We start from the raw sequence: 576,716 nt of genomic DNA on the forward strand, positions 1-576,716 counted from the left end.
AACAGTGAACAAAAGCTTCCGATGTGCGGGATGATGGGACTCTCCATGATTTAGTCTATTGTCACTCCATGTGACAGAATTGCAACTCAGAGGTGCTCAATTGACCCAGACCCGATGGCTTGTATGTGGTGCAGACAATTTAACATTCTTGGCCACTTTGCTCATGTATTTCTCTAGTTTGCTTTTTGAAAATTGTGCGTGGGGGATGGGGGTCAGGGATTAACTCTATGGCGTCAGTTTTCTCTTTCTGTGTTTATGTGGGCTCCAGGGATCAAACTCAGGCTGCAGGCTTACATAGCAAGCTCTCGTGACTTCTGTCTGCTGAGACATCTCACAAGTCCCTCCCCTTTGCTTTTCACCTCTCATGTATCTTCTGATGCAGCCAGGGTCTTATCAGCTAATTGCTCTGCATAGTTAGAAATGCAGCTAGTTGCTGGGCTGTGGTGGTATATGTCTTTAATTCCCCCACTCAGGGAGCTGAGGCAGGCAATGAGTTCAAGGCCAGCCTGGTCTACAGAGTGAGTTCTACCCAGGACAGTCAGGGCTATGCAAAGAAACCCTGTCTCAAAAAAAAAGGGGGGAGGAGGAGGAGGAAAAGAAGAAAGAGAAGAAAGAGAAGGAGAGGGAGAGGGAGGAGGAGGAGAAGGAGAGAAGCTGACTTGCAAGGTGTGGTGGCTCCTGCCTGTCTTCTCATACACGTGAGGTTGAAGAAGAAGGATTATTTGGGGCCTGAGGCCAACCTGGGTTACATAGATGCAGGACAGATCAGGCTAAAGTGTAAATACTCTGTCTCAAAGCAAAACAAAGACAAAGTTAAAAATAAAACAAAATGAGGCCTAGAAGTCAAGGAAAGTAGAGATTTCTCGAAGTCAAAAAGACAAGTAACTAGATTGTCCACTGCCAAAAGGATCATAGCCCTGCTGGCTTCTTGATTTTAACTTACACCATGTTGGATCTTTAAAAACACATGTTTGTTTAATTGTTTGTTTGTTTTTTACTCAATGTGTATGTGTGTGAGTATAGTACACGTGGAAATCAGAGGATGAATCTGGGCAGTCCAGTTCTCTCCTGCTATGTGGGTTCTGAGGATCAAACTCAGGTTGCCAAACTTGGCAGCAGTCTTTACTCACTGAGCCATCTCACCTGCCCCATGTTATATGTATGATAGGTAAGTCATTATGCTCATAACTCGTGTGTGCGTGTGTGCGCATGTGCGTGTGTGTGGTTACAAAAGCCATAGAAAACTACTATGCACAGTATTAACCAATATGGTAAAAATATAATTTGGTAGACTTTTTCTTCTGAAAATTGGATAAGCCATTTTAACTTCAATTTTTACAAAATAAGCAAATCATACTGTGACATAAATATATCATGTAATTGTTTTAAAATCTAAAAAGAATATATAATTAGGAAAATAAAATAGACTAAAAAAAGGAGGGATCTTCTTGTTTCTCTCCTATCCTTGATGTCTACTTTCCAAGTACATGAAAGTCCATGCATACATGCTGCTGTGGGGTTAGGAGCGGTGAAGTTGTTAAGCGTCACATGTCACCACCCCCTGGTCACTGGAGTTGACAGGAGGAGGTAAGTGGTGACTTCTACTCTTCACACTCAGCCTTTGCCCCGAGGGCGGCTTCAGTGGAGACACACAGCATGGCTGATTTAAGGTTTGTTCATAGGTAGCCTAGATGGGGACACTGTCTTCCTGTTTCCTTGGTTGCCTCTGTCACGGACACAAACCTTTACCTGGATGTCAGAGCCTCCTGGTTCTCCTCTAGCTCTAGCCCTGCCTGGAAGAATGGTTTTTCTCCACACACTGACTGACCCCCACGTTGCAAGTGAAGAAGCTGCATACTGATTTGTGGCCCAGGCAATGTTCTTTCTATCACCCACAATCTGTGCTTCCCTCACACCATCCCTGATGCTTTACCAGCTTCCTGGGGGCACCATGTGGCTTCCCACATGCTCAGCCACCAATTCCTCTCTGTAAACAACACAGTTTATGTTTCTCTTACTTGCTTTGAGCTATTTTATGACTTCAGTGAGGGTTAGCAGAAGAAATAACAGAGAAGCCAGAGCCGTGGTGAGTTCTCTCGCAGAGAACTTAGCTTCTGTTATCAAATGAGGGCTGAGGATAGGGTTATTTTCATGATCTTTGCCATTCAACCACTAATTATTTGGTTATAGGAGTGCAGACCTGAACCTTCAGGGTTTATACATTTGGAAACTTGCTTTCATCAAGTTAACTCAAGTTACAATGTAAGACCCCGAATTTATAGAAATAAAATATAAGCTTAAACAGGGAGGGCACCCCACTAGAGAACTTGGGAAGTGAACAAAGGACCCCATCCCAGGAACCGGCCATACCACAGAATGGAATGTATGGTTTAGCAGCTGTAAATCCACAAAAAGCCAATTATGGGCTGCCATCTGTGAAGAACTGACCAGGGCAAACAAGACTAGTGGGAAACAAGGAGATAACACTATTTACTTAGGGAGAGAGAAATTAACTCATGCCAAGGTTTGATGTGAAGGACATCTACTTCCCCGGGACAGGAGTCACGTACCCCCTTCCCCCGTCACGAGATAGGGACCCCTCCCAAAAGCTTGTGGCTTTGTCTTTAAAAGCTGATTGTAACTGAACCTCGGGGCCAATCGGTCTAAAAGCTGACTGAGAGGCCCATCTGCAGATGCCTAATTAAAGCCTCTTGCGTGTTGCATCAATTGGCGCGTGGACTCTTGATTCTTGGGGTGATGAATCCAGCTTGGGGCCCCTCCTCAATTCGGGGTACCCCAACAACAAGACTGGGCCAGGAACGTGGCAACTTGGCTGCAAGAATTACAGGGTCAGGCTCCACAGGAGCTACTGAGAGTTGCTGCGGGTGCAGCTGAGGCAACCAGGCTCTGAGTTTGCAGGACGTGCAATGTCTGGGAGAGCTGTTTTATATAAAGTGCAGAGGTCAGTCAGAGCTGTGTACCCCTTAGTTTTGGAACAACACTAGCACAGAAATCACAACTTTCTGTAAAGTTAGGACCCCTCATCCACAGTCTGGACTCACATTTTTTTTAAATCAACACAATTTTTTATTGACTCTTTGGTAATTTCACACCATGCACGCCAATCCCACTCATTTCCCAGTCCTTCCATGTCCACTCTCCCCCTTGTAGCTGCTGCCATCTTGGTTAAGGTTTTGTTGCTGTGAAGTGGCATAATGACCACAGCAACTCTTATAAAGGAAAACATTTAGTTGGGGCTCGCTTGCAGTTCAGAGGTTCTGTCCATTGTCGTCATGGTGGAACGTGGCAGTGTGTAGGCAGACACGGTGCTGGAGATATAGTTGAGAGTCCTGTGTCTTTGATCCACAGGCAACAGGACACTGGGCATGGCTTGAGCATATATGAGACTTCAAAGCCCACCTCCATGGTGACACACTTCCTCCAACAAGACCACACCTATCCAACAAAGCCCCACCTCCTAATAAGCTCCCTATGGGCTTATGGGGAGCAATTACATTCAAAATACCACACCTCCCAAAAGAAAATTAAAAAATAGAAATAATTCTAAACAAAGCAAAACATTCACTCCTCCATCTTTCCCATCTCTCCATCACATACTCATTTATCATAGCAGCCTTGGGCACTGCGGTGTGTCACATCCTGTACCCTCTCCTCCAAACAGCTTTACTTGCAAATGCTCACTTTGGTTCAAGGCCTCTGGCCTCTGGCACACCATCATGACTAGACCCTCACCCAAGCTTCTCTTGTGTATCCTGCTGTTGCCCGGAGTCATGGAGATCCTGCGGCTATGGTTCTGCAGGACCAGTGCCTTCAGGAACTCCAGCAGGTCATAGATTGATACATGTTGGGGTAGGCCAACTCAAGGCCCTAGATGTGGGCCTGGGTGGTAGCTGAGCTGCTCAGTCCAGCTCTTCACGAGGCTATGGCATGCCCTGGTGGACTCCAGCAGCAGAAAGTTCTGACCTCCTGGTCACTCAGAGGAGGGGTGGGACCAGCTCTCCCATGCCTGCCCCTCCTGGTGGTAACATGGGCCACCGAGGTACTACTGTAGGGGGAAAAGAGGGGCAGCGCATACCAAGGGCTCAGCACCTAAGTCTGGAGTCCATAACATCTTTTTTTGGTAGTATTATTTGCTGTTATTGCCTTCATTGTCACAGTCCCATATTCACAAGCTGGAAAGTGGATCTGAACTAATTTTAAGCCAAACTTACCCACAAGGAAGAGCCTCTGGGTCTGGGTATAGAGGGACACACTGTAGTTCCAGGACTTGGAAGGATGTGTCAGGAGGACTGTGAGTCAGCCTGAAACTCATAGTGAGAACACATCTTCAAAAACAAACCGAGAAGAGCCACTGAGCCCTTCACGAGGCTATGGCATGCTCTGGTGGACTCCAGCAGCAGAAAGTTCTGACCTCCTGGTCACTGTTTGCAGACTCACTGCAATCAGCTGATTGTAGCAATCACAGTGGATCTGCCAGCCCTGCGTGCCCACAAAGCCAAGTCATGCTGCAGCATGTGTTGGCAAAGCCCATCACTGTGGCAGGAAGGCAGGTAGCAGACAGCAGGACCCAAAGCCGTAAAGCACAGAATATTTGCTGAAGGCATCGTGGTGAATATCGGCTCACTGTGTCAGGGGAAGGGAAGGAGAGTGGTGCTAACGTTTCCCAAGCACCAGCCTTTGGCTTCGATCTTGTTGGATCTCTCAGACTTCTCCGTGGGGACTTCTTCCCCACACCGCTACAGACATCACAGTCCAGGGAGTCTTCCAGATAGTTTTCTGGCTATCAGTGGACTGTGTCAGGCATCTGTGAGAAAAACTCCTCTGTGGTTCTGGTTAAGGAGAATGCTCTTCCTCACTATACCCCAAAACATTGTGGGTGAAATTTGGGGGCTGTTTGTTTCCTCCAAGGTTGAGTGAGGTGTCACAAAAGGGAACTGTTTTCCTTATAGGCTATCGACATTCCAGTGTTTCTGCTAATTCTTCTGTTTGGGCATGGGATCTGAGGGTGCCCAGATCCTGTGGATGTGAGCATACCCATACCATGTGATCTGAGGGTACCCACACTCTGTGGGATCTGAGGGTCCTTATATCCTGTGGATCTGAGGGTGCCCATAACCCAAAGGCTTCATCATTGTCCCTGGACAGTGCTGTAAGGTCTTTGAAGAGTGACTTAAAGTGGAGTTCTTTATCATGAAGGTACTCTAAAATTCCCTCCTAACGTACTGGAAAAGAAACAGTGAATCTGCAAAGTCCCCAGAGTTAACAGGCAAGTGGGTTAGAAGAGGGGTACATGAGCTTCAGACCTAGGTCTTTACTGATCCAGGCTGCTTTTGCATTTTTATTTCTGGAGTCAATGGCTTTGGCATCTATTTAAAGAATGCTAAGCATGTTTCAAAGGATCCAGTAGATGAATAGCTTGCTGAGATAGGTTGACATCCTTCTGCATTATTGATAAGGAGTCAGGAAACGCTGCCTGAGAACACTGTTCTCATTGGAGAGGCTTTTTTGAGCTTTATTGACTAGTATTTCACGGGGGTCACTGATGGCCCTGCTTTGAACTTACTGTGACCCTGAACGAATGCCTGCCATCATAATAGCACAGGGAGTGAGAAGGGACAAAGTCACCTGGATAAGTCTATTTCTTGTACAAAACAGTTTTACTTTTTTGTATTGATGAGATGTTTGAGATGGGGACCTCAGAAATTTTTCTCTTGCCCCACCATTTAGCATCTTTAACTGAGGAAATCAACAATATTCCTCTCCAAGCCTAAGACTTCCTACCTCCTCATTTTAGAGCTGTGGGCTACGTGGATTCCTGTGAGCTTTGTGTGGAAGGTGGGCAGTGACATTGCCACTCTTTTTCCCTTGTTTCTTTATTTTTAATATTATTATTTTATTTTCATTAGAAACAATCTTGCTTCACATGTCAATCCCAGCTCCCTCTCCCTCCCCTCTTCCTCCGCCCTCCTGACCAGGTCCCCCAGTTCCCTACCCAATCTCCACTCTGATCACCAAAGAGGGTGAAGCACTCCATGGTGGATCTCCAGTAACTGTCATTTCATCCAGGGCAAGGCCTAGGCCCTCCCGCAAGAGTCCCGGCTGAGAGAGCTTCTCATATTGTGGCATGGGCACTCAAAGTCTATTTGTAGGCCAGGGGTAAATACTACCCAAGGCCCCATAGATTACCTAGGCCTCCTCACTGATACCCACATTCAGGGGGGCTGGGTCAGTCCCATGCTTTAACTCCTTTGCCCATCAGTTCTCCCTTTGTGACACTGGATTCCAGGAGTTCAGTTCAGTGTTTGTCTGTGGGAATCTGCCTCTGCTTTCATCAGTCGCTGGATGAAGGTAATGTTTCCTAGATTGTAGGCGGGCACTCCCCTGATTCATGTCTAAAATCCATATATGAGTGAGTACATACCATGTTTGTCTTTTTGTGGCTGGGTTACCTCACTCGGTTATGGTTTCTTCTAGTGCCATCCATCTGCCTGCAAACTTCAAGATTCCATTGTTTTTTCTGCTGAATAATACTCCCTTGTGTAAATGTACCCCATTTTCTCTATCCACTCTTCAGTTGAGGGGCATCTAGGTTGCTTCCAGGTTCTGGCTATTACAAATAATGCTGCTATGAATGTAGTGGAACAGATGTCCTTGTAGACGTTGTCACTTTTATTGTGGGCTACTTTTTCTTTTTTTCTGGATAAACTCTACAGGTCTGGCACAGTAATATGATTTTGCTTCAAAACACAACTTCAAAACAACCATCTTGTCTAAATGCTTCCTTTTCTAGATGTTTAAGTAGAGTGATTGAGAAATAACAAGTGAATAGTTTTAGTATTTTCAGAGGACAGAAATTCCATCGATGAACATTCTCATCACAACTGAGTTATTCTTTTCCTACTGGAGAGCCATCTAGCCCTGACACTGAAATTGTCTGTTTCTCTGTAGAGTGTGAGAAATGGGAGACATTTGTTTTTGTAAGTACGGTTAATACCAGAGGTGACCAGTAGAATAAAACTGTGCTTGAGTTCTGTTCATAGTTTATTATGGTATTGAGATTTCCTTAACTTTGCATAAGTTATTACCCTGCTTGAGCTGGGGGGGGTGGTCCATGCTCCACAGGCCTCCACTTGTTAAGGTTTTTTTATGGCTAGAACTTTGGATAACTGGAGTATTTAGAAAGGAATCAAGCATGCTTTTAATATATACCTTTCTAATTTTTTCATGGTTCAGCCCACAGATTTACCACAGACTTCCTCTAACCCTGAAATTAAAGTTGGAGCACTCCCCAGATGAGCTGGTGGTCACTGCTGTCTGTGGTGCACGTCTCTGAGGAAGTCCCAGCTGATCTCTTTGCCACAGGGCGTTCTTTGGGAACATGTGGTCAGAGTCTGCAGACTGTCGACTTGTACTATTTCCCGGGGCTTTAGTCATTGGCATTGGTCTGCCTTCTTTGTGGTGGTTAGAGAGACAAGTATGGCCTGACCATTTCTAACTCCGGTTTCACCGGCTTTCTTAGCAGCTTGCCCGCCTCTTCCCCTGGAGCTGCTCACAGGCTCAACCCCTCAACACTAAAAACTCTACTGTGGCTAGCAAGGGATGTCACATTGGACCACTTGGTTCTCAATATATTGTTTACCTTTGGCAGAATTCTGGGCATGCCTTCTGCGATGGAGTCCTTTCCACTCTGCCCCTCTCCTACCTGACAGGCTTCCAGGTTACTAAGGGCTCTCTAACTTAGGAGTTGAGCGGAACGTCACTGAAATAGACCAGTTGAAAAACACTCTTCACATGTCCTCAAGTTTTATCTCTAGCAAATTAGATCTAATGTGACAGGAGAAGCATGCTTTCCAGTTAAAGCTGGAAGTCACCAAAGGCCACAGTGTGGTCTCTCAGAATCCAATGTGACCTCCAGTCACACAGCTTTTCCTGGTCCTGCAGTATTTTTCTGTCATTGTACTGACCAAAGGTGGGAAATCCGTTGTCCTAAGAGTGGCGCTAACATTCCTGATGTTCACAGATGTGAAGGCCCTGGGTGCTCAGGGAACCCTTTACCTGCCCAGAGCCTAGCTGGCATCTCTCTCACTTTTGTGTCTGCTTAGCCTGAAGTGTGTGACTTTGCTCTACAAACACCAGCTTGTTCAAATACAAGTAGTCTTGAATTCCCTGTCACAAAGCCCCCAGATGTCCAAAGCAGACATTCCCATCCTGCCGATGAAGTTTCATCCGATATTTCTTTGTGAGGTGGAGGTGAGGGAGAGATCCTAGGGTAAAGCCTGAAGCTGCCATCTCTTCCCTTTCTCTCCACAAGTGTGAGAAGCCTTGGATGAGAGCTTTGGACAAAAATACAGAATAAGACCCAGTCACAGTTCCCAGTGGAGAAGCCAGAAAGACAGCAAAAAACAAGACACAGAACAGACACATTTAGTGCTGAGGTGTGCACATGACGTAGGTGAGGTATTTAGAAAATCGTCACTTTTGATGTTTAGTTTACTATTATTTAAAAATAAAAATACACCCACAATAGAAAATATTAGTGGGTGTTCATGCGACTTTGAGATAGGGAGATAGGTTTTAACCTGAATCCAGGTCTTACTATATAATTTAGCTGGTCTGGCATTGGAGATTATCCTGTCTCAGAATCCTGAGTTCTGGGATGACCTCTGCCCTCACTGTGAAGTTCATTTTAAGTGTAAGAGAAAAGAAATAAAATAAAGAGAAAAGATTGCTTTTGACTACAATGAATGCACAAGATAAAAAGAACAAGATAAATGTTTGTAACTTAACAATGGATAAGGGATAGCATCAGTTAACACACAGAACTTGCACAAAACAAATTAGAAAATAAATACGGTAAAGAAAGACAAAAGGCAATGAACAATTCACCAAAAAATTATAAAAGTCTATGAACATGAAAAACATTTTCACCCAAAGTATCACTGAAAACAAAGGAGATGTGGGAGTGGTTTCTGTTAGTCTAGGCAGTTTTGCTTTTTTCTTTTCATTTCCTTAAAAAAAAAGATCATTCTCCAATACCCATCAAGAAAAAATGAGGAATGACATCTCTTTTGCTTAGAATTACCCTTTAAAACTCACTACTTAAAAAGAAACATATTTTGTAAACTTCATTTTGAGACGTTCTTTACTGGATGTGGTAGCACATACCTATAACCTCCACATTCATGAGGTGGAAAGGGAAGGGAATCCAGATTTCAAGGCTATAGTGGGCTTTGAAGTCAGTTTCAGACTAGCCTGGGAGATATAGTGCAAATCTGTCTCAAAAAAACAAAACAACAACAAAAAATGTTCTTTGTAATAGCAACTTTTGATTTAATAAGGATTTCTTCTTCTTTGTGGAAAACAATGGTATGATGTTTTGTTTTATAATCTCTTGGATCCCCTCTCCAACCCCTCTTCTGCCTTCCCCCAGCACCTGCTGAATGGAAATGGCAGATTCTAAGTATAAAACATAGAAATGACCCAGCCACTGGCCTTGGGTCAAATTCAACCTGCCACCATACTGTTGTAAGGCTGCCAGCCAATAAACAAATTTGACATTGTTCAATAATGGAAAAAGTCAAAAGAAAAATATTTTGTAACATGTAAACTGCATAATTACCATTTTAAGTGTACATAATTCAAATTTTGTTGAAATACAGTTATGTCCATTTTTTGTATAGTCTATGACTGATTTTGCCCTACTACAACAACAGTGTTGTGTCATTTTGACAGACTGTACAACCCACAAAGGCAAAACCAGTTTTACCATCAGGTCCTTTCCAGCAAAAGGCAGAGGTCTGCTGACTTGAGGCCTGAGAGCCGCGACTGTGACCTTGAGAGCCTCGGTCAGGTTGTGCTTCCCGCCTTTCCCCCACATTGTCATGCCTCATGAAAGCACACACATGATTTGCACTGAAGAGTAGCCTCATGAAAGGACATATGATTTGCACTGAAGAGTAGCCTCATGAAAGCACACATATGATTTGCACTGAAGAGTAGCCTCATGAAAGGACATATGATTTGCACTGAAGAGTAGCCTCATGAAAGCACACACATGATTTGCACTGAAGAGTAGCCTCATGAAAGGACATATGATTTGCACTGAAGAGTAGCCTCATGAAAGAACACATATGATTTGCACTGAAGAGTATTGGATAGAAAGTTTTACCTTCTAAGAGGCTGCTGTTAATTATTTTAAAATTCTCACTTGTTAGCTTTGTAAGGCAGAATGAGAATAGAGGGCTTAAATGGGTTTACGACTCAGGTGTCACCTCTAAACTGGATCGCTAGTAGGAAACTAGGTTTTATTTGTATTCATTTTTGCTTTAGAGCTATCAAGACATGTGAGCAAAATTCCTTCAGTGAGTATGAAATATATAATCTTTTCAAACATTTATCTCTTATCAAATGAAAAATTCCAGAGGCAGATGAATCTATGTGAGTTCGAGATCAGCTTGGTCTGCAGAGTGAGTTCCAGAACAGCCAGTGCTATACAGTGAAACCCTGTCCCTGCCCCCCAAAAACAAACAAAAAAATTACCTTAGCAAGCTGGGCAGTGGTGGCACACACCTTTAATCACAGCACTTGGGAGGCAGAGGCAGGCGGATCTCTGTGAGTTCGAGGCCAGCCTGGTCTACAGAATGAGTTCCATGACAGGCTCCAAAGCTCCAGAGAAAACCTGTCTTGAAAACTCTCTCCTACCCCAAAGAATTACCTTAGCAATAAAAAATTTGAATAGAAGTATAATTAATTTGCATATGACTTATTCATGTAGCATAATTTGGTAGCAAATTGTTAATATTCTCCAGAACATCCTCAGTGCTGGTTCATAACATGAGAACAGAAACTGAGTTTATTCTTTTCATTGTTATTGAGCTAGTGCTGCATACTTAGCTCATTGCCTGGCACATACGGTACCACAAGGTGTATGGTTAGTATGTATGAGCTAGTGCTGCATACTTAGCTTATTGTCTGGCACATACGGTACCGCAAGGTGTGTGGTTAGTATGTATGAGCTAGTGCTGCATACTTAGCTTATTGTCTGGCACATACGGTACCGCAAGGTGTGTGGTTAGGGAATGAAAGTGGTCGGCTGGTTGTTCTGAGATACCCAAGTTTTAAATTCCATTTTATTATATATATATAAATATAAAATAATATATATTACATGTATACTAAACTATTTTCGAGTCAACAAAGACTAGGTATACAGTTTTCAAATACTTTAATTGTATTTTAATAGTAACTCCTATTTTTCAAAAGATTATGATACAAATTGCTCAAGAAGCTACCATAAAAACCTTATTAAAATTGTTATTACAATATGTGATCTGTGTTCAAAACAAGTTATAATAGTAATGAGTTTCCCAAAACAATTTTGACTGAAAGTAATACATATTTAGAAGAAATGTAGGGACTCTAGAAATACATAGGAACGCAGTTTATGATCATTTCATCTCCAACGATGAAATGTCACAACTCTTCATATAGTCTAGCATGTATGATAATTACTTTACTAAAATACAATCTTACTCTGCATAATGTTTTGAATTTCTTCAGTAAAAAAGTGTGTCAATGTACAAGGTCTACTTTATTAGTCTTAGTAACTGAACAGTATCCATTATATGAGTATACCCTTATTTGGATGACAACTACATTTTAAAGTACTTTAAATGCCAAGCAGTCTTGCTGACAACTACTTTATAAAACATTGAGTGATGTCAAGAGAGAGAAAGTAAAGAAGAAAGACTGAAGCAAGCCAGTCTATTCTGTTTAGGGAACGAGAGACCTCTGTGCTTCTGGGAGTTTCTCAGCAGCAAACTGCAGACAACTTGGTGCGGCTGACGCAATGACAACACAATTATTTGTCAGTGAGGCAAGAATGTGCAATTGCCAACAAATGCCTTTGTTACAAAGGTCCCCGGCAGAGCCCCAGGGTTAGAGAGCGACCTTGGGGCTTTCTTGAGACCTGACGGACCACATAAGCAAACACCCACAGGGCTGCTGCCTTCCTGCCACTGTCATTACCCTGGGGCACTCTGGGACGCCACTTGAACATCTTTTAAGTCCTCAAACTTGCAGAAATAATTGGTGGGAAAGGCTACAGATTTCATAACATCAAAGGCTTCCAAATAGGACTGGTGGTGGGATTTGTGTGGAAGGGATGTCCTGCAGCCTTGCCTGTCTGATTTGAGAGGGAGATGGATGGCTTGGAGCAGGTGACTCTTGTAGCTCTCAAAGTATAACAAGGGGAGAACAGATAGATGTAGCTTGGCAAAGACTCCAGCTCAATATGAACCCTAACTGCTCCGTTAGTTCACTCCCTGCCCGGTTCCTGCCAATTTACCCCTTTGCAGACAAGTATAAAAAGCAGGAAATATCCTGGTGCTTGAGACATTCTAAATACTTGCAGTTTTCTAAAGCTTGGATCCCTTCACAGGAAATGCTCTAATGTGGGTGTGTGTTGAGTCATTGTAGAGCAACATGTTATTAGGATAAAAGCCATAGATAGAACTCTAGAATAGCTTTATTAAAATAAACCGCTGTGTCACTGGGTATGAATACAATGCAAGTCTTTTCTGTGTGTCAGATGACCCACAGTATGAGCAAGCACAATGACAAGGCTGGAAAGAGACCTGTAATGAGACTAGTGCAGTCTGTCTTACAAGGACAAGTGGCAGGCCCTGTTCTAAGTTCTTTGTGTAACCGTATGTAAGCCTCACCAGAATCCTATGAATTCAGCCACAAGTATTCACATTGCACAGGTAATGAAACCGTAGTACAGATAAGTCAATAAACTGACTCGGTGGTAAGAGAAGTGCTTCAGACACTGTTGTCGATTCCAGGAGCTCTGATGTTAGCCACGAATGAGAAGCCCACAGCTTCAAAGGCAATATCTAGCCAACACAGAAGCAGTGAGTACCTTTGGACTCTTGGTCAAAGTTTGGGGAAAAAAATCTTCCATCAAAAGGAGACACACTACTTGATGAAATGGCAATTCACAGTCTGGAGCACCAGTGGACAAAAGGAACCAGGAGTGCCTATCGGACACGGTGAGGATGCTATCAGAGATGCAGGGTTGTTTTAAAGGACTCCAGGACCACCTCACAGAGGTCAAAGATGTTGCGATTTGAATATTAGTACAGTGATAGAATGGAGCATATAAAAGACATTTAAATCTGTGAGCTCGCATTGATAAAAACAATGGCCATGTTCAGAGGATGGTGGGTAAACAATTCATTACTCAGTCAAAAATGGGTAAAAAATGCTACCTTTTTCTGCTGCCTGCCTTGTGTGGACTGTGTCCCTAAGTTACTCTAATAGTAACTCTGAGTTACTCTAAGTTACTCTAATAGTAACTTAGGGACACAGTTAGATAAGATAGAGTTGGAGTGTAGGCAGAGTATCTCGTCTGAAATACTCTAAGATGTTACACGAGTCAGGTGTGGAATTTTCCATTTATATAATGTTGGTACTTGGAAATTTTAAGACTTTAAAGCATCCTGGATTTCTGATTAGGATGCTGAACCTGGACCATCTTTCTACAGACACTGAAAGACTAGTGCCTCTAGGCTGTGAGAACTGATTGCTAACACAAGAAAACCACAGATGACCAAGCAATCAGTGCCTTCTGATGACCAAAAAAGAACACACCCTCAGTTATGAAGAACTGCCCAAAATAAGTAAATAACTTGAATAGCACAAAGCTTTTCATTACAACTTCCAATTTCAGAAAATTTACAGGAACAAAGAACATTTCATCCAACACTGGTGGCATACAAACAGCAGAGAACCAGACAGACAAACGCAGCAAGTGACCTGATCTTTTTAGTAAAGAATTCCCAACAAGGGAGAAGATGTACAGATCAAACCCTAACCAACTGTAACACATAGACCATATTTTAATCTCTTGTTTTGTTTTTGAGACAGGGTTTCTCTGTCTCAAAACAACTTTGGAGCCTGTTCTGGAACTCAGTCTGCAATCCAGGCTGGCCTCAAACTCACAGAGATCCACCTGCTTCTCCTTCCCGAGTCCTGGGATCAAAGGTGTGCACCACCACCAGCCAACCCATTTCTGAATCTTAATTTTCTAGAACCATGAATAAAATTGTAAAGAAAAATGGATTGCTTGGATAGCAATTATGCATTTGATGGCATTAAAAATTGTTAACTTTTTGGGCCTCATAATATGGTTATTTTAAAAAATTACTCTTAAAAATGTAAGTGTGTGTGTGTGTGTGTGTGTGTGTGTGCTCTTGCAGACAAGAGCACTTGTAACAAGCGGTTGTGATCCGACTGACACAGGTGCTAAGAATCACACTTGGGTCCTCCGCAAGAATACTACGTGCCCTTAGAAGCTGAGCCATGTCTCCAGATCAAAATGTGGTTGTTTTTAAAAGTTTTCCTCTACTGATGAAATTATATTTGGAGGAGGCTGTGTGATAGGAGGCAGGGAAGGGTAGATTGTCCCTGAGTTGCTCATGACTGATGCTGGGTGATGGTGCATGGAGGTTGTCACTTTTCTTTCCACTATTGTGTTAGGTTGATGATTATCATGACACATTTTTAAATTAAATGCTGACATTTATTGCTCAAAGTGTACACTGATTCTGACCTAAGAATTCATGGGTAATTTGGTCCAAAATACTTGGAAAATGGTTGATTGTACTATAGTATTTTTCTTTCTTATTCTTTTTGCATTTTTCAGCAGGGTCTTACTCTGTAGCACTGGATGGTCTGGAACTTACTATCTAGAATAGGCTGGCTTCAAACTGATAGCAATCTTTCTGCCTCTGCCTCCCAAGTACTGAGATCACAGACACTTACCACCACGCCTAGCCTGTCACCTTTTTTATATTACCCACTGTTGCTGCCAGTTTTCTTTCCCACGAGGTCCCACCACCCTTTTCAGCCCCAAATAAGCACACAGATGCTGTATTAATTATTAAACTGTTGACTGATGCCTAGGACTTCTTATTGGCTACTACTTTTAATTGCTAACCCATAACTATTAATATATGTATTTCCACGTGGTCTTGGCTTACCAGAGAATGCTCGGATCTGTTACTCCCTTGCAGGCTACAGGGTGTCTCTTCTGTGGCGCCTCTCTCCCAGCCTTCTCCTAGCCCTACCTACCTTCCTGCCTCTACTGACTATTGGCCAAACTGTTTTATCCATCAGCCACTAAGAGAAACATATATTCAGAAGGACATCCCCCATCAACCTACAACATCATATTCTTTATAGAGGCATGGAAAAGATAGCTGTGAGCAGCTATTGTTAAAATAAACTATTACACTCAATTAAAAAAAATAGGAAAACAAAGCCAGATGGTACTATGTCATCTATGTCATGAAATATCAGCAATAATTTATAACGGGTCATTAGATATTGTTTGTATAGATTCATTTACACTTTAAGTATTAGTAAGTACAATTTGGCAAATTCTTCTTAAATTTTTGCTGGCATCACAAGCAAGCATCTACTGAATACCTACTCCATGCTAAGTGTTAGAAGCCATGGCAGGAGACACAATACAGGAGACGATGAAGAGGGGCTATGGCTCCATGCTAAGATTAATATGTCTAAGATGGTGAGGCTGAGGGTTGTCCTTTGACAAGAGGTGTTGGGGAAAAGATGGGAGGCAGGGCCTCTCACAGAAGAAAAGAATGAAGCACAGGTGGGTGATGGCGACACCCATTGTACATGGCCCATGTTATTGGGAACTCTCATTTTCATTGTTGAACCTCCTGAGAAGGATTCAGAAATCACTGCCCGTGTTCAAGAATGCACTCAGATGTTCCTCTGTGTTATGGACTGTGTCTCAAATTGAGTATGTCAAAAAACAAAGCCAGGTGTTGGTGGCCCACACCTCTAATCCCAGCACTAGGGATGCAGGCAGATCTCTGTGAGTTTGAGACCAGCCTGGTCTACAGAGCGAGTGCCAGGATAGGTTCTAAAACTACACGGAGAAATCCTGTCTCGAAAAAACAAAACAAAACAAAACAAAACAAAACAAAACAAAAAAACCCGATCTCACTTTCTTTCCTCAAAACCTATTCCTTCTCTCCCATTCCCAATGACCGCAGAAATGTCCAAGAGCCAAATCCTCAAGACCGCTGTTGTCTTGGCTCAAGCCTTGTCTAGAGAGAGCAACAGTAACATTCTCTCTGTTCGTCCCACCTCTGGCTTCTCATTCCTTATTTTCTCTCTTACTATCAGAGCACTAGGGCTCCTAAGCTCCCCCCAGACAGGCTCTCAGTGTTCATCACAAATGCAAATGACCAGGTGTCCCTGGGAAATTCTGATTGTGTGAGTCTTGGATGAGACCATGGAATTTGTGTTTTAAAAAGGACTGCACTTTAGTATCTATGGACAGTGTGAAAAGCACTGTTTTGAAATACATCCCTGCTGTATGTGTGTTGTACAAGCTGTATAAAGGTGATAACCGATGAAAAGTATAGTTTACATTGAAAATTCAGGAACACACAATTATATGTGCAGTAAAAGAAATACAATGTTCACAAAAACATTTCTGAGCTGGGCAATGGTGGTGCACACCTCTAATTCCAGCATTTGGGAGGCAGAAGCAGATGGACTCTTAATCATCTTTGGAAAATCTTCCATACTGGTTGGGGTTGTAGCTCAATGGTATTTCCTAGCATGTGGAAGGTTCTAGGTTTAATTTTCATAAATGTAAATGAAACAAACAAATAAAACCCAAAATTCCATGAGCTGGAAAGATGGCTCAGCAGGGAAGAGAACCTGAGTTCAATCCCCTCACAGATACCTCTGACTCTTGACCCAGGAAATACAGTCCTCCTTCTGGACTTCCCATGTGCATGGACCACACACAGCCACACACACACATAATAAAATCTTTTAAATTCTACACAATGACTTGATTAGTAACTGCCTGATTCTTTGTGCGCTGTGTCCTCTGCTGCTCAATGTCCTGTTAAATATTTCTCTAGGTTTGCCCCCTAAATACTGAGACCACAGTGAGTGTCTTGAGTTTAACTTCTCTGTCTGCAACTTGTAGATGGCTGAGCTAATGCTTCATGCCTACCTCACAATCCTTCAGTCATCTATTTTCCATGCTTATCACTCCAACTACACATACTTGTTGAGAGTACGAAGAAGCTCTTTCTTCTTTGTATTCTTGTACCTAGGAAGATGATGAAGGAAAAGCTTGGTAAACAATAACCACTATGTCATGATGGAATGAGTGAGGGGTGTGAATAGGGAGTGCTACAACATGCTCAGAGTTAGGGCAGGAGAAGAAACCAGAAAGTAGCTTGTATTCAAACTGAGAAAAAGGTCCAACAGCAAACAATAGAGCTCTGCCCTTACCTTCCAACTAAGACAATGCTTCTTTTCCCAAGTGGGGCGATTTGGCTAGATAGAAGTTATGGCTATAGCTTTATTATCAAAAGACAGATTTTATAGTGTGATGCAGACACCGAGGGGGGATGCTGTGAATAGGAATGGAACTGGAGACAGAAGGTGAGATTTGATGTAGAATGCCGTGGACAAGAGACATTGATTAGTGAGATGACCTTGGATCCTCTAACAACAGTGATAGGTTATGTTATTAGCATACATGATGAGTGTAAGGTGTATATGATGAGAGTCATACTACTGTAGACTCCCACATTTGAAGTCCAGTTATGGTTTAGAAGCATAGAAATTCCAGTCAAGGGATGGGCTGCAGAAGTCCTGACCCCACTGATTCAATAACCTCAAAACTGCAAAGGTCAGCAAAACAGGTGAGTTTTATGAACTCATACAGCCACGAGAAACCAAGGAAATACGACTGTAGGCAGTGTGGTTTCCTGGATGGAATCCTGAAAGACCCACGAGAAAGCTGAATCAAAAGTGAGTTTGTATTAATGCTGTGTCAGCTTTAGCACATTAATTGTAATGAAGTTAAACTAACGTAAGATGTTAATTTTAAAAATGAACACAGTAAATTGCTGATGCACTTCACTTAGTGATGTCACACAGATGTTGTGTGGATAGTGGATGCAGTGTCAGGGGAGCCTTGCATGAAGAGTGGTCCTTCTGGAGCCATCATTATCTCATTGTTATTCAGAAGCTGACTTGTCTTGCTCTCCAGCCCTGACATCCATATCTAGATACTGATACTCACTCTATCTTGTACTTGCTTCATTCTTTACTGACCAATAACTCTGAGGTTAACTGTCTCACGTCTTGCCTAGGTGGTGGGGGATGTCCTTCTGTATGCTGTGAATATAAGTTTCTCTTACTGGTTTAATAAAACAATGATTGGCCAGTAGCCAGGCAGGAAATATAGGCAGGGCTACCAGACTAGGAGAATTCTGGGAAAAGAAAGGCAGAGAGTGAATTGCGGGCCAGACAACATGTAGCTGCCAAGGAGGCAAGAGGCTTGGTAAGCCAAGTCCACATGGAGATACACAGATTAATAGAAACAGGTTAATAATTATGAAAGATGTAGCCAATAAGAAGCCTGAGCCACTGGCCAAAGAGTTTATAATTAACAGAAGCCTCTGTGTGTTTGAGACTGAAGGGTGGTGGGACCAGGCAGAACAGAAACTTCCAGCAACGCATAGGCACAGCCTTGGCAGCCAGCTTCCTAGGGCTTGAGTCGTTCCTCCACTAGATTGCCTTCTTGCCTCTCCTTGCTGCTCGACGCAAATGTTCCCTCTCCAGAGAGCATCGCATCCTTGGCTAGTGCTTGCTTGATCATTTGCTTGCTTGACTGTGGTCTGTGGCAGATGTCCCCCAACAGAATAAAAATCATATGAAGATCAAACTTCATCTGATTTATTGATGCTCCATCTACAAGCCCAGAGAAGCATCTAGAGGATGGGATGTGCCCAGGAGTACCTGGGTGGCTGGTCTGCAGAGCCCTGTCAGCTATGCTGCTAGGATGGGCTGCCGTAGCTTGGGTGGCTTCAATAGACATTTATTCTGGAGGCTGAAAAGTTGAAGAACAAGATGCTGGAAGATTCTGTTCCTGGGGAGGGTTCTGCTCTTAGTTGGCAGACAGGCATCCTGTAACATCCTCACGTGGTACAAGGAGGGCTGCCTCTTGTTTTTCCTTATAGGGCACTAAACCTACCACGTGACCTCATCTAAACCTAATCATCTTCTAGAGGCTCCACGCCCTCTTAAGACATTAAGAATTTTCACCATATGAATTATGGGGACACATAATTTAGTCCCAAATACCACCATGGCCATGTTTTACTGCCACCTGGACACATTAGTCTAGAGTGTTAGTGACAGGAAGCAAAAAGAATGGTTTTTATGTATCCACCTCCCTCCCACATTTCTTTATAACAAGATGTTTCTTCAGCTGGGTGTTGGTGGTGCATGCCTTTAATCCCAGTGCTCTCAAGGCAGAGGCAGGTAGATCTCTGTGAGCTCGAGGCCAGCCTGGTCTACAAGAGCTAGTTCCAGGACAGCCTCCAAACCCACAGAGAAACTTTTTTTTTTTTTAAAAAAAAAGATTTTTTCCTCTCTCTCTCTCTCTCTCTCTCTCTCTCTCTCTCTCTCTCTCTCTCTCTCCCTCCCTCCCTCCCTCCCTCTCTCTCTCTCTCTCTCTCTCTCTCTCTCTCTCTCTCTCTCTCTCTCTCTCTCTCTCTCAACAAGAGTGAGGCATTCAAGAGCAGAAGCAAGCACATCAAAATACCAAAATGCAACCATGCTGCCCTTGCTGGATGCTGACAGGAGTTCATTAAATGCTTTCAGACTGCTGTCCCTTGTTACACAGCCAGGGAAAGGAAGAATCAGCACCATTTACCGTCTTTTCTCCCCTTTCTTCACCTCTCACTGTCTCCTATTTGCCTGGCCTTATTAGGGGGAGATCAGTGAGAACGTTTACAGTCCAAATTCTCAGGACAGCTGCAGGCAACTAATGGCTTTGGGTTTATTCCTAGAGAACTCTTTCCTATAAGCTGTGCTGGGAAGTCACTTAGAGGTGATCACAAGGAACCCTTCAATACAGAAAATATCTTTCTTTCCTATGAGGAATGTGGGGTACAGGGTCATTGCTGCTTACTTATTCAAGATTTGTGCTTAGAAGAGAGTGTACCTCAAAGGTTTCTGTGTTTCTCAGATTTAGGGAATATTTAGCATCAGAAATGGCTAAGGCACTAGACAGTTGACAGTGTTTGCTTAGTTAGCAGAGTGTTTCTGTTCTTTCAACACTGCATTTTAAGTAGACAGAGAAACAGCTTTTTCTGCTGTTGACACCGGCATTTATGCAACGAATATAAGGGAGTGTCCAGTGGGAGCAGAAAGCGGGTACCAGAGACAAGGCTCGGAAAGAAGGGGATGGCTATGAACAGCAGGCTGCAGTTAGGACCCAGCAATCCAGTTGCTAAAGCAGTGATCTTGTTGGGAGATGTGGCCCCGCCCTCACCAGGGGAACCTGGCCAACTCTGTTTTTGTCCTTGTCACATGTGAACATGACCAAGATCCCCATTTTCTTTTCTGGAAAACGAGGTGTTTGGGTTAGATGATTTCTGAGTCACCTTGTGACATCAGTTTCGTGTTTGTCCACACCCTTAGTGTGTGCTTGAAGGTATGTGGTATGTTTTCCTCTACACTGTTAGAAAATGCTACAGAAGAGAGGGTACTGGCATGCCATTAGTCCAAGTTGAAAATCGAAGACATGTTATTAAACCACCTAACAATTGATCCAAAAGGACATATGTGTGGCTTGCATTTCAATAAATAAACCTTACTTACCTTTCTAGATACATAAATGCTTGAATACCACATTCTTTCCGTTCCTTCCCTACACCCTTGAATATTCATTGAGTCCATAATGGCCTGGGCTCCAGACATATAAAACTATTCATAGACTCTGTCTCTTTCAATCCAGAAACCCATGCTCTAGCTGGGGAGAAGATAACATAGCTAAGTACAAATAAGATAACTTCCCTACCAGTTATCACAACTACAAACAAGGTGCTCTGAGCACCTTCCCCTGCAGAGAGGCTCTAGACACCCCTGTGCATGGCCAGGCAGGTTCTTGGGTCCTATTTAGATGAAGAAGACTAAGATTACAGAAATACAGTCCTATGGAAACAGAGGTGAATCTGTTTACCTGTTCATAAATTTAAGTATCTGGAAAACATTCTTTTTAAATTTATTTATTATGTATTCAGCATCTGTCTATGCCCACAGGCCAGAAGAGGGTGCCAGATCTCATTACAGATGGTTGTGAGTCATCATGTGGTTGCTGGGAATTGAACTCAGGTCCTTTGGAAGAACAGCCAATACTCTTAACCTCTGAGCCATCTCTCCCTGGAAAACATTCTTGATAGTTATTAAGAGCATTACATACTTGCCAGATGGTGGTATACACATTTAAGCCCAGCACTCAGGAGTCAGAGGCAGGCAAATCTCTATGAGTTTGAGGCCAGTTTGGTCTACAGAGTGAGTTCTAGGACAGCCAGGGCTACACAGAGAAACCCTGTCTCAAAAATATACAAACAAAAACAGAACAAAAAATAGCATTACATACTCATCTGATTGGCAGTAGGAAAACATAGCTATAGCAGGTGTTGGCAAGGCTCAGGAGTAACAGACACCCTCAGGGTCCATATGTCATAGAAGAAGTCAGTGCAATCGTGTCAGAAAGCAATTTTGAGCAGTGTTGGTTGACACACATCTATAGTCCCAGATATTCTGGAGGCTGAGGGGAAGGATCACAAATTTGAGGCAAGCCAGGGCAATATATAAAGACTCTTTTCCAGCTCCACTCCCAAAACAATTTGGAGTTCTCTAATATAATTGAAGGTATACCATTTATATTACTGAGAAATTCTCACACATGGGCCAAAGAGTAGTTATATTGTTGTCTATAATAGAGAATAGATGTCACCTCAATGATTATCAATAGGATTCAGATTTCAGACATTGGAATGTTGTGTAGTGGTGAAAGGCAAATCTAAGCTATATATTTGAACAGAGATAAATCTTAAAAAATCTTCAGCATGACAAAATTCCTAGGAAGTTTTGAAAGCTGACTTTGTAGTGTTGTAGACTGACTTATGTAAAGTATAACATTGCACAGAGACATTGACTAGAACAAAAGATCTCACCAATTATTGAGGTTGTGCAAATTGGTACAGTCATGTTTGGAAGTTATTTGACAGTTTCCAGTAAAGCTAAATGTATGCACATGTATGACCCAGTAGTTCATGTCTGGGTATTCAGTTAACAGGACATATGCATAGGAAAACCATAACATGTATGGGAAGTTGTTGGAAGTAACTCTCAGAACTCCCCAACCGGAAAACACTCAAATTACTGACTGGATAATCAAATTAAATAAACTGTGTTTAATTTACACTGTTGGCTGCTATACAACATAGCAGAACTGAACAAACAAGTAAATTAATCTCATAGATATAATCTGCCGCTCAGGATGCCACATCCAAAAACCTACATGCAGAAGAATTCCACTTTTACAGAGTTGAGAAGTAGGCAAAATGGTCCTTAGAAGTCTGAGTGGTTTTCAGTTCACTTTATATGTAAGATGATGACTAGAGTGTGGGCATGGGCGCCCAGGGGCTTCTGAGATGCCCATCATATCCCTGTAGATGAAAGTTTCTGTTGATTAGCCCCAAATAAACTCACAAAGACTTATATTCTTTTATAAACTGTTAGGCTAATGGCTAGGGCTTCTTACTGACTAGCTAGCTCTCTCTTAATTATCAACCCATTTCTATTAATCTAAGTATTTCCATGTGCTCTTGGCTTACCCAGTAATGCCCTGGCATGTTACTCTTCTGCCTCTACATGGTGTCTCTCTAGCGGCTCCTCTCTGCCTTCCCCTCCCCAGCCTTCTCCTGGTCTGGTAGCTCCACCTTTACTTCCTGCCTGGCTACTTCATTTTTTTTTTCTGTGTGGATTGAGAAAGGGTTAATGATAGCTAATTTTGTGTCTGTTAGGCCATGTGCCTCTTTATTTTGTTAAGCATACATAGATAGGACTGTGAGGTATTTTTAAAGGTATGGCTAACATTGAAATCAGTACATTTGGGGGATATCATTGCACCTTGTTACGTGAGTGGGCATGAGTACTCAGAGGCATCTCAATAGAAAGCATAAGATGCTGTGAGGAGGACGACGTCTTCCGACTCGAGACTGCAGTGTCTGCCCTTCCTCATGTCTACAGATTGCCAGCCTACCCTGAAGAATTCATAATAAACATGACCCTGTGCTTGAGTGCATGTCACAGGCTCAGCTCAGGCCCTGATGTTGCCACTTACTAGTGAGGGGAATTGCTTTACTGGTCTCTTTGCCTTTGTGTAAAAAAAAATTGTGTGCTATGTCTAAAGGTTTGTGTGCTTTTCAGTTCTTAACATCTCATAATTGTCAGTAGAGAGAATCACTAAATGCCCTTAGAAATCCATCATTGGAAACTGGGTGGGGGGTGGCACACGTCTTTAATCCCAGCACTGGGGAAGCAGAGGCAGGTGGATCTCTAGGAGTTTGAGACCAGCCTGGTCTACAGAGTGAGTTCTAGGTCAGCCTCCAAAGTCTCTAAAAACAAAACAAAGTATTCCAGTGGTGTCTGTCTGCAGATGAACTGAGAGAGATAGATCATCTCCCTCTTCTCTGGAGCTTCAATAATAGCAACAAGAGTCAAACCTTTACTGCAGTCTTCACTTGCTGAACCATCTTTGCAGCCTAACAAAGCTGCCGATTATTTGATTGTTGGGGGATGTCAACTAGAAGAGGCCTTTGAGGAAGGGGGAGAACTGGAGTAGAGGAACTGGAAAAGCTTGTTCTGGGGAAGTTACAGAAAGAGCATTTTAACAACTGCTTTTGGGATTACCAAGTACACTAGGCACATTTAAAGACAGATCGAGCACAAACAGCAAGCCTGAAAGAGAAGACACAGATCCACTGTAATTATGACCCTTCTACTTAGACATTCCACAAATTTAAGAGCACACAAACATTTCTTTGGGAAATTTCATAATTAGGATGTGTATCAATTTCCATTAGGCATATGCACAGCAGGATGTGCATTGAAACTAAAGAGAAGCAATTTCCAAAACAATGTTTAAAAGCTTTAAAATGTGTAAAGTTCTTGATCAGACTTCACAATCCAGGCTATATTGCAGTGAAATATTGTTACCCATTTCGTTGTTTACTTGTTTCATTTATTACTTTTGTTTTTAACATATATTTATGATTTGTGTGTGTGTGTGGCTGTATGTGTGTGTGTGCGTGTGTGTGTGCGCGAGTGTGCATGTGATACAACTCCTGGCGTGCTCATTTGGCATGCATTCGAAGGTCAAAGGACAACTTCTGGAAGTCAGTCTTCCTTGTCCACTGTGGGCTCCAGGGATCAAACTCATGTTGTCAGGCTTGTGTGGCAAGGACTTTTATTTGCTGAGTTATCTTTCCAGCTATTAAGAAAGAAAGAAAATCTAGAAATAATTTGTATTTCTACCCATAAAATTATTCATAGAAACTGTGGCTCATTTGACTATGATGATCTTAATAAACTGAGTTTTGATGGAAGCCATTTAGTGCAGGAAGTAGGACGAGGAGAATTAGCAACATTTTGACTTTCTGGTGCCCTGGAAGATTTTCAAGTGTTTGACATTCATCTTGGCTCTGGTTTGTTTCTGTTGACACCACCAAAGTTACTGCAGCCGCATGGGCTGAGCCGTCTTCAGAATGTCTGAAGCCAGTAGCTGCAGGGAGCATCCTACATGTCAGATCACATTTGTTCTCTGTTCGGCAGTAACAATTTGCTGTCGTTTTTAGTGGGAAACGATCCCACTCTTACACTAGTAAGACAAATCATCTGCAATTTAAAAATAAGACAGTACGTGGAACACTTCAAAGTTGTCGTTGATTTTATGACGTGATGCGCATGTGCAGTGAGAGGACAGCTTTGAGAAGTCAGTTCCCTCCTTCCATGGTGATTGACAGGTATCCGACTCAAGTCATCAGGCTTGTCAGCAATCGCCTTTACGCACTGAGCCATCTCGACACCTCTGTTAATCTGCTATGGGTGTTTTTGTTGCTGTTTTTCTGTTTATTTTTTCCCCAAACAGTGGTGACTTGTTAATGTTTTGTTTGGTGCCTGTTAGGAGATATCCGAGCTTTGTTCATCCTGTCCTCACAGGCAAATGTTTACAATGTGGGTGAGGTACAATTGCTCTCACTTGAAAAACAGTGAAACTGAGACATAAGGAGTTAATTGTAGGGTAGTAATAGAACCCAAGATGATGGCTCTGAATTCTGTCTTTCAGATCACAAGCAGGCTCCCTCACCCCATGTAGCTAGTAAATTATTACTATAGCAGCCAGGCAGACTTTGAAATCGTTCCAAGAACTGAGCCGAGGGTTTTGAAGTTCCACTTAAAAGAAATCAGAGCAGCTGTTTGTTCTTGAAAGGAACAGAGAATTTTATATGCAAAGATCAATATATCCAGACAACAGTGTTTAACCAGGGACAATTTCACTCCCCAACTTGACATCTCAACTCTTGCTCCACAGAAATTTGGTAATATGTGGAGCCAATTGTGGTTGTTAGGAAAGGTAGCAGTCATGGGTCCTGAGAAGACTCTGACTTATGAAAAGCATAGAACTGATGTCAAAAAACCAACCTCAGTCCCTAGTGGTGCACCTGAGAGGCAGAAGCAGGTGGATCTCTAAGTTCAGTTTGATCTACAAAGTGAACTCCAGGACAGCCAGGTCTACACAGAGAGACCCTTTCTTGAAAAAACAAAACATCACCCAAACAAACAACCCCCCTCCCCAAACCAAAACCAACTAACCAACCAAACAAGAGCCAACCACAGACTTTTGTCTGCCTCGGGTAACGGTGACTGTCCTACTTCCCACTTGTCATGTGTGTATTTCTGCCTTACCCTGGGCCAGAGTCACAGTAAGAGGGCTGTGGTCTGACGCTAAGTTTCCCAATTCAATCATATCTTTATAATACTATTTTTCAGTAGGTTCAGAAACCATTAGAAATTAACTAGTTTGTGGATAGTGCAAATATAAGCACATTTTAAGAATTGACTAAATTACTTTTGGATAAAGGCATTAAAGTCAAATATACATCATCACATTGGGTTTGAGTTATGCAGTATATGGTGAACATGTAGGTTATTTCAAATGCCGAATTAGTAATGAGTAAATACATTTTTAATAATTTTATCTCAATTTCAGCTATCAATGTTATCTCAAATATTACAAAATGATAATTTCATATGACCAACCTAATACAGTGCTAAAATACAGAAAATATCAACGAAGCCTTATAAATTAGATTAAGGGGCTGGAGAGATGGCTCAGGGGTTAAGAGCACTGGCTGCTCTTCCAGAGGACCGGGATTCAATTCCCAGCATCCACATGGCAGCTCACAACTGTCTGTAACTCCAGGTCCATAGGACCTGACACCCATGGCAATAACACTAATGCACATAAAATCAAGTTAAAATTTTTTTAAATAAAGTAAGTTAAAAATTAGAGTATTAAAAGATATTATAAACTAAAAAATAAGATCCCTATATAAACCCTACACTCTAATATATCCTTCCAAAAATTATCCAAGCACATGCAACCATCTGTATTATATATGTATGTGTATGCATCATATGCATGTATATTTTATATATTGAACCCAGCTTTTTTTTTCTTTTTTTGGTTTTACGAGACAGGGTTTCTCTGTATTGTTTTGGAGGCTGTCGGTCCAGCCTGGCCTCGAACTCACAGAGATCCGCCTGCCTCTTCCTCCCGAGTGCTGGGATTAAAGGCGTGTGCCTCCACCGCCCGGCTGAATCCCAGCTTCTTAAATTCTGGGCTGCTCCTTGCATTAAGTCACATAACTGAATGTGGAAGTTGACTTCTGAAGGCTTCTGAAGGCACAAAGTTAACCCGAGCTAAAAGGCATGACGGACCTGAGCTGTCTCTGGTAGTAACTGTGTTTGTTGCATCTCACAACCTCACAGCAATCTTGGTTCTGAACATATGACATGTGCACTTTGCAGTGTGCACGCTGTCGTGGCACACAGCACCAACGAGCGCTGCTGAAGCAGGGAGACACTAATGAGCTGCAAAATCAAATATCCTAACGCAATACAATCCAAAGCTAGACTAGTTGGATGCTTGCTTGCTGAGGGATGGTAACAGGAGAATCTGAAGACTTTTTCTTTCCCACTTAAGCAGGAAAGTTTAGCGCAGGCACTAAGAACCCTGCAGCTCATTACTGTCTCCACATATGCAAATTGTTTTGTTTTCAGATTTTGAATTCCAGTAGAACACATTTTTAGCAGGACATCTAACACTGTCACATTTGTAAACACAAATACAGCTTTGCTTATCCCTTGCTTAAAACCATCTTCATCAATATACTAATAACAGTGTTAAATTATTAAATGTACAGCTAAAAAGAGGTAGGCATGCATAAAATACCAAAATAATTGCACACAGATTGCTTTTTCTTTAAGTAGAACAAGATGGCTTTGCTGCAGAGTCTGGCTGTTGTTACTGTACCCATTGCTCACATATTCTGTCTCTTAATGCAGCAGCACATTAAGTTCAGAATATAATGGTTAAATCTAGCCATAAACCTTTAATTTGAGTCTAAAACAAGGCTCTTCTCAGTAATTTCCAACTTTACATTAACTACAGAGGAAATATAAAAAAATGATGCCTTGAAGGAACAGACAAATTGAAAAAACTGGGACATTCTATACAATTGTTCCCTATTTTTTTTTCTGATAGTTAGCACACCAGTAAAAGAACTACTTTTTACGTTTATTTTTTTAATTTTTAATTTTCTGGGAATTTCATATCTGAGTACTGCATTTACATCATTTCTGCACATATCACCCCAAGAACATAACAAGATGGTCCTTAACTGGCTCCCAGTTTCAACAAGGCTGCTGAAAAGGGCTCATGGGCGGTGAGAGGAGTTTCAGTGTGTGAAGGCATGTATAAGACACAGAGTTATTATCAATTGTGAAATTCTTTTGGTTAGGTCTTGTTTTTAAGAAAAATGTCATAATAACTTATTTATTTAAAAATTTCTCTTTTTTCATTTTTTACATTTAAATTAGAAGCTTCTCCTGAAACTGAGAAGCTTCTGTAAGGCAAAGGACACAGTCAACAAGACAAAAAGGCAGACCACAGATTGGGAAAAGATATTCACTAACCCCACATCTGACAGAGGGCTGATCTCCAAAATTTACGAAGAACTCAAGAAGCAAGTCTCCAAAGCACCAAAGGATCCAATTAAAAAGTGGGGTACAGAACTAAATAGAGAATTCTCACTAGAGGAGTCTAAAATGGCTGAGAGACACTTAAGAAAGTGCTCAACATCCCTAGCCATCAGAGAAATGCAAATCAAAACAACTCTGAGATACCATCTTACTCTTGTCAGAATGGCTAAAATCAAAAACACCAATGACAGTTTATGCTGGAGAGGATGTGGAGAAAGGGGAACACTCCTCCACTGCTGGTGGGAGTGCCAACTTGTACAGCCACTTTGGAAATCAGTATGGAGATTCCTCAGGAAAATGGAATCAGTCTACCACAAGACCCAGCAACTCCACTCTTAGGTATATACCCAAAAGATGCACATTCATACAAGGACATCTGTTCCACTATGTTCATAGCAGCATTATTTGCTTGTTTGTTTCTCTCTTTTTTTATTTAAGTTAGAAATAAGCTTGTTTCACATGTCAATCCCAGCTCCCTCTCCCTTCACTCCTCCCCTGCCCTCCCCACCAGAGTCCCCAGTTCCCCACCCAATCTCCACTCCGATCCCCATGGAGGGTGAGGCCCTCCATGGAGGCTCTCCAGAGTCTGTCATTTCATCCAGGGCAGCGGGGGAAAAACAATGGAATCTTGAAATTTGCAGGCGAATGGATGGCATTAGAAGAAACCATCCTGAGTGAGGTAACCCAGTCACAAAAAGACAATATGGATTTTAGACATGAAGCAGGGGCGTTCCAGCCTACAATCCCACTGCCAGGAAGTCTGGAAACAGGGAGGACTCTAAGAGAGTTATGCATGGTACCCCAGAGAAGGGGAATGGGACAGGATCTCCTGAGTGGACTGGGAGCATGGTGGGAGGGGAGAGGGAGCTGGGGAAAGTGAGAAGGAGAGGAGAAGAGGAGAGGAGGACATGAGAACAAGAAGGTTGAGTTTGGGGGAAGAGCAGAGGAGAGCAGGATGAGAGATACAATAGTAGAGGGAGTCATTATAGGTGTGAGGAGAGAGCTGGCACTAGTGAGATTTCCAGAGACCTACAAGGATGACACCAACTGGCAAACTAAGCAATAGTGGAGAGGCTACTTTAAATACCCTTCCCAGGTAATGAGATTGACTACCTTATATACCATCCTAGAGCCTTCATCCAGTAGCTGATGGAAGCAGCAGACACCCACAAGTAAACACTGAACTGAACTCCTGGAAACCAGTTGCAGACAGGGAGGAGTGATGAGCAAAAGGGACAAGACCAGTCATGTGGAGCCCATAGAAACAGCTGACCTCAACACAGGAGAACTCATGCACCCCAGACTGACGGCTGAGAGACCAGCATGAGACTGATCCAGACCCCCTGAATGTGGGTGTCAGTGAGGAGGCCTCAGCATTCTTTGGGGCCTTGGGTAGTAGATCAGTATTTATCTCTGGCATCCAAATAGACTTTGGGAGCCCATTCCACATGGAGGGGTGCTGTCTCAGCGTGGACATATGGGGGAGGGCCTAGGCCCTACCAGGGATGATATGACAGACTTTGGAGATCCCCCATGAAGGGCTTCATCCTCCCTGGAGAGTGGAGTGGGGATTGGGTGGAGGTTTGGGGGGTTGGTAGAAGGTGGAAGGGGGTTGGAGGTTGGAGGGTGGGGGAAGACTGGAAGGACCTGGGATTGACATGTAAAGCAAGCTTGTTTCTAATTTAAATAAAAATAAATAAAGTACAGGCAGGCAGTTAGGACTCCAACACACACAGACACACACAGAGAGAGAGAGAGAGAGAGAGAGAGAGAGAGAGAGAGAGAGAAAGAGAGAGAAAGAGAGAAGCATGCTCACACATGGAGAGAGATGACATACTCCAGTTTTGAGTCAGCATATTCTAATTTATTATATTGTGAGGAGGTCATTTCTATTAATCATGCAATATGACTTGTTGAGCTTTCTGGTCTATTCTAAGTTGTGAAACATGTTATGTATCTCATGGTGTCATTTTCAGTTGGGTACAATAAAATAAATTAAATTTTAAAAACTTAAAAAACAAACACAAACATATGAATGTCAAAGGTCAACCTACAGGCATTAGTTCTTGCCTTTTGCCATGTGGGGCCTGGGGACTGAACTCTTGGTGTCAGCCTTGATAGCAAATGCCTTTACCCACTATGCCATCCTGCCAGCCCTGTCCCCACCCATTTTTAAACAGTGAATTGGTACATGCCTGTAATCTCAGAACTCAGGAGGGTCTGTGGAGTGCCAGCATCCATAGACCATGTGATCACCGGGACAGAAAGAACCTTCTATCAACCTCAAATCATGCTGAACATAGTGTATTTGGGATATGATACCAAACTTCCACTGGAATCCAACAGTTGACACACTGTGAAGCACAGGCCAGGCTGTAAGTGGCTAGAGGCTGGCATGTATATCATGGAATTCTGTATGCGTAAAAAATTGCATCTGTGATTTTGTGTGGCACATTTATTGCCACCTACACATTCAGTGTAAAGCTGTTCGTGGCTATGTCACATCTCAGCTTAGCTTTGGGGTGATCTGTAGGTGGTTTCCTCTCTTCCCAAAACAGATATGCTAGCAATGTGGTGCTCACAGAGACCACACTAGAAAGAGTGACTTGTCAGCATTTAATAGATAATAATAGATTTAATAGTACTTAATAGGTATTTTAATAGACAATAGTGTGATGTACTCAGCAACATTTATGATGCCTTCTTGTTTCTTTGCTATCTGTACATCACCCCTTCAAATCCTGTGTGTGTGTGTGTGTGTGTGTGTGTGTGTGTGTGTGTGTGTGTGTGTGTGTGTGGTCAGAGGATAACTTATTAGAATTGGTTCTCTCCTTGCATCATGTGGCTCTTGGGGATTGGACTCAGGTTATAAGGTTTGGTAAATGATATCACTGAGCCCTTTATTAGTAATTTTTAAAGTAAGATCAAAACTGTATGAAAAGATTAAACAGAGATGTTATCACTCTCACCTGAGTTTATAGGCAATTAGGCAATTATCAACTAAAAATATTTGAGCAAGATGTGGTGGTACATGCCTGAAGAACTTAGGAGGCCCAAGTGGGAAGACCACAAATTCAAGCTGGGCTTTGGTGGTGCACACCTTTAATCCCAGCACTCGGGAGGCAGAGGCAGGCAGATCTCTGTGAGTTCAAGGCCAGCCTGGTCTACAGAGCAAGTTCCAAGACAGCCTCCAAAACAATACAGACCAGGCTGGCCTTGAACTCACAGAGATCTGCCTGTCTTTGCCTCCCGAGTGCTGGGATTAATGGCGTGTGCCACCAATGCACATCCTAAAATAATGTTCTAAGGAAAACAGAAAGTATTTGTTTTCATGAAAGATATGAACTAGAACTTGGGAAAGAACCCACCAAGAACACGAATACAGATACTTATTTTTGTCCTCTCGGCTCATCTACCAACCACTCATTTTGCGTGGGGAAATACATGGCTTTGTCCTTGCTGCTAAATCTACACAAACTCAGCTCAAGAAGTAGACTTCTTACAGAAAAAGAAACTGCCCTGACCTGAGTTATGTATACATCCTTGCTTAATCAGCTCTGGACTATGTGCAGGGAAAACCGGGTGTCCAGGCTTTGGTCCTAAATAGAGAAGTTTTTGATGAAAGCACTGTGAACCAACCCACTATCTCCCAAGCTGACTACCTGAGTTGTGCTAACCACATCAACTGGCTGGATCATCTTCAGCCCAGATGATTAGTTACTGTGGATCCTGTGGGCAGGACAAAGCTAGCAGAAGGGCACTTTTTGTTGAATAGCCTAGAGAACTCTGCAGCAGATCACTGAGCCATTTCTCGAGATCCCAGTTTTTAATAGTAGAATTTCTCATTTGAATGTTTCTACCTTCCTAGGTTGTCAGTGCTGGACTACAGCAGTTTCTGAAAGTAGAACTGATAACTAAGCTTGGGTGAGACCTGACACTGAGACAGAGCATAATGGAATTCTGACTTTGGGGAGGTTTTTACCTGAGTAATGGCAATGATGACGGTATCTTTGTAAAGCTCTGAAGAGTTAGTATAACACGATAAAGTTGACCGCAGGAGAGATGGCTCTAGGATCATGATCCTGCAGTGCCTGTGGTTCCCTGAAAGATACCTAATGTAGTTGCATAGCATGATTGACAGCCAGCACTAGAGATGGACTGGAAACTACTAACTACCAGTAGAAAGTCATAGGAGTCAGTGAAGTGTATTTGCAAAGTTTCTGTTACACTCATGTCCAATGCCTTCACGTATGTGGTCTTTACTGCCGAATTCTGGAACAGATTACTGCTATTAGGCTTATATTTTGGAAACTCAAACAGCTTTATACTGACAAGTGCTGTGACCTGGCTACTTAGAAACAATTCTCAGGCAGGTGTCCTCTGTGTCCTTTCCCTCTAAATTAGCATCTCAAAATGCCTTGCTTCTCCTTTGGGAGAAAATCTTTTCCAGGAAACTACAGAGGATCAGTTGGGGGGGGGTGCGGAGAAGGGGGAGTAGAGGGAAGATAAAGTAATATACTATTAAAATATGTATGATGATGGAGTTTTTCAAGTCACTTAGGCCTTTGTGGAATTTCTTCATTTTTTTACATTAATAAAAGTTCTGCAGGCAGGAAATATTATTTATATTTTGATTAATATCTATGACCAAGTCAGTGATATTTTTCATGAAAATATTTGCAAATCTCCTCTGCTTTTCACACTTTGTCTATTGCTTTGCTTCTTTGAGATATGTAAAAGGGAAATGTCTGCTCCTCAGAAACCTCAGGAGGTTCACACAGAAGGCTTCTGAGTCTGTGATAACCCTGCCAACACTGGCTGTATTTGGGAGCAGTGCTGAAGCTGCTCCAGAGTGAAGTACATTGCTAAGCTGTTTGTCTCTCTAGCTGGTATTATTGGTACAAAGAGAAATTAGAGGTTAAAAATTGACTGACTAAAATAATCTTGAAGATAAATCAGACCTAGGGCACCTGGTCTTGCAAGTGAAATACAGAAGCTCAGAGGCAGAGCTGTAGCTACTTCTCCCTGGCAACACATGTCATCCGTGCTTCCAGATCTCATTAAAATCTGTTCAAATGATCTCATTGGATCTCATACTTTAAATGCATGAATTGTGTTATAGGTAAACTATATTGCAATAAAGCTGTTTTAAAAGAAGTGTTGCAGGGTTTCAAAAATATAGTAATAATAGCACAACAGACTTAGGACACACTCACCTTAAATAATAGTTTCTGTATATTTTCATGGTTAGGTTATATTTTTATTATACAGCATACAGTCCCCTGTAAACAGACACTCCAGTTTCTAAAGTCTAGATAACTCTTAGGATAGACTTACATTTCATTACAGCACTATCAATTACAAAGAGACTGTGGCTGCTGTGGAAAAGAAAACTGGCCTAAGAAACAGTCTTTAAACACTTTTAGACACATCTGTGTGTGCTTGTAGGGCTAAGTTATGACGTAAGCTCTAGCCTAGTGAATGCGCTGCCATGGAACAGAGCAACCTGATCAGACAGAAGCAGAATTCCTGGTGCTTTCATTGAATCTATTTGTTCTGAGGCTTCCTGCCCGCAGATCTGTAGTACGCCTCTCAGGGCTGCTGCTGCCGCGTTTAAATTGAGTTTATTATGAGAATTGATTCTCAACCACTAAAATGAGTTGTTTAAAGTGCACAGTTCCATGAGTTTGACTGAGTATATAACCATGTAGCCATCACCACAATTAGATACTTAGTATATGTCAAGTTTCTTCATGCTGTTGTGAGCATCGGTTTCATTCCTTTTTGTTGCTGTTGAGGATCCCAAAGCTCCAGTATGTTTATTCATTTACCAGTTGATAGACACTGGGATTGTCTCCTGTTCTCATTTCTCTTGGATAAATATTTCTGTAGAAAATTTCTGGGTCACATTTATGTATATGGATGTTTTGGCTACATGTGTATCTATGCACTATGTGCATGCAGTGTCCAAGGAGGCCAGAAAAAGACATTGGGTTTTCCTGGAACTGGTGTTCAGACAGTTGTGAACTACCATGTAGATGCTGGGAATCAAACCCAGGTCCCTGCAAGAGCAGCTAATGTTCTTAACTGATGAGTCATCTCTTTAACCTAGTTCTTAAATTTATAAGTAAAATGTATGTATGTATGTGTATATCTATGATGTATAGTATGTATTATGTATATGTTTTAAAATATTATACATTGTGGTTAAATTAAATAATATATGTCTCAGCTCATTTATGTTTTGTATGTAGGGAAAGCACTTACAGTCTATTGTTTTCAGGAATGTGGCACATTATTACTATATGTGGTCACCGTATCTCCTGACTTCCATCTGGAATTTTGTCTCCTTTCATCAAAATTGATATTTCATTTATTTATTTATTTATTTATTTATTTATTTATTTATTTTGGTTTTTCGAGACAAGGTTTCTCTGTGGCTTTGGGGGCTGTCCTGGAACTCACTCTGTAGACCAGGCTGGCCTCGAACTCACAGAGATCCGCCTGCCTCTGCCTCCCGAGTGCTGGGATTAAAGGCGTGCGCCACCAATGCCTGGCTCCAAAATTGATATTTTAAAGATTTATTTGCTTACTTATTTTATGTACATGAGTGCTCTGTCTTAATGCACACCAGAAGATGGCATCAGATCTCATTATAGATAGTTGTGAGCCACCATGTGGTTGCTAGGAACTGAACTCAGGACCTCTGAAAGAGCAGCTAGTGTACTTAGCCACTGAACCATTTCTCCAACCCCCTCAAAATTGGCTTTTAAAAAATGCTCCACATTGTAAATGTTACAGCTCTGAAGGTAAAGGTATCCTGGTAGTCAGAAGCCAAGGGAAACCTACAGCTCTACAGGGAAAGGTATCCCAACAGGAGTGTTACAGCTCTGTTCTGGTGGGAGACAGTTTCCCCAGCAAAATGTTATAATCCTTCCTCCAGGAAAGATTTCCCTAATGCAAAGGTAACAACTCTGCTCCAGCAGGGTAGGATTTCCCTAGCAAGGTTTTCACAGCTCTGCTATGCTCTGCTCCAGAGAAACGTTACAGCTCTGCTCACTTTTCCCTGAGTGAAACAATTCTGCTTCAGCAAGGGAAAACGTTTCCTCAGCCAAAGTGTTACACTTCTGCCCTGCTCAGCTCTGCTCTGGTGAAAGCCGTTATACCTCTACTCTACTGGGGTGAGGATACATCTCTACTCTGCTTGGCAAAAGAAAGTCATTACAACAAACCCCACTCAAGAGATTTATTGGTAGGGAGGAATTCAGGAGAGTGGCTACCTCTCCCAGGGTAGAAAAGGGGAGCCCCAAACTGAACAGGCATAGGGCTTATGAAGATGGCAGTTTCTGTCCTGCCTGGTCCCACAGCCATTTAGCCCCAAATAAACACACAGAGACTTATTAATTATTAAACTGTTTGGCTGATGGCTTAGGCTTCTTATTGGCTAACTCTGACTTAATTTTTTTTTTCGAGACAGGGTTTCTCTGTGGCTTTGGGGGCTGTCCTGGAACTCACTCTGTAGACCAGGCTGGCATCGAACTCACAGAGATCCGCCTGCCTCTGTCTCCCGAGTGCTGGGATTAGAGGCGTGCACCACCAACGCCCGGCCTGACTTAATTTTTTAATTCATTTCTATTAATCTATGTATTGCCACAAGGCTGTGGCTTTCCTGTAATCTGGCATGTTACTTCTTTGGCAGCATGGTGTCTCTTTTTCATCTCTCTCTGCCTCCTCTCCCCAGCCTTCTCCTGGTCTAGTAGCCCCGTCTATACTTCCTGCCTGGCTACTGACCAATCAGTGTGTCATTCATCAACCAATAAGAGAAACATCTACAGAAGGACTTACATAGGGTTTCTTAGAGGCAGAGCTTGCCAAGAAGGAAATGTTTAGGGTGGGGATTAGTAAAGTTTTAATTCCTGAGCTTGGGACAAACTCAGAGATTGGTTGGATTTTGTGCTCAGGGATTGGTTGGATTTTAATTCCTGAGTTAGTTAGGGTAGGGCGTGTTTCCTTGGCTCTGGTCTTATAGTCAGGGTGTTCTTTCACTGGTGTTTTTAACCTACATCCATTTTCACTTATTTGTTATGATATAACTTTTTGTTCTTTTAAAGAAAAATCCTCCTTGTGGGCAGTGGTGGCAAATGCCTTTAATCCCAGCATTTGGGAGGCAGAGGAAAGTAGATTTCTGTGAGTTCAAGGCCAGTCTGGCCTACCTACAAAGTGAGTTCTAGTTCAGCCAGAACTTTTGCACAGAGAAATCTGAAAAAAAAAATATCCTTGGAGGTTCTTCAACTTTATCGTCTAACGTGTCTATTAATTAAATACATTTCAATTAAAATTTTAGTGTGGTATAGTATACACAATATAAAATTTATCACCTTAGTATTTTTTTCTCAATGCTGGGGATCAAAACCAGGGCAATGCTAGGCAATACTCCACCATTGAGCTACATTTCTGGTCCCTGTTTTCAACCATTCCTAAGAATACAGTGCATGGGCTCTGGGTATATTTGTAGTGTTATACAGCCATTCCCTATACAGCTACAGAATTTTTTTTAATCACTCATATTGAAATTGTACTCATTAAGACTCTCCATTTCTCCCTTCCACTAGCCTCTGGTGCTCATTATTCTTTTTGTCTCTATAAATTAAACTATCTTAAGTAGCTATATAGATAGAATGTATAATTCCTGTCCTCTTGTGGCTTCTTTCACTTAGCATTGTATCTCTGAGGTTCATCTGTGTTGTAACATGTATGAGCATTTCATTCTTTTTAAAGGCTGGCTACTAGAACATTGTAGTTATATGTCATATTCTATTTTCCTAGACATGTGCTGATGAATATTTGGTGGTATGAGTATTTTTGTCCATCGAGAATGATGTTGCTATGAACGAACATACAATTATTTTATTTTCTGAACTTGTTTCTGATTTTTAACTTTGTATTTGTTGCTTTTTTTGTTTCATGAAAATGATATCTCAAATATTAATTGTAGGGTTTTTTCCTTCTTTTGACCATAAATGTCTTGTGACATTTTTCATTTATTTCTTGTGTCAGTACAAAACTGAAAACAACTGCAGCAAACCTGGCCTAGACTCTGTGGAGAAGGGAGTGGAATGTTAGACTGAGCTGCAGGGCCAGGCAGCCTAGACCCTCAAGCACCACAGATGTTGCTCAACTGAAAACTTTCTCTGGAGCCAGTTTTCTCCACATAGGAGTCATGTGGTCTCCCTGCTGGGAAGAATGGGCTGCAGAGGAGCAGAGACATGTGACCGCCTCCCTTCAAGCTCGCTGGGGGGAGGACAAACACTGCTTTTCCCTTCTCTGTTGTTTTCTGCCCTGTCACTGCCAGAGCTGTTTTGTTTCTAGTTGCTACTGTCTCTTCAGAGATTATTTGAGCTGTGATTTTATTCACTCTGCCAAGTCAGTAATTCTCTTCCATCCACAGATTCACTGAACTATTTATTCATGGTAGTGATTTCCCCTTATTCTCTTTGTCTTTTTCCTACCATCTGTATTGCTTTAATGACATTTTGACAGTTTGGGCTACAAAGGACGGAAATGCATGCTGCGCCATATTAATACATTAGAGTAATGAACATTTGCAATTCATAAGTGATTTATATTTCTTTTCCTGTTTTACACTCCAGCTTTGGTTTTTTGAGACAGGATTTTTCTGTGTTACCTTGGTTGTCTTAGAACTTGCTCTGTAGACCTGGCTGGCCTTGAACTCACATAGATCCACCTGCCTCTGCCTTCTGAGTGCTGGGACTAAAGGAGTGCACCACTACTGCCGGGCTGTGACTTATATTTCTTTTACCACTTGAAAGGAAAAAAAATTCTACTCAGGATAATGAATAAAGGTAAGATAAAATTGAAATTCTAAATCAAAACCTTTTGATTTAAAAAAATTATGAGTATGAATATTTTGTTCATACCATGTGTTTAGTGTTCAAGGAGGGCAGAAGAGGGCACTGGGTTCCCTGGAACTGGGGTTGTGGACAGTTGTCAAATGCCATGTGATGTTAGGAATCTAACCTGGGTCATCTGCAAGGACTACAAGTGCTCTTAGCCACTGAACCATCCAGACGCACAATAACTTTTTAATAACTAAAGGAAAATGAGGTGTTTTTTTTTTAAGCCACAGGCAGAAGATACAACATTTCTGTGCCTAGATTTCCTGGAAAAGGTAGAAAACTGGTGTTCAGAGAAATGTTGATTTACTATTTTAAAAAATCAGGTATAGAGAGATGGCTCAGTCATTAGGAGCACTGACTACTCTTCTACAGAATCAGGGTTTGATTCCCAGCACATAACTATCCATAACTCTAGTTCCAGGGGACCTGATGTCCTCTTCTTACTTCAGTGGGCACCAGGCATGCATGTGGTATGTGTACATATACACAAGCAAAACACTTATGCATACAGTAAGTCTAAAGTTAAAACAGTTTTTTCAAGACAGGGTTTCTCTGTGTTACAGTTCTGGTTGTCCTGGAACTCACTTTGTAGACCAGGATGGCCTCAAATTCACAGGGATCCACCTACCTCTGCCTCCCCAGTACTAGGATTAAAGGCATGGACCACCACAGTCCGGCTTAAAAATATTTTTATTTAAATATAATTGCATGACTTTCCCTCTTCTCTTTGTTTCCCCAGCCCTCCCAGGTCCCCTCACTCTTTCCATGCCTCCCCTCGAATAGAGACTCCTCTCCCTGGTTATTGTTGTTACATATACATAATGCATGTATATCTATACACAAATATATAAATGCAACCTGCTGAGTGCATTTTTTATTTTTCAATTTCATTTTACATTGCTGAGTTCACTTTTGTTGTTTGTGTGTATATAGTTTCAGGGCTCATCACTCTGTTGACAACAAATTAGGAGGCTCATTTCTGGGAAAGGCAAACTCTCACTCTCTCAGGCGTCATCACTTGTCTGTTGCCCAGGTGTGGGAAGGAGCCCGTGAGATTTCCCCCATTTTGTGTTAGCATATCTATTGCTATGGCTACTATAGAAGTCTTGATTGCAGCCATTTCTAGGAGAGACTGTTTCACAGCAGACTTCCTGGCATCCTGTCTCTAACCATCTTTACACTCCCTCTTCCTAGATGTTCTGATCCACAGACGCAGGAGCTGTCATGGAGATGTATCCACTGGGGTTGGGCTCCCCAATGATGCATTGTTCTCTGCATTGCATGCAGTTGTGGTTTTTCTGTGATGCCCCCATTTTCTGCAAAGAGAATCTTCTTTGGTGAGGGGTAGTAGCTACACATATCTGTGGGTATGAGGATACAGTTTAGAGTGTAGAACTGCGTGGGCCTAGGAAAGTGGCTATAGTTGATTCTTTTCTAAGATCCACGACCTCACAAGGCTTGTTTTCCCTCCTGTTCATTAATCCCAATGGTAGAATAAGACATGTTAAGAATAAAGCACATGGGGGAGGGGACCTTGGTGGATTCCATGGCAGGCTAGGGACAAACACACAGGCAGACAGAGCTTAAGTGAAAAGTTTTATTAGAAAGGGAAGGGAGAGGGGAAGGAAAGAGAAAAGAGGTAAAGAGACACAGAGAGAGAGGACAAAGAGAAGAGGAGACAGTGCTGTCTTCTCTTCAGGGGAACAGTGGGAAAGAGAACAGAAGTGGGGGGTTGTCTTTTAAAGAGTCCTTTGCACCTCTGTTGAGACTACATAGCTATGGAACCCTGAGCTGACCAGTGTTCAGCCTGAGTGCATTCTGCCAGGTGACGGGCCAGCATAATGCCTGAATCCTTACAAGACCACTACCACAGGTTGAACCAAATTTGAAGCAAGCTTGATTTTTATTGGGGTGCACCCAAAAGCTGACCAGCAACTGCCTCCTAAATCAGGCTAAAGAGAACCACCCTGGCCGGGCAGTGGTGGCGCATGCCTTTAATCCCAGCACTTGGGAGGCAGAGGCAGGCGGATCTCTGTGAGTTCGAGACCAACCTGGTCTACAAGAACTAGTTCCAGGACAGCCTCTGAAGCCACAGAGAAACCCTGTCTCAAAAAACTACAGAGAGAAAGAGAGAGAGAGAGAGAGAGAGAGAGAGAGAGAGAGAGAGAGAGAGAGAGAGAGAGAGAGAAGCTCTGAATCTGTTTCTTGAACCCCCTTTAAGGAGTAAATTCACAGTAGCTTTCACAGAAGGGCAATAATAAATTTTTTTCTTCTTTTTGGTTTTTTTTTTTTTTTTGGTTTTTCGAGACAGGGTTTCTCTGTGGCTTTGGAGGCTGTCCTGGAACTCGCTCTGTAGACCAGGCTGGCCTCGAACTCACAGAGATCTGCCTGCCTCTGTCTTCCTAGTGCTGGGATTAAAGGCGTGTGCCACCAACGCCCGGCTTATCAGCCATTTCCTTGTGTAGGTGAGGCTGCTGGGGCGTGACTGCAGGGCTTCTGTATTTGCTACTTCTCTGGAGAATGTTGCTTACTGGCTTATAAAACCTTGAATCACCTGCTCAGGGGTAGCACAGTGGGATGGGCCCTCCACATAACTTAACAATCAAGAAAATGCTCTCGTTCCAGGACAGCCTCCAAAGCCACAGAGAAACCCTGTCTCGAAAAACCAAAAAAAAAAAAAAAAAAAAAAAAAAAGAAAGAAAAGAAAATGCTCTCACACATATGCCCATGGTACAGCATGGTAAAAGCAATTCCTGAACTGAAGTTCCCTCTTCCCAGGTGACTCTGGTCTTTTGCCAAGTTAGCAAAAACTAACCAGTACAGCTAGGCCAGCACTCTGCTACTGGACTATACCCTAGTCCTTTCGGCCATTTCTTTAGCATCTTCTAAGTGGATGCTTATAAAAAGAAGCAAAAGTCCAGCAGGTTAACTCTACTTGTCAGCACCAGCTTACTATGGGTTCAAAGCTTATCTGTAGACCTATGTTATTGGTGCTATCCCTATGCAGTAGAGTGTACTTGCCTTTTCTTCCCCCTTCTTTGGGGGTTTGCCATCAGGCTCTAAAATAAATACATGGAGACTTATGAATACCCAGCCTTAGCTCGGCTTGTTTCTAGTCAGTTTTTCTAACTTAAATTATCTTGTTTTTCTTTAATTCTGTTTTGCCTCTGGGCTTTTTCCTTTCTTTTTCCTATGTATCTTTCTTTACTTCTTACTCCATGGCTGGCTGTGTAGCTGGGTGTCTAGCCCCTGGTGTCCTCCTCTCCTCTTCTTGCTCCTTACTCTTCTCTCCTAAATTTTTCCTCCTATTTATTCTTTCTGCCTGGCAGCCCCACCTATTCCTTTCCTGCCTAGCTATTAGCTGCTCAGCTCTTTATTAGACCAAGCAGGTATTTTAGGCAGGCAAAGTAAGACAGCTTCACAGAGTTAAACAAATGCAACATAGAAGAATGCAATATGGCTGGTCGTTGGTGGCCCTCTCCCTTTAATCCCAGCACTTGGGAGGCAGAGACAGGCGGATCTCTGTGAGTTCAAGGACAACCTGGTCTAAAGAGTGAATTCTAGGACAGCCTCCAAAACAATACAGAGAAACCCTGTCTCAAAAAACCAAAAAAAAAAAAAAAGCGTGAAATACATCTTTGCATCATTAAACAAATGTTCCACAGCATGAACAAATGTAACACATCTTAAATAACTCCAAATGAGTTTGGAGTTTCATATTTAAGGTAGAGAAACTATTTTTTAATTAAATACTGAACTTAGGGGGGGCTTTTTTATTAATCTTGCTCAGAAAAGTAAAGATTGAGTCAACATTATAAGAATACATCCTGAGGTAGTGCATGTTGGTTTTTGATGGCTCCATTCTTTTTTGTTTGTTTGTTTGTTTTTGTTTTTTTCGAGACAAAGTTTCTCTGTATTATTTTGGAGGCTGTCCTGGAACTCGCTCTGTAGACCAGGCTGGTCTCGAACTCACAGAGATTCGCCTGCCTCTGCCTCCCGAGTGCTGGGATTAAAGGCGTGCATCACCAACGCCTGGCCAATGGCTCCATTCTTATCTGTTTTCTCCTATGGGTAGCAGAAAGTATCTATTGAGCTATTTAGACATTCCTTCCCTAATCCAATATTTGCTTCCAAATTTTGATTTATGAAACCTAATCAACAGATTTAGGTACCTGCTTTCCCTATACTAAATCTGATCTATTTTTAAATTGCTTTCTGGCCCATCCTCTCTCCCTTCCTCCCCGCTTCCTTCTTTTCTGGTGTGTATACATGATGTATGCAGTGTATGCTTGTGTGCGCATGGGCAGAGCCCTATGGAGCCTGACAGGTGTCTTCCTCTATCACTTTCTCCTTATTCCCTTGAGATAGAACGTTTGGACTAGGCTAGAGGTCAGCAAGCCACAGCAGTCCTGTCTTCAACACTCCATTCCCATGCAGTGCTGGGGATACAGGTATAAATGTGGCCACACCTATCTTTGTTCTTGGGTGCTGGGATTCTAACTCAGGTCTTTATCCATGAAGTTAGAAGCCAGAAAACATTCTCTCACTGAGTCACTGTTCCATAGTCAACTCAAATTGAATATAATCTAAAGCTTAGATCATTGTATTCTCTTCAGCATGACTCACCTAAGCTGTACCACCTTGTCTGACTTGGGTAAAGGCAGCAGCAATGAATGTCACCCAAGCAGAAGTCTTTTCTATCAGACTCCATTCTATTAGCCACAAAATTCTGTGAATTCATCTTAACTGTTTTCCAAATTTATCTTCTCCCATATTCTGTGTTATGAGGCTTGACTCTCATCAGTCTTTGTCTGAAGTATAAATGGTATTTTCATCTAGCAACACAAATCCTTGAGTGGGTTAGCTATTTTGTGGATTTGTTCCTCTCTTCCTTCCCCACTTACTCTTTTTGGCTTTGTTTTCTGAGATGATATTTGCACCTTTTTATCCTCCTGCCTCAGCCTCTCCTGTGCTAAGATTACAGGTGTATACAACCATAACCAGATTTCACGGTTTCTTATGAAGACACATTCTTATTTGTCTAAAGTGACAAATAGTTTGGATTTGTGTTGCTAGATGAAAATTAATTTTTTGCAGGCAGCAGCATAACCTTTTGCTAGATGAAAATATATTTCACGAGAGAAATAATGCATACTGAAACTGCTTAAGGAGATGCAATGATAATGCTAAGCAAGCCCTGTGGGAACGAAAGGAAAAAGATGAAGTCCTCTCTTCTTCCTTCCTTCCCCTCCCTTCATTTTCTTTGGCACAGGGTCTCTTGCCATCCAGGCTGGCCCTGAACTCTCCATGTAGCAGAGGATGACCTTGAATTTGTGATTCTCCTGTCTTCATTTCCCCATTGCTGGATTATAGGTGTGTGGCACCACCCTTAGTTTGTGTAGTGCTAAGACTAAAACCCAGGGTTCTATGTGAATTGTTCCCCTCGCCTCCTGTCAAATCCCAAGGTGGCTTCCTTTCTTCTCTGTTCCACTCTGCTTCTCTCGTCACATCATGTGTATTCTATTGTCATCACTTCCCCAACTCCTTTAAGAGCTCTGCCTCCCCTCATAATCACTGCACCTTTATGACCAGCAAACACATGCATATGCCCAACACGCATAAAATACAGGTAAATATGCCCCAACATGTGTAAAATACAGGTAAATATGCACCCAACATGCGTAAAATACAGGTAAGTATGCCCCCAACATGCGTAAAATACAGGTAAATATGCACCCAACATCCATATAACTTTGGACTTAGGTTCCATGTTTGAGAGAGGAACAGGCAATGCTTGTCTTCTGAGTCTGGTTTATTTCCTTAATAGAACTATGTCCAGTTCCATCCATTTCTCTGCAAAGGTCATAATTTCATTTTCTTTACAGTTACACAAATTCCATTGTGTATATACGTCACATTTTCTTTCTTTCTTTTTTTTTTACACTGAAACAAGGAAATACATTATGAAGAAATACATTTCCCAGGAAGGATAGAAAGCTTATTTTATTTTTTATATGCATCAGTGTTTTGCCATGGGTTTCGGGTTCCCTGGAACTGGAGTTACAGACAGTTGTGAGTTGCCAAGTGGGTGCTTCGAGTTGAACTTGGGTCCTCTGGAAGAGCAATCAGTGCTCTTAACCACTGAGCCATAGCTCCAGCCTGAAAGCTTTTTAAATGATTTCCTGCACAACTAGTTCCTGTGCTGTATGTAGAAGTGTGGAGAAGAGGAAGGGAGCCCTTAGGGGAAAAGAGAAAGAGGAACAGGAAAAGGAGCGAAAAAGGAAGCCTGGTGAGAAGGACAAATGAAAAACCGAGGAGGAGCAAAGCTGGCATCAGACCATCAGACCTGCATGGCGGGAGGAGCTGGGTCTGGAGGAGTGGTCCCTGAGCCAACAGTCTAATATGTAGAATCTTGGTGGCCAGCGCTGAGTACTGTACTTGTCACAGCATGCATCACACGTGGTTCCCTGTGGTCTCCCAGAGGGGCATGGGTGAGACTCTGCCTAGCATTCTTTCAGAACATGGTCTGTGCCTCCTTCTCGTCTTTAGCCTCTGAAAGCCTAACCCTGTTCTTACACTATAGTGGCCACTGCATTAACCAGGATTACAAAACTGCATTTCATAAAATGCTGCATTACATGGGACCTAAACCAGCGAGACAGAGGGCAAACCATGAGGCAAGCTGTTAAAACTCCCACTTATGCCAAAATCATGTGTCAGTGGTTTATTTTCAGTAGAAAGACTGACTATAACTCAGCAGTACACTTGAAAACAGGCAAGGCCTTTCCAGTAGGTGAAAAGGCAGAAACCTCTTGAAACGGTCTTGTCTGTAATCCATCTCTCATATTTCTTCTAGTATGGGCAAACCTACTCTGAAGTTCAGATCTTACAAACATCTGTCAAGGGGCATACATGCTACAAGGCAAATGGCCTTTTCACAAGAGTTTAGGTATCAAGCATCTTGTAACAGTCTTTAATATTATACAACTGGAATGGCTTACTTTGTGTAGGAATCAGCAAAACAAAATAGAAACATAAAATGGATGGTTCAATTAATTTCTGCTGTGTAATGAATCACCTAAAAAGGCAGCAGTTTAAAAAAAAACAGTGATTCATTGTTTTGCTTTTTTTTTTTTTTTTTTTTTTTTTTTTTTTGGTTTTTCGAGACAGGGTTTCTCTGTATTGTTTTGGAGGCTGTCCTGGAACTCACTCAGTAGACCAGGCTTGGTCTCAAACTCACAGAGATCTGCTTGCCTCTGCCTCCCGAGTGCTGGGATTAAAGGCATGCGCCACCACCGCCCGGCCCATTGTTTTTCTATTTATATTGGCTGCACACTCTGGGATGAACTCATTTTTGAGAGACTAGCACTATGGCTGGAATAGTTAGGTGTCTTTTTCATGTGCCTCTCTTACTTTCCAGAATACATATTGCCAGATGGTTTTAGAAGAACATTTCTTTTTTTTTTTTGGTTTTTCGAGACAAGGTTTCCCTGTGGCTTTGGAGGCTGTCCTGGAACTCGCTCGGTAGACCAGGCTGGTCTCGAACTCACAGTGATCCGCCTGCCTCTGCCTCCCAAGTGCTGGGATTAAAGGCGTGCGCCACCAACGCCCGGCCAGAAGAACATTTCTTTAATGAGTTGTTTTATGTGTATGAGTGTTATGCTGTGTGCATGTATGTGTACCATGCAGGTGCCTGGCTCCTGAGGAGGTCATAAGAGGGCTTTGGATAAGCTGGAACTGGAGTTATGGACAGTTGGGAATCACCATGTGGGTGTGCAGTCTTGAACTTGGGCTTTTCAGCTCCATTTTCTTAGTGTTACTTTTCAAAGTGTGTGTGTGTGTGTGTGTGTGTGTGTGTCACACATGACAGGTTCCAGAGAAGTGTGTGTGTGTGTCACATATGACAGGTTCCAGAGAAGGCCATTAGAGGGTGAAGGAGCCCCTATAACTGAAGTTACAGTGATTATGAGCTGCTTGGGTTCTGGGAACAGAACTCAAGTCCTGTGAAAAAGTTGAAGGCATTGCTGAACCATTTCTCAAGTTCCTCCCCTCATCAATTATTTTTCAGTACTTAAATCTAGGGTAACGTTAATTTGTTGGGACTAAGAATTTGCTTAAAGAACCAACAATTTCTCCATGACAAACACGTCTTAATCACTAGAATATTCCTTTAAAAGTTCTACAAGCTGCTTCAAAAATACAAGTGAATTTGATAATAGACTGCAGTATATTCAAGATATTATGAACGCCAACATAAAACCAATGTGAAGCAGAGATTATAACACTTCTTGTTATGAATTCTGGAGATGTAGTGTGTATTTTATTTCAGTGCTCAGTACCTAAATCAGCCAGTCACTAAAGTACACAGTGTACAAGTAGATGAACAATTGGAATACGGGCAAATCTCTTCAGGCCTCCAGGGTAGACATGCAGCCACTGTTTTTGAAAGGTGTATCAGCGGCGGGCGTTTAATCCCAGCACTCAGGGGGCAGAGGCAGGTGGATCTCTGTGAATTCGAGACCAGCCTGGTCTACACAGCTAGTTCCAGGATAGCCTACAAAACAATACAGAGAAACCCTGTCTCAAAAAAATAAAACAAAAAGCAAACAACACAAAAAGGTGTATCAGAAAGATAAAAGGAGTCTCTGAATCTCTGGATACTAATTTTGTTCTTCGACCATTTTCTTTAAAGTGCAGCTTTGGAAAAAAGTACATGGGGGGGGGGGAGGATGGAGGAGGGGACCGGACATGCTTTTCCAGCATGGCGAGTCAGTGAGTGTAGTAGGGTTTCCTGACTCCCTGAAGCCTGACTCATCTGAGATGTTGACTCATCAGCCTAAGGTGACTGGAGAGCAGTCAACAAATTTTGCCTTCCAAGGCATCTATTTCTACGTCCTTCCCGCTACCCTTTCTGGGTGAGTCATCCTAGCACTTTAAGAGTCCAGCAGAAAGCAAGGCCAAAAGCCCTCCTAATCTTCCACAGCCGTTTTGCCTCTCATTCCAGGCCTGCTGTTTAGAAGGGGAGTGAACTTGAGCTGTCAAAACAGTGTTTTGTCTTTATCTTTTCCCTTTCGAGGTGGTGGTAGCTATGATTTGGGAGCTTATTTGAAAATAAGCCTTTTATTTAAAAAATCTGTAAGGCCTAATTCAGTCTTATTAGTATCTTTCTCCACTGTGGTTTTCCTTGTCTGGGAGGAAACTTTCCACTCCTAGGTCCCCAGGAAAACGCCCTTCAGCTGGTTTGTTGGAAACTCTCCAAGTTCCGGGACCGCGCCATCCCCTTTCGCAGTACCATAGACTAAAATTCAGCAGTAGGCAAGGCCGGGACCCCACCCCACTCAGCATCCACTAGAGGCAGGGGTGGAGCCTGGCTCCAAAACCCGCCTTCCGAACGTCGCCCGCAGGAGAGGAAGTGCGCCAGGCCCCGCCCGCTCCTTCTATTTCTATTGGACAGGCCTTCTGTCCATCTTCTCTACCCCGCAGCCTATTGGCCCCCTGTCTCCCGCGCCAGCTGCCTGCCCTCCCCGCCGGGAAGGTGAGTCACGCCAAACTGGGCGGAGAGTCTGCTGGCCTCTCTTCTTCGCTCGTCTGGGCGGCGGCGGCGGCTGTGACTGGGGAGCGGGCGGGTGGCGCATCTCGAGCGCGGAGGCAGGAGACGTCTCATTGTTCAGGGAGCCGTCGCCTCTGCAGGTTCCTCAGCTCGGCCTGCCGGCCCCTGTCAGTCCTGCCCAACCCCCACAACCGCCCGCGGCCCCGCAGCGGCAGCAGCTGCAGCAGCCTCCCGGAGCGGCCATGGAAGACCTAGACCAGTCGCCTCTGGTCTCCTCGTCCGCGGACAGCCCGCCCCAGCCGCCTCCTCCCGCCTTCAAGTACCAGTTCACGGGGGAGCCCGAGGACGAGGAGGAGGAGGACGAGGAGGAGGAGGACGAGGAGGAGGAGGACGAGGACCTGGAGGAGCTGGAGGTGCTGGAGAGGAAGCCGGCCGCCGGGCTGTCCGCCGCCCCGGTGCCACCCGCCGCCGCCGCGCCGCTGCTGGACTTGGGGAGCGACGCGGTGCCCCCGGCGCCCCGTGGGCCGCTGCCGGCCGCGCCCCCTGCCGCCCCTGAGCGGCAGCCGTCCTGGGAGCGCAGCCCCGCGGCTCCCGCGCCATCCCTGCCGGCCGCTGCCGCAGTCCTGCCCTCCAAGCTCCCCGAGGACGACGAGCCTCCGGCGCGGCCTCCGCCCCCGCCCCCAGCCGGCGTGAGCCCCCTGGCTGAGCCCGCCGCGCCCCCTTCCACGCCGGCCGCGCCCAAGCGCCGGGGCTCGGGCTCAGTGGGTGAGTGTCTCCGCGCGCCGTCCCCACGCCCCTCCCTCTTTGTGTGCTGGCCCGGAGGGCGCGGGCAGGGCTGCCTCGGGACCCGAGGGGCTTTGTCTGCGAGCGGCAGGGCGATGGCGCCCCCGCAGGCGGGAGGAAGGCAGAAGGGTGGGGCGGCCGCGGAAGCCCGGGAGCCTTCATTGTCTGTCCGGGTTTCGGGGAGCACGTGCACCCCGCCAAGTCCCTAGGTCATCCTTCTGGTCTCCACTCCATCGCTCTCCCGAAGTGGGCGCAGCCGCTGTCAGCAGCTAGGTGTGTATCGAGGAGCTAGGGTTGTGGATTCCCTGGGCTGCGCTGGCCTTGGACGTGGGAATGGAAAGGCTGCGGCGCCTGGCCCCTTTATTTAAAGGAGGGGCCTTTGCCGACCACCCTACAGTCTCTCCGAGGCTTGCCTTCCTGTCAGGCGTCGGGAGACCCTTGACACCAATCCCCTCCCCCTCTTACTGGTGGGGAGTTGGTTGAACCGCTACCGTCTGTACTGCGATCCTACTGCAGTGAAGGGAGAGCGCCTCCAGTGGCGTGGTTCCAGGAGAATTGGGTAGCTTAGACTTTTGGTGAAGTTCTGCCCCCGCCCACTCATTTGGGTGTAATGTGGCGACTCCCCCATCGAGCCAGGGAAACGAGATCTGGGCGTTGAGTTCCGATGGGGCGATGGGACGCAGTTCGCCGGGGCCTTAGTTGCACGGTAGAACAAATCACCAAATGTTAATGGGAATCTCTCAGCCTCTAAATGCATCGCAGTTGACTCTGAGAGAGGGCAAAAGATCCCTGGTCAGGAATTGGATTATTGAACTTGTAGATTTTTCCGGATGAGATGTTTTGAGGCAGGGTTTCAAATATTGGTTAGAAGTGCTAGTTTCTGCAAGTGTATGATTTAGATTGACAAATACAGGTTTGTAGCTTCCCACATATTGTATATTATGTTGTAAAGTTTTTAAAAGGAACATTGGACATTGTTTTAAGGAAAAATCTTACTGCTTTGGGACGTAGCGTTTTGCTAGCAGTAAGAGCTTTGTAAGTTAAGGTAAAAATTGAGTGGTATAGTTGCATGCTGGGAAAATTTCACAACACTGCAAAATTTGGGAAGTGGCTCATTTCCCAGAAAAATATCCTGAGCTCAAACTGTCTTTTTTTTTTTTTAATTGCAATTTGACTCTTTCACAATGGGAAGAATGAACTAATAGGGATGTTTCTGGGTAACAATTCATTATGGGCATACTCCAAGGCACTATTAAAAAACAATTACTACAGTAAAGAATTTAGAAGGTGAAGACTACCTTAGCTTGCCCACCTTTAACCTTTTTTTTTCTTTTTGAGGGAAACTAAAGCAAAAAAAAAAGTTGACCATTGGCAAAACCATAATTATCGTCTTCTTTACCTGTGAACATTGAGGGAACTCAGGAAACGACAACATTTTCTCGAAATCTTGACTGCTAAAATATTAAATTTAGAAGACAAAGGAGAGAATGTTGCCTTCTCGGGGATTTTGTACTAATTCTATTTATTTGGAAACTTCCATTTCTTTTATTGAACAGTGAATGTGGTCATTGATGGTTAATCATTTCAGTACATCTAGATTTCTTTTTTTTTTTGTTTTTTGTTTTTTTTTTTTACGAGACAGGGTTTCTCTGTATTGTTTCGGAGGCTGTCGGTCCAGCCGGGCCTCGAACTCACAGAGATCCACCTGCCTCTGCCTCCCGAGTGCTGGGATTAAAGGCGTGCACCACCACCGCCCGGCCGCATCTAGATTTCTTAATGCACTGAAGAGATTGTTTTCTGGCTGGTGCCATTACTGATGCTTATTGATTACCTGGGACACTTTCTTTACCTTACTAAGCACTGTTCTAGGCTGCTTAGATGTGGCAGTGAGCAGATCCATGCTTCCCTCTTGGTAGGAATATACATAGTAAACATAGAGAAGAACTAAGAATGATGGTGTTATGATGAGGATAACAGCTTTAAGGAATGAGAATAACTGAAATATGTGGGGCCTTTTTAAGAATGCTTGATGATAGGAAAAAGAACTTGAGGTTTGAGCAGCAGAGAAAAATTGTGAATGAATTCCCAGGGCAAAGACCCCTAGGCAGGACTGAGCTTGTGTATCAAGTCCCTTAGTGAATGAAGATAAGTGGCCTAGTGCAGAGGTGGGTTACATTCAGGTAACTTGGAGCCTCCCAGGCCCACTAAAATGTATGGATTTAAAAAATAGTTATTTTAGTAGTGTATTATGTTGGGATTTTGGAACAAAAATGTGGTTTTGAAGGTTCAGGGGGAGAGGGTTAGTGAGAATAAGATACGGATGTAAGAAACGTTGGGTACATGGTTAGAAACAGACTAACTGGAAGAGGGGCTGTAGATCCCTAGCATGTGTGAGTTTAAGGTTGGTGGTGTTACGTTAGTTTTTAGTTAACATTTTTCTGGTTGCTATGGTGCAGAGCTATCTCCGTTGTAATGTCGTAACTGGTAGATCCTGAGACCTGCACCTTTCACCTGATGATCGTTTGTCTTAGAAATATGAGACTTCCTTCTGGAAGAATGGCTCCTTTGTTCTAAGGAAACCTAGAGGCTGATTTGAGAGAACTATAAACATCAGTTAAGATGACTAAGCTGATTTCTAGACACATTGGTAATTCGAGTGACTGAAAGTGTGTGATAAATTGATTTAAATTCTGAAGGGTATTGAATGCAAAATAAAAGAATCTGAATTTTATTATCCTTTAATTCATATTCTGCCATCCAAAGCTGCTGCTGTATCATGAAACTAAACTTGTTCTTAAAAAAAAAATTAAATAAGAAAAAAGGAAGAAAAAAACGAATAGGGTATCTCTGTGTGTGCAGGTGTCAGGAATGAGAAGAGTGCATTTCTATTGTTAAGTAATGAGATGCTGTAAATCTCCGGGCGTTGGTGGTGCACATATTTAGTCCCAGCACTCTGGAGGCAGAGTCACAATACAGAGAAAAACCAAAAAAAAAAAAAAAAAAAAAAAAAAAAGAGCTCTGTTCATTAAACTTGTAGTTAAGGAGGTTTCCAGGCATGGCATTGCCATCAGCTTGGCTGTGGTAAACACCCTATGGTAGGTGTTATCACAGTGGTGAGAGCCCATACTAGACGCCCACAATTCCACATGGGACGGGAAATGTGGGAGGAGGCAGAAACCAGTCTTGACCTTTTATGACCATCTTGTGAGAAGTCAGGTTACAGTAGAACTACTTCCTTCATTCTTCCTGAATGTAGTCCTCCAAATCACAACCACCTCCTAGTAGGTTGATTCTGTGGCCCCATGTTCAATAGTGAAGCCACTACTGAGCCATCTCCAACTTCCGCCACTTTTAATATTAATGTAAATTAATTTATTTTGTGATTTGGGATCCTTTTGCCTCATCCTGGAATTACAGGGTTCCCCACATATTAAAATCCCATTATCTACTTACATAGCTTCATGGGAGCCAAACTTTCTACAGTATTTTTCTGTCAAAGACCTGCTTATATGTGAATGAAATATGTATATATGTGTACACATACAAAAAAACTGCCAACAGTATTAAAGTCATGACGGAGAAATATCTTTTCCCCAGCTTTTCTTTGTTGTTTTTTTTTTTCTTTTTTCCCCTTTGGAGTTGAGGACTGAACCCAGGGCCCATTCACCAGCTTTTCTAAGTTGGACTCTTGCAGATCTCATGTCTGTTAGAAGTTTCTTGGGTACCTATCTAGAAGAATAGAATTCTTCTGAGGAAAAGCATTCATACATGTGTATCTTTTTCACTTTGTACCAAAGCATCTGCAGAGGTTTGGATACATGGCTCAGTTGTAGAGCATTGCCTCAAGGATTCCAGGGCAGGGGGGTTGATTTCCAGTATTGCAAAAAACAACAACAACAACAAAAAAACAAACACACCACCATCCACACATCTCAAGTGATTAAGACAAATAGCTGCAGAAGACACCATAGATAGATGGTACAGTAGTTCTCTTGTCTCTGGTTTCCCTGTTTATGAATTCAATGACTTGATGTCAATAGTAAATGGAAAAAGATCTGATTAGGATAATAACATCTTGTGCTGTCCCCCTCCTTTGCCAGGAATATAAATGATCTCTTTGCCCAGCGTACCCATGCTGTCTCCCAGTTTGTCTCTTAGATCCCTCCTTGGTTATGAGATAAGCTTATGTTTATATGAGTATTAAAGTACTGAGATTGGCAAATTTATAAAATTGCTTCCCTTGAGGAAAATTTACTCTAAGTGTATGCAGGAAAAATCAGTTTATTTAGAGTTTATTACTGTCCTTTCAAAAGTCCAGTGGTGATCTGGGTATATATACCTTATGGTTGATGGAGAATTTATAATCCTTACTTCACTTAATGACCCTGAAGTATAAGAGTAGTGGTATCTCTTGTTAGATTTGTGCCTAAGCATTTTAGGCTTTTATTTCTGTAATACTACTACTACAAATAATTTTATATATATGTAATGGTGTAGGTGTAATGGTGTAGGTTTTTAATCCTAGCACTCAGGAGGCAGAGGCAGGCAGATCTCTGAGTTCAAGGCTAGCCTCTTCTACATACTGAGTTCCAGGACACCTAGAACTACATAGTGAGGCCCTGTCTCAAGTTTTTTTTTTCTTGAGACAGGGTTTCTCTGTATTGTTTTGGAGACTGTCCTGGAACTCACTCTGTAGACCAGGCTGGCCTTGAACTCACAGAGATCCGTCTGCCTCTGCCTCCAGAGTGCTGGGATTAAAGACGTGGGCCACTAACACCCAGCATTCAAGTTTTTTTTCTCCATTTTTGTCCCTAGAAGTTTGAGTTTTATGTATCTTTGTATCTGTCTTGCACCCTTGATCAGTGCACCGTTTTTCTAGAATGTGTGCCCATTCTGAGTCGAGTTGTATATTTTTATGTCAGATTTTCTAGCATTGTCTGACCTTCATTTAGGTGACTGATCTGGATCACCCCCTTCTTGAGTTTTGGTATGCACTGTGTAGTCCTTACAATAGTTTAAAGGGAACCCTGGGGCCTTTGTTGTGAAGTTTTCCTTTGTATGCTGGCCTGCCCTTCTATGTCCAGAGAACCTTCATAGCTTCCCTAAGGTTCCTCTCCCTGGTGAGCCTTGCAGGGAGTGTGTTTGTTATAAGTGTCCCAAGGTGGCTTGTTGTCCGGTGTGTCTCAAAACAGTTGCTTCATAGATTTTGCCATATTTTACTTTTGTTATTGTAGTTACTCATAACTAGAGGTTGTAGCTATTTTGTTATTTAAAATTACATATTTAGTCTTATAATTAGATACAATTTAAAAAAGATTTTTGGTAGGCAAGTCTTTAAAATGAGCTTGTCAAAGAACACTCAGTATTTGAGTTGTGTGGACATTAGTGAGATTGATTGTAGTGAAACATTTTTAAATTAGATAACATTAAGCACCGACATTTTGTTTTTACTTTTTAAAGTAATGGACTTAAAAAGAGAATCTCATTAGTAGACTTCCTTTGTGAAACTGATCTTGTGAATGTACATAGCATTCAGAGTACACTGTAATGAAGGGGGGGTGTATGCAGATTTGGATTCAGTAAGAAAATAGAAAGTCATGGCTGGTGTTTATCTTCTACAATTCTGCCCATTTCACTGGGGGTAGAGGGAAAGGATCGCTGATTATACTGACAAGGTAATTAGGATGTTTGGCCATGTGACTTGAGGTTCATGGATGCTGACGTTCAGATACACTAGGGAGAGTTCAGTTCAGCCAGCACAGATGATATTGGAAGAACTGGGATAAATTAAGACCATTGATTTTTTTGGGGGGGGATTTATTACAGAGGATCTTATTTGTCTTATCCAAGGGTTGGATAACAAAGTGGACAAATGGGAGCTTTTAAATGTTTTTAACCAAGAGAATATATAATTTGATGACAGTAAAATGGAATGATTTACTGGAAAAGTTGGGGTTTCTCTTTAGCATATTTTTAAATAACATTTTCATGTGAATGTAGTTGTCTTTTTGTATAGTCAGATATATTGATATATATGTTGTGTTCACAGTAACACAAATGAAGTTAATGATTTAAAATTTATTTATCTATATTTTTGGGGTTAGAGCTTGCTCCTGTTTCCCTGGGAGTACAGACTTACACACCAATGGTTAGCTTTTGTTTCATTCAGTGTTATGAGAGGTTTTCTGAAAAGGAGTTGTGTGCTGTTTTATAAGCTTAATTAGTGTACATGTAAACTTCCTCAGAAATGGAGTGTTATGTTTTTTTACTTAATATATTCTCCCAATTATAGTCATTCATTTGCAAAAGTGAGGCTCTTTTACAGAAAATGACTAAGATAACACCAACAGCTGTTTTTCAAAACAAGAAATACTGTTAGGTATTTTTGGATTAGACTCTCTTTCCCCTTCTACAGGAATTTGAGGTAGATATTAGTATATGTTGTTTTACAAGTGAGGGACCGATGAGGAACACTAGGAAATAATTTCTCAGGCCCATGCATGTTCATAGTAGACATGAGATTTGAATACGTTTCTATCTATAGTCTACCACTGCTCTAGTCAGAAACTGGCACCCTGTTCTTGAAGGCCCAAATGACATCCCTTCCCACAAGCATGTTTAAAAACACAAAACTTACTTTGTAATCAGTCCTGAATGAATTCCCAGTTTGGACAGTGAAGATTTTGTTTTCTTTTTTAAATTAATTATTTGAAGTACCAACTTAACCTTGGTTACTTGGCCAAATGCTAAGTTTTCCTTTGGGAAAGATTCTGGTACTAGATAAAACATAAGATGCATTTTAAGAAACCCTTGAAAAATTTGGCACCATTTTAAATTAGTTTGTTTTGTCTATAGTAGTATATATTAACTCGCTTTCCAAGTAGAGAGCTTCTGAGTCAGTGACATCCAACTGTATTGTGTAGAAGGCATCATTTTGTTCAAAACATTGCTTTTGAAATTGTTCCATCTAAATGAATACTTTGGTCCTGCTCTTTGATCACAAATCTGTTTTTTAAAAGATATACAAAGTATTGCCTTAGCTTAAATTGTTTCTCATTTTATAAATGAGAAACTATGTAATTTACTTATTATCACTGTAATGGTATCTTTGTCACCTTGCCATAACCTAGAGTCATCTGGGAAAAGAGCCTTAATGTAGGACTGTCTATATTAGGTTGACTTGTTGGTATGCCTGCACAGGACTGTCTTAGTTAACTAGTGTGGGGATATGTAATGTAGGTTGCACTGTTTCCTAGGCAGGGATCCCTGGAATACCTAAGAGTGAAGAAATGGAGCTGAATGCAAGCAACCGTGTATTACATACATTTCTGTTTTGCTCTTGACTGGGTATGATGTGACTAGCAGTTTGAAGTTCCTGCTGTAACTTCCCTACAACTAAGGACTATAACTTGGAATTGTAATAAATCCCTTCTCCCCTAAGTTGCTTTCTTTCAGGAACTTTTATCGTATCAACAGAAATGAAACTAGGAGAGTCACATAGCAAGCCAGCTTTTTAAAATGTGTACCTGTTGGACACTGTAGACAATTTCTAAGGCATTGCTGTTTCTGGTTTGGGCTAGTGTTCTTTTCTACTTTTTCATTGTTTTAGGTTATGGGAGACACTTTTTACTGTTTTTCATGTTGTGACTATACTTTTTATTTGTGACCTGTGTCTAGCTATGCTATTGAAGCCGGTCTTGAACTTGTGAACTCAAGTGATTCTCCCATTTCAAGGCATCTGAGTAGGTTGGGATTTCAGGCAGGCATACACTGCCATGCTTGGCTTATGGAGACCTCTTGAAACATATTTCATTTTTCCCCCTCACCATCTATTCTTATAAGAATACTTTAAGTATGACATTGTGCCCTGTGGGGATTCAGTCACAATTTACTTGATGTTACAAAGTTAGCTATCCCGTTTATCAAGGAGACTTGGAAGACAATTCCGTATCCATACTAGCTATATACATCTCTTTTACTTTTATCCGTTTTAAGCAGCATTGTCTATCTTTTATTTCCTGGTGGAAGTGTCTTTCCAAATTTATTGGGTCCTCTTTGCAGAAGAAAAGCTTTCCCATTATACTTTGAGTTCCAAGTAGTCCTGTGCTAGGTTCCTCCCTAGTATAAAACCACAGGTACAAACTGATATCATACATACAAGGTTGCCATTCTAATATATAGTGTATTGTCTACTTAATACAAAGTGTAAAATAAGTAGCTTACACAACAGACATTTGTCACAATGCTTGACATTGAGAAGATTCAACTTGGTGGCTTCCACCACCCTGTGTACATGCTCTCTGGTATCTCTTCTTGTAAGGGCAATAATCACATTGGACCAGAGCCTCACTTTCAAAAGGATCTCTTCTAACTCTGGTAACCTTCCCAAAGCTCTGTCTGAACATCTAAGGTAGGAGTTAAAGATTCAACATATAGCAGGGCACAAACATTGCTATATTTCATGTGGGAAAGACTAGAGCTAAGCTATATAAGGGTCTCATGCTAGTTGTGCATACTTTAGTAAGTTTTTGTTTAACTTTTATTTAAAAGTAATCTATTAACCACCATTATGACAATAGGTTAGAAAGTAAAGTGAATTCTAGGGTATAAAGTACTTAAATGAATAGGTAACTAATGATAATAAGAGGGGTTGATGATTTCATTCCTGAATGACAGTTGGACAGTGGCCCATGCCTGTCTTTAGCACTTACAGTTACTGTACCATTGCTTTTATGAATGTAAGAAAAAACACATTCTCATAACATGTTCTTTAAATGGAACATATGTTGGAAACAAATGATTAAGTAGTTATTAATTTTTATCATACTTACCTTTAAATGTTTTTATTGGAGTAGAACAAGACAATTTACCTAACTGCAAATGTAAATAAAGGATGCAGTATATTAAGTGATGTTACTGTGTGAAAAACAGGTTTGGTTAAAATTCAGTGTAAACATGCTATATTGCCTCTTAAAAAATGACTAACATTTAGTCATATGTGAGAGTTGGCTACTATTTCTAACTTCTTTTCTACCTTTCTTAGCCTTTTCTCTAAAAATGTGGTTAACTCATTATGAAATGCCCCTTGCTTAGGTTCTTGCCTTCACTCCTCCAGCCTGCTTGTATTTCTGCTCAGGTCGTCTTCTGTTTGTTTTTCAGATGAGACCCTTTTTGCTCTTCCTGCTGCATCTGAGCCTGTGATACCCTCTTCTGCAGGCAAGTTCTTTCTGCCAGCCTTTGTCTCTGTGTATCCTGTCACTCTAGTGTTAACTCAGCAGAGTACTTTGGATTTACTGAAAATTAGCATTGGTCCAAGAATGTTGTTTTTACTGAAAAGAAGAAAAAACTCAAAATCTAAATTTGTATTTTATATGCTACATTTAAGGGAGGCATGAGTAGAGTTTGATTCATAATTGGAATGATGTAAGGGATTTTTGGACCCTTGATTTATATTTACATTACAACGATTCATTTCTTCAAATAGTTTGCCTTTGTATAGCCACAGGTTTTTCTATAAAGGAATGCCTGTTCTGATCTTCGATAATCCAGTACCCACTCTATACAGCTGGTTACTCGTCAAATTTTATTTTTTCTTTGAAGTAGTTAAAAATGGCTTTTTCCAGTTAGTAACACCCAAGGTTTGTTTTTCAGATTTGATTTATGTCTCTACATAGTAGGTAACTGCTTCTGAAACTGCATGTTCTTTTTTTTTCTTTAGGTACTTTAATTAATAACTATATTTATAGGGTACAGTGTGATGACTCAGTACATCTATTGTTGCATGGTTAGGTCACGTTGATTAGTATATCCATCATCTTAGATGTTTTTAGTTTCTTTGTAATGAGAGTATTTGGAGTCCTCACTTGGCTATTGTGTGGTAGACAATGTATTTATTAACAATGTTGTTCAATAGCCATGTACTTTTAAAAATTGACTATAGTTTCATATTTTCAGTAATTATCCAAGTCTGTGTGTATTTATTAACTAATTGCTATTAATACTTCACTTTAATAGTCTTTACTAACACTTTTATGAGTCTGTCATAAAACTTGCATTCTCTCTGAGAACACTGGCATTCTCTAATTTCCCTTTCTGTCCATGGCCACAGAAAAAAGCATGGATTTGAAGGAGCAGCCAGGTGACACTGTTCCATCTGCTCAAGAGGATTTCCCATCTGTCCCGCTTGAGACTGCTGCCTCTCTTCCTTCTCTGTCTCCTCTTTCAACTGTTTCTTTTAAAGAACATGAATACCTTGGTAATTTATCAGCAGTGTCATCCACAGAAGGAACAATTGAAGAAACTTTAAATGAAGCTTCTAAAGAGTTGTCAGAGAGGGCAACAAATCCATTTGTAGATAGAGCTTTAACAGAGTTTTCAGAATTAGAATATTCAGAAATGGGATCGTCATTCACTGGCTCTCCAAAAGTAGAGTCAGCCATACTAGTAGAAAACCCCAAGGATGAAGGAACTGTGAGGAGTAGAGACAAAGAGGATTTAGTTAGCAGTGCAGCCCTTCATAATCCACAGGAGTCACCTATGACCCTTCCTAAAGTGGTTAAAGAAGACAGAGTTATGTCTCCAGAAAAGACAAAGGACATTCTTAATGAAATGCACGTGTCAGTGGTAGCACCTATGAGGGAAGAGTACGCAGACTTTAAGCCGTTTGAGCAAGCGTGGGAAGTGAAAGATACTTATGAGGGAACTAGGGATGTGCTGGCTGCTAGAGCTAATTTGGAAAATAGAGTGGATAAGAAATACTTTGAAGATAACCTGGAGCAAAAAAGTCCTGTGAAAGACAGAGAAAGTAGTAATGATGACACTTCTTTCCCCAGTACTCCAGAGCCTGTGAAGGATGGCTCCAGAGCATACATCACATGTGCTTCCTTTACCTCTGCATCTGATAGCATTGCAGCGAGCATTTTTCCTTTGCTAGATCATGCTTCAGAAAATAAAACGGACGAAAAAAAGATAGAAGAAAGGAAGGCGCAAATTACAACAGAGAAGACTAGCCCCCAAACATCAAACCCGTTTCTTGTAGGAGCACAGGACTCTGAGGCAGATTATGTCACAACAGATAATTTATCAAAGATGACTGTGGCAGAAGGGGCAAGCATGCCTGAAGGTCTAACCCCAGATTTAGTACAGGAAGCATGTGAAAGTGAACTGAATGAAGCCACAGGTACAAAGATTGCTTATGAAACGAAAATGGACTTGGTCCAAACATCAGAAGCTTTACAAGAATCACTTTATCCTACAGCACAGCTTTGCCCATCGTTTGAAGAATCTGAAGCAACTCCTTCGCCAGTTTTGCCTGACATTGTTATGGAAGCACCATTAAATTCTCTTCTTCCAAATGCTGGTGCTCCTGCAGTACAGCCCAGCGTATCCCCACTGGAAGCACTTCCCTCAGCTAGTTATGACAGCTCAAAGTTTCAGCCTGAAAATCCCCCACCTTATGAAGAAGCCATGAGTGTAGCACTGAAAGCTTCGGGAATAAAGGAAGAAACGAAAGAGCCTGAAAGTAGTAATGCAGCTGTTCAGGAAACCGAGGCTCCCTATATATCCATTGCATGTGATTTAATTAAAGAAACAAAGCTCTCCACTGAACCAAGTCCAGATTTCTCTAATTATTCAGAAATAGCAAAATTTGAGAAATTGGTGCCTGATCACTCTGAGCTAGTGGAGGATTCCTCACCCGATTCTGAACCAGTTGACTTATTTAGTGATGATTCAATTCCTGAAGTCCCACAAACACAAGAGGAGGTTGTGATGCTCATGAAGGAGAGTCTCGCCGAAGTGTCTGAGACAGCTACACAACACAGACACAAGGAGAGACTTAGTGCTTCACCCCAGGAGGTAGGAAAGCCATATTTAGAGGCTTTTCAGCCCAATTTACATAGTACAGAAGATGCTGCACCTAATGAAATTCCAGCATTGACCAAAAAGGAGAAAATTCCTCTGCAGATGGAAGAGCTTAATACTTCGATTTATTCAAATGATGGCTTGCTTACTTCTGAGGAAGACAAAATAAAAGAAAGTGAAACATTTTCAGATTCATCTCCAATTGAGATAATAGAAGAATTTCCCACTTTTGTCAGTTCTAAAACCGATTCTTCTGCTAAATTAGCCAAGGAATACACTGACCTAGAATTATCCAACAAAAGTGAAGATGCTAATGTCCAGAGTGGGGCTGGGGCATTGCCATGTTCAGAATTGCCTCATGACCTTTCTTTCAAGAATATACATCCTAAAGATGAAATCCATGTTTCAGATGAATTCTCCAAAGATAAGTCCAGTGTATCTGAGGTGTCCTTATTGCCTTCAAATGTTTCTGCTGTGGGATCGCCAACAGAAATGGGCAGCATAGTTAAACCCAAAGTACTTATGAAAGAAGCAGAGAAAAAACTTCCTTCTGATACAGAGAGAGAGGACAGATCACTGTCAGCCTTATTTTCATCAGAGCTGAGTAAAACGTCAGGTAATTATATCACGTCTCACCATTTTTTGGCTAGCCATGGAACCCAGATAACATTTTGTGACATGTCTATTGTGTCTAATACATCATGTTGAGTAGAATCTTTTTCTCTGAAGTTTTAGTTCTATGGGCCTGGAAAGATGACTCAGTAGTTAGAAGCAGTTGCTGTTCTTTTGTACAAGATCAGGTTCACTTCCCAGCACCCACATGGTTACTCACAACCTGCTGTACCTACAATTCTAGGGGATCCGATGCCCCCTTTTGACCTCTGTGGACACCAGACGTGATACACAGGCATTTGTGCAGGTGGAACACTCAAACACATTAAAAATTAAAAATAAGAAAAGAAAATTATTAAGAAAAGTTTTAATTCTAGAAAAGTATGGTGGTACAATACCCATAATCTAAATTGTACTCTGGAGACTAAGGCAAGAAGATTATTGTGAATTTGTCTAAAAAAAAAAAAAAAACCAAGAATACAAAAAAAGTTTTGAGTGCTATTTTTACCTACTTCCCTTCTGCTCCACACTTTACCCTTGTTATGTTTTCCATAGTTTTAACACTGTATTGTGGATCTAGGAAAAAAATTAGTAAAATTATTTTACGTGATTTTTTTTCAGTGTTTTCCTGATAATATGACAAGGGAAATTAAAAGTCTTCAGATGTGTTTATTTTTAATCTTAGAAATTATTTCATATCAAATTTGTGAAGCATGACCATTTCTGTGGCATGTTTTAAGTATTTAAATATACATTATTTTTCTAGTGAGAGGTATAAAGCTCATATTAAGTATAGATTTTTTTCAGGAAGGTAATTATTGAAGCATACTCTATATGAAAAGCTCAGATTATCCATTTATACTTTTTGACTCAACATTTACCATGCTTGTTTTGCACGCATTCTTTTCATTTATTCTCTCATATTATATCCCTACCATAGTTTCCCCTCTCTCCTCTCTTCCCAGTCCCCTAGATCTATCCCTCCTCCCTTTCCCTTCTAGAAAGGGCAGGCCTCCCAGGGATGTCAACCAAATATGGCATATCATGTTTTACAGTGAGACTAGATATATCCCCTCATTAAGGCTAGATGAGGCAACCTGGTATGAGGAATAGGGTCCCCAAAGCAGGCAAAAGAGTCAGAGCCAGCCCTTATTCCCACTCTTAGGAGTCCCACAAGAACACCAAGCTATACAACCATAACATATATGTAGAGGGCCGAGGTCAGACCCATGCAGGCTCCCTTATTGTTGGCTCAGTCTCTGTGAGCCCTGGTTAGTTGATCATGTGGGTTTTCTTGTGGAGTCCTTGGCCCTTCTGGCTCCTACAATACTTCTCCCTCTTCCACAGGATTCCTAGAGCTCCTAATTTTTGGCTGTGGGTCTCTGCATATGCTCCCATCAGTTGTTAGATAAAGCCTCTGGTGACCATTATGCTAGACTTTGGTCTATGAATATAGAAGAGTATCATTAGGAGATGAGCTATGAGTGTGAAATGACATGGATGAATCCTAGCAACATTTTCTTCCTTAGCTTACACAGCCTTTAGCTGTGTTTTCTATTTAAAAATGTAGCACTTATGTTGTATTTATTGAATATGCTTACATATTAGAGGTAGCTAACATGGCTAGCATCAGACCAGTGTAGAAATTCATTCTCTGTTACAAGAGGAGATTCTGAATATTCAGATAATGAATTGAACATGTAGATTTCCTGTAGCATTTATCTAAATATTCTTTATTAATAAACATGTAGGAGTCAGATATTGGGCTAAGAACCTGCATGATCATAGAAGCAGAGGAGACGCAACCAGTGACCTTCCCTCGCTCTCCTTCCGCTGGCCAAGACTCTAAGCATTGCTCTACTACTTTCTGTCCTCAGTCCTCCAAAACCTCTTATTTTGGTCAGTTAGTAGATAGCTCTCCCCTCTGATTCAGAGCAAACTTTATTGCCTGTCAAACTTTATTGGGAGCATCAGAATGCGATGAAAATATCCCACAACAGTTTCTTGTTTGATGGATGTGAACATGAAAGATATGGAGAGAAGTCAAAGACAATGCTAAGATTCTGGGTTCGTGCCATGTGTGTATGAGTTAACAACATGAAAAATGGAGGTTGAGGACATGAGAAAATAGGATGGGTTTGGGAGGCGATAAATTCAATTTGAATGAGACAAAGAAATCACTGATGTCATACATAAAAAAAACTTTGAAAGAACTTGCCATGAACTCAGCTAAAAATTAAAGCCACAGAGAGGAACAAGGGAAAACCAAAAGGCAATGATAAATGGTTAACACATAAGCGTTAAGGAAAAAAGGTGGGAAGGTGCCTGATAAATCCAATTGGTGGAAGTGGGTGGACCAGGCCCCATACAGACTGAACATGGATAACAGTTTGGGAACAAGAAGCAAAATGTTAGCCTGCAGGGGAATGGAGTATGGACTTGAGGGTATTCTCCCCATCCCCCTTTTAGGGTTGGAACAGTTGGCTATAGATGAACTCCAGAGTTTAGGTGAAGGGATTGGCTTTGTGGAAGAAGAAATACTGTTGTAGTGAGTAGAAAGAAATGTGTGGATTGATACTGCTAGGGTTTTGTGTCTGAAACTGAAGGACTTGTTTGATATTAATGTTAAAGCAGGTGAGGTATTTGCTGAGAATGAGCTGAAATATACTTGGCAACATAAGTACAAAGTAGTTCCCACTAGAGGCTGCAAGGGCAGTGTGTTAAGAGCTTAATCATACTTAATGTATGGTACTCACGGTCTTGTGCATGCTAGGCAAGTGCTTTATTATTGAGTCACACCCTTTGCCCAGTGACATTTAATGTGCTGAATAGCCTGGATATGGGATCAGAGAAGGCAAGTAGTTGTTTTATTTGAGATCTGTTTTGCTGCATGGGCCAGTGGAAGGACAGTGAGCCAAGAGAGTTGAGAATAATAGGGTTAAAGTAGTTTGCAGTACTTGAAATGTCGGGCTGCCATCCAGGTTGGATAAATAGGAAGTTGATAGAGTGGTAGATCAAGTGAAATCCAGGTGCAAATTAGGTCTAAGAACAAAAGGGGTAGGAATAAAAATGTGACTCTTAGAATGTTAAGGGGAAAATAGTAAGAAGTATGTGTTGGATATTGAGTTTAGAATTTTAGAGCAAAAGCAGTTCAGGTTGATCACATAAGTGACCGATGTTTGGCCATGAAGAAAGTTGCTGAGACCAAGAGGTTGAATATGCACTAAAGTTACTTAGGATAGTGACAGGACTTGAGATAGAGATTATGGTAAGGCACAGAGACTGGGGAGATGGCTCAGTGGATAAAGCATGTAGTCAGAGTACAGGCACAGTGACCCACCTGTTACCCCAGCGCACTGGCGGCAGAAAGCAGAATCCGCAGACTGCCTGAGTTAGCAAGTCAGCAAGCTCAAGGTTCAGCGAGAGACCCTGTCTCATGGAACAATCTGTGCTCTCTATGTGATGTACTTAAAATGAGTATGCATGTGTACCACCCACTCCCACACCCCCCAAAAAACAAAACAGCAACAACACCCACCCCCCAAAAGTCTTTGGTAAAAAGTACTTGGGGTAACTGATAGGGAAAATTGACAAGAAAAGATGAGTATGACCTAGCCAGGATTTTGAAATGAGTTTGGATTTGGAAGCAGCATTAGTTAACAGAGAGTATGTGACACACCTTGTCTCTAGTTGTGCAGGAGAGTAAGCAGCCTTGATTTAGAAGTACCACAGGGAAGTCACTGTTGAGGAAGAGCCAGGTTTTAGTGAAAGTGAGGCAAAAGAAGGAATGCTTAGTAAAGAAAGGAGGATTAGAAAAGATGGGTATGGTACAATGGGAGGTTTCAAGCAGCACATTAAAATGACTTAGGGGAACAATAGACCTGGCAGTGAAGCACAGAGCAGCATGATTTACTGTACTATGGGCTAAAGGCCAAGGAGGAGAAGGCATGTGAGCAGTATTGAAATATGTATCTGTGAAATCACCTCCACTTTCATCCTTCCCTCCAAAACTTAATCTAGTTTTCTTATGTTTCTGAGATTGGTTTCAGTAAACCTAGGGATCTGTAGCCCTAGTTAGGAATTAAAAGAATAAAGAGCACAGGGTGCTGGCGGCACATGCTCTGGCTGGCCTGGAACCCACTCTGTAGATCAGGGTGGCCTCGAACTCACAGAAATCCGACTGTCAAGTGCTGGTATTAGCTTACACATTTGTTATATGTAAATTATGTTCTTTTCCCCAGTGAATGAACATGATTGTTTAAAAACTACTGAAAAAAATTTAATGTTTAAGGACATGGGAATGCTGATTACTCTGATCACTGCACATTTATCAAACTACCACGTTGTACCCTAAGTATATCTATAATTTTGTCAGTTAACAACGATCTTTTTAGAATCGTCTAATTTAAATTAAGAGTTTCTAAAATTGGGACTGGAAAGATGGCTCAGAAGATAAAGCACCTGCTACACAGGCTACACAGAGAAACCATGTCTGGAAAACAAACAAACACAACAAGAAACCCAAATATGTGTATTCCATAAAAGGCACAGGAAGTAAATACAATGTTTGTATACACAGTTTGGATGGTATGAATTCTTTTTCACAATCTCTAGATGTTGGCTTTTTTTCTACAAAAAGAATGAGAATTAGATTTTTTTTAACTTGATGATTTCCTTAATTATAGTATCTTGTCTATTAAAAGTAGATACTTATAATTGCTTTGGCATGGTGATGTGAAGTACTATATTTCTTTGAGAGTGGGAAAGACAAAATCCTTTGTTCTCATTTAACTTAATTGGCCCTTGTACACACACACACACACACACACACACACACACACACACACACACACACACACACACACAGAGAGAGAGAGAGAGAGAGAGAGAGAGGAGAGAGAGAGAGAGAGAAGAGAGAGGGTCAGGCTGTGGTCCAAGTGGTCCGACGATGGTTATCTCTTGACAGAAAGTCCAAGGATCTGGTAGCTGTTCAGTCTAAAAGACTGTAAGTCTCAACCCTCCATATAATTCCCTTGAGAGCTGCTGGTCTTCATTCTATGTTGGAACCTCATAGAAGTAGGTAGATTCTAACACCAGCTAAAGACTGCCTTAGTAACAGGACATATGAACTTGCCAGGAAGAGTGAGGTAAGTAGGCAAAAAAGCAAAAGCTTCCTTCTTTCAAGTCCTTTGATGGGGGCTGGTTCAGATTTTAGGGTAGGTCTTCTACCCTAAAATGGTCAAGATTTAAGGTGGTTAATGATTAAGATTTAAGATGATTTGATTATTTCAAATGATCAAATCAAACTCCCCCATAGGTGTGTCCAACTGCTTTGGATTTAGTTGACTCCCAATGAGGTCAAGTTGACTACTAATATTATTTGCAAAGGTCCGCTCCTTGTCAACTTGACATAAAATCACATCTTATGTCGTACTTAATGTCCAAATCAAAATAATAACCAGGTCATAATTCTGCCTTCCAGGTACTCTTAAGATTCTCTTTTGGCAGATATTACAGTCAGAATATAAAATCTGCTTGAGGTGGGTGTGATAGTTTATCCTATAATCCCAACAGGAAGGGATGAGGGCAGGAGGATCACATTTCAAGGTCATTTTGATTACCATTCCTGTTTGAGATCAGTTGTCCTTTTTGTCTAGGCTGGTAGCCAGGAAGCCCTAGCAGTTCTCTTGTCTCTATCTTCACACTTTTGAGGCTAAAAGGTACACACAAGACTGTATCCAAATTCTTAGATGGGTGCTGGGATTTGAACCAAAGTCCTTGTAGTTGCTTTGCAAGTACTCCTAACCTCTCAGCCATCTCGCCAGCCCAGTCTTCGAATGCTTTCTTTATATCACTGTAATCAAGTTGGCTTACGTAGCCAAGAGTGACCATTATGTGACTAGAGAGATGGCCTAATGGCTAAGAGCTCTTGAAGAAGACTGGGATTTGGTTCCTAACACCACCATTGTTAACTCCAGTTCCAGAGGATTTGACAACCTAGGGCACCAGGCACACATATAGTACACACATTCATACAAATCAAATAACCACCTACTTCTGTTTCTACCCTCCACATACTCAGATTACAGGCACTACTACTTTATGCAGTGCTGGTATTCATGCCAAGGTTTCATTCATGTTAAATAAGCACTAGTAATGGAGCTATATTGTACATGATATAGTGTGTTAAATAAGTACTTAAAAATGTGTTTGTTGTATTTTTGACTGTGTGTATGTGGATGTGATGTTTGTGGAGTCCAGAAGGAGGGCTTCTGATCCCTGGAAATGGAGTTACAGAAGGTTGGGAACTGAAACCTGATCCCCTGCAAGAGCAGCAAATGCTCTTAATGGCAGAGCCCCCAAACAAGTGCATTTAACATCCAAATGACAACACTCCCACCTCATTCCTTTACTCTTCCCTTTCTCCCTACCCCTCAGTGTCCTTTATTCCTCTAGGAAGTTTTAACATCTACTTTCTATTGCATACACACATACTAGTGTGTAATTCTAGGGATCGTGCAAGAGTCACATCACAGCCTTTCTGAGGCTAACTCAATTCACCTAGTACAGTTAACTTCGGTTGCACCCATATTTCTGCAAGTAACATGGCTTCATTCTTCATGGCTGAAAACAGGTCATTGTGTGTATGCATCACATTTTCTTTGCATTTCTTGGTTGTTTAGGTGGGCATTTAGGTGGGTTCCATGGTAGGTACTGTGAGTGATGCTGCATTGTTCATTGATGTGCAAGTCTTTGCACTACATTCACTGTATGCCCAAGAGTGCTACATCTGGCTCATGTGCTTACTGTTACTTTTAGTCTATTTTTTTAAAGATTTGTTTAGTGTTATCATATTTGTATGAGTGTTTGCCTGCATTTATGTATGTGCTCTGTGTGTATGCCTGGTGCCTGTGGAAGCCAAGAGAGGATGCCAGGACCCTTAAACTGGAGATTCAGATGATTTTAAGTCATGGGTGCTGGAAACTGGACCTGGATCCTCTGCAAGAACACCAAGTGCTTTTGACCACTGAGCCACATCTCTGGCCCCTATCATTTTTAGGTTTTTTTCCTTTTTTTTTTTTTTTTTTGAGGAACCTTCATGTTGAATTCCATGACTGGATTCATTTAAATTTCAATCGGCAATGTAGTTAAGTCTAAAATCTTGCTAGCATTTGTTGTTTAATTGATTACAAAACCTTTATTACATGTATCTATTATTTTCTGTGTGTGCATGCTCATGCTTGTTCCTGCCGTGGCTTCTGTGTGGAGGTCACAGGACAACTGTGAGGAATCAATTCTCTCTACCATGTTGGACTGGAGGGGGCAAACTCAGATTATCAGGCTTGGCAGTCTTCATTGGTTGAGCCTTCCTAGTGGCCTGCTGATGTTTAATAACTGCTGTTGACTACTGATGGACTTTCCATCTCTTACATATTTTTATTGGACATTGTATTTCATCTCTTGAGAACTTCCATCAGTCCATTTTTGAGTTCTTTGTAGACATTAATCTTCTTGTCAGATACAGATTTTTTTCTTCCATTCTGTAGACTGTCTACTATACCAAGTCTTTTAATTTCCTGAGGTTTCAGTTATCATTTGTTGGCTTTATTTCTTGAGCAATTGAAATCCTGTTCAAAAAGTTGCCAGTGCCTGTTTTGAAGTGTTTCCTCTAACAGTTTGAGAGTTTGGGGTATTACATTAAGATCTTTGAACCATTTGAAGTTGATTTTTGAATAGGTAGAGAGATAATCCAGATGGGGACATCCAGTTTTCTTAGTACCATTTGTTGAAGAGGTTGCCTTTTCTCCAGCATTTAACCAAGTGGCTGTAGTTGTATAGTTGTATCTGGACCTTTTGGATGTGCTGTTGGTTTTTGCCAGTACCATGTTACTTAGTTCTTGCTCTGAAGTGTGACTTAATCTAATACAGTAATCTCACCAGCATTATTTCCTTTTGCTCAGACAACTTTGGTTGTCTGATGTGGTCTGGGTTTCTTTTTGAAAGTTAAGGTTGTTTTTTCTATTTCTGTGAAGAAGTCAGTAGAATTTTGATGGAAATCACATTAAATATGCAGATAGTTTAAATTCTGCCTAGTCATGATCATGGGATACCTTCTTTTAATTTTTTTCCAGATTTATTTATGTGTATCAGTATTTTGCCTGCATGTATGTGTGTGCATCACATGAGTGTCTGGTGCCCAGGGATGTCAGAAGAGGGTGTTGAATCTTCTGGAGCTGGAGCTGTCACAGATGGTTGTGAGCTACCATGTTCATTCTGGGAACATTACCGTGGTCCAACAAGCCTTCCTCATCCAGCCATTTCTCCACATCTTCAGTTTTATTCTTTAGTGTCTTAAAGGTTTTCATGGTAGGGCTGGAGAGATGGCTCAGAGGTTAAGAGTACTGACTGCTCTTCCAGAGGTCATGAGTTCAATTCCCAGCAACCACATGGTGGCTCACAACCATCTGTAATGAGATCTGGTGCCCTATTCTGGTGTGTAGATGTACATGGAGGCAGGGTGTTGTGTTTGTAATAAACAAATAAATCTTTAAAAAAAAAAGGTTTTCATGGTAGAAGTCTTTCACTTCTTTGTTAGGTTAATTACAAGTTTTTTTTTTTTTTTAAACAGGTTTTTCAATGCAGCTCTGGCTGGCCTAGAGCCTGAAACTCTCCTTGTGTAGACCAGGCTGACCTTGAGTTTAGTTCAGCCCTGCCTCTGCCTTCTGAGTGCTGGCATTAAATGCACTCCACCCCTCCCCACTCCACGTTGGTTTTTTTGTTAGTTTCAGCTGTGTAAAGGGTTGCTTCCCTGCTGTGTTCAGTGTGCCCTTTGTTAAGACAGTCTACTGTTGTCTTTTTAAATGTTTACTTTGAATCCTAACCGAAAAGAGTGTTTATCAGATTATGAGCCTTGTTGTGGAGTCTTTAGGGTCTCTGATGTATAGAATTGTAACATCTGAAAATGGGATTTAAAAAAATTTCCTCCTTTCTTGTTTGTATCCATTTTATTAACTAGCCTCTTGTATTTTACTGCCAAAACTAGAATTTCATTTATTGGCCATTCGTGCTTTAGCTTTTATGAATTGTTTGTCCACCCTTTGCTCACTTTAAAGTTCCAGTGTTCTATTTATTATTTTTTTCGAGACAGGGTTTCTCTGTATTGTTTTGGATTATTTATGATCTTATGCTCCTTATATGCAGGCTGCAAACTTTAAAGTTACAATTTTACTCCATTTTCTAGAGATTTTTGTGCTACCTCACATTTTAGTGGACTGCTTGATGTTTCACAAAGGAAAGCCTGGTTTTCTTATTACTTGTCATTTCATGCTTCCTTAGTTCTAATTTATTTATGGTTGTCTGGATTCTAGCAGAGTAGTTTCTCCCATCATATTCTGATCTAGCTTTCTTGTGCCAGCAAACCATCTTAGTGAAGTGCTGGCAGAGCCACCTTTGCTAGCTTGCTTGCCAATGGTCAGTTAGGCAGTCAAATGCAGACTGGAACGTTGGTGCCACCTAGTGTTCATAATGGAAAACCAGTCCTGTGGAATAATCGATAATTAACCAAACTGACCAAATGTGGTTGGTCTCACAAAATTTTAGTGAGCTGTAGATTGTTTCACACTTGCTAATGATTTTAAAAAATGAATTTATAGACAGTTTTGAATTTTGACATTTTATACAGAATTAAATACAGTTTTGAATTTTGACATTTTATACAGAATTACATGTTTGCGTCATTTTGAAATGACCTTGAAGATTCCCAAATCTATTTCCTTAAAATGCTTTCATTAAAGTAAAAGATTTAATGAAGTAACTTTTAAATTGTAAATTTAGGAATACTTTGGGCCTTTAGAAATAACTGTATGTGTTTTCTCATTGAACAACCTAATTGTCAATTTCTTTGGATTTTAATATTCCCTTGTTGAAATTGCTATGTGGAGTTGCTTAGAGACTTTGAAAATGCTCCCTCTTTTGCATTTAAGTGTTACTCTGATCACAAGTCTCTCCATTTCTGAAGTTGAGTTCGGCAGTGCTGAAGTGCTGACTTTTAGTCTGTAGAGGGCATTAGATTACAGGGTATGATAGGGCTTGTAGTTGCCAGTGCCTTTCTATAATAAAACACCTACTTTGGTCATTTGTGTTGCTCAGAATTCTGAAATTGGTTTCAAGACTACTGTGTATCTGTCACTGTTTCATACTAGGAGAAGATCTGGTTTTCCATAGTTAGTAGAAATAAGAAGTATACCGTCCCCAATCAGTGATGGCTTAATCGAATTTTCAAACAAATGGTTGGGTTCTTTTTCTTATTTTTTGTGCCTCTGAGCGTTGTATCTTAAACAAAACAGACAAGCAGAAGGTTTTGCTGTTTCAAAAGTAGAAGAAAGAGGTGGGGAGGAGGAGTTTGAGAGCTGGATGAGGAGAGATGAGGTGGACAGCAGTGTGGTCTTCCTGCTGTTTGTTCTTTTGCTCTAGAGTGATGCTGGCCTTGAACACAGAGAGCCACCGGACTGATCTTTCACATGTGCTTTGAGGCAGATCTCTTCTGCTTGAAATCCTTCCCATAGATACAGGCTAAAATAGGAACTTATTTAACAATATTTTTCTTAGTTAAGTGTGCAGAGTAGCAGACTTAGTGCTCTGAGCTATGGGGAGAGAGACATTAAGTAGGTGATTTTAGAGCAGAGCTGTTCAAGGGGGCCTTGTAGGTCTTTTGGGTTATTTTCAGCATTAAACAACAGAGTGTTACCAAATCATCCAAGTATCATTTGCAAATTGTGTGTGTATTATTTGAGAATCATACTTGAAATTCATTTTTTAAAAAAAGAGTTGGTATTTAAACTCACTAAGATGAGGTTTGCTATGAAAATATGACCCCATAGATTGTGTATCCATAAATTTTGCCTTGTTGGCTTTTCAGATTAAAGTATTATAATATACTTAGCTAACTTAAACAACTGCAGCTTTAAATTTTTGAGAAAGAAGTGGGCACAAATGTCAGTTAGTACCTATGAGCTAGCTAGTTTTCTCTGTACTCCTACATAGATTGCGAAAGAAATTAAAGAATTGAGTGACATTCTGTAAGATTGAATGCTTACTGAACTTAAAGGCCCTGGTTTGCCTTTTTAATATAAGCTTGCCGTACTAAAAGTGCATTTAATAGTCATGAGTATATTATTATACATATTCTTGACATTTAAAAGTCAGTAAACAAGTGAAGTCCTACAAAGTGTGAGTTCTATAGATGCTGACTACCTTAGGAACTACTTAACTCAAAGGTAGTTTGTGAGTGCTTCACTCTTTTAACTATTTATTGGTCTTCTGGTGTTTGCTTTATTTGTTGGAGCTCAGGTTAGAACCCCAAGCCTCCTAGGCATACACTTTACCAGTTAGCTACAGTCCTTGTCCTTGTCTGTCAGCTTTATGTCTTGTTTTGTTTCTTGAGACAGGGTTTCTCTGTATAACAAACCTAGTTGTCCTGGAACTCATTTTGTAGACCAGGCTGGCCTTGAACTCACAGAGATCTGCCTACCTCTGCCTCCTGAGTGTTGGGACTAAAGGTGTGTGCCAGGGAAAGCTGTCTGTGAGTTTTAAAGAGCTCATTTAAAAATACCATCCTGGGAGTATTTTTGTATTGGATGTTGAATAGTTTTGTATGCTAGCCTTATGTGAAGAGGCCACACATTTTCATCCTTGATATGGTCTGGTGACGGTGTTCTCAAAAAATTGCATTATATAAGGGCTTAGCAAGTAATGTAAATATTAGTTCTTGAACTGAAAATACTTTTAAAGTTCTCAAAAATTGCATTATATAAGGGCTTAGAAAGTAATGTAAATATTAGTTCTTGAACTGAAAATACTTTCAAAGTTCTTTTAAAATTGATTTCTTTTATTTATAATTGAACAAGAGAGACAAATAAAAAATGAATCATTGACATTCTCACCACTTAAGGATTTTGCAGTCCACACACTCATTTCAGTTTAGTTATAGTCCTGAGATACATATACATCTATGCATAGATTGTATGCATTATATTTTGGCATGCCATATGTATTTTAAAAATACTTTAGCTGGTTGAATTGCCACTCTCCATTTCCTTTTCTGCTTAGGCAAATATTAGTATCAGGTAAATGAGTTATATAATATTAGAAAGACACTCTACACTGGAATGATGCAAGTTTAATAAAGTTTGAAAAAATTAGAAATACTGTAGCTATTTCATGTTCATTAAATCATGCCATTTTCATAGGGTAAATGATATAATTAGCACATGACTATTTCTCCTTCAACCTATGATCTATTAATACTGTCTGCAGTGGTAGGTAGTGAGTATTTATTAAAAGATTGAATTGAAGTAGGTGATAATTCAATATATCTGGAAGAGTCTAGATTTCCAGAAATATAAAGGGGAAAAAACCCTACAAACTTAGGTTGCTGAAATTGAAAATTTCTCCACTGAAGTAATTTATTTAATAAATACAAATAACTAAATCGATTTTTCTGATCATACCTTCGAGGATGAGTGCTTTTTTAATGCTCCTGTAAACCCAGAAGAAAGGGAAGTTCCCAGTCTTGAAATTGAAGTTATTAACCCATTTGGATCAGTCTATTTCTATCTTGTGGGTTAACTGTTGATTTTAGAGTTTCAAGTGAAACAAATAACAACAACAACAAAAAAAAGCACAGCTGAGCTACCCCTCAAAAAGAAAAGAGGTCTGTGTCAGGTGTGTTTAGAGATTGTCTCTGTTGGAAGAGTCTTTCCCCTTTTGGCAGCTGCCCCTTCCCCTGCAAAGGCATTTGGTATGAGCAACAAACAAATGGCTCGGACACCAAACAGAAGGGAAGCATTAATGTCTGAGTATTAGTAGCCTAGTTACAGATTGTACTGCGTCAGCCTTCTCCACACCCCGAAGAAGTCAGGTGACCCTAGTCCTGCTGCAGTCGTGCAGCAGGGCAGACTGCAGGCGTAGGTTGAGGAAACAGGACTTCATGTCTCAGGGAGAATTCTGCAGTTCACAGCTTTTCTGTTGGTATGCATAATTGGTAATTGCTGCTTGAGGGCAGGTTGTGACAAGAATGGACGGTCAGAAGAAATACTGGAAGGACAAGGGTATATCTTTTAATCATTCATTTGTTGTTTTTTTTTTATGTAACCAGTAAGATTTCTGTGGGTAAGCTTTGCAGTTTAGATACACTTAGGATTGAAAGTGAAGCCTGTGAGCATGCTAAAGATTAAACGGCTGTCTTCTGTGTTTTCACAGTTGACCATGGGCAGGAAAGATGTCATATTCTGCTTAGTGGTGTTTGATGTAGTCTTTTCAGTCCTGTTTGTCTGGTTTCTTTTCAAATCTTGCATGTTGAAATTGGTATGGGATTAACAGCTCATTTGTTGGTCACTTTGATGTGGACAATGTATAATCCATCTCTGTAGTCCATGATGGTATTTCTGTGACTTTAAATAAGTGCCATTTGGTATGCCTGAAATCTATCTATAGGTTTGTAGATAGCAGAATTGCATTGCAAGAGACTTTTCTTAGAAGATCAAATGTGAACCTTTGAATCTCTTACTTGAATGCTTTTTAATTTTTATGTATCTTGAAATTATTTGGATGTATACATACTTTTAAGTCCATATGTAAATTTAAAGTGCTAACCTTTGTCCTTGTAATAGCCGATCAGTGATCTTGATCCCCCTCCTCCTCCCTGAAAGCTCAGATCCTTTCAAATCTCAGTGGATCATTGTGTAAGAATTTAAGCCTGCAAAGCAGTAAAAATGTTGACTTGAATATTTTAACAGCATTTTATTATGTAGATTGTCAGCTGTTGTTTAATGAGAAAGAGAGAGGGCTGTGTGTCTGAACACTTAGAATAAGTTGTCTTAAGTGGCTAAAATTAACATTTCACTTAAAGAAGGTTTTTTGTTCTGTTTTTCTGACTATCAAGGTTTATAATTCTTTTAAAATGTTATTTGCTTCTAGAACAAAGTTATTAAGATAGGAATATGTTAAGCATTTTTACAGTCTAGTCAGTAACTACAATGCCCTGCTTTAAAAACAACAACAACAACAACAACAAAAAAAAACAAAAACTGCTCAGTAAAAACAATGTAGAGGAAAGGTATGTTTAACATTGAATTCACATGAGACTTTAAGGGTCTTCTGAACTTAACATAAAGAGGGGGAGACAGCTGCAAACATTCATGTATGAGCTTAAATAAAAAGTTTTTTATCTTAACTATAAGTGTTGAAAATGAAAAGTGAACCAATATGCTAGGTTTTTTTTTTGATAAACTAAAAATGATGTCAGTGATACTGTAATAGGTGAAAAAGCCACATTTGGGCCTATTTTACAACTTTCAAGTATGAACAATTTAAATTGTAGACTATTTAATAAAATGTTGAGCTTTTACTTGTTAAGGTTAAGGTAATGTATGGATATAAAGACAAGAAGTTAAGATGCAGTAGAATTCATCTTTTGTCAGAGATTTGTTAATCTCTGACAAAAGGCCTTTAAACATAAGCTCAGATTCACTCTTGTTCTCTGAGGAGAGCCTTGTATCTATTGCATGTACGCCTGGTGAACTGGCACTTTATGTGCTCTTTGTTTTTATGCTTGTTTATCAGTCAGACCAACTTCACTATGTTTTTTCCTTCTCCAGGGTTATCAACTAACATTTTAATGTTTTCTCTATCAGCTGCTAGCGTTACAGAATGTGGAGTAAATTTTAAGTTGGAAATTACTGAGATGCAAGAGGTAAAAGAGTCTTTGCTCACAAGCGAGGAACCTAGAAGGAGGAACCTAGTCCAAGGAGTCTAGGGAGACTTAAATACATATGCTGATGTCTACTCCCCATTTCTGCACTCTTGTACTCCCAGATCCCCAAATCTGACAGCAGTAACTTACACATGCTCTGATTTCCCTGGGTTTTTTCTTTGCTTGTTTGGTTGATTTTTGTTGTTGTTGTTTTTAGTTTTTATTGGTTAAGTTTTAAATGTGTTTGCTGTTGGGGTGATTTTGTTTTTTCTTATTAGATATTTAATCTTTTGGGCTAAGACCAGCATTATAATTGGCATTGTTACAGTTTTAACTATTTTCTGTTCATTAGTAGACCTATGTAATATTTGGCTATTAGGATGTATGGAAAACTTAGATTAAGATAAAGAAGACTTGAGAGTCTAGTCGGTGGGATGCAAGAATGACGTAACAGCCAGCAGCAGAGAGAGCTCCACACTGTAGCCCCACCGACACCTGCGAGTTCTTTTTCAGATACCTCTACTCTGGTAAAACTGGGTCCTTGACACCACAGGAAAGAATTTTAGGACCAGACAGTAGGAAGAAGGGTTGGTGCTTTATTAAAAGAAATTCTATTACAAAGACAAAGGTTAAGAGAAAGAGGTGCCCCCAGAAGAAAATGCATTACCATGAGCACAAGTGTGGGCTTCTCAAAGAATCGGAGAGGACATATGCATTTTGGTGGTGTTTAATGTACCTCAAAGGATTGCTAAGAAACTTTGTAGAATGCCTGATGGTTCCTTGGGTAGGATTAAAATCTGACACTATAAATAAAACCAGGAGCCAGTAGGGTTGTTGCACAAGAGAGTTAGGATATGTAACAACACCCCCGCCTCAGGGGTGGGGGTAAGTGAGACTTCTGATGAGATTCCTAGAAAACTGCATATGTTAATTATATTGGAATTCTTGATTCTTAGTTAGTAAAAGGATTTACTAGGGTGAGGGGGGCTCCTTTCCCTTCCTATCCCTGCCTACCTAACCATACCTGCTTCATAAATCACTAAAATGATATAATTGGGACAGTGACTAGAATTTTCTGGTTAGAGTAGACTGTATAGGACAATAGCTGAAAGATAGGTTGGTGGGATCAAAGGTGATACAAGGTTAGAAGATAAGGGGTCAGAGTTCCTCAGACTTCCTATGATTCATAAAAAAGATAGCCAGTGATTCTAACCTATCAAAGCAAGTTCTGCAGGGCCTGGCAATCTGGTATCATTCATTTTATAATTGGGCAGATTTGGAAAAACTTCAATTAAGATTTCAAGCCTTAGTTAGTTTAGATTTTGGCCAGGTAAGAAACTTCCTCTAAGACTTTAGTTTACTCTGTTGTGTGATTTATAGGGCTCTGGTGTTGAAGTTCTTTGGTTTTGTGACAAGATGCCCTAGAAGAAAGACATTTGGTTTGTAAGGACATAAAGAATTTTTTGATGTTTTAAAGTAGGGAGTAATAAGTGATAGCAAGTTCAGAAGGTTGGGTTGTGGTGTTGTGTAGGCTGGAGAAGAGCTAAAGGCCTGTTTGGGTACACATAAAAGGCCAACCTCATCTGAAATAGGAATGAAAAGGAAGTAACATGTTTGAGGAAACTTAGTGAAGAAATACTTGACATTTGTCATAGATTGTAGGACTACATGAAGTTGCAATCAGAATGAGACAACTAAAAAAAAAAAAAAAGCCAAATTGAGTTCCAGACACTTTGAATTTGAAGTGATGGAAATGCCAAGAAATGATAAAGAATGAGAAACAAATCAAAGTGAAGAAAGACATTGTTTTGAAAAACTTTAGTTAGAGAAGGAAACCCTAATAGGTGTAGAGCACCTGGAAGAGTTAGCTCTCAGTAGCAGGACAAGGAGCAGCATAGTGTGATTTCTCCAACACGAGAGGACTAGAGATTTCAAGGAGAAGCTGTGCAGGATGAAGATAGAATTGGTTGGAGACCCTGTCAGATTTTTAGGAGAAAGTGCAGCACTGCTCATTCTTCGTGGATTGGGAAGTTAAACTGATTTGGTGACCTTTGCAAGAGGTTTCAGACAAAATGGCTTTGAACACCGAATCTGGAGCATCCTCCCTTGTGGACTCTTCCTAGTCTTGCTTGTCATTTTCAGCATCTGTGAAAGCCTAAGTGGTTGAGGGTGGGTGTAGGTGTACAAGCAGCAGCTAGGTGAGGAGGAGCAGAGGGCTTGCCCGGTCCTTGAAGTGCTGGCCTTTCCTTTGAGCATGGAAAGGAGGCAGGCTGAGAAAGGAGTTGTTATTAACCAAATGTAAGACCTGCTGAATTTGGGAGGTACCTGCTTCTAATTCTAAACTCAGTGAAATTTGGGTCTTCATTAACTTTTTCTTCTAGAATTTTGTAGCAGCAGAACTGTGTGTTGTAGAAAACTAAAGAATGTTTTTGGGTTTTTTTAAAAATAACATAGTATAGAGATTAGAGAATTATATTGTACATACTGTGTTCTGTAATCTTGGAACAATTCAGTAGATATTTTCCCCTTTGAAATAATATGTCACTTTAGTATGTTAGTGGTTAAGTAAGCCTTTCCCTGTTGGCAAGTGTAGGCAATATTAACTGAGAATAAGTGAGTTAAATTCAGTTCTCACTCATGGTTATCATTAGGTTGATGAATATTTGTGCTTCAGATGCTTTTTTGCAGCATTGCTTCTCAGGAAGATTGTATGGATTATTGCTTTGAGCAATGAGCGAGTGTCTTGGAGCCATGGGTAAAATTAAGTAGTCTGTGCATTTCTGATGGTTCTAACCTCAGGATATGCATTTTGTCAGTTTTCAGTAAATTTCAGAATGCATTTTTATAACTAAAAATTATCAAGTAATGGACAAGTAAGGAGAGTTTGGGTAGGATTAAATAGATTCTACATATTAAAGAGAATATATTTAGCTTTAACTTAAAATGGTATTAAATCTGGATTTTCACATGATGGAATTTTATAACATGGTTTGGAAAATCTGGAAATGGGAAATTAGTTGTGTTTTCCACCATTTTGGTGTTAATGCCCCCAATTTAAAATATTGCTTATTTTGTGTGGGTAAGTGTGTGGGCTTCTGATGCATTAGCTTCATGGCAGGCGCCTTCACCACCAAGTCCTCTGCCAACCCTTTTTGTACTGAAAGTTATACAAAATAAATCAATCAGTCAATGGCTTTAATTTTTAATGAGTTGAGTGTGGTGATTTTTTTAAAGGCTGTGTTTTTTTTTTAAATAGGACTTTAAAATAGAAACCTGACTTCACTCTAACTTCAATGTGAACTTGATTTAAGGCAAAATGTAATAGGATGACTTCTGCATGGAAGGCAGTTGTTGGTCTAGCACTATTTTTAGTGATAGCAGATGACGGCCTGTGGTTATCAAATGTATGGCAGCTCTTCTTACTTTGCCTTGAGCCAGTGAAAGAAAGACTGAGTTCCTTTAACTTTAAATTTTAGTTAAAGTGCACAATACAAAATAACCAAAATTTTTCTATTTTTTTTATTTGAAAACAAAAATAAGACCGCAAGGAGTAAATCCTTTTTTCTAAATTATAGGTATTTAAGTTGACTGGCATATGTGTTTTCCACTGTTGTGAGAGTAAAAGGCTGTTCAATTCATCTCGGGTCTTTTAAAAGAGTGCTCTGTGAACATGAAAGAGTTTAAAAGTTTCCTTATTTTAAAAAAAGTCCTTTGTCTGATATTTAATTTTTATACTAATTTTTATGTATGAGTGTATGCCTGATGTATGTCTGTGCAAATCACACATGTACCTGGTGCCATAGAGGCCAGGAGAGGAGTCGGATTCCCTGGAACTTCAGTACAAACTGTTGGTGTTGGTTACAGGAATCAAACCTGGATTCTCTGCTCTCCAGCATGCCCTTAGTCAGATATTTAGTTGTGTTTTTTTCCTGTTTTGTGGATAGTCTTCTTCATTATGTCCTTTGAAACATGAAAGCTTTTATTATTAAGAGGTTTATTTACTTTTTTGTGTTTAAGCTTTTTAAAATCATACCATAAGAAATACTGCTTAATACAAACTCTTGTTTTTTTTTCTCTTAAAAGAAGTGTTATTTTTAAAGCTTCCTCCTCTCCATACTTGTATGCACGTGCCTTTTACTGTGTGGGTCCAGGAGATAAAAAAATCTTATCATCAAGCTTGGTACAGGTGCCCTTACCCACTGAGCCATCTTGCCGGCCACCTAAAAAAAAGTTTCATGGTGTAAAGTTCCATCTTTAGAGATCCTCCTGCCTCTGCTTCCCAAGTGCTGGGATTAAAGGCGTGCACCACCACTGCCCAGCTAGAGTTAATTTTTAAATTTTTTTTATTATTTTTAATAGCATGTGTGTGCACACATGTTCACTAAAGATAACTAAGCCATCTTTCTACCCCATAAATTGACATTTTATGTATATAAAGTAAGGAAATACAGTGGTGGTCTTCTGCAATTGGGCATCCAGTTGAGCCAAGTAGTTTTTCTGAAAAGACTTCTTAGCATCCTTGTTAAAGACACCTGACCTATGAGTTTGAATTTTATTTCACTTACGTTCCTGTGTAAATATCTACGTGACTGTAGGGCCTGCGTTATGTTTTGTTTTCTGACTTCCAGCTTGCTGTCCTCTTATTAAAAACTATGTAGGGACTCTTGTAGTGGAGAAATATGAGCTTTCTAACTGCATTGTTGTTTTCCAAGATTGTTCTGGCTCTGCCTTGCTCTGCTTTCCTGGTACTAGGATTACCAGCACATGTCACTGTGCCTGGCCTTCTTGTGTGTGTTTGCCAACTAAGTGGGTTCTCCAGTCCAGTGTTCTCCTTATAGTAGGAAATCCTGCTGAGGAAATACCACTCATGTTACCGTTTTGGTTTTTATTTTGTTTGTCTTTCAGTAGTATTGAATATAGGGAGTAAGGGAGTAGTTTGTGATTGTAAATTTGGTTGCCACTAGAATGAGACAATTTGAAATAGCACAGAAATGTGTAAAGAAGCAGGTGAGACTATCTATAATGCCAATAATAAAAAGGTAAAAATACTATTTAGATTTTTTTCAGACTTCATGGTTAGACATGTTTGTTGTTTGTTTGTTTTGAGACAAGGACTTGCTATATATGTCACCCAAACTGGTCTCAAATTCCATGTCGTCCAGTCTGGCTCTTTGCTCGTGCTTCTTTTAATACTCTGTTTTCAAGTACTGTATAGACATTTCACTTTCCTTACAGACTAGTGTTTCTTTAGATGTACACTAGCTTTAATCAAATTCATACTGCTTTTAAAAGGCATTTTCAAAAACTTGATAGGCCAGTGAGATGGCTCAGTGGGTCAAGGTGCTTGGCATCCTGAACTCCATCATGAACCCATCTGAAAGAACTGACTGCCATAAGCCATCCGATTGCCAAGCATGCTATAGTATGTGCATGCGCAATTCATTCACAAGCGCACAGGTGAATGTTAAAAATATAATTATACATTTCTGCTCTGAGAAGTATTTGTCAATTGTATTGCAGTCAGCTCTTAGCTGCCCCACTGGTGGTGAATAAACGTAGGTGTGTCTGTTTGCTGCTTCATGTCAGCTTGACACAAGTAGAGTTATCTGAAAGGAAGCAACCTCATAAGATGATCTGTAGGCCTTTTATTACTGATTCATGAGGGAGTGCCCAGCCCACTGTGGGTGGTGCTATCCCTGGGCTGGTGGTCCTGGGTTCTATAAGAAAGTAGGCTGAGCAAAGCCATGAGAGGCAAGCCAGTAAGCAGCACCCTCTGTAGCCTCTGCCTCAGCTTCTGACTTCAGGTCCCTGCCCTCCTTAAGTTCCTGTCTTTCTTTCCCAATTTGCTTTTGGTCATGGAGTTTCACCATAGCAATAGAAACCCTAACTTTCCTTACCTTTACATGCAGTGGCTCTTTGCCTATCTCCTGCCTATCATCAAACATGCATGCAGATGGGCAACATTTTGAAGAACTTGAGTATGTTGACCTTTCAGTTTGGTACCATACATAGAGTGCTCTAACAGGAAGTCTCATATCCATGACTGGCCACTTCTAAAGTATAAAAAGCTCTCTAGAAAGTTTTTAGTTTGCTCATAATTACAATTGTGTAGTTTATAACTGCTTGAAAAGTAATAGGATTATGTACTTAATGAGTCCATAAAGCTTATGTTTGGCACATAATAAAACATATCTGGGAAGGTTCAAATTAAAACTGTTTAAGCCTTCTACCAACAGAAGAGGGAGCATTTTAAAGTTGCATAGGCACAGACTAGTGCCAATAGTAAAAATTCATTGATAAGGGTCCACTAATAGGAATTTGAGTGTAGGACTGATGTATTACTTTGTGCTAAAAGAAATTGGAAGACTATTGCCAAGTCCACAGAGGCTGGAGTCAATCTAAAGTATACAGTTGCAAACCTAGTACTAGGAGGTGGGTCTCTGGAGCCCTGGCCTTGGCCTTTTCTTTCCACTATATTCATTAATATAGAACACAGATTAATTATAAATCTTACCTAATCATTAAAACTCTTTGGGTATTCTTTGCTTGCGTTTTCTCTCTCTCTCTCTCTCTCTCTCTCTCTCTCTCTCTCTCTCTCTCTCTCTCTCTCTCTCTCTCTCTCTCTCACACACACACACACACACACACACACACACACACACACGTCAGAATAGTCTCTTGATGATTTTTGTAATGAAGCATAGTGAGTACACCTGCCAAAGATTAATAAATAAATGCCTTTGAGTGCTTTGAGAACCAGACATTTTATAAGACTATAGAATAATTTGATATTAGTTAGCATTATGTTAAAAAATATTATTGTGCGTGTATGTATTTGGGCACCTGGAGGAGAGTTAGAGGCCAACTTTGTGAAGTGTGCTCCACTTTAACTGGGTTCTGGGGAATTATCAGCAATCACCTTATTCTTTTCCTGTGTAGTTTACAGTGTGGCATTGTAGTTCAGGTTAATAACTTCATAAATGTTGAAAATTTCTCTTTATGTCTTTGTTACTTAAATACCTGAATAATAAAGGTAATGATTTTGTGGCAATATTAGTAGCATAACAAATAACAGTCCCAAGTTTGCTATTTTATTATGCTTAGTTTTATTTAAAGTGTTTTATATTAATCGTCTTATTGATGCAAAATCCTGATTCATTTTCCTCAATCAGTGAATCACATCTCAGTGATACAATTCCTATTTTTATATACAGTTTAATGGTGAAACTCAGTGTTTAGTGACTTGCTTGAGGTAACATCGCTAGTAATTTAGCTCTGCTGTGGAGTCTAGGTCACCCAGCTCTAGAGCCGTGAGTTTGTTCTTACATAAGACACTGTTATAGGACACAAGGGAGCCTTACAGGAATTGTACTGCCGTTGCTGTCTGAGTAATGTCACTACCTTCCTTGCACTCTCATGGGGAGAAGATGACATTATTAGAGCTTTTGGAAGATGCTAAGTCCTACACCTTTAAGTTTCCTGGCTTCTTAATGACAGCTGGGTTCCTCTGTTTCAGAGTGTTTTTAAATTTCTCTCAGCTTCTTTGTCCCATTTTTTAATTCTATTACAGTGTAGTATTTACTTTAAAACTTTATTGAGTTGTTTCCACAAGTCAGGGTAGTCATAGGAATGATGTATATGCTTTAGCATTTTAGAATTGGAAAAAAGCTTTAAAAATACATTCCTTATTTTCAGGCTTCCTATCCATGTCACTAGGTTATCTTTCTGTTTTTGAGTTATGATCTTGTTATGTATTCCTGGCTCTCCTGGCACTTCTGTTTTTAGTCTGGTTAGCCTCAAACTTGCAACTAGCGTGTCTCTGCCTCCCAGGTGCTAGGATACCATCAGAACTGACGTAGGTATTATATGTGGAAAGCTTAAAATCATAGACTGAAAATAAGCAACAAAAGGGGTGTGTATATATGGAATGGAGATCTGGCCCAGGACTATGTACATGCTAGACATATACTCTGCTGGTAAACTATACTCCAAGCCCTACTTACTCAGTGCTTAAGATACATACTCAGGGATTAAGAGCTTTGTAATAATACTTGGCATTTTATAGCTCATATACATATGTTTCCCTTCATAAGTACCTCTGATGATAAATAGAAGCCTTGCATATTTAGGAGTCCTGGGGATCAAAACCAAAGTAGCCCCCTAAAGTGCGACCTTTAAAAATGTAACGTCCTTTATATACTTTATATACTCAGGTATATACGTATTTGTTTTACTATATGTACTTCATTCAGTAGCCCTTTTAGTGTGTATTATTTTCCCTGTAATTTAAATGTGAATAGTATGAAGAAGAAATGTCACCAGATGATGTCAAGTGACCTCTGCCAGGCCTGAGATGTTTTAAGAGTAATGTGTAGCCAGAATGATTTGGTCATGTCAGTAGGGGGTTGGCATGAAAAAGTATATGATAAAAAAGTACAAATATAGCATTATACCGACAGGCAGCTTAATGATTTGGGCTTGTGCCCTCTGTAGAGCAAATGTAAATGTACTAGATCCAAATGGTTAAAACAGTATTCTAATTTCAGACTAATTTGAATTTTTAGTTGTTGACCTCCTCTACTGGAGAGACATTAAGAAGACTGGAGTGGTGTTTGGTGCCAGCTTATTCCTGCTGCTGTCTCTGACGGTGTTCAGCATTGTGAGTGTAACGGCCTACATTGCCTTGGCCCTGCTCTCTGTGACTATCAGCTTTAGGATATATAAGGGTGTGATCCAAGCTATCCAGAAATCAGATGAAGGCCACCCATTCAGGTGAGATGTCTACAAAACGACAACAGTATGATCAGGATTGGTAGAGACTATCTATGGCATTATAGGCATGTGCTTTCTCTGTTGCTTAGAGATAATTAAATAAAAAGCTCTATCAAGAGCATCTGCCTTTGAGATTTCTTCTCTTAGAAAAGACTGGAGTCCTCAATATTTATTGGTAGACACTGGTTTTCATAATGGATTTTAGGGCTGGTGAAGTTCTGTTGTCTTTACTGTGTACATTTTTGTGCTCCCCGATACCTTAAATACTATACACCATTTCTCACTTCCCTCCATAGTATATGTTATTACCTGCACTTTTCTCTGTTTCTCAGGGCATTCTGCAAAGAGGGGAAACATGGTTTTTAGTTAATTTCAAATTGGAGCTTCAAAATGACAAAGTCATATTCCACAAGCTGTTAACAAGTATGCTTTGAAAGCAGTTTTAATGGAATGTATGAAAATGCTATAAAGATATAACTTCTGAATTTATCCACAGTATTAGTTTTATATATCATTTAGCTTAAATATTTTTTAAAGGACTATACTTTCTTTCTTATAAAAATTCTCTTTAAACATACCTTTTTCATAAAGGCATTTTATGGTCTTTTACAAATTCAACTGACATGTCAGTTTAAGCTTGTTGAACAGGTTTCCAGTTGCCTGGCAGCACTGGTACAGGTGAAATTGCAGTTTGTTGACCCATAACAAGTGGGAACATGGTGAGCAGTGTATTACTGTCATACAAATGCCTGCCAGTGGCACTGATGCAGCAGAGCTCTTCTATCTAACGTGTCCTCAGCCAAGTCTGTAAGAACTATATAGACAGGGCTTGAAAGATGAATTTGTGGGAAAGACTGCTTGTTGTGAAAACAGGCGGGCCCAAGTTCTGACCTCGAGCACCTACATAAAAACTGGTCACTGCTGTGGTACTTAAACCCAAGTATTAGGGGGTCAGAAACTAGTGGATCCTGCGAGCTTGCTGGCCATCTCAGACAAATAGCAACTTTGGGTTCTGCCTCAAAAGTTTGAAGACCCCAGATACCTCCTGACTACCACATGTACCCACATGCACATGTGCACATGTACCGCACACACTTATATGGTATACCTTATATTGATGGGCTAGTAAAGAAATATTCTTGATTCCAGATAGTGTCTGTTTAAGTAGGAAAAATATGATGTCTGTATTCAGAGCTGGATATAGTTGATAATAGTAGAAGAAATCATTGTTTTCAGGTATAAAAGAATGGTAGGTTACACTGGGGTCTTAGGGACTCATATCTGGTAAGGCTTCCTGTCTGGGTGGAATCCGAGGTGAGACTAGTTCATGATACAAGTTGTCACCAGAGGCAAGAAGTAACTTTGCTTTAGGAAAATAGCATGCTGACCAAGGCATATGGCTTGAAAAAGGATTTTAAATGACTCATTGCCGGTTTCAACATGGGGAGCGGTGGGAAGGTTAGCAGAATCAGGTGGGTTCTCTGATGGAAAAGTAGGAACTGTAGAGTGTTACAGTGCTTGAACTGGAAGTGATTTGAAAACATCTCTTTATCTATTTATAGAATTGGAAACGACCCAGAGAATTTAAATGCTTTTTGCAAGAAAGTAGCCAGTCTTCTAATGGCCACCTGAGTTCAATCCAGGGAGCTTAGATAAAGACTAACTAGTCTGTCATTGATTAATAGAATAGACTACACTACAGAAAGATCAGAAACAGCTCTGCATACTGATAGAATATTTCAATGTGCAAATAGCATATACTTAACAAGAGGAGACATATTTGGGGCATATTGTAAGGGTAGGAGGCAAGGTTGTCTCAGAGGACACATAAATGGTGAAATAGAATTAGTCTAGGTGTTGTGCTTCACATAGAAGAATAGTTTAGCTAAAATGTTATCTTTGAAACCAAGACTATTCCACATTTTTATCTTCTTAAATTTATCACTTCTACCTACTATAGCATACATGAGGACATGAAAATAGAGTGTGAATATTATGTTTTATTGACACTGCCACTGTACTTTTAGCAGGTGCTTTACAGTCTAGTAATTTAACACTTTGATAATAGTGAGTAGGATCTTTGATAGTAGAACCTAATGAGATAGTGTAGTTTTCTGATGATTTGGAGGCCCAGCTATGTTAAATACCTCCATTTTTAATGAGGAAGCAGGTTTAGAAGATTAAGTTTGCAATGTTAGGTGACTAAGAAAGTGATAGCACTTAAGATTTAAACTCAGATCAGTCTGTCTTTAAAACAGGCTTCTTTTCTAGTTCTATATCAGTTGATAGTGCATACCATTAAAACTTCCCCTAACTTGGGAGTTTGAGCTTTGTTTATTTTGCTTGAGATAGGGTTTCATTCTGTAGCCTCAGTAGTTCTTGAACTAGCAGCAATTCTCCTGTCTTAGTGCTCTCAAGTGCTGGGATTATAAGCATGAGCCTCCACAGCCAGCGTACTTGGGGTTTTTGCAGTAGGCCTTTATAATAGATTGTTGTAGACTGTTAATCTCCTCTTGAAGATCTGTGATTGCTGATTGTCATTTGGGGACTGGTGGCAGTTATGGTCTTTTTGTTTTCTTAGGGCATATTTGGAATCTGAAGTTACTGTGTCAGAGGAATTGGTTCAGAAATACAGTAACTCTGCTCTTGGCCATGTGAACAGCACAATAAAAGAACTCAGGCGCCTCTTCTTAGTTGATGATTTAGTTGATTCCCTGAAGGTAAGTTTATTTACTTTTCACCTTCATATATATAGAATTTAATATCAGAAAGGCTACTAATGTAAAATTCTGTTTTTCTATACTCAAATCAGGAAGATGTAATGAGATCACATGAATGTAAATTTGGGCTTTAAAGTTCAGTGTCCTGTATTTAGACTTGTGTGAAAACTATAGCTCGCCATTTTTCTTCTTAAGGAAAAATGTTTTTAAAAAGAGAAATTGAGAATAAAATGTATTTGATTGTGGGCTCTACAAACCCAAAGCTCAAGAAAAGTGAGTTCATTTAGGGCTCCATAAAATGCTGACTGCTTCATCACGTCAGCACACAAAGTGAACTTGGGTAGGTCTCAGAATCTGCTTAGGCACAAGAGAAGGACATGAAGTCTTCTTTAAAGGGGGTAGATATTAACACTGCCATCACTTAGTTACACACTCTGCAGGGAAGGGCCTTCTTGGATGAACTACGTGGTTCCACGTGACATTTGCTTTCTGTGTGTTTCTGTACCCGGGTAACACTGATGTCATCTGTTTATTTCCACTGTGTAAGTAAGCATACTTTATTAGTCCAGGATAATTTCTTACTTAAAAACGAACTTGATTTAAAAAACAAAAACTTAAAGAAGACTCAAGTGGTTATGGGCCAGGCAGGTGACACATGACTTTGATCTCACTATGTAGAAGGTAGAGGCAGGGGACTCTCTGAGGTCAAAGACTAACCTGATTATACATAAGAGAGTTCTAGGCCTCCCAGCGCTACATAGTAAGACCCTGTCTCCAAAAATACAAATAAAAAGACATTGTCTTTTATTTTCAATTGAAGAGTCTGGGGTAGGATCAAGTTTTACAGTACTGCCTTTCTAAATAGAGTTCCTGTATGTTAGCTTTGTGTGTATGGTCCTGTTTGTCCATGGAAAAGCAAATGATTTTCTCCTGGAGTCCAACTCCAGTGGGGTTCGGGTCCCAAAGAGGAGGTGTGGAGTTGATAAAGGGAAGGAGGAGACTGAGGTGAATCAGGATGGCTGCCACTTTATTGTACTCTGTAATTGCACAGTAGTTTAGCCACCAGCAAGGTTGAGAGCAGATACAAATGAGTCAGGGAGGAAAGCAGCCGTCAGCTTTGTCACATTTTCCCTGAGGCAAGTATCCTTTTACAATTCCTCCTGAGCAGTCTCAGCCTTTGTGGTCAGGAGGTGTCCACCACAATAGCAGTTCAGAGGGTGAGAAGGGAGCAAATTCATTCCAGACCACCAAGGCTGTCTCTAGGGAAAGCAAGGAGGAGCTCTGGTGGGACCTGTGAGCAGAGATTAAGGGAGCATGTAGGATAGCATTGACCTTTGACAGTGACAAGTTAATAGACACCACAGTCATAGTCAATGGAAGGGCCAGAGGTTCTCAGGCCAGATATAAGGAGAATGACTGCCTTTTAGCAAGCAGGAACTTTCCTCAAGCCCCTGTGGAGATGGGGACTGGTACCTAACACCTGACCATGGGGAAAGGACCAGACTCTCCACTATAATGTAACAGATTTTCTTTTCTCAAGGGCCTTGATACAGCATTAGCACGGTGTAGCATAAGAAGCACTGAACTGTTTCCTAATTGCATTCCTTTGGGTCTTAGTCTTACTGTATTGGCCTGTTCACCTCATGCACTCCCAATAGGGAAGGTCTTAATGTCTTACTCTCTTTCCATTATACCATATCATTCTGATTCCTATACACTTGCCTGTAATGGCCTCAGGGTCCATTATTTCTCTCAACTGTCAGGTGAGCCCAGTTATTACGTCTTTAACTTCTCTGTTCTTGGTGGGCAGGATGGCAAGGAGGAGTATTTTGTTTAGAGAGACTGACTGACATTGTATACATTTTGATCCTTCATCAGACCCACACAAACTTTCCCAAAGAAAGAGGCCTAAGGAAACTCCCGTAGCACACTGTGAGAATCGTTAAAAGTGAAAGCAGAAAGATGATGGAGAGCTGTGATCAAAAAGTCGAAATGCCGGAACTTGGTGAAGCACCAGTGATCACGTGGAAAATTTCCCTCTGGGAGTGACTCCTAATTTGAATTTTTTAAAAAGGGTGTTAGCTATCAGTTTTTGATTGGAATTATTTTGCTTTCTAGTTAATACAATGGAAACATTTTAATTTCAAGAAAGCAAATTGTCATTTTACAATAGACAAGCTCTGTAGCTTTGAGAGAACTAAAGAAACACTTAAACGGTTTATCCAATTCACTGTCTTCATAAAAGCCGGCTCTCTTTGGTGTCCTCAGTTTATAGAATGTACATTTTAGATTCTAGGTCACAATTAATTACTTATTTGAAACCTTCCAAAATTGAAAAATTTAGAGTCATTGTTACAAACACATGACAACACCCTACTCCATTTTCCACTCTTTAAATTTTCTCCCTTTCCTACAGTATGAGGGAAGAGTTTATTTTAGCTGTCATCAAAGAAATGATCAAATTCCAGGGCTCTGAAGTCAGCTGTGATGAACTGGCAACATGAGTGTGCCTGATTTTTCTCTTGGTAGTTGACTTGGGCAAATGAAAATAGTACATATTGTTCCAGATTCCTCCTGTCTGATTGTTTCATGCATTTTACTCCTCTGAAATAAACATTTTAAGCTTTTTAATCCTAGACAGTATTTCAGGTATCCACAAAATGATCAGTAATCCATTTTCTAGTCAAAGAGGGTGGACCAAATCATTGTTAAGTACTTAATTCATTTCAAATGTTGCTCAGACATACTGTAGACATTTTAAACCATTGGGTCCCACACTGCTGCAGCAGTGCCCAGGCTAGGGTAGCTCTGAGCTTCTGTTTCTGCTGCTAGAGTCAGAGACGGGAGACACAGTTGTGTGTCACCTGGGGCTGTGACGGGAGACACAGGTGTGTGTCACCTGGGGCTGTGACGGGAGACACAGGTGTGTATCACCTGGGGCTGTGACCGTGGTGTGGGCACCTGCACACACATGGTGCACACACACGATACACAGACAAACATGGTTCACACATGAGCACACATCTACACACAAATACATTTTTAAATCTTTAAAAAAAATAGAAATGTTCTCAAGGAAAAAAAATAGAGCATGCCAGAGACACATGCTGTCTCCTCAAGGGACAGTTACATCTCCAAAGGTTGCCAGCAAAACTCCCCAACCTTGTGTTTTTGTTTTTCAGTCTCTCATGCGTGTGTGTGCACATGCATGCCCTTCCAAGGCTGACGTGTGCTCTAGTACCTTTGAACCACTGGGTTATCTCCCCATTTTAATCTTTCCTTTCCTTCCTTCCTTCCTCCCTGCTTCCTATTATTTATTCATTCATTTATATGTATGTGTATTGATGTTTTCCCTGTGTTTGTGTCTGTATGAGAGTGTTGGATCCTGAAGTTATGGACTGTTGTGAGTTGTCAGTTGGGTTCTGGGAATTGAACACAGGTCCTTTGAAATAGTTGTCAGTGCTTTTAACCCCTGAGCCATTTCTCCAGCCTGGCATCTGACTCTTGATCATGTATTTTCTGGAAACTTGAGTGTTTTTGTTTGGGGCTATAACATTTAAAACTTTTATGATAGTACAAACCCTATAAATTTTATTTCCTTCTTAGAATAGGAAGATATGGTTATATTGGCCTAGAATATTTGAGTGGCTGCAGTATGTGGGGCTGGCTTTTGAAGACTACCTCCCACCCACCCCCATAAGAAGGAGAATGCTTGTGTCTGATTACATCAGTCATTACTTGCCTTGTGTCTGTTACTTTCCTGGCATCAAAGATACTTGATGCTAAGCTTCTGTCTGTCAGAATAGTCTGGCTTTTAAGAATGTCCTTTGAGGCAAGTACTATTTGAACTTTTTGGACAGTTAAGTGTGGAATCTTGAACTGCTCTCCTTGTATGTTTAGAGTACAATCTTGTAGAGTGACTATAATTATCAAGTTAGGGATTGTTAGCTTAACATGGGCTGCTGTGTGCATTCTGCCATGGTTAAGGGCATCTGTCACTAAAGCAGTTGTTTCTAAGATGTGGAATGTTGACTCTTTCCCCATAGACTTTTTATTCAGTGATGAATGGAAATAGCTCTGTGACTCTACTGTGACTTGTGCTCAAATGCACAAGTTATATTTAGTTTCTGGAAGCTATGAAACTCCGAAAGGGGAAAGATGTGCTAATAGAGTCATCCTTCAAACCTTTCTACAGAGGTTTTGCAACAGTGGCTAAAAATGGGAAGAATTTCAAGCTTGAATTTCATTTATGAGTGCCTGGCATTTTCTTACTTGGATATTAGAGTGTTGCTCTTTGTAGAATTAATGGTGGTTGTAGGCATTCAAAGATCTTTTAATCTGTAGTAAGTGTGCTTGTGAGAGTTTGGACGCCACTCGTAGTTAGCATTCAGAGGTATTTTGTTGAGTGAGTACATGAAAAAAGATACTCTTTAGATCAATAATAGGGGACAAGTAGTGAAAGAAGCACAATGTATGTGGTTTTCAGTTTGCCATGCCTACCAACATGTCTGACCCATAGAGGCTCAAAGTGCTGAGGGGCAAGCGTAGTCTGAGCAAGTGTAACCTGATGCTGTGCTGGAATCTGCTCTGCATGAGACATGCATGCTCTTGCGCACTGGCCTCCTGTGTAAGCATAAGTGTGCTTGGGATGTTGTCTACTACTGCGCCTTCCTTCATCAGCTCTGCCAACTTGTGCTCAGAGGACACTACTCTGCAGCGAAGATGTCCTGTTTGCAGAATTCTTGGTCCATTGACTCCCCATGGTGATATCAGCTAGAGGAGTTGGGTCTTGGACTCCTGCCCACCTTCTCTGTGGCCTAGCCTTAGGCTGCTTCCACCCTGCCCTCAGCTACAGTGGTCTGTAGGCTCCCAGCAGAATGGAGGGAAGCCGGCCCTCTCATTGGGGTTCTGCTTCTGCTTTGACAAAGGGAAACTGCAGACTTCCCTTTCACCCTCTCTCCCAGCCAGTGTTAAGGAGACTGTTCATGTTTCTAAGTGCGTTTACTGGTGTTGTGTTGAAACCAGTTGCTAGAAAAATTTTCACAGCCTGGGATCCATGAGTAGTGGTATCCATTTTTAAAAAGTTGCAAAATAGTAATAAAAAAAAAACAAAAAACAATAAGATGGAGACCCTATGGGGCCCATATACCCTAAAATGTTTATTGTGTGGTTTACTCTGGAAAGTTGTCGATCCAGCTTTAATTGATGGAGTAGCTTACTAGCTTTACTCTTCCCATCAGTACTGGTGTTAACATATCTAAATAATCACCATAGGGGCTGGAGAGATGGCTCAATGGTCAAAGCCCTGGCAGAGGACCCAAGTTCAAGTTCCAGCACCCCTGTGGCAGCTCACAACTGTCTGTAACTCCAGTTACAGGGGATCTGACACCCTCCATGAGCAAAACACTCATATACATAAAATAAAAAAAAATTTAAAGTCACCATAGATGGTAGTATCACGGCAATGTGTTTTTCATCTCCTCAATCAGTCACAACAATTGCTGGACACAGAAAAAAGCTTTGCATTAGGGACTATAACAATGTAGGGGTTTTCCTCTTTATAACTTAGACAAGTGGAGAGAGATTTGTGACCTGCAGGAGTCAAGGAAAGCAGGGAGTTAGGTGGATGGGAGTCTCTGGCCATGCTCAGTTTGTACCCTGAAGTGGAAGCTGAAGACAGAGGAAAAGGATACATTCTTTCCTGTATCCTGTGTTATCGTCAATGTATTAAAACAAATTTACTGAGGGAACCCGCCTTTCTTAGTGGTTACCAAAAGTGCTGATCATGAGTGCTGAATACAATTTAGCTTGTGCTTGTCTTGAATTTGAACTTGTCAGTGAGCTGTATGATACAACAGTGAGCTGTTACATCACAAGTTTTAGAAATAAAAAACATAATCTTGTTGAACCATTCATAAGAGTGTGTGTGTGTTCTCAAAATGAAATTATGTTTTAGAAGCAAAGACTTTACAGACTACTTCATTTGCTAAAGTATAGTTTAGTACATTCTTTGGCCCCTGGAGGAAACAGTGAAACCTGTATTGCTGTAGTTGTACCCTAAGCAACTTAGTAACTTTTCTGTGCTTCAGTGTCTATTACGAGGTAAGAGGGATAACTGAGTTTGGTGTGTCCAGCACTTAATGTTTGGTAAGTAAAGGCAGTTAGATAGTGGTCACTTATATTAACTAATATGCAGTCAATTATATTAGACAGCAGTATAAAGTTTGGGGACACCTCCCTCCCCAGGCTAATTGTGGTCCTTAAACACCTGAAACTTAGCACTCTGTGCTCCATTGCTTATCACATGTCTGCTATTTTGATGTCTGAATTTGTGTATTTTCTCAAGCACCTTCAGCATGTCAGGTAGTTAATTTCCATGGTGTTTTCTTGTCCCTCCCTTTGGAAAGCTAGACAGTTACTAGAGTTGCAGGGAGTAGGGGGTGGGTGTCCCTTTCCCATATTTTCTGGTCTTGAAAACAGTTCTACTCTGTCATGTATTCCAAGGAAAATGAATCACATTCAAATTTCAGTCTAAATTAAGACCGGTAACAGCCTAAATGAATATTTGTAAGACTTTACTCGATTTTTAAGGGCAGTGCCCTGTCAGATTGGCATTTAGATAGATAATTTGGGGGGGCTTACTTGAATTTTGCTTATCATGGGCTCTTGTTTGCTTACAGTTTGCAGTATTGATGTGGGTGTTTACTTATGTTGGTGCCTTGTTCAATGGTCTGACACTGCTGATTTTAGGTAAGTCTACAAAAAGATTGAAAAGCACTTAGAGACATTTTGGTAGAGAATACCTTTATTGTAGGAAAAAAGAAATCTTTTAAGTAGCTGATGCTGTTTTATTGAAATGCTGTGTTCCTGAAGACTATTCCAGCTAACAGTGACAGACCCACCTCACCTGACGGTACACTCTGGAGTTTAAACGGGGCACGTGTACTCTATAATACCTGTGAGATAGGATTTGAGTGCTCATAGCTCCTCAGCTGCGCTTCTGTCCTCCGCATGTACAGAATGATGTGAGCATTTACACAGACCTTAGGAGCACGGCCTAGTTATCTTGATGACTGTTGGCTTGGTACTTTGATATTTACTCCCAGAATGAAACCGGTCCTTTTTTTAAAAAAGTTGTGTTATTTGCTCTTTCAGCTCTGATTTCACTCTTCAGTATTCCTGTTATTTATGAACGACACCAGGTAATGTCTTAACTGTCACCTGCAGAACATAAAACTCACTCTTATGCTGTAAAGGACTTAAAAAAGATCCAGTTCCCAGGCCTGGTCTTAACCCTTTAATGTGTTGGCATGTAGTAATGTTTGATATTCTTTGTCAGTGTTAACTTTTTAATGCTCTTATCCTCTTTCTTAGGCGCAGATAGATCATTATCTAGGACTTGCAAATAAGAGTGTTAAAGATGCCATGGCTAAGTAAGTACACCCTGCAGCTTCCTTTCCAAGGGCGAGGGCGGCATTCTCCTGCACACCCGAGTCACTTCAGCCTTGGCAGAACGCTCCTAAGTGCCAGCACTGCTTCTATGCTTGCTTCCTTCTCGTTTTTTTTTTTAAAGAGACATTGTTGATACCTACATTGTGAAACAAAGGTGAAAAAATTATAGTGTGCATTTTGGTAGCTTTAGGAGTCTCTCAATAATATACAACATAGCATGTTTTAAAGAAGCAGGGAACAAACAAAAATTGACATTTTTCTTTTTTTGTAGAATCCAAGCAAAAATCCCTGGATTGAAGCGCAAAGCAGAATGAAAAGCCCCAAGCAGTAGGAATTGGTCTTGGAGGGGACTCGTCTGATAACGGGGTGGGGTCGGGTGAGCCCTCGGCAGCGGGCAGCTTCAGCTCTTTGTTCTTAGCAGTGCGCTGTTTGAGGAAAGCTTACCTGTCTTTCTTCCCGTGTTTATCATCTAAGTTCTATAAGCTGCTGTGTATGGGTTTAAATCGTAATCATCCTTGTTTTCCTGTATGAGCACTGGTGAATAAACTGAGCTGACAAAGTGGTATATTTTATTGCAGGTAGTTTTGCTGTATTTGGGAAATTGCAAGAAGGTAAAGCTGAAAAAAAAAAACTTCACAGTGTACTGTGTTTGGTTGGTGTAAATGGATGCAGATTTCTCTGAATGAAATGTTTAGACGAGATCATACTACTAAAGCAGGAATGAAAATGCTGTCTTTATGGTATGCTCTAGGTGTATTGTGAACTTACTGTTATATTGCCAATATACGTAAATATAGACATAATCTCTATATAGTGTTTCACAAAGCTTAGATCTTTACCTTCCAGCTTCCCCACAGTACTTGACCTCTGAGTCATTGGTTATACAGTGTAGTCTCAAGCACATAAACTAGGAAGAGAATATATTTCTAGGAGCACTACCATCTGTCTTTAAGGAAACAACACAGACCCCAGCATAAACGTCATTGCAAAGACTTACTGTATAGTTAATTGTGTCACAAACTCTGATTCTGTGGACTGAATTTAATACTTCCAAATGTTTGCAGTTATCAAACATAGTTATGCAAGAAATCATAAAATGAAGACTTATGCCATTGTGGTTAAGCTGTAATGAATTATCTGTGGAATGCATTGTGAACTGTAAAAACAAAGTTTCAATAAAGCTTATAGACTTAATGTATGCGTTTAGTGTTTTGGTTTCGTGAATGTCCTGAACACAGTGATAGGCTGTCTAGTGTGAACAAATGGTGACAGACATGCTTGTAGAAGGTTCATGAAACAGCTAAGGAACAAAGAACATAATACATAGTGACATTTATTTGACCCATAGCAAAAGGTTTTACATTTTTACACTTGGACTGAAAATAAACTCATGCACCAATATTTTAACAGAATATAGTGCAAGATTTATGAACATACACAAAATTATACCACATAAACTTTACAAATGAGACTTTCAAAAGTTTTTATAACACACACTATTGCTCTTCAAATATATGTGTACATTTACATATGCCACTGATTAATCAGGTGTCCATCCACATGGTTATTTAAATGCAAGATCTGGTCAGAATGAAAAGTCAGTAGTGCAAAATAGGCAGACATGGTATCACTCAGCATCACCAGTTACAGGAAACAGAATTAGGACTGCATAGGGACTCTACTAGGGGCCCAACAACCTACTAGTGGATTAATGTAAGGCATTAATAAATTGGCATGTAAAGTAGCTTAATGAGTAGTCTAATCCTTTTAGAATGCTGAAGCACTTCTGTAGTAAATGTTAATAATCTATTCTTCAACTGAAAATACTTCATTTCATCCTTTCTATAAATTGACAACTGCAGATAGCTAGGAGCTCAGGGTGTGTACAGACCAGAGAAGGGTTCTGGCGTGTGTACTCAGTGGCCTCATCCCCGCCAGCCTACTTCCAGTGAGTGTCCTCTGTGTAAGGGAACTGAGGAGCTTTACAGTAATATTGTCCAAGTCACATTCTGTCCTACAACTGACTGAAGAAATTCAAGTACGTCTTTGAGAGATTTTTTTTTAAATCTAGATTTAGCCTGCATTGATTATCTGAAACCAATGGAGCCAAGCCAGCCCTACCCAAGAGTATAAACCTTCTAGCAAGACAAATCGGCTCACTCATTTTGACATACTGTAGATTTTCCCCCTTTTACATCTTGTAGAAGTTGTTTTGTTTGAAGGATTTAGGTTAGGTTGTGGATTTGGCACTAACATAAAATTCATGCTACTTCTCACAGAATTGGAGTTCCTCTGCTGCTCACCTTCCCCATAACCACTGTGTCCCAGCAGGTAACTGATGCCTTTAGAAACCCTAGACACACAGAACAAGTGATAGAGCCTGCTAATCCCATAGCCCTCCTCAGTTTCGAAGTTTTAGCACCATGTGTAGAAAGGAGACATTGTGGTAGGTGAGGCAGCAGCCCACACAGCTGGGAACTCTCAAGGCACTTAATGGATATAAAACTGCAAATGAAACCTTAAAAAATTAAGTTTTTAAACTTGTTTATACATGGCTCATTTGGTTTTGAAAGCTAAATGTGGCAACCAGGCTGTCTGTTTCTGTACTTTAGTGCTTCCAACTTACACTGTCATATCCAGTGAACATTCTTGAAATATATAGAAAAAGAATAACAAAACACCTTTGTAAAAGTCTTAATGCAAATTAAAAGCTACATATTGGTTAGGGTAACAGGCTGTAAATTTTGTCAGTGGGCTACATCATCAGGATTTAGTTGTCAATGTTACTAATAGGTACAGGTTTTAGTCTCCAGAACAGAGGCAAACAGTCTTAATATTGTAGAACTTTATCATCTTTCTTGGCATCACCGCCTTGCAAAGTCCATATTGTGAGAGAGTCCTGCAACCTCACTGGCACCCAGAGCTCGTGTGTCCCACGGTTAGTGTCGAGGAGGCACCTCTGCACTGCCTGGGCGTAGCTGGGGAAAAGCAGCATAGTGCACGAGGTTCTGGTGTTTACAGACATCGCCACACAAATACACTGAAAAGCAGACCAGAAATTCTTGTGTGGCCAGTTTCTATAATTTTGCCAAGTATCCAAACACAGTCTTGCCAAATGCTCAAGATACCTGTCCTGTTAGTATTGAAAAGGTCTTATTCGTGCCATTGAAATGAAGCCCTTTTTATATGGTATACACCTGTATCCAAACCCCTACGTTTTTAGGTTACTGTAAGTCCTGTTTAGTAAACAAGTCACCTTATATTTCCCCCACTGGGGGGCCTAATTCATTTAGGTCTCATAGTCCCAGCTTGTTCTGTTTGGCTGGTATTGTTTTGAATGGGTGTTAATATTCCAAAAGGAACAGGTGTCAGTATTATCTCAAGCATCGTTAAGTACCTACAGTAGATGTCATGGTGGCTAGAGATGACTCTGCAGGCAGGCCATCACAATGCACTGTGTTCTTTATATGTGCCTCTTCTACAGCTTAAAGATGTCAACATTTGTTTTCAGTGTTTTAAAATTAACTTAGTGCATGTGCACTATAGCATGAGTGAGGAAGTCAGGACAGTTTTCAGGGGTAGATTCTCTCCATTTGGATCACTTGAAATTGAAATTCATCGGGCTTGGCAGCAAGCACCTTTATATTACCAGCCATGTTTTTCTTCTTTATCTCCTCCCCCTGAGTCTTTATTAAACAAAAACCATATTTGTAATAAAGCCTTTCAATATGTCAAAATTGAGTTACGATACAATGACCTGGGCCTGTCCAGGAAACCCCTACCTCAGAAATGAGAGGCTACAGATCTGTGGGTCTAGTTGGAAGGGTTTCTTCTAAAACAATGGCTTCCCAGCCATGCTTCATGCAGAGTAACATGCTCACTTCACCATGAGGTCAAAAGCTGCCTTTGTTGTCTATGCACACATCTAGTAGAGATGTTACTGACTAGCCCTAGACCATCACCTGCTGTTCCTCCTGTTGGCTTAGGGCAGCACCTGCATCAGCTGTTTTTAGTGTCACAAGGCTCAGTATTAATATCTTCATGCCTCTTGGCTATAGTGATGCATCTAAAAGACACTAGCACAGACTGGTAATTCTACAGGACACATGGATAAAGGTTGATTTTAAACTAATAATTCTCAGTGATTGTTTCTACTGTAGTTAACCATTCTAGATTTCTTACCTTTTTTGTCTCTCCCAGCAATGTTTAAGATAGCTATCACATGCCATGAGCCCAGTAATCCCAGGTCAACATTAGTGGGGACACAGGTCTGTCAAAATTTGTTAACCCCAACAACAGAATATAATGAGTTCTTGTTTTTCCCTAAGAACGCATGTGATTTCCTTTTTCCTGTCTCACGTCAGACCCTTCCTGTGCCTCAGCAGAGCCTGCCCCATAGGACACCTGAACTAGACAGAGACAATGGGGCTTGAGTCAGCCGAATCGATCAGGGTATACCTGCAGTCGTCTCCTCCGGTGCTGACCACATACTTGTCATCATAAGAAAAACGGATGTTTGTCACATGAGCTGAGTGACCAAAGTAGCGTTTATGCTTGGCCTGTAAGGAAATAAATGGAGGCAGCTGAGTGCCTGTTATTCCCAGTAACTGCCCTACTCCCAGAAATTCCTGAGCTCTGTCTGCACAAGGAGTTGATGGAAGGGTGCCTGTTCTGGCTTTGCAGTTTCCCTTCCTCTTAGAGCTACAGACTCTGTCCGCTCCTGATAGCCAGGCTCATGAAGTTTCAGCTGTAACCACAGCATTTCCAGGGTACATCTGCCAACCAGCCTTTTGTGATTTCCCTGCCTCATTCTCTCCCTTGTGGCCATTTTGTCCACCCACCATCTATCTAGTTTCTAGGACTGTGTCTCCAGAGGGACACTAAAGCATCAGCCAAAAATCTCCAGGGCTGGTACCATGACAACTCTGATGGTCATCTATATGTGTAGGTATTTCAGACTACACAGGCAGGATCACCACCTGGAGGCACATCAGGGGCTACTTGGGAAGACTCACAAATTTTTCTGTGCATGGAAAATCAAAGAGCTTCACTAGCCCAAAATCATCTCCTGTGACAATGTTCAAGCCAGCATGGGTCACACATGCACAGTTGACATCAGCCTTGTCTGCATTTCGTGGCCAGATTCCAATGACTTCATCTCCTAGAACACTGTTTCAAGAGGGAAAGGTGTTAGGAAGATGTGACAGAATTTCCTAGGGCCATTGTCCCCTCCTGGGGTAAGAAGTAGCTAGGAATTCTGCATGATTTGGTCATGTGGCAGCCATGGCTGTCCCCTGCCCTTGCACAGTTCCTTCTGAAACCCCATCAGTACACTCCAGAAATAAAAGTTTATTTCCATCTTTTATTTTCTTCTTTGTAGTCCTACTGATGTATGTGTGTTGGCAAGGGTGGGGCTTCTGACTTAAATTGTCCCTTGCCTTGAATAAAGCATTGTTTCTTAGCCTGCTCAACAATAGTTCTAGTCCCCAACACCCCACCCCTGTGCCTTCTTTCTCCAGGTTACTGGAAGTTTTGCTGTCAATGAACTTGGTCAAAACATCTGGACTTGCTGAGTGGGGCTTGAGGTTGGTATGAATGATTAGATGAAAAGAACTTGGTGCTTACAAAGCGCCAATCAGATCAGGCATACCTTAAGCCAGTGTCAAGCAGCTTTCCATGCTCACCCCTCCCCCGGCCCACCCTGAGGAAAGACAGTTTCATCTCAGCTCTTCCTATCATACCATCACAAACCCAGAGGCAGAGGTGGGACCTCTTCCTCAAGTAGAGTTCGCTTCAGTCACCTTGTCCAGGAAGCCCAGGTGATCTTCTCGATGACAATGGCTTCAGTTACCTGCTTCCCCAGGGGAACCTCGTGCACCTGGCGCTTATAGGCTCCTGTTGACACCTGTAAGCGGAGAGGAATCACAGTCATCTGTTTCTTGTCGCAGAGACCCCCTTGGCTGTCTTCCCCAAAATGTTCAGCCCCAACATCAAAACCCAAACTCAGCGCTGGGCTACAAAGCCTGGACGCGGCCCCTGCTAAAGTTCGCAGAATGGGGTGTCTCCTAACCCAAAGCCTGGACACTGCCCATGCTAAAGTTGATAGGCTGGGGTATCTTCTACCACTCTTCACTCCTGTTTCCCAAAGTCCTAACACATTGGCTCTCCAAATGTGACTGCACATCCAGAACTGTGAACTTGTTAGAAACAGGAATTTTTGACTCAGCTTGTCAACTCAAACCCTGTGAGGGTAGGCCAAGCAGTCTTGTAACAGCCTCCCACTGATTCCAATACACATAAAAATCCCTGTTCTTAGAGAACAGTGGCATGAAAGACAAGTTTTATTGTAGGCAGTGTCTGATGGATCTGCTTCTCTAAAAGTCCCATAGAGGAAAAGCCACTGTTTTCACATTAAAGGACATTTGCCAGCATCTTACATCTTAGGTTCCTTTCCTCCGCATGGTGACAATACCTCTACATAAGCTACCCAGGCTTTTCTTCTGTTCATGGCATGGCATGAGCCTAAGTCTTACTCACTTCAGGGTTTCAATGGCTTGGAACAGAAATCCCATCCCCTTTGTAAGATAACTCCTACATAGCACACAGACTTGGTCTAAACAGCACTTGCTTAGAAGGGAGGCAGGGCTAAACTGACACCTCTAAATGGGTGGTTGGCACAAGTATGACATTTGTGATCTAATATTTGCCTTTTCCATGGAAGGCATAACAAACATTGTATCCATCTAAAAGCCCACCTAGCCTAATGCTTTGAAAAGTGAGTATGTGCATTACTCTCCTTTTGTAGTGAATATTCAATTCTACACCCCCAAATGCTGGCTACTTTTGTTTTTAGCCATCAGTTAGTTCAAAGGTAGGACTCCTCTTACTGTGCTGGACCCAGTGATGATCTCCAGCTCACTCCAGCATGCCACAGCATAAACAATAACAAGTTCAGTGAAGCCCTAGAGAACTAGAAATTAGGACGTTTTTTAAAAATGTGTTTATGAGGCCATGTGTGCATGTGTATACATACACATACACAAGTGCCTGCTATGGTGCATGTATGGTATGAAGGCCAGAGGAAATTGTGGGAATCAGGTCTCCTATCATGGGAGATGTGGGAGGGTTTGAACGTGGTTGTTGGGCTCAGATGCAGGCACTGCTACTGCTAAGCCATCTCCCCAGCCCTGGAAATCAGGAAATTCTGATGGTTAGTGAAAGTAGGTTGAAGATGTCTAGTGATATGTTCCCTGCTATGCATTTTTTCTTTTGGTTTTTGTTTCTTACTAAAGATATATAATCCAAGCCTCTGCTCTACAGTCATAAACTAGGGGGAAAGGATAGCTCCTGGAAGTTGCCTGTGGTGGATAAGTTGCCCAGCACACCATCAACACTCTACTAATAGGAGCACGATTTTTGTTGCTCTTCTTGGTTGCCCTTGAGACAAGTTACCCACAAGCATACCTGAATGTATTTGCTGTCTGCAGAAAAGTCCAGCTGAATGACAAAGCTTGGGATATCTTTGCAGTAGCCAATGCGGTTCAGACTTGTGCCCTGAGTGAGGTCATAGAAGTCAACTGTGTGCTCAGAAGAACCCACGGCTAAGAATCTGTTGTCTGGGCTGATTCTAGAGAAAACAAAATCAAGAGCATGGTCCACAAGGAGGCTCTTTGGGGCTGGTCAGATACAAGGCAGATCTGAACACACAAAGATGGGTTAGCTCTGCCTCAGACCACTCACCTGATGTCTTGGATGGCAGATTTCCGGTCTCGTTTCTTCCCCCAGACTTTCAGGCTGTTCACCAGCAAGATGACAAACTCTCCGTTCTTCATGCCAATGGCCACCATCTCCCCATCAGGGCTGTAGGCTGCACACCTGGCCGCATGGCCCAGGTTCACCTTGTTTAGCAGTTTCTAAACAGATGCAGAGAGTCATCTGAAGCCTCAAGCATGGGCTAATTTTCGGGGGAAGTCCTACATCAGGACAGGGAAGTCAAACTACGCCAGCTGCCACTGAGGGCCACCAGTGTCTTCACAGTCCGCCTCCTTGAGCATGGTGATTAGAGCCGCTTGGGGGACAGCACCTTTTAGGACAGGGCTTAGCAAACATTGCCGGTTATGTCGTCATAACTTTGCATTGACACTGTAGGATCTGTGTCCTAATTAGTCGGCTTTGTCATGCCGACTGTGAACAGCAGATAAAGAGTGTGGGTGGCTTCGCCTGTTGAAACAGGCAGTGGGCCAGGCCCAGGCCTTAGGCTTTGCTGGCCTCTTGCTCTTGAAATGGGCTCTCACTTTCTAGTTGGGCATGTTTGTGACATTGCTGCCCGTACAGAAGTGACACTGATATCAGTCTTGGAAGATTTTGTAAATGCTAACAATAGCATCCAGGAAGCACTCAGTATATAGTAGGTTTTCAGTGGGTGAAAGCTGTATTTAGGCACCTTAGTAGCTTAAAAAACCGGAAGTGTAACATGTGCACGTGCTTGCATGTCTGCTCTTTGACCGTTACGTTAAAATATGACTACACATTTCTTAGCCACCTTGAACCAGAGCTCTGGAGTTTGTTCTGGGCTACATAGGCCAACCTTTCCCTTGATACTTTACGTTCTCACCCTAGGTGAATTTTAAAGCTGCTGTCCCAGCCTTCCTGGGACCTGATGGGAACATTGGACATTCTCAAACATTTCTCTCTCTCTACCTCTCCCCTTGTCGTTTCATAAAAAGATGGTAATTCTCAATTCTATCATTCCAGAATTATGAACCTGTAGGGCTCAGCAGAGTGCTTGTCTAATATCCATGAGGCCTTGGCTTGTGCATAACAGCGCACACCTGCATTCCCAGCACTGGAGAAGTGCAGGCAGGAGAATCAGGAGGGTGAATGTCTTTCTTTACTACATTCTGAGTTCAAGGCCAGCCTAGGCTGTGAGACCCCCCTCTCAGTACACGCATATCTAGACAGATGAACTGCTAAAGGGAGATGGGTGTGTAATGGACTTTCATTAGTAGCCTTCCTAACAGAGCAGGCCCAGCGCATCCCCATCTCTGGCTTGACACAGGCCCTCTCCACTCCAGCTGCTACAGGCACTTGAGCCAGACAGAGTTGTGGAACACTGTGAAGACGCGGCTTTGCCAAGGCTCCTTCTTACTGGTTTAATAAAAAGCTAAACAGCCATTGACTAGGTGGGACAGCCAGACACAGAGGACACTGACAGAGAAAGGAGGAGTCACCAGGAGAGACAGAGGGGAAAGACATACTGGAAGACAGGTAAGGCCACTTGGCAATATGTGGAGAAATGGAAATAGATTAATTTAAGTTGTAAGAACTAGTTAGTAACAAGTCTAAGCTATGGCTGAGCTTTTATAATAATCAGTCTCAGTGTCATTGAGGAGCTGACAGTCCCAAGGAAAAACACTGGCTGTACAAAGTAGGCTCCTTACCTTGTCAGCCAGGTCCCAGATCCTTGCTGTGCCATCATTGCTGGCTGAGATGAAGATGTCCTTGGAGGGATGTGTGGCTAGGCCCCAGATCTCCCCCTCCATGTGTCCGTCAATCAAGATGTTTGAAGCAGCATTTTTTTCACCGACTTCAATTATTTCACCATCTTTAGTTCCTACTAAAATTTTCCCCTGTTACAATAAAATACTATTAGAAAAAGAACTGTATGAGCCCATTTATCTGAGGTAACCAGGGTGGTTAAATTCCTGGGACACAGAGGAGAATGGAAGTTACCAGGGGCAGGAGGGAGGGTGAGTGGGAGGTGGTGTTTAACAGAAACTCAGTTTTAATAAGAAAATGTTTGAAGGCAACAGTATAAATGTGTTTAATGTCTATGAATTATACGGAAATGGTTAAAATGGTAAGTTTTATGTGTTTTGCCACAGCTTAAAAAATCATTTAAAGCCAGGTGGTGATGGCACACACCTTTAATCCCAGCACTCAGGAGGCAGAGGCAGGCAGATCTCTGAATTTGAGGCCAGCCTGATCTACAGAGGGTGTTCCAGGACAGACAGAACTGTTACACAGAGAAACCCTGTCTTGAAAAAACACACATACCAAACACTACTACTACTAATAACAATAACTCACTCAACAGCACTGTCAGTGGAACTCTGCTGTGTTGGTATTAAAGTAAGAGCTGAGCGGTAACTAGTTAAGGACTTACCACCTGATAGCTGCCTCCTGTCCTTCTCACTTTGCCTTTTTTTCCTTTTGGTTTTTTGAGGCAGGGTTTCTCTGTGTAGCCCTGGCTGTCCTGGAACTCACTCTGTAAGCCAGGCTGGCCTTGAACTCACAGAGATCCCCTGCCTCTGCCTCCCGAGTGTGCACCACCACCACTTAGCTGTCACTCTGCCTTTTCTAGCAGCTACTTTGATCAGTGTCCTTGTCAGGTCTGCTAGAACATCCCAGTGAGGCAGCTAATACCAGTCTTAGACAACTGCAACTCATATTAATTAATTTTTTCATGCAATATATTTTGTCATTCTTTCCCCTCCCCCTAACTCCTACTCCCTACTACCCAACTTCTCTCTCTCTCTCTCTCTCTCTCTCTCTCTCTCTCTGTCTCTGTCTCTAAAATAAACCTAACACAAAAATATACACAAAACAAAACAAACAAACTACCAAAACCCAAAACTACAAAGTCTACTTTGTGTTGGCCAGCTCCTCCTGAGCATGTGTCCTGCCCTGCTCCACTGGAGAAAGCTATTTTTCCCTCTGCCAGCAGCTAACAAGGTCAAGTTCTTCTTTGCACTGGACAAACATCCTGCCTGCACCTCACACACTCATGCTTCCAAATGATTGACCCTTAGCTCTTAAGAACTTGTGGGATGCAGTCAGGGTTGCCTGCAGGACTCATCTCTGAAGAGCACCTTAGAAATGAACACGGGAAATTCAGCAGTGAGAGACTCCTTTCAAACATCCTCTCCAGGTGGAATTGTAACCCATTAGAAAGGGAAGAGTGGGTGTGGCACACCTCCCGGGTCTCACTGTGCAGCTCCATCAGACGGTTCAGTGGCCTTGACTCCCTTCTGGTCTCAGAACACTTTGCAGGTGATTTGGTGTCACTCAACTTATGAGAACAGTGTTTGCAGTGACAGTGGATGGCTTCCTGTGAAATATGAAGCCCTCTTGCCCTGGGTGCTGGACACAGGTTCAGAGACACCCCTAGCCTTCCTGGACGAGTAGGTTCACCTGGCTCTGACTGAGGAACAGACTGTTTAAGGCTTGAACAAACACTGGAAGAAAGCAAGCCTGCTGGGAACCCATCTCCTGTCTCAGCTCAGCCTGGAGGAGTGTCCCACGGGGCCAGCCATACTCACTTTGCCTCGGCACACAGAGCGCACACACTCCACCAGCTGCCCTGTCTCCAACTGGAAAGCCCGGCAACGCTTCATCTCCTGGTCCCACAACTTTACAGCCCCTCCTTCTTTAGTCCTAAAGAAGTCAAAAGAGGAATTCACCCACTCCCTCAAGACTTCCCTTCAAAGCCCTTAGCACCAGTCCACCCAGGCCCAGCAGGTTGGACCCTCCAGGGTCTCCCCCTTCCTAGGTCCCGCAGATTTCCTTCAAAAGCATATCTCTGGAGGACAGCAAGTGTAGTCCTCAAAGCCAGTCCTGTTTTCATTAGCCTAATAGTAATGTTTCATGATCCCTGCCCTCTCTTCCTCCCTCCCTCCAAGAGCTGCTATGGGCAGCATTTGCAAAGTCACAAGAGCTTTCTAAGAAGGATCTCCTGAGTTCTCAGCTGCCATGGTCTCTACTGTCCTCTCGGGAAGACCTTGGGTTCTTTTTCAGAGATGGCAGTCTGATCTAACACAGAGAAGATAGGAACACCACAAACTGACATCCTGTCATTTTGTCCCAAGATGGTAGCAAACAAGTCCCCAAGAGGGGCCTTTGCTTACGGCCGTTCTTTCCCACCAGTCACGATAAGTCCATCCCGGAGGGTGGTGTACATTGTGAAAACAGGGCCTGTGTGAGCCTTGGCCACCAGCCGGATGAGGAAGTGCTCCTTCCACACGTAGACATCTCCATTGATGGCACCGGTGAAAGTGAGGTTGTTCTGTAAACAAAGGGACACCTTGGCAACCAGGACTATGCTGGCATATTTTTAATTATGCGTGTGTGCATGTGTCCATGCATATGAGCATAGGTACTCACAGAGGCCAGAGGCATTGAATGCCTTGGATCAGAGTTACAGGCAGTCACAGGACACCTGAGTGGGTGCTGGGAACTGAATTCAGGTCCTCTGGAAGAGCCGTGAATGCTCTTAGCCACTGAACAATTTTCCCAGCCAGACTAGCTCCTTTGCTGAGATGACCAGCTGTGCATTGCCAGTTTGGTCTCCATTAAAGCCAAATAGATTTGCAGAGAACCGGAAGAACATGAGAGGCCACCTGGCTTTACAATTTACTTGCTAATTGACTTGGGCATTTTTGCATTCCTACTGTGTGCACCTCTGCAGCATCAGCACGAGGCAGGCCATAGTAGGCGAAGGGCTATCCCCAAACAAGAAGGAGACTTGCCTGGGGTTCACCCAGGAAGTGGACACATGACACTTGGAACACCTGGAGCTTCCTTGCATGCACCAGAAGGAGTTTGCACTGGCTCGGAGATTTATAGAGCAAGAGGGCCAGGGGAAAAAGACCATTCCCTGAGGTAGAAGTTATTCCCAGCATTCTCAGGGGTTGCTCAAGCAGGGTGTCTGTATTTCTAGAAAGGACAACTGTGACAGGAATAGTCGGGTGTGGGTGGCACTACCGCATTTTCTGGTGTCCCAGACAGAATAAGAAGGAAAAAGCGAGCTGAGCACCAGGCATCTGCCCCGAGTGTGGTCACCTCGGCGCTGCCATCATGTCTCTGCTGTCGCGATGATCTGATCTTAACCCACCAGCCAAAAGAAAGGCTTCCTTGCTTAACTTGCTCTCCTCAGCGATTTCCTCATAGCAATGAGAAAATACTAGTACTTTTTGACTCAACATTTCAGAACAAAAAATAAGTAAAAATTGTAGCCAGTTGAGGTACAAAGGAGACAGCTCAGTCAGGAAGTACTTGCCTTGCAAGAATGAGGACCTGAGTTCAATCCCCAGAACCTACATTTAAAAAAGCTTGGTGTGCTAGTATGTGCCTGTAATCTTGGTGCTGGGAAACTGGAGACAGGCAGACCCCTGAGGGTCACTGGCTAGCCAACCTAGCCTAATTAGCAAGCCTTGGGTTTAGTGACAGACTCAAAGGAGGTATCCACACATCTACCAGCATACTGACACACATACACGCACACAGAGCAGCCAATCCCCTATGGATGCCAAGGATGGGGAACACTGATTTCTAAACACAGAGCAGCCAATCCCCTATGGATGCCAAGGATGGGAGACACTGATTTCTAAACACAGAGCAGCCAATCCCCTATGGATGCCAAGGATGGGGGACACTGATTTCTAAACACACAGCAGTCAATCCCTTGTGGATGCCAAGGATGGGAGACACTGATTACTAAACACACAGCAGCCAATCCCCTATGGATGCCAAGGATGGGGGACACTGATTTCTAAACACACAGCAGTCAATCCCTTGTGGATGCCAAGGATGGGAGACACTGATTACTAAGGAGCTACAACGTAAGTAAGGGACAATGTAGAAGTGGCTTTCTTGTTGACTTTGGCTTCTTGGCCAAACCCTCTCCCAGTGCCTCTCCTGAGGATTCAGGACCTTCTCTAGAAAGAAGTTACTGGAACTTACAGCACCAAAAGCCACAGACAGCATCGTCTGCATCTTGGCAGCTTCCATGGACCCGATGACCCCTTTCTTGTATAGCAGACCACTTCCAGCCAGCGTCCAGAACTTCATGTGTTTGACCCCAACAGATACAAACTGTGTATCTGAGTCAGGGCGAAATTCTACCACAAATATACGCTCCAGGTGACCCCCTCGGCTGGCAACCTTGGTACCTGTATGGGCGACAGAGTCCAATGAGGCTAGTCCTTCTGCCATGCATGAGCCAGAACAGGAAGTAATAGCCCAGACTGGCTTTCCATCCACTCAGAACTCAGGTCAGAGTTCCTTCTTTAAGTGCATTCCTTTCAGGCACTGTTCCAAGGAAGGCATGCATGGGGGGGGGGATTTTCCAGAGAAGTGGGTGCTACAAACAGAACCCTCCCATACACCAACAAGTCCATGAATAGTGCAGGAAATGACTGTGGCCCATGACATGGAAGCTTCTAGATTCCAGAAAAGGGTAGAACTGATCTACCTTGCTACTGATCTATCTTCCTACTCCGGAATCAGCACTGCAGGATGCCCCGCCCTTCCAGGGCCACTGGGAGCTCAGATTCTTCAGACACCTTTTATTTTCTTATTTCTATCCATGATTCCTGTGTGCATTTTCTTTAGCCCCTGTGCTCCTTTTCAGTTTGTGCATTTTATGCTTATATATTCTACTTTTTATATTTCATTACTAGTTTTTCTTACATCATATTCTGAATGTCTCATTAGCCTTCATCTTGAGTTTCAGCTCCATTTGTAGAACGTCTTTGAACATCTCAACCTCTCTGCTCTGCCCCCAGGTTCCTTGCTGTGTTGGTATAACAACCATTCTAGCTGCGAAGGGACTGAGAGAAGTCGAAGAGCCCACGCAGGTGGGCAGCGCTTGGCCGTGATAGCCACGCCACACTGGGAACTAGTGGATTCCTTTGGATCTTTTTAAGACCTCTGTGTTTCTATTCCTGCATTTTAAGACTCTCTTTTTATTCTTTTAAACCCTTAGAGTTAAAATTTTTATTTTAATCTTGTTACTTTTTCTTTAAGGCTCTTTCCATGCCCTCTCAATGTTTTGGTTCCAATTTCTTCTCCCCCCTCCTTTATTATTTATCCTGATTTTTTTCTTCTCATATGTGTACATTTGCTCATTTGTTTTCACTATGGTTCCACAGGAGAGCGGTAGTTGTTTTGGTGGTAGGTTTTAATGAAGCTGGCCTTGTAGCTACAGATACTCAGCAAAAGAAGCCTTTTCCAGGGGAGGCTGTATCAGGAGAGCCTTCTACCCCACACATTGGCTAACCACTGAGCATCTGAAATCCTCACAGTAGTAATGGTTCTCACTGCCTGGGGCTTTGAAAGCCATGGACTCCAAGATCATAAACCATGTCTGACAGCAAAGGACAGGTGGAAAGAAAAGTATCCTCAACTCTTGTAAGAGTTGGGGTGAACAATAATCTATAAAGACCAATGCTCCAGTGGTCTTTATAGTGGGCTATGGAAGCGGTAGTGTAAGTGGCCAATAAGAGGTGCAAAGATCAACCTCACCAGCTTTGGGGGAAATGCAAACTTCTAATGAGTCCTATTTAAGCCTTCTTAAGCCTTCTCCTCTTGTTTTAATCTCATGGGTATTTTTAACTGTGGAGACACTGAGTTGGCTTCTGGTCTGTTGATAACAAATTAGAAAGACATATATAGGATCTGAAACATGCATTGTATGTAATATGTTCACTTGAAATCCCATGTTATTATTCATACACATGCTCTCCAAAATGTGTCATAGCAAGACCGGAATGCACAATATGCTCTTTAGTGATAACACGAATGTGCATAAATCAGTGTGTGTTATTTGTATGAAGGTAGGACTCGAAGAAAACACACACACACTAGAGAAAGGAAGAGAAGCTGTGTCCAGTCAACCATGAAGAGGGCATCTTCTCAGAACCCTCTGGCAAACTGGTTCCAACTAACACAAGGAGAGGACACCCCATGCTTCTCTCCTCCAGGAAGCCAGTTTAAGAGGAGATTTGACAGTTAGTGGAGACGAGTGACTTTTCTAGTTCTTGCTGCCTTGGTGGTCAGGTTCTGTCTGGAGAGACAGATGGGAGAGGTGAGGAGGGAGCATGCATTGAAGACAGTAGACTGGCTGGGGCCATAGGCTCACTCTTCTCCTGGGACTTGGGACTAGAGTCAACAGCCTGAGAAAAAGGGGTATCTGGAACACAACTCTGCCCCGGAAAGAGGGGACTTTATGAAAAGAGCTAACAGTGGGTGGGCTTCTTGGGAAGTGACAGGGGCTGTATCCTGGGAGATATTCATGCAGATGGAAGGAAGCCTGCCAGGAAAGCACCGGAGGATTCTGTGGGATAGACTTGGATGACTGGAAGGTATCCCTAGCCCTTCCAACTCTGGCATGCCTTGAGGCTGCAAGGTATGCTGCTTCATTTCTCATCTGCACCATCTAGTTGATCCACTGACCACCTGGATCATAAGCAACTGACCGCATCCCAGAGAGATGGACACAATGAACTGTAAACCAGATGACAGTGTGGTTTCCTGGAAATACCATGGGTCTAGTTGATCCACTGACCACCTGGATCATAAGCAACTGACCGCATCCCAGAGAGATGGACACAATGACTTTAAACAGATGACAGTGTGGTTTCCTGGAAATACCATGGGTCTAGCTGTCTCCCAGAGCAGTGTAAGGAGACTTATTCTTAACATTTGTCAGTCTGTGGCCTCTCTTAACTGGGGCTCAGGAAAGACAGAAGCTTTTCTTAGAATGTATATGCCTGTTTAAAGCCCTTCTTCACACCCTTTCCATGAGAAGAGGAGGAGCTAATGGGACTCCAGAGTCCTAGATTGGAGAAGTGTCATTTCTCTACCTGCCTGCTCAGTGTGTCCCAGATACCAGCTGCAGAGAGACCTCATTAGTGCCCCTACTAATTGGATCTCAAGGTCGACCTGAGCATATACTCAGAAAATTGCATATTTTAATTACAATTACAAATTTAGAAGCAGCTAGTATGTGTGCGTGTGTGCCTGCGTGCTTGCGTGTGTGTGTGTGTGTGTGTGTGTGTGTGTGTGTGTGTGTGTGATAGGGATAGATAAAGAAAGAAACTCATTAACTATATTATAAACCAGTGATTCCCAACCTTTCTAGTGCTGCAACCCTTTAATGCAGTTCCTCATGTTGTGGTGACTCCCAACATATTCTTGTTGTTACTTCATAACTGTGATTTTGTTACTGTTATGTGTCACAATGTAAATATCTGTGCCCCCTGTGACAGCTCTGAGACCAGCAGGTTGAGAACTGCTGCTATAAACAGTGATTAAGGTGAACCCTCATTTCATAAGTATTAAAGCATAAAAATACTGTGAACAACTGAAATTTGCTTTCAGTGGCCAGGCTCACTCCAGTTCTAACAACAAGGTGGCCAAGGTAAACCAGTTGGAGTAGAATCCAGAGGCCACCAAAAGGAACGCTGAGGACAGGGAGTTTAGAGAGGAAGGTGGCGATAGAGAAGGGATGGTGCTGTCCCTGTGGCCAGTGTTAGCACTTTGCCAACACACCCACAAGCCACCATGGCTCCTGAGTCGCCTCCAGCTGGCCATGGCACAGGCCATGAGATCTGAGCGCGGCTTGCCTGGAAGCAGTCTGGGGTTCCATCCCAGCATACCTCATAGGGGAGCCCCGTGGGAGGAAAGCGAAGCCCAGCTTGTTACCTTCTTGCCATCGCCAGACAGTGATGGTGTGCTCTGGGTCCACGCCCACAGACACCAGGAGCTTCCCGGTCGCACTGAAGTTGACGTAGTTCACCCCCTTGGAGTGGAAACACCGCAGCATGGAGAGCGTGTGTTTGGTCACGGCATCCCAGATGTGGATTGAAGGTGTTGTCCCTGAGGGTGGAGACACGACAGAGGTGGCCTTCCTTGGACAAGTGTTTAAGGGTATCACAGTCACTGGGCATAAGAGACATGTAGTCTGACCTGGCTAGAGAAGGACATTAAGAAACTTGCTACTACAGAGAGAGTATATGGACATTTACGTCTGACACACTTGCAGAGGGTTATTCAAAGGAACCGGTAAGGATGGATTTGTATCTGTAGCACAGCCAGATACAACCACTAAATGGTACATTGATATGGTCTTGCTGTGCGGATTTGAACTATTCACCCCTGGGGCAGCTTTGCCTGTGCTTTGCAAGGTGTCACCTGCCACAGTGGGCAATAGCGGTGAGGAAGCATCAGGAGAGACAGCAGTGAGTCACATTCCTAGCAGTACAGCACTCAGCCCCAGTAAAGCACACTCCAAAGGATGCTGTAAAATGGGCTTTGATGAAAGCAAGCCAGAGACTTCCAAAAACAGATACGCAGGTGATTTTTCACAGATGTGCAGTTCACATCTGTTGCTGGTGGTTTCTTGGGAAACAGAAGAGTCAGGCACACATGCTATACTGCACTCCTGCCAAGCTCTCATCAGGCTGAAAGACATAGGGCTCACTTGCACATGGGTATCCAGTCCACAAGGAAGAGGACCACCTACTTATTTAACTATAAGGTCTTGGTCTGATTTTAGGGTCCCTCAGAATCACTGGTAACTACACGTATCAACTCAAGGTACAGAGATATAGCTTAAGACTCAAAAAGCCAGAAAGGGTTTGGGTCACACTCCTCTCCAGAGAGTACCAGTACTGATAGGCCAGTGCCTTTGTACAGCTGCAAGAGCCAGTGGGGAGCCAGGAAGAAGCCCTACCTATCTGGCTGGTAGCCACCACGTTTCTGTATTTTGGGTGCTGGTTCACGGTGAGGCAGAGGATGTCATCTGTGTGCTCCAGGTAAAAGCTCTGACTGCCTAGGAGAGAGGGATCACAGAAGATGAGCAGTGAGGCCTCACAGATTGACACAGCTATCACAAAGCAGAATGGAGAATCTAGAAATGTTTAGAAAACACAAATTATCATTTTTGGAATTGTCCTTGGGGATGTGGGGGACCTTTAAGAAAAGTTCCCATGTTCTGATGTAGTTCTGGAAGGACAAAAACTGGCATCATTCCTCATATAACCACAATCTACCATAGCCTTTCCCACTGCCTGTGTGGGTTCAGCATGCAGACCAAACACAGATGCTTTCAGAGACTAAAATGATAAAGTTCAAGTTCCCTCCTCCCCTTGGCACAAGATCAATGATTTCTCAATGTCCACCTGTGACCTGAAAGAGAGGGCGGGGACCCTGGAAACAAAGTTGCTGCAGTGAGCTAAGAGGCACCATGTGGCTTCCCCGGGAGCCCTCGAGTGGATCCTATCCACCTGGTGCCTGGGTGGCACAGGCCAAAGCTTTATCCCCAAGTCAACATATTCCGTAGGAAGTAGAAGGAAGGGTAGGACAAACTTTGCCATCCATTGCAGTAAACGGGCTTCCTGACTTTTGAAACCCACTCAAATGCTCAAGAACAGATTGGGGACTATAGCATAGTGCTCTTAAAATGATGGCATGTGCCTAAAAAAATTGAGAAAACGTGAAAATCTCAAAGCTGTCCTTCCTAGAAGGAGAAAAATGAAAACAACTCAGTTACTGTGCTCTCCAATCCATGCATGCACTCCAGGGACCCAGCAAGGAACGTGCCGCAGGAAGCCAGTGCTCTCCAAGTCCATGCATGCACTCCAGGGACCCAGCAAGGAACGCGCCGCAGGAAGCCAGTGCTGACATCTCATCCGGTGGGGAAGGTGCAGATGTGGGTCTGTTGCACAGTTTTTGCTTGAAATGTTTCCTTTGAAAGCTTTATTTCCTGATTGAACTCATGGCTAGAGAGCACTGAGTATCTCTGTTAATAACACACTCTTTGTAAATACGGCTCAAGTCAAAACAAGCTGAGCCCTGTGGCGCACACCTTGGATTCTAACAGTCAGGAGCAGGAAACTGGTTCCCTTTGCTTTGCTCGTAATTTTGGTCTCTGCCTCATTCCTCATTTCTTTGCTTCCATCCCTCTCTTCTCCCCAGCCTCTCTTCCCTCTCACCACGGAAGCACCGACAGGGGCACAGGTAGCTCCCCTCCAGTGCCTACACTATGGTCACACCAGGCTGAGGCCAGAGAGGTGGTAGGCCTGGACCCAAGAGCTGTGTTAGTACTTTGAGGCCTGAGTGACTCTAGCCTGGAAGAGAGTAGAATGACTCCAAGGGAAGAAGCTGTGGGTCATCGAAAGAGTGGGAGAGTATGCAGACAGGTGGGCACTGTGGCTTCTCCCAAAGCTACCTGTGGAGAGGTTCTGCACAACGCCAGCAGCTGCAGTGTGGAAAACGATGTCGGCACCATCATTCAGGTAATGCAGGTTGTTTCGGCAGTCAAATCCTCTGTAGCCAAATACATGGTCCAGAGCCAGCTCCTGCATGCACGCAAACAGATGAAGTCCACCTTAGAGGCTGCCAGCAGAGGAACAATCCACATCGCACATTGCAATCATGCAATCATGAATAGCCAAGCATGCCAGGGGGCACCACGCAAGGCAGACACCACTCACTGAAGCCTCTGGACAAGCTAAGGATGGAACACAGCCCTGTAGTTAGTTCCCTGAAATGTTACGTGACAGTGACTTCCCGAAGTAAGCCAAAGCGACTTCCTGGTCCTTTAGGTGAGTCGCCATGTCACGATGTACAGACTGGATGGTCTCTAATGGTAACCTACAAGTGTCAAATCTATGCACTGGCAGATGTTCACTCCTTAGTTCAGCTCAACAGTAGCTCGGAGGCTGCCACGTAAAGGTGTCACAGGCAGCTGGGACTGGCTGAGGCTCCTGGGTGAGCCAAGGCCATGCTGATGTGTTGGTTAGGACTTGCCCCATGAAGTTCCTGGGCATTTGCATATTCCTAAGCAACTAGACACTACTCTGGATTCATGGTTGTATCTTTTGACTTGTCCTCTATGAAAAACAGCAGTGGCTGATTCAGATCAGTTCGGGATTCCATTGAACACGCTTGTACTGGGCTCCTCTGTGCCTGGCTCTGAGTTAACTCGTGGGAGATAAGGGTAATAGCTTGTAGGTCCACTTCTCTGCTTTCCCCAGTTACGGCCCTCACTGTTTCTGAAGCTTGCCAATTGCAAACATTAGATTAACTCTCCTAAATGGCAGTTTCTTAGCAGAAAAACATCTGCTGCCTTCACTGCGTCTAGGATAAAGCCCAGACTCCTTGAAATGGCACACACAGCTTACCCACACACCCAACCACCTTCTGAGCATCCTGGATAACTTACTGTAAGCTTTCCTAGTGTTACAGATTTGTTTTCTAATGTATCTCTCACCTGGAAAGCCCATCTCCTTTCAACTAAATGAATCTCTACTCGTCCCTGATTCCCCTGTTTCCCAGGAATGTATTTACCATGGGACTGCTGTTTTAACTTTGGCACAGTGTCTGCGCCTTAATCCACTATTTCAGCCAGCAATTCCGACTGTGCAGTTATGGGCCTGCTTCTCTGGCAGTGGTCCTGCCACTCAGGCCGTACTCTGGTGGGAATTCTGTTCCCACAGTCACTGGCTCTGCCACTAAAAGGGGGTTTAACCAAATCTCTATTATTCTATTTATAAATAAAACTGGAGACTCAAGGCTGGGGGAGAATCTGCTAGCACCGAGAAACTGACTAGCACCTAGTTATCCTTCTCTCCTTGCTGGTATCTCTTCCAAAGTCTATTCGTCTCTACCAAAGTAAAAAGCTGCGCCACTCAAAATGACTCCCTCTGCATCCCTCTGTCTCTTCCAGATGCCCTCTGATGCTCCATGATTACTTTCTGTCAGCCAGTTGCTAAATCAGCCTCCTGACCCAAGGTTGATTTTATTCAATTAATGCAAATGCAAACTCGGGGTTTACAGTGTGATCAAATATCCTCCATCATGGGACTTTGCCCTGAATAAAGTGGTCAGTTGACCCAATCAGACAGTCTTCTGGAAATTTAGGATAGACATTGATAGAATCAGAAGTTTAACCACCCGAGGAGCTGTAAACTCAGGGGCTAAGAAACACTGATATTTTACTGTATTTAAGACAGTAGTTCAAGAAGTTTTTAGAGAAAAACAGGCCCCAATGAGTGCCTGCTTGACGGGAGATTGGCACCATCTGGCTTATGATGGCCTTTCTACTGTTGCATCCTGTCTTCCCTGAAAATAAGCTACATTTCATGATCTGAGCTATCCTTCAAAATAAATATCTCAATAAAGTTCCCTTCCAGAAAAAAAATATTCTGGCACCAGTGTGGGTTTAGGTCTCACAGCAGGGGCAGACAGAGGTCTGAGAAACATGGAGTGTGTGCCAAGGCCTGTGAATATGGGCATGGATGGAGGGTCAGCATGAGGGTGATAAACGATGGTCCTACACAGACACCTGATTCCAGAGAGAGGCCTGGAAGAACTACAATGTGGGGAGCTGAGAGAAACAGTCCAAGCTGAGGAATTGAAACACAGCACCTCAGCATCCGAGACTAGTTGAGAACATTAGATGGTGAGTTTAGGCTTGGAGATTTGAGTTGCAAGGGAATCATAGGTCATGAGCTAGGAAGGTCTCTCTGGGTGAGGTTTTTCAAACTCTAAACATGACCCTCACAGGCAATGTGGGAATATTTTGGGTATTAAAGCCAGCATAAGGCATGGAAGGTTTGCATTAATGAGAGAGCTCTGGAGCGGTGGGTCTGCAGGCTCCCTGGAGCTGGTCTTCACGTCTCAACCTTAAGCCGAACTTCCTCCCTCACTGGACAGGAGACCCTGAGAATAGGTCCTTAGCACCCATGAGCCATAGAGCCCTCATTGGCAAGTGAAAGCAACAGTCCCCACCCCATATGTGAGAACTGGGTGAATGCCTCCAGAAGAAGGAAAGCGAGGTGAGAGATTGTGCCGACTTACATGTCACCTACTTCTTTCTTGTCCATAAAAGGGGTGCTGAAGTCCTAGATGGTAGAGTGTACAGGGCAATAGGACCATGTTTCAGGGACAGGCACAATGCATTTTAGAGTTAGTGATGATTGAAAAGGCTCAGTGACAGGGCTGAGAGAAGGAATGTGACCTGGTAGATGTAATGTTAGTCCCAGAGATGGGGGCAGGGGGAACAATGCCATACAGAATGGAGATTGGGGCACAAGGGAGCTAACAGACCCTTTTGGGTTCATTTGATGGTGTTCCTAGTTTGGGCAAATGAAGATGTCCACCTGACAGTGTCAGAGCACCAATAATGGGGCAAAAGCCTGATCATGTGACCTCACCTCAACTAGCTTCTTCTTTTTGGTGATGTTGTTCTTCTGGAGTTTCTCAGGCTGGGGAGCTGCCCGGCTTACGGGTGGTCTGAAACAGAAGTCAGAGGAAACACAGGGTTGAATAAAAAGCTGCTTGTCCACAGCTAGCTAAAACCAGAGCCACGGAAGGTCCTCACTCCTCTCCCCCTCAGAAGACATACCACCTGGGGCTGCTCTGTCTAACTTTCCTCTCTCACCCCATTAGGAACAGTAACTTGGAATCTGACCAGTCACAGTGCAGGTACGGGCTAGGCTCATGGGGCAGAGTTGGGTTTCCTCTATATTACAGCCCCTTTGTGGCATCCGTCCCACTTCCCCAATACCCAACAACACCCTGGGATCCAAGAACCCCTGACTAGAGGGACTCACATTACAACTAAGGATGAGCAAATGTACGAGAAAGGCAAGGACATGTTCCCTGACTTCATTGGCCATTTCTCAAACAGGAATGTGCCAGCGTTACTCAGTATCATGTGGTCAAGAGCCTGGGGACTCAGAAACCAAGCTTGAGACAGGTCCTGAGACTGTGTGACCAGTACCAAGCTGCTCCGGCCATAGATGAGGGCAAGAAGGGAGAAAGGACCGAGGAACTCGTGCCTCCCACTCTGTGCCAAATTCAGGGTCAGGGCCCGCCTTAAGCTGCCATCATCACTGCACCAAAGTTTGCTTCTCCAGTCTTAGTTTTGGGGAGTGATACTCCCAAATTTAGCTAAGAGATTTCACTTGGAGGAAACCCTGAAGGACTCCTGTTGGTGGCACTGGGGTCCCTTTAGTCAGACTTCTGTGATCTTAGGGAAAGCAGGGGATGGGAGGAGGAAGTCCTGCCCCAGGTCCCATGCTACCCGTCAGTGTTCTCAGGAAATACAAAGGGGAAGTATTACCTTGATCCCCTTGGAAGCAGAAAACAAAGCAAAATAAAAACTCAGTACAGGTTAGAGCAGTGCCATCAAGCACCTCACCCATGCACAAGCATTTCCCAAGAGAACAGACATCCCTGTGTGGCACAGACCATGCTTCCCGGCATGCTAACCAAGAACTGAAACAAAGGAAAAGGGGGCACCAGGCTACACTCTCAGAAAGTCCTACCCTGCGTGTCTGCAGAGTACACTAGGCACCTCCGGAGTGGGGAGAGAAAAGGAAGTCTTGTCGATGCTGCCTGCATGCTCATGGCCTCAGGCCTGGGGAATCTGCTTATTTTAGAATGTGCTGGGGAAGATGCATTGTCAGAAAACAACAGCATCGTCTTGAATGTCTTAGGGAGTTGTGCACAATGGATTACTTTGTTCCCAAATTAATTTTGACTCATAATTTAGCCTAATAAGTCTCAGGTTTTTGCAGTAGGTCAGCGTGCTGGCTGGAATAGCTAATGGGATTTTGTGCAGGGGAAACAAGGTAGCTTTATCTTCTCAGAAATTCTTCAATCAAAACATGTTATGTAATTGTAAGTGATAATTGGACCAAATGGTATTAAAATGGGGAGAGGACATCTCTGCAAATGACACCCCCAGCTGACATTTCAATCAAACTGAGCAAAATCTCGGGATGGGGCATACCAGTTCCCACAATAGACACTTCCTGCAATTCATTATCATTTTCCAGGACATCTGCTCTTCTGTTTTAGTGGGACTTTCAGATAAAATCCATAGATTTCTTCTTTTACCTAGGAATGGTTAAGTAAGTGTATGACAAAAGCAAGCCAGGGGCTGCGATGGGAGCAAGAATGTGCCAGAACTACTGCATGGCTCATAACTTCCAGTTCAACACAGGGCTCAGTTCCAGGGTACACACAGGTTGTATAATATACAACATATTATACAGTACCGAGTATGCATACAAGCACAAACACTGTGTTTATATATACATGAAACTGTATATATACACAGAAAGGCAATCTGATGCTTTTTGTCATCCTTATGTTCAGCTAAAAAATGAAAGTGGTAAAGCAGGGTCAGAGTGTGTCTTTCTCGGTTCACAAGCAGTCTATAGCTGTATCATTTCAAAATGGAAGGCAAGAGGAGCAACGGGGAGAAGCCCCAATGGGCAGACGCAGCTGCCTTCAGCACCAACCCTTTGGGCCCGGGGTTCTAAGGACACTGAGTACTAGGCGTTCGCTGAACACCCGAGCTTTGGCAGAGTGCTGCAGATACTTACTTGACAATTCCCTGCCTCCAAAGGAAAGCAAGTTAAAACACAATACAAGCATTAAAAGCTTCTTTCCAAGCATCTATAAACAGTGTTCGAAATATTGGATGTGGGAGGAGCTGCCAAAACTTAATGCACAGCTGAAGGCTGGTGGGTTATAATTTTTTCAGCACTTCTAAATCCTTCCAGATTTAGATCCCACTCTAAGGAATTCTGCTGAGGTGGAAATGAACAGAGGACTTGAGAACATTCACTGACTTTTTGGTCCAACACACTTTTTATAGTTGGTTGGTTGTTTTGGCCGAGGCTGGGAAAGTCAGGACAGTGAGTACTCCTGGGGTCTGGTAAGGGACCCAACAGATTTAAGAAAACGGCAGAGGTTATGGGGATGGCCAAATGTGGGGTTAATGGGGGAAGGAGGACCCAAGACACAAAAGAAAGGAAGACCTTGGAATGGCTCAGGAAGGGAACTTCCATCACAGGAAAGGACTGAGGAAGGGAGTCCAGCAGGAGGGTGGCTGACGGGACAGCTGAGGAGAGGCTACATGTGACCTGCTGAGTTAATGCAGCAGCCTAATTCTTGGGCCCTGCAGTGGGGGCAGGGACAGGCTGCTGAAGATCTATCTTACATTGTGGCACACTCTGTGGACAGGGAAGGACCACAGGAAAGTCGGCACAGTGCCAATTCTACTTTCCAGCAGTTTGGATGCTGGAAAAAAAAGCTTAGACCCATTCAGGTGTGGAGATTTATCCTGACACACATTGTTACCCCACTAAGGCTGCCAAGGGAGGCCAAAAGGGCTTAGTGTTCTTTTCTATTTCCTTGCCCCCATAAAAAACAAAAAACAAAACCAGGTGGTCTGCCGAGAGATGGGAAGGAGCAGAACACACGATGACCTGGAGGGGAGCTCCCACAGCCCTAGATGAGCCACTGTGAGAGCTGAATGGAAAGGAAGGAAGGCTCTACAGAACAAGAGGGCCTTCAGCTTCCCTTTGCTAGAGTGCAAGTTTGAAATTGTTTTCAGTTTGTTTGTTTGTTTATTAGTTCTTTTGAGACAGGGTTTCTCTGTGTGGTCCTAGTTACTGTCCTGGAAATTACCCTGTAGACCAAGCTGGCCCAGAACTCAGAGATCTGCCTACATCTGCTGTGACTAAATGTGTGTACTGCTACTGCCCATCGTGTTTTTAGTTGTTAGCTTGACAATGTTCAATGTTGAAAGTGTTCTTAGAGGAAATGTAAATTGGTTCAGATTCCAAATTGGGTGACAAAATGCTCCAATAATTTTCAAAACATCTTAGAAAATCCAGCCACTTTCATCACTTGGACCTGAAGTCCATTTTATTACTGATTTTCCACAAGATCCCTCCATGAATAGGATCCTGGGATTCAGTGAACACTAGATCAGTCCATGATTAGGACTCTGAGATTCAGTGAACACGAGGCACAAGACAGTGTTTATAGATAGATAGATAGATAGATAGATAGATAGAGTGTTTATAGATAAGAGATAGATAGGTAGATAGAGTGTTTATAGATAGAGAGATAGATAGAGAGATAGATAGATAGATAGATAGATAGATAGATAGAGAGATAGAGAGATCTCCACCATAGTCTCAACGTTTCAAGATTAACTCAGGTTTAGAGAAAGTCTCCAAAGTTGTGGGAACTCTGTGTTATTAAAACATCCCATTAGATTTGTTCCTATGACTTCCGGAAGCATCTAGAGCAGTGGTTGTCACCCTTCCTAATGTTGTGACTCTTTAATACAGGTCCTCATGTAGTGGTGACCGCAACCCTAAAATTATTTTTGTTGCTACTTCATGACTATAATTTTGCTACTGTTATGAATTGTAATGTAAAATCTTACATGCAGAGTATCCAGTAGGTGACCCCGGTGAAAGGGTCATTTGACCTCCAACCCACATGTTGAGAACTGCTGATGTACTAGCTTGATCAATAGTGAAGTGGCATAAAGGGCAAATAATTAGGCAGAGAACCTTGGGGTGTTCTGAAAAAGCCTGCCATCTTTAGAATGCTCTCGCCTGAAGCCTAGGACAACGACCTGCTCCCAGAGTGTCATGGATTCAGACAAATGGCTAAAGGCCAAAAGGACAGTGAAGAGGCCAAAATACTAACTACTAACTAGGTACTAACTAAGTAACACCGGGCAGGTTATCAAGAGGCCCTTCTACTAACGCAAGGTAGGAATGATGACTGGAGCAGTGACTGAGAAGGAAAAAAAATCAAAGTTGAAATAATTGTGCAGCAGACTTCTCTGAGCTCTGTAGCTGAATGGCTTTCTGGAATGGGGAGGAGACATAATTACAGCAGAATTCTGAGCAGGAGTCAGCCTGTGGGGGATGACACACAGCCAGTGGAGGGAAGGACTTAAGTATTGGCAAGCTGAACATTGAACAACTGCAATTTTTCCCTAGCAGTGGGAGTCAGAGCTATGACTCTGGGAATCCCAGGCCATTGATGGAATGAGACCCACAAGATTAACCAGGCAGCCAAGGCAGCCAAAGATGACTGAGAACAAACAGTAGCTGAGGGAATGAGAAGGGAGGGCAAAGAAGGAAGTTGTTTAAAATACAAAGAGAGCGAGTGAGAGAGCTGCGCCTAAAGTTGCACCGCCTGTTATGGTGACGCACTGAGTGCTTGAGCTGCGCCTAAAGTTGCACCGCCTGTTATGGTGACGCACTGAGTGCTTGAGCTGCGCCTAAAGTTGCACCGCCAGTTATGGTGACGCACTGAGTGCTTGAGCTGTGGCTACTCCAAAGATGTGCTGAGTGTAAAACACACCTCATGACTTCAAGACTCAGTAGAACAGGGTCTTTTTCTTCTGTTTGGATAGCCAAGGCTACTTTTGTATTCTAAATCCTTCTACCTCTGTGGCCCAAATTCAGGGATTACAGGTGCACATTACCAAACTCAGATGTAAAATAATTTACAAAAGAATGTAATCTTATTGACACGGGTTATAGTTTGAGATGTTTTTCATATTAAATAATATTCATATGTGGTTTAACTTATATATGTATATATATATATATACATATAAATCTCAGAACCTTTTTAGTATGGATTCTAGAGAAATCACATGTAGGAAAATCAATTGTATGTGTCTCACACATTTCTGTAACCCAAGGCTACTCTGGAAGAAACAAGCCCTTCTTTTAAACAAAACAGGTAGACGAGAAGTTCTGGGGACCTGGAAAGGATGTCTTCATGTTGGAACAGCCAGGATAAAAGACTTATGGGAAGGGACACAGTAAAAGAATGAGCATGTGAGACCTGGCTTATAAAAAAGGGGAAGGGAGGGGAGGGAGTAAAGGCTGTAAAACCAAAGGATCTGCTCTCCCCAGAGGGAGTTAGATGTGGGCAGATGAGGCTAGGACATCCTCGGTGGCTCCAGCGATGGGGAGCGGGGCAGAAGACAAAGGGAGATGAGGGAACAAGGACAGAACAAGAGGGAACAAGGGATTCAGAGCCTAAGCTCCAAATGAAGGTCCAGGCTGAGCGAGAAGAGGGACTCGCCTCCTCCGAGAAGAGAAGGAAGGAGGTGAGCGTTTCAGGCATGTAGGAAGGAAAGCATTATAGGGAGAGAGAAAGGCCAGTCAAGACAGAGCAGTACACACGGTTTCTGTGTTGTCAGTGACAGAGCAGGGCAAAGCCACCTGCTGAGAAGACTGTGGGGCAGCGTGCTTACTGGTAGAGGCCTGCAGACCGCCAGAGATAAGATGAGAACATTAGAGCTGGCGATATGACATCTCTGGGTGTGGCAGTGCATTGACAGATTTTCAAGACAGCAAAGAGGAGAGGCAGATGTAAGAAAATATGCAGGGATGGCCAATGGGCCCAGGGCAGGGGTATTTGAGTAGAAAAGTAGGCCAGGAGAAGGATGGTAAGATTAGGAGAGAGAAGCGGGGTGTCTAAGCACTGAGCATGGTCAGCTGTGCTGTGATGAGGAGTCTAAAGGATGGAGTTGGTGGAGCTCAAAGGAAAAAGTTGTAGGTGATGATGTCACCATGGATGGCAGCAGTACAGTTGGCCAGGTGACCGCTGGTCAAGCTCCTTGGATGGAGGTAGATGTAGGAGCAGAGTCAGGGAGGTGGGCTGGAGTGGGAATGGGTACTTTGGCACAAACTTCGAAGGAGTGGATGGGACAGAGAAGATCCCATTCATAGGAACATCCTGGCCCGCACTGCACAGCCCATTCATGCTGGCAAAGGTCTTCTTAGGCACACATTTTGACCACATAGCAGAAGAGAGAGAAACTGTCCCAATGCCACCCAACCCCTTCAAATAGAGTCTCTGAGCTATTCCAAAACACTCAAACCAAATCCCATCACAGCCTTTGAAAGCTGCCCCCTTTGTCAGAGGAGTGCTTGCTTAGTTTTAATGCTTTTATTTTTCCATCTCCAGGAGTAAGTCTTTCAAGTAATTACATGGGACGGTTTCCTGGGTACACTAATCATTAAAAACACATACTAGCACTTTACTTCTGGGTTTTTATGCCTTACTACTCTAGAAAAGACTGGCTGTTCTAATTTTATAAATTATCAGTTATATATAGAAATCACTGCTTTGTTTCAAACCAACATAAAACCCCAAGGGGTTTGCAGAAAGAAAACCCTTTATGAAAATAGCATTAAATTCACTTACAAGTCAACTGTTCAGTTTTCGGTGATCTCCACCTAAACATAGGCCTTGGAAATGATTGGTTCTAGCATACTTTAGCTTTAGTTTATTCCATCCACCTTTATAAAAAACAAGAATCTGGCTGCATTCTGCTTGCTCAGAATAGTTACCAGGGCGGATTTTTCAGAGGAAGTCCCTGGTAGTCAGGGGCCTGCTTCGACAGTCACTCTCCCACCAGGAGTTAGCAAAACACAGGCAGCCTCAGGTCTCCACACAGCCTGCTCTGCTGCGAACTCCCTCTTCACTAATGGAACGGGAACTCAGTGCTCCCTGCTTACTGGACTATGCCTCCAGTGAGGATTTAGCACGATTCAGGGGGCTCGCCCTGCAGCCTGTGTTCAGAAAGATTGTCAGTTCTTAACAACAATACAAGCTTTCAGAGCGGCACCGACCAAATGGGACAAAGGGCCTTTGTGAGGCCCGTGGAGCAGGCAGGAGGCTGTTCACTCACAGCTGACAGGATCATGGAGAAGAACCTTGTTCTGCTTCATCCCGCCTTTGGCAAGCTTGAAATTCCCACACAGCTACTCATTAAAAGCAAAGCGTTTTTTCAAAATCGGGGGCAGGTTTTCTCAGGAGATTTTTCTTCTCCAAACAGCATGAAAGGTTGGGGGGATAAAAACTAAGATTGCCTACATATGGTAATTTACTTTAACTCAGGCAAATGTGTTAACTTTCCTATATTTTTAACACTGCCAGTCATGAACATGTTCTAGCGTGTTCTATGTTCCCTCACAAACTGGCTGACAGGGCGTCTTTGTGTACTGTGGTAGCACATGTACACATTTTCAGTTCCTTTTGCCTTTTGTGACATAGATTTAAACTAAATAAGCATTTAAATTCCTAATACATAGATGATATTGATTAAAAAGTATCATTTAATCAAGCTACCCTCACAGTCAGTTGGAGCTTCCTCTGATTCTGCACAGGTCACAGGTGCTACTAAAAGTAGAAGTAGTCACTGCCAAAGATTGGACCTGTAGAATCTTTACAGGACAAACACATTCACTCACTTATTCAAGAAGCCTACTTAACCACATGCAAGGCCCTATACCAGTTACCGCCGATGTGCCGGGTACTGTGCCAGCTACTGACATGATTACTAACCCCCAGGAAGCCAAGAGTCCCACAGAAAAGTTTTTATCCAATATAACTTAAACTGTCTCGATGTGGTAGGCGGATCTCTGTGAGTTTGAGGCCAGCCTGGTCTACAAAGCTACACAGAGAAACCCTGTCTGGAGAAAACCAACCCAAAACGCACCAAAACAAAACAAAACAAAATGTCTCAATGTTACAGACCAGCATACAGGAGGCAATCAATTTGAGGCTGAAACAAGAAAACAAAACCAGAGCTTGAGAGAGACACTCACGGTTACTTGCAAGTTCTGCTGTTACAGAAACTGGCTTCATTTCCAGCACCCACATGTGTCAGCTCACACTGCTGTAACTGGAACGCCAGAGGCTCCAACACCTCTAGTCTTCAAGGACACCTGCACTCATATGTCATACTCATACACAGATGTGCATGATCCAAAATAAAAAAATCTAACAAACAAAATCCCTATAATATTTCTTTATAGTATACACAGTAGACAGCTCCTTGAATAGATTTTTTTCTCCAGTAGGTCCATAAGCCACAGAGGCATTCCACCCAGTAAGACCTCAACAGTCAGGGCACAGTAACACTTAAACATAGAACACTTCATAGAAACTGACCCCCTAGCAGCAGAGACCCTCTCTGCTGTCTTACTCATTTCAGCTGTAACACACGCAGGCAGTGAACTACAAACACCTGCCTTTTTCTCTCTTGGTAAATTCTTTCACTGGTGGTGTGTCACTGGCCTGTCACTGCTACTCTTAGCAAGGATTTCCTCCTGGTGGCAGATGAGACTGATGGAGAGTGATCTGCGGCCATAGGGGGCAGTTTGTGAAGTGACAACTTTTCCTGTGTCCCCATGGAGGAGAAGGGGAAAGAGCTCACTTGGAATATCCCCAAGTCTAGGGGCACCTAAACCACACAAAACAAGGGTACTATGTCTTATATGGAAACTGTTAGCCCCTCTTGTTGCTAGGGAAGAGTAAGGGAGGAATGGTGGCGCCCAGAGAGGGGCCCTGTGGGGTGGGGGGAAGGAGGATGACGTTTAGGACTCTGACTAGTTGGCAGGTCCACAGCTGGGATGACTGAAAGACACGAAACTGACGGCTGAGAGCAACTCTATATGAGCATTGCAAGGGACCGGGCAATACCCATGATGCCCACGGAAAAGAGCTTGACAGAGGAGTTGTGTGGTCCTTCCAAAAACCCACTGTCACACAATCCTCAACAACGGGAGCAAAGGCAGTGCCGCTGAGAAGCAGCCTGTAGGCAGGGGTTTTCACTTCAAGGCGTGTCTGCATCGATTTAATTGCAATGAAAAGGACTGTGAAGAAGGAGTCATTTCCTCTTTCCTCTATTGACTTTTGCTCTAACTGGAGAGTTCCTTCTGGCCCCTGCTGATCCTTTGCCAATATGAAGCTGCTGCTGTGAGTCTCCAATGCAGACTGCAGTTCAGTGGCTCTCCAGTACCGCTCCAGGCTGCCACACCAGATTGCAAGTGCTGAGGCCCAGCCTCAGAGACAGTGTGACACAGTCATTGTTGGACTACCCTGGCCGGACTGTGTTAACCAATCCAATAAGCTTCTTTTTAAATTCATTCTAGTTCTGTTCCTCTAGGGGACCCTCAGTAGTAATTCAGCTGCTCTTGTCAGCTGTTTGTCACAGCAATGAGCAAAGTAATTAATATAAACATTGTTTAAAAGGTGAGGAGGCCTAGGCAACCTATGGGGCCTTGGGTAGTAGATCAGTATTTATCCCTGGTATACAAATGCCCATCCCACAATGAGAGACGCACTCTCACCCTGGACTCTTGGGGAAGGACCTAGGCCCTGCCCTGGATGAAATGACAGACTATGGACACCCCCATGGAGGGCCTCACTCTCCCTGGGGAAAGGAGTGGGGATTGGAGGAGGGGGGATGGGGAGGTTGGTGGGAGGAGGGGAGGGAAAGAGAGAGGGAGCTGGGATTGATATATGCAACAACCTTGTTTCTAATTTAAATTTAAAAATAAAATAATAGTTTAAAAGTCATTTTAAGATATTTTTAGGAAATTAGGTAGAGATTGATTTTCTCTTTTCCTGCACACACATATACACACATACACGCACATGCATGCATGGGCGCGCGGGCACACACTCATACACGTAAAGTAGCTGAGTATCTAGACCAAATCCATCTGCTCAGAGCCAGTGAGATGACTCAGCAGGGAAGCTGCCAAACCTGAAGATCTGAGCTCAACTTCCAGGGCCCACTGGACAGAAGGAAAGGACTGGCCCTTACAGGCTGTCCTTTGACCTGCATGGTGACAAAGAGCGCCCTCCCACTCCAGGCAGATAAATGAAAAGATTAAAAAGCTAAATCTATCTGATACATTAGTGACTAAAATAGGCGCCATAATTTTAGTTATTCCCAATTACTAAGTAAAAACACATTAAACTGGTGCTATGAAAATGAAGTTTGGGAACTAAAAACTTTGCTATGTCATTTATTTTTAAGAGGAGAAATGTCTTTTTCGGGTGAAATCAAAGCAAGAGAGGCTGGCAGCAACCCAAGTCCTTTCTGAGCAAAGAACAACTGTGCCTCAGGTCAAGCGAGATTCTGATTTGTGGCCACAGCTTATGTAGCTTCTGGGATAATATCGCAAAGGGAGCTGGGCTGAGCTTGCTTTAGTCACAGGTGAAAGGCAAGCACCAGATCCTCCACTCACCAAAAGCTGCAAGTCTCAGTGCTTAATAATCAAGGACCTTGCAAACAGTACAGGCTTCCAAAACAGGTGCACAGAGAAAACTCCAGCTTGTGTGAATGAATGTCTGTGTGCCAATTTCTGAAAAAATAGTTCCGTTTGTGTTTATGCTGTGTCTTTACCTGGAAGGTGGGTTTCTGTCTGAATGCAGCTTCCATGTGAATATACTAAATAAAAACCTCTATTAATACTGTCCTTCACAACACTCTAGTTTTACATTTTTAATATTATTTCTCAGTGTGTACAAGCATTTTGCCTGCATTATATAAGTGCATTGCATGAGTGCCTGGTGCCTGCAAAGGCTGGAAGAAGGGTCAGAGCCCTTGGAATTGGAGTTACAGATGGTTGTGAGCTGCCATGTGGGTGCTGGGAGTCAACCCTGAGTCTTCTGCAATTGCAGAACTTAATTGGTTAAGTTGTTAGGAAACATCTGTGTTAAACAACACTTGAAAACAAATGGCTGGCTAAGAAGACGACTCAGTGGTAAAAGAGCTTGCTGTGCAAGTATGGGGACCCAGGTGTGAATCTCCAGAAGCCAGGTTAAAGCTGTCAATGTGGTCAGTACACGCCCCTTCCTCACATCTCCAGCCCTTCTCCTCCTGCTTATAGACAGCACCCACAGGTTTGTGGAGCCCGTGGCTTCAGAAAACTGGAGGAACCAGCAGAGCAGACTGTGAGAGGAGAAATGACTGGGCAGGTATCACCCCACGTGGCTGTGGGCAGCAGCTTTAACCAAGGTTGGTGCTTGCTGAAGGCATCCAGGTGAAGCCATATGGTACGCTGGAGCAAAGTCAAAATGTGATTGGCACATTTCACGTGTGCCAAGTATAGCTCAGGATTCTCTTCAGAGCAATAATTATTTTTTCCTCGATTTTCTCACTTCCCAAAATATTGGGACTGAAGGTCATAAGACTTGTGAAGAATGAAAAGTCACAATATGTTAGAAGTTGCACAAGAAGGCATGATGTAGTCTCACAGCTATTTTAAAGTCAATTATTTGAATCTAGTTAGAAACAATTCATGCTGTCTTTGGAATAAAAAATTCAGTTGCTTCCAAATGATTGCTGCAAAATGTGCAGCTGTCAACAGGCATTTCCTCCTCAGAGCGACAGCTACCGACTCTTCTCAGGGAGGAGGTGGGAAGGGGTTTGTGAGGGGCCTGGGGCACTGGTAGAGGAAGCACAGGTCCTCGTGTGGAGCAGCTGCCCCGAGAGCACGCCCCATCAGTCCTGCGCCTGTCTATCACTTGCACAGGCATGTGTCCTGGCCCAGGCATCTTCAGGCATTGCCCACCATGGGACAAGGAGAGGTCAGCAGGGCTTAAAGGAGCCATGGGAAGCCCCGGCCTGCACACACCCCGAGAGAAGCTGGACACTGCCTGTGTCATGTTCCTGATACAGGAGGCACCAACTCACTATTCTGACCCCCATCTTCCCTAGGAGGCTAGCATCCACATCTGCTTTCTCCTCCACCTCAAGACCAAGTTGTAATGCATGATTTATTGCCAAGGGTCCCATCCTTGCTCCTGGGCTCAGCACTATCCCACATTCTATCACTCATTTTGCCTGACCCTTCTCTCTTCTGTGCTTAGAACTGCCTGTTCTTAATTTCGAAGTTCACAGTCCCCTAAAATCACTGACCAGGATGGGAGAGGCTGCTTGTCCTGGGCTCAGGTTCGGGTTTTCTCTCTCCATGCTTACTGGTTACCCTGGCTAGTGTGGGCACACTCTGCTCCCAGAATGCTATGCAGCTGCTATTGTCTCTTTGGTTAAAAGCCCTCTACAAACTGGGACTGTCAGGGTTGTTTAAGTTACCAAGGAAATCTCTGTCTGTAGAAAAGGCTTGATCTTTTCTATGGACCCTGTACTTATCTTTAAAATGGTTTTCTTTACTACATGCTTTCTTCACTGCATTCAATGGTGGTGAATTATTTTTTTCTTTTTTTAAACTTATTTATTTTAGGATTTTTTTTTCAGTTTAAATTTAGATAAGAAACAAGGTTGCTTCACAAGTCAGTTCCAGGTCCCTCTCCCTTTCCCTCCCCTCTTCCCATGCCCTCCCCCCAGCCCCCCATTATCCCCTCATTTCCCCAGGGAGGGTGAGGCCCTCCATGGGGGTGTCCGTAGTCTGTCATTTCATATAGGGCAGGGCCTAGACCCTTCCCCAAGAGTTCAGGGTGAGAGTGCACCTCACATTGTTGGATGGGAGTCCAAAGTCCGTGTGTATACTCGGGATGGGTACTGATCTGCTGCCCAAGGCTCAATAGATTACCTAGGCCTCCTCACTGACACCCAGATTCAGGGGGGTCTTGATCAGTCCCATGCTGGCTTCCCAGGCTAATGCCTGGGATTCAAGAGTTAACCTTTGTCTGGTCAGCTGTTTCTGGGGGTTAAACCAGCCCAGTCTTAATCTCTTTGGTCATCATTCCTCCCTGTCTGTTACTGGCTTTCTTGAGTTCAGCTCAGTACTTAACCGAGGGAGTCTGCCTCTTCTTCGATCAGCCACTAAATGAAGTTTCTGTTTCCCAGACTCTCTGGCCATGGGACTGTAGGCTGGCACTCCCCAGATCTATGTCTAAAATCCATATATGAGAGAGTACATGCCATGTTTCTCTTTTTGTGACTGGGTTACCTCACTCAGGATGGTTTCTTCTAGTGTCATCCATTTGCCTACGAATCTCAGTACTCCATTGTGTAAATGTACCACATTTTCTCTATCCACTCTTTGGTTGAGGGACATCTAGGTTGCTTCCAAGTTCTGGCTATTACAAATAATGCTGCTATGAACATAGTGGGACAGACATCTTTGTTGTATGAATGGGCATCTTTTGGATATATGCCTAAGAGTGGAGTTGCTGGGTCTTGTGGTAGGTTTATTCCCATTTTTCTGAGGAATCTCCATACTGATTTCCAAAGTGGCTGAACCAGTTGGCACTCCCACCAGCAATGGAGGAGTGTCCCCCTTTCACCACATCCTCTCCAGCATAAATTGTCGTTGGTGTTTTTGATTTTAGCCATTCTGACAGGAGTGAGATGGTGAATTATTTTTTAAAGTGACAGTAGACACATGCTTGCTTATAATTCTACAAAGTAATTTTTCCTGTTTTTAAAAAATAAAGATTCAATTCAGTGTGCCCTAATATATAACAAAAACTCTTCAATCTGGAAAAATAAAGAAAATAATTTGTGTTCATAAAATTTAATCTTAAAATGGAAAACTGTTAACCTCCTCATGTCCCACCTCATACTAAACTGGATGCCTTTTTATAGAGCTGTACAAAGAGGGTAATAAGACAAGGAGTGCTTATATGATATGTGGGTCACACCTGAAATTAAACATGGAACCAGGCAGTTGGGACGGTGGCTATGTGCCTGTATTTTAATGATGGGTCTAAATTTCAGTGTGATATAAAACTGAGTTTTATATAAACCAACTTGAACACGCTTGGAATAATGGGCAAGCCAATTCCATTCATGATGGAATGTGAAATCGGAGAGGCTGGATACTTTATTTTTAAAAAGATTTAACTCAGACCAAATACTGGGTAGATCAGTTAAGTGGCAGGCCTATTCATGCATTCCTATGTGTATGTTTCTTTCTTCAGCCCTTATAATTAAGTCCTTTAACATCATTTTCTCTTTGTAGTTACTTTAAGAAAAATAACTATATTTTTAAAAGTAATTTATTTTTATTTTATATACATCAGTGTTTGTCTTCATGTATGTCTGTGTGAGGGTGCCAGATTCCTTGGAACTGGAATTACAGATAGTTGTAGCTGCCATGTGGGTGCCAGGAATTGAACACAGATCCTCTAGAAGAGCAGTTAGTGCTCTTAACCACCGAGCAATCTCTCCAGCTCAAGAAACTGTAATTTTCAAATCATTACAGAAAAATCAATTTTTTAAAGCAAAAGAAAACGTTTCCTTTGCACAATAACATGTAGTAAGGACTCAAAGGGGGAGAATTAACATGCAATTTGTAATAAAGATTTAAGGGGAGAATTAGGGCTTTTCTGCTTCAGCATCCATTTCACCAATAACACACCCACCCACCACTCAGCAAGCTAACCCACAATCTCTCACTGAACCAAAGTGAGGTCAGATCTAACTCTGTGCCTAAGTCAGCAGGGAACATGTTGGTCACACAGCTTCATTAGGCAGAAGGCTCCCTCAAAAGCAAAACCTTGAATCTCAGTATACAGTGTGGTGTCGAGGTAGCCCTGATCATCCAGCCTCCCTCAAGGAAACAAGATCACCAAGAACTTTCTAAATATTCATCAGTCTGGGTCAGATCTGGGAGACTCTCTTCGGATTCTAGTTTTTATTCAATATTTATGTTTCTGTGTTCAATATTATGTAACTATGAGCTTGCATTTTAAAATTACAGTTTGGCAATTTCTCTTGCCAATACTTAAAACTGAGATTAGAAAGGTACAAGATAGCATTAGGAGTCCACTATCTATGACAGCATTCACAGGGACAAAATCAAACCGGTCAGGTCTACAAACACCAGCCCCCCTGCACAGAGCAGGGCAAGCGAGGTCACAGTAAGAGAAGACACGCCAAGCGACAGAGTACCACAGAAAGACACTCCACCATGTCCCTCAACCCACTTCAAAAGTCTGCCCTCCCATGCTACTCATCAGCAAGCTGTCTTGTTAGTCATGCATTCAGGGCCCTTGAGGCTCTCCTGCTCCCTCCCCTAGTTGAGGGAAACCCAGTCCAGCCAAATTTGTTTTTTTAATTTGATTTTATTAACTTTTTCTCATTTATTTTACATACTGACCACAGTTTCCCTCCCCTCCTCTCTTTCTGCTCCCTCCCCTGAACTCCCAGCTACCCTTTCCCCATCCACTCCTCCTCCATCTCCATTCAGAGAGGGGCAGGCCTCCCATCGGCTTGCACAAAGCATGCCACATCAAGTTGAGGCAGGACAGAGCTCCTCCCCCTGCATCAAGGCTGGGTGAGGTAATCTAGCATGGGGAACAGGTTTCCAAAAGCCACAAGCCAAATTTCTTATCTGTCCAAGTCATACACCATAGCTAATCTGCACAACTGTGGATAACTCCCGGCTTGTGCTGAGGGCTTTGGGCAGTTTCCTGAATCTAAGTATGTGCATAGGTTAAAACTCTAGGCAAATAATTAAAGTCTCACTTCTGTATAAATTCAAAGGCAAAGAAATGCTCTCTGGTTCAAACAGGTTTGTCAGCTACCACAAATGCAAACAGACCTTGCCAACACCTTACCTTTCTTCCATGGACACCTCTTTTAGCTGCTGGTGTGGTTTGGTGCCTTCCATTTCCCTGATGCTCACAGCATAGATCTTGGTGGTATAGTCAATGGCCTTCTCTCTGGCAACGTCACTGTCATAGCCTCGAACAGAAAGAGACTGGGGTATGAGCTGGTTTTCAGGTGTTGGGGAGAAGGACCAGAGAGAAAGGTGCCATCACAAGGGAAGGGACATGGCTCGTTGGGGCTCACCTCCATCTTCCTCTGCATCTGTATCTGACTCCTCACTATCAACCAGCTTGCTTTCCTGGGTCCCCACAAATTCCCTGGTCCAGATCATCAGGGCTGTGTCGGCACCTCCTACCGTGAGCAGCACAGAGTCATTGTGCAGCCACCTGACGTTGGTGACGTGTGCACTGTGTCCCACGTACTTCTTGAATCGTGCATGCTGTCCCTGCAGGTAAAAGTCAGAAACTAGCAGTTACCAGTCAGCACCTACTACTCCTGTTACTTTTCCTCTTATGTAGGATGTAATGAAACAGTTCAGAGCAGAAATTTTGCTAGTATCACGAGAATGCATATTCTGTGCAGGCAGGGCTGGTATTCCGTAAGACAGCGCTTGGCCGACAATAGGTCTTCAATATGTATTTTTGAGGTGCATTTGGGAATTAAGGACAGAAGGAAGCAAGGGCTCTCAAGTAATGTCTAAAACAAATGTTGTAGCAGTTCTCCCACGAATGCTGGGAAGCAGAAGCCACTCAAAGAACTCGTGTAACTCTTGTAAAGCAAACTCCTTTCCACTAAACACATCTAAATATATAAATCCGGTTTTCAAGTCATTACTGGAAGCTTTTGGAGTGGGGTGTTCACGCTGCACCACTATATCAGCAGGAGCTGAGGGGTGGAGGGTGGCGCATGCCTGTGCCTGTCCCCAGGGTTGTCCTGACAAGTGCTGGGAAGCCAGCATTGGCTCCTAGTTCATGAAACACAGAAAGAGCTCCCATGGAAGCTACTTAAACAGGCAGTTTTCCCATCCTCTCAGGGGTTCCTAGGGAGTGCCTTATGCAATGTGGTAAGCCACATGAACTCCTGGGTCAGGAGCCAGCCACTGGTGTGCCAGATAAGACGTTGGTACAAAACACAGGCTTTGGGCTGGTGGCCTGGGAAGCCTGAAACATAGACTCATGGCAGGAAACAGGGGCAGGTGCTTGGGACTGCAGTCCTGCAGCTCTCTGGATCTGCTGATCTCTCTGACCCCTTCTGGTCACTGGAAACCAACCAGTTCTCAAGACAGCCTGAAGAGTAGGAATACCAGGGAAGCCAATAGGCAGTCAGTATCTCCAAGGCCTCCAGCTCTCTGTGTGCCAAGTTCTAATACCCCCTCTGGCCTCTGAAGGCACCTGCACTCTTGTACATGCACCCACCCACTCACATCCATACATACACATCTTTTAAAAAATGGTAAAAATAAATCTTCAAAAACGGAAGAGAAAGAAACTAAAATTAAACAAAAGATCCAAATAGACATTTCTGCAAAGAAGACTTGGGACTATGAAAGTGAATACAGTAGGGATATGTTTGCCAAGTGAAGAATAATGCCTGGGAGATGTGCTTAGTAACTAGGGAAAAAACAATGGGCAAAATGACCAAGAAGACAATTGAAGATATAGTGGCTAACAAATGAAGCTTGCATCTTAGATACAGGGAGAGTGTTGTATGGCAGGAATAATAACTTCGTGCATCTCTTCTCTGAAGCAGGGTTTAATTGTATAGCCCAGGCTAACCTCACACTTAGGACACTTCATGCCAGTCTGTCAAGTGCTGGGATTACAGAAATGCAACACTGCATATGAATTTGGTGTCTCTTTTATTTATTTATTTTGTTTTTTCGAGATAGGGTTTCTCTGTAACAGTCCTGATTGTCCTGGAACTTGCAATGTAGACCAGGCTGGCCTTGAACTAAGAGACCCAGCTGCCTCTGCCTCCCGAGTGTTGGGATTAAAGGTGCGTGCCACCAGGCGTGGCTCTGTCAGAACTCTGTCAGACCAGTGCTGCACACTTACAAACCCACTCAGACTTACTTCTGTACAGCTCCTCTCTCCATACACCCTCACAGAGGAGTTAGGGCTCTGTTGGGTTTGCAGCGAGGATACATTCAGTTAACAGTGAATCTGATCAAGAGTATAGTTGGGGGGCAACTGTACTCATCCACATAGTGCCCACCAATTGGGTAAGGGAAGTGAGCTAGAAAAGCTAAATAAAAAAATTGGGGGAACTAGGTATGGTGGTAGAGACTTACAATACCAATACTTTGAAGGCAGAAGCAGAGGAACACAGTAAATTCAAGGCCAGCCTGATATGTATGGGCAGTGGGGTGAGGTTAAGAACAGGCTTAAGAGTTAAAAGTGCCTTCTGCTCTTCCAGTGGACTGCAGTTTGATCCCTAGCACCCGTGTTAGGCACTCAAACCACCTGTACTCCAGTTCCAGGGATCTGAGGCCCCTTTCTGGACTCCAAGGGCACTTGTACACACATAATCTTTAAAATAATAAAAATAAACCAGATAGATAGACACAGACAGACAGACAGACAGACAGACACACACACACACACACATACACAGAGGGGGGGGCAGATGGACAGCAAAGGAGGTGAGCCGACATTTCTGTAAAAACAAAAAAAATAAAACAAACAAAATACTGACATAGAAATGGGAAATGGGGGTATGAAAAGCCACCCAACCTCACTTACCAACGGAATGCAAATTGAAACCATAATGCGATATCATCACATATGTTAGGACAACTGGTACCCAGAAAACAAAAGAACAAGTGTTCGGGAGGGTGTGGAGGAAAAAGGACACTGATGTAAATGCTAAGATACTGTTGGTGAAAATGCAAATTGGCACAGCACTATGAAAAACAGCATGAAGGTTCATACAAGTAGAGTTTGGGGACCTCTGTGTCATGAGAATTTCCCTTAAGTCATTTGCTTACAAACAGTAGCAGGGAGGTTTTTACACAGCATTACAAAAGTAATAAATGCCACTCCTGACTGCCCATGCATTCAAATCATAATAATTAAAAAATCCACTCAGGTGTAACAGATTTAGGGTAATTAATGAAACAGATCAAATCTATAGCAAACATGTAATATTACCTTGACTGGATATGAAAAAAGCTTAACAAAACCAAAATCATCCCCAGTGGCTAAGAGGGAGCCATCTTTAGTAAGACTGGCAGCATTGACATCCGTCACGTCGCTGTGTGCTGGCCAGATTCCTTCGCAGGTGGGCCCCAGGACACACGTCCATGTGTCCCATTCTATCTTCTCAATCTGCAGGAGGACAAAAGAGTGTGACCATTTTGTTTCATGTAAGAGACATGAGTTTTCAAATGAGTAGTTGTAGATGACGAGCTTTCCAATGGCAGACGTTTGAGGTGGGCGCTGAGCCCCACTCCTGAGCTGCCATGACTTGCTCTTTTTTATGATACAGGGTTTCAGTCTGCAGCCCAAGCATTGCACCCAGCAACTGAGTGACTGAGTGACAAAGAGGTATTGTCATTTCTCAACAAGCCAATACTGCAGTCAGATACACGTGAACATTTCTTCTAGACCAAAAGCATACTTTGCAATTTTGGAACCCTGATCACAATAGAGGTTTTTAAGATTTTAATTTTTAATCACTGGATAATCTATGAACTAGATCAGCTATTTTCAGCCCGGCACTGACACGTTATGCTGGATGGTTCATTGCCTCGGGTAACAGTCTGTGCAGATAGCCATGTTTAACAGCAATGCTGGTCTTCACCCCTTGGATGCCAATATTGCCCTTCTCCATAGACATGAATAAATGTTCCTGAGGGCAAACTACTTCTGGCTAAGAACTACTGGGCTGGTAGATTTTTTTAAAAAAGATTTTTTTGCATATATATGTGTGAGCCGGTGTATATAGGGGGGTCGGTACTCTCCTTCCACTCTATGGTTACTGAGGATTGAACTTAGATGGCCAGCCTTAGCAGCAGGTACCAGGTTCTAAGTTTTTCATAGGTTTATCTCAGTTATTACATGTGGGGTGAAGGGCATGGGGAAAACACGGGGAAAAGAAAAGTTTGACACTGGACTGGTTGGACTTCCGTTTCAGAAAGTTTCTTCTATTACCATTATTACAAATGAACCCTGAGAAAATATCTAAAAAATTACATTCATAAAACAACATTGCACAAAACGGCATGATAAATGGAAAAGGTAGCATGGCCATCCAGTTTGTCAGCATATTCAGTGTCCTCAGGAAACAAAGCTGAGTACAATGCCATCACAATGTCAGTGACACAGCTAGCCTTTGTCCTTGGAGATTAGGAAAACTGATTAATGGTTTACAGTGAAGAAATTAAAAACCTAAAGGTAGATGGTGACCTCTGTTCATAATTCAGATTAATAGGTATATTAGAACGCATATTTTCAACCAATGCTAAATATCTCTTTTTAAATCTATAATTGATTTTTGTTTTATGCACATTGGTGTTTGCCTGCATGCACAGCTGTGTGAGGGAGTCACAAGTCCTGGAGCTGGAGTCACAGACAGGTGTGAGCTAACATGTGGGTGCTGGGAATTGAACCTAGGTCCTCTGTAAGAACAGTCAGTGCTCTTAACTGCTGAGCCATCTCCTCCGGCCCCAAATATTTTTTAAAATCTTTATGTAGGACTATTACCTCTGAGGGCCTTATTATATGTCTTCTGCCTCTTGGAGCTTCAAAGAAAAGTTGTTCTTTGGCACCTGAATTAACTTGCAACAATTTCCCTGTTATGGTAGAAACAAGAGAGTGAATTAAACTGTGCATTTATTATTTTGTTATAAAATGCTAAGCATGATTGCCATGATTTTATTTTCATTAGTCTCATAAATTGCATTAAATGTATGTTACATTATTCCAAAAAGCACATAAGTATCACACTACATGGGTTAATGCCTAAAGCTCTAATTTAAAAATACGAACCTCATAAAATTTGACCTTAAGTATCTGTCACATAACTCAAGGATTGAGGCTGGTCTTTTGTTTAGCAGCACTAAAATGAGCTATGATTCCCCAAGCCCTAAAAAGAAAAAAAGTTTTACTCCTTTTCCCCACTGCTGTCTACTGTGTTGATGAGGTAAAGGCAAAGTGTTCTGGCATCGAAAGTGGGATTCTTGTGAGAGTTGCATTTGCAAACTACAAATACTGACCCTCCCGACCTTGTCTTAGCTGAAGATCTCAAAAGGAGAAAAGAGTCGATCCTCAAACAAAATGTCAAGTGATTAGCTTTTCAGCCATCAGGATATACAACTATGGTCTCATTCACTGTAACTGATGTTGAAAAAGATTCAATTTCTAGATCTTCTCCTCCAAAAGCAGCAATCATTTACGATAGAAAGTTCTTATGTGTTGGAGTATGGTGTCTACTATTTTTTGCAATGGTTTAATTCTGGAAATTTCAGTTGGGCTTGGACATGGGAATACAGGTACAGCTCCCAGGAACGCACTTGGCTCAGGGCCCTTTGCTGACTACCTCAGCCCAGACAGCAGGCATTTGATCTGTAAACAATTTACATAAAGAGCTATTTCCCCTTTCCCCCCACAACTGTGTCTCTAGGAGCTCTGAGATGCTCTTGGGAGAAAAGCAATACCCCAAGATTTCTTTGTGCTTCACATGCTATCCGTGACATTTATTACTTGGTCTGAAACCTAAAGGTCTGAGTAGGTGTTTCCAAGTGATGAGTTAAGAAACAAGGTTCTCCAGGCTCTTAACTGCTCATTTAATAGTTTCTGACTTGGTAAGGTATCACATGACTGGGGTGGGTTGCCTAGGCGATGAGGACTGGAGGGATCTGAAAGAGGGGTCTCTGAGATAGACATACTTTGCAGGTTTTATGGCTAAACATGTACAAACGGACAAAAGCAAAGAAAGAAATGAGGGGATTTAGGTGATTATTTGGTGTTGTGCAGCAAGAAGTGAACAATCATTACTTTTCTAACAAACTAAATATATCTGCAAAGAAAGTATGTTATTATGACTTTCAAAAGTGACTGTAAAATATGTGGAAAGAGATGAAAAGTTTCAGGCAATACATTTTCTGAATGCAGTCATTCCTTGACAACTCTTGAATTATAATACTAGAAACCTCAGAATTGTAAGTCTCACATCCTTACAACAACTCTCTTTACCAAGTACGGTTTTAAAGATCATATTTCACAATTAAATATTGCGCTATCTAGGTGAGAAACAGACTGCATGGGTGTTAGGGACTCAAGGGAGACAACACAAGAAGTGCCAGGCAACACCAGACACTCAGCTGACCTGCTCTTCCCGGAGAACCCCCTCGACTCAAGCAAGTTTAACTCTGGTGACAGAAGTTGACCCAAGAAGGCCCAGGCCCACACTGGGCTAGGCAATCAAAAATTGTCTCTCCCAGAAAGCTGGCACTGAGTGGGTGCCCAGCTAGGATAAGATGTAGACTTTGGAGCTGAGACTGGCATTGGAGGGCAACCAAGACTGGACGGTGTGCAACTGAGTTAGGGAAGGTTTGTGTTTACAGGGGGCAAAGTACACGCAGGAGCACCGGGCTTGATCAGCTGCCCGGAGCAGGAAAGCAGAGAGGAACTGCTTGGTTCATGTCTCAGAAGTTCCCAGTCTCTCTCTCTCTCTCTCTCTCTCTCTCTCTCTCTCTCTCTCTCTCTCTCTCTCTCTCTCTCTCTCTCTCTCTCTCTCTCTCTCTCTCTCTCTCTCTCTCTCTCTCTCTCTCTCTCTTTCTCTCTCTCTCTCTCTCTCTCTTTCTCTCTCTCTCTCTCTCTCTCTCTCTCTCTCTCTTCTCTCTCTCTCTCTCTCTCTCTCTCTCTCTCTCTCTCTCTCTCTCTCTCTCTCTCTCTCTCTCTCTCTCTCTCTCTCTCTCTCTCTCTCTCTCTCTCTCTCTCTCTCTCTCTCTCTCTCTCTCTCTCTCTCTCTCTCTCTCTCTCTCTCTCTCTCTCTCTCTCTCTCTCTCTCTCTCTCTCTCTCTCTCTCTCTCTCTCTCTCTCTCTCTCTCTCTCTCTCTCTCCTCTTTTTGAGACAGGATTCAGAAAAAAAATCCTGTGTAGCCCTGGCTGTCCTGGAACTTAGTCTGAGCCCAGGTTGGCCTTGAACTCACAGAGATCTGCCTGCCTCTGCTTCTAGAGTGCTGGGATTAAAGGAGTGTGCCACAATGAGTGGCTTACAGTGATTTCTTTCTTTTTTTTTTTTTTTTTTTGGTTTTTTCGAGACAGGGTTTCTCTGTGACTTTGGAGGCTTTCCTGGAACTCACTTTGTAGACCAGGCTGGCCTTGAACTCACAGAGATCCGCCTGCCTCTGCCTCCCGAGTGCTGGGATTAAAGGTGTGCGCCACCAACGCCCGGCTTTACAGTGCATTCTTAAAGCCAGGTCTTTAGGTATTGCTTCCTGCTGTTTGAAGGCTATGAAGCATTCTAGACCTTTCCAATGAACTCATCCTTCATCATTATTTTGAAATCTCAGCTAGTTTGAATGGGTTTCTGTTCCTTGAAAGACAGACTGTGAACTAAAAACAACTATTTTTGTGTTTAAGGAAGCCATAATTATGGGCATGTGTTTTCTCCCTTTTAATTATTACAAGGTGGAAATATTTAGGTCACCATCGTTTCTCTCCCTCTGCCCACTGTGCAGTCTCTGTCTTTGCTTTCTCTTCTTATCTCTGCTCCCAAGTACATGTACACACACACACACACACACACACACACTGAAATCTGAGGATATCGACCAGAAGCAAAAACAAAAAGTCTGTGCCATCTATATATTATTGATCCCAAATAATAGAAACTGATTTCCTTCAGAATTCAATATTGTTACCACTAGAAGAGTCTGCTCACACAGAAAAAAAAAAAAAACACCCAAACAAACAAAACCCTGTCCTCACTGCTAAGGAAAGATAGCCAATCACACACAGCAAAAGCCACATGCTTTGGCCCAGTTGGCACACATCTTACAATCAGGGTGATTCCAGAATTGTGCTTTCAAACTTGTCAGGCCATTTGAAGTGAAAATAGAAATGAAATGTCTTGTGAAGGCTCCAGTTGTTGATTGGCTAAGGAGCATGTGATCCTACTATTTTCAGAAATGAACTTTCACTGTCTACTACAAATACCGTGTTTTCCCTCTCCCCATGTATTCTTTTTTCTAGCATCCCATGCATGAGTCTTCCTTCATCTGGGGAACTGATGTTCCTGAAAAAGCAAATGAGCCTGCCGTTGCCATGGTCACGAAGGCTGCTGAGGCTAAGGCTGAGGCTGTGCCTGCCCCTACATCATCCACCACCCTGGTGAGCCAGCTGGCCCTGACAAACAAACCCCTGCATCTCAATGTCTCTCTTTACCCCTTCCACGCTCTCAAGGCCTCTGCAATGAAAAGCTAGGCTGGTTGTGAGGGAGCATGGCACATTCCTGAGATATAGCACTTTGGAATTCAGGATATCTGGATGACAGATAGTTGACAGCTGATGGGACTGTAGTTAAACTAGGCAAAAGGCATGGGTGCACCTGTTCCCATTCTCAAGATGGTTTAGACTTTAAAAAACACAAGTTTTTTACTATGCTCTTTTTTAAAAATGTAATAAAAATTTTAATAATAAGACAACATGTGGTAGAAACCAAGCCTGTCTTGAGGCTAGATCTGCTCTACATCAACATTAATTTGCAAATACGTTGCCAGAGCTGTTAAAAATGCCTTATAGTAGAAAGGATGAATGACTGTTGGACCATATAAACAATTTCCCCTGTATTACATCACCACATGATCCACAGTGCTTGTTTCTCAGCATCCCAAAGTTTCAGGATGCTCAGCAGATACCAACATACTCAAGTCCCTCATAAAACAGGATAGCCAACACTTGCATATAATTCTGCATATCCTCCAATACATTTTTATGATCCTCTATATTGCTGTGTACTACTATATTGCTATATAATTAATATGCAATATGTGAATGTATTATATTAGTGTTATTAGTATATATAGTGTAGTATGTATTATGCTACTATATTACTAGTATAGAATAAGTACTGTGTGAAATTGTTATCATACTGAATATTTAAGGGATAATGATAATAAAAGCTCTGTGCACATTATTTCATACAACCACATTCTTTCTCAATTTTTGTGTAGCTGGATATACAAATTCATCCAGCTACTATGATCTTAAGCATAGGACCACCGGGTCTGACACCTTCTATTGAAGTTCCTTTTGGAAAACACAGTCAGTTGGTTCTTCAAAAACCCTGACCTCTTCCTCCTCTTATTCTGAGTGAGTGCCTCCCAGTCTTGGGGGCTGGCCTTGGGTAGAACAGAGGACTGTAAGGTATTGCCCCTCTCCCCACCCGGTGATGTCTCCACTCTGAGTCACTTTACATAGATTGAGCTCTCCCCTACTCCTTAGTAACAACCCTATCCTGGCTACAAAGATCTTGGGTTTTCTGCCCTGGCCTTTTCCTCTTCCGTCTCCAGCATTCGATGTAAGGCTCATACACTTGCAAAAACAAAATGAAGCCAACTCTCCAAATATAAATGCAAACCACAGTGTGACACCAGCTTGTGTCTGTTAAGACAGTTACTAGCCGCACAGAGAAAATTCAAGTATTAAGAAGGGTGTGGATGACGGGAGCCCTTGTATACTGCTGCTGTTAAGAAGGCAAAGTGGAGCCGCTTCCATGAGTACTGCAAAGGTTTCTAAAACATTGCCAACAGACCTAACTACCTCTACCCCTGGGTAATACCCAGGCATTGATGACAGGGGCTTGGAAGGACACTTGTGCACCCAGATTCACAACAGCATTGTTCACAATAGCTAGTGTGAGTACACCAGGCAGCCAGCTGTGTATCAACAGGCAAGCAAAATGTGGGATAGACGCAGTGAGCTATCACCTGCCTTAGGAAGGGGATTCAGATGCAGGCCACAATATGGGTGATCCCCGGGAACAACATGTGGAAGGAAATGAGCTAGGAACAAAAATACAACACGGGGACTTTACTAAGATGAGGTGCATGGAGAAGTCTCTAGGAGCTTACAAGAGAGCTATCATTTTCTGGGTATAGATTTCTAGTTCTGTGTTTTTCTTTTTTGTTTTTTCTTTTTCAGACAGGAGTTCTAGTCCTACAAGATGAAGTGAGTTCTGGAGGTGGGTAATGATAATGGCCATACAACAATGAGAATATACTCCATGCTTGACCTGGCATATTTAATAATGGTAAAATGTTTATATATTTTCCATTTAAAACCTTCCAAATCAAAACTTCCCATATCACATTTTTCTGTTGGGTCTTCACTTCCAAAATAAAACTACTTGTGGGTTTTATGCTCCTAATAGTGATGGCAGAGGGGATATTTCATCCCTTATGTCAAGTGCTGTGGCTGTGTGTGGTGGGCTCTGAACAGTCTAACCCTATCACACATAGGGAAGGAGGAATAGAGACAATCATAGCCTTCCTGAGTTCTTAAAACGGTGGAGCAGAGAATATAGGAAAGTAGGTGGTGAGAGGCAGCTGTTCCCACTCACCCTTGGCCTCACCAACGCTAGGTGACCCACAAATCCCATCGCATGCCCTTGCCTCTGCCTGTCTGGCACGGCCCTGCCCTGGACGTCAGGAATTTATCTGATTTCCCTCTGCCCTCATTGGGACTACACCTTTTACAATAAGTCCCATGTTTTCCTTTCCATCTACTGTACAAAACTCCTGAAGGCCATAAAGCTCAAATAAAGTTCAGATTACAGAGCAGTAAATCCAGACAGAGCTGAACAGCTGCCAGGCCCAGTCTACCACAATCCCAAAAAATACTTGAAACCTCTTCCTGGCTGAGACCTTGCCAGCTTCCTCCAATTTTATTAGTTGCTTTGGGGAATGCCCCACTCAAAACGACCTGGAGTTCCCTGATTTCCCCAGAACAGAATTCTGTGTGATCTAGCATGATGGAAGGTTCCTCTGGCTCTGTCCTGGTCAGACTTTCCAGACTCCCTCCTCCATTGCTAAGCCAAGCAGTGCTCACCGCTTCTCAGTTCTCGGCTCTGCACGCCGAGTTCCTAGGCCCCGGACACATCCCTTGCTTGCCGGTGACCCGTGCCTATGACGGTATCTTGGATTTCCCTTGGAGCTCTCTCAGACCACACACTGCACTTTTCTACCACAGCAGACTATGATTTCTTTGCAAATGAGGATCCTGCCCACTCCTAAACGCTTTCCAGGCTAACATGAATCAAGTCTCCAGGATCCAACAGTAAGCCCCTGTATTGCACGGTCCACCCCCATACTGACATGGCCCATCCTGAGCCTTCTCACTACTTCCTCTAAGACTCACAGCTTCTCACCTCATGTCTGCATCATCACATTTTCTTTAAGAACAAGTCATCTTCCTCCCTAAACTATAACTTTCACAAAGAGTAGGAGCCATGCCTTACTTCTAGGTCCATACTTTCTGTCGTAAGACTTTGCAAATGGCTAGATGTATTAAATAGACAAATATTCATGGTTTTGTGGAAGTAACTTGGAGGAAGCAAAGGGGGGCTAGGCACTTTGAGACCAAAGACAAATTCAAGAGAGCTAAACATGGATTTCTGTATCTGATAGATGAACATTGCTTGAGACTTCAGGGGTTGAACTCCTGGAGATAGAGTCTTGGTCAGGGAGGCTGAATAGAAAAGCAAGAACAGATCAGATGAAACCCAACTCAGGGTCACATGTTTTCTTCATCTTAAGCCCCAATGGCTTCAATTAATAACCACCTTGACAGAACAGGAAAACACTCAGAGTGTTAACAGCCGCTGCTCCTGGGTTGTCGACTTAGCCTCATATGCTGCCATGGGCCCTCCTTTAATATCAGATTTATCTTAAAACCACAGCCTACTTTACCTCTGGAGTCCCAGTCAATGTGTGTGATGTAGCTGGAAGCTCCTTTACAGATGCCAACCCTCTTGCTTGTGAGTACGTTGTAAATATCCACGAAGTTATCATGGGATGCCACCGCAAGATATTTTCCTGTGTCTATAGAGACAAGTTTACAGAAACAGCAATACATTTGATGGAGAGATTCACCTCCAGGAATTTAAGATTTTGAAGTGGGAGAAAGGTCAAAGAAACTTTTAGAACAGTCCATTCTTATGAAAAAATGTTGTCTCGAGATTACTATTTTTAAAGGTATCTATTACCATCTTCACCTTTTGAATTTTATTTTTTTCGAGATAGGGTTTCTCTGTGTAGCAGTCCTGGTTGTCCTGTAGTTTACTCTGTAGACCAGGCTGGCCTTGAACTCACAGAGATCTGCTTACCTCTGTCTCATGAATGCTGGGATTAAAGGCATGCACTACCACTGAATGACTCACCTTTTGAAAATTTAATGTCAGAGATCATTTCTTTTCTGTGATGAAAGGAGACCATGTCTTCCACAGTATCAGCATTTACCACCAAGAAACTTCCATCATTCAAGCCAACTGCTAAGGCTTTCCCATCAGGGGAGAAGGCACAGCATCTTCCTCCTACAAATGGATCCAAGAAAATCATGGCTGAATGCTTTGCTGTTGAACAAAGCAGATGGAGACGTGGGAGAAATGTGGACTGCGAATCACATGTTCATGTGTGACTGGGCCTTTTGCACTGCCTGGATGAGAATTCAAATCTCATCATTTGGGGATTAGTGAGATAGTTCTGTGGGTAAAAGCATTTTTATATGTACAAGCCTGACAACCTGAGCTTGAACCTGGGAACCCATGGTAGAAGGAGAGCACAAACTCCCAAGAGTCATCTCAAGTCTTCCTGTGTATGTGTGTACATATAACATACTAAATATACATTTTAAATCTGTGAAAAATATCAAAATTTATATCCCACATACTATCAAAATCATACTTTTAGAGCTGGAGAAATGACTCAGAGGTTAACTCATTGCTCTTGCAGAGGACCTCAGTCTGGTTCCCAACACCCACATCAGTTGGCTTTGGGGAGTCAGATACCTTCTTATGTGGGCACCTACATGCATATGTATATGCCTGCACACAGACACACAGATACACATAATAAAAAAAAATCAATCTTAAAAATAAAGTTTTTATTTACATAGAGTTTATTTATTCATTTCTTTATCTTGGAGTATCTGGGCCTTTTGAGGTAGGTAGGGTACAAGAGAAGACTAGTAGAGAACATTATCTTCTGAGAAAAGAGGAAACATTCAAGAACACAAGTTCTCCAACAAAACTTCCAGAAACCATTTTTGGGAAATTATGACTAAAATCCACATTTTTAAAAGAAAGCCCCTCATAATTTTAACTTCTCTGCTTTGTGGATCATACTGCCCAATCAAGAGGAGGGAACCGCTGGTTGTTACAGCCCACCCATGCTGCCTTGTGCTGAGGCAGCTCAGTCCAGCTTCTGCAGGGACCCATGCTGACGGATGTTAAAAGCGGTTTTCATACTAGTAACTTTGAATTGGCTATGTAAATAGTATCTCCATTTGTTTGTCCTTTATTCACCTGAGTCAGTCACGCTGCTGGTAGTGAGACAATGCAAAGACTAGCTGGCCACAGGGAGCATCATCAGGGTGGGGTGAACCACAAAGACTAGCTGGCCATAGGGAGCATCATCAGGGTGGGGTGAACCACAATTACTGTACAAAGTGGACCATGTTTTAGGATGAAAGGAGAGATGTTAATAAGTACACCAGGATAGCAAGGGAAACTGGGTTGAATTGCCATCTAAGGGCAATCGTTGCTCTTTTGAACTAATTTTTAACCTAGGGACTAAAGTCCATTGACTAGCGTCCACAACAAGGTCCTAGTTTCATTTCACCAAAGCAAGTTAGTGGGCAGATGATTCGATTGTTCAGAGCATGGCTTTGGACTTGGTTGAAATCCTTGCTCCACCATCAACCAACTTGTAGGTATCCAGGGAAAAGTGAGGCAATGTGAAGAGACAGTGACAACCAGGGCACAGGTTGTTCTGTGAGACCATCATGGGGCAATGTGCATCCAGTTTCAGTATTTATTAGTTAGATGACCTTGGACAAACCAGTACAGTAACCTGTGTCCATTTCCTAACCTGGAAGTGATGAGAACGATAGACAGCCTGGTTCACTGGGTCTCTGCAGAGTAAAAGACCCGGCCGCACGGTCTCTGGCTCACAGCGGTTACTACCAGCTCTGTGCTCTCATTTTACATGATTCCTTTAGACTTTCCCGTCTACAGAATGATTCAGCACAAATACTGAAGGGCCAGGGCTCAGCCTTTCCTGCCTTAAGAATTTTTGTGACCACGAGGTTCAGTTCCCTTGTTTCCTCCTAAGAAAGAAGTCCAGGTGGTGGGTCTGAGCTTAGCTTACATGTCTCTTGTCCCCACGGGATGGCCATTCTACCCTTCACCCATTTCCATCTGTCTGCCTGAAGCTGGTCTGAGTGCAGGAGTCAGGAGCTTCCCGGTCCCCTGGTGTTGGGTGGGTTTGGCCAAGAAGGTGGAGGACAAGGGGGCTGGAGTGTTCGCTCCTGCAGCCCCGTCTGTAAGTCCCTCTCACACTCGTCATGCCCAGTTCCACCAGCCGCTTGTCCTTTTGTCTGTTCAAATCCAGGCCTGGCAATGGCACCTGCACTTATAGTGCGGAGCAGCGTACTATTCCTGGCCATTTCTACCCTGCCTACCCCTTTACAAAGAGTCCTGTTTTTAGACTCTTCTCAGATTACCCAAGTAAGCAGCCAGCTGCCGCTGGGACTCCTTTCAAATCTCTGTGGGCTCCTTAGCGTCTGACATATAGAAGCCTTTGCTGAACTGATCCTTCCTGTGGAACTTACCACATGCAGATGTCCAACACACATTTGTGATGTCAACTATTTTTGTCTATCAAACTGTTAGTCACAGAGATAGAATAGTTTTATTCATTCGTCTTATTTTATAAGTTGATGCATTTCAGCTCTCAGTGAGGAAGGATACAGCCCCAGGGGCTAGACCTGTGCTGTACACGCAAAATGTTGGAGCACTCCGAGGTCCAAACAGCTTCCGGGAAATCTCTATGCACTCCTAGGTTTAACTGCATGGCTAACTCTGAGTTTCCTTGCTTAGGATACTTTTGGGGTGTGTAATAGGTGCTCTTATTCCACAGTAGTTGATGAATGAGTGAGTCCAATATGGTCTATTGCCTTTGTGATGTAAAGAGATGCGTGTACCTTTCTTAAGTTTCCGTACTGCCAGCATCCGGTGCTGGGAGGATAGTTCCCAGATCCGCAGGGTTTTGTCATCGCTTACCGTTGCACAGATAGGCAGGAGAGGGTGTGCTGCCAGCCCCCACACTTCCCCTTCTGTGTGCCCCTGTGGGAGAGGAAATAGGGCAAAGTAAACTCATGCTTTCGGGTAAACCCTTCCTCAACTCACGCATCGTCAGGCTGAGTGTGCTCAGACTGGGGAAGACATGAACCAATAATTTCCTCGAGCCAAGAGGACTACACTAAACCATCTCTTATGGGTGTTTATGCTTCAAATCAGTCTTTCAGAAAGGCAAAAACAGGTTTGTTTACAGCATGGAAGACATTTTTCTGTGTGGCAACAAATACCTAGGTAAGTTGTAAAATCTCTACTCCTTCCTTTGTGTATGTGTGTATGTGTGTGATTATCTGCACAGTGTGTCTGTACTTTGACCAGAGGTTAACATTGGGTGTGTTCTTAATTGCTCTCCACTTTAACTTTTGAAAAATAAAAGGGTCCCCTAGTGATTTAGTCAGGCTGGCTAACCAATGAGCACAGGTCTCCACCCAGCCGCAGCCTTGGAGTTCTAGATGCATGCACTGCACTTTTAAGCCTCTAAATGGGTTCAGGGTCTCACACTTGCATAGCCAGAACTTTACCCACTGAGCACCTCCCTTGATCCTTTTCTTGCTCTAACTGCAGAAATGCATTGTGTAAACCCACTGTGTAAACACACTGTGGGGAAACAGCTTGATCAGAGCAACACCTTTGAGTATGCCTTTGGTGAAACCATACTCTAAGGTGTAGATGTCTTCCGTCTTTGTCATGGAGCTAGACAGCAGCATGCTTGTTCATACAACTGTAGTCCTTCAAGTACGTTGGATGTGGTTCTCCTGCCCCTTACTGGGATTGAAAACATTTTACCACTGAGCTGCAGGTGCATTTAGTCTGGATGAAAAGAAATAAAGCTAAATTTTGACTCAGAGAGTCATAGGTTCAACTCAGATTCAGTATTTGCTCATAAACTGTTTTGCCCATGTGCCAACAGTACTCACCAACAAGCTGAAGGTGTATAATAACACACACAGAAGCAATTCCATAACCTGTGTTTATCACAAACACACTGGCTTAGAAACAGTAACTGAGACAAAACAGGATTTTCAGTATCAATGCTTGGGTGGTGGTGGCGGTGCTCACCTTTAATCCCATAACTCTGGAGACAGAGGCAGGTGAATCTCTGTGAGTTTGAGGCCAGCCTGGTGTACAGAGTAGTTCCAGGAACTATACAGAGAAACCCTGTCTCAAAACAAAGCAACAACAAAGATAAAACAACAACAAAAATAAAACAAAATCCCAGTATTTTAAATATCAACATTTAACATGAAGAAAAAAATAATTTATCCCTCAATAAAGCAGCATAGAGAAGAGATTAGCACCACCTAGTAATAAATGGACCACATTAACTAAGCTGATTGCAGATGGTCTGTTTAGAGTAGTAAGCAGGCTGGCCACACAGCCAGGGGGCTGGTAGTTGGAATGTCTTGGGGGATCAGCATCTTTCCAAGGAGAAACTGGATGACAATCATATATGGGGAAGGCAGGGTTGGGCGGCACAGGCTCTGTCCTTCATCTCTTGGGACCATGATGCACTGAACCCTCATATTAAAAGCCTCCCCTCAGAGTCACAAAAGATGGGTGGTAGGCCATCCCCAACCTCTCTTTGACTGGCTCTGCTGAGGGCTTTACATGGCCAAATCTCTTTGCACATTGGCTCTGTGACCCTTGTAAATCACTGTCTCAAACTGATTTCAAAACTATTATTTTTCTCAAGCTGATCATTTAAAGTCCCACATGGCACAGGGACAAGGAGGCAGACCAGGACTCTAAATGACATAAGAAACAGACCAAGATCTGCCTTTATTCGTCGCGTAGGAAACAGCACGGTGGCATAATGGACAGCGGGTCAGATTCCAGGTGTGCACAGCCAGGTTCTGAAAGCCTCTGCACGCTGCTGGCTGCTCCAGCTCCCAAACAAGCGCCCTTCTCTTAAGCAACACCCTCATCCCAAGTGCATCAGAACCGCAGGAAGAGTTCTGAACCCTGCCCACAGCAGGGCAGATGATGGTTTCCCATCACCTCTGTGTTCCTGAATATTCTCCCAGTGGCAGCTTTCCCTCAAAACATGACTGTTGTCCTAAGGGAGCAGTCAGCCCTTATTCTACCATGCCTACCACAAAGCACGGGGAAGACCCTCTCAGGAGCCTCGAGGGTTACTGAACACACCCTGAGTTTACCCGGGAGGGGCAAGTGAGGGGACAGGAGAGGTGCTCAGAAGGTCTGGAGGGCGTGAGGTCCGCAGGCTCTCGGATGAGTGCTGGAGAGAGCAGGGATGCTCACAGGCCTGTCCTTCAACAAAGGGGATTTACACCCATTTTCCACCCAGAAGCCTGGGTGAGGGTGTAGCTAATAACCTCGTATTCTCTACAGCCAGGCTTTCCCCGAATCCCCCAGACTCCTGAGCACTGTTTCTCAGTCGATAGAGCCCACTCTTACGAAAGGTCCCATGTACGTTGCAAAAGAATTCACTGTTATGCTTACCATAAATCCTTCCTCCCAACCCATTCTTACAGAAGGAATCACAGGTACTTTGCAAAGGAGTTTGGATGTAGTCATGCCTTTGTTATGATAACTGTCACAAGGAAACTTTTTTACAAAGTTGTGCTGTACTTAAATATGTCAAAAATAAACCGCTTATGGTTAGACTTGAGAAGTTTGAACCAGCCCAGCTTACTAAGGGTCAAAATAGATTTCCTTGTTGCCTCTCATAGATCATTTTCTGTGGTCCATAGCACTTTCAGGGACCCCCACAGAAAGGGACAGATTAGTTACCCAGGAGGGAGAGGGTGGACGAGGCTGATGACGTTGCCACTGGGGCTCCCAGTTCAGGGGGCGGCACCTTCCTTATCTTCCTGTACTGCTTTCCCGCCACACCCATGGTTGTAGGACAAGTGGGAACAGCCTAGAGTAGGGGAAATGGGGGCTGGCCTGAGCTGTGGTACTGCCTGACACACAGTAGGTACTCAATAGGCCACAGCAGGGGTGACTTTCATATTAGAGCAACAGTACAGACAGGAGAGAGCACAATAGCAAAAGCCAAAAAATGAAAAGCCCCTTATCACATTTAAAGCAGACTTAAAAAAATTACCTCAACTAATATAACATTTTATAAAATTAGAAGAGTTTACACTGTACTTTAAATTATAGCATAAGGCTGGGCGTTGGTGGCGAACGCCTTTAATCCCAGCACTCGGGAGGCAGAGGCAGGCGGATCTCTGTGAGTTCGAGACCAGCCTGGTCTACAGAGTGAGTTCCAGGACAGGCTCCAAAACAATACAGAGAAACCCTGTCTCAAAAAAAACCAAAAAAACAAAATAAATAAATAAATAAAAATAAATTATAGCATAAAAATTTTAAAAACACAAATCTAGCATTTACGGAAAAAATTTAATTTTCAAACATTTTCAAACTTTTGAGGGTTTAAATATGCTTTTTCATAATATTAAATAAGTTGTGACCAAAAAGAGGGAGGAATTAGTCTGGATGGGACCGAGCGAAGCAAAGACTTGTAAAGGGGCCAGCATGGCTCCCACAGGGCCTGCACAGTCAGATGTAGGGGCTTCAGGTTTATTTTAACCAGATTTCTGAAGGAGGGTTTACTCTGTCTGTCATCTATCTCGGTAGTTTCAGTACATACATACCATTTTAAACCAGCCTTTGTTCATCTCCTTCCCCCTCCTTCTGATTCCCCTTTGAACTTTTCCCCCCTCAATCCATTTCCTACCCCCTCCCCCTCAGTGACCACCTTACATGTTTCACAAGCCACAGCCCCATGGCCAGGGTACATGCACACACACATACATGTATGCTGGGATCTGTACATGACAGAGAATATACAATTTTTGTTTTATTGAGTCGAGGTTACCTCATTCATTATCTTTTCCAGTTTCATTCATTTTCCTGCAAATTTCATTACAGCTGAAGAAAATTTTGAGTAAGTAACATTTTCTTTAACCACTCATCCACTAGTCTCAGCTGATTCCATTTCTTTGCTATTGTGAAAAAGAGCAGGCTGAAACATGCTTGTGCAGGTGTCTATGGGAGGATACCATTCTTGGGTGTATAGATGTGTTTATAGCTGGGTTATACAGAAATTCTACTTTTAAGTTTTTGAGAACCCTTCATACTTCTTTCCTAAATGACCGAATTGGTTTACATTCCCAGCAGCAGTAAATAAGGGTTCCTCTTTTTCTCCCATGTCCATGTGTTGTAGAATATTTGTTTAACTATGCCAGGATATGCTGTATTTGTTTAGCTATATAAAGATGTGTTGTATTTATTTATGTTGCAGAATATTTATTTAACTATATAAAGATGTGTTACAATTTGTATATGTTGTGGAATATTTGTTTAACTATGTAAAAATGTGTTACATTTGTTTCATTATGTAAAGATGTGTTGCTGTTTTATGTTGCCTGCCTAAGGCACCTGATTGATCTAATAAAAAGTTGAATGGAAAATAGCAAAGGAGGAGTTATAGGTGGAACTTCTGGGTAGGGAGTAAGTAAGTAGGATAAGGAAATTAGAAGGAAGAAAGAAAAGGAGACAGCAGGGACCAGTCAAACACAGGGGAAGCAGGAAAGTAGGGCGTGCAGAATGAAAGAAAGGTAAAAAGCCCCAAGGCAAATGTAGATGAATAAGAGACAGGTTAAACTAAGTTAAAAGAGCTTGTGGGACAAGTCTGAGCTAAGGCTGAGTACTCAGAATTAGTAACATATCTCCATATCATAATTTGGGAGCTGACTGATGGGATAAAGAAAAACATGCTAGCATTTTTTTTGTTTTGTTTTTTAATGGTAGCCATTTGAGATGGAATCTCAAAGTTATTTAATTTATATTTCCCTGATGGCTGAGGGTGTTTAACATCTTTAAAAATACTTATTGTCTATTTGTGTTTCTTCTATTGAAAACTGTCTGTTTATTAGTCCATTTGTTGACAGGCAGGGTTTTCTTTTCAAGTTTAACTTGCAATTAATAGCAATAGAAACCACAATAAGCATGTTTCTTCATTTTAGCTTCTGAACACAGCCTCATGGCTCACTATGCCTCTTCACCTACAAAGGCAGTGTGATGACAGAACAGGCAGGACTCCTGCCCACCAAACATTTCTGTGCTGTTTAAATCTGATTCTGCATAGGTATGTATCCTGAGGGAAAGGGGGTTGAGGAGAAGGTAATGTGGTGTGTGAAGCAAGGCCTAAAGGATTACGTGGCGAACAGCGAAATTATCATCAGTTTTTAAAAATTATCACCAGTTTTATGATCAACAGATCAGAAGGAGCTATATCTATATCTAAGGTGCATCATCCACACTTGGGTCTGATATGGATGATTAGATTCTGAACTTTGAGCATGTATTATCAAGTGATTAGGCTCTTGAGTCCATAGAATGGCTGGGATATCTGCCATTGGTGGCCAGAGGAGTACAGCAGACAAGCTCCTGGGGCAATAGTCACAAAGCCCCTCATCATCAAAGCCTGTAATCATCTCCTCTTGAGTGTGGCATGACCTTTGGCTTGATTCTAACCAGTGGAATGAGGCAAAGGTGACTGAAAGTTCCAGGGAACGTGTGCCATAATTAAGTTGCATAAGATCGTGGTGTCTATTTTTTTTCTTGCTTGCTCTGGAAAAGTAAGTGTATGAGAAATCCTATGCATCCCACTGAACTCTGGGCTGATAGGTGACATGACTGGGGGTAGCCTCTGGGCAACAGTTAGAAAGAAAATAAACGCCAGTCCTACAGCCACAGGAACTAAATTCTGCCAACAGCCTAAGAGGCCGAAGAAGCTCCCCACTCTGCTGAGCCCCAGCCTTTAGCAACGTGTGGAAGAACCCATTCAGCTGTACTCAGATCCTGGCCCACAGAGGTGGTGAGGTTAGAATGAGTGTTGCTGGTCTGTGGCTGTGCACGGCACACCAACAGCCAGTGAACACCACACGGGAGCACCCCAGGACGTTCTATGTAACCTATGTACCCTTTGCCTCTCTTGTCCATTCTCAGCCTTGACATGAACGTGGTTTGCAACATGTACAAATGAGGTACCTGAACAAGCAGTGTCATTGGGCCACTCTTATCAATTTCTAGAATCTCTCCATTTTTTGTTCCCACAAGAATGTGTCCATGGCCCAGGGTGATGGCACGAATTGAAGGGTTGTCCTCCAAAAGCAGGCCTGAGAGGGGAAATGTTGAATTTAGTAAGTACCAGGAAGGTGGGTTAGCACAGTGTTTTCCATTTCAAAGGGCTAGCTCTAGCTAGGTACTAGGCAATCATCTTTGATATGCTTGCCAGGGACTGAGATTCTGATGGGAAGAAAGAAATCTGATTGGCTAAGAACTACTCCTACAAGAAGTTGGCACCACTGCCCAGTTCCTGTGAACAGAGTGTTCTTGGTTGCATATTTGGGTACTACCTTTAGAGCTAGTTGACAGTGCAGCCCTTTTGATGGCATAGGTCTTCAAGCATCTTTCAAACATGTCATCCCAGAGTTCCACAATCCCATCTTTTCCACCTGTTACAAAGCCCTGTGAATGTAAAAGGTTATATGTACACATCAACATGACCAATCACTTTCTGGTCCCACCAGGACTTCCCCTTAGATCAGGCAGCTCCAGGTATATCTTCTAAGTGAAAAAAAATCCAGTGATAACAGTCTTTTATATTTTTCCATTATTTTATGTGTAACATTTTGCCTGCATGTATATCTGTGTACCATGAGCATGAAGTGTTTGTGGGAGCTAGAAAAGGATCCCTAAGAATAAAATTATAGATGATTGTGAGCAATCATATGAGTGCCAGGAGTCAAAACCGGGTCCTCTTAACCACTGAGCCAATTCTCCAACCTATCAATTTTTAAATTCAGCGCATTTAATTAAGCTCACATGAAACCATATTTTGAAGTTCATTAGAGTAAATACCCTTTTTATTACAGCTGCTCTCTGCATCTTTGGATTCTGTGTTCACAGACTGAGACATGAGGGAAGCAAAGCACTGCATCTACATTGAACATTCACAGGCATTTTTCTTGTCCTTATTTTCCTAATGCAGAACTACAATGGCTTGCATAGCATTTATGATGCATTAGCTATTGTAAGCAATCTAGATAGGATTCAAAGTACACAGTGGGGTGTCCATAATCCTAAGTACATGGTATGCACGCGCGCACATGCGTGCACGCGCGCGCGCGTGTGTGTGTGTGTGTGTGCATGCACCTAGGATGCAGGCAAATACCTTTCCCTTTTTTGTATGAGGAACCTGAGGACCTTTGGCTCTTGTAGTCCTCTAGGGTCTAGAGACAGTTTCAGTGGATGTTGAGAACAGCAGGCTAGAACTGCAGCAAGGAGAGTCACCCCTCAAATTAAATATCAACACAGCATGTTGTATTGAACTATTCTTGCTCTTCATGGTTGCTCAAATTAAATACAAACACAGCATATTGTATTGAACTATTCTTGCTCTTTAGCTTAATTTCCTAAATAATAAAAGCATTTAATTAGGTTATACCACACTGACTTCTAGGATGCCACAAATTTTGCATTATGCTTTAATTTTTTCTAACATTTATAATTTAACCAAAATCAAATTTTCCAGCAAAAGAACAGCTCAACTACAAAAACTATCATTACAACTGCACTTCCAGCAAAGACATACTTTTGCTGTGGGCTCAACATATTTATTGTTACATTTTAAAACTTGATATATTTTAAAAACCATGTTGAGTAGCTTAAACTGAAGTGAACTAATAGTGCTATAGAACTGAATAAAAAAGGCTGTCATTCTCAGGCATATTAGTGAAAGAAAGAGCTTTAAACACACTGTTAAATAGTCTTTGTAAAGAACACTGGAAGGCAGATGGGTAGCTGGGCAGATTAGGACGATGACCTGGAGTGGAAATATAGCCATTGCATACTTTGCTTGAACACTCCTGGCAGCTGAACCTGTCTGTTCAGGAGCAAACCTTTTATGAACACCACCTTTGGTTGCAATAAACCAATGTGTGGGACAATAAGGTAAGCACTCTGTACCTCCAGGTCTTTACATACTGTGCCACTGTAAAGGACATCACTGAGATACACCTGTGGTCTCTCCTGCTGTTGGGTGCCCATATCTCCCTTCAGACTCCTTATGGGACTCCTAGGAGTGGCAGCCAGGAGGTGCAGATATGAGAAAACAGAGAAGCACGGGCAGCTATGAGCAAAAGAAATGATAAAAACTGTGTTCTCTTCCTTATTGCCCTTTGGTTAGTCCCCTCTGACAACTACTTCCTAATTCAGACAGGGTTATTTTTTGATTCAAGCTTCTTAGTGGTTCTTCCGAAGCTGACAAGGAAAAGGAAGCCGACAAACATACCATACCTTGTCCAGGGCATACATTGCAAACACAGGTCCATCATGAGCCTTCACTGTCTTCAGTAGTAGAATATCCTTCCAAATGAAAATGTCTCCAGTGGCTGCCCCTGAGAACACTAGATCTTCCATTCGCCCATAAGAAACACACATCATTGTTTCCAATTTTCCAGCACTTCCAAAGACCCCTCTTTTGGAGGTGAAGCCCCCACCTGGAGCAGAAAAAGGGTATATAATACCCTAGAAAGTTGGAGCTTCCTCTGAGCACATAGAAGGATCATCTTGAGGAAAAAACTGTCTATAGTATGTGTCAAAGTAACAAAAACAGCAAGGGTGTTGTGAGGATGCTCAGCCACTCTGTCAGGATCCACAGGATTCCTGTTTTCTGTCTGTCAGATGTGGTGCTCAATGCCAGATATAATACAAGGACAGCATTCCTGTTTTAAGGAACCCAGATCTGGTGAGATGGAGGATTTAATATGCCTTCTAATCCAACACACACACAGCCTAAGTGTAAGTCCTCCTTCCTTGTCTGCTGAAGAACAGAATGACTCAGGGCTCAGGGAGCAAGGAAAGCCTCAATGAAACTGAAGAAAAGAACAAAGCCAGACTGATAGTATGTGTAAAATGTAATTGTATATGTTCTGTCTCAATTTTTTTCATGATGATTCTGGGGTCAAGAATGAACTGTTGTATAGGAGAAATAATATCATCAGATTTGTGCCCTAGGTTTTCCCATTTTCTATACTCTGACCATCACTGACAACCCAGCTCCATTTAAGACATTCACATCCAGCTGGCTTCTACATACTCGGGTGCTACCACTGTCCTTCCTTTAAAAGAGGAAAGCGGCAGAGTAGCAGCCCCACACATGCTCATTGTACTATTGGGCTCAGTACTAAGAATTCAGATACAATTGTAACAGTGCCTACAAGTGAGGAATCAGCTGTTTCCATGTTTATTCATGTTTATTTAGTCCTCACTCTTGTCAACATATAATTTAACAAATACTTATTTTGACCACCTTCTATGTACAGAGTCATATGCTAAATTTGGCAGTGTATTAATAAAAGAATCCTCCAAATATTGAAAACAGTATTCACTCAACCAAAGTAATTACTTCCTACTCAGCACTACAACATAATTACTGCTTTCAGTTCAGATGACTAAATATAAAAATCATTATTTTCACAGCAGAACATTTTCAAAAGCTTTCTAGATACTGATGAATATACCTAGCATCATATAGGGTTTCACATTTTATGCAATAATTAGTACAGTGCAAAACTGGGAGAGAGTATCAAGCAAATTTTAATTTTAGTTTGCATAGAGACTGGCCACATGATGGCAATAGGACCCCTCATCCCAAGGCAAGGGTACAGTTCTCTGCTACATAGAAGAGAAACCCAATAACAATGTAATAGTACCTGCTTGTTGCCAGAATTTGATATGCTTAATCCCAACTGTAACCAGCTTGTCAACATGGTGTGGATTACACTTTACCACAAATATTTTATCTTTATGCCCTCTGTAAGAGACAAACAAGGAAAAATAACCTCTAGTTTAGATGAAAGCATTGATAGAATTATATTGAAAACATATTTGGCTTAGTGTATCTAACAGGATAAACAAGGAACCAAGAAAATATTTAAAACACACAGGAGTCTACTATAAAATAGCAGCATGGATGTGTGTGTGTGCACATGTTTGGGCCTACTGTCTTTCCTAATATCCCTACCTTTATCTATTTAAATGTATCTGAATGTCTCCATAAGATAAAATTAATGACACCACCATTGGATTGCATGTAATTCTGAGACAGTGAGATCTTGGGCAGGAAATATAGAAGGAATGACATTAATGAAAAGCTTCAAATGGACAATTTGGCTAGAAAAATATTCACTATAAATTGAGTCCTTGGCTCACAAGCTATTGAGAGAGAAAGGATGTTATCTACTGATTCAGAACACTTAAGTTTATTTCCTGGCAAGATGTGTCCACTGGTATAATAGTAGCATGGCTGTATGGAGGTAACCAACCACTATATGTAAGAATGACTCCACAAGAGGGAATATATGTCTTGTGCTGTGGCTGAGGAGGCCTCAGGCCAGAATGGGGAAGCTCCTGATGTTTTGCTAAATGGACATGATGCCTCTTGTCAAACTGTGTTTTGAATATTTCATTTATGCTTATAGTCTAGTGCTACTCTCAGCTTGGGTCAGAGAATTTTGTAGTTGGTGGATGTTATTGCAGAGGTTCCTAACTGGTCAAATGCTGAGAGTAAGTGACTGTTGAGTATGAGCTCTATATGGGACAATCTAGATCACCCTCCCAAAGCTCAGGAAACATTGGAAGAGAAGGACAAGAAACAGTGTGAGAGCTGCAGGAAGGGGTGTTGTGCAACAATGTCTTTCAGGCACTCCCGAATCCTCAGCATCTGTGACACCTGCATAAGGCCTGCGGAGGAGAGGGCCCATCAACATTCCATCACGGAGGGGGGAGGCAGGCAAGAGGCCCTGGCCCTTTGTGCATTCATAGGCAGCTAATTATTGCTGGAGGAGGGAGAGACATCTTCAGTCTTGTAAGTAATCCCTCGCTTATGCTGCTGTAAATTACCCTAATTACACACACACACACACACACACACACACACACACACACACACCATGAAATCAGAAGTTGGCTAGTTGGAAACAAGTGAGAGGGGAACAAGAATAGAATCAAAATACACTATCTACATGTATGAAAACATTATAATGAAATCCATTATTATGTAAAATTAATGTGCTGCTACAATGCCTAAAAGTAAAGTAGCTATACCAGTAATTTCTTCTCGAAATTAAAAGAAATTTAGTTTTGTAACCAGACAGATTAACATCATCTAAAAATTCCATTTGCTAACAGGTGGCTGAAGGCATTCATGAAATTAGCAATGGTACAAATACATCCAAACAGAGAGGCTCAGATCTCAGTGGAGATCTTGTAAGAGTCCATTTGGTATTCTGAACGTCTCTCTTTCCCTGAGCTGACAATGAGCAGACTCACATAAACACCTTCGTAAATGCAGGATGATCCCAAGAGTGCAGTTTGGTACAGACGGTGCATGTGGACACTGGCCATCTCGGCAACCCACTGTGCCCCATCCCCGAGGGGTTGTTCTCACCCAGGCAACCGCAGAGCTGTGGGGCAGCTGTGCTGCCACGAGCAGGATCACGGTTAGGCTCTGTTCAAAGCGAGGCTGGCAATGACTGAGACTGCACAGGGCAGAGTTAGAGGCCCGGAGCCCCTGCAGGGATTCCTCAGAAGCTAAGAGGGGTATGCAGTCAGGCTGGGGTCACTCATACAGCACGACTTCTGTCACCTGGTTTTAGATACTTATCTACCACAGCACCTCATTTAAGGCCACACTACATTTTTTTAAAAGCTTGTAACTAGTTGGTTATTTATATATTAGTGCAAACAGCATTAATACTAAGTAAATAGTTATATTTATTCATTATTTAAAAAATATAGTATTCTCCCACAGAGTTTTACTGAAATCTGACCTTCTGCTTAGGAAAAAGTACTGATTAATGCCTCATTAAAAATGCTGTTAGAGGGCAACCCACTCTGTAGGTTTCCCAGCTTTGGAATGGGACAATGTACTGGGAAACAATTACAAACCAAAAATGTGTTACTAACATGATGGCATTAGCTTGCTGTGTGCTAATTAAACAGAAGTGATCCTATTCACAAGCCTGTAAAAAATACTAAGATGTACCGCCTTCTGTTTCTCATAGTGTCTCCAACACACAACTGTGAGTCCCTACAGCTTCAGAGGGGATCCTTGAGTTTTCAATGCGGACACAGACTTTTCTGGAGATACTGTGTAAAGTCAGAGAGTACCTTATCAGGAATACTAAATTAAAATTCAGTTTTCAGTCTGGGAGGAGAGCAGCCTAGAGGGGCGAGGGGCTAGAGTGAGGGACACCAGCAAGAAAGACGAGAAAGGAGAGCGTGCGTGCAGGGCTCTGAGCGTTACTGCCGCCAGGAATCCCATTTCGACAGCCACCACAAAGCAACCTCTCTACTTTTTCTAAGGTCAGCTGCAGTCCTCAAGGCTCCAGCTGCCACAGTTTGTAGACCTTCATTCATTACTATCAACTGCCAAAAGCTTTTGTTCCCATGTAATGTTTGAGTAGACAGTATTAATTTAAAAAGCAAATATTACAATTCAAGGCCATTAACTTTGCTATTGTGACACAGACAGGATGTTGGTAATGTAGGTCATAACTAACGGACAGCATATGAAACTGTGCCTGGGCAACCAGCTGCTTTCCTGGACTGTGGCTGCCAAGTGTTGACCCCTGACCGGGCCTGCACATGGCTGAGCTGGATGAGAGTAGACAGTCATGTTCAGACTTAGTGCTGAGCAGGCAGAAAGAGAAGCTGGGGTAAGGGAGGACAGGTGGGCTATAAACAGCAGTTGGTCTTGAGAGTCTATTTATAGGGTGTGGGGATTAGGGGAACAATTTGCCTGCTCTGAAAGCAAGCAGCAGATGCGCTCGATAGGGCCTCCTCTCCAACAGGCCACAGCCTCGTGACAAATGGTGTTTCTGACTTCAATGACATTGACAATCCTTCCCAGCCACTAGGACAGAGAAGACAAGAGGCAAGGCACACCTGTTTCTTCTGCTGGAAACAAAGCTTCGTAGAGATAATATTACAGAAAGGGTGTGGATGAAGAGCTGTCTGGGGAGCATTCTGGAATTTTCTAATTTCCCATCAGACATTTATGCTGAACACCTGGCTTGGCACCATGAAGAGGATCGATATGTGTTCACTTAGGTGTTAGGTTTCCACGTGAATTTCACTGAGTCTGAAGAGGACTGTCAAACAAAACCTGGGAACTGCTGAGCTTCACTGACGTGAGCTAACAGCAATGCGCCCTGTGGATCCTTACCTGGTCGTGGCTATCTTTTCTCCCTTTTTCCAGTCCCAAAACACAACACTGTGAAAATCGTCTAAACCAACGGACACCAGACATTTTCCATCAGCTGTATGAAAACAACACAAATGTCAAACAAGCTGTTTCTTCGTGAGAAGCCGAAACAGTTTATACACTGCAAAGAGGAGCAAGAAATTCAACAATACTCTTTATGCTCAAATACATTTGAAACAGAGTAAAATGTGTGACCAACAACAGTCCAGTTTCTGAATGCACACCGTGGCTAGTGAGCTCAGCCACTGACTAGACCCCAACAAGGCAGAATCAACCAACAGGGCCTCTCAAGGAAGCGACATGAGTCTTGTTCATTCTGTGACAGACAACTCTTAGGAAATGCTGGAAGGGCATTATTTAGCTCTGTGACTCTGGGGCTATTTCTAACTCAGAAACATCTAAAAAGCCTAGCTTTGGTCTAACTGTCAAGTTAAGAACATTATAGAAAAAAAAGTAGCTTCAGACATTCTTACAGATGATGACCTTCCAACTGAAAGTTCTTGATTGCTTATTTTTCTAGTTCAAATGAAATGTGCACATTATAAACATTTAGAAAATATGTGTGAAGAAAAGTTTAAGCTGGGGAAGCAGTTCCTTAGTGCAAAGCTTGCCTGACAAGAGCAGCCCTGAGTTTGAGCCCAAGAATCATACACATACAAAGTTACTAACTGTACACACATGTGCATGCATACATACACATTATTCCAAATTTCTTGTAGTCCTACCCCTGATGTAAGCCTACTTGTCTTTTTCATCACATAAATCTGTACTTGGAATTTTCTTTGGGCCTCCAACCAGCTCACAAATAAAAACACAGAGAAAGCAGGAAAACAGGATGTCCAGGATGTAGATGAGGTAAAAGAGCCTCAGGGGACCACACAGAGTCACAGAAATGGGTTCATCTGCTAGGAGGTGGTGGCCAAGTCTTTAATCCCAGCACTCAGGAGGCAGAGCAGGCCGTCTACAGATGGGTTCCAGGACAGTCAGGGCTACATAGAGAAACCATGTCTAGAAAAACAAAAACAAACAAAAGAAATGGCTTCGGGCTGGAGAGATGGCTCAGAGGTTAAGAGCACTGGCTGTTCTTCCAGAGGTCCTGAGTTCAATTCCCAGCAACCACATGGTGGCTCCGAACCATCTGTAATGAGATCTGGTGCCTCTTCTGGTCTGTGGGCATACATGCAGGCAGAACACTGTATACATAATAAATATAAATAAATCTTTAAAAAAAAAGAAATGGCTTCATTTAAGTTTAAAAAAGAAAAATAGCTAGCTAGAAATGAGCCTAAGCTAAGGCTAAGCATTCATAATTAATAAGTCTTCATGTCATGATTTGGGAACTGTTAATTCAAGAAAACCTGCTACATGAATCGCTTTTGAGAAACAAAAGCAAGGTCACACTGACCAAGCCATCAGCTAATATTTTCTCACATACTGTAATACATTATCATTATTAACAATACTATTGTAATAATGTTATTATAAAATATTTATACTGTTATCAACTATTGCTACAATTTTGACATTTAGGCTATGTTTTTAAGTTCTAGGGAAGGTACAATTAAATTTGAAATGAATATAGTTAATGTTCAGGTTCCCTTCAACATAGAAGGAGGCACAGTCAATAAGCATTTCCTTTCGCTGGGTTCAAAGGGAACTGTTGCAGGGCCAGCGCTTCTCCCTCCCACCGCTGTGCAGTTGCTAGGAGACCCGGCATCAGTGAATCGGGGTCTCCTGTCTTTCACAAAGGGCCATCATTAAGGTAAAGACACAGGATGTGAGAAACTGTCCTTGGGTTGACTCATCCATTCAAGTTGTCAACTTTTACTTTCAAAGGCAGGCCAGGGATAGACCCCAAACTAGGGTAAAGTAGAGGAAGCCTTACCAAACTGGAATTTCACAGAAGCAATGAAAAACATTTTATGTGTCTCATGGAGTCTCTGAATTGGCACTGAATATTTTTTTATGTTACATATAATTTACTAATGTTAAATTCTTATTAGAAATTCACATCTACTTGAACCTCCTGCATTTTTACAGGCTAAATCTTTGGCAACCCAACTTCAAGCCATGTGCAAACATGGAGTGGCCTCACTTGTGTGGAGATCCTCTAGCCAAATGGAGATGATGGTCTTTGCCGCCGTCCGGAGGAGGAGTCGGAGGGAGACGGACTGGGGCTTAACCCAGCAGACCTGCACAACCCTCACCCGCCAGGCCCTTCTGAGGCTAGGACTTAAAGGTTACCCGAACCTTCTCAAGATGCAAGCTGAGTTCATCACACAAAGGCATTAAAACGTGTAAAAGAGTCAGTCGCCATTAAGTGAGCACAGTAAGTTTATGATGGTGTCCTTATTCCTAAAGGACACCAAGCTTTAAGTTAGACGGTCTCTCAGCGTTGTGCAGCGGGAACTTGTGCTCAGCACCCTCATTGCCACTGGTTCCTTAATTTTTGGTATGGCCTGTCTGCATCTGTACTAGTGAACTTCACTTTTGGTGATTTTATCTTTGTTTTTTCTCTTTCATTAAGATCATACATTCTTTCAAGGCTCGTAGTAAGCAGGTCATGCTTTGAAACTACACAGAGCTATTTTGGGTACATGCTGGTAGTGCTGGTGAGGAGGACATGGATGACAAGGATGGAATGTGCCTATAGGGAGTACAATAGAAAGGAGCTGTACTGTTATATGACTATTTTAAACACCATCATTCCTTTAGAAAACACTGCACAAATAAGTATCTTCTTTCTGTATCAGCTTGTTCTAAAGTGCATGCTGTCTCCCGAATGCTGTCTTGATGTGTCAATATGACCTAGGTGTATGAGTGTCCGTACATCTAAATCTCAGTTTTAAAACTTCCTGACTTCTGAAACCTCATATGTAAGCAGATTGATTTTTGTGGGGGAAGTTCTGGGGGTTTCTTTTTAGAATTTCTGTGAGGTTATCCACCATCTACCCCAACAAAAGCTTACTTTTCTGGGGTAGGGGGTTTTCTTGGGTTCTACAGGTATAAGCAATTTCTATAAAACACACTATCTAGAAATAAAATTGGAGCCTTCTTATTATTTCCTTGTTTCTATTTTCCCAACAGAGCCTTGGCTTTACCTTTGAAAGATCTATTGTTTCCAACCATCGTAGGGTTTTGCTGTTGTTGCTGTTTTTGTTTTTATAGTCTAGGTGATGTTCTTTTCAGTCTTTCTAGGCACAGCATGTATTAATTATAGATGGTTGTGATAGCCTAGAAATAGTTCCAAGGAAGCTAATGTCAACAGTGAAAGGCAAATTAGAAAAAGAAAACATATTCTGACAATTACAAGTTGGTCTTCCTATTCAGGACTCACTGAAAATGCATAGGTTTCCTCAGTGGACAGTGATGTCCAGCCAGCATTATGTGTTCCGGAGTCAACACCATTGTATGGCGGCCTTTAAACACCTTGCAGCTGACATTTAAGACAGAAAATGTTTGTGAAGCTGAACTTTTCCTAATTGGTTTTTCTATGCCACGTGAAACATTTTCATTACACTGTTACAAAACAAAAATGGTCCCCCATGCTCCCTAGAAGTGATAATAGTTAAAGTAGCAGCTAAAGGGTTAGAGAGAGGGCTCAGTCAGTAGAGGTGCTTGCCACCAAGCCTGCCAACCCAAGTTCCATCTTGGGACCCCTACAATGGAAAGAGAGAACTGACTCTTCAGGATTGTTCTTTGACCTCCACAAATATGCCATTGCACACACATATGGAAAGAAATAAATAAATGCAATTTGAAAAGTACTGCTCAGTTGAATGAGAAAAACATAAATTCACTCCTTGCCAATGTCTAAAGAAGTATCTTTGTTTCACCTTGAACTGTGGTGAGAACAGATTAATTCATTCCCCGTTGTGTAACTGTATGAGCTGCTTTGTTTTCACACTGGCTTGCTTTATATGCCCAAGTGTGGTAGACTATTGTTTTAAGGTGTGTTACTTTTGTTTAATTCTGTCAAGCTGTGGTACTGTGCCTATCCCAACACTCGGTGGTCTAATAAAGAGCGAATGGCCAATAGCAAGTAAGGAACGGGGATATGTGGGGCTGGCAGGCGGAGAGTACAAATAGAAGGAGAAACAAGGAAGGGAAGAGCAAGAGAACAAGGAGAGGAGGACATCAGGGTCCAGCTACCCAGACAGCCACAGAGTCAGAGATACAGAAATAGAGAAGGATAAAAGCCCAGAGGCAAAAGGTAGTTGGGATAATTTATTTAGGAAAAGCTGGCAAGAAACAAGCTAAGCTAAGGCTGAGCATTCATAACTAAGAATAAGCCTCTATGTCTTATTTACTCGGGAGCTCTGTGGCAGATCCCTCAAAAAAGCAAAACAAAGTAAAAGAGTAAAAAACAAAAACAAAAAAAAAAAACAATACCCAAGACAGCTTGTTTTTTTTAATACAATACAAATTACTACTGGCTGGACCCCATGAGACCCCACAAGGAGCTGAACCAGGAGACTGTAGAGGGTTCTGAGGCATATACCTGGGGCCACAGGCAAGCACACAGGATGCCGCAGGGGCCCCACCAGAGTCTCTGCACCAGCAAAAAGTCGGGTCAGGACTAAAGACAGAGAAGGGCAAATTTCCAGGTGTCTTGCCAGGTGGCACTCTCAGACTGAGAGCCGGGAGACCTGGGTGTTTGTGGACCTGCAACTGTTGACCTCAGCACCGCCTCAACAAAGTTTCTCAGTTCTCCACCAAGGAAGAGGAACAGAGGATAGTCTACAGCTACATTGTTACAACCTATCGGATCCATAGAATTAAACCAAAAAGTATTCCCAATTTGGACCACAGGGATCAATCAACTTGAAGCAGTCTGGAGGCAACCATTTGTGGTGATGAATCACTCATCATAGATCCAGTGAAGATGGTTCCTGAACAGTTTTTAGGTGTTTTCTAAAGCCATCAATTCCATTCTTTTCTAGCCACTTAATTACCAACACTATAATCTCACAGACAAAACGCAGTTTCTAGGGTTCTTCCTTAGCGATTGGTATCTGGGAAATGGGGAACTGTACTGTTAAACTAAAACTGCTCTTCACGGGCAGAACTACCTCACCCAGAGAACTCATAAGACAAGTTGTCTTGGAAACACAAAGCAGGCTGATGTGAAGACAAGAAAACATAAATACAGTTATCCAAAAGGGGCTATTCTTGCCACAGTTCTCAAGGAAACAGACATTTCTTTAAACATGGGTAGGGATGAAGATTATGGTTAGGGGACAGAATCATGTTCCCTACCCCCTCCTAGGGTGTATGATTTCCTTACCCCATAATGGGACTTGGGTGATCATTAAATTCCAGTTGTAATACTGTTTCCTTTTACATGCTAATGCACATTACATATTTTCATAGAAATTGGTGATAGATATTATCTTTACTCTTTGTTCAACTTAAAAGATTAATAGTTCACATGATTGATATTTTAAAGTACAGTTTTTAAGCACTGCAAAATACTTGCTACAGTTATTGAATCAATTTTCAGTGTCACCAAGACCACAGATATATTGGATTCTCATTATCCCACAAACTTGTAGATTTTATTATTTTCATTTCACTATTTTAACAAGTGTCTTGCTAATCTTCTAGAGCATAGTTATCTGTGTCTCCTCCATGGAAACCAGTGTGGATGTCTCTCAAAAAGAAAAGCTAGAAGTAGATGTACCAGCTAGGCCCCTCCTTTGTCTGTACCCAAAGGACTCCAAGTCAGCACATCACAGAGGCATCTGCATATCATGCTCCTGCAGCTCTATGCACAGCTGTGGGACCAGCCTAGGTGTCCACATTGGTAAGAAAACTGTGGTTTATAAATTCCATGGAATTGTTGTCAGCAATAACAAAGAATGAACTGGAGATGATAATAGTTAGCAAATTAAACCAACCTCAAAAAGACAAATATCTTTCTTCCTCTCATTTGTGGTTCTTAGATTTTACAGACATATTCATGTATTTACATATTGTAATATAATATACACATAAATGTGTATACATATTAAATGGAAACTGAAATGAAATTTAGGGGAACAAGGAGGATAATGAGAGAGGGACCTAAAAGGAGAGGATAGGGAATGGGACTGGGAGTATATGTCCAATATATTATATATATAATACATTTATATAATATATATAATGTATGTGTGTAAGAAAAATTTTAAATAGTGTCTTAAAATGACTATAAAGCAATATTAACATATGCTTATGTAGCTGTAGGTAAAATGAATTTTAAGACAAAGGTGGTTCAGCTTTTGAGTAGAAGGCTATGGGTTAAAAAGAAAAAGTGAGGAGATTCACTGGAGCCTTTGGGATAGAGTCATATAGGAAATAACATTTTACTTTCATTTAGATCTTGCTACTTAGTCAAGAACATATGGTTAACAATTCAAAACTGCACACAAGAAACTTCCAGAAGCCTAAGACTTTGCATGCAATGTGTATTGCGATGTAATCTTAGCAGACAGCTTGTAGGTATGCTGTTGAGAACTCTCTCCCTCAGCTTAAGAGTAAACTATCAATGTTTGTTTCTCCTAATGCAGCAGCCACAGGAGCTAGTGGAAAACTTTTAGTAATGCCATAGTAACTCACACTCATATAGTTTGTGAGAATCTGAAAGTTTAATAAAAGAAAATACTGCCTTATCTTACAATTGCAAAGAAAATAGACAGTTATCTCCCAAACATGATTTGCAAAGTTAAGTTATAACAGTAATGGTAAGAAACAGGATAGAGACCATTAAGCAAAACTTTATGTGTTCATTCATCTATAACATTCTTTAAGGTAAATTCTCTGTCCACAGCATGACACCTATTGTGGGAGCAGAGACATGGGTGCTCCTGAACACCCTCGTTCACTGTGCAGGACACAGAGATGCTCCTGACTGGTTCCAGGAAAGCTCTCAACAGTGGGCTGTAGGGGCAGAATAGGCAGGTTATTTCCTCCTATAGGATGGAGGAAAACACTCACTCTTGCTCTTTAAGACTTGGGAACCCTGAACAGAGCACATGAACAGAAAGAAACAGAAGCACACTGTAGCTAGAGGTGAAGAAGCATGGAGGGGCTAGGGGTGAAACGCTGCCCAGAAAAGCTAATGTCATTAACTTCCATCCAAAGATACAGCCCGAAGTCAATCAACCAAGGGGACCCATGGTGGAGATGATAACTGTCTTCCAAAAGACTCCAGAAGTGAGTAAGATGGAATGAGATCAGCATTAATGCATTCTTCCCTTTACAAAAAAGACCAGCAACCACTAATTGTCTAATCCAAGTCCATTCACTTTCATTCTCTCCCTCACTCTCTTTCCTCCCTAATCTTCTGCTTTATTTTCTCTGTTTATTGTGGTACTGATGCTGGCTCCATCAGTGAGCCAAGTGCTCTGTCAGTGAGGGACAGCCAGCCCCGGCTGCACTAACGTAGCATGCCCAGGTGAGGGACAGCCAGCCCCGGCTGCACTAACGTAGCATGCCCAGGTGAGGGACAGCCAGCCCCGGCTGCACTAACGTAGCATGCCCAGGTGAGGGACAGCCAGCCCCGGCTGCACTAACGTAGCATGCCCAGGTGAGGGACAGCCAGCCCCGGCTGCACTAACGTAGCATGTCCAGGTGAGAGGCATGAATAAGAGGAGGGGAGGGGGAGGGTCCTCAGGAACAGATTGTAGAGTCTTAGAATTTAGTTAGCAATGTTACATGTTCGAAACACCTGAATGCTATTTAGACAATCAATGCTATTTAGACAGTTATACAATCAAATTTATTTTGAAAGATTAAGATTTGTTTTTCTATTGACCCAATTCCTACAATGAAATGTTTAAAATTTCTAGGTAGTAACATCTGTAATAGACTTTGTTTTAAAAAAGTATTTCTTTATTGTATATGTGTGGGTCTGTGTATTTATACACACCATGTGCACACCTGTGAAGGCACCTGTATTGGGTCCTCTGGAACTGGAGTTTTAGACAGTTGTGAGCTGCCATGTGGTGCTAGGAATTGAACCTGGGTCCTCCCAAATAACACCTACTGTTCTTAACTACAGAGCCATCTCTCCAGCCCCTGCAACAGAATTCCACTATGTAACTCTAGCTTCAAGCGAATTTACTATAAAGACTGCAGCATCTACCAATAGGACTTCTATGGTGCTGAGTTCGTAATTTAATTTAGAAGTTCTTCTTTCCATACATAAAATTTGTTTCCAAAACACCAATTTAATAAAGTGGCTCTGTAGCTCTCTCTAGCTCTTCATATGATAACTCAGACGTAATGTGCTACTATTTATTTGGAGATAAACCTGTGGAGCTGATCTTTTGCTGTCGGAGACATGGTCCCATGCTGTACTCCAGGCTGGCCTGGAACGCGAGGTGCAGTGCACACCAACTTCTGGCAACCCCTTCCTGCCTCTGCCTTGCAGTGGTTGTGATTACAGGAGAAGTCCACATGTCTGGTTTAAATTTGATACTCTTCACCATCCCTGGACAATTGCAGCTAAGACTTTCCACAGCAGCAGCTGCTCTTGGTCTCACTCACCCAAGCAGACTTAGAAGAATGTGAACTCCAGGTGCTGGCCTGGAGAGACTGAAGGCGACCTGAATGCAACATGGAAGGAGGCATAATCTCTCTTTCAGTGAGGTACTCACATATGGCCTCCAGCCTCAGGCCGGGGTGGCATGCAAAGAACTTACCTTGTTACAATCAGAACTCAATCAAGCAAGAGGATGTTTTTTAAAAATTAGCCATAGGCCCATATTCTGTGACACTAGTGAGACCTTACCTGAAAAATCCAGGGCACAAACTCCTCTCTGATGGTGCCCTTTCAATAGTGACAAACATTTTAGAGTTTGTGCATCCCACACATGAATAGCAGCGTCTCTTCCAACCTGCAGGGACAGGATAATGCTGTTAACTAGGCATTCATGGTGACGAGGATTGCTCAGAAATAACACAGCATACGTTATTTGTAAGCTAGGAAGACAACTGGAAACAGTCTGGTCCAGTTCAGTATTTCCCCGATGAGGAATCATGCTTGAAGTGTCAAAGACGCTAACTGGGGTCTCGAGTTGGGTTTTGGCAGATTCTTGCCCAGCAGTGGCTCCCTGCTAAGGGATTTTCGGCACTTTAAATGTGCACTTTGCTATCTTTTTGTCATAACTTTTACCCCTGGGCCCACACCTGCCTCCTCAATGTTTTCAGAACCTGCAGTTTCATGCCTTATGTTTATTCCTACCAAATACATTTTTTATTCTAGGTAAATTGGATTAGAAGTTAATTGCCCTTTCTCTTTTGCAAAGCTCTGGTCACACACCTGTCCAGTGGCCACATAGTCCTTCACTGGATGGACGGTCAGGCTGAGGATGTCGTCGTCATGCCCCAGGTATAGCCTCTGAGTGTGCTGTTGCCTGTTGTACACCACAGCGACTGCAGCAATGTGGTACACTACTTCTCCGGCCTGTGTGTAGAACAGGTTGTTCCTACAGTCGTAGCCCCTGTAACTGAAGCACAGGGGGTGAGAGAACAGCACACCAATGAAACATGAGCTGTTGAGGCGAAGCAACTGTGTTGATGTGCGCTGTGTGTGAGGAGCATGGAGACTGACGGTGTGAGGCGCATGGAGACTGACTGTGTGTGAGGCGCATGGAGACTGACTGTGTGTGAGGCGCATGGAGACTGACTGTGTGTGAGGCGCATGGAGACTGACTGTGTGTGAGGCGCATGGAGACTGACTGTGTGTGAGGCGCATGGAGACTGACTGTGTTTTCACAGATCTGCTTCCAGACTTTCAACCAGTGTCTGTGTTCTTAGCTAAAAGCAATTCTGTGTAGGGAGTAACAGTGTACAACTTCAGTCCCAACACTCAGGAGGTAGATGTAAAAAAATCAGAAGGTCATCCCCAGCTACACAGTAGGTTTAAGGCTAGCCTGGGCTACAAGAGACTGTGTTTCAAAACAAACGAACAAAGCAATCTAAGCTTCTGACAGGTCTAAACCAAGGCTCAGGCTTCCTTTCCCATCTTCCATCTTGTCTTTTGGGGGTACAGTACCTTCAGGGTGCCGAGGCAAGACAATTCCAAACACAACTGAATAACTGTAATTTCTTGATACAGAGTCTCACTGTGTAGCTCTGTGTGTCCTAACTCATTATATAGATCAAGCTGCCCTCAAATTTACAGAGATCTACTTGCCTCTGCCTCCTAAGTGCTGGGATGAAAGGTGTGCCCTACTACATCTGGTGAATAACTCTTAATTATTGGTTAATGCATCATTTTGTAAATCAAGTACTTTTTTGTTTAACAAAATTAAATAGACACCTTATTGAGTAATATAAACAGATTAGCATTTTTGTGATATCAAAATCAAAATGTTATTTTTAGCCTATAATACAGGAATTGTTTAGAGAATTAAAAAACACTAGTATTGCTGCTGTCTTTCCTATTTATTTGTGAGAATTAATTCAATGCTTTCATCTTTTAAAAGGAAAACTGAGAAGTGGGCTTTGACTCATGCTAAACTCTGCCACACTCTTTCCATGAATAGCACATACACAGCTAAAATGAAAAGCCTTATTGTGGGCTGGGGGACTCGGTTCAGCCAGGGTTTGCTGTTTAAGCATGTGCCCCTCAGTTTGGATCCCAGAAGCCATGGGAGCAGCGATGCGTCTTGGCCGGGCTCACTGCTTGAACCCTAGCCATTCACTATGGTCAAGCAGATTCCTGGAGGCCACTGCCAGACTAGCCAGAAGGTAGCTTCAGGTTCAGGAAGAGACTGCCTCAAAAAATAACGTGGAGCAGCATTTTTAACCTGTGGGTTTTCACCATTTTGGCAAACCTCTATCTCCAAAAATATTTACATTACAATTCATAACTAGCAAGTTTACATGAAATAGCAATGAAGTGATGTTATGGTTGGGGGTCACCACGGCATGAGGAACTGCAGTAAAGAGTCGCAGCCTTAGGAAGGCTGAGAACTGCTGATGTGGGGGATGGCTGGGGGAGACAACTGGCATTGATCTCCACTCCCCCATGCACACACACACACACACACACACACGCACACACACGCACACACATGCACGCACACGCACACACGTGCACACACACATTCATGAATGCACACGAGCATTTGCACACACACACACGCATGGATTCATGATAGCACACGTGAACACACCCAAGCACACGCACACATGAACATGTACACAAACATGCACACATATATGCACACACACACTTGCACACACACATGCATGAGAGCATGTACACACACACACATGCATGCATGAAAGTGCACACACACATGCACGGGTGTACAAATGAATAAGAGCACACACATACCACCAACTTATGAAAACAGTGTTCAAATAAAGTTTTCTGTGGTTAACAATGAAATACATTAATATGTAGTATTAATATTGATTTGGTCAGTTTTTCCAGTAACTGAATTTTCAAAATGAACAGCACTATTATCTAGCAGAAATATGTGAGCCAAATGTCCAACAATACTTTGTTATTGCACAGCGTTCAGCTGGAAGTCCTGCTTGACCCTGAACAAGCTGGTAAACCCTGTCTGTCCTGCTTCCCCAACCCCCCCCCCCCACTGAGAAGATTCTGAACAAAGGAATGGTGCCAAGAGCGCAGTTGCACATTTCTGGCAGCTGGTGCAACCGCCTTTCTTTCATGACCAGCTCACCCAAGTGCCCACCCAGAGGCTTAGCTTTTAACCATACTTGGGCACAGTCCCAGCTCCTGGCTGGCACATCATCACCCCTTGCCTAATGTCTATAAAACCTCCCTGCGTTAGCCTGGGCAGAGGACTTCTCCAGCCCTGTTCTTTGGGACTGGTGAACCCACCCAAGAACAAAGCCCAATAAACCTGCACTTATCTGCTTTTAATCAAGTCTGACCTGGCCTTTTGTGTTCCCAGAAACATTTCACATAGCACCGAGGAAGCTAAGACAGGATGATTCTATAAGTATGAAGCTAGCCTGGGCTACAGAGTGAGACTTTGTCTCTAATAAAAACATCCAATTTTTAAGAACTTTTAACTCAACACATTTAAATCATCATATCAACATATAAAAACGTTTTAATGAGATAGTCTATGCTTTTATCTGATACTTCTTTAAAACTGAAGTTTATTTTACACACTCAACACATCTCATTTCAGATAAGCCATGCTGCCTTAGAATTTTCATTTTATATCTTACTTAGTATTTGCACGCACATGTGTGTGCACATATTTACATGAGTGTACTGTGAGCATGTATGTGTTATATTGTGTACTGGTTTCCATGCTTAGACTTCATTTCCTTATAGCTGGTATAATACAGTATCTGAAGACTCTCAAACATACACTAAGGTACAATTTTATGTTAGAATTATAATGGTTATAAAAATTTACATAAAATGTGAATGATATAAAGTATCATGATAAAAATAGTTGCTCTTGTATTTTAAGAGTTGACAATAGCAGGAATGAAGCTTGGCATTTGGGTTCTACTGGCTACATTTAAATGTCTGAGGTATTTTTAATATGTTTATATTCTTCTCAACAATTTAAGCTGACAATGAAAATCCCTAGATGTCAATTTTACAATGGGCATATGCAGACAAATCTGAAGAAACATTATCGAGAGTGATCTAAGAAAGCAGAGCTGAGGATTGGAGGACTGGAGAATGCAGGCAACAGCGGTGACACGACATGGAGAGGACACATGAAGCCTACCAGGTCCAGAGCTGGAGGGCCGCAGCACCAACCAGGACAGCTGGACAGAGTCAGCTGAGATGTCACTGCAGGGGCGCAACTTGGAGAGGGGAGCATTTGAAATAGGGAGCTCTCTGGCCCAGTAGTGAGACTGACTGATGACTCGTTTGTCAGGGACAGAGGAAGGCCACCTACCCATGTATAAACTGGAGTTTCAGGCTGTCCTCTGGAGCCTTCTCCCGCTTGAGAAAGAACACTGCATGATTTTTCTCTTTGCTTTGTTGCTTTAGCTGAGGTAGATCTTCTTTGTAAACCTTCAAGCACAATAGAAAAGCTTAGCCAACATCCCCTGTTCAGGCTTCTAAACAGTGTCTTGGCATTGCAGACAGACCACCTATCACTTCAATAAAATGTGGGTTTTATGTAGTGTAGGCTCAATATTCCTTTCCCTAATGGAACCAAATTACCAAAAAAACTTTCAAATACCTGAGATTTAAAAAATTTCCTCTTCTCCTTTGATTTGTTATTGCTTTATTAGGTAAATATATCCAGATAATAAATGAAGTTGATAGTCCAGTAAATAAGAAAGAAAAGGAATTATTAAGTAAAAATACTTTTCATTCAGAAGGTAAGAAAACTCTGATGCTTGTAACACAGGGTCTTTCTGAGCTGTTTTCCTTCTGGAATTGTTCTTTGGGCCTCCTTTCTTCCTGGCCTCATGGATCTGGATGTTCTGAGTATGAAATTCTATTGGTCCAATCCCAAACTCAAAGTCTGCTGCTGAAGAAATACTTGCTACAGTTTAAATGTACATAAAATGAATATGTTATTTACCTTGATTATGTTTTATTCTCAAAAACAACTTCAACACATTTGAAAAAACAATCTATTAGTAATTTCTCATATTCAGGAAAGAAAATTTCATTTTGAAGTAGAATTGGATAAAAAGACCAATTATTAGATACTGACTTATTTATTGACTGTCTGTTTGTCAAGTAGGACTTCACTTGCTACCTGGAACAGAATGACCTGGGTAAATAGCTGAAACCATTGGTCACTGCCTGTAACAGCCTGCTGACTGCCATTCAAGTTTATAGAAACTCTCACTGGCTTGCCCTTCCCAGCGTGTGGTTTTAGGGTATAAATAAGAATACAAACTAGACCCAGAATCAGTGCCCTTCAGGAGCTGTCCTGGTTTCCCTCCTCTGGTGATGTCTCCTCTGTTCCACTCTTAATAGTGTTGATGTACTTACTCCAGAAAGATTCCCATAACAATTTGATCAACTATAATACTAAAACATCAGGAAATAGAGCTATAATGAAGTTTCCTTTTAGGACCTGGCCTAAGGCATCAGAAAAGAAGTCAGAAGGTTGTTTTTTCTGTTTTAGATATAATGAACTACACTTCTTAGTCCACAGATAATTACTCATCTGAAACCATGATTCTTTTCTGGGGCATGTCTATTGCTTGGATGTTATAGCATCATGGACCTCAATCTGTAGAACAGAATAAAAGCCTCTACTCAGGAATAACTGGGGATGTTGTAAACCAGTATATGTAGAGGCACTGAAAAATAAGTCACAGATAATAAGGAAGTCCAAGGCCTGGCTTTTTCAGTGGTCAGACCTTCCCACTGCTTCCTAGCACCACAAAATAAAAATCTCCCAACTAAACAAAAGGGCAGTCTCTCCCAGATCTTTTGTGCTTAAGTTTCATTATCCCTGGGGGTACTGCTTAGTGTTAGAGTTTCATTCCAAACCCCTTTTAGTGCTTGGACTGCATAACACATTTGTCAGTACACAGTCGAAGTAATCTAACTATGAAGTTGAGCTGAATTGTTGGCTGCACTGTCTTAGTACTAAATTAAGAAGAAATGACTACAGGAAGAAGAGAAGTAAATTCAGTGCTTATATGGAGTTACATCAGAAGTTCAGGGAGAGAAGTCCAGGTCAGCATTATCTTAAGACAGTAGCCACGTGGAAAGGGGCAAGTCACTTTAGCTGCCACATGAAGACAGCTATGTGTGGGAGCTGCCATAGGCCTGTCTGTTATGTGTCCCTGGACGACACTGACAGTTATTAATCTGGGATCTCATGTCTTATTCACTCCACATTCATGTGCAGGTTTTTTTGTTTCACACTCCTATAAACATGTTACTTATACAAAGACGGGGGGAGTTGGACCTCTGGAGCTATCCCCATGACACGCTACTGTGTAAGATTCCTTACAAGCACTGCTCTCACAGTCCCTGCTCTCTCCTAAAAGCTGTTGACTTTTGTGGGGGGAAAGAGCATTCCTCCTGGATAGAGAGTGCCCATTGGAACCGGGTTTACTCTAAATAAACAGGTAATATCTATAAAATTAAGCAAGAAATGAGGACAACTGCTCATACACAGGCTACCATTCTTGGAGGGTACCCATCCTAAAAATGTGCAGTTTTATGATTTGCTAGGGAAATAAGAAAAACTTGTACTTTACATGCATTTTCCTTGCAAAATAAAAATCATATAAGTTGTAGAACATTACTTTAAGATGTGTTACATTTGTTTATGCTATAAAATATTTGTTTAATGATACAAAGCTGTGTTGAATTTGTTTAACTCGGTGAAGCTGTGCTACTTTGCCTGTCTAAAACACCTGATTGGTCTAAGAGCTGAATGACCAAAAGCTAGGCAGGAGAAAGGATAGGCAGGGTGGCCAGGCAGAGAGAATAAATAGGAGGAAAAATCAGGGAGGAGAAAGATTGGGAGAGAGAAAAGAAGGAGCCAGCCACCCAGCCCCACATCCACACAGTCAGACATGGAATAAGAAGGAAAGAAAAGATAAACAGAAAGAGAGAAATATAAAAGCCTGGAGACAAAAGGTAGATAGAATAATTTAAGAAAAGCTGGCAAAAAACAAGCCAAGCTAAGGCTGGGCATTCATAAGAAAGAATAAGCCTCCATGTTTGGGAGTTGGGTAGTGGGCCACCCAAGAACTTAAGAGTAAAAAGAAAGAAAAAACCAACCACATATAAGTGTGTATATAGTAAAGCTTTATATGATTGAAAATCAAAAAGCTCAAATGCTCAGGATTGAACTTGAAAACTTAGCAACTCCCTTCCATTTAATTAAAAAATTAATTAGTATGAAAAGGTGTTTTGTTAGCATGCATGTGTCTGCACCACTTGCGTGCCTGGAACCTGAAGTTGCTGGGAGAGGACACTGGATCACCTGGAACTGAAGTTACAGATGGCTGTGAGTCACTACGTGGGTGCTGGGAATTGAACCCAGGTCCTGTGGAAGAGTAGCTATTGCTCTAAGCACTGAGTATTTCTCTAACTCCTCACTTAATATTTAATGGTATAAATGCTTTATTGTCAACCTGTATTTAAAGGCAAGATGCGGACATTTATCTTCTGCCTAAGCTCCATCAGGGCAATCCTAAAATCAAAGTGGTTTCAGGCTTTTGTGCTCTTGGTACTTACCTGACGATCATAATTGATCTGAGCTTCCTGCTCGATATCGGAGTCCAATTCTGGTACATCAGACAAGTCTGAATCAGATTCTTCACTGTAGGAATCGGTGCCACCTTCTGCAGACACAGAACCCGTCGGAGGCAAGGAAAATGATGAGGTGCTAGTGATGGCAAGGATATTTCAAGTAGCTTCCATCCTGGCAAAGCAGAGTAACGGCTCTGCCATAGCTTTCACCTAACACAGGCCTGGAGTCCATGAAGCAGTCAGGGATGATCCTGAACTCCAGAGGCTAGCCCCAGGGGTGGTTTTGAACTCCAGAGGCTAGCCCTACTTTTTAAGAGCTGGCATTGTAGGCATGTGCCATCATACCTGGTTCCCTTTTTTCTTTTTAATTAGATAGTAGGAGTTCTAGATTTTTAAATCATACTTTATAAAATGAAAAGTGTATGATTTACCAAAGAGAAAGGTGGTGCTAAAGACTCCAAGCACTTACTACCATTGAGTTCCTCTTCAGTTTTCAAACATACCTACTAAGCATCAGAAACAGCCATAGTCATGTTCCTACAGAATCATATTATTAATGATTTGCATCACTATTTATTTTATTGCCTGCTTATCCATATGGACACTGCAAACAGATGTAAATAAAAAGACTATACACCCATTAACGTGGATCATCTGGGCCCACACTGTAGACCACTGTCTCAATCCCTTCTCTGCACCCTAAAGCTGTCTATCACCTCGCACACTGAGCAGGCCCATTGCTTCAGTCTCCCCAAGGCCTGAGAAGCATGCTTTCATCTTGTTGTCAAAAGTCGCCTTTTCAGTGTGAAGCTCTAGGCACAGCTGAGCATCATTTAAGCAAAAGTCTTCAGAGAAGATCACTTACCAATCTACACTAATCTCCGTTTCCTTTATATTATTTTATGTGATTGAGTGTTTTTCCTGTGTGTATGTATGTGTACCACAGGCATGCCTGGTACCCTCAGAGGTCAGAAGAGGGTGTTGGATACCTTGGAACTGGAGATAGGTGTGGTTGTTAGCCACCAGGAGGGTGCTGGGACGTGAATCATGTTCCTCTGCAACTGAGCCAGCTCTCTGGCCCCTCAGAAGGTTTTCTTTATATTAAAAAAAAAGACTGGATAAATTGAGTTTTGAAAACCACCTTAGCTGTTTAGCTCCAGAATAGATATTAGGAATATTCCTTAAAATGATTACTGAAAAATATAGACATCAGGGAGTTAGGACTGCTACTTACCCTGGGGTGTGGTTTCCAGTATGCCATTGCTGACAGCATCCGGAATAAACCTCCACTGAAAGACAGAGTGATCTGCCCCTCCTGTGCTTAACACCCACTGGAAATCATGGGACCAGCGGACGTTTGTGACGTGTGCAGAGTGTCCCACATACTTTCTAAACTTGGCTCCTGAAATAGAATTTTCAGATTGTGTTTTTTAAAAAGTATTCATTAAAAAACAATCACATTCCTATCCACATCAAGTAAATTTTTTCAATATATCAGAAACACATTTTCTGTCTTACATATTACAATAATCATATGCCACAAGAGAACTCAATTATTTCATTATGCATTAATCCGAAGATGTGTCTTTCAAATTCAGCTAAAGGTTTAGTTAAGCCTGCTCCAACTAATGCTTACTACTTCAGGGCTTCTAAAAACAAATGCAAGTATTAACATCTTACTCATTCTTAATTTAAATGCAAGATAAAGCGAAACAGTCTCTATAAATTAAACAAAATATCCCTCCTACATCTTTGTATATCCTAAAATGTGGGGCTAGCCTTTTCCATCCACAGAGGCCACTTAACCCATCTCTCGAGTGGGTTTTGAAGATGGCCAAGAATAAATAAAATAAAAATTAATAGAATTCTCCAGGCAGTGGTGGCACACACCTTTAGTCCCAGAACTCGGGAGGCAGAGGCAGGTGGGTCTCTGTGAGTTTAAGGCTAGCCTGGTCTACAAAGTGAGTTCTAGGATGACCAGAGCTGTTACACATAGAAACCCTGTCTCAAAAAAATGAAGCAAAACAACAACAACAACAAACCACAGCCCCCCAAACAAACATTAGTAGATTCAAAATACAAGCAGCAAAGTGAAGAAGAGGCAGAGGTCATCACAGACTCCTCCTTGGTTCTTCTTGGGCCATGCCATATCCTAAGGACACTCAAGCAGTCTGTGGAGGGTCTCCAGCTGAAAGTCCTACCTGTGAGTCTCATCCTAGTCTCAGATGACTGTAACTCACAAGGAAACTTGAACTAGAACCACTCAGTAGGGTGCTTACTAGTTCCCCACACTTCTATCTACCTGAACCCATCCTCTGCCTCCACAAAAGCCTGTGAGATCACTTCTCATATAAGCTTCTAAATACGGAGGTGGAGCTACTCTGCAGGCTTAGTGATTTATACGCCCTCAGTAGGCTGGAACCATCATCACTGATAAGTAAGGCCTCTCGTACCTCTTTGACCCCACCTTCCACCCTCTGTCCCTTGCCTACTCTGCTTCAGATACACTGGCCCCTTTGCAGCTCTTTAAGCATGCCAAAATGTTCTCTGCCTCCAAGCCTTATATTTGCTGTTTCTTTTAATGATCTTTCTGGGATATCTGAACGCCTGGTTCTCTTATCCTGCAGGTGTCTAGCCATGAAACTCCAATAGGGAGCCCTCCTTTGCTCCCATTAATAGAAACAATACCACTATGATGCTCTGCCCAGCACTCTCCCCTAGCATCTCCTTTGCTTTTCCTGACAGCATTCTTACCATCGGACATGCCTGTCCTCTGTGCCCACTCACTAGAACAAAAGCTCGATTGCAGCAGGGGCTTGTTCCGATATACTGAAGCATTTTAATACTCTAGCATAGCACCTAACAAATATGTGTCCAGTAAGCAGAGGCATCCTCTCCCAAAGCTTTCCTCGAGAAAAGCAGTGACTAGACGAGATTCCCTTTGGATATTTGTCCATGGGGCCTGGGCATTAGCCCTCACCTCTTCTCTACTGACCTCTTCCCTAGCTTAAAAATCTTTCCATGTGCCCATGAATACCAGCCTTTCACTGCTAACCCTGAGCACTCTCTGGAGGGACAAGAGTCATGTCTGTTTGGATGTCTAATAGGCACCTCAAAACTTGGATGAGAGATGGAAAGGCTCCCCAGCCACCCCACACCTACCTCTAGACAACAAGCAGCTCTTCCTTCTCTCATTTCCCATCTCTCAGAACACTGCCTCCTTCTCCCTCATCGTTCAAGCCTGAAACTCAGGAGACATTCTCAATGGTTCTCTTTTTCCTTTGCTCCCCCTATTCCCACATCCAATTCTGCAGCAAAACTTTCAGCTTTATCTAAATCAATAGTCTCTTTTTTATTATTTATTTCAAAGCAGGGGTTCTCTGTATTGCTTTGGAACCTGTCCTGAAGCTCACTCTACAGTCCAGGCTGACTTCCAACTCACAGAGATCAGCGTGCCTCTGCTTCCCGAGTGCTGGGATTAAAGGCGTGCGCCACCAACGCCTGACCAATCAACCGTCTCTTTAGGCCCCTATTCTAGTCACAGCATCTTTCAGATGAATGCACAGTATCAAAGTAATCTTTCAGAGACTTAAAGTGATCATGTCACTTCCCAATTTACAGCACTATGTCACTGCACATAACCTGAGACCACAATGTGGGACAGTCACACACAGAATGTGATCGACATGGCATCAGAAAAAAATTGTTATTAGTGATTGCCAAGGATTTGAGAACTATCAAATGAGAAACAAATTACTCAGGCTGTGTAAGAATATCAATTCAGTACTTGTCATTAACTGTAGGTTACTTACATCTAATTTTTGCACAAGAGAATGTGCGTGTACTTCCAAGTGTGTCCCATTAGTTTCATTGTGAGCGCTGTTTGCTCACAATAGGAAACTATAAAGCTTGCTCAGTCTCCCTCGCTGTTTGCTCATAGTCATCAATTTCTCCTCATGTTTGTCTTTCTTAGGTTCAACACTTAGAACCATTTGAAAATAGTTTCCTGGTTTGTAAAGAGTCAAGTTTTACTAATTTTTATTTCTACCAAGATTCCCACATACTTTTATTAACTTTTTTCCCAGTAGTTTTGATCCAAAAGTCTGAAGGTTACAGGCAAAATTGCAATGTCTATAACCTGCACGTCATGCAAAGTAGAATCGTGTTTGCTCTGGGGACCTTGACGCTTCAGCAAATGGCTGAGGAGGAGGTCACTACTCCCATCATATGTCGCCCTGTTGTCTACCTGTCCTCATTCATTCAGTTGTCCTCCTTGTGCCTACCCACAGGGTTATTTTTCATACGTGGACATCTAATTTTGAAAGCACTATTCATACCACCACCCTGGTTCTGATAATGGATCCTCACACCCATCTCTATTTCTAAGACCCAAGACCACTCATAAGGTCTGGAGATACATGGAGGACACCAACTGTCACAGAGTTCATGTTATCCTTGGGTTCTGACACTGGAGGCCAGGAAGTTTCCTCTGACCTCATGGGTGAATTTCCTGAATTCTGAATTCCCACATACTTTCTAACATAACCAACTTACTCTCAAATGAACATTAGTTTAAACAAATTATGCCCTGTTATTCACAAGGCAGGGTGGAGTGGATTTGAATTTGGCACATTGCAATCTTTTTCTGTTTCAAGCACTTTGAGCTGATGACCATTCTGTCCCATGCAAATCATGATGATTTCACTATACAAACTATGTTCCATTCTGTACTGTAATTGCCACTGTTTCAAAGTTGCTAGTACTGAAAACGACTTTCTGATTCCACTTTTCATCCCCTTCCCTGTTTAATTTAAAAGGTCATTCAAGTGAACGTCTGCAGGCAGCAACACATCCCCGTTGATTACTCTCCTAATATCCAGCTTCAGGACACAGTGGAGGAATGAGAAGAGTCTGGGGAGGGGCTTTCTCTACGTTTTCAAAGCAAGCACAGGATCATTGCAAGGTGACTCCAATCAGTCTTCTAAGTTTAAAATGGGTCTATAGAAGTGCAAAACCTGAGTATAAGGAAAGTTGTTTTCAGTCCAATTTCTCTCTAAAAAAGTCTTGCAAAAAGTCCTATGACAGGGGTCCATAGAAGCAGAACTGTGACAAGGGGTCCATGGTTGTAGAACTGTCACTTTTATTTAATCATGATTAAGAAGAATTGCTTTTCATGTATAAGTTCAAGTATGTGATCACACGGAGAGTTAAAATATAGCCAGGTGGTGGTGCATACCTTTAATCCCAGAAATTTAGGAGGCAGCAGCAGGTGGGATCTCTGTAAGCTTAGGGCCAGCCTAGTCTACAGAGTAAATTCAAGGACAACCAGAGCTACACAGAGAAACCCTGTCTTGAAAAATAAACAAACAAAGCAACAACAAGCAAAAAGTTAAAATACAGCATTTTAAAGGTATAAAAAACCAATATAAATCATGAATATTTGTTCCCATAAACATAAGTAACATATGACTGTTTGGATATGTGAAACACAGAGTTAGAAGCCACATGATATTAACTCAACAAATTCTGACTTAAGTTTGCCAAATCATATAGGACAGCAAAAGTAGAAGCTCTCAACAGCACATTCATTGTAAAATGGATGAAGAATAAATGTGGACAAGAGGAACTGGCGTGACTCGTGAGGAGGTAAGAAGTCTACTACACAGGATCTAGAACCCAGAGAAAATCTGCCCAGCGAGGCATCTCTTCAGCCCTTACCTTTTTTCAGACAAGGAAATTTGAACAGTTTGACCAGTCCGAAATCATCTCCAGACACCAACACTGAACTGTTGTAATTGGCGTCCACTGAGTTGATGTCAGTAACCTCCGTGTATTTGGGCCAGATCCCAGTCACTTCAGGGCCGTTCACACATGTCCAGGAGGCCCAGGGAATGCCTTTGATTTCTTCCTTACTTGTTAAAGGTTTCCCCGCTGAAACAGTTAATGCGATGTTATATTTACATGTCAAGCATATTCTCATATAGTTTAATCATTTTTCTTTCCGTACAGTGTCTAAAACCATCATTAAATATAAATGGGAAGAACTGTGAGTTATATTCTCTTCACCCTGTTAGTTACTGTTTTGGTGGGGGAGGAAAGGATTTAAAGAAAACATCAGCTCAGAGTTTAGAAGTAATGAGACTAGTAAATAACTAATGTGTTAAATGTAATGTTTCAAACCATTAATACTTCCTTGATCTTAATTACCAAAATAACTGTTATGACAGTAGATTTATATTTGTATGACATCTTTAAGTTATGTGTTGTCAACACTGAGTCACCAACATTTTGCTTTTAAAACCTTGACTAAGTTTGTCTTGAACTTTATTTTTCATAGCTTCAGCATCACCCTGCTCTTTTAATCAATTTATTTATTGTGTGCATGTAATGTACATGCCCTCGGAGGTCAGAGGACAGCTTGCAGGATATGGTTCTCTCCTTCCATCATGTCAGGTTCCGGGACCGAATTCAGGTCATGGGTCTCAGCAGCCAGGACCACCTCACCAGCCTACAAATGATGTTTGAATTTTTTTCATTTTTTTAAGATTTAAATTCTATGTGCAATGTATGTCTGTATGTGAGTATTTGCATGTAAATGCAGGTGTCGAAAGAAGCCAGAGGTATCAGATCTGGCCACGCCAGACAAGGCTGTCAACTATCCTAGATCTGAATGAGTATAACTGGTTGTGGGAAGTGGTCACAGCAGTTGCTGTGGATCTGCTCGCAGACACAGGGCTCAGTCTCCATTTCCACCAGCAGACTTATGATATTCACAGGTGACCCAAGGAACAGCAAGACACAAAAGCAAATATGGGAAATAGTCAACAGATACCATTTTAAAATTAAAAATCAATACAATTAAGCATGTATTCTGATGCTTACCCTACTAAAAGAAACATAAATTTTCAAATAAAGAACTGAAGAACAGATACTATCTAAAAGAATGCATTTAAGTGGCCACAGACTCAAGAGAGAATATAGTTGGAGCATTGTCTGTGATCTGCTCCAGCTCGAGGGACTGCATCCCCAAAGTGACTCAGAAGACAAAGCAATTTCACCGTGGCAGTGGCATTTGGAGCTGTACCACCTGGACTAGTACATACACTGGAAATAAGCTGAGTGCTCATAACAGAAGGACAAAGTGAGCTATCCCATCATCTCTGAGCAGGGTGCTGTTTTATTACAAATGACAAATGTGTTTCAGATGTTTCCATACATGGAAAAGCTAAGTATGAAGTAATAACTCTCACATAGGCAAGTGCTCTATCAGTAACCTACACCTTACCCCCTTTAACAATCTGACATAGCCTCAGTAGACTCTGCCAAAACAGATCCCAAACTTTCACTTCTGCCTCAGCCTCCCAAGTAAATAATTTTTCAGTAAGAATTTCAAGACAGCGCTAGGTGGTGGTGGCTCATGCCTTTAATACCAGCACTCAGAAGGCAGAGGCAGGTGGGTCTCAGTGAGTTTGAGGCCAGCCTAGTCTACAAAGTGAGTTCCAGGACAGCCAGAACTGTTACACAGAGAAACCCTGTCTTGAAAAAAATTAAAAAAAAAGAATTTCAAGACAATATATAATTTGTTGGAGGTTAAGATTTATGTTTTTCTTAACTTGCTCATTTTAAAAAATATTAAAGATTATAATTTGGACATAGTTATATGTGACATTTTAGTCTTACAAACAAGATGTCACTAAATTGCTATTATGTAACACAGTTGCAAGATGAACACAAATAAAAGATATGTGCTCAATGGGGTTTTAAAAGCTACATTTCACCAGATAATATGATTACGATAACTAGACACAGGGCATGGGATTGCAGCAACCGAGGACTGTGATCCCCAAACCTTCGAGGGCTCAGCCCTTGTCTAAAGGCTCCAAACTAACCTAAGAGATAGTCTCTAGTTCTCTGTGGCTGTCTTTTCTAAGGGTCCAACAGACAATCTATTCCTTTGGATCTTGGCAGAAAATTGTTTGCCTAATGGTCACATACCTAAAGTATAGGATAGGGAGAGAGAAACCCTTTAGGAATGAAAAGTTTTAATTTTTGAAGGGGAATATAAAATACTTAAGATTTATAGTCAGTTTGCAAACATTAAAATAAACATGAGATAACACTTTGGGCTTTCAAAGGTTGCTGGGAGTCATGCGGCCTAGTTTCAGATCAGCATATGAGTGCTTGTCCAACAGGTCTCCGTGAGGCAAGACCCATGGAGACAGTCTTTCACTCAGCAAGGGACCAGTGGATTTTGTGACAGCACAGAATACTGCTGTGACCTCACAGCATGGACACTTCCCTCTCTCTCATAATGTTGATGATTTCTTGGTAGATTTAGTGTCACTTTGTCATTCATGAATGGGTCAGATGTGATCATTCCCAGAGCGACCCCCCTTTTTTTTCTCAGAAACTTTCTCATAAAATTCTTTGGGAACTGATGCTTCTCAGGTGTCTTATCTGGAAATAACCAGCTTTCACTCCAGACCCTGGGAACTCTTCTGATTCAGTGCTGATAAAATGAGAGGCAATGAAAGTTAATGAGCATTTAAAGAAATACAGTTAACTATATGCTAGCAGTTTATGGCAAATCACCCCAATTTCTGTAAATATGTTTTGTTAAGTTTTGAATGATATCGGCGTTTGTGAATGTATGCCTGTTTTTATCACCTTTTAGCTTTGTAACGACAGGGTGTGCCTCGCACAATATGTAACCAAGCTAACAAAATGCTGAGCATTGTTTTTGTTTTAAAAGTTGTTTTGATGTAAAAGTTGGGGAAAAAATGTATTCGAAGGTGGGGAGAACATGCTTGTTTGTGAAACAAAAATAAAGATGGCGTGAGCTGTTCAGGCTGGCCACTTGCGTGAAACTCATCTGGTAGTCAGATAATTCTTGTGCCACCTCAGGACCTGACCTCGACTGCAGTAGGACTGAGGTAAAAGGTGAAGATCCTTAGTATTCCTATTACTGCTACTGCCTAGCAGGCAGAACCCGCAGGGCAGGCGCATGCACACTCACATCCCTTCATGTCAATTTCTGTGCAGAGATGCGTGTGCAGGACACTATAGAAATAGCACGCCCGTTTTCAGAGTGGCTGCTCAGTTACTGGCCTTCTGAGAAACGTGCCAACCAACAGGGGTGAAGCAGGGACGGGACGGAAGCAAGAGAAGCTCATGAAACACAAGGCCTGGACATGGGGCTGAGCAGCGTGTATGCCACATGCTTGGAAGCCATGGTTGCCTGTGTCTAAAAGTGATGGGTATCTCAGTTACAGGGAGCAAGTGTCTGTAGCACCAAGTTTCAATGAGTATTACTGGTCTTTAGCATAGAACTACAAAATCATCTGTTACCATTATTGTGGGCTCTGTGTGTGTGTGTAGATCAGAGGACAACTTGATGGACTCAATTCTTTCCTTCCACTCTCTGTGGGTCACCAGGCTTACCTGGCAAGAACTTGTACCTGCTGACTCACCCGCCAGTTTCTTTATAACAGAACTTTAAGAACATACAGTCATTTAAAACCCACTGGGCACTCACCCCCAATCTCACTTCTTTGTCTTTTCTTAGAGGTAACCAGTACCCTGAATTGGAACTGCTAAGCGTTCCAATACATCTAAGAACCATATTCTATGAATGTAGCGACTATAATATATGGACCTATTTCAATATCTTAACATTTCTATGTAAATGAACATACTGTATCATTTTGCATTTATTTGCTCAGGAGTATGCTTTAAGATCTACCCATATTGACATAATTTTACAGAATTGCCTTCTGTAACTGCCCCCTTCAGATTCTCTTCCCACCGAGGGCCACTTAGGAATTCTGCCATAGCTTTGTTTCCTACAATCACTACCACAGCAAACATTTCTGTGCGTCTTCTTAACAGCCCTGTGCATCATCTGTTCTCCTCTCCACCATGGAATACTGACAGGCTTTGGCGAGTCTAAATAATTAAAATGGAGTCTGAGTGCTGCTCCCTGTATACTGACTGTGCCCATTAGAACAACACCAGTGTTTATGCCCATGTAAGCTTCATATCTAAAGCTTACACATATTTTCTGAACGTTTTTAATGTGACCCAACTTGTTAACCTTTTCTCTGAGGGACCATGACTTAGGGATCTTGTCTCAGAAAACATTCCTTACTCTGAGGTCATAGGACATTCTCCTACATTTATTTCCCCATGAGGTTCCAAGTTTGCTTCCCACAAGCATGTACGTAAGCATAATCATCTACCTAGGACTCACATGGCATTTTGTAGAACAGTCTCTCTCCAGCACCATCATTGGTTTGCAAGTATTTACTATCCAGAGACCAGTCGATGTGTGTGATGAAACTAAGGGACTTGTTGCATTCTCCTATCTTCTTATACCGCTGGGCAACAGCATAGACATCCACAGGGCCATCATTGGATCCTACTGCGAGGTAAGAGCCATCTGGGGAAAATTTCATTTCATGAATGACTTCTTTCCTATCTTTGATATGGACCACTTCTGTCATATCTCTATAGGGATAAAACACAAAGTGATAATCAGAAAATCGAGAAATATAAAAACCCAAGTCTTGTTTTAAAAGGCATGTGTCACAAAAGAGAATGATCCCATAGGGACTAAAAGATTTATTTTCATTAAAAAAAGATGATATATTTATAATTTATATCCTGCTTATAAAAATTAAAGCAAACATTTAAAATAATACTTTGTGTCCTCAGGGTAAAAATAAAACCTTTAACACAAAGAATATTTGCTTTCATGTTCAACTATATTTTATTGGAAATTTATTTAAAAATTAGAGTTAAAAGTAAGTTTAAAATATGCAACAGAGAAAGGTAAAACATATTAAAATTAGTGTAAAATAAGCCACCTGTTTATGTTTTAATCATAAAGGAGAGCAGATGTGGTGGTGTACGCCTTTAATCCCAGCCTTGGAAGACAGAGGCAGGTGGATCTCTGAGAGCTGAAGGTCATTTCATCTACAGACCACGTTTCAGGCCAGACAGGGCTAAAGAGTGAGATCCTGTCTCAAAAGAAGAAAAAAGAAAAGCCAACTATTATGCTTACTGCTGTTTAAAAGGAAGGAGTCTAAAAGAAGAAAATTCCTACCTTTTAAATGTCAAAATGTTATACAATCTCTTCATTCTCAGCAAGAAAGCTCATAATGAACATGCTGAATCACTAAACATTTTGTACCTTTTTTGGTCAAATTTTTTAAAATTTAATTCTTTGAGAATTTTGTACAATGCATTTTGATCATATCCACCCTCTTCTCCCAAATCCAGACTACCTCCTGACTTTGTCTCCCGACTTTGTCTCCTGACTCTGTCTCCTGACTGACTCTGTCTCCTGACTGACTCTGTCTCCTGACTGACTCTGTCTCCTGACTCTGTCTCCTGACTGACTCTGTCTCCTGACTGACTCTATCTCCTGACTGACTGTCTCCTGACTGACTCTGTCTCCTGACTGACTCTGTCTCCTGACTGACTCTGTCTCCTGACTGACTCTGTCTCCTGACTGACTCTGTCTCCTGACTGACTCTGTCTCCTGACTGACTCTGTCTCCTGACTGACTCTATCTCCTGACTGACTGTCTCCTGACTGACTCTGTCTCCTGACTGACTCTGTCTCCTGACTGACTTTGTCTCCTGACTGACTCTGTCTCCTGACTGACTCTGTCTCCTGACTCTGTCTCCTGACTGACTCTGTCTCCTGACTCTGTCTCCTGACTGGCTATGTCTCCTGACTGACTCTGTCTCCTGACTGACTATGTCTCCTGACTGACTCTGTCTCCTGACTGACTTTGTCTCCTGACTGACTCTGTCTCCTGACTGACTCTGTCTCCTGACTGACTCTGTCTCCTGACTGACTCTGTCTCCTGACTGACTCTGTCTCCTGACTGACTCTGTCTCCTGACTGACTCTGTCTCCTGACTGACTCTGTCTCCTGACTGACTCTGTCTCCTGACTGACTCTATCTCCTGACTGACTCTGTCTCCTGACTCTGTCTCCTGACTGACTCTGTCTCCTGACTCTGTCTCCTGACTGGCTATGTCTCCTGACTGACTCTGTCTCCTGACTGACTATGTCTCCTGACTGACTCTGTCTCCTGACTGACTCTATCTCCTGACTGACTGTCTCCTGACTGACTCTGTCTCCTGACTGACTCTGTCTCCTGACTGACTTTGTCTCCTGACTGACTCTGTCTCCTGACTGACTCTGTCTCCTGACTCTGTCTCCTGACTGACTCTGTCTCCTGACTCTGTCTCCTGACTGGCTATGTCTCCTGACTGACTCTGTCTCCTGACTGACTCTGTCTCCTGACTGACTCTGTCTCCTGACTGACTCTGTCTCCTGACTGACTCTGTCTCCTGACTGACTCTGTCTCCTGACTGACTCTGTCTCCTGACTGACTCTATCTCCTGACTGACTGTCTCCTGACTGACTCTGTCTCCTGACTGACTCTGTCTCCTGACTGACTTTGTCTCCTGACTGACTCTGTCTCCTGACTGACTCTGTCTCCTGACTCTGTCTCCTGACTGACTCTGTCTCCTGACTCTGTCTCCTGACTGGCTATGTCTCCTGACTGACTCTGTCTCCTGACTGACTATGTCTCCTGACTGACTCTGTCTCCTGACTGACTTTGTCTCCTGACTGACTCTGTCTCCTGACTGACTCTGTCTCCTGACTGACTCTGTCTCCTGACTGACTCTGTCTCCTGACTGACTCTGTCTCCTGACTGACTCTGTCTCCTGACTGACTCTGTCTCCTGACTGACTCTGTCTCCTGACTGACTCTATCTCCTGACTGACTGTCTCCTGACTGACTCTGTCTCCTGACTGACTCTGTCTCCTGACTGACTTTGTCTCCTGACTGACTCTGTCTCCTGACTGACTCTGTCTCCTGACTCTGTCTCCTGACTGACTCTGTCTCCTGACTCTGTCTCCTGACTGGCTATGTCTCCTGACTGACTCTGTCTCCTGACTGACTATGTCTCCTGACTGACTCTGTCTCCTGACTGACTTTGTCTCCTGACTGACTCTGTCTCCTGACTGACTCTGTCTCCTGACTTTGTCTCGTCTGCTTTTAAAGCCCATCTAGTGCAATTTGTGCCGCCACACATTCCTGGATGTGTGATTGTCCACTTTAGCACGGAATTGCCAAGTTCTGTTAAGATTAATTTCTGTTTGCATCTGAAAGCTCACTGGGGTTGCTTTTCCCTTCTATCTAGGAGACAGGGTTATGACTCAGGTCCTCTGAGTGAGTGAAGATGGTTTCATCAACTCCAAAACAAACTGAATGCATCCAATAGCAGCAGCATCTGGAGCACATAACCACCCTACACCTGCTATCATTTACCACAGCACTATGCTGTACTATAACAACATAAAATAACTGTATTTTTTCTTTTGTTTATACTTGAGAATTCTATCAAAAAGGGAATTTGGTAACTAACCACCTTATTGTTAATCAACCGCAGTGAATGGAAACATTGCCCACTAATTTGGTAATGAGTTATGTGTGGGTGATAACGAGAATTCAGAGTTACAAATTGTGCTAAGAGCATTCGATATTGTACAGAATTTTCTCCACATAAAACATGCAGCATTCATCGACATCTATACTTCCGTTGTGATTACAAAATCACAGCAAATTCAGAAGAATTCCACAGGTGAGTGACAGTTCTTGTCCAATGTAAACAGTACAGGATGTCATCAAGCAGGCAGGGAATACTTCAATTCTGTACCAATTCTATGAATGAAATCTTTGATTCAAGTTTACTTGTAAGAATTTAGTGTTGTTGGGTGCTGTTTTACTATTTCTTCTTCTTTTCCTGGCTTAACTACAGCAGTCAAAGCTGCCTGCCTCAAGCCCCTGGGATCAGATACCCTCCGGTTCTCACTTGGATCTTACAAAGGTCCACAGGCACATGTTGAGGAATTCCTAAATGTACTGGCTAGGGCAGCAGCCTCCATGATAAACAGCAAATCATACAACATGTTATTTCTATGAAGAGACTGAAGACTATAAGCAAACTCTTATCAGTTCACTGGGTTAGGTTCTACATCTAAATAGTTTAACAAAGACATCTGGATTTTCAAGATTTAGGATTTGAGAATCACAGGTAAAGGGTTTCCTAACAGTGTGACATATTTTATGACCAGGACACTCTAGTTTTTAACAAAGGAACATCTCAGAGCACCATTTTCAGTATTGAATGTACCTGACTCGGAGAACAATGAAAGAGCCATCCTTCATGCCCAGGGCCAGCTGAGATCCATCAGGACTGAAGGAGACACTACGGACTGCTTCCTCCATGTTGCAGCGGGCAATCAAGGCATGGTCCGCCAGACTCCACAGCCTAAGGACCAAGAACAGGATAAAATACAGACCAAACCAATCTCTCAGCCATCTTCCAGCCCAGGGTAGGAACCTGCTCTTCACACTGACAACAAGAAAGAGCATAGCAACTTCCCACCCAAATACTTTACCGTGGCTTGCCAGAAAATCTGCCTAAGTATTTTGTCTGCCTTTGGGTCACTTGCATCATTTAAAAAAAACCAGCAAGAAAGAGGAGGTGAAATTCTGTTTGCGAAGATTTTTAGTCTCACAAGCTGGAAAATATAAACACGATTTTGCCAAGTGTCTTCCCTTTGGAATTAGAAGTGGACCTTTATTTATGCCAATGGCTGTTAACATGCTCCAAGGGTAGGAATTGCTAGCGCTGTGTCTTAGGGTTGGCACTGCTGGGATGCTACACCATGACCAAACAAAACTGGAGAAGAAAGGGCTAATTTGGCTTACATTTCCACAGAACTGTTCATTATTAAAGGCAGTCAGGACAAGAACTCAAACAGGGCAAGATCTTGGAGGCAGGAGCTGATGCAGAAGACATGGAGAGACTCTGCTCACAAGCTTTGCTCAGCCTGCTTTCTTACGGGACCCAGGACCACCAGGCCAGAGATCGCATCCCCCACCATGGGCTGGACCCCCTCCATCAGTCACTAATTCAGAAAATGCCTTACAGATGGATCTTATGGAGACATCTTCTCAATTGAGGTTCCTTTCTTTTTCAGATGATTTTAGCTTATGTAAGTTGACAATAAAACTAGCCAGGACATGCTATTACTCTTAGTTTCACAATAAGCATTCATGAGCACTTTTCAAGTAGTTGGTATTTAAGCATATGTAGCTGGAAACACACATCACATTTGCTGGCTTCCCTGTGTGTGTGGGGGGGGGTATCTGAGATAAGAGAATAAATGATGTAAGATAAAGAGAATAAATTCTGTAGGGTAGCTCCAGAATTTACTCATCATTATCACTCAATAGTTCCAGGCCTTAGCTGATGGGCACATTATTGGCAGGGGCAATGTTTCATGGTGCTGGTAACCAAACAGCACAGCTTCTGGTGGAGAAATATAGACCAGGAGGCAAGCACAACTCACAGAGCTTTGGGAAAAACTGACTATAGGGTTCCTAGCTCCAGAATACTTAATCCACAGTGCCCCAAACTAAGTGAATCTAGAGAAAATACTTCTCATATGCAATAAGAGCGTCTGTGTTGCGTTGGTGGCACTTGATCGCTGTAAGGAATTTTCCCATGATGATGATGGCACATGCTTGAGTGCATGTGTGGGAGCTGGTTCTTGTCTTCCACCATGTGAGTTCCAAGGACTGAGCAGCAGATGTCTCTATCCGCTGAGTTATTGAGCCAGCCCTGTGAAGCCTTTCTTAAGATGGTCTTCTCTTCATACACAACAAATGTCTGAGGTGAGGACCAAGAACTTGCAGTTTTGAAATAAATGTAAGTCCCACGTGGCCGTTTTCTTTCCTTTTTTGTAATTTATTTATCTATATTTTATGTGCATTGGTGTTTTGCCTGTGTAGAAGTATCAGATCTTGGAATTACAGACAGTTGTTAGCTGCATGTGGGTGCTGGGAACTGAACCTAGGCCCTCTCGAAGAGCAGTCAGTGCTGTTAACCTCTGAGCCATCTCTCCAGCCCATACTTTCTTAAGTGCACTCAGCCATCGGAGGGATGAGGAGCTGCACAGTGAACGCCTGACTTCCCTCAGGATGTCCAAAGTCTTCAGCCGAAAGCTCAGAGTAGCTTCTCAATACCTCTTCCGTTTCTCGTGCCCGGTATGCTGCTTTTAGCCCTATACCTTTTTTTAAAGCAATGTGAGTTTCCCTTAGCAGAATGAAGTTGTCACCCCTCAGCTGTGCTATCCCCTAGGGCCACTAATCCCAAGAAAGCACAGCTTCTGACCTTCTTACTTCCGTGTTCTGCAAAAATACACTCAAATGTCTAGCCAAGTGAATTTTTGAGGAGGGAACACAATAGGTTCTGCCAGCCAGAGCTCCTCAGCCATGTTTACAGCTGTGAGACTCAACTCTAAAAATATAAAACTCAAGGACTTTATTGAGCTCTTTCCTTTGGGTGGATAGAAACCAGGTCACAGGTATTTGGTTAAGTTTTGGGGTCACAAGCATTTGGTTAAGTTTTGGGACCACAGGTATGTGGTCAACTTTTGGGGTCACAAGTATTTGGCTAACCTTTGGACATGTTTTGGGCACTTTGACTGCTCTGTGCAGGGTAAAGAAAAAAACATAAAAACAAAGCTGAGAGGTACATATGGCAAATAAATGTTAATGTTGCTTATGAAGACACTATAACTGTTTCCACGAAGTTTGAAATCAATGAGGTTTACATATTTGGTAGAAGCTAAAAAAGGAAATTGAGCAGACTAAGCTTTGAGATCCCTAAAAACCCACACAGTGGGTGGGAACAAAGTGCCCGTTAGCATAGCTTATTTAGCTTCTAAAGCACAGAATCAATAGTCAGTCGATGGATGAACTCTCCCTATGGCGTCTCTTTGCTGAGCACTTCAAGCTTCTCAGACACAGTGCAGCCTGAAGTGTGTATGACAGTCGCCAGAATGCTGGAGGCATGCACATTGGGATCATTTTATCCAATTTTGTGCTCATAAAGAACATCAGGAGCCAGGCATGGTGCCACACCTTTAATCCCAGCACTCAGAAGGCAGAGGCAGGTGGTTTCTGAGTTTGAGGCCAGCCTGGTCTACACAAACAGTTTCAGGACAGCTAGGGCTCCACAGAGAAACCCTGTCTGAGAAAAACCAACCAACCAAACAAACAAACAAACCAAAGCCCTGACAAAATTACACATTGTCTCAGAAATTAGCATTCTTTTTTTGTCTGATGACATCTAAATTTCCATTTCAAAATTTACAATAATAACAATAATAACATTTGCTCATGTCCTGAAGATCACTTTAAAATCAGAGCTGAAGGACTCCTGAGGAGTGAGCTTCTAACTAAATCCTAAGATTGCTGAGCAGTCTCCCTGAAGAGGGGCAAGCACATGAATGGGAAATCTTGTCTCACCAAAGAGCCTGTGTTTGGCTCTTCTCTTGAACTAAAAAGACAACTGAAAGACAGCCTAAGTGGTGTCACACATTTTCACTTCTAAAAAGATTTTCATGATTTATAATGAAAAAAGATACTACAACAACATACCAAGAGACCAACTAGCAGTGCCCTAAAACGTCCTCACTTTCTTTCAGAAAGTGTATCTACGCTGTGCTTTGTCCTTAAACCAGAAACGTATTAGGGCAAAAGAAATCTGTTATCCCAAGGAGGTCATGAGGTATGGTGCCTGCTGGAGCCTCACCTGACAGAGCGGTCGTCACTGCCTGTCACAGCCAGAGGCTTCTTGGGGTGCAAAGCCAGAGCCCAGAGCTCGCCCTCGCAATGGCCCTGAAGGATGAGCACCGGCTTATCCCGCTCTCGCACGATCACTTCAAATATCTCACTGTCCTGGGTTCCAGCTAGAAGGCGTTCGGCTTTCCAGCACACGCTCCGGATGGAGAGGCCTGGTGAGAGAAAAGGCAGCGAGCTTCCTTTACACGGTCCGCACAAAACCAACACCCGAAGTGACGGCGCTTTCACCAGTCGAGCATCTAAGTCCCGGAGGTGGAGAATCAGTCCGTTCCGCTGTCACAATGGACATTCGTCCCTCCATACCTGAACCCTGCTTAATAGAGTGGCCACTTTGTGGGACTCAGGAAACCTATGTGCTTTTACAGAAGACATATTTTAAGTACTACATTTTAAATAAAGAAATAAGACTATGAAAACCTAACCCTCCATCATCTCTAGCTTCCTTCCTTACGGAGTTTGTCATCGATTGACTTATGCAGGGGGTCGTCTCACACCAGAAATTCACAAGCAATTTCACAAGCACCAACTCTCTGCAACAGGGCTGCAGTATACTCCGGAGCCTGAGCTGCCTTGCCATATGTGCTGTACAGAGAGAGCCTCAGCAGCCACAGACACAGAGCCCACTCTGGCTTTATTTCTGATTAGTCATATGCCCAGGGGGAAATATTTGGTCTCTGGGGGAGCAGGGGCATAGACTATAAATTATGAAGACTTTGCAATTTATCATCCAAATTTGAACCTCTTGGAAAGTAAAAGGAAAAATGTAAAATAATTAAGTTTTTATATTGTAAAATATGTATTGGCCAAAAGTATAATTTTAATGTCAAAATTTTCACGAAAACTTACCACAAAATTCTACTAACAGTATTTTGAAATGGAAGTTTTAGGATGAGGAATAAATGGATCATTAAATTGCTTTATATACAGCACTATGCATTTTTCAAAAACCATGAACTACACATAACCAAGACAGATCCCTCACATGAACCGTCCCTGTAGGTGGGGTGCTGTATGAAGAGGGGGTGCACAGGACCTCTGTGCTTCCCTAAGCTGTCTGAAACCAGCCCCTCAATGACAACCATCCCTCCAGAAGCTCTTTATTCTCAGCCATATGTGTGCTTGTGGTCCTGGGCAATCTTGTGACTTAACTGATAAATAAAAACTATGCCAGGTACATCTTTTGTAGATAATAAAATTAACTCTTGATGTCAATAAATTTTTTAAAATCTAGTTTTGAAAATACACAAGTAATGCCACATCACATGGGACACAAGCAAAACAGATTTATGATTTATGATTTCTTAACCCTTCACTGTAGTCCTGTTCTGTTGTCTTCAAAAGGTGCAGGAGATAGTTTGTCTGTTTTCTGGTCTCGCTCCCTGCCTCCTTCCTTCCCTTGGCACAAAGCTATTTGTGTGTGAGATAAGTCTCCTCGCCTGACAGTTGGCAAACATGGTTGGAGAGAGAAGGAGTTCAGAAAAGACCTTTGTCTTTTTTAAAAGCAGCTCAAGAGGGGCTGAGAAATCATCAGTTGGTAATGTAGCTGCTGTGCAAGCATAAGAACCTGAGTTTGATTCCTAGCGCCCTCGTAAAAAGTTGCACACAATGTCACACGTCTTTAATCTCAACTCTGAGGAGCTGTAAGGGTCCTGGGGCTTGCTGGTCAGCTTATCAAAATCAGTGAGCACTGGGTTTAGTGAGAACCCCTGTATCAAAAATAAGGCAGAGAGTAATTGAGAAAACACCCAACATCAACACTAGCACACACACATGTATACACACACACACATACACACACACACACACACACACACACATGCAGTGGGGGCGTGGCCTCAGAAACCAAGATGAATTTTCAACTCTGCCAAGACTGATGAGATTGCCAACTTACGTGGCACCCAGTATTTTCAGACTGCATTCAGGGAATTCCTAGGAGGGGTTCCAGGGATGTGGCTGGGAGAGGACTTCAGAATTTACTTTAAGACACAGGAAACAGAGGCTCCTGCCTGCTTTCAGTCTGCGTCTCACAATCTGTGTTTTTATAGATTTCCTGGGGTGGGGAGCCTTCAGTGAAGAAACCAGTTTAGTAGGGAAACAACGCTTAGCAAAAGCAAGAGGCTGCACTGACGAGACGGTGGGTAGGTGGACATGGAGGGAAAAGTGGAGAGGAAACAGGAAAAAGGAGGGGGAAGAGGAGAGATGGAAGGGGGGCAAGAGAGGAAAGGTGACAGTACACTTTTGTCACTTACAACACGCTTAGTGGGCATTTCCTCTCAGAGACCAACTCGGGCTCTCCACACACACACACTCCTGTCCTATCTTTGGTCATATCACACTAGCCTACTCTAAGGGCCCTTAGTGACACTGGGTCACTTTTCTGAGATAACCATTTTAAACAGAAATGACTTCCCAAGAACACATCAGTGAGAGAGCCAGATTCTAGTTCTTGGTCACACCCACTTGTCTCTTCTAAACCCCTGTGCCCAGTGGCGTGCAGAGCCTTGCAGCCTCCCTCAGGCCATTCTGAGAGACCCTGACACGGTCGAAAGACTTCATTCTGCTGTCTCCCCAGGCTTGGCGTCTCACTGCCCTGACATAAGCGCAGAGAACAGGACTGGAGTCACGTCCTAGCTGGCTGGCTGGCTAAGGCAGCCATTGCACCCAGGACTAATAAAGCTGTCCTTGCTTCTTTATCTTCTGCCTGGGAGTCAGGAAACAAGCTACTATTTAGAATAAGGTTAGAAACCCGCTGGTAGCGAAATGAAGAGCAGGAAAAGTGCTCTCATTACTCAGAGCCACAGAAACGTCCTTCTGATGTGAGGTGCACACTGTGGGTGTTATCGACATGTGGTGGTGTGAGATGTTGGAGTCCATGCACTATACACACGCACTACATGGAGAAAGATAGAACTCTGGCCTGAGCTTGGTACATGTGGACAGCAGATGGCAGTAGAGAGCAGACTACCCAACCACACCTGAAAAATCCCCTAAGGCAGAAACCAATATTTTTTTATTTAAATTATAAACAAGCTTGCTTCACATGTCAGTCCCAGCTCCCTCTCCCTCCCCTCCTCCCCGCCCCCTACCAATCTCATCAAGCCCCCACCCAATCCCCACTCGACTCTCCAGAGAGGGTGAGGCCCTTCACAAGGGATCTCCAAAGTCTGTCATCTCATCTGGGGCAGGGCCTAGGCCCTCCCTCATGTGTCCAGACTGAGAGAGCATCCCTCCATGTGGAATTCTTAATTGCCCTTTGCCCTCGTTTCATATTCCTTTAGAAACAGAGAACAACATCCTTCCAGTGCTCTCTGCTATAGTCTCCAGGATGACTTGACAACAACACAGCCTCATTATTAAAGGGCAATGCTTACCATTCACTAGTTAATGGAATAGAAGGAGTTACACTCTGGCAGTGCTTACCATTCACTAGTTAGTGCAACAGAAGGAGTTACACTCTGGCAGTGCTTACCATTCACTAGTTAGTGCAACAGAAGGAGTTACACTCCGGCCCTCTTAGCTAGGGACACCAGGAGCTCTAAGTGAAGGTGACACATGCACTCCCACTTCACAGCACTGTGAGGCTTCAGTACCAATGCTGGACCTAGTTGGAGCCTAACATCTGAGAAACTAATGATCATCATATGTTATTATTCTAACAGCAGGTCTTTGTGCATTGTGGGGTCTTTTTTAAAGTTCATGTCTCAATCTAGAACAATTTTCTGTGTGTGGGTCAGACTCTCACCCCACGAGAAGTCATCCAGGGGCTCTGAGGACGCTGTCACCTGTCCCCCACCCTGGCATAGTTAAGTGTAGCTAAGCCAAGACTGAAAAACTTTTCCTCCCATACCCAGATACAGTGCTATCCACAGTGGTTCTTCAACTGAGGTTGAAAACTCCACCATGGTACAGTAGAAAAGCCAAGGCTTCTCGAGTCAGGGCAAAAATCCCACACAGCTTTTTGAAAAACCTAACAAGCAAGCACTGTGGGTGGGAAGTCAGGGTCTCCACAGACAGCCTTGAGCCCAGGGACAGTGGTGATTTAGGAGGAGACATTATCAACTCTGTGAACCATAATGGCTTCCAGAAAATCATCTGTGGGCCCTGAGAACACCACATAGAAACTTCACATTACACTGGACTGAGAATGACCCAGTGGACCAAAGCGCTTGCCATGCGAGGGCAGCAAGTTCAGATTCCTGGCACCTACGTGGGCATGGAGGCACACACCTACAATCCCAGCATGGGAGACAGGGACAGAAGGATACCAGGGCTCACTGACCAGCCAGGCTAGCTAATAGGTGACCTTCAGTTTCAGTGAGGAACCCTGTCTCAAAAAACAATGTGGTGGAGAGTCACTGAACATGAAGAAATTGAATGCTCAACTACCACGCATGGTGCTGAAGTAGAGCAGCCATCGACATCAGCCGCTACTAACCCTCAATCCGCCTGTAAGATACCCTGAAGCATCAAACAGGTTTTAATTTCACTCAAGGCTCACTTCATGTAAGGGAACACATATCTGATACTGCTAAAGTCGCTAGGAACACGAGACTGGGCAGGAATCTCTGTGGAAGCAGAGGCAGACAGATTATATGAGGTGGTGGCTGGCTCCAAGGAAACAGATCTTCTAGCCATAAACATGCTAGGCTTCCCTGTGGCAGCGGGAGCAGCAGTGAATGGCATGGGATCCTGGCTTTACTGTTTGTGCGTCTGTTGTTTTCCATTCCCTTGTCAGGGTTCCAGGACCCAAGGCTAGCTAGATGCAGCAATAAGCAAGAGAGGAGAGCTAAGTAAATAAAACCATAAATGATAAAGTAGACACTGTAACTTATACTGTTGTTAGAGAATTCGGGGTTCCCTTTGTGGGGTTCTTAGACTCTTTAGTAAAAGGTTTAGAAACAGACTCATAAGGAAGCTTGAGCACAGTTTTATTAGAGGGGAAAGTAACACAGCAGGCCAGCTAACCCTTGGCAACTGCTGGGAGGGAGGAGATGAAAAGAGAAACGGAGTCAGGCCTTTTGAATGAGGGTCCAAGAAAGGAAGAGGTTCAGTAATAGAGGTTTGGCAAGGAACTGCATGGCTGAAGGTGATAGGGGAGAAATCCCGGAGTATCTTGGGAAACATTTTGGTCAGCATCCATAAGAAGAAGTTAGGTTGATGGGGGAAGGCCTGTGTATATGTCAATAAAGCACTGTTGGCCAATAGGGAACCAAGATAGGTGGGACTAGGAGTCCAGGAGGACTCTGGGAAGGAGAAAAACAGGGAGTCAAGATGTAACGCCATGGAGTAGGAAGCCCGGAAACTTCTCCGGTAAGAGACATACTTAGATTAACAATTATGGGGTAATTACTTAAGTCAGAGCTAGCCAATAAGAAACAAGCAAGGCCAACAGCTTCATAATTAATATAGCCTCCTGTGTGTTTATTTGGGACTCATGCGGCTCTGGAATCAGGCTGGCGAGAAGGCTTCCCTTTACATTAGGTTCTTTTCTGAGTTAGAATTCAGAAGCCACACAGTGGAGACCCTGTGTGTGATTACAGGGAAGAAGGTTTTCTGGGAAGAATAAACATATTATCTCATTAAGGGGATACTTATTCCTCCCATCTCTTGAGCACGGCTTTGGTGATTCAGATTTCCAGTGAGGTAGACTCCTACAGTTGATTGATAGGTCCAGTTGGCTTAACTCTTAAGAAAAAAGGCAGCAGTATGTAATGTTCTATCCTTTGGAGGAATGGGAATATCGTGTCTCCAGCCAGGCCAGAGGCAGTCCATTCTTTTGGAAGGAACAAAGAGAACAAAACATAAAGCATCATACTGTCTGATTTCAAGTCACACCAGAGAGCTACTGTGGCAAAGCATTTGCATGAAAACAAGCAGATGAACGAAACCAAAGAGACCTCTGAAACAAACTAGTCAACTGATTCTCAAAATAGGTACCAATCTCTTCAATAGTGGTTTTGGAGAACTGAATATTCAGTGTCAAGGACTGAGACTTGACTACTGTCTCTCATTTTAAAACAAAAATTGACTCAAAATGGGTCAAAACCTAAATATAAGATCTGAAACTACAGAAGAAAAGAAAAATCACAAACAGGGATGTACAAAATTGAAATACCCTGTACAGCTAAGGAAAAAATCAACTGAGCAAAGAGACAAGCAGCAGAAACACGAGTACGTCATTGCCAGCTATTTATCTGACAAAAGGTTAATATCCAGAATACACAGGGAACTAAAAGACCAAAAAACTCAAGTAATTTACTTTTAAAGTGGGCAAATGATCTGAACAGACACTTTTCAAAAAAATCTAATAGCCAACAAATGTATAAAAATGTTCACTATTATTAGGTACTAGGCAAATGCATTTTGAAACCACAATGATAAGCCTGCTTAGGACAGCTGTTACAGAAAATAAATAACAAATGTTCATGAGAAAAGGGAGCTGTTATTCATTATTGCCAGCAATGTAGATTAGTACAGCCAGTATGGAAAACATTGAAGAGGTTCTTAAAAAACTTAAAGTAGAACTATCATATGATCTAGCTATCTTACTTCTAAAATATTCAAAGGACATGAAACCAACAGACGGCAGAAATATTGCATACCTATGTTTAATGCAGCATGATTTACAATTGCTATCACATGGAACTGGCCAGAGAAAGACAAAAGCCAAGGGGAGGGGAGGAGAGGAGAAGGATGAAACCCCCACCCCAGAGGTCTGGAGACAGGGCTGTGCTGGTCACATTTCTTTGTAAACAGAGGTCCTCAGATTTGAGAGCTGGTCTTTGAATATCTACTGTGGACTTCTCCACTGCAGCACTTGGAGCCAGTTCTTTGCAGGCCTGTCCTGGCCAGTACAGCCGTTTGGTAACATCCCTGACCTCTACCCACAACCACCCTAAAACTTGTGAAGCTTTTACAATCAGAAATGTCTCAAGACCATGCCAAATGCTGTATCTCTCATCGTTCTCTCCTCTAGTCTTACCCTGACTCAACCTTCCTGCTTCCCCGTGTCCTCCTCTCCCCTCCTCTTCTTTCCCTCTCTTTCTCCCATCTCCCTCTCCCCTCCCATTCCCCCCTCCCAATCCAATTAGGAGATCTAGTCCCATTCCCCTTCTCTGGGTTACAATGCGTATCTCTCTTAGGGTCCTCCCTGCTTCCCAGACTCACTGGCACTGGGATTGTAGGCTGGCAATCCCCTGCTCCATGTCTAAAATCCATATATGAGAGAGTACATACCATGTTTGTCTTTTTGTGACTGGATTACCTCACTCAGGATGGTTTCTTCTAGTGCCATCCATTTGCCTGCAAATTACAGGATTCCATTGTTTTTCCCACTGTGTAGATGTACCTCATTTTCTCTATCTACTCTTCACTTGAGGGGCATCTAGGTTGCTTCCAGGTTCTGGCTATTACAAATAATGCTTCTATGAACATAGTTGAGCAGATGTCCTTATTGTGTGAGCGTACATCTTTTGGGTGTATGCCTAAGAGTGGAATTGCTGGATTTTTGTAGTAGACTGATTTCCATTTTTCTGAGGAATCTCTATACTGATCTCAAAAGTGGCTGATGGTTTGCACTCCCATCAGCAGTGGAGGAGTGTTCCCCTTTCTCCACATCCTCTCCAGCATAAACTGTTATTAGTGTTTTTGATTTTAGCCATTCTGATGGGAGTGAGATGGTATCTCAGAGTTGTTTTGATTTGCATTTCCCGGGTGGCTAAGGATGTTGAGCATTTCCTCAAGGGTCTCTCAGCCATTTCAGTCTCCTCTATTGAGAATTCTCTATTTAGTTCTGTACCCCACTTTTTAATTGGATCCTTTGGTGTTTTGGAGACTTGCTTCTTGAGTTCTTTGTAAATTTTGGAGATCAGCCCTCTGTCAGATGTGGAGTTAATGAATATCTTTTCCCATTCTGTGGGTTGCCTTTTTGTATTGTTGATTGTGTCCTTTGCCTTGCAGAAGTTTCTCAGTTTCAGGAGGTCCCATTTATTAATTGTCTATCTCAGTGTCTTGTTACTGATGTTATGTTCAGGAAGAGGTCTCCTGTATCAGTTTGTTCAAGGGTACTTTCCACTTTCTCTTCTACAAGATTCAGTGTGATTGGATTGATATTGAGGTCTTTGATCCATTTGGACTTAAGTTTTGTGCATGGTGATAGATATGGGTAGAAGGAGCCATTATATGTTGGAGGAGAAATCTGGCATTAGTGAGATTTTCAGAGTTCTACAATAATAACACCAACGGGCATTAAGGCTACCTTAAATGCCCTCCCCTGATAATGAGATTGATGACTGCCTTATGTGCCATCCTAGAGTCCTCATCCGGTGGCTGACAGAAGCAGAGGCAGACACCCACAGATAAAAACTGAACTGAACTCCTGGAACCCAGTTACAAAAAGGAGTGATGAGCAAAGGAATCAAGACCCGGCTGGTGAAACCCACAGAGGCTGAGCTAAACAAGGGGGAACACATGGACCCCAGACTGATGACTGAGGGGCCAGCATGGGGCTGATCCAGACCACCCCCTACCCCCAACCTGGGTGTCAGAGAGGAGGCCTCGGCAATCTATGGGACCTTGGAGAGTAGATCAGTATTTATTCCTGGCAAACAAATGGACTTTGGGAGCCCATTCCACATGGAGGGATGCTCTCTCAGCCTGGTCACATGGGGGAGGACCTAGTCCCTGCCCTGGATGATGTGATAGACTCAGAAAATCCCTCATGGAAAGTCTTACCCTCCCTGGGGAGTGGAGGGGGGATGGAGTGGGGTGGATGGCTGAGAGGGTTGGAGGGGTGGGGGAGGAGGAGAGGGAGAGGGAACTGGGAGGAACATGTGTAAAAAGTTAAATAAAAAAGTTATTATAAAAAAAGAAAAGAAAATGCTGTGCTATATGATCCTTGAGGCGTCCTGGGAACAAACTAGTCAAAGCTAACAGCAGTGAAGAAGAAGCAGTCCCCACCTCCTCCTGTTCCACCCTCCCACTCTGCCTTGGATATGGAGAGTGCTCCAAGTGGGTGTATTATTTTGGATCAGATGTTCCCCAGTCTTGGGCATTCTCACACTCGGTCTGAAGTTGGTGGCACTGTTCAGGGAGACTTAGGAGGTATGGTTTTACCGGAGGAGATATGACACTGGGGGTCGGCTTTGAGAGTTCATCATGGTTCACACTATTTCCAGTTTACACCTTGTTTCATGCTTGTGGTTCAAGATATGAGCACTCAGATTCCTACTTCTGCCTCCAAGCCTTTGTTCCACCATCATGGACTCTAACCCTGAGGAACTGTAAGCCTAAATAAACCTTTTCCTCTATAAACTGCCTTGGTCGCAGGGTTTTGTCACAGCAATAGAAAAGTAACTGATGCAGTGGACAACTGAGGGAGACAGATAACAAAGACCCACAATAGACAGGTCTTTGAAAATCTTCTAAAGTCACTATTAGTGTTAGTGGTCAGTTCTTCAAATTCTTACGGTAATCAGTCCTGATGTTCACGTTCCTGTAAATAAGAAAAGACACTAGGGAAAATTTCACTCACTAACTGACAGCTATTGGACTCTCCCATTGCCCTGCCTGTCTTAAACAAAAGGACTACTAATCAAAGGACAGTTGGATGACCCATCCTAATACAGTATCTGTCACCTTAGACATAGTACAGATGCCCTGAGAAACTACACAACCATCAGCTGGTTGCCCAGGCTTCTGAAGATGCAGCTGTAGACAATGGTGTTTGAAAAAGTGTATCAGACTTGCAAAACTGTGACTGGTGCAAACACAAACCTCTATGGCTATAAATAGTGCTGAAGAGGCAAGGCTGTGATTGGTCCAGACACTCCTACTTGGGCGAGAAAAGCATACTGCTCAGGCTCACGTAGCAGATTGGCTGGTAAAACTGTCCTGTGCTTTCAACTCTGGTGTTGTAGCATTAGAGTCAACAAAGGTTCCTGCCAAGTGGTCTTTTCTTACTCTCAGTGTTTGGGCTGAACCGTGACACAAGAAAGGAGCAGCAAAGACAGCAGATGGGTGACAACAGCAGAGGCTTCCGAGCAGCAGCTCTGAGCTTTCCGCAGGCTGAGCTGCAGAAGTGTCAAGCAGTGAGCTGAAGACAAGCGAGCATCTCAAGAGCCACCAGGAAAAGATGGGGAGGGGTGATGGGGCAGGGAGAGAGCGAGAGAGAAGACCGCAGAGACTGAAGAAAGCGAAAGGCTGTAAGGACCCAGAGGATAAAGCGTGGGCTCTGGTCCCGGGAGAGAGTTCAGGGAGCTGTTAAGTTTGTAGGGCCAAGGATCTCAAACCCCATGCCAAGTGCTGTAAGTGGCCAGAGTTAACAAACCGTGGACGCCGAGGGCCTGCGCGGGGACTATAACACCAGGCGCACTACTTGTTGTCCCCACAACTGCCAACACTGGATGCTGCCAAACGGCACAACGAGCAAAAGCTGCAGGAGACCAACACAGGAAAGCTTCTCTTGGCCTAGTGACAGTTTCTACCTGGGTAGAGAACCTTGACAACTGGTAACATAAGCACAGTCCTCACTCCCTAACTCCATGCTAGGACCTTCTGCCCAAGTCCTTGGGGGCTAAGGGTAAACTCAGCAGGTTGTCATGAAGAAGCCTAGCTACGCGTTTTTCCTTAAGCTGGGCTGCCACTTGTTTCCCCTCAGGCCATACTCTCCAGTTAGAATGTGGTCTTCACTCATCTGAGATGAAGTCTCCAGCGCATGCTAGGACTATCATAAGCCCTCTGGAAGCATCAGGGAAGAAGAGATTCTCGGTCCAGTTGACAGAACGAGGGCCATGGACATTTCACAGAGCTGTACTGTATGCTACAAGGTATGCATCAGCACATCTGGAAGGAGGGGTTGGAAGTGCCCAGGGGCTGAAGTAGAATGTAATTGCAAGTAAGGTCAATCACTTCAGGGTTCCCTGGAGCAGAGACTCAAGCTGAGGAGGGTCTTTGCAGACAGAGGACAAGGTGAGAGCCAGCGGTGAAAGCAAGGAAGAAGCAGGGGCTGTGAGGCCGCCATGAGGACTCTGAGTGTTTGAGGAAAGTGGGGAGTCATTGGGGGGTTTTGAAAAAGAAGGAATGTGACCTGGTTTGTGTAAACATGAAACAATTCTTAAAGCCACTGGGCAGAGAACAATCAACGCAGGGACACACGTGATAAGGCAACTGTTAAAATCCATGTGATCAGTGATGGTGCAGATCAGCAAGGGGGCAAGGAATACGGTGCCAAGCTAAGAAAGAAAACCCTGTGTCCTGTGGACCACAGCCCTAGCCTCCATCTCCTGCTCTATGATTTTCCCGATGCAGATTTCTTTGGATTCATAGTTCACAGCTCATTAGACACAACAACTATTTACTATGTGTGCTTGTAATTAAAAATATAGCTCTCCCCTGAAAAACGTAATAACAACTCAAGTAGGCTTCTCATAACTGCTTATGTGGCCCTTTGGCTCACGTCTCAGCAAATGCTTAGTGCATGTTTTTTGAATGGATAAACAATACATCTTGTGTTGGGTGAATAATTACCATATTCCCTTTACACTATAAAAGAATTAGGTCAAAATATTTGTCACAATGAAGTAATTCACTTTGGCTGGCACACTTTAGGAATTATTCTTACCTTGTCTTGACAACCATAATAGTCCTTCATTGTTTCACCTGGATCATCAATTTACTTTAAAAATAAGAGGCAACATGAGATGAGTTAGGGCCCTGTCTGTGACCGGCTGGCTGTTTGTTTCCAACCCTGGGCTTCCGTCTCCTCGTCCACTAAGAATTGACGGAGTGGCTCTCACTAACATCCAATCTCTCTCCCATCTTGAAAACTCCAGAATTTATATTCCCTGAAACACACACCTCTCAAAGGTTTAGGATTTTGGATTCATGTGTCCAAAGGGATCTGAAGCAGCAATACCTTGAATAATATATTTCATTTTACCCCTTTCTCTTAAGACAAAGTCTTGACCAGGAACCCTGTCTGGCTTCAAAATCACAAGCTCTTCCCTTCACCTCCCAAGTGATGGGGTTTCAGATGTACAACACCATGACCAGCTGGATATGATTATTTACATTATGAGGACAGTAAACAGCTTTACTCCAGTTCAGATCAGGTTTTGTTGCCAAACTAGTCATAAAAGCAATCTTTCAGTTCTAACCTGTTTGGTTTTCAAAACTGCAAATTAAAGATTTTGTGTGGATTCAGTTGCAGATTTATATAAAGGTGTTGAACACCCAGTCAGTAAAAAAATCTGTTCACTTTGGGTGGTGAGGGTGCCTTTAATCCCAGCACTCGGGAGGTAGAGGCAGGAGGATCTCTGTAAGTTCAAGGTCAGCCTGGTTCCAGGACAGCCAGGGCTACACAAAGAAATCCTGTCTCGAAAAATGGAAAAAAAATCATTGGAATTATTGGTGTAACTAAAGGACTAGAGTTCCTTTGACTGTGGAGGTATATCTTATTTTACTAACGGGTGGGGAGGGCAGAGCCCTAAGAATCGGCCCTGTCTTTGATGTTTCTAATTTATGAGAGTGTGACCCATCTGGCAAGCTGGTCCATACTCAGGTCAAAGCAGAGTTACTGCTATTACTAGAAACCAAATGCTCAAAGCTGACTGCATGAATTTAAGAGCATCGATTAGCAGTTTATCTCTGTAACAGTTATATCATTTCCCTAAAGTAGTTTTTTATCTTAGTTTAAGACTCTTTCTTCATGTCTGACAACTGAGTTATTAGAGGAGGCGAGTATATGAAATTTTTGCATTAAAATTTAGAAATTGCTGGAGTCACTCCAAGAGCAAGAACGCCCCAATGCTGTTTTGCCTAAATCTGCTCCCCTTCTGTTTTGAGGCAAGGAATAGGCAGAGCAGAGAGCTGGATTTCTATGGGGGACAGATGTGAGGACTGGCTGTGCTTCTGCCTCCCTCTGTCTGCTCCACTCCTTCCCCGCCTCCTTTCCACCCTGGCTCACCCCACACTCTGTGTTAGCGAGGGTTTACAGTGCTGTGAAGAGACACCATGACCATGGCAACTCTTATAAAGGACAACGTCTAATTGTGGTAGCTTACATTCAAAGGTTTAGTCCATTACTGTCATGGCGGGGAGCAAGGCATCATGAAGGCAGATGTGGTGCTGGAGAAGGAGCTGAGAGTTCTTACATCTGGACCAGCAGGCAACAGGAAGTGGTCTTGAGACACTGGGTGTGGCTTGAGCATATTAAGGCCTGCCTCCACAGGGACACACTTCCTCCAGCTAAGCCACACCTCTAATGGTGCCACTCCCTTTGGGGGCCACTTCTTTAACCCTCCACACTTGGCAGGTGCTCACGGGGTAGAGGCTGAAGGGTTTTGCTTTTGTTATGTGGCTTTTGGAAAACTAACTTGCTTCTATATATCTGATTTTTTTTATTAAGTTGCTCCAAACCACCTTCTATTGTAGAGAATCTAAGGACCTTGGCCCCGTCCAAATGATGGACTGAAATGGAAAACAAGTCCTACAACCTCCCTTGCGGTCTGGTATTAGAAGTCTCCAGAAGGGCTGTGTCACACTCTTATGGCGAATGGCAAAAGAAGGAAGGTAGCCATCATGAAAGAAGAGTCACAACATGTGGCTCACTTCTCAGGTGCTAACTTTAAAAGTAAAGATTGATGGAAAATAACACTGCTTAAGGAAGACCGCATGGACACATAGTCCCTGTTTTCTTCTCTCTGTTTTCTGATATCTACCCAGCCAGTAAAATGCTACATGTGGCCACTCATGTGTTTTCAGAGGCTGGACATCTTTACATCTGGGGAAACACTCAGCATCTTCACTGCAGGACTCTCTGCCTTTGCTACATGACCACTGAATCTTTGTGCCAAGCCAAAGAAAAGATATCTACTCATTTTCAACACTGGGGCTTGTATGCATATATTTATGCAAACCCTTAAAGTCTTCATAGAATAAGGTAAATACAAACAAGTATAATATACAGTTCACATTATGCTTAATTCTTTTTAAAATTTTACTTATGTGGGTGATATGCCTGCTTGAATATATCTTCATGGTGTGTAAACCTATTACACACAGAAGCCAGAAGAGAGTGTGAGATCCCTAGAACTGGAGTTACAGACAGTTGCTAGTCTCCATGTGGGTGGTGTGAACTGTACCCAGGTTTTCTGCAAGAGCAGTAAATGTTCTTAAGAGCTGAGCCACCCCTCCAACCCTTACATTTAATTCTCTTAAAAAAAACACAAAACTTGACATTGTATGTAACACTCAGAGTATGTGGTATTAACTCATATATTACCTTTATATCCTTGTTCCGTCTCCCTGAGATCAATTTTGGTTATTGGTTTGAAATCAGTGTCCCATAATCGTATACAGCCATCTCGCCCACCAGTAGCAAAGCCCTCTTCACAAGCATACATGCTAAAGATTCCAGCCTGTCGATTAGAAGAGGCAACACTCAGTCCTGCAATTGCTATAAATGCCACCATTGCTGAATCTTGATTATAAACAACAGAGCAAAACAAAATAAAAGCAGATGCTGTGTTTTCTGTTGAAACCTGACAGATCAACACACTTCACCTCAGCTAGATCACTGTAATTATAGCCACCCCAGGAGGCAAAGTAATTCCATTAACACATCTAATTTGATAAGATTATTACCCTGCTGCCAAAATGTTATTTATGAATACCTTGGCTAAAGCAGACACAGAATCAAATTCTTGTATGTGACAACCAAGCCTTCTAAAACAAAGACATTACAAAGCTGTCTCACTTAAGTTCTAAATGGATCCAAAGACTAGGGGCATGAGTGTCACACCTTTTACAAGTGTAGTGGTGTCTGAAATGCCATCTCAACTGCTCAGGGAGGTGCTGTGACAGACAGAAAAGCTGGAACTGCATTGTGTCAGCATGTAAGTACTATGGGATGACTTGCTTTTCCTGTCTAAAATACTTTGATTCTTTAAGTTTGGAAACTATTTTTACTTGATTTATTCAAAACTGTTATTATTACATCATATTGATAAATCTAGCGTAAAGAGAAGTTGATTACTGAGGCAGCTCATTTAATGAATGAATGCAAATTCTGACCTCTTCATTGCTTTAAGAGTTGTTTGGCAATGAACCAAGAAAAATGGTTTTCACCTTAGAAGAGAGGGAAGACTCTAAGTATCCAAACTATTTTGCTGAGTTCTCTAAAGTTTTCTTCATAAGAGTAATGAGGTCTCGGCATGCAGATTAATGATAGAAGATGTGCTTAGTGTGTAAGGCTCTGGGCTCAATCCACAGTACTAAAAAAAAGTGAAATAATGGGGAATCAATTTGGAGGCACTGAGATAAAGTATTCTTTATCTTTATTTTTGTTTTTCGAGACAGGGTTTCTCTGTATTGTTTTGGAGGCTGCCCTGGAACTCGCTCTGTAGACCAGGCTGGCCTCTAAGTCACAGAGATCTGCCTGCCTCTGCCTCCCGAGTGCTGGGATTAAAGGCTTGCACCACTAATGCCCGGCTAGCATTCTTTATCTTATGTCTATTGTTCCAGGTGGGTGCCGGGAACTGCACCCAGGTCTGTGAGAGCAGTAAGAGCTCTTAACCACTGAGCCATCTCTCTAGTCCTTATATTTAATTATCTTAAACAAAAATACAAAACTTGGCATTATATGCAATACTTGCAGAGTATATGGTAAATATTGCTATTAGCCTTTCCCTCTGACATCTATTTTATATTTCCATTGTATCATCTGTAGACATCATTTTCCTTTGTGTCAAAATATAGCAAAGAGCTAAGAAGCAACGTCTGCCATGTATTCACAGAATGGAGAGAAAGGTGACAGGCGGCATCTGTTTCTCTGAGGACTACAATGCTGACAGAGTTGATGCTCCTATACTCCAACAGATCGAGGACACTCTCCCTCACCCTCTGCTACAAAAACAGCAGCTGTTCACAGCCAATCTATTCCAGCTACTGGCCACAAAGTGGAGGAAGAGGTGAGAATCAGTCTGGACCCAGTGAAGAAGGCTGTGAGGTTAACAAGATCCCAGGACACTTGCAGGCAGGCTGTAATTTAGGAAGTGATGACATGTTCTGGTCTTGTATCAACTACTACTGAAGAGCAGTGCTAATCAGCCAATTAATAGTTATGAAGAAGCCTGATTTCATATGTTTTTCTTTCAGGTAACAAAAGTAACTTGAGAAATCTTTATGAGTGTTTACAACTGTTTGGTGAAGTCTTCTAACTGTAAAGCAAAAGGCAGAAACAGGAAGTGTGACCTTAACTTATTCAATACGTCATCCCAAAGCCCCACATGGTAATACTCACACTATGTGCTCCTTGAACAGTTCGGATTAAGGTGAGCCCTTTCCAGACATAAATGTCCCCGTTTAAAGCACCAGAGTATGTAACGTCTTCTTTGGCACATGCAAGGCAAAGGATAGTCTGCAGATCTCCTGTTTTGCCAAATATCCCTCTTTTTGCAGTCAGGGCATTTCCACATAGTGTCCAAAACTAGGAAGTAATAAAAATATAACCCAAAATAGAGTACAATATCCCATCACCTGCATTTTTCAGTAATTTCACAGAATACACTTTATCTAAACTAAGCATAAACAAATTGTTTCTCAGTGACAATGGACAACCGCAAAACATGTCTGCATACCTCTAGAAGCATGAGAAAAACCCACAATGATATCTTTAAACTTTAAAAGCTCAAAAATTTCAAAACTTTAATGTTTAGTGACATTATGGAAGATGACTCCAGTGTCCACAGAATGAGGTTAGGGGAGTCACATTTTTGTTTAATCCTTTGTCAAATGAGTATAGAGTCGTTGTAGAACTATAGGTAAGTATAAGAAGAAAGTCAAGCATGGCAGCACACGCCTGTAAACCCAGCACTCGGGAGGCAGAGGAAAAAGGACCATTGCATGCTGGAGGCTAGACCAGTTTACATAGAAACTTCTAGGCTAGCCAGAGTTACATAACAAGACTCTGCCTAAAAATGTAATGTGTATGTGCATACATTGATGCATTACATAAAGAAAACTTGAAATTAGGAATACCATGTTAGTGTAACATATTATCTAGCCATTTTTTGTTTGTTTTTTGAGAGGGTTTCTCTGTGTAGCCTTGGCTGTCTTGGAGGCTGTCACTCTGTAGACCAGGCTGGCCTCAAAGTCACAGAAATCTGCCTGTCTCTGCCTCCTGATTAAAGGCATGTACTACCACTTCCCAGCATTCATCTTGTCGTTTTAATATATGTATGTATATTTTAAAATTGCTTTGTAGGCTGCTTGGTGGAGTTGGTTAGAACATGGTGGCAGTAAAATAATTGTTTTCTAACCAGTGTTACAATTTTTTTTACTATACAGTTGTTCACTAAATACACGTGATATTTCCATAAAGTCAAATAATCCCCCAGGCCTCTCCATTTTATTTGCACAGATCATAACGCTTGAACAACTTGTCGGTAATAGCAGGGATATGCCCACAGCCACACAGAAATCTAGTATTTTTCCTTGACGCAGTTTCTAATGTATGAACCGGTATAACTTTGGTGCCTCTACACAGCCCTGACAGTCTCCAAGTGCTTCCCCCAGTTGTTGTTTAATCTCATAACACACTTGAGCATAGGTGAGGACAGACTCTGTTACTGTTTCCAGATGGAAGTGAGCGAAGGCAAGCAGAAGTACTTTGCTACAGACATGGATTCTGTCAAGTTTACACACCAGAAACCACTAAAACCTGGATCACTGTTTTGAGAACCCCTCACTGAGAAAGAAGAGGGCATGTGAAACAACAGGCAAGGATTTTGTGACAGCATATTCAGATTATACTCAATACATTCAAGAGGCAGGTCCAGTATGAAGCTACAGGAACCAAATTGCATTACATGGAATGAACAAGAATAGGATTTGGATTCATGGCAGGCAAGAAATTGCATCTCACCCAGGAGAGCAAGATTACATGACTCTAAGAGCCGGAACCTATGAGGGAAAAACTTAGTGTCTACCTTAATATTTTGTGCCTGCAGGAAAGGAAAAATGGTGGTCCTGTCAGAGCATACATAGTAACTAGGTACTGACGGATGTAGTTCTGGGTTGACTGAACCAACATGATGGTGGTGGGAAGGGATGTGGGCAGATAGACCATGGCAAAGATGAGAGCATGTGTTCAGCTATTTGAAATGCTCTTAGCTGAGCCAAGTGTGGTGTTTCTTTGGACAGTATTTTTGTAAAAAGGTATTGAAATAAGTACAAAAGGAATGAAGAAATTTGGGGAGAAAAAGCTAATTAGATACAAGATTTGGTCACACTGTTGGACACAAATGGACAAGGGATGAAGAAACATTCCTTTGAACTTACATCTATGGTGACACTCAGGCAGACATTCCCCTCCTTGTGGTTTCTCATGTGTGAAGATTGGCTGGAAAGTAGCTATTTTGTCTTTTTACTTGAGACATGCACCTCTGGCCTGAGTTAAATATTTCTACACGGCAATTACCAAAAAAATAGATAATTATCCTGAGACTGTGTGAATAAATGATTTTCTGACTGAAATCACCCAATCAGAAGGTTCTAACACCTACATAAAACATTTCAAGTCATCAAACGAGTCTCTTAAAAGGCATATATAAATGCCAACAAAAATGAGAGATTTCTGTGGGAAAAAAGGAGAATAAGTTTTCTTTTCTTGAGAACCATTTCATGTAGCAAACAGCAGTATTTTGGACTAACCATGCCCCATTAAATGACAAGACACCATTTATCTTCTCAGTTTCCATTGGCAGATTGTAATACAAACCTGGTTAGAACAAGACAGTACTTTGGAGGTTACCTGACCCTGGAGAGTCTCCCAGGTCCTTTTCTTTTATGATGAGAGACTGCAGAAGGCGGAACATTACCCACAGATTTGTAGGCTTATTGGCTGTAAACCAGTGGAGCAGACACTGCTTAACTATTGTTGTTTACAAGCACTCTTCTCCTCCTTATCCCTATTCCCAACCACTCCCCTCACCATCTCCCTTTCACTCCTCTTCCTTTCTCTTCAACCAAATATGGCATATCAAATTTCAGTAAAACTAGGCACCTGCTCTCCTATTAAGGCTAAGCAAGGCAACCCAGTAGGAGTAAAGAGTCCCAAAAGCAGGCAACAGAGACAGAGACAGCCCCTGCTCTCACTGTTAGGAGTGCCACAAGAAGACCAAGCTACAAAACTGTAACATATATGCAGAGGGCCTAGGTTAGTCCCATCCAAGCTCCCTGGCTGGTGGTTCAGTCTCTGTGAGCCTCTGTGAGGCCATGTTAGTTGATTCTGTGAGTTTTCCTGAGGTGTCCTTGGCCCCTCTGGTTCCCATAATCCTTCCTCCCTGTCTGCCTAATGTTTGACTGTAGGTCTTTGTATCTGTTTTAATCAGTTGCTGGGTAAAATCTCTCTGATGTCAACTGACCAAGAACTCAAGAAATGACATCAACCAATTAAAAATGGGGTACAAATCCAAACAGAGAATTCTCACTATAGGAATCTCAAATGACCAAGAAGCACTTAAAGAAATGTTCAGCATCCTTAGCCACCAGGGAAATACAAATCAAAACAACTCTCAGATACCATCTTACACCTGTCAGAATGGCTAAAACAAAAAAACACTAATGAAAGCTTACACTGGAGAAGATGTGGAGCAAGGGGAACACTCCTCCATTGCTGGTGGGAATGCAAACTTGTACAGCCACTTTGGAAATCAGTATGGTAGTCTCTAAGGACCCAGCAATTCCACTCTTGAGCATATACCCAAAACATGCACATTCATACCACAAGGATATCTGTTCAACTATGTTCATAGCAGCATTATTTGTAGTACCCAGAACCTGGAAGCAACCTAGATGCCCCTCAGCCAAAGAATGGATAAAGAAAAGTTGGTACATTTATGCAATGGAGTACTACTCAGTGGTAAAAAAAAATGACATCTTAAAATCTTCTAGATGGAACTAGAAGAAACCATGCTGAGTGAGGTAACCCAGACACAGAAAGACAAACATGGTATATACTCATAAGTGGATATTAGACATAGATCAAAGAATAACCAGCCTACATCCACAATCCCAGAGAAGCTAGGAAACAAGGAGAATCCTAAGACAGACATACATGGACCCTCTCCTCCCCCCCAGAAGGGCAATGGAACAATATTTCCTGAGAAAATTGGAAGCATGGAGGGGGAGGTAGGAAAGAGAGGAGGGGAGAAAGGGAGGGAGAAGAGAACATGAGGGATAAGGAACATCAAGTTGGGGGGAAGGATAGAGAGGGAGATCAAGGAAAGAGATACCTTGATAGAGGGAGCCGCTATGGGGTTAGCAAGAAACCTGGCACTAGGGAAATTCCCATGAATCCACAAAGATGACCCCAGCTAAGACTCTGAGCAATAGTGGAGAGGGTACCTTAAATGCCCTTCCCCTATAAGGAGACTGATGACTCCCTTAAATGTCATCATAGAGCCTTCATCCAGTAACTGATGGAGGCAGGTGCAGAGATCCACAGGTAAACACTGGGCCAAACTTCTGGAATCCAGTTGTAGAGAAGGAGGAGTGATGAGCAAAGGGGTCAAGACATGTTGGGGAAACCCACAGAAACAGCTGACTTGAGCAAGTGAGAGCTCACAGACTCCAGACTGACAGCTGGGGAACCTGCATAAAACTTAACTAGGCCCCCTGAATGGGGGTGTCAGTTGAGGGACTTGGGCAACCTATAGGGCCTCTGGCAGTGTAATCAGTATTTATTCCTAGTGCATGAACTGGCTATTTGGAGTCCCTTCTCTATGGAGAGACGCTTTCTCAGCCTAGACCTAGGCCCTCCCCCAAGTGATATGACAGACTTCGATGATCCCCCATGAGAGGCCTCATCCTCTCTGACAAGTGAATGGGGGGTGGAATGGGGAGATGATGGGAGGAGTGGGAAGATAGGAGGGAGAGGGAACAGGGATTGGTATGTAAAATAAGATTGTTTTTAATTTAAATAAAAAATTTAAAAGCACACACACAAGTGACAGCTCATACTAGAGAGGATATAGAGCAAGGGGAACACTTCTCCATTGCTGGTGGGAGTGCAAACTTGTATTGCCACTTTGGAAACCAATATGGGGGTTTCTCAGAAAATTGGGAATCAGTCTACCTCAAGACCCAGTTATTGCATTCCTGGAGATACACCTAAGGATACTCTACCACACCACAAGGACACTTGCTCAACTTTGTTCATAGCAGCTTCATTTGTAATAGTCAGAACCCAGAAACAACCTAAGTGTCCCTCAACTGAAGAACGGATAAACAAAATGTGATATGTTTATACAATGGAGTACTAATCAGTGTTAAAACAATGGTATCATGAAACTTGACAGCTAATAGATACGACTAGAAAAAATCATCCTGAGTGAGGTACCCCAGACCAGAAAAGCAAACATGGTATGTACTCAATTATAGGTGGTTATTAGCCATAAGTAAAGGATAACCATGCTACAATCCACAGACCAAATGAAGCTAAGTAACAAGGAAGACTCAAGGGGGACACACATAAATCTCAATATGAAGGGGAACAGAATAGACATCACAGAGGGATAGGTGAGAGGTCTGTATTGGAACAGGAGGGATAAGGTAGGGGAAAGATGGAGGAAGAAGGTTCTGGGAAAGACAACTGGAGTTAGGGGCATCTCTGGGATGAGCTAGAAGCCTAGTGCAATGGAAACTCCCAGGAATCTCTGACCCTAGCTAAGACTCCTAGCAATGGGAGATATGGAGCCTGAACCAACCATCTTCTGTAACCTGGCCAGACTTCCAGTCTTGGGACTGGAACACCAGCCCAGCCACATAAACTTTGACCTATAATTCGTTCTACCTACAAGATGTGCTGGGACAAAGGTAGTGCAGAAATTGTGGGAGTGGCCAATCAATGACTGGTCCAGGCTAAGACCCATGCCATGGGAAGGAGCCCACCCCTGACACTGCCTGGAGGGCCAGGACCCAGATGCTGGATAGCCCAGAGACCTAGGATAGAACCAAAGATGACTGGCAAAAAAGAAAAAGAAAAAAAAAGTCAATGAAATGATTCCTGATGATATTTTGCTATATTCATAGATTGCTGCCTGCTCTTAACTTTGAAATGGACCTCTTCTTCATTAATGTGGGGTTTAGGCAGATTCAAAAGTAAAAATAACGTAGTAAAACCAATTTTGGCTGAAGAGATGACTGTTACGTTTGTGTGGAGGACATGAGTTTAGTTCCTAGTGTACACACACATCCGGCAGGTCACAACCACCTGAAACTCCAGTTCCAGAGATCCAGCATCTCTGTAGGTATCTGTACTGACATACAAAGACACATAAATACACATAATGGAGAATAAGGAGAAATCTTTTTAAAAACGTATCATAGATTCATCCCTAAGCAGAATTAAGAAGGGATGGGGATGGCTGTGGATATGTACCGGTTATTCCACTTAGGTACAGATGTAGGGAAAATGCCTAAACCTACTAAACAAGTTTAACAGGGTAAGGAGTAACCTCGTTTTTCCTAACACTGCTCTAGGATTTTATCTGTGTATTTGTGGAGCTGATTAAAAGTTTAAACAAGCACAGAAGGAAACATAGGGGACTCTGGAGAACATGCCATTAAGCAGCTCTTCCAGTTAGAATCCAGGAAATGTGGGTTTTCGAGAAAAGTTAAGCTAGATCTTGAAAGAGGTGGCTCCTCAAGAGGAGGTCTACACAGGGAGCTGGAGGTTGTGTTAGAATCTTATGTCTGCCAGCATTTCAGCCATTTTAGGAAACGTCATTGTGGCCTTACTGGTTCCATACACCCACCATTCAGTGTAACTTGATGAATTTTGGAAGAATGAGCCTACGTCATTGGGGACATGAAGAAGAAAGTTAGCCTGGAGAAGTATGCACTCACACACTAGAACATGTACATAGCAACACTTGTTATCTCCGAATAACTTACAGATTAAAATATAAAAGTTTGAAGTCATCCATTAACTCTACCCAGAGACAACAATTTAACGTTTGGTGATATTCCAAAACAAAAACAGATCTAAGGAATGCAGGGGCAAAGGAGGAAGAGCCGCTATGCCTTCTCAGAGTTGGTGACAGGCTGTTGACCGGTCGTGAGCTAGCGTGCGGACGTGAGTGACTAGCAAAAGGCAGCAAAGCTGATGAGCCCAGGGATACAAGTGTGTCCCCAGCTTTCCACATGCTTCACGGCGGGGGGGGGTCATGTTTAAACTGGAGAACAAGCAGGACTAGATGACACCATGAAGAGAAGCTCAGGGGCTCTCTGCTGCTACTTCTAAAGGCCAGGGTGCCTTTTAAATATCCATCTTTGGGGGCAGGGATGACAGGCAGCTCATCCAACTTAAGAGCCATGGGGGGGCATTCCAATCTCAGAAAGACAAAGTCTATATTTTCTCTCATACGTGGAACCTAGATTTAAAAGTTTATATTTGTATATGTGTACTGATGGGTTAAGGAACCAGAAAGAGGGTCAGGAGAGCAGGAAAGGGTTAGGGAGGGTGGGTAAATTAGTGACATGAAAGCAGGAAAAGGAGTCCAGGGAGGAAGAAAACCAGTAGGGCCAGCAGGTGGGGAAGGTTCTGAGGGAGGGAATGAGTTAGAACAAAGCATACTGACTATGGAAATGCCATAGTGAAACCTGATGGGGGAAGTCCTTCTGTGTATATATAAATAAAGCACTGTTGGCCAATAGGGAAGCAAGATAGGTGGGACTAGGAGTTGAAGAGGATTGTGAGGAAGAGAGGCACAGTGAGTCACGATGTAGGACGCGGGAGAAGTAGCATTCCCGGACTCTTCCTCCCGTAAGAGTAGACCACACGGAAATACTTAGATTAGCAATTACGGGTTAAATACTTCAGTCAGAGCTAGCCAGCAAGAAACCAAGCAAACGGACAACAGCTTATAATTAATATAGCGCCCTGTGTGCTATTTGGGGGCTGAGACAGCAGCGGGACCCAAGTGGCTAACTGGGGTAGGTCCTAGGCAGATGACAGGAAGACTACACGTTACAGAAACCCATTCCTCTGTAGACAAAATAGACTTCTCTAGGGAAAACTCATTTTGAATTATCTCCCAGTATTGGTTAAGTAGCCATCGAAACCATGATTCACAATGATATATACACAGCATCATAAGAATGTAGCATGTTTTATTTAACCACCAGGGATAGCTGGGCAATCTCAGGTTTTCTTCTCCTTGGATTTGCTATTGGGAAGTTACTCATCAATGAGTCAGTTCTTGGTTCAAATTCCTCACAATTCACTTGGGAGCAACTCCAAGTTATGAAACTACTGAACCAGAGAGGATCAACATCTTTAGAGCTATCAATAAATACTGCCAAACTTCTGGTCAGAGAGATTAAACTTATCCCTCCACAATCAGGGTTAGGAGTAACCCTTCACTGAATCCTTGTCAACACCAGGTACAATGTAATCATGATTTTAACATACTCAATTATTTTTAATTTCATATTCTCTGTGAGTTAGCATTTTCTTGAATCTATTGCATTGTTCCAATTTTTGTTGATTATCTATTCTGTGGATTTTTCAAAAGTCCTTATATTTCATGAATACACTAATGTCTACTACGTTTGTCTTTTATACTTGCTAGTATATGGTTTTTCTCGGGAGAGAGGACATACAGAATATATTTGAATATTTATATATCTCTACCATTTTATCAGTATAATTTCTCTCTTCACTTACACACAGAAGACGACCTTTGCACAGAGAGCAGTTACATATTTACCTAAGCATTTTTTTTGTAGGGGATGAGGCCTAAATAAAGTAACACAATTTTACAGAAGGTGTACTGAGGCTGTGTTCCACACTGCAGCAATTCAAAGGCATCTTTCCAACCATCAGTGTTTTGCTGATGTCTTTAAATTTTGTACTAAGGACAAAGATGGAAATGTACCCAGATATGTAGCTGTTCTTTTGACCTGGTTTTCTTCTGCCCCCTGGTGGACTCTGCACAAAGTGTAACTCTATAAAATAACATAGGAACTAGATGGTGTTTGTGCCTGTGTGGAGAGGAGAAAGCCTGCAGCTGCCCTAGACCATCAACAGCATTCCCTCTCATAAGCTCCTCCTCAAACTACACTTGTCCCAGCTGCTCTCTGGTCTATGCCTCCCTGAAAAGCAGTCATTTCTTTTGAGTCACCCAGGAAAACACCACGCTCCTCCAGCTGCTGTGTAGTCCCCTTAAATATGTCACACTTCATTTGCTAAGAATTTACTTTGTGTATAGTATGAAGTAATATTAATCTCCTCATTCAGATATTTTTAGTACCTATCAGTGGTTAGAGACACTACTATATTCAAAACTGCCATACAATTGTGTATTTCACTGCTTTAATTTTTTAATGTATATCATTTTAATTATAACTTCTAATATGTCTTATTAAATAGTGCATGTTATTCCTCATTATTAGTTTTTAATTAGTTCGTTTACTCCTGAAGTTATTAGTTATTTTCAATGTCTTTAGATTAACTTAGATGGGATTGTGCTTCAGAATCACACAACCATGGTGCTGGAGCAAAGTGCCCAACAGGCAGCTGGACTGGAAGCTTGGTTCTTTCACTACTAACCTACAGTTGCCTATTACTTCTAAAATTCCATGATCCCCCCCCCGAGACAGAGTTTCTCTGTGGCTTTGGAGGGTGTCCTGGAACTAACTCTTATAGACCAGGCTGGTCTCGAACTCACAGAGATCCACCTACCTCTGCCTCCCTAATGCTGGGATTAAAGGCATGCGCCACCACTGCCTGGCTCTAAAATTCCATGTTTCAGAATACCCGTATTTCTGGATATGGTGGTACACACCTTGAATGCCAGCACTCAGGAGGCAGAGGCAGAGGCAGAGGCAGAGGCAGAGGCAGAGGCAGAGGCAGAGGCAGAGGCAGAGGCAGAGGCAGAGGCAGAGGCAGAGGCAGAGGCAGAGGCAGAGGCAGAGGCAGAGGCGGATCTCTGAGTTCAAGACCAAACTGGTCTAGAGAGTGAGTTCCAGGTCAGCCAGGGCCACACAGAGAAACCTTGTCTCAACACACACACACACACACACACACACACACACACACACACACACACACACAGGGCTGGAGAGATGGCTCAGCAGTTGAGTAGTGCCTCTTCCAGAGGCCCAGGGTTCAGTTCCCAGCACCCATTTGGCAGCTTACAACTGCCTTTTCCAGGGGGTTCAACATCCCCAACATCCTCACACAGACATATGCAGGAAAAATTTTCATGCACTTGAAATCCAAAAATCCCCTATATCAACACCTAATATCTTTTTCATGCAAGAAGTCCAACATAAACACACAAATGAAAAAGTTACTGTACCTTTATATGCTTTACTCCACAGCTGACCATTCGATTTGGCTGATATGGATCCCAGGAAATATCAAAAATCTGTCAAGAAATGAAATGCTCTTCAGAGATCAGTGAACGACAAAGATTCCAATGTGCTGCTCACGTGGGCGGTGCAGATGGAGGTGGAGGCCTCGCTCTCAGAAGCCGTGCTGGCGCCCCGCCCCCTCATGATTTCTCATCTTCAGCCCAAGGAGACAAGTCATTAACCTTAGTCACTGAGTGCAACTGGTGTCATATATTAGATTTTTCCATTTGTAGAAAATAACTTCTGACAATTAGGGCAATTTTTAAAATCAAATTTTCTGGAACTCTTCATAATACTGACAAAAATCTTTGGAGATAGCTTTTCAATAAAATCTGGAAGAATTACAAAACAGTACATTTTACTTCATAAAGTGTTTAATGGCTAGCTATAATTCAATGTGGGCAACTGCCCAGTTGTAACAGAAGGTGAGAAAGAAGTCATTTTGCTGGTGGCACTACATTACCCCAGTCCTTGAAACCATTCACTGTACTCCCAAAGACTCTTATATTTTCAATTCTCAAAAAAACTAAAAACATACCAGCTGGCACCATTTTTCATTTCCTATGAAGAACTCTGAGACAGTTTGCATGGAGTTCTATTTCCATTTAGAAGACAGAAAATACCCTCTGCCAACCTTAAAGCCCACTACCTATCATGAGTGTTGAAAATATGCACATGCAAGGTCTGTACAAGGTATGGGCATAGAATGCAGTTCCTGGCATTTAACAAATTGCAGAATGTTCTGATGCAGGTGGCCTATGGGTTGCATTCTGTAAAGTGCCAATAGAAAGGAATGGGAAGCAAGTGCATTGTATTAAATTCCCAGATAATAAAACATTATGTTAGGGGAAGAAGTTATCTATCACTCACATAAAGCAACAGAATAAACATACACACAATGAAAAATGAAAGAAAGAAAAAGAAAGAGCGAGAAGGAGGGAGGGATGGAGGGAGGGAGGAAGGGAAGGAAGGACGGAAGGAAGGAAGGGAAGGATTAATTGCCAGAGCCAACAGCTCGACCAGAGATAGAGCACAGGTTGTCAGTTCCCTATCATTCAGGAGGAAGACATAACAGACTACAGAGAGAGGTCTGAAGGGAAAGGATTCGGTCTGTGTCCATTTTAGCATCGGAGTTCATCCAGGTTTCAATATCTTTAGCCTTTATCTCATCTTCTCTAAAACTGGCAACACAGGCTTAGTTTTGTTATGAAGTCAATTAAAATAATGTGGATAAAATAATTTTGAAGACTATAAAGCATAGTAAATACATGCTAAAAAGTATTTTAGCCACTAAAATAATCTCTTGATGTTAACCAAAAGCAACCAATTATTCGGGCTGGTACCAAGGCATCAGTAATAAACAATAAACTATGTGATACAGATTAAGGGGTCTGGGTGAACAGTATATTCTGTCAGAACATTCTAGATCACATTGAAATTGAGTCCTAAGAATTAGGATATGTTTTTGAAGACTGTCTTTTTCACCTCCAGCTCCCTACAGAAATATCATGTTAGAGTGAAGGACAGTCATCCCCAACCCCTGGCCCCTGGCATAGGCAAAGACTCATCTCCCTGCCTAGTGATATACAGAATTCCAGGCTTCTGGCCTGAGTTCTCCAAAGTTGTAACAGTGCTATGGTAAAAGATGGGGATATACTGAGAATTTCTCCCTCCTGTTTTGGGTAAAACTGTAAATAAATTCCTTTTGGCATACATACATATACGTATACACACATCTCTCTATCTATCTCTACTATCTGTCTGTTATCTATCATCTGTCTATCTATCTATCTATCTATCTGTCTGTCTGTCTATCTGTCTATCATCTATCTATCTACACACACATAGCCACTCTCTTTTAATTTTCATTTGGCAAGTATTTATGCTGCGTCTTCAGTAACAAATTCTCACTAAATTAACAATCTGCTCCTAACTATTAAACGTGACAGAGCAAAGGGGCACAGTCACTGAAATCAGACAAGCACACCACGTGGTATTCAGCAATGCTAAGAGAGAAAGTTAGACAAATTAACCTTGGTGTGTGCCTTCTTTAGGCATGGGTCGCTGCCTGTGATTGGCTATAGGTTACAAAAGTATGCTCTAAAATTAAGCTTTTGATTTGTTTACCTTCCAAAGTACAATTACTTCTATATTCAGGGACTCAAGGTCTATAGTCTATATTCAGGGACAGAAGGCAGACTTAGGCAAATTTAGTTTAATAGAAATTCCACAACCTGACAAAACACTTTACACATAAGCCAGGGTAATGTTATTTCTAAGTAGATAACACCAATGAAGAATATTTTCAACTTTAATCTTCTATTTTCCCCCAAGGTAACAAGTTAACAAGTATTACATACAACATATTAATTTAGGTTAGACCAGAAACAGAAGTAGTTAATTACAGAATATCTTGGATGAAATATTGCCCTTTCAGCAGATTCAAATGTGGCATCACAATTTTGTATACTAGGTCTCAGGTCCACCTTTTGTGATCACTGGGAACTCATGTACCAATCCAACTCACCTCGCCTTTCAGGATCCAGGTGATGGGATCACAGCGTGAGCAATAGAACGCAACATCTAGAACTGGTAACCTAAGCATTGCATTGAGCACAATTGCAGCTGAGGCACAAAGTGACCTCCAAAGGCTCACATGTTGAGCACCTCTGGCTCATGGGTGCTAACTTCACCTACTGAACAGGCCGCTGGAGCGGAGTTCACCAGAGGATAGAGCCTGGTTGGAGGAAGTGGGCCAGTGTGCATAGGGTACCTGTGAAGGGCGCATGACTTCCAGGCTTCTTGTCCTGTCTGTTTCCTGATGAGATGAGAGGCTTTTCTCTGTCAAGCCCTTCTGCCAAAAATGTACTGCTTCACCAATGCCCCAGAAGGCTGCAGCTGAGCAAGCCAGGACTGACATCACTGAAAGTATGAGGTAAAGTAAATCCTTCCCCTTTTATTTTCTTAGGTGTTTGTCACAGCAACAGTAGCATGCCTACTTAATTCCTTATCTTGTCAGCTAGTAATTCTGATCACACTAAATTCAGTATGAAAGACAAACAGACCATAGTTTACATGTAGCATTAAGGAATCCCAGATAGAATACAAACTCTTATAATAATATTTTTGTGAATATTTTATAATAACCATTTCCATGAGTCAATGGATATACCTAAGCAACCATAATTTCAAATTCTTTTCTATTTTGAGTTTATAAGAAGCCAAATGCCAGCACTGAAAATCTGCTTTGCTTATGAAAAGCAATAACAACAGTTAGCCACTAATCATAAGGAAATCACGTTTGTACATTGAACATGTAGGAGGAAAATCAAAATATGGCAGGTTTACTTTCAAAGATATAAAATGGCAATTATTTCACAGTTCTGAAATTTGCATTGTTGGGTACCACAAAGGTCTTACCCGGTCAGAATGGCCAGTAGCTGAGGCCAGAAGTTTTCCCTTCCTCCAGTCCCAAATGCAGACTGTGTTTTTGGCATCCAATCCCACAGAGGCTAAACGCTTAAGAAAGAAAGAAAGAAAGAATAATTTAATACCTGAAACAATGGGAAGATTTCCTACTATTAATACTACTTTCAACAAATAGTTACTGATTATTTATGAGGGACTACACATTGAACCAAAACTCATCCTAATCCCAAACTAAAGATATTACTATAGATGGCTTCCAATAGATTACACAGACATTTCACTCCTACAAGATTACACCCATTTGTTTCATTTCACCATAACATCCTGAAAAACCTCAATACACCCTCCCTTTTTGAGACTCAGAAGGTCGCCTCAGTGGAAAATTCCCCAAGGTCCCTTCCCCTATGCAGGGAACAAGGTCTGATTAAAAGAACATCTGATCCAGAGTGCTAATACAGGACACCAGCAGGCTGTAGAGATAAGTGTGAATCTGACCTTGTGGTTTCTCCAGGGAGGATGAGTTATTCCCGTGTTCTAACAATATCCCTATTGCTTGCCCAGATCTGCACCTGCAATAGCTCCACTTTTTACAATACCCCTATTACTTTGCTTGCCAAAAATATGTATATAAAAAGAAAGCTGTCCTAGGGCCTGGCGCGTTCAGTTAGCCAAGCTGCTGAATCGCCCACAGACACCTATGTAAACAATAAACCTCTTGTGGTTTGCATCCAGCTGTCTGGTCATTGGGCTCGGGACATCACCGGGGTATTCAGCCTGAAGCCTGATTACCTCAGGTCTTTCAATTCAAATGTGCAGTTTGTGAAGTTGCTGACAAGTCAGACACAGCTTGAAGGCAGGAATTAATAATCATGAAAGTTTTTACTATAAAAGATTGGAATGATGACTCATACCTGTAATCTTTGCTCCAATAAGGCAGGGGATTTATAATTCCACAGCCAGCCTGGGATACTTAGTGAGTTGCAGGCCAGGGTAGACTACAGTGTGAAATCTTGTCTTTAAAAAGAAAATTGACACAGGATCTCACTCCAGGTCAGACCGACTTAGAACTCACTCTACAGATCAGGCTGGCCTCAGATTCATGGTGATCCTCCTGCCTTAGCCTTGTGAATGCTGAGATTACAGAAATGAGACATCATATATGACATATTTGACTCCTTAATATTTTTTTACTGTCAGATTTAGGCATCTATGAATTCCACAGTCTCGTTATCACACTGTACAAGTTATAGAGTCTGACAAAGACATTGTGTTAGTTTTTTTTTTTCTGAGACAGGGTTTCTCTGTATTGTTTTGGAAGCTGTCGGTCCAGCCCGGCCTCGAACTCACAGTGATCCGCCTGCCTCTGCCTCCCGAGTGCTGCGATTAAAGGTGTGCGCCACCACCGCCCGGCAAGCATTATGTTAGCTTTAATTGCCCCTATAAGCTTATAGGGAGTGGTACTATTAGGAGGGTGGCCGTGCTGAAGTAGCTATGACCTTGTTGGAGGAAGTGTGTCACTATGGGGGTGGACTTTGAGGTCTGCTATGCTCAAGCTATGCCTCGTTCAGTTTACTTCCTGTTGCCTGTGGAAAAAGATGTAGAACTCCCGGTTACCTCTCCAGAACCATGTCTGCTTGCACAGTGCATATTCTGCCATGATGATGGACTAAACTTCTGAACTGCAAGCCACTACCACAATTAAATGTTTTCCTTTATAAGAGTTGCCTTTACAAGAGTTTACAGTAATAGAAACCCTAACTAAGACACACATACAGAAAAAAAGCCAATAAAAGAGTCTGATTTTGTTCTTACTTTTACTAACATTTAAAGTGACTAAACATATATAATCTTAAAAAAGGAATATGTTATATGTTACTGCACTCCTCTAAATCTTTTGAGTACATATCAGTTTCTTGTCCTCAAAGTCAAAGTCAACTTTTAATTATAAGCCAAATTAAAAGTATCATATACAGGTATTTGTAACACCATAATCAGGGGTTCCTGTAGAATACCTCTTAGGAGACAGAATTGTATGTTACAGGTCTTGGCTCAGAGAAAGTAAACTAGGCTTATTTGTTTCCTAATTAGCTAAACAGAAGACATTGGAAATTTAAAATAATTTTTATTAGTCTTTGAGAATTTTGTACATGTATTTTGATTATATATCCACTTTTACCTTCTCCATCTGCCCAAATTTGTGTCCTTTGAATTTTTCCACCAATCAAGACTAATTTTTGCTGCCTCAAATTCTTGGATAAGTGGTCATACACTGGAATATGGTTGACTTACCAGGGGCTACACTCTTTTTTCCCAATAGCTAACAACCTCCAACCACGTAGAAAGGGGTAGAATTTAATGCTCCATTCCCCTCTCCACATTAGGACTTTTGTCTGGTTTAGGCTTGCATAAGCCTTGTGTATGCTGTTATAACTGCTGTGAGCTCGAATGTATAGCTGTCCTGCTGTGTCCAGAGGACACAGTTCCCTTGTAGTCTTCTACAGTGTCTGGCTCTTAAAATCTTTCTGTCCCCTCTTCCACAATGATGCTTAAGCCTGGGTTGTATTTAGGGCTGAGCAGGTTAGAGATGAGATACTAGAGATGTATTAATGTATGGGTATAATAATAAAATACCTTGGAAAAATTAATTAGCCTTCATAAATCTTAGTTTTCTCATTTGTAAAATGAGTACAAAACTACTTTTTACTTTGTCAAACTGTATGAGTTAAGTGAAATAACAAATCAAATGACTTTGAATATGGTAATATGGAAGTATATGGGCTCACACATTCAGAGTGCACGTGTTACTCATCTTGTTGTGATGCTATACCTGACTAAAGCAACTCAAGGAAGAGAGGGTTTGTTTGGGCTCACAGTTGCTGGGGACACGGTTCATCATGGCTGGGAAGGAGGAGGCAGGACAGGTAGCAGAAGGTCACAATGCATTCAAAGTCAGGAAGCAGAGAGCATGGATGCTCATTCACAGCTCTCTCTTCTATTCAGTCCAGGGCACCAGCCCATGGGATTGTGACCTGCAGTTAAGGAGAGCCAACCTGGTCTAGTCTCTCTAAGGCACACCCAGAGGCCCATCTCCCAGCTGATTCACCCAAACCATTTTTAAATCACCATCATCTTCTCCCCCCAGGCTAGTGACTTCCTATACAAAAGTATTCAGTTCAACATCAAAAATACCCACCAGTCTTTTACAGTCCCAACACTGTTAAAAGGTATAAGGGCCGAGTTTCCCAGAGAATCGAGTAATCTTTTAACAGGGAACCCCGGACAACTTTTTTCTTGCATACTTCTCACATCCAGGGGAAGGAAGGTAGCAGAGCAAGGAAAGACTAAAACCCAGCAGGGCAAAGACCAATCTGGAACCCCATGTCTGACTTCAGAGGCTCCACCCTCTAGCTTGTGACCTGAAGCACACAAATTTGCTCTTCTGGGCTGGCTCCACTTTGTGCTTGAAGTTGTCCTCAATAGGTGTCCCATAGTTGTGACTTCTCCAGTATCCTGGGGTATCCATGGTAACTGATGCCTCAGCTTTACACAGTGACCTTTTCAGGGCCTTCTTACAGGAATGCACGACATGATCCTGAATTCAGTGTTTCTCTGAGGAAAACTTCATGGCTGGCTGAAACTTACATTTTTTCATGCTTGACAAAACACTGCTAAAACCTGTGCAGACTTGAGATGGGGCCTGGCTTTCTTGGACCACAGTTATAGCAGTCTCTGTATTCTAACTTTGGGAAAACACTAGGCATTTTCTTTCAAGGAACAGGGAACCCATTCAGAAGCCTTCAAGGTGAAAGCTCTACTGTTTCAAATGAATTTGCATTTTCACAGTTGGAGCCTTTAATAGTGGAGTCTTGCCCACAGGTAGGGCACATTCTCATTGTGCCTGCAGAGCAGGGGTCCTTGCTAACAGTCTCGGCCTTTCTCAGCACACATCTCGGCAGCAGCTTTTGAACTTGCACATCAAACTGCACATTCTGTTTTCCATTTTTTATTATTTTTTATTTTTAAATTTAAATTTAAAATAGAAACAAGGTTGCTTCACATGTCAATTCCAGGTCCCTCTCCCTTCCCCTCCCCTCCTCCCACACCCTCCCAGCAACCCCTCCAATATCCCCTCCTTTCCCCAGGGAGAGTAAGGCCCACCATGGGGATGTCCATAGTCTGTCATATCATCCAGGGCAGGGCCTAGACCCGCCTCCAAGAGTTCAGGGTGAGAGTGCATCTCACATTGTTGGATGGGAGTCCAAAGTCCATTTGTATACTCGGGATAAATACTGATCTACTGCCCAAGGCTCAATAGATTACCTAGGCCTCCTCTCTGACACCCACATTCAGGGGGTCTTGATCTCCAGCCATCTCTTGATTCCCAGCCATCAGTCTGGGATTCAACAGCTAACCCTTGTCAGGCCAGCTGTTTCTGGGGGTTAAACCAGCCCAGTCTTAATGCCTTTGCTCATCAGTCCTCCCTCTCTGTCACTGGCTTTCTTGAATTCAGCTCAGTGCTTAGCCTTGGGATTCTGCCTCTGCTTCCATCAGCCATTAAATGAAGTTTCTATTTCCCAGACTCTCTGGCCATGGGATTGTAGGCTGGCACTCCCCAGATCTATGTCTAAAATCCATATATGAGAGAGTACATGCCGTATTTCTCTTTTTTTGTGACTGGGTTACCTCGCTCAGGATGGTTTCTTCTAGTGACATCCATTTGCCTGCAGGTTTCAAGATTCCATTGTTTTTTTTTTCCGCTGAGTAGTACTCCACTGTGTAAATGTATCACATTTTTTTTAATCCACTCTTTGGTTGAGGGGCATCTAGGTTGCTTCCAAATTCTGGCTATTACTAATAATGCTGCTATGAACATAGTGGAACAGACATCCTTGTTGTATGAATGGGCATCTTTTGGATATATGCCTAAGAGTGGAGTTGCTGGCTCTTGTGGTAGGTTTATTCCCATTTTTCTAAGGAATCTCCATAATGATTTCCAAAGTGGCTGAACAAGTTGGCACTCCCACCAGCAGTGGAGTGCTGTTCCCCTTTCACCACAACCTATCCAGCATAAATTGTCGTTGGTGTTTTTGATTTTAGCCATTCTGACAGGAGAAAGATGGTATCTCAGAGTTGTTTGATTTGCATTTCCCGGGTGGCTAAGGATGTTGAGCACTTTCTCAAGTGCCTCTCAGCCATTTTAGACTCCTCTATTGAGAATTCTCAATTTAGTTCTGTAGCCAACTTTTTAATTGGATCCTTTGGTGTTTTGGAGACTTGCTTCTTGAGTTCTCCTTAAATTTTGGAGATCAGCCCTCTGACAAATGTGGGATTAGTGAATATCTTTTCCCATTTTGTGGGCTGCCTTTTTTGTCTTGCTGACTGTGTCCATTGCCTTACAGAAGCTTCTCAGTTTCAGGAGGTCCCATTTATTAATTGTTGACCTCACTGTCTGTGCTACTGAGACTGAAGCAGTCTCCTGTACCATTTCGTTCAAGGGTACCACCCACTTTCTCTTCTAAGAGGTTCAGTGTGGCTGGATTTATGTTGAGGTCTTTGATCCATTTGGACTTAAGTTTGTGCATGGCGATAAACATAGATCGATCCGTATTCTTCTACATGCCAGCCTCCAGTTATGCCAGCACCATTTGTTGAAGATGCTTTCTTTTTTCCATTGTATATTTTTAGCTTCTTTGTTGAGGATCATATGTTCATACATGTATGGGTTAATATCAGGGTGTTCAATTCAATTCCATTGGTCTACCTGTCTATTTTTGTGCCAATACCAAACTGTTTTCAGGACTACAGGACTAGGAGCTTGAAGTCGGGGGATGGGGATGTCAACTCAACGTAAGGTTGTTTTGCCTATCCTGGGTCTGTGAAGAATTGTGCTGGTATTTTAATGGGGATTGCATTGAATCTGTAGATTGCTTTTGGCAGGATTGCCATTTTTACTACATTGATCCTACCTATCCAAGAGCATGGGAGATCATTCCATTTTATGAGGGCTTCTTTAATTTCTTTCTTTAAAGATTCAAAGTTCTTGCAATACATGTCTTTTGCTTGTTTGGTTAGCATGTCCCCCAAGGTATTTTATGTTGTTTGTGGCAATTGTAAAGGGTGATGTTTCTCTGATTTCTTTCTCAGCCCTTTTATCATCTGTATATAGTAAGGCTACTGATTTTCTTGAGTTGATCTTGTAGCTTGCCACTTTGCTGAAGGTGTTAATCAGCTGTAAGAGTTCCCTGGTAGAGTTCTTTGGGTTATTTATGTAAACTATCATATCATCTGCAAATAGTGAAAGTTTGACATCTTTCTTTCCAATTTGTATCCCCTTGATCTCCTTTTGTTGTTGTATGGCTCTAGCTAGAACTTCAAGTACAATATTGAAAAGGTATGGAGACAGTGGATAGCCTTGTCTTGTTCTTGATTTTAATGGAATTGCAGTGAGTTTCTGTCCATTTAGTTCGATGTTGGCTGTTGGTTTGCTGTATATAGCTTTTATTATGTCTAGGTATGTTCCTGTTATCCCAGATCTCTCCAAGACTTTTATCATGAAGGGGTGTTGGATTTTGTCAAAGGCTCTTTCTGCATCTAGTGAGATGATCATGTGATTTTTGTTTTTCAGCTTGTTTATATGGTGGATTACATTGATGGATTTTCATATGTTGAACCATCCCTGCATCCCTAGGATGAAACCTACTTGATTATGGTGAATGATTGTTTTGCTGTGTTCTTGGATCCGATTTGCCAGTATTTTATTGATTATTTTTGCATCAATGTTCATGAGGGATATTGGTCTGAAGTTCTCTTTCTTAGCTGTGTCTTTGTGTGGCTTGGGTATCAAGGTTATTGAAGCTTTGTAGAAAGAGTTTGGCAAAGACCCTTCTGCTTCTATTATGTGGAATACTTTGAGAAGAATTGGTATAAGCTGCTCTTTGAATTTCTGGTAGAATTCTGAACTGAGGCCATTTGGACCTGGGCTTTTTTTGGTTGGGAGACTTTTGATGACTGCTTCTATTTCCATAGGGATTATAAGTCTACTTAAATTGCTTATCTGTTCTTGCTTTAATTTTGGCAAGTGATAGCTATCCAGGAAATTGTCCATTTCCTTTAAATTTTCAAGTTTCATGGAGTACAGGTTTTCAAAGTATGACCTGATGATTCTCTGAATTTCCTCAGAGTCCGTTGTCATGTCCCCCTTTTCATTTCTGATTTTGTTAATTTGCATGTTCACACTCTGCTGTTTGGTAAGTTTGCACAAAGGTTTGTCTATCATGTTGATTTTCTCAAAGAACCAACTCTTTGTTGCATTGATTCTTTGTATTGTTTTCCTAGTTTCTACTTTATTGATTTCAGCCCTCAGTTTGATTATTTCCTTGTGTCTACTCCTCCTGGGGGAGTTTGCTTCTTTGTGACTGCTTTTAAAGTGTCCCATAGGTTTGGGTATGTTGTGTCTTCATTCTCATTGAATTCTAGGAAGTCTTTAATTTCTTTTTTATTTCTTCTTTGTCCCAGAAATGGTACAATTGTGCATTATTCAATTTCCATGAGTTTGAAGGGTTTCTGCAATTTGTGTTGTTGTTGAATTCTAATTTTAACGCATGGTGGTCTGATAAGATGCATGGAGTTATTCCATTTTTTTGTACCTGTTGAGGTTTGATATGTTGCCAAGTATGTAGTCGATTTTTGAGAAGGTTCCATGTGGTACTGAGAAGAAGGTATATTCTTTTTTATTAGGATGGAATATTCTAGAGATATCTGTTAATTCCAATTGGGTCATAACTTCTATTAGACCCTTTGCTTCTTTGTTGAGTTTCTTTCTGGTATTCCTGTCTAGTGGTGAGAGTGGGGTGTTGAAGTCTCCCACTATAAGTGTGTGGGGCTTTATATGTGATTTGAGTTTTAGGAATGTTTCTTTTACAAACGTGGATGCCTTTGTATTTGGGGCATAGATGTTCAGAATTGAAACTTCATCTTGGTGGATTTCTCCTGTAGTGAGTATGATTGATTTTATTTTAAAGTCTTATTTGTTAGATATTAGGATTGCTACCTCCGCTTGTTTCTTGGGTCCATTTGATTGGAAAATCTTTTCCCAACCTTTAACTTTGAGGTAATGTCTGTCTTTGAGGGTGAGGTGTGTTTCTTGTATGCAGCAGAAGGATGGGTTCTGTCTTCTAATCCATTATGTTGGCCTGTGTCTTTTTATGGGTGAGTTAAGGCTATTAATATTGAGGGATATTAATGATATTAATTAATTAATGATATTAATTGCTCATTCTTCTTTGATTTCGAATGGTTGTTGTTGGCAGAATTATGTGTGGAATTTCACCCCATTTTTCTTTTGGCTCTTGGTAAAGTGGGATTATCTAATGCCTATGTTTTTCTGGTTGGAGTTATTTTCCTTGGGTTGGAGTTTTGGTTCCAGAGCTTTCTGTAGGGCTGGGTTGGTGGATATATATTGCTTGAATCTAGTTTTGTCATGGAATGGAAGGGGACTTTTTTTGTGGTTCACTCTATTTGGTGTTCTGTAAGCTTCTTGTACCTTCATTGGCATGTCTTTCTTTAGGTTGGGAAAGTTTTCTTCTATGATTTTGTTGAATATGTTTTGTACCCCTTTGAGGTGGGTTTCTTCCCCTCTTCTATACCTATTATTCTTAGGTTTGGTCTTTTCATGGTGTCCCATATTTCCTGAATGTTTTGTGTTCGGGATTTGTTGTACTTATGATTTTCTTTGGTTGATAAATCAATTTCTCCTAGGGTATCTTCAACACCTGAGATTCTCTCTTCCATCTCTTGTATTCTGTTGGTAAGGCTTGTATCTGTAGTGCCTGACCATTTGCCCAGCTTTTCTATTTCCAGCCTTCCTTCAGATTGTGTTTTTTTTTTATTGTCTCTATTTCAGTTTTCAATCCTTGCATTGTTTGAATTGTTTCTTGCAAGTTTTGGTTTATCTTTTCGTTCATTTGTTGCATTTTATGAATTTTTTGGTTTTTTTTTCTTCCATTTCTTGCATTTTTTGGTTTGTTTTTTCTTCCATTTCTGTGAGGGATTTTCCTATATGCTCTTTTAGGGCCTCTATCGTTTTCATGAAGTTGTTTTTAAGGCCATTCATTCTCTTCTGCTTCATTTACATTGGAATGTTGGAGTCTTGCTGGTGTGGAATCTCTAGAACCTTGTGGTGTCATATTTGCTTTTCTGTTGCTGAGTGTGTTTTTGTATTGTCTCTTTCCCATCTCTTCTTCTAGTGGGTGCAGAAAGAGCCCCTTACTGGTCTGGTGGTTAAGGGACCAGAGTTCCCTTTCGGTGGGTGCAAACAAGTCCAATACTCTGGTAGTTCTTCTCTTCCTGGTCCTAATCCTGGTCCCGTGAGTGGACAAGAAGCCCAGGAATCTGGGATGCATATTCTCCCACCTGGTCCCCTAGTCCCTTTGGTGGAAGAGAAGACCTGGGATCTGAGGTGCTTGGCTCTTGTCAGGATGGGAGGCTCTGTGGCAGTCAGTAGGCAGTCCCCAGGCACTGGAAGGCAGGCCTGGATGCTGGGCTTTGTTTACCTGAAGCTGCTGGTCCCCTGGTCTTGTTGGTGGAAGAGAAGACCTGGGATCTGGGGTGCTTGGCTCCCACCAGGATGGGAAGCTCTGTGGCAGTCCCCAGGCAATCCCCAGGCACTGGAATCCAAACTGCACATTTTTATTATTTCTATTCATTTGTTCCTCTTTTCACTGACTGGGATAAGAGGGGTGAGCAATAATCAAATCACAGCTTGGATGCAATTCTGCGTTGGAATCTGCTCTATCAGATAAGTTGCTCATTACTCCAGCATTCAGCTTCACTCAAGGTCAGGACACAAGTAGGTGCAGCTAGATTCGTTGCTAGAGTATCATACAAATGGCTCTAGTCTAGTTTCCAATAGAATTATTGTTCCTGGCCAGGTGGTGGTGGTGCATGTCTTTAATTCCAGCATTCATGAGGCAGACGCAGGAGGATCTCTGAGTTCAAGTTCTACAAAGCAAGTTCCAGGGCAGCCAGGGCCACACAGAGAAACACTGTCTTGGAAAACCTGAAACAAAACAAAAACAAAAACAAAAACCAAAAATGAACTCTTGTTCCTGTCTGAAGCCCTGAGAGCCAAAGCTCCACTGTCCACGCCTCTCTTAGCAGTTTTGTATCCCATGCACCAACCGTAGTGACACACTAAGCTCTGCTTACAACACTCAGGGGTTTTTCTAGTACCACGTTCCAAACTCTTCTATATTCCTCCCACAAACCAGTTCCAAATACTCCCAAACCACTTGGTCAGGACCATCACAGCAATCGCCTGACTTCTCAGCACCAGTTTTCGATCTTAGTTACTTGTCTCTCTGCCTTGAGAAAGCACTTGACAAAAGCAACTTAGAGAAGGAAGCATCTGTCCTTTGGCAGGGAAGGATTCCTTCTTATTCAGTCCAGGACCCTAGTCTATGGAATGGTGCCCCCCATAGGTAAGGTAGGTCTTCCCATCCCAGTTAACCAGATCTAGATAATCCCCCACAGGCATGCCCCAAGACTGTCTCCTGGCTGCTTCTAGATCCTGCCAAGATGACAGCATTAACCACCTTAGAAAGAATGTGTCTGCCTAAGTATATACTCATATGGTGTGCATGGCAGGACAGAGAGCCTCATATGGCCAAATGTACATTTGTTGCTATAACAGGGTTTCTTCAAGTGTCTTCACTAAAGATGGCTTCCATAGGAATGTTCTATATAAAAAGAATAGTTGGAGGTTTTAGAATCTTCCTTAATAAAGATCTTTGTCATAATTTTCATTTTGAGTAGTAACAATAGAAATTATAAAACAGGGCTGGAGATATGGCTCAATGGTTAAAAACACTAGGTACTCTTCCAGACAATCCAGGTTCAATTCCCAGCTGCTCACAACTGTCTGTAACTCCAGTTCCAGGGGATCCAACACCCTCACACAGACATACATGCAGGCAAAATGCCAATGTGCATAAAATAAAAACAAATTAATTTAAAAAGAAATTATAAAACATAATTTGAGAAATTAAAAAACATTTTTATCAATATAAGAAAATTAGAATGTGTAAATTTTATTCAGATTATTTTTAATAGAAAAATCAGTTAACAAACACTAGCAGTGAAACTCATTTTTCCTGAGTTAAAAAAATGTCAAAAGAAATCTATTTTCTTCATTTACAGTGACATGCCCCACAGCTACCTAAAAAGAGCTTCTATTGTCTTTGTCAATTATAAGTAATGAGGAATTTGTCATTTTCTCATTATTATTGGATTTCAGTGAACTTTGCCCAGAGAATTCAGCAGATATGAAGGAAAAAGCATCATCAAGCCACAAAACCCATCAGGGTAAATAGGTTACTTTTCTTAACTGGCATTTAAAAACCACACAGTCCATCCAGCCCCCACCTGTCAAAATAGAACCTCAAGAAAAATAGGCAAGACTCCAAAAGGAAATGGATGATTAAAATGAAAGAAGGGTAAATAAAATGGATAAAGAAATCATAGTTAAAGCTGGGTTTCTCTATTGCATAGCATTTTTGTGATACTTATAACAAAATTTGGTATAGATATTTTCTCAGATAGAGAAAAATGAGAGGATATCCATAAGAGTGTACACATCAGCCTACACCTATGTTTATATAGCCATATGCATTCTAACTCTTATTTAGCCATTCATATCAATTTTAGTTCTAGGAAGAAAAATGACCAATGCTCTCACAACAGTGGAAGATACCACAACGTTAATTACTGTAAAATGATTCAAAGTAGGTCAAGATGAAGCTGGAGAGATAGCTCAGTAGCTCAGAGTTCTTGCTGCTCTTGCAGAGGACCTAGGTTGTTTCCCAGTACCTATGTCATGTAGTGGTCCATAACCATCTGTGACTCCAGTTCCAGGGGATCTGATGCCCTTCTGAATCCCAGACACGAATGTGACGCACAAACACACATGTAGACAAAACGGTAATATGCATCAAACAAATAACAATTATGAAAATATTAGTTAAGACAATGTTTAGATTATATTAAGCATGGCTGTGACTTGGAATTTAAAGAGCTGTGCCTGAAAATGGAGGCATGGTGGGACTTGTGTTGGTGTTACCTAAAGGAAAGAATCGACACACAGGAATGGGTGACTGCTGGAGTTAGAAGGGAGCTGGGGAGGGAAGACGGAAGAATAAAAAGTGACGTCAAGGTAGAATCGAACAGAGTCTTTCGAGTGGGTCATTAGGAGGCAACGTGAAAACCTGAGAGCAAAAGGCACAGTATTTGTGTAGGGTTTGAGCTCTGTGCAAAAGGCTTGGAGTAGTCCTTACCCAGATAGGATGCTGACAGTGGGACAAAACAGGGCTACTGAGCCCTGGTGGACCTCACCTTATGAGTTCCCTTACAGAGCTTTTTCACTAATAGTTGAGTGGGAATAGGAAAACCAAAACTGGAGCTTATTCTGAGGGTGTAATAATACCATGAGCTTAAAAGGGGCCAAGCAGTGAGGAATTCTAGGATGCTGCTAAGGGGAAACAGCAAAAGCTGGTAGCTTTTTATATTATAATTTTAGGTAAATTTAAGGACTTATTAAAGAAAACATAAATGGAGAAAGGTACGCACCTGTCCGTCCGAGTCAAAAGCCAGGCACGCAACTCCATGTGTATGGACATCTTTGAGAATAGACACAGTCTGGACACTATAGGAATCCCAGATGCATATATATGGCTCCTTCCCAACTTGGCCAGTTGCAATCAGAGTTTTATCTGGGTGTAAGGCAAGGCTGAAAAAGAAAAAGGCCTCTTTTCATATTTTCTAACTGAGCAAAAGTTAACATATACTGATTGTTCCTCACCCCAGTTTGTTTATTTTAAATCGTTAAACCAGATGATCTCAGAAGAGTCTATCAGTTCCCAAAGGAATCAGTTGCCTGGTTATTATATATTAAAATGCTCAGTTTTGGCAAAGAGTACTAAAACTTGATGGGAATTTTAACTAATTTTATCTAGTTCACTACCTTGAAACTCAACATTATGGTCATAACTCTAATAACATATTTTATATGGTCCTATCACTGGGTTAAGTAACATTTACTTACTGAATTTCAAAATATTAAGAATTCAACCTAGATTTTGACTTTAATTCAAAAATACTGTTGCTAAGAGAAAGTTCACTTTTCCATTAATTAGCAGGCTTGCAGATGTACAAGACAGATCCTGCCCTCATTAGGATTCCAAAGCACAGAAAGGTCAATACTGTCTATGTGTCTGCTGTCATAGAGTGTGCATGTGAAGTGAAACTTTTTATGTAAGCTGTGGCGACACCAAGGAAACTGCAGATCACTAACCCTGTGGCTTGTGGAATACTTTTCCTCTGTAGATCTAGCAAAATAAAATTTCATCAAATACCAAGTTGCATTTCAAGGAATCTGCAGCAGTCAAGAGAAGAAGCCAAGAGAATCAAGATGGAAAAGTAACTGGGTTCAGCACAATTTGTACAGATGTGTGCCTTCCCAAGCGTGTTCAACACAGTATGTACAGATGTGTGCCTTCCCAAGCGTGTTCAACACAGTGTGTACAGATGTGTGCCTTCCCAAACGTGTTCAACACAGTGTGTACAGATGTGTACCTTACCAAACGTGTTCAACACAGTGTGTACAGATGTGTACCTTCCCAAGTGTGTTCAACACAGTGTATACAGATGGGTACCTTCCCAAGCATGTTCAACAGTGTGTACAGATATGTACCTTCCCAAACGTGTTCAACACAGTGTGTAAAGATGTGTGCCTTCCCAAACGTGTTCAACACAGTGTGTACAGATGTGTACCTTCCCAAGCATGTTCAACAGTGTGCACAGATGTGTACCTTCCCAAGCTTGCTCAACAGTGTGTACAGATGTGTGCTTTCCCAAAGACAGGCGTTGGGAATCTAAAAAAATGACAAAACCAAGACATGGCACTTTGCCAGTCTGGAAAACTAGCTGTTCAGCCAGCACTGGGTGAAGTCAGGCAGGTCTCCGGGGGCTTGAGACAAGATGGAGGATGGCTTGAGGAGGACTTTCCTCCACAGGTGCTCCAGCCAAGCCCTGAGGGGTGAAGACAGGCACACAGATTCTCACATACACAAAAGTAAAGCTGACTTAAAAGTGAGTTTGACAAGTAACAAGCACTTTCTTTAAAACATATCTTCAGGGGCTGCTAAGATGACTCTCAGGGTAAAGGTGCTTGCCTTCAATACTGAAAGCTGCATTCAATCTTAGAAGCCACCACACAATGAAAGGAAATAAATGATTCCCACAAGGTCTCCTCTGACGTCCACACATGCACCATGGCATGTGTGTGCCCACATACATGTACAATGAATGAATGAATGAACCCACACATGTACCATGGCATGTGTGTGCCCACATACATGCACAAGTGAATGAATGAATGAATGATAAATATGGATACAAATATAAAACATGCTATATATATATACACGTACATATATACATACATATATATATATACCCGCAAGACTCTTCATAATAAACTAATAAAAAGACAACTTATGTGAAAGGGAATCTCCTAATGTGAGTGTTCAGGCCTTGAAACCTTTATAAGGTTACAGAACACTTTAGCTTTCCAAATTAGTTGAGAGATGATTTTAATCAGTATAAAGGGAACCTTCCAACCACAGTTTTATTAGAATGTATCTGTATCTGATATTTAATAGTATGTACATGTGTTCATTGGCTTTCTGTTACCATGAATAACTAAGATCATCAAATTATAAAAAGAAATGATGCATTTGGCCTCAGATTTATTACCTATGGTTTTTGATCAGTTGGCCCTGCATCATGGTGGAAGCAAAACAGCTCATATCACAGCTGGGAGGGGAAGTAAAGGAAGGAGGCTGGGTCACCTTAGCTCCATCACAGCTGGGTCACCTTAGCTCCACCCAGGCCTTTGCTCCAATAACCTCAAGACCTGCCTCCAGATTCCACTTCTTAAAAGCTCCAGCACCATGCAAACTGGAAAGCAGGCCTTTACCCACAGACCTTTGGAGACACTGAAGACCAAAGCTGTAGTGATAGATGCCCTAGAAAACTTCCAAAGACTATGCAGTTTCATATTTATTCCATAAATGAAATGAATGGAAGCAGTCTGTGAAACTTCCATCTACGACACAATAGCATACATATATACACACATGTATACACATTATATATACCTATATAAAGTAATTCATTACTAAAACTGTAGGGATTTGACAGGTCAAGTACAGAGCAACAGACACACAAGAGAAAGAAAGACAGATAGAAGGAAGGAAGGGAGGGAGGAGGAGAAGGCGACGGCTAAAAAAGCGTTGTATTTCAAGGAGCCGCTAAAGAGGAGTGACGGCCAGTATACACAATGACAGAAAAATGGAGAATGAGTACCCATCCACCCAAGACACTGGGGACTACCTAACTTCATATAAAAGGCAAGGTGTAAGTGGACATTTGTTGTGAAAAACAATTTTCAAAGTATGACTGACAAGGGCAGGAAGTGATAAGGTCCAGCAGGCAGGGGCAGCCCAGAAAAGACTGTCATGAGGCCAGGCAGTTAGGTTACAGCAGGACATAGCGTGAACGCTTTCACAGTGATGGAGCAGAAGCGGGAGCTGAGAAGTTCTTATGAGGAGAGAAATGTTTTAACTCTTCCAGGTTTTAGTGGGAAACTTCCCAGGACAGCATCATGGTGGAGACTGACCAGTTATGAAGAAACTAATTTGGCCATTTGGTTCATGAGAGGAGGTTTTCTTTATGGTTCTCAACAGTTTCTCAGCTATCATCTGGCAGAGCAAACATTGCAGAGTGCTTGCTCAACAGGCTGATTGAAGATGTCAACAATCTTGCTGCCACAATGTCTCTCCTCTCCCATGGTCACCATGTTCTACTTAAAGACTACAGAAGAAGAAGAAGGCCATTCTGCTCTTGGATGGCCAGAGACACCCCAACAGACATGACTTACTTTCTGTGGCCATGGTGTCTATTTTAAATGACAGAGATAGCTGCAGATACCTGGGGTATGGCAGGATCCTTGAGTTTCTCAGAGGGCTGGGTGAATGTGGAAGGGTATTGGAAGAAAAGGGTATGAACAAACCTTTAATGAGGCTTTTAGGGTTAGATGTGTATTGAAGGACTGGTTCCCAAAACAGCAGGATCTTGGAAAGTGTGTTGTAGCACTTTGACTTAATGGGTGAAACCACTGATGAGTTCAGAGTTAGGTAGCATTATTGGGAAGTGGTTCCAGGAACCAGGAAGTGTGGGTGGCTGGAGGAAGTAGGTTACTGTAAGTGTGTCTTCTCTCTGGTCTTTCCCCATGTTCCTGGCCACCACACAACGTGCGGTTTTACTCCACAACACCCTTCTGTTCTACCAACCTCCTTCACCATAAGCCCAGACCAATGGGACCTAGTAAGCTTGGACTGAAATCTTTGAAACTGTAAGTCAAAATAAATCTTTCACTTTTGTTTCCTCAGCTGGTTTGTTAAAGTGACAAAACAAAACAAAATTAAATAGAGACTTTTTGTAAGAATTTATCTGTCTAAACTATGCAGTGTCACCACCAAACACCCCCATTTGACTGTATAGTATCTTTACTCCAGGGTTCACTATCCTAGATAATTCTGTTATATCCACACATTTACTACATTAACTCAAAAGCTCTCATTGGAATTACTTTTCTTATCAAAGTTCTTTTTTGCTCTTCATGAAACTAACTCTTCCCAGCCCTAGGTAATCATTTCTCCAGTTTCCTTCTTTACCACTTGAGTACAACAACTAAGTTAGTTATTTTTCCTTTCCTAAGCTCTGGTCTCTGGTCTCCTTCTTCAGTTTGCATACAACATACAACGTTCTCCTCTTAGACTTAGAACAGGGGCTGGGGCTGTAGCTCAATGGTAGAGTGATTGCCTAGAATGCACAAATCCTGGGGTTCAATCCCAAGCATGGAAAACAGACAAAGAAACAAACAGAACAGAGAGAAGATGCATCTCTGTGGTAGAGCACTTGCTTAGCATGCTGTGAGATCCTATATCCAAACCTCGGCACCAAAAAGAAAAGTAGGGGCAACACAGCAATAGGGCAACCTACATTTACTTCATTGTTTGCTACTGGCTTCCCTGAAGCTTTACTTCTCTTACCAGAGTAACAAATTTACAACATCCATGCATCCCCTAGAGAACAGGCAAGTTGTATTTACATTTATCTTATATTTGTCAATATTCATTCACTAACACTTTGAAGTCTCCATAAGGTTAAAGAACCCTCATGAATCTCCACAACTGGATTGTCAAGGACTTTGCCTGCAACATCAGTGTGCTGCTTAGGTTTAAGCTTCCACAGGTGTCTAGGCCCCCTTTCCTCACACCTCTGCATTTATGAATTCAAGAACTCCAAGAAGAATCATTTCCAATGACTGTGGGGAATCCAGACCCAATGAGTACATCTGCAACACAACTCTTGCACCTAAGGCTCAGGGACATCTCAGGAGAGGGGGCAGAAAGGTTGTAAGAACCTGAGAACTGGGAAGTCTGCTCTGAGACTGTGTCTCCTAGAAATGGCTGCCTAAACAAGACGTGAATAGTAGCAACATCAACAGATTTACTAAGGCAGAAGGGGGAAATTCCAGGGGGTCCAACCCCTTAACAAAGAGCAGCAGGTAACTAATGACTGTTGAGGGAGAATCAGCCTTCTCAAGTATGAGCTCCATAATTGCCTATCCAATACAATAAGTCAACCATAAAACCATACACACAGATTATAAAAATTGGATTCAGCAGGCTATATTTATATGTATTTGTATGTGCGTCTGTATAAAACAATAATAAGACTGACCCAGACCTCCTGAATGTGGGTGTCAGTGAGGAGGCCTAGGTAATCTATGGGACTTTGGGTAGTATTTATCCCTGGCATACAAATAGACTTTGAGTGCCCATCCCACCATATGGGAGGCTCTCTCAGCCAGGACTCCTGGGGGAGGGCCTAGGCACTGCCCTGGATGAAATGACAGTTACTGGAGATCCACCATGGAGGGCCTCACTCTCCTTGGGGATCAGAGTGGAGATTGGGTGGGGGACTGGGGGACCTGGTGAGGAGGGCGGGGGAGGAAGGGAGGGAGAGGGAGCTGGGATTGGCCTGTGAAACAAGACTGTTTCTAACCTAAATAAAAAAATAATAATTATTTAAAAAAACAATAAAATCAAAAAAGGCTACCCTTAAGAGGGATTTAAATTAGATGCAGAGTACAGCAGGGACTGGCTGGAGGGAGAGGAATAGGAGGGATTAGATAGATGTAGGTAAGGAAACAGGGAAAGTAATATAATGCAATTTAATTAAAATGCGTATTTTAAAATACTTTATTGCCGGGTGATGGTGGAACAGGCCTTTAATCCCTTGACTTGGGATGCAGAGACAGGCAGATCTCTGTGAGTTTGAGACCAAGCTTGGTCTACAAGAGCTAGTTACAGGACAGGCTCCAAAGCTATCCAGAGAAACCCTACCTCGAAAAACCCTACCACAAATACATATATATTGTGTATATGTATATATGTGTATATGCTTTTTAACTATAAGTATACTTTATGTGTTTGTTTTTTTGAGACAGGGTTTCTCTGTATTGGTTTGGAGCCTGTCCTAGAACTTACTAGGTAGACCAGGCTGGTCTTGAACTCACAGAGATCTTCCTGCTTCTGCCTCCCGAGTGCTGGGATTAAAGGCGAGTGCCACTACCGCCCTGCATAAGTATACTTTAAAATAAACAATAAATATACTTTTTAAAGAACCATTATGAACAGGGTCTTCCTTCCTAATCCTAAAGTACCTTAATGTCAGTCCAGAAGCAATTTAAACAATGGGTGTTTATTTCTATGAGTGGATTTTCTCATATTAAATTAAGCCTGGCCCTTTATATATCATAATGGATCTGTGTTCCTTCTATAGTGTACACCATGTCTCAGTGGCCACCCCACGGTAATGCCTAAAAACAAGCAGCAGAGGAAGACACAGCTCAGTCCAGCGCAGTGACTGACTGCGGTGGAAGGAACCGCCTCCTGCACATCCTCACGTGGGGTAAGACTTCATGTGGCACAGCCACGGTCTGTGTCTTCTCATGAGAAAGGGTCCCAGCAGAAAATGTTTCAAGCAGAGCTTTCTTCTCACTTGCCAAGGCACTGCTGGATTCACCCTGCAATGGGAAGCACCTACATTTCAAGTCTCTCTGACAGCTCGGAGTTCATAAATCTAACTCTTTGCTGTTCTAAGAAAACATGCACTTCTTCACCAATCTTGCAAAATGTAACAATGGCCATGTCATAATATTAGAATATTTTAAATGGACTCCTGTCACCTTAAGTGTTTATCAAACGCAAGTGTCATTCTACACCCACACAAAACAGTTAGGTGTTGTTGCATTTTTCTTTCTCTGCTTGGTTTATTGTTTCTTGCAACAAGAAATGAATCAAGCTTTGAGAGACTGGTTTTCTCCATGTGTATATAAATTGAGTTCCCCGGGGAAATCCCGTCTTCTGTTACCATAGCAACAGAAAGCACCGCAGAGCAAGATTTCCACAAACCTAACGAGGAGGAGAAATTGATTTGTTTCTGTAGCAGGCCAAGAGGGCAGAAGCCTGTCTTCATGATGTCAGGTAGCCCCTAACAATTTCCAAATATGTTGAGGAGGGAAATGAGAATTAACAGGGTCATGGAAAAAGAGTCTTGCTTCTGAGGTTGGATGAAGCCCCCTAATTAGTGCTAACCATTCTTGATCCTTTGGTGTAAAACAGTGACAATTTTTTTTTGGTATTTACGAGACAGGGTTTCTCTGTATTGTTTCAGGGGCTATCGGTCCAGCCCCACCTCGAACTCACAGAGATCCGCCTGAGTGCTGTGATTAAAGGTGTGCGCCACCACCGCCCGGCGACAATTATTTAAAAATAATTAGTTTGAGTACTTGTTCTAAGTGCAGCAATTAAAAATGTTCTTGATTCTAACGTACTTTTAAAACCTCATTTCACTGTTACCTAGGCTGCTTGGTGCTTCTGTTCCTAATGATCTCACCAGGAAAGCAGGACAGCCATCTCCCTCCCAACTCTGAACATAAGCCTGAAGGGTGTGCTTTAATTTTAGTCCCCTGGGGGTGACAATCACTCTGACAGATTATGAGAATCCATTACATTTTCCTGACCTAACCCACATGTATGATAAGTGCTACATCTAATGAGAACATATTAAAAGTAAATATAACACAAGCTGAGCATTGCCATACCCGTGTGCATACCCATGTTGGCATGGAGCTATGTCCCAGGAACACCATCATACTATAATAAGGAGCAATTAAGACTATGGTGGCTGGGTGCCCTGGAGTCAGAGCATCCAGTGGCTTCACTGAAGCCAGTTCAGACAGGCTAGCAGAGTGGTTCTCAACTTATGGGTCGCAGCCCTGTGGAGGGTCAAACAACCCTTTCACAGGGGTCGTCCAAGACCAGCAGAAACATATTTACATTATGATTTATAACAGTGACAAAATTACAGTTATGAAGTAGCAGGATTTTATGGTTGGGGTGTCACTACAACATGAGGTACTGTATTAGAGGGTCACAGCAATAGGAAGAATGAGAACCACTGGGCTAGCAGAAACGGACCGTTAAGTTTTAACAACTTTGAGAAACTAGTTGTTAAACAGAAACTGTTAAAAGCTCCTATAAACATAAATAAACCATATTAAAACAAAGGTAATATGCTAAAAGCTCACAAATGTCTGAGGTCCTAGCTGCTGTCCTGACTGAATGGCAGAAACACCATGTGCACATGTCTTCCCTGGTCTACTCCACTATCACTGGTGGCTTACAGGCATAAACAGCAGGAGGGTTTGCATTACAGACACAATAAACTCTGTAACCCATGCCCCCGTGTATATTAAGAAACCAAAATGATGCTGGGTATCGGTGGTGCATGCCTTTAATTCCACCACTCAGGAGGCAGAGGCAGGTGGATCTCTGTGAGTTCGAAGCCAGCCTGGTCTACAAAGTGAGTTCCAGGACAGACAGGGCTGTTACATAGGGAGACCCTGTCTAAAATGATGAGGACTGTGGAAGCAGTGCTATTGTTGATCAAAAAGATAGCTTACATCATTAGTAAATGACTAATGTTCTCAGATACATCTTGTTTCATCAACAAAAAATTGACTAGAAACTAACATTCATATTAGAACTGCATTTGTCATCAATGTGTGGGAGAGAGAGTGTGAGAGCATGTGAGTGAGTGTGAGTAGGTGAGTGTGTGAGAGAGCATGTGAGTGTGTTTGAGTGAGTATGAGTGTGTGTGAGAGTGAGTTGTGTGAGTGTGTGTGTGAGAGCATGTGTGAGTGTGTGTGAGCATGTGTGCGTGTGTGTAACCAGGATAGAACCTAGGACCTTACACTTGCTGAGTAAGCATATGGCCACTGAACTATGAGTCCAGTCCAAGACTTCTCTGAATCATACAATAATAAGTATCGATTTTGATACACCACTGTTAAATGGCAACCACAAATTGGCCACAATGACACAAGTTCAGCAGCAGTCAATTGAGAGCTTTCTATGAGGGCTGATTTGCTATACTGAATTTATAATAGACTGTTACATACTTTATTATTTATAATGTGAATGCCATTATCATATACACATACATCAGTAGTGCTTATGTGGACTCATGAACAGTGTGAGCAGGTTTGCTTCCTTGGAGAGCTGGATGTCCAGCAGCAGCCACTGTACACAGCACATTCCTACACACTTAAGCAATTAATTTTCCATGCATGTCCCTGGCCTTTACTTCAAGAGGATCTCCTGAACATAGGGGTGCACAGGAATTTGATATGTAGCTAAACTAACGACAAAGAGAAAGCTCTAAAGTGGGGTATAAGGTCAAAGTCCTCTACCTTCTCTATTATAAAATCAGCATAGCTTTCATCTTGCAGTTTTTGAGCAAAAGCAACTTTTGTAAATATGATATTCATGCAGAACTCAGTAAGCTCTGCTGCAAGGTCTCTGTTGTTGTGCTTGCTTAGTTTTTAAATTAAATGTTTCAGGCTCTGGACATGCGAAGCTTTAGAGAGGAGAATCTTATTACATCAGTCTTTGTATATAACCCAAGTTATGAAAGGTTTAAAGAAGAAGACAGCAAGCAGTGCATTGCTGAAGCATGAACTGATCCCTGTACTTACTGGGGAAAAGGTTCTTCATAAACCATCTATGAATTACTCAACCTCCACTCTGTGCCTCAATTCCCTTTCTATAACATGGGAGTAACAGTATCTACTTCGAAGATGGAATTGCAAGTCCTAAAGCAATTTTTAAAAAAACAGTGCCTAAAACAGCACAACAGATCCGGTGTGATTAACTGGCCACCATGCAGTAGACATACTTGCAGCCTCTTGGATTTGACATTCTAAGCCAGGGAAGCTTCAGTGAACCAGCCTCACAAATCTAGTAACAATACCATCTTCTCAGAATTAAACTGGTAAAAAAAACTGGCAAAAGGAACGTACAGGATGTAACCATGCCATACTAAGGAGAAAGCATCAAAACCAAGACAGAGAAAGATGGAGCTTAGCAATATCATGCAAACAAAAGTGCCCCAGCTAATGAAATCAACAAAGCTACTAATGAGCAATAAAGTATTGGTCAACATAAAAGTTAGTCCAAAAGCCTTTACAGAAAGAGCCAGAATTAGCAGAGGACTAGTCTAAGGAGAGACAATGATTTAATCTGGTGCCACATTCAGTGATCAAGGGGCAGTTTTCAACCAACAGTACTGAAACTAAACAACATGCAGTGTGGAATGTGACTTTAGTTCCAGCCCTCTAAAGGCTACGATAGGACATCTGTCTTTAAAAAGTCTTATTAGGGCCAACCAGGGGGCTCTGCAAGTAAAGGCACCTGCTACTAAGCCTGATGACCTGAATTTTATCCCCAGAACCTCTGTGATGGAAGGAGAAAACTGACTCCCCAGATTATCCTCTGACCTCAACATGTACCCTATGGTTCATGCACACACACAAACAAATAATTAATAATAATAATGATGATGATGATAACATGTAATAAAAATTTTAATTACATGTTATCCCTATTAATATAACATTTTATGCTTTGTGTACTTTCTAGTAATTAAAAGATAAATTAAGTGTGTTTCAACAATTGAATATTCATAAAAGAGCCCAGCAACCTCAACTCTCAGCTCTCCCATACACGATAGTAAGAAGTATATAATATTCATATTAAAATAAAAAGAAAAAATCTGGGAGAAACACGTGGCAACCTTTGAAAGATACTGACTTCTAACAAGAAATAAGCATGAACCACAAGGAAAAAATGAAAAACTGTACTTCAAAATAAAAACTTCTTCTCATTGACATGAACAATTGTAAAAATGAGAACAGAGGACACCAACTGGGAGAAAAAAAATCACAGAGGACTCATTCCCACAACATATAAAGAGTATCTGCAAATCAATAGTACAAAAGCAATCCAATTTAACATATGGTCATGTGACTTGATCATTGTCCAGAACAATAAAATTAAGAGGACTATGTGTGAAAATGAGAGACAACTGCAATGTGTCTATATTGCTAATGGGAAGATATTATTACAAATCATTTTGGAGGCAGTCTGGCAGTTTGTTATAAACATACTCTCACTTATGTAAGATCATTTCACTACCAAGTATTTAGACAAAAAAAAATAAAAGGGATTGACTTAAATACTCATCTAAATAATTTTGTTTTATTCATAACAGCTAGAAATTTTAAATGAATACCCATCAACAGGCAAATTAATAACTAAATTATTATATATTCACACAATTGACGTGTTTGCAATACAAGGACATGGCATACACAACAAGGATTAATCTCAAAGAAGTTGTACTGATCAAAAGACCACCAAAGCATTCCAGAGTATTCTCAAGTCATTGCTATATATACTTGGAAGCTAATGTTGTCTCTAGTTGATTAATCTCAAAATAAAGGTTTAAAAAGGTAAGAGACTTTTCGATAAAATTGCTTACAAGAAGTTGCCTCTGTGTGCTCTGCATGACCCAGTAAAGAAGGAACAGGAAAGGAAAATATGGATTCTATCCATTCCAATGAGAGGAGAGAAAGCTTCAGAAATTCACCAACGGAGTGACAGGATGGTTGAAAGCATGGAAAGACAGAAGGTGACAGGCTATAAAGAAGCGAGCCCTGCGGAGCACAGCTGTAGGTGCGCGGGTACAGCTGCAGATACACGGGCACAGCTGCAGATACACGGGCACAGATGCAGGTACACGGACACAGATGCAGATACACGGGCACAGATGCTGATACACGGACACAGCTGCAGGTACACGGGCACAGCTGCAGATAAACGGGCACAGTTGCAGGTACACGGGCACAGATGCAGATACACGGGCACAGATGCAGGTACACGGGCACAGCTGCAGGTACACGGACACAGATGCAGATACACGGGCACAGATGCTGATACACGGGCACAGATGCAGATACACGGGCACAGATGCTGATACACGGACACAGATGCAGATACACGGGCACAGCTGCAGGTACACGGGCACAGCTGCAGATAAACGGGCACAGTTGCAGGTACACGGGCACAGATGCAGATACACGGGCACAGATGCAGGTACACGGGCACAGCTGCAGGTACACGGACACAGATGCAGATACACGGGCACAGATGCTGATACACGGACACAGCTGCAGGTACACGGGCACAGCTGCAGATAAACGGGCACAGTTGCAGGTACACGGGCACAGATGCAGATACACGGGCACAGATGCAGGTACACGGGCACAGCTGCAGGTACACGGACACAGATGCAGATACACGGGCACAGATGCTGATACACGGGCACAGATGCAGATACACGGGCACAGATGCTGATACACGGACACAGATGCAGATACACGGGCACAGCTGCAGGTACACGGGCACAGCTGCAGATAAACGGGCACAGTTGCAGGTACACGGGCACAGATGCAGATACACGGGCACAGCTGCAGGTACACGGGCACAGCTGCAGGTACACGGACACAGATGCAGATACACGGGCACAGATGCTGATACACGGGCACAGATGCAGATACACGGGCACAGATGCTGATACACGGACACAGATGCAGATACACGGGCACAGATGCTGATACACGGACACAGATGCAGATACACGGGCACAGCTGCAGGTACACGGGCACAGCTGCAGATAAACGGGCACAGTTGCAGGTACACGGGCACAGATGCAGATACACGGGCACAGATGCAGGTACACGGGCACAGATGCAGATACACGGGCACAGATGCAGGTACACGGGCACAGCTGCAGGTACACGGACACAGATGCAGATACACGGGCACAGATGCTGATACACGGGCACAGATGCAGATACACGGGCACAGATGCTGATACACGGACACAGATGCAGATACACGGGCACAGCTGCAGATACACGGGCACAGCTGCAGGTACGCGGGCACAGCTGCAGGTACACGGGCACAGATGCAGATACACGGGCACAGATGCAGATACACGGGCACAGATGCAGATACACGGGCACAGATGCTGATACACGGACACAGATGCAGATACACGGGCACAGCTGCAGATACACGGGCACAGCTGCAGGTACGCGGGCACAGCTGCAGGTACACGGGCACAGCTGCAGGTACGCGGGCACAGCTGCAGGTACACGAGCACAGATGCAGATACACGGGCACAGATGCAGGTACACGGGCACAGCTGCAGATACACGGGCACAGCTGCAGGTACACGGGCACAGATGCAGATACACGGGCACAGATGCAGATACACGGGCACAGCTGCAGGTACACAGGCACAGCTGCAGATACACGGGCACAGATGCTGATACACGGGCACAGATGCAGATAAACGGGCACAGATGCAGGTGTGGCAGGAAAAGCGAAGCCTCATTCCAAAACAGTCTCTCTTCTCTCTGAGTTGTAATGAGGAGGCGCTCTCAACAGTAGACTGCTCATTTTAAGCAGTTTTAAGAGCTATCCAAACTGTGAGGACTAATTTCCACTGTCAACTTGAGTAGTTTCTTCTTTGGACTACAAGCTCACAAAAAAAAAAAAAACACGGAGACTTACTGTATTAACTATGAAAGCTCGGCCTATAGCCCAGGTTTGTCCCACTAGCTCTTATAACTTACATTAACCGTTTACATTAATCTATATTTTGCTTTGTGGCTTTACCTCTCCTTCTTCGTGCACCTCCTGTTTCTTCTCCACATCCCCCGAACTCACTCCCTCCAGCACCTAGATTCATCTCTCTCTCTCTGCCTGAAATCCCGCCTCACCTCTACCTGTCTGCCTTTGGCCACTCTGATCTTTATTAAACCAAGCAGAAGGTGTCTTGGCAAAGGCACATCTTCACACTATACAAAAAGATTATTCCACAACAAACTCGTCTAGATTTGAGGTCACCATGAGATACTCCTTGGAGCACATCTGTGACTTAACTGAGGAGGGAAATGTAAGCGGCACCACTCTATGGAGCACAGCTCTAGGTTGACGAAAGAGGGAGAACTGGGAAGACAGATCAGTCAATGCTTGCCCACAGCATGACAATCTAAGTTTAATTCCCAGAATCCACAGTTAAAGGAAAGGACAGTAGTGTTGCTTGCAATCCTAGAGCTGAGGAAGCAGAGACAGGTTCCTTTGGGCTCACTGGCCACCAGCCTGCTCATAAATCATGGTGAGCTCCAGGCTACCATTTATTTATTTAAACAAATAGATAAATAAAAATAAGGTAGGAATGCAGAGAGATGTCTCAGTGGTTAAGAGTGCTTCCTGCATAATCATAAGGATTGGAGTTCAGATCCCAGCACTCACATTACACGCTAGGAATTGTACACACAGACATACACATATATGTGTGCACACACACAGACATTACATACAAATAATAAATAAGTAAATATGATAAGAAAGGGTGAGAAGGAGGAATACAATGAGAAAACAAAGTGGAACAATACGGGAAGTTGACCTCACACATACACACACATGTGAGCACCTGTGCTCACCTCTCTGCTTCCTAAACATAGACATAGTGTAACCAATCATCTGTGTTCCACCGCTGTGTCTCCTATGCCTTCACGGACTGTATCCCCTCAAACCATAAGCCTTCTCCTCTGTAGGGCACTTTCTGTATTTACTATGGTAACAAGAAAAGTAATGACTACACAAAGCAACGGAGGCACAAATCATAGCCAATACAAGAAACTTGAAAACATAAGCAACATGGCTCCTCCAAAGACCCTCACTCCTCAACCTCCAAATTAAAAAATACTGAAATGAGTAGAACTTTAGATGAAGAGCCAAAAATTTTATAGTAGAAGTAACCTATGATCTCAAAGGGACTATAAACAAGGAGATAAATAAAGTAAGAAAATCAATTCACAACCTGGACAGGAGACAGTGCCAGCAAAATGGATTAGAAAGTCAGCAATATGGATAAAAAGCCAACAATATGAAAGAAAAAATTCAACAAGAAAATTGGTATTCTTCAGGAGGAAAAGCCACAAATACAAATAATGCTGAGGACTGTATCTATGTTGGGTAGCCCACAACCACCTGTATCTCCATTTCCAGGAAATCTGACATGTGGTCTCCGTGGGCACTGCACTTATGTACACAACCCCAGTGGCATCTGTATCTATATCAATATCTATATCTATATCTATATCTACATCTATACCTAGATGTATCTATCTAGAAATAGAGAGATAAAGGGTTAGATGCAGATAGATAAAATAAAAATAATATCTTTTAAATAAATTTTGGAAATTTAAAAACTCAGTAAATCAAAACAAAAGGTTCAAAAAACCAGGAGAAGGAAAATTCAGAATGAACAACAGGGAAATACTACATTCAACCATCATCATCAAAAATGTGTGAGCTTGACCAAAGTTTGCAAAACGGGGATATGATCAAGAGACAAAACCTAAGAATCCATAAATTAGAAAAGGAATCTGAGATAAAAACTTCAGGCATAGAGATGTATCCAATGAAATGATACCAGAAATTTCCCCAAATCTAGAGAAATAAATCTCCAACATTCAAATACAAGCACCATTTAGATCCAAGTAGGCATGACAACAGAAGAACTTCTCCATAATCTATTATGGTCAATATGTCAAAAATACAAAGTAGGGCTGATGAGATGGCTCAGTAAGTAAAGGAACTGACCACCAACCCTATGTCTGATTGCTAGGACCGAGAGAGAGAACTGTAAAATTTCCTCTGACCTCCACTTATGTACACACACACACACACACACACACACACACACACATACATACACATACACACACACACACTTTTTAAAAAATACAAAGCAAATAGGAAAAGCTGGACACAAGTCTAACTGTCATCGACAAAGCTTTCTTTTGAGAACCTTATAACTGTTTTTGCAAAAAAATTGTAAAACTATCTCATAATGTTTTAAATACTCATAAGACTTTGTGTTGGGCTGCATTCATGGCTAATCCCTGTCTGCAAGCAGCCCCTGGGTCAAGGTTGGGGAGACCTGTTAGGGGAAAAATAAAACCTTACCTAAAGGACATCAGAATAATATAAAATCTCTCATTAGCAATCCCAAAGCCAGGAATGTGTGGAGTGATAATATATCTGAAGCCTGAAAAGTAAATGTAGAACCGCCTGTATACAGATGACAAATGGGAAGAGGAGAAAATAAAAGAAACATCACCCTTTACAATAGTCACAAATAACATAAAATATCTTGGGGTAACTTTAACCAAACAGGTGAAAGACCTGTATGACAAGAACTTCAAGTCCTTAAAGAAAGAAATTAACGAAGATATCAGAAAATGGAAAGATCTCCCATGCTCTTGGATAGGTAGGATCCACATAGTAAATATGGCAATCCTACCAAAAGCAATCTACAGACTCAATGCAATCCCAATCAAAATCCCAGCACAATTCTTCACAGACCTTGAAAGAACAATACTCAACTTTATATGGAAAAACAAAAAACCCAGATTAGCCAAAACTATCCTGTACAATAAAGGATCATCTGGGGGCATCACCCATCCCAGACTTCAAGCTCTACTATAGAGCTATAGTTCTGAAAACAGCTTGGTATAGGCACAAAAACAGACAGGTGGACCAATGGAATCGAATAGAAGACTCCAATATCAATCCTCACCTATGAACACCTAATTTTTAACCAAGAAGCTAAAAATATAAAATGGAAAAAGAAAACATATTCAACAAATGGTGCTGGTATAACTGGTTGTCAACATGTAGAAGAATGCAAATAGATCCATATCTATTGCCATGCACAAAACTCAAGTCCAAATGGATCAAAGACCTCAATATAAACTCATCCTCACTGAACCTCATAGAAGAGAAATTGCCAAGTACATTTGAATGCATAGGCACAGGAGACTACTTCCTAAATAAAACACCAGTAGCACAGACACTATGAGCATCAGTTAATAAATGGGACCTCCCGAAACTGAGAAGCTTCTGTAAAGCAAAGAACATGGTCAACAAGACAAAACGGTTCTCTACAGAATGCGAAAAGATCTTCACCAGTCCCACATATGACAGAAGGCATTTCTCTAAAATATACAAAGTGCTCAAGAAACTAGACGTCGAACTATCAAATAATCCAATAAAAAAATTGAGTACAGAGCTAAATAGAGAATTCTCAACAGAATAATCTCAAATGGTGGAAAGACACTTAAGGAAATGCTCAACATCCTTAATCATCAGAGAAATGCAAATCAAAATCATTCTTGGATTCCATCTTACACTTGTCAGAATGGCTAACATCAAAAACACCAATGACCGCTTATGCTAGAGAGGATGTGAAGAAAGGGGAACGTTACTCTACTGCTGGTGGGAGTGTCAACTTGTACAGCCACTGTGGAAATCAGTATGGTGATTTCTCAGAAAATATGGGATCAACCTACCTCAAGACCCTGCAATATCACTGTTTGGCATATACCCAAAGAAGGCACATTCACACCACAAGGAAATTTGCTCAACTATGTTCATAGCAGCATTATTCATAATAGCCAGATCTTGAAAACCACCTAGATGCCCCTCAGTTGAAGAATGGATAAAGAAAATGTGGTGTACGATGGAGTACTACTTAGCGGTAAGAAACAAAGACATCCTAAAATTCGCAGGCAAACGGGCAGAACTAGAAAAAACCATCCTGAGTGAGGTAATCCAAAGCCAGAAAGACAAATATAGTATGTACTCACTCATAAATGATACCAGACATAAAGCAAAAGATGCCCAGCCTACAATCCACAACCCCAGAGAAACTTGAACCCTCTTCCAGAAACAGATGGAAGCAGATGCAGAAATCCACAACTAACCAATGGGCCAAGCTCCTGGAGTACAATCGAAGTGAGGGAGGAGTGATAATATGAAGAAAGGAGTCAAGACCATGATGGGAAAACCCACAGAATCAGCTGACCCCAGATCTGACAAATGGGAGACCTGCACAAAACCAAACTACACTCCCTTAATATAGGTGACAATGGTGTGATTGGGGTAATATATGAGGCCACAGGCAGTGGGCCCAAGATCTAACACTAATGCACAAACTGACTTAGTGTAGCCTATTCTGTTTGGAAGGATACCTTGCTCACTCTAGACACAGGGGTGTGGGGGTGGAGAGGTGCCTTGGTCCTGCCTCAACGAGATGATGGAACAGACTTAGACTTCCTAGAGGAGGCCTTACCCTCTCCAAGGAGCAGATTGGAGGTGGAGGAGAGTAGGAGAAGAGAAGGGAGGGGAAATTGGAATTGGAATATAAAAAATAAATAAATAAAAAATTTAAACCAAGCCGGGCGTTGGTGGCGCACACCTTTAATCCCAGCACTCGGGAGGCAGAGGCAGGCGGATCTCTGTGAGTTCGAGGCCAGCCTGGTCTACAAGAGCTAGTTCCAGGACAGCCTCCAAAAGCCTCAGAGAAACCCTGCCTCGAAAAACCAAAAAAAATTTTTTTAAACCAAAAACCCCCACCAAAGTTCAGCATCCCTTCATGATAAAAGTCCTGAAGAAGCTAGGAATAGAAAGAATATAACTGAGCACAATAAGGGCTATCTATATATGCCAAACCTTTAGCCAACATTATACTAAATGGGGGAAAACTTAAAATTAAAATTGGGGATAATAGAAGGCCACTTGTTTAATATAATGTTCAGTGTCTCAGCTAGAATAGTAAGAGAAATAAACAAAATGTATACAAATAGGAAAGGAAGAAGTCAGCCCCATTTGCAGATAATGTGATTCCTCATTTAAAAGACCCTAAAGACTTCATCAGAAAATTCTTAAAGTACATTAACATTTTCAGCACAATAACAGGACATGAGTCAACATTCAAATAGTCAGTAGTTTTTCTATATACCAGTAACAAACTTGCTGAGAAAGAAATCAGGACCAAACCCCATTCACATTAGTGTCCAGAAAAGAACAGTTAGATGGAGATGAACCTAAACATGCAGCCAAAAGACCTTTACAACGAAGACTTCAACACCCCAGGGAAGAAATGAAGACACTAGAAAGCACTCCCTTGTACATCCGTCAGAACGATTTATCAAAATGGCTTTCTTACCACATTCTAACTATGGATGTTAAGCAATGTCCATTGTATTCCAGTGGCATTCTTCACAGAAGTAGGAAGAGCCATCCACATTCACACGGAAGGACGGGATTCCAGTCAAAGCAGTCCTGAGCAGAAAGTCTGGATCTCAAGCTTCACAACAGAGTCTCAGGACAAAAGACAGCTTGCTACTGTCACCAAGGCAGTCATGGGCACCAATGGAACAGAACAGAGAAATAAGCCCACAGAGCCACAGCCACCTGCCTTTGATACAAGTGTCAAAAATGTACACCGGCGGGAAGACTCTTCAACCAATGGGGCAGGGATGACTGGATACTCCCATTTAAAGAGTGGATGTAAGCCAGTGTATTTTATTCTGCACACAGAAAGATCAATTCAAGCTGGAACACCACCTTGAAACTCTGACACTAACAGACAAAATCATAGGTAGAAGCACTTCAAGATACAGACCCGTGCAAGGACTCAGACAGAATCCAACTGCTCAGGAAGTAATCTCAAGCTCTTCAAGTGGGGTTGCATGGGATTAAAAAGGAAGCACAGTGAAGAAACAGCCTGCAGAAGGGGAAATTCTCAGTCAACTACACATCCTATAGAGGATTACCATCTAAAGAAAAAAATTAAATAGCACACAAAAACCCTCCAAACCCAAATTATTCAACCAGGAAATGGGCTAAATATTTGAATAGGCAGCTCTCATATAAAGGAAATACAAATGGCCAACAAATATCTGAAAACCATTCAATATCCTTAGGGACATGCAAATCAAAACAGTTTTGAGATTGTCTCACACAACTCAGAGTGGGTATCATTGAGAAATCAACAGCAAGCGCTGGCAGGGATAAGGGAAGAGCAGCCTGTGTGCCCTGCTGGTGGGGACATAAGCTGTCCACTCACTACGGAAGTCAGCTGGGAGGTTCCTCAGAAACTGGAGAATAGAACACCTACGTGCTCACTAACACTCCTGGGTACACCAGAGAATCTAACAGCACATCGCAGTGACACTTGCACAATTGCTTTTATTGCTGTACTATCCACAACAGTCAATGTATGAAACCAGCTCAAGTTTCTATCAACGGATGAATGGACAAAGAAAATGTAGTGCACATACATAATGAAGCACATCTAGTCCTATGCTAGCCAGAAAAGAAAGCAGAAGGCAAAGATGGAACTTACAACTGCAAATGTGAATGCTGACAATTTTAAGATGCTTTCTTTGGAGAACAGAAAGAAAGGAAACCTGAAAACGGCACCCATAAGCAACACCCTCAAGCACATTAGCAGGAAGCCGGGCATGTCTAAGCGGTGAGAAGCTATACCAAGTGGACGGTTTGGAGGTTAGCACTACACAGAACATCAATAACGAGTTTCTTTGGAATAGTGGATTGGTATTGGGAAAGGGTGGCATGGGGTTTCTCTAATATTTTAGTTATGCGCCTATACTACTTTGATACGAATAAGCATTAAATAACTAAAAATGAGGAGTAAGACCCAACATACATATGTCAACGTCGTCCCCAGAGGCAGGAAGTGGGAAGGAGTGCTGATGACCAAGCTCCAGATGTTCATCGGGATAATTGTTACTGATAAAATGAATGTGATCAACATGGCAAGTCTTACAGTGCACTCTTGGAGACAGGAAGAATTCTGCCAAAGGCTGCAGCACACACTTTGCTAATGAGAAGTTTCCCTAATGAGGTCTATGCAAACCCAGCTTCCTGGGCTATTCATCTTCCCCCTCTTCAGGCACAAGCATGACTCAAGCACTGAGGACATATCTGGCAGAGCTCCTGTTAACGTAGGATAATTAAATATGCCAGTCGTGTTTTTCAGTAAGGTCTGATTAAATACTTTAGAGAAGTCATTAGTGAATCCATCTGGGCCAGCAGCTTTGCCAGATGGCAGAATGTTTCACCTCTCTCTGTTCTGTTCTGGAATATTCTACCTCACTGGTGGGATGACACACTGTTATTTTCAGGGTAAGGTTTACTCTGCTTGTTTACAGTGTGTAGGGGATGCAAAGTAGAAGGCGAGCTGATGAACTGCATTCTACACACCCACTGAGTCACTAGTCCACAAACGGCCTGTCGGTCCAGCGATCCAAAGGGATCTCATCATTTCTGTCTCTGAGAAACCTTCTGCCACAAGTCACTACCGCAGAGACAGGCATGTGAGAGCATGAGACTCCTAGATGAGGAGCAGCCTGCAATAACTTTCCTCGTGTAGGTAGTCACTTAAGTGCAACAGTGGCAGATTTTGTTTTGTTTTTGTTTTCTTGTAATCACATAGTTTTTTTTACTCCAACAATTTGCATGCATGGATTGACCAAGCCTCACCTATTAATTCAGTATTACCTGACTATTACAAGTTTGTGCTTGCTGAAATGGTGGCTTTGAAAAGACTAGCACATTAAGTGCTAGCACTTGGACTATATATTTTTTCTTTATTTTTTGTTTTACATTCTAACCCCAGTTTCTCTTCCCTCCTCTCTTCTAACTCTCCTCCTTTCCCCCCTCCCATCTGCTCCTTGGAGAGAGTAAGGCCTCCCCTAGGAAGTCTGAGTCTGTCCCATCATCTCATTGAGGCAGGACCAAGGCACCTCTCCACCTAAGTCAGTTTGTGCATTAGCATTAGATTATGGACCCACTGCTGGTGGCCTCATATATTGTCCCAGCTGCACCATGGCTAGTTGTGGATTTCTGCATCTGCTTCCATCTGTTTCTGGAAGAGGGTTCAAGCTTCTCTGGGGTTGTGGATTGTAGGCTGGGTATCTTTTGCTTTATGTCTGGTATCACTTATGAGTGAGTACATACTATATTTGTCTTTCTGGGTCTGGGTTACCTCACTCAGGATGTATTTTCTAGTTCTATCCATTTGCCTGTGAATTTTAGGATTATCATTGTTTCTTACCACTGAGTAGTACTCCACTGTGTAAATATACCATGTTTTCTTTATCCATTCGTCAGCTCGGGAGCATCTAGGTTGTTTCTAAGATCTGTCTATTACGAACATTGTTGCTATGAACATAGCTGAGCAAATGACTTGAACTATATTTTAACAAAACTCTGTAAAATAACTTATGAAAAGCACTTATCTAATAAAAATTCCTGAGAGAGGTCTATCTGCCTTATTAAAAAACTAGAATAAACTGAATTTATTCAGTATCTCTGCTAGGTACAGATATCAGGTACTTATATCCATAAATATATTCAGATTTAATTCAAATATGCACGATAAGATTACACAGAATCTTTTTTCATTTTTTTTATTTAACACGTCACTCCCAGTTCCCTCTCCCTCCCCTCCTCCCCCATTCCCCAATCCTCTCAACCTCTCACCCCCACTCCATCCACCCTCTGCTCCCCAGGGAGGGCAAAGGCTTCCATGAGGGATTTTCAGAGTCTGTCACATCATCCCAGGAAGAGCCTAGGTTCTTCCCCATGTGTCCAGGCTGAGAGAGCATCCCTCCACGTGGTATGGGTTCCCAGAGACCCTCTGTATGCCAGGAATAAATACTGCTCTACTCTCTAAGGTCCCACAGATTGCCAAGGCCTCCTCTCTGTCACCCAGGTTCGGTGGGAGGGTGTCTGGATCAGACCCATGCTGGCCCCTCAGTCATCAGTCTGGGGTCCATGTGTTCCCCCTTGTTTAGGTCAGCTGCCTCTGTGGGTTTTGCCAGCCTGATCTTGATTCTTTTAAATACTGACATATTTTAATTCCAAGAGTTCTGTCAAATTTCAAAATCCTAAAGTTAAACCAGCAGTTTGGAATAATGGTTTCTAAGGCTGTGGCTAAGCACTGGCATTTACCTGAAGTGAAGAAAAGCTGCAGCTAGGTGTGGGGCAGCCAGGGGCTGGGCGACACTGCAGTGCCTCACAGTGGTTGCCCGACAAGCAGGCTGGAGGAGGCTTGGTTCTCTGTGCACTGCAGGTGGGGAAGGGGATGCAAAATGGTCAGGAATGCTGCCCAGAATCAAGGCACACAGACAAGGCTAAAGAGAAGAAAGACACTTCCCTTTGCAAGGCCCCAGACACCTAGTGACCCCAGGAGCAAAGCCCTGTGAGAGACAGTGGCCAGACAGAGCATGGCGAAGCTCCAGATATCCAGAAACCTTTAGAGAACTTAAAAATCAACCACACTAAGTCACATGCCTAGAGGGGCAGACTAAGGCAAGAGCCTCCAAGTGCAGGGCTGGGGTCTTGGGAAGGGGCTAGACCCCAGAGAATGTAGTAGGCTTGAAGAAACTGCACAGGAGTGAACCTCGTAATTACTGGCCTGTAAAGTCAAGAACTGTGCAGAGAGTGAAATCAGAATTCTATCTCTAGCTTGGGTAGACACATGCATGACTGCTGTTCCCTTCCTTAAGAGTTGAAATGGGCCTGTCAATCACTCAGACAGGAAAACATTCTTCAGGTAAACTGGCTGTTTCAGAGACTTGTGAAAATAGTACAAGCCAACCTCCACACATAATGATCCATGCCACTGTCCACTCTTACCCCTTGAGTGTGTGCCCTACATGATGGTCTGTTTGTCCACTGTGCACTGTCTACTCAGTGTTATTCAATAAGACATAAATTACATAAATATGAAGTGAGAATATTCCATTTTTCTTTGAGAAATAGGTCTTCAAAGAATAAGGTCATTTTGCTCCATTATGCCCCTGTTGTGCTATTTTGGGTGTGATGGGTAAAGACTGAACAGAATAGGGAAACACAGGAGAACACTTTCTCATCAGTCAGTTTTAGAAACTATTAACTAGACTGATTCCCTGAGTGATTTCTTCTGGTTAAAATTAGCAATGTAGGCAGGAAGCTGTCATATATGGATATGGTAGCCTCGGGTTTTGTTTATATAGTAGAAAGGTTTAACTCTTCCTTGCCTCTCATTTCCTTTTGAAATCCTTTGAAATCTTCATCTCAAATATTCTCATATAGAAAGATTATAGGTTCATTTACTTGCATAGTTTTATCTACTACTCCATATTTTTAATAAACGTGGGTTTACTGTAACCCTGGCAAATATGCTCATGAGCTCAAGTATGGTTTACAAAACAGCTTCTTCTAGAGACATATGAGAATCAGGCACCTTAGTTCTCAAGGCACACCTGCCCAAGATAAGTCTCTACATACATCACTGCACCAAGTTCGGATACTCACATGCCCCCAACTATCAAGTGTTAAACGTCAGGGAGCAGCATTGCACACTGGAGACAAGATTCTAAATTCACATATAGCCAGGTCCTCAGCTCACCCTCAGGTACAGCGTGGTACATATGGTTTGTACATGAGTATGGATAGAACTAAGACCCACTGAGGAAATCAGACATTCGTCTGGAACATATACTCTGCGAGGATGGAAGAATGCACAACCATGCTTTTTTAACTGGTCATGCTCTGTCTCTTTCTTAGATTCATGAGGTAGAGGTGTGTTTAACGGCACTCCATATCCATCTTTTGTACCTCAAGAAGTTTACACTCTGTTCAAGAAAGAAGGCCAGTCTGGGGAAAGAACCGACAATCCTACTTCCTAGTAGAGCCATGTTGTGGTAGACAGTGAGAGCAGCTACCTGTGAGAAGGAAAGGGGGTCAATGTCAGCTAGCATAGTCAAAGGAGAACTTGCCAGTGACTTCTGACAAAATCAACACCCTGAGAATATTTAGTTATTATGAATCCCAGTCTTGGCTCCCCAGTACACAGAAGCTGCAAGTCTCCCTCCCCTTTCCAGCGCCTTGGGCGTTTACAAGCATGATGATTAGACCTGCCATAAGAAGCTTAGCGTTACTTTTGTATTAGAATCAATCCCTGAGCCCAGCTCAAATGCACAAGTTACCTAGAGGAAAGGGGGCATTTTCCAGGAGCTGCTAGACACACAAGTTTATTTTTTTAATAAGGAAATCATTAACTAGGCAGACAAGATTCTAGAGGAAGTGTCAGCACCAGGCAGTTCCAGGGATTCACAGGGGTATATAGTGGGAGGAGTCTGAGTCAGGGGGGACTAGGATCAGTCCTGCCCTCCTCCTAGTCACCCAGATATTCAACAGACTTCCATATTTGTGTGTTCCACATCCATGGGATTAATCCAGCACAGAAGAAAAATGATGTCTATTCTGAGCATTATTCCCTAAATAAAACAATGCAGCTACACAGCATGCACATTGTATTGGGCATGACAAATGATGTACAAACAGTCTAAAGTACCTAGAAAGATAAGAAAAGTGCAAGTATTGCCACTGTATGTAAGTAGCTTGAGCATCTGCAGATCTTGGTAACCTTGGGGGGATAAAATCAATCCTCCATTGTATACTGAGGGTGACTGGACACACTCCAGATGTTTCTGTCAAAGAAGACTAAAAACTGATATTTGAACAATGAAATTGCATGGTTAACTAGTCAAATTAAGCCATGAGCTATGAAAAATGTGGGGTAATGGAAAGTAATATTCAAGAATAGATAAAAGGATGGTGGCTAGGATGTGGAATTCAGCATCTCTGGGAATTTGTAGCAACAAGGCTTTGGATGGGAATGAATGGGCAGAATAATGCAAAGTACAATTCAAAACCAAAGGCTTCACTTAGCTTATTTGTGTGATCCAGCATCATGGCCTATCCTAGCCTGGTCATGCCTTTGTCTGTTAAGTGTAGGTAGAGTGCACTTCACTGAGAGGTGTCTATGAGGGTATGGTAAGAACTTAGTAAAGTGCCTATGAGTGTATGGGGAGGACTTAGGTATCTATGAGGATATGGGAAGGACTTAGTGAGGTGTCTATGAGGGCATGGGGAGGAATTAGGTGTCTATGAGGGTATGGGGAGGACTTAGTGAGGTGTCTATGAGGGTATGGGGAGGACTTAGTGAGGTGTCTATGAGGGCATGGGGAGGACTTAGGTGTCTATGAGGGCATGGGGAGGACTTAGGTGTCTATGAGGGTATGGGGAGGACTTAGGTGTCTATGAGGGCATGGGGAGGACTTAGGTGTCTATGAGGGTATGGGGAGGACTTAGGTGTCTATGAGGGCATGGGGAGGACTTAGGTGTCTATGAGCGTATAGGGAGGACTTAGTGAGGTGTCTATGAGGACATGGGGAGGACTTAGGTGTCTATGAGGGTATGGGGAGGACTTAGTGAGGTGTCTATGAGGGCATGGGGAGGACTTAGGTGTCTATGAGGGTATGGGGAGGACTTAGTGAGGTGTATATGAGGGCATGGGGAGGACTTAGTGATGTGTCTATGAGGGCGTGGGGAGGACTTAGGTGTCTATGAGGGCATGGGGAGGACTTAGTGAGGTGTCTATGAGGGCATGGGGAGGACTTAGGTGTCTATGAGGGCATGGGGAGGACTTAGGTGTCTATGAGGGCATGGGGAGGACTTAGTGAGGTGTATATGAGGGCATGGGGAGGACTTAGGTGTCTATGAGGGCATGGGAAGGACTTAGGTGTCTATGAGGGCATGGGGAGGACTTAGTGAGGTGTCTATGATTAAGTACATAGATATGCTTGCATAATGTGCATACTTTTTGAGATGGGGATTGTCAAAAATAGCTACATACTAGGACCAAAAATCAACTCTAAATATTTACCTGTATCTCCTCAGGAAAACAAAATTGTTTTATTACTTGGCTTTCCTCCTTTCTTCTACCCCAAATGTTGGAAGATTTTCTATACATATATGCATAGGCAGATTGTGTGTGGATCAAACTTGGAACCTCAAACATAACAGGCAAGCACCCTACTACTAAGAAATATACCCAGCCCCAAACCAATATTTTTTTTCTAAACCAATGTCTTAGTGGTTACTGTTACTGTGATGAAACACCATGACCAAAAGAAATCGGGGAGGAAGGGTTTATTTTACTCATTGTTCCATAACAGTTCATAATCAAAAGCAGTAAGGGAAGGAACTCACACAGGGCAGGAACCGGGAAGCAGGAGCTGATGAAGAGGCCATGGAGGGATGCTGCTTACTGGCTTGCTCAGCCTGCTTTCTTATAGAACCCAAGACCACCAGCCTGGGGGTGGCCCCACCCACAAGGGACTGGACCTTCTCCATATTAATCACTAATGAAGAAAATGTCCTATAGGCTTGCCTGCAGCCCCATCTTATGGAGGCTTCCTCCTCTCAAATGACTCTACTTTGTGTCAAGTGGACATAAAACTTACCAGCTCACGCAGACACTATAACAAACTGTTTGTACATTTTTTCCTTTTTATCACTTCTATATTTACTTCAATTTTGTAGTATAAGAAATGGTTGCCTCTGAGGATCTGTATGTTCTAATAACATATCTTTTTATTTGGCATTTGTTTGAGGGTTTTGTTAATTTCTTTTGCTTTTGAGGTAGGACCCTGCCTCCCTATGTAGCTCTGACTGGTCTGAAACTTTCTATGTAGACCAGGCTGGCCTCAAACTCACTGAGAGATCTGCCTGCCTCTGACTCTCAAGTGCTGGAATTAAAGACGTGCACCACCAAGCCCAGCTATTGTATCCTTTTAAAAATCTTTTTGTTGTTGTTGTTGTTGTTTTGTTTTGTTTTTTCGAGACAGGGTTTCTCTGTGGCTTTGGAGGCTGTCCTGGAACTCACTTTGTAGACCAGGCTGTCCTCTAACTCACAGAGATCCGCCTGCCTCTGCCTCCCGAGTGCTGGGATTAAAGGCGTGCGCCACCAATGCCCCGCTCTTTTAAAAATCTTAAATGCCATGCTTGACATAAATAATACTCTTGCAGAAGACATGTATTTGGTTTCTAGCACCCATATGGGATCCTAACAATTACCAGTGAATTCTAGTACAGGGAATTCAATGACCACTTCTGGCCTCTGTGGGCACTGCACTCATGTGTATAAACCCACACTAAGACACAACATATATAAATAATTGAAAATGAAGAGGAACCGTTTACTTGCCTGGGAGTTTTGGAGGTCCTAGCCTATAACCACTTAGACCTACTGAGACTGGGCTTGTGTTGAGGCAGAAAACCATGGTAGGAGCTCATGGTGAATTCACCTTTTAGTTAGAACCTCAAAGACAGAAGGGACTGAGGTTCCATTGCCCCCTTAATGACTGAAAGACGTCCCTGTAGGCTCTCTAAATTTCTAACGCTTTCAACAGCATCACATTAAGGACAACTGAGCTTTTGTCATATAGGCCTTTCACAGATGTTTAAGATGCAAACTATAGCGTAACCATTTTTTTAGAAGTAATGCCATTTACATACTGGAAAACAGACTCTCTGTAGTGTCCAGTTTTATGAATTTTGACAAACATCTTTAATCATGTGACCACAACTATAATCCTCCTCAAAAATTCTTCCACCCCTTTGTAGTTATTAATTACAAACATAGCTGCTATAAGATTTGTGTAGAGTGTCTGTGTAAATGTGTGTTTCTAATTCATCAGGGTAAATATCTGAGAGTGTGACTGCTAGGTCTCCAGATGCACATTCGCAGCTCCAATCAAGAGTTGGCTTCACTATCGAGTTTTTATTAAGCATCTTGGCAATCATCCCCAGAGATCTTCATAATGACTTACTAAAAAGAGAAACCAGCACCAATACTACAGGGGCACTACAAAGAGCACTAACAAAGTAGGCTAAAACTGAAGACAAAATCCATCAAGATCCATTCTTTATTCTGCCTAACATGAAAGAGGAAGTAGGTATTTAAAAGAAACAGAGAGGGACAGAGGGATGGGGAAGAGCAGTGGGAGTAAGTAGAAACAAGTGATTTATTTACACAAGAATACCATTGTGAAATCTGTTCATTTTATATGCTAAAAATAATAAAATACATAAGGGACAAGGATATATAACTTTCAGATGAATGTATTGTGGTGCCCAAATTCCAAACCCACAAATCACCAAGAGGCCCATTTCAATGCAAAAGCAAAGAGTATTTTATTGAGGTTGTTTAAGCAGCTAACCCATTAGCTCGGGCCCTTTATCCACCCACCATGGGGGAATGGTTGGAGAAAGACCCCAAAAACCTGGGAGGCAGAGATCTTAAAGGGCAGTGTAAGGGGAGCATCTAGGGGTATGCGACAGCTTAAGGATTGGTGTGCTTCCAGGCTTGGGTGACCTGCCCTGTGTATGGCCCATAGGCCCAGGACAGTTGCTATGCTCTGTACGTCACTGTTGTGCACTGTTGCTACGAGGAGGGTATCTGACCTCCTAGTGACCAGGACAGGAGCGACAAGGTCATGCAAGCACATGGTAGCCTGTCATGGCTGCTAAAATGGTCACTACATTTGAATGCTATTTCCTGCCGTAACTTACGCTCCCTTCTGCTCCTATACACTAACTTCTGAATTTCTGAAGACTGCTCTGGGGAACAGGGGTGACTTTAGAGGTTCTTTACATTTCAGTGTCTGAATATACAAAAGTTCCAAAGGAAAATGACTGTAACAAATGCTACAAGAAAGCTTAATTGATCTGGTGGGATGTTTTGAGTCAAATGAGACATTTGAAATCAATGATGAAATCAAATGAGACAATGAAATAAACAAGGACTCTCTAATGTAATTTCATCCTACACTCTCAGCTCACCGATTTAAAGAAAACCAAAACCAGAGACAATAAATAAGTGGTCAAAGGTCAAAAGCCAAACACTGCTCTGTGACATGTTAAGGGCAAGACCCTGATGTCAAGACCCACGAAAAGGAGCTCATTCCATCTTGCCACAAGCTCAAATCTGTTTTATTGTCCTTAAGACTTAGTTTGGTGACTACAGGCCCTGGCGGCGGATGTTTCGTATCTAAATAACAATCGGTTTGGGCCCAGGTGCATTGACTCTTGACCCTGAAGGTTGGATGCCAGGTGTGGCAAGTAAGGGAAGTAAATCTCTGTCCCTTATAATGATAGTAGAAGTTTTCTGCCTTTTTGTCCTCACTGTTGGTAGAATGCATAAATGAGGTAAGAATAAACTAAGGGAGCATTCAGTATGGATTCAACCTGTCCGCCCAATAGCTAGCCTGTTTCTGTTCTTAACCCCCTTTTAGCTAGCCTTTCCTTCATGCACACCCCCACTCAGGTACGAGCCAGGCGCTTGCTCAGCTGGCTCCAATTGCAGCCCTACAAAGACATCTTCCAACAGCCTGAATGAAAATAGACAGGTGGACATACCGAATTCTCAGTGAGGGCTCCTGTGTAAAACTTCAGCTTTCAACGGCCACAGCACACGGCTATTGGTCGGAGATGTGGAGGGAACGGCAGGAACTCTTCATCATTTTGCCTAATGCCAAGAAGCTGGTTTTTTGTTTGTTTGTTTGTTTGTTTAAATCTCAGTACCTCATTAGTTCTTCCTTCTAATCATGGAGTGTGCCCACTAAAATCTGTACTGTTTGTACTGGTGAGTTCCCATCAAGCATAAAATATCTGTCACAAGAATGGGAGCGAGAGCAACACTACTAGATGCATTTCCTTTGTAGAGGTGAAGGGACCAGCCTCTTGCTTTAGCAGCCATGACAGGCTGCAGAAAAGACATGTGTGACCTTGCTGGGCCTGCCCTGGTCACTAGAAGGTCAGATGCCCTCCTCGTGGCAAGGAACCAATCGGAAGTTAGCTGACAGGGCTGTGATTTATGACCCTGGGTGTGCCTTACGGACAGTGCACAACAGTGACACACAGAGCATAGCAACTGCCCTGGGAGGGCCTATGGGTCATAACAACCAACTGACCAATCAACATAGGACAGGTCATCCAAGCCTGGAAGCGCACCAATCCTGAGACCAGTAAAATGGGTTCTAAAGTTGCTGTAAAAATTAGGATTCATTCCCATCATGGCTGTCAACTCTTCAGTACATTACCTCAAAAGGGGCTAAAATAATGAGCATACCGAGTGAACTTCTCTTTGTTGTGTTGTACCCAAATTCTGAAACCCCAAAATCACCAAGAGACCTATTTCGCTGCAAAAGCAAAGAGTCTTTTATTGCTGTTTAAAGAGCTAATCCCATTAGCTTGGACCTTTCATCTACACACCACCAGCGAGTGGCTAAAGAAAGACCCCGAGAAACCACTAAGTGGGGAATATATCGGATAGCATAAGGGGAGCGTCTACGAGTATGCAACAGTCTCAAGACTGGTGTGCTTCCAGGCTTGGACGACCTGTTCTATGTTGATTGGCCAACTGGCGGCTCTGCACGTCACTGTTGTGCACTTATATGTAAAGCACACCCAGAGCACAGACCCTAACTTCTGATTGGTTCCTTGCCATGAGGCCGGCATCTAACCTCCTAGTGAGTAGAACAGGAGGGCCAAGGTCAGGTGAGCACATGTTAGCCTGTCATGGCTGCTAAAACTGCCGGCTGGTCCCTTCAGTTGTTATCCTGATATGTATTAATTCTTATACCAGTTGTGCTCTCAGGCACAACTCAGGGAGCACCTGCTGTTCTCAATTCACCTCTACACCTATGTTGTTTTTGTAATTTCCCCCTTTTATTGAAAATATATTTTTTCTCACATAATATGTCCTGATTATGGCTCCTCCTTCTTCTGCTCTTCCAAGTTACCCTTCCCCCAATTCAGATTCACTCTATTTCTGTCTCTAATAAGAAAACAGACTTATAATAAAACATACTAAGATAAAACAAAAATTAACACATTGGAATTGGGCAAAACAAACAAACAAACAAACAAAAAACAGAAAAGAGTCCAAGAGAAGGCAGAAGAACCAGAGACCCATTCACTTGCACACTCAGGGATCTCACAAAACACGAAAAACTGGAAAACATAATATTAGTACAGACGACTTGTGCATGCCGCCCCGTCTCTTTAAGTTCATATGATTTTAAATCATGTTGTCTTAGGGACCTTGTGTTCTTGGTGTCCTCCATCCCCTCTGGTTTTAAGGCTCTTTCTACCTCTTCCTTGGGGTTCCCTGAGCTCTGGGCTCTGGGCTGGGGAGCCATCCTATTTAAGGCTGAATATTCCATTCTCTGCTGTAGGTCTGTATTGTTCCCATCTGCTGCAGGAGGAAGTTTCTCTGATAATGGCTGAGTGGGGTACTCATCTATGAGTACAGAAGAATGTTGTTAGGAGGCGGGTTTTTTTTTTTGCTACTTTTTTTTTTATTAAGAACAGTAGTGTTTGGTTTTATTCTAGGTCCCTGGCCTATCAGGTGTCAGGGTCTTGGTCACCCAAGCAGTGTTGGGTATGGGTCACATCTCTTGTATTCTCTTGGTGAGGCTTGCCTCTGAGGTTTCTGTTTGAGTTCCTAAATTTTTCGTTTCCAGATTTCCCTAAGTTTTCGTTTTCATTATTGATTCTATTTCCAGTTTCAGGTCTTGAATTATTTTATTCATTTTATTCCACTGTTTACGTTTTCATAGATTTTTTTGAGAGATTTATTCATTTCCTCTTTAAGGACATCTATTATATTTATAAAATCTACTTTAAGGTCTTTTTTTTCTGTTTTGTTTTTTCGAGACAGGGTTTCTCTGTGGCTTTGGAACTACCTCTTGTAGACCAGGCTGGTCTCGAACTCACAGAGATTCACTTGCCTTTCCCTCCCAAGTGCTGGGATTACAGGCATGCTCCACCATGGCCCAGCTGTACTTTAAGGTCTTTTTCTTGTGTTTTCAGCTATGTTGCTATACTTATGGTCAGCTATGGTGGGTTGCTGGTCTCTAGTGGAGACATACTGTCCTGGCTGTTACTGGGTTTTTACACTGGCATCTGGGCATCTGGGTTTGGGAAGACTGAATTCCAGATACTGATATCTGGTCTTGTCTTTGTTGGGTGAGTATTTTGTTCCTTGGTTTCTGTTGTCCTCCCTAGTTCTTAGGAGGGTTGGTGGCTGTGGTGCCTGATAGGAAATTCTTCTGGGGTCCTGGGGTCTTCCAGAAACCCACTGGGGGTTCCAGGGAAAAATGTGTTCCTAGGCATTGGCAACTGACTCTTAAGAATGGGAATGGACTAGGAGGAAGGGGCTGAGGGAATTCATGGGAGGGAGGGAGGAAAGAGTGTTCTACTAGCATCTGGTTAGTTCCTTGGGAATGGGGGCAGAGACTGAGGAGAGGCCACAGAAGAGTACGTCTCCTACAGAGCTGGGAATGAGACTGGGGATTGGACTTGGAGGAATGGAGGGAAAGGTGAACTCTATAGTTAACCTCTCTGCTTCCCTGGCTGAAGTGGGGTCTGTGGGTTCCTGGGGAATGCCTGCTGGAGCTGGGGCTGGGGTAAAGCATGTAGGGAAGAAGGTTTGGAGGTCAGGTCTGTGTGGTTTACTGGTTTGGAGGCAAGGTCTGTGTGGTTTACTGGTTTGGAGGCAAGGTCTGTATGGTTCACTGGTTTGGAGGTAAAGTCTGTGTGGTTTACTGGAAGTGGGCATGTGGGGGTTGGGGGTGCAGCAGATGGCCCGCTACAGAGCTGGGGTAAGACTGGAGGACTGGTTTTGGAAGAGACAAGGGAGGGGGTAAGGTCTGCAATTAGCCTACCAGGCAGGAATCTGTTTTTGTAATTTTTATTCAGAAGAAATGTGGGTGGCAATGCAACCATTTAGACCTATAGAGAACATTTGTTCAAAGTTTAGAAATTAAGTTACAAATGTACATTTTTACTTTACAAAGCTGTGATGGTAACATGGATGAAAGAAAACAAAAACTGTTGCTCAGTTTTAAAAATACAACCAATTTCTGGCTCCCAAGTCTTTTGTCATTATTCCCAGTGCTCCTATCTGAATATTATGTGACAATAAGCCTTGAAGACTTGAAGTGTGTGGTGACAACAAAGAACACGTGTGGACATGTTCTCAGATTAAGAACATGTGGAAGATTAGGATTAGGATTAACTAGGAAAGATGTGTTACATTTGTTTATGTTGCATTTGTTCAAAGATATAAAGATGTGTTGCTTTGCCTGCCTAAGCACCTGACTGGTTTAATAAAAGCTGAGCAGTCAATAGCTAGTCAGGAGAGGGATAGGCAGGGCTGGTGGGCAGAGAAAATAGGCAGGAGAAGGAAGCTAGGCTCAGGGGAGAACTAGGGAGAAAAAGAACAAGGGAGAAGAGAGGAAGACGCCCAGGGCCAGCCAGCCAGGCAGCTGCCAGTCAGCCAGACACAGAGTAGGACACACAGAATGAAAGAAAGGTAAAACAGCCCCTAGGCAAAGTGTGGGTGAAGAGAAACAGTTTGAAATAAGTTATAATAACTAGTGGGATAAGCATAGGAAAAGGTTGAATATTCCTAACTAAAGTAAGTCTCCACGCCATGATTTTGGAGCTGGCTGGTAGCCAAAGAAAAAGCCTGCTACAAGAACATACAGCACACAATACTTCCTCATTTATCCCACAATTCAGAGTATGTTCACAATGAAGATGCTTCCTCACTTCCTCGAGACAAATCAACTCCTGGAAAGACTACCTGCCCAGAATATTCTTAATGAGCTCAGTAATACACCACTGAAGCAAGTACAAGATTAAATATGAAAAGCAGATAAATTGCCATTGTGCCCACAGAAAATTACTCAGTTTGTTTCCAATTAGCTCAGAGTTAACTACCCATTATTTAATCTTTGTCAGTAATTAATGTTATTGAAGGTATATCAATTAAATCATCTGTAAATTAATGTCTATTAAATATCTAGAATCTATAAATATTATCATTTTGATATCTTGAGAAGACATTATTTTAGAAGACACACATTTGTTGCATATTATTCTTAGGAATCCCTTTCAGATCAGGCATTATAAAATTCAAGTTGCTTTTACATTTTTCAACATTTAAAAATTCAAATGTGGGCCAATGAGACAGAGGTGCTTGCTGTGCCGCTTGATGACCTGAGTTCAGCCTCTAAAACCATCATGTCCCCGCCTCTGCTTCCTTCTCTCCTGGCCCCACTCACCCCGCCTCCCCGATAAATCTCTTGCATGAGGTCTGTTGCATGGTATACTCTTGTGGCATTCTTTGGCCTGGTCCACCAAGGAACTCTTCCACAAGTATGCTATACTGAAAGAAAGTAGAAATTAGCCAAATAACCAATTGTTTTGATGAAAATTATAGTTCCCATTATTTTATTACACATTCATGGTGTTGTGTTTCCTACTGCGCTCTCTCTGGACAGTTGCTGGCAAGCCTAGCCCTTCCCTGCCTGGTCTCGAGAGATAGACACATGGACATTCACCTGTGCCTTTCACAGGATACTTCTTCATCCTAGTGGATACCCTAGTGCCTCAGGACCTGACATGTGGCCAGGTGACCCTCTAAGAACACACGTAAACATCTGCTAACTCCTAGGCCATGTACCCCCAGCCATCAGCATGGAATGAGAAAGGGCTAGGAGCCTGGGTCTTTGTTAAGGCCTCTGATGAAGAGTCTCTGGGCTTTCCTGTGACATGGTGGGTTGGTTAATTTGAGCACATCATATTCAAGTCTTACTTGACTCTGGTGTTAACCATTGAGTAATTATGGCCAATAGATAGATAGGCTATGTGTTGAATTTGGTGAGGATAAGAAATAAAGTGGGCTATCATACACACAAGCCACCACACAGGTGTTAGGAAGTTTGAGCCTAGTTAAAGAGATGTGGCAAAAATAACTTTTGTCAGTCCTAAAAAGAATTAATTAAATGAACCAAACTCAAACCAAACAACATTTTAATAAATCCATTTACACTCAGGCTACCTTGAGTAAAGCAAATCTCCTATAATCTTCATTAAGAGAAATTAAGAAAACTCCCAGGTCCAGAAAGTGTCTTCATACATGTGACTTTCCATTAATAAGCCACTCACTTTATTATTTTTTTAAAGATTTATTTATTTATTATGAATACAACATCCTGCCTCCATGTATGCCTGCACGCCAGAAGAGGTCACCAGATCTCATTACGGATGGTTGTGAGCCACCATGTGGTTACTGGGAATTGAACTCAGGTCCTCTGGAAGAGCAGTCAGTGCTCTTAACCTCTGAGCCATCTCTCCAGCCCCCACTCACTTTATTATTAACTTCCATAAACATTCATTAACGCTTGGATGACTGTCATCGTCTACTTACAGATGGATTGCTATGTGCTACTTTTCATATTATCTCAACTCTCAAGGGAAATCCATTGGAATAAATACATTTCTCATTACAGGAAAGGACACTGAGGCTCAGAGAGGCCAACCTCTACCTCCTTTCTTTCCAGATCCTGCCAACCTCTACCTCCTTTCTTTCCAGATCCAAAATCACAGCCAGGTCGCTGCTGAACTAGGGCTCCAATAAGTCAGTCAGAGAAAAAAAAAAAGAATGGGATTATTTTGCAAATTTATAAAGAGTCAACTTTAGCAAGTTTCACTTGGTCAGTGTAAATTTGGAAGAATTTGTATGGAAAGGAATCCCAAGGGAGGGAGAGGTGGGATGTTAACCTGGGCTATACAGAAGAGCTCTTAAGGAGTCTAGGTTCAGTGAAGAAACTCAAGGACTGGGAAGAATTCCAATTACTTCTTCACTGTAATCTGAATCCAATGGCATCTTACAGACATTGCACAAGATTCCTTAGTGTAATGGAGGTGTGTGTGTGTGTGTGTGTGTGTGTGTGTGTGTTTATCATGTGTGAACCATTCACCTGCCTTCTGACCATGCTTCCAAAAAAAGGTCCAACTAGTTTCTTCACCACAGTACACTGGGAAGAGGCAAGGAGGGAGCACACGTGGCGACACCTGAGAGTGGTCTAGAATCTAGTGTGGCTACACACTGTCTAGTCTCTGGCTCTCCTACAAATCTGCAAATGCCCCACCATCCTCGAGAAGCTACTTTTGTGTTTATGCTGCCCAAAACAAACTGGTCAAGAGCTCTGTGACCTCACTCGACATCCCCAGCTACCCTAGGGCGCTAGACACAAAGGTAGCTATGACAGGCTACGACCAGAGTCTAAAGGAAGAGATGGTTCTCCCGGGTGATGGAACAGAGAGAAATCCAAGGAATGGAGTCTCTCCAGGCTCAAGCATAGATTACCAAATCCAGCCATTCTGTCATTCTCTTCATTGTCATATTTCAACCCCGCACCAGTTAAAGCCAGGAAGTTAGAAAACTCTGTATAAATCCCAGCTAACTCCTTAAGCACATATGGTCACTTCACCTCTTCCTTGTCATAACCATACCCTAAATGGCAGGAAGTAACTAATAGTAACACCCAGGGGCTGACATGGCTCACACAAACCTCACTTCAGTTGGATCACCATGGAAATGTGAGAAAAAGAATCAAATGCACAAAGTTGTCCTCTGTCCCCACACACATGCCATTTTACTATTGTACAACAGTAAAATATCCCAACGATTGGGAAATATGGCAGTACACAGAAAGGCTGCATTATAGTTACACTTTTTTTTTGTTGTTGTTTTTTGAGACAGGGTTTCTCTGTATTGTTTTGGAATCTGTCCTGAACTCACTCTGTAGACCAGGCTGGCCTCGAACTCACAGAGATCCGCCTGCCTCTGCCTCCCGAACGCTGGGATTAAAGGCATGTGTCACCATATACTGTTTTTTTAACCTGATAATTATACTCATACATGTATCCAAATTCAATGAAAGAGTTAAGTGCAATAAAGTTCAAGTTTGGTAACTGATTTTAAGATTCACAGCTGCATAAAGATCTAACTTTATAAATATGTTTGATAGTTTGTGGACTATGAACATGATACCATTGTTTCAAAACATATTAATTAGGTATGCTGTTATGTGGCATTACTTTACTAATATTATATACAATAGCAACCAAAATAGCACATGTAATTTCAACACAGCTATATTGTAGTATACCCCTCTACATACTGTATTGGTCAAAAGGGTGGTCATCTTTTAGGTTTGCAAAACATGAGTTATTTTAATCTCGTTTTTAAAAGTCTTTTTTTTTTTTTAAATCAACCCTCCCCCTACCAAGTTGAGGGATTTTGTCTGTTTTGGTTGATTAGTTTGAGACAGAGTCTCACTATATAGCCTAGTGTCTTAGTTAGAATTTCTATTGCTATGAAGACATCATGACTATGGCCACTCTAATAAAGAAAAACATTTAATTGTGGTAGTTTACAATTTCAGAGGTTTAGTCCATATCACCATGGCAGGACATGGCAGCATGAAGGCAGACATGGTGCTGGAAAAGGAGCTTAGACTTCTACATCTTGATTCACAGGCAATAAGAAGTGAACTGAGTCACTCTGTTCATCGCTTGAGCATAGGAGATCTCAAATCCTACCCCCACAGTGACACACTTCTTCCCACAAGGCCACACCTACTCTAACAAAGCCACTTGGTCTTAATAGTGCGACTCCCTTTGGGGGCCATTTTCTTTCAAACCACCATATCTAGGATGGCTCTTAATGTGTTAAGATCCCTTTCCCTCCAGCTCTTAAGCACGTAGATTACAGGCTTCCAGCTATGGCTGACCTCAGCATTTTTCAGTGGACATAGATGTCACAGTTAAGTCAAACTAGCCTTCAATTAAGTATAAACTGAGCTGTCTATATATGTGAAGATGTTTTTTTTCTGTGCAACACATCTATCCACTCTTGACTACTACATTCTAAAACCCGAAAAAAAAACCCTATAGCCTCTTTTTACCTCCTTATCAGTTAGATGAGCTCCTAAAACTAAAGATAATTTTGTTGTAGATATGCAAAAGGCTTTAAAGGCTATATACAAATTGATTATGTAATAGTACTATTTGTAATGCTACCAGGATTATTTAAAACATTAACTAAAGGGAAGAGCTTTAGGGATACTGAAGCACCTTGGGGAACAAGGGAGATATAACACAGCAAAAAGGAAAACCTCCAGTTGATCCTGGAGAGCTCCTTACAACCCCTAAGATTCCCTAGATGATGTATCCACACTGGGTACCAATAGAATTTATAATGTATCCACACTGTTTGGGCACCAACTGTATAATGTATCCTCTGTCTGGGCACCAATCATTTATAATGTATCTTCACTGTCTGGGTACCAATTGTATTTACAATGTATCCATACTGTCTGGGCACCAATCATATTTTAAAGTTCTCATGGAAAGGGGCTGCTGTAGCATGATAAGTAAAAATCCCAAAGACAGATACTGGGGTTCAAGTTTCAAGCTGAAGATCAGAAAAACAAAGCATCCAAGCCAGAATATCTTAACTCTACCCAGCTGAAATGGCAATCCTGTCCCCACAAATCCTCAGAGGCAAAAGCTCTGAATTCCTGTGTCCTCCTCATTATATTCCTTACTTCATCCAACCATATCCTCCTGTCTCTACCTCTCTAGTGCTGGGATTAAATGTGCAATCCTAAGTACTAAGATCACCTCTGTGTGAGCTGTTTCTTTTAGTTCTGGATCAATTTTATGTAGTCAGTGTGGCCTTGAACTAACAGAGATCTGTCTACCTCTTAATCCTGAGTTTGGGATTAAGGGTGTGTACCACTGCCACCTAGTTATGGCTGCTGGGATTAAAGGTGTGTATCACTGCTGCCTGATCTCTATAGCTTCAGGGTGGCTTTGCTTTTTGAATCCTCAGTCAAGTTCTAATAAATCATAAGTAATATATCACCTCAGGCTGCCATAATTTGGGCATAGAAATAAAGATACATTTTCTTACTTAAACTAATTTTTTTTCAAAATATGCTATTCCTAGGACACAAAAGAGGTTAAATGACAATGATATTGACTGACTGGCCCAGTGTACATCTATCGCCATTGCTGAAGAAATCTCACTACACCTGTACCAGCATTGATACTCATTAGATACACTCATTGTAGGACCCTTTCTTTTCTTTGTGCATAAAGGGCATGGTAGGGTATGGTTTGAGCATGTTTCTAAAAAACTTATATGTTAAAAATTAGTCATCATTTTGAGTTTTAAGAGAGTGGGCAAGGATAGAAAAATGGTTTAACTATGGTATTTAGAGGTAATCAGGGTAGAGCCACCAAGATTGAATTAATAATGGCTTTATTATTTTTTGGTGGTTAATTTCCTTAGTTTATTTTTTATATTCCAACCCCAGTTCCCCCTCCCTCCTTTCCTTCCATCCCCTCCACATACCCTCATCAGATCTGCTCCACGGAGAGGGTAGGACCTATCTTAGGAAGTCTACTAAGTCTGTCCCATCATCTAGTTGAGGCAGCACTAAGGCACCTTTCTACCCCCACACCCCTGTGTCTAGGCTGGGTATAGCATCTCTCCATATAGAATGGGCTCCACTAAATCAGTTTGTACATTAGTGTTAGGTCTTGGACCTACTGTCAGTGGTCTCATATACTGTCCCCAGCCACAGCATTGTTACCTATAGTAAGGGAGTATAGTTCGGCATTATGCAGATTCACCATTTGTCAGACCTGAATCAGTGATCTCTCACTAGCTAGGGTCAGCTAATTCTGTGGGCTTTCCCATGATGGTCTTGACTCCTTTGTTCATATTTTTGCTCCTCTCTCACTTTAATTGTATTTCAGGAGCTTGGCCCAATGGTTAGTTGTGGATTTTTGCATCTGCTTCCATCTGCTTCTGGAAGAGGGTTCAAGCTTCTCTGGGGTTGTGGATTGTAGGCTGGGTATTTTGCTTTATGTCTGGAATCCACTTTTGAGTGAGTAAATACTATATTTGTCTTTCTGGTTTTGGGTTACCTCACTCAGGATGTTTTTTTTTTCTAGTTCTGTCTGTTTGCTTGTGAATTTTAGGATGTCATTGTTTCTTACCGATGAGTAGTACTCCATTGTGTAAATACACCATATTTTCTTTATCCATTCTTCAATTAGGGGGCATCTAGGCTGTTTCCAAGCAAATGTCCTTGTGGTATGAATGTGCCTCCTTTGGGTATATGCCCAACAGTGGTATTGCAGTGGTCTTGAGGTAGGTTAATCCGGAATTTTCTGAAAAATTGCCATACTTATTTCCACAGTGGCTGTACAAGTTGGCACTCCCACCAGCAATGGAAGAGTGTTCCCCTTTCTCCATATCCTCTCCAGCATAAACTGTCATTGGTGTTTTTGATCTTAGCCATTATGATTTGCATATGATGGAATCTCACTGTGGTTTTCATTTGCATTTCCCTGATGACTAAGGATGTTGGGCATTTCCTTAAGTGTCTTTCCACCATTTGAGATTGTTCTGTTGAGAATTCTGACCAGCCCTCTATGAGATGTGGAGTTAGTGAATATCTTTTCCCAATCTGTGGGCTGCTTTTTTGTCTTGTTGACTGTGTTCTTTGCCTTACAGAAGCTTCTCAGTTTCAGGAGGTCCCATTTATTAATTGTCAGTTTCGGTATCTATGCTACTGGTATTATGTTCAGGAAGCAGTCTCCTGTACCAATTCATTCAAGGTTACCTTCCACTTTCTCTTCTAAGGAGTTCAGTGTGGCTGGATTTATGTTGAGGTCTTTGATCCATTTGGAGTGAAGTTTTGTGCATGACTGTAGACATGGATCTATCTGCAGTCTTTTACATGCCAATATCCAGTTATGCCAGCACCATTTGTTGAAGATGCTATCTTTTTACCATTGCATGATTTTAGCTTCTTTGTCGAAAATCAGGTATTTGTGGGTGTGTGGGTTAATATCAGGGTGTTCAATTCTATTCCATTGGTCTACCTGTCTATTTTTGTGCCAATACAAAGCTGTTTTCAGGACCAGAGCTATATAAGAGAGCTTGAAGTCAGGGATGGTGATGTCTCCAGATGTTGCTTTGTTGTACAGGATTGTCTTGGCTATCCTGGGTCTTTTATTTTTCCATATAAAGTTGATAATTGTTCTTTCAAGGTTTGTGAAGAATTGTTTTGGAATTTTGATGGGGATTGCATTGAGTCTGTATATTGTTTTTGGCAGGATTGCCTTTTTTACTACATTGATCCTACCTATCCAAGAGCATGGGAGATCTTTCCGTTTTCTGGTGTCTTCTTTAATTTCTTTCTTTAGTCACTCAAAATTCTTGCAATATAGGTCTTTCACTTGTTTTATTACCATTATCCCAAGGTATTTTATGTGTTTGTGGTAACTGTAAAGAGTAATATTGCTCTGATTTCTTTCTCAGACCTTTTATTGACTGTATAAGTAGGGCTACTGATTTTCTAGAGTTTATCTTGTATCCTGCCACTGTGCTGAAGGTGTTTATCAGCTGTAAGAGTTCCCTGGTAGAGTTTTTTGGGTCCCTTATTTAAACTATCATATCATCTGCAAATAGTGAAAGTTTGACCTCTTCCTTTCCAATTTGTATCCCCTTGATCTCCTTTTGTTGTCTTATTGCTCTAGTTACAACTTTGAGTACAATATTCAAGAGGTATGGGGAGAGAGGACAGCCTAGTCTTGATCCTGATTTTAGAGGAATTGCATTGAGTTTTTCTCCATTTAGTTTGATGTCAGCTGTTGGTTTGCTGTATATAGCATTTATCATGTCTAGGTATGTTCCTGTTATCCCAGATCTCTCCAAGACCTTTATCATGAAGGGGTGTTGGATTTTGTCAAAGCCTTTTTCAGCATCTAGTGAGATGATCATATGATTTTTGTTTCTCAACTTGTTTATATGGTGGATTACATTGATGGATTTTCATATATTGAACTATCCCTGCATCCCTGGGATGAAACCTACTTGATTATGGTGGATGATTTTTCTGATGTGTTCTTGGATCCGATTTCCCAGTATTTTATTGAGTATTTTTGTGTCGAAGTTCATGAGGGATATTGGCCTGAAGTTCTCTTTCTTAGCTGTGTCTTTGTGTAGCTTGGATATCAATGTTATTGAAGCTTTCTAAAAAGAGTTTGGCAAAGACACTTCTGCTTCTATTGTGTGGAATACTTTGAGGAGAATTTGTATAAGCTGTTCTTTGCATTTCTGGTAGAATTCTGCACTGAGCCCATCTGACCCTGGGCTTCTTTTAGTTGGGAGACTTTTGATGGCTGTTTCTATTTCCTTAAGTGTTATTTAAGTTGCTTATCTGTTCTTGATTTGATTTTGATAAGTGATATTTATCCAGAAAATTGTCCATTTCCTTTAAATGTTTGAGTTTTGTGGAGTGTAGGTTTTGTTCCCCTTTTCATTTCTGACTTTCTTAACTTGCATGTTCACACTCTGCCTTTTGGTGAGTTTGGACAAAAGTTTTTCTATCTTGTTGATTTTCTCAAAGAACCAACTCATTGTTACATTAATTCTTTGTATTGTTTTCCTAGTTTCTACTTTATTGATTTCAGCCCTCTATTTAATTATTTCCTGGCATCTGCTCCCATGGGGTGAGTTTTTATATGTGATTTGAGTTTTAGCAATGTTTCTTTTACGAACATGCATGCCTTTGTATTTGGGGCATAGATGTTCAGAATTGAGACTTCATCTTGGTCGATTTCTCCTGTGATGAGTATAAAACCACCTCCTTAATCTCTTTTGATTGATTTAGTTTAAAGTCTAATTTGTTAGATATTAGGATTGCTGCCCCCACTTGTTTCTTGGGTCCATTTGACTGAAAAATCTTTTCCCAACCCTTAACTCTGAAGTAGCACCTGTCTTTGAAGCTGAGGTGTGTTTCTTGTATGCAGCAGAAGGATGGATTCTGTCTTCGAATCCATTCTGTTAGCCTGTGTCTTTTTATGGGCAAGTTAAGACCATTAATATTGAGGGATATTAATGACCATTGATTGCTCATTCTTGTTTGTTCTGGAATGGTTGTTGTTGGTGGAACTGTATGTCGATTTTCACCTGTTGTTTCTTTTGCCTGTTGGCAAAGTGGGATTATCTATTGCCTATGTGTTTCTGGTTGTAGTTAACTTCCTTGGGTTGGAGTTTTCCTTCCAGAACTTTCTGTAGGGCTGGGTTAGTGGACATTTATTGTTTAAATCTAGCTTTGTCATGAAATATCTTGTTTTCTCCATCTATAGTGATTGAGAGCTTTGCTGGGTATAGTAGTCTGGGCTGGCACCAGTAGTCTCTTAGTGTTGGTAGAATATCTATCCAGGACTTTCTGGCTTTCAGAGTTTCCATGGAGACATCAAGTGTAATTCTGATAGGTTTGCCTTAATATGCTACTTGGCCTTTTTCCTTAGCTGTTCTCACTATTCTTTCTTTATTCTCTATGTTTGCAATCTTGATTATTATGTGTAAGGGACTTTTTTTGTCTTCCAGTCTATTTGTTTTTCTGTAAGCTTCTTGCACCTTAATTGACATGTCTTTCTTTAGGTTGGGAAAGTTTTCTTCTATGATTTTGTTTAATATGTTTTCTGCCCCTTTGAGGTGGGTTTCTTCCCCTTCTTCTATACCTATTATTCTTAAGTTTGCTCTTTTTCCCATATTTCCTGGATATGTTGTGCTAGGGATTTGTTGGACTTAAATTTTTCTTTGGTCGATGAATCTATTTCTCCTAGTATATCTTCAACATCTGAGATTCTCTCTTCCATCTCTTGTATTCTGTTTGTTATGCTTGTATCTGTAGTACTGATCGTTTGCCTAGCTTTTCTTATTTCCAGTATTCCTTCAGACTGTGTTTTTTTTTATTGTTTCTATTTCAGATTTTAGTCCTTACACTGTTTGAATTGTTTCTTGCAATTTTTGTTTTGTCTTTTCCTCCATTTCTTGCAATTTTTGGATTGCTTTTTCTTCCATCTCTTTAAGGAATTATTTCATAACCTCTTTGAGGGCCTCTATCATTTTCATGAAATTGTATTTAGTGTCATTCTCTTCTGCTTCATTTGTGTTGGGATGTTCAGGTCTTGTTGGTATAGTTCTCTAGACTCTGGCAGTGTCATATTGGTTTTTCTGTTGCTGTGTGTGTTTTTATATTGTCTCCTTCCCATTCATTCTTGCAGTGGGTGCAGAAGGAGCCTCTTCCTCTCCTGGTGGGTACAGGACCAGAGTTCCCTTCAAGTGGGTATAGACAAGTCCAATGCTCTGGTAGCTCTGCTCTTCCTGGTCTTGTGGTTGGAGAAATGGACTAGGATGCTGGGGTGCTTTGTATCTCACTGGGATGGATAGAAGCCCTAGTGGTAGATCCCAGGCACAGGAGGGCAGCCTGGATAGGCCCTGGTTGATTTAGTCTCGTGGGTGGAGTAGGAGACTAGGATGCTGAGGTGCGCTGGCTCCTGTCGCTGGGATGGGAGCCACTGTGGTAGACTCCAAGCACAGGCAGCCGGCCCAGAAATGGGCTCTGATTTACCTAGTCCTGTGGGTGGAGCAGGAGACTAGGATGGTGGGGTGTGTTGGCTCCCTCTACCAGGATGGTGTTTTTTTTTTTTTTAATTTTAACCACCACAAACCAACAAAATATTCAGGCTCATGTATGAGTAGATATGAGTATTGACAATAATTTTAACCATATTTAATAATTCATTTTAAATTATATTTAAAAATAGTGAAATCATATCATATTACACTATTTATGTAAAGAGGCATTTAGTTGTATCATTATTTTTAACAATTAACTATTACAAATTGCTAAATTAAATACTTATATGTTAGCATCAATGTAGATTAGTGTTTGTAAAGATAACACCAAACTGTGAATAGTAGTAAACTCTGGAAAGTAGAATTAAATCAGGAGGTTTTATTCCACATTGTACATTCCTGCATTATTTAACATTTTAAACCACCTTGCTCTGCTTTTACAAAGATTCACTTTCCCTTCTCTATTCCACACAAAGAAACAACTAGTATCATGTCATATAAAGTAAAAAAACAAGATGTCAATATATTATGATATTTTTCTCTACTTCTACTCACAAATACTTTCTTGGAGTTCATTAATACATATCTAAAGAAATCAAATTCTCATACACACAAGTAAATAAATAAATATAATTGGGGGGTCCACTGGTTAAGAGCACTTGATGTTCTTCTAGAATACCCAAGTCCAGTTCCCAGCACTCATGTCAGATCGCTCATACCATACTGTTGTAACTTCAGCCCCAGGGGACACAGTACCATAGATACTCTCTTATACAGATACAGACACAGACACAGACACAGACACAGACACAGACACACACACACACACACACACACACACACACACACACCAAATCTTTTTAAATTAAAAGGTGGGGAGAATCCACCAAGATACTTCAGTGGGTCAGTGCCACCAAGTTTGACAACTTGGATTTAGTCACCAAGATTCACATGGTGGAAATAGATAGCCAACTCTCAAAAGTTGTCCTCTGATCTCAAATGCATGCAAATACCCACAAAGAAATAAATACAAAATAAACTAATCAAATTTAGAACCTCTGTCATTTCTTAAATAAAAACACATAGCATTATTTTTTACTCTCATAATTTATATATTTAAAATATGCTGCTTATTCTTCTGAGTATTACTCATAGAATTATATTTTAGATCTTTCTCTTCCACAATAAAAAAGAAGTATGTGGGACTAGACCTAAGTGTATCTTCAGCATCTCTCATGGAGAATAGCAGACTATGACCACATTCACCATTTAGAAGTAAAACCAACTTTAAAATAGAATTCAGCCTCAATGCACAAAGAAGCATTGAAAAAAAACTTTCTCACCCCAGATAGGAACTCAATTCTCAGATAGATAGATATTTTAAAGCCTTCCTTGGTAATAAATTCTGAAATATTAATATGATTTGCTACAATATTATATAAATCCTTAATCTGTCATCTCAAGCTGATTTGCATACTCTTGACATAATGCAAAGAAACCTGAACACTGTCCCATTCACAGATAGATACATTTGGGAAAGAACACCTCTCCCCAGCAGCTATGCCAATGCTTTGTTTTATTATAATATTGGGGCTTGAACCATTCGACAATTCCTTGTCCATTGACCAGTTAGTCCTAAATCTTTTTTTTTTTAAGTTTTATTGTGATATATGATCTTACTAGGTTTCCCAGGGTAGCCTTGGACTCACTGTAGTCCAGGCAAATCTTAAGTTTTACCCTTGTCCTTGACCTCCCAAATAGCTGGAATTATAGGTCTGTGTCATTGGGCCTGGCAGGCCAATGAATTAAGATCATCACTGCAGGGTTGGTTATCATCAGAAAGGCCATGTTATTAACATGTATTTGTCCCCCACTTGGTCTCTTGGCTTTGTCCTCTCTTGCTTTCTGCTCTCCTCTAGGAAGAGATGCAGCAGATATGTCTTCACAGAGGCTCACAACTGATAACTTGCCAGCCTCCCCCAAGAGCTGTAAAATAAAATAACAAATACATAAATCTGTTCCCTTTTACCTAATTACTTGGGCTCAGCCATCCCGTTTAGAACAGCAGAAAATAGACTAAAAGACCCAAGAAAGAAGAAGGCGGAAAAGGAGGAGGAGGAGGAAGAGGAAGAAGAGGAGGACGAAGAGAAAGAGGAGGAGAATGAGAAGGAAGAGAAGGAGAAGGAAGAGAAGGGGAGATGGAGGAGGAGGAGGAGGAGGAGGAGGAGGAGGAGGAGGAGGAGGAGGAGGAGGAAGAGAACATCTATCAAGCTGATGTTTCTACCCTTTGAATGTTTAGGGGATGGGAAACTTTGGATCTGGAATGTTCTCCAAAGGCTTGTCTGTTGAAGGTTTACTCTCCAGCTGGTGGCTCTATAGGGAGTAGTAGAACTTCAGGAAGAAGAAGGTAGCTAGAAGAAGTAGGTCCTAGGTGGCTTTCCTGGGACCCTAGCCCCTCCCTCTATGTCTTCTGTTTTTGGGCCACTAGGATGCAAATGGATTCCACAGCCCATGCTTCTGGTTCCCTGGGATCCTGCCTCATCAAAGTCATTAGAACAATGGGGCCTGCCACAAATGGAAACCTCCTAAGAGCCAGAATAAATACTCCCTCTCATTGAATTGTTTTCCTCAGTGTTTTGTCATGACACATTGACTAACAGCTGATGAGCACCTGGGTTGAGTTATAAGTTGAATATTCATGTTTATCTTTTTTTCTTGTTTAGATCTGAAGATGGAACTATTGGAATTTGTTCACATGTTAATATTTTCCAATGTCATTAAATTCATTTTGGAAAACCTATTCGGAAGCAAAAAAATACACTTCAAATAAACCATATTTTAAAATAGTTTACTTCTTCAATTTTAGGATAATGTGTTTATCAAGGAAATTATCAAAGAATGAGTAAACTCTCATTAATGTTGTAACCAATGCCAATTTGAACTATCCAGACATGAAAAAGGCTTGTCCTACTCAGTGATCATGTAGATGAAGGCAGATAGTTACTCTGGATTAGGAAAATGTTCCAGTCTGGATAGAACACACATCTCCCAAATGGCCCATTATAACGTTTGGTACTAACTGAGGTCCAAAAAGGACATTCAGAAGTAATAATGATTACTAAAACTATCAAAATACTATGGTCTTTCTTAGAAAAGCTGACCTGAACAAGGGGGAGCTCATGGACCCCAGACTGATACTGGGAAAGCAGCATAGAAATGATCCACACCCCCTGAACATGGGTGTTAGTTAGGAGGCCTGAGCAATCTATGAGGCCTCTGGTAGTGGATCAGTATTTATCCCTAGTGTACGAATGGACTTTGAGAGGGATACTGTCTCAGCCTAGACACACAGGGGAGGGCCTAGGTCCTGCTCCAAATGATATGACAAAATTAGAAGATCCCCATGAAGGCCTCACCCTCCCTGGGGAGCAGAAAAGGGATGGGATAGGGGGTTGGTGGAGGGCAGGGGAGGAGGGGAGGGAGAGGGAACTGGGATTGGCATGTAGGAAAAAAAAAGATACTATGGTCTTTCTTTACTGAAAAACAAAATACTGAGGAATGGTGTTAAGAGCAGATCCCAAATTTTAAAAGCTATCTCCAAGACAGAAAACAAAGCTTTTAAATTTATCTAAGAACCAAAGCAAAAATCCTGCAAGAATCTTCAACAAATGGTGCTGGCATAACTGAATATTGGCTTGTAGAAGAATGCGGATCAATCCATGTTTATCGCCATGCACAAAACTTAAGTCCAAATGGATCAAAGACCTCAACATAAATCCAGCCACACTGAACCTCTTAGAAGAGAAAGTGGGTGGTACCCTTGAATGAATTGGTACAGGAGACTGCTTCCTGAACATAACACCAGTAGCACAAACACTGAGATAGACAATTAATAAATGGGACCTCCTGACACTGAGAAGCTTCTGTAAGGCAAAGGACACAGTCAGCAAGAAAAAAAGGCAATCCACAGATTGGGAAAAGATATTCACTAACTCCACATCTGACAGAGGGCTGATCTCCAAAATTTACAAAGAACTCAAGAAGCAAGCCTCCAAAACACCAAAGGATCCAATTTAAAAGTGGGGGAATGAACTAAATAGAGAATTCTCAATAAAGGAGTCTAAAATGGCTGAGAGACACTTAAGAAAGTGCTCAACATCCTTAGCCATTAGGGAAATGCAAATTAAAACAACTCTGAGATATCATCTTACTCCTGTCAGAATGGCTAAAATCAAAAACTCCAATGAAAGTTTACGCTGGAGAGGATGTGGAGAAAGGGGAACACTCTTCCATTGCTGGTCGGAGTGCAAACTTGTAAACCACTTTGGAAATCAGTATGGAGATTCCTCAGGAAAACGGGTCTGAGTCTACCACAAGACCCAGCAATTCCACTCTTAGGCATATACCCAAAAGATGCCCATTCACACAACAAGGATGTTTGTTCCCCTATGTTCATGCCAGCATTATTTGTAATAGCCAGAACCTGGAAGCAACCTAGATGCCCCTCAACTGAAGAGTGGATAGAGAAAATGTGGTACATTTACACAATGGAGTACTACTCAGCAGGAAAAAAAAAAAGCAATGGAATCTTGAAATTTGCAGGCAAATGGATGGCACTAGAAGAAACCATCCTGAGTGAGGTAACCTAATCACAAAAAGACAAACATGGTATGTACTCACTCATATATGGATTTTAGATATGGATCAGGGGAGTGTCAGCCTACAATCCCAGTGCCAGTGAGTCTGGGAAACAGGGAGGTTCCCAAGAGATATGCATGATACCCCCAGAGAAGTGGAATAAGTCAAGATCTCCTGAATAGATTGGGAGCATCGGGGGAGGGTAGAGGGAACCAGGAAAAGGAAAAGGGGATAAGAGGAGGGGAGAAGAAGGCATGGGGGAGCAGGAAGGTTGAGTTGAGGTAAGAATAGAGGAGACTAGAATGAGAAATACCATAATATAATATATGGAGTCACTATAGGTTTGAGGAGAGAGCTGACACTAGTGAGATTTCCAGAGATCTACAAGGATAACACCAACTGGCAAACTAAGCAAAAGCAAAGAGACTACATTAATAGCCCCTCCTTGATGATAAGGTTGATGACTACCTTATATGCCATCCTAGAGCCTTCATCCAGTGACTGATGGAAGCAGAGACAGACACCCACAGCTAAACACTGAACTGGAGGAGTGATGAGCAAAGGGGTCAAGACCATGATGGTGAAACCCACAAAGACAGATCAAGGGGGAGCTCTTGAACCCCAGACTGATGGCTGAGAGGCCAACAGGGGACTGATCTAGACTCCATGAATGTAGTGTCAGTGAGGAGGCCTCAGATATCTCTGGGGCCTTGGGTAGTAGATCAGTGTTTACCATGGCATACGAATGAACTCTGGGAGCCCACTCCACATGGAGGGATGCTCTCTCAGCCTGGACACATGGGGAAGGGCCTGGGTCTTGCCCTGGATGAAATGACAGACTCTGGAGATTCCCCCAAGGAGGGCCTCACCCTCCCTGGGGAATGATGTGGGCATTGGGTGGGGGTTGGGGAGCTGGTGGAGGAATAAGGGAGGAAAGGGTGGGAGAGGGAGCTGGGATTGACATGTGAAGCATGCATGTTTCTAATTTAAATAAAAACATGCATTGAGGAAAAAATCCTGCAAGAAAATAAGAGAGTGGAAAGAGGGCTCAGTGGATAACATGTTAGCTTTAGGCTAAGGATTTGAGCTTGAGTCCTAGCACTCACATAAAAGCCAGATTCAGTGGTACAAGTCTATCACTGGGGACTCACTGGCCAGCTAATCTAGCCAAAATACTGAATTCCAGATTCAATGGGAGACCCAGGCTCACATAATTAGGGAGAGCGCAGCTGAGGACAGCATCAGGCATCAACTTCTGGCCTCTGCTGTATATCATGATTGAGTACACCATACACACACATGTGCATGCACACCTATGTACCCAATATATACCAACATAAATATTAAATGAGTCCAGAATCCAAGCACAGAATTAAGTATAAGAAGCAAAAATCTGGGAATAGTGGTACAAGCCAATACACCTAAGAGGTGAGAGCATGGCAAGTGGGCTACACAGTGATGCCCAAATGGGGTGGGGCAGGAGTTAAATCATCAGGGTCCTCAATTAAGTGGCTCCCTGGAGAAGAGCTAGGTCACTTGTTGGTACCTCTCCATCACCCCACTATCCTTCCATACCTACCCCATAGAAAACCACACATAATGTGTGCGGCAACATTAAAATATGCACTGAATGGGAAACGTCCCATCTCTAGACATGAACTTTCTGAAGTGCTGGGATTGAACATGCTGAGTTACTCCCCCAACCCCTGGGGTATTTTCTACTACAGAATACTCAAAGAGAAACTTCTGCAACCTTCACTGGCTGGACTGTTAGAATGGGACTCATAAACTATTGAGAATCCCATTCACGACTGTCTTTGTGATCCGGAAGTTAATGCACTCTATCTTTCACTCACGGCAAGCTGGGGAGAGCCTGCTTCTTGCTGGGTTCACTTTAAGGACACAGCAGTCATTATAAAGAGCTCACACTCTCAGATTCTACGGGACTAATAAATGGAACATGAACAATAAACAAGGAAAACCAGTTGCGGGTGGCAATAAGGATTGTGCATAAAAAGAAATCGGGGTGAGAGTGGCAAGCTACAGATTGCGACAGAAATCCTGTGAAGAAATAACGATGCGCCGCGGTGCTTCTTGGGAGGAGGGCTTCAGGCCATGGGGGGAACAAACAAGTCCTCACTCAGACACTCCCTGGTTGGCCACAGAAACTGCAAAGAGGCCAGGGCAGCTAGAGCAGAATGACTGGGGCAGAAATGAGGCCAGAGGAGTGGCGAGGAGCCAGAGGAGTGGCGAGGGGCCAGAGCATGCAGGGCCTGGCAAGGGACACCAAGACTTAGAATGCCACTGTAAACACAGAGCAGGCCTTCTGCCTGCCCCCCTTGGAGTTTCCTGGCCTGGAGACTATGCACAGGTGAACCTATCCCCGCAGGTCAAGCTATCCAGAGTCTGCTGACATTGTGGAGCTAGTCCCGCCTCCACCCATGGGAAGAGATTACATCTCTATCCCACCTTCTGCTTGCCCTCCTTGGAGTTTCCTGGCCTGGGGACTGCATGCAGGTGAACCCACTCTGGCAGGTCAAGCCATCCAGATTCTGCCAACATTGCAGTGCTAGTCCTGCCTCCACCCATCAGGAGAGGGAGTATCTCAGACCCACCTGCTCCCACCAGCAGAGTCATTGGAGTATTGGACCTGCTTGTGCCTACCTGAAGAGAACCTTGGACCCATATCCAACAGGAGAGGAAGAGACCCCACCTGCACCCACTGGAAGAAGGGATGGGAAGACAACAGTATAAGAACACAGTCAATAACAGAAAAACCAATATGATGCCACCAGAGTCTAGGGACTCCACACCAGCAAGACCTGAACATCCCAACACAGATGAAGCAGAAGAGAACTAACTAAAAAACAACTTTATGAAGAATGATAGAGACCCTCAAAGAGGAAATGAGAAAATCCCTTAAAGAAATGGAAGAAAAAAACAAAAAAAATTCAAGAAATGGAGGAAAAGACAGAACAGAAAATGCAAGAAATAAACAAATCTCTTAAAGAATGCAAGAAAAACAAAGAAAAACCAACCAAACAAGTGAAGGAAACAATTCAAATAGTTCAAGGCTTGACAGCTGAAATAGAGACAAAAAAAAAAAAACAGTCTGGGGGAATGCTAGAAATAGAAAAGCTGGGTAAACAACCAGGAATTACAGATGGAAGCATAACCAATAGAATAGAAGAGATGGAAGAGAGAATCTCAGGCATTGAAGATACACTAGAAGAGCGTCATCAACCAAAGAAAATCTTTCTCCTGAATCCCCTGACTTAATCAGTATGTACTTGAGGGTGTCTGAAAAGTTTCTAAAGAGAGGAGAAAAAGAAAGAAATTAAAGGCACTTAACAAAGACAAAGGCCTGAATCGAGCATGGTTTAGAGGAGTAATATAAGCATTTTACCAGAGATAAGAAATTACTCACAAGGAGTTAAACTTTTCTTTTAAACTTTTATAAAATAAAATTGCACAACATGTTTGTGATCATTTATCTACTACTGCACTTCTTTTCTACTTTGTTTTTATAAAACCAAAAGCACCCCCAAAGCTAAAACACACAAAGGTCACACGTGTACAACTAAAGGTCAAAGTGCCCTTCGGAGAACGTTGGGCCAGCAGAAGCACTCATGCTGAAGCACAGGACAGCTCTCAAGTTTGGCCTGGATACAGAGTTTTCCATTATTCCATATTTCAATTTGAAAAATAAAACAAAATCCAACAAACAAAGGAAACAAATTCAAAACCTAGGTAATAATAACAACACAAGGGCCAGTGTGCTTTCACAGTATACCCCTAAAATAAAGTACCCTAGTTCTAAACAGGGGTCAAAGTACACTTTGACAGCAAGCCCTAAAAATAGAGAAGTTAAAGTCAACCAACACAGACAAAGTCATTTTCCAAATGTAGCAGCAAGTAGGACAGATAACAGTTCTAGAGACAATCTCAAAGGACAGAGTTCTTGGCCAGCTTGTCTGACATTTCGGCTCTGCCTCCATAATAGATTATATATACTTTTTTAACGTCTGATCATCAAGGGCCTTCTCCCAGTAGAGATTGGTTTCCCTCCCACACAGCTTCCTCTGATTCGTAGTTATCATCCAGAGAAGAGAGCCAAGCTTTGTAGTGATCTATTGTCAACTGTCATTGAAAAACTATCTTACTCTAGGAAATACTGGAGTGCTAAACTGTTCTTGGAGGAGAGGATGCTAATTTGAGCCTCCCCAAGGTTTCTCTGGTTAAACAGTGTCAGACTTTAAGGAGAGGAAAAGAAATCTCTGGCTGATGAAAATTTTGCTCCCCAATTAATGAAGTTAAGTCTAACCTAGGTGATTAGGAGATGAGTGTTTTCTCTCTTTGCTTGTGAGCAAAGCTTATAATTTTAAGAATACCATGGAACTGCAGACCTATTTGCTATAACTGGAAAACAAGAGTCTGAATTTTAGTCTGGTGAAGCACATATTTCCAACCCTATGCTAAGGTTTAGGTAAGGGGAGACTTTTGCTTAGTAGCAGAAGGAAAAACTGTTATTTATACCATGAGTGTCAACTCTCCCATTAGTTCCACCCTACACAGATGCTGACACGCTTGCAAGCCAGTCTCTGGGGATGAAGCCTGAGACGTTGATGGTCCTTAGGGAAAGGCCCCAGCTACTGTGCTGCATCAGCTTGTAGGAAGGTGTGTTTTTGCTAACTTGGAGGAATATATGCTGTATTTCAAATAAGTGTGTGACTTAATACTTTGGGATTTTTTTCCTCTAAAAACTGGACCTCAACATAAGCTTTGAGTTGGTATTTGTAATAATCTTAGGACCTGAAAGATTGTAGCACTTAATGTGTCTTAAAAATTATGTACTGTACTAGCCATGGAGTTTTGTAAATATACCTGTCACCCCATTTTTTTATTATTTTAGTAAAAAAATAAATAAATTTAATAAAAAAAAGAAAATCTTAAGTACAACAAATTCCTAACACAAAATATCCCGGAAGTATGGGACACCATGAAAAGGCCAAACCTAAGAGTAATAGGTATAGAAGAAGGTGAGAAAACCACCTGAAAACTGCAGAAAACATATTCAACAAAATCATAGAAGAAAACTTTCCCAACCTAAGGAAAGACATGCCAATGAAAGTACAAGAAGCTTACAGAAAAACAAATAGACTGGACCAAAAAAAAAAAAAACCCTTTGCTACATAATAATCAAAACACTAAACATACAGAATATAGAAAGAATATTAAGAGCAGCAAAGGAAAATGGTCAAGTAAAATAAAAAGGCAGACCTATCAGAATTACACCTGAATTCTCCATGGAAACTCTGAAATCCAGAAGGTCCTGCATAGATATTCTACAAACACTAAGAGACCATGGATATCAGCCCAGACTACTATACCCAGCAAAGCTTCCAATCGCTATAGATGGAGAAAACAAGATATTCCATGAAAAAAACAGATTTAAACAATGCATATCTACTAATCCAGCCCTACAGAAGTACTGGAAGGAAAACTCCAATCCAAGAAAGTTAACTACACTCACAAAAACATAGACAATAGATAATCCCACTTTATCAAAAGCCAAAAGAAAAAAGAGGGGGAGAAATCCACACAAAATACCACCACCACCACCAAATCCAAAACAAACAAGAATTAACACTCAGTGGACATTAATATCCCTCAATATCAATAGTCTTAACCCACCTATAAAAAGACACAGGCTAACAGAATTCATCCTTCTGCTGCATATAAGAAACATACCTCAACTTCAAAGACAGACGTTGCCTCAGAGTAAGGGCTGGGAAAAGATTTTCCAATCAAATGGACTCAAGAAACAAACTCGTGTAGCAATCCTAATATCAAACAAATTAGACTTCAAACTAAAATTAATCAAAAGAAATGAAGAAGGCTACTTCATACTCATCACTAGAAAAACATCCATCAAGATGAAGTCTCAATTTTGAACATCTATGCACCAAATATAAAGGCACCCACATTACTAAACATTACTAAAACTCAAATCACATATAAAACCTCACCCCACTCTCACTACTAGACAGAACTTAACAAAGAAACAAAGGAACTAATAGAAGTTATGACCCAATTAGGTTTAACAGACATCTATAGAACATTTCATCCAAACACAAAAGAATATACCTTCTTCTCAGTACCACATGGAACCTTCTCTAAAATCGAACACATACTCAGCAACATAGCAAACCTCAACAGATTAAAAAAAATTAGAGGCCGGCCGTTGGTGGCGCACGCCTTTAATCGCAGCACTCGGGAGGCAGAGGCAGGTGGATCTCTGTAAGTTCGAGACCAGCCTGGACTACAGAGTGAGTTCCAGGACAGCCTCCAAAGCCACAGAGAAACCCTGTCTCGAAAAACCAAAAAAAAAAAAAAAATGGAATATCCCCCTGTATCTTATCAGATCAGATCACCATGCTTTAAAGTTAGAATTCAACAACACAAGTTGCAGAAACCCTACAAACTCATGGAAATTAAACAATGTGCAACTGCTTTTCTTGGATGTGGCATTCAAACTCCAGTCCATGAAATGAAACTGGAAGTCATGTATACACCTTCCATAGAGAGGAAAAGTGCTCCTCTCTGTCCCATTCCTTCTTCCTGAAGCAGCTGAAATGCAGACAAGACTAGTGTGGGAGCAGCCATCTTACCCACTACTGACAAGCAACAAGAGAAAAGAGAGGCACTTCATGCTAGGTCACATTGACTCAAAGTTGGTGTGTTTGTTCTAAGTCATAATGATGAGTAAGGGCAGAAGTAGATCCAGACTTGACTCCCAAGCGCATGCTCTCATTACACTCAGACAGCCTCTGCGAGGAAAATTCAGCAGTAATTTTGCTTAGAGAAGTATACATTGTGATTCTCCCTCATGTGTCTAGAATAAGGGACATGGGTATTCAAACAAAGTGTTGCAGGCTTTGATTTACTGGCAAGAAATAAGTCCCCATATGTAAATACCATGGGAAGTAATGAAGAGAAGCCAGAAAGATGGCTCTTTTCATGGAGAGTTGAGTGATGAGAAAATGTAAATTACTGTAGAAATAATTATCCAGTGATACTTTGCAGGAGACATCGATGTCAGTGCTGATAAGCTCAACTCATATAGACTTGCAGTTCCTCTCTAAATTCAAGTGAGGCCTTCCTTTTCTAGGGTGATAGAGGTGGAAGCAGGCTTAGAACTTGCATGATCTGCGGGGACAAGGGAGGCAGCATCAGTAGTCATCTCTGGATATAAGAAAATGGCCCAGGAGCTAAGAATCTGAGATAAGCAGTATGGCAGTCTCAGAGTGACGTCCCACTTTAAGCCTTACCTGTCTGGTCTTCCCACCTTCGGGTTCATTGCATCTCACCACAAAGCACAACCTTCTAAGCCTCAAGGACTAAGGTCACTTACTGCAACCCTGTTTCCTCTAAAAAGAAAATGTTTCTCCTCATGCATCCAGGGAGAGAGCCACAGCCCTGAGACAGCCATCTCACACATGTCACCACTCAGCCCCTAGGCAGTCAGCTCACACATGTCACCACTCAGGTGGTGATTAACCACTGCTAGGGTAGCTCATTAGGGAATCAAGACCCATTGTTCTCTGGATCATCAGTTACTCTGTAACACTGAGAACAGCAAATGCCAGTGCTGCCTGTGTCAGGCCTAACCAAAACTAAGCTCTCAGATCATGGAACCAGGGGAAAAATATCTAGCTCCAAGACTTGTTCAAACATCATCTGGTTTAATCAATACAGAACAGACTAGCATAAATGGACTCTGCCCGATGTCATCACCTGCGTGGCATGTCAGTCACCATCAAAACAGCCCTGGATGAAAGGGGCTGCATTCTGGGTGGGGAAATGCATGGCCTCTGAAGTCAAAAAGACTTTGAATGTAAAGCCTAGCTCTGCAGTTTGCTGGTCACGTAGGCATGTGCAGGTCTTGACCTGGGTCGCTTAAGTCCTTTGGGTATTAATCATGCCAGGGCACTGCTTTTGAAAGCAAGAAAAGGAGCTCCAGACAGGCATCCAGCACACAGGCTGTTACATAAACGTTTGCCATTCTTTCAGACAGAAAGCTAGACTCGGCTTGATAGAAACTTCATCTTGGAATGAAATTAAAAAATCTCCCCAAAAGCAAACCATAGTGAAAAGGGAATTAGTTTTGGAGTATGTAACTTTACATGAAATATTTTCTAATTTCTATGGCCCTGTATAAGTGTCCCTCCCCCAGAAAATCTTACCAAAATCCACGGCTCATGTTTCCTGCATCTTACTCAAACACAACAGCCAGTTGGAATGGTGGCCTCCAATTCCATACTTCCATAATCAGGAGGATACTGTTGTTTCACTGGTTTTGTTTGAGACAGAGTCTTGAGTAGCTCACACTGGCCTTAAATTTGTTAATAACCAAGGCTGACCTTAACTTTTTGATTCTCCAGTCTCTACTTTCTAAGTACTGTAATTTCAGGCCTACACGACCATACTCAGTTTCCATGGTGTTAAGATCAAACACTAACCCTGGTACAAACACTTTCACCTAGGTAGCAATAGTGTAGCCTCTACAGAGCCTAAAGTCTATCACTCAGAATTTAATTTCATGTAGTCACTGGCAAATAAAATTTCACATTAAATTAAAGGTATTTTCAATAACATTTTCAAAAGTTAAAGCTACTGTAGTCACATTTCAAATAAATAACATATACATAAAGACACACTAGTATACACATTGCCTAATTCCTATACAATCCCTGGCTGCCTACACAGAAATGAGCTGAAATGGACACAGCAGAAAAGACCTGTGAAATATCTTTTGGGGTTGAAGACTAAGTGAATTCTTGGATCTCTGTGCTAGTTCATGAGTGTCCAGATTTCTTCAGACTCTAGTTCTTTCTCCAATGACGTAGCACACTGAGATGATTAAGGACTGCCAAGCTGTCATGCTACTACCAAACTGAGCTGCATTTATATTGTATCAGTCAGCACTCATAACAGTATAAAAAGAGTATTCAAGATACTTCAATGAAACAGAGATGGAAAGTGGATACTTTATAAAACCTACCTTGATCACCTCATTCAACAGGAATAACTTTGACAAAAAAGTACTATTATTAACAGATGCTATGGGATTTCCCCTAAGATGATGTTTAAGTGGGCTATGCTACCAGTGGTAATTAATATATTTAGTGCTATTTTTAGTTTCAATAGCAAACAAATACCAGCAAGTGATCCAACCATCATAAAAGCATTAATAAAGTTACTTGTGAGAAATAAATGCTGTTTATTACACAAATGGAATAAAGTATATGCTGATTAAAAGCATGGAGAGAATTCTAAAGTCATATAAAGAGCATTCAAAAATTTAAAAAATCTAGTTAGGTATTATCACAGTGACAGTTTATTAAGTCATGAGACATCAGCTGACGCTAACACTCACTAGAAATATACACTCACATTCTCAAACCATCTTTCTACAGATACTCAACAAGTTACTAAGTTAAAACAGTAACTTTACAATACTGAAAAGTGGCAAGCACCTATTCAGGACAAATTCACATTGCATGCCTCCTAATACATTCTGAAAAGAAAACATTACTTTTCTGATGTTCCTGACAAAACTCTGTAATACAAAGCATGAGGAAACATGAGACTAAATGAAATTTGGAATCATTCTACCAAATAACTGGCCTCCTTAGAACTGTCAAGGCCATGAAAGACACGCAGATAGTCACAGGGATATATAGATATGTGAATTTGAAAGCATGCACAAGCAATTTAAATATGCAAACTGTTGACATCTGGGCAAAGCTGGATGGAAGGCATATGGGAATTCTTTGTATTCTTTGAACTTTGTCATAAAACTAAAATTATTTTAAAGTAAAAAAATTAGGAAGCAAAATGTATATACATAAAGAATGGTTAAAACATTTGTTAAGAATATTTAAATAGAGGAATCATGTTGAGTGTCTCTCCATTTAGTTTGATGTTGGCTGTTGGTTTGCTGTACATTGTCTTTATTATGTTTAGGTATGTTCTTGTTATCCCTGATCTCTCCAGGGCCTTTGTCATGAAGGGGTGTTAGATTTTGTCAAAGGCTTTTTCAGCATCAAGTGAGATGATCATGTGGTTTTTCTTTTACAGTTTGTTTATATGGTGGATTATATTGAGCCATCCCTGCATCCCTGGGATGAAGATTTTTCCGATGTGTTATTGGATTCAACTTGCCACTACTTTTTTTTTTTGTTTTGTTTTTTTGAGACAGGGTTTCTCTGTATTGTTTTGGAGGCTGTTGGTCCAGCCTGGCCTGGAACTCACAGAGATCCGCCTGCCTCGGCCTCCCGAGTGCTGGGATTGAAGGTGTGCGCCACCACCACCCGGCCCAACTTGCCACTATTTTTTTTTTGTTTTGTTTTTTTTGTTTTTTCGAGACAGGGTTTCTCTGTGGCTTTGGAGGCTGTCCTGGAACTCGCTCGGTAGACCAGGCTGGTCTCGAACTCACAGTGATCCGCCTGCCTCTGCCTCCCGAGTGCTGGGATTAAAGGCGTGCGCCACCAACGCCCGGCTACCTTGCCACTATTTTATTGAGTATTTTGCATCAAATTCATGAGAAATATTGGCCTGTAGTTCTCTTTCTTAGTTGTATCTTTGTGTGGCTTGGGTATCAAGGTAATTGTGCCTTGTAAAAAGAGTTTGGCAATGGACCTTCTGCTTCTATTGTGTGGAACACTTTGAGGAGTAATTGTATTAGCTGTTATTTGACTTTCTGGTAGAATTCTGCACTGAAACCATCTGGCCCTGGGTTTTTCTGTTTTGTTTTGTTTTTTTTTTCCTTTTTTTTTTTTTTTTGGTTGGGAGACTTTTGATGACTGCTTTTATTTCATTAGGGGTTGTAGGTCTATTTAAATTGCTTATCTGTTCTTGATTTAATTTTGGTAAGTGATATCTATCCAGAAAATTGTCTATTTCCTTTAAATTTTCAAATTTTGTGGAGTACATGTTTTTACTTGGTGTCCGTTGTTATGTCCCCCTTTTCATTTCTGATTTTGTTAATTTGCATGTTCTCTCTCTGCCTTTTGGTTAGTTTGGACAAAGGTTTGTCTATCTTGTTGATTTTCTGGAAGAACCAACTCTTTGTATTGTTTTCCTAGTTCCTACTTTATTGATTTCACTCAATTTGATTATTTCCTAGCATCTACTCCTCTGGAGTGAGTTTGCCTCCTTTTGTTCTAGAGCTTTCCATTGTGCTGTTCATTCTCTAGGTGTGACTATTCTCCAGTTTCTTCATGTAGGCACTTAGTGCTATGAACTGTCCTCTTAGCACTGCTTTCAAAGTGTTCCATAAATTTGGATATGTGGTGTCTTCACTCTCATTAAATTCTAGGAAGTCTATAATTTCTTTTTTTATTTCTTCCTTGACCCAGGAATGGTAAAATTGGACATTGTTCAATTTCCATAAGTTTGTAGGGTTTCTGCAATTTGTGTTGTTGTTGAATTCTAACTTTAAAGCATGGTGATCTGATAAGATACAGGCGGTTATTCCTATTTTTTTAAAATCTGTTGAGGTTTGCTATGTTGCTGAGTATGTGGTCGCTTTTAGAGAAGGTTCCATGTGGCACTGAGGAGAAGGTATATCCTTTTGTGTTTGGATAGGATGTTCTATAGATGTCTGTTAAATCCAATTGGGCCATAACTTCTGTTAGTTCCTTTATTTCTTTAAGTTTCTGTCTTGTGGCCCTACCTAGTGGTGAGGGTGGGGTGTTGAAATCTCCCACTATAAGTGTATGGGGCTTTATGTGTCGTTTGAGTTTTAGTAATGTTTCTTTTATGAACATAGGTGTCTATGTATTTGGGATATAGATGTTCAGAATTGAGACTTCATCTTGATGGATTTTTTCTTAAGATGAGTATGAAGTAACATCTCTTTTGACTAATTTTAGTTTGAAGTCTAATTTGTTAGATATTAGGATTGCTACACCAGTTTGTTTCTTGGGTCCATTTGATTGGAAAATCTTTTCTCAACCCTTTACTCTGAGGCAATATCTCTCTTTGAAGTTGAGGTATATTTCTTATATGAAGTAGAAGTATGGATTCTGTCTTCGTGTTCACTCTGTTAGTTTGTGTCTTTTTATAGGCAGGTTAAGACCATTGATATCAAGGGATATTAATGCCCATTGATTGTTAATTGGTGGTGGTATTGTGTGTGGATTTCCTTCCCCCTTTTTTCTTTTGTTGTTTAGTAAAGTGGGATTATCTATTGCCTATGTTTTTGTAAGTATAGTTAACTTCCTTGGGTTGGAGTTTTCATTCCAGTACTTTCTGTAGAGCTGGATTAGTGGATAAGTATTGTTTAAATCTGGTTTTGTCATCTTGTTTTCTCCATCTATAGTGATGGAAAGCTTAGTTGGATATAGTAATCTAGGCTGGCATCCGTAATCTTTTAGTGTTTGTAGAATATCTATCCAGGATCTTGTGGCTTTCATAGTTTCTATTGAGAATTCAGGTGTAATTCTGATAGGTCTGCCTTTATATGTCACTTGGCCTTTTGCCTTTGTTGCTCTTAATAGTTTTTCTTTATTCTATAAGTTTGGTGTTTTGATCATTATGTGGCAAGGGGGCTGTTTTTTGGTTCAATCTATTTGCTGTTCTGTAAGCTTCTTATACTTTCATTGGCATGTCTTATTTAGGTTAGGAAAGTTTTCTTCTATGATTTTGTTGAATTTGTTTTCTGTACCCTTGAGCTGTGTTTCTTTGCCTTCCTCTATACCTATTATTCTTAGGTTTGGCCTTTTCATGGCATCCCATATTTCCTGGATGTTTTGTGTTAGGGATTTGTTGGACTTTGGATTTTCTTTGATCTATGACTCTATTTCTTCTAGTGAGTCTTCAACACCTGAGATTCTCTCTTCCATCTCTTTTATTCTATTGGTTATACTTACATCTGTAGTTCCTGATCATTTATCCAGCTTTTCTATTTCCAGAATTCCCTCATTCTGTGTTTTCTTTACTGTCTCTATGTCAGCTTTCAAGTCTTGAAGTGTTTGAATTGTTTCCTTCATTTGTTTGGTTGTTTTCTCTTGATTTTCCTTGCTTTCTTTAAGATATTTGCTTGTTTCTTGAAATTTTTGGTTTGCTCCATTTCCTGTATTTTTTGTTCATTTTTTATTCCATTTCTTACAATACAATAACAAAAGGAGATCAAGGGGGTACAAATTGGAAAGGAAGAAGTCAAACTTTCACTATTTGCAGATGATATGATAGCTTACATAAGTCACCTGAAAAATTCTACCAGGGAACTCCTACAGCTGATAAACACCTTCAGCAATGTGGCAGGATACAAGATAAACTCAAAAATATCAGTAGCCCTACTATATATAGATAATAAATGATGTGACAGAGTTTGATGATCTCCCATGGAAGGCCTTACTGTCTTGGGAAGCATGTGGGGGGGGGGGTTGGGGTTGGTAGGAGGCATGGGAGAATGGGAGGGAGGGGGTATGGGGATTGATATGTGAAATGATTGTTTCTAAAGAAAAAAAGGTGAAAAATAACATTTAAATAACCAAGCATGGTAGCATATAGCTGTAAACACAGCATGTATATGGCTGAAGCAAAAGAATTGAAAGTTCAAGGCTAACCTGGGTTACATAGCAAGTCTGAGGACAGCCTGGGATATATAGTGAGCATAATCTCATGACAAAGTAATGATCAACTTAGTGTTTCTGTGAGTCTGGTGATGCTCAACACCATAAGAACTAAATTGTGATCAATGTATGAAAAGTTTTTTTACTCAAACTTGTAGGGAAAGAATTAACACAGCAAAACAACAGAACAATCAAAAGAGCAGCTATGAAATTAGATACTAGAATAGTAAGCACACAGCACATAGCAACTCTGAGCTGCTCTCTAGAAAGAGTTAAAATAATGAAAACCGCACCAAAAGTATAAACTGCTTCAGCATTTCTACTTCCTAATAAATAATTTCTGAAAACATTTATAAGTTCACATTATTACGTGAAGAATTGAGAGAGAGAATATGAAAATATTTGCTGATTCTAAAAATCACTACAATCACTTGGATTTAAAATGCAATCAATTTTCCATACCAAGTAAGATATACAGAAAATATGTTTTGATAAGAAAAATGAGTAGGGAGCTGGAGAGATGGCTCAGCAGTTGAGAGCACTGGCTACTCTTCCAGAGGGCTTGAGTTCAATTCCCAGCACCACATGGTGGCTCACAACTAGCTATAATGTGATCTGATGCCCTCTCTGGCATGCTGGCATACGTGCAGGCAGAACGTTCTTACACATAAAATAAATAAATCTTTTTTAAAAAGGAGTGGTTAGAAAAAAATTTAATAAAGGCAAGATTAAAAACTGAAAAAACCCACCCAAAGCAAAAGACATTAGCCATTGATATGCGTAACTAATCCAACACAAACAACCCAGACACAGGAAAACTGCTAAACTGTTAACAGCTGTTATGAAAGCACTCATAAATCCAGCCACACTGAACCTGTTAGAAGAGAAAGTGGGAGGCACCCTTGAACGAATTGATACAGGAGGCAGTTTCCTGAACATAACTCCAGTAGCACGGAACACTGAGATCCACAACTAATAAATGGGACCTCCTGAAACTGAGGAGCTTCTGTAAGGCAAAAGACACAGTTAACAAGACAGAAAGGCAGCCCACAGATTGGGAAAAGATATTCACTCCCCTACATCTGATAGAGGGCTGATCTCCAAAATTTACAAAGAAATCAAGAAGCAAGTCTCCAAAACACCAAAGAATCCAATCAAAAAGTGGGGTACAGAACTAAATAGAGAATTCTAAATAGAGGAGTCTAAAGTGGCTGAGAGACACTTAAGAAAGTGCTCAACATCCTTAGCCATCCAGGAAATGCAAACCAAAACAACTCTGAGATACCATCTTACTCCTGTCAGAATGGCTAAAATCAAAAACTCCAATGACAGCTTATGCTGCAGAGGATGTGGAGAAAGGGGAACACTCCTCCACTGCTGGTGGGAGTGCCAACTCATACAGCCACTTCGGAAATCAGTATGAAGATTCCTCAGGAAAATGGGAATCAGTCTACCACAAGACCCAGAAACAAGTTAGAACTTGTTTCTAACTTAAATTTAAAAAAGGAAGAGGAAAAAATAAGCTATTGGTAAAAAAAAAAAGGCTTCTTAATACATATAAACTCTGTACTTAAAACCATTTTTGAGAGTTTAGATTTACCTTAATAAAAGCTATATGGAATCAAGTTTGTTTTTTTTTAAAAAAAAAAGCACTCAAGTCTCAAGTTTAGCAGAACTTGTGCGTGTTGGAGGTCACTCTTATTCTGAGCAGAAAGGAAGCTAGCAAAGCCGCCTTGGGTTTGATACACCGCCTCTCCAAACGGGCTTGCTCCTGCTCTGGGTAAGGTATCATTGCATTAGTCACTGAACTGTTAAGATAAATAATACCCTTGAAGCAAAAATATATAGCCCACCCATCCTTTCACACTCACTAAGGAAGGCACAGTTTAATTTCTCCATTCAAAGTTAACGCTGGAGGACTGCACTGTAGCCATTGAATAAACAATGTGAATAAGCCAGCAGGGAGCAGACTCAGATTCTTTCCACAGTGGAATGCCCTCAAAGTTTTGTGAGCAACAGGGATAATGAATTTATTTATGACGACTTGGGAATCAGATGCTAATTACCGCTTCAGCTTTTTCCTGTGGCCTAAACTCATTAATTTCATATTTATTTTAAATGACTCTCATTTGGGGTTCTCTGATTCCATAATGTATAGCTAACCATATTCTTACCCTCTACTAAAGGCTCATTTGTTTTGTATTCAGAAATTATTTGTATTTTATCTTCTCCTACAAGGATGCATATATCTGCTTATGATCATTCTAAAGTAGAATATGAAAATAATTAGACAGAGTGGATTAAGGGAATTATAACCTTGGAAAAGTTACTTAACTGAATCATTCTTGACAACCTAAACCCCTCCCCCCCAAAAAAATGTTGGCTAGGAAGCAAGAAGACAGGAAAATCAAATGGAGGGAACACCATGGCATCTCTCAATGTCCACACCACTCCTGGCTGGAAACCCTCCATGATTGGACAGAGCACCAAAATAATTTCAGGGAGTCCTTTGAGACTGGGGATCATGAATTCCCTTCCCAACCTTGGCGTGGCAGAAACAGGACTACCCGCCATCTAAGCCAGTGTGCCCCCTGGTGTCACACAAGGAAAATGCCACGGCTTTTCCAAGCACATGGCTCTTGAGCCTGCTGAAGCCTTCTCTAATTAAATTAAGGCTATACTCAATCTACACCTTTAACATTTGAACCACATTCACCCTTAGGCTCCTGGTGGAGGAGTAAAGATCATTTAAGATTTCATTTGTTGCATTTTCTATACATTGGTTAGAAGACAAGATTCTCTTCATGCAGCAAAGGTGTCCAGCCACATGCTGTTTGACTTTCAATTTTTAGTGTCTTTGAAAGCAGACTACTTCATGGTATGACAGTGTGTGCCTGAAATCCCCTTGTCAGGCTGAAGTAGAATTTTGAGTTCAATACTAGCTGGGGATACGTAATGAAACCATCTCAACAAAAACAGATCATTAACTTTTAAAACGAAAACTTTCCTACCTTAAGCATATGTCATTTCTCCTCTCATAGTCTTGAATAGCTGAACTATGGCACTATTCTACACACATTCAAAATTCACAAGCCTGACAGATGTCTGAGTGGGTAACTGCACTTGCCACCAAGCATGCTGGCCTGAGTTCAATCCTCAAACACATGGAACGCGTCCCAACACCTGCAAGTCACCCTCTGACCTCCACGTGCTCACTGTGGTGTGCACACACCCTAAATAATAGATGAACCCACCAGGATGAGGAGGGCTCTAAAGCTGTATTCAACCCAAAATAGATCAAACAAAACTATCGTACTTGACTTTTTAAAAACAGTGGTTCCAAATGAATTTGTTTGTTGTTGCTGCTAGAACAGGGTCTGGCTACCTAGCCCAGGCTAGATTTGAACTCTTAATTCTCTATCTCATCACACCTAACTTTCCAACAAACTGTTGTGTGTGTGTGTGTGTGTGTGTGTGTGTGTGCGCGCGCGCGCGCGCACGCATGAGTTCATGGGGGGGCACAAGTGTGTGTACATGAGTTCATGGGTTGTGTACAAGTGTGTGCTTGTGGGTGTGGACAACAGAGGTCAACCTTAGGTGTCATCTTCAGGGATGCCATCTACCTCCTTTAAGACAAGGTCTCTCAGTGCATCAATTAGGTTAGACTTCTGATCCCCAGGATTCTCTTGTCTCTGTGTCACCAGTGCTGGGATTACAAACCCATGCCAGCATACCTGGCATTGCCACATGGCTTCTAAGGACTGAACTCAGGTCCTCATGCTTATGAGGTAAGCACTGCCCTTTAGTGAAAGAGTGATCCTCTACAAAGCAACTGCCCTTCAGACTTTCAATGCCTTAAAAGATCGAGTCAGAACCATTTTTCTAGATGGAAGAAGTTGAGTCTACCTTGTGCATTTCAGGATTACCAAATCAGAACATGGATTGATTTGCTTTTGAAACTGGGTTTCTCATTACAGAAAAACAGAAATGCCAACAGGAAATCTGGAGTTGGGAGCTGGCTGGAATGACAACAAAGTACACTGTGTGCTCTAGGCAAGTCTACACAGGAAAAAGAAGCATCTACAGGTAACTCTTGGTACTTCTGGAGCACAGACTAGAAGACAGTATTATGTCAAGACTAAATTTTCAATTCAGCACACTGTAATTAATGGGGAGAATATTCTTCTTGTGCTTTAGAATTTAAGGGCTACAGGGAATAATGTTTGCAATCTACTTTGGAATGATTTAGGACAAAGTAATAGTAAATGTTACCTGTAAAGAATAAGGCAAAGGTGTTCAAATACTAAAATAATTGAAGTCTGTGGCTACTTTTCTTTGTTTGAGGTTATTTTAAAGCCAGGTGGTGGTGATCCACACCTTTAATCCCAGCACTGTGGAGGCAGAGGCAGATGGATCTCTAAGAGTTCCAAGCAAGCCTGGTCTACAGAGTGAGTGCCAGGACAAGCTCCAAAGCTAGAGAAACCCTGTCTCAAAAGAACAAAAAACAAAACGAAACAACAATAACAAAAAACACCAAACCCAACAACAAAAAAGGAGTTGTTCTAAAAATGAAAACAACTCCAATTAAAATTTTAATTTAAAAGACAAGTACCAAGAACTAGACTGTGTTTACTTTCTTTTTATTGAAATTCTCGAAGAAGTTCATACAATGTATTTTGATCATATTGACAAGCCCAATACTTCCTAGAGACAGTCCACCCCCGCCCCACTCAATTCTGTAATCACATTTTCCTTAAATCCATGGAGCCCAATTTGTGCTGCCCTTATACTCTTGAGTGGTGGCCATCCACTGGAGCATCATTGCCCTAATGGTGCACGGCCCTTACAGAAAACAGACTCTCCTCTCCTAGAACTGAGTGGTGGCCATCCACTGGAGCACCATTGCCCCATCCACTGGAGCATCATTGCCCCATCCACTGGAGCATCATTGCCCTATCCACTGGAGCACCATTGTCCTATCCACTGGAGCATCATTGCCCTATCCACTGGAGCATCATTGCCCTATCCACTGGAGCATCATTGCCCCATCCACTGGAGCATCATTGCCCTATCCACTGAAGCACCATTGCCCTATCCACTGGAGCATCATTGCCCTATCCACTGGAGCATCATTGCCCCATCCACTGGAGCATCATTGCCCCATCCACTGGAGCATCATTGCCCTATCCACTGGAGCATCATTGCCCTATCCACTGGAGCATCATTGCCCTATCCACTGGAGCATCATTGCCCTATCCACTGGAGCACCATTGCCCCATCCACTGGAGCATCATTGCCCTATCCACTGGAGCATCATTGCCCCATCCACTGGAGCATCATTGCCCTAATGGTGCATGGCCCTTACAGAAAACAGACTCTCCTCTCCTAGCAGTTATCAGTAGATAATGGCTCCTCTGCCAGGGATGGGACTTAGTGCTCACCTCTGCTCTCTATGCTAGGATTTGTCTGGCCTGAGCTTGTGCAGGTGTAATGCATGCTATCATTACAACTGTACAACTGTGCAACTGTGTAGAGGAAGGCTTTTCTCCATCTTTTCCGGTCCCACTGGACCTGTTTTTCTCTGCCCACCAAGTCCCCTCAACCACTTATGAAATAACCACTCTGAGGCTTAATATCAGTTATGATTGTTTGGCCAATGACTTAGGCTTATCACTGGCTAGTTCTCTCTCTTATAAATTAACCCATTTCTATTAGTCTGTGCATCACCACGTGGCTGTGGCTTACCAGTGATGTCCTTACATTTTGCTTCCCGGGCAACTACATGGCATTTCCTCAACCCACCTTCCTTCTCTCCGTCTTTGTTTGGAATTCCTGCCTAGGTATATTCGGCCTGACCATTTGCTAAAACAGTTTCATTCATCAACCAATCAGAGGAACACATTGTCACAGCATGCAGAAGGACATGCTGGATGTGTCTGGCTTGAGCTTGTGAAGATGTAATGCATGCTACTGTTACCTGCACCACTGTGCAACTGTCCTACTGTGTTCAGAAAACAGTTTCCTTGCAGTCATCTACTGTCTGGTTCTTACAATATTTCACCAGTCTTCTACACTTTTGTTATTGGGCAGGGGTTTTTTCCTTTTAAAAGTTTTTATACTATACTCTAGGCAAAATCTACAGGGTTAATGATTTGTGTTAGTAAAAGAGGTACTTTCAATAAGATTCATTGGGATTTATAAATGCCTAATTTTCTACTTTTGTGATTAAAAATGGTATTTGATACTTTTAGTCAATACATTCACATATTAAAGCATACTTCGGATTAAACTAGTAATTACTCCGAAGATGAGTAGCTTAACTTTTTCATTTTCTTGTTAGTAATTATATACATGAAAACAGCAAGACTTGTTCAATGGCTGATACATTCCCATGATTATTAAAAACAGGCATTTACCTTCATTTATATATTGTTCAATCAAGCATTCATAAAAAATAAAGTATGTGCACTAGGAATAGGCCTCGATGGTAGGAAAGATGCCACCCAGCATAACAACCTGGGTTTGACCACTGTCAGGACCCAGTGTTAAAGAGGACTGAGTCCCACAAGCTGCCCTGTGACCTCCATACATGTGCCTTGGTGTTTGAGTGCCCATGTCTGTACACACATATAACAAATAGAGATAAAAAATTAACAAAAAAACCTACAAAATATACTATGTGCTATTCAATTTTTCAGTTTGTAAAATCCAAATTTATAATATTGAACACGTCTATTATGCAAACTTGGGTGAACTATCACATTGAGAATCCACTTAAACTCATATTTGCAGATGAAGTGACCATATGAACAGTAATTTCTCATCAGTGATCAGTCGGGCATTAGCCGCAATGGCACTAAGACTAATGCGGGAATTAAATCATAAAGCACAGGATCTAAAACCTCCTTTCTAAAATGCCTCGGGATTAACTTCACTGGCATGAGCCCTGAATCCACTGACTACCAAACTCAGCATTTCTGAGATTAATAAGAGCACCACTGGTTGCTAATCACCATCCTAAGCCTGAGCCTCTGTATTCAGGAGGTTTGTATTTTCAGATGCAGAAGAGAACCTCCATGCATTTCATTTGTTCCAGATTCTTTTTCTCATAAAAATATGCTCCTTTCATTTCACAGCACAGGGGAGAGAATGGATCTCACAAATAACCCCACCACCTTGGAAATCTAAGTCAAAGCACAACAGCGGCACTTTCTAGGAAAGTGTTGCTGATGTAGGGCAAGGACAGAACACTCATAGACTTTCTTTCCTATGTAAGGAAGCAAACTCACAGAGCACTGCATTTGGCAGAAATGGTGAGGACTGGAGCGGTAGACTGCCAGGGTGAGTGGTCTTCAAGCCTGCTGCCTCTTGGTAGTGCACTAAGCAGAAAATGCCCCTTTAAGCATCTCCCTGAAAAATCAAGGCTCCTTCCCACAACCTTGCCCCACAAACAATATCCCCAGAGCACTGTTTGGAAAGAGAGTACAGAAAGCATGTAAGTTCATCAGTGGGGATTACCTTCAAGAGTATGACTGTTGGAAGAAGATTACCATATATAGGATAGAGCCGAGGTAGGTTAAATTTATTGGGGAGAAATCACTTACATGAGAAACCAATAACCCAGGGTCAGCTCTCGGAGCATCCAAGAGCTGCCCTCTGATATCTGACCAGAACACTGAGAGAGCTTGAGCCTGCCTCTCCTCTAACATTAATCCCACAGGCCCATATGCACCTGTGGCCACGCTCAAATGGATGTGGTTAGCGCCACAGGTACCTAGTAAGATCTCTCCCTATATATAGCCACAGGTAAACATGTTAATATAAAGATCTCAGGGAATATTCACCAAGCATGTATAACAGCAGTGTTTAGCCTCCACAGACTAGAGAAGTAACCAGGTTGTTTGGGGGGGACCACAAAAAATTTATGTGGGACTCTTTCAAGTTTTAACCCATTTTCTTTATAAGTCTCTACCACAATTTTACATTAATTTTCAAAGATTAGAAAGAATTGAGTCAAAATAAACACTAGGTAAAACTACCACATAATGGGGGCCTAGCACACATGAGTCCTGGGTTCAGTCCCCAGCCCTGCATAGAAGGGTATGTGGTACTTTTCTGTAATCCCAACACCAGGAGGTGGAGCCAAGAGGATCAGAAGTTCAAGGTCACCTTCGACTACCTAGCAAATATGAGGCTAGCCTAGGTTACAAATACAAACAAACAAAAACACTATGAAAGGTCAATTTACTGTAATTAGTGGGAAGTGAGTGTCAGTAATTAGGCTAAATTGGAATTAATGTTTTCATTAATACATCAGAGAGTCATCTGAGAGTCAAAGTGTGAGCCTTGACCCTGTCATAAATAAGGAGCCTTGATCATGTCATAAATAAGGAGGCTTGACCCTGTCATAAATAAGGAGCCTTGACTCTGTCATAAATAAGGAGGCTTGACCCTGTCATAAATAAGGAGCCTTGACTCTGTCATAAATAAGGAGCCTTGACCCTGTCATAAATAAGGAGCCTTGACTCTGTCATAAATAAGGAGCCTTGACTCTGTCATAAATAAGGAGCCTTGACTCTGTCATAAATAAGGAGCCTTGACTCTGTCATAAATAAGGAGGCTTGACCCTGTCATAAATAAGGAGCCTTGACCTTGTCGTATATAAGGAGGCTTGACCCTGTCATAAATAAGGAGGCTTGATCCTGTCATAAATAAGGAGCCTTGACCTTGTCATATATAAGGAACCTTGACCCTGTCATAAATAAGGAGCCTTGACCCTGTCATAAATAAGGAGCCTTGACCTTGTCATATATAAGGAACCTTGACCCTGTCATAAATAAGGAGCCTTGACCCTGTCATAAATAAGGAGCCTTGCTGACACCTGTAGAGAAAACACTGCTTTCCTCAAAAATGCTCTAAGGAAGGGTTAGCCAGTGAGATAGCGTGTCAGGTAAGACATCGCTGTGCACCTCAGACAACCTGTTTGATCCCCAGAACCCACATAAAAGTGGAAGGGGAGAGCTGACTCCACAGAGTTGTCCTCTGACCTCCATGTGCACACTGTGGCACAGATACCCACACAGACATCATGCACACACAAATAATAATAATGCATAATTTAATTAAAGAGTAAGTTTCCACCCCCATGGAGGGCCTCACCCTCCCTGGGGGAATGAGGGGATAACGGGGGGGGGGGGTTGGGGGGATGGCACGGGAGGAGGGAGGGAATGGGAGCGGGACCTGGAACTGACTTGTGAAGCAACCTCGTTTCTTATCTAAATTTAAACTGGAAAAAAAAGAAAGTTATTTGAATGCATGTTAAACATTAATGTAATTTTTGAAAGGTTATATCTGATTTTTTTTTACCAAAATAAATCTGGAGAAAAAAAAAAGAGTAAGTTTCCCTGGGTCTTATGGCTAACTTTGTTTGTCTGACTTCCATGTGGGTGTGTTGTATTCTGTGATTTGTTCTCGCCACCACCACTAAACCATAAACAAGATTATGTACCAATTTTTAGAGATAGTGAAAAAGCACCCATAGGAAAATCTTGGATTTCTGACAACCCAAAACAGAGAAAGGAGAAAGAGACACACTCCCCTGAGCACACCAGATTTTAGACATGTAGACAAGTATTTCAAACAGGGTATGGGAACGATTCGAATGTAGTAGAATACACTTAGGACATTTAGAAAGTTAGCAAGCTGGAATGCATTTCCTTTTCAGAGTGTCTGCAAACAGAAAACAAGTATGTTAATTTGCCTCTTGCTCAGAGCCTAACTACTAAAGTTTTCGGTAGCATTCCCTCACTGATGGATGTATCAACTCCTTAAATGCAACAGTACCGCTAAGCATGCACAAGAGAGTTAGCTCTGTTGAGTTTCTGTCTTCTACAAAGAGTGAGAAGCTTATTATTCCATTTATCTTATAAATTGGTATGTCAATTCTTGATCCAGTCATTCAACATATACCCTTGACCTTGTAGTAGCTTAATGATGATTCACATTTTTATCCTCTTACATTTTACCTCACTTGGTTCTTTAAGCCCTTTGAATTAGAATGCTATTATTCTTACCACATAAGAATATTCTGTAAGCTTAGCAAGATGTAACTGTTGATTAAGATAGTCAATGCTGATTGGCCCATGTGTTTAGCATTCGACAGCCTGCAGCTTTGACGTCCTTCTGCTGCAGGAGACCCTACGCACACTGGCAGGAAATCCTCTGAGGTCTATCACTATGTTAGCATCTGCATTTCTCCCTCTGCCCTTCCACTGTTCCCATGGAGAAGCCAGTTACGGAACCACCCCTCTGTGAAGGTAATGAACCTGCCAACAGTTTTCTCTGACAGATTTTTCTTATCTTCTCTATCTCTGGTTATCTGCAGGTGTACTGTTATACGTCTAGATGTGAATTTCTTGATACGCATCCTGGTTGAATTCTTTGAGCTTCTCAAGTATGAGGGTCGATGTTTTCCATCAATTCAGAAAAGTTTTTAGACATTATATCTTCAAACTTGCTTAAGTCCATTTCTGTCATTCTTCCTAATCTGCCTTTAATAGGTACTGCCAAAAACTAAAGAGTAAATTTGTTCAAAAACAAAGAACTGTGACAACAGTTAGCTTTGCAATATGTTATATGTATAAATTTTAATTATATTCCACTTTGGACAGACTCTGAACTCTCCTGAGCTCCATGTAATAATAGCTTACTTATGACAATTTATTAATATTAAGTCAATATTTCTTTAGAATTAAGTGGATTACATGTAGAATATTTCTAGAAAAATGGCTAGCATGCAGTAAGCTATTAATAAATAACAGCAAGTATTTCTACATTGATGCAATGAATGAAGCATAATATTTCCTCACCATATTATAGTAGTTAATGCTTCTACTCTTCATTCTAATCTTATCATAAGATACTACTGAAAACTGGAATTACTTATTAACTTAGCTACTAAAAACTTTAATAATTCCACATTATTAATAATACAATCCTCTCAATGACAGTTTGAGGGTAGCTATAAGAAAATCAGTCAAAGACACTGAAGGTATTATTTGGCATATAATCATTACACTCACAATATAACTTGTCATTTCTTATCACCTGTATGAAGAGCACTTTCAGACACATCAGTAGATTGTCACATGGTTCTTTCCCTGTCACAACACTTCCCCAGTCACAAACAGAACTGAGGCACTCCCATAATGGAAGCTGTCTTACTCAAACAGTAAGCCCCAGCAAAAAAGCACCATGGGATGCCAGTCCCATCATGATGCTGAATGTGAGTGGTTCATTTATAAGTCTTATAAGAAAGGAGGAAAAGGGGGAACCCTAGTCAGGTTCTGCTGGATAGTTTCCTGAAGGACAGGTCACAGCTTAGATGGTTTCATCACAGGACTCCAGGAGACAGGATTAACAGCTAGGTCTTGACCACTTACATAGGTCTTTAATAACCTTTTCAAAAAACTTTAATTTTTTATTTTATACTATTTCATTTTCTGTATATGAGAATTTTGCCTACATGTATATCTGTGCACCATATGAATGCCTGGTGCCCAGAGGCAAGAAAATGGTGTTGGATCTCCTGGAACTGGAGTTACAGACAGTTGTGAGCTGCCAAGTTGGGTACTAGAGCCAAACCTGGGTCCTTTGTAAGAGCAGCCAATATTCTTAACTGTCATCTCCAGTGATTACCTTTTGAGGGTCCAGTTCTTAAAGGAAAAAAAAACAGCCAAAGTTTACCAAACATTGGATGAAAATTATGAACCTAAAAACTAAAGATCAATGCAAATATTTAGGAGAAGAATGTAAAGAAAATAGAATTAGGAAGAAAGTCAATGGGAAAAAATAATAAATAACTTCAGATGAATGAGAGCTAATACTGTAATATACAGACATGACTACGCATACACGCACACACACATACACACACACACACACACACAGAAAGAGAGAGAGATTCTGTGCATTTTAAATAGCTTTTAAAAATACAGAATTTGTTAGTAGAAATAAAAATTCAATAGGTTTGGATGATAAAAAATGAAAAATATATAAGAAAATAGATAATGATGATACATGAAACATGATTTTAAATACTGACCCACGAAGTCTCAAAAAAGACTTTCAAACAGAGAGAATAGAAAGGAAGACCTTATCACCACAGCAATGCAAGAGAAACTTCCAGAACTGAGACTCATGGTTTATAGGCTGAGAGATCTAGAACTTTGATAGGAAAAGACTCAAAGATACATTGCTGCTACATTTCAGCATGTAACGAATAAAGAGAAACTTCTAAAAACTTTACAAAAAGCAACAGCAAAAACAAATTAGACATTCTGCTTTCTTAAAACCCTCAGATCCAGAAAAGGCTTTCATTCAAAATTGCTTTTGGGGGCTAGAGAGATAACTCTGGGGTTGAAATGTTTTCTGTGTGTCCTTGTTAGGGTTTCTATTGCTATGAAGAGACACCATGACCACAGAAACTCTCATAAAGGAAAATATTTCATTGGGGTTGCTTATAATTTCAAAGGTTTTGTCCATTATCACCATGTCAGGACATGGCAGCATGCAGGCAGACATGGTGCTAGAGAAGGAGCTGAGAGTTCTACATCTTGATCCACAGGCAACAGAAACTGTGTCACTGGACATAGCTTGAGCATAGGAGACCTCAAAGCCTACTCTCATAGTGACATATTTCTTCCAACAAAGCCACACTTCATAATAGTGTTATTCCCAATAGGGACCATTTTCTTTCAAGCCACCACATTCCATCTCTGGCTCTCATTGACTTATAGCTATATCAAAATGCAAAAATGCATTCAGTCCAACTTCAAAAGTTCCCACAGTATGTAATAGTTTCAAACTTATTTTAAAGTCTAAAGTTCTAAATCTCTTCTGAGATTCATGCAATCTTTTAACCTTAATCCCCTATAAAATCAAAATCAAAAAGCAGACCAAATACTTCCAGCATACAATGACACAGGTTATATATTACCATTCCAAAATGGAGGAAAGGGAAGATAGTGAGAAATTCTGGACTAAAGCAAGACCAAAAACCAGCTAGGCAAACTCCAAATTCTGTATCTCCATGTCTGATGTCAAAACATGTGATAAGAATGGAGCTTTCCAGACCTCTATGTATAGCTAGAGTCAAGCTCCATTCTCTGACCTTCAGACAGGTTTTATTTGTACACTACACAGCTCAGTCAGTAGAGCATGAGATTCTTAATCTCAGGGTCACGGTTTGAGCCCCATGTTGGGTGCCAAAACGTAAATGGAGTTCTTAATTGGTCTAAGCAATAAAACTTGGAGTCAGGCTAGGCAGTGGTGGTAATGCCTTTAATCCCAGCACTCGAGAGACAGAGGCAGATAGATCTCTGTGAGTTAAAGGCCAGCCTGGTCTACAGAGTGCATTCCATGACAGGCTCCAAAGAAACCCTGTCTCAAACAAACAAATAAAAATAAACCAGGAGTTAGATATTGCCGCGCCTGCTGCGCAGCCTGTGTCCAAGAATGTGCGGAGGGTGTCGGGGATTGACAACACAGAGACCCGAAGGCTCCTCAAGAAGGCTCTCCTTGGCAAGATCCTCTGAACAGATGGGAACACGGTGAGGGAGGGGGACCTGGGAAATAGAGAGGGGGAGAAGTGGAAGAGAGAGTAGGACATGGAGGAACAGGAAGGTTGACTGGGGGGGGGGTAGGATGGGGGAAGAGGGAACCATAGGTTAGAAGACAGATCAGGCACCATTGTGACCTCTAGTGATCTAAACAGATGACACCAATTGGCAGGCTAAGCAATAGTGTAGAGACCACCTCGAATGCCCATTCCTGATAGTGAACTTGATGTCTATAACCATCCGGGAGCCTTCATCCAGTGACTGATGGAAGCAGAGGCAAACACCCACAGTTAAATACTGAACAGAACCCAAGGAACCCAGTGACAGAGAGAGAGGAGTGATGAGCAAATTGGCAAAGAATGGGCTGGCAAAACCAGCAGAGAAAGCTGATCTGAACAGGGGAGAGCTCTTGGACCCCAGACCAACAGCTGGGAGGCCAGCATGGGACCGATCCAGACCCCCTGAATGTGAGAGTCAATGAGGAGACCTGGGCTACCTATGGGGCCCTGAGCAGTGGATCAGTGTTTATCCCTCGAATACTAACAGACATCGTGTGTCCATAACACAAAGAGGGTTGATCTCTCTGCCTGGACTCTTAGGGAAGTGCCTGGATCCTACCCTGAGTGAAATGATAGACTCTAGATGTCCCCTATGTGGAAGGAATTGGCAATAGGGTGGGAGGATGGGGGGGGATGGTGGGAGGGTGCGGGAGGAGGGGAGGGAGAGGGAACTGGGATTGGCATGTAAAACAAGCTATTTAAAATAAATAAATAAATAAATAAAAGAAAAGGAAAAAAAAAGAAGGCTCTCCTTTATTCCTACTTTGGCTGGTTATTATATACCCTGGCACCAGAGGTGGTTGGGTGGGTCAGAAGAGGCAGTTAGTCTTTGGAAAAGGTGGAGGACAGGGCGGTTCCTGTGGGCAAGCCCTTTTCAGGAACTTATTGCCCTGGGCATTGTATTGTTTTTAGTAAACATGTTTTTAGTAAACATTGTCTTACAGCTGCCTGGTCCCAGGCTGATGGGGAAGTGGGTCTCTGGCCAAGGTCTGGTGTCCCCACAAGATATAGAGGAAAATGCTGACAGATTAGAGAGAAGGAGCAAGTTACAGCCACACCTTACCTCCTTAGTGTTTCAGCAGACACGAGAGCGAGTTCTGTTTCTCTCTGCTTCTACCCTGTTTCCACTCAGCTATCACATTTCCTGTCTGTCTGTACAGATCTCCAGACCTCTCTGGTTAGCTAGTGGCAAGCCCCATTCTCTGACCTTCAGACAGGCTTTATTTGTATAAGTAAGATATCACCACAAAACACTCTTCAGATCTCCAAGTCTGTTCAGCTTTGTTGACTACAAGTTACTTCTTTCTCTTGGGCTGCTTCCACTTCCTGTTAGCAGCTCTCCTCAGCAGGCATCCCGTAGCTCTAGCATCTCTAACATCTTGGGGTCTCCAAGGCAATCTGGGCTTCAGCCTCACAGCTTCACAAAATGGCCTCTCTAGGCCTCCATTCAAGGACACCCCTGACACATGTCTGGCTTTGGTGGCTTTCCTTAGGTGTGGAGGCAAATTCCATAATCTGTTTCTCCTATCCCTTTAACTCTAAAGCCAGAACCATGTGGCTGAAGTTGCTGAGCTCTGCTGTTCACTGGGGTTAAACATGGCCCCTTGTGCAATTACATCTTTCTGTTACCTAAGCATGGCTGTCCTGAAACTGGATCTGTAGACCAGGCTGACCTCAGACTCAGAGATCTGCCAGCCTCTGCCTTCCCAGTGCTGGGATTAAAGGCATGAACCACCACATTTGGCTTTAAGCTGTTCTTTAATTCCTTCTCACAAGTTGGAAACTCAGCTGGGTGGGATCTTGCCCTGGAGTCACCACTCCCTTTATTCTATTTCTTAATGTGTAGGACTTAGCTTCATTCTACCTCCTGGTGTTCCTTTTCTCTCCAAATTATACATTTTGTGTTTTTCCTTGCTCAGCTTATTCCTTTCATTATATATTTTCATTAGAGTTAACTAACACTAATAACCACATGACAGAGTATACTAGGCTGTTTTGAGATTTCTTCTGCCAATGGAATTAATCCAAATCTCTTCACTTTAGCTTCAGGCAGACTCTTTAGACAAAGGCAAAAAGTAGCCACATTCTTCACCAAAATATGACAAGAACAATCTCTAGGCAACATACTAAAATTCTTCTCCTCTGAAACCCTTAGGCCCCAAAGTTCCTACTTATATGGCCCAATAAGCAGAACTTAAAGCATCCCACTGCTTTCCTAACCTAAAGAACCAAAGTCCGAATTTCTCCAAACAAAAACATGGCCAGGCTTATCACAGTAATACCCCAGTCTCTGGTTCCAACTTCTGTCTTAGTTAGGGTTTCTGTTGCTGTGAAGGGACACCAAGGGAAAACATTTAATTGGGGTAACTTATAATTATCATCATGGCAGCATACAGGTAGACATGGTGCTGGGGAAGGAGCTGAGAGTTCTACATCTTGATCCACAGGCAACAGGAACTGTGTCACTGGATGTATCTTGATCATAGGAGACTTCAAAGCCCACCCCCACAATGGTAACACTTCCTCCAACAAGATCACACACACTTCAACAATTCCACACCTGCTAACAGTGCCACTCTCTTTGTAGGTCATTTTCTTTCAAACCACCACACTGTGCAGACATGAAGACCTGAGTTCTAATCTATGGCACCCATGTACTAGGCAAACCTGGTTTCATGCACTACAGCACTGGAAAGAGGGGGCATAGACAGGCAGAATCTGGAAGATTGCTGACCAGCTAGCCTAAGCCAGATGCCAAGCTCTGGCTTCAGTGATATTGTGTCTCAAAAGTTTAGATGGAGAATAGTAGAAGAAGACATCTCTGACCTCTGGCCCCATCAACTTTATGATATACATTGCCATACATTATGATATACAAATGATTCTAATATCAATAAGAAAATGTCAGACAACGTAGTATTGCCAGAGTCAGAGGCTATCTAGGATGGTCCTCAATATCTATTTTGGACCCCAGGTCACATTTCCCTGATGAGATGGGAAAGACAAAAATCACAATTGCCCCTTCCTTAGTATTTAAAATACTATGAAAATATGTAGTTACTGGGGCTGTGATGAGGCCCATTAAGAAAATAACCCAACATAACCTCCTTCTCCCATCAAAAAGAATAAAAACTGAGCTCTAGTGCGGGGCCTGGGTGGAGACATGGCGTTCTGATCCGCTTCAAAGGTTACAACAGCTGGGCCTGTCAATCACCTAGCCAGAGACCAACCCTCTGGAAAGTTGGTTGACATGAAGACAAGCTGAGCAGACAGAGGAATGGGGTAGAGAGGCCGCCTACGTCCTTACAGAGCCTCTCTCACGACAGCACTGCAAGCCTCTCTGCTTTCCTAGCTCAAAAAGCTCGACATTTTCCTTTCCATTCTATCTCTTTTTTGAAATCCTGGCCCAAAGCTGAAGTGTTTTCCTGACACACTGAGGCTTTCTACCCATTCTCCGAACCCTGCCCACCCTGCTGAGTCTCAGATGCTGAACATGCCAGCCTTTTCTCTTCTGCAGCCCTCCCTCCAGGCAGCTGCCAGGATTGCCACCTTTCCTGCCTTGTTTTTTCTCACAAACTCTCTTAAATTATCTTCAGTTTTCCTTGCAAGTGTCTCTAGATTCAACTAAGAATCCATAAAAGCGAACCCAAATTTCCACAATAAAGTTTAATCAGGGTTCCCCTCCTGCAAAAACAGCACATACTGTGTGATTAAAGAAAGTCCAACAACAGGCAAAACTTAGGAGGAACCACAAGAGTGGTGACTGACAAGAGGAATTAATGACAAAGGAGGACAGATGATCTGAGACACAGTAATGTTGTGCTTCTTGGTGAAGATGGTAATACACGGATATATTCACTTTGCTAAATCTCATCAAGGTGAACACTGACAATTTGTATACTTCTTATGCATATGTTATACTTATTAAATTGTTATACAATTTAAAAGTCTACAGGATTTTAAACAGACATTTGAGTATCAGTTATGTATACATTTTTCTTCCATGTTTTATTTTCAAATTTTGGTTTAATGAAAAAGCATAGGTTTGATAATGGGAGGGGAAAAAGCCGTCTAAAAAAAATGTGAGGTTCCCAACAAACCTGTGTATAGTGTGTAATTTAGGCATAGTGTAATAAAAAACACTGGGTTGCTAGATACACTGAAAACAATGATCTTTCTTAGCTTTAAGGCTAAGAAAAAAGACCATTCTGGAAGTTACAAACAGAGGATGATAAAGATACCTTCAGAATAGTCAGACATGTCAAATGCAAGCCTTTAAAACATTCCAGGAATTATCACATAGCCCGAAGGCCTACTGCCTTCATTTCTTGAAGTTAGACTCCAATATCTCATCCAGTTCCTACCTTTTTTTTTTTTTTCAGAAACCCCACTGTTTGGTTGTGGGCTATTCACCAGAGAAGACTACTGGTCGTGAGTTTAAGCCAATAGAAAACCTTTATTAGGCAGCCTGCAACTACACTGGGTGTTCAGGATCCCAGGGCAGCCCCAGGATTTTCTCAGGGGGAGCTTTTAAGCACAGGAATCATGACTTGGGTTGACATACATTAGTTAGCAAGAACTGTTGTTTAGAAGCAGAGCAACAGACGCGGAAGAGCAAGGTTAGTACAGTTAGAGACTTTCCCAGGACTATGGACTCTGACAAACCAGGTCTTTGTTTTTGTCTTGGCAGTAGGTGTCTTGTCTAGGTGCTGAGTTTTATGACCTAGATGGTACTTTCACCATGGAATCAGTTGTGATAAGGTCTGAGGGCCTACTAAGGTGTGTTTTGTGTAAAATAATTGTAACTGGCGATCATTCTTCAGGGCCGTCAAGAGACTCTCCTGCTCTGAATCTTGCATTGATCAGTGCTGTCATTAGAGACTTCAGAGTGACACTAAGCATGGGACTAAGCTCCAAAACAGCCACTTCCCATCTCACACGGAACACATACATTCTGTACCACTCTGCCTTTTGCTCAAGTAAATAAATGTTGTCAGTGTGATGTAGCCCAAGGAGCGCTCTTGCTATTAAGGAATAATAATTGTTAAGAGATAATCTATTTAACCCACTTGAATGTTTAATCTGACTTAAATGTTATATAATATATACATATATATCAAAACATTGCTCTTCAAAAAAATAGGTGTACATTTTTATACATCAGTTTAAAATAAGTTTTTAGAAAGCCATTGGCAAGGGCTACGGAGATGGCTAAGCTGGTCAGGGCTTGCCGCACAAACTTGAGAACTGAGTTCCAAACCCAAACACCCATGTAAAAAGCCAGACATGGCTGCTGTAACCCAACACAGGCAGACAGGCAGACAGGCAGACAGGCAGACAGGCAGACAGGCAGACAGGCAAACAGGCAGATATGGGGCTTTCTGGCCAGCCAGTCTGGCCAAAACAGCAAACTCTGGGTTCAGTGAGACACCCTATGTAAAAAAAAAAAAAAAAATGAGGTAGAGAAACAAATGAAGATGATATCCAGGATCACCCAGACATCACAGACGCCAGAAATGAGTCAGAACACCACATAGCGCTCCACACAAATAAATTAGTTAATTGATTAACAAAGAGTGTCTGAGAAAATGACCATCCCTGTCATAGGAATAATAAACTCAGGTCTATTGCCCCCTGAAGCTTTCCATTCTCTAAATGATACTTCAGACTCCTACTGTCATTTCCTGGCCTTCTGGCAACAACCACTTTGAAATAAATACAGGTTGCTTTAAATCTGACATCGCTTCCCCATTCCCTCTTTTAGAAAAAAAACAAACAATTTCCCAACACACATCTTGATAGAGCCATCTCCCATTGTTTCTTGAAGGATGGTCACATAGTCACACAGCACTAATCAGAGTTTCCTTTCTATAAGCTGGTGACAAGGAAAACAAACAAAAAACTCTCAGTTCTCGTGAGGCCTCCAGTTGAGAGACCAGGAGCCAAAAGCTACATGCATGGCACTAGCTTGCCCACCTCCGCAGCCTGAAAGGAGCCTGCCAGCGGAAAGAAGCCAGAGGGAAGCAGACCCAAGAGATGGAAAAGACAACCTAAGTACTACTGACACTGTATCCTCAAGACAGTGGTGTGAGCACTAATCTGGACTTGTCCAGTGACATAAACCACTCAATTTCTTTCCTTTTATGGGGTTCTGTAACTGTCCTAGTTTGATTTCTGTTGTTGTGATTAAACACCATGACCAAAAGCAACTTGGAGAAGACAGGGTTTGTTTGGATTACAGTCCATTAAGGGAAGCCAGACATAAATTTGGAGACAGGAACTGAAGCAGACACTATGGATGAACACTGTTTACTGGCTTGTTTCCAAAGTTAAGCTCTAACAGGGCAGTGGTGGTGCACACCTTTAATCCCAGCACTCTGGAGGCAGAGGCAGATGGATGTCTGTGAGTTCGAGACCAAGCCTGGTCTACCAATCAAGTTCCAGGACAGGCTCCAAAACAATACAGAGAAACCCTGTCTCGAAAAACAAAAACAAAAAAACCCCTTAAGCTCAGCTTTCCAAATATAGCCCAGGATACATGCCTAGTGATAGTACCATCCACAGTAGGCTGAGCCCTCCTACATCATTTAGCAATCAAGAAAATGCCCACAGATGTACTGATAACACCAATAACCCACTGCCTCCCCCAAATCCTTACTGCTGTCTTCTCAGAAGGGCAGCAGGTGGGTAGATATCTAAGAAGCCACAGAGAAGTCTAAATAACAGATATCCAGGTCAGCCATTTTGAGTATAAAAATTGAGTCCAGTTCTAGGTTTGAAGATTATCAATATATATCTTCACCTGAGCTCTTCCTGGGACACATCCAAAAGCCAGATGTGGTCGTGGGCTAGTCCATCAGGCAGATCTTAATGCTCCTATGGAAAGATTCTGTTCAGCACTGAAGCACACAGTGTTTCTACCACAACTTGTATCTTTTCCACCTAAAGTAATTCATCTTCTTGCTCAAGAAATAGTAGATGGATGAGGCCAGGGATTTGGCCCAGGGGTAGAGTGCTAGGCTAGTATGGACAAAGATTTGGGTTGATCCTCAGAACTAGGAGGAAAAAACATCCTGGGGACTGTTGTCTTCGTTTTCAGCAAATACACCACGGAAAAGCGTTTGACTGGTACTTACCATCAAGTAGAATGTTTTAGAACATACCTAGTTTCTTTTTTTCCATTGGGAGAGCCATATTTTTCTTTGTGGAGTACCCCTGATTCTCACCATCAGATGACAATAACTATGTGATAAAAACAGACCAGGCAATCAAGTAAACTAAACAAAAGTGGAGTCTAGGGTAAAATATAGCCAGTTTTAAGTCACAGCTTGGCAGTTTTTAGCCACTTATCTTGGACAATGACATTCTTTAGGCTTTGGTTTCCACCTTAGTAAAAGGGGATCTATGATAAAGCCATTTTGTGAAGACTAAGTTAGATAAAACACAAAATGCTCAGCAAACTGCTTAGCACATATAATATTAGTAAAATAGACTTATAAAATGTTGATTTTTATCTTCTCTGTGTATCAACATTATATATTAGTGGAACCAACACATAGAAAATTTCATAAAACAAATCCTTGTTGATATTGTGATAACAATTACATTATCATGTATGTAATCATCAAATCAATGAGCTTCCAATTTAATACTTGAACTATTTCTGTGAATCTTCATTTCTACAAGGAATTAAACAGAAGAAACTCTCTTTACCTTCCTGATGGAGGACCATCACTCTCATCTCTATACACATCTCCTTCAGAAGGTTAGCTGTCAGTGCCTATACACAGCGTGTCCAAAATGCACACAGTATCTGGTCCTGATTGTTCTACTTCCAGAAATATCTGCTACAGAAACAGACAAATATCCTAAAGAGCATGCAAGGTATGGTATGGTCTTTAACAGCCAATAATTCAAATGTCTATCAACAGGAACACTTAGACACAGAACAGGTACTGAACTGACATGCTGCAAGTCCAGGCAACATACATGAACCTCTGACCTACTGCAAGAAAATAAAAATTTGTTGTGCGCCTTCCCTATACCAAACTCCCAATGATGGCAGTGCCCAGGAGAGGCTCAGGCCTTTAGACAGAAGAAAAATCAAAACCACTTTCCTATTCTCTCAATCCAGGTGGGTTCTTGCAAGATTCTCCCCATGACTTATAGCTTTTTTTTTTGGTTTTACGAGACAGGGTTGCTCTGTATTGTTTTGGAGGCTGTCGGTCCAGCCCGGCCTCGAACTCACAGAGATCCACCTGCCTCTGCCTCCCGAGTGCTGGGATTAAAGGCGTGTGCCACCACCGCCCAGCTGATTTATAGCTTTGACTTCAGCTAAGACTATTACAGAATTCATGCCCACCACAAGCATTGGGCATGTGCAAACAAAATAAGGCTTCATTGAATCTTTCTGACACCACATAATCATAGTTTTGTTAATTCTCTATGTTATCTTATTGCTTATTTCTTCTGAGTTTTTTGTCAGGTAGCTATAATTTCTTTTTGGTGGAATGCCAAAAAAAGTCAATGAATGATTTTACCCTTTGTAATTTTTGCAATAAGCTACACTGAAAGGAACCCAATTCCTTCAAAATACCTAGAACACCTTGTACATATGAAAATAAAAACTTAACAAACATGTGAATTATTTTAAAATTTTAACAAGGCAAAAAAATTAACAAGAAACAGGGTCAAGTTAAGTGATAACTCGATTCTGTGATCTATGAATTAATACAAATCAGTAACTCTAGCTAAATCTCTGTATGAAAATGAAACTGTTTGCTCACATTCATCTCAGGGTTTTGTTTTTCATAACTTCCATATCCTAAAGGATAAATAACACATCATAAAGTCAACTATGTTAATTAATTGCAGTTTTTGCTTAGGTTTCAAACAAGGCATGACAAGGCCCTGAAATAAGCTGGCTTGTTTAATGTTCTAGTTCCCCTTACTCCATTACTATTCTGTTGTAGTGGTGAGAATGAGGGTCGGGCGTATGTAGGCTTCAAACACAAGCACTACTATCTTGAGCCTACTCAGAGGTAAAGCTTGCAGCAGAACTTGAAGACCTGGTGACTTGACTGGTCTAGATACTGGATCAGGGCTTTTGGAGTCCTCAGACATCACATACAAAAAAATTAAAAAGCAAAAAATTAAAAAGCCTCCAAAATACTTCCAGAACCTCTTTATTGGCTTCTGTCATTCAGGGTTTCTTAGATCTTGTTCTATCCAGTATGTCTGGCTCCTGTTGTCATCATGGGAACATCTGTGTAACAGATTAGTTACCTTACTATCCCCAAATCACAGAGGGCATGAAGAGAAAGATCTGCTTTCTTTGTGGTTGAAAAGACCGGGGTCCTGCTCTGAAACCACCAAGACCTTGGGCTGTAAAGCCACAGTCAAGGCTATCCTTACAAAAGCAACTGAAGCATTCTGCCCACCAGCCCAATGGCCACATTGAAATCCTGTGTTTAGCTATTGTATTTTATGCACACTTGCCAAAATGCTATGCATCCCCTGATATTTAATAAAAATCACTTTTTTGAGCCCTTAGTTAAAATTCTATGAACTCTGAAGAGAAAAGGTCAAATGAAGACCTGTGCTCACTTCTAATTAATATAGGCACAGAAAATCATAACACCTAGTCTCTTGGAGTGTATTGTATGCAGCTAGGAAGGGCAGCCTAGATGTCCCATAACCAAAAACTAGTAACACCTCATGATGTCACCAAGTGACTGCTTCCTTAACATGACACCTCCAGAGGACCACTTGTGTCATGATGATTGATAACCAATATTTTCATTGCTATACAGAAAGTTGGTTTCCTATTTTGTGGAAAACACACACATACACACACACACACACACACACACACACACTGACTCAGTTAGCAGATGAAACTAGGACATGGATGGAATTAAATATTCCTATAAACAGATCAATCACTTTCTATTTAGAAAACAAAAGAGTATCACAAAGAAAGCAGCTGCTCATACTCAGAGAGAAAAAATGAAGCCATGAATTCTGTGAAATTTGAACCAAAAACTCTGCCTTTGTAGTATGAGAAACTATAGTAATTTTTAAAAATTGTTTTCTCTTCACTTTGTTTTGCTAAAGCATTTAAATAGAGTGTGCTGTACTATGATTATAAAGCCAGACATAATCACAAGCCTGTGCCTTAAAAAAACAATAAACAGACATGTAAATCTCTGCTTAGTGACACATTCAAGCCAATTCCCCCTTTGGTAAAGATCACTTAGGGAAGAGGACAACACTTGATGGCCGGCCTGCACACACCTCACTAAGGACTCACTAGCAAGACAGATGGCTTCTCGGGAGTTGCTGAATTCCCCAGAATAGGTAGATATGAGCAGGAAGATTCTTAGGTCTTCCAGACACCAGCACACTTGCCGGCACATGGGAACGCAGCTCTAACAAGGCTTCACATTGCTCTTGCCTCCACATTTCACTTTCTCATTGTTCCAGCAGTCTGCGTTCTGGGCTACACGGCCAGGATGAAGTCACTCGTTCCAGTCCAGAACCTGGTTTATCACTCGTTCCTTGACCTCGTTCCAGTCCAGAACCTGGTTTATCACTCGTTCCTTGACCTCGTTCCAGTCCAGAACCTGGTTTATCATTTTGCAGAGCTCCACATTGAGCCTCTGTCGCCAGCACCTCCAATGCACAGCAGACATACCTACCTGCTCCTTCCTTGCTTCCAAGCCCTGAACAGCCCCAACTCCTCCTTTTCCACTCCTCAATCCCCCTGGGGTTCCCTTTCCTCTCCATGGTCTTTAAAATAAGGGTATTTCCCGGTGTTCTCGATTAAGCCCTCATTCCTTTTTACCTTATGTGCTCTCTTTTAAACTGACATAGTTGGGGCCAACAGGAAGTTGTGTCTCCAGGCAGGCATTCAACTCATGTCTGAGATGACTCCCTCAGCTCCTACAGCAGCTGTTCTGTCCTGACTGTCACCACTGTCTTCTAGGGAAGAAGGTGAGACCGGGTGGAGGACAATACATAAGTGGTGAATCAGATTCTAACCTAAGTCTGACTGACCTAAAGCCATAGCTTTTGTCTCCACAAGAAGCACTTCTAGGACACAGAGGTCAGTGGTCTGACGGGTGGAGTGAGGAGACAGAGTGAAATTGTAGAATAATGTGAGACAGAGTCTGAGAGAAAGTCGGAGAAAAGACTGTGGGAATTGAGGAAACAGACATTGACTCTGCTTCAAGAAATCTGACGGGACTTCACAGAGATGGTGGCACTGGAATTGGGTTCCATGAATCTGCCCCATGGAGAACATTCGAAGCAGCAGGGATGTAGCTGTAACATGGGGAATGGGGCTCATGGGTTAAAAGCTGAGGACACAGGAAGAGTCCTGTGGAGATGGTGACAAACAGTAGGGTGGGCCCAGTCAGGAGGAGTCTTCCACCAAGGCAAGGACAGGTTAGGGCTAGCAGAGAACAGGGGCTCCAGAACCTAAAACCATCTGGAGAAACGTTTTTAAAGACTTTTCTTCAATGGATTATAAACTCTGCTTCAGTTATCTCAGATGTGGCCAGTGGACATCATTAAAGCAGATTATTGTGGCATTTTAGTGTCCTTTTCCTTGAACTATACTTTCTAGCGCATGAAGGTGCTCTTGTGTTTTCCTTGCCCCAGGTTCTGAATCAGTTTCAGTCTTCTTATGGGGAAAAGTATTTAGAAAGTGTTTCGTGTTGGGTGTGTCACTGCCACCAACATGTCTTTGTTTCCTGGCCCTCTCAATGCACAGAATAAGTTAACAGCCTGTGCATGATTATGTATGTATTTTCACATACATCTCTATATTTCTGTGGGGGTTTCTTCAAAGTACACGTTTCTTATGGCTCTCTTTAATCACAGTCTTTATGGGGGTAATAGAAGTGCATTTCTTTCTTTTATCTAGGTCTTGAACAGGGACTAGGAGTGGAAGGAAGGGCAGCATCAGGAGGCTACTGTGACTGCACAGATGAAAGCTAACGGTATTTGAACATACACTGTAGGACAGGACAAGGTCATCTGCACCGAGGGTTAGTAGGACAATGGAAGCCAAAGAGGGGATGGGGAAGCAGGCACCAAACGCTTCCCACGGGGCTGCCACGGCTGTAGCTCACACACGGCCATTCACACTGTAAGCACTCAACAGTGTAAACAGAATTACCTTCTCACTGTTCTCTTATAAACTATGCAATTCATAGAAAATAATTGCAAGGTCTGAAGAGAAGGCTCAACAGTTATGAGCATTTGCAGTTCTTCCAGAGGACCCATGTCCATTTCCCAGCATCCACATTGTAGCTACACTTGCAACTTCAGGTAAAAGGGACCCAACACTCTTCTGGCTTCCATAGGTACCATGCACATGTGGCATACTCATATAAATACACATAAACACATAAATAAAAATAGAAAACTAGAGTAATTATAAGAAAACATTCTAGGATGCATGTGTCCTCCATGCTGTTTTTATTATATGTGGGCTACATACGGACTTTTAATATAAGTAAGGAAGGCTTAGGAATTCATTGTGAGCAGGCCAAGTTCTCACATAGACATAGCCCAGGTAGAGTGGCTGGATTCTACCATTCAGCAGAACAGGCTTACAAGGCTTTTCACCAAGAAGCGCTACCTGTCACAGCATCTCTTATTTCCAGAAGAGCATTGCTGGGGAGAGAATCATTAAGCCGGACCCTGCTCATCACTGCTCATCAGCGCCGCGGCATGAAACCCACTGGAGCACAAGCAGCATGAATTAAGAAACTGCGAAATGAAATGTCAAATTAAAAGGAAATACCCCTTGGACATTCTAGCTAAAATAATGGAATGTTTAAAAGCCAGATGCAAGTACAAGCCAGAGGGAAAATTTCCCCATTGGTATAGTAAAAGCAATTACTCACTCATCTCCCCACCATTAACTCCCTGGGCAGTGTTCAGGCTTCCACCATCCTACTCTGCTCAAACAGTGAACTATCTCCTTGATATCCCCACTCTTGGTTTCCAGGACATGCCACAACCCTCATTTATCTCCTACCCTGTGACCATCTTTTACAAGCACTTCTTTTCCTGATGGTCTCTTAAAAGTTGATCTTTCTTGAAGACCTGACTCTGGCCTCCTCTGTTTTCTCCCTATACTTTGGGTTACCTCATCCATTCCAACATACTGCAACTGCTCTCTCCCTTATCTAGGTGTATCATAGGATAGATCAGAGACTCCCCAGCATAAATGTAGTCCTGCTTCACTCCAGGGCACATTCTGAGAGCTACGTTGTCATGCAATTTCATCAATATGTGGCCACCAGAGTGAACAGACTGGGAGAGTATAGGTCAATGCCTCAACATGGTCTCGTAACACAATCAAGATGCAGGAAACATGTGGTAGGCACTCCTGCTGACATAGCATGGCATGCTGCTTCATGGTAAGCATTTTAAAATACAAGTATATTCTAAAACAACAAGTCGGTGCAATACATATGTAAGTCAATAACAGCCTCTCATTTATCAAGTAGCTATGTGCTGCTGTATATAGGTGTATGTGCTATACACAACCAGCTGCATAGGTTTGTGCCATCACCACAAACATGAGTGTTGTGCTACACTACAATATCAAGAGTTCCATTGCAGAGACATCAGTAGGTAAGACATATTTTTCAAATCCTATATAGTCTTAATGGAATCACCAACCCATACAATCCATCACCAAACATCACAATACTCAGCATGACCATATGTGCAGAGCTGAATTATCTTTCCCTGACCTTGAATCTCCCCTTGTTCAATTTCAATGAATGATAACTATATACACCATGGCTACACCAGAATCTTTCTTCATTCTGTCCTTCCCACCCACTCTGGCTACATTGACTCACCAGAGATTTGGGATCTCCAGGTTATAGTCATTATTATCTTTGCAGAGCACCATGACTAATGTCAGAGCAGTGCTTTTTTGTTTGTTTGCTTTTGGTTTTGGTTTTTCAAACCAGAGTTTCTCTGTATAGCCTTGGCTGTCCTAGAACTCACTATGTAGACCAAGCTAGCTTTGAACTCACAGAGATCTGCCAGTCTCTGCCTCCCACATTCTGGGACTATAGGCATGTGCCACCACATCTGGCACAGAACTAATTCTAAATAGTCTCTGGACCTTCTCATCCAGACACTTCAGTAAAAGAAACTACCTTGGAACCTAAATCAAATGTTTTGTTTTCTCCAAAGAGTCTTCTCTGGCCATTTCCCTCAGTCTTGAATGGGTTAGATCTGCATTCTGAGGCTCCCAGAGACCTTTGGCCACATTGTAGACACCCAGCTGTTCCTGTATGTTGAATATTTCCTCGTGATTTTTTGAGAGGAGGCAGATATTACTTAGTTTTGTATCCTCAGCACATCATGGAGTATATAGAACATGGTAGACACTCAGGAAAACCTTATTGTAAGGCTTTTTCATTCCACTAAACCAAGAGTTCTTTTTAAAATTTTTAAGATGTTATTTATTGAGGGTGGGATTGCACATGTGTAGCACGCATGTGGATGTCAGAGGATGGTTTGCAGAAAACGGTCTTCTCCTTCCACCACATGGGCTCCAGATATTCAGGTCATGAGGTTTGGTGGCAAACGCCTTTAACCACTGAGCAATGTGGATGGCCTCCTTTTTAAGCAACAACCTCTCTCCACTCCAACCCAAGATCATACCTTGCATTTAATAGAATATCCTTTCATCCTTTGTAAAATCTGAACAATGGACTTGGTTTTGTCTTTCAGGAAAATGAAATTCTTTTTCCAAGTACAGATCAGTTGTGTTTTAAAAATGATCCTTAATTTCCCTTGGTGTATTTTCTCATGGTTAGCTTGAGGCCATGAAGTTTCAGTAGGTGAATCTGATAAACAATATTGGGGAGTCATTGTATGGAAGAATGTGGCAATGGATGACAGTCAGAGGCAGCCGGGGGTCTTAAATAAGTGGGGAAAAGAAGCAATGTGCCTGGTAGAAGTGATGGTCGCTCCACCAAACACTACAGAGTTAAACAAGATCCAATTCTACTCAGCACCAGACAGCCCTGGAGCAATCCAGAGTGATTCCTGTGGCTGATGGAACTAGAGACCCATTCAGTATGGTGAAGAATAAATAAAAATAAGGAATGGAGTTGTAAATGATGACAAACGAGAATCTCAGCATCTTCATCAAAAGGGATTTTAGAAGTCATAGACCCAGAAAAGTCACAGACGTGATGACAGTTGGAACTAGTGCAGAAGTCAGTGTTAGGTGCACCAATACCCACTGACATGCCATTGTGAGCTCTCTCTCTCTCTCTCTCTCTCTCTCTCTCTCTCTCTCTCTCTCTCTCTCTCTCTCTAATATTAGATGAATAAATAATAAGAAATCCTGAAGAAAAGGTCAACAATGATCTTCCTAAAATGTAAACTGGCAAACTGGCCTGTCTACCTTGGTAAGTCTCACTGATCATCAACACTTGGTGATTCCCCAGCCCTCTTCCCTAACTTCATCTCCCACATCACACCTCTTGCTCTCATCCCGCACCACAGCAATACTTCTCCATGGCCCCGCTCTTGTAAATCCCAGACCTCTGCACAAGCTGTTTCTTGTCCCTCCTTCCCTCCTATCTTTATCCTGCCTGTTAAACAGCCCTTTATCCTTCAGAAGTAACACTCTTCAACCACTTAAACCAGTGGTTCTCAACCTTCCTAATACTGACCTCTGGCCATAAAATTACTTGTGTTGCTACTTCATGACTTTAATTTTGGTACTGTTGTGACTCAAAATGTAAATGTGTTTTCTGATGGCCTTGGGCAACCACTGTGAAAGTGTCATCTGAGACCCAGGGGGGCTGTGACCCACAGGTTGAGACCCACTGCCTCATACAGAACTTCCAATTTTGAGTCACCATTTCTGGATCTTTGGGTCGAACACTCCTGTGCCAGGAAAACCAACTTCAGTTAGAGCTGGCAGGTACTACCTTACAATCTATGCATACATCTGGACTTCATTTCCCTCTTGTAAACATTTGATTGTATTCTCAAAAATTACTTTAAAGGCTATGTATTTCCTAAATCAGAAGTATGCAAGCCAAAATTTTCCTTATAATGCAGTCAAAAAGAAAAAAATGAAAGGAAGGAAGGAAGGAAGGAAGGAAGGAAGGAACAAAGGATGGAGGGAAGAGAAAGAGAGAAAAATGAGGAAGGAAGGAAGGAAGGCTTAAGCACGAATATCTGAAGAAATGATTCATTCATTGTGTATTGGTAACTTTTTTCATTGCTATGACTAAACACTTGACAAGAAATATCACAAGAGAAAAAAGATTTGTTTTAGCTAATGGACAAGCTCCTGTCCACATGGTGGGAAGCAAAGAAAAGATCCTGGAATCCAGTTGATATTCTTCCTTTCCCTTTTACTCACTCCAGGATGCCAGCTCATGGGACAGTGCCACCTGCTCTCAGAGCAGTTCATTGCCCCTGCTACCCTCTCCCAGAACATGCTCACAGGCACAACAAGGTGCTCCACTGGCACTCACTAACCCAGCTACTTCCTATGTGTTACTTAATTTAATGAAGTTTCAAAATCTAGTCAGTGTACATTGTAAGGTTCCAGCATATATCTCAGTAGAAAGCATCATGTTCTTAATGGCCACATTCTCCATCCAGACCAACAGAGAAGCAGAGGAAGAAGACAAATGAAATTTTGTGTCAGATTATAAAGCACTACAATAATTGATTTTTATTATTGAAATTTTCGGCCCAGGCTGACCTCTAACTGATGATCCTCCTCCTCTGCTTCTCATAAATATTAGAATTACAGATGTGTACCTCCACAGTCAGCACCAAAAAAAAAATCAAAACTCTGAATTCTTCCTATCAATCCAAGCTGAAAATATTTTCAAGGTTTTTCTCCTCTCAAAGTATATATAAAGCAATTTTGATGGAAAGCTTGCTTACCCTACATCATCCCTCATTAATGTCAACTAATTGGAAAGGAAATCAAAGAGCAAATGAAAAATAGTAGACATCTACTGTGCCCTAGTGAAGTTGTTAGGTATGGGGACACACATGGAACTCAAACTGGAGAGAGAGGTCACTAAGAGCAACATGACAATGTAACATGACACAATGATTCTACAAGAAAAGCTTGTGTACCATGGTCTGAGGTTGTGGAGAAAGGAAGGCTTAAAACAGCTGGAGCTGTTGGCAGAGCTTCAAAGGAAAGACGGCGCTTGCTTTAAGACTGAAGGAAGGGAAAGGCTGTGTTAGCAAGAAGACAGAGGTCATGTCAAGCAGCTGAGAGGCATGTCAGGGATGAGCTGGCATTGCAGAGGCACTGTGGCCTGCCCTCTTGTGAGAACTGAAAATCCATGAACTAACACTCGTATTTTGAATTTAGATTCTGTTTAATGTTCCTGCCTCTACATTTTTTGGTTTTTGTCTCAGTATCTCTCATCATTTCTTCCCTGCCTGTTTTCTGTAGTGGACCCACTGTCCATTCTTTTTCATGCAGGCCCCTTTATTAGATGCCCTTCCTATAGCAAAGGCCCTTTGAAACGTAGTTTCACTCTCTAGAATGCAGCTTGTCGGACTAGGTCAAGCTCAACCCATACTAAGTCAATTAGATTCTCTTTGCTGGGAATTTGGAATTAAGATTCAAAAGAAAAAGTTTCAGTTGCTTTTGTAGGACTAGGGACTGAGACAGACTAGGCAACAGCCATGTGCAAAACAAATCATTAAGTTAAACAATAATTCTAGAGCCAGGAAAATTTTGAAAAAAGCAAAGACAATCTCTGTGGTGAATGGGAAGACTTGCAAGAGAAAGAAACGGTCGAAACGTGGCTGCCTGGCATCTGCAGCCAGGGAGGCGACCATGTGCCCTGTAACAAGGTCCAAAAGACTCCCTTGTCACGTGACAAGCCCCTCCTTGATGGTTCTCACATTATTTTCAGGTCACGTTTTTGTCTTACTTATAAAATTAACTAACACTGAACATAGCATAATGTTTTAACAGCATTATTCAATAGCAATTAAGGCCCCCCCACCCCAAAGAGACAGCTTCTATCATTTTTTGTTTGTTTGTTTTGTTTTGTTTTTCAAGACAGGGTTTCTCTGTGGCTTTGGAGGCTGTCCTGGAACTAGCTCTGTAGACCAGGCGGGCGTCGAACTCACAGAGATCTGCCTGCCTCTGCCTTCCAAGTGCTGGGATTAAAGGAGTGCGTCACCAACGCCCAGCAGAAAGCTTCTATCTTGAAATAAATAATCTCGTAATAAAGCCCAGGGCTCCATCCAGATAACAAACAAAACAGAACAAGTCTATGTGTGTACAGTGAGAGAGAGCGACTTTCATCTCCCATCAAGTGCTCCCAGGTGATGAGAAACGGAGTGGCGGAGAAGCAGCGGCAGATCCCAGAACCCTTGAGTTTCTGGGCTGAGATCATCACCCTGCCTCCCTTTGAGTGAAGACAGAAAAGAACCCAAAAAGACACAGATATAGGAACAGGGTGTGATAGCACATGCTTGCAGTCCCAGCAGTTGGGAGACAAAGGCAGGAGTATCAGGGGTTTGAGGTCCTCTTCTACTGCATGGTGAGGGGAGGCTAGTCTAGACACTTGAGACAGTGTCTCAAACAAAAAAAAAGAGCTTTGAAAGAGCAAATAAAACAAAAAGTCACCTTCTATAACTCCCTTTACATTCTCATAGACTCACCTCCAACAGCAGGACTGGAGTCTGCAAATTCTTTTTTTTTTTTTATTGTTAGTAATGTAGTAATTTATTTGAAAGGTAGGAATTCTCATACACACACAATGCAAAGATCTTTAATCACAACCTGTGTAATTCACTCATTTTTGCAATTATTGACTAATTTATCAATAATAAATTCCTAAAATCTCCTTTGAGATGGTAACTTACAGTGTGATAAAGTTTTTGAAAAATCTTATAAAAATCATACAAAAACTTGTATCTCTGAAAACACCCCTTCCTCCACACTCCTCCTCTTTGCCCTTTAGTAGATTAATTAGGACCTTCTCTCTCAAGCAAAAGGAACCATCCAGACTTCTACTCTTGTAACGCCTTCCTTCATTCCATGTTCCCTTTTGTGGGACGGCACTTGGTATTTCCATGCAGACTTACACATTAACAATGAAATTCACCAAGCAATGAAATGAACTAACTGATTTGTAGAGGCATTCTCCTCAGGGAGGTGGTTCAAATGTTCAGAAGTCCTGGCACTTTGGAACAAAACAGGCTTCATGTGTTTTTTTCCATCTCTAATCTTTCCTTGAACTAGTGACTAACGTTTTGGAGGGCAGTAAGCTTCTGCCAAAGTTATAGACTGTAACAGTTGGTACAAGGGTTCCACTCGCTTTGTAATAACCAGTAAGATATGTCAGCGAGGATCCTGCATGTGTCCAGCCCAGTGTCACCAATACCGTGCGGGTTTGCTCTGACAGCTTCCATGTGGGCTCTTAAGAAGGGCTGAAATGCCAGAGGATTGAGACTATGAGGCTCGGGTGGGGCCCAAATCCTCCAGATGTGACTGCTTTTACTTCCAATGTGAATCCAAGGACCTACCCTCCTCCTTGACAGAGATAACAAGTGCCTCATCTCATAATCAGAAAAATATGGTCACTGGAGCAGGGACATCAGTAAACGACGTTGCCTTCAGACTCTCTTGGAGACCTTATGAGAAGTCCACGCTTCAGTTCTCTTTCTTCTACTTGAAATGTTAAAGTTATATCTGGTCACGTGACCTCCGCTAAGTAAAAGGATTTGATTCCACCTTCTACATATTTCTCTGTGAGAACTAATTCGATCTCTGACTAAACAAGCATCTTGAGGAAATGTGAGGAAGTTACTTCCAAGTGAGTAAATGTTTGCCTGACCGGAACCCCTTTCCTATGGCTTCCCCACGTCTACAGGCACAAGCTTACTGGTGGGAGGAAGTGTTTTAAGCAAAATTCCTGTGGTCATTCTTTCCATTTTCAGGCAATGGGTCACTTGGTGTGCCTGGAGATTAGCCAGGCCATTTGCTTTTCCCTGCATGATTTAAGTTAATTCTTTTTTTTTATTTTATTTTCCAGTTTAAATTTAGATAAGAAACGAGGTTGCTTCACAAGTTAGTTCCAGGTCCCTCTCCCATTCCCTCCCTTCCTCCCGTGCCCTCCCCCAACCCCCCCCGTTATCCCCTCATTTCCCCAGGGAGGGTGAGGCCCTCCATGGGGGTGTGCATAGTCTGTCATTTCATATAGGGCAGGGCCTAGACCCTTCCCCAAGAGTTCAGGGTGAGAGTGCACCTCACATTGTTCTATGGGAGTCCAAAGTCCATGTGTATACTTGGGATGGGTACTGATCTGCTGCCCAAGGCTCAATAGATTCCCTAGGCCTCTTCACTGACACCCAGATTCAGGGGGTCTTGATCAGTCCCATGCTGGATTCCCAGGCTGATGCAGGTTGGGAAAAAATTTTTCAATCAAATGGACCCAAGAAACAAGCAGGGGTAGCAATCCTAATATCTAACAAACTAGACTTTAAAATAAAATCAATCAAAAGAGATGAAGGAGGTCATTACATACTCATCACAGGTGAAACCCACCAAGATGAAGTATCTATCCTGAACATCTATGCCCCAAATACAAAGGCATCCACATTCGTTAAAGAAACATTATTAGAACTTAAATCTCATCTAAAGCCCCACAGAGTTATAGTGGGAGATTTCAACACACCACTCTCACCACTAGACAGGAATACCAAACAGAAACTCAACAAAGAAGCAAAAGGTCTAATAGAAGTAATGACCCAACTGGGATTAACAGATATCTATAGAACATTTCATCCACATAAAAAAGAATATACCTTCTTCTCAGTACCACATGGAACCTTCTCAAAAATCGACCACATACTTGGCAACATATCAAACCTCAGCAGCTACAAAAAAATTGGAATAATTCCATGCATCTTATCAGACCACCATGCTTTAAAATTAGAATTCAACAACAACACAAATTGCAGAAAACCTACAAACTCATGGAAATTGAATAATGCTCAACTGCACCATCCCTGGGTCAAAGAGGAAATAAAAAAAGAAATTAAAGACTTCCTCGAATTCAATGAGAATGAAGACACAACATACCCAAACCTATGGGACACTTTGAAAGCAGTGCTACGGGGGAAGTTCATAGCTCTAAGTGCCCACATGAAGAAACAGGAGAACAGTTATACCACAGAATTAACATCACAGCTGAAAGCTCTAGAACACAAAGAAGCACACTCCCCCAGGAGGAGTAGACGCCAGGAAATAATCAAATTGAGGGCTGAAATCAATAAAGTAGAAACCAGGAAAACAATACAAAGAATCAATGCAACGAAGAGTTGGTTCTTTGAGAAAATCAACAAGATAGACAAACCTTTGTCCAAACTTACCAAACAGCAGAGAGTGAACATGCAAATTAACAAAACTAGAAATGAAAAGGGGGACATAACAACAGACTCTGAGGAAATCCAGAGAATCATTAGGTCATACTTTGAAACCTGTACTCCACAAAATTCAAAAATTTAAAGCAAATTCATTTTTTTAAAGAAACAACTCTGGGAGTAAACAAATCTATTGTCTTGACTGCAGCTTGCTCTAAATGTAAATGGCTCCATTCTACAAATGCATAAAATCTTCAGATTCTTTAGAATATGATGTCTTTAACCAATATGGAACAGCAGCCAAAGCTGCTGACTTCTAGCACTTCTGGGTTAATCTTTTTAAATATTGATTTATTTTAAGTGTGTGTGTGTGTGTGTGTGTGTTTCTTTGTGGGTATGTGCATGGGTGTGCAAGTGTCTGTAGAAGCCAGAGATCTTGGATCCCATCAGAGTCAGAGTTACAAGTGGTTGTGAGCCACTTGGTATGAATGCTTGGCATAGGAATCAGGTCTTCTGGGGGAGCAGTGTGTGCTCCTAACTACAGAGCCATTTCTCCAGCTGTAGGCTAAGCTTTTTAATGGTTATTTCTGTACTCCACTTCAGTATCTTCTATAGAAGGAATGGGACCCTAGAAAAAATCAGTGACATGGGAATTCAGTGTAATTTCACAGGGAAAATTTAATCTCAACATATAGAATAAGCACAACTGGATACCTGCATGCACAACCCTGGATCTGGACTCCTACCTCACACTGTGTTATAACCTAAAATGAGCCATCAAACTAATCTAAGAATTGGATACTAAAACCTCAAAACTATTAGAATAAAACAGGAAGAAATTTTTAATGATCTTGGATTGGATGATGGCTTCTTGAATAGAATATCAAAAGTACAAGAAAACAAAAAAATAAATAATCTGAATATCATCAAATTTTAAAACCTTCATAAGCCAAGGGACACTGTCAAAAAAGTGAAGACAACCCAACCCAATAAAAGGAATAAATATTTGTCAGTAATACACTGAAGGCCTACATTCAGAATATAGAGAGAACTCTTACAACTCATTAATAAAAAGATAAATATGACTGGGAAAGGATTTGAATAGATGTTTTCTCCAAAGAAGACACCTGTTATAAAATAGATAACAATCAATATATGAAAATGTGAATGATATTAGCCACGAGGGAAATACAAATAAGATACCATTTCATATTGAGTATGATAGCTAAAATCAAGAGTTTAGCAAGCCTGTGGAGGAATTAGGATTCTTATACACTACTCCTACAGATCTGTAAAATAGGGTGATATATTTGAAAACAGCCTGGTGGTGCTTCAAATAGTTAAGCAAAGGAGCTGGGCATGGTGGCCACACCTTTAATCCCAGCACTCCTGGAGAGGCAGGTAGATTCCTGTGAGTTTGAGGTCAGTCTGGTCTACCTAGTGAAACCCTGTCTCCCCCACTCCCACTCTACCCCCGCAAAAAAAAACCTATAAGAAGAAAGTTAAACATAGATTTACCATATGACCCAGCCAATCTACTCCTAGTTATCCAAAAGACTAGCAAAGCATGTCCACACAAAGACTGTGGAGTGAGTCTTAATGTCACCAACAAGGGGAAATCTTCTGACATCTTTCAACTTGCTTTAATCAGTAACTACTTGGTTCTTTAGGGGAGTGGACAAACACTGTACCCAGTGGTAAACACTCACTTCATATATATGGATATATAATCATATATATGATACACAATTGAATAAAATTCTGCTCTTTCCAGCTCAAAAACACCTGTGTGCTGAGTTCTGAAGCATACCAGTGCATCCCTTCAAAGCTGACTTCTGAAGTGCCCTCTGTGGGCAAACAGCACCAGCATCAGTTAGGAGCTGGGAAGAACTCAGCAGGTGGCCCTCACAGACCTGCTGGCACAATCCTGATCTCACCAAGTGACCCCCATGCACAATATCTGAAAGCTGTTTGTTCTCAAAACTTTAGTTAGACTTAAAACCAATCCACACTTGACAAACTCAAATAGACCTACAAATGAAGCTTGACTGCTGAAAGTATGTAATCCATGGGCTAAAGAGAAGCTTCTCAAATAACATGACTGGGGAGCCGAGCCAGCAAGTCAGCCTTCCTGCAGCTTCCCTCCCATTGTGACCAAGTCACTACCATAACAGGGAGGTTCCGATCCTTGGGGAAAGAAGAATCCTCCAGCACAGCCCACTTACAGAACCTACCATGAACTAGTTTTGCTTTGCCATAGTGAACTCTGCCTGTATGACCATTGGCATTGGTTGGTTGATTGCACTCTACATACGACAGGAAAGTTTTGTGCAATGTTTGCAAGGAGTTACCAGATTACAATCACATTTTCAAGTAAAAAAAATGTGTTCATATTTCTGAATTTAAAATTGACACTGATAGCTAATAAGAAAAACTGTGTTCATGACAATGATGGAATGACTGTCCTGGGAAATCTAGGACATATGGTACCAAAATCCATGAGGCATTAGTGACCTGGTTGAGAACTGGGATGCCCTTGGTCTTTCTCTGGGTCTCTAACATCAGATTTCTAGCTACCAAGTTCTTTCCCACTCTGATGTATTTGCATATACTCTCCTCTGCCATCACATCTGCAGTATTCGGTCCCTTTACACCCCAACTTTAAATGCTACCTCCCTGGATAGATATGCTGGAAACATTCTCTAACGTCACTCCCATGTAGCATGAATAATAAAAGACCCAGAGACTGATATTGGGGTTCAAGCTTCAAGCTAAAGATCAGAGAAGCAAAGCAGCAGACCATTAGCTCTTACCTCTACCTCAGGCTGAAATAGCTGCCCTCTCCTCAGTGTGGCTGGAGGATAAATCTCTCATGAGACCTTTTAGCTCTTCCTTTTATATCTCCCTAGTGCTGGGATTAAAGGTATGTGCCCCAAAATGCTAGATTACCTTTGTATGAGCTGTTTCTCGTTTAGAGTGGATCAACTTCATGTAGCTCAGTATGGCCTTGAACTAACAGAGATCCATCTGCTTGTCTCTTGAGTCCTGGGATTAAAGGTGTGTATCACCATTGCCTATGGCTTGTGGCTAGCTTTGTTTTCTGTACTGTCAGGCAAGTTTAAATAAATGATAAGTAACAATACATCACCACACTCCCATATCCCCACTCAGCCCAGCTCCTCTTTGTCTGCCCCTCAGCACTCACAACCATCCATACCCACCATGTTGTCTGCACTCACTGACAGCATCCACACCAGAGGTCCCCAGGGATTCTCTGAACACACTCTTGCACCAGGCACACTTAGACACAATAAGAGTTTTTGTTGAATAAAAAAATAAAAAACAATTAGAATTAGAGAATAACTAAATCCTAGTAAATATCATCAAATAGTCTATAGCTCATTCATTAACAGCAACCATAAGACACTTATCAATAGCGCATTAAGTGTAGGAGCACACACCTGTAATCACAGTATCCAGAAGACGGTGTGGCAGGAGGGTCTCAAGGTGAAGGTACTTTGAGCTAGATAGCAAGTTTCAGTCAGACAGCACTATAAAGAAAGACAATGTCTAAAATAAACAAATAAGCCTTTTGTTTCATGATCTTGCTGATACGCAAAAGAATGAGATACAAGCTAAATGACTTAAATCTATGTCTTTCCTGGAGACAACCTGTAAACTGAAGTTACCACCTACAATGTGATGGCATATACATAATTGCCTCATACAGTGGCAAAGAGCACTGTCTTCGGCAGACAAAGGTTCAATCACACTCTCCCCACCTCCACCCTCCTTCTGTGGCCCTCTTCCTTCTCCCTCTCCATCTCCCTTTTGTGGTCTAAGGATTTAGCCCAGGGCCTTGTACACACTAGTGCTCTATCACTGGGCTTCATCTCCAACCCAGGATTTAGTTCTTTAGAGGTATCTCTAGGTTTCCCTTACTCAAAATATAAAGTTACAGGCCCAGGCCTTCACGGGAATCCACTTACCAGACAGTTGAGACTCAGCTATGACCATCAAGCTGATCACTTCAAACTCAACAACTTCAGTCAAAGCTGCAGCATTAGGTTACTTTAGCCTGGCACAGTTTAGACTTCTAAACTTTTTTAACTAAGCATTTCACCAGATGACCATTTCTAACCATTGTCTGAAGACTGGTGGTGCTGCTAAGGTGAACTTGAACGTTGTTCTCTGGCTAGATTGAGATCTCAAGGGCTCTTAAACATAAGCCCAGGATTTATAGGCCAACTGATGATGAGTGGAGCTACAGAGAACAAGTTTGTTGGGCCCCAGTTAGCAACCAGTGCAATGGTAGGAACCACAACAACCAAGAACAAGACCCTGGAACAACAGCTTTGGGCTTTGGAATCAAACCAGCCTTGACTCTAATTCCCATTCTAGAGCCAGCCTGCTGCTAACCACGCACAAAACCCTTAACCCCTCTGTACCTTATCCATCTTGTCAGTAAGTGGGGGCCAGCAAGCCTGCCTCCCCAGAAGGTAGGCCAAAAGGATGGATGAGATAAATATGGATACACATTTAACTCTGCTTCTTTAACCCTCTGGGAATGTTAACAACATCAAGGAGCTATTTCCTCTACAGGTTTGGAATAAGAGAATGGTACCAGATATCCCTGCAAAACCTGAGGAGTATGTGGCATTCTCTGAGTATGGTGAAAGCTCTCATGGTTAGAGGTTACACTGAAGCAGATGGGGCTGCCCAGAGTATGAATACAAGCATAGTTCCTGTGGTGACCCATATACTGTGGTGCCTTCTATGCACCCTCAACAACACTACAAATACCTACAAATCCCACTTTATAAATCAAAGGATGTTTTAATGATAACACTGATGCCCAAATTGCAGCCGATCGAGGCTTCATAAAAAGGAGAAGGGGAAGACAAATAATTCCAGTATAAAGCACAGAATATCACAGTACCTGCATTACAGCAGGTAAGAGGCAAACGACTTAAGGCTTTTAATGGAAAATAAAGGCAGAATGGTAAATTGGGGTACAAAATAATGGAAAGATATGGAGTCTAAACATCCATCTGTATACAATGAGGAGCTGTCTTGGTATGAATGTGTTTAATTGAGCACAACAATAAACATTGATTGAGTACCTACTAAGGGTGAACTCCCCAAAATTTTCATACATTATTTCTAATCATCCCAGCAATGCTGCAATTTGGGTGTTGACAGCTCTATTTCACAAAGAAGGTCAAGAGAAGTCACAAACTCCTTGGATGCTTCTAGTAGATTGAAGTGGGGTTCTTCCCACTTGTTTCTGATGTCAAAAAGTCAGTGTCCTTTTCCCTAAAATAGCACTGCTAACTAAACCTCCCCTGCAACAGGAAGTAAAACAAAGAAATAAGAATAAAATGGAGGAAAGGAATTATCTAGAAGAAATATAGGAATCCGGAGGGTGGAGACGATGTCACTGTGAACAGGAAAAGGAAGGCTATGGAGGATGAATGTGCAGGGAAGTTTTTCTTCCATTACTCACTCTTCACCTCAAGTTTCCCTGCCAGATCAGGAAGGCAAAGCAGTAATTACCCAGTTAGCGTCACTCACTGCCTTGCCTTCAAACCCAATTTGAGTCTCCTCAGCCCAGTAGAAAATACCACAATGTTATCAAGACTAGAAGATGGCATCATTCTCTCATCTATTATCTACACTGAAAGGCATTCAAGAGAATGAAACTAAGCCTCCTTATCCAGAAAATCACATTATGCTCACATAGCAACACTTCCAAAAATCTGCCTAAAAATATGCATCCTGTCAAAGCAAAAGGACACATGCTGAGCCCTAATGAGCTCCGCCAAACCCTACATATACAGTATTATAAAATGGAGTATGTTGTCAATATATGGTAGGCTGCTTTGTAGCTAATATTCCAGGCAAAGCTGCATTTTTAAAAAAAAGTATCAAATTTATGAGTATGAACATTTCCTTCAAAGCCAGGGACCAAGCGGACAGTAATTGCATTACCTGATTTGCTGAAATCAAGTGTTTTAATATTCAAGTAATAATTCAAAAAGACAAAATATTTTTTTGCACTAAAACCTTGGCTACTACAGTCAGCTCCATTCAGTGACAAACTTCAATATTTCAAGCGGAACAACAGTGATATACTATGGCATACAGAGATGAATTGAAATGCATGAAGATAAAAGATTGTACATTGTGGCTTGTGCACCGCCTTTCTCAGAAAAAGAGATGTTTACATGTGTAAGATAAAATGACAGCATACACATTCCAATTTAGATCCCTAATTACATAAAGATCTGTGGGTTTTGTTTTTAATCCATTAGACTTCATTTTATTCCAAATGCAAAGATATATGTCAGTGTTAGAACTCTCTGCTCACCTGCACATACACAGAACCAGCCAAATATGGAAAATTTAAAGACCTTAAGTCATACCAGGCTTCAGCCTAAGAGATAGCCATCTCAAGAAATGGAGTAGAAAGTAAACCATCCCTTTTGCTCCCTCATCAGTTAAGTCTACCTGCAAAGCAAATGTAATTTCATTGCCTTTTCTTCAAACCTGAATGTTTCTTTAACCATCCAGCCAGGTGTCCTCACAGCCCTTGTAGGCCAGCTGCTCAATACCACAATGGTTTACTGAAACTACACCCTTTTTCCACCTTCAATTTCAACAGTGCATTTCCATTTTTCCCTTTGAGAACCACCCCTCAGTAGTTCAGGGAACTGTCGTGTTAACATCATTTAACCCCAGGGACTCTTCTGTTTAATTGCTACTCTTTTCCTACCCCGAGGACCATTTCTTATTTGATGCTGCAATGGAAAGCACTGCATGAAGACTGGCGGAGCAAATACACAATGGGTTTAAATTTTTAAACATCCAACCTTTTCATGAGTCACCGTTAATCATTTGCACCTGTGCCTGTAATAATCAGTCACGAAATTAGTGAAGCAAAATCTGTGGAATGGAACTCAGTAAGGATGCCCTAATCACAACCCATCCCAAACCAGGGAGGAAAGGGAGCTTTTGTCTTATGTAACAAGAAGAAAGTTTTACATGCTGGTTCCACCAAATCTAGAGGGCATTCAGAGCTCCCAGTACTCAAAATCTAATGGCAGAGATGAAGCTGGGTGTGGTGGCTCACCCTTGTAATTTCAGCACTCTGAGATAGAAGGATTTGTGGCCAGCGTGGACTCCATACTGTGTTGCAGGCCAACCTGGGCTCAAGCATGAGATCCTATCTTAAAAACAAGGAGGGAGGGCGGAGTCAAGATCTTGTGTGTGTGTGTGTGTGTGTGTGTGTGTGTGTGTGTGTGTGTGTGTGTGTGTTCTCCTGTATTTCCAAGGATTAAGTTTTTGCCTTCTGTAACCATTTTCAATTAAAAACATCATTTTGGATTATAAGTACAACACAAACTGAGAGCAAATCTTCTAAGTCCCCACTGAGAAGGTAGAACATTCATTGACATTACACTACTTCATCAATTTTTCCATGTGAAAGGCAAATTTAGAGCAACAGGAACAATATTCTGAAAAAGCAGATGCTGCCGGCACCCATGAAACACACCCATCTGGAAGATACAAACACTGTCTCTGTTCCTTGCCATCAATCTTCAGCAATCATTCTCTGTGAGTGGAGGTGCCCATTCCATGCAAAGCATCCTCAACTGCCTTAGGCAGGAAGTGATCCCTAAGAGCAGCATCTGAACCACACCTTATTGGCCATAGGAGATGCTGACAAAAGCTGCCAAGAAATATGAGGGGATAGCACAGAGAATCAAATATGTCCCCCTTTAATTAAGCAAGAGGGCCCTAAAAATGACGATTTCGTGCAATGGAGTTCTCCTAGACCATCCACTACCAATGGTACTCACTCTGTCGGATAGATGGTAAGATTTTTATTGTTCAGTAGCTGCTGCCTCTCTTTTAAAACTCTGAAGACATTGTGGAAAGCATCCATTTAATGTGTAAATACGGTTTTGGCACTAAAACACTGCTGTAATACCAGAAACAGTCCCCACCCACTATAGAAATGTTCCAGTCCAGCACTTAAGGGATGAAGATTCCAAACTGCCTGTACCAAAATTTTTCTTTTTCTTTCTTTTTTCCCTTTTTTTTTAAAATCAACTTGCATCCTGGGGAACCTACTGAGGAGCCCTCCAAAAATGCTACCCACAGTTCATCTATTGGTCCTATGCCTATTTACCTACGTAGGGAAGAGGGAGGAGTGTTTGGTAGGTATACAGCCCTTCCACTTGTAGCAGGAATGAATAAAACAGCAGCACAACCCTTAACTCAGAGAGCTTAAAAGCCCTCTGAAGGGACACAGATATCTCCCTCCCATCTACACCTTCCTTCCTATTTCTTCCTAGCTCTAGCCTCTGCAGCCCTTCTCTAGCGGCCCTAGGACAATCAACATTCCGTAGGCTCTCAGACATGACCCCAGTTATTCCCACCTTTTCGTCCTTCATATCCAACCCTTTCCCACGGCCCCAGTCCACCCCTTACCTGATAATGTCGTCGTTGTGTCCCAGGAAGAATTTTTGGCTGTGCTCGCGGGTGTTGTACACCACCCCTACCCCAGCTACAAAGTAAACCACCTCTTTGCCAGCGGTGTAGTACAGGTTGTTGCGGCACTGGTGACCCCGGTACCCGTACACCCACTCCAGTCGTAGCTGGCAACTGGGAGCTGCCCGATCCGCCATGATAAGCCGACCCCGAGCGACCCCCAGTGCCCCGCGCGTCGGCTCTGTCCTCTTCAAGGCTCGGGCTGCGGCGGACCTGCAGGGTTCAGGGTACAGCGCCGGGCGCCGATTTCCGCGGCGACGCACAGGCACAGCCCAGCTCGCCGGCCACCATCATCCGCTGCTGCGGGAGACGAGCCGCCGCCGGTGCGCAGCAGCGAGACCCCGCTGGACGCCCCGACTCCTTCCCCCGGGGCTAGGGGCTTCGGGGGCGCCTGCACCCGCGCGCAAGCCTCACTGCACCTGCGGGCTTCGGCCGGCGGGAGAGGTTCTCCCCGGGGTCACCCCGCCTTTAAAATCAGAGATCTGCATATCCAGACGCGGATTACCCAGTTCGCCAAGTTTGAAGCGCGCAGGGGCTTCGCAGCAGGCGGCGGGATTTATTCTGTGGCAAATCTGATCTGATAGGCAGCCGGAGTAAGCTTTGCCATCACCGTCTTTGGATCCGAAATTGACAGTCTATATCTAGGATGCGAGAGCGAGGGAGAGAAAGAATTTTTGCATGTCACCTACTACAAGAAAATGATCACCAAACAAAAACCAAGTTGTGGGTTGTGTTTTGGAGTTTTGCTTTTTTTTTTTTTCTACCTTTCTCCTTCCGTATCACCTCCTTAATTATAGGAAATACGCCCTAAATGTTACTGGCTGGCAGTTGCTGATCTAATTTAAAATAATACTTGCTGTTTCCTCCATAAAGCCAGGGCGAATATAAAATGCTCATTTTTTTAGATGCTCCAATTAGTTGTCATGCATGTGTTTAAAACCCATACCCTCCATGAGCCTTCTCTTCACAAAGAAAACCATGAAGAACTTAAGCCGCTCTCCCTAATCAGCAACTCCAATTGCAAGCATCATTAAAAAAAAAAATCTGAATCAGAGGAAACAGGGCAACTAAAGAAGAGCACTACCTAAAACGCTCCCTGTCCGGGGGGGGGGGGGCGGAGAAAAGAAAAGAAAAAGAGAAAAAGAAATAAATTAACAAGTGGCAAAATAATAATAATAACAATAGCAATGTAATGACGACGACGATGATAATCGTGCCCCTGTCCCCAAGAAGCTCTGAGCTAGCTGAGAGACCCTGCGGGCTCCGGGTTCCTGCATATAACTCGTCGGGGGGCGAGGTCTCCCGCGGGGCCCCCAAGGACAGCGACACCCCATGCTCAGCGAGGCGCCTCCGCGGCGGTTCCGAGGGATGCCAGTCCCAGGGACGATTCCCGGGCTCGCACTCCACCGTCCCAGCGGGGTCCTACACTCCCACCCGGAGCATCCCTGCTTCCTTGGTCTCTAACCTCTGCTGCCTGCCGTGCGTCCCGAATCCCGAACCAGCCAGCAAAATCCTCTGCCTGCCCTCCCTCCCCGCCCTGGGCACCCGGGGATAGGTTTCGTCACTGGAGCGCCCAGGGACCAGCTCTTCCTCCAGCTAGGGCTCCGGAGGCGGGGCCAGCGCGCGGACGGGTTACTAGGCGAAATCGCGGCGCTAGGAAACGCAGACGCCCGCGAGGGCTGAAGCCGCCCCTCTCTCTGCCCGCTTCTTCTGTGTGCATCCTGGGAATCGTAGTCCTCTGCAACCAGCTGGCGCGAAGAGCGGGTGGAGTGTACTACAAGTCCCAGGATTCCATGCGACCGTAGGGCGGTGTGTGCCACGGTAGTCCGCATTTCTCCCACCGGAGCTAGCCGCTCACCCAGACTGCAGTTGGTGTTCTGTAGTGACCCAGCCCAGCGGCCTGCGCGTGTGTGCTGACAGCAGAGAAGATGGAGAGGAGAAAATTCATTTCTCCTGTGTCAGTCCCTGAGGATTGCTGTAGCCCACGTCTGCCCGAATTGCAGCATTTGACTCACGCTGTTTCCTACTTCAATTTTTCCTGTTATTCCAAAGGATTCTAATTTGTTCAAGTGCAGTGTTACGGAATTTAAGAAAAATGCAAGGCATGTGGTCACTCTCATGTATAGGGGGAACGAGCGCCTTCCTATGACCTGCCATGTGCCCGCACAATGAACAACTAATTTTGGCCTTCAGATACAGAAGCCAGTGGTCATCCTAAAACTACCTAAACTATCTGTTAGTTCTGATTTCCGGGTTATGCCCACAGCCAACATTTGGGGAAAGACTTTTAAGTCCACTTGGCTAAGAAAGGTTGTGAAGGGCTCAGGCCCTCACCCAGCCCCCTGCTTAGGCAGACATGACAGACTGCTGAAAAGACCCAGCAAGGTGTAGGCGCCTGATTCAGCAGGGTGTGCTGAGCCCCCACCTTGCCCTAGTCACTGGAAAGCCAGATACCCTCAGTGTGGCAAGAAACCAGTCAGAAGTTGGCTGGCGGTGTGCTTTACTGATAACAGTGAATGCGGAGCATACCAATCGCTGTGGAAAGGCCTCTAGGCATAGCAACCTTCCTGCAGCTGCAGCTGACCAATCAGCACAGGGCAGTACTCCCAAGCCTCAGGGTGCACCAATCCCGGGACTCTTGCTTCGCAGCTAGTGGACCCCCCAGACACTCCCCTTGCTCTACCCCAATATACTCCCTGCCCCACAACTGCTTGGGGTCCTTCCTGCCCCATCCACTGTGTCAGATGGATGGAGAACCCTAGTTAAGCCCAGTTAACTCGTTAATTATTAAAATTATTTGCTTTTGCATCGGATCTGGTCTCGTGATGGTTTGGGGGCTTCAGAGTCTGGGCACAACAGGCACAACAGTTGATCGTTTTGATTCTTTTATAGATAACATTTCTTTATCTACATGGAGCTTTAAAGAATGCTCTGCCCTGGTAGGAAAGGAAATGTAGGTTTGAAGCGCCAGAGTTTGCATGAGCCTTGAACAATGGAGAGAATGTGAATTCACTTCATATGTTCTAAGAAAACAGAATCTACAAATAAGAAATGTCTTTTTTTTTAAGGTAGTAAGGACACCTTAAAACGTGGCTTAAAGGGATTTGGAATTGTCTTAGTTTGCTTCCTATTCCTATAATCATTTATGCAAAACATTGATATTGATTGACTGATTTGATTAGTTCATGATTCTAGTGGTAGGGAAGACAACGAACATGGAACTCAATATCTGGTGATGAAACTTATTGCATCCTATACTGACAGAGGGCATCACATGGAAAGATAGAGTAAGAATGCTAACTCATGTCTTTTTATAAAGCCACTAATTTCACGGTGAACCCAACCTCATTAATTTATCTAATGCTAGCTAACTCCCAGAAGCCTTACCTCCAAATAACATTAACCTGTGAATCAGATTGAATTTTTAATTCATGAACTTTGTGGCATATGATCAAACCATAAGAGAGACATCAACAAAAATCAAGATCATGAATTGCATCTTGCCATTAAATGAATTTCATAGAGTAATAAATTATAAGTAAGAGGAGGAAACCATCTTACAGATATAATAAAGACAATTTTATGAAGGAAATATGAAATATAGATACAATTGTGATAAGTAAAGGCAAATTGAAAGAGCATTCTATCTGTTCCTATGGAATAAAAAGGGCTTATAAAATATATCTAGATCTATTTAAAGAATATATTGAAAATGGAGCTGAACAGAGAGGTTTGTACTACTTAAAATAATGAAGAATCTTTAATTCACATGTGAAGAGAAGAATAACAATAAAAATAATGGTAACTGACTGGATGGAGTGGCGCTCGCCTTCAATCCCAACACTTGGAAGGCAGAGACAGGGGTCTCTGTGAACTCGAGATTTCCAGGGTCACATAGAGAGACACTGTCCCAAAAAACGTAATCAAAGCATGCAGTTTCTAGAAGTCTGAGGTAGAGCTTGAAATGCTTCTTTAGAGACAGTAGCAATGACCCAGAAAAGAATGGACATACTTCATAGAAAAACTGGGAGTGGTGGTAGCCACTATTGTAGACCAGGCTAGCCTGGAAATCAGAGATCCACATTTCTGTGCCTCACCAAATACTGAGATTAAAGGCATGTGCCATCAGGTCATTGTGTTTTATAATCACAATAGAAACCCTAAGACAGAAATTGGTACCAGGACGTGGGATATTGCTGTGAGAGACACCTGAACGCGTGTGTGAAGGAGGATCATGGAAGGGCTTTGGAACTCTGGACTGGAAAAGCCATTGAATGTTTAGAGCTTAATGAGCTGTTGTGGGACCCTAGAAGATGTCCCATCTCACAGGACCACAACCTGGAGCAAGAGACCTAAGGACCAGAGATGGGGACAAGAGACACGGAAGAAAGACCACTAGACAGGTTTCTGATCAAGTGGCAAGTTTTATCTTTCTCAGACCAGCTAATATACTTGTTAGAGCAGGAAAATGGGAGGGGGTGAGAGAGTTGCTTTGAGCGTCAGGTGTGCACGTAGCAGGGTATTGTTTAACCGCATAGAACAGGATATTGGCAGGGTGAAGAGTTCAAGGGGAAGAGGGATGGTGGGTTAATGGCCATTGTCTAGATGATGGTTAGGGTCGGCTGAGTTTGGACAAGCTTTTTGGGTCATGGTGTTCCTATGTTCTACCTTTGTGGTTTCTCTTCTGAGTACCCCCAGAAGGCTCCTTTGTTAGGGCTATAGGCCAATTACATAAATCTTTAGACCTTAAAAAGCACAAGTTTGGCTCCAAAAGATCAAGGTACCTGAGGTGCTCTTAACATATTCCTTCCTTTTGTTTTACGAAGTGGAGGAGGCCTGAATTGACAGCGGAGAGGGTACAGAGGCCTGGCCCCTGTAGATGATGGGTAACTTGTACAACACCGTGAGGACATCCTCTTGGGGGCGACCCCAGGGGTGGACCTGTTCCTTGGCGGTTTTTAAGGGATGGGGGTCTAAGGTGCCTTCCCCAATGTTGGCAGGCTTGTTACCTCCCTACATGAGAGCTTGTCCTCCAAAGGTGGCCATCGTGTTGGGTGGCCTGGGGAATATTCCCAGGTGTGTGTTATGGGGCGGCTCCGAAGGAGCCTCCTCTTCCTTATTCATCATTAGACAATGATATTGTACCAAGACCGGTCGGGTGGCAGAGCCCTATGAGAGGTTCCAGGAGGGATGGTAAGAGGGTGGTCAGCCACGGAGATGTGGAGAACCAATTTTGATACCAGGATTCTTGTTTTTCTGTTTCTCTCTTTTTTCTAAACTTTCTCAAACCCTGGCCATACTATTGCAGATGACTCCTGACCTATTGACATAGAAACATTTTTCTTTCAGGGCCATGCAAAGACCCCCTTGTTGGAGGAAGAGTAAATCTAAGCCTCGTCTATTTTGCAAGACCACTTCTGCCAGGGATTGGTGTGACTCCTCTAAATAGTCTATTTGATTATGTAATTCCTTAATGGAGGAATTATTACCATTACTGTCAATGGAGGCACTGAGTTCCTGGTAGTTGGATTTACCAGCCACCAGGGCGGAGATGCCTGTACCGGCTCCAACGGCACTAATTTCTAAAAGGACAGCAAGTGTAACAGCCATAATGGGTTCTCTACTTATACGAAGTTATTGGGAGGTCTCCCAGAAATGAAAGAATTCATCAGGACGATAATACGATAGGCAGGGAATGGCCTGCACCAATGCACAGAAGCCAACCTTCTGGAAAAGTGGAATGAAAAGGCAAGGCGTAAGACCGTCAAGGCAGGCCCAGTAAGAAGCATTTGGGGGGGACAGCAAAATCATCAGGGGAGCTGAGGACTAAAGTGGTGTTGCAAAGCAAAGTGTGGGAAGGGGGAGGGTTAGGATGGGCAGGGGAGGTGATGTATAGGCCAGATCCAACGACCTGTTGCAAGGTGAGATGGGAAATGGATTTATCTGGACTCCATCAGCAATAGTGGGAGTCATTTGTGGTGGTAACTGTGATTGTGGGAGTCACTGGTGATGGTAAATGCAGCAAGAATAGCCAATCCCTAATAAAAGGGGGGAAGGAGTGATAGCAAAGCCAGCAATCTGCCATCAGATGGGGGTTGGTTCTATTTGCTGCAAAAAAGGTGTGGTTGGGTAGATCTAAAATAACATCTGCATCTGAAAAGAGGGGGCCATAATTCTCAATGGGGCTAGATGGGGGTGGAGAAGGGCTCTGGGTGAGGAAGGCGGTTGGACTGGGCGATCTGTTGGTGGGATTTAGCAAGCTAATGGTGGGCTTAAGGGCAGGAGGTCTCTGGCCTCCTCCCAAGACTGTATTCGGGCCCAATGGTACCTGAGGTCCATGGGGAATCTCTTAGAGTAATTTAATTGAGAAAGTGAGGCATTCATCATATCTTTCTTTATACAGTCGAAGGCCCCAAGTGTATCCTCCGTACCAGTTTAGGGTGTGATATCCTGAGGTGGTGAAGTGAATCTTTAAGGATTGCACCAACCTCGTGAGGAGGAGGCGGGCTGACAATCTGGAAGAGGCTGATACGTGCAAGTGGCCTCATGAGGTCTGCTAACACAAGGAGGGAGGGAATGGGGGTAGGAGGCTGTAACTGTAATGTAATCCCAATCGGAAATGGGATCCCAATATGTGTCTCCGGTTGTCTCGCAGTCCCAAGGCAGACAAAAGAAATCTGAAGGGCCCCCACATCTATGAAGAAGGCTGCGGTCCCAGTGGGGGCCGGGGCAAACATAGAAGAGGTAGCTCGCCTCTCAGGATGGGAGCATCCAGCATACTTGGGGCCTTTAAAGGGAACGTTGGGCGTGTTGGCCTGATCAAAAATCTCCCTGGTGCCCCAGAGGGCTCTAGCACCGAGTGCAAGTTTACAAAGGACTGGGTTGAGGGTATCTGGCCACCAAAGAATGTGTTGGGTTTTAGAGCAGATCAGACTTTATCTCCAGTCTCTTAGAGAACTACTCAGGTATAATTCCATGGCTGGTGTGGGTTAGGTTTTTTGAGGGGGACTGGGGGTGACATGAGAACAGAAGAGATCAGGGTAAGGAGGAACAATTTAGGGATCAAAAATGCAGCCAGGCCGATGAGGTCGTCTGTCTCCTTGTCATCTTGATGTTTGGGGTCATATCTTTGAGGTTCATCTGGGGAGAGAACAGAGGAACAGGACTCAGGCGGAGAGGGTTCTCCTGACCTGGTATGTTGGGTTAATGGGAGGATGGAAAAATGCCTAACAAGTCTCTCGGGTAGCCAGCAAGGGGCGTTAACCTGATCATAAACGCAAACGCAAGGGGAGCCGGAGCCCCAGATCAGGACAGGATCTGGTCCATGCCAGGAATTAGTGAGGGGATCCTTCCATCTGACAAGGGGATATGTGGAAGATGGCTGCGGGCGCCAAAAGTGCTCTGCGGCAGACTTGCCATGTTTATCCTCTTGGAGAAAATTTAGCATGAAGACAGCATGACTTACAAGAATGTGGGGGGTTGGAGGTTTGTGGGGAAGTGTGAAGCTCCGTAACTTTGAGATCATGTCTTTTAACGTTTGGTTGGCTTGCTCTCCGATGTCTTGTTCCTGGGGATTGTAGTCAATGACCATTATGTGTGTGATATTGAACATGGGGCAGAATTATTTAAATTTCTGCGAGGTGTAACCTGGGCCATTATCTGTTTTTATATTTGTAGGAGCTCCAAGGGAGGCCAAGGCAATGAGGACATGATTAATAACATCTTTAGTGGCCTCCCCAGTCTGGAAGGAGGCAAATATAAATCCTGAAAAAGTATCAACAATGACATGGAGATATTTAAGCTTCTTAAACTGAGGCATGTGTGTAACATCTATCTGCCAGAGGGCATTGGGGGTCAGGCCTCGAGGGTTGACCCGTAAATGTGGGGGGACAGGTAAGAAGGAGGAACAGCCGAAACAACTCTTGACTATCTTACGGGCCTGCTCACGAGTAATTTTGAACAAGGGAGTGTGCATTGAGATGATGAAGGGAATGGACACCTCTAGCTATAGAGACAGAGTTGAGGGATCAGAGATGAGCAAGGGCAGGGCTGCCGTCTTATTGCCCTGACTTAAAGGGCCAGGCATGCCCGAATGGGCCCAGAGGTGGCCAATAGAAAAGGGTGTAGCCTATCTCTAATGGCTGACTGAATCTGAGCAAAAAGAGTGGTGGCTGATGAGCTGGGCTTACTCAAGGGAGAGGTTTCTAAGAGAGGCACAGATCTCTTTATGAAAAGGCTGTCAGTATAGAGATTAAAGGGGGTCTCTCTAAACAGGCTAAAAGCCTGTAGCATTGCAAAAGCTCTACCAATTGCACTGAAAGGTAGGAAGTGGGGAAGGAGAGTGTGGTGACCCCATAAACAAGGGCAGCAACCCCTGAGGAGGGGCCATCAGTAAAGATGGTGAGGGGTGTTGGTAGGGAGAGCACGAGATGACTTGGGGAAATGTAAAGGGGTGCAGGTGAGCAAATCAATTGAGGGGATCATCGGGGTAATGATTATCTGTCTGTCCTGAGAAGGCTAAACATGCAACAGCCCACGAATCAGAGGGTTAGATGTCAAATGAGGCTCACAATCATAGTATTGTCTGGAGAGCTTTCATGCCTTAATCAACAGTTGGGTGACCAGATCAGGGTACCGAGCAATGATCTTAGTGGAAGACGTGGGAAGGACCCAGAGTAGGGGATAACCCTTTAAGCATCCAGAGGGGTCAGGCTGTCAAAAAGCTCCCAGTGGTCTAATAAGAGTGGCCAGGACTAGAAAAAATCAGAGGGAAGTCAGGGAGAATCTGGAAAGTTGCCTGGGAAGAGATAGAACACTCAATGACAGAAAGTGTTTGTTTGGCCTTTGTCATCAGCGTATGAGGGGACAATGGATGACTATCCCCCTGCAGGAGGGATACTAGGGAGTGAAGGGCCGGGGGAGGGGGGGGGTTAAGATATGGGCGGAGAAATTGAAGGTTGCCCAGAAAGTGTTGTAGGGAATGTAGAGGATCTGAATCTTAGGGGTAAAATTTGTTTTTCTCTGAGCTCACATTCGAGGTAAGAATAAGGCAACTGAAGTTGAATTTTTGGGGGGGCCACTTCAAGATTAAAATGGGACAGGGAGGTCTTAGAGACATAGAAGGCTTTGTTCATGGGAGGGCAGGCTAAAAGAAATCATCCATGTAGTGATGAATATAGGCCTGTGGCCACCGGGAATGGACAGGGTCGGTAGCACAAGCAACAAATTTTTGTGCCAGGGTAGTAGGACTGTTTGCCATGCCCTGGGGGAGAACTCACCAATGAAACCGTTGCATTGGGCCTCGAAAATTAACTTGGGGAGAATGAAAGCAAAGTAAGGGCAATCCTGAGGATGTAAGGGAATGGTAAAAAAGCAATCATTAAGATCAATAATAACTTTATAGAAATCATGAGAAATAGCGGAAGGAGAAGGAATTCCAGGCTATAGGGCTCCCATGGGTGTCATGACTTTATTAACGGCTCTGAGATCTTGAAGGAGCCTCCATTTTCCAGATTTTTTTCATTACAAAGATGGAAGTATTCCAGGGGGAATTTGAAGGGACAATTTTATCTGCCTGTAAAAGCTCCTGCACCAGCATGGTGGCAGCTGAGAGCATGGTGGCATCCGCAAGTTTTTCTGTTGTAAGAGGCCATTGGTCAATCCAGACAGGGAACTGGGTGTTTCAAGTAATTTTTTCGGCATGGTATAAGGGGGTGGTCTGGAGTGCAGGTTGAACAACGGCCTTTAAACTAAAGGGTGTCCCAACCCTAGCCAGGAGGGAGGGAACCGGTGAACGGCGTCCCTGGGAGTCTTTCCCAAGGCCCTGACCCAGGAGAAATCCCTGGGAAGGCATCTGTTTTGTAACTAGTTGGGGGAGCACATTATTACATTCATCTGAGACCTGGGTTCAATTCCCAGCATCCACATTGGCAGTTCCCAACTGTCTGTGACTCCAATTACAGGGCATCTGACACCCTCATACAGACATACATGCAGGTAAAACCCCAATTCCAGGGATCTGACACCCTCATACAGACATACATGCAGGCAAAAACCCCAATTCCAGGGATCTGACACCCTCATAAAGACAGATGTGCGGGTAAAACTCCAACATACAATTTAAAAAATCTTCAAAAAAAGAACAAGCCTTTTCAGAACTCAAAGCAGTTAGTAGCTCATTGAAATCCTGAATATGTATTTATGGTATGGTGAACATATTTTAATTTTATAAGCTCTGCAAATTGAACACATCCTTTGCCAAATTTCATTTCCTTCAGTGCCTTCTGGGTTACTTCCTTCAGGTAGTAGAGTTTGGTTATACAAAGAACAATTAAAACATTTCTTTATAATTTCCTTGACTTGCTGCCAAGTAACAGAAAAATCTTTCTTCAAACACTTGGGATTAACATGGTATTTCTTATGAAATTCCATGGCTTATAGTACATTGTCTACAGATAGATGATCAATTTCATCATTACCTTGTGTTAGAGGACCTGGTAGACCTATATAGGATCTGATGTGTGTTATATACAATGGATAATTTCTATTTCTGATTACTTGTTGTGGTTGAATAAGTAACAATATTAATTCTGAATCATCTGGAATAAGTTCAGTGATTTCAATATGTAAAACAGGCCTTTCTGCATATTGAGAGTCAGTAACTATATTAAGAGGTTCTGAAAAAAATCTAATAATACCATGAGAATAGCATATAATTCTGATTTTGAACTGAGTCATAAGCATTTTTATCAGGGGCTAGCAGAATCCAGCTCTACTGACTTTTGCCAAGGTTTAGGTCAGTTGCCTCAGTACAGCAAAAGGACAGAAAAATTCTAGTTTAAGAAGTATGAAACAAGTTCACACATATGGAGTTCAGATCATCTTCTTTACTCTTCTTGTTGTAAAGTTTCCAGCTTATATATACAGATTAGAACTTTCCCAAATCTGCAGTGGGTGAAGTTGGGACATTTAGTTCTCCTTATCAGGAAGGACTATGAGTCAAACAAGTTCGTATGTACAACCCCTATCTTGAAGGTCAAGAATGTGATCCATAAGAAGGACTCCTCTCTTGACCAAATGTCCTGCCAAATAGAAGATAATTTCAGGGAGCTGGCTTCTAAATTTATCTCAGGGATTGTGAAGTGGAGATTAGACTGTCGGAACTAAAGTTATTGACTGCATGACTAAATTTCTCACCAGAGGTTCCACAGAGCAGGGGGAAGCAACCCAATAAGCAAAAGAACAATGTGGGTGTTCAGTGTTCACAGTCCTTGTGGGACAAATAGATACAGTTATGAAGCATGCTCCAATATATATTCTATATATCAAAACTATATACTTAAATGAAAAGTCATCTGCCTGACCATCCACAGAGATATGTGCCCATAAAATTGAAATGCAATAATTACATATACACATCACATAGGATTACACACAACAATGCAAGTATTGGGGGGACACCAAGCTGCTTTAACAAAAGTGAACAACATCTTTCAGAGATGGTCCCGCAGAACTTGTCTAGACAGGATTAACCTCCATCAGATAGTCATTCCTCTGGTGGGTTGACACCCGAACACTAGTTGTCACCTGCTATAATTCTCATGGCCCCTGACAGGCTTTGAGCCACTTACTTATTTTTCTTAACTTAAAGCCTGCCTTTCCTAGTTTATTTGCATCAGTATAGAATGTGGGGACTCCATAAAATGGTGTTCCTCATACAATGTGAGGAAGGACCCAATCAGTTCCTTTTATAAACTGAAGTCTTTTGCTTTTGGGATATTTGTTGCTAATCTCCCAAGAAATTCCTGCAAGCTCTTTGCCAATGTTCATTTTCTTTCCATAATGAGGCAATTTCAACATTGGTAGAAGGTACTGCAATTTCTGCTGGGTCTATTCCTGCCAATTGATGAAGTCTCAGTTTTTCTTTCAGAATCAATTTATTTTTGTTACTGTATTTGTGTGCTAAAAATATCCATTCTAAGATATTATCTTCTTTGTTTGTAAGGGTTCCTGCAGGAGAATGGGTAGAAGGTGATATGACTAGGATACAATCAAGATCTGGATCCAAGAGACCCACATGTATACCCTGTCATTTCTTTTCTACCAAAACAAATTCTCTCTCAGTCTCAGTTGATAATAATCTTGGATGATTTAAGACCTTGTATGAAATAAATTACTTAGTTTTAGAGTTGTTAATCTAATTGTGAGCTATAGCCAGTTAATATCTCCTAGCAAATTTTGAAAATAATTAAGGGTTCATAATTGATCTCCTCTAATTTGTACTTCTATGGTTGAATTTTTGGTATACCTGTCTTATATCCTAGGTCATTAATAGAATCTCTTCTTTGTATTTTTTTTCAGAAACAATTTGTAATCCTAACAAGGCAAAATTCTCTTCATCAAACACCTTTTTCTAAGGTATCTGCATCTGAATGAGCCAGTAAAACATCATCTATATAATGGTAAATTATAGATCAAGGAAACATTTTGCCAATAATTTTAAAAGCTATTGAATAAAATATTGACACAAAGTGGGGCTGTTTAACGTTTCTTGTGGCAAGATCCTCTAACAGGTTGAGAATTATTATAAGTAGGTATCATGTAGGCATATTTTCTTTATCCTGTTCTTGTAAAGGTATAGTAAAAAATAGTCTTTTAAATCAATCACTTATGTAATAAGGGAGGCAAGGGAATTCTAGGTTGTAGAGAGCCCATTGACTGAATTACTTCCTTTATAGCTCTCAGATCTGTTGCCATTCTCCATTTTCCAGATTTCTTTTTTTTTAACCACAGTAATTAAACAATTCAATGACAACACAATAGCATACAGTATCCAGTATGTATTTTTATCTTTTTTAATTAATTTTTTATTTTAATTTTAAATAGCTTGTTTTACATGTCAATCCCAGTTCCCTCTCCCTCCCCTCCCCTGCACTCCCCCATCCCCCCCAGCCTCCCACCCTATTGCCAATTCCTTCCATATAGGGGATATCTAGAGTCTGTCATTTCACTCAGGGTAGGGTCCAGGCACTCCCCTAAGAGTCCAGGCTGAGAAAGAATCCCTCTTTGTGCTATGGGCACATGATAACTGTTTGTATTCCAGGGATAGACACTGATCCACTGCTCAGGGCCCCATAGGTTGCCCAGGCCTTCTCACTGACACTCACATTCGGGGGGGGGGGGGTCCAGATCAGTCCCCTGCTGGCCTCCCTGCTGTCAGTCTGGGGTCCAAGAGCATTCCCCTGTTCATATCAGCTGTCGCTGCTGGTTTTGCCAGCCCATTCTTTGCCAATTTGCTCATCACTCCTCTCTCTCTGTCACTGGGTTCCTTAGGTTCAGTTCAGTGCTTAATTGTGGGTGTTTGCCTCTGCTTCCATCAGTCACTGGATGAAGGCTCCTGGATGCTTATAGACATCAAGTTCATTATCAGGAATGGGCATTCGAGGTGGTCTCTCCACTATTGCTTAGCTTGCCAATTGGTGTCATCCCTTTAGATCACTAGAGGTCACTCTGGTGCCTGATCTGTCTTCTAACCTATGATTCCCTCTTCCCCCTATTCTACCCCCCCACTCAACCTTCCTGTTCCCCCATGACCTACTCTCTCTTCCTCTTCTCCCCCTCTCTTCTTCCCAGCTCCCACTCCCCCCACCCCTCGCCGTGTTCCCCATCCATTCAGAGGATCTTGTCTCAATCCTCTTCTCTTGGGTACCATGCATATATGCATATCTTTTAGGGTATTTCCCGTTTCCCAGACTCTCTATCAGTGGAAGTGCAGACTGGTACTATCCTGATCCATGTCTAAAATCCATATATGAGTGAGTACATACCATGTTTGTCTTTTTGCGATTGGGTTACCTCACTCAGGTTGGTTTCTTCCAGTGCTATCCATTTACCTGCGAATTTCAAGATTCCATTGTTTTTTCTGCTGAGTAATACTCCATTGTGTAAATGTACCACATTTTCTCTATCCACTGTTCAGTTGAGGGGCATCTAGGTTGCTTCCAGGTTCTGGCTATTACAAATAATGCTGCTATGAACATAGTGGAGCAGATGCCCCTGTTGTATAAATTTGCCTCATTTGGATATATGCCTAAGAATGGAATTGCTGGGTCTTGTTGTAGATTAATTCCCATTTTCCTGAGGAATCTCCATACTGATTTCCAAAGTGGCTGTACAAGTTGGCACTCCCACCAGCAGTGGAGGAGTGTCGCACCTGCTGTGCGGCCTGTATCCGAGAATGTAGCGAGGTGGTCGGGATAGATGACACAGAGACCAGTCGGTTGCTTTAAGAAAACTTTATGCTTCCCAAGTCAGCTTAGGAGGAGACCCCAGTCTGCTTAGGAGAGAGCTCTCAGGAGAAGTCTCCCTAAGAAAAAAAGAGCTTCCCTTTTTAAGGACTTCTGCCATCCATCTACATACCATTCTTTCCAGACTTCTCACCCTCCTGGCTGGTGGTTTAATCTCCGGCCCCAGAATCGGGGAGACACCGCAGGGGGGACAGGAAGAGGCATCTAGCCGTAGGGGGGTGTGAAAGGCATGGTATTTCAGTGAGCAAGCCCTTATCTGAGCCCTATCAAGAGCTTTAGCACTGAATTGTTTTCAGTAAACATTACACAACTGCCTGCTCCCAGGCCGAAGGGGAAGTGGGTTTCTGCTCAAGGTCTGGTGTCCCCACAATTCACCCCTTTTTATTTTTAAATGAGGCACTCCTGGCTTAGGTCAAGTAGGGTCACCCTCCCTGGCCCGTCTTTGGGGGACCTTGAACCCCTGTCTTAGGTGGGAGAGGGTCTTCCCCACAGGTTGCCCGTCTTTGGAGTAGCCCCACCCTTAGAATCATCTGTAATAAGGCTTTATGGCTATCGGGATTGCCATGGGCTAAGGCACTTTGAACTCAGCATGAAGCCAGAATGCCTACTGTCACTGTTACCATTCCTAGGACCCCCACTGACATAGCGCCTCTCTGTCACCTGCCCATCCCCCGATCTGGGCCTTAGCATTCTACCACCAGCCTTTCTTTGTTACAAGGGTGTCGCACCTGCTGATTTATGGTTATTTATGGTTACAATTTGACGGTCAAAACAGTGATAACGTTTACAATCATTTTAAGATCTACTTAGGAAAGCATTAGAGAGTGTACTTGCACAGATACATTAGGTACAATCATTGATGTTACACATGTAGCATTATAAAAAATATGAACAAGAGGCTTGTGCACTATTTACAGAGTACCAATTTGTTCCTGTGGTGATGTAGTCTGTCGATTTAATGTCAGTAGTATCAGCCGAACATGTAACCCGAGTCAAAGTCTTTTTGTCGCACCAGGACAAACCACATTTCTCCAGAAGAACACACTGGCATAGGTGTGATTCCAGAAACAGGAACTACCAAGTCTGATATTTCAAGTGACCATGTCCTGTTCAAATACTGAAAAGAGGCTTTTGCCACTCATCACAGTCCATACCAATGTCCAAATGTTTTAAATGGGTCCTTTTTCCCCCAAAGGGAAAAGCTGGCAAAATGAATTCTGTTGTTTTAAGGTGTATCAAAGGCTAGCTGCTAATCTTCCAGTTTTGTTGGCTTTGGGATGAAAACTCACGGGTCCAGGAGGTTGATGTAGCAAGCCTGATGAGAAACTGGAAATCTCGAACTGACTGTTTTATTTCTTTCTCGGGCTGTAGATTTGATGACATCAAGGGTCAGGAACACCGACTTAGGAGATCTCGAACTGGCTTGAGCAGGCTCCCACGGTCTCAGGTCCAGTTTTCTCTGCTCCATGCATCTCACCAAATGTTGTGACAGCTACTGAAGCTTTATTCTTTTCCTGTAAGAAAACACAAACATGCCCTCGACCCCAAATTAGGGTCTTCTCTACTGTCTAGTGTATGGATGTTTCCATTTGACCTGAGTAATAGTTGTTTAACTTTCATTACGTCAGAATCTGTCTGAAGCAGATTCCTCACTGGCATTTACATTTTAAAAATTTTTAAATGAGGAGTGGATTATTTAATGAATCATGTGGGGACTGGGGACATTACTCCCTCTTTTTTATTTTTAAATTTTGTATGAACTGTTGAAGTTGGACCACAACAGTAGAAGGATTTGTCTACCCTCCTTAGTCAACTATCTAGGTGAATTGGGATCACTATTTAAATTATTAGTAGATGTCCTTTAAAAGGGACATAACCATTAAGTACCTTTGAGAATCATTTAAGGATTGTAAACTATACTATGTCCCAAATAGTCCTTTTTTTTTTTTTAACCTGTAGCTCTCACTAGCTGACAAGGCCTCGTTTGCATCTGAACTGACAAGGCCTAATTTGCATCTACACAGACACCTTTGGGGGTGGGGGCCTGCCAAAGCGGCAGGACAGTTCCCTGAAAAAACCTCTCTCTCTCTCTCTCTCTCTCTCTCTCTCTCTCTCTCTCTCTCTCTCTCTCTCTCTCTCTCTGACTGGCTCTGAAGGCTTAACTTGAATTTTTTGTTAAAATATTAACCGACTGACTGGATGTTTCTTTTGGCTATATCTAAATCGATTTAGGTAGTTTTTAACTGTTTGAAGGGATTTAAGTATCCCTTTAATCATATCCAAGGCAGTTAGAACAGTTGCTTTTGTCAACATTCACGCATTTACATTCCACACTTCATACATACTGACGTGGCCACGTCCATACACACAGACCATGCATACATATCTCTCCTTTTGCCTAGGTTATGATTAGTTTGTTGAACTGAAACTTCTTTAACAGAACAACTCCAGTCAATCTTTTAATTAAAACTAAAGGTTGAAAAAGTCCTGTATGTCCCTCATCATTTCTTCATTAGAGAAGTTTTGAGCTACACTCAGGGGCTACAGCCATACCCACTCCTTGTAATTCTGTAGATGCAAAGTGGAAAGGCCAGGCTTTTGCCAAAAGTTTTTAGAGATGACTCACAAAATTCAATAATCTACCCTATATAAATGTAACCAAACATTTTTATTTTATATACCTTTGTCTTTTTCTTTACTGAATACTAATACCTCATTTATTAACTGTTACCAGTTTATTTAATTTACCCATCTTTAAATCTATCTTCCCATTGAGGATGATCCTCCAATCTACCCTCCAACTGAGGGCAACTTCTTATCTTAGGTTCCCTTTCTTTTTTGACCTTTGTTAGGTGAGGGCCTAGACATTTAATCCAATCCACCCTTCAACTGAGGGTTTAATCATGGAGATATTAAATATTTTTAATAAAGCAGAGATTCCCCTTTTAGGAGGGGGGAAACTCAGACTCTTGTGTTGGCAGCAATGTATTTATTAGTGCTATAAAGGCGATGAATGGGGAGCTGCAGTGACTAACTGGCATCAAAACGGTGGGAGGGGTTTTCCTCACCAGTGCCCATACTTCCCTTACCTGAGGGCAATGTTTGGATCATTTTTATCATGGCGAGCATTCCTAGTGTCAGGAGCAGAGTCGGGGTCAACATGCCTGATGCACCGTTCGGGGGCCCAAATCGGCTTCTCACTTCCTGGAGGGAAAACACAAACAGCCCCTCGGACCCTAGCTAGTAGGGGAGTGGGTGGCTGCCATTTTCCTGTAATCAAATCCTTCCATCTGACCCATCCCAAAGACTGGGAGAGTTTGTTCCAATGTCTCTCCATAGCAGACAAATTATTACTGTCTATGGTCAAAAAATTTAAAATATAAGGTATGGTGGATAACTGAATATTGGGGGAGGTCACATATTCCCCCTTTTTTTATTTTCTTAAAATATTGTTTGAGAGTGGCATGGGTGCACTCCACAATAGCCTGTCCTGTGGGGTTGTGAGGAATACCAAAAGAATGGACAATGTGATGTTCCCTGCAAAAGGTAGCAAAGCTATTGCTGGCATAGGCAGGGCCATTGTTCGTTTTTAGGGCATCAGGAACGCCCATGTAGGCAAAGGCCTGCAGGCAATGGGAAATAACATCTTTAATCTTCTCTCCTGAGTGGAGAGAGGCAAAAATCAGTTTAGAATACGTATCCACCGAAACATGCATATATTTTAATTTCCCTGCCTGTGGCAGGTGAGTTATATCCATTTGCCAAAGATGGTTAGCCCTGAGGCCCCGGGGATTTACCCCCTCATTGGGAGAATTATGATAAGGGGCACAGTCAGGGCACTGAGAGGTAATCTGTGTAGCCATGGATAGGGGGCACCCAGTATGAAATTTAATGGAGCAGGCATTTAGATGATATCGCTCATGGAGCTGGTGGGCAAGCTGCTCCTGAGTGTATAAGACCCTAGGGCGGGTCAAGGAGTCAGCAAATTGATTGCCCTGGGCAAGGGGTCCTGGAAGGTTAGTATGTGCACAAATAAATCCCACATAAGCAGGGTGGATGCGCTGCCAAATAAGATGTTGGAGCTGAACTAATAAGGAATGAATCTGAGAGGTTGGAAGAACATATGGAGAGGTTTCTAAAGGTCTGACAATGTTGGCAACATAGACACTATCAGTATATAAATTAAAGGGCTTCCCCTCAAACATTTGGAAGGCCATCAAACAGGCAAACAACTCTGCAGCTTGTGCTGACATTTTCCCTATGGGTACCCTCTTCTGCACCTGAGAAGAAACCACCACCGCGAAACCTTTGGAGGAACCATCTGTAAAGACTGAGCGAGCTCCAACTAGGGGGCTCTCCTTTAAAACCTTGGGAAAAATCACAGGATGTTGTTTAAAAAAAGACATCAAGGGGCTATTGGGATAAAGGTTATCAAACTTGGCACCTGTAGATGTAATAAACAGGGTCCACCCATCATGGAAGGTCTGTAGATATTCCATCTTCTCTTTATCATAAGGAAGAATAATTTTATCAGGACTCTTTCCAAAGGTTTGGATGCTAAACTTGTGTGCCTTCCATAACAATTGTAAAATCAGATTATAGTAGGGGGCCACTACCTTCTTAGGGGAGGCTGACAAATGTATCCAATAAATGGGGCCAGTCTGCCAAAACACAGCAGTGGGCGAAAAGCTAGATGAAAGTACAACCAGAACAAGAGGCTGTCCATAATCTATACGCCAAAGGTGGGCTTGCTCTATACTTTTTAACAACAATTGTAGGGCATTCCTGGCCTCTGGGGTAATCTGTCTAGGGGAAGTTGGAGCAGGATCCCCAGGAAGAATATCATAAAGGGGTTTAAGAGCTGCTGTTTCAATAGAAAGAGAAGGGCGAATCCACTGCACCTTTCCCAAAAATCTCTGCCAGTCATGAAGCGTTTTTAAATTTGAGCAATCAATTTGGAGTCTTTGGGGCCGGAGGCCAGTTTGTTGAATTTGATGACCCAAGTAAGTATAAGGGGGTCTCTTTTGGGTCTTTTCTGGAGCCAAAATAAATCCGTGGGCCTCCAGGAGCTCTTGTAGCTCTGCAAAGGCTATGTAGCATTGCCTCTCCTCGGCTGCAGCCAAAAGAACATCATCCATGTAGTGGATGATGTAAAGATCAGGGAACTTACGCCTGAGGGGATCTAAACAGGCAGCTACATAAATCTGGCATATAGTTGGACTGTTAGCCATCCCTTGGGGGAGCACCACCCATTGGAAGCGAAGTGCAGGCTCCCTAAAGTTAATTGCAGGAAGGCTAAATGCAAACCGAGGACTATCTTGAGAATGTAGGGAAATGGAAAAGAAGCAATCTTTTAAATCAATGACAATCAAATGCCAGTCTTTAGGAATGGCCACAGGTGAGGGCAAGCCAGGCTGGAGCCCCCATGGACTGCATGGTCGCATTTACGGCCCTCAGGTCTTGTAGTAACCTCCACTTTCCTGATGGTTTTTTAATTACAAATATGGGGGTATTCCAGGGGGACGTGGAGGGGACCAGATGGCCCACCTTCAATTGTTCTTGAACTAGCTGATGAGCCGCCTGGAGTTTTTCTGCTGGTAAGGGCCACTGTTCCACCCATACGGGATCATCTGATAGCCATGTGATAGGTATGGGGGCTGGCGGCGCAACAGTGACCCTCATTAAAAATGGTTAAAATCCTTCCTGTTCCCTGGGGCCCTGGTATTCAAAGGGGGAGATGCCACCGGGCAAGCCTCTCCCTGTTCTAGTTTATCTAGTCTCTTCCCATGACTCCAGCCCATCCCTTGCTGGGGGGCCCCGCTTTTGGACTTGGGTGCCTGGGTGGTGAGGACCACTCCCATTTCTCGTAGGAGGTCTCGTCCCCAGAGGTTGATAGGGAGGCCAGACAAAACATATGGTTGAAAAAACCCTGTGTGGCCCTCAGAATCTTGCCACTTTAGCATTCTGAGGCTCTTTTGTGGCACAGCCTGTCCTATTCCATGGAGGGTCACCTTCCCTTCCTGCTTGGCCCAGGCAGGGGGCCAGAATTTATCTGAGAGGACAGAAATGTCCGCGCCAGAATCTAAAACGCCTTTGAAGGACTTGCCTTCTATCTTTAATGTAAGCTGGGGGCGGTTCTCCATGGTGGCTACCCAAAATGCTGCTGGGCCAGTACTTCCAAAACCTTGGTTATCCCTTTTCTCTTTAATTTTTTGAGCCTCACAAGGAGCTGTAGGGAGGAGGAGTAACTGAGCAATCCGTTCTCCTGCTGGGATGGCAACAACTCCACTGTCCACTGATGTCATTATTTTAATCTCTCCCTCACTATCCTGGTCTATAACACCAGGGTGTACCTGGATGCCTCGAAGGATAGTACTGGACCGTCCCAAGAGTAGTCCAACTGTGCCTGGGGGCAATGGCCCATGTACCCCAGTGGGGAGGGCCTGGATCCCCATCTCGGGTGTTAGGACTGCCCAGGTGGAGGGACCGATGTCCAGTCCTGTACTGCCTGAAGTGGCTCTAAGGAGGTCTGAGATATGAAGGGGTTGCTCTGGGGGAGTAAACGAATCTTGCTGCTGTCCACAGCGGGGGTCATTGCCCCATATACATTGGTTTTGGGGCCCTGGGGCGGGGCCCTCTTCCAGTTTTTTGATTATTATTAGTAGGAAGGAAATTGCCCCCCAAGTCAGTTCTAGAGTAACAGTCAGTGGCCCAATGATATCCCCTTTGGCAGCGGGGGCATAAACCAGGTCTCTTGAGACTAGTAGTACTATTTTGAGGGCACTCTCTATGCAAGTGTCCCTCCCTACCGCAGCTGAAACATGTTTTTCTCCCTCCCTGATTAGATCTTTTTTCCCCCTTGGGGTCGAATAGTAGCAGCTAACACTTGGTCCTGGATGAAATTACCATCAATGTCTCTACAGATCCGGATGTAGTCATTTAGACTTTTGTTGCGGTGCGGGCAAAGAGCCTCCTTACAGTACTTATTTCCATTTTCAAAAGCCATCTGTTTGATAATTGGCATCGCAGGCCCAATGCCCCCAAATATTCTCTCTGTTACCTGACTGAGGCGGTCTACAAAGTCTTGGAAAGGTTCGGAGGGTCCTTGAAGGACTCTAGACAGGTGATCCCCTCCTTCCTTTGAAGGCAATGCTTTCCAAGCACCTTGGGCTGCTGCAGCCACTTGGGCATAGACTGCGATGTCATATTGCATTTGTTGTTGAGCAGTGGCATAGTGACCACTCCCAGTAAGCATCTCCACATTTCTCTGGGGCTGTCCGGCCTGTGCATTCCTTTGGGCTGTCTGGCTGCATCTTTCTTGAAACTCACCTCTCCAAATCAAATAATCTCCCCCGGACAAAGCTGCTCTGCAAAGCTGCTGCCAATCGCCAGGTGTCAAATTAAGAGGCACAAAAGATTCCATTAAGGAAAGTGTAAAGGGAGCCTGTACTCCATAATTTAGAGTTGCCTCTTTCAGTTGTTTCATATCTTTGAAACTTAAAGGGTCATGGCGCCTAATGACCCGCTCAGGGTTGTTTGGGTCTGGAACTTCCATTACTGGGGCCACCACCGGACAGCATTGGACCCCTCCTCTGGGTCTTCCCTCCAGGTCCAAGAAGGAGGAGTCCCTCATTTTAGAGTATGGAGGGTTTCTCTCCCTGTCCTGTCTTTTTTTAATTCGAGTCCTTTTTAGTGCCTTTTTAAGGGCCGAGACCTCAGCAAGTAACCGTTCCTTCTCAGACTCTGAGGAGTCAGAGTCTGGGTCTGAGCTATTTTCATTTTCTAGGTCTGACAGAGTAGGATATACCCGATTCTGACTGAAGTCCCTCCTTTTGGGTCGCGCCCCGAGATTTCTATTAACTCTTTTGTTGTTGCTAAGAGGCTCCTCCTCATCCTCACTAACAATGGAGCCTCTAGTTTCAGTCAGGGTTTCTCCAGATGATTCACTGTCACTCTCTGCCTCAGAACTCAGGGAGGCTTGAGTCTCAATCTCTTGTAACTCTGAAAAAGCCTCTTTTGTGGCCTGGACTACCTGGCGGTGGCTAGCCTTATCTGTCAAAAGTGCGCCCTTCACTAATCTCCATAAGGAGAATGTGGATGGGGGCAGGGACTCAGGTCCCTCTTTTCGTAAAAGTTGATGAAGATCATGGCGAACCTCCTTCCAATCTGGGATATTTAAGCTCCCCCCCGGTAATGAACCATGGACTGGCTCGTTCAATCGACTTTAGAAAGCCTTCTAAGGTTTTAGACTTTACTGTAGTCCCATGTCCTTCAAGTAACTTTTTAACTTGATACTGTAATTTAAGCTTCCCAGAACTATTCCCCATGGTTTCTTTTCTTTTCTTTTTTTTTCCCAATCTGTCCCTGGCCAGAAAAAGAGACGAACCCGCTCACTTACCTCGCTTTCACAATCTCGGTGGGATCCTCCAATTGTCGCACCTGCTGTGCGGCCTGCATCCGAGAATGTAGCGAGGTGGTCGGGATAGATGACACAGAGACCGGTTGGTTGCTTTAAGAAAACTTTATGCTTCCCAAGTCAGCTTAGGAGGAGACCCCAGTCTGCTTAGGAGAGAGCTCTCAGGAGAAGTTTCCCTAAGAAAAAAGAGCTTCCCTTTTTAAGGACTTCTGCCATCCATCTACATACCATTCTTTCCAGACTTCTCACCCTCCTGGCTGGTGGTTTAATCTCCGGCCCCAGAATTGGGGAGACACCGCAGGGGGGGACAGGAAGAGGCATCTAGCCGTAGGGGGTGTGAAAGGCATGGTATTTCAGTGAGCAAGCCCTTATCTGAGCCCTATCAAGAGCTTTAGCACTGAATTGTTTTCAGTAAACATTACACAGCTGCCTGCTCCCAGGCCGAAGGGGAAGTGGGTTTCTACTCAAGGCCTGGTGTCCCCACAGAGGAGTGTTCCCCTCTCTTCACATCCTCTCTAGCATAAATTGTCTTCGGTGTTTTTGATTCTAGCCATTCTGACAGGAGTAAGATGGTATCTCAGAGTTGTTTTGATTTGCATTTCCCTGATGGCTAAGGATGTTGAGCACTTTCTTAAGTGTCTCTTGGCCATTTTAGCCTCCTCTATTGAGAATTCTCTATTTAGTTCTGTACCCCACCTTTTAATTGGATCCTTTGGTGTTTTGGAGACTTGCTTCTTGAGTTCTTTGTAAATTTTGGAGATTAGCCCTCTGTCAGATGTCGGGTTAGTGAATATCTTTTCCCATTATGTGGACTGCCTTTTTGTCTTGTTGACTGTGTCCTTTGCCTTACAGAAGCTTTTTAGTTTCAGGAGGTCCCATTTGTTAATTGTCGATCTCAGTGTTTATACCACTGGTATTATGTTTAGGAAGTGGTCTCCTGAACCAACTCGTTGAAGAGTATCTCCCACTTTCTCTTCTAAAAGTTTCAGTGTGGCTGGATTTATGTTGAGATATTTGATCCATTTGGACTTAAGTTTTGTACAAGGCGATAAACATGGATCTATCTGCAGTCTTCTGCATACCAGTACCCAGTTATGCCACCACCATTTGTTGAAGATGCTTTCTTTTTTCCATTGTATAGTTTTAGCTTCTTTGTCAAAAATCAAGTGTTCATAGGTGTGTGGGTTAAAATCAGGGTTTTCAATTTGGTTCCATTGGTCTACCTGCCTATTTTTGTGCCAATAGCAAGCTGTTTTCAGGACTATAGCTCTATAATAGAGCTTGAAGTCAGATATGGTGATGCCTCCTGAAGTTCCATTATTGTATAGGGTTGTTTTGGCTACCTTGGGCCTTTTGTTTTTCCATATAAAGTTGATTAATGTTCTTTCCAGTTCCTTGAAAAATTGTGATGGAATTTTGATAGGGATTGCACTGAATCTGTAGACTGCTTTTGGCAAGATTGCCATTTTTATTATGTTGATCCTACCAATCCAAGAGCATGGGAGATCTTTCCATTTTCTGGTATCCTCTTTCTTTAAAGACTCAAAGTTCTTGATATACAAGTCTTTCACTTCCTTGGTTAACATTATCCCCAGATATTTGATGCTGTTTATGGCTATTGTAAAGGGTGATGTTTCTCTGATTTCTTTCTCAGTCACTTCATCATCTGTATATAATAGGGCCACTGATTTTTTGAGTTTACCTTGGATCCTGCCACATTGCTGAAGGTGTTTATCAGCTCTAGGAGTTCCCTTGCGGGGTTTTTTGGGTCACTTATGTAAACTATCATATCATCTGCAAATAGTGAAAGTTTGACTTCTTCTTTTCCTATTTGTATCCCCTTTATCTCCTTTTGTTGTCTTATTGCTGTAGCTAAAACTTCAAGTACAATATTGAAGAGATATGGAGAGAGTGGACAGCCTTGTCTTGGTCCTGATTTTAGAGGAATTGTTTGAGTTTCTCTCCATTTAGTTTGATGTTAGCTGTTGGTTTACTGTATATTGCTTTTATTATAGTCAGGTATGTTCCTGTTATCCCTGATCTCTCTAGGACCTTTATCATGAAGGGGTGCTGGATTTTGTCAAAGGCTTTTTCAGCATCTAGTGAGATGATCATATGGTTTTTCTTTCGAAGTTTGTTTATATGGTGGATTGCATCAATAGATTTTCTAATGTTGAACCATCCCTGCATTCCTGGGATGAAGCCTACTTGATCATAGTGGATGATTTTTCTGATGTGTTCTTGAATCCAGTATGCGAGTATTTTATTGAGTATTTTTGCATCGATGTTCATGAGGGAAATTGGTCTATAGTTTTCTTTCTTAGTTGTGTCTTTGTGTGGCTTGGGTATCAAGGTAATTGTAGCCTCATAAAAAGAGTTTGGCAGTGAGTCTCCTGCTTCTATTGTGTGGAATACTTTGAGGAGTATTGGAATTAGCTCTTCTTTGAATTTCTGGTAGAATTCTGCACTGAAGCCATCTGGGCCTGGGCTTTTTGTTGTTGTTGTTGTTTGGGAGACTTTTGATGACTGCTTCTATTTCATTAGGGGTTATAGGTCTGTTTAGATTGTTTACCTGCTCTTGATTTAGTTTTGGCAAGTGATATCTATCCAGGAAATTGTCCATTTCCTTTAAATTTTTGAATTTTGTGGAGTACAGATTTTCAAATTATGCCCTGATGATTCTCTGGATTTCCTCAGAGTCCGTTGTTATGTCCCCTTTTTCATTCCTGATTTTGTTAATTAGCATGCTCTCTCTCTGTCTTTTGGTTAGTTTGGACAGAGGTTTGTCTATTTTGTTGATTTTCTCAAGGAACCAACTCTTTGTTTCATTGATTCTTCTCAGTGTTTTCCTGGTTTCTACTTGATTGATTTCAGCCCTCAATTTGATTATTTCCTGGCATCTGCTCCTCTTGGGTGAGTTTGCTTCTTTTTGTTCTAGAACATTCAGCTGTGCTATTAATTTGCTAGTATAACTGTTCTCCAGTTTTTTCATGTGGGCACTTAGTGCTATAAACTTTCCTCTCAGCACTGCTTTCAAAGTGCCCCATAAGTTTTGTGTATGTTGTGTCTTCATTCTCATTGAATTCGAGGAAGTCTTTAATTTCTTTTTTTATTTCTTCCTTTACCCAGGGATAGTGCAATTGTGCATTGTTCAATTTCCATGAGTTTGTAGGGTTTCTGCGATTTGTGTTATTGTTGAATTCTAATTTTAATGCATGGTGGTCTGTTAAGATACAGGGGGTTATTCCAATTTTTTTGTATCTGTGGAGATTTGCTATGTTTCCTATTATGTGGTCAATTTTAGAGAAGGTTCCATGTGGTGCCAAGAAGAAGGTATATCCCTTTGTGTTTGGGTGGAATGTTCTATAGATGTCTGTTAAACCCAGTTGGGCCATAACTTCTATTAGTTCTTTTGTTTCTTTGTTAAGTTTCTGTCTGGAGGTCCTGTCTAGTGGTGAGAGTAGAGTGTTGAAGTCTCCTACTATTAGTGTGTGAGATTTTATGTGCATTTTGAGCTTTAGTAATGCTCTCCTTTGGGCCCCAACTCCCTACATCCCCCTGCTTCTGTCTCCCAGGGTGTTTTCTGCACCTAGAGGGGATCTACCCTGCCCAGAAGGATCACCCTGAGACTAGCCACACCTCAGTCTTCAGTGCCCTCCAGTCCCTGCCCTGTGCTTGAGCCACTACCCTGGGCTTGAGTCTTCAGTCCCCTCTGGTCTCTGCCCCATACCGGAGGGTGTCTCAGTCCCACCTGCACCCACTGGAGTACTGGACCTGCTTGAATGCACTGGAAGAGATCCTTGGACCCAAACCCATCAGGAGACAAAGAGACCCATGTGCTTCCACTGAAAGAATGGAGGGGAAGACAGCAACAACAGAAGAACCATTATGACACCACCAGAGTCTAGAAACTCTACACCAGCAAGACATGAACACAAATGAAACTGAAAAGAATGACCCTCAAAACAACCTCATGAAAGTGATAGAAGCGCTCAAAGAGGATATGAGAAAATCCCTTAAAGAAATGGAAGAAAACACAAACCAAAAAATGCAAGAAATCAGCCGGGCGGTGGTGGTGCATGCCTTTAATCCCAGCACTCGGGAGGCAGAGGCAGATGGATCTCTGTGAGTTCGAGGCTGGGCTGGACTGATAGCCTCCAAAACAATACAGAGAAACCCTGTCTCGAAAAACCAAAAAAAAATGCAAGAAATCTCTTAAAGAAAGCAAGGAAAGCCAAGAAAAAAACAATCACACAGATGAAGGACACAATTCAAGCAGTTCAAGACCTGAAAACCGAAATGGAGACAATAAAACACACACACACACACACATACACACACACACACACTGAGGCAATGCTGGAAATAGAAAAGTTGAATAAACAATCAGGAACTACAGAAGCAAGCATAACTAATAGAATACAAGAGATGGAAGATAGAATCTCATGCACTGAACGTAAACTAGAGGAAACATATTCATCAACAAAAGAAAGTCTTAAATCAAACAAATCCTTAACACAAAATATCCAGGAAATATGGGACACCAGGAAAAGACCAAACCTAACAATAATAGGTATAGAAGAAGGTGAAAAGCCCAGCTCAATGATGGAGAAAACATATTCAACAAAATCATAGAAGAAAATTTTCCCAACCTGAAGAAGGACATGCTTATAAAAGTACAAGAAGCTTACCAAACACCAAATAGACTGGACCAAAAAACAAAGTCCTCTCGCCACATAATAATCAAAACACCAAACATACAGAAAAAGGCCAAGTAACATATAAAGGCAAACCTATCAGAATTACACCCGACTTCTCCATGGAAACTATGAAAGCCAGAAGGTCCTGGATAGATGTTCTACAAACACTATGACACCACAGATTTCAGCCCAAACTACTATTCCCAGCAAAACTCTCAACCTCTATAGATGGAGATAATAAGATATTCCATGACAAAACCAGATTTATACAATATGTATCCACAAATCTAGCCCTACAGAAAGTTCTAGAAGGAAAACTCCAATCAAAGGAAGTTAACTACACTCAAAATAACATGGGCAATAGATAATCTTACTTTATTAGAAGTAAGTGGAAGAACTCACACACAAAACCACTGCCAAAAATGGATCCAAAGCAAACAAGAATCAACAATTGATGGTCATTAATATCCCTGAATGTTAATGGTCTTAACTCACCTATAAAAAGACACAGGCTAACAGAACGGATACGAAGATAGAATCCATCCTTCTGCTGCATACAAGAAACACACTTCAATTTCAATGACAGATGCTGCCTCAAAGTTAAGGATTGGGAAAAGACTTTCCAATCAAATAGACAAAGAAGCAAGCGGGTGTAGCTATCCTAATATCTAACAAAATAGACTTCGAACTAAAACTAATCAAAAGAGATGAAGAAGGTCATTTAATATTCATCATGGGAAAAATCCATCAGGGAGAAGTATCAATTCTGAATGTATGTGCCCCAAATATAAAAACACCCACATTCATAAAAGAAACATTGCTAGAGCTCAAATCACACATTAAACATCACACACTTATAGTGGGAGACTTCAACACCCCACTCTCACCACTGGACAGGTCCACCAGACAGAAACTTAACAAAGAAACAATGGAACTAACAGAAGTTATGATCCAATTGGGTTTAAGAGTCATCTATATAACATTCTACCCAAACAAAAATAATATAACTTCTTTTCAGCACCACATGGAACCTTCTCTAAAATTGACCACATACTTGGCAATAAAGCAAACCTCAACAAATATAAAAAAATTAGAATAACTCCCTGTATCTTGTCGGAGCACTACGGCTTAAAATTAGAATTCAACATCAATACAAATTGCAGACATCTCACAAACTCACAGAAATTGAGCAATGCTCAGTTGCATTACTCCTGGGTAAAGGAAGAAATAAAGAAAGAAACCAAAGACATCCTAGAATTCAATGAAAATGAAGGCACAACATACCCAACCCTTTGAAACAGTTCAAAGAGGAAAATTCATAGCATTAAGTGCTCACATGAAGAAACTGGAGAATTTCCACACTAGAGAATTAACAGAACACCTGAAAGCTCTAAAACAAAAAGAAGAAAACTTACTCTGGTGGAGTAGATGCCAGGAAATAATTAAATTGAGAGCTGAAATCAATAAAATAGAAACAAAGTAATACAAAGAATCAATGAAACAAAGAGTTGGTTCTTTGAGAAAATCAACAAGATAGACAAACCTTTATCAAATCTAACCAAAAGACAGAGAGAGAACATGCTAATTAACAAACATCAGAAATGGAAAAAAGAGACATAACAACAGACGCTGGGGAAAACCAAAGAATCATCAGGTCATACTTTGAAAACCTGTACTCCACTAAATTGGAAAGTTTAAAGGAAATGGATGATTTTCTGGATAGATATCACTTACCAAAATTAAATCAAGAACATATAAACAATTTAAACAGAACTATAACCCCTAAATAAATAGAAGCAGTCATAAAAAGTCTTCCAACCAAAAGAAGTCCAGGGCCAGATGGATTCAAAGCAGAATTCTACCAAAAATTTAAGGAAGAGCTAATACCAATACTCTTCAAATTGTTCCACATAATAGAAGCAGAAGGATCACTGCCAAACACTTTTTACGAGGCTACAATTGTCTTAGTACCCAAGTCACACAAAGACACAGTCAAGATAGGGAATTACAGACCAATCTCCCTCATGAACATGGATGCAAAAATACTCAATAAAATCCTGGCAAATTGAATCCAAGAACACATCAGAAAAATCATACACCATGATCAAGTAGGCTTCATCCCAGGGATGCAGGGATGGTTCAACATACAAAAATCCATCAATGTAACCCACCATATAAACAATCTGAAAAATAAAAACCACATGATCATCTCACTAGACGCTGAAAAAGTCTTTGACAAAATCTAACACCTCTTCATGATAAAGGTTTTGGAGATATCCGGGATAACAGGAACATACATAAACATAATAAAAGCTATATACAGTAAACCAACAGCCAACATGAAACTAAATGGAGAAAAACTCAAGGCGATTCCTCTAAAATCAGGACCAAGACAAGGATGGCCACTCTCTCCATATCTCTTCAATATTGTTACTTGAAGGTCTAGCTAGAGCAATAAGACAACAAAAAAAGATCAAAGGGATACAAATTGGAAAGGAAGAAGGCAAACTTTCACTATTTGCAGATGATATGATAGTTTACATAAATGACCCAAAGAATTCTACCAGGGAACTCCTATGGTTGATAAACACCTTCAGCAAAGTGGCAGGATACAAAACTAACTCAAAAAAATCAGTAGCCCTACTACATATAGACAATAAGGGGGATGAGAAAGAAATCAGAGAAACATCACCCTTTACAATAGCCACAAACACCATAAAATATCTTGGGGTAACTCTAACCAAACAGGTGAAAAACCTGTATCACAAGAACTTTGAGTCTTTAAAGAAAGAAATTAAAGAAGACACCAGAAAATGGAAAGATCTCCCATGCTCTTAGATAGGTAGGATCAACATAGTAAAAATGGCAATCCTGCCAAAAGCAATCTACAGGTTCAGTGCAATCCTCCATCAAAATCCCAGCACAATTCTTGGCAGAGCTTGAAAGGACAATCCTCAACTTTATATGGAAAAACAAAAGACCCAGGATAACCAAAACAATCCTATACAATAAAGGAACTTCAGGAGGCATCACCATCCCTGACTTCAAGCTCTATTATAGATCTATAGTCCTAAAACAGCTTGGTATTGGAACAAAAGCAGACAGGTAGACCAATAGAATCTAATAAAAGACCCTGATATCAACCCACACACCTTTGAACCCCTGATCTTTGACAAAGGAGCTAAAACTATAGAATGGAAAAAAGAAAGCATATTCAACCAGTGGTGCTGGAGTAACTGGATGCTGGCATGTAAAAGACAACAGATAGATCCATATCATGGGGAACGCAGTGCAAATGGATCAAAGACCTCAACATCAATCCAGCCACACTGAACCTCTTAGAAGAGAAAGTGGGAAGTGCCCTTGAACGAATTGGTACAGGAGACTGCTTCCTGAACATAACACCAGTAGCACACACTGAAATGGACAATTAATAAATGGGACCTCTTGAAACTGAGAGGCTTCTGCAAGGCAAAGGACACAGTCAACAAGGCAAAAATGATAGCCCTCAGAATGGGAAAAGATATTCAGGAACCCCACATCTGACAGAGGGCTTATTTCCAAAACAAACAACTCAAGAAGCTAGTCTCCAAAATACCAAATAACTCAATTTAGAAATGGGGTACAGAACTAAATAGAGAATTCTCCATAGAGGAGTTTAAAATGGCTGAGACACTCTTGAGAAAGTGCTCAACATCCTTAGCCATCGGGGAAATGCAAATCAAAACAACTCTGAGATACCATCTCACTCCTGTCAGAATGGCTAAAATCAAAAACACTAATGACAGTTTATGCTGGAGAGGATGTGGAGAAAGGGGAACATGCCTCCACTGCTGGTGGGAATGCCAACTTGTGCAGACACTTTGGAGATCGGTATGGAGATTCCTCAGGAAAATGGGAATCGGTCTACCACAAGATCCAGCAATTCCACTCTTAGGCATATACCCAAAAGATGTACACTCATACAATAAGGACATCTGTTCAACTATGTTCATAGCAGTGGTATTTGTAATAGCCAGAACCTGGAAACAACATAGATGCCCTTCAGCTGAAGAGTGGATAGAGAAAATGTGATACATTTACACAATTGAGTACTACTCAGTAGAAAAAAAAGCAATGGAATCTTGAAATTTGCAGGCAAATGGATGGCACTAGAAGAAACCATCCTGAGTGAGGTAACCCAGTCACAAAGAGACAAACATGGTATGTACTCACTCATATGTATTTTAGACATGGAGCAGGGCATTGCCAGCCTATAATCCCACCACCAGAGTGTCTGGGAAGCAGCGAGGACCCTAAGAGAGATATGCATGTTAACCGGATCAGGGTTATGGGACAAGATCTCCTAATTGGATTGGGAACAGAAGGGGGGGGGACACATGGGAGAAAGAGAGAGCGAAAAGAGGAGAGGAGGACTCGGGGGAACAGGTTAAGAATAGAGGAGAGAAGGATGAGAAATACCATAATAGAGGGAGCCAGTATAAGTTGGAGGAGAGATCTGGCACTAGTGAGATCTGTACATATCTACAAGAATGATACCAACTGGCATTAAGGCTACCTTAAATGCCCTCCCCTGATAATGAGATTGATAAATATGCCATCCTAGAACCCTCATCCTGTGGCTGATGGAGGCAGAGGCAGATACCTGCAGCTAAAAGCCCAATTGAACTTCTGAAACCCAGTTGCAAAGAGGAGTGATGAGCAAAGAATCAAGATCAGGCTGGCAAAACCCACGGAGGCAGCTGACATAAACAAGGGGGAACACATGGACCCCAGCCTGATGACTGAGAGGCCAGCATGGGACTGATTCAGACACTCCTCCGCCTCTGCCCTGAACCTGGGTGTCAGAGAAAAGGCCTCTGAAATCTGTGGGACCTTGGAGAGTAGAGCAGTATTTATTCCTGGCATACAAATAGACTCTGGGAGCCCATTCCACATGAAAGGGTGCTGTCTCGGTCTGGAAACATGGGGGAGGACCTAAGCCCTGCCCGGGATGATATGAAAGACTCTGAAAATCCCTAATGGAAGCCCTTACCCTCCCTGGGGAGTGGAGGGGGGATGGAGTGAAGTGGGGGGTTGGGAGGATTGGAGAGTCAGGGGAGCATTGGAGGGAGAGGGGACTGAGAGTAGCATGTGTAAAAAGTTAAATAAAAAAAGAAAAAAAGAAAATTTTAGTAGTCACCTCTATCAAAGAAGTGTCAGATCCAATATCAGTTGTATTTCTAATCCATTCATCTATTGGTGCTGATCTTGCCTTTTACATTCTGAATTAACATTTTCAAAAGCCAATAATTAAATTAATACTTGTTTGACTTCTGGATCTGATATTATTCTATTTACAGCTGAACTCACTCTTGTAAAAAAAAATCAGTTAAAGCTTCTTTTGGGCCTTGTATAATTTTAGTCAGACACTCAAATCTCTTTCCTGATTCTTCAGCCTTGTCTCAAGCATTCCAAGCTGCTAGATAACAAAACCAAGGTGTGGTCATCAAAGTCCCACTACCTTCACAATTCAGCACATTGGCCTTCACCCAGAAACTGGTCTTGGAAAATGTCAACAGCTCTAGCCTTATTTCTTTGTTCTATGACCCTAGCTTCCTCTGCACCATGTTCTCCACTGTAACTGAGGACCAACATCCAATATTGCTGTAGCTAAATCTTTCCAGTCTTGGGGATAATTCAATTTTGAGTTGTTCAGGAATTTAACATTTGCTTCACATAGGGCAATTGTCTACCATATGAAACTAGTGTTTCCTTAAACCTGCTCAAACATAACATTTCTATAGGAGTTTATTTAATTTCTATATAACCTTAGTGTGTCTATCGTCTATTTGCCATTCCTGTATACTAACTGGTTAAACCAAGGTTGGTTTTCTAATAACTTTGGGATGCCCCTCTTCAGTTTCATCATGCAATAGTATGGTAGGTTCTTGTCTAAAATCCATGGTCTGGGCCTGAGTATTTTTCTTATTCTCATTAGTACATCTTTCGAAGGCACATATCTTATCATTAGTAAGTCTTTCTAAAGCTTGTATCTTATCAGTTAATTTTTCATATTTGGCATGGTTATTAAACCACTTTTTAAAGGATAAAATATGAATTACCAAACTGATAGTAATTATAATCAACATTATGTCAATCCCAGGTAAGTTGGTTATCCCTTTATTTTTTTACATTTTAAGCCACCCATAGTTTTACTATATAGAGTCCTCACTTCTTTCATTGTGATATAACCTACTCTGATGGTAGGAACACTGTTATTTTAATATAACCTAATTCTTTCCTTAAGAATCTCCTGGTATCTCACCGTATCTGCTGGCTTTTCAGTTTTCTTACAACAGCAAACCTGTGTAAGTTGCAACACCCATGTCCAGGGTGTGCAGTGGCAGCAGCAACAGCAGAACCCAAGTAAGTAGGTGTTGAGGCCAACAGCTGGTGAAACATCAGCATGGGGAGTGGGATCAAGAGGACTGTAGCAGGGAAAGCCCATGTCTTCCAGGTGGCCCCAAGCTCTGATTAATAACTGACATGCGCTCGCACATACACGTATAGAGAGACAGAGACAGAGAGACAGAGAGAGACAGAGAGTCACAGTGTAAGTCTTTATGGGATAATTACAGCAAGTGATGATGATCTTTAGCTACTGTTTGCATGGAAACCACTCTGGCATCTTGAATAGTAATTGGTACACAATTCGTTCTTTATAAATAGCAGTCCCAGTATATCACATAGCATGTTAGAAGGTAGGTATCACTGATAGGGAAAGTAGCTAATCCACTAAAGACTGACTACTTTGGAGTCATATTTGGGTAGGTAGACAATTCATATAATTAACAAAAATGAAAAGTCTACAAAAAGTTCAATAGAACCTCAAAGAACAAATGAGAGCTACAACAGTGTGGGAATGTTGGAGTGGAGGTACATGTAGGTACAGATAGCAAACTGTTGAGGTGGTAAGTGTCATGCTAAGAAACCTAACTGAAGACATTTAAACTAATTCTTACTAGGGAAAATGTCAATGAGTAAAATTATAGGGAAAATAATCCAAGGTAACATAAGAGTGTTCAAACTGCCAAGATATATTGGACTCTAGTGAGATTTTCAGAGGAAGAGTAGAGGAGAACAAGAAAAGAGACACCATAATAGAGGGAGCCATTTGGGTTTAAAGAAAAATCTGGTACTAGGGAAATGTCCAGAGATCTACAAGGACGGCCACAACTAACAATCCAAGCAATAATGGAGATTTTCTCATTCTTTTTTTATTTTTTTTTAAATTAGAAACAAGCTTGCTTCACATATCAATCCCAGATCCCTCTACCCTCCCCTCCTTCCCCGTGTCCCAATCCCCCACCCCCACCACTCTCCAGGGAGGGTGAGGCACTTCATGGGGGATCTCCAAAGTCTATCATATCATCCAGGGCAGGACCTAGGCCCTCCCCCATGTGTCCAGGCTGAGAGAGCATCCCTCCGTGTGGAATGGGCTCAGGAAATGCAAACCAAAACAACTCTGAGATACCATCTCACTTCTGTCAGAATGGCTAAAATCTAAAAACACCAATGACAGTTTATGCTGGAGAGGATGTGGAGAAAGGGGAACACTCTTCCACTGCTAGTGAGAGTGCCAACTCATACAGCCACTTTGGAAATCAGTATGGAGATTTCTCAGAAAAATGGGAATCAGTCTACCACAAGATGCAGCAATTCCACTCTTAGGCATATACCCAAAAGATGTGCATTCATACAACAAGGATGTCTGTTCCACTATTTTCATAGCAGCATTAGTAGCCAGAACCCGGAAGTAACCTAGATGCCCCTCAACTGAAGAGTGGATAGAGAAAATGTGGTATGTCTACACAATGGAGTACTACTCAGCGGGGAAAAAAATGGAGTTTGTGAACCCAGAACCCACTTAAATGCTGGGTGGGCATGGTTGCTATGTCAGTGATTCCAATGTTTAGAAGGATGGGATGGGTGTAGGTGAGCTCTGAGCTCAACTGAGAAACCTCGCTTTAATGCGTAAGATGAGGAGTGCTCCAGAAAGCCCTTGACTTCAATTTTTGGGTCTACACACACACACACACACACACACACACACACACACACACACACACACACACCAATTCTGGGCACCATATGTCCATGGGATCCTACAGTTTATCATCAGCAGTCATTGGCTTCTCTCACTAAGCATGGCTCACTAAGCCATTAAAAGCTAGACTAAACCAAAAATGTAAGAGGATTTTGTTTGTTTGGTTTTCATTTTAGTTTTGATTTATAAAGGAGGATGACCATAAATCCCTGGTCTTGTAGCCCCCACCTCACAAGTTGTGGGATCACAGAAGTGTGCCACCACACCCAGCTTCTCTTCTGAGGCAAAATAAAATGAAATAAAAACAAAGAAGATTTGATCAGAATTGAGATGATACATTTGTCCTATCTCTAGCTTCTTTTATCCAAGAATACTCCTCCAAATTTTTCCCATTATTTACATTTTGATAATGCATAACCTCATTGCTTTCATGTTATTTCAACTAACCTTTGGCGAGGATGGCTAGCCAGTACAGTCTCAGGATCTGCATGTCTCAGCCCCTGTGCTGCAGTTACAAGCATATGGCCCCATTTATCAACTTATGGCACATCCACTTAGTGGGATACTCTGAAGCCATTAAAAGAGCAGAGTAGATCTTTGAAAGTAGTATACCCTGTACTCATATCCAAGAGTTTATATTAAGTTACAAATGGTACATTTTTAAGCAAAATAGTTCATATGTATAGTTTTTAAAACTAATTTCAAAACAAATGTAGGAAAGGAGCAGGAATGTGTGCAGCAGGCTGTAAACCTGTTGGATGTGAAACTATACAAGCTGAAAAGATGCCTTCACCTTGCGAACATTTCTAGGTAGTGTGACTTGGAGTAGTTTCCACATTTTTCAATATTTCTAAATTAATTTTTAAGTATTCTTACAAACAATTGCTCCCAGAACATTTGTAGACCCATTCTGAGGATTCCTGGCTTTACTCAGTGCAGACTTCTATTCATTTGCTAAAGTGCTCACTTATGATTAATACTCCAATTTTTGATAGGGCCTAAGGGATGAGAAATGAAGGATCCTGGTTACAGCCTCTTGCACAAATTTCCTGGGGTCGTACATCTCAACCAGGTTTCCCAGAAGGGTCTGCTTCCTCTCGGGGGTAAACTTTTCATCCTCCTTATTAGACCTACAGACCATTTAAAGATGGAGAAAATAAAATAGAGGAGACCTTTCAATGGGTGCAGAGATACAGAAACTGGTAGACCCAAATGATGAAATCTATTCAGTAATAAAAACTAAGGGACCATATATACAACAATTTGGATAAATCTTAAATGTATTTTGCTAAGTAGAAGAAGCCAGATTCCAATGGCTGCTTACTGTTAAATTTTATTTGTGTGTTTTCAGGAAAGGATGAAGCAATAAGACAAAATACAATACAAAACAAACAAAAAAACCCAGTAAATACTAGGCGTTGGCATAAGGAATTTTTTTTAATAGTGGGAGCTTTCTATATGTTGTTTATAGTTACATTGTGTATATATTTGTTAAAACTCAGAGAATTATACACCAAAAAGTGAATTTTAAAAATAAATGTTATTTTATTTAAAAACAAAAACTAAAAATAAGAACAATTTTTAAAAAACCTTTCGGGATAGTGGTGGCACATACCTTTAGTCTCAATGCTTGGGATGCAGAGGCAGGCAGAGTTCGAGGCCAGCCTGGTCTATTGAGCAAGTTCCAGGACAGCCAAGGCTACACAAAGAAATCCTGTGTCAAAAAACCAAAATAAATAAAACTAGTGTTTAAAATAACAGTCCATATAAAATGAAACAAAAATGGCTCTTAACTACATGGAGGAAAATACTAAAATAAGAGAAAGCACAAATTAAAACCACACTTTTTTTTGAGACAGGATGTCTTTTAGCCAAGGATAGTCTCAAATTTACTATGACATTGAACTTCTGAGTGCTGAGATTATGGGCAGGCACCACAATACCTGGCTTATGTTGAACTGAGACTCAAACCCAGGTTTTTCTTCCAGACAGACACTCAACCATCTGAGCTAGAGACCTACCTCCAGTCCAAATACTGATTTTAAAACATGGAAAACTATACCTTTCTGAAGATACATCTCAGGACCAAAATAATAGAAAAGATGCTTCCCTATATATAAACCCTAAACTTAAAAATAAGTATTTTCAACACTTGTACAGGAACAGATTGGATCCATATTTGCCCTGAGAAGTTTTGAGGTTTGAATCAGGGCAGGGAGGCAGGAAAAGTTGCAGATAAAACCCTACTGGCCTGAAGCTAAGAGCCCATGTGGCTTTTCAGTTTCTCCCATTCACATCAGGGGCCTCACACCACCCGTGACTCCACCACACACTCTCATCATTGTGTGCAAAGTTTTATATTGTTTTTAGATTTTTAAATTGCATGTGTGGGTGTGTCTTAGTGTTCTATTGCTGAGAAGAGGCACCATGATCCTGGCAACTCTTATAAAAGAAAGCATTTACTTGGGCTTGCTCACAGTTTGTCTGTCTGTGAGAGGTTTAGTCTATTATTGTCACTGTAGGAAGCATGGTGGCATGAAATCAGACATGGTACTGGAGAAGGAGCTGAGAGTTCTACATCCTGGCTTAAGCATTTGAAATCCCAAAGCCAATGACCCAGTGACACACTTTCTCTAACAAGGCCACACCTACTACAACAAGACCACACCTCCTAATCCCTGTCCAATGATCAAGCATTGTCTAATGATCAAGCATTCAACTATGTGAATGAGCTTATGGGAACTGTTTCTAGTCAAACTGCCACAGTGTGTCTGTGTGTGTTGTATGTGAGAGCAGGTCCCCATGCTGCTCACATCTCAATTTATCCTTAAAAATATAGACAACAATAAATTTGAGAAAACAAGGTACATTTCATAAGTATATTATGAGAATTCAATGAGTGAAATACATAAAGTGCTTAGAATGCCTAGCACACAGTACTCAACATACATTTCGCTGTTAATGTAGGTATGCACCATTTTACAGTCCCTTCTTATGGAATGTCCCCATAGGATATAAATAGTATTTAGCTGAATTATGGCCACATACAGCCTGAGTTCCCACCACTGTGTTAATGAGCTGCCTGCACATGAAACCGGTATGCCTTTTCTGGACTAAAGTGTTTCAAGAAAACCCTAGAATATTTTGAAAAGAATACTGTATTAATTTAGAGTTCTCTAGAGGAAACATAACTATATATATATATATAGCTATATATATACATATATAGTTATATAATGGGATTTATTAGAATGACTTACAGGCTGTGGTCTGCTTGGTCCATCTATCAATGGAAGGTTCAAGAACAAAATAGTTGCTCAGTCCACAAGGCTGGATGTCTCAGTATATGCTGCAATCCTGAAAAGGTAGGCTCCAATGCCACTGAATGGAGGGATTTACCAGTGAGAAGATGGAGGCAAAGAGAGCAAGCTTCCTTCTTCTGTGTCCTTTGCACAGGCTGTCAGCAGGTGTGGTCCAGATCAAAGGTGGAGCTTGGGATCTTGCCACCTCAGAGATCTGGATTAGAACTGTGTCTTCCCAAGCCAAATGCTTTAATTAAGAAAAATACCACTTACAGGTGTGTCCAGCCACTTTGGTTCTAGTTAATTCCAGATGTAGTAAAGTTGACAGCCAAGAGCAGCCATTACAGATAGGATGTTTTTCTTAAACTCAAAGTCTTTAGTGAGCTACAGAATTGTCACAAGTTTATTAAATTAAAACTGCCATAAAAAATGAAAGTGGGTTCTTGCTATGCAAGCACTTGGACCTGAGTTCTATCCCCAGAGCTTTCATAAAAAGCATGTAGGGTTGTCTAGGTGGTTCAGCAGGTAAAAGGCACTCAATGCTCAGACACAAAAATACATAGAATTGACATAACCTCTTATGTAATAAAAATGTTTTCAATGCTGTGGTGGCAGACTTATAATCCTAACATTGGGGGGTAAAGTTAGGAGATCCTGGATCACACTAGTTAGCCAGACTACATCAATCAGTGAGTTCTGTATCCCAGGGAGAGACCTTGCTTCAAATAGACAGGTCTTGAGAAATAACACCTTTATACAGACTTCCTCACACATGCACACACATATATGGACACACACACACAAAGATGAAACTTAAGTGTTTTTCTTTTTGTTTTTTTGAGACAGCATTTCTCTGTACCTTTGGAGCCTGTCCTGAAACGCGCTGGGATTAAAGGCATGATCCAACATTTCCACCTTGCTTTTATTGTTTTTTGTTTGTTTTTTTCTGAGACAGAGTTTCTCTGTGAAGCCCTAGCTGTCTTGGAACTTGCTGTGTAGAACAGGCTGACCTTGAAATCACAAAGATTCACCTACCTCTGCCTTCAAGTGCTGGGACTAAAGATGTCTTCCACCACACACCTGGCTACTGTCATCAAATTGATGGTAACACAAAGACCTCAAAGGGAGTTGGTTATGTTTAGTCTAATAAAAATTAACAAGTGTTTATCCAAATATTTTAACCCCTAAATTTTTGAATCACTGAAAAATCTCATTTTAGATATTTTTTCTATTAGAAAAGATAATGTCCATAAAAGTGAAGTATTCACTTCTACTGACAAAAAGTAAACAATCTGAAAAGAGCGGGGCACAAGTGTGACTTGGGGTGTGAGAAATTAAAGCAAGGCTTGGGGTCTGGGCTTAGGCACTTCCACTATGGTTTTGTTTGTTTTAGTTTGTGAAACATGAAAAATAAAAGGCTCAGAGACAGATATTGGGGTTCAGGCTTCAAGCTAAAGATCAGAAAAGCAAAGCAGCCGGGCACTAGCTCTCACTCTATCTCAGACTGAAATGTGATCCTAGCTCCACCAAACCTCAGACTGAAGCCTCTCCTCAGCGTGGCTAGAGAATGAATGCCTGATACTGACTACTGAAGACTCTGCTCCTGTCTTTTATATCCCTCTAGTGCTGGGATTAGAGGTGTGTATCACCACTGCTTTCTGAATGCTCAGGCAAGCTTTAATAAATCATAAATGATGTATCACCATAATTCCCCATTTTTGTTTAATATAAAAATAAAAACTACTAACATAAGAAAAACTATATACAATGAGTATGATAAATATATATAATATATACAAGCAATACGTTTGTCAACAATGTCTAGTTAATTTGCATTTGACAAATTCAGAGAAAATACTACTTTTATCTCTCCTATCTTTGAGAGTCCAAAGTCTTGTACCTAATTTGCTTTCTATTCTAATTTGCATTAACATTATCTCTTCTTTCAAACCATTTACACTTTACATTTCTTTAGTGAGCTTCTTTTCTGAGTCTGGTAAATTATGAAAACTATAACTGTGCTAACTAGTCTTGAGCCTTCTCACCAGACCTGTTTTTATTTCCTTTTTCTCTCTTTTTTTTTTCTAGACAGGGTTTCTCTGTGTAACAACCCTAGCTATCCTGGAACTCACTCTGTAGACCAGGCTGGCCTCAAACTGCCTGCCTCTGCCTTCCGATTGCTGGGATCAAAGGTGTGCACCACTACCACACCTCTTATTTTTTTTAAACAAAAACCTTGAATCTAATCCCCTTTGTTCAATTTTTTTTCCTGACCACAACATTTTGTAACCAGTCTCTCTGACAAATATCCATAACCCATTGAATGACCAAAAACCACCCACCCCACGTCTTGGGAACATGGGTGTTGTGTTCTTAAAGTTACTTCCTGATGTTTGGGAGTGATGGAATCTTTTGGGGATCCTGAAAAGAAAACTTTTGGTTAACTGTCAAGTTGTTTTATATTTGTTCAGTCTCTGCATAATGGAAAAGTGCATGGCTTGTCTGAAGTCCTGGCTAGTCTGTGTGGCCATGGTTCACTGTATAAAACTGGTAGAGACTCAAACACAAAAATATGTACAGGAATGTACATGAAACCTTTTTCTAGAATTAGTTAGTACTCTATATAATCATTAATATCATGACAAAAACTTTAAAATTCATATATATTAATCTTATAAATATGTTTTTGCTTCAAGAAAAGTTGTTAAGAGTCAATATAAAACCAAAGGGCTAAGAGGTTAGTGACAATTCAATAGTCTAAATATTTGTTTTTCTTCTGTTCCATATCATGTGGCTCTTCTGACATGAGACAGAGATTTTTATTTTTCTTTATCAATCATGCTTGGGTTTAGAGAAGGAGAGAGTCACCCTGCAACTCCAAAGCCAGCTCTAATCTTTAATTGGACTACAAAAGACCATTTGCATTATTTGGTTTTGAAGTAGAGTTTCTCTGTAACAGCCTTGGATGTCCTGGAACTCTGTAGGTGAGGCTGCCCTCTAACTCACAGAGATCCACAAATAAATGCAAGATGATAAATCTCAGACAATGAAGCATAGGATTGATTATTGAGCAAAATGATCAAGACAGAATGGACTGAGAATGTGGTGCTGCATCACAGGAGATTTCCGTGATCCTCTGGAATATGCATGTTTCCAAATTTGTACTTCCTCCAGGTTTGGTATGTGACAAGCTGAAAAACATATTCAGAAATAAAAGGCAATGTAATCAGGTTCAAATTAAAATTTAGAGTAAATGGGGGCATAGCAGGGTTGGAGCTGTTAGACTTCAAGCTGAGCCCATCATAGTAGAGCATCTCCAAACTTGATCACATAGGGGCTTGTGGGTCATGGCCCTCAGCCAGGCATTTCTTCTTATATTAATGAAAAGAGCAACTAAGAGTCCAGTAAGCTTCATAATTAGCTTCCAGTGTTATTTTTCCAGTGTGATGGATATAGAGCATCAGGAAGTCTTGCAAGTCTCTGAAGGTGTCTGTCCATCATAGGTCTAAGATCAATGAATACAAACCATCTCTTCAGACAGAAATGACATCTTCTTGGTGGAGTAAAAACAAGAATTGGCAATACAGTATTCCTGCCTTTGGATGCCACTGAGGAGGTGAAGTATTTCCTGAAGAAGGTTCTCCAATCATAGTTTGCACTGATGTCCGCAGAATCATGCATAGCTAGTGTGGTCTCTCTGGAGCAATAGTAGTCTCCAGAGCTCATTATCATAGTTCTTCCTGAAATCAAGTTTGTTAAACAAACCCAAAATGATCATAAGGAGTTTGCATGCCAAAAGGGCCAAAATGATGTACACAAAAGGTCAAAATCTCTCTTTTATGCAGTGTAATAAGTTCCATGAGAGGAAGCAAATGGGTGGTGGTGGCGGCGCAACGCCTTTAATCCCAGCACTCGGGAAGCAGAGGCAGGCGGATCTCTGTGAGTTCGAGGCCGGGCTGGACCGACAGCCTCCAAAACAATACAGAGAAACCCTGTCTCATAAAACCAAAAAGAGAGGAAGCAAGTATAGTCAAATCTAAACATCCTATCAATCACATCAAATTCAAAGTATTTGTTAAGGTTGCCAACTTTACGGGTTTAGGCAATAGTGTCTGCTCTGATTACAGCTGATGAATGTTTGACTGTCTATCTGTCCTCCCAGGGTCTTGAAATCCCTAGTAATCTCATACTCCATTAACTGTAATTGTGATATGTTAAAGGACAGAGCAGTAGAAATGTCATTAATAGCTTTCCTAGCCTTTTATAGCAAGTCATCTTCATGTTCATTATTATATAGAGTACCTGAGTCAAAAGTATGTCTCTATGCAAAGGTTAAGATAGAGATCCTGGACATGTTTACTTGAAGAATGAGCTATAACTCTAGTAGCATTATATATAGTCACAACCAGGTTCTGCAAAATAAAAAGTAGAGTCCAAAGTGTCCATGATGATGTTAGAAATGGTGACTGTGAGGGTGAAGGCTTTGATGGAGCATGCAGAAAAGATTCAACTGCCAGGTCAGTGAGTTAGTTTTGAAAGACTGGGAGGGTGAGTTCTGATATTTGGAGCTCATTGGGCAGAGGATGGGTGGGCACAAATGTGTTGGCCCCAAGTCAAATGGTATGCTTCTCCAGGTAGTGGAAATTCTCCATATTAGTCCAAATAGTTCATAGGAAAGAATTAGTGGGTATAACAAATCCATCCACAAATTTCCTAGGCACTTGATGTGTGTGATAACCTGGTACCATATTGTCCATAAGGACTAGGAGTAAATTTATTTTGCAGAATCCATGCTCACACCAAAAGGTTTGCCTAGGTTCTGGTAGTCTTGTAGACCTCCATTTCTGTTCCAAATCCTGTAGAAAAGAGCTGAGACAGGTCTGTCTCTACTCTTTGAAAAGTGAGTTTTGCTTGGATACATTCTTTTCTTTTTTCCTCTGAATAAGTTGTAGCAGATAATGCTGAGAGATCTGATTGCCTACAGCTAGTATCTTCACATTTTTAGCAGTATATTTATTAGTATCTGTCAATTTAATACATTTAGTTCCAGATGAAGGCATGTAATCAGTGTGTAGGTGGTAGTTAGTCTGTCAGACAAGACATTAATAACCCATGTGATGGGGAATGTCTTCCGTATATATGTTCGTCTTATTGGTTGATGAATAAAGCACTGTTGATCAATAGGAAAGCAAGATAGGTGGGAGGAGGAGAGGAGGAGGATTCTGGGAAATATAGGCAGAGTCAGTCAACATGTAGGGTGTCAGAGGAGTAACAGGGGCCCGGACCTTTCTTCTGTAATATAAGACCACATTGAAAAACTTAGATTAATAGAAATGGGTTAGTAATTAAGACAGAGATAGCCAATAAGAAGCCCAAACAAATGGCCAACAGTTTCATAATTAATATAGAGTCTGTGTGCTTCTTTGGGGAAAGGCAGCTGCAGAACCTGGCGGGAAGTTCTGTAATACCCATGTTTGTTGTTCAGTAAGATTTCTAATGTCTGCTATATCTACATTGATGTCCAAAAGAACAGGAGATGCTATGCCAGCTCCTAATAAGGAGCCAACCAACTTAGCTCCAGCAACCATCAAATGTAAAGGTTTTCAAGCAGCAACCTATTTCCTGAGGAGTAGGAGACTGGCATTCTCCTAAATTCACATTCAGAGCAGAGTTCTTCAGGTAGGAACCATGAGGTTGAAAGTAAGTGGATTTTCTGAATCCTAGTTGTAATTATAAGTCTTGCAGGCAGGCTAAGGTCATTTCATAGGCACTCTGTAACCACTGGTGGGGAAGGGAAGTTGACAAATGCTGCTTTGTAGTGGGCTGTGAAGAATTTGTTGTTTTCTTCCCATTCTCCTCTACCAGTGATACATGGTGTTAGGCTGCCTTCTTTGATTTCACAGGATTTCCACATTATAAGAAAGGCATACCTCATCAAATTGGGGTCTTTTATGCAGAGTTCCTGCATGTGCTGTACTGAGTTTCATCCAATGGGCCACAAAGTCTCCAATGCTCCATTCCTTGAACTGTGGTAGTTGAAGAACTATGTAGAAATAATAGGGAAGCCATTGGTGTATATGTTTCCAGGGTTTCTTCCCTTAAATTTAGAATTTTCTGCTTCCTCTTGGTCATTGGTGACTATGGCTATTGAAGTTTGTGAAAAGCACATGTTAACCTTCCTCCATTTTCAAATAGCTATATCAAATTGTATTCCCAATAGCGACATAATGAGCATGTTGGCATAGAATGCATTCCTGGCATTCCAATAGGAATCCAACCAAGGTGTAATAGGGTAAATCACTAATATCATATTTGACTCTTAGTTTACTTGTTATTGTAGCTGTTGGCATGGTGGTCACATCTACTGTAATTCTATTCATTGTCCCTGTTGTGGTTGTTGATGAAGGCAATGATGTCTCTGCTTATAGCAAGCTTGATGGTGTTGGTGATGGTCATATGGATGACGGTATTATCAAGGAGCTGAGCTTGACTTGTTGGGTAATGTTAAGCTTATAGACTTTAACAGGAGGAGTCCCAGGAGCAATGTCCTGGGTGCCATGGCCCAGCAGATGAATGCAATTCTATACTTGTTCTCTTTTAGTTTCTTGTTAAAGTTTCTATGAGGCATAGAGTATAGTTTGTTATGGTTCTGCCTTGACATGTGCTATTTCCCTCTCTGTCTGTTAGATGGTGTAATGTCCAGTTAGTACCAATCCTGAGTAAGTTAATTCTAAAACTCTTACTATCCTAATGAAAGTGTAAATCCAATGTATTGGATTAGGTCCTGTGCTTGTAGATCATCTAATTTTCCAAGGTTCAGATTTCCCTGGAGAAGGGGAAAGGGACAAGACCTCCTGAGTAAATTAGGAACATGGGGAGGAAGGGAGGCAGGGGGAGGGAGGGAGGAAAAAGAGGAGGGAAGAAGGAGAGGGAGAAGAGAACATGAGGGATCAGGAAGGTCGAGTTGGGGGAAGAACAGAGAAGGGAAGCAGGGAAAGAGATACCTTGATAGAGGGAGCCATTATGGGCTTAACGAGAAATCTGACACTAGGGAAATCTCCAGGGATCCACAAGGATGACTCCAACTAGGAATCTAAGCAATAGTGGAGAGGCTACCTTAAATGCCCTTCCCCTATAATGAGATTGATGACTACCTTAAATGCTACCATAGAGCCTTCATCCAGTAGCTGATGGAAGCAGAAGCAGAGTTTCACAGCTAAGCACTGAGCAGAACTCCTGCAATCCAGATGTAGAGAGGAAGGAGTGATAAGCAAAGGGTAAAGACCATGCTGGGTCAACCCACAGAAACAACTGGCCTGAACAAGGGGGAGCTCATGGGCCCCAGTCTGACAGCTGGGGACCCAGCATAAGACCGAACCAGTTCCCCTGAAAGTGGTTCTCTGTTGTGGGGTTTGGACTGTCTATGGGGCCTCTAGCAGTGGAGCCAGTATTTATCCCTAGAGCACAAATGGGCTTTGGGAGCCCATTTCCTATGGAGCGATATCTTTCAGCCTAAACACAGGGGAGGGCCTAGGTCCTGCCCCAAATGATGTGGCAGACTTTGATGATCCCCTATGGGAGGCCTCACCCTCCCTGAAGAGTGGATGGGAGTGGGATGTGGGGTTGGTAGGGGAAATGGGATGATGGGAGGGAGAGGGAACTGGGATTGGTATGTAAAATAAGATTTTGAAATGAGCTGTATAAATATACTACCTTGAACAAGATTAGAAATGTGTGTGTAATATGTTATAACTAAAATAACCTTAAAATTTTATCAATATACAAAAATCATTATCAATGTAAAATATTTAAAACTTGTAGTTTTTTGGTTTAAAAGTAGATTCAACAATTTACCCTTTTATTCTATTTCTATAAACTCCCTTTTTCTTTTTAGAATGTGATCCCTGAATCTAATCTCCTTCCTTCAGTTTTTTTCCTGACCAATACCGATAACAACTTGTAACCAAACCACCTAACAATGATAAATATCTAAAACCCATTGAACTACCCAAAACTGCCTGCCCCACCTCTTTGGAATGAGGGCATCATGTTCTTGAAATTATTTCTTGTCTGGGTGCAATGGCATCTTTAGAGGACCCTGGGGGAAAATAGGGTTAATTGTCAAGTCCTGGGAGAGGTAACTGTATCATTTGTTCTCCAGTCTATGAGTAATGGGAAAGTGCAGGGCTTGTCTCAGATACTGGCTAGAGTAGTCTGTGAGGCTGGGTCATCTCAGCTAGCCACACTGAAATTGTCCTGAGCAGTTCGTACTCCAAAGCCAATCTTCAGGTGGTATTTTTCAGCTTAGTGGTGTTGTAATAGTCCTGGTGGAATCAGTGTTGTGGGAATCCATCCTCCTGTTGGTAAAGTCAAAGATCACTGTTAGGCATGGTTGTGATTCACTCTAGAAAAGTTAAACATTTTAAATGTCTTATGCAGCAGATTTAAAGAAGTTAAAGGACCATAATTTGTTATGTACATCCAGAGTACAGAAACTTAATTTCTAGTTACCTGATAGAGACTGAGAAAGCCAGGTATTTATGAATTCTATTATAGAATATTAGTTCAAATGTTTATACACTCAGAAGTATAGGTTATAGTATACAATTTCCTTATTTTCTTAGAGTCCTCAGCATAGGTTTATAACTCCTTTAAAATTCTTTATAAGATCACCTCTCAATATAGACAACAAAATGATTGATTCTTTCTTAACTACTGTAATTTGCAGCCTGCCAGTCCAAGAGTTGGCTAAGAAAAAATGCTCCTTCTTTGGTCTGTGTCAAGTTATTTAGATATATTGCATGTGATTTATCAGGATGGCTCTGTTTTTAATCATTTACTTAGGAATGGAGTGTGACCTCTTTGAACGATTTTGTTGGTTATATGAGCCTTGGAGAACAGAAGAGTGAAAAGCACGAGAAAATAAAGAGGGAATCCATCAGGAGAGTGCTTGAGTGTTGTTTCCCAACCCCTCGGATAAGAAAGTTTCATTTCCACACACAACCCATGTCATGGATTTCTTTGAAGCCCTGGGTGGTCTAAGGTCTGATTCCTCTAGGCTGTGATAGGGAGATCACCTACAGGGTGTGGCGGCCCCTCCCCCACAAAGGCTGAAACAGAAAGTTGTTGCCCAGCAGTGACAATGGATTTCCTATAGCTGCATTGATGGAGACCCTCCCTCAGCTTCCCATCAGCCTATATACTCTTAACTGCTCCCCAAGACCACACGCAATTGAGGCAGAGTTGCATATAGGTGGTAGGCAGCCACACGATCCTCCCTAACCGTCAATGAGGGAACGGAAGCAGTGAAAAAGTCCCACTGGGACGATGCTTTGCTAGGGTCACAGCTCAACTCTCCAAAATGTCAGTTGCTTGGCTCAGAGGATATGCACACTCATATTTTAACCATTAGTGTTCAAACTTATTAGAAAATGTTTTTGAGCAAATACCTTGAGATGCGTTATAAGTCATGTGCCACACTGATATTTTTATCAACGAGGGACCACAAATACGATGGCTGATTTATAAGATTACAGTGCAGATGAAAAACTCCTTGTGCCTAGTGATATCATAGCCATTATACTGTCAAGCACAATCGTGTTTGTGGGGAGGCTATAGCAAGCAAACGAATTTGCACTGGGTTCACCAGAATGTGCAGTACCTAATAGTTGATAACGATGACAAATGACTGTTCTAATGGATTGTTGTGTATTACCTTAGAACGTTCTCCTTCTACTTCTAAAATGATAATCTTATGTGAAACCATGTGCCATATTTTGGGGCAGCAGTTTCCTGCATCTGGTGTTCACTACATCTCAGGATTGCATGGAGGAGCCATGTTGTGACATGCCTTATGCTATCCAAAGTTATTCAGTGATGATTTTTCAGAATGAATTATCATCATTAGCCAACCCACTAGTATAGATAACAATACACTATATAAGGGGATTTCTGATATGCTTATATATCCAATAACCTTGTAATTCAGACAAAACAAAGACCCATTTAAAATATGATGTATGGACATTCTAATATCTTCTTTTTAAATGTCTTATTTATATTTTTTCAATAATTTCATACATGCATATATGTTTTGACCATATTCACCCCTCTAGTTTCTCCCAGATGCCACTGTCCTTGAAGGACATTCCCGGTCTAAACCACAGCCCTTAGCCCTTCAGCAGCCCAACAGTAGGAAACTACAAAGGAGTAAAATTAAAAAGTATTTTTTTTCAGGAAGGGTTGCTTTTCCTTAGGCCCGTGAAAAGCAGAGGTCATTAATTTTTAATCCTAAAGGCTGGTGGTCATGGATAAATCTAATTATCCTCCCTGAAATGGCAAGCTGTTTAGGCCTGACCTGGAGTTTGGCTTAACCTAGGTGATTTGCAAAGATGTACAGTAAGCATGGAGAGAAGCATTTATTAATGAATTTTACCACAAGCCTCACTGTCTGCTGGGACAGAGCTGGGGTCCCTGCCAGCAAAGAGAACACAGAGCATGGATGGGCGTGCACTCACATTTTTCTTAAATGCTTGTCTTTCCCAGAACTGTGACTTTTAGGCCCCCCTTAAAGAGCTTGCTTTCAGTTCTGTTATCTCTTAACAGGCCTTGCAAGACAGAGCAGATATTTGTCTCTTCCTGAAGATGGCGACACAGGACCATATCTTTAAGACAAGAGCAGCTCAGGTACCAACAGTTGGTTGATGCTGAAATAAAAGTCTTTCCTTTACTTGAATATACATCATTTTTTTAAAATATAAATAAGCAATAGTTCTGGGCCAGTCAACTTAAGATCTGAACTGTCTAGACCAGTGGTTCTAATGCTCAACCTTTCATACAATATGTTGTGGTAACCCCCAACCGTACAATTTTGCTATTTCATAGCTGTAATTTTGTTAGTTATGAACCATAATGCAAATATATAATTGTGATGTAGTCAAGAACCAATGGTTGAGAACCACTGATCTAGACAGTTGTTTTCTTTGTAATAATAGCAGGACGGAATATACTTGTTTCTAGTTGCCCAGGATTCATTTGATCAGTGTATTTCACGGGTCTGTTTCAGTTTTCACATAAAGAATTTAATTTCGCTGCAAAAATCCCAGTTTCCTCACTACCCCTCAGCTAATTCATTACTTATCCTTTATACAACATTGCCTTTCCAGTGGAAATGTTTGTTCTCCACAAAATCATTCACCAGTTTTGGTCTACCTGCTATCCAAGAGATTGAAGCCCTTGGGGAGAAATGGAGGCCAGGCCTGCACCATCCATCAGATCACATTTGTATCTGCCCTTCCTGAAGGTGGAAGAGCAGAGAAATCTAGGGTCGCAAGTGGAGATGTCCCCCAGACTCTGGGCAAAGGACAGCATGAAGGTTTTCTTCAGCTGCATGAGCTGATCATTGCTAGAACTGAACAATGCTGTAGCTCAGTGTGAAACACTGGCCTAGCATGAGTGAGGTCTGGCCTTGGTCCTCAGCACTGTGAAAACAAGGCCATGTCTTCCACATGTTGCCTCATAGTCCATATTACTTAGCTGTACTCTAAAGTTTGAAGAGGACTGAGTTTTTTTTCCAAGTCAGAGACACTTTGTCTTTACTGGCCCTCATTTCATTATCTCGCTTCTGCTGCCTAGTGGCTTCATCAAAGGGAAGTAAACCATCCTAATGAGCAAAACAGAGAAAGTGTTTGATGTTGTACTACTTTGGTGTCTCAGTGAAACAGTCTTCCTGGGATGCATGCTCTCAAGGTCTCCAGGCCCTCTACTCTGGGACTGACAAGGAGGCTTATGATGTCCAGTGTGACAGTATCAAGTGTAATGGAGGCAGAGGCCTGACAAGCACTTGCTTGTGAGCTCTTGTCCTTCTGAAAGGCCTCATCCTGGAGCTGTACCACTGAAGGGTGAAAGGTCACATGGCTGGAGATCCTAGGTGATGAGTGGCCATTTGAATACTGCAGTCACCTGCTGAATACATCTTCCAAACAACCTCAGTCACCCATGGTGGAAAGAAGAGTCATAAATAATAAATGCTTTAGCTGCTAGATATTACCATGGCTTATCACCCAGAAAGAGACAGCTGAGAAACATGGTATCTGGCTGCCCTAGTAACGATGTCCTAGCATGGTGCTGAGTAGATTTTCCTCTGGAAAATGTGGCTGTGCGCACATGACTGAGCCTGGCCTTTGTATCCGTCTGAATTGTCAGGAGGGCGCAACACATGCTGCAATGTGCTTCTGAGACACTTAAGAAACAGTTGTCACCCCACGCAGCCCTGTCCATCCTCGCCTTGCCAGCATCTCTACCAAAGCCTGGCTGGCTGGCAATGAGTCCTATTTCTGAACATGCTGACAGATTGTTCTACACAACACTGTGGTGACATGGCTTCAGTGAACATGACACCTCACTGTGACAAATTATCGTATGGGTTGGTTTTATCATTTTAGACAAGATTGGGCGTGTTCAGGGTGGTATGGCTGTAGAGCCTATTGTTTAGAATCCTATGTCACTATGATTTTTAAATCTCTGAAATTCAAAATGTAATTTTCTAAATTATAATTAACACCTATAAATTGGGTGTAGTAAGTCATGACTATAATCTCAGTAGCACTCAAGAGGCTGAAGCAGGAGTATGACTACAAGACCATCCTTGAATATAGTATAAGACTCTCTCTCAAAAACAGTGGTGGTGGTTGGAGTGGGCTGGGGAGATGGCTCACTAGATAAGAGCACTGGCCACTCTTCCAGAAGACTGGGGTTCAATTCCTAGTACCCACATGGCAGCTCACAGCTGTCTGTAACTCCAGTTTCAGGGAACACAGCACTCTCACACAGACATAATTCAGGCAAAATACAATGCACATAAAAATAAAATAAGTCCAAACCACCAAAACTCCAAATTTAGACACTTCTAATATCTGGATCAATCTTTTAAATTATTTGTCAAATTTATTAATGAAATGTAAATCCTTTTCCTAAAAATACAAATTATTAATGATAATTTTGAAATCCATCTATAGAAAAACCATAATTGGCTTTCCAACTTGAGCCCAGCAGAATGGCTCCCACATAGAAGGGTAGCGAGAAGGGCCCTTCTGCCATCAGTGAGGTGATGGCCTGAGACTACACCATCAACATTCACAAGAGCATCCATGGCCTGAGACTACACCAGCAGCATTCACAAGAGCATCCATGGCGTGGGCTTCAAGTAGCATGCTCCTCAGGCACTCAAAGAAATCCAGAAATTTGCCGTGAAGGAGATGGGGACTTCAGATGTGCATGCACATTGATACCAGGCTCACTAAAGCCATCTGGGCCAAAATAATAAGGAAAGTTCCATACCGTATCTGTGTGCATTTGTCCAGAAAAAGCAATGAGGATGAGGACCTACCAAACAAGATCTATACATTGGTAGCTTAAGTGCCTGTTACCACATTCAAAAATCTACAGTCAATGTGGATGAGAATTAACCTGCTGAATGTCAAATAAAGTTGGAGACCTGCCAAAAAAGAAAAAGAAAAAAGAAAAGAATGGACTGGTATGTTTTTTTTTTTTGTCAACTTGATCCAAGCTAGAGTAATCTGAGGAAACCACAATTGAGGTTTTTAAATTATCAGAAACTGTTAGAACCTATTTGTGTCGAAATTAGGTTGAGGCAGGAGGATCAACCTCATCTACATAGTGAGACCCTTACACACACACACACACACAGTCTGACACCTCCACTTTGTTACATTTTGTGGTTTATGTTTGAGGCAGGTGCTGCTCTCTAGTCCAAGTGGCCTAAACTCCCTCTGTAGCCCACGACAGTCCTTTTGCTTCAGTCTCCCAAGTGTTGAGGTTACAGATGTGCGCCACCATACCCAGTTGTCTTATTGAATTTTAGAGTGCTAGGCATTTATGTTCTCATTTTATCTTAGCGTTATTTTCCTCCACCTGAAGTCTAAGAAAAATTCCACTGTTTTAATTTGATGTATTTTTATTTTTAATACCTTAATTTACTTTGAATTCCAGTTGGGGGTTTAAAGTTTTTAAGATCATCTAAAAATTTTGTGTGTGTGTGTGTGTGTGTGTGTGTGTGTGTGTAGGCCAGAGCTCAACCTTAGGAGTCCTCCACCTTATTTTTAAGACCGGGATTCTCATGGACTTGGAAATCACTGATTTGGGCAAGCTGGCTTGGCAATAAGTCCCAGAAAGCCTGCTGCCTCTGCCTCGCCAGCATTAGGATTACACAAATGTGCAGAGGTACTCCGTGTACAGCTCTCATTTAGCATGTCACAGGCACTGGTTTCCAGTATTAAAAAAAAAGTTTCATAGTATTTTATTTCAAATTTGAAAGAAGTCTCATTATAATTTTATAAGTATTCCTTGGATAAAAGAGTCCTTGATTCCATATTTAACTCAAGCATGACTTTTTGGTTGGCTCCATTATTGTATTGGAAAAGAATTTCCCATTTAGATTTTCTAGGAACATCATGCATTTTGATATTTAAAATTCTCCTGTAATTCTATTAATTTGGGGAAGAATAAAAGTAATGGAGTCACAATGGGCACTTTCTGGCTAGTGGGCAGTACCTGAGTAACAGCGCCTGAGATGGTCCTTGGCCACCACACACGTGTGCCTATGCATCTACATATAACCACACACCACAGCACACATGGTTTGACCTGGAGGCTGAGACAGGAGTTATAGTGAGATCCTGTCTACAAAAAGATGATTCAGTCAGTCTGCTTGCACAACCGTTGAGTGAACACAAACAACAGAGGTTCTTTGGTCTGTATTAGTCACTCCACTCCCCATGTTGTTGCCACAGCAATACCTATAGAAAGGGGTAGGAGAATTTAATTTTGCCTCATGGTTTCAATAGTTTCAGTGTCTATGAATGGAGTGTCAACTATGGGTATCCACATGGCTGGGACTGGACAGCAGGGAGAATGGATGGAAACTAGAGGGGCAGGTCTGACTTCCAAAGGCCCCATCCCTAGAGATCTAGTTCCCCCAGCCAGGCTCCACAACCTTCAAATCAGTGTCATAACAGCTTCATACATGAAACTGTGGGTGCCAGTTCCAGATTTAAACCACCCCTTGGCCCTTTCCAAGAAGGCCCTCCATCAAGGACGTGGCACAGGGTTAGCTCCCCTTTTGCTAACACTAGTTTCAAGGCCACAACTTCTCAGCTCACAGAAAAGCAGGAGGGAATCCAGCAGGTGTTAGCTCAGAGTGAGAGTGAGTTCTGGACGGGTGTCAGAATTCTAGTCTCTGGAGTTATATGTATAAGAACAAAACGCTGAGCTGCACGTCCTTCCCTGTACACCCAAGATGTTGCCCCAGTTGCAGTAAGGGTTTGATAACATAACTCAGCTTAGCATGGCCAGTGTTACCTGTTATTATTAGCAAGAGAAAGTCATTGCCTGAGAACAAAGCGAGGAATTAAGTAGAGCCAACTGCACATTCCATATCACACCACTGGCTATGTGGCCTACGGGTTGTTCATGCCAGCTCAGTTCGGCTCACACTCGGTTCTACATCCACACAGACTAGGCTTGCACAGCAGAGGGAACCAGACACACAGCTCCTTTCAAGCTGTAGACAACACATCTGGGTGAAGATGAGGCAGTGGGACAAGCTGGGAATAAGGTTTGGGACAAGGAAGGCCTTATCCAAAGCTTCAGACACTACAGCATGGCCCGGCAGCTTCATTGTGATGACAGTCCAGCAATACCTTGGTGACTACAGCATCACTGTCAGGTCACATGAGTGACATAGCATAAGTAGGTGGCTAAGGGGAGACCTCAAACATGCACTGGCAACTAACACTTGCAAATGCTGGTCACAGCCAGTGAGGCAATGACATTCCTCTTGGTTGGGCTCCAAGTGCTATGCAATGGAATATATAGGCCCTCCTTCAGCCCCAGAGTCCAATATCAGGGGGTCTTCCTCCCTCTCCTCTCTAGCTGTGGTAGATGATTAAGTACCCCAATTTAAAAGGACAGGTTCATCTCTGAAAACTAGGGTCCTATCAAGTAATTTAAATTCTTCCCCTCCTGAGGAATGTTGGACATTCTGCTTCTTCTCCTCCAGATGCTGGCAATGCCCTGTTCCAGCAAGCCTCACACCTGAGTCTACAGCTTTCACTAAGCCCATGAGGAGCTTCTCAAAAGGAACAGATTAAAATTACCAGCACCCTTTAGAGGACCTTATCTCAAAAACTCTTTTCTTGTGGGCCCTAACATTGCCACCCTCTAGTCTGTTTATTCTAGGATAGGAACACAATAGGCCAGAGCTCACCAGGAGCGGAATAGGCTTTGCGGGTACAGGGCAAGCAAGCAAGGGAGGTTGGCATTCTTGGGTTTTTTTTGTTTTTGTTTTTGATTTTTCGAGACAGGGTTTCTCTGTGGCTTTGGAGGCTGTCCTGGAACTTGCTCTTGTAGACCAGGCTGGCCTCGAACTCATAGAGATCCACCTGCCTCTGCCTCCCGAGTGCTGGGATTAAAGGCGTGTGCCACCAACGCCCGGCCCTTCTGGATCCTCAATTCCAGGGATCTCCTGACCAGTGCTTTTCTTGCTGATCCTTTGGTGGAGATTTTGCTAATGTGTAAATAAATTTACAAGGTATGTGTGTGTGAAAGCAAGAGTGCAAGAGAGAGAGAGAGAGAGAGAGAGAGAGAGAGAGAGAGAAGAGAGAGAGAGAGAGAGAGAGAGAGAGAGAGAGAGAGAGAGAGAGAGAGCCATCATGTATATGTTCCACATGTGTGTCCAGTACCCATGGAAGCCAGAAAGGGGTGTCAAATCTCCTGGAATCATAGCTACCGTTGGTTATGAGCTGCCAGCAGTGGGTGCTGAGAACCCAGTTCAAGTCCTCTGCTAGGACGAGTACACTTAACTGCTCAGCTGTGTCTCTCCATCCCCAAGTGTAAATGTATAGCACTACATCAGCTCTTTCCTTGCTGACCTACAGTGTGTCTGAAGTATTCCTCCAACAGCTGCTGGAGCAGGGAGCTTTGCAGGTGGTTCAACAGAAGCAGGGCCCACTTCAGGTCCTTCCTACTTGGCAACCAGTGTCTGCTATCCCAAGCCAGGTATGGCATGGAGTAACATCTTGGTTGGAAAATAAAGAGGCACTTTTAGGATTATGCAATGCCACAGGACAGCCTTCAGTCTGTTGGCAAATGTGTTCAACAACAAAGTACCACCATATGGACAGAATCAAATTATGGACAGTGTGTTCACCTCTGAATCCCAGTCCCTCCCAAACATAGAGACTGAAGCACAGTGGTTCTAAAGCTCTTGAGCACTGCTTTCTGGACTGCCAGGAAAATCCCACAATTTAACCATCCTGGTCTCAAAGCCTATGTTTTTTTCCTCAAAGAGCAGAAGGTAAGGGGAAACTAAGATAAAGTGATCATGTGCACAGGACCAAGGCCCTATGTACAACCCGCAAGAAAAGATGTGGCAGCAGTTGGCAGTAAGAAAGCACCTGACCTGCACACCAAGAACTGGTTCCGAAACAACTCTGTGCCATCTTCATTAAGTGGGTAGACAGTCCCCTGATAATGTGGAGGCGGTAGTTTTCAGCCATCCTAATGCTGTGACCCTTCAACATACTTCTTCATGTTGTGGTAACCCCTAACTGTAAAATTTTGTTGCTATCTTATAACTATAATTTTGCTACCGTTATGAATTGTAATGTAAATATCTAACATGCAGGATATCTGATATGTGACCCCCAAAGGGGCTGTGAGCCACAGGTTGAGAACCACTGCCTTAAATGAAGACCTTGGATGGGAGATGAAAACACTAACAATTTCCCTTAGAAAATTAAGCCTGAAGAACTAAATTACTAATAACTAATTTACTAAAACATTCTACAACAGCAACTCACTCTTGAGTAGATGCTCCTGGGGGATGTGCTACGTGCTAGGACTTGGCCTCAGTGCCTTACAGAACTCTCCCAGGTTCCACCCTATCTAGACGCCCACTCCATAGAGAAAGTCTCGTGTTTCTTTAATATAAAATGTCTTCTCTTTAAAGATGAAGTTGCAGGAAAATGCTAGCTTTCCACTGCCGTCATTCCTACTTGAGACAATTGGTTTCCAAAGTGTGACAAATATTTGAAGGGATGAGTGAAGGCCACATGGAAACTTTCAAGTCCTGTTGCCTCTTGGGGCCCCATCATGTTCACCCTCCAAGATATCTGGGGACAGGTACAAAATGAACCAGGGTTCAGCAAGGAGCAGTCATTGGGCTCGAGTGCAGAACAAGTGAGTCTTTCGCCTAGTGCTGAGACTTAACCTCGATCAGAACAAAAGTAAACTTGAATTGTTGGATTTGAAAGAGACACCACAGCCAAGACAGCTTCAGATACTCCAATTCAGGATACCTAAGTGCTTTGGGAAGCCCTATGCCAAGCTAGCAGTCAGAGAAGACTCCAAATGAAGAATTACTTTGAAGTAGTGTGAATCCTATCACACTACCTTCACTTTAGCCTGGTTGGCCAGTACTAGGGTTTGGTGGTGCCTCCTCCTTGAATGGGTCCTTAGTTTAAACCAAAGGGAGTCAGGTATAGTGACACAAGCCTGTAATCCTAGCACTCTAGGGCCCAATGCAGGCGAGTCACCAGCTTGAGGCTTAGGCTACAAAGCAAGACCCTGTCTTGACCAACCAACCAACCAACCAACCAACCAACCAGCCGTCTATCTTTCCGTCCACCTGTCCACCCACCCACCAATCCATCCATCCATCCATCCATCCATCCATCCATCCATCCATCCATCCATCCATCCATCCATCCATTCATCCACATCACCCACCTACCAGAAAACCCAGTTCTAATTGTACTTCGTAAAACCCTTCTTTTAAAAAGGTTGACTTCTCAGTCCACAGTCAAGGACAAGGCAAGTCCTTCCACAGCCAGACCAGTAGAAGCTGTCCTTTCCAAGCTGAAAACTACTCCTGCCCCTTTTTCTTAAGGGGTAGCTTGTCTTCTTCAAGTTGGATTTAAACCTTGAAAACCTTTTTAAAGTACACATTTACTTCTTGCTTTATGGGTTTAACCCAGAGAACTGACCAAAAAAGGAAAGGCAGGGGCTCAAAGAGAAACTATACTTCAAGGAAAAGTGTCAAAGAAACCAGAGGGGTTTAGAACACCAGGAGGATCGGTTAGATACACAACTCCAGATTCAAAAATCCACCCTAACAGCCATCAGTCAGACAGCAGTCAGTCACCTCAGAGTAGTCTGTTCCCTAGTAGGCTTGCACAGACTTCCATAGGAGCCTGTGGGGAGTATGAGGGAGACCAAGAGAGGGAACCGGGCAAGAGTTGGGAGAGAGGGCCATTTTTCCATATATTATAGGTACAGTAAAAATTACTCAAAAAATGAGACTGAAAGGGAAAATCGAGAGACTATTCAACAATGGTTTTGAGCTCTCCCAGAAAAGTTGAGGTGTCTTTGCTCCAATAAAAACTCACACACGAATGCTCATGCCCATGCTCATGGTTGTATTCCTAAGTGTTCCAATGAGAAATGCCCTTCAGTAAGTTAACAACTAAATAAACTATAGTATGTCCACTACAGCCAAGTTATTCAGTAGCAACAAGGAACAAACTACTGACTCGTGGGATATTACTTTAACAAATCTCTAAATAACTGTACCAAGAAAAGCCAACATTTTATCATCCCATACACTCCATATGGAGAAGTCAGGTGGTTGCCAGGGCAGGTGGAAGTGGAAACGGCTGGGAAGGGGATGGAGGGATCCTTATGGAGGTGTGTCTCTCACCCTCGATGACACCACTCTGGATGTCACGTGAGCCTTATGAGAAGTTACTACCAGGGCAAAGTAGACAAAGGGAACTGTATTTCTTACAGTTGTATAGTGGCATCTTGCTTTGCCAAAGAAATTGTGGTGGTGGCCACACCCTTTGGCTGTGGTTTCAGGTCCAGACTTGACCCACTATAAGGTAGACAAGGGGCGGACTTTTGTTTTCTTGGGTTTCCAGAGAGCATCAGAAGGACAGAGACTGCATTTTCTGGAGCAGAAGACCGAGGTGGTCACATTTATCTGTGTAAGTGCTTCCCTAATAAATACCTAATTATCATTTATCTTGGGTCTGGTGGACTCATTTAAACCCTGCCTTCAGTTGCATGCCAGGCTACAAATACTGTAGGTAAAAAGGCTTACCTGAAAAGCAGCGGGGTATGGTGGTTTGTAGTCCTGGTACCTGGGAGGCTGAGGCAGAAGGATACCGAGGTCAGAAAAGCCTGGGCAATTACCGACATCCTGCTACAAGCAAACAAGCCTGTGTGTTTCTCAACAGTGTACTTGTGAGTCTTTGCTGTTACCTTGGTCTTATGTACACAATACAGGGCAAAGCAATAGAAAAGTATTGGTGGGAAAAAAATTCCAATTTTGAATTGGAATATAAGCTCAAGCTATTTTTTTTTCTTTTAGCTAAGGCCTAGCGCCATCAATGAGTGTTCTTCAAACTCAGATTCTGGCTTTGTTTGTAAGGCTACTTCCCAGCCTAAGGGTTTCTTAGACAAGCAGCTCCTTACCTTTCCAGATAGGGAGAAAGCTACCAACCAATTCCTAAGGCTGTATCGAAAATCATACTATATATATGAAATCCCAACATTTCCCACCATACAGCTTTCCTGAATGCCCATTTGTTTTCGAATTACCAGGAATGACCTATGTTCTAAAAGGGGGAAGCAATAGGGGCAGTATAGCTTTGCATGGCCTAAAATATCTGTTATCCCTTGCTCTTTTTCAGAAAACATTTACCTACCCCTATGTTAGGGGCCCAAGGCTAAAACAAGCTATGAAATATGAAATTTGTATGTGTTATCATGCAACACTCCTATTCATTCTTTATTTGCTACAGCTTTCAAAGCCAGGTGTGACACACACACACACACACACACACACACACACACACACACACACACACACACACACAGGAAATGTAACAAAGGAACCCAGACTCATCATACAATGCTTTCTGTTTGTTATTTCTTCCCTTGCGATTTCTCTAAGAGGCACGCACTCACATGGGAGAAAAAAATATCCATTAGGCTAGATTTAAAAGCATTTAATGACATAGCATATATTTAACAGACAGGGCAAAAGTTGAGAGGTACAGGTCGTACGATGGAGCACCAGGCCTGAGCGACCACTCTCTGTCCAGGCTCAGACTCTGGAGTTCATTCTTGTCAATGCCATTTTGATTGTGCAGTAAGATGAAAATTTGTCATTACAATAGTTACAGTGACAGAGAAATGCACACTATGTATCAAAGAGCAAGGTAATGAAGCAAATTATAACAGTGTGGCCACGCACAAGCAAGTAACCATTAGAGTAACATTACTTTGTCCAGTAAATGCTTCGGTTCCACTTACACACTTACCAATGATTTAAAGGGTTTATTATACATCTAGTTTATTATACTTTGTTCTAGAATTATCTCAAACATACAATATAATGTATTTCAGAAAAAAAGATTGAAATTACAGATTATTTAAAACCTTATCAGTTTTCTATTCCTTCTCGTATACTGACATTCTGAACTGTCACAGCAATTGATGCAGAAAAGCCGCACGTCATGTGTTAGTAAGTGATGCCAGGTACAAACGGTTTGGCCTGTAGGTTTACATGGAGCTGCACTATGGCTGCAGCAAGAGACCCTAATACACAATCTGTTTAATAAGGTTATACCCATCGTGGGCACTTGTAATAGTCAAGACTCAGGGTAACCACTGAAGTGAATGGAGAATAGTGTCAGGAAATCGGTCCATCGTCTCTGAAGAGCACAGGAAATATTGTGTAAGCACCGCTGCCTTGCAAACCAACAGCATCAGAGGCGGGTTATTTCCAACACAGCCTCACAAAATTGAGGAACAGTTTAAATATTGAGATCTAATCTATATAATTTCATTAAAAAAAATCTGGCCTTCCCTCTGTACCTCAAACATTTGTAACTTGGAGATAAAGTGTTTAGGCATGTTTCCCCCACCCTCAGAAATACTCTATAAATTAAAAAATTTATTTTTAAAAAAAGAAGGAAAAAAATCAACTACATGGAGGAACGTTAGGCACAGAGTAATGTGTTGGTCTGAGCTGCATGCTGGACTCTCACTGAAAAGGTAAGAGAAGGGCAGGAGGAGAGGGAAGTTTACTTCTTCTTGCCAAAAAGGCTGAAGCGCTTCTCTTTGTCTTTCTCTTTATCCTTCTCCCTCTTGCCAGGACTTGACTCGCTGGTGATGGTGACAACGCTGGTGGGTAAGGTCTGCGCCCGGCTGGATGCTGGCGTGCTCTGGGTGCTGGCAGACATGTCATGTTTGTCAGAGGAGATGGCGGTAGAGATGGCCTGGATCCATGTGTTCATTTCCTCCTAGACAGAGGGAGGGGCACAGGAAGACTTGATTAAGAGGGTGGACTTGAGGTGCCTCTAAGTAGGTTTAGTGTTCCTATATGAATCTCTGCTTTCTCAGCACCCACGAGTGGATATGGCTCAGCCTCTGAGATGAGCTCAGTGCCATGGTACCCACGGCCACTCTGGGGTATATTCCTACACACCTATAGGAGCTAGAAGACTACTCTCAGGCTGTAAGACATCATTCTCACCCTAGAAAGTACTCCCCCTTCCTCCCTTAAACACAGAAACATTTTTTTCATTTATGTTTGTGCATGCATGTGTATTGTGCGCACGTGCATGCATGCAATAGTTTTTCAGAGTTGGTTCTCTCTTATATAAATTAAGTAGGTCCTGGGGATTGAACTCAAGTCATTGAGCTTGGTGGCAGGCCCTTTACCATCCAAGACATCTTACAGGACCCTCCCTTTCTTTCCTAGAGTATCTCTCTTGGTAGAAGGGGCCTTTCACACTGAAATTGTTGCATAGTAGTGGAGTACAGTGCAGAGGTGCCATGACAGACACTCTGTCCTGAGACACCTCACAGGGCCTTGTCCCACAAGGAGCAGCAGGCAAGGTCTTGGCTCTTAGGCTCCAGCGATCTAGTAATGTTGCACTAGCTTTCCTCCCTTGGTGGGGGACAGCGAGATGCCATTTGCTGCTTTAGCCCAGTGTTAGTGACTGTGGAGACCAGACAGACATCCCTCAAACACTTCCATGCTCTTCAGTATCTGAGAAAACGAAACTAAGTAGTAACTTACGTCATCTTTGGCTTGGAAGAGGTACTCGTTGCCATCATTTAGTCTGTAATTTCAAGAAAATGACATTTTACAATTGTGTAGGTAACAATTTCATGTTAGAAAGTTAAAAAAATAAGTTCCCCTATCTAGTTTGAGTTACAGGCAGGTCATGGGCCTTACTTCAGAAATGTCAATAGAGCCCATGCACCACTGACTGACAGGCCTGGGAATAGCCTTCTGATCATTAGGAATTCATATATAGAGGCCAGACAGTGATGGCATACACCTTCAGTCCCAGCACTTGGGAGGCAGAGGCAGGTGGATCTCTGTGAGTTTGAAGCCAGTCTGGTCTACATGGTGAGTTCCAGGACAGCCTCCAAAGGTACACAGAGAAACCCTGTCTCAAAAAACAAAAACAAAACAAAACAAAACAAAACAAAAAAAGGGTCACACATTCACCAGATCAACCCAATATGCACAGGGAATCTGGTCTTCAATCCAACAGAAGGACCAAAAAAGCCCAACCACAGGAAGGCTTGGCTTTGTTATTGAAAACACCACTTGTGCTCTGAAATGTTGATCAGAAAGGAATTCAAAAGAAAATTCTTCAACAATAGTGAGTTCTCTTAAAATTCTAGCTTCTAGATTTGTGTCTCTCACATATGCAAATTCTAAAGTTGACCAACTGACATGAAAAGGTCTCCTAGATTTTTCTTATGGAAACGAAAGCAGCCAGGCCTGGGAAGCCATCAGCAGTACATAGCGAAGTTTGGCACTGGGAGTGCAGCCCTAGAAACTGACTGAGGTCCAAGGAGGGTGTGCTGAGAGAGAACAGTTAAGGGGTCAGGCTGACTGGGACTCTTGTGACAAAATGTCTGCCTCTATGGTCCAAAGACCCTGATAAGACTCCTCAGGAGAGCCATGTAAACTCTAACTGTAACCCCCTAGTGCCATCCTTGGCCCAGACCAACTAAGATGCAACTTGTCGGATCCCAGAGGAATAGAGCAATCAGCAGCAAACAAAGTAACTAGCCAGCAAGATGCTTTACTTTTGCACTAGAAACGATATTTTAAAAATCTTTGTGTACCCACTCGGCAGTGGTGGTGCACGCCTTTAATCCCAGCACTCGGGAGGCAGAGTCAGGTGGATCTCTGTGAGTTCGAGGCCAGCCTGGTCTACAGAGTGGGTGCCAGGTCAGCCTCCAAAGCTACACAGAGAAACCCTGTTAGGAAAAAATAACAACAACAACAAAAGAAGAAGAAGGGGGAGGAGGAGGAGGAGCAGGAGGAGGAGAGGAAGAAGAAGAAGACCTGAGTGCGAGTGCACTCACGCAGGTCAACAGGAAACCTGCATGAGTCCTTCCCTGCCGTCTATGTGGGCTCTGAGGAGAGAATTGGTGTAGTCAGGCTTGACCAACCAAATAGTTTGCCTGTTTCCAAACACAAAGTGAATGGGGTGTGGGTACGTCTTGAGGTGTCTTCCACAAGGAGACATTTAGAAGCAGGAATGGGGAGGATGGTCTGCCTTGCCCAAGTACTTCCTGTTTGTCTCCTCAGGCTCTGGGATTACTTACAGCACCTTTCTCTGGAGCAAACAATGGCAATTCCTGAGTCTGCACAAGCCAGAAAGTCTCAAAATGGTTTTTAAAGCTTCCATTATGAAGTGAGATGCTTTAAAAGGCCCCCAGCAGTACCAGGGAACAGAATACTCCAGGCCACGAAATGAAGGCTTCTTTTCCCGAGTCCAGTTGAGCACAGGAAAGTGCTGCTTTGGTCTCACCAGGCTGTGTGCAGCCTGGGTGCTCACCTTCTTAGGGACTGAGAATGACGGGAGAAGCACACCCACACAGTGCTTTTGTGGGAACACCAACCCCGATGTGACAGCGCTCACCTTAGCTTGAACACATGCTTCTTCTTCTTGTAGTCAAGGGCCACTTCACAGACAGCCTCTTTCAAACTCACAGGGACCTCACTGTGGTAGGGGATGCCAGAAGCAGCACTCTTGGCGTCTTTATAGAAGCCCATTTCTTGGTTATTTATGACACAATAGACATTGTGCCAGGACCTGAGTGAGTGTGGTAGAGAAAGAAAGACCAAGGTTTTATGTCTCATACATGAAAATGATCTTCCCATGTGTGCTTTTGTTAAAAGCCTTTCTATACTGAATTGATAGGGAATAATCCTCAACCTCCCTTGCCCCCATACAGCCTCTTTGGGGCACAGCACATGTAGCTCAATTGCAGCTTGGAAGGACCACAGCTCTATGCATTAGGGGCCATGCAAGGTGCCATTTCGTCACATACTGCAGCTGTTCACTGATGCCCAGGGACACAGACAGGTTCCTTATTGTCAGGCCCAACCTCCCTCCCCCAGACTTAGTGCCATTCTTTCTGCAGCTCAGCCACTGACTGGTATTTATGGCATCTTTGGGGGAGTTAGACAAAGGTATGCCCAGTGGTATGGCACACCCACTGTTAGAATGTTACAGATCTTAGATGACAGAAGCCCTTGCATAGTAGATGTCTTACATGCATGTACACAGTAGTCTTAGACATTGGTTTAGAGTTAGATATGACTTCATCTCAGCTTTGCCATTTACTAGATACCTTAAAAAGTATGCTTTTTATAATCTGTCAGAGCCCCGGCTTCCTCATCAGCTAAATAATGAAATTAGAGATTGGTAGGAGATATGGTCATGTGAAGACTGACTCATGGAGAAATGATGAGCGTGGGTGAATGCTAAATCCCACAAGAGTCATTTCACTTCAGGAAGCCTGTTTAGCCTTACTCCAATAGGCCCCTCCTCAGGAAGAGCCACAGGCCCCATTCCTGCCATGTTCTCTTCTTCTCCCCAGAGAGCAATCAGGAGAGCACAGAGCTCTGGAACTTTTGAGTACAAACCCTGCATGAGCCTGGGCCACCTCTGCAAGGGTGACTGCCCTTCCCACTTCACGTGCACTGCCTTTACCTGCTCGAGGCCTTCTTATTGTGGGCCTCCCATTCGTGCTTCCGATTGAGGAAGCCTTCCATCTGGGCTGCTGGTGGCTCTTGTGTCCTGGCTGGCAGGGTGGCAGCACTCTGGGCCGGAAGTGCAGATTTGGCCTTTCGGTCAGAGGTGGGAGAGGGAACGGGACTGGACTCTTTGGAGCTTGTCCTCTGCTCTGCAGCACCGTTGACCATTTCACTTGTGTCCATGGTTTCTGTCATCTAGGGACATCGGAGAGGCCATTCAGCTAACCCCAAGAGCAAGGGATGACCACATACGCTCTGACTCGCACACGTGGCTGTGTATAAATGCCTGGCACAGATGGAGTCAGTACAGTAAAACCATTGCACACCCCGCAAAGCCAGCTGGACACCAAGGACATTAGAAGGTGGGAATGGATTAATGCCGCCCGCTTGCGGGGAAATGAGAAAAGCGAAATGCCAGTATGAGTTTTACTGCACTCTACTCCTCTGATCACTCCATTTTCTCTAACATGGCTCAGATCATCTCCTCTTACAGTTACTTTAAAACACAAAGACAATGGTAACAATCACACATATTGAATATGAGAGAGGATGTTATACAGCAGCCACCTTACAACCAAGGGTATCGCCAGAAGGACTGAGGTAGAAGCAAAGGGCATTCACAAACATATGGAGAGACTCCTATCAGAGCCACACAGCATTCCGCCAGATGCAACAAGGAAACACCGCTGGTTTCTGAAAGAGGCTCCCAGGTTCTTCTCTCCCACCCCTCCAAATATCACCATAAACACATGCAGAAATTAGGACAACAGTCATGCAGTTCATATCTATCAACCCCGTTAGACTTTGGAACTTAAGAGCTGGAAGGAAATGAGGCAAGTCAACAAATGCCAACTGAACCACATCTGCCCAAGTTGAATCGTGAGTGGGTTGTAGTTTTTGTTAAAGGAGCTGGAAAGCCAATCACAGTCACTCAACACCACACAGCTATTTACCCCCAAACAAAGACAGAACCAGGGCTTTCCCATCACAGGTGGTTGATCACGGTGCCTTGCTGCACTGAGACGAGAGTCCAGAGACAGCCAGGCTTCCAGCGGCTCTGACCCTTCTGTCTGGAGACGTCTTCAGGAGCGTTCCTTCCCAAGCTCACTTAAATTGTAACCCACACGGTTTTTCGGCTTTGGAAATGTAGTGGTGTCTTGATTCATTATCGTTTTCGGCCTGTGTACCATCAACTGTGTACCATCAACTGTAGCAGCCTCTGGCTGATATACCCAGGGCATGGATTAGCAAGTTACTAAAGCTGGGTGTGGCTGACGCTTTAGTAGATTACAGACAACCTGCACCCCTCATACACAGACAAACATGGAGGTATCAGTGGCACAGTCATTAGCTATAATCTCCCACCACTGCTGCCCAGAGTCAGAGTGACACCCAATTAGCAGCAACCTTGGCAGTTTAAGAGGCAAACTGGCCACCACCACTTGGATATTCAGATCTGTCAACTCTCTTGCTTAGGTCTTATCTAGATTCATGTACCCAGTGCTTCATTTTTAGATAAAGCTAATTATCTGGGAAAATGATAATGAAAACTTGACAAAAGGGCAGGGAATTATAAACTTAATCAAACTATCGAAATTAGCATCAAGGTTTAGGGTTATTACCAGAGACTACACAATCTTAAGGTTGTTTTGATTAAAATTCTCTATCCTCATACCAGTATGGATGAGAGTGGGGGGCTGAGTGCTTAGTTAGCCTGGCTTTGCAAGCAACAGCCTGCAGGAGTGGTATGAGCAATAGGCTATAACATTTTCTCCCTCCTCTTTTCATTTAATTCTTAAGACAGTGTCTTGCTATATTGCCCAGGATGGGTTCAAACTCCCAATCCTCCAGCCTGAGCCTCGCCAGTAGCTGGGACTACAGGTATATTCCATTACATCTGACTTCTCTTTTCACTGTTAAGGGTAAGTTGCAGGAGGGGAAACCAAGACAAAACCCAAGTCAAAAGAATGTTGAGTGGATCTTGTGTTAACACATCTCTTCTGGTGAGAGCTCAGGAAACTCATGTAGGAAGCAAGTGTGAGTGGGTGTGGAAGACCTGAGACAGGTGTGAGTGCAGAGAAACACGGGTTAGTTACATACAGACACCAGGTTAAAAAAATTTAGTGCTGCAGCTTTGACTTGAAAATCACTAGTGGCAATAACTTGGGTGGGCAGGTTTATCCTAAAGGGTTGTCATTTATCAGAGTTGGTCACATCTCAAGGTAGGTGAAGACAAGTCTCTTCTAATGGCAATTCTGCAGCAAAAATTTTTTCTTTGGAGTTAGAAGGGAAGAGAAAAACCCCAAACCAATATGCAGAGATAATTAATGTTTATGCAAATGAATGATTCACTAACCAAGGAAACAATGAAAGTAAAAGGAACGAAAATGAATTTTAATGGACATGTGCTTTAAGCATGCCAACAGACAACACACCACCAGAGACAAACATCAAAAGCAAATCATAGTGCTGTGATCAAACAATGGTACATGTGACCCCCCCCATCCCACCCCCCTATGTTGTTGCTTCTCTTTAGCAATTAGTTCAGAGTGCTTCTGTGGCCAGGCACATCCGAGACACTTAAATCAGGAAGTGAACATGAATGCAACGTGACAACTAGTAGCACAGGAACACCTGATTGGTTTAAAGTATAGGAAGCAACAGCATTTCCAAGTTCATTAACATGAGTCTCTGCATCATCACCCAAAAGAATGAAATTGCGTCTCCTTCTTCCAATAAAATCCAATTGTTAATTAAAAATAGACAAAAATAGGCATGAGAGCAATGCTAAAGTTTCATAGCAATCTTGTCTGTGTGCTTATGTGGGTTTTGTCTTTTGAATTAAAAAAGCATTAAAATTTGGTATCAGTCTGGATGATACAAAATTTAAACACACACACACAGAAACGTTATATATATATGCATATGTATATACATATATGATCAGTGACATAATATGATTTGGGGCCACAAAGACTTAGTCAGGAGAACCTAGTGACCAAATAAACTATAGTTTTTTTTTTCTAAAATAAATTTGGATGTGCTCTAAGGCAGAGACCCAATAATGATGCATACTAGCCCACAATATAAGAAGCTTGGTGTCTATCTAGATACCTATCTACAGTTTCAGGTAGATAGATATGCACATAGAGATTAGGAAAAACAAACAAGATGCTATATGACGTTATCCTGACAAAAGAAAAAAATGCATCATGAAATGAAAAGACAAATTAGACTTAGCTCATGGAAAACACATACCAAACAGGGTTCTAACACATCTAAATATGGCAAATAAGCAAGGGAGTGTCTTGCAAGGCTTTGGTGTAATGTGGGTTTTGCTGTGGTTTTGAGCAGAACCAGGAAATCACTTTCACCAGCTTTTACTCCTAAGAAAAAGGATTTCTGTTAGAATGTTTTCACTCCCTGCTAGTGGCCTGACACATGCCAACCTGAAGACTTCTTATGAGAGAACTCCACAAAGAATCTTAAGAAAAAGAAAGAGTCCTAAGATTCACTGGAGGCAGACAAAAGAGTTTTTGTCTACAGAGACAATGAAGTAACTCTCTAGGGCCAAGACGCCTCTCCGAGTGCTCCTAGGCATGGGCCATTGAGTGTACCGTTCAAGTAATCAGGATGAACCAAATGGCTTTTGTTCCATTTGCTTAAAAAATTAAAACATAGTTTTGACACCCTGAAGTCTCTGATTGAATAGAGGCCTGACGACTAGTAGGCAGGCCTCTGAAATGTGCGGAGAGCTGCTGGCACCTGCCTTGACCTAAGTCTGGCAGCGGTGACACTGACCAAGACAGAGCTGGTGGCAGCAGTCAGGCTGGCTGTAACATTGTGCACAGAGGCCTATAGTTCTAGGTCGAGAACTTGGCAGAAAAGAGAGCGTTTGAACAAAGCAATAAATGACTTGAGGGTCTCAGAACATTTGGGGTCCCGCACCTAAAATTTAAACAGCTTCCCAACAAGATCACTCAGCTTCTTTTCTGTCCTTTCAATGCATTCTCCATGGAATGTTACAGAATGACTGCAGGCATAAACAATCTAGTAGTGAACTTCTGCTTCCTTACACATCATCTTTCCTAGTTAACGAACTACTGTAGGTTAATAATACTTGTAAATAACATAGCACCTGTGGCAGAGAACTGTGCCCTGTTAGTTTAACTTGGATGTGTTGTACCTGTTAGAATCTAGTTTCTTCATTAGGCTGTAATTTAATTTCAGTTATGCATGTAAAATCTTTATAAAGTAAAAAGCTCACAATAAATAAACAAAAATAAGTATGCTGCTTTGAGGCAATGAGAATCCAAATAAACAAATTAAATGCAAACAAATGTGAAACCAAGGAAGACTATGAATTAACTAAAAATTTTAACACTTTGGGTGACATGGAAGCCAAAAGGTCATCACCAACAGGGTGTGGGAAGAGTGGTTCTTGACAAACGGTAGTGAGCTTCACAGTCCAGACCACGAATGGTCACTGGCTGTCCGTCTGCTATTAAAGTTTTTGTAGTTTTGGTACGTTTGAGAGCGGTAACTAACCCGTGGAGATCCCTGTTCAGCTGGCAAACCATTCTGGGAAACTTGGTCTCCTTTTGAAGTATCCCTGTTAGGGTGAGATTGGGGGAGAAAGAGGGAAAGGAGGGGAGGGGAGCAGAAAGAAGGGAAGAAAAACAAACAAGTGTAAGCAGCTTTTGTTCACACAGGGCTATGCTGTTACCCTGGCACTTTTAGACAGATGCCTTCAGAAACACCCTGTCCCCACCCCCACCATGTTAACTCCACTACAGACGTCTTTATGGAGCTTAGAAGCCATCAATAGTCCCTTTGAAATGGAACATCAGTTCTCCCTATCATGGTGTCTCTATCTAGTGAGTCACACGGAAAAGCATGAACGAGTATACCGGGGCATCCTCTACATCGCACTCAGCTGTGTGCTTGTTCTTAAGCTAAGTGTTCATCTGCTACTTAGGATGTTTACATGGATTCTAAGTAGTATACATGAAATAACAGGAAGGATATGCGGCCTGGATCCACAAGGCAATAGAGCAGATGCTCTGCAATCTCCCTTGTCACTGAAATCAATGTTCTGGGCCCTCACACTCAAAGTGCCTCACCATTGCTGGGACGCAGCCTCCTCTGAAACCTTTGTGCCTGGCTCCGGAGAAGGTGGCCGTCTCTTTCTTTCTTCTTCCTCTTGCTGTCTGCGCACTTCCAGTAGCTCCAACTAAGGAAGAACAGGGTGCTGTTTATCATGGCTAAGGCCCTTGTTGCTTTTGAAGAGGAGTGTAGAAACCTGGGAAACTCCAAATGCAATGGCAGTGTGTTCATGCACATTGTGGCTACAATCTAAAACTTCAAGGCACAGAGGAGGGCAGTCTATCCCAGCTGGAAAAGTCTTTGGTGCGGTTGTATGCCCTCTGGGAGTAGGGATTCTATTTCAAAATTTAACTCTGCAGCTTTTAACTATGTTGAGGAGGAAAAGCTGCGGGACTTCCCATGAAGTCTCAATAAAAACCCAGCACAGACCCACAAAAACTTTCAAGGAAACAATTTGTATTGTAGTAGAGAAGCAGGGAAAAAAGAAATTAAAGCCACAAAACAGTCTACCTGAAACGAATCCATTCTACAAGCAATAAAGAATTCTGTTTTGACACACATTGACTACCCAGAAGAATTCAAGTCAGAGTCCATTCTTTATGAGTATGAAAGTTTCGGAAGAAGAAAGATCAATACCCAAGTTCTATAGTAAGAAAAGCTTCCGTTGGCAGAAAAGGTGATCTGGGACGGAGATGATTTAACAGTGATCTACCATCAAGATCCGGTCTGCTGTCCATTTAAAAACTGGAACCCACACAAATAGGTAAAGCACTGTGCCCAACAGGCCGAGGTGACTTACTGTTGTCAGCCTTTCCAGGGCAGAGAATCTCTCATCCCAGGTTGCTGCAGACTTTTCAAATGCCTCGTGACGCTTGATGAGTTTCTCCACTTCATCCACACTCTGGCCAATTTCGCGGCTGGATAGGTACGGCTCCTGTCCAAGCAGCCAAGCCTCAGCCACACTGGCATCTCTTGAAAACTGATGAACCTCCAAAACTGCACAGGGAACCAAGAGTAAGTGTGTGTGGACCACAGGGCCACATGGCAGCAGTCCTGAGATAGCCAGCTTATCATCTATGCCCCAGATTTCTCAAAACCTGCAAACAAAATCCTCAATAACAGAATGGTCCAAAACAGGATATCTGAGGGCTCTGGGCCCAACTGGGTCTTCTACATACTTTTAGTTTCTACTAAGAGTCTACAATATATAGGGATGAGCCTGGACTACAAGGACAGAGCCTAAAGCATCAACACAGAATGTCAGAATATAGTAAATAAAGCTTGAATTGAGCCACTTCTAATGCTCAAGTCACTGTACATTTTAAATCCAGTGAGGGCTCATAGTTCCAGGCAAATGGGAATTACACACACACACACACACACACACACACACACACACACACACACACACACACACACACACACACCCCTACCTACTGGGGGGTATTATTTTAATATTTACTTTATTTTTTGAAACAGAGTCTGTTTTTGGAAATTGTTAGGTAGACTAGGCTAGCCTTGAACTCACAGAGAACCATATGCCTCCACCTTCCAAATGCTGGTATTAAAGACACACACCACTACACCCTGCATACTTTTATTCTTTGTGTGTGTGTGTTCTTTTGAGTATAAGTGCCCACAGAAGCTGGAGATGCTAGCTACCCTGCAGCTTGAGTTATTACAGAGGGCGTGAGTCTGACATGGGTGCTGGGAACTAAACCAGGTCCTCTAAAGAGTAACAAGTGCTTTTAACCACTGAACCATCCCTGCACCCACCCCCAAGAACTTCTTAAAAACAGTAGCCAGTGAGCAATAATATATGGAGAAACATTTAAAACTTTAAAATCATTAAGTAATATCACGTTAATTAAAGCAAAAAAAAAAATCATATGCTTTTCACGGATACCCAAGAACAGCAGAAAGATAAATGAAGTATGTATGTCCTTACTCAGTCTTAACCACTCCCATCGGTCTTCCCACTTGTCAATCATTTCTTTTCTTTTTTCTGTCAACTGCAGTAATTTTTCCTTGATCTGCACAAAAAACAAGGACATTAATAAAACACTGCAATCTTTTGGCTTTCCCCTTGATGATCACTTTGTACAAGAAAATTTATTTTCCCCTAAGGTAAGAAGTATCAGCTTAACTGTATGTTTTATGTCTTGGGAGTGGAGAGAAAACACATGTAGTTTTTCAGAAGGGGTGGGAGTTCTATTTAAAGCTGCTTGTAGCACACTATGTTTTGCCTCTCTAGACTTTGGGGATCCTGGAAATTAACAATTATGAAGAGAAGGGCAACTAATACTAGCAAAGCCTTGGCTTCCTGTGAAGGATGCTACACAAAGGATAGCAGTACCACCATCCTAACCAGAACCTGCGGCCATTCACCAAGGAGGCCCAACACGACACAAGTGTAACCCTAACAGCGCTGACTGAGGAGTCCACTGGCTGGTGCTACACCTGAGATGCTCAAAAATTATCTCTGGCTAAACGATTTGGGGCCTACAGTCTCACACACTCTACATGATAGAATAACTTTCAAAATTTATACAAAGTAGTGCATTTATTTGCACATGTGTAATAGACCCTGTTGAAGTAGGTCTTGTATAGAACACAATTACAGAATGAATAACTCAGAAAAAAATTCCAACTACAATGGACACGTGGACTTGACTGTTGTCATTCCTTAATACAGTACAATCATTTACCCTGTGTTAGGTATTGCATGGGATCCAGAGATGTTTTCAAGTTATGAATAAAACCTATGGCATTTTACCTAAGGTATCTAACAATCTTTGGATTCTAGTATTCACAGAGGTCCTGTAACCAATCCCTGTAGATTCTGAGAGACAATTACAAAGACACAGTGCAAAGTAAAATCATTTTATACCCCCAAACCGACTGAGTTCATATTATGTTCCAAAGCAAAACAAATCCTACCTCCTCAGAAGCATAGTGTTTCCTTGCCAGCAGGGATTTCCCAAGTTCAATGCAAGTTGTGAAACTGTCATTACGAGCATCAATTTCAGCTTTGATGCCTTGGTGATTATTCATTAACAATTCAACAGATGACACATCCCTATAAGAGAGCAACATCTTCTTTAAGAGGCTGAGCTCCTTAAATAAACATGTAGACTTTAAAACACATAATCAAAAGGAAACTGACAGCCTAACTGTCCCTTTAGGGCTTATTCACAGACCTCACACTCAGTGATGCTGAACTTGGAACCTGCTAGCTCCGTAACACTCAAAAGCAGGCATCTTCAAACACATAACAAGTCAAATGTTGGGCTTCCCTTCATATCTTTACCTTTAAACACAGCACTGGCAAACGCTCCATCAAGAAGGCACAAAGGCAGTTAATTGTAACAAAAAAACAGCTGAGAGTGGATGCCTTTGAGAATAAAGAAGTAGAAAGCCAGATGTGGAAGAAAGTACACACCTATAATCCCAGCACTTAGGAGGCTAAAGCAAGAGACTTTGAGGTTTGAGGCCACCTTGGCCATAGAGTGAGATTCTGTTTCAACAAAGCAAAACAAAACAGAAGACAAGGAAAACACCCAGGCATGGTGATGTGTACCTGTAATTCCAGAGGTAGAGATAGGAAAGTTCAAAGCCAGCCTGAGTGAATGCAGTTAGCAAATACATGAGGTACAGTCTCAAAAACAAAACAAACTTAAGCCTAGGACACCAACTACTTGGGAGGCTGGAGCAGCAGGAATGCAGTTCAAGGCCTAACAATTCAGTGAGAGCTTGTTTCAAAAAGCAGGGGAGGGTTAGGTAAGGGAAGATAACAGCTGACGCAATTCCCCAGGGAGTGCTTTCCCAGCAGTGTACATGTGTAGACATCCTGGGGCAGGGGGCACAGACGCTTAACAAATCAAAAACTAATTTTGTCATAAGACCTTCTCATGGATCAAAATCAACAGAGCTCGGCCAAGAATACAGTTGCTTCTTGAGACACAGCTAAGCACTTCAGTCATCATGCACTTTACTTCTGTCACTGCAGGAGCTGGCCATAGAAGCCCTTTCTCTAGTCTCCTATTAAACTTCATTGCTTTGAATAAAAGCATAAAGGGAAGACACAAATCATTTCAGGATACTTTTGAAGCAAATGTCAAGGGTGAACAACACCTCTGTAATATACATGGAGACAAACTGACTTTTAATATGTCAAAGACACAGAAAAACAACTCACAAAAGCCTGAGTGAAAAGGCCTGGGTGAGTGTGCAACACAAAGGTGAGGGTGAGAATCTGGGCGGTGAGCTTCGCCCACCCACAGTTCACTGTTCCCTAGCAACCATGTGTGGCACACAACGGCGCACTCTTTCTCAACATCCACACCTCAGAGGCTAGGAGCCTTACCGTGGTTTCTCCTGGGCCTCGATCTGCCGGATGACATCTTCCATCCAGAGCATGAGGTCACGCACCATGCTGAAGAAGCGGAACTTGTCTCCCGTGTCCACCAGCCGCACCCTGCGACCCTCACAAGCATCCAGCAGGGCCTTCCAGGCTTCCAGGACCTCATTCTCACGCTTCTGGATGTCATCCGCCTTGTCCCCCGCGTACGCTGCCTGGAGGCGGGCTGCATCTTCTTGTAGCTGCCTCACCTGTGAAGCCACAGGAAGAAAAACCGGTGTCACTATGACCTTACCTATCACCCATTCCCTTCCTTGACTACTGTTTCACATAAACAGCAATGGGAGACAGCATTCGTTTGTTGGCCTGTGCCTCTTGACAAGCTCTTGTTTCACTGAGTAGAGCCAAGTCACAAAACCTCAAACCTACAGAGTTACGTTACTAAGTACTGTTCAAATAATGAAACAAATGAACTGTACAGGAGCACAGACAGGATAGCTGAGGAAAGGTTCCCCACAGATATCCTGGGACATAAAGACATTGCTTTGTGGGGACACATCTAGGTATATTCCTTGACTGGCCAGGTGTGGCAGCATATACCTATAATTCCCAAACTTGAAGTAGATGCAGGAGGATCAGGAGCAAGGTCACCCTCAGCTATATAGTGAATTCCAGGCCAGCCTGGACTACATAAGACCCTAACTTACAAGGGGTGGGTGGGGGGAACCTGTCGGCAGATGGCTTAGCAGGTAAAGGCCCATGCCATGATGACCTGAGTTTTAATGCCCCCCCCCCCACAAAATGGTAGAAGGAAGGGACCAACTTTAGAGTTGTCATTTGACCTACACATGTACAGCTGAGGTATGCATACCTCCACAACACACAAAATATTGTTTTAAAAGTTTGGACAGCCAAGCGGTGGTGGCGCATGCCTTTAATCCCAGCACTAGGGAGGCAGAGGCAGGCAAATCTCTTTGAGTTGGAGACCAGCCTGGTCTACAAGAGCTAGTTCCAGGACAGCTTCCGAAGTAATAGAGAAACCCTGTCTCGAAAAAAACTAAAGAAAAAAAGTTTGGACAGTATTTGTAACACTCTTTCTGTGCCAAAAAGGTGAGAAACAGACTATCACTTCAGCTAATGGTGGGGGTTTGCCATTGTAATAGAAACCAGTGACCATACCTCCCTTCCCTCCTTTCTTTCTTTGTGACAGTCTCTCTATGTAGCCTTGGTTATCCTGACACTCACCAAGTAACCAAGCTGGCCTTAAACTCACAGAGATTTACCCGCCTCTGCCTCCCTAATACTGGCACTAAATGTGTGTGCTACCACACCTGTTGACTATCTTATACTTAGGAGTACATTTTCACTACACTGTGTATGAGACACTTAACATATTAGCAGTATCATACATTGAGACACAAGTCCAACATTTTCTGGAGATAAAATTATGTGACCAAAGTCTACAGATAATAGTTCTGGGTGAGCCTGGGTAAGAAGTAGCTGGAAAAATGGCAGATAAGGACCTTCCAGGGACAATGGAATGAGGATACCCGATGCTGTGACTTGGGAGAAGGGTAGACGATGACCCTTAACTGTACAAAAGGACTTTATGTGGTGGCAAGAACATGAAATTTCTGAAAAAAAAAAAAAAGGTACACGGAAGAATCAATGGGATTTGGTTTACACATCTGAAGGCATTAGGTGTAATGATTTCACTAGACCCAAGATAAATGATAAATGGGTGCTTATTGGGGAACAATAACACAGAAAGATATAAAGAACCCCAGCGAGCACTTCTCTGCCCTTCCTACCAGATCAGCAGACCCAAGAGAAAAGACCTGGACAAGCGAGACCACCCTCTTTCCACTTCAGTCTGCCTGAAGCCACACCCAAGGGGGTGTGACCACCGTTATAGGTTCACAGACAATACACTGCTACACACATCTATGGTACTTTGGGAAATAGTCTCCAATACTGAACTACTTCTAAGGTATGTATCTCAGACTATCATGAGCAAGTTTGTAGGAAATTACTTGAAAATCAATAGTCTTGAAATGAGGTGGGAGAAGCTTAGCACAGTGACAATTCACACAGCAATTAAGCACTCAAGACCACTACCGTATTGACTGTCCCATCCCACTGCTGTGCCCCCATGTGGGATGGGCACAGAGGCAGGTCAAGGCAGCACAGGGGAACACAGCCAAGCCAGACTAGGAGCCTGTGCCAAGGGCCTTCCGCTTTGTACTGGTTTGGAGGGGGAGTGTTCGCAGGGGGCTCACACATCTTTTATGGCTCTAAATTGCTTCCTCAGTGATGTGACGAGGTAGGTGCAATCCAGCAGGCTTGAGGGAGCTGGGTTTTGTCCCGTGGGTATTAAGCCCCACCATTCTCATGAGGCAAAGAGATTTAAATAAAAACAGGAAACCACTTTCACCATCTCTTAAGCCTCCTATTGTTCTAAAGTAAATAATGCAGAAGAAAGACATGTTTTCTGATTGTCTCTAGGTTATCTCAAAAGTGCTCCTTAGCGTTTGTTATATGACTGGGACAGTGTCAGATTTTACTGTAGGGCTTATGTTTTACAAGACTTGTTTCAATCCTTAAAGAATCAGGAAACTAAAGCGCAGAGAGGTAAGTTAACTCCAGTCACAGAAAGTGGCAGAACCAAGAATCTAATGGAGGTCAGAAGATAATGCCAGTCACGAGGATCCCTCCACAGAACAAGCCAGAGTACTGGAGCATGGTGAGGATGATGATACTCAACCGAATGGAAACAAATATAAAACAGCCATTTATCAATGGCTTGAGATGTATCACTTTGTCTGCTAAACTAAAAAGTTAATGAAAATAATAAATGCAGAAAAATAAACTTGCATTATTCAAATAAAAAAAGTATAGATTTTTTTCTTGGGATGGTTGGTGAAAAAAAATGAAGTATTTTTTTCCAAGAGATCCTAATGGTCATGTTAACATAATAGAAACTTGTATTCAGGCCTATTAATTTGCAAATGCTTATATGTGCCTCTACTAATTTAAACACCAGCATTTTCAACTAACAATACTTGCAAGTACGACAAATTCAAAACTGTACAAACTTCAGAGCTTTCCTATGGCAGAGTGTGTGTATACGTGTTTAATTTGGGTAGTCATTTCAGGTATGTTCTGAGTAGCTGTGGGATGCACAAAGATAATCTGCACTGGGCAGCTCCACCCACCTGAGTGCCCAGAGCCTGGATGTCATGCTCAAAGGTGGTGTGCATTCTCTGTAGGGTCTCCACAGTGTTCTGATCTCTTCCAAGCTCCTCAGGGAGTTTCTTGTGTTTGTCCTGGATGCGGCCAAAGATCTCCTTGGCATCATGATAAAACTTATGCAGTTCATAGGAGGCAGCAAGAATCTGTGTTCTCGTGTCAATGAGCTCCAGAAGGTCAGCCCAGGCTTCATTGAGACCATCTTTCCACTCAGCAATGGTGGCAGCATCTGAATGTCCAGAGTTGATGAGGTCATCTGCCATATGATTGACTGTATCCACACGCTCCTGCCCAATGTTTCCTGTATCTCGAGCAAATTCTCGGAACCGTTCTTGTAACATCTGAAACGGGGTGCACATAAAGAAATCGCTGAGACCGCTGCTTTTATACCCATCACATGAATGCTGTTGCAAAGAGATGGCCAAGTGGGAGGCACAAGTTGACATGCAAGCCCTAGGAGCCACAGGGCTCCTGCAGAGCCCATCTTGTCTCCTGGGGAGAGGTAACCCAACCCATGACAAAGTCACTTGACAAAAGCACCAAGCTGAAACCATGCCTGTGACCTCTGTGAGCTGAACTTTCCTTGCCACCACCCACTGCACGCCACTCACTCTGCCCCAAGTACTTGCCGTGACATGCTCATAGTCCTGTCCCAACTCATGGGACCCGGCGACCACTTCCCTCTCAGCAATCCACTGTTCCAGGTCGTCAACCTCCCTGTTGAGCTGGAATAGTCTGTGCCTCTCGTCAAGCTTTCCTCTCCTTTCTTCAGCAAGGTCCTTCAGGCCGGCGTACAGCTTATCCACTTTTGACTGCCGCATGCTAATACGCTCACTGAAAAAGAGGACTAGCAGTGAGGAAAGGACCTCATGACTTCTTCCAGAGAAAAACAAATTGGTGAAGATAATGTTACAACAAATTTCTCCAAAGAAGCTTGTGTTTAACCTGTTTTGTCTAAAAAGTAAAATTCTGAATGACCTCAATTTCAAATGATGAATAACGAATAGGGAAACCAAACACAGCAATTAAGGGCAAAGGCTACCCTGAATACAACAACTGCATTGCCAGTTCTGGAGTCACAATTTTTGCTTATCTTTTTCATTACAAAACGCTAATGCAAAATGTTAGAACCATCTTCTATTGCCAGAAGGCACACACTGTCTGTCCATCCACTGGGTTCTTCTCTGGGCTATGTGCTCTCCCTGCTTGCAGAGCTGCCTCTGGCTGCTCCTGTTTGCTCAGTCACAAGAACAGTGAGGAGACTGGATCCCAGTCCTAGAATTCCTCACTAGAATTCCATCTCACAATAGGAGATCAGGAACCAGGATCACTGCTGTTCTTTCTTGGGAATAGGACATGAACCCCTTAAGGACCTCACCTTTCCCAACCTGCCTTGCATTGGATAAACAAATATACAAAGCTAATTCCTGTTCCTTCTTAGTCCTGAAAGGCAGTTCCTGAGAAGGCCCGATGGACTGCCTAGTTAACACAGCAACAAAAGAACACATACCCTTACTTGTTTCCACTCTGGTGGCCAGGGTAATCACTGTGCAAAAGTTAGGAAGTGCTACCATTTTATGTCCCAGGTCTAGGCATTCTTGTCTCTCAGTTCTCTTAAATCATTGTTCCCAAACTGACTTTTTAAATTTTAGACAGGGTCTCTTTATATAATCCTGGCTAGCCTATAACTGGCTATATAAACCAGGCTGGCCTTAAACTCAGAGGTCTAACTGCCTCCCAAATTCTGATATTAAAGGTGTGCACCATAACTGCTGACCTAAACTGGATGACTTTTTCAATCCATGTATGTACTTAATCGCCTCTATCTGTAAGTCAAACCTAACAATCTTTCAACCAGGCCTTGGCCAGTATGAGCTATTTAACCCACAGAAGCAACTTCTCAGTGTAACAATTTACCTTTTTTATCCACCATAAGTTTTGGGTCAATGACTCATTTTACCCACTACTTTATGATGAACACTGCCATTTTCTTTCAGGGCAGGTTAGTAAGACACCTTCACTGAAGAATCAATAGCCTGCATGGCCTCATTCTCAAAGTGTCACTCACCTTTCGGGATGGCTATCAGCCACCAAGGCCCGGCTAGTCTTGGAGAGCTGGTGCACTGTCTCCGCATAGTCCTCAACAGCTTGTTCCAAAATCTGATGCTTTTTCAACATGGAGACAGCACTCTGCTCATCCTGGGAAGAAACAGACTGTCAGAACCACAGCCAGACAATGCCTGGGGGACAAGTTAACGGCAGGGCAGGGCAGGGCAGAAGAAGGATCATCAGAAACAAAAAGCCAGTATGATATGGCCATGAACACAGACACATTTGAGAGCATTATCAGGGACTAAAGGAGGCCTCTGCAAAGGGAAACATGCAGTGTGGCCCCCAGGAGCCCCCTAAGGTAGAGGGGAGCTTAGGTAAGTCTATCATATCTCAGCTAGCTAAAAACCCAAGCCTGTCAAGTGTGTGTAGGACAGTATTCTTCAACAACCTTAAAGTATGTTGGATAGCCTGGGCAATGCTATAAATGATTTTAGAAGACTTTTGTTAAAAAAGCAAATGGGCTAGGCATGGTGGGAAATCCCAACACTTGAGAGGCAGAGCCAGGTGTATCTCTGGGAGTTCAACACTAGCAGCCAGGGCTACATAGTGAAGCCCTGTCTTAAACAAAAGATTAAAAAGGAAAAAAATATAGTCAGACATAGCAAAATCTACTTGTAATCAGCCTATAGCATGAGTTCGAAGTCAGTCTGGGCTACATATTAAGTTCTAGGCTTGCATGTGTTACATATTTAGCCTTTGTACCAGACTTCAAGGGAAACAACAGTCAGATTTTTGATGCCTTTCTTTACTTCGTAGCACCTAGAGGCAGCAGGTGAAATGTGCCTTTGAGCGGCTAGCAGGTCTGAGTAGGGCACTCTTGTGAGGCACACACCCCACACCCTCTCATGGGAGTTGGGAAGCTTCTCTCACCTTGGCTTTTTCCTCAGACATCATGTACAGTTCTTGCTCACTCATCCAAGCCTCTGCCTCAGCTGCATCAAAGTAGTATTGCTGGGCCTTGTGTGCCTCCTCGAGCCGTCTGTGGCGCTTCTCCGTCTCCTCGATGAGGAGGCCCCACAGCTGCTTCAGGTCAGCAAGCCTCTGCCTGATAGCCTCAGCGTTGAGGCTGCTGCTGTCTGTGATGATGTTTTGACTCCTCTCAAAGATGTCATCAATACGAGGCTGGTGTCCTTGGATTTCTTTCTGGAGTGTCTGTGCAGAAGAGGAAAGAATAGTTTTGCTAAACGGCCATGGTCTGGTATTTACTTCGAACTCACAATTTCCTCTGCCGTATAAGTCAGTCACTTACCAGACACAACTAACCCAGACAGAAACACTTACCTGATTTTTCTTTATTAACAGCTGCACGGTTTGAAGGTTATGGCCATGATCTGTGGAAGTTGCCAAAGGCATCCTCTCACCAACCCATAGCTAGAAAGATTGAAAATAAGCAGTGGTCACCACCATGTGGGAACACAAACAAACGGCCCAAGTCAGAGGACAAGGATGGCAAAGAAGATTCGGGGGAAGCGCCCAATCTTTCTTCAGAGGGCTGCCAGGCACACAACTGTTTCCTCTTGGATCTGAGGCAGGGTTAGTCTTGCAAACTTACTTCACCCTTGATGTTGGGCACACTGTGAACCCCGTGGTTTGTTTAAGTCCTATTCTATTGGCATTACAACCCTGGAACATTTCTAGAACACCAGAAAGAGAGCTGCATTTGCATGTGGGGGGACAAATCTCTAGAACATGGAGGATGGGGCTATGAGGGTTCAGGTCATTGGCATGGGCTGAGGTAAAGTAAAAGAAGAGCAGCCATTAGCTTCTGAACAGGTGAGGGCTACTTACAATTTCGTCCTCCACATCCCTGTTGAACTGATGGATCTCTTTGGATGCTAGCAGATTATGCTTCCTCTCATTCAAGGGCTCTAGAAGCTCCATGAACTTGGTCTGCACGGTGAGGCGCTTGCTGTCCACCTCATCGGTGCTCTTCCCCTCCTGACTCAGTGCCTGGGCTTGGCTCTGGAGCTCCTCGATCTCCTTCTTCCGCACTTCCATCTGGTTTTCCAGCATCTAAGGGATAAGACTGCATCAGAGCCAGACTCCATCTGGACTTTGTTCTGGGCACTGGCTAAACACAAGGCTGAAATGAAGACTACACAGCAGAGAGGCCAAGGAAGAGAGCACCAGTGAGTGCCCCAGCTCACCAGCTAATGCTTAATTAAAACATCCCTCCGGGACTTTAAGCTTGAAGAAGCATTAGAGCTACTCAGGAACTCAGGGAAAAGCAAGCCAGGGAGAACCTGTTACTTCTGCCTGTACAGAAGTCAGTCTCTCTAACAGGAGAACATTCTTGAGACTCTAGTTCTTTCTGGCTAGAAAATAATGTTACCTTCATTTCTTCAACCCAGAGCTCAGACTAGAATTACGCGAGGTAGTGAGGGAACACAACAGCCACTCCCTGAAAGAAATGAGCAAAAGTGGAGGCAAGGGTATTCTCTGAGGAGCCACCACGCATGTCAGGGAAGTGGCACCGGAAGGTAACTATAACCATCCCAGGCAGAGGCTGCACTACAATTAAACACCACCTGCCTAAATTCATGAGTGCACAGTAACCCCAAGAGCAAAGTGGCCAACCACGTAGCAAATGGGCGAATGTCTCTTTGCATGAAAAAACCAGGCTCGGGCTTGTCAGTGACTGGTTTTAAGCAAAACTGCCAGGCTTAGGACAGATCAAATGCTGCAAACTTAGCAGAGGAACTGCTGGAAAATTTGACCACTCCTACCTTGAAAAGAAAATAGTGTAGTTATGCGTGGTGGTGCACACTTTTAATATCAGCACTCAGGTAGATCTCTGAGTTTGAGACCAGCCTAGTCTACATAGTGAGTTTAAGGGCTAGGGATCTGTCTCAAATCCAAACCAACAACCACACCACTACAAACCAAACCAAACAACTAACCCCAAAACCAAAAGGGTGTGTATGCACATTTGTGGCCATGTTATTTTTTGTGCGTATTACACATGCAGACAAGTAGACAAGTATGGGTGATATTCTCAGGAATGCCATCCAACTTCTTTGGAACAAGGTCTTGCTGGCCTGGAGCTGACCAATCAGGTTGGACTAGCTGGTCTGTTTCTGCCTCCCTAGCACCAAGATTACAAGCACATCTTTAGGCTCATAAGGCAAACAACTTTGCTGAGTTATCTCCTCAGACTATACCACTGGTACATGTGTGTTTGTGTACAACATGTGTGTCTGTGTACCACGTGCATGTGGGAGTCATAAGAAGATGCCAGATCCCCTGGAACTGGAGTTACAGACAGCTGTGAGCCACCGTGTGGGCATCAGGGATTGAACCCAGGCCCTCTGGAAGATCAGCTGGTGTTCTTCACAGCTGAGCCATCTCTCCAGTCCCTCATGATATACTTTTAATACAAATGTTTTCTCATTAATTTAGGATAAATTCATCTGCTCTCAGAACCACCTATCATGATATAAAAACCACCTATCATGATATAAAAAGCCTTTCATTTCTTTTACCATCTACTGAGGAGATAGTGAACAATTCAGAGTAGATAGCAAATAGTTCCTTCTGTTCAACCACCAATCTATTTAAGACACTATACAGAATGACAAATCTGACTATTTTCATAAAGATAAGTAACCACTGAACGATAGCACTCATCAATAAGATCTAAAAGGAAGTATTCCCATACATAGACACCCAAAGCTTTCCTAACTCCAGTCTTTCCAGTGGGAGAGCCACTGCTGTCAGGGTAAGCACTTCTACGGGAGGGAAAGCCTTTCTCAGGAAGAGAGATGGATGGCAGAGAATCTTGGTACATAAGGATGAAGATGAAAGCCATGAAGCAGCCATAGCCCAGGTAGACAGGTGTCTCATGCACTTGCCTGTTGCTTTTTCAGCAGGATATTGACACTGGTAAGGTCTTTGCCATAGTCATCAGACTGAATCTGGCTCTCCAGACCATGGAGCCATTTGTCTAGATCTGCACAGCTCTGTGTGAAAAGCTCAGCCTTATTTGCATCGAAGAGCCGCTGAGCCTTGGTCTGGGTGGTGGACTCAAGGACTTCCCACATTTTATGCAAACCAGTGAGTTTCTCCTTCACCACAGCTTCTGTTTCTGGCTTTTCTGAAATGAGCTGCATTCCTTCCTGGAGAACACAAGCCAATGAGGTTAAAAATAAAAGTTTGCAAGAGCATAAATGTCACTGTGAAAAAACAAAAACCAATCCCTGAGACATTTGCTCCCCCCACTCCCTTTATTCATCCATGAAGTTACTGCCGGGTAAAACCAACAATGAACGGTCTTATGTACATACTCTATGCTTCCGGAATGTCAACAATCAGCGTTGCATGCTCTAATGGGTTCAACTGGAGCAGCTGGACATTTAGTGTTAGTAACCTACAACTTCACGCCCCAAAGACCACACATAACACATTATTAACTCTTAGGAGTCTGACAATGAAGGGAAAGAAACAAGCACTTCTATTACAGTGCACAGAATCCCCCTGTGAAAATGTTAAGCATTATCACAGTTGGTGTCTAGTGCCCAGCACACACACACACACACACACACACACACACACACACACACACACACACAGAGCACATTTTAAAATTTATACAATAGTATCTCATAAAGCTGGCATAAAGCAACACAGGTATATGGCCAATGGCAGTAAGGAAGGAATTAACTCAGGGTTTACCTTCAGTGACCAATCACTGGTAGTCACTGGAAGATAACCAAGCCCCATGCTGGGTCTCTGCTTCTCTTCCTGCTGGGGTACTGAAGTCAGAAACTAAGTGGAAGCAGGGGATTGCTACTGGCTCTGTAACTTTTGTAAACGATGACATATGGCTCTAAAAGTACCCTAAATAAAAGGAATGCATTTCTTCTCCCTCTCCCCTAAGTTTTTATGTTTTCCTCCTTACTAAGGCTACACTGTAGAAATGAGAGTGAGGGGAGAGGTCTCACCAAGTAATTTAACCCACCTTCTCAATTTTGTCAAGCCATTCTTTGTTGGATGCAAGTTCTGCCATAAATGCTTGATGCTTTAGCCATTTACTGTGCAGGTTTCTGGCTTCATCATAAGACATGTCCTGGGCCGTAAGCATCTTTTCACTGATCCAGAGCGATAGCTATGGTGAAAAAGCAAAAAGTTTTTAGAAACTGTCATTATAGATTTAACCTTTTTATTCTACACAGAAAGGATTACATTTGGGACATACTTCATGTGTCCATGTCAATAGACACCAAATATTTTACTTTGTGTCTCTGAACTATCTTATTCCCAAGTTTGATTCAAATGGTGGAGCTAACATTAAACCCAGAAGTACAAAGGCTCTGAAGCAGCTTTTAAACCTAACAAGCACTGGTGGTCAGCTTTCCCCACGAGGCTATACCTGCAGTTCTACTCTAAGGAGCCTTCCTTCCCAGATACCTATGACAGCTATAACATGTTAATGCCATTTCATTCATGTGGCAAGCACACATTTTAAAGCAACTTACAAAGCCAGGCGGTGGGGGTGCATACATTTAATCCCAGTTCATGGGAGGCAGAGGCAGGTAGATCTTTATAAGTTCAAGGCTAGCCTGCACTACAGAGCAAGTTCCAGGACAGCCTAGGCTACACAGAAGAACCCCATCTCAAAAATACAAAAATCAAACCTAATCAAGCAAACAAACAAACAAACAAACAAACAAAAAACCCCAATCTGGCCATTTATCTATAAATCTCACCTACCACGGGTACATGTGTGGGAATGTCAAAGAACATAAACAATTTGCTCACTGTGGAGCTAACGAGAGCCCAACACCCTTTCTTCATCTCTGACAATCCTAAACACTCTTCACCCTTTTTTGTATAGCCTCTAGCTCTGTAAGGAACTTCCTATTCAGATTAAGAACACTTGATGGAATTCGATTCTGAGATCAACCATGTACATTTGAAAGTAAATTCTTGAGAGCCGTACAAAGCTTGCCAACTGCTGACAGACAGGAATAAATTCAAAGAGGTTTGGAATGGGAGTTGATCAAACACCAGGCCCCGACCCATATCTCCTTCAGGCTTTTATCCCAAGCCAGCCCCTGCTTGGCCCTGCTTGCCTACAAGTGGTCAGGCCAGAGATACACAAAGGAACCCATACTCAGTTGGATCACAAGTGCCTTCAGGAACCATCTCGTTTACTTGGGTAACAGTGAGCAACTTACTTTTAAAGTAGTCACTGCTCACACCTGACATTTTCATGGTTCTATTTCTCAAGGTCTACAACACATGAGACCAAAGAATCCCTTACAAAGCCTTTCATTCACACACACCCTGGCTGCTGCTGGGAAAGCCTTCCCCATATACTTGCTTCCACAGCGGTAGGTCTGTTCTTTATAAATTGCCAAGGTCACAAGAGAACTGCTGGCTGTGTGAATGGATAAAACTCCAGGTACTGCTCCACCTTTCTCATGCCATCCATCATGAAGGAAAGCCAGGAGTGCAAGGTTCAAAGTAAATCTTTTGTAACTGCAGACCATTGGTCAATCAGTCACATAACAACAGAAACACATTTTTCTACTTTAAAAGATTTAACTATTTCCCAGCTATCTAAAAGTGGCTGAAATGTGAAATACTATGGCCATTCATTCAATCTAAGATATAAAAGAAAACCAAATGATAAAAATTTCCCTGAATACCACAGAGAGATGTCTCCCACAAAAGGATATCTACTGATTCAGAGTGCCAAGGACGTTCACACATTTTCATTATTTGTAACACCCAACTGTTTTGTTGGTTTTTTTTTTTGAAAAACATTACATAACCAGGCTTGCACACCTGCACGCTCATACGTGCACTACAGCACAGAGCATCCCTGGAGCTGGCCAGTTCACGAGCACACGGTAGCATTCTGCAACTAGACCTCAGTGATTATCTGTGGGCATTCACAAAAGTCATGTCCCAATACCCATTCTTTACAGAAAAGATCACTGTGCAGACAGAAAAAGATAAAAATGTTCTAACCGCCAAACAATGCTCAGCACGGAGTCTGTGTCCTATATCAGACATGTCTGCACTGCCTTCCTGGGAAAACAAATCAACCTATACTTCAGGAAACAGGAAGTGCACTGTAAGTGAGCAAGCCAGTCAGCCCAGCTTTCACAGCATCCATCTTTTAGGCCAATTCCCTAAAACCAAACTGTGAAGACAAGATCCTCCTCACATACTTATAGGAGGCAAGCAATTGGTTCCTGTTCTAACTGTATTCTAATGAAATGGCTGCCCCAGTGTTTACAGGACTGGCAACAAAGGCAGTTCTCACAATCTTGCTCTTCTTCTAGCCAAGGCACCCAGGAGAAATGGAGTATGTGTGTGTGGATGGGGGGGAGGGGATGCAATTGTTGGGTATAGAAGAGTCAACAAACCTCTGGATTCTCTGGACCTTGAACACAAACAGCCAGTAATGGAACTGAATTTAACATCTGGGTGCTATGTAAATAAATATCATCATAAAAGACAGTCAAATATAAGGCTGCTCTATACAAACTCCATTCCCAAGAGATTCTGGCTTAAAATTGGGTATATTTTAAATGAGGCAGAACGATGGACTGTAAACAGTTCAAGAATGTGTGGGTGTTTGCCTTTTTATTTTCGGTCTACATTTCTATCACATGTTGACTATATGCTGTATAGGACAGCCAACACTCTCGGCAGTCACTGTGGCTGTGGCAATTTTAAGGGAGCTCACAGAGCAACTGGGAAGACCTGACACAGTAGTCATGTACAAACCTACAAATCATTTCCTAGATGTAAGCAACAACAACAGGAACTACAGCCCTGTATACTCTGAGGAACATTCTGCAGGACCCCTGGGCCAGTCTGAAGGTCATTGGAATTCAGTCAAGGATGCTGATTTACAGCAAGAGTGTGTGTGTGTGTGTGTGTGTGTGTGGTATTGGGGGTGGAGGTGGGGGTGTGTGTGCCATGACTCAGCATTTCTTGTGATTCCACTGGGAAGGACTACTAGCTTCCTTTATAGTTTTCTAATTATGAAACCTGTGCCTAGGATGCTAAAAACAAAGTGCTGCAACATCAGTTATAAATAAGCTTCCCTCAGCTGTTTCCCCACAACACTCATTTGTCTATCACTTATCATTCTTTTCTCAGACTTAGCCTCAGTTTTACCACGGTTCAGCCAATCAACTGCAGTTTATTAACTTGCCCTTTAAAAGCAGGCGCGAGACGGGGCAGTGCTCACGCCTGTAACTGCAAGACCAGGGCAGTGGATCACACCTGTAACTGTAAGACCAGGGCAGTGCTCACACCTGTAACTGCAAGACCAGGGCAGTGCTCACACCTGTAACTGTAAGACCAGGGCAGTGCTCACACCTGTAACTGCAAGACCAGGGCAGTGCTCACGCCTGTAACTGTAAGACCAGGGCAGTGGATCACACCTGTAACTGCAAGACCAGGGCAGTGGATCACACCTGTAACTGCAAGACCAGGGCAGTGCTCACGCCTGTAACTGCAAGACCAGGGCAGTGCTCACGCCTGTAACTGTAAGACCAGGGCAGTGGATCACACCTGTAACTGCAGAGCTTGGGAGGCTGGAGCAGTAGGTTCCAGACTAGTTTAAATTACAGTGTGAGACCATCTCAAATGAATGAATAAATCAAAAAACACAAAACCAAAAAAGCAGGCCGAACAGAGCCCATCAACTCTCTAGTCAAAGGACTACAGTCTCAGGTGATATTTCTTTCAAGGCACACAACTTCCTCCTGTTCAGAGCAAGTGTCCATGGCTCCCTTTAGAGCACCCTTCCTGTGAGTACCCTTTCTAGACGGTTATTTATGTCCACCTGCCACTCAAAAGCAGCATTCTTAACCTAGGAGCTTAAAGCTTAGAGACTTCCGTTCTTAAGGTCTGTCTGCCGGTACCTTCCCTTCACTGCACATGAGTAACTGTCATGACAAAAGCTCTAACATGTCTGTTGTACTTCTTTGAACATACAGCCACATGTTCACATATAAGATACTTGTGGTGAGTGAACTATGCACCGTAGACCACAAAGTAACATTACTGACCCCTGGCTCCTGGGTCCCTCCATTCCTTATCCCATTTTGGGCTCCAAGGTAATTTATTCTAATAAATCAGAGAAGACTGAATTCCACTGATGTTCTCTAGCAGACTGAGAAATATGAGGTGTTTGTGAATTCACACATGTAGAGAGTTCTCTACACACTTTTTCCCAGCTAGCTTGCAGAGAGACTATATTTTCCTGGTCCAACTTCAGTTTTCAAAGTTTATTTATACATTTATAAATTATTAATCACATGTGATTAATACCACATGTTAAAACTTGCTCTTTGACATCAGAGTACAACTTAGTATAACACTGTTTTAAGGTCTTAAATGAGTAAGAAAACTGGTTTGTAGTTCTGCTTTTCTAAAAGGATTTATTCATTTTTATTCTATGTTTATATAAGGAGGGGTGTCAGATACCCTGGAGCTGGAATTTCAGGCAGTTCTGAGTCTAACTGAACCCGGATACTTTGGAAAAGCAAGCCAGTGCTCTTAACCACCAAGCATCTCTCCAGCTCCTAAATTTCTGCTTTTTAATTATATAGAGACAGTTTTAGTGCTTATTATTTTCTTTCATGATGTTTAACTGTACCTTATTTCAAAGAGTTAAAACATAACGAAATGCTTTTGAGGGTATTTCTGAACATTACTGCTCAGTTTTCTGAAATGATGGGAAGTATCTATATATGCTGTTCAATGTGGTAGCCAGCAGCTATACTACCAACTGAGTATTTAAAATAGAACTAGCTTGCTAGAACTATGCTCTGAATTTTAACTTAAATGAAACACCACACGTAGTTAATTTAAGTATAGCCCTGCTCTGCAATATCCTAAAATGTAGATGAACTGACAATCTAAAATACTGATAAATATAGTTCCTCTAAGTGAAACGACAGGAATGCTGTACCCATAACTGTGGACAACTAATGGACTTCTTAGTTTCATTAATTTCACAATTCAATTTCTTTTCTCCAAATGCCACAGAGGATGACTGGAGGAGAGCATACCTCTTGACAATCTTGCAGGAATTTCTGTAGATCTCGGTTGTCCTTTAATCTCATCAGAAGTTCACTGGCTGCCTCTCTATTCTTCCTGTGTCTGTCAAAAGAATTAAACAATTCAAAAATAGTTAAATGTAGAGTTTACAAGCTGATTTCTTCCCTGGACTTCGGTATGTTCTAAGAAGTGCTTGCTTACAGTTCTTAACTATTTGACAGAGGCAAGATGGAGAATTTTAGCATCCTCCAAATATGTAAGCCACAGTAGGTACAAAAGATACCTAAACACCTGTCAAAACCACACAAGAGATCCATGGTAGTCACTACACACACTTAAATGAATCTAATTCTAGAAGAGAAATCTGAGTGTGACTGTGCACAAGACCCTGTGACTGACAATGTAGAAGCATTTGAAATTCATTTTCCAGACACTCAGAACTGGGCATGTTCAGCTGGAGCCTCCAGCTCGCCCCTGCATGACCCAAAAAGTCTCATTCCTCCCTCCCTCCCTCCCTTTCTCCCCCCCCCCCCCAAATTCTGCCCTCTTGGAGAATCTCCAACAAAAGGAAGGCACCAAAAAGCCCAGTTATGCATTATCCTCCAATGAAGTTGCCAGCAGCCCAACTCCCTGCCTAAAGTGTTCAGCATTTGACCATACTTGGACACAAACTCAGCTTGTGGTAGACACGCCATCACCCATCACCTACAAGCTATATAATCTCCCTGGCTTAGTTTGGGTGTATGGCTTCTCCAGCTTCAATCCCTGGGAACAGAGAACTTATCTGGAAGTTGCTTTGCTCAAATAAACCTGTTTTTCTAATTTTTCAGTTTGGCTTGAGGTGGCTTACTGCATCAGTGGAGAAACCTTTTTTTTTTAATCAGAGTACAGAAAACTTATTAGGTACAAGGCTAAAAATACATATGATCATGTAATTGTTGAGCCAGAGAGGTGGCCTATTGGTTAAGAACACTGACTGCACTGGGTTGTGATGGCACAATGCCTTTAATACCAGGACTTGGGAGGCAGAGGCAGATGGATCTCTATTAGTTCAAGGCCAGCCTGGTCTACAGAGCTAGTTCCAGGACAGGTAGGTCTGTTAAACAGAGAAACCCTGTCTCGAGGAAAACAAAAAGACACCGGCTGCTTTCCCAGAAGTCATGAGTTCAATTCCTAGCACCCACATGGAGGCTTACAAACCTCTGTAACTCCAGTTTATGGGACTTACATGGCGAACAGATATACAGATAAAACACACAGATATAAAATAAATAAATGAAAATAAATCATGTAATAACCTTTTTTATTGGTTTTTTGTTTCATTTGTTTGGAGACAAGGTTTCATTATGTTCCTCTGGCTGTCCTGGAACTCACTATGTAGACCAGGCTGGCCTTGAACTCACAGAGTGCAGTGTCCATCTTCCCAAGTGCTAGAATTTAAGGCGCACACCACCATACCCAGCTTGATTATCCTTTAGAAATAGTTTCAGGTAAATCCCTATCTTGGGAAAAGTCATCACAATAAACACTACAAACGATTTTAAGTAAAAACATAAAACCTTAAAACAAAAAACCAAAACAACAATAAAAAAAAAAAAACCCTGTAAGATCTGGAAGTTGTTGCTAAAACTGGTGAACAATATGCAAAGCAGGTACTCACAGTTTGAATCCTAACTTGCTGGCAAATGTACTTCCTGTGCCAGTGGCACTTCTCTGACATTGCGGCACCCGTGCAGGAAAGCATGGCTACACTGACTGTTGCAGAGACAGTCAAAGCACACCCTGGAGATTGGCTCAGCCAGTGGAGAGCTCTCCTGCCTCGCATTCAGCACACCCTGCAAGCACTCCCTCCAGAGCACCACACAAAACAGCATGGTGTTTACACCTGTAATTTCAGTACCTGAGTCAAGGTCACCCTCAGCTGAATGTGTGTGAGGCTAATGAGGAGAGCCAGGTCTCCACTGTGATTGGAAAAGCAATTCTTTTCTGTATGCACCTGGGGGACAGGAATGTACTGCATTCCTGCTTCTAACAGTAGAAATGAGCCAGAAGAGCCCAGGAAACACCCAAGTGTTGAGTAACAGTCAAAGAAACCTCCTTAAGAGAAAGAAAGACCTTACAATCAATGTGTCTCATACACATACACACCTCCCCTCAGTGCGTTGTGACAGTGCACCTACTACCCACCTACAGACCTGAAGAAAACACTCCCTATTCCCAGGGCTGTAAGACTATCACAAGGGGAAACAATATGGTCATTAAAATGTTTGATGCATAAGAGGACTTTTTCCCCTTTCTGATGGGGAAGTCCTGTGTATATGTCAATAAAGCACTGTTGGCCAATAGGGAAGCAAGATAGGTGGGGTTAGGAGTCCAGGAGGACTCTAGGTAGGAGAAACACAGGGAGTCACGATGTAGCCGCCATAGGGATAAGAAGTTCGGAACCTTTCTCCAGTAAGAGAAATATTTAAGATTAACAATTATGGGGTAAATACTTAAGTCAGAGATAGGCAGTAAGAAACAAGCAAAAGGCTAACAGCTTCATAATTAATATAGCCTCCTGTGTGTTCATTTGAGACTAATGCTGCTCTGGAACCAGACTGGCGGGAAGGCTTCTCTCTACACCTTTCTTAGTTTAAATGGTTCCTGTAGTTTCCTATGGACAAGGAGATCTTAACATTTAGGCAAAATATGCACATGTTACTTTGCCATTACTATTCTTTGTCAGAAACCAAATTAAAGCAAGACTTCAACGAACCTGAGCTGAAGGAATAATTATCTAAAAATGTTCACTGGGAAGGAATGTCAAGAACATTTCTGAAAGGCCCTTACCCTCAAATTCCAGCTATTTACAGGAAGGTTTAATAAACAAATCTTCCAGTGGGAGATAATTTGAGTTGCAATTAGTGGCAAAACGCAGTAGTCTGCCTTTAATCAAAGGCCTTAGCAAAAAGATTTCATTTCCAACACTACAGCATCCCATGCAAATGCCACAAGAGCATGCGCGCATGCACGCACGCACGCACGCACGCAAGCACACACACACACACACACACACACACACACACAGGCAATGAGAAGAGAAAGCACATCCTGGTGCTCACTGAAACAAAGGAATACAACAATTTCAATACTGTAAATGCATTTCTTATGCAATCAAGTCCCACACACGCATATTTCTGTGTTGATGACTCTTTCACCGATACTGAGGCCATGAAGAAGAAGGTTCCATCCAAACTGCTTGGGGGAGAGCATAGGGAGTGCACATGGCCTTTACATGGTATACTCTGATGAGCTGAATTGCCTCAGATAACAATGCACATGAAGCCTTGTATGGTGCTATGTGCCTGTGATCCCAGCACTTAGAACGGGAAGTGAGGCAAGCAGATTACTGTGAAGCTGAGGTCAGACTGGGCTAAAGAGTAAGACTCTGTCTCACAAAATCAAATCAAACCAAACCAAACCAAACTAAACCAAACCAAAACCCAAACAACTTGGCATAGCCATAAGGTTTACTGGTGACAATATGAAATGCTCATGAAAACAAAACTTAGAAATGCTCTCAAATTTGCATCATGGATTAAGTGATAGGGAATGAATGACCCAGGAAGAACTTCTCAAATATTTCTGCAATCATGAAAGCACTCTATGCAGTGATGTCCTCTGCTTTAATTCTATCTGTCACCACTTGTCCCTATAACAAGACTCAAAAGTGGAGCAGATACTAATGCTGGATTAACTCGATTTCCTCTTCGAGTTTGAATGAAGGCATAAAATAATTTGATAATGCTAACCCATGTGATGGGGTGAATTGTCTAGTTTTTATGTCAACCTAGATAAGGAAGAGAACAATGCAGACGGTAGAGGCCTGGCTGGTAAGATTTCAGAGGGAAGCAAAGATTCTATTTGGTCCATATTTTAGATTAAGAATATGTAGAAGCCAGGCAGTGGTGGTGCATACCTTTAGCCCCAGCACTTAGAAGCAGAGGCAAGTGGTTCTCTGTGAGTTCAAGACCAGCCTGGTCTACAGAGCTAGCTCCAGGACTTAGCCAAGGCTATACAGAGAAGAAACCCTGTCTCCAAAGAACAGAAAAAAACAAACAAGGAATCTGGAGAAATTGGAGAGACGGCTCAGTGAGTAACGGCTGGAGTTTAACCCCTGGGACCTACGTGGTAGAAGCAAAGAATTGGCTGCTCCAAGTTCTGTCTGACATTCACACAGTGCACTCTCACATAAAATAAATAAAATGGGAAAATATTTTAAAATATTTCATTAAGAAAAGAAACTGTGGAAATTTTTTTGCTCGGAGAATCCAGCTGGGAAGTGTTTTCTTAGGGTCAGCACACAGAAGCTGTAGTTAAGAGCTGACTGAGGCTGGTACTTTAAGAGGCCTCCTCCCAGGTGTAACTGCCTTTGAAGGCATGAAGGGGTCATGGAGAGAAGGTGAGGTCTGACACCATGTGGCAGGGTCAGAGTACCTGAAGAGAGCCCAGGAGGGACCACTGGTGAAGGTGCAGCCCCATTCGGGGGAGACTCAAGAAGTCTGGAGATACCAGCACCACGGGACCAATGGGACCACAGCTGAATTTTACAGAGACTTTGGAATTTCTTTTTTTAAATAGAATTTTAAAGATACTATAGATGGATATTTGGATATTGAAGACTTTAGATATTTTAGAGAGGCTTATACTTTGAAAGAGACTGCATATGTTTTAAAGAAATTGAACCTTTAGGTGTTTGAATTTTTAAAGACTGGGGTTTTTGATGTTATTTTGCTTATATAGTCATATTAATATTAGCATGGCATTTTGAGGACAGCAAGAAAAAAGGTTATGGCTTAATTAAGTGATGTGTTTGTGTGTCACGTGTGCTGCCTAGTTTTTATGTCCACTTGACACAGGCTAGCTGAGTCATTTGGAAAGAGAACAGTAACTGAGAAAATGTCCCATCAGATTGACTTGGGGCAGTGGCGCCCCAGGGTGGTGGTTCTGGGTGCTATAAGAAAGCAGACTGAGAAGCCATAAGGAACAAGCAGCGCCCATCCATGGCTTTGCTCCGGTTCTTGCCTTGAGTTCTCGCCCTGACTTCCCTAGACAATGGACCACAAGCTATAAGCAGAAATAAACCCTTTACTTCTCCAGTTGCTTTTGGATCACGGGGTTTGAGAGCCTGACTGTAGCAGAGGGATTTTTGTATCAAGCTGGACAGAGGGCCACGCTGTGCTGCCCTGTGTCTGGACACGGCTCCCTCTCACGTCCAGACCTGCAGGGAAAGCTGTGCCCACACTTTCTTAGCATGCACATATTGTATTTATATCCTCCAGGAAGGCTGGCTTTGTAGTAATTTCTTTCTGTACAAGAAGAGGGATCTGGAGGTTTAGATTCTGTCTCTATAAACCCTGGAACTCATTTTTTGGGTAGGTAGATGCAATTTTGACTAAGTACCTATATTCTGTTCACTGGGAAACTCAAACACACAGTCCCAAGGACTTTTGGTCAATGATCCAAAGTATAAAAACTGTACCTGTCATCAATGGAGTCCACCTTCTCCTGGATACGATCTGAGCTGATGTTTCCGTCGCTCACCAGTCTTCGGCCCGTCTCCACAACGGCATTAATCTTCTCCTCGTTGGCATCCATGGTGGTCATGAAGTCCTCCTGTTTCTTAATAGCTGCTTCAGCTCCTTCCAGGGTAGTGGGCATTTCAGTATGAGCCAAAACATACTCCTTGTTTCAAAAGAGGAAAAGCACAATCCCGAATGACATGACCTATTAACAAAGAACTTTTTCCTATACATTAACTTCTCAATCATTATTTCACTGTATTTCCACTCCACAAAATAATTTATTATTGAATCAGCTAAAATTAAAGTTTGAAATGAAAAAGCAAAGAAACAAAAAACTCAAGTAAAACACCATTTCCCTAAGTGATAATGTTATAAATTGCTTTCCCACAGTAAGCAAAGCTCGATCTGTCAGCCCTGGCGTTCTCTCATGTTCACAAAGGTGGCAGCGGTATTCGCCCTCTTAAGAGAGATTAATAACCCTGAAGCTGGCAGCCACCTTCGGCTGCCTTTATAACTTCTGTTTTTAAACTCTCTTCTTTGCTTTGTATGCTTGGGCAAACCAACTCCCCAAAACTTGTTCACTGCGCTCTTTAATTGGGCTAGTACCTCACAGAATGTTGCCAAATGACATGAAGTGTTATGAGGACCTACTACAAACGTAAGTGGGCCTCAACAGTAACTGCAACAGAAGCATACTTTGCAAGGCAGAACAGCTTTCTCAGAAAATTTCAATTTGAGGTCCTTATGTCATGAGGAATTTCAATGCTACTAAGAGTCCTGGGGATGGGGGCGGGTCACAGGGAAATGCAAAATAATACATCTAATTTCACACAGGCATGGTTTAAACCTGTTGTTTAACCAAAAGTCTCAAACATCAGTCAGGGCCTGTTTCAAAAGGATGGAAACCAAGGCCAAATCGAGCATTACCTGGTTATTAAGAAAAGCTTCAGCTTGTTTCGTGTCCCTAAGGAACTGCTGGTAGGCATGGGACTGGGAGAGAAGATTTTGTCTGTTCTCCCACATTTTGTGGAGCTCATTCCAGCCAGTGTCTAAGGCCTGCAACCGCTGCCGCAGAAACATGTACTGGGCATCAGTTTGTCCCTGGGTGACCATCTCACCCATGTCCCTCATCTTCTGGTAGTCTTCCTCATAATTGTCGATCTCATTTTTGATGTTCTCATGCTGTGTGAGAAGCTTCTCTGCCTCAGTCAGGGTGTTGGGCATGTCCTCTGAGGCGATGGCAGTCTGGGTCCTGGAGAGCCACGACTGGAAGTCATCCAGGTCCCGCAGGAACTGCTGCAGCTTGCTAGCCTCTCCCAGGGAGGCCTCTCGGTTCTTCAGGGTCGTCTTCATTTCCTCCCACACATCACTGATCTCGGCCAGCCGAGACAGGATGGCTTGAGCCTGGTCAGGGTGCTCAGACTCCAGCTTCTCGGCTTCTTTCTGCAGGTCGCTCAGCTTCGCCTCGATGGCCACCAAGTCTCGTTCCATGCCAGTCAGCTTGCGCTGCAGGGCCATGACACCTGCCAGGTCATTGCCAAGGTCTTGGGTAGACTCGATGACCTTGGTCTTTTCCCGGATCCAGGACTTGGTTTCGTTGCACTCGAGGTGGTAGTTCTGGATGCTCAGGGCAGACAGCAGAGCATCCTTTTTTCTGTCTACCAGTTCTCTGAACTGACTCCACCTGTGAACGGAGACAGCAGCATGAAGCACAAAGGGGACCAAATCTGTGCTCGACACTGGGACAAACAGCGAGAGTTCAGGATGCCTCACTGATGTCCTTCCTTCTTTGACTAAATGTTTTCATTGGTTCATTTAAATCACGTCACACAGTAAACATCCATCAAATGGCTCAATGTGGTCATCTCATCTGTCCCACAGGGGCTTGTAATTCCTATCTGTTGTGCTCATCCATAGACATTTCAAAACTGCTCCCAAGGAACATTTTCCAAACTGACTGTAACCTACTCAAAAATGTTTGTTCAATAAATAGGGGAGAACAGGACAAAGGTCTTTCCTGATAACAGGCTTTTTCCAGCTTCCCCAGAACCTGTTCTAGGCTTCATTTAAAACACAGGTTCCATCTTGCTATCTTCCGCCATACTAGGTACAGTCACCAGGGCTTTAACTTCAGTTTGGGGAGAAGCAGGTGCTGGGTGACTACCTGACTCATGTTCTGAATGATGTCAACTCACCCTAAAAGCCCATTCTTACAAACCACGGCTGAACACACATGGAAAAGCGGACGCCAATGCAGGAAGTTCCTGATAGCAGAGCTGGGCAAGTGCCCCACCCACCCAAGACCCACGCGGGGCAGTGGGCGCCGCTGACGCCAAGCATACCTCGTGTTGAGTTTGTCCTGCTGAGCCCTGATTTCCTTTTCACTGGGGTGGCCACTGTGCATCAGCTGCCGTGCAATCTGGTTCACCACAGCAACTCGGGAAGCCTGGTTGTTCATTTCAGGTTCTAGACTCTCGAATCTAAAAAATGCAATTCAACAGAGTGTGAATCTCACGGCCACTGGTTACATATGTCAGCCCGCACTCTAATGCAATTCAACAGGGTATGAACCCCACGGCCACTGGTTACATGTGTCAGCCCACACACTCTGCACCAGCAGTGACTGCAACTCACCTGTGCTGGATGACTTCCAGGTCTTCCAGCTTCTCTGGGATCTGCATGTTGTTAAGCCATTGCTCCTTCTCATCGATCCAGAGCTCGCACGCGTCAGCCTCGCTGAACATCTTGTACAGGGCCAGGGTGTCCTGCAGAGCCTGCTTCCTTAGCCGCGTTAGCTCTGCCACCTCCTTGTAGCGCTCCTCAATTCCTGCCAGGCGGCCCCTCACATCTGAGGACTCTGCATGTGCTTGGGGAAGGGCACTGGCTTGCTCATGCAGTGTGTCAATAGTGGGCCTGTAGTTGGTGATCTCTTCTGCTACATCTTTATGCTTCTTGACCAGAGACTGCGTGGAGTACTCGTCATGGCCCACATCATTGCTAGAGACGATCTTGAGGATATCTAGCATCCAAGCATCAATGTCATCAGCATCAGCCTGGAACTGGTGCAGTAATGAGGCCTCTTCTAGGCGCTTCTTCCGAATGGCTGAGAGCTGCTCCAGGTTGGCCCATTGCTCCCTGATATAAATGATTCTTTCTCGGATCTTTTCTGATCCAAAGTGTTCCTCTGCAATCATGTCTTCACCTTCTTTAATGGCCTGCTCAAAGTGGCCACTACGGCCGCTCATCTCATCCTCAAATGCCCGGTGCTTGCTAAGCAGGCGCATGACACTGGTCAAGTCTTTCCCATAATCATCAGAGGACAGGATCTTCTCCTTCTCCCGTATCCAACCTTCCTCTTCTGCCATCTCCCAGAAAAACTTCCAGAGGCGACGGGACTCTTCCAAGCGAGCCCTACGCTCAGCTGCCAGCTGACAGAGCTCTTGATAGCAGAACTCCATGTGGGCAACACGGTCTCGGATTACCTGGGGGTCGCAGGGCTTATAGCCTATTTCAACACCAAGAAAAGAATGCTGAGTATCTGACTGAGTTTCTAACATCTTCCTGCTCATCTGCAGACCATGGTCTAGCTTGGATACAGGTTCAGATCTAAGCAGTGCCATGTAAAAAGAAGCAAGATGCTTCCTGAGATCCTGACTTGTGGAATATATGTTTAACCATGTAAAGATGTGTTGTATTTTAAAGATGTGTCACATTTGTTTATGTTGCAAAGCATTTATTTAATTTTGAAAAGATGTGTCGCTGTTTTACCTTGCCTGCCTAAGGTACCTGATTGGTCTAATAAAAAGCTGAATAGCCAATAGAGGGAGAAAGAAAAAGAGATGACAGGGAGAGGCCAGGGGCCAGAGGCCAGGGCCAGCAGACAGATGGGGAAGAAGCAGGAAAGCAGGACATACAAAATGAAAAAAGGTAAAAAGCCCGGAGACAAAATGTAGTTGAACAGAAAGATTTAAGTAAAAACAAACAAACAAACAAACAAACAAACAAACTAGTGGCACGAGCCTAAGCTAAAGCCGAGCATTCATAATTGGTAAGTCTCCATGTCTTTATTTGGGAGCTGGATAGCAGTACAAAGAGATAGCCACATATACCGACTCCGACAGGAAGAAGGGGATATGCCATGTACTGCTCTTTTAGCCCAACTGTAGACAAAGATTACTTATAAATCAAGACGGCACATGAATCGTATGAAAGAAGGCAGCTGTGTTCACTTGGTTCTTAAGAAGCAAGGCCCAAGAACCCTTCTAAGTATCCTCTAAACAGCGCGTGACCAGTGTCAAAGCTGTGAGCTGCGGGAGAGCTACAGTAGGTTGTTAGCACACATCTTTACTGAGCACAGAACAGCAGCACTGCCACTGCTAGATGCCAAAGCTCTCAAAACCAAGCAGCATTTCAGTATTTAAGGAAAACGTGTCTATTTCAGAAAAAGAGACAGTGCTGGAAACCACTGTGCTATACATATTATAACCTGTAAGCAAACAATCTGCCCAGAGACCTACAACAGTGTAACAGTAACTAAAAGTCCTGTTGGTACTCTACAGAGATGTATTTCCACTGTAGAGGAGATAATGCTTAGAACAGCCCATTCTTACCTTCCCCATCTGTTGCAAACTTCTGGGCAGAGGCATTCACACCTCTTACACGCTCTGCTTGGATTGCAATGTCTGCTTCAACGAGGGCATGCTTCTGTAACAGGTCTTCTACACCAAGCAAGTGTTTGCCATAGTCTTGAGATAGCAATAGCACCTGTGCACAAATGGCAATAGAGTCACATCTGTGAATACAGCTTTGATTTCAGTGTATCATCTTTGAACAAGCAGATTCAGCATCTTTGATGTGCCTTCCCTCTGGTTTGCCAATGACCACTTTAGACAAGACAATGCAAAGTAAATCAGAACAAAACAAACAGGAGTCCTGTATCAAGAGAGGCACAATAACTAAGGACCATTCACTTTGGCAAAAACAAATAAAATTCACATTAAAAAGCACAGAACAGAAAGGGACACCCCCTCCTGACATGTCTTTATCTAGCTATGTAACCAATATTAGAATCTACTTAAAAGCTTGTATACTACATATTTAACCAGTAAGGAGACCATGCCAGGTGCCACATCTACAACCCAACAAGGAAACCGTGCCAGGTGCCACATCTACAACCCAATAAGAAAACTATGCCAGGTGTCACCTCTTTAACCAGTAAGGAGACTATGGTTAGGTACAACATCATTTTGAAACTCACTGAAATTTTTTTGTTCTTTATTCAACCTTCCAATTTTTCTCCTGTCTACCGTCTCATATTGCCCACAATAAAATTTCTATTTCACTCTTATCATTTCTCCAGAAAACCAGGTTAATTGAATTTTAGTATGCACATCATGATTTACAAATGAAAATCACTCCTTTGCCAAACTTTAAGAACATTTCTTTTTTAAGAGGTCAAAAATCAAACCTTAGAACATTGTAACTATGGGACAGTAGCAGAGGGAAATTAATAGTTATCAGCTGGCCTTGTCCCTTTGTCACCACAGCTCAAGAAGTAAGACACCGGTGAAGACCGACACTCAGAGACGAGTTCTCCTATGTAAAGAGCACAGTATTCTGAGAGAAAAGAGGATAGTCTAAACACCATTCTCTTCTGTTCTCAAGAACTGCCAATAAAGATGGTGCTCACTGGTTTGCATCAGAAGACACCAACAGGTGCAGGGCTGCCAACAACGAGGAGGAAAGCACAAAGCGGCGTGGCAGTCACTGTCATTCAGCCTCCTGCCAACCTGTACCATTTTACCACACTCCCAACTTCTGAATGGCTAGGAAGCAGACTTGCGTATAGCTCCATAAAAAGAGGAAGCTCAGTGGCTCAAAGGAGATAAAGCAAAACAGCACGAAAGACAGAAAGGTCTAAAGTTCGCTTCCTAGCTCATGACCTGTGTTCACCACCACTCTCCCATCTGTATACACGGTCCTAAAGAGTACAAGTCTACTAACACACAGAAAGACGAAGCTAACAGTGAAAGACAAACCACAATTTGATTCTCTCCGCTGGCATATGTTAAAGGCAGATCTAAGTCACTGCAGCAGATCTTGGCTATGAAGTGGTCTTTGTTACAACTTTTCCGCAGGGCTCATCTCATTTAGCTTGTGAACTTGTAAGCAATACAGCCTCACCCTGACTTTGCAGATGTGGGCAGTTGACAAGGGGCCCTAGTGCATGGTTCCCACAAAGAAAAGGGCTGGCTGAATCAGCTCTGGCCTTCCCTACTTTGAGTCAAATGTTACCTTCATTTCATCCATCCAGTCCATAATGTAAAGCATTTCCTGGAATATCTTTTGCAGCCCCAGGTTCATCTCAAGACGCTGTCTCCTGGCCCTGAGCAATTCCAGCAAGTATTCCCAGAGCCGAATGACATTGTCCTTCCTCGCTGTAATGCGCTTGATGTCATGGTAGTTCTCTGCTTCAAGTTCTCTGGCCACAGCCACCACAGCCTGAACACGTTCTTCATATGCAGCAATGTCTGTCTCAATGGCCTCATGCTTTTTGGTGGCGGCTTCAACTGCAGGAAGGTCAAATCCAAAGTTGTCCTACAGAGAAACAGAATGAAAAGAAATTAAGTCACCTAGTCAACAAGGGTGGGGTTTTGGATAAGACAGATACAGTATGAAAGCCAACTCTGCCTTTAGAGTCTCCTACAAAGATTTCTCACTTCCCTAGGATCCTTAAAACTCCAGGTGGAGTTCAAATATCTTCCCAACAAACAAACACATCAGCAACCTCTCATTTTACAGGGAGGCCCGGTTCATACCCAATACTTGACTTAAGATACTGACTCAGGTGGGAATTTGTCAAGCCTACGGAAAAGGGCTGCTTTTGTATTTCATTGCCTTGTGGGGCTGGCTGGTCAAACGCTGAGGGAAAAGAGCAAAGGGAACTTTAAAGGCTTACATGAATATGCATGAGTCATACACGCAATGGCTCTGCGCAAACTGCTCGAGCTCCTTCCAAGTCTATGAAGAATATCAGAAATTTTAAACATCCCCTTTGTGGGAAATAAAAAGTTACTGGCCAGCAACTTCATAATATCGGATATTGGCAAACGCTGCCCTGTGCTCCAGGTCTCTTGGGGAGGGTCAGTGTTCTTTGGTTACTTCAGAAAAGCCTGTGTTATCGTAATATGGACAGAACCTGAGACACCAGACGCTGGTTTTCGCTCAGCCATGTCTCCCTCATAGCTGCCTTGCGATCGAATCTGCGGGCGAGCTGTTCCAGTTTTTCCTGCCTGATGAGCTCATTCCGCAGAGCCAGTTCTCGCTCGTGTTCGGCTTTTTCCAGTCTTTCCCAGGCCTGCAGAAGTGGGGGAAAAAGCATGGTTTACTGCAGTGTTCAAGGGAACCATCCTTGGCTGTCGCAACAGCTAGGTATTTGTTGAAAGGATCAAGGAACTTGAAAGGGAAACCCTGTTTCTACCCTTGAGAAAAGTAAGTTTTTCTCTCTCAACATAGCTTTAGGGAACATTCCCTTATCAAAGTGTCATAAGCTTGGAACACAAAACAGTTTTAGGATAAGGAACAATACAACTATAACTTCTAACTAACTCTGACCTGGAAAAAAAATTGACTTGCCTAGGGTAAATATACTAGGAATCTCTTACTCTTCCTCATGCCACATTTAAAAAACTCACATGCCTGAATTTTTCTTTCGAAATTCTGACTGTCTACATTCAATTCATTCCTGAAAATGTCTTACTTCATGTTTTTAAAGGAATTCTAAACATTGACTGCTCCAGGATTCTGTGTACAAATGAAGAGAGTTCTAGCTTTTTTCTAGTTTTCATTTGTAAGTAATAGCCACAGGACAAGTGTATACTTGTAGGAACACCAGGCACAACAGTGAGAATAGCTGGTCTGACAGCCTCTCTGATAGAGACAAACAGAACCTAATGCCCACAATCTGCAGAGATGCCAAGCACATGGAACCAAGTTTCCAGTTCCCCCTATGTCATGTTGACTGCTTCACACAGATGGGGGACTAAACTCAGTCTTGGGGTAACAAGGTAAACCCTGTGCCAAGGCTGCTGACAGAGCTCCAGTGGACTGGCCCACTACAACTCTTCGCTGGACCTTCTGCTATCCCTGACAATAGCAGTGAAGGATGGTGGGGGTGCATTTTCCTGCACTCTTAAACAAGCAAGCAGAGAAAAACCTGAAGCCTGCTAGATAGGAGAACCAAAATATGATCACATGGGTTAGTTTCACCTTGTTGATGTCAGAGATGAGCTTCCCTTCCCGGGGCATGTAGACCTTCTGATTATTAGCTCTCATCTTGCTCTGAATTGTGAAAAGCAGTACCTCCAAGTTCCCCTTCTCAGTAAACCTGGGTAAAGAGAACCAACCATAATCATTATTATATCCTGTTCCTTCAAGAATGAAAATTCATTTGTTAGAGAAAAACCTATACCTATTTCACACAGTCATGAAATTTTAAATCCATTTATCTCTGGTTTAATTTATGTAAAGTTTGTATTAGTGAGACAGCAACAGGTTAGTCAATTGGTCCTTAGAACTTTGGAACTGCACTGCGGCATCGTTTTGTGGCTGGCTGTTGGTTGTTTTTATATTTGAGGACATCAAGGGCACAAAGTATTACGGTCATTAACCACCTAGACCAGTGCAATCTGTGGATTGCAACCCCTTGGGGGTTAAACGACCCTTTCCCAGGGGTCGCCATATCAGATATCTTGCACATCAGGTATTTACATTATGATTAGTAACAATAACAAAAATAGAGTTATGAAGTAGTAATGAGAATAATTTTATAGTTGGGGGTCAACACAACATGTGACCCTGTATTAAAGGATCACAGCATTAGGAAGGCTAAGAACCACCGCACCTAGACAATGGATTTACTTTAGAGAGGTGCATAAATAGTAATAGTTATTTCAAACATCTAACCTAAGTGTGGGTTTCAGAGACCTCCCTCACCAAAGAATTCACAACTGAATTTTCAGAAGAAATAAAAGGACTTTGGTAATCCTTACTCAATAATTATGCTAAAATACTAAACTTAAGAACTACATGAAAGTGTTTGGAGAGTGGGCTCAGCAGGGAAGAGTACTCGCTGTGCATAAGGAGAAGAGCTCGGATCTCTAGCACTTGCACTAAAGCTGACATAGCTATGCTGATAAACTAGCAGGAGGTAACAATAACACACGGCACAAGGACTACTGCTAGCCTGGTTTCTGGTTCATTGAGATATCCTGTCCTAAGTGAGTGAAGCAAAGCGATAGAGAAGGACACCAGACACCCTCCTCTGGCGTCTGAGCGTGCACACTCACGTGCATTTCCAAACACGCATGGGTACGTATATCACATACACACTTGAAAAAGAAAAAAAAAACAACTTTTTTAGGTAACAAAACGATCTCAACTGATATACAATGATTGTCTTTATCTAACACAATATTAATGCTACCACATTCTTTTTTATAGCATATTTCCTCAGACCCACCCAGGATTTTATAACGTACACTATACCTATATATACATTAACTTTCCTTTTTTTCTGAGACAAGATCTTGCTATATAGTCCAAGTAACCCTGAACTCAGGGTCCTCCTCACTTAGTGTTTCGAGTGCTGGGACTACAGGCACGTGCTACTACACCTGGCTTCTCTGTGCTACTTTTCTAAAATCTAAAAGTAGAATTTTGAAAAACATTCCGTGTGAGGGTTTTGGAGAAGGGACTGAGGACTTGTGTCATCTCTTACATTCTCACATACCCTGTATCAATGATACAGTCTACTGCAGAGAACTCAGAGGAGACATAATGTATAAGAAGTCTCAGCAACTAGAACTCAGGCAAGGAGGAAAACAGGACAGTAGCTAACAGAGGCGATTACAGGAGTCAGAAAACAGGTGTCCTTAGGCTGCTGCCGTCTCTCCTCCCATATTAATGACAACGCATTACAATCAATCTGCCTCTTACTTAGGTGGTTTTTCCACTGTGCGGTATGTGTTGAATGCCTGAAGCTGCTGCTGGACCCCAACCAGTGAATTAGCAAATTTGCGATTGTTCAGAATAATGATGGTTTGTTCAATCCACTCCAGAAGGTCAGAGGCAAGTGACTCGTACTTCTCAATCATCTTCTCTGTTTCAATAGCATTATCAAGCACCTGTAATGAAACGTTAGGAAACCGATACCACATGTCACCAGGCAGGGAAAACACACTGCAGATGTTTCCACGTAAAACACACAAACTAATGACTAGCTTTCCCATAGTTCTGTTCTTGGCAGAAGCCTTTTCACTTCAGGGCAAACAGGTACCCAGATCATGCCTATTACCTGTGTGTGAGCAGTGACAGCCTAAGTCAACTGAACTGGTTCTGAAGTCACCCACCTCAAGGGAAACACTATGATGACTTCAGAAAAGCAATGGCACCTCTGGGTTGGGGTGCAGGAAAGGGAACAAAACAAAATGAACAAGCAAAAAAGAACGTGTGACCTTTGCCCATATGAGATGAAAAAGACCTGAAACCAAGGCTTGTTAAATCATGGTGAGTAGGATTTCATGATCACAGTAGAGTCAATTTAGTTAAATTTTCAACAGTCAATTTCTGTAAAGGATGATGAAAGAGGTTCCTGCCTGAACTCCCCTCCCCCCCCCCGCAATTTCCTTTCTAGAGATTGCTACAATTCCTCTACGTCTTATTACTCTTTGGAAAGATGAGGATTCTTTCTACCTTGCTCCTGCCACTCGCCGAGGCCACGATAAAGTGTTGCTTACTCCTGGCATAGTAGAGTCCACAGAGGAAGAGGGACTCAGGCAAAGCAGGGAAGTCACTAGTTATGTTTACAAGCTACTACACTCATGGAAGCTCACCTTCCCAATCCGCTTTCCTTCAACAGCCAAGGCTTTCATCTTGGAGAAGTAGTGGTAGTAGGTCACCACATATGTGATGATAGACTTCTCATCAGGATGGTCCACGCTGATATCTGTAACCAGAGGACTTTGCTCAGAGTGCCACTCACCATGCAACCACCAGGACAGCAGAAGCAAGCTGCAACAACTGTCTAACAGTACTTAGCAGCCCAGAGGTTTCTTATTCTTTGAAAATTCTGCTATCACGTCATTAATTGCAGATAAGGAAGAAAGCACACCACATACTCATTTACCACACGGATACCCACAAAATGCCTTCTGCAGTAGGCATGTTTGCTCCTTCACCTCACCCTCAACCCCTAACACCAAACTGGGTTGTGGCTAAACATCCCATCTCAGCCTACCGCACACTCATCTCTGGATCTTTGTCTTCTTTTACCCATATCCAGTTAGTGACGGAATTCTTAATGTCATAGGTCAGGCCCTCCTGTTCACATAAACAAACCTGAAACTGACTTCCTTACTGGGCTTCCCTGTCGGCCCACTCACTGAACCCAGGCCGAGCGTCCAGAAGCACAAACCAAATGTGCCCCTCAGTGGGGGAAGCAGGTCCCTTTAACTCCGTTTACCCTGCTGTCGCTCTTCTTCACTTTCCCCATCCTCCATCAAATATTTATCAGGCTGTTTTCTAGGTAAGCATTATTCCAGATGTTTCTAATTCCACAGCAGAATATGTGTCTTCACCACTTGTCACATGTGACCATACTTTCTGACACTGCTCACTCCTCATGGCTACCCTTTGCCTGAAATGGCCTCTGCCAACACTCACTATCTGGCTCAAAAGGAGCAGCCCAGGGGCTACAAGGGTATTTCTCATCCCTGTGTCTAAATCACTGTCTTCTCCCTGCCTTGGGATTCTGCTGTATGGACACACAATCTGCCTTCTGCAAGGTATTATTTACTCTTGATTTTTGCCTATAAACGTTAATTATAAAGTGTTAAAATCTATCATAGGCATCTTACACCATTCCACCTTCCCGATTCCTACTGGACTGACCTGTAAGAGGGTGGCCAAAGTATATTTACTGAGTATGGAAGCAAATGAATAACAACTAGGACAGATTAAAAATAAGACACATATAAATAAGAGGCTCCTTGTAAAAATACTAAAGGCTATACCTGAGAAAAACATTTTCACAGCAAGTAAGGGGTTAATAGGACTGATCATAGCTTAAGGAATTTTAGCTTCCTGTTTACATCAAGAAATCAGTTAATGGGTTAGCACAAAGATAATTTTATCTTGGCTTCCTGTAGTAAATCTTATGCACTGGAGAATAGCAAGAAACCAGCTTGGCAGACCCATGACATTAAGATGCCCTTGGAGAGTTCAGCTTCCTATTCTATATTTATAACAACTTTAAACTTTCACATGCACACATTTCTGTCTCTCTAATATCTGCTTACAGTTGAGAGAATCTGTAAGCCTTTAACATTACAAACCAAATAACCCTATTAAATTTAAGCATTTCTCAAAATTAGAAAAAGTTCTTCTGAAATTCCACATTATACTCGGACCTAGAAACGAGGATTTTACAGGCTTCCCTAGAGAGGTCAGCTTGGACATCTAAAGACACGGTTTTGACCCATATACTAGCCATCAATTTCTCACAGATACAATATAGTCACTCATAAGAGATACTGCTACTGTCTCACCCACTCACACAGTCCTTTCCTTACTTAAGCTCTGGCATCCTAAGAGTGCCCTCGTTCTAAATCTCTACATTCCCATGAACATCAGTCAAAAAGCATTCACTGAGTGCCTATGCTAGGCTCTCTGTGAGCACAGGTGCCAAGAACCTCCACTGACACCCCAATCCCTTAACCATCAAAGTTGCCTTCTTTTCTAGTTCTATACCTTTGCCCATGCCCTCTCTCTCAGACCCATCTTTCAAAGCCTTGTCAAATGTAACCCATTCTATAAATCTTCAAGTAACTGCCATACTGGAATTGCAAAGCTCCTCTTCCTTCAATCCTTCTCAAGGCGTGCTATACACAGAGTGTACCAACACAAGACTTCACATTAACCTTTCACATGGAGGGTCCTTACCTTCAGGGTCCAACAGTTTAGTGAGGCCAAGGTGCTGCTCTGCCAGGTTAAATGCATTCTGCAGATTGTAGTGTGCATTGGATTTCTTCAGTTTATCAAAATCTATCAGGTCTGGCCTATACAGAATGACAGGGGAGCACCAAAGAACATTATACCTTGTAAAAAATTCAAGTGTCTAACGAGACCTGGTAATTGTTCCAGAAATGCTAAAATAAACACTTAATGGGATAAAATTACAGTGTCATAGAATCATCAAACAGTGATCCCTCGTTTTTAAATAACCACCTTTAAAGTTTTATCAGGCAAAAGAAAGATAAAGGAGTGAACACACACATTTTCTCCCTATGAATGCAGGAATTTCCATATGGCACAGCATTTAAGCCACAGATAGGAGACACTACAACTCATCCGGATCTGCCACAGAAAAATGGCCACACATGGGCCTTCTTCAGACTTACCGGTGTTTGTGTATCAGAGCATTGAAAGCCATGCCATCCCTCCAGCTGGTGGTGAAATTGTGGATGTTGACATTGGGGTATCTGCCAAAGACAGAGCACAAGAGCAAAGCTTAATAATAAAGTCTGCATTCACTGTAAACTCAAGGTCATCTATCAGTAAGGACAATGAAGTCTGAGCCCATGTCCCCTCAAAATCATCTTGCTATGAAATAAAAATAACACAGACAGCTGTGTGTCTTTACATCTGCATGCTAATTCAATTCCATAAAAGATGTGAACTATGTTCTAAATCTAAAACATTATTCTTACTCAGGAAAATGTGGCCATGATCTTGTCTGTAGCTTTTTCCTTCCTGTGGCTGGCCAGAACTGCCTGGTCATGTGATACCCAGTTCTTTTTTTTACCTATAGTGCTTAACTGAACTAATGTTTTCTGAAATAAGAACTTCCCTAGAAAACTTTTCTGAATGAAACCTACCTCTAATGAGTCAGCTATTTTTCACTGTATTAATCCATAGTAACTGTATATCTGTGGCTTTTATCTGCTTATTAGGTTATAACAGTGGTTCTCATGAATCCTGCATATCACTTATATTACAACAGATACAATTTACAACTGTAGCAAAATGTCAATTATGAAAATAGCAACCAAAATGATTTTTGAACTGTATGAAACGGTTGCAGCACTGGGAAGGCTGAGAATCACTGGGCTATAAACTCTTTATGTTTCATGCTTAACATTCATTGCTTATACCCAAGGGTTGCTAGAGTCTTTATCTATCTGATTGGGTTGTTTCTTTTGGGGGGAGCAGAGGATATTGTGGGAATGAGTTCTCTCATTCCACCATGTGGATCTCCTAGGGGCTAACCTGGGTCATCAGGCTTGATAGCAAGTGTCTTTATGGCAAGTGCCCTTAACCCATTAAGCTATCTCATCAACCCCTGGGTAAGGCAGTTTTGAGAACAACACACTAATTAAGGTGAGAAAGAACTGGTTCTCGTTAAGAACCAAGAACTCTAAAATAATTTAGTCAGCACTTTGCAGGACTAAAAAGTTTTATTCCCTTTTATTTACGCGTGTTTGTGAGTTTATATGCACCATGTGCAGGAAGGTGCTCACAGAAGATGGAAGGAGCTCAAGTCCCAGCAGTCTTGAGCCACCTGCTGTGGGTGCCGGGAACAGAACCTGGATCCTCTGGAACAGCACTGAGTGCTCCTAAGTGCTGACCACTTTTCTAGGGATACTTTACAGGGTTAGGGTTAGCTAAATTCACAAAATGTCAATAAGCAACAAAAAGTCACAGTGCTATAAAGGATCTCCAAATTGGGTTTCAGTAAAAGACTACAAGGAAAACCAGGGACTATTTCTAAGTTAGAAATAACTATTTCTAAGTTTGCTGTGAAAAGCTCTCCAAATGGCAGAAATTAAAGGAAAAGACTCCCAAATGCATTTTTAAAAGTATGATTCTAAGTGATTCTCAGAAATGTTTCCAGAATTTTATAATTAAGATATAATGGTGTGTAGAGCTTCCTGATAAAAAGAAAGCAACTGATTAAGAAAATGACAGGCTCCAAGTACAAACCAGAACTCCTTCAATTCTGACAGCCAGCAGAAATGTCAACATACCAACTGTCTACAGGATCACAAGACTTCTCAATGGAGCCATGGAAAAGATACTGGTAGCACCTTCATGGCCACAGGGGACATGATCCCGGGGATGCCCAGTGCTCTTCTGAGCTCACACTCACCCAGCTGTCTTCATCTGGCACCACAGCAGCAATGCATCCTTAGCAGACTTTTTCTCTTTGTTATCTTCAGTCTCTACACTGATATCCTGGATCTAAAGATTAAAAAGAAATAGGAGACAAACACCCAAGTTACTGTCCTGACAAGCACAAGGATTAGGTCTATATTTATATAAAACAAATGGAAATCTCATCCTGCAGACTATCTGCTCTAAATGTAAGAACGGTCAGGGTCACCTCAGAATCCTCCAAACTAGGATTTCTATTCTATACACAGAGTCAAGGGGATGACTGGTTGGTCACATGAATGCCTCCCTAGCACCTATTAAGATCATGTATACTCCTGGAGGCCCATCTTTCCAGCTGCAAACTAGCAGAAAAAATATTTTGCTAAGGCACTATATATATATTCCTGAAAACTGACCTGGACTCTAAGACAGACCTGATTAAATGCTATGCTTCCAAGCTCTCTCTAAGTTCACAAACAAGTTCAACATCAGACATAAAGCCTGGTCTAACAGCATAAAGGTCAAGTTCTACCATATCCACTAAAAACCTTAGTTGTTGGGTTAAGAGCACCTATCATATATATGATTTTAGAGAAATGCTCCAATTGTCTTTTTTTTTCTCCCTATAACTAACTTTGGGACAAGAGGTGGGAAAACAAGTAATGATTCAATAGGGCTAGTGAAAGAAACTGGACAATGCCAGCTACCAAACCTGTAGGCCATGCACTAGTGGAAGCAGCCTTGCTTCTCAAGTCCAGAGAGGAGAAAGTATGTACTAGCAGGCTCAAGTACAGGAACAGCACACTGACAGTCAATGTTACTCAACTGTTCACTCTGACAATTTTGCAAATGGCTTTGTGTGCCAGCTCCATGACACGGGCACTCATCTGCTGTCAAGGGGCCCCATGGAAATGTTCTCATCACCACAGGCCAAAGCAATAGATGGCATCTTCAATAATAATTCAATTAGTCTATTTAATTAGAATCGCTGGAACCGGGCCCTGGGAATCTGAATTATTGAGTTGTTTTCTCAATTGCAGCCATGAAGGCAGAGGACAGTCTCCCTCTATACCCTCCCTCCCCACACAGAGACACCCAGAACACTTACACTGAAGCCTAATCTCTGAACAGCAACAGTGATGGAAAAGCACTGATCACAGGACAGTCTCAGAATTTGAACAGGAAAATTGTGACAGTTAAAATTTGATTTTTGATTTCTCTTTCCCTCCCCTTTGGGTGAGATTTTTCCTTACTCAGAAAAATCAACAGATCTTTATCATGGTGTGCAAACAGGAGGGAGAAGCACAAGGACACAGTCATGCAGGAGACGGGGCTGCTGGGGTGGTTTGTAGAATAACCTGACACCGGGGTATGAGGTTTTCCATCACTTCAAACTGTAATTGAAGAGCCTGAGCACAAAGCATGTGCTTGGAGACCGAGCCAGGCCTAAACAGAGGTGCTTCTCCCTAACACTACGTGCCTGTGCTCACCCAGGGCACTCCATCACATGAATCATCACCCACTCAAACGCACATAGACTGTTAGCTCTTTCCTCCTGAAAACTGCTCCTTCACACCCAAAGAAGACAAGAAGGTGAAAACGGAGCCCCAGGCCTACATGGCCACAATTCAGAGAAGTCTAGACAGCCTAGAAGTGCCCAGCACCAGTCACACTGCTTGACTTTTTTAACTGCAAACCAAACACAGAGGTTTGATGTTCAGAGGTACCAGGAAGCGGTGGGCTGTGGTTCATCCTACAAACCCCAAGTCATTGAGTTCTACCTGACAGGAAAGCCAAGCCTGTCATGGGCAGTGCAAATGCAGAACACGGTAGCCCTGACATTCCTCTAGAGTGGCAGCAGCTGGGTCTCTCTTGGGGGCCCTGTGGATAGGAAGCTCGTGTGCAGAAAGCTAGGCTAAGTTCTTTAAGCTGGCAACCTCCTTAGCAAAGCTCCTTACCTGGAATCGTAGGATGATGGTCCAGATGAGGCCGAGGGTCAGCCGGTGGTTCCCATCTACAATGTCATGGGAACCCATGTTCTCAAGATGGACTCTCTGCTCTTTCAGGAACTGAAGGGCCTTGTCTACATTCTCCAGACAGTGGATGCGCATGCGTCCCTTCGTGGGTTTAGGCTAGAAACAGAGCACAGAGATAGAGACAGTTCACCCAGCATGCAGAGACCACTCCTGAGAACTACCCTGAATCACACATGCTCAGTCTGGGTGCTCTCCTGCCAAAACCAAACTGAAATTTATGTGCACTCATTTGGTGCAATTCATGGAGTCTCAGTGCTACTGCTGCTATCCACAAAGGTACTGGTAAGGACAACTGACTGTTTTAAATGTAGCAACAGGTTGTTCTGGGCTGGGCTATTTCCTAAGATTGACTTAGGATGGAAATGGGACAAATCGGGAGAATTTAGGAGTGGTAGTTTTATGAGGCTAGAGAAGGGAACAAGGTGTGGAAAAGAAAGAAGAAAAAAGGAGAGAGGGGGAGGGCAGAGGGATAGGAACACGGTATCTAAATACCTCAAATATCTGTTCATTTTACAATTATATCAAAATGGAAAAGAAGCCACTAGAAGGGGAACATTTTAAACATTCTTGCCATATTCACTATAAACATCTACTCTACCTTACACACACACACAGTGTTACTAGGGAGCTCGAGAGAGCACTCAGCAGTTAAGAATACTGGCTGCTCCTCCACTGCTGGTGGGAGTGCCAACTGGTTCAGCCACCAGTATGGAGATTCCTCTGAAAAATGGGAATAAACCTACCACAAGACCCAGCAACTCCACTCTTAGGCATATATCCAAAAGATGCCCATTTATACAAGGATGTCTGTTCCACTATGTTCATAGCAGCATTAATTGTAATAGCCAGAACTTGGAAGCAACTTAGATGCCCCTCAACAGAAGAGTGAGTGGATAGAGAAAATGTGGTACATTTACACAATGGAGTACTATTCAGCAGAAAAAAACAATGGAATCCTGAAATTTGCAGGCAAATGGATGGCACTAGAAGAAACCATCCTAAGTGAGGTAACCCAGTCACAAAAAGAGAAACATGGCATGTACTCTCTCATATATGGATTTTAGACATAGATCTGGGGAGTGCCAGCCTACAATCCCATGGCCAGAGAGTCTGGGAAACAGAACCTTCATTCAATGGCTGATGGAAGCAGAGGCAGACTCCCACAGCTAAACAGTGAGCTGAACTCAAGGAACCCAGTGACAGAGAGGGAGGACTGATGAGCAAAAGGGTTAAGACTGGGCTGGTTTAACCCCCAGAAACAGCTGACCTGACAACGGTTAGCTCTTGAATCCCAGACTGATGGGATTCCAGCATGGGACTGATCAAGACCCCCTGAATGGGGGTGTCAGTGAGGAGGCCTAGGTAATCTATTGAGCCTTGGGTAGTAGATCAGTATTTATCCCCGGTATACAAATTGACTTTGGGCGCCCATCCCACAATGAGATGCACTCCCAGGGGAGTGGCTAGGCCCTGCCCTGGATGAAATGACAGACTATGGACACCGCCATGGAGGGCCTCACCCTCCCTAGGGAAATGAGGGGTTATTGGAGGGGTTGGTGGGAGGGAGTGGGAGGAGGGAAGGGAAAGGGAGAGAGACCTGGGATTGACATGTGAAGCAACCTTGTTTCTAATTTAAATTTAAATAAAAAAAAAAAAAAACACTGGCTGCTCTTCTAGAGGACCCAGGTTGGATTTTCAGCACCCACTCCAGCTTCAGGGGATCAGATGTCCATTTCTGGACTCTGTACACATGTGGTCACAAACATGTATGCACGAGAAACATCTATATACATAAAATAAAAATATATAAGTAGAATCTAAAATAAAACAATTTAAGTTACTGGAACATTTATTTTATCATCTCATTGCACTACCGTTCATGCTTTTAAAGTATTCTTTTATTTCATAACTGATGCTCACTCACCTTTAATGAAAGATTAACCCCTCTTTTACAACAAAATAACAAAAAAGACATGGCAAAGTGTGGTGATATTTTGTTTGTGCTGTAACAAAGCTTTCCTGAAGATCAGAGTGCGAGGTAGCCACACTAGTTGGCCATGGAGGCCAGGCAGTGGTGGCACACACCTTTGATCCCAGCACTCCTGAGACAGAGGCAGACAGATCTCTGTGAATTCAAGGACATCCTGAGGTACACGAGAGTGAATCAGTCTAAAAGGAAAGCATAGTTTACACCTTTAATCCCAGCACTGGAGAGGTTGAGACAGGATTGATGTGGCTGGGTGGAGAGAGGAATATAAGGCAGGGGGAGACAGGAGCTCATGACTCATTCTGAGGTTTTGCAGAGATGGTATTCAGTCTGAGGATTTGTAGGGACAGGATCAACCCTTTGGTCTGAGGATACAGTAGAGGTAAGAACTAGTGACTGGCTGCTCTGCTTCTCTGATCTTTCAACATTAAACCCTATATCTGACCCAGAGTTTTTATTATTAAGACCAATTAGAACTCAAGCTACAGCAAAGTTAAATAATCCTGGTAGTACAATGCAAGCGAGAGAGAGACTCAATAATAAAGCGTCTGAAATTGAGACTAAAAGATCCTAGGTTCAAGGCTAGCACAAACAGCTTATCTAGACCCTGTCTCAAAGTAACTCAGTGGTGCTACACTTGCTTAACACACAAGGCCTCATGTTCAATATCCACCTCCTTAATAAATACCCCCACCCTTCTAAAAGTCCAGTATGCCAGGTCTATTTACTTCAGAAAGACACTGTCAAGTGTTTAAGGTATGATAAGATACCCAGACTAATTCAGGGAACTGTGAACTATTCCTTTACACTGTGTGAATATGTGTCACTGTGACTGGTTTAATAAAGAAGCTGACTGGCCAATAGCTGGATAGGATAGGGTTAAGTGGAAGAAGCACACTAAGGACACTGGGAAGAAGAGGGAGGAGTCAGAGGAGTTGCCAGCTAAACATGGAGAGGAAGCAGGAGGTGCAAGATGAAATAGAGGTAAGGCCACATGGCAGAAGGTAGATTAATAGAAATGGGTTAACTTAGCTCTAAGAGGTAGGTAGTAATAAGCCTGAGCTATCGACTAAGCATTTATAATTAATATTAGCTCTCTGTGTGGTTATTTGGGAGGGGTTGTCAGGACACAGAGAAGCTATCTACAAATGGTGCCCAAGTGTCCGGCACCTACATCCACAGAAGACCTGAAAAGGCTTAGAAAACATTCCAAACACAAAAAAAGGGGCCAAATGAGGCTTTCTAGTCTCATGTCTCTCATGTTGGCTGCAATGCAGAGATGTATCGCCTGGCTGCTGCCTGCAGGCTTGAGCTACCAGCAAGAGCACAACCAGCATGGCAGATTTGGGGTTTTGATAATGAAGACAGAAAAGGTTATAGATGCTCAGAAAAGACAGATCCAGATGGGAAAAAAAAAAACTAAATGGGTTACAGTGTGTTCATGTTTAAAAATGTACATAGTCTTGGGAGAGAAAAGGTATATACAGTCATAGATTAAAAAATTGTTTAGAAATAATAAAGTCCTTAAAAAGGAAGTAAAAAGGCCACATAAAGATGGGACATACATAGGAGTCTGAATAATGTATACTATCTTATTGTCTTTAAATTTTTTGATTACTAATAAACAAGCCATAACTGTCGAGAAACACTGGATTATTGAAACTGCTAGATTAAATGAACCTATGCATTTAAAAATATCTTGAATTCAAAATGGAAGTGAAAAGCTGTGTTGCTTTGGGAGACAGGGTATGCTCTTATTTCCACAAGAAATGAGTGGCTGTGGATTCATTCTAGGTTAAAGATAATCAAGTTTGATTGAAGAAGACTCTCTGAAAATTCTGACTACAGATATAAAGAAATAAACCTAAGGAAAACCCCTACTAAACATGTAAAATATCTTTTACCTGCTCAAACATAAAACAACACAGTCTATACTTGTACTTATACAAATATGTATGCTACCTTTAAAAGTTTATATTTATTTTCAGAGCAGACACCAATGAAAACAAATGGCCTAGGTCATCCAGCATCTCAAGAGAGACTGGAAAAACCACAAGTCTGTTCTATGGGGAGGCAGACTTTAAATACTCTGTGGGAGTGGTCGTGAGTATCTCTGGGGGAAGGGCCATCATTTGGCAGGTTTTCTGAGATGCAGCAGGGTTTGGAGAGAGATGGGGGAGGGGGCTTGGGTGGGCATCAAAGAACTCCATATGGAGTTTGCCTTCTTTATGGCAAAAGTTAGTCATGGGGTGGGGGTGGGGGAATTCCCTTGCTTCAATTTCTGACAGTATACTGTCTAAATTGAACTAGAAGGACACAAAAGAAAGTGACTGCCAAACTTTGCCAAGACAAGGAAGGCCAATCCTTCAAAATTCCCTGTGTCTGTGTCTCAGAAGTCTGTCAGATATACTAGGCCTGTAGATGAAAGTTGGATGTTCCAATGTTACAGAAGAACTGAGGGTGACTGTCCAGGCACCCAGATGTCCCTGTGGTTAGGTAACATTTTACCCTTCTGAGGCCTTTGATGGAGCTGAAGACTAGACCGTCACAGTTAAATTTTTCCTTAGTTATGATAAAAGGTAAATTAGGGATAAAACTTAAGACTCGCAAAGATAAATAATAAGGTATTTCCTCTAAATTTGTCAAATATAGAGGGACTGGATATTGTAACTGTAATTCTTCATAACTGTTTTAGTTGTATATACTTTTATTATGTTAAAGTTAAAACCTTCTTTTTTAATTAGACAAAAAGGGTAACGCTGTGGAACAATTTCTGTACCTTGTACATATGCATTACCCTCATTGGTTAATAAAGAGCTGGCTGGCATATAGCTGGGCAGGAAGAGACTGGGCAAGAGCCAGACAAGGAGGACACTGGGAAGAAGGGAGGGAGCTGGGAGAGACACAGAGAGAAACAAGATGAATGTGCCATGTTGTAAGAAGGTGCTGCCATGTGGCAGAGGGTAGCTAAAAGATATGGGTTAACTTAAGTTATAAGAGCTGGCTGGAAACAAGCCTAAGATATCAGCCAGGCATTTATAATTAATATCACGTCTCTGTGTGGTTATTTGGCAGTGGCTGCCAGGACACAGAGAAACTCTGCCTATAATAATACTCAGACAAATTCAGGGAACAATAAATTATTCTCAAGAGGTGACAATGATCTCACCTAATTACATGGATTCCAAGATGAGAAACTTCTTAGCTGCCATTTACTGGGCAATACTACATGCACTCCTCACTGTGGTCATTTATGGCTAATCATATTCAATCCTCACAACAGCCATGATTATGAGAAACTACTATTCTTATCCTTTTATTGCCAAAGGGATAATCTATCCAGCTAACCAGTATGTAGTGAGCCAGGCTTCCAAGCTCATTATCTTTATGTTACCCAAGAATACAGAATATAAACAAGAATGGTATGCATTTCCATGCAAATGGTAAGGATTCAGTTCTCATCTGGCAAATAATTTTAAGAGCTGTTTATATATAGTTATGCTTCACATTCTCAAAAGGAGTAAGAAACTAATGACAAAAACTGAACACAGAGGGATAGGATGGGTTATATCTCTCAAGCTGCCCCTCAAGAGTGGCTAGCTTAGCCAAGGAGAAGAGCATACCATCTTGCCTTCATTGATTATTATCAGATTTCTAGGATGGCATGGGACTATTCCCATAGCAACACACACATTTCTGTCCTGTATGAGTATTGATGGGACAGTCTCAATTGCCATTCAGTGGAAGGATAGGCATCAGTTATGGGGCTCAGATCCACGTAGCCTAGGTAGGCAGACAGGCAGGCAGGCAGGCTGGTCCTCTAAGGAAACGTCAGTTTTCATCCACCTTCCTTAAATCAATTTTGCAACTTCCCTTCACAGCTCACATTCTGTTTATTCATTTATTTATAATTTATGCTGGTGTTTTTCCTATTTCTCCTTCTGGGATACCCTTGTCTCAAATAACACCAACTATTATTACCCCTATTCCAGATCCATCTTCCATTAGATTCCAAAAGAGAAAGAATCATGGAGTGAGTCAACGTTAGGACCTGAAAACATATTCTAATTGCCCATCAGAGTTACTAGGTCAAGCCCTAACTCTGAGTATCAGTGTAGTCATGGGCTGACTCTCCTTTCCTGCCTTTTGAGAGCAAAGAATGGGGTGGGTGTTTCCTTCCAGGCCCCTAACTCTGCCAAATGTCCATGCAGCTTACTTACTTGTTGTGTGTAGAGATTGAATCCAGGGCCTTAAACATGGTAGACAAGTGCTATTTGCAGTGCACCAGGATTACAGACTATGGAATACATACAATGGCAGGGTTTGCTGTCAAGAGTCTCGAGGTGGGAAAAACAAATACTTCCTGGAACTAGTGTGATTTCCTTTATAAACAAAAGAGGACACAGAAAGGATTTCTGGCAGGGTATTCAGGGAGGGAAGGAGGCTTAAGCCAACTGTCCCACCTTAGTAATTTAATTCCTTCCTTTCCTTTCTCCACAGAGACCCAAATGAACCTTGAAGTTACTTAAGAGAACAGAATGGAGATGGAGGAAACAGAGAGCCCCAGCCTAAGAAATACCTTAGTCTGCATCACAATACACAACATACCTGCGTGGCCTGGATAGTGTCTCAATTCCTGAGTTACAACATCTTCAAAGCAAAGACATTTAATTCAGTGGTCACCGAAGCCACTTCCAGCTACAGAACACAAGCTAGGTACTGCAGAGCAGAAGACTTGCCATCATGCAAGGTAAATTTTAAGTGCCTGATGATCTGAACAAGTGAAGAAGTCAGAAAAGATACTAAATGGCTCAGGAAAACTGTGCAACCAACACTTGCATTACTCATAGATGTGTGCCCCACCCACCCACAAAGCAAAACAAGGTATCAAACACCTGTGTCTGTGGCGGTAGGATGGAGCATTTGAGGCCACCCTGAGCTGTAGCTGTAGTGAGACCCTGCCTCCAAAGAGACAATATATCTACTGACTACACACACAAAGCCAAATTCTGTCTGCAAATCCTTCCCTACCTATCAAACACTGAACTGATTCAGAAGAGTTCTAAAGTCAGAGGAAATAAGGGCCCTACTCTCAACAGTTTATAAACTCCAAAAGCTGTACACTCTCCAGGGCTAGAAAGCCATCTCAGGGGTTAATCAAGAACATCACCTGCCCTTCTAGAGGAGCCAGGTTCGATTCCCAGCACCCACGTGGCAGCTCAAAACCATTTGTAACATCAGTTCTGATGCCCTCTTCTGGCCTCCACAGGCACCACACAGACATGGCACACAGACATGCAAACACCCATACGCATAAATAAATTCAATGCGTATTTTTAAGGAACTCTAACTAAACAGGACACTTGCCCAACTGTAGAGTCCTCTGATAGAGCTCCTAGAACCTTTGTTCACAGTGTGAACATTAGAGAATGCTTTCTTCCAACCTAAATCTGATGTCATGGTCTCTGGCTGTTTAACCTGAGCCACTCCTCCTGGGTCCACCTGAGCCTCAATTCCCTACTAAGATTCTGGGACACTTCATCTAAGGCTCCTTTCCTTTTCTCTTCCCATTTCCAGGACTTTGCTACCATTCTACTGTTACTTCATTTTCCACATTTATACCAGTAGATCACAAATTAGTGGGAGTATCAGTTCTTCCATGGCTGATTGTTCAAAACATAGTACTTAGAAAAAGAAGCTGGCTCTGTGCTTGGTATTATCACTTAACAGAGACCTTGGGAAGAAAAGGAAAGAAAAGCAAAAGTTCATTCTAAACAGTTCAATGAGGGATTTAAGGCATAATAAATCTCATGGTAAGTCATACCTCCTCCATTTAGCTCAAGCTGTTCTGGAATCATTGGTTGTAAAACCAACAGAACAAACAAAACACCTAAACATGTTTTTAACACCTAAATTTTTTTTGGTTGATTTTTCTTCTAAGAGACTGATTAATGGAGTAAGACAACAAAACATAAAGGCAAAATCAGTAAACGGCAAGCAATCAAAGCCTAATGATATCTGTGACTGACAACAACAGGCACCGGAGAAGGCCCAGATCCCTGGAAAGACTTACTCTTAGTCAGAGGGGAGCTATACCTGGCAGCAGCAAGGCAAAAGACTGGCTATCTTCCCTAAAATTCTTTGTCAAAGTGGCCTGGAAGGGTAGAGATCATAGGCAGACTCTGAACCTTTGGGACAGCTCGACCATTTAAGTGCAAGCCTAATGACAGTGTACTGACTATGCAGTGGGCAAACCTCCACACTTTAGTCTCTGTCTCATCTGGTCTTGAGATCAAGTCCAATTAACAAAGTGGTAGGCAGAGGTTCTGTGTTTATATCTTTTCTGTCCAAGATGATGCTAGAGTAAACAGCAGTCTATATTTTTAATACAATTTTGAAACAAGACCTTCATCAAGAGTTATAGTCTTCTGTGATTTCAGAACAAAACACCAGAAAGGCATGGTTTTATTTCTCATTAACTGAGTAAGAACTAAGACTGAACCACTTAGTAACTGAGACAGGGCTGCAGATGGACTGCAGATGTCTGCTATCCCAGGTTTTAGATTGAAGGTGCAGGAAACTAGCATAGACTGAATTAAGTGACTGAATGCACAAGGAGCTGGGACATTAACTAACACCAGAACTGCTAATCCTTTAATGAGCTTTGGAATCTGAATATTGAGGAATCCTTTGGGGCACAATGAAGTCTAACAGCCTCAGGAGCCAATGACAGAATGTGGTTTGTGTCTCTTCCAGAAAGTTCCATACACCAAATAGAGACCATGACCAAAGAAATAGGAGTTTTGCCTCACTGTATATGGGTTTCTTACTTTTTGAATGTGAACAATTAGACTGCCCCATCTATAATCAAGATGGCTGTTAGGAATGGATTATCAAAGAAAACAAAATCTTTGGCACTAACTACCTAAGAGGCTTGAGGTGGTGGGCATTTTCCATTCTGAACCCCTATTCTACTAGGTTTCTGGTCACTGCAAAAAGGTAGGGGTGTGCGTGCGTGCTTGTGTGTGTGTGTATGTGTGTGTGTGTGTGTGTTGAGTTGCTAACTAAGATGGGTATAGTGCTATAACACTGTAATCTCTGCTCTTGGGAACTTGAGGCAGGGGGATTGTTATGACCCTCAAAGTCAGCCTGGGCCACAATAGAAGATCCTGTCTCTCAAAAAAGAAAAGCAAAAAAGACAAAAACTTACTGCTAACAGAAAATACCAAAGGAGGATTTACTGACACACAAAAATTATGTTTTGCTAGTTGCTATTTTATTTTTCCTGCTTAGTTAAAGGTCAATGAGGCCCCAATCATGGACACTGTCACTACTGTCAGTCTTCTTGAGCTGCGGGTATGCAAAGGTAAACATTGTACTTCACACAACCTAAAAGACTGAACTGTGCTAGAACAAAATTAAGTGTCCAAACCAATCCCTATCTATATGACCTTTTACTATTCCGTCAAAGCTACCACCAAAGCATAAAAAATACACAAACTTACAGGATTAAATGAAGAAGGGGAAAATGTTTGACAGACAGAAAAAAGGACTGGTTATAAAGATTATATTTCTGTAAGATACATATTACAGTTATTTTTACCTAGGTTGTAAAACAAGTCTCATTGCAAGAAATCAATCAACAACTGTTCTGTTGCCTCCCAACAGGGGACCACCGTCCCACGAAAGCACCACTTTCTTGCAGCCATCTAGTCTGACTTATAAACTCTCAACAAAAAATGAGAGACAGACACAAGAGATGAGAGGAGGCCTGACCACCTTCTGAAGGCAAGACTCTGTTCTTGACCAGAGGGACATGGAGAGAAAATACCACTTTCATTTCTACTGAGGTTTTGAGATGCAGTTCTGTTCACAGACTCCTAAAAGAGGACTGTAAAACCCTGGTCTCTCACCAGCAGTCAGAGGTGTGGATTGATCTGCAAAAGACCCACTATGGCTGTCAAGTTATAGGATGGAGACCAAGTTAAATACAGGACTTTTTTGGCAGCCCCACCAACTACTGGTATCACATTTTCCTGGTGATGTCAGTACAAATGTGGGACTCTATCCCTGGGCACCAGCTTGACTCAGATATACCACCACCTACGGAACGAACTACATGAGCTCTGGTGGAAAACAGAGCATAAGCTTTCAAGCTAACGGGAGACAAAACCTGCTGGGCCAGTTACACAGTGAGTGGCTTAAGCTTCTCTGGCTTAAGGTACATACACAAAAGTCACATTACTGGAGATATAGTTTTCACTGCAGACTAACAATTTCCTGCCCAGAAGAAAAGAAGGGCGAATTTATCAGATGCTCCACGCCCAAGGAGATGACACAGTATCAGCATGTACTATCACCCCCAAAAACATAAGTAAAGCAGGAAAGAAAAACAAAAAACAAAACAAAACAAAAACCTGCCAGAGGCCACCAGACTCATTCCTTGCCACCTTGAGATGGCAGCTCAGACTTTCCAAAGAATCACCAGTAAGACATAAACTTAGAGCGCCTTCCATGATCTCATGTAAGTGGCAGATTCATCTCAGAGCCAAATCCAAGCCTGGCCTTGTGTTGCTGGCACTCTGCCTAACAGCACAATCAGCTAGGCTCTTCCCTACAAAGGAGGCAGGCATCTCAAAAACAAAGCTACATTATCACAGTTCCATAACATCACCCAGAATCAATGTGTTTATCTCACTTATCAGAATTCTCCTCCAGAAAGCATTCTTAATTGCAGAATCTACCAGGAGACAAAACTCACATTTGTTTCTTTAAAAATATTTTTCCATTTAATAATTGCTTACCAGCCTCTCTCCGGAGAGGACCTCCAGAAGCTTGATGAGCATCCGCCCATCTCGAAGGTCAGTGTACAGGTCTGTGATTCGGCAGGACACCCGGGCAAGGTGGGAGTTGACCCATTTGGTGAAGGTCTTCTTCTGTACGGCTTCACGCTCATCTGTAAGCAGAGAACTCACATTACCAACCCAGCAGGGGCAACAGCAGGCGTAAACCAGAAGACATGAGCAAAACTGAACTCAAAGGAAACCTCCACTTAGCTCTTCCTTCTGGGAATGTTAAGATTTGGACAACCCTTGCACTAGTCAACACCCAGGCTTGCAGGCAGCAGAATCCAGCAGATGATATATGTAGTCAATCAATTTGACCACAGAACTTCTAGTGACATACTTATCTACTATTCCCCCAAAGGTGAGTGTAGAGCAAGTACTATACCGTACATGAAAGGGTATGGGGCACAGAAACGGGAGACAGCAGGAAACTGCTTCCCTCAAGTACAAAAGCCAAGATAACACCTGACAAGGTAAATTTACTCATGACTGTGAATCAAGGCCATGGATTTTCAGAGGTTCAGTCACATGTACTGTGACAACAGAGAAAACAGGTAGCAGGGTAAAGTGTCCAGTCAACAGGAAGGTACATTCGGGTCTCCAATGTTTTGATATCACACTGAAGACCGCCTTCAGTGTCTTCTACAAATTAAGCACACAATGATTATCTCCAACCAAAATTTTAACTAGCCACTGAAAGGAAACCTACTGGTATACAATTCAGAGTACAGTCACTGAAAAACAGTATCATCTGGAAAACAGTATTAAGTTTTTTAATCCCCAGCAATCCAGATTTTGTCTAACACCTGAAAACTGTAAACACAGGCTCCTAGAACTGGCCCTTTGGGTCACCCACAAAAAGGCTTCCAAACTGTTTCTGCAGGATGCTCTAATGAGGTTGCTGAAGATTTTCAAGAGGCATCCACAGTATACTCAGAAGCCACCCCATTTCGTGACTGTAGGATATAGAACAACCGCCATTTATATACACTATCTCTGGTTCCACCAGAGCTGAAGCCCCAAAAACTCTCCATAAAGATGTTTACAACACTGCTATTACTGAAAAAACCACCAGGCGTAGTACATAAGTCACTCCTACTGATGGGTATGTGGTCAGTGGGTACTGGGTTCCTAGATTGGTCAGGGGGACAGCAAACAGTCCCGTACGTACCTGGAAGGCTGTGCTGAAGCCTCCATCGCACCCACCACAGTAAGACAGTGAGGCAGAGACAAGGCTGGACAAGCTTCTACCGCCATACTCCAAGCCTGCCAAGACACTGGGCCTCCTACTGCAGTTAGCAGGTCCTTGAGGTCCAGCCTTTGCCTAAGCAACAGCCCATCCACTCATAAAAAGGGCCCTTCTTCAGGGACAAGGACTAACCAGAAACAAAGTACCAGAAGGAGTAGGAAAGGCAGCTAAGGGCATACTGCAGCCTGCAAAAGGAGTTATGCTAGTAACACCATCACAGGTCGAGACCACATGCATTATTAATCTCACAATCATCATGATGGATGGTAACTTTACCACCACAATTCAAGCGTAGTTTTTGTTGTTGTTTGCTTGAAGTCTGGCTGTTTTGAAAGAGCAGTTGTGCAGAGCAGAGTACAGAGACACATCAAACTAGGGATATTTCTAGAATGCACCCCAAAAACTAATAATTCTTAATTAGATATATTTAGGTCTTATTAATTTCTTTAAAAAATTATAGTTTCTAGTTTCTTGCCTGGCAATGATGGTGCACACCTTTAATCCCAGCATTCAGGAGGCAGAAGTAGGCGGATCTCTGTGAGTTCAAGGCCAGCCTATTTACAGAGCAAGTTCCAGGACAGACAAAGCAACAAAGAGAAAGTCTGTATTGAAAAACCAAATAAATAAATAAATACAAATAAATAAATAAAATTAGCTTCTTGTATAAGCTACAAGAAACTGGAAAATGTCTTTTAACAGGACTCCTGATGGATATCCCAGGCTATTGATGAAGGGTTTGGGGTTCAAAGTCACTACCACACTCTATCAAGAGAATAAGATCAAAATGAAACCTGCTTAGATTCAAATATTTCTCAGTAAACAAGTGCAGTATGTTCCACAGCCACCACTGTCCCTTGGGGTGACTCCCACATTAAAGGAACACTGCTAGCTTCTTTCAGCTCAGATGCAGTAGGAACCCTGCTCCAGTTACAGTTCAACCCCAGCCCCACCCCACCAAGAGACAGAGAGGTCAATGGGGGGAGCAGAGAAAACTGAACTCAGACACTCCCAAATCTGTGTAAGGAGGCTCCCCAGAGCTTCAGTGGATGCCCCAGAAGCTCTAGAAAAGGGGAAGGAAAGAAAAGGAAGAGAAATTGAAAAGTAAAGCGAATGAGAGGTTTTGGTCTCCTTCCTGTATGTGGCTTTCCCCCAGTTCCAGGTTGAGGAAAAGTACTAGAAAAGTCAGACTCTGAGCTCCACAGCTTGTCACTACCACCACTGAAAAAGGCAAGGAATCCGCCAAGGACGGGGCAATGACTGAGGAAGGGCAGACACTGCGGGCAAGCCAGCGGATGTGTCACCCTCTAATGGAGTGTGTGCGAACACTTCAGAAGCAGCAAGGAGGGAGCATCCACTTAGTGGCCCAGATGAGGATGAGAGAACTGTCCCTGGAGACCCAGTCTTTTGTTCCACCCTTCTTGGGAAGACAAATGACATCATGCCTGTACTCCCCCTACCTCACCCCAGAGAGGCAAGGGGAAATAGGCCAGAGGCCTGCAGGGGACAAAGGCCCTTGGCAAAGACAATGGAAGACAGTCCGAGGATTCCCAAGCTCGAGCTGCTGTGACCGGCCAAGCTATGGGAGGGGGCAGTGGGAACAAAATGGACAACAGTGCCCGCCAACTTTCAGTCTTATGAGCAGGAGGCGACTGCAGTGAGATGGGACACGGTCCCTTTAAGTGCCACACTGACCTGACTATTGAGACAAGTGGTTGACTATGGTCCTCAGGGGACACTGACTAATGCCTACACACATTTTTTTTATAGTGGCCACTGAAGGATAGGTGCTACTAGCATCAAAAGTGTAGGACAGCCTCTACCCAAAACAAAACAAAACAAATCATCCAGCCCAAAGTGCTAACCATACCAGGGCTGAGAAATCCCAGTTAAGAGGTTCTGAGCTTTTGTCAATCACACATAGAACTAGGGTATCAAACTAATCAGACTACATAAGCTAGAGAGGAACAACTGAACTTCGGGCTTTGTTCACTCATCTGTCTCTTTGCCTACAGCAAAGGCCTTTTGAGTCTGACAGTTTGAACAGACTCCACGGCAGCAGAAAGCGCTGGCCTTCAGGCACACTCATGCCACAGGGCAGGCGGCAGAGCAAAGGGAGGCGCAGTGCCTGTGTGGCCAATGGCAATGGGCGTTTGGTTCCTCTGACATGTCCACCCTCTCACCCTCGTAGGACTTGGCACGGCTGTCACCAAATCCAATCACAGATACATCCTCAGGACTCACCTAAAGGCTGCCTACCGGCAGACAGGCTGAGAAAAATCCAATCACAGATACACCCTCAGGACTCACCTAAAGGCTGCCTACCGGCAGACAGGCTGAGAAACTCCCCGGAGGTGCCCAGACTTTTGCAACTGTTCACTATGTTACTTCCCGCTGCACTCTCCATCAAAGAAGCACTCTCATGTCCAACCATTAAGACATCAGCAGGGATAGTGGTGATGGGGGAGGGGAGTGTCATATACTCGAAAGTCAATCAATCCTGTAGAAGCTGTCTAAATCAATTGTTTTTCTTGAGTGAAATAATCTCTTCTTTAACACTTGGGCTGAGTCTTCTAGTATAAGCAGAGAACCTACACAGCAGTTCAGGGCCATCCTAGACCATTGTGAGTGAAATCCTGACTGAAAATGCAATGTAAAGAGAGGGCTGGGGCAGCTCAGTGGTACAGTGCTTGCCTTAAATGGGCAGTATTCATGGTCCAATCGCCGATATCCTCTAACTAAAAAGATAAAAGAGTAAAAATCCCAACAGGGTTTATAAAACCACATGTACACATGTGTGGCAGGAGGTTTTATGACATATTAGAGAAGACAACGTTTCATTTCTAATTTTTCATAGAGCTAATGGCACTTACTTAGCATTTAATATAGTCAAGCCCAAACCTAAATATCTAAAGTTGTCACAACTGTATCCATCGTGAGGTAGAAACTGACCCTCCAAGCAAGCTGGCTCCACAGCCAGGCCTCTCAATGACTGGGCAACAGTATCTCACATACTACACTTGGGGAGGTGGAAAGGTAACACATTCCCATTACATGAGAGTCAGAATCACTGTTGCTTTCCCATCCTAACCCAAGTCTTCTGAGTATGCTTCATCCTGGAGCAAGTCTCTGAAATTGGGATGATGTCTCCATGGAGACCAGGTCTGCCTCTGCTGCCTACAACAGCTTGTTCCACCTTCAAAGCTAGAGAGCAGGTTTTTCTTGCCAGATTTAAATACTCCTCTGTATCACCTTTCAACAGTGATTGTCTTTTCAACAGCTAGCACATTCAGAAAGTGATGGGGGAAATCAAGTAAAGTGCAAAAAAAGAACCAGTAGTCCTGCACGGGCGGAGTGTGGTGACGAAGCTACGTGCTGAGGCCCAAGCCGAGGTCATCAGCCTCTCATAAGCACACATTCCAGCACAACTGCTCCTGTAGCTCTGAGAAACCAGAAACTAAAAGTAGCTCTGAGTGTGAAGCCCCAGGCAGGTGGCTCTGAGTGTGAAGCCCCAGGCAGGTCACTCTGAGTGTGAAGCCCCAGGCAGGTCACTCTGAGTGTGAAGCCCCAGGCAGGTCACTCTGAGTGTGAAGCCCCAGGCAGGTCACTCTGAGTGTGAAGCCCCAGGCAGGTGGACTGCTAGCTCTACAGACTGGTCAGTAAGTACCAAGCAGACAAGGAAATCTACCCTCAAGAGATGGCAATGTGTGTGTGTCAGCTCTGGTCTCTTAAGCAATGGATGAAATCCTGTGACTGCACTCATCCCAGAAGCAGACTTCCCTTGCAGTGTGCCCTGTTACAACACCTGCCAAGGAGGCAGAATCAAGGCATCTCCAACAAAGCCCAAAGGCTCGTGTCACCAGCCAGTAGTTGTGAGGCTGGTGCTAGGAGGGGAGGGTGGGTCACACATGTAACCCTCCCATTCTTCAGTCACACAAGAGGGAACAATGAACTCGGCTCCACCCTCTTCTAAGTGCTTCCTTTTGATCCTCTGCTTTACGTTACCCAATAACTTGAAATTTTATTTCATAGCATATCTTTAAAAAGATGATTAGATATTTAGAATAGAGCAATAATTTTGGATGACGGCTAAACCGAAGAGCTATGAATAACATTCCCTCTATCACCATCCTCTATTAGAAGTACCTAGTCAACTTTTTACAAATATTTATTAATGTATTATGTATACAGTGTTCTGCCTAAATGTATGCCTGTATGCCAGAAAGAGGACACCAGATTTCATTACAGATGGTTATGAGCCATCATGTAGGTGCTGGGAACTGAACTCAGGACCCCTGGAAGAACAGTCAGTGTTCTTAACCTCTGAACCACCTCTCCTGCCCCCACAGTCTATTTTTCTTTAAGGAGTGGACTTAACAGTTCTGGAAAACTGTAATGTGTCAGTACCTATGTAGTCTGAAAAAATGTGCTATAACAACAGCACATTTCATTAGCATTGGCCAGGTTACAGGACACAACAGCAGCTTAGATGAACACAAGAGCCTTGTTATAGAAATGACCAGGCAGCATCTCTCTGCAATACATCTCTGCATGGGATACTGCAACCATATTCATCAGATGGTTTTGGCTATGGAAAGGAATGGGAGTCAGGAAAGAAGGTAAAGTCATCAAACACTCTGGGGGGGAAGTAAGGTGAGAAACAGTATGGTTTGTATCTGGATTAAGAAACTTTATTTTACTTTTAAAAAGTCTCAACTATATAATTTTCTTTCTAAGGCTTTTTTTGTTTTGTTTTGAAGAGGGGTGTGGAGGGAATCTCACTCCACGATTCTAACAGACCTGGGTTCAAGTCCTAGCACCAACATGGAGGCTCACAACTTTCTTTTAACTCGTGTTTCAGGACACTAGGCATGCACATACATACATGCAAACAAAACACTCATACACATAAAATATAAAACAAAACAAAAAAATTAACAAGATTCAAATGAGGTCAACTGTAAGACTAAAAAAAAAATCAATGATTTATCTATTAGAGCAAAACCCTTGAATTTTCTCCCCCTTTTAAGGAAGGAGGGAGATTCTAGTGAAATAATAGGATAGGATGGAGATCCCATAATGTCTTAGCTTGAAAAAACAAAACATTTCCCAGGAGCACCATGCACGATGACATAGCAGGAAACCAGAAACAAGCAGCTGGTCTTAGTGATAACAGCGCCAACTGTTCTGAGGCAACAAGAGGAAGGAAACCCATCTCCTGACGGAAGAACTCCCTGAACTAGTCTGGGCCTTTAGTTCATGTTTGCCGGCTGGCATATAAATAGAACTTGAGTTAGAAAATGCCCCTAACAGCCTCCTTTGATGAACAAAACACACGTAAACATCTATTATGAATGCACATACAGGACTAGGGGTGCATGTCAGCAGCAGTTCGCTTGCTTAGCACTCATAAGGCCCCAGAATAAACCCCAGTATCTCCACAAATCAAAAACGGTACATATAGCAGACATATACATCTGCAGACTATAAAGCCAGCTGTGAACTCTGTGTAACCTGCCCTGCACTCTGCATCGGTAACAGCCCACTTCCAGAGGACAGAGCCTGTCTCCTGAGCAGCACAGGTTGGATTCTGGCATGGCAGAGGCTCTGCAAGGACACACCCTTCAGCAGTGAACTCAGAAAGCAGGCTAAACTCCTACTTCAAAGTGAACCTCTTGAGTACATAACCTACAAGAAGCCATGACTGTGGTGTGAGTTGGGGTTATGGCCACAGCTTCCTTTGAAAATAAGCGGGCAAAGAAATGGAATTACTTCTTTGAAAATGAGATCTAGGAGCCAAATGTAAATTAACAATAGTATACATTCTGCAGTTACAGACACAGGACTCCATGTAAAACGTTCAGAAAGTATTCACTGAAAATGGCACCCTTCAAAACCACTTCATGAGCAGGAAACTGCATCGTGATCCCAGTAATCCAATCTCCACAAAACATAGCAGGGGAAAGTGGCCTGGAATTGCTGTCAGAGAGAAATAGGAAGGAGGACAAATGGAGCCCACTAGTCCCTGGGCACCAGCAGATACTGTTAGGATTTTTGTCAGCTTTAGCTCATGGTTTAGCATAATCCGTTAACTACATGAGGAAACTGAGAAGCAGAGAAGACTGTCAGTGAAGACGCATCTGAGCTAAAACTCACATCTATTGGAACCCTAAAGAGTCTCAAAGCCCTACTCATATACCACACAGTTGAAGGAAAACAGATATGGATCAGCTTGCTAAAACTAGAGGAAAACAGAGCACAGCTATCCATCTCCAGTCAGTTTCCTTATGATCTTAAAGATCAAACCAGTGGAAGGGAGGGACAAGGAAAAAGTACAGGACTGAGAAGACGGCTTAGTCAGTCCTGAGTGCAAGCTCCAGCTATGAGAACATGGTGGCAGGTTCTTACAATCCTAGTGCTGGGGGGGGAGAAACAGGCCAACCCTGGATCTTGCTGAGCAGCCAGCATAACTTAATTAGCAAGTCCCAGGGACAAATAAAAGATCAAGCAAGGTGGTTGGCACCCAAGAACTGACACCTAAGGCTATCCTCTGGTGCCCACACTCAATGTACTCATGGGTTGTACTTACATACATATATAAAAGAACAGATTATAAGTAAAAATCTTAAGATAGCAACTTAACATAGGTGTCATTGTCAGAGCCCACTTCCAAGTCAACCTCAACTCAGCTGGTTACAAACAAGGTGTAACCAGGTTCCACTTCCTCACACCTCTCTGTTAAGCCAGCTGAAGCTCCAAAGTGACACACACTTTCAACTGTTGTTGCCCCAACAGTGCCCACAGTCAGACAATGAACTTGGGCCCCTTCCACAAGCATCTGTCTACCATGCCTGTCAGAGCCCATTAAGACGGTTAGCAAGGCTGGATTCTCAAGTCTGGATTCCCTAATTGGCTGCTTTCTTTGTATGAAAGGCATTCGTGTTCCATCACCAACTCCTTCCTCAACACTCCCTGGAAGGAAGGTGATGTGAATTTGTGGTGAGCAGAAGGTAACATTTAACAGCCATAAATATCAGGACAAAGTTTCAACATACACAAACATCAGATCCTTAGTTAAATGCCAGAATACTACTACTGACATAGACTGGTACCAACCTTCATAGCAGGCACAGCAAAGACAAAACACAGAAGTAGCTTGATCTCAGCACATGAAGCTAGAGTGGGTAAGGAAGGTCTGTGGGACAGCTCAGCAGGTAAGGGCACTGGCAGCTAAGTCTGATGATCTGTGTTTGATCCCTGGAACCTGCATTAATAACCAATTCCTCAGCCCTGCAGTGGTGGCATCTGCCTTTAATCTTAACCAGCACTTGGGAGGCAGAGGCAGGCAGATCTCTGAGTTCAAGGCCAGCCTGGTCTACATAGTGACACAAAACAAAAACAAAAGAACCAATTCTTCCAAGTTGTGTTGACCTCTGGCATGTACACATAAAATGGAAAAAAAATTAAAACTCTAAACCAACTTATCATATGGCACACAAATATACTGGTAAAATTGTGATTCTCTACAGCTAGGGCTGGTAATGTAGCTCACTTGGCACAGTGCTTGCCAACCATGGGTTTTAGTCCCAGTACCACACAAAGGTCATACCTACCACCACAAGTTCAAGGTCATCTTTGGTGACATGGGAAGTTTGAAGACAGCTTGGGTTATCATTAAAATGGCCTTTGTCTCAATGAACATTACAAATTAGTCACCTAAACTCCACTTGGCCAGTGATCATGGCCTACTGTAGAAACTATCAGGGTTGAAATGGCATTGATCCATCTCAATTTCAATGTCAAACTCCAAAATGAAATTATCTACAGGGACTTCATTTGTGTTTGGAGGAAAGGGGGTGAGGATTGTCTAGTATACTGGGATTTCACAAATAACTAATGAGTGTGAGAGATTGAAGAACAAAATGTAAAATACTATAATGACAAGATGTGTCCCATCATAGTCTATTTAAAATAACACACCAGTGTATCAAGTCAAAATGTTACTTCTCAGATTATTTTTCATTTAGGAAGTTATTTATTGGATCACAAGTTCTAATTCAATTTATAGGTCTGTATTTAGCTAGCCAACTACTCACTGCCTAGAGTTTATGATGATCAACAATTAGCCACAAAGGTCTCTCGTTTCATTTTTCACATCTAGGGTTGGTCAGCCAATGAGTGTATTAGTTACTTTTCTGTTCCATGACCAAAAGTGACTTATAAAGAAAGAGTTTACTCTTGTTCATGGCTCTGAGGGAAAGTCTATTTTAGTGTTAAAGGAATAGCAGCAGAGAGTCAGGCAAGAAGCTGGGAGATCACATCTCAACTACATCCAGGAAGCAGAGAGGACGAATTTCAAAAGTCAAAGTCTATCCTTAGTGACTACTTCCTCCAGCAAGCCTCTACCTTCTGAAGGTTATATAACTCCTCCCACCTCCCATCTCTCCACTTTCCATCCCACCCACAGCCACCAACCAGGGACCAAGAGTTCAACTATGTGAGCCCATGGGGGGCATTTCTCATTCAAACTAGCATAAGGTGTAACTACTTATTGAGGAAACAGTATGTAACACTAGGAAGGGAATTTAAGAGTAGTCAGAGTTCTTTCCCAGGCTGGTGGGATAACTCAGCAGGTAAGTCTCTCGCTGGATGTCAAGGCCGAGGATCCAAGTTTGATACCCACCCACACTGTCAGAGCAGTAGACCAACTCCTGTGAGCTGTACTCTGACCTCCACAGCTTGCCATGGCATGTCCATGCCTACACACATGAATAAATACAATTTTAAAGTATCGTGAGAGTTCTTTCCCTAAAAACCAAGCCTTGATGTCCAATTCCTTAAGAATCAGAGCAGTAGGCAGTTCACACCATCAACTACTGTTTAGTTACTTTCACAACACAGAAGCCAACACCGAAACCCTTCCTCTTCATTTTCTTGTGGCTTTCCTTGACTTTACCCCTATTGTAAATAAGAGCAAAAGGTCTTTCCAAGCAGAACACTACATATAGTTCTGTATACAATGTGCAAGTATACAATGTGCACAGCCTTTTTAAAGGGGAGGCGAAACTGGGGGTAGAAATGACCTGATTCAACCACCTGTTATATCTGTGGGATGGCGTGACAGTTAATAGTTTCTGTAAACTGGTTTTGCATTTTAATTCAAATTTTTATTCCTAAGAACATAACCAAAGCTTTAAGCCTATTTCCATAGACGTTGGTAAGACACAAGTAGGCCCATGCTCAATCTCCCTTTAAACTGTAGATCTATCCAAATTTAATGTTTGAATGATAAAAGTAAAGCTTTGAACAGAAATACATAAAGACGGGTTTGTTTTCCTGTTCTGAATGCTTATGCCTGTCACTAAACATCAATGCAAACCTGTCGACACTAACATGCCCACTCCATTCATTTCACCTCATGCAAGGTGTGGAGACCTGGCTGTTGGTGGTTCTGCCAGTATGGAGGTGGGGTGGACAAGGTAAAGCAGCCTCCTTCTAGAGAAAGTATTATTGCTCTACCCATTTTTTCTTCAGTGACATTTCATTGCTTAATACCTAAGCCATTTCTCCTCAACAGCCACTATAAAGATAATAATCTAGGATTAGTGTGGGAAGGGCTGGAGGCTCAAACATGTCTATAGGCATTTACAGACAGTAGAGATGCCACTTTCAGGACAAGGTGGAAGTCCATGAGAATTAAGCTATAACCCTACTCTTTACACTTGAAAGATGAATCCTGTCACTTTGGCAAACACATGGAGCACCGGGCACACTTGTATGTGGGTGACAGAAGGATGAAATATGTACCTCTTCACCTACAGAAAGTCACTCTATAGAAATTTATGTCGCAACAAAGATATATAGGATGATACCTACAGATTTTTAAAATAGTTATACCTAAGAACAGTAAAGGCAAAAGAAAGGACTAAAAACAACCAATGTTAAGTAAAATTAAATTATGGCAGATTCACAAAAGCATGTACACACTAAAAATAATGAAACCCAGGGAGGTGACTATGCATTACTGAGTATGAAATCCATAGAACATACACTTATAGCACATATAGTGTACTGTCTAGTGAATATTTAAATGTAAGTTATGCATGTATAGGTACAGAAGTATGTCTTCTATATGATTAGTCATAAATTATCTCAAGGGAGCAGAAGCAAAGATGGAATCATTTCCTGCCATCTGTAGATCTCTGTATTGCTGGCTAACTTCTTGTTTTAAAACGAGTACATACCAATTTTGAAAATTTAAAAGCCATTTCCATTTGAGTGGAAAACACCATACCACTGTTAACCTGACACAGAACTCAGATCTACCAAAGGGCCAAGTCCATGATAACAAGACTTTGTTTCAAAAAAGGAAGAATAAGAAATATGTATTTGCTGGCACAAGCCTTTGATCCCAGCACTCAGGAGGCAAAGGCACGTGGATCTCTGAGTTAAAGGCCAGCCTGGTCTACAGAGAGACTTCCAGGACAGTCAGGGCTACACAGAGAAACCCTATCTTGAAAAAACAAAAACAAAACTGAAGTAAGTATGTATTTGCACAAACACGTTGGAACCCTGCAACCAATGACTTTAGAAAGCTAGTTTTGCAACTTCCTGCCATTGTGTACTTTAAAGAAGCATGAAATAATTCACCACTGTATCTATTTAAAGGCATTATTAATATAAGATGAAAGCCCCAAGCAAGTCAAGATTACAGAGAACAGACTCCCAGGCAGGCTTCCCCTTTACCATGGCTTTCAGAGCCTCCTTGTTTTTGGCTTGATTACTTCAGGGGCTCCTATCCCAACCCCACTATGAAATCACAAAGCAGCATATCTGCATTCAGAAAAGACGCAGGGAAGGTTCTTCAATGGGATTTGGAGGCAAGCAGTGATTAATAAAACATATAGCTCGAGGTAATTAGCAGTAGCAACAAAAATGATTAGTTATCTGAAGGCTGTTCCTATGGGCAAATGCTCAGGATTAGTGAAGTTTAGAAAGACCAGCAGCATTGTTAAGAGAAGTAGTAATAAAAGGGGAAAAGGACTTTACTCAGGTCTGGGACTGTTGTTCTTTAACTGTGGTCTGTCCCTGAGCCACAAAGTGGCCACAGGGCAAATTAAAGGTTAACAACCAGACAAACACATACAAAAATCAAGTAAACATTCACAACTCTCCCCAAAAAGAAAACCAAAGCATGTAAGCTGGCTGGCTGCATGTTTGGCTTGCCAGTCTAGAAGAAGAAACCAATTAGCACTAGGGCCACTCAGTCCCAGCCAAGACTCCCTGGAAAGCAGCAACAAAAAATGTCCATGTCTGTACAAACAGAACACCCCACAGTGTGATGAAGCCAGTGTCTCCCCAGAGCACTCACGATGCTCAAGGTCTAAGGAGGAAGATAAGCAGTTATAACTAGTAAATTCCCTATTCTGATTAAAAACAAAACAATAACAACAAAACCAACAGTGGATAAACCAGGAACGGTGGTGTATGTTTATAATCCCAACTGCTAGGGAGGCTGAGGTAAAGGCATACCAAGTTCAAGACCAACCAGGGCTTCAATAAAGTTAGCATACTTTAGTAGCAGAATTCTTGCTTGGCATAGTCAATCATAGCGCACACACACACACACACACACACACACACACACACACACACACACACACACACACACACGAGAAAGAAAGGGAAGCATGGGGGAGGAAAAATGAGAACACTAGGATCATAATGCGATTACACGAAAGTGCACACACCTTCCACACACAAATAAGCAGCTGTGTAACACCGCTGATCTTCTCAAATCCTACGGCTAAATCGTTTTCTCAGTCATGAGGATCAATGTGCCCCTCATGTGCTATCAGGAGCTAGGTGGAGTATACAACCAAAAGGTAACTGCCAACTTGAGCAAGAGCCTCTGAATGTTGCTGCTTTGTGCCAAGTTTCAAATATTGTTTAAGTCTACATGTAGTTAGATCTACCTTTAATCTCTACCACTTGACATGCCAACAAAAAAAAAAAGTCTTACAAAACAAAGGCACCCTGAGTAACCTTCAAAAGGAGTTTTTCTCCAAAGAAAAACAGCTTCTCAGCCAAGGTTCCCTCTAACCACAGAGGCTGCTTGAATTTTCTTGGTGTTGGCTTCCTTCTCCAGGGTGCCCAAGGTTGACAGAAACACCCCCCAGAAATCCTTCACCTATGGCTTTAAGGTAAATGAGTATATAAAGTTAATTATTTACACAACAAAGGCATATGGGCTGGTCCTAACAATAAAAGGGCAATCTTAGATGCTGCCTTCTGCCCTGAAGAGGAGAAAGTAATGGCATTTAGAATAGAGATTTGGTCTTAAAACCCATTCCAAGGTCAACATAACTAACTGCTATTTACATGCACAGTCACATTGTACTTTCTGGAAAAGCCTGAAAAACAATAGAGTCATTTCAATCTAGATGCACTAGTTAAAACCAGGCCCTAAATTCTCACTAATTCTCTCAGTCCTACCTTATGTTAACCCAAGGTCAGGAGTTTCTGAAACTCACAAAGTAGCTTCATCCTGCTTTTTTTGTTTTGTTTTGTTTTTCGGGCCAGGGTTTCCCTGCATTGCTTTGGAGGCTGTCCTGGAACTTGCTCTGCAGACCAGGCTGGCTTTGAACTCACAGAGATCCACCTGCCTCTGTTTTCGTCCTGCTTTTGAGCTGGAGAGGGGATTGCTCTCCTGCGATGTGCCCCATGCAGCCATGAACTTTAGCTAAGTGCTAGCTAAGTGTCAGGCTGCTAAATGTATAAAAGCTACTAGAGAGCAAAGCTCCTCATGTACTTGCGTCTCTGTAAGAAAGTTTGAGAGCTTACTCAGCCCTGACTAGGGGTGGCATCCACAGAATTAATCTGAAGAAATGGCAGGAAATAGCCCGACACACCATTTCCTCCCTTTGAAGACACACCTACACAGGCCATAAGACTGTTCAAACTCTGCTGACCTGTTGTAGCCGTACATTTCAAATACACTGCAGTTTAAAGTAATGGGAGATCCTATATAAATCCACACCAGCTTTATGTTGGGGGAGAACAAAGGAGGAAACAGAATCCACACCCTCACACAAAAAGGTTTCTCCAAAGACAGTTGTTGAGGAAAAGTGCATTGGCAGTGGCATGGTATCCTCCAGAACTTCCCAAAGAAAGAATCACTTTTCCTTTAAACAGAGAAGCCAAGGAACAGGATCCATCAATTTTATGATGAGTCTGGTTATGCTGCACTGAGCATAATTATCAAATACACACAGAAAAACTCACCACCAGGAGAAACAGGTTCAGATCAAACTAAATCATAAGTATGAATATAAGTATGGCTTCTCTGATGCCAGATTTACAACATAATGACTAGCAAGCAAAACCAAGTTTGTGACTTTAGGATATTAACAAGCATGGATAAAACCTTCTAAAAACTGGTTTTACATGACTGAGGAAATTCAAAAGGTGGCACGAAAAATGCAAATGGCAGCTGAAAATCTTTACTTATGCTAGGAGGCATCCAAACCCAATATAGACATTACCTACTTTATTAACATGCAGACATCAGACAGTAAAGTGCCCAACTGGGCCTAAACTTAACAATGAATGTCAGAGCAGGTAAAAATGTTTAAAATCAAGAAAATTCAACAGCTGAGGCGGTGGTGGTGCACACCTTTAATCCCAGCACTTGGGAGGCAGAAGCAGGCGGACCTCTCTGAGTTCGAGGCCAGCCTGATCTATAGAGTGAGTTCCAGGACAGCCAGCCAGGGTTACACAGAGAAGTCCTGTCTGGAAAATAAAAACAAACAAAAAAATCAAAGTCTGGAAGCAGACCGTCTGGGTTGGAACTCTGACTACACTTCACTAGCAAAGCATTTCCAGCCAACACACCCTCTGTTCCCCACTCTGTCCATCTTCATGATGGAGACAAGAACTCCCTGGGATTCCGTAAGAAACATAGGAACGAAGGCTGCAAACCTCAGAACTGTACCTGCACAAGGTGAAGAATCTCTACAAGTCTGGCTTGGCTGCTTCAGGAACACGAACTTGCTGGGCACCAGGCTGAGCTACAGCTCTCTCCTTCCCAGTGAGTACCTTCCCATTCTCCTTCCCAGTGAGTACCTTCCCATTCTCCTTCCCAGTGAGTACCTTCCCATTCTCCTTCCCAGGCTTTGCAGCTGGTCACAGCCCTACAGGACTGACTCTGTGATCTCAGCGAACAAGAAACCAAAACCGTTTTGGTTGTTGTATTGTTCTGGGGTGTCAGTGGTGCTTTTTCTTTATTCAATTGTTGTTGTTTTTTGTTGTTGTTGTTTGTTTGTTTTTGCTTAAAGCAGTGGGCATTTTTCAGAAACTTAGGGGATCACTTGGACCAATCAAAGCGCCCAAGGCATATTAGCTGTGCATTTATTTTCAGAACCTTTAAGTCTGAAGCAGAAGACCTATGGTCCTTGCTAACCTGCAAGGAAGCTGAAACACCAGTCACTTGTCCTCTCCACTTTGCCAATGTTGGCTGCTAAGCAGCAGTTCTCTGGGCTGGTGCCAGCATTAACTGATAGTCAGCTAGCAAAATGGAGGCAAAAATCCCAAATAGGAAGTATGAAAAATTGAAACAGGGAAAACATCCATCATCTCTTGGGTAAATTCCCCCATCACGTTCCAGTGACTCCCTTTGTTCATAAGCTGTACTCCCATGCACCCATCATCACATAACCCTGTCGTGTTTTTGACAATTCTTCCAAAATTACTCTTTTACATTCCATAACCCAGGATGCAATATAGCTTGCATGTCTTGAGACATTTACCATTTCTCTTTTAGAATGTAACTTCAGATAATGACTGTCCTTTATACATACTTGTTTCCGGTACATGTATGTATACCCTATCATGCTTGCTTACCATAATACCTACTGTCTTCTTATATGTCATGTTGTTCCAATAGCCTGTCTGCAATGGACAACAACATTATAAGCAACTAACTGGCTTTGAAGCTTTATCAGTAAGGTATCAAGACATGTTTCTGAAATTACAACTAAGTCATCAAAACAGAGTAAGTACAAACATGAAAGCACTAAGTAGGGCCAATAGTCTACTGACACCCCAGCATCAACATTCTAGCTTTACTTGAGCCAAGCCCAAGCAGTCTCAGAAAGAGAACTTGGGAGACACAGTGATAGAGCAGAGAGACCTAAGTCTGCTGTCATAAGTAAACTATGGGCACTATCTATCCCCCAGCATTCATCCATGCGTGTCTGTCTTATACTACAGACTAATTTCTATCTTAGGAGAAAGCAAGAGGCACAAGGCTTTCAGTGGGAACACAGCCTCTTAATAAATGTAAACAAATTTGCCCTCCCCTTTGGTTCAGAGGACTGTAGACTGATACAAATGGGTCTCTGAACAAGATATACCCTGAAATGGCGCAGTCTGACTGCCACTGAGTCATTGCAGACATTTCACCCAACAGCTCAAATCTAAAGCCCTCATACTGCTCCCAATGAGTCTGTAAATTTGTCTCTATGTTCAGAAGGATCTTGACTCTCCCGATCTCAGTATCACCTACAATGAAGCTAGCTCATACTCCATCCTCCAATGCTTTGCTTGCCTCCCTCCGTGGAGACTCTTGTTCACAGTGAGAATGTCAGTGATGCCCTTCAAGGTGTGTAGAGCACTACTCCTCGCTCTTACAGTGTCAATGATGAGCAAATTAGCTGACTGCACTGTTTTATGGAAGGATTTAGTCATCAGCAACAACTTTAAGAAAACAAGCTTTTAGGTCCTGGGAAGAGAGCTCACTCAATAAACCACTTGCTTTGAAAGCTTAGACTTGTTCAATCCCTACACCCTATGTTAAACCCCTATGTTAAAAACAACAAGAAATCAAGTAAGGTAGTATGTGCTTATGATCCCAGCACTGCGAGATTGAGACAGGTAGGTCTTTGGTGGTTGCTGACCAGTCAACCCAGACTAATGAATAAGACCTGGTCAGTGAGACCCTGTCTCAAACACAAAGAAACTAGGCTGGGCATAATAGTGCATGGCTTTAATCCCAGCACTCAGGAGGCAGAGGCAAGTGGGTCTCTGTGAGCTCCAGGCCAGCCTGATCTACACACAGAGAGAGTTGATTTGAAAACAAACAACAAAAAACTGAGCTGGTCAGGGTGGCTCATACCTGTTACGCTGGCACTTGAGACACTGAGGCAGGAGAATGACTAGGCTGTATAACAAGACCCCATGTCAGAGGGGAAAAAAAACCAACAAAGTTTTAAAAACACCACATGATAGACTCCTGAGGAATTCTGTCCTCCACATGCACACACACACATATATATATACACACACGTTTGCATATAATGATCATTTACACATGTACACATACAGGTCCAGACAAAGAAAAAATAGGCTTTTAGTTCAGGCATTTTAAAAATAGCTTTGTCTTGCTATAGTTTCACCGACTGCTAGTTAGCTATCTGTTTTATTACTTGCCAGGTATCTCTTTTCTCTAGAGACATTTCACTTTACAAGTCTCGGGTTTCTCAATCCCTATGACAGATATGATGCTACCTACCTCACAGGGTGTCTGGAAAGCACCCATGCCTTTTTCTTGAGCACACATTCAATGCGGAAGCAGCAGCTTGTGGTTTAACTTTGATACCACAACTATCAGTAACTTGGGTAGAAAGGGGGGGGAGGGTGTGGCTTCCAAATTCAAATTGGATGGCACTAGTGATACTTCTCATAGTAGCACTGGTTTATCTTGTGGCCAACGTGAGTACAATCAACTTGACAGCAAATGGTAGCCCCGGGCAGAAAAGCTGACCTCTAGAAGAAGGAAGGAGACCATGTCTCATACTACCACCAAGAGTTCTAAGCCAGCTTGGTAGAGAGAGAGAGAGACAGAGACAGAGACACAGAGAGAGACAGAGAGACAGAGACACACAGAGAGAGACAGAAAACTGTAGGAATGTAGGAACTACCTTTAGCCACACCCAGGTCCTCTCAAGGAGATAAGTATCTCAGAAAGGAGTGTGTGAAGTAATGGGTTAAAGCTACTATGACTTTGTGAGAAGTCAGGTGTGGATGCCAGCTCTACCACTACCAGTTGCATGACAGTGGGCAAGTTACTTCACTCCTTTAAGGTGAGCTTCCTCATAGTTTCTGTTCTTGCATCTAGAATTCTTCAGCGTTGACGTGAAAGCAGAATGCATAAACTACAAAGAAGTCAGGTGTGATGGCACTGGGAGACTGAGGCAGGAGGACCAGGAGTTCCAAACTACTGTAGGCAACAAAGCAATGTGTCTCAAGAAAGCAACACAATTAAATCCAGAACTGAATGTGTCTGCTACATACAGTACTCAGCGAGTGTTAGCTACTGCCAACAGAACACTGCCTTTTCCCTTTCCATCAGCAGAAACCTGAGCGATTGTGCAAACAAAGAAACAGACTTGGCATTTGTCTTTCCCACATAAAAAATTTCTTGTATTGAATTATGGATGTTTCTTTTTCACAGAGGGTTCACACAAAATGCATGTAGCTGATTCTCACAGCAACCTAGGGAGGGTGTGTAAAGCCCCCTCCCCTCCCCTATTGCACAAGTACCTATTCAAACCCTCAGCAGAACCCCTGTCTTGTTCTTGATGTGTTGGTGAGCTCTTGAAGGTGGAAACTATTCTGTGAGTCCAGCTGTTCAGTGAAGTTGGACATAGAAGCCCTTCTACAAGCAGAATATTATTCAGAGGTTGAATTATGCCAAAATCAGTATTCTAATCACCAGGACTCTTAGTCTAAGAGTCTTCAGAGGTTGAATTATGCCCAAATCAGTGTTCTAGTCACCAGGACTCTTAGTCTAAGAGTCTTCAGAGGTTGAATTATGCCCAAATCAGTGTTCTAGTCACCAGGACTCTTAGTCTAAGAGTATTCAGAGGTTGAATTATGCCCAAATCAGTGTTCTAGTCACCAGGACTCTTAGTCTAAGAGTCTTCAGAGGTTGAATTATGCCCAAATCAGTGTTCTAGTCACCAGGACTCTTAGTCTAAGAGTCGTTTTGTTTAATGCAAGGAATCTAGACAAATTATACTGCTAGAGGAGAAGAAACGTAAGATCGCACATCAACTTCTGAAATACCAAGAGACCCGTGTCTTCCTTCTTCGAACCCTGAGCAGATATCAGGGCTATTGTTTATCATAAAGAAAGGAGCTGGGAAAAAGCGGGCGGTGGCTGATGCCTTTAATCCCAGTAGAGGCAGGGGATCTCTGTGATCTCAAGGCCAGCCAGGTCTACAAAGCTACACAGAAAAACCCTGACTGGGGATGGGTGGGGGTGGGAGGAAGGGAAGAAGGGAGGAAGGGAGGAAGGAGCAGGATCAATGACTTAATTCAGGAGCTCACAAAGTAACAAGGGAAGAGTGGCCTGGTGACAACAGAAGGGGACAAAGGTCCCCATGGGTTTAAGGGCTAAATGAGGCTCACACTAGCTCCTTCAGCCTCTATTCCACCTGGGACTTAAGCATAGAATACCACAATTCTAGACTCCCATCCTCAATTTTACCCCCTCTCCCCAAGAAAAGCTGAATGAATTTACCACCTCAATAAAGACTACAGTATTATGCAAGGTTCTATGACCAAGAAGACCCAGGCAAATAGACCACAGTCTAGTCCACTAATAAATGACTTTAAAAAAATATTTCCTCTGTTTCAAATGAAAAACAATATACTTTTAAAACCATCTATTTGCAGAAGAAAGAATATGACTATTTAAAAAATGGAGTAGGGACTGGGAAACACCAAGGACCAAAGAATAGTTGGAGGACAAAATGATCTGAAACAAGGTGAGTGTGCACATTAATGTGTTATTCATTTCTGAGGTCCCGCCTCTGTTTGATCAGTGTGAGTCACCGCCTGGCTTCCATACAAGTATTACTCATGCTGCCAGGGCGCATGTGCAAGGAAAAGGCTGGGTTTGCATTACAGTAACAACACAATGTGAATGCCTACCACACCCAGGGAGACTGTTCAGTTTCACAGGGTACACGCCAAACACTTGTCACAATGAAGCTACATTATAAACTTTTTATCTATTTATTTATTTTACAATTTTATGTGCATTGGTATGAGGGTTTCAGGTCCCCTAAAACTGGAGTTACAGACAGCTGTGAGCTGACGCAAACTTTTGTATTTTTATTTGGGACTTTCTACACAGCAACATTAAGAAAAATCTTAAGAACAGATTTACAGGCAGTCCCTAAACAGAGATTTAAGGGTGGGGATTCAATGAGATCATATTAGCTTTTGTTTAATTAAAAGAGTAAATAAGTTTAGCCCAGCCTTCCTAAAGTTGTACTTTGATTACATCACAGACAAAATCATTATCCTGAATGACTCATTCTTTCATTTAACAGTTTTGAGGCAGCTGTTGGTGCCACCTATATCTCAGGGGAGGCAAGGCAACCAGGAGTAAAACTAGCGTACTTTAAAAAGAACTTTCTGTATATTACTCCACATCCCATTGTGCTGGCTAGTTTTATGTGACTTAACACAAGCTCTCTTCATGGGAAGAGAGAACCTCAATTGAGAAAATGTCCCCACCAGATTAGCCTTGTGAGAATTACCACTACTGATCTGGTGGTTCTGGGTGTCACAGGAAAAGAGAATGTGCAAGCCCTGGGGAGGCAAGACAGTCAAGTGGTGCTCCTCCACCCTGTTTCAATTCCTGCCTCTCTCTGGGCTCCTGCCCTGACTTCCCTGAGGATGGACTGTGATGTGGGACTGCAGGCGGAAGCAGACCCTGTGCCTCCACCAAGATGCTTTTGGTCATGGTGTTGTATCAATCACAGCGAAAGAGGCTCCTTTATTCATGAAACACACACACACACACACACACACACACACACACACACACACACACACACACACACTGTTCTCCAGGGAGTTCATAAATCTTTACCTAAACAAAATAACCAATATCCCCAGAACTGAGAGAGAGGCCAGGGTGAGGTGGCAATGCAGTCAGCTGAATCTCCACAAGTATCCCAAGGGCTATCCTTTCCAGATGAGAGAAATGAGGGTAAGTGAAGTCACCAATGGAGCCTGGATTGAATGCTAGCTTTAGTGACCCCACAGTTTGCTTATGCTTTCTAGCCTCGTCCTGCTTCTGAGGAGATAAAGCCCCACCACACCACCAAGACCAGGTTCTGGCCTGGACTCCTCCTTCCATGGCTGCTGGCAGAGTGCACAGGTGGGAATTCACCTGCACAGCAATTCTTTGTAGATCATACAGAATCTCTTCTCTACCATTCAAGATTGGATTTAACTATCAAGATAAATATCTCCCTCAATACAGAGCAGAGTACTATGTTTAAGCACCAGAAACACACTAAATTCACATCTCAGACATTACACACAGAAGCTAGTGACCTATAGTGACTTCCTGGAACTTACCAGTACAACAGACTACGCATGAGAACAGATGCAAATAAAAATGAAATAATCCCTTAAAGCGGTGGCCCTCAACCTGTGGGTCATGACCTCTCTGAGGGGGTCCATGACCCTTTCACAGAGGTCGCATTTCAGATAGCCAGAGTATCAGATATTTATATTACGATTAATAACAGTAGCAACATTATTGCTATGAAATAGCAATAAAAATAATTTTATGGTTGTGGTCACAATGTGAAGAAATGTATTAAATGGTCACAGCATTAGAAAGGTTGAGAACCACTGCCTTAAAGTTTCTTTTCCTTAAAAAAGAAAACTAATTTTAAAAATGGTGATGCTACATTTCTTTTAACAAACTGATTGGTCTTTTACCATCTTGGCTGTAACACCAACTGTGTGTCAATGCTACTACAATAATGTCTACAGTTTGTACAAGGATTTCGGATTAAATACACACAACATCCGAGAAACCGGTTTTTGTTTGAACAGTACCTAGCTACAAAATTCCACTATAAATGACCTCAAATAAAGACAAATTCCATGCACTCTCCATCAGAGAAGAGCAGAACCTTTAGACTGTTTATGGTTTCCTCACATACTTAATAAATCATTTCACATTAGGAAGGGACAATAAGGCCAATCTTTCACAAGGCCTTTGTGAAACAAATATACAGCAGCCTCTGTCTCCACGATACTGTGAATACTATGTTTGCTGCTTGAAGACCTTGTGCCTCCTACCAACAGGGTTACAAGAGAGGCCAATGGCCCTGTGGAGAAATGGTGTCCCCGTGGAGGACCAACAGCATTAGCTTAGACACACAGTGACTTCTGACAACCGGGGTTCTGAGATCTAGGTCTGGATGTTCCCTGGCTCTGGCAATAGCTGTTCCAGGTGCTTTTCATGACTTTGGGAAGAATCACCAGGGTGACCTTCAATCTACATCAAAAGTCAGCTGGCCTGAGAGGCTCATTGGCTTTATGCTCTTTCTAAATAAAAAGGAGCATGTTTCAGTTGAGTGCATTTCCAGGCAAGCTGAACACTCTTCTAACACACTGAAGGAAACCACACCCTGAACGGGGTTGTGGGGGTGGGGTGGGAGTGGGGGTAGGGTTAGAAGTTGAGGCAGTGGCTGCCAGGCCTCCTTGATCATTTAGCTAACACCTGAAATCATCTCGGCACTTACATCAAAGCCCACACAACCATCGGTTTCCGCACAGAAGCTCATCTGATTCTTATAGTAACCTCATTAACACAGTATGTATATTATCCCTACTCTACTTAAGGGAACTTTCAGAGACTGGTAGACATACTTCTCAGGTTTACGAAGGCAACTGAAATATTTGCCAGGATTCCCAGAAATAATCATGTGAAAAGCTCATGATAGGCTGTGAGGTAAAATGTAAAACAAGACACACTAAATTTATTTGACTACGCTGTGTATGGATTCTGTGGAAAGTTAACTTTTGCTGCACTGCCGAATTTCATGTAACTATTTCATTTTCATTTATTCTGAGGACATAGTAATACCGGTGTTATATGTTAAGCATGTTAGAAGAGCACAACAGAGAGTGGCTAGTGTTAAGAGAAGAGCACAACAGAGTGAGTGGCTAGTGTTAAGATAGGTTCTAAGCCAGCGAGTCTGGTGTGGGCCTGAGCAGCTGCATTTCTAGAAAACGGTAAATCATATACAGTGTCCCACAGCAAAGTTCTCCAAGGTTCCAACTGCCTTGTAATCCAAACTCCAAAGAAGCTGCGTAGTTTCTAGACTTGGCACCCCAACAAACGCACTGACAACTGGCTGCCTGCCTCCTCTTATGATCGACTTTTCAACACAAGGATTGTGTTCAGGAGTCAATAACTATCTTTCAATTTAAGACAAACAAAACCCCAGTGAGATGCAGTGGCTCAACACCCCCCCCCCTTCTTACTCTGCACTCTAGGATCTAGAGCTGCAGATTTGTTGGTCAGCTCAGGTTGTGCCTTTACCTACACATTTTCCAACCAGAAGACCAAAGCTCAGAGAAAAGTATGTCACCAGTGAATATGTGTTAATAATAAGAAACAAGAAAATAAGTGCTGCATTTTAAAGTCAGTTTTACTTTACCTTTTTTTCCTAATTAGGATCCTTCTTGCTTTTATTTAAAGTAACCCATACTAACCTATTAAGCTTTCAAGTGGCACTGTTAAATTTTTAGTTTTTCACTTTTGATTTTTATTTTTTCATAGCTGGACTCAGGGTCAATTATGAAGCTGTTGTGGAGGAAAAAGTAGCAGAATCTGAGAATCGCTGGCTTTTTCAATCTGGTCTGGGTGGATAAAGTGTAATTCCAACATGATGGATTTAGGGCTGCAAAGGTAAAAGCCAAAACCTGAGCAACTCCTCAGGTCAGAGCAACACTGGAATTCTTCTCTTTAAAATAATTTAGTTAGCTTTTATTTTATTTTATGTGCACTGCCATCAGATCCCCTGGAACTGGAGTTACAGAGAATTGTGGGCTGCTATATAGTTGCTGGGATTGAACCTGGATCCATCTGGAAGTGCTCTTAACTACTGAGCCCCAACACTGGAATTCTTACAGTCCATTTGCACATTTAAATTTTCTTTCTGGTTTTTAGCTGTTGCTTTTCTTTAAAGGGAAATATAATAGTGGAAACAATAGCCAAATCTTGTACTTTTGATAGTACCTGTATGTTTCTAGGGGAGCCTGAAAGAGTTTGGCACTTGCTTTCTACACCACCCTGGTAAAGTGATCCCTGGAGGCTACTCTGAGAGGGGGTGAAACCCAGATCTTACTAGGCCAGGTTCCACCTACCATCTTTGCAAATGCCAGGGTTTTTATTCTGGAGGTTAAATCTAACAGGTTATTTATTAGGAACATCCTCAGAGCAGAGACATCCTATTATCTTGAGCTCACTCTGTGGAAGAATGCAGTAAGTGACCCCATAAGGGAGATGGATTGATGCAGGCTCACAGTTAAGTGGCCTCCTTAAATAAAGCAGGGCAGAGCCCACTCCTGACTAGCTAAATGCCTTTTTCCTCATTATACAACTTTATTCTAAATATATTGCCCCCAAGTTCCATTTCTCAGTAAGAAACCCAGTTTTTATGCCTGTCCCTACATGGAAGCAACTCTAGGAGTGTACAAAGAGTACCTGGCAAGCTATTTAAAAATACTTATTGTTGGGATGCATCACAGAATTCCAGATTCACATAACTAAAGACCTGAGAATTTATATTTCCAACAAGTTAACAAGACATGTTGTTACTCATGCTCTAGCTTCTCTGTATAACTGGTGGGTCTATGATGGGACCCAGCCTGGTGTTTGGCTCCTAGATATAGGAAACCAAAGAACAATGCACTAAAGCTGCAGCAACAATGTGTGAAAATCACAGCAGAGTGACCAATGCTATGAATTTACATTTTAGGGAAGGAAACCAAACAGGGGTTTTGACTTTCACTCTCTTTGGGGAAGCCTAGATAGAGTAAGACTTACCTGACCCAAACTTCTAAATAATGACCTGGCTTAAGAGGTGACCCCCGTGGAAGGAACCAAGTGGAGGCCCTGCACAGTGGAAAAAAGGCAGGCTTCAAGTTCTGCTGAGTGCAGCATCAGGCACTAGAGAGGGACGATACTCTGAAGTACATTCTAATGAAATCAAATCCTAAGGTTTGGCAGGGCCAGCTCTTACTTCCTACTTTTCAGGAAGGGGCAGGGCACTTTAGAAAGCCATGAAGAGACAAAGAAGCACCTGAACGGAGAGCAGACATTCCTAGGCATGAGATGCGGCAGGAGGCAGCAGTGTGGAACAGTCTTCCAGATGTTCCCCAGCTTTCCCTAAAGCAGAAGCCCATAGTCTCCTTGCTGCACTCTGCCCCCACCCCACCCCCAGACACCCACTGCCTCCCTTCTCTACATAACCGAGTCCTGTGGGCAGTCTTCCTAAGCACTGCATTTAAGGACTGAAGCCTGGTCCTCCCTTGGTTACCCAAACTGAAATCTGAGCAGTACACACTGACTGCCCACACTTAGCACATACATTGGTGGCACTATAGGAAGGTTGCCAAATTTGGAGTCAGAAACCTGAATTCTGGAGATCTAGCCTCATAATGACGGATCTAAAGACAATTACTGTGTCTTTTAAAAAGCAAGTGAATATCTGCCCCACAGGATTACTTTTACTAAGGAAATACACATCTAAGTAGAAGCTCTCATGCTGAATACTTTAAAAAAGACCATTAAGCATGATGATATACATTAAAATTAAGTGTTATGACAATAATTACAATAAGCACACCACTCAAAAACAGGGTGGAATCACAAATCTATTAGGATTTAATTCTAAGATGAAACTGGTGAAAGGTTTAGTTTGATTTGATGATTTGCCCCAAAATACAATATATTGTGCTTCATACAATCCCTAAAAAATTTTCATATAACTGAACCCCTGAACCCCCTTACCAAAAAGAAAAACTCATCTGCTGCTGGAGATGGCTTTCGTGGAGGATCAGGGAGGGGCCCCGGCGCCCACATGACTTTTAACAACTGTTTGCAACTCTTGCTCCACTAGGTCTAACACTCTCTATTTACACAGGCATTTCACACACGTGGGCCACGTGCATTTGCACACACAGGGAAACACACTCAAACACACAAGATAAAAGTAAACATTTAGGTTTGGAGAGCTGGCTCAGAGCACTGGCTGCTCTTATAGAGGACCAGGTTCTATCCCCCACATAGAGGCTCACAGCCATTTCCAACTCCAGTTCCAGGGGATCTGACATTTGAAGATCCAAGGCACAGTGTTGTGTACACACATGCAGGTAAAACATTCAGGCAAAAAATAAATCTAAAAAAAAAATTATGTCATCAATTCTTCTCACATTATAATGGGAATTAGCGAGCATTTCTCTTCAAAGCCTAAGGTATAGACTATCTTCCCAGAAAGCAGATGTAGACTTAGTAATTTTCTTTTTCTAAGGCTAGCGAAATGAGGTAAAGCAAATATTTTAAGTCACACAACAAACCAAAAGGGTTACTAAAAACTTAAAGAATAAATATTCTTCTCTGATCAGTAGTGGTGGCACACATCTTTAATTCCAGCACTCAGAAGACAAAGGCAGATGGATCTCTGAGTTCCAGGCCAGTCTGGTCTAGACAGAATTCCAGGACAGGCAGGGTTACACAGAGAAACCTTGTCTTGAGAAAATAAATAAATGACAATAAATAAATAAATAAATATTCTTTATGATTCATGACTTGAAAATCTTCACTATTCTTTCTTCAAGAGTTAAGAAATTAAAATAGCCAGGCATAGTGGTGGACACCTGCAATCCCAAACTTTAAAAGTCAAATCAGGAGGATGAGAAATTTAAGACCAGACTGAATTATATAGTGAGTTTGAGACCAGCTTGTAAGTCCCTATCTCAAAAGGGGTGGTTCAGTAGATAGGGGAGTAAAATGTCTCAGTAGGTAAAAGAGGTTGTTGAGCAAGACTGGTGAACTGAGTTTAATGCTCAGGATATACATACAGCTTGAAGGAGGTATCCTGCTCCAGAGAGCGGTCCTCTAACCTTCACACACACACACACACACACACACACACACACATACACACACACACACACACACACACACGAGTTCAATGCTCAAGATATACATACAGCTTGAAGGAGGTACCCTGCTCCAGAGAGCGGTCCTCTAACCTTCACAAACATACACACACACACACACACACACACAGGCATGCACACACATACTCCTGTGTTCTGAAATTCATTATTGTCCTTCTTCACACTAAGAGGCCTTCTAGAGCAAACTCATCAAGCCAAAACCTGCAGAAAGCACTTCTTCCAAAAGGTGTGGACTATAGAGCAAGGTGCAAAGAAGGCAACTTTTGTTTTGATGCTTTCATCTAGCTTCTGCTTTGCTACATCCTCACTGCCACGCCAATGGATCAGTGCTCTGGAATGAAAGGCAAGTAAGCAGGAAGAAACCAGGCTAGAGATGAGGGAGGGGCTGCCTGTGTAGAAATCTGGCTGCAGTAAGCAGTTAGCAGAGGAAGGCCACAGGAGTCTGTAATTTTTCCTATACGATAAGCATAAGAAAACATGTGGGACAGTGACATGGCAGACTAAGCTGGCAGATGTGGAACTGGAGGGAAGGCATCCTGAACTTCTGTTAACTAGTTTTCTAAGCATGAGGCTGAATCAGTTGTTGCAACTTTCCTCCCTTATCTAGAAAAGAAAACAACAACAAACCGAATCCAATTTTATAAGACACCAATTGACCTGAAGAAAGTGATAATTTCATTTGGCAGGTGGAAAAACGAAAGAAAGCTGTGTACTGGTGGTTAAGGTTAGAGCTCAGAGATTGAAGATCCTGACCTCTCTTATACCATGAACATAGGTGTGATTAAAAAGGAAGAGAGAAAGGAAGGAAGGAGAAAAGAAACAAAAAAAAAAAAAAAGAAAAGAAAAGAAAACCGGTATCTCTCAGTATCATTCCTTAAGCCAATCAGATGTTTTTCCCCCACACGTACTCACTGCCCATAAATCTCTACACACTATGTTATCTAAACAGACCAGATCCCTCTTACTATCAGACTGCTGCTAACAGAGCAGACCCCAATCAACCACATCCAGCAAAAATATCATACCATACTTCCATGAAATGAAAAGCCTCCCCAGCCACAGATGTTAACTATATAAATCCATAGAGAGAGCATAAAAAGAAAAAAAACAGCAAAAACATATCATACACTGGGTGACAAGAACTCAGAAAGATCATACTCACCAGTAAGAAGGCAGTCTCCTCAGCATGTGCAAGATTAAATCAGCACATGGAATATTTGTTATCAAATACAACGTACAATAAATACAAATATCAGAACACTAGACTAGGGACTAAGAGCAAAGAAAGGTTTTTATCAAAACTCTTTAAGGATTAATACACATTGTTTTATTTCTCACTAGGTCACTGGCTAGTGATCCTAATATGATCCACCCTATTTGAAAGCTAATTCACCCTCTCTTAGTTCCTCAACACAGGTGGCTTTCTGTTACAGAAATACCAACATTAAACTTATGCAACTCAAAACCACAGTATTTAAAAATAAAGCTATCTGGAGCTAAAATGGGGGACAAAGGTCATTTCTAACACATATTTACAACCCAACTGAATGCACACCATTTTTTATGAGATTTCCTTGAAGGAAAAGCACATGAACTAAAATATCCAGGCCATTTGTGCGATTTTTTAAAAAATGTTTCCTTGTCCAGAGAGGACAGTTAAGACATTTCCTGTGTGTAAGCCCCACCCTGCTCAGAGAGCAGTTTACAACCACACTTAACCCTTTTAGAATAACAGCCTTTTGTTATGGGTGGGTCTAGGAGTGCATCCCACACACTTTTTCATATTTTCTACTGTTTGATTTTTTTCCTTGAAACTACATAGCGTGGACAGGCTAGAGACTAATGATGGGTTTTCTGACTGAATCCCATAGGTGCTTCTCCTCAGGCCAGGCCAAATGGAAAAGGAAGTGTTCTGAACTTCTCAGATTTTAGAAGAGTAGGGTTCCTATAAGACCTAGAAAGTGAATATATTTTCTATTTCTTGCAAGCTCCCTTTAAAAAAAAAAAAAGCAAATTCCACCTTCAATGAGTCAAGGAGATGAAACCAAAGACCTAGTTGATTCCCTAGTAGTGATGACCTACCTACCTCTTAGTTGGCGGCTGAAGGAATGCAGCAGCACCTAGCAAATGTTTAAAATCACATCTTGTTCTGCCTCATTAAAAAAAAAGTCAATGCTGTCAACTGCTTCACAAGACAATTAAACCAATGAATGAAATGTATCACCCCTGCCCAATGAAAACATACAAGCTGCTTCCTTTCTTACCTCCAGGAAGGAAACACATTTAGGCCAGAGTTAAAATAAGAAACACACACAGTCCTCGAATATTCTTTACAGTACTAGAGATATTCCTGCCTGTTACCTGACTCTAAAGGCTTCCAAGCACAAGATCTGTGTTTGGCTGGGAACCTTTTTCCCCTCACATACAGCGAGAGACTGACCACAGCCTGCTGGTTGGTCAGAGAAAGCCCAGGGCTACAGGCAGAAACACAGCACACCACTGCACTACCAGGATCCAGTCTCCACAAAAACGTGTGCAGTGAAATAGTGATGTATTCGATCTTTTGAGCCTGGCACAGACTCCAGAAGGTACCTGTAATTGATCCAAGTAATCCTACCCAAAGCCCTGGAATGACAGTAAGTGGCTTTTATTGTAACTTACATAGCCCACCAGATAGATGGGAAAGCTCTCCCCCAACACAATGCATCAAGGGTTAAAACTAGGCTTCAGAACTAAAACTATAATTTACCAAAGACTCGGGAACAAAAAGACCACTCCCTCCTCCCCTTTGCCATTGTTCTACTGGACTGGGTCAGGATCAATGCACTTTACACCTTTAAGTGCTCCCAGAGGTAAGAGGCTGGGGGCTGGGAGTTCAAGAGGCGGCGTGGAAACCAAATACATACTAATGGATCTATTAACATTAATCTCCTAAAATCCGAAGGGTGTGCTTCTGTATGCGTGTGTACAGCTGGAAGTGGGATACCTGACAACTGGAGCCTAGAACCAAAAGACTCCAAATGGTGGCTATGCTAGAGTCTGGAGTAGTGTAGGCAACTGCCTCCTTTCCTGCCTCAATGAGGTTCTCACGGCCAACCTGAGGCCGTGTGGCTGCTATCTTCACTGGGGTCACAACCATATGGAAGAAATAAAGCTTCAGAAAGCACCAGGATCCTTTCGGAACACCCCCAGGCTGGCCCGGCCTTTGGCAGGGGACTTACCTTGGAGCTGTTTGAATCTCCCTTCCAGTTGGTTGTAGTTATAAGGCACCTGCCCGGTGTAGGCCGGCGACAGCGGCCCGGAGATGCTGGACGTCCTCTGCAATTCCATTATGCCCGACCTAACGTCCAGGCCGGCTGCACGGTAGGAATCCGCTCCGGCCCCCTCCTACCCCCATCCAACTCCAAGCAGCTTCCGCGGCTCTGCTCCCGCCCAGGAGAAAAGGGCTGGACCTCAAGCCAACCGCATTCCGGTCGGTCGGAAATGGGTGCAGCGTGATCTGATAGAAAGTTGGCTGCAGAGTCCACCTTAGCCCGGACGAGTTACCAGCCCGGCATCTAATCCCTGTGGATTTCCTTCCTTGTGTGGCCCTTGCCTGGAAGCTAGGAATAAATTACCTGGGAGGGAGGAGGAAGGAGGGAAGGAGGGAAGAAGGAGGGAGGCACGATCCTATTGGGAAATGTTTTAAATATGGCCAACCCTAAGCACGCTGCGTTCCTGCTTGCAGAGCAGCGCACACCTCCCTCCCGCCCGTCCGCCCGCCCGCCCGCTGCCGGTTTGTAATTTAATCGGGAGCTGCGGTGAGCGGCGCGGTGATGTCACCTGATTAGCATAACAGCGTTGTGGAGGAAACGCAGGCCGAATCACGCGGAGGGCGCACGCAGGCCGACCCAGCAGACCCCGACCCGCGCGGCCAGGCCCCACAAAGCTGCAGGAATTACTACGTTGTGCTGAGAGGCCCCGCCTAACGGAAAAGTCTCACTTGAGAAGGGGCGCAGGGCCCAGAGGCGGTCAGGGCCGGGCAGCCCCAGCCGCCGTGCACCTGGGCGCAGGCAGCCACCGTGCGGGCGCCAACCGCGAGCGCGGCCCAGCCAGGCGCCACCGTAAGTCAAACAAACTCAGTCTGAGCACCCTGCAGGGCACAGCCCGCAGAAGGGAGAGCTAGGCCTCTGGAGAATCTCCTCGGCAGACGAGCTGCCATCACTGCACTCTGTTCCGGAGGTGATGAGCCCAGGTAGTAACTACAAGCTAGGAAGGTTATCAGAGCGCCGCACTGCAAAGCATTGTGGGAGGAAGATACACAGGTAAACACTAACCAGAATCCCTGATCCCGAGGACTTTACATTCCTGAGGAAGAGACCAGCAGTCACTTTAAATTTTACTTTAATGTATTTACCAACACCTCTAAACGTCTGGTTCTTCCTAGTTGCTTCTGTCACCCACATCTACCAAAAAGAAATCCCATGCAGAAATAAAACGATCAAAATGTATTCATGGGAAATAATTGGCTGTGGTCCTATCCTCACTACAACTTGCAGATAATGATAAACTTGGCATTTCCAGCTTGAAACCCTGCCTGTAGCACTCTACACAAGGTAATTTCAGCGTAGTAATTCTCAGGTTTGTGGAGACAGGAACGTGGATTACAAGTTAAGCTAACCTGGTCTGCTGATAAATTCCAGACCAGCCAGCATTACCCTGCAAAGTCCTAATTCAAAATTTCCTTCCTAAACGACACCAGTGTGCAAAGAAGAGGCAGCCCCAGCCTTGCCTTAGTTCTAAAGATGCTGCACCCTGACCAGGACTAGAGATAAGGCCAAACCCAGCTAACCACCCACTTCTGAACAGTCCCAACTCCTTTTAGCACAAAGTATGTTTTTAATATATCTACACTGTCAATTTTGGGCTCCCAAGGCAGGTCCAACCAAAAGACATTTTTAATAGTCAAGATGTAGAACATATTCTAAAATCATCCCATTTCTGCCAATGGAAACTGAAGCTAGACAAGACAGCAAAATTCTAGGTCTTGGAAGGCACTCTTGGTCGAAGATGCTCAAAACCTAACTTCAGAGACAGCCAAGCTTCTTCATTACCCCATGGTCTTATAGGAAATCCTGGACTCTCAACCTCAGCTGTTAATACTGAGAAATAATACCTATCTCTACAAAGCTACTAGGACTGGGTGTGAAAGTACCCATACTCTTCAAAATTCAGCATATTTTTCAAAGCTCACATCTCCTCACCTCTTTCCCATCACATCAGGACTACAAAGTATAACGGGGTTTACTCCAAAGGGGATCTTTTAACAGACCCCACCTCATTGTTAATATGCCAATGATATGAGTCAGTCTCTGTCCATTGATAGCACAGAATATGAGATTATAATCTGCCAGCTGATGGCATTTTTTAAGCCACTTAGGGAAGAACATGTGAGTGAGCGTTGGGTTATCATCCTTTTAAGCTCTCTGGTATGGGGAAGTTCATCACATGACTTTCTCATCAGCCAGGTCACATGAAGGGCAATGGAAAGGCAAAGAGTCATATAGCCACACTCAGTCCTAAAGTGCTGAGCTAAACCACACAGAATGATGCATCCAAGTAGCAGAAAGAAAAGTCTTCAGGCTGTGGAAGGGTTTAGTAACCCACAGAAGCATCCATTTGGTGGGATAGGACACACCTCAGCAGGCCCACCTGACCACTCTGTATCTCAGCTGGGCTGCATTTATAACAATCAGTATGTTCAAGGCACACACTGTTTTTTTCAGATGATTCAAAGATAGCTGGGAAAGTTGCTAGACAAAGAGAGTGGGACAGATTACAGGCAAATAGTCAAATATTAAAGAATACATGAGGAGTTCAGAGAAGAAGGAAGTCACGCTTAGTTAGGAAAGGTCAGTGGGAGGAGCCCCAGGAAACAGCATCTGGACTTGTCCCTGGAACACAGCTAGGTACGCAGTACCCTGGAGAAAAGAAAGCTTCCTTATGCAACTGCCAGAGGATTGGGACAGGTGATGTGACTGGCTAGCTGGAGCACACAGAGCTGTCAGCTAGGGAGAGAAGCATGAAAACAAGCTAGAATCAAGCATGGGCTTGGAGAATTTTGAGCCAGAGACCAGGGTCTGCCCTGGGCTCCAGCAGTGATTAACTTGGCAAATAAGAGAGACCGAAGGCAACAAGACACCTGCGTGATTGCTGCAACTGTCCAGGTCAAAAGACCTACTAGGGTGTGGCAATAGGATTAAAAAGGAATGGACTGATGTAAGAGTTCACCTTCGTAACTTTGGTAATGAATCAAATGTGGGAAGTTCAAAGGACAGCCAAGAAAGATTGGCATTTGAGCTGGCTGGGGGTATAAAGAAAGAATGACGAACATTCCCTTCTTTCAGGACAATTCTGAGTCACGTGCAACAGCGCCAGGTGTTATGTCCACAGTGGTTGGGGATGGAGAAGTAAGAGGTCAAGGCTGAAGATAAACTCTGGAGCACAGAGGGACAGCTGATTTCCGGGGCTGCATCTAGGAAGGCAGGGATCTGGGAAGAAGAAAACAGTGGGCAGTTGTCACTATAGCTCAGAGGTACTGCAATCCACCCGCAACACAGCCAAAACTGAAAAGAAAAGCACCAGTGAATACACAGAATGAAAATATAATAAAGGGAGATGCCCAAGCAGTAAAGGAGAAGGACAGCATCACATACTGCCAAAGGGACTGGGAAATAAGCTAGACAGTAAGCCAGGGGTAGCTTAGACCAAGGGGTCAAAACTGCAAGTGCCTGGTGACCTGAAGACATAAAAAGAAGGTGACACAGACTTGTAAATGACGTCAGAGAGCCAGGCGAGCCTGGTATCTGTAAAAGCTTCAGCTAGCCTGAGTTGGCACAGGTAGGAAGAGGCAGTTAAGAAAATGGCTCAAGGGTGGAGCCCTCAGTCTTATCCAAGTGAGGGCACACCTTTGTCAGGGGTGATGCTTGAAGAGGAAAAGAATTTAAGGAAACTCTGTCTTACCTGAATGGAGCAAAAGGCCTGGGTCTAGCCCACAGTTTTATCTATAGCGATCTCAGAAGTATAAGCTCCAAGACCCTAACTAATGCAGGAAAATATGGAACATTCAAGAGGAGTGTTCAGAATCCTTGTTCATCTTTCTGTAGTACTAGATTGTGCAATTTTAGTTGATCTAATTTTTTTTCAGGGAGGCAATTCTGATAAAGGGATGTGTCTGTCTTCTGCAGTCAGATTCCAAAGTAAATACAGACAGCTATGACTGGCAAAGCAGCTACAGGAACAAAACAATTCAAGTCCCCCATAGGCTGCATCTGTGATAAAAGTTATAACTATGCTTGGGTAGTGATGTGTACACAGAAGCAATTAGAAGCATCAGAGCATAGTAGAAGGGCATTTAGTGCACAGGCTCATCCTAACATCCAAGCGCCACCAAGAAACATAATTTTGTGCATCAGCTTCTAACTTTCTTGGGGCCTAATAGTCCTTATCCATAAACCAAACAGGTTGGAATCTATAGTAATAAAATTTTCTGTATACCCTAAAAGTATTCATCTGTGACATGAGTGCCCAAGTTTGGGTTTCAGTTATAACTTTAGTCTCAATTACCAGTCTTCACATACAATGAATGATCCTTGTGGTTTACATGAGAACACCTCCATAGGCTCATAGATTGAAACACCTGGTCCCCAGCTGGTAGAAATGTTTGGGAAGGTTTGTGGGGTATGGCCATGTTGGAGGGAATGTGACACTGAAGGTTGGCTTTGATGTTTCAAAAGCCCAAGCCATTTCAGTATTTCAGTTATCCCCCCCTCCCTCCCTCCCTCCCTCTCCCTCTCTCTCTCTTTTTTGTTTTTTTCCGAGACAGGATTTCTCTGTGTACTTTGGAGCCTGTCTTAGAACTCTCTCTGTAGACCAGGCTAGCCTTAAACTCACAGAAATCTTCCTGCCTGCCTTTGCCTCCCAAGTGCTGGGATTAAAGTGTGCACCACCACCAACCAACTTGGTCACAGTGTCTTTTAACATCAATAAAATGTAGCTAAGGCAGTCATAAAGCCACCAACAAACTGTAGCTTACAAGGTGTTTTCATGGGCTGAGTGTGTGATGTTCACCTTTAATCTAGCACTTAGGAAACAGAAGAGGTGGGTTTCTGTGAGTCTGAGACCATGCTGGTCTACACAGACTTCCAAGCCAGACAAGTGACATAGTGTGACCCTATCTCAAAAATTGAAAACAAAAGTTTCACATACGTTTTCTCAAGTAGCTAACCCTGTAGTGTTGTCTCCAGTTTACACACAGCACAGTGCTTTCCTTACCCAGGGCTGCATAGCTGGTGTGTAGCAGAGCCAACTGTCCCATCACCAGGCTGACCAAGTCCAGTACACTCTCCAGATGTTCCTTTCCTCAGGGTTTGTCTACTAAGTAATGGTGTCTAAGCTTCTTTAGGGAATCTGAAAGGCCATATGCTTCCACACACAAACCTCCACAACACCGACTTCAGGCCAGGACTAGACACGTTCTTTACTAGTTCACACGAACTTGCTACTTTGAGACCTCTGTTGTGAATGGATTTGTTTAGTTTTATTTGGTTTTGTTCCTCTTTTCATACTTGATGGACCTGCACACCAAGACTCTACAGGGTTTAGCATGTGGGCTGTGAATGAGAACACAAGGGGTGAGATTAAGCCTCCACTCTGAGAGCCTTTGTGCTGTCCTGGGGTAGAGAGATGAATGCTTTTCCTGCATCACACAAACTTGAAAGGGTAAACTCTGGATGCTCATTTCCTGAAAGTCCAAACAATAACAAGACTGGAAATGTCCGAGGAGAGGATGGTTAAATGCTAAGGTGTACACAACCAATCCCAGGATGGAGGAAAACAACCCCGAGCTGAATGTGGGAGCAGGACAATGAGGTTCACACAAACCTCATTTTGCTGAATTCTTTGATGCTTCACACTTCCCTTTCCAGATTTTCCTTTCAAGTTTTTTCTTTTTCTTTAAGGCAGGGTTGCACTCTGTAGCCTGGAACTCAGTCATCCTGCTTCAGCCTCCTGAGTGCTAGGATTACACTGTGAATCACAACTCCCAGGTGTTTTTCATTCTTCATTCCTATCAAGCCCCGGTGGTAGATAGTCAGTGTCCCTGAAGCATATCCTTTCAGTGAACAGGAACACTGACTAAAATCCTTTCATTAGTGTGTGGGTCAGGCCCAAGTCACACCACTGCATCTACACCCTGAGATTCTGCTCTGCCTTTCAGCCTCACACCAGCTCTTATTGCCTTATGTCTCTGGCCTGACTAATCCACCGAGTAGTCACACAGCCCATTCCCTTCTGCTTAACTCCCCCATTAGGAAAACCATATTCAAAATCTTCTTTTAGGGCCAGGCAAGATAAACTCAGCAGGTAAAAGTGAGGGACAGCCTGATGACTTGAGAAAGAGACAACCAAACACCCCTCACCATTAAGTTGTCACCTGACCTCAACATACGCACGCACACATACACACACACACTTGCTTTACTATTACAAAACAGTAGCTTGCAAAGCATGAACACCATCCAGACTGTACAGCAAGTTACAAAAGGCCCACGTTTCTACAAAGGCCAATGCTTCTTTGGGGTCAGGCTGTCATATTTGTACTTCTGAAGTTACTATAACTACAAGTAAAACTGAAAGAAAAGTTGAAGATATTTTTCCATTGGTACCAATTACTAGCTCTTATTCCTTGGAGGTTTGGACTATTCTCATTCTCCCATAATTCCTCCCATCTCCTTCATACACACACATAATCAAAATCATCTAGCCATGCAACATAATCTGAAAAACCAGGCACAGCAAACCTAATTCAATCCGTCTTCTCCCTCTGTCAGTCTATCTTGTTCTGCTGGTCAAATTAGAATTGACCTCTCACTACCACAAAGCAAAGCAGTAAGCTACACCAGTAACAAACACCTGAGGTGCTGGGAAAGGAATGTAGTCTTCTACTGGGCCTTCTACCACAACAAAACCTATCCATGTCATCTGTTATTACACAGGCAAACCTTCCTTATATGGGCAAAAACCACCGGTGTGCAGAGGCCCCACCTTTGGTAAACAGGTGTTGCTAAGCTAGTGAATATATTACCAGTTGGTGAGACCTGGGCCCCTTCCCTACAGGTACTCTGTAAAGGGACAGAGTATCTGAGGAATGTGAGAGGGCCAGGTCTGCTCTTGCCCAGGATTTTTGGTTTTCTTTTGAGCTATAACACAGAAGGGGAAAGGCTGATCCACAATTGTGTTCAGAGCTATGGGGGTCAAGTTTTAGGAAGGGCTTACGGAGCAGGAGAACACACTGTTCCTGGGTAGCAAATCTTGAAAGCAAATGAGAAAGGGGTATATAAATCTGTTCTTCGTGGCATAAGTGTTCTGACCCTGTCCTTAGATATTCACAGCCACTTTTACTTTTCCAGAGACTGCAAAGAGAAAGTAAAGGAACCACACTGAACAGGTGCTGGAAGGGTGGGAGAAAGAACAGAGTGTGACAGGCACACAGGTCTTAACATCAAAACAGGCCTACATCACCTTGTCTACAGAGAGCCAAAGTTAACCCATCCCAGCAGCCCTCCCCAGGCCATACCCGTGCATCCCCTCTGCAGGTAGGCACACTTGGGGAAATAAGTTTGGGACCAGTGACAGGTCAGCAACAGAGACAGTGATAGTAGCTACAGTAAGCATAGTTTCAAATGGATCTACCCCTGAGTTTCCTCTTTGCTTGGAAATCTGAGTGTTTTTTCCACATATGTGCTCTATGATTCTATGCTATTTTAATGTTGTTCCTAACCAAATCTGTCAATATGTGTCATGCTAATATAAGAATGTGGGTTTCTACTTATTAACTACATATAGGAAGTATTATCTCTTGCTCTTTGAAAACAGACCCAGTTGCAAGGACAGGGAACATGTGTAGCCCTGGCATGCTAGCAAGTGCAATACCTTTAGGATGCAGTCATTTCTTCCTCCACTCGACTGTCTGATGATTTCTCAGTGTGATAGCACAGCCTCCTGCCCACAGGACTTTACTAGGCAGACATTCACTGAGTCCAGACTCTAAATAATTCATGGATGGCCCTGTCACTCGGGAGCAGCAAGGCATGCCAGCTGCCTATTTGGTGGGAGTCAGGCTCCAAGTTTTAATACAATTAGGTACCTCTGATACCGCCTCTAGAAAATATTGCAATCCTTTACTATTTTCTCCTATTTTAAGCAATGTAATTTCCTGTTGGTAATTTTCAGTACACATGATTTTTACTTGAAAGAGGATAGGTGCCTAAGTAAATGAGTAGGAAGAAAGTGGTGTCCTCAAACAAGCTCCCTCCCTAGTCAGGACTCTTGGGGTCACAGGGGAAAAGCACCAACTACAGCCTGCTCTTTTGCAGGCTGTATCCACAACCTTCCCAAACTTTCCAAGTCTGCCCCCAGCGCTCCTTCTCCTCTCAGTCTGTAATCTAATGACCCTTCAGGAAAAGCTCAATACTATCATCTGTAGATGGATAATCTACAGATCCTCCTCCAGAAAGGCCTCCTAGATCACAGCAGCTGTGATACTGGCTCCATCCTTCTCAAGAGCCTACACCAGAAGACATGCCAGCCTCCCTTCTGTCACCTACCACAGTCTTAGACCATTCTTTATCTCTTGTGTCTACATAGTTAAAATAAAGACAGTGCACCAGTTCTAAGATTCACGAAGAGGAAAACATGGCTGTACTTTGAGCTTCTGACACTGGCTGTGTCACCATGAGCTGGACCCTTAGCTTGTTCAATACTGTTCCTAAAATCAAGAGGTCTGAAAGAGAAGACTCTCAGGTCTCCTAGATACTGTGTTCTCAGAAATATATCTTAAGCTGCTTTGGTACACCTAAGCAACTACTCAGAAGCATGTAGCTCTTTCAGAAGCTGCAACAGGGACAAGGGCAAAGGTTCTGTGGTGGAGATAACCTCATAGGCACACTGCAGAGCCTGCTCTACCTGTGTTCCATGCAGGTCTCAGCTAGCCCTACAGGATACATTGCAGAGCCTGCTCTACTCTGAGTAACACGCCAGCTGGTCCACACCTCAGCCCTTCACATTGATAAGATGACAAGACTCCTCAGGTGTCAGAAATCCCTTTCAAAACCCACCCATTTAAGCCATCTTCTATATACATTATAGAAACAAACAAGGTTCCAAGCTGAATGCCAAGATACAGAATAAGCTACTGGTATACTAAAGGTTGGGAAGCAGGCCTCCTGGTTCCTGTTGCCTCTTCAACATGCCCAGGGTAAACAGGAAAGTACAGAAAGTTGACAGAGGAAGGGGCAGAGACTTCTCACAGGAATCCATCAGCAAATAGGTCCAGGACCTAAGATACCAGAAAGCTCACCACAGTGCCCTCTCCCATCACCTTCCAGGATCCAACAGCACCACCCAGCCAGCCAGCTCACAATTTTTTCGTCCCTTCATGCTGAACTTGAACTAACTCAAAGAGCTGAAGCACTGGCTGTTCCCATCCCATCCTCTAGGACATCCTCTTGGCCTAACTGAGGAACATGGGTCTCTAACAGACTCAACTTTTCAAAGACCCCTTTGATGGGTTTTCTGTATTGACCTGACCTTGCCTGTATTGTTCTTAGGAAGTCCTGAGTGAGTTTATCATTTTTTTAAATTACCATCTACTCAGGAAACATGATTTGAAACCATAACAATGCCTTTTCTATTTTATTCATCCATTTCTTTACTGACAGGGTCTCAAGTAGCCCAGGCTAGCCTCAAGTTCACTCTGTAGTGAGGATGATGTAGAATTCTGATCTTCCTGTTCCTACCTCTGAGAGCTAAGATTACAGGAGTGAGCAGTCATTTCTAGTCTGCATGACACTGGGCTCCAACTTATGGCTCTGGGCATGCTAAGAGAGCACTGAGTTGCATCCCAGCCTTTCATTATAGCTCATACCTAGTCTCCATTCCTCCTCCTCCCCTTTCTCCTCCTCCTCCTCTTTCTTTTTTTGAAACAGGGTTTCTCTGTGTAGCTCTGGCTGTCCTGGAACTTTCTCTGTAGACCAGGCTGGCCTTAAAGTCAGAGATTTACCTGTCTCTGCATCTTGAGTGCTAGGATTAAAGGCCTGTGCCACCACAGCCAGCCTCAAATCATCTTATAAAAGCTCCAGTAAAGGATTTGCAGGAACCTGGAACTTTTTTAAACTAGTAGAAGCAGGTAAATGATCCCAGCACATGAAAACAATATGAGATTCTTCAAAGCCTAAAACTAGAACCACCATGTGGTATAGAAATCCCATGTCTGGGCAAGAAAGCAATGTCTTTGAAGTATTATTTATACCTCCCTGTCATTGCAACATTTGACAAAGTGGTCAAGAAGTGGGAGCAAACCCAATATGGAGACAACAGAAGAATATGAATGCAGTTACCAGGTAAGCATGGAGACCTCATTAATTTACATTAAAAAGCAAAGCTGTGGTGGTGTGTACTTGAAATTCTAGCACTGGGGAGATGGGCGCAAGCAGATCCCTACCAGACTAGTTGCCAAGTTCCCTACCAGTGAGAGAGGCCTTGTCTCAAAAAAGGTGAGCAGCACCTGAAGAATAACACTCTGTCCTCCATAAACATGTACACGTGTGGGTACTCACAAACATTAGAATTCATACACAACAAAAAGAAAAGAGAATGAGGTACACACATACATACACTAGATTATTCTTCTGATTTAAAAACAGAAATCCTGTCACAAGCTACAACATGGATGAACCTTGAAGGTATTATGTAAAAGGCAGCCAAAACTAGGAAAATAGGCTTGTGTTCATACTTGCAGCTATGCCATCTCAGGGTACACTGCAACCTGTGCATGTCTTCAGATGCAAGAAGACAGCCACAGCTGTACTGCACTGCAGTGAACAGACATCCCCTGGGGATGATGGAGCTGCACACACCACAGTACAAGTTAACTGGAGCCCATTCTGCTTCTGGGCAAGGAGCAATTTGCTGGAGTCCATGCGAAGGGTGGTGGTCATATGGACCAAATTTATACTATCTGGCAGTTGTCTCCAAAGCCCTGGTGTTTTATTGCCAACAGTATATGGATAAGGCCTCTAAGAAGGAGACTGAAAATATCCTCACTCAGTATGATTGGCCCCTGCTTGTAGGTGACCCCTGTCGCTGTGAATCCAGAAAGTTCAGAGGTCTTGGTGCCTGTGCTTGACACTGCAAATCCTACCAATAAGCCTATTTCAAGAAGATCAGGGTTCACCTTTGTAATAAACACCCTAGGATTTTAATATTAAAAAAACTGGAAAAGTACCATTCCACTTACATGAAGCAGAAGTTCAACTCACGGCAACAGACAGGAAGATGGAGGGTGCCTGGAGCTGGGCAGAGGGGAATGGAGAGTGACTGTCTAGTTGTCCCTCATTTTTACAAGATTAAAATGGGCCAGACATCTGTTACACAACACTGTGCATGCGGTTAATACTAATGAAGGGGTACACTTTTGGTTACTAGTTCTAAACACAATTGAAAATAAAGTTTCAACAAAGACAGAGGGGAAACACACTGTCAGCAGCAGATCTAGAGTCACCTGCATTTCACCTGTGTTCTCAAAGCTGTCAGCCGATCCCTCCAAGTCTTGTTTTCCAACCTTAAGAAATAAGAACTTGACTAGGAATCCTGCCAAATCTCATTTTTATAACAAAGGCCTCATAAATTAGTTATTGACTCCAAAGTACTTCCAAGCCTCACACTTGCGTGGAGTGCTGCGGAGTAACTGCCACTCATTAGTCATAACTAGGGTCAGGGCTTGTGAGCTTGTTTACAACGCCAACCTTCATTAAATTGTTCAAAATCTTTATTTTCTACTCAGTGTCTCTGAGACTGATATCCAAAACTCAACCGATATTTCAGACACAGTAGCAAACCCATCATACTGAAGCAAACATGTATTTGTTTCACAGTGTGTGTGCATAAACAGGAAAGCTTGTGTGTGCACGGGATTGCCTTGGCAGATGTTCAGTTAGTTTTCCTTACTCTGAGGCTTTTCTAACACCTCATCATCAACTTCTCTGAAAGACTACGACTAGTCCCCCCAGGTAAAGAATGCCAATATCCCATCTAAGTGGGTTCCTACAGAATTTGCTATTAGAAATAATTTTAGGTATTAAAGGTGCATGATTCTTACTGATCAAAAAAATCACACTTGTAGTTGGTCTATTGACGATTATGGAGCAGCAAATGGCAAAAATCATTATATAGGAAAGAGTTCAGTAATTTCGAGTGATTATAATTAGTTAAACCAGTTCTTGTTAATGACATTTTACAACAGCCTGCATTTATGACTCATCAAACAAAACATCAGCAAGAAAAATTTTCACGTGATTTGAATAAGACTCACAGATCATTTTTTTATTTCATCCCCTCCCCCCATGCAGGACAAAGGTTGCTACCATCATCTACCATCAGGCAACCCACTCCTTGCCAGTTACATAGAAACCACTAGAAAAGAGGCCAAAATTCACCTTGGTAACAAAACAATGTCATCTTGCTAACTCCTTAGGTTATCTCATGCCACTATATCATTTTCAGTGCTGATATTTAATACTTGGGACATTGACCATGCTAGGTAAACCCTTTACGCCTACACAGGGCCCTCCAAAGCTTCTAGTTCATTACTGCTTGGTATAATAAATGTCTGCTGTTTTTTAGGACCCCTGCCCCTATAGACTGGTCTTGCTCCTGTGTTTGACAGTCAAATACAAAAGAAACACACTGTAAAGCACAGGCTTCTCACTCACAGACTTCCTGTAAAGCTCCTCAGAAAGGGTTTGTAATGTCAACCACCACAGAGGACATGGATGAGGTACACCAGCTATCTCAGGGTCCTTCTCACAAGTCTGTGAAATGAAGTAATTGTGTGGAGAGGTGCAAGGTTTACCCTCAGGAATGAAAGGCTACTGGGATATCTACAGAATATTAACCCTGACAAAGGCAATTACAAGAGGGCTGTGAAAGGCAAGTCAAAGACTTCCCAGACTTTCAATCCACCAGATTTTTTTTTCTGAGACAGGGTTTATCTGTGGCTTTGGAGGCTATCCTGGAACTCCCTCTGTAGACCAGGCTGGTCTTGAACTCACAGAGATCCACCTGCCTCTGCCTCCCCAGTGCTGGCATTAAAGGCGTGCGCCACCAACACCCGACTCAATCCACCTGATTTATATGACCAGAAACATATGCTGGGGCAAGTAAGTACCTGATGCAGAAAATCTCAATTAGAATATGTAAATTAAGGATAATGCCTCCTATCAAAGCAATACTAAAGCATTATACAAAGAAATACTATAGCATTATTCTACAATGTTCTCCACGATAAACTCAATCCACAAATTTTAAGTATTACAAATAATTCTCCTGGAAACCTGTCCATATTTTTTATCATCCTCTGATGCCAAGCTACAACAATCTCAACAAAGAGAAATACATACTAAAGCTAAATTACCCCACCAAGGGCCAGCATGTTCCAGCAAGAGTGAGCCTGTTTGAGTGGGATTTTTCTATACTTAGTATGTCCCTCTGTCCCTCTCCCTCCAACCTCATTTATTTGGTTGGGAGAAAGGGAGAAAAATCAATGTAGCAAAAGTTTAAAGCATTCTGCTGTACTTCCTTCTTAAATCATTTTCTCTGCAATTTAGAAGCATGCAGGCCACTGTAAGTACAACATGCAAATCTAAGCAGAGAGCTAAATATGTAGGCCACAGTGTTTTGTTTTGTTTTGTTTTTCACTAAAAAACAAAGTCATGGGCTGAGATACAGCTTGACATGTATCTCTCAGTGGTAAAGGGGCTGCCTAGCATGTGCAAGTCTCTGGGTTCAAGCCCAAGAATGGCCAGAAAACAATGTTTAAAAATTCCAAACTAAAAAAGGTGTCTTCAGTGCTTTTTTCCACCTCCTGAAATAAGGACTGAGTCACAAATGCCCTCTGAACACCACAGCAAACAAGGCCAAAGGTCATCAGTATCTTTAGGCCATCGGAACATGTGCCCTTTAAATGCTTCTGCCTTCCCACAGTAACTTTTAATCCTGCTACCTTGCATTAAGATAATATTCTCAGTATATGCCTCCCTGAGGGGGGAAACCAAGCTCTATCTTCAAAAGATTTATTTTCAGCTGGGCATGGTATGCAAGACCTTAATATGGATACTTGAGAGACAGAGGCAGGTAAATCTCTGAATTTGAGGCCAGCCTGGTCTATAAAGTGAGTTCAGGACAGCCATGTCTACACAGGGATAGCCTGTCTCAAAAAACAAAAACAAAACAAAGAAGATTTTTTTTTCAAGATGAACTTGCATAGGTGCTGTGTGCAGACAGGCATGAGGCCAGGCACCTTCCACCGTACTAAGTTCTCAAAATTGACAGCATTCTTGTCCTGTAAAGCTCATCTACTCCCTCACAGCCAGTAACTGGCAGGGTAGAGACCTAATGCAGAAGGACTTGTGGCCACTCTCCCTTAGCATCAGCCTTGAGATGAACAGCTCTTGATGGAAACGTTGGCCATAAGAGGATTTTTCCAAAGGCACCTGCACAATCACACTATACCATTTCTGAATGCTGCAGAGAGTGTAGACAAATGTGAAAATGGGATATAATCCTAAAACTGGGATAACAGGGAAATAAGTATATCCAAACAGTGGTCTTTGCCTATTTTATTACCTCACAAAACCCTCTTGTGCCTGTAACCCTAGCATGCCTATATGCAGAACCAGGTTCCCAGTCCCTTCCTCCCTCCCTTCCCCTTCACAGCCCTTGCAGAGCAAGTCTGAGGATCTGAACTCAACAGTTTAAGAACTGTTGATGACTGAAGAGTGGAGTGTCTACAAATACTATTTTAGATTAGGAAGTGGGGTTTCCAAGGCTTGTTTCGCACAGGGGTTGGGCAGGGGACCTGATCTCCTGACACTGCTGCATGCCAGGAGTTGGATCAAGCACAGTGACTGGTAAAATCTAAAAGGAACCATCTCCTTCTGAAGAAACAACAGTTTCCTAAATGCCTTCCCTCCCTCGGCCTCCTCCGTCACTGTGAGGGAGATGTCAGATCCCACCATCCCCAGGACCTCATGAACAGTTCTCAGGTTAACTCATCAGGGCATTATGGCTCTCTGGAGATGGGAACTTCAGGGAGTCCGTCTGTTACATGTGGGGAAGTTCCAAGCCTTCCACTGTTGAGGTGAACCAGCCTTCTAGGATCCCATCCACTCCCTCAGCTTGGAAGTTTCTTCCATGTGCCGACACTGCCTCTCCAGATGGCCAGTGTTTCTCATCCTAACCACAATGCCTGGCACAAAACAGACACTGAGTATTATGCCATTCATCCCATTCACTAAGAAATGACCAAACCACTAAGATTCTGATTCACACAGTTAATAAATAAAAACCAGTAAGATCCTGATTCAGGAAGCTAATTAATAAAAAGAGACCATTTAGCTGTACTTTGAAATGTTAGAACAGGATCTTCCAATGACATTAATAAAATCAAATACCAGTAAACATTATTTCATAAATTTGAAGTATGTTCACACACACAAATGCATCCATAAAATACATTAAAATGCATGCAAAAATTACCAATATAAACATACTTCTTCCTAATAATATGATCAAAAATTGTTTCTTTCAAAATGGTGAAGCAGTTACTAATCAAATCAATTGTGGTTACTCTGAAGTCCTTCATTTAGCCTATAAAACAAAAACATCATTCTCCATTATAAAACTCGGTTTGAGTGTGGCTTCCTGAGTGGAGGAGGTTAAGAAAAAACACCTACACATGGGAATGCCTGAAGATTACAGCTGATAAAGTGTGCAGAAAGAACTGTACACCTGTTAATACCGTCCGTCGTTGGGTTTTAGGTTTCACACTGGTATCAGGTCATCCTTAAGCCCTACCTCCCTTCCATCCTGTATTTCTTAAGGCAGTCTTGAATACCTCTACATTATTTACAAGCATCCATGTCAACACTGGCCTTCCTTTAGATGTCTGGAGCCAGAGTATAGTTCCATGAAAGGTATGCTTAGGGGCAGAGCAACCAGTTCTAGGTATAAACTTGTGTGTGTTGACAGTAGACATATAAAGAGCTAAGTGACTTGGTGTTGAAGCTTATTTCTCCAAAATCAATACCACAAACCGTTTCAGGACCCATGGAACTATCATATATATTTTCTCAACTAGAGAAATCTAACCACAGGGCAAAGCTGGCTGTTATTACTGTGTGCTTAGAAAGTTATTAGGTTGTTTTTCTTGTCAGCCACAAGGGGGAAAGAGATTTAAATAACACAGTAGCTAAAACAGTGACAACACACTCTGCTCTGTTGTTGTCTAGAGCAGTTTGTAGCCAATCATCTTTGGCTATTATAGCAAAAGGAGATATTCTAGGGATACAATCCATCCCTGTCATGCTTGTCCACTATAGTTACCAAATGTCTTATGTCCTTGTTAAAGTGGAGAATTCCAAGAGGAAAACAGTACTCACACTTGTAAAATTGAACAACTAAAACCTTAAACTCAAAGCAGACAGTGGAGGTGCACACCTTTAATCCTGGCACTTGGATGGCAGAGGCAGACCAACCTCTGTGAGTTCCAAGGCTACAGTGAGACCCTGTCTCAAGAAAAATGAATCATTAATTCTCAAAATCCAACTGCTCACTTCTAAACACAATAAAGATACTTTGAAAAGATGGGAAAGTGCTCCCTTAGTGAGGCCTCCAAAAAGCATTTTCTTTCAGGAAATATGGAAGGTAAAGAAGCAAATACGGGAAAGCTGCAAAAAGGTAGAAACCTTAAGGAAGAATGGTCACAGGACTCCTTAGCTTTAACCCTTGTGACCCTCAAGAGCAAAAGCTAGACACTTTTAACAGAAAAAGAGGCAGAGGTCAACATGACAGCATATCTGATCTACAGTGTAATGGGCTTATAGACAAATGCTTCCAAGAGCTATCTGTTGACCTCACAGTAGATAGGTCAGAAACTGAAGGAATTAAACTCTAAGACAAGACTCTTTGATGGCTGAAATGTTAAACTCCAGGACTCTGGCATCAGTGTGGCTTTGCTTCTGTTCTTTTAGTAAAGGTGGAGTATCTATCTTGGTCCAAGTGGCTGAAGCAGTGAGCCATGGACGGCTTAGACAATGCACACTGGTTGCTTACAGTTCTAAGTGTTAGAAGAGTCCCAGCAGACAAACTGGTCAAACCCTTCCCTAGCTTACAAATAGCCTCTTGTGCTTCCAAAGAACAGTAAAAAGGCCGTATATCATAACACCAATCCCAACCTTGAGGCTCTTCCCTCGCAATTCAATCCTTTCCCTAGTTTACAAATAGCCTCTTGTGCTTCCAAAGAACAGGTAAAAAGGCCACATATCATAACACCAATCCCAACCATGAGGCTCTTCCCTCGCAATTCAATCCCCTCCCAGTCCCACCTGTTAACACTTTCATATTGGGAACTGGGTTTCAGCTAACAATATATGGTGGAATACAGATATTCAGAATATACCCTTTTCAATCGTGTGCATGGAAAATTCTGAAAAGATTTGCATCAAGCTCGGCTTTTGTTTGTTTTGGGGATCTTTTTAAGACAAGGTCTCATTATGTAGACCTATCTAGCCTGGAACTCACTATGAAGACCAGACTGGCCTCAAACTTGCTGAATCCTCCTGTCTCAGCCTCCACAGTGCTGGGGGATTATAGGTGAATACAACTATGCCTGGTTTGCACAGAACTTAAAAAGAATTCTCTTTACTCTTCACTGAATGGAGTGGGTCTGAGGAAGAAAACACTTGTCTACTACTGAATGCTCAGTTTTTCCTTCAGTTCATGCATTCATAATGTACAATGCACACTGCAATTTTATAATGCATTTTAATGTCAAATTCTCACCTACATAGAATTAACTATTTGATAGGTGCAGTGGTTTGAAAGAAAATGGCTCCCAAAGGAAGTGGCACTATTAGAAGGTGTGGCCTTTTTGGAAGAAGTGTGTTACTGTGGGGGCAGGCTTAGTGGTCTCTTTTGTTCAAGTGTCCCCCAGTGTGACTGTCAGTCAACTTCCTGTTGCCTGCCTCTCAAGATAATAGGACTCTCAACTCCAGCACCATGTCAGTCTGCCTGTTTCCATGCTCCCTGCCATGATGATAATGGACTGAACCTCTGAAAGTGTAATGGAGCCCCCACAATTAAATGTTTCCTTTATAAACATTGCCATGGTCATGGTGTCTCTTCACAGCAATATAAAAACTGTAACTAAGACAATAGGTGTTATAAAAGTTATGGGCCAATTTTCACAAATGATGCAATAGTTAACAACTCTGAGTGAATTATGCTGTTTACCAGCTGCTCAATAACTGACTGCATTCAGATGCTAAAAGAAATACTATCCATTACCATTGTCTCCAAGAACTGACTCATCAGTTAGAGAAAATAAAGATAGAACTATTTCAAGCACATACCTGAAACTGGTAATGCACATGTACATGATGCAAGTCAACAAAGATTATCAGAGAGAAAAGTTCAGCATGATCCACACAGGAAAATGGCTTTGATTCATAGTAGTGGGGCCCAGGCTGGAGCTAGGGGAGAGAAGCGGGGTTTCCTAAAGACTTACAGGGAGGTCTAATGGAGTGAGGGAGACATTGAGCCCCGAGGAAGGTTCCAATGTTGCCTAGATTCCAGTCCATCTGCTTTCTTGAGATGGCTGTGGAATAATCTTGTAGCCAACAGAGTACACACTTAAGAAACCTACAGACTCTGTGGGAAGTTAAACCTGGATGGCAAAATTCTTACCACATTCACCCAATAGCAGTGTCAGCACCTGATTATGCAACTATTTTAGACTTCTGAGAATTCACAGGCCTTCAGGAAAGAAGCCAAGTTTAAGAGTTTAGCAAATTTCCTTGGACACAAACTAATGAGAAAAATGTGGATGCCTTTTGCAACTGGAGGATGAACAGACTTGAACTCAGGTTCTCAGAAGGTACAACAACACTTTTATATAATAGTCAAATTCACTGCTTTATAGATTGGTCCCCCCTTTCTTTGCTTGTTAGACAAGGGTTTTCTTTGCAGCCTTGGTGACCTAGCATTCAATAGGAAGCCCATGCTCACCTTATATATGTAGTAATACTCAGGCTTTAGCTCTACAAGAGTTGGGATTACAAGCATGATTGTCATACGTAGTGCCAACTGTTCAATTTTATTTACTTATTTGCTTTTAGTATTTTAGAGACAGGCTATCCTGGAACTCACTACTTAGACCAGTCACGGAGATCTGTGTGCCTCTCCCTCCCAAGCACTGGGATTAAAGGTGTGCACCACTATTCCTGGCCCCACTGCTCATTTAACATAAAACAGGTTTTGTTGTTGCTGCTTTGTTAAAGAATACAGGGATTTTACGTCACAGCACTGTAAAATAAACACACAAAAACAACCCTGGCACAATGCTCCAGCGCTAGGTGGGTGCTGTGCCACTCTAAAAACAATGCTTAGTCCTGAGATCCCAAAGAAGTAAGCAAGGAAAAGACTGCATTTACCCTGCAAAACTCACAAATCAGTACGTTAGATGGAAACTAGACATTTCAACAGAGGCGTATTTTACAGGATTGAAAGTTTGATGGTTTTTTTCTCTTCAGTAATTTCAAGGACTTTAAAGAGAGATGTTCCTTTCTGTTTCCTTTCTTTTAGAGGGAAACAGTTAATGGTGACCATAACCTGACCATTACACGTGGAGTACCTCACAGGTCTCAAGATGCCTCTTTTCAGGCAATAATTTGTAAGTCTCCAGCTTGCCAGGGCTGGTATAAGAAGCTATCTGGACCAATCAGAACTTCAATACCACATCCAGCCTTACAGAAATTTGTACTAAAAAAATTCATGCTACTAAGTCAATTAAATAACTGAGGTTTAATTTTTCTTAAATTAGACAAGAAATAAAACTGAATCTACAATGCACTCAAGTCAGATGTGAGCCAAATTATGAAAGAACAGTTACTATGTGGGGGGCTCCACTGAATGAAGAATAATGGAGACTTTGTCCTAGAGCAAACAGCACATAGCTTTGTAGGGTCTGGTTTGTGTTAGCAAACAGCACATAGCTTTGTAGGGTCTGGTTTGTGTGAAACCAGCCTCCTCTCTCCCTCGCCCTCTCTCTCCATCCACCTCTTTCTGTTCTTTGGGATAGTGTCTGACTATATAGATCTTGGCTGGCATGAAACTTTCTCTGTAAACCAAGCCAGCCTCAAACTCATAGAGATCTGCCTGCCTCTGCTTCCTGAGTTCTGGGATTAAAGCCATGGTTACCACACCAGGCCCTTGCCAGAACTTTTCAGTAACTGTCTTTACCCTACCTTATAATTCTATCACATACTACTACTATTTATTATATTCTTGTTGTTGTTATTACTATTGTTATTATTATTAATGCCAGGGGTGAAACCTACCCCTTTTTAATTCAGAAAACATCTCTATTCTTTGAAACCAGAAATAGCTGACTAAAACTAATTATAAATTCAGGATCCTCTTAAAAAATTCTAATCAGTAGACACAGACCTAATGTTTAGCTCCCTTGTTTCCTGAATGTTTTCTTATGGGTTACTAGTTCATGTGAATCATGTCAAAGTTACTGACAAATCTATAGTTTAATAATCAATAGAAATGTATCATAAACTAAATGTAACTGAAAAGAAAAAAAAACACCTAACATCTACCTGGCATCATTTGTTTTAGAAAATCAAATGCAATGGTATCACAGGAGCTGCTGATTCAGTCAAGACTTTGCCCATTATACCTGTACTCAGAGGTGGAGAGAAGAGGATTCACAGTTCAAGGCTACCCTGTACTACAGTGAGATCCCGTTTTAAAACCAGCCAGCCAGTCACATGTGCTGGTGGACAAGCTATTTTTGATGCTGCATGGAATGCCTTTAAGATTATTTAGAAGTGGTATGCCTGCCTATAATTCCAGCACTTCACATGGAAATTGTGCATATAAGAAGACAAATTGACTTTGAGTCTGTGGTAGTCAATTTCTTTTGCCATGTCATGATTTATCAAAGAATGTTAGCACAATGCAAACTTTAATATTGAAGATTATCCTATGTCAAATATTATACATTGTTAAATTGTACATGCATACAGGCTTTATTCTTTGACCTCTCTATGCCTTTTTTTTTTTTTGAGGAAAAAATGTACCAAATTTCTAACTGTTGTATATAATGTTTAAGAAGATTTCATGATTGTTTTCTAATTACAAAATAATTTGAACTTTATTTCAGGAAAAATTCCAAATATAAAAATTTAGAAATAGTGACTACTTTAGTATATACAATTTCAAATTCTTTCTACAGTTTATAAGACTTGATAAAGAAATTAATTCCAATTACTTTTATTAGTATTCTCTGATTAAGCCCTCTCTTCCTTCCTCTAATCTGTGTGGATTCTACAAAACATAAGCCACAATCACACACACAATTTTAAAAAGAAATCATTTTAAGATTTATTTTTTGGTTGCTTGTTCTTTTAGTATTGGGGACTGAATTCGGGGCCTTGTATATGCTAGGCAAGAATTCTCCCACTGAATTACACCACCAGTCCCTCTGACTTTTCTTAAAAGATTAAAGCTTTATTTCAAATAAAATACTGGTCCCAGGCACTCAGATTATTCTGAGTTACCACACGTTCCACCACACTGAGGCAAGCTGGTCAGAGGTGAGGAATGTGGGCACGGCAGATGGGATGTGGGAAATCCTCACTTCACAGTGCACTGCCGAAGGGCAGACCAGCATGCCAGAAGCCCTTTGCAAACCAAGGAGACTGAAGAATGTCCTCACCTTCCTTTGAACTCTCAAGAGCAGCATCACGTGAAAAGGGGAAGTACTATCCACCATGTTTTGATTCTATGTTTAAATTTAGAGTGATTCTTACCAGTCTCTCCTATGTAAAATGAAGGTATATATATTTCAAAGACTTGTAGGGAAAAGCATTAATAATTTTTCATACTGAAGCATGTTGAGAGGAGATTTTACTTTTGTAACAGCCAACAGTAAGTCTAATTACTTACTTAAGCTATCTCTATGTCTTGCTGGACATGGTAGCTTACATCAGTGGCCCCAGAACCTGAAGAGGCTGAAGCAGGGTAACTGAGGCCAGCATAGGCTGAAGACTAGAGAGGCTGCCTTTTCTCCCAGCTTCTATGAGCTTCTGCTAAAGAGTTACTGTTTTCCATCCTGCTAGGGGCTCTGGATCTCGTAGATGGCAGAGTATAATTCCCCGTGCTTCTCTGTCAGCAGGGTGGCATGCCAACGTGTGCTGGGAGAAAGCGTTCACCCCTTCTGTGCCTCCAGCTCTCCAGTTCACACACAGATGACGAAACTTCCCTCATGCAATTGTCATGGGTTAGCTACTTTTCTTTTTCACGTTGCTGAGACAAGGTCTCACCATGTTGAGCAGGTTGACCTCAACATCCCAACATACCCTGCCTGGCTTCATTTAATTATTAATATGTGCCATGCATTTAGAACAGTTCCTGGAGCATAGTAAGCAACATGTTAAGTACTTGCTATTATTACTGCAACCCAATTACTCTGGGACTAGACACAACAACCTTAGGTTATGACAAGGACCAACACTAAGAACAGCTAGGCTCTTGAGTCTGAATGTACAGAAAGATGTCCCACAGAGAAAAGCAAACAAGAGCTCAGGGGGTGGATAAAGAGCCTGCTGTGCAGGTATGAGGACTACATCCTGGACCCACATGATAAGCCAAGCAAATGGAGGTCTCTGGAGGCAGAGATGGGATCCTGGGAGCAAGCTGGCTACCTAAGCTAGCTAGAATTAGTGAAGCCCTCAATAAATAAAGCAGAGAGTGACTAAGGGAAATAACAGACATAACTTTGGATTTCCAAATGCTTATGCAAACGTGTGTGCACATCTACCTGTATACATCCAAAACACACACACACACACGTGGGGAAAAAAACCCTAAGGAACTGCTCTACAATTTGCAAGTAAAATGTCCTCAAAATGAGACAGCATAGGTTAGATGGAACCCCAGCATGAAGCTTATGATCAGAGATAACAAATTAGCTACTGCTAACAGAATGGTCTTAGGTTTGAAAGGAAGATTCATGAAAGAGAAATAAGTACCAACTGATCGAGCAGCATAGACCAATCATGATTTCCTTAAGGTAGTGGTTCTCAATCGTCCTAAGGCTGTGACCCTCTGATACAGTTCCTCATGTTATGGTAACCCCCAAACCCAAAATTATTTTTGTTGCTATTTCACAACTGTGATTTCACTACTGTTACGCATCACAATGTAAATACCTGAGTTTCTAATGGTCTTAGGCCACCCCTGTAAAAGTGTCGTTGGACTCCCCAAAGAAGTCACAACCCACAGGTTGAGAACTACTGCTTTAACACTTCATGTTAACGAATGAGTTAGAAAATAAGGTACTGAATCTACAGTAAATGACTGTATGATTAATAATCCATTAAGACAAGATCAAGAAAGATCTCTAGGAACTGGGAAGCTATCTCACTGAGTAAAGCGCTTGTGTGCACACATGAAGACTGAATGCATATGCCCAGCACCCACACAGTCAGCAGCTGCGGCGCAACACCCTTGCAGTCCTAGGACCGGAGGCAGAGGCAGACAACCGCCAGGTTCAGTGAGAAACCCTGTTTCAAAGAATAAGGTGAAGAGGACCCTTGATGCCAAGCTCCAGCCTGAACAGGTATATCTAAACCCACAGACATGTATAGACGATACTATTCTCCCCCAACCTCTCCCCCCACACACACAACATCTATAAATCATCACTACTCAAAGACACAAATTATCTTTGAGGCATCTGGTTTGGTGATCTCCACTATCTATTTCCCTCTTCAAATCTCTAGCCTTGCTGTTGCTGCTTAGGTGGGACAGGATTGATAAAAGCTCTCCCTCTACGGAGAAACTTGTTTAGGGAAATAAGTTGAGCATCCTATTCTTCAGTGCCAGTCATGATAACTCAGGCCAATAACTGATCCCAGGACCACGGTGAGGCAGATGCACTCTTTACTACTGGCCTGCTGGGACTGGGACAACCACCCGTGACTACTGTAGATAGAGAGCCACTTGTGAGGACAGTCTGCATAACAACCCAGCTAAAAAGTAAAGAAGGGAAAACCAGGTCTGGTCAGATCATTTAAGCCCACGAGACGTCTTATTTGAAGCTAGAATCTGCCTGCTCTGTGACCAGTAATTTCTCTGTCACTTTGTTCATGTGAGTTAGACTTCCTTGCTTTATAATCAGACTCTGTTATAAAGACAACAGAGAATCAAACTATTTTTTACAACAAATGGTAAACGTACCTGCTCATACCATGCCTTTTAATCTATTGTAATTAATGACACCAAGGGGAGAATCATTAACCTGCTTTTTCACTTGGAAAGTTTCCTCTAAGTCTCAATACACACAGATGGTGCCTTAAATGCACTCTAGTTTGACTCTTGTATGTATTTGATACTGCTCAGGTTTCAAAGTGATGGAACCTTTTCCTGACTAGGGTCACAGAACTGTGGTAGTAATCCGCAGCAGTCACACATAGGAAGGACATGTCACACGAATGAATGAATCAGTGCCAGACCTCCTTGTTAATGGCATTCACACACCCTTCCTAGAGGACACCACTGCTTTGCAGCCCTAAAGCCCTTGCACAAGACACTAACCAACCTTGCATGGCTCTGATCAGCCAATCGGCCACTGGCACGAAGTACACACCTTATTTGGATTTTTTAAATGAAGTATAGTATGTTTCAATATTTTGAAGTAAAAGATGTGTCAGGAATAAAAAATCTTAACAAGCTCTCAGCAGCTCTTTCTAAATTGCTACAAACATTACCACATTCTAAATTATCTTGGCCATTAAGGCTGGCTGCTCTCCAAATGTAGGTATCTTAAAAAGAGGTCATCTAGCTCTTACAGGACACCTTAAACTAAGGTGAATTTGAAATTAACAAGCAGAAACGGTCGGTTTTCCAGGAACCACGCAGTGTCTGGTGACGGGCAGGAGACTCACCTGCCAGGGCCTTGATGCGGGACCGCTCGAAGAGGCGCGCAGAGCTGTTCTCATTGTCCCAGTCGTCCACATCCCAGCGGTTGTTGACGTCGCTGTACTGCTGCTGGATCTCAATGTTGTCATAGTCCGTGGCCACTGTGGTTGTCATCTTGAGCTGCTTCAGGCGTTCTCTCACATCAGTCCCTTCTCAGAGCTCTGTGAAAAAGAAAAGAAAGCATTCACTTACACGTGCAAAGCGCACAGTCTCCACAGACCGTTACTGCGTGTCCAGGTATGTCTTCCAGAGACAAAGCTGGTCTTAAACTTCAGCTTTGCTTCATATCTGTGACCTCGGCCAACCTACTTTGTGGCTTCCCCCAAACATGGAAGTGGGAGGAGATGTCACAGGCTGCTGAGAAGACTGAATGAAATGCTGGATGCCAAACTAACGGTTCTTCCTTTTCTAAAAGGGTTAAAGTGCAGCTACGTGGGTACTTGAATGAATTCTTTTAGTTTTACTGTCTATCACCAGAAACTTTCTAGTTTTTCTTACATAAAATGTTATGTAAGAAAACCAATAAATCATTTATTCTGTACATCTCATGTTAAAATTGATGCCTAAGATTACAATGTAAGCAAATACAGCTTCTCCATTCCACAGGCGATTACTCACTTGATGAGCCCAAATATGCTGAGGACTTGCCACACGTTCAGCCCTGCTTTAGATCCCAGGGAGAACAATAAATGATGTAAGTGAGGCTGAAGTCCTCACAGAAGGAGGTAGACAATACACCAGAAAAGCTGGAGGGTTTAAGGAGATAAAATGCAAGCACTGGGAGTAACAAAAGTCCCTCTTAGCCCTGAAACAGGTCGCAGTGTCCACAAGGTACAGATCATGCACACAGATCATGAAGAGTGGCGCTCCGGATCAAGGCAACACCACAAAGGATGCATTCCCAGTATAGCTGGACTCTGGTATACTGAGGGAATGGCAACATGGCTGGGAAGCTGGGCAGGGCCGGGCCAGAGACAGCCAAGAGTCTAGTATGATGAACTTTGAGCCAACATCTGCCATGGTTAGAGATGTACTTCTAAAGGGTTATTTATGGTGCCATGTGGAAAACAGATTCTTGGAGGTAAAAACAGAAGCAGAGCTGGTTGGAGGCTACTCCAAGATGGAAGGTTTGGCACTGTAGAGGCAGTAGACCTGAATGTGGGTGTGGTGTGGTGTGGTGGTCTCACGGGATCTAGGGAAAGATCTGGCTGGACCTAAGGCATCAGTAAGGCTCTGCACTTGATTACTATTGGTATGCTTAAATTCCTGTATGTGTTCAGCTTCACTACAGGGACTCAGGCTCCGTAAGACACACACAACTATCCAAGCAAGTTAACTACAAAACTAAGGAGGTGGGATGGAGACAACTCTTGTCTTGGTGGCAGAAAAATATCACAAGGGAAATGATGCTCCTTATTTCCTCACCTTCTTTCTCTTCACACTTGGCACGTGTTTTCCTCAGTGTGTGCCAAGAATGTGCACAAGGAATGTGCACAAAGACCAGTCAGCAGAACTCACCGCCAGAGTCGGTGTGATAATAAAACAAGATTCAGCAACACAGGACTGGCCACTTATATATACACCATACAAAGGAAATAAAGCATACATATGCTGAAAAGAAACAATTCTCTTACTGTGTTTCCAATGCAGCTCTCCAGTTCCAACATAAGCGCATACTTCAGATACAACTAGATCTCTATGCTTTCACAAACAAACTGGCTGGAATGGTACCATTGGTGGCACAAGCAAACCTCTGCTTCCTCTTGACTGTTTCCTCACAAGCCATTGGTGAACATCAGCATATCCTATAAGCTCTTCAGGAGAAAGCACCAAGTCTACCTGACAACCCAAAACATTTGTTCTCACTGTTACCCACCATGGCATAAACAAGAAATTCCTTAATTCCCATTAAACATGCAATCAGGCCCAATAAGACAAATGTGTTGACATACTTTTTTTAAGTTAAATCAACAATATATTTGCAGAATTTCACCAAAACACAAAAGAACAAGCTAAATTCTATTGAGTGACCTTATAGTTACACAACTCTAACGTAGGGAGATAGGCAAGGAAGAAGAGAGGCTCAGCCAATACAGTCAGACTACTTGACCTTTTAAATGGTTAATTTTCATGACTACACCAATGTCAAAGCTTTTTATAAACTCTGTTTTGGAGCATTCTATCTCTAACAAAGAAAAACCTGATAGTACTATTAACCCCTCAGGGTATAATCTCTCAAAGTCTAGAAAATGTGATTTAATCCAACTCAAGGAAAAACCCAGGCAGTGCAAACCACCACCAGGTAAGTTTTGGTATTTGGTGCCATCTACTGACCAACAGACCATGCTACAAACCTCTTAAGCAAGAGGCTGTCAGCTATGAGCACAGCTCATCACACGAGGAGATCCCTTTGGAGGTTATCTGAGACAGGTTGGGTTTTTCCAAAGTGCTATCAATCATGCATTCCTAGGGCAGATAAAATTTGTACTTCTTAAACAACTGAGACAAGATGAACAGGAGAGAAATGTTGGACATCTCGACCTTCTTGGAACTCTGCCTTTAGGAAAAGCTCCAGAGGGTAGGGTAAGGTATAGGCCTGGGAGTCTGTCTGACTATACCATCATTGTATGAGCTCCTGCAATAACCCTGCATGAGTAAAGTGAACACTGTTCTGATTGACATGAGCAATGTTCACGTTCTTTGCGGCTAGGTTTTGCACACACAGTTTAAAGCATCTATCTACCTCGTCTTCTTCACTGTGTCCATGTGTGGACATAAAAAAGGAAATAATAATATAGTTTTTAAAAGGCCAAGAGTTCTCCCTCTCAGTTTATTCTCTAATCCTGTCTTATGAACAGGAATTTCCCCAAAAATCCAAAGAAATTTCAAATATGTTATCATATTTTGCTTCAATAAACAGAAACTAATTTTAATTTTTCAAGCTAGAAACAGAACACTGGTGAGGAACCTATGATTCTAGACCATGAAGCAAAAGGCTCTTAGGGTTTCGGCATGGGCTGCTTCAGGCATAACCACAGGGAAGAAGCCAGAGTACTACTGTCCTTGCTTGAATAATGCTCAGGTCTCTGTTCATGAAAGTTTCAAAGTCAATGCCTGGCACATCCCAAAGCACAAACACCATCTATCATGTTATTTCCTAACATGTCACACTTCTTTTCTGTCACACAGGCAACTTAAGCCCACGGTGTTTTGTACTATGAAGAAAGAGTTTCATCCCTTCTGCTTTCCAGGCCTCTTCTGTTACATAGAAGCTCCCACGAACATTGCTTTTAGGGCTCTCTGGCTCTTTCTTACCCTAAGACTGACAAGCTGCTCATGGACAGCTAAGTGGAGTTACTCAGTGGTCACCTCACAATCCACAAATTCAGCTTGAAAGCAGAATACCAATTAATGTGAATATATACAATAAAGCACTTCGCCATACACACACGCTATTAAAATCTTGGTTTTCCTTTAAAATTTAAACTTTACCATTGACACACTCTACAGTGTTCTTGGAGATAGGGTTTCTCTGGGCTGGCTTTGAACTCATGGAGATCCGCCTGTCTCTGCCTCCTGAGTGCTGGGATGGAAAGCGTGCGCCATCAACACCTGGATACTTGCTGTTCTTAAAGGGAACCTGTGCTCAGTTCCCAGCACTTACACTAACAACTCACAACTGTCTGAAACTCCAGTTCTAGGGTATCTAACTCCCTCTTCTGGTTTCCATGGACACTACATATAGAAAGAAGCACACACAGTTCTACAAAAAGCAATGGGATGGGGGAATGGGATCCCTGGCTTCTGTCCTTCCTGCATTCCACAGAGAAAATCAAACAAGGAGTAGTGAGATGATAAGTGTATTTATTATTCAAGTCCTTTCAGTAAAAAAACTTGATATTAAGTATGAGTTATTTTCACTTACTGTTTATACATTAACATTTTAAACAAAGTATTCCTTTTCTCTGTCTACTATGTGATAACTATCTAAAATTGTGTTAAGCCCTAATCTTTTTTAAAAATCAGCTATATTTCGAAAGTGAACAATAAAACAGGGAAGGGCTAGCTTATCCAGTGTTCATTTATCAGACTCAAAAATCACTGAATTCGAAGCAAACTAAATTTTTTCAAAGTAAGTACAAGGCTGTGATAATATAAATGATGGGTAAAGGTCATTTGGCTTCTACACTACTTACAAGGAGCGATTTAAACTGACCTCATTAACTTAGAACAGGCCATCACCACAGTTCACAGACAACATGGAACTTCTGGTCACTATAAATGGTATTTTCAACCTTACACTTACTTCCAGATAGTTTTAAGCAATATCAGAATACATTTCTACCAGTGCCAATGACAAAATAGCAAGCCCAAGTTTCACTGTATTTGGCATTTAACTGCTTTATTTGCTGTGAAGGTCATTAAGCCAAAATTGCTTTCCTGAACAACTAAGGAGCAGTCACAGAATGTACTTTCTGTTTGGAAGCTTCTACTGAAGCAGCCTAGTACCAAAATTCCTGGCAAATTCATCGAGTGAAATGCACACCTCCATTTTCTGGAATAAAGAGTTTACGAAAATATGTGAAACTGCCACAGACAGCAACAATATAGCAAGCATTAGTGATATGCACAGAGGCTTGCAAGATCCAGGATCCTACCTGTTCTGGGCAACGCCACATAACCAGTACCCATGGCACAGTGGATGCTCAAAAACAATCTCACAATGAAATGGCAGGTGGAAGAGTGTCACCACCCAGCATATGACTAGAAAACACAAAGATTCTATTTCTGCCTAGGTCATGAGTCCTGGACCCCAGTAAAAATGAGTTATGTAAGCACAGCCCACCCTTTATGCAGATTCACTTAGCAAAAGATGAATGTTCATGAGAAACTTATTTTCACCTAACTTAAAGTAGGATGGGCGACTCTTAGGTAGAAGTAAAGAAATATTTACTTCACTTGACTTGTTTATAGTATCTCTTTTAAGTAAGACCGTGTCCCCTTTGCAACTGACTTAAGTTCTAGGCACTACTGGTTGCCCAAATGTCTGGGTTTAACTTATGAAGTTCGCTCATAGGCCACTCATGGCCCTGACTGCTTGGCTGAGTATGTCCTCAGCCTTCTGCTTGTATGCTCGCTGAGTGCTTCCCAAGCAGTCTTGGATATTTGTAGTCTTGCAAATAAAACAGTTTCATAAAAGCTGGTCTATGACACTCCACAGGGAGAACATGACAATCCTAGAAAAATGATTTTATCACTATCAAACTTCTGTTTCTACAATCTGTTTAAACCTAGCCATAATCTCAAAGAACTGAAAAAGAAAAAAAACAATGTATCCAGTATGGAGTCCAAGAGAATTCTGTACATTACTGTGTGAAAATTTGTTTACAAAGGTGTTCAATAATGTGAGTTCATGTGTACCCTCCAGAATAGCTAATCACAGTACACATGAAAAAAAATGAACCAAGTCCTAAAGCACTGCCATGCATTGAGGGTTGTGAAAGAATTCCAACTGGATTCTTTGGTAGGTGACCAGTCATGGCTTAAGTTGGCTTCCCACAAGACCAAGAGACATCTCACCTCATTTGTGAGAAGGTCACAGGATTCATGGGTCTGTCCATGGCCACACAGGCTGCGACATGTGATTTAAATTAGCCTCACTCCACTTTACTGCTCAAATGACTTCAGTGTGAAAATTAAGCTCTTAGCAGGTGAAGATCTCAATCAGGTTTAGGAATAAAAGAAAGCAAAAACTTTCCCTGCCTCAGCAAAAAGGGCAAAGGCTCAGAAGAATGTGGCCAGACATTTCGAATGTATTCAAGACCTCTTTAGTGATTTCAGAAGCTACATTTTGCCACTATTTGCCTGACCAAAATCAAGACTGTAACTTCATGTCCTTGACATGTTGTTAATAAACAGGATTTTTCCTGTCTACAACATAATGCACTCTTTGTTTTTCTTTCCCCAGATGCCTTCAGAGCAGTCATTTTTCTCGGCAGCAGAATAAAGGACGAACCCGATGACAGGAAGACCACTAGCTTCAGAAAGGAGCTTTCTATGATCTGTGCAGAGAGAGAGACTTAAGGACTGGGCAACCTATACTGGATAGGTTGTTTGTGTGTCTCACAGTTACAGATTAAATTGCACACAAAGAGCCTGGAGGGCAAGCATTAATGTTAAATGGGGTTATAAAAGGGGGTCCTAATTCAGTAGGACTGGTACCCTTGTAAAAAGAAGATACACTATGGTGTCCTCCATCTGCATCTCATTCCTACATAGCAAAGGACAGGTGAGGACACACTGAGACAGTGCTGTTTGTCAGACAGGGGAAGTCTCATCAGAACTCACTTTGACAGTATTTTGATTTTGCACTTGTAAGGACCAGAACTAAGAGAACACACATTGCTGATGAGTCACACATTGTGAAGTATTGTGTATGGTGACTTCTGTAAAATAATGCAGAGTGAACCCTAAACTAACTGTTACAGAGTAAACCCAAAAGGTGCCTTCTGTACAACTGAGCCCAACCCCAGTCCTTCTAAGGATCCTATAACTCAGGGAGTCTCATTAGCAATGGCATCGCTAACTCTCAGTATCTTAGACTATTATGGATAAAGACAACGGACAATGAGAACCAGGTCAGCTTGAACTTTCTCAGGAAGACTCTTCTGAGGCTCCAGCCTGCTATGTGTGCTTGTCCATCCTCCCTTAGCAAGCACGTAATTATTTAATAACCATCTTACCTTATATACCACTTTATGAATACTGGACAATTCTTTTTCATAACTGTATGCCCAGACACAGTTCACCTAGCACATCAAGGACATGGGTAAACATTTTGAAAGGGTTTTTTTTTTTAAGATTTATTTTGTATGTATGAGGGTTTTGCTTGGATGTATATGTATTTACAAGTATTCCCAATACCTGCAAAGGCCAGAAGAGGGCAACAGATCCCCCAGAATTGGAGTTACAGGTGGCTGTGAGCCACCATGTAGGTGCTCTAAACTGATGAGCTAGCTTTTCAGCCCCTTTGGTAAACATTTAAATAAATTTAATACTTGAGTTTCTCAGCTTTCCTAAGTATTAGATGCACTTTCTGTACCAAATCATCTGCTGTTAAGAAGAAAGTATTTTTATTTTTTGAGATTGTAAATTTGTCCAAATGGCCATTATAAAAAAAATAAAACAGACCAAGCTGGGGGAAGCAGCATCTCAGCATTCGGGAGGCTGCACAGGAGGGTCTACAATCTGAGATCATATATTGAGTTCAAGGTCAGCTAAGGTCAGATACTTTCTCACACAGCGAAAGAACAAAGAGACAAGACTGAGATAAACTTTAATAAGCCAAAAATATCTCCCTTTATTTTTATTGTATTTACCATATTAGGCAACTTAGGAGTGTCTCAGAAGTTGGTAGGGTCTACTTTTGAGCAATGGATATACACTGCTGATATTAATGGAGTTGCTCAATATGAGTTGGGATGTCCAAAGACTAGAAGGAAAGGTCTGCTTGTATGATCAGTGGTAATAGCATCAAAACCTGTAAGGTTGATCATTTTCATGTTCCTAGATTTCTCATTTCTAACCTTAGATACTTTAAATGCTGTTAAATTCCTCAGATCTTCAAAGCAAGGGGTGAGAAGCCCACAGTGTCAAAGAGATGTGTTTTACGATGTTGATGGCCTGTAATGAACTTAATAGAAGAACTGGAATGTGCCCAGTTGTTAAAAACCCTTCCTAGTATAAAACCCAGGGTAAGCCCAGTGGTGGTAGTGCAGGCCTTTAATCCCAGCACTAGGAAGCAGAGGCAGGCAGATCTTTGTGAGTTCTAGGCTAGCCTGGTCTTCAGAACAAGTTCCAGGACAGACTGCAAAGCTGCACAAAAAAACCTGTCTCAAAAAACCAAAAAGAGACTCCCCCAAAAGAAAAAACAAAACAAACGGTAATGTCTGTGGCAGGAAGTGGGCCAGCTGTAGAGGCAGGATAGCATGTCAGCTCCCCTCTTCCTCTGGAAAACAGGGAACGTGGCAGCCTAGTTACAGAGGCCTCTCTTGGCAATGAGGGCAGAGTCAACAAGCCTGAGCCTCTATACCCAGACTGCTTCCTACTCCTACACTCTCGAAACACCCTCCCCGTCATGTGGATGTTCCAGAAGGTTCCAAGTAATTCTAGGACAGCATAAAAGCTATGTAGCCTCCCCATTCCCCAGGGCCTCAGTGCACACTGCACAATGGGGAACAACAGCACTGCAAGGCGGAGTAAAGGGATTTCTAACTAAGATTCTGTCTAATGGGGTAAGTGTGCTGCTAATCACTTTCTAGGAAGAAAACCTTGCAGATCTGTCTGTCAACCATGCATACACAGTCCCAAAATGCATTCTCCAAAATGAATACTTACTCCTGTTCCTCTAAACAGCAGCTGCTTTCTTCCACCTCTACTCTGCTGCTGCTGCCAGAGACGGCGCTGCAGCAGAAGCAGCCTTCGCTGTATATGCCAACCCTCCAGAGAGGAAGGGTGAGAAAGTAAAGCCAGACTCTTGTGACCTCTCCAGAGCACAGCATGGATGCATTTGCCGACTACAGTGTATATTCCTTAGGTTCTGTACTGGCTCCTGACAACACTAGCAAGTCTCCAGAAGATAGAGGAGCTGAGGCAGCCTTGGGTAGATGACAGAGGTGGGGGCTTATGGGAACAGTGTGTCATTTAAGAGGGCCGGGAGTGTTTGGGGCAGGAAGGAATTCTTTGACATGCAGAAAAAAAACACATATTCTTCCTGTGTAAACATTGTAAACATCTGGAGATGGATATTGTCATAAAAATAAAAGATCTGGAAATGAACTAAAGCCTGCTATGAATCTAGGCCTGCTATACAAAACAAATGTTTTTATGTCAAATATTCAAATCTATTTTAATTATCACCTAAAACACAAATTTTTAGAAAGCTACAAATACTTACCAAAAACACAATCGGGCTTTTCTTTAAAAAGTTTCCTTGTACATCATTTCGTATCCCAGGTCTTACTTCCCACAATTCTTCAGGCCCCTACCCCATGCTTTCCTTTGCCCAGTCTCCAGCCTCAAGTTGGGGCAGTAACTACAATGCTCTGTACCAGCAAGGGGCACCCGGCTACCGACTTCCAGCAATTTGACTGAGACATCATGGAGCACCAGCAGATCAGGAGCAGGGCACAGAAGCTCGGTAAGAAGGGCGCGCAGGACAAAGCCTCCACAACATGATGGACTCAATAGATGATACAGCCACTCTACAAATCCTACCCTTCTAACCCCAGGGAACCCTGACCCTCAATAGATGATACACACACCTCAATAGATACACCCACTCTACAAATCACCCACTCTACAAATCCTACCCCTCTGACCCCAGGGAACCCCGACCCTCACCTGTACCAGGTTAGTATTTCATGATCTTAAATTATCCTTAATGGATATACATGGTGTTGGAATGGTCACTTAAGGCAAACTCTGTCAAAATTACCTGCACTACGCCTAAATTGGGGGGGTGGTACAAAGCTAGAGACCTGCTATTCTAAGAGCTCATCCCAGAATAAATATAAATAGCACCCACTATCAAAGGCATTGCCTTAACTAATCACATATTTGTTTCTATAAGAAAAAAGCAAACAAGGGGGTGGTGGAGAGCACCTATGGCTATCTCTCTCTGGCAGAAGGAAATTTCTCGGCAGGGTGAAGACGGGTGAGTCTGCCTCCTTACCAGGGGACCATAAGTCCTGCTTTCTGCAGCTGCTCAACATGGTTCTTTGCAATGCAGTCTACTGGTCTACTGAGAGTCACCAAAGATCCCTTCTGGAAAAGGTAATCCCATTCTCAAGTCAGCCCCAGAGGGGGATGTGGGCCAAACCATCTTGATACCCATCACCTTATTCCTTCTCTGCAGAGACAAAGGCCTAGGATTGTCACTGCATCCTGACAGCACTTCCCAGTGAGTACTGTGGTTTATCTGGGCTGGCTCAGGGGCCACCAAAGGCTGGAAACTACTCAGAAGCTGGGTTCCTTCTGCTAAACAACACTTTGCAAGCCCCAGGTACCAATGAAACTATCTGCACACATCCCACCTCCTCACTGATCAGAACAAGTCCATCTCCAGCTGCCCAAAACAGGACACTGGGAACACAATGAATGTATACCCTATTTTGGAACTCCAGTCAGTCTTAGATCTCTTTCTTCTGCTATTTGAAATATGAGACTTACAGCAAGATATCTTATATATAATTGTGTGGCTATTTAAAATAAGCCTTCAGCTGACAAATGTAACTACTCAGTCATTAAAAAGAAAAGAAAAAATGCCTAAAATTTTTTTTTGTTTGCTTGTTTTTGAAACAGGGTTTCAGCTTTGGCTGTCCTGGAACTCCCTTTGTAGACCAGGCTGGCCTTGATCTGCCTGCCTCTGCCTCCCTAGTGCTGGAATTAAAGGCATACACTACCACCACCTGGCTGAAAACACTTTCATTCCCTCACTTTTAGTAGATTATATACTAGAGCAAAACACAAAAGAAATGAACAATTAATATAACAAAAGTAGAGAGAATTATAATAACAAGATGCCAAAAACACTGATTATATTTCAATTACTGTTTGTGCCTTCAAACTGAGAAGCATCTCCTTCACTGGCCAGGACCCAGCCTAACAGCTGCATGGCCTTTTCCACTTCACAAACACTGGAAAAGTTAGCCAAAACTGTGCTGGATGTCAGCCAGGTTTTATTATTATGCACTATTAGCTCTTAGTGAGAAATGTGGGCTCAAGGAAGGGGTAAAGCCAAGCAACAAGAGGGGATTCATAATCATGAACAGATGTGAAGGTTTCTCTATCTGCCAGAAAAATACCTTCTATATTCATTCTATCACCTGCAGCCTTTATTAATTTAGCTAAATAATTGCAGATGCTGTGCGTTTAGAACATCATTTAGGGACTTAACTGTGGGACTTTTCTTGTATCAGATGCTGGGCCAGAACAACGTTGTAATGCAGATACTGGAGAAGCAGACTAGCTCTTCTCTCTCCTCCCTGCACTTAGCAAGTGCAGAAGCCAATAAGCAGCTACCCATCTTTCCTGTCCACCTCCTAGCAAGCCAATTATGGCTCAAAGCCTCTCGTTTTCAGACACTTTCATAGTTATTGGAGTCTTGCCTTTCTCTTTAAGGTTTATAAGTCAAATAGAGCTGTATGCTCTAAGTACAAACTTTTCAATCTCCTGAATGAGTAAAAATTAAACTTTAGTGGAGGGACCAACTTAGGTCCCAACTTTTATTTATAGAATACAAAATAAACACCAGGAAGTCAATATTTCCACTATTTTATTAAAAAGAAGCCAAAACAGGGGCTGGAGAGATGGTTAAGAGCAATGGCTATTCTTCCAGAGGCCCTGAGTTCAATTCCCAGTAACCACATGGTAGCTCACAACCATCTATTAAAGAACACAGGTATACATGCAAAGCATTTAAACATAAAATATAAATAAATAAATAAATAAATAGAAAATGAGCCAAAACAGGCCAATGGTAAAGGTAATCACCCAGAACCGAAACAGCAAATGGCAGATTCAAACTCAAGAGGACAAATGGCAACCCCACCCAAGTCTGTTCAGAGAGCAGTGGTCTCAGGAAACCCTTAACTCCTAGCACAAAGGGAAAACTGCAAGCCAGTCAGCAGTCAGGACGAACTGGCCCAAGGGTATAACAGGAAAGACCATGGGCTTGGGATTTAAGCCTAACTGGTGTAGCTTCTGTGTGTATCTTATGCTGTACACAATGCTCATGGCATGCCCTGTGCAGCTGGCTAAATTAAGTAAAATTAAAATACATTTTAAAACTCAGCTTTGCAACTGCACCAGTCTTAGCACTCAGAAGTCACGTGTGATCCCTGGGTACTGTCCTGACAGGGTGGCTCGGGAGTGTTCCCAGTGGTACACCCATGAGACCCCTGTCCTTACTCACTGCCCATTCTCTTGCGGTCTCTCCATCTGGACTTGGTTCCAGTGCTGTAGCCCCATCTCCATGGTGTACCCTCAGCCTAAGCAAGCACAATACAACAGAAATTTCAGATGGGGCTTTTGCTTGTTTTTCTGTTACTTTCTACCCTTCTCTTGGCTGGGTAATGGAAGGAATGGTCTCCAGCTGTGAGATCACTATTACCAATCGCCTAGCTGGTAGCGCTTCCCAAATGCAGTTAAAAGTCTGACAATATCTCAAAAGGTAGGAAATGTTCCACACAAAGTTCTTCCAATAACAGGGAACATTTAGGCGGTAACATGATGACCTTCCATTCTATGGCTTAGAAAGGGACTCAGGGCAAGGTGCCCTTGCAGGCTGATAGTGAAGGGTGTGACTCTTCTGATCCATAAACAAGTCAGTTGTTCCCTTGAGGAAAAGGGAACTGTTAAAGGTCAGTTGCTCCTAGGCTGACACATCAGGCTTATTATAAAACCCGCATCCAAACAACCAGTTTCTATTACCAAATATTGGAGAGAAAGGAGACCCAGGACCGGCAAACTGTGTAGAAAAAGCAAAGTCTTAGCACGGAGAGGATGGGAACCCTGTAGTAAACTGAGGAGAGAAGTAGGCTTCGTGGCAGGCTTTCTGTTCAAGCTATGGCTGCATTCACCTGTTAAGTGAAGTCAGCATAGTATATATAACAGATGAGTGAATTCTCTCTCCCCCTCCTGTAAGTCACGAATTCCTGTGATGATCACTGTCAAAGCATCTCACGGAACCCCAGGGGGCCTGAGTGGACAGGGTATCTTATGCATACCAGGTGATGAGTTTCTCTTAGGTCCCAGGACAACAGAGGGACGCAGGTGTGCTGGTTTCTTCATGAGGGGTACAAAACTAGCAAGGAGGAACACGGTGTGTACACATATATCAGACCTTCATTCCACAGTGTGTCTATCCTCATTTTATTTCCTGAATAACTATTTTCAGAAACATAGGCCAAACTATGTATGACTATACAGCATCCTGCGGCTATCTACAGATGTTTCATGTTTTATTTGACCAAACCCCCGCTACAGAGCACACGGTTGTTCACTATTTATAACAGCACTTTTGTAAATATGGCACTATAATGCTCTCCAGTTATTTTCTTAAGATTAATTTCTAAGCCAGGCATTGGTGGCGCACGCCTTTAATCCCAGCACTCGGGAGGCAGAGGCAGAGGCAGGCGGATCTCTGTGAGTTCGAGGCCAGCCTGGTCTACAGAGCCGATTCCAGGACAGCCTCCAAAACAATACAGAGAAACCCTGTCTCAAAAAACCAAAAAAAAAAAAAAAAAAAAAAAAGAAAAGAAAAAGACTAATTTCTAGAAGGAATTTTACTGCCCTACAGAAAGAGAATGTCCCATTAGCACTCTGCATGTCCATGCACATCTAACAATACATGGAACAGAAAAGCATTAAAAGTGTCTGCTATTATTTTGATTTGTACTTCTCAACGCACCTGAAATGCACAGGAACTCTTCCTTAGAGAGTAATCCAACGCACAGTGAAATAATGCTCATTCAACAGCAAAGCACTACTGTACACTAACCCTCAAAGGCACTACTTCCCCTTCCTTTGATTAAAATGTCTACCAGATCAAGGGCATCTTTTTCTGTAATATAAATTAAGAAATAATATCCTTCAATACAATTTTTAATCAGCCACACATTATTTTACTTTATTAGTAAAAGTAATTTACTTTCCCAGACTTTTTAGCAAAATACAAACCCCAAAAAGGATTTTAATTAAATGATTCACAAGATATGCAACACGTACACTACAAGCAATACTCTATGCCCATATAAAATGAGACAAAAGACTCAGATAAAATAGGAAGTAACAAAGTATGAACCTTGTAACTCTACTTTTATTTTGAAATACATACTTACATGAAATATTATATGCAAAAATATTAAAAGTAGTTAATACTGAGAGGTGGGATTATAGACAACTTAAAATCCCTTATTTTTTAAATTATATTTTCTTTTAGTTTCTTCTACAAAGAACACTTTATTTCTGATAAGAAAAATTCTAAGTATTTGTGCAGGTGGGTATGTGGTGGTATGTGGTATGCAGTTTCTTGGACTCACCAGCAGTCTGGCAAGTCAGACCTGTCTTAGATAACAAGGTTCTCCACAAGAATATTCTTGGCAGATGGAGGACAAGCATCCCCTGAGGGGTCCTTGAGCTCTGAACCCCACATTCCTGACTGGTCATTCTCCTAGAGTCAAGAGTCTTGGGCTGCTTACCACCTCTCCATAATGACCAAAGGTTTTCAAAATAAAACTCCAAAGTGTAGGCTGATCACACAAGCCTCATGACAGATCCCTAATGTCTCCAGGACCAGCATTCCACAGAAGTGTCCTCCCCCTCATGTTCACAATAGCTGACTTCTCCGAGGACTTCTGTCTGCACACTTGAGTCCCCTCACAGAATGGCAGAACAGACTGAGTAGGATACAGCAATCAGGAGGGGTGGACATGTGGGGAAAGAAGAACAGTTTTATTATGTATAACACAGACTATGCTGTGTATCATACACTTTGGTAAACTTTGACATACGTACATAATGCAGAAACAATAATCACAAAGAAAGACCATATCAACCATTCCAAAAAGCTTCCCTATGTCCCTGTCCCCACACAAGCACAGTCTGCTTCCTGTTGCTGCAATCTGCATTTTCTACACAAACACACTTATCCCTTGATGGCCTGGCTACTTCACTTGACACAGTCCAAGGATTAGTATCGACAATGCATATATACATCAACAGTTTCATTTATCCACTCACTTGGAAGGGACATTTCTGCTATTTCCATTTTTGAGGCTACTACAAACAAAGATACTGTGAACATCTCTTATCATGTTTTATTTCCTTCTTAGGCATTCTAGACAGGCATCTAGGAGCAGAGTGCCTGAATCATTATTCACAGGCCATATCTCAATCTTGTTAGAATTGCATTGTATAGCATTCTAACTCAAAATAAGTAAATAAGTAAATAAACAGAGCAAGAGCGAGAGAGCAAGAGAGAAAGCGAGAGAGAGAGCAGACATGTACTTAAATAAGCCAGGGAAATAGACCCTTAAAGGGAAAGTCACCCACTGAAATCCACCTACCTGGCTAGGATTGAAGATGTGGCCCCACTACGCCCAGCAGCATTTCTTGGCTGAATTGCTGCCACAGCCACCTGACTAGTTTCTCTACTTAGAACTCTGAGTGACTGAAAAACTCATCCTCTTCCACAATGTAGTTCAACTGGGGCTTTAGGGTTTGTTATTGTCCGTATGCATACGGTTTTTGCGTGTCTGTGCACTGCTGGATGCCTGGTCTCACAAAGGCCAGAAGAGGGTGTCAGACCCCTGGTACTGGAGTTACAGATGACCATGAGCTGCTCTTTCTGCTTCAAACCCAGGCCCTCTGGAAGAGGAACCAGTGCTCTTAATAACTGAGCCATCTTTGAAAGATACAAAACCAGCCTAAGATCCTTCAAGGTCCTCCTCCATCTTTTGAGGAGGGGGATCTTTGCCTTGCCTGAACTTCCTCATTCTTAAACATCTCCTCCTTCTGCTCTACTTTACCCACAACAGAAAGGTTCACAAAGAGCAGTGCTCTTACTTCCTGGCAGCATGAACACAGCTTCCAATCTTTCCAACTAACAGTCATTCCTGAGCATCACATAAGCCTCCTCTTCCTCCAAGAGCTGTCTATCTTTCCATTTTCTATCTAAGTAAGACATGCTCGCTCTGAGACCACACCACACCACTCTGAGCATTCATACCACGTTATGCTTGTCCCAGAAACAACAGATCCCAGGAAGCACTTACCTTTCTGACTGAAGCCCCTCACCCATCTTTTACACAGCTGAAGTGGTCAACTTAGTGCAATAAAATACATCCACTACTGAAGTGACACTCAGACAAGGTAGCTTAACTGCCTAGTTATTCCAAAGTTATTCCTTATCAGAAATTTCTAGAGAAACATAACCTCTGAAAGAACTCTGTCACCATTTCAGTGGACTCAAGACTAATTTCCTATTTCCCCTTTGTAGACCCCACTTGGATTAACTAACAGAGAAGATCCTTCCAATACTTCCAGGGTTGGAAGATCTGTCACTTGGAAGCTGAGGAGGGTGGATCACAAGTTCAAAGCCAAAAAACAATGACATCTTGAAATTCGCAGGCAAATGGATGGAACTAGAATAAACCATCCTGAGTGAGGAAACCCAGACACAGAAAGACAAACATGCTATGTACTCACTCATAAGTGGATACTAGACATAGAGCAAAGGATAACCATCCTACAATCCACAACCCCAGAGAAGCTAGGAGAGACATACATGGACCCTCAGAGAAGGGGAAAGGGACAAGAGCTCCTGAGTAAATTGGGAATGGGAGGGTGAGTGGAGGGAGGCAGGAGAAAGAGAAGGGGAGAAGGGGAGTGGCGAAGAGAACATGAGGGATCAGAAGGTTGAGTTGGGGGAAAAACAGAAAAGGAAAGCAAGGAAGGAGATATCTTAATAGAGGGAGCCCTTATGGGCTTAACGAGAAATCCAGCACTAGGGAAGTCTCCAGGAATCTACAAGGATGACCCCAACTAGGAATCTAAGCAATAGTGGAGAGGCCACTTTAAATGCCTTTCCTCTATAATGAGATTGATGACTACCTTAAATGCCATCAAAGAGCCTTCATCCAGTAGCTGATGGAAGCAGAAGCAGAGATTCACAGTCAAGCACTAGGTCAAACTCCTGGAATCCAGTTGTAGAGCAGGAGGAATGATGAGCAAAGAAGTCAAGACCATGCTGAGGAAACCCACAGAAACAGCTGACATGAACAAGTGGAAGCTCACTGACCCCAGTCTGACAGCTGGGGAACCAGCATAGGACTGAACCAGGCCCCCTGAATGTGTGTGTCAGTTGGGGGCCTGGGTAGTCTATGGAGCCTCTGGCAGTGGAACCAGTATTTATCCCTAGTGCATGAATGGACTTTGGGAGCCCATTCCCTATGGAGGGATACTCTCTCAGCCTACATACATGGGGAAGGGCCTAGGTCCTTTGATGATCCCCTGTGGGAGGCCTCACCTCCCTGGTGAGTGAATGGGGGGGCTAATGGGGGAGAATGGGAGAACAGGAGAGAGAGGGAACTGGGATTGGTATGTTATTAAAATAAGATTGTTTTTAAGTAAAAATTAACTTTAAAAAACCAAGTTCAAAGCTTCCCTAGGCTACATAGGGAACTCAAGGCCTGCTTAGGCAATTTGGAGATATCCTGTTTCAAAAAAAAAAAGGACTGAGGGGCTGGAAATATGGCTCAGTGGTTAAGAGCACTGGTTGTTCCTCCAGAGGTCCCGAGTTCAATTCCCAGCAACCACATGGTGGCTTACAACAGTCTGTAACTCCAGTCCCAAAAGATCAAACACCCTCTTTCTGCCACAAACACCCATACACATAAAATAAAAATAAATTTAAGATACCAAAAAAAAAAAAAGAATTGAAAGTACAGAAAGAGCTGGTGTGGTGGCACACACCTTTAATCCCAGCACTCTGGAGGCAGAGGCAGGTGGATCTGTGAGTTTGAGGCCAGCCTGGTTACCAGAATGAGTTCCAAGACAGAGAAGAAAGGGGGTTAGGAAAAGTGTGAAATTATCTTTTTTTCTATATAGAAATGTACCATCTGAATTTATTCTACAGCTAAAACTGTATCAAGAAATGAGAGGAAGGGAAACTAAATCACAAAGCCGATGGGATTATGCGCAGCAGTGCAAAGCTGAAAAAAAAGGAGTCTAAGGTCGCCCTTAACTCCCATGCCCAGGTTATGTGGCCACACAGGGCCTATGACGTACCACCCTTTAAAATGAGCCAAGAGACAGCCTATGGGATGAAACAGCAGAGCTCAACCTGCTGCCAGAAATAAAAGTCAACCCAAAAGAAAGGGATTTAGGAAGGAGACTGCAATATGAGCCAGACACCGCAGTAGTGGAGCTGAAACCGGAGATTGCCTGTCGCTCAGAGGCACAAGGGACTTCACAAAGAACTCTGTTCTAGTCTTTCTCCTGGCCACCTCAAGCCATAAAGAAATGAGCTCACCTCCCTAGTTTTTAGTTTCTTCATGTGAGAGCAGAGGTGTGGTGATAAGGCCTCTGTTCCCAACTCAGCTGAGGACCAGAATCACCTAGGAATAGAAATACAGACTCCTGGGGCATGTTGAGAAAGGCTCTCATTGGCAGAGATGTAATGTACCCAGGATTACATGATGGTTCTAAAAGCTCCTCGAGTGGTCTAGGGTGATGTCTGAAGCCACATTGCTCCTCCTGCAATTGAGAAATCCCATCACCTGCCATTAAAGCATTAGTGCTTACCATCTTACCATCCTCTACACATTTTCTTTTCACTCCTTCCAACCACCTTCCATTTTCCTGTTCTTACGTAGCTGGCAGAGCCTGGTGGAAGAATATCAAGCCCGGGCAAAAAGGGAGTGAGGATAGGCACAATTCAAAATAGTAGAATTGAAGCTGAGGATGCAGTACAGTTGGATGAATTCTTGTTTAGCACATATGATGCCCTAGGTTTGATCCACAGAGCCACATAAAACCAAGTACAATGGTACTTGGAGAGGTGGAATCAAGAGGATTAGGAGACAAGTTATCCTGAATCTGTATAGTGAATTCAAGGCCAGCCATGCACTCCATCTACCTCCAGACCCAACTACACCACTCCTGGGCATATACCCAATGGATGCTCCATCCTACCATAAGGACCCTTATGCAACTACGTTCATAGCAGTTTTACTCATAACAGCCAGAACCTGGAAACATCCTAGATGTCCCTCAACTGAAGAATGGGTAAAGATAATGTGGCACACTTACACAATGTAGTATTTTTCAGTGGTTAAAAACAATGACATTATGAAATTTGCAGGTAAATGAATGGAACTAGAAAAAAAATCATCCTGAGTGAGGCAACCCAGACTCAGAGAGACAAAATGGTATGTACTCACTCATAAGTGGATACTAGTTGTTAAGTAAAGGATAAGCATGCTACAGTCCACAGACCCAGGAAGGCTCAAAGGGGGTGCATGAATCTCCCTGGGAAGGGGAACTAGAACAGATTTTGTGGGTGGACTGGGAGCAGGCAGGGATGGGAACAGAGGGGATCAGGTCAGGTGGGGGACAGGTAAAGGGACAGAGTACTGGGAGAGACAACTGGAATAGGGGGCACTTGGGAGATGTAGAAACCCAGTGCAATGAAACTCCATGGAATCTACAAGAGGGACCCTAGAGAAGACTCCTAGTAATGGAGGATATATATCCTGAACTGGCCATCTTCTATAACCAGCAGTGGGACTAGGACATCAACCCAGCCACAAAACCTTTGATACACAATCTATCCTGCCTACAAGATATGCTGGGATAATGGTGGTGCAGAGCTTGTGGGAGCCGCCAACCAATGACTGATCCAACTTGAGGCATATGCCTGATATTACTGATGGGGGAAGTCCTGTGTATATGTCAATAAAGCACACTGTTGGCCAATAAGGAAGCAAGATAGGTGGGACTAGGAGTCGAGCAGGACTCTGGGTAGGAGAAACACAGAGAGTCAAGATGTAACTGCAATAGGGATAGGAAGCCCGGAAACTTTGCTCCGGTAAGAGAAATACTTAGATTAACAATTATGGGGTAAATACTTAAGTCAGAGCTAGCCAGTAAGAAACAAGCAAGGCAACAGCTTCATAATTAATATAGCCTCCTGTGTGTTTATTTGGGACTGATGCGGCTCTGGAACCAGGCTGGCAGGAAGGCTTCTCTTTACAAGAACCCATGCCTGACACTACCAGGAACCAGAGGCTGGACAGCACATAGACCCAGGACAGAACCAAACATGACTAGCAAAACAAAACAAATGACAATAAAATGATTCCTAATGATATTCTGTTATACTCACAGATCTGTGCCTAGCCTAAATGGCATCAGAGAAGCTTCATTCATCAACCGCAGAGACCTAGAGGCAAACACTAGGGGGAGCCAAGAGGGCTTGTAGAGTCCATGGAGTTTCATTGCACTAGAAGCCACAGAAGAGGAGAAAGGACGACTGCAGGAGCCAGAGGGGCCAAGGACCACAGAATCAACTAAACAGGGTTTACAGGGGATCACAAAGATAAACTGACAATCACAGACCCTGCATGGATCTGAGCTAGGTGTTCTACATATATGTCATGGCTGTGTAGCCTGGTGTTCTTGTGGGACTCCTGACGGTGGGAGTGGGAGTGTCTCTGACTCTTTTTACCTGTGCTTGGGACCTTTTCCTCCTACTGGATTGTCTCATCCAGCCTTGATATGAGGGTTTGTGCCTAGTTTTATCGTACCTTGTTTTGCCAAATTTGGCTGATAAACTTGGGAGGCCTGCTGTTTTATTTATTTTTTAAGGGAAATAGAAGAGTGTATCTGGGAAAGATGGGAAGTTTGGGGAGGGCTGGGAGGAATGGAGGGAGGGGAAACTGTGGTGGGATGTAATGTATTATAGAAGAAGATTAAAAAGGGGACAGCAGATTATAGGTAAGATGAAGGTGGTGAATTCGGTTGGAGAAAAAGCTTAAGCAGGAGGAGCCTGGGGTATGGGAAGGGGAGAGAAGGCAGCTAACCCAATGGACAGGTCTGAAAGCCGTATGGAAGTCTATCATCTCAAAACCCAACTTTTAAAAATAAATTGGGGATAGAACACACGTAAAATGAAAAAAGAGGGGGTAATACTGGGCGTGAAAATATTAAGCAACGATGGGAGCTATGAAACAGTCTCACAGAAACCCACTGACTAGTAAGCTAATTTCAAAAAACAACTGTAAGTAAGGACAAAGAAAAGATTTTGAATGGAATCGCCCTGCCTGTGTTGGCTTGTAAATAAACATCACCGCATCTGGTGGTCTGAATGAGAACGGTCTCATAGGCTCATCTGTTTTAGTACAGCCAATCCCCAGATGGTGGAATTGTTTGGAAAGGGGTAAGAGGTGTGTTACTGCGACCAGCGTTAGGGTTTCAGAAACTCACACCATTCCCAGTCAGCTTTCCCTACTTTGTACTTGTGGATCAAGCTCTCAGCTACTGCTGCAGCACCACGTCTGCCTGTCTGCTGTCCTGCCTCCCACACTGACAGTCACGGACTCTAGCCCTCTGTAACCACAAGCACCAAATTAAACATTTTCTTAAAAAAAAAAAAAAAGCAGGGCGGAAGTAAGGGTGAAAAAAAAAAAAAGGACAATCCCTAAGCATGCAAAAGTCCTAGGGTCCCAATTAGTTATTCCTCAGGGAAGGTGGTCGTGTGGTTATCGTTTACAAAACCCAAGTATTTGTGTACAAGTAAGTCAGTCAGGACTGACTGGTGGGACAATGAAAGGGAATGAGGTCCACAGCAGGCACTAATACTTCACCCCAGGCTACCAGCGAGTCTCACACACTTCAGCAGGCACTAATACTTCACCCCAGGCTACCAGTGAGTCTCACACACTTCAATACTTGGTCCCTTGTTGGTGGAGTTATGTCCCTGGAGGCAGGCTTTGAGGTCCCAAGGCTCCCTCCATTCCCAGTGTTTGCTCTCTCTCTGCCTCCCTCCTACCTGCAGATCAAGATGTGAACTCTCAGCTGTCCCTGCTGCCATTGCCTTTGTTCTGCAATCATGATCTCTAACCTTTTGAAACCATGAGCCCAAATGAAACCCATTCTTTTATAAACTGCCTCAGTCATCATGTCTAGAAAAGAAAGACACTAGCAGACAACAGCAAAATGGAAAGATCTCAAGTTACTCACAAGACCTCCTACGCCACAGGCTGCACGCCTGGACACACACATGCACGTGGCCTGTGCACTCCCAGGACTCTCTCTGTCTGCTCACTCCCTGTGCCCTTCAACATGTGCAGCCTTCTTCTTGGTAGACTCAGGAAAAGCCTCAGCAACTGCTTCCGAGGAGTGTGAAGACGGTCCAGCAAAGAGCCTTGATGCCAACTGATAGTTCAAGATAGCCTCTCTGAGGGAAGGTTTCCCACTGCCTAGAGAATCCACATGCTTTAGGATACTCCCTTTCCTCTAATCTTTCTCTTTTCCATAGCTTTAGTTTGCTTAAATCTCACTATGTGTCTTTAAAAAAATTAAGTGTGATTCTTACTTTTCACCTCCCTGACTCTGGACCCCCAAGAATATGAAGTCTACAATGGAAGTTAATTTTTCTGGAAACACGTGTTAGCCCTGTTCGTCACTCCTACAAACTAATGAGAAGCAGGCAGGGGGAAAGGGAGAGGGAGGGCATGAGGCATGATCTCTATCTTCTATTGCTATGGCCTGCCTGAGTTTACATTTGCCTGACCTTGGATCTGGCCACACTTCTTAGGCCAGCCTGCTTTAAATGGGAGCTTTCTGAAAGACTGACCCACAATCCACTGTACCAACTGCTCCAGGACTTCTATTGCCAAAAAGCTCATTGAGAAAAAGACTGCTTAAAAAACATGTGGTAACTCGGATGAACTGGCAAATCCTACTCGACTAGCTCTAGTCTAAGTTTGCTCTTCCCGTGCCAGACTTCTCAAATGTTCACAGCTCCTCCCATGTTCTGCTGACATCCTACAGCCATCCTCGATCTAAGATACCCAACTTTTGCCATGATGTAAAATTCTATCTGTTCTTATACAGAACCATGATCCAGCTGAGCATTTGAAAAGCAGCCAGGGTGCCTGAAAACAGTGCCGAATTTTACTTAGTTAATTTAAATGTAATTAGACACCTGAGGCTTATGGCTGTTTTACTGGACAAATGCAAGTTAGGCCCTCATTCTGAGAATAGGTCAGAGGGTAGACTTTATGGTGGCACTGATTAAAAAGTACCCAGAGACCTCTCCTAAGTCCCTGTGTCATGCTGTACCTGAGACAAGTCCACTGAACCCGCTGGAAACGAGAGCAGATGTGTTTAAGGTTCTTCAGTGATACCAGTAAGGGCTCAGTTGAGAATCACTTCTCTAACCCTTGAACTCACTACCTTGAATAGCAACTATTCACCTGCAAACGTAAGATAATTAAGTCAAACAACAGACCACTCATTTGTCAAGAGTAAACGTAAATCTGCCTCCAAAAATCAATGAGGAAAGAAGAGCTCAGAAAAGACAAAAAGAAAGAAAGGAATTTTTTTTCCAAATAGCTACCGTAACCCAAAGTGTGGCTGGCATGGGTTTCTATAAATAATTCATTTTCTGGTATCACCTTTTAACAACAAAGTACACCTCAAACCTAGTATTTTGAGCCAGCAGCTCTAATTGGATTTTTCTCCATGTCTAAGGCACCCACACACTATCTGTACCTAATCAGAAACTATTATCATTCCATAATTTTCTTCAAAAGGTAATTTGAAGCCTGTCCTTTTCAGTGGGCACATCCAATTTCTTAAATGGCAGCAATTAAAAATCAGGTATTGGTCCAAAATCCATCTGCTGTGGTTTCATTCTTTTCCAGCAGGTGCAACTTCAACCAACCCTGGCCATGACCGATTTCACCAAGTGAACCATTAACCTGTGAAGCGTGTGCCAGGAGACCTGACTGACCAGAGGCAGCAGCATGTAAAGAACACCCACAGATGTATGCTCAGGTTTCTGCAGGCTCTAACCTCCCAATGAACGTTTCCCAAAGGCAAGCAATGCTCTTCAGGGCACTGCTGACAGCATTCCAAAGCTGATGGAAACAGCCCAATGGCATTTTCTAGGCAGCACTGCTGAAAAGGTAAAAAACAAAGATATTTTAATGGGAAGAGTATCTGAAGGTCACTCAGATACATGTTGAAGTAAGAGTGATCCAAAGTTATACTTTTCCCCCAATTACTACCATGGTCATTTAATCACAAAACCCAGATCTCCTGGATTTGGTCAGGGCTTCAGTAAGTCACCCTAGCCAACCAATTCCCTGCTCCAAGAGAAAGAGGGCTCACTGCCAAGAAGTCCTTACAGAACAAATAGAATTCCTGTTGCCATGGAAATCAGACAGACCCTGAGTGGGCATCCAGAAGCACCCAGTCACCTCTCAACTGCTCACTCAACAGAAGGCAGAAAGCAGACTGTGTAACAAGCTAAACCAATCCCAAGAGGGTCCAGCCTCCATTTTCTTATAACCTGCTGTAGGTGGGCTACACAGGATAGGGCACAAACTGTCACCTTTACAACTCAGATTCTCAGATAAAGACTGAACCTCAGTTCAAGCTGGCCTTCAGAGTCAAGAAATGAACTTTGGTATACATAAGCTCTAAAATCTATATGAGAAATAATAAAAATGTGATTTATCTGACATTCAAATTTAACCTGCATGTTGGGTTTCTGTTTTGCTTTTCCTAAGTCTGATACATGTTGGGACGTGGACACCTGAGAGGAGGAGGAGGACTTTCCCTTCTATCCTCACGTCCACCATCTAACATCCCATTACTTTAGGGCCTCCTGTAAAGAGCTGACCTTCTGCAGTGGAAACTCATTAGCTACATGCCACCTCATAAATGAGTGTCCGGGCTTCTGTATACTACATATGCTAATCATATATACCTAAGTGCCAAATACACAAGCAACTTAAAAGCTAAAGTCCTGAATAAAGACTCATACAATAGTTAGGATGGAGCAGATGCCATGAATGGAAGAAGTCACTAATTACTAGACATTATTATTCAATAAAATTAAAAATGAAATTTGTTTTGAAAAATAATATAAACACAACAGAAACAAGCAATATAGAAGTAGTCATCATGTGAATTAAGTGTCTTAAGTAGCAATTTTTAAAGCAGCTAAATCTCTTAAACACTTATATAGACCAAAGAGCATTCTGACAACTTTACATGTGTTTTTGTACTTTATCCAAACACCCTAAAAAGTGAATGCTGCCATTAGGCACATTTTATAATATGAAAACTCCAAGACATCAAATTAGGCAACTTGGTGAGACTAGGATGTCCATGTGACATAGTTGATTTAAAACAGTTCTAGTTTACCTGCTGTGGTCCAGTTAGGTGTCCCTGTCACTCTGCTAAGTTACGCAGTTACTACCAAAGGCCCCGCCACAAGGCAGAGTGGGCCATGTGGCCTCAGTGGGAATGCAACTACTGTGAGGCACTCCTCTAAGATGCTTTCCACAGAGCAGGGTGGGCTAGACCCGGGGGATTTCGGGGTTCTCTCTTCCCTACATACTCTCAATTTCCTATGTGCTTAAGATGATTCCAGGTGGTGGTAGCACTCAGGAGCCGCACTTCTCAGAGCTGCCCTCTCATCTAGTTTGAGCAGAGGAGATTGTTCTGTCGGCCTCCACTCAAACCCAGACCTGAAAAGTTTTAAACATATGCACTATGTCAAGATAATACTTAACTAGCTAGTCTCCTAATCTGGAATGTTTTTCACCTTCCTTCAGCCTGACCCGGAAACCCAGACCAGAGTTATTTGTTACTGTCTGTAAGACAAAAGCAGACATATAGCATATGCTTGTACTTCCTTTCCTCATATATATATATATATATATATATTATGTAAAAAAGAAAAACAATGTATATACAACAGACTATAACACATTATATACATATAATATATATAATGTATACAGAATTCATATATTCTTTTTCTAAAGAGTTTTACATTTTTATTTGATGTGTATTAGTGCTTGCCTGCATGTATGTCTGTGTACTGCAGGCACTCAGAGCTTGAGGCAGGACAATAGGCATCAGACCCTCCAGAGGAAGAGTTAGACAGCCGTGAGCTGCCCGGTGGTGCTGGGAATGAACCTGGCTTCCTCTGGAAGCAGTCAGTGTTCTCAATTGCTGAGCCATCTGTCCAGCCCCTCTTCCTTTCTTCTTCTCGCCTTTGGTACTGTTTGGTACACTTGCTGTTATTCTAGTAATTCTTAACACCAACTTAATGGCATGAAAACAGAAGACATGAGCACACACTTGTGAGTCTCACTCATGCATTTAATTTTAAAATTGAGTGCAACTGGCCCCAATAAGCAGAGTAACACGCCTATCAGAGACTGGCATTCCAACAACAGTCACAGGACACTGGCTGGCTAGTGAGAGTTTTAGCCCTTACACTGTGTTAAGCAGCTAAGCTTTAGTTTCTCCTCCATACAATGGCATGGCCACATTAACATCTACTGAATGTGCCCAGCCCTCGACTCTCCAATTCTAAATTCTTTCTGACAATGAGCTGCAGCCTGCAATGAGAAAATATTTCTATAGAACTTCCTAACTGATCCACAGGATAGCTGACCCATCCATGATGGAACCTAACCAGGTCTCAAAGGGTAAGAAACTAACTCTCCCTCAAAATCAGACTGCACTGGGCATATTGCTGCCTATCAATAACACTAGCCTCACAAAGTGAAGGTGCGAAGGCAGGAGAATTATGAGTTTGAGAACAGCTTGTATTACACATAAGTCCCTGTCACAAAAATCAAACAAGCAGGATGGAAAAGTGGCTCCACCAACAAAGAGCACATTTATGAGGACTTGAGTCCAGTCCTTAACACCTATGCAAAGAGGATGCAGGAGCCTGGATACTGAAAGGCCTGAACTACAAAGGCAGCCTGATGAGGATCCTGGGAGCTGTTGCTGCCAGTCAGTCTACCCAATCAGTGAGCTCCAGGTTCATTAACAAACGTGTGTGTGTGTGTGTGTGTGTGTGTGTGTGTGTGTGTGTGTGTGTGCGCGCGCACGCGCGCGCGCGCGCCCGTGCATATGTGCACATGCATGTGGGACAACAGATCTAGCCTTTTCATTGAGTAAAAGTTTGTTTACCCCAGGAAAACAGGGTTCTGACCTATTCTGTAGCAAAAGGTAAGTGTTCTCTCATTCTCATGTTTCCTTAATACAGAAACTTGACTCCTGATAACCTAGGTCAAGTAAAACACATTCTTCAATGTTTGATTCTGAAGAGGGTCATATTTTTCCTTCAATACTAAAATAAAAAAGGGGAGAGGGAAGACTGGGAACCATGGCTCTCAAGGTTTCCTGTCTCAAATCGTCACCTTGCCTTTGTAGGGGAGTTTCTTCATGGTCCATGGCAAACAGCCTTGGGAAAAAGTGAGTTAACTGGGAGGTAAAGATGTATTTATGGTCATGAAACAGCAATGGCCTGCCCTTTCTATCTACTCTCAAAGGAAAAGCCAAAGCAAGAACTTCTGACTTCTCAGTCCAGATTGCACATTACTTCTACCAGACACTGAACTTCTGGTTAGGAGGGAGGAGGGAGGTGGTACAAGCTCAAAGGTCTACAGAGTTGCTGGCTGGTCTTGCTTGTGCACACTTACAAAGCAGGATGGGCTACTTCTAACCACGAGTTAATTTTGTAAGATTTACAGCCACATCTAAGTGAAAACTTCCACTGAGAGTTCTTGTATACGAAAGCGTAAGATCAATCCAGAGACATCTTACTGGAGAAATAACTCCTCATGACAAAAGTTCAGCTTCTCAGAACCTTCATTTCAAAATTTCCAAGAAAGTTGTTATAGTCACAGAGAACAAAATATGTTCTCATAATGTGCCCGTCCCTGAGAAATGATGTGTTCAGACTGTGTCCTTTGTCTTGACACTGTGGCAGCTGGGGATAAAGACCTGGCATCATCTCCCTTTCACACATCTCCCCTTCAAAGCTCTCCCCGGGTTCAAGATCATGCTGAATTTCATAACTTGTCTAATGCCAAAACAAATGGAAGTCGGATGACTATGCCTGCATTCTTTCTACTTACTTACAGTCTGAATTAGTGGAAAAACATAAATTATTAAAAATTTTTAGAAAGCTTCATTACTCCGAGGACATCTGCAAGAATGTAAAAGCATGGAGAATGAAAAGGAAGCTGTCACCAAATGGAAAGTCCTGAGCTTTGAAGGAATACAAGCCTCTTAAAACCAGCATTCTAACTGCAAGGGATATAGGCACTTCTCAGAATAGTTTACTTTTCCAACTTATAAAAGTACATATTTATTACAGAACACTGGAACACAGATAAGAACAGAAACAAGCAAAAAAAATCTCAGGTAATACTCTTAGCCTTTACCCAGAGCTTCATGTGTGTTGTCATATTTATTGTGGATCTTAACATTTAAATCACTTTATGTTGTGTTTTCCCCGCTTGTATCAAAAACTTCTAATTTCTAAAGTTTATATTAGTCTAACCACTTACATTAACCCATTTATTTCCAATAACAATCCTAACTTGTCTATATAATGCTTCCGTCATCCTAATGGGAAGGTAACTGTTTTGTTAAGATTATTATTGTTGCAATGAAACACCATGATTGAAAGTAACTTGGGGAAGTGAAGGTTTATTTTCTCTACACTTCCACATCCTTGTTCATTATCTAAGGAGGTCAGGGCAGTAGCCTAAAGACAGAACTGATGCAAAGGCCATGGAAAGAAGCTGCTTACTGGCTTGGTCCTCATGGCTTGCTCAACCTGTTTTCTTACAGAACTCAGAACCACCAGCCCAGGGGCAACATCACCCACAGTGGACTGGGCCCTCCTCCATGAATCACTAATTTAAAAATGCCCTACAGGCTTGCCTACAGCCCAATTTTAAGGAGGCATTTTCTTAATTGCGGTTCCTTCCTCTCAGATGAATTCAGCTTGTGTCAAGTTGACATAAAACCTAGCCAGAAGAGTAACTGAGGCAGAAAAGGGTAATGGCTTACTCAAAGTTATGAAGTTTATTTAGTGCACAATGCAGTGGGATTCAGAAACAGACAGCACGGCCCAGGTCAGTTCTCTAAACTACCACACTGTATGGCACCTGTAGTACTCTGTCCTCTAATTTACAATATGAACAACTAGACTATTATCTAACATTTTAAATCATGTTATAATATACATTTTCATAGACATCTGAGGCACCACTCTAAGCCAATTCAGAAAGCAAAAACTCTTTACTATCCCAGCAACTTCCGTTGACTTTCAGCTGGCCAACAACAGCTGCAGAAACATCTAAATGGCTTGCATTTCATTGCCCAACTCGTTGCTCCACCTCCCATGGCATGATGTTCATGTGGCCCTCACCTGTCCACTCCATCGCCATCTGCAGCAGACCGCAGTAGATTCCATCTGCTTTCACACTGCACAAAGAGCCAGCTAACACTGAGTCTGTTCCCTGCAACCCCCAACAGATAGAAGCAAATTCCACAGTTTTCACGCCTGGGATATATCTTCATGCTCAGCTTATTTGCGCCGTGTCTTTTGAGCTTGTACTAATACAGAACAAAAGGGTGAGAGATACCCTGGAGGTGGGAGGAACGCACAACCAAAGGAGCAGTGCCTGAGTGAGCAGAAACAGTCCTCAGCAGCGGAAAGGGGAGGTTCAAGCTCCCGTCGTCAAGGGTCCGTCCAAAACAGATGGACACGAAGAGAACAGAAAGACAAAAATAACAAGAGTGGACATCAATAAGCTCAGCTCATTTTCTAGCTGTCAGAAGCACCATAGAAAATGCATTTTCCAACTAAAATGAAGGATCAAAACATATGAAGAAGTTATTTGGGGTTAGGATGAAGGTCAGCAGTGAAGCACTTGCCTCAAGTGCACAAAGCCCTGGGTTTGATGCCCAGCACCACCACAAAATACTTACCCCCAAAACACAGAAGCTGTCTCCTCATTTTCCATGTCACAAAAAATATGCTTACACATTCTAAAAGCATACCTAAATTCGACGTATTGATCAAAAGGCACAATGATTACATAGACAGTAACTCCCTGACAAGGCATTTCTATAGATGGAAATGTTGAAAGCAACAAAAGAAGTAAAATTTGGAATGGAGTTGGGTGGTGGTGGTGGCGGCGCACGCTTTTGATCTCAGCACTCAGGAGGCAGAGGCAGGCAGATTGCTGTAAGTTTGAGGCCCATCTGGTTTACAGAGTGAGTTCCAAGACAGTCAGGGATACACAGAGAAACCCTGTCTTGAAAAAAAAAACCTAGAATACATTAAAAACATAAAGAAAGCCATAAGAGAAACAGCTATTTGTAATATATTCCAACTAACTATATAATTTTAATATATCTAGATTCAAATTTCTATTATACTTTACATTTACTTGTTAATTGCCATCTCATATATTTAAAGAAGATGTTAGAGGAACTTGGTCTATCTAAAGCCCTCAGAGCTCACTCACTGTCTCCGTAAGAAGCTCTGATTCTGCGTGCACTCATTAATACAGACACTGCATTTTAAAAAGCAGTTTATCTGCAGAACCCTCAAACTACCTGACTGTTTGCAACCCTGAAGGCAGCTCCCTCCTCTACAGACTTTGCCAACTCTCACCACGGCACCGACAGGCTCACACTGTACATAACCCATCCTCAAGACAGCTCCCTAAAGTGCTTTGTTTTCACTATTTTGGCTTGAAAAAAGAACTGAAAGAACAGTTACAAAATTAATATGATATATAATATAAGTTTGCTTTCTTAAAGACCCCAGGACCACCTGACACAGAGAGCTGGACATCAATTAATCCATAAAACATCCCACAGGCTTGCCTATGGGCAATCTGACAGTGGTACTTTCTCAATTGAGGTTTTCACTCCTCAAATTACACTAGCTTGGGTTAAGTTAACAAAAAACTAAACAGGATAATACAACACTAGCCAGTACCAAGTACTGCAGACAAATCATCAATGAATATGTATATAAAAACAAGCAGGTAGGAGTCCACAGGGTGATAGCCAATGCCCCTTATTAAATATCTAAAAAATCTAAAATATAACATTTGTTTTAACTTCCAGGGCTCCAGCTTTTATTTAGGTCAGAAACCAGTATATTTTGTAGTAAGTGGGTGCTTGTGGGACAGGCAGCACAAGTGAGATTGGTCCAAAGGCATTACCAATAAACCCAGTAAAACCACGCAGCCACCATTTGCATGGAGGCAGCTTAGTCCAAAAGATTGAACTCATATTTTGAACCCCAGACAAACATCAGAATATTATTCTGAGTGGGGAGGGACACGATGATTTACTGCTCAGAGAAAGGTTTTGTGCTCACCAACATTTAAAGAACCAACAGGGAAAATACTAGAATCGTTATTTGACTGCATATACTTTTAAAGACCACCAAAACTTAAAAAAAACCAATAAAATAAAGAGGAAAGTAATAATCCCCACTTCATGGTAATTCACTTACCAGAACAATTTTGCTCAAGTAAAATGACAACTTTCAAGCTAGTCTGTTAACCAACCTACAGTTATTTTAAGGCAGGCCATGGTTGATTAGTGCCGGTCACACGGCTTGCTCCCAAATCTTTTGGCAGTTCTCCAATACATGCCAACCATTTCTATCTAGGCTTGCTGGAATCACACCCCATTTCTCTAAAGACACAACAAGTAACACAATGTTACATTTCACAACAAACCTGCCATTTATTCCCACCAAACCTTGTTAGGAAAAAATTCAGATCCATGGTACTGTGTGGATGCAGCCTAGTGTAAAAGAAACAGCTCATACTTGTTCCCCAGAAAATATCAGAATATTGCACAATCTCAAGAAAGGCTAAACACACATCAATTATAAGGAAGGCACAAACAGGGAAAAGAAAGATCAGATCCAAAAGGACACTGGACTGTGGATGCTAAGTCTTAGGCAGGTGGTCACTACCTGCACTTTTAAAGCACACTATTAACTAGGTGTATTTCAGAGAATAATTCTAGTTTTTAATGCGCTCCATTACTACCATGAAAAAGAAAACACTGAACAAAGCAACACATCTTGTAAAAGTCAAGTGTTGTTCTCTGATTATTAATATTTGGGGAAAAATAACAAAATTCTCCTCAAAAACAAGCTGGAATGGCCAGCTCCATGCTGTTACATTCCATTCTATCAAAAAATGTATCCAATGAACACATCTGAGACTGTGCACAGCTGCCCAACATTCCAGCACCAGGCCAGCTACTGATACATGCTTTACATGAAATGTCTAGTTGTTTTAAAACTAGAAAATATTGAGGAGTAATTCTGAAGTATAACCCATGCAAGCTGCAATTTCATGTGAATGAATTTCCTTTTAGAAGAGGGCAACCCAGCAGCAACATATTGTACAATTAAAAGTACACACACACACACACACACACACAAATAATACATAAGAAAAATACATATAAAATCCATCTGATATATACGAAACAACTTTTCTTTAAAATAAAATAAATTGACCTGATCTCTCACCATATTTTTCCCTTTCAAGAACCAAGTAATATTTTTTTAGAATTCCACTGAATACTGGTATTCATGCTGTCACTAACACATACTTCAAAAGCAAAGTAAAACACAGTGAGAATCATCTGATTAAAATTCCTTTCGGAATTTGGGGGGGTGATTTTAAAACAAGCAAACAAATCAACCACAAAATGCCTACCTTTAAAACAACTCCCCTAAAATCTTTGTAAAGTTCTCTTCAGAAACAAACCAGAATGGTAAACCACATATTGGTAGATTCATGTGCTGGAGTCTTTCCTTTCCATATGACACCCAATGTCTTTGCTCCGGGGCCTTTTCCTCAGCTCCACCGCAGAGATAAGTTGGGAATCTGTGGGCAGTTGACAGCACAGAGTTGTCAAGTGCTGTGAGAAGGACCAGGCCCCTCTCAGGGATGCCACCTGATCGATAACCCCTGGACACCACTGACCTCCCAAAATAGAGACAGGTGCTCTCAGGCACTCAAAAGTCCAACCAAGGCCACATTCCAGCTCCCTGCTCTCCTCTAGCCTGGGTCACTGGGCCCTTTTAGCAATGCCTGGGTTGGCTGCCACCCCAGTGTCAAGACTCAACATTTGTAGCCATCTAACCAGAGGTCTGGCTGAGGTCTCTGCCTAGTTTCTGCAGGACAGATACAAAGCCATCAAGCATTTCCCTTGGTGGCTTTCTGCCACCTGCTAAGAAAAGATTCTCATCAGGTTGGGATTTTCTAAATCCCATTTGTGTAAAGGAGCCCACCCAGTGTTGCCCAGCTCCATTCCATTCCAGTTCAGACCTCCCCCATTAACCTGGGAGAGGAATTGCCACTGTCCTTTAAAAACATCCTGTTTAAACTGGGGAGAACATCATGATTTCCTGGAGCCTCCCCACCCCAAGCATGATTAACAACAAGCCCAAAGTACCCACAGAAATGGCTGGAAAGGACTTTGTTTTCCAACTGAAAGGTATGTCTGCTCTCTTTCCCTGGTTCATGTGTCAGAAAGGAGCCAGCCACTAAGGCAACAAAGTCCCCCATACACACACCATCTCTTTGGTGTCCTAGGAATCATAGAACTGTCTTATCTACCAAGTATGTCTATTGCTTTTTATTAAAACAGATCCTAGATCTAAAGCTATCTTCAGAATTCAAGTAATTCAAAGACCCTAAGAAAACTAAGTTCTAATCTATGCTTTCAACAGCTAAAACCAAGTTAAACTCAGTAAAATGCATTATAGTAAAACCCAGACTGTAATATAGCCATGTCCTTTCCTTTAGCAACACATTAAGGGATAGCTGTTTCAGTGACTCTAAAATCTGAAGACAGAAAGTAAAATCAGATATTGTCCAACCATCTAGAGAGACTCTCAAGGGAACTGACCAACTCTGATGGGAACTCCTTTCAAAACAAAACAGAAAGCATGTATTACCTAATGACAACCTCATTTCTGGTATTTTTCCACTGGAGAAATTTATCTATCACAAATACATTTTATATTCTGTTTCTTTACCACTTTTAACTTCTCTTAAAGTATTAGTGTGGTACTTTTGACTATGGCCAGTACTGCAATTGGCATTCATGTGTTACCATGCTGTGCGTGTAAACAGAAGAGTGGTGAACATCATGTGATTACAGACTATCAAGGTTCTGTGCCTCAGCTTAAGATCTGATGACTGGTTGTATGTATTGGTGACTTATGTGGGGGTGAGGGAATTAAACACCAAAATGTTAAATGCCTGTTTCTGGGTTGTAGAGTACTTAGTCATCCTCATTTTCTACATGACCTAAAACAGTCATCTACTATTTTGGTAATAAAATGATTTTAAAATATTTACATTTAAAAATATTTTTGAGCCAGGCATGGTGGCTCATGACTAAAATCCCAGCACTTGAGACACTATAACAATTTGATTACTTCAAGTTTAGGGCCAACCTGAGTTACATATTGAGTTCTAGGACAGCAAGCTACCCAGCTAGACCAGGTCTTCAAATCAATCAATTAAAAAAAAAAAAAACTCCCATACACAATACACACACACACACCTAGGGGTCACCCTAAGTGTGTTCCCCAGGAGCCATTCACCTTTTTATTGTATTTTATAATATTTTATGTATATGAGCATTGTCCCTGAATGTGTATGTATATGAACCATGTGCCCCCACAGGCCAGAAGAGGGAGCTGGGTTCCCGAGAACTGGAGTTATAGAAAGTTGTAAGCTGTCAAGTGGGTGCTGGGAACTGAACCTAGGTTTTCTGTAAGAGCAGTATGTGGTCTTCACTGGTGAGCCATTTCTCCAGCCCGCACTGTACTTTTTAAAACAAGGTCTAACTGGCCTGGAGCTCACCAACTAGGGCAGACTTCCTGGCAAGCAAGCACTGAAAATCCACCTGTCTCTGCTTTCTTAGCCATGGAATTACAAACTTTTTCATATGGGTTTGGGGGGCTGAACTTAGGACTCAAGGCTCATGGCAAGCATGCCACCAGCTAAGCTATCTACCAGCTCTATAATTTGATTTATTACAATGACATACTAATTCATGAATTTCTGGAAGCATATATTCTTTACAAACGATTGAGGAGAAACCCAATACACCATGTACACTAGCAGACAGTATTAAAAGTTCAGAGTACTTAAAAAGTGATGAGAAGAAAATGATTATTTTAATATTATTAATAATCCACGCAAAAGCTTTCATATACTCCAAGTTAAAAAATACAATGAAAAATGACCAAACATCACAGGTCAAAATAAGTTTACTTTAATGAAGAATGTAGGTTTTCCTTTCCCTTGACTCAAACAGGACTAGGGAGGAAACATGTCCTCCCCCAAGACTGTTCAGCTGGTAAAGAACATGTCAGAAAAACATGGGGCATCTAAATATGCAGACATGGTCTGAAAACAAACACACTAGAAAAACTGTCTTCAAGAGCCACCCAAGAGGGTAAGGAGACAAGAAGAAACTTTTTGCTGAGTTGAAGGCCATAGCCACTGAGGACACGTGGCCTCCTGGACACTGCTTTGTCAGGGTCCCTTGTGGCCTGGTTCCCACATCTTTTCCCACACTCTAAAGAAGTGACAAGGTCTTAAAAATGTGTGTTTAAGTGAGGAATGAGGAAATCTTTTTAAAATTAGTACTCTTCATCTGTCATTACTGATACTACTTTCCCCTAAATCCTGGCCCCCCCAAAAAAAAAATTAAACAGAAGATGAACAACTTGTCAAAGTCCCCCATGTATTCAAAAGGTCTTTTATCTTCTGAGTACAGCATATAAAGTATATTCTGTGTGTGTCTGTCTGTGTATAAATATATTACTAGAATGTATACATAGTCCTAGGATTTAGAAACTAATTTTTATTCAAATGTGAGACCTTTGAGATGACTCAGAAGGTAAAGGCACTTACTTCAAACCATGACATTCTGGCTCTGGTCTCCAAGGCTCACATGGCAGAGGAGAAAAGTGACTCTGATCTCAGCATGTACACCATAGCATGCCGTGCGTGCATGCGTGCGTGCATGTGTGTGTGTGTACGCGCATGAATAAATAAAACAATTTTTTGTTTTGTTTTAAAATTTAAGTCATGCAATATTACCATCACACTTTCAAACCCTAGCAAAAGAATATATTCAAGAACTATTTACCAAATTCAACTAATAATGCAAATTAATGTCAGAGTAGCTGAAAAGGGAGAACATTAATAGTATAAATGCTTACTGAGTAAAAAGAACACTTTATGAAATTGTGTAATTATATGCTATTTTCACATGCTAAAGGCTTGTTTCCAGCAAATGGCCTGTGGTAATACATACATTCTATTGCTAATACAGCCGTCTACAAAAAAGTTAGAGTAAGCAATTTAATAGCTCTTCTGATGTAAAAACACTCAGGCAGGTTTTTTTGCCAAGTGTTATCAAAGAAGTTTGTGAATCATATAGATTACGCATTCCCAAGAGGAAAATCAAACTGAACACCTACTATGTGCTCAGCACTCTGCATTGCTGTCTCACAGTAACTAGATGAGGAAGTAATATTATTTGTTTTTTCAGATGAAGAAAATAAGTAGGCCAAGAAGAGGAACAGCGCCACACCTACCCACAGCCACAGCACTAATGAACAGGATATTAGGATCTGGGCTCAGATCATTTTGCCCTTTCCAAGGTTAGGAAAAATTTCTGCAGCAACAAAATCATTCTCAACAACCTGGATTTTGACTTTATTAAGTTACAAATTTATTAAAAGAAATGATTAGATTTTTCTTCACAAACAGCACTTAGCAAGTGATATTTATAATGTATCATGTACAAGAGAATGGGCAAACTACCTTCAGAAGCCCTACAAATCAACAGAGAAACATTTTAAAAAGTGTGAGCTAAAGACTGAACAAGCATTTCACAGAACACAGAGTCCAAATGACCAAAAATAGAAATACTCCATCACAGTAATCAGAAAAACTGCAAATAAAGCAATTTTCCACAAATATCAACTGGATTAGGAATTTCAGAGTTAAGAAGCGCATGGTGAGGTTCTAGAGTAAATGCAATGTTTATGTACCACCAAGCATCAAACTGCTACAACTTGGCACCATCTGTTGAGGCTGATGATGACATCACCTCCTTGGACAGACATTGTGTGTACGCTGCCACATGTATACTAAGAGACAGGTATGCAAACCACTCACATCTGCCCTGTCACAGCAGTAAAAAAATTAGCATCAATTCAAATAGCCACCCACAGTACTGACGAATAAGCTGTGGTTGTATAGAATACACCAGCACTGGAAGTGAGTGAACTATAGAAATAAAAGTTATGAATTTTAGGACTACATATTAACTTAAAAATTCAAGTCAGAAGACACAGAAAATATAACTTTGCCTATATAAAGTTAGAAATACACAAAAAACCAAGATTTTTGTGAGAAGGCTAATCCACAGACATAGAGATGACATGACTAAATTGATGGAACACAAGGCAGCATAAGGGTCATTCTGAGCTACGGCCATTCGCTTTTGATTCTTTAAGATGTATTTGAGAGATGCTGTTTTGTGTCCAGTACTCAATAATCAATCTAACTTGGGGGAAACAGTTCTAAGGGAAGAACAGAGCCCAGAACTACACACACAAGAGTGCAGAGGGTCTGAGCTTTCCAGGCTCCAGCCCACTCTCTCAAAGCCCATCTCAGCTAGCACTGATTTTTAAACTTCAGAAGTATTTCAGGAAGTAACGTAAAACGCTGACTCATCTAGATAACCAATAATAGGACTATCCAGATTTCTCCATCTAGAGACAAAAAACACACATGTGTGCATACACATGCCCAGAGATCCTTAGGAAATTTAAAAATCCATTTCTCTCGTGTCCTGTATGTGTGCATGAGGGGAGGGGCATGCCACGATGTACATTATAGAGGCCAGAGGCCAACTTTGTGGGTCTGTTCTCTCCTTTCACCATGACATGGGCTTGGGAAACAGGACGCAGGTTGGTGCCTTCACCCTCAGGAAGCTTTTGGTATTTTGAGAGAGCAGGTACTTTGTGTATTTTATTAAAGTGCAGATTGACTGGAAAGTTCTGGAGTGGGCTCCTGCAGATGCAATCGAAACAAGCTACTGAGGGGTCTAGTAACGGTGGTCCATGAATGAGTGGTATCAAAATGTCTTTTCTAAAGGTGATGGTGTGCTTGTGTGTGCGTGCCCATGAAGTCAGATTCCCTGGAATTAGAGTTACAGGTGATTGTGAGCTGCCTAACATGGGTGCTCCAAAAATGTTATTCTTATGCTATATAAGGTTGAACATGACATAAGTACTGCCGAGAAAATCAGAGAATTACACTTGGCCTTTTTGAAGAAAAGGTGCTGTGTACAATGTATAGTAAAGAAAGCTTACAAGAGGAGTCCTCTGATACAGTAGTAGCTTTTGTAGCTGAGACCTTGGCTCTGTCCTCATGGAAGATTGCTCTGCATGCCCATAATGTATGGAAGGACCCAAATCTACATGAGGAAATCCACAGGATAGTAGAAAAGGCCCAAAGCTGTTGGTCAGGGCTCAACCTAATTAAAGGAGTATCACCGCTCAGCACAAAAGTCAGTAAGTTAACAGAAATACTAACAACAGCTTGGCCTGTAAGGTTATCACCAAAAATACACTCTTTAGCCAGGCGGCAGGAGGGTCACTTAAGCCCTTGAATTTTAGATCAGTGGATCCTGTCTCAAAACTAACTAAGTACAAAATAGGGTCTTAAAATGAAAAGTTCAAAATTATTTTAACAAAAATCAACCAGAAACAAAAACAAAAACACCAGGTGATTGCCCCTCATGTTTAGCTAAATGTGTTTTGTAGTAAAGTCCTTCTCTCTCAAAATAGTACCTCCAAATGGAAAATCACACTTTCGTAATTCAGGACAAAAGGAACAAACTGGCCAAAGACAGTGCGGGTGTCAGGTTTCTGCTCAGGATGCTCTGGCTCTACACCACAGAGATCCCCTCCCCTCGCAATGAAAGATGACCTAGGGACAGCGCTTTCCACGCCCCAATACTTTTCATTATTGCAGATGAAAGTTTTGGTCACTGCGGAGGTGACAATTACAAAGTGCTTAACCCAACAGACTTCTGCAGCTGCTGTGTAAGTTAGAACAGTTAAACCTCCTGTGACATCAACACCATAGTTTTTACAACACAGTAAATCCAAAATGTCTGCATAACCCATTCACAGAACACTCAAAAAAATTTTATGCAACACAGTTGCAGACAGCCAGCACAGCCATGAAGCTCAAATCCAAAGTCCCATCTTTGAATAGCCCTTAAGTATGAAGGACTCCAAATAATGTAAACAGGCATACCACATACACACCCCACAGACACTACACATACACATCCTACATACATACACCAGACACCACAGAGACCACACACCACACACTTACCATACCATACACACACACACCACAGACACCACACACATACACAGACACCATACTTACTACACCACACATACACACACACCACAGACACCACACCACACATACACAGATACCACACACTTACCACACACACACACACAGAACCACACCCATACACTGACACCAAACACCACACCACACACCACACTACACACTCACCATACAACACTTACCACCCACCTTCCCCCCACCCCCACACAACGATTACAGACTGTTCCCCTCTGCACTAACAGATTCATCAGAAATTAAAAATAAAACAAAGCAGGCTCATCCTTGGCTTCAAAAGGCTGATCTTCCAGCTAGTATATGAAGCCTGCCTTTCATGTTTATGTTTTAGGACAGCCTGGGATGACATTTGAAATTTATCCCACCGTATACCTCATAAACAAAATACAGAAATGGCAGCTTACAGGGACATCTCCTGTGTACCAGTGGAGACTTAAATGATGCTGGGAACATCTCCTCACCAGATACCAACAGCAGAGGCCTCAACCCCTATCCCCAGCAACACCTATGAAAATGTACCTACAAGTCTGGTTCTAAAGTCAACTAATTTGCTATCAATCATGACATTTATCAACAAATCCTTAATAGAGAATCAAAACAAATAATTGCACTTGGCATGCAGAAAAAGGAGACCAATAAAAAAACAGGTTAAAAGAATCACAAAATTTTCTGTTAGAACAACCACTGGAATACTGTATTCTAATAAATCTGAAATGAAAAATCATTACCCTTCAAAGATGGTTTCCTAGAGGAAAAATACATTTTCTTAGTAATGACCAAAGATAAATAAGGAACTATAACGTCATGGCTGTGATGGTCTAATTAATAAGCACCAACTTTTTGCAAACGATGGAATCAATGCCTATCTGGTTTATGGGCAAAGCACAGATAAGCTAGGAATCCACACCGAGTGTACCACAGCCTCTGGACACCGCTGGGTCGCGTCCTTCTGCAGCCCCTCCCTCCAGCGCTGATCCCTCCTTAGCATCAGACTCCCGCCCGCATCCGCAGGCCAGCTGCTTTGGCCTGCATCAGTGCTGCAGGGCGCGCCTCGGTCCCCCAGAGCCAACAGGCGGGGCAGGAAGTGTCGCCCCCAAAGCGAAGGCTGCCCCCCCCCACCCTAGGTGACCTGCTCCTCCCGACGCCACATCTCGCCACAGCAGCATGACAAGGTAGAGGCGAAGGGCTGCCCTAGGCCTGGGTGGGGCCGGTTGGGGGCCGCAGGCGCTGGGTGGCTGTGCCAAGCCTCGCCGGAGAGAAGCCCGGAGGCTGCGATACTGCTGCATTGTGCTGCATCACGGTGAGGGCACCGTGAGCCATCCATCTTGCCAAAAACGCACATCCCCGCCCAGAGAGCCCGCACCGAATCCATTTTCTCCTCTGCTGAAGCACTCCCACACGTCCCTCTCCTATCCGCTCTGGCTTGACTGTAAAAATAACGGGCTATGCTTTCCGTACAGCCTCCCCCATTCGATGGCAGTACCTGGCACCTCTCCTGTCACAAAAACAAAGGGAAGGCTCCCCCGGAGCGGCTGACCAGAGGCTTCCAGCCCACCTACCCCAAGCGGGGCCCGAGGGTCCCGGAGCCCGCACTAACCTGTTGAAGGCTGGATGGCAGGAGGCTACGGCGGGCGCGACGCCCCAGGGCGGCTCCCCGAGTCCTGCGCGGGCGCGGGACTGGGCGAGGCGGGGGTGGCGGGGCGCGCAGGGCTGCAGCAGAGCAGCCTGGACCCACGCTGGCCGCAGCCCCGCACCGTTACGCACGGAGCCTAGGAGAGCCCCTGGGAGACCCCACGCTCGACACCCACCCCCGTGACAGGGCCCACGGCGCCCGGTGGCAGGCGTCCTCACTGCGGAGTCCGCCGCGCCCCGAGGGCCGCCTCCCCACCCCCACGGCCTCCGGGGCGCAGGGCAGCGACAGCGTCACGCGTCCCGGCCCGTGCTCCGCCCGCCCGCAAACACCATCGGGTGAGTTGGCATCCTCCTGCCTCCGACACCAACCTACCTCCGGGGGTGGGGTGGGGGCGCCGGGGTCCCGTCCTCCTCCCGCTCCTCGGCGGCCGGGCGGGTGGGCCGGGTTGGCGACTCCGCGGGGCTGGCGGCGGCTGGGGCCGGGGCTCACAGGACGGGACCAGTGGGCGCTGCTGCGCGGGGCTGCGCGCTCGCTCCGGGTGGAGAGGCGGCCGGGGGAGGGACTGGAGGAATCCGCAGCCTGAACGGCGACAGCTGCACTGATTCCGGGGGGCTGGGCGGGCGCGGGGCGGGGAGGAGGGAGGAGAGAGCGCGCGGGGCGGGCGGGGGCGCGGGCGCGGCAAGGCTCGGCGTCGGGAGCGCGCGCACGCCTCCCGCACCTCCCGAGCTGCAGCGGCTCCTCCCTGACGCGCGCCCTCCGCTCTGCGCGCAGCCCTGCAGCCAGGCAGCCGCCCACCCAGCGCGGGCTCGGTTCGGATGCTGCGCGGAACGGCGAGCGCGTGCACGCTCCCCCAAGCTGTGGCCCTTACCCGGCCCTGGGCCGCGCTCCCTGCGACAGGGTCTGGCCTGGGCGGGGTGGGTACGTCTTCTGCCACGACCGCTGGGAGCCATAGGACAATGGGGGCTTTTGTCCCTGTATCCGGCGACGACCAATTACACGTTTAATTTGAGGCTAATTCGATTACCGCCATGGAAAAAGACAGGCTAATTTTCTCGCTTACTTGTGCAGCCTCTTCTCGCCCGCGATGTTCACCTTTAGAAGGTGTTGCACCGTTTACGTGGTGTCAGCTCAATGATGATGTCCAGCTTAGAGAGGGGTGACAGTGACCTCTTCGAGCGAAGCTTTGGGCGTTGGGGCCAGTCATGCGTATTTCTTCAAGCGGTTAATGTCTTCCTCCATGGTGAAAGCTTTTTCACCTTAACCCCCCCAGGGTAGCTGACAGTAGTCTACAAGTGGTTTATCTAACTCCTGACTCATGGTCAGTCACAGGCTCAACTTTAACCGGAGGCCAGGTGCTCTGTCCTGGTCTTTGGAAACGAGGTCTCCTGGCTGCTGTGGAGGACCCTGAGATGGCGTGAAGATTGGAGTTCTCACACTTCCATTTTCTAACACTGGACGTTTTCTTGAATTGATGTTCACTGCCCCTCACAAACAAGCCCACTGGCCATCCTGTCATCTCCCAGGCTGTGCAGAAATCCTGTAACTGCTCTCAAGGGAGGAAAAGGATGGTGAATCATCCTGACTACGAATAGAAATGCTCTTTGGAGAACAGGGTCTGGAGAAACCGGCTTTCTCCCAGTTCTGTAAGATGCCCAACACAGCACTATGGACTTTTCAAGGGAAGTTGGTCCTTGGCTTAAAAAGCCCAAGGCAGTGTTCCCTAAAGATCTACTCACCGGCTTAAAAAGCAACCCGGACTGATGGCTGCATATTTTAGTGTTAAAACAAAATTCAATAGTCTCAGCACACTGAAGATGATTGCTCGTTCTGGGGCTTTACTCTAAGTTTGGATTTCAAACCAATGTTTGCTTTTGATTTATATGCGAAAAGTTGAGGAAGACAAGCAATTTAACATTTTTCTCAGAAGACTGATAACACCGCCAGAAGGTCAGTTCCTTCAAGGATAGGACTCTTTGTCTATTTGTTCTTTTGAATTGTTGTTCATTTAAGAGGAGCTAGAAAGTGTAGAACTGAATCAGAAATGGGAGCTGCTGCCCTTGCTGAGTACTGAAGGAAGTCCACTAGAAATGAAAATTGTTTCCCTTTCGGGGGTCCCTGGCGTCACCCCCACACAACTGTTAATAGATCACCAATGAAAACCTCATCAAGACTGGAAAATGCCTCACTTCAAATTCTTTCAAAGCAATTGTGAAATGGTAACACCTGAGTGCTTCCTTTATTACAGATAACAGATACTTAAACGCATCTTCTCTCACGGTGGCTCATCTCCTATTCCCCATCCCACTCCCACTAAAATCTTATTTTTTTTCTTCAAAAAGGAGCACCCCTTCCTCAACCAGTATTTAGTCCAAAAAAGATCTGAGAAGTACAGATTCAGACTCTCACTATAAACACTTGCCTCACCATTCCAAACTCTTGTCTTTTGATGGCAGATAAAGGTCACCCAGGAGAGATCAGTTCTAAACTGAAGATGTTATTTGAGATGATATCTCTGCAAAAGGCAAATATTTAGAATACTATATTTAAAACTTCAGTTAGTGTTGGTGACAACTCAAAATATCCTCAAATACCTCAGAAGTAGTTTTGTAGAAGTTGTTTGAAGGAACCTAGAATTTATCATTATCATATCTGTAACATAATACTTTCCATTAACAACAATAACAAAAAACCCTGTGATTATCTATGGCTGTGTCTTCCAGAGAAACAATGTGGGGTTTGATTGTTTTTGCTTTTTGAAACAGGATTTTACTTTACTGCTAAGGCTGGTCTCAAACTCACATACACCCGCATCAGCCTTTTGAGTCTTACAGGCATGAGCCACAAAAGTTTTTCAAAGAGGTTGGTGATTTAGCTCTGTACCTAGGCTTGGCCTCTAGCACTAGTGGAAGACACCCAAAATCACCAGTTTTGCAGATATAAATTGTCACTTTGCTTTCTATATAAAATATGGAGGGAAACGTTAGCATGTGTTAGTAGCTGTAGACTTGTATTATGAAGCAATAATACAAAACTTTCAAATCTTAACATTACATACAAATCCCTAAATTAACGAAGGTTAATTTATTGCTTTATGACATCAGCTCTGGTTCCAAGAGGTTTTCAGAGCAGCTGCCCCCGGAAGCAGTTCAGCATTCCGGGGTTCTTTAATGTTAGGGTACCTCCATGGCAGTGAGTGCTTCACTGCGCTGTAAGGGAGGCCTGTGATAGAGGGTTAGGTGCCAGCAACTAACTAATGGCACATGGTCTCTTTCCCCCCATTTCATGTGCCAAAGTAAGTCATTAGACTGCACTTGAAACCAGACCTGTGTAAACAAGGAGATTGTCTGCTATAACCATTTGTTTAGAAAAGAATGATGCGCTAATTATTCCTTTGTTATAGTAGCCCAAGTAGAACCTATTTTTATCATACTGACCATAGCCTTAAACTGGAAAATCAGAACAGATATTTTTAAAGCCTGAATAAATTTTCTTGATTTTTATTTATTCTTAAATTTGCCCTCTTTTTAACTCCGTTGAAGCCTGGGAAGTTTCCTCAACATTAAAATAGTTTGAAGAGTCAAGTATGGGAGCTTGTGCTCCCAGCATGTAAGTCCCAGGCATATACATTCTCTGGCAAGTTTGAGGCCAACCTGAGCTACATGAGACCCTGTCTCAAAACATTTTAATTTTATATTAAAAAAAACCCTAAAGACATATGTTCAAACCACCATTGTGAATAAATACTTTTTGGCACTAAGTGTACAATTGCTGACATAAAGTAATTTATTAAATATATACCTAGAAGAGTATAATATGTTTTCTAAAAGAGAGCAGCAAGCAGGTTTTTTAAAATCACCTTTTCCTGAATTTTCTGTTATAGTGAATAAGAAACCTGATTATATGGTAATATAAACATAAAGGAAGTTTATAAATCAATCAGAATAGTCTTGTTTCTATTAAAATTTCTGGTTTTATTTTAATTAAATATGATCAATGGCAATCATAAATAGCAACTAGGCAGGCTTTACCAAGAATCTACTATCTGAAACACAGAACTCTTAAATAACAAAATCCCAACTCAAATGGGCAAAGCACCTGAATATATCTTTCGTCAATGATATGTAACGTTCAACAAGCTCCTGAAAATATGCTCAACTTCAGCAGCTATTAGGGAAAGGAAAATTAAAAACAAAATAGAAATTATCTCATTAGGATAATTATAATTAAAACAAAAAAATAACAAATATTACTGAGAAAGTGAGAATGTCATATACACTTACTATATGACAACAATTCCAAAAGAGTTAAAGGTAGGTATTTAAGGATGTACTTGTACCTAATATTATAAATAATTGGTATTATTCATGATAACCAAAAGTTACAAAACAACTCAAATGTCCATCAGGTAATGAATAAACGAAATGTGGTGTGTGTGTGTGTGTGTGTGTGTGTGTGTGTAGTAGTGCAGTGGAGTACTACTCAGCCATGATAAAGGAGTGGAGCACTGATGACATGTGCTGTGCTGTGAAAGAACCCAGGTAAAAGGTCACATGTTATATTACCCCATTTATTTGAGATACTCAAAATCGGTAAATAAATCTATGGTGATGGAAAACTGGCTGGTGGGTACAGGGAGAAGAAGAGTTAGAGAGAAGAAAAAGGTGAAATACTACAGAATGGATATGGTATTGGAGTGATGAGAATATTTTTGAATTAAAGGAAGATGGTGATTTTGTAGCCTATTTATTACATGAAATACAGCTGTATATACACTTTCACCCAGGTGTGGCAGTGCACACTTGTGATCCCAGTACTCAGAAGACTGAGGCAGGAGGATTGCCAAGAGCCTGGACTACAAAGTGAGCTCAAGTCCAGAATGAGCTACACAATGATATTCTAATTCTATAAACACACAAACAAATAAAAGTTAAAAACAAAAGACGATGGTAATTTTTGTTTTATGCATGTCGTTCAAGATTTTAAATGTAAAATCATTTTAAATTCCTTGTTTTGTATCATTGTCCAATAATTCCCCAGCTGCCAGAAAGACTTCTTTTGGGCTCTTTAGATTTGCCAGAATACTCTTCTTGAGAAAGGACTTATTACAGTTTATCTCCCAGATATGTGCTAACCTGTTCCACCTGTATGTTTCCAGAGAGTTGGTTTCAATTATTACAACATAGAAATGTTAAGAGTGATTCTGAGTTTCTAACTGTAGGAATGAAACTGACTACAAGGTCTTCTGCTGTTGAGAATAATAAAAAGGAAGGTTCCAGATACCAGGACTCCAGCCCTAGTGACACATGATTGTGGAGCACTTGAAACATGCCTAGAACAACAGTGACTTGACTTTCAATGACCCACAGGTTGAGAACCATTCCTCTAGACTGATACCTTATATTCTGTCTGTTTTGTCCCAAAAATAACACCCTTGTATTGGGATGACCTAATTTCCACCCTACATCTTCCAATGTCAATTTAGATACACGGCCACAGCATACGTGTGATGTCTCTCTGTCGGAAGATAAATGGACTCCCACCCAGACCTTGCGGGTTGTTTCTTATGGTTTACAGGCTATTTCTTTCCTGAATTCCTTCTTTTACTGATAGGCTACCCCAAGCATGAGCTTGAGTCCCCTCTCATTCTGCCTTAGATACAATGGCTTTCTTGTGTATCCCAGACCTGTTTGACTTTGGGATCCTCCTATCCCAGCCTACTGAGTATTGGGATTACAAACATTAATAATATCAATACACTCCTCAAAAGTTGTTTCCAAAAGTTTGAAAGAGGAAATAACATCTGAGATGTTTGATATAAACACATATAATTTTAACCAACAGCTTCAATAAAATTGTAAAAATGTGGTATTTAGATGAATGCTGTATGGATGGAAAATTTTAAGCACCTGGATTCTTAAGTGCCTATGTTTCAAACAACCCAACTTGAAAGTCATCCACTCCTCGTAAGTGGTGCCAATGTGGGATAAGAAAAGAAAAAAACCTTTAAATAGAAAATCCCTTGTGTTCAGTGAACAGAGCAGTTCTGTAGTTTGTTTTCTGAAGGGGGCAGGGGGTGGATGTGGGGTGGGTGTGTTTGTTTTTGTGAGAACTGCTTTGAAGAGCTCTTCTGAGGCCTTCCCAGGGGTGGCCAAGCAGGAGTTCTGGGTAAACACAGGCCTGTCTCAGCTGCAGAGACATTTGCACTCTGCTGATCTCTCCAAAGAGGACTTTAGACCTGAACAAGCCAAGAGATAATCCATACACTGAATGCACACACTATCTCCTCTAGGTACTCTATAATAGGATATGTATGTATGTATGTATGTATGTATGTATGTATGTTTGTTTGTTTGTTTGTATGTATCCTGCCCAAGTTTCCTACTGGTTAACAAAATTTGAGAGAAGCTTGGAATTTCCTCATCTGAGGTGCAGATTCTGTGGGGAGGCTTGGAGAGATATCCATAAGCCATTTCCTGGTTGATCTTAGGTATTGATGTAGGTAGGCAGTACCAGCTTTGCCCATCACTAGAAGAGGAATCAAAGCTTGTTCTATTCACTTTTTAGTTTATTTGCTTGTTATGAGATTTGTGCATTGGCTGGTCTACCTGGTCTGTCCCCATCAACTTCATTCTCGCTGATCTTCAGAAGGAATATGGCTGCTGATATTGCTCCCAACCTCTCATCCAAGGTGACAGGGGCCCCAGGTTTCCAAACTACCAGTGTCAGATGGTATAAACCAAAGAATCCAGACTCTAGGAATGTCTCACAGGCCAGAGTTCCACCTTCCTAGGGGATCTGTACCCTAGTACAAAGCTTCAGTGATAGATGAGTCCATCATGCCTTAGTTCTCCAGCCACACACCACACTAAAACCATCAAAACAAGTCATCTGCTTTCTGAGATTTCTCTTCTAATTGTGCATTAAAACCCATAAAAACAAGCCATCTGCTTTCTGAGATTTCTCTTCTAATTGTGGATTTTTTCTTTGGATGGGTGATCCTTTCACTGGTGACTTTGGAGATGGCCAATACTCAAATGCTTGCCATGCAAGCATGAGGACTTGAAATTTAAACCCCCAGAACACTTGCAAAATCAGGTATGGTATCAGATATCTGTAATCCCAGTGTTCTCCAGAGAGATCGGAGGTAGAGACAGGAGAATCCCTGGAGGCTAGCCTGGCTTACACAGAGGCAAACAACAGAGGGACCCTGTTTCAAACAAGGTAGAAGGAAGGCAAGGGTTGACATATGAGGTTGTACACCGACCTCCATATACATGTGCCATAGCAAATGTGCATACGCATGTACACACAGGAACACACAGGAATCAGGACTGCAGTGATGGCTCCATAGGTAAAGTTTCTGCCATACAAATACAAAGACCTGAGTTTGGACCCCCCAACATCGTGTAAAAGCCAGGTATTACAGTGAGTGCCTGTAACCCCAGCACTTAGATAAGGGTAGGGATGGAGGCTGGGGGATTGTAGACAGAGTCTCTCAACCACACAGAGACTCAGTATTGATTACAAAAGCTCTGCCATTAACTCAGACTTGTTACTAGCCAGCTCTCACATTTAAATTACCCATATTTCTCATCTATGTTTTGCCATGTGGCTTGGTACCTTATCTCAGCACAGCATGCCCATCTTGCTTCTTTCTGCATCTATTGGTAACTCAAGACTCCACCCTTCCTCTTTCCAGCATTCTCTCTGTATCAGGCTGTCTTGCTCAATCTCTTCCTGCCCAACTATTAGCCAATCAGCTTTTTATTAACAATGAGAACAATACATATATACAGTGCATAAAGATTGTTTCACAGCATTTCCCCCTTTTGTCTAATTAAAAAGGAATGTTTTAACTTTAACATAGTAAAATTATATACAAAAGTCCCAACAGTTGTTAAGTAAGAATTAGAGTTACAATACCCAGTCCATTTGTATTTGGCAAAATTAGAGAAAATACTTTATTATCTATCTTATCATTGTGAGTCTAAAGTTTTATGCCTAGTTTTCCTTTTATCAAAATGAAGGAAAACTGTAAGTCTAACTATTTAGTTTTCAACTCCACTAAAGACCCCAGAAGGGCAAAATGTCACCTAAGTTCTTCTTTAATGTTGGGGCACCCAACTTTGGCCTACAAGTCTGGTATATCTGACAGAATTTTTGAGAAGCAGGGAATTTTGGAGGCCTGTTCTACCCTGTCTTGGCGAAGTTTGGTAGTCACTTTCTTTTGTGTGCTACTTGTCCAGTTTGATAGTATACTCTCAGCAATTGAAGCGCAGTTTCTTTGCCCAAATGGTTAGCTTCTTACATGAAGAAAATGAACTTCATATGGAATGCCCACCATCTTCTCTGAAGTAGACTGGTTTTGCCAGGAGCAGACATGTCTCATAGAAAGTCTTATATTATTAAACATATTTAATGCCATATTCTGTAGGTCTTCGAAGTGTTTGAAGACTACTCATCTATCTAAAATATATCTCTGTATGACCTTGAAAACCCACCTAATATGACTATAAGTTTGACTATTATAAATGACTATTAATCTGTATTTTTAATTATCATTATGTTTTTAAAGAAATGTATGAGCACAATGCCCTAAATAAGAGTAGAAGCATACATACACTATAACAAAATTAACTTTAAATTTGTATCAATAAACCAAAATCCATGCCAATATAAATTATTTAAGACTAGCAGCGTTTTTTTAGTTTAAAAATAGATTCAATCATCTGCTTTTATCATATCATTTCTATATTCCCCTATTTTTCAGAAAAAGATCCTTGAATCTAACCTCCCTTGTTTAGCTTTTTTCCTTAGCATTACCAATGATGACTTGTAACCAACCCCCCTTAAATTATAATAAACATTCATAACCCATTTTTTGGTTAGACTACTTCCTGTTGTTTGGGGGTGCTGATAATCTTTGGAGGAACCTTGAGAAAAATCAGGATAATTGTAGATCTTGGCTGGAGAGGCTGGATCATCTCAGCCTTGAAGCTGTTCTGGATGCACAATTCTGAAGAGACTGTAACAGACATTTTGGATGCTGGATTATCTGGGCCATCCATTTTCATTGGTGTCTGGTTCCCTTACTGTGAAAATATTTAAACTTTTAAAGGTAACATACATATCTGCATTAATACAAGTATATACTGTGCATTGTACATAAGTCAACCAAAAAATTTTTTTACGTGTTTGAGCATATAAAATATATATTATGTGTCTTAAAGGTTTGTGGGTTTTTTTTAGCTTTTTAAAAATGTCTGTTGTCAGGATTTCAGGGAGTCTTCCTTGATCAAACTTGATCGTCTTTAACCCTGAACAAATCCACAGCTTCTCGTTTTCTGTGGAAATAAAAGCACAACCTCTTCCCCAAAGTAGTAGCATATCTTTTGACTTAAATTTTGAAGTCAAGATATTTTTAAAATATATAGATTGGCTTCATCTAGTATTTTTTTATAATGCAGTGTTTCATAGCAGCCAAAAAATTTAAAGACAGCACAATAATATATAGGATCCAGACTCTCTGTGTATTGTCCATCTTTCTGTATCTTATTTCTTTTATATTACTTTAATCTATTTTTAAGGACTTTGTTTTATTATTTTGAAACTATATATTTCTTTTTTATGTTTGTCTATACTTCCTTCTTTTCTCTACCTAGCCTATGCATATATTTAAACACACTGCAAACCATTGAGAGGATTTTTTTTCCATTTGAACCTCTCTTTATTTTGCATCTGTAATCTTTTTCTGACCAGATGAGCCTTTAAACTGTTAAGCAACATGGTTAGAACCAAAGCCTCTGCTTTGGCAGCAGGCTCCATCCCACTTGGTTCATGGTACAAGTACCAGAGTGAGAGCCATAATTACTACCCCAAAATCTGGGAAGTTTTGTGGTCCACACTGCCACCAAGTAGTGCACCACCTGCTGTTCATAAACCTCATGTAAGTGTTTGGCAGCAGAGCTACTTAAAAGAGTCTTGCCCATTTTTACCACTAGCACTGAGCTAGGAAGCCATCTCTTAAAGGAGTCATGTCTCTGCTTGCCACTAGCCAACAGAGCCTACCTGAGAAAAGTCAGTTACCAAGAAGCTGCACTTGACTCTATTTTTGTGTGTTTAGAATCCTTTTTAAAGCTTTGTTAGGTCTTGTGTGGAAATTCTGGCCCCATGTTGGAACACCATTTTTATGCAGAGTTTTCCTGTGTTGGTAGTTGCTCTTAAATAACCACACAGGGACTCAATATTAACTGTAAATGCTTGGCCAATAGCTCAGACTGGTTACTAGCTAACTCTCACATTTAAATTAACCCATTTCTTAGCAATGCTTTGCCACATAGCTTGGTACCTTTCTCGGTATGGCATGCCCATCTTGCTTCTTGCTGCATCTGCTGGTGACTCCAGACTCCACCCTTCCTCTTTCCAGCATTCTCTCCGTTTCAGGATGTCTTGCCCAATCTCTCCCTGCCCAGCTATTGGCCAATCAGCTTAAAAAAAACAACTATGATATCAATACATATTTATAGTGTATAAAGATTGTTTCACAGTAGAGGATACAGATAGATCCTAGGAAATCACTATATAGCTAATATTGCTGAAATGGCAAGCTCCAGGTTCAGTGAGAGATCCTATCACTCCAAAATACAGTGGACAGCAATAGAGGCAGACAGCTGGCATTGTCCTGTTATGGTCTCCACACTCACATGCATGGGTGGGCATGCCTACACTCATTTGTGCACACATGTGAGTACAACACACACACACATACACACACGCACGCGCGCGCGCACGCACACACACACACACACACACACACACACACACACACACACACACACCAAAATCATGCAAAAGAGCCATCTTACCTGGGCTGGTAAGATGATTCAGTGCTCGCAAGTCTGACAACTTGAGTTCAATCATCAGAACCTGCATATAGTTACAGGGACAGAACTAACTTCACAAATTATCCTCTAGCCCTGACATACACCATTGTATGCAGTTCCACTCTACCACCCACCAACACAGTCATATACCCACAATAAAGATATTAAAAACTGTATGTACCTTTATTTACTTTATCCAACTCCAGTTACTTCAACCCCCCCCCATTTCATATAAGAAACCAGATTTAAAGCCACATTAAAAAGGGTTTTAAAATCACATTTGTAAGTTAGTTAAGCAGTACTCTTCCAGGATATCAATCCAGTGTTTCTTTAGGCATATA

General features: G+C 42.4%; 3 protein-coding genes and 2 pseudogenes across 18 annotated transcripts; 3 read left to right on the forward strand and 2 right to left on the reverse strand.

Annotated features, from left to right (window-relative positions):
* Positions 1-47,756: 47,756 nt before the first annotated feature.
* On the forward strand, positions 47,757-95,889 carry Rtn4 (reticulon 4). 4 transcript variants are annotated; one of them, XM_005070340.4, is made up of 9 exons: positions 47,757-48,507; positions 57,685-57,741; positions 58,634-61,003; positions 84,316-84,523; positions 87,105-87,243; positions 93,924-93,993; positions 94,399-94,445; positions 94,618-94,676; positions 94,967-95,889. In XM_005070340.4, exons 1-9 carry the CDS (start codon positions 47,985-47,987, stop codon positions 95,007-95,009), a joined length of 3,516 nt encoding a protein of 1,171 aa, XP_005070397.1. In that variant the 5' UTR covers positions 47,757-47,984; the 3' UTR covers positions 95,010-95,889. The 4 variants fall into 4 exon arrangements, with proteins under 4 accessions (XP_005070397.1, XP_040589094.1, XP_005070401.1 ...); XM_040733160.1 differs by lacking the exon at positions 58,634-61,003 and having other exon boundaries at positions 47,770-48,507; XM_005070344.2 differs by lacking the exons at positions 57,685-57,741; positions 58,634-61,003 and having other exon boundaries at positions 47,771-48,507.
* A 123-nt stretch (positions 95,890-96,012) lies between these two features.
* Positions 96,013-347,370, reverse strand: Eml6 (EMAP like 6). 8 transcript variants are annotated; one of them, XM_040733158.1, is made up of 44 exons: positions 347,227-347,357; positions 345,702-346,402; positions 238,704-238,863; positions 226,074-226,172; positions 222,599-222,667; positions 212,533-212,718; positions 210,514-210,649; positions 196,183-196,384; positions 192,709-192,846; positions 188,741-188,997; positions 184,210-184,422; positions 179,726-179,893; positions 178,477-178,583; positions 175,205-175,323; positions 171,616-171,802; positions 171,085-171,190; positions 162,270-162,363; positions 158,755-158,855; positions 157,337-157,539; positions 155,395-155,506; positions 155,027-155,154; positions 148,852-148,993; positions 146,030-146,182; positions 145,560-145,691; positions 138,349-138,437; positions 136,795-136,971; positions 133,889-134,090; positions 133,654-133,780; positions 119,877-119,891; positions 118,607-118,615; positions 117,696-117,774; positions 114,707-114,836; positions 113,210-113,308; positions 112,180-112,353; positions 108,436-108,644; positions 106,602-106,759; positions 106,017-106,131; positions 104,136-104,324; positions 102,436-102,608; positions 102,160-102,322; positions 100,497-100,600; positions 99,711-99,864; positions 99,154-99,254; positions 96,013-97,735 (listed from the first exon to the last, which is right to left on the reverse strand). In XM_040733158.1, exons 2-44 carry the CDS (start codon positions 345,896-345,898, stop codon positions 97,711-97,713), a joined length of 5,901 nt encoding a protein of 1,966 aa, XP_040589092.1. In that variant the 5' UTR covers positions 345,899-346,402; positions 347,227-347,357; the 3' UTR covers positions 96,013-97,710. The 8 variants fall into 8 exon arrangements, 3 of the variants coding, with proteins under 3 accessions (XP_040589092.1, XP_021082939.1, XP_040589093.1); XR_005871731.1 differs by lacking the exon at positions 99,711-99,864 and having other exon boundaries at positions 347,227-347,362; XM_021227280.2 differs by lacking the exons at positions 118,607-118,615; positions 119,877-119,891.
* A 50,258-nt stretch (positions 347,371-397,628) lies between these two features.
* Positions 397,629-398,059, forward strand: LOC101842947 (annotated as a pseudogene).
* A 7,589-nt stretch (positions 398,060-405,648) lies between these two features.
* Sptbn1 (spectrin beta, non-erythrocytic 1) lies at positions 405,649-566,059 on the reverse strand. Of its 6 annotated transcripts, none has more exons than XM_005070338.4 (36): positions 565,865-566,057; positions 524,665-524,859; positions 469,196-469,347; positions 458,327-458,500; positions 456,364-456,455; positions 454,616-454,696; positions 454,158-454,273; positions 452,051-452,163; positions 451,155-451,342; positions 449,427-449,544; positions 448,357-448,515; positions 447,453-447,755; positions 445,769-445,922; positions 443,793-444,663; positions 443,501-443,638; positions 442,086-442,842; positions 441,116-441,318; positions 435,603-435,693; positions 430,520-430,666; positions 429,414-429,677; positions 427,351-427,575; positions 426,844-426,933; positions 426,433-426,714; positions 425,519-425,649; positions 424,080-424,284; positions 423,417-423,791; positions 420,208-420,452; positions 418,782-418,920; positions 417,790-417,874; positions 416,641-416,837; positions 415,859-415,968; positions 415,284-415,347; positions 410,692-410,930; positions 409,615-409,788; positions 407,745-407,787; positions 405,649-406,962 (listed from the first exon to the last, which is right to left on the reverse strand). In XM_005070338.4, the coding sequence occupies exons 2-36, from the start codon at positions 524,810-524,812 to the stop codon at positions 406,744-406,746; spliced, it is 7,092 nt and encodes a 2,363-aa protein (XP_005070395.1). In that variant the 5' UTR covers positions 524,813-524,859; positions 565,865-566,057; the 3' UTR covers positions 405,649-406,743. The 6 variants fall into 6 exon arrangements, with proteins under 6 accessions (XP_005070395.1, XP_012969041.1, XP_012969042.1 ...); XM_013113587.3 differs by lacking the exon at positions 565,865-566,057 and adding an exon at positions 565,457-565,562; XM_013113588.3 differs by lacking the exon at positions 565,865-566,057 and adding an exon at positions 557,083-557,210.
* LOC101843584 lies at positions 510,392-510,797 on the forward strand (annotated as a pseudogene).
* Positions 566,060-576,716: the final 10,657 nt, after the last annotated feature.

This window comes from Mesocricetus auratus, unplaced genomic scaffold, assembly GCF_017639785.1.
Source record: "Mesocricetus auratus isolate SY011 unplaced genomic scaffold, BCM_Maur_2.0 Super-Scaffold_100029, whole genome shotgun sequence".
NCBI classification, from domain to species: Eukaryota; Metazoa; Chordata; class Mammalia; order Rodentia; family Cricetidae; genus Mesocricetus; species Mesocricetus auratus.

Bases quoted from the DNA above. Each gene is read 5' to 3' on its own strand.
- Rtn4 (XM_005070340.4), top strand. From the start codon at position 47,985: ATGGAAGACCTAGACCAGTCGCCTCTGGTCTCCTCGTCCGCGGACAGC. The intron at 61,004-84,315 runs GTAATTATATCA...TTGAATTTTTAG, and splicing joins AGAGCTGAGTAAAACGTCAG to TTGTTGACCTCCTCTACTGG. The intron at 94,677-94,966 runs GTAAGTACACCC...CTTTTTTTGTAG, and splicing joins GTTAAAGATGCCATGGCTAA to AATCCAAGCAAAAATCCCTG.
- Eml6 (XM_040733158.1), bottom strand. From the start codon at position 345,898: ATGGCGGATCGGGCAGCTCCCAGTTGCCAGCTACGACTGGAGTGGGTG. The intron at 108,645-112,179 runs GTAACAAGCTGG...TCGCCCATACAG, and splicing joins TGTCTGGCGATGGCAAGAAG to GTACCAAGGTTGCCAGCCGA. The intron at 99,255-99,710 runs GTGAGTCTTCCC...ATTTCCTTACAG, and splicing joins TTCCATGCACAGAAAAATTT to GCCAAGCATAAACGCTACTT.
- Sptbn1 (XM_005070338.4), bottom strand. From the start codon at position 524,812: ATGACAACCACAGTGGCCACGGACTATGACAACATTGAGATCCAGCAG. The intron at 456,456-458,326 runs GTAAGGAGCTTT...TTTAATCTTTAG, and splicing joins CCATCATCCTACGATTCCAG to ATCCAGGATATCAGTGTAGA. The intron at 429,678-430,519 runs GTGGGTTAAATT...TGTGTTCTCCAG, and splicing joins GGCTTGACAAAATTGAGAAG to GAAGGAATGCAGCTCATTTC.